Source organism: Eleutherodactylus coqui, chromosome 4 (assembly GCF_035609145.1).
Source record: "Eleutherodactylus coqui strain aEleCoq1 chromosome 4, aEleCoq1.hap1, whole genome shotgun sequence".
NCBI lineage: Eukaryota > Metazoa > Chordata > Amphibia > Anura > Eleutherodactylidae > Eleutherodactylus > Eleutherodactylus coqui.
In genome coordinates, this window is record NC_089840.1 from 108,369,966 (window position 1) to 108,946,681 (window position 576,716).

Genomic DNA, 576,716 nt, shown 5'->3' on the forward strand with positions numbered 1-576,716 from the left:
ATTTGCATTGTATAGGAGACATCATAACAGCAGTCTTCTCCCACCCACTGAGAAAAAAATAATTTGAGAGATAGATAGGAAAACTGGTGGAGAATGCATGTAGCAAGTGATATAATGGACAAAAATAGTGCTTATTTTGAAGAATCATATGAAAGTGCAGGTACGCCTTGGGGCTCGTTCAAACGAGTGCTGTTTTTGCACATTATAGGCGCATGTAAAGATCGCGGCTATACTGTACTAAACATTGCATGAACGGGTGAATTCCAGCTATTTTAATTAGCCCATTCATATGATCGGAGGTGCGTGGTGCAAGTTATCCAGCTCCCATAGGAGTCAATGAAAAGTACCCATCAGCTTCTCACTGACTGTAGAGCTGTTTCTTATTCTTCTAGCCCATAATTGTTCCCGCTAGTTTTGGAGCCCCATACTGGTAAATTATCATGTGGTTGTTGTCCACCACTCAGTCTCAATAATTGAGGGGATGTTTCATTGACACTGCGCAGTAGAGACCACCAAACTGATCATTTACTAGTATTGAGCTTAGAAACCAGCAAGTGCGGGTCCGTAAAGAAAAACCCCACAGCAGTTAGTAGTAAAGAGCTGGCTGTATACGTATGCATTACTTTCTGTGAGAGGATGGGACAGACCCTCTTTAAGTCAATTAAGTTACAGCACAAGAATCATGTACACAGTAAAAAAGCAGTATGGATGCTGCTGTAGTAATTGAGCGACTAGTAATCCCGATCCAAGTGTCAGCTGCAGTCAGCTGAGAACCTATGAGAGTATCACAGAAAGGAAAATATAAAAACAAACAATCACTGAAAGCGGCTATATACTTACTGACACAGGAGGGCAAACGTGCACCACCTCAGCATGCAGGCAGCCATACTGCCAAATGAGGGAGCCAATTTCACCTGTGTAGGACACCAATGAGAAAACCACTCACACAACCTTCTAATAGAGGGGGGTGGTGTATACTCCCACACACAGTAGATACAAAGTGGCAGACCTTCTTATACATGTAGTTCACCATGCAGACCAGCAACCTATTAATGACACCATAATAGTTCGGCGGGTTGCCCTACACCTTAAAAAGTGAATCACATTGGTACTGCCACCCTGGGCTCCCACGACATTTAAAGCGGCACTGCATGTGAGTAATACATAATAAATGTGAGGTATTAGTTGGATTTTGGCCAAAATACTTGAGCTCACAATCCAATCACCAAGACTCCTCGCGTTTTGTGAGTCCCTACACTAATATAAATATATCACAGAAAGTGAAATATAAAAACAAACAATCACTGAAAATGGCCATATACTTACTGACACAGGAGGGCAAACATGTGCATCACCTCAGCATGCAGGCAGCTATATGCCAAATGAGGGAGCCAGTTACACCTGTGGAGGACACCAATGAGACAGCCACTCACACAATCTCCTATATAGAGGGGGTGGCTGCTTGGTGTATACTTCTGCACAGAGTCATCCACAGGTGTAATTGGCTCCATTGGCATTTCAAGGACTTCAGAATCTTTGTATTTTTCACAACTTCTGTAGTGCCGTCTTGTGTACTGATGTGACATTTGTTGAGATAACATTTCAGATGATTGCGGTGGTGGTCAGTTGTAGCCTGTCCATAGTGACATTACAACCAGTGTCTAGCAATTGCTGTCTCATTTGACATGTCATTACAGAATGATGGCACTTCAGTGTGTACAGAGAAACAACAAAAGTGCCAGGGGATGCACAATACTGGTGATTGGGACCAAAGAATGCAGTAAGGTAATTATATTGTACAGTTTGCATTTGGGCTGAAAATGGAAAACTTAACAAAATTTAAAAAGCAGTTTAACTATTAATACAAAACATCATTAGTTTTATGGCTATGGTTACTCTTATTATAACTCATTACAAGTATATGCAGTAGTGATAGCAATATGTATTAACACAGGTACATAGAACACTAATCTTAACATTAATGGAAGTCTGTCACCTTGAACATGCCATCCAAACTGCAGGCATGAGGTTATAGAGCAGGAGGAGCTGAGCAGACTGATATATAGTTTTATGGGGAAAGATTCAGTGGAACTAGTATTTTATACATTTATATCTCTGCACATTCTGAGCTGAACAGTCCAATGGGCGGAGGTACTAGTGATTGACAGTTGTATATGACTGTACATATAGGCACAGCTGCCAATCACTGATAGGACCGCCCATTGGACTGTTCAGCTCAGAATGTGCAGAGAAATAAATGAATAAAATGCAAGTTATACTGAATCTTTCCCCATAAAACTATATATCAGTCTTCTCAGCATCTCTTGCTCTATAACATCGATGGCATGATCAAGCCAACAAATTCCTTTTAAAAGGTTGTCTCAGCTGATTTTGTCTGGTGGGCGGGGTATGGGGAAGAATTGCCTTCTCTAGATTGTCATTTTTTCCTGCAGCACCTGGCTGTCAATGTAAAATATGAAAGGTTCAAGTCCATCAGAACAGGAAACAGTATGACAGAATAACCGCCCATATGCCCTAATGAGTACTTTCACAAAGTAGGCGTTATCCAACATGTTCAACTGGCATATTAAAAATGAGACCATAATACCGGGCGGGGTTACTTTTCAGGGTGGTTGCTTCAAATTTATGACAGTATAGAAGTATATTAATTTTAGGGCAACAATTTTGTCAGCATTCTCCGATGATAGAAAAGAAGCAAGAATGAAACGTGGACACACATGGTGATTGTTATGCAACAGACGGGCACGTAGTCTAATCTGCTCAAATAGAATTCTGTAATTTAATTTCAATGTGAGAACTCGTCATGCTCCATTTGTTAAATGATGCCGGCTCTGACATGATGTGCATTACAGATCCTTCCGCTAATTTTATTGCACTACCTATAACTGCTCGCCTCTAAAGAGTCTCATCGTTTGACAATAAAAGCAAAATATGTTAACAAGGTCTTTATAGCGTCAGGTCAGGCACCAGCGGGCCATGAAATTGCTCTTATAGAACACGCCAAACAATCTTGCAAATTTACATGATATCATATCAAAGATCACCTTATTTAATCTCGGCCAAGGTTCTTGTGTAACTATGACCTATTCTCCACTAAGATGACAGGAGCAAATGCCAGATGTTTGAGAAGTGCTTGGATGACCTGTTTAATGCATTATGTTCAATGACTTTTGCTTTCCAGGCTATTTATGACGGCTGTAATCCTCTTAAATACTAAATTCATACTTGTATTATGGAAGGATGCTTTTCTAAAGCTCTTCGTTCGAAAATGGAATGAAGTAACTCTTGCGGTGCTGGCAACAAATGAGTCACCGCAGTGCAGTAAATCCTCGCAGCAGGAGGCTGACATTTTAGATTGCTATTTTAACCATTTCAAATCATTAACATATTAAATAGCAATTCTGTACTAAAATTGGCTCTGATGCCTTCGGCTTAGCTGCATAATTGGGAATTTTCTGTCATTGCTCTATTGACTACAACATTTTTGTACTTTGATAGGTTACAGAAAAATGAGCAAAATAAAAATGTAAAATATAGAAAATGTGAATTCACATTATGAACAGAATTGTCTGAAATAAAAGATATTCTATTCTTTCTTTAATCCAAAACTTAATTCAAGAGGCTAGCAGTCACTGGAACCATACATTTAACACTGAAGCCTGGTATTTCTTCAGCTCATAAAATCTCTTTGTGCAGAAAATGAGGTCAAACACTTACTGGAACTTACTCCTCCCCATCCTGTCAATGTAGGTTTGAAGACTAACAATCTGGAATTTAAAGGAATTTTTCCAATGCAGTAAGTTAAGGAATTTTATTCTATGCCATCAATTACTGATTGGCGAGTTCTGACTGCTGTGACCTTCACTGATCTGTAGAAAGATGGAAGTAGTGCTGTGGCTCCTTTGCAGTGTTTACCTATGAAGGTCCGGGCAAACCCTTTGGGCAAAAACACATGGGTGCATGCGCTAATAGCCTCGCCGCTACCAAATGTATTACAGCATGAACTGTGTTTTGTTTTTTTGTTTGGACAATTCAAACTCCACGCAATAGTGTGCAAGTTTGAAAAGAAGAGCCTCGTGTGTTGCAGAGTGTTATGGCAGTAGAAATGCAGAGAGTTAAAGCAGTGCAAACCTGCCACTCATGACCTGAAGGTTGCAGGTTCAATCACCGCTTGGTTCAGGTAGCCGGCTCAAAGTTGACTCAGCCTTTCATCATTCTGAGGTTGGTAGAATGAGTACCCTGCTTACTGGAGGGTAAAAGATGACTGGAGACGGCAATGGCAAACCACCCCATAAAAACAGTCTACCAAGAAAATGTCACGATATGACATCATGACTCGGCGCTTGCACCAGGGGACTTTACTTTACCTTGAAAATAAAAGGAGGAAGATAGGTCTTGCCCAATCTTTCTTGCACATAGTATTAACTACATGTGGGAAAGATAGGGCAAGTCCTATCTTTTCTCACGTGTACTATTAACATGCAAGAATCCCAATAGTAAAAAAGAAACCATCACAATCAATGCTTTGCTGCATCCCATTTTATATCCATGATTTCTATCACAGCTAGAGATGAGCGAGCACCAAAATGCTCGGGTGCTCGTTACTCGAGACGAATTTTTCGCGATGCTCGAGGGTTCGTTTCGAGTAACGAACCCCATTGAAGTCAATGGGCGACCCGAGCATTTTTGTATTTCGCCGATGCTCGCTAAGGTTTTCATGTGTGAAAATCTGGGCAATTCAAGAAAGTGATGGGAACGACACAGCAATGGATAGGGCAGGCAAGGGGCTACATGTTGGGCTGCATCTCAAGTTCACAGGTCCCACTATTAAGCCACAATACTGGCAAGAGTGGGGCCCCCCACTCCCAACAACTTTTACTTCTGAAAAGCCCTCATTAGCATGGCATACCTAAGCTAAGCACCACACTACCTCCAACAAAGCACAATCACTGCCTGCATGACACTCCGCTGCCACTTCTCCTGGGTTACATGCTGCCCAACCCCCCCCCCCCCCCGCACGACAGTGTCCACAGCGTACACCAAATTGTCCCTGCCCAGCCTTCAGCTGCCCTCATGCCACGCCACCCTCATGTCTATTTATAAGTGCGTCTGCAACAGGAAAAGCAGGCACACACTGCAGAGTGTTGGCATGGCTAGGCAGCGACCCCCCCATAAAAGGGGCGGGCCGATAGTCCACAATGCTGTACAGAAGCAATGAGAAATCCAATCCTGTGCCACCTCCATCTGGAGCTGCACACGTGGGCATAGCAATGGGGAACCTATGTGCCACACACTATTCATTCTGTCAAGGTGTCTGCATGGCCCAGTCAGACCGCGGTTTTTTATAAATAGTCACAGCCAGGTACAACTCCGCAATGGGAATTCCGTGTGCACCCACAGCATGGGTGGCTCCCTGGAACCCACCGGCGGTACATAAAAATATCCCATTGCATTGCCCATCACAGCTGAGGTAATGTCGTGGTTAATGCAGGTGGGCTTCGGCCCACACTGCATGCCCCAGTCAGACTGGGGTTCTTTACAAGTGGACAGATGTAGTAACAACTCCCTGTGGACCCACAGCATGGGTGGGTGCCAGGAAGCCACCGGCGGTACATAAATAAATCTCATTGCATTGCCCATCACAGCTGAGGTAATGTCGTGGTTAATGCAGGTGGGCTTCGGCCCACACTGCATGCCCCAGTCTGACTGGGGTTCTTTACAAGTGGACAGATGTAGTAACAACTCCCTGTGGACCCACAGCATGGGTGGGTGCCAGGAAGCCACCGGCGGTACTTAAATAAATCCTATTGCATTGCCCATCACAGCTGAGGTAATGTTGTGCTTAATACAGGTGGGCTTCGGCCCACACTGCATGCCCCAGTCTAACTGGGGTTCTTTACAAGTGGACAGATGTAGGTTAGACTCCGTGTGCACCTACAGCATGGGTGGCTCCCTGGAACCCACCGGTGGTACATAAAAAAATCCCATTGCATTGCCCATCACAGCTGAGGTAATGTCGTGGTTAATGCAGGTGGGCTTCGGCCCACACTGCATGCCCCAGTCAGACTGGGGTTCTTTACAAGTGGACAGATGTAGTAACAACTCCCTGTGGACCCACAGCCAGGGTGGGTGCCAGGAAGCCACCGGCGGTACATAAACCAATCCCATTGCATTGCCCATCACAGCTGAGGTAATGTCGTGGTTAATGCAGGTGGGCTTTGGCCCACACTGCATGCCCCAGTCAGACTGGGGTTCTTTACAAGTGGACAGATGTAGATTAAACTCCGTGTGCACCTACAGCATGGGTGGCTCCCTGGAACCCACCGGTGGTACATAAAAAAATCCCATTGCATTGCCCATCACAGCTGAGGTAATGTCGTGGTTAATGCAGGTGGGCTTCGGCCCACACTGCATGCCCCAGTCAGACTGGAGTTCTTTACAAGTGGACAGATGTAGTAACAACTCCCTGTGGACCCACAGCATGGGTGGGTGCCAGGAAGCCACCGGCTGTACATAAATAAATCCCATTGCATTGCCCATCACAGCTGAGGTAATGTCGTGGTTAATGCAGGTGGGCTTCGGCCCACACTGCATGCCCCAGTCTGACTGGGGTTCTTTACAAGTGGACAGATGTAGTAACAACTCCCTGTGCACCCACAGCATGGGTGGGTGCCAGGAAGCCACCGGCGGTACATAAATAAATCCCATTGCATTGCCCATCACAGCTGAGGTAATGTCGTGCTTAATACAGGTGGGCTTCGGCCCACACTGCATGCCCCAGTCAGACTGGGGTTCTTTACAAGTGGACAGATGTAGGTTAAACTCCGTGTGCACCTACAGCATGGGTGGCTCCCTGGAACCCACCGGCGGTACATAAATATATCCCATTGCAGTGCCCTACTCAGCAGAGCTAACGTCAGATACAATACAGGTGGGCTTTGGCCCACACTGCATGCCCCAGTCAGACTGGTAATATGTACCTTAACAGTAACCTCGTTGGTGGTAATGTGGTGGTGACTGCGGACCTAGTAGCGCGGTTTTATGTAGTTGGTTTTCGGAATGTGGCCAGGATTAAGTGGGCCGTGGCGGGGGGATGGTGGTGGTGCTCTCTTGTTGTGTCGTTAAAGGTGAAATTCTTGGACTGCCACCAGACGGACCAATGCAAAGGTATTTGCCAAGAATGTTTTCATTGTTGGAGGAGGAGGGGGATGTTTTGGAGGCACTATGTGTCCTCTACACGTGTCCGTGGTTATATGCACCTTAACAGTAACAGCGTTGGTGGGAAATGGCCTCGCCGCCATCATGTCTTTGTGAAGCCTCTGTTTCCACACCCCAGTGACATACCATTAGCAGCGGTATAGGCAGAGCCCAGAATTATTAACATTTCAGCGGTAGCATTAGGACAGGCCCCACTAACATATCACTAGCAGCAGTATAGGGGGAGCGCAGTCTTAGTTCCATTTCAGTAATAGTAGCACTCAAGACAGGCCCCAGTAACATTCCCATTGCAGCAGTTTAGGGAGATAACAGTCTCTTTCACATTTCAGTAGCTGCAGTATAGACAAGGCCCCAGTTACATTTATGTAGCTAAAGTGTAGGCCAACCCCACACACCTTTCTGTACCATGAGTGCAGGCGAAGAACATAGAAATTACTATGATTACACTGTAGGTGAGGGCCCAAAAAAATTGGTGTAGCAACAGTACTAATGTACCTCAGAAAAAATTGGCCATGCCCAACCAAAATGGCAGGTGAAACCCATTAATCGCTTTGGTTAATGTGGCTTAAGTGGTAAAACTAGGCCTGGAGGCAGCCCAGTTTAATGAAAAATTGGTTCAAGTTAAAGTTTCAACGCTTTTAAGAGCATTGAAACGTATAAAAATGGTTTAGAAAAATTATATGAGTGAGCCTTGTGGCCCTAAGAAAAATTGCCCGTTCGGCGTGATTACGTGAGGTTTCAGGAGGAGGAGGAGGAGGAATATTATACACGGATTGATGAAGCAGAAATGTCACCGTTTTGGATGGTGATTGAGAACGATGCTTCCATCCGCGGGTGCAGCCTACGTATTGCTTAGGTATCGCTGCTGTCCGCTGGTGGAGAAGAGAAGTCTGGGGAAATCCAGGCTTTGTTCATCTTGAGTGTAAGCCTGTCGGCACTGTCGGTTGACAGGCGGGTACGCTTATCTGTGATGATTCCCCCAGCCGCACTAAACACCCTCTCCGACAAAACGCTAGCCGCAGGACAAGCAAGCACCTCCAGGGCATACAGCGTGAGTTCAGGCCACGTGTCCAGCTTCGACACCCAGTAGTTGTAGGGGGCAGAGGCGTCACGCAGGACGGTCGTGCGATCAGCTACGTACTCCCTCACCATCCTTTTACAGTGCTCCCGCCGACTCAGCCTTGACTGGGGAGCGGTGACACAGTCTTGCTGGGGAGCCATAAAGCTGTCCAGGGCCTTAAAGAGTGTTGCACTGCCTGTGCTGTACATGCTGCTCGATCTCCGCACCTCCCCTGCTACCTGTCCCTCGGAACTGCGCCTTCTGCCACTAGCGCTGTCGGATGGGAATTTTACCATCAGCTTGTCCGCCAGGGTCCTGTGGTATAGCAACACTCTTGAACCCCTTTCCTCTTCGGGAATGAGAGTGGAAAGGTTCTCCTTATACCGTGGGTCGAGCAGTGTGTACACCCAGTAATCCGTAGTGGCCAGAATACGTGCAACGCGAGGGTCACGAGAAAGGCATCCTAACATGAAGTCAGCCATGTGTGCCAGGGTACCTGTACGCAACACATGGCTGTCTTCACTAGGAAGATCACTTTCAGGATCCTCCTCCTCCTCCTCCTCAGGCCATACACGCTGAAAGGATGACAGGCAAGCAGCATGGGTACCGTCAGCAGTCGGCCAAGCTGTCTCTTCCCCCTCCTCCTCATCCTCCTCCCCCTCCTCCTCCTCCTCCTCCTCCTCAACGCGCTGAGATATAGACAGGAGGGTGCTCTGACTATCCAGCGACATACTGTCTTCCCCCGCCTCCGTTTCCGAGCGCAAAGCATCTGCCTTTATGCTTTGCAGGGAACTTCTCAAGAGGCATAGCAGAGGAATGGTGATGCTAATGATTGCAGCATCCCCGCTCACCACCTGGGTAGACTCCTCAAACTTTCCAAGGACCTGGCAGATGTCTGCCAACCAGGCCCACTCTTCTGAAAATAATTGAGGAGGCTGACTCCCACTGCGCCACCCATGTTGGAGTTGGTATTCCACTATAGCTCTACGCTGCTCATAGAGCCTGGCCAACATGTGGAGCGTAGAGTTCCACCGTGTGGGCACGTCGCACAGCAGTCGGTGCACTGGCAGATTAAACCGATGTTGCAGGGTGCGTAGGGTGGCAGCATCCGTGTGGGACTTGCAGAAATGTGCGCAGAGCCGGCGCACCTTTACGAGCAGGTCTGACAAGCGTGGGTAGCTTTTCAGAAAGAGCTGAACCACCAAATTAAAGACGTGGGCCAGGCATGGCACGTGCGTGAGGCTGCCGAGCTGCAGAGCCGCCACCAGGTTACGCCCGTTGTCACACACGACCATGCCCGGTTGGAGGCTCAGCGGCGCAAGCCAACGGTCGGTCTGCTCTGTTAGACCCCGCAGCAGTTCGTGGGCCGTGTGTCTCTTATCTCCTAAGCTGAGTAGTTTCAGCACGGCCTGCTGACGCTTGCCCACCGCTGTGCTGCCACGCCGCGCGACACCGACTGCTGGCGACGTCCTGCTGCTGCTGACACATCTAGATTGCGAGACAGAGGTTGCGGAGGAGGAGTGTGGTTTAGTGGAGGAAGCATACACCGCCGAAGATACCACCACCGAGCTGGGGCCCGCAATTCTGGGGGTGGGTAGGACGTTAGCGGTCCCAGGCTCTGACTCTGTCCCAGCCTCCACTAAATTCACCCAATGTGCCGTCAGGGAGATGTAGTGGCCCTGCCCGCCTGTGCTTGTCCACGTGTCCGTTGTTAAGTGGACCTTGGCAGTAACCGCGTTGGTGAGGGCGCGTACAATGTTGTGGGAGACGTGGTCGTGCAGGGCTGGGATGGCACATCGGGAAAAGTAGTGGCGACTGGGAACTGAGTAGCGCGGGGCCGCCGCCGCCATCATACTTTTGAAGGACTCCGTTTCCACAACCTTATACGGCAGCATCTCAAGGCTGATCAGTTTCGCTATGTGGACGGTTAACGCTTGAGAGTGCGGGTGCGTGGCGGCGTACTTGCGCTCAAAGACTTGCGCTAGCGACGGCTGGACATAACGGTGCGAGATATTGCTGGATAGGGCCGAGGACAGCGGAGGTGAGGGTGTGGGTGCAGGCCAGGAGACGGTAGTGCCTGTGTCCTGAGAGGGGGGTTGGATCTCAGTGGCAGGTTGGGGCACAGGGGGAGAGGCAGCGGTGCAAACCGGAGGCGGTGAACGGCCTTCGTAGCACCTTGGGGGGTGCTTGGCCATCATATGTCTGCGCATGCTGGTGGTGGTGAGGCTGTTGGTGGTGGCTCCCCGGCTGATCTTGGCGCGACAAAGGTTGCACACCACTGTTCATCGGTCGTCAGGCGTCTCTGTGAAAAACTGCCAGACCTTAGAGCACCTCGGCCTCTGCAGGGTGGCATGGCGCGAGGGTACGCTTTGGGAAACAGTTGGTGGATTATTCGGTCTGGCCCTGCCTCTACCCCTGGACACCGCACTGCCTCTTGCAACCTGCCCTTGCCTCCCCCTCTGAAGACCTGTCCTGAGTAGGCGTTGCAAACCAGGTGGGGTCAGTCACCTCATCGTCCTGCTGCTCTTCCTCCGAATCCTCTGTGCGCTCCTCCCTCGGACTTACTGCCCTTACTACTACCTCACCGATAGACAACTGTGTCTCATCGTCATCGTCCTCCTCACCCACTGAAAGGTCTTGAGACAGTTGCCGGAAGTCCCCAGCCTCATCCCCCGGACCCCGGGAACTTTCCAATGGTTGGGCATCAGTGACGATAAACTCCTCTGGTGGGAGAGGAACCACTGCTGCCCAATCTGAGCAGGGGCCTGAGAACAGTTCCTGGGAGTCTTCCCGCTCCTGAGCATGTGTCATTGTAGTGGAGTGAGGAGGCTGGGAGGAAGGAGGAGCAGCAGCCAGAGGATTCGGATTTGCAGCACTGGATGGCGCAGAACTGTGGGTGGATGATAGGTTTCTCGAAGCACTTTCTGCCATCCACGACAGGACCTGCTCACACTGCTCATTTTCTAATAAAGGTTTCCCGCGTGGACCCATTAATTGTGCGATGAATGTGGGGACGCCAGAAACGTGCCTCTCTCCTAATCGCGCAGCAGTCGGCTGCGATACACCTGGATCAGAAGCTCGGCCTGTGCCCCCACCCTCACTTGGGCCTACGCGTCCTCGGCCGCGTCCACGTCCTCTAGGCCTACCCCTACCCCTCAGCATGCTGTATTACCAGTGATTTGATTTCCCAGCCAGGAAAGAAATTGGCGCAAGCCTGCAGTCCAAATAGAATTTTTGCCCTTTTTTTTAAAAGGAAAGGCCCACTGACTATATTCAATCAATAATGTGTTGTGGCCCATCTGTGTGTCACAGAACTGCAGTGTTATTAACTGCGGCAGAGCGGTGATTTCCCAGCCAGGAAATAAATTGGCGCAAGCCTGCTGTTAAACTTAGCTGGCTGCGTATGATTTTTTTTACGTTCTCCACCCAGCACACACGTACCCAGAACGCTGAGGACTGTCAGAGGCAGGCCAAATAGAATAGTTGCCCTTTTTTTTTTTAAAGGAAAGGCCCACTGACTATATTCAATCAATAATAAATGTGTTGTGGCCCTGCAGTGTGTCACAGAACTGCAGTGTTATTAACTGCAGCAGAGCGGTGATTTCCCAGCCAGGAAATAAATTGGCGCAAGCCTGCAGGCCAAATAGAATTTTTGCCCTTTTTTTTTTAAAGGAAAGGCCCACTGCGTATATTCAATCAATAAAATATGTCTTCTGGCCCTGCCTACACAATTCTGTCCCTGGAGTATTACTGCAGGGCGCAATGCTCTGCACGGCCGATTTGGAAAAAAAAAAAAGTGCAACACTGCTAACAGCAGCCTCCACAGTACTGCACACTGTTAGATGTGGCCCTAAGAAGGACCGTTGGGGTTCTTGAAGCCTACACTAACTCCTAACGCTCTCCCTACAGCAGCTCCAACACTATAGCACTGTCCCTCAGCTATCTCACAACGCATCTGAGGCAAGCCGCGGGAGGGGCCGACTTTTATACTCGGGTGACATCTGATCTCCCCAGCCACTCACAGCAGGGGGGTGATATAGGGCTGGAACATCACAGGGGGAAGTTGTAATGCCTTCCCTGTCTTTCAATTGGCCAGAAAAGCGCGCTAACGTCTCAGAGAGGAAAGTGAAAGTAACCTGAACATCGCGTGGTGCTCGTTACGAGTAACGAGCATCCCGAACACCCTAATATTCGCCCGAGCATCAAGCTCGGACGGGTACGTTCGCTCATCTCTAATCACAGCATAACAGGCCTAAAACATGCCCATCTGTTTCAGCCCTTAGTTCTCTGCATTGGCAGGATTCCCAGAGATCAGACTCCCGCTATTTAGAATATTATCCTTTTCAATTTACAGGGCTGTGGGACGGCTTGTTTTTTTGCAGGGCAAACGGTAGTTTTTATTGATACTATTTTGCGGTACATACGACTTTTTGATCACTTGTTATCCATTTGCGGATTTGACATTGCTGATTCTTTTACAGATTAAATATACTCTCCTTCTCCAGCTTCTCTTTGCTCCTGTCCAGAGTCTCGGCTGCTTCCTGCTGGCCTCTCTTGACCTTCACTGATGACATCTCAAAGCATGTGAATGCTGAAGCTTGTGATTCGCTGTTAAGTGTCTATATGTCACGCCATTACTGGGACCAGTGGGGGAGCATGCAAAACTCTTTACTAAGTGAGGAGAAGATGGAGAACGTGGATTTATGTTTTTATTACTATTAATTATTATTCAACAGTTTTTTGCAATTTTATGAATTCTTAGCTTTACAAAATTTTACAATTTGTTGTAGATTTTTCTCAATGAGCATAATGAAGAATATACTCATGTCCTATTTGTTGCTGATTTTGCGGCAGATACGCTAGAAGTCTGCAATAAAATCCACAACAATTGGGATATGTTGTGTATTTTGACCTCCCCATTGTACTCAATGGAAAAAAATTGCAACAAATCCACAGCATAAATTGACACACTGCAGATCTAAAATTGGTAACGTAAGTTAATTTTTATGTGGATGTTAAACACATTTTTTTTTTCAGACTGTGGATGAGAGTTGTTAAAATCTAATCCACTATCCTACTTCTGTAATACACTGCAGATTTTCTGGCTGTATGTTCTGCACGGAAAATACACAGTGTATACACCCTGTGGGAACAGGTGCTTTTTGATATGTCTTGCTAATCAAATTCCCTAGAAATTGCCCATTTTTAGAAGCAGCAATTTTGTTATTTTTATTATTTTTTTTCCTTCAATATGCCCTGTTGCTATAACAACCAATCGGCCACAATCAGAGACAGATTAGAAACTTAAAAAAAGTTTTTTTGTTCCTTGAAAAAAAAAATCTAATAGTGGCCTCAGCACCAGGAGGTTTAAATGAATGAGTAGAAACTTACTCATAGCCTATAATTAAGGCTTTGTGCTGAAACATGTAAGCTGGTCAAGTTGCGTTCTCCATATTTGATTTTATACTTTATGAAAATAAAGTTTCTACTCATTCTTCTTAACCCTCTGGTGCTGGAGGATGTTCTTCAGACGTGTGTCTGTGGCCTTTAAATGGATGCCATGACTGTGGCAGGTGGATCCAAATTTCAAGCAGAGAGGGCCAACCCAAGTATTACCTGATGCTGGCTCTGTGCTTTGAGATGCCATCAGTTTGTTGCTTCTCTGGGTTTGAAAGAGCTGAGTGCAGCGCATAGTTACACTGGCTCAGAGCTTTATCACGCCAAAAAGTAACAGGAAGACAGGAATGTAACGTCTCCAGAGAAATGGATGATTCAACAAAAATCAGTGGCCATCTTCGCACAATCGCTATTTAACGAAGAGATGTCCAAGATGTTTGTGCACACAACAAGGGAAAAGATAAGTTCCTTTTAACCCAAAGCTCCAATGATGAAAAGAGCGATATATCACAATGATGAATGGAGTAATATATCAAAGTCTTTACCTAGCAGGCCTGCTTAAAGCCCTTTTACATAGAACGATTATTGTTAGGAGTTGTTTAAATACCCGCGGGTTTTGAACGATAGTCATCCTGTGTAAATGCATGCAGAAACCTGAACAACAAGACGTTCAGTGAAAACAGCAGCCGTTCAGTTCTGAACGACTACATCTTACAGTGAATAGAGGCGGGCAGGGGGAGAGCGCTCCTGGGCTGCCCTGCCTCCATGCCAACAGTACTTTCAGAGAGGCTAGTGATACTTGCTACTGTGTTGGGCATCGTTTGCCCAACAGTTCGTCCCGTGTAAATGGGCCTTTACTTGTCTGTCTCTAATTGTTTGTACACTAGTTTTTACTGAGGTACTTTCCTCACAAACTGAAGTGTCCTCATCATAGTGATGGGGGTACAGAGATTTGCAATGTTTGTCGGGGGTCTGCGATCCGATAAGCTGTAGAATGATGGGTTAGTCTCTGTAACAGCTCTGGTGGCGTCCCTCTGGTTGTGGACTTTGTGATTCTGCAATACAAACTCCTTCAACAGTACAGCCTCAGCAATCCTCCCCAGTGCTGCACTGGGCACAGTAAGCAGCCCACAGAGTATCTCAGCTACCTCTACTCTCGGACAGCTACTCTAAGTCCTGTTGGCTCCCTCTGCAGTCTTCTCCGTCTGGCAAGCTTTTCAATCACTTTCCCCATCCTCAGGAAGTTTGCGCCTGTTACAGTGCTGGAACTTCATTTTGGCACAGAAAGATTTGCTTGTGCATACATTTGTTCGCAAGGGCACATAAACTTATGTAAATGTAATTGCATTTACATGGCTTCCCGTTACATTCACCCCCGCTTTAAACTTGACAGTCCTTTTGCGAAAAAAATCTATGTTACACAACAATCACCACAGCATTAACTCTACAGATATCCATATGAAATCTTAGACAGCTAAGCATTGTGGCGGAACTCTCATATCAGGCCCTGAAGATCTTTAGAAGGTCTGACTGTTTTCTTTCAGTCAGGCTTGTGCAATCACTACTTTGTTCTCAGGAGACAGTCTGACAGCTGGGGTTTCTGCATCCATATCTTTGGGAGTCACAGGAACCTCCGGTAGTGTTCTACTGAACTTCAATTCCTGCTGCCTGTCACACCTTCTTCTTGGCCTTATTTTTCACATTATTGCCTTTATCATTTATCTGAGGGCCCATTGCTCTTGGCTGTTATTTTATAAAGTGAACAGTCTCACCTCGTCTTATCCATTCCGGCTTGTAGCGTATATTTCAAATGACGGGAGTTGTATACCCACATACTTCATTGACCACTCGATCTGGTGGTTTTCAGACGTAGTACAAATTCAAACAGGTAGGAACTTGAAGTGTAGTGAATAAAAAAACTCCTTTTTATTGTAATCAGTGCATATAAATATCACAGGCCCAGAGGACGCGTTTCAGCCCGCCTTGAGCCTTGATCACCTCTTGGCTGTTAGTTGTATCACAGATTGCACTGCCTTCTTCAACAATTCGGTTTAACTGTGGCTAATAGGCTAGCTGTCGCGTTCGCCAGATCTCAGCAGCTCCTGCATGTGCTGTGCACTTGTGTGCCTCTTAAGCAATTTTCTTTGCCACTTGTCCAGGGATCACAATCTGCCATTTTACCATTGGTTCCATAGGAGAAAGAACTAGATGTTAAAGGGGTTGTCTCGCGCCGAAACGTTTTTTTTTTTTTTTCAATAGGCCCCCCGTTCAGCGCGAGACAAACCCAAAGGATGGGTTAAAAAAAATATATATATATTACTTACCCGAATCCCCGCTCTGCGACGACTTCTTTCTTCCTTCTCCAAGATGGCCGCCGGGATCTTCACCCACGATGCACCGCGGGTCTTCTCCCATGGTGCACCGTGGGCTCTGTGCGGTCCATTGCCGATTCCAGCCTCCTGATTGGCTGGAATCGGCACACGTGACGGGGCGGAGCTACGATGACGACGCGGGACCAGCTCTCCGGCACGAGCGGCCCCATTCACAAGGCAGAAGACCGGACTGCGCAAGCGCGTCTAAAAACGCCAGAAGACAGCGAATTTAGACGGATCCATGGCGACGGGGATGCTAGCAATGGAGCAGGTAAGTGAATAACTTCTGTATGGCTCATAATTAATGCACGATGTATATTACAAAGTGCATTAATATGGCCATACAGAAGTGTATAACCCCACTTGCTGCCGCGAGACAACCCCTTTAAGAGCAGTAATCCTTGTGCACTCTCCACACTTCCCCTACAGTATGCCCGACTACTACAGGAGACTCTTCTGGGTGTCAGAGCACCTCATTATGACATTTTCTAGTGAAGTGCCCTCTTTCTCTACATTACCAGCATTGAATTTTGTGATATTCACCTCATCGTCTCGAACTTTGAGGAAAGTTATAGAGAGAAAAGACTGGTGGATAGGCGCAACTCTTCAAAAAAACCTAATGGGGCGGTAGGATATATTATCCAACTTCTCTTTTATTGAGTATATCAAAAACCAGCATAGGATTTCTGGTGTTTTGGGGCGAACCCCTACTTCAGTCATAGGGCTAATATATGAAGGTTATATAAGGTCATAGAAATGATAACAACATAGAAGAATAGAAAGAGCATAAAAATGGAATAAAACAAGAAAAATGACTGTTAAATTACAGTAAAAGAATACAACTAAACAAATAGGCAATAGATCATTGGTAAAAAAAAATAAACAAAGCAGCGTATCATATCGAATATAAAGTGAATAGACAATTCACTAGAAAATTCTAAAATAGCAAACAATGTCATATTTAGTTGTACAAAAACGGATGGTACAGTAAAAGTATCATTGTGTCAGACTGGTTGAATATTATAAACTTTGAATAGAAATTGCTTAAGATAGACTTCAAAAATATGGACGGCCCATAAAATATTTCACGCACTTTTGCCATCCACCGGCCCATAAATTTCCATCAACTAACATATTTTTGAAGTCCGAAGATGCGTTCTTTTACACGTTGTTGCCACTTCTATGACCTTGCATAAACTTCATATATTAGCCCCACCCAGCATGACTGAAGAAGGGGTTCGCTCCGAAATGTGTATCCTATGCTGGTATTTAATATACTCAATGAAAGAGAAGTTGGATACTACTGTCCCACTATCTTTTCTGGAGAGTTGCGCCTATGCACCAGTCTTTTCTCTCTATAACTTTCCATATAATTGTCGTGCCCAACATCGGTGGGCTCTCTTGGTTGGCAGCACCTCCACTCATTCAATTTTCACAGCCCGCTCTAAGGCTTTTTGGTTTCCAGACACCATCTGGGATCAAAACCTCCCATACCATCGAGTTTGCTCCACCTCTCTCCTTGTGAGGGTATATATATATATTGCCATATGTTCTTTATACTTTTATACCTATATGCAAGTTTTATTCAATTCCAAATGAAAAAAAAACTTATATGTCGCCTTACATCAGATATTCCAAGAGGCCTTGCCAGGCGAAGACAAAAACGTATCTTGAACAAAATGTATCTTAAACACAGCAAAGAAGAACCAGACATGAAGGACGCATGTACTTGGCCGTTTTCCCAGAAACAAGATATCAAGATGTTCAACCATGTACATAATTTTCACTGTCTCAGGCCCGAAATCCGGACTTCCCATATATGGTTATGAGCCCATCACCCCCTGGTGGGGATGGGAAAAAGGGTATAAGATCTCATGTAATCTGTAATAAAGCACGATGTGGGCACAGCTGAGAGCCATGTCCCGTGTGAGGAATGATACCAGATCCCTGTGTGGTGTCTATTCTTACCGCCGGCAACGGGGCAAGTGGGGTGGGCCCGATTGGTGCTGTATTTAGAATTTTTACCCTGATAAATGGCGCCCGAACGTGCGGCGACAAAACCGGAGCTTACAACGCATTCCACCCGGATCCACGCCGCAGAGAAACAGTCCTGCTGCAAACCGAGCCTGATCAACTCACAGAACTCCAGGTAAGGCAAACATATATTTATGTTGTGTTTTACGCTGAGAGTCTTGCAGCAGGACTGACTATCTGTGGTTTGTGACCGGACGGGTTGGGTTAAGAGTTCTACACGGTAACTCGTGTGGGCTCCGGGTTTGCCGTCATGGACCACTGACCGTGATATGCGCACCAATCGGTCACCCAGAAACTAGTCTGTAGTTTATTTGTACTTTGAAGTCCGTAGCGTTTTAGCGATAGTGGAGATTGTTTGATTGTTTGTTGTATCTGCAGAATTTTTTTTTCTCTTTCTTTTCATTTAGTCTCACAAGAGAAGGGACCCTCAGTTTAGTTTAGTTAGTTGTTAATGGTTTAGCAGAGAGGGATGCATTTTGTGAGATAAGGCTTCATAAGAGAAGGGACTCTCGGTCGGTTTGCCTTATATATGGGCCTAGCGATTTGATTTCAGAGAGATGCATTTTATGGGGCTGGTTCCATAAGGAGAAGGGACCCTCGGTTGTTCTGCCGGTATATAAGGGGCTGACAATTTGAAAATTAAGAGGGATGCATTCTATGGAGCGTGTTATTTTTATTATTGTTGATGTTCTAATATGCGTAAGATCTTATTAAAGAAGATAGAGCCCCTCAAGGGCTGCCGCCGTGTGGATGAATCTGTAAAATGTAAGAAAACTCTAATGAAAATGTGTGACACCGACCCGCATGGCAGATTACAAAATGGTGTCTGGGAGGGAGGTCTTTAGGACCCAGAGGTGCCTTGGAAGATCAGGTTTTGCTAGACAGTGCTGGAGGAGGAGGAGAGAGAGAGAGACAGTCAGAGAAAGTTGTATGTACACATTATTAGTTTAAGAAAGTATCCATAAGTGAAATGTTGAAAAGTACAGTAAGTGATCAAGAGGGCGTCAGGAGAGTGTCTATTAAAGGTTATATTGGCAGCTAGGTAAGGGAGAGAAGTATGAGTAACAAGCAAGTCGATAAGGAAGTTACAATGCATGTGATTTGTTGGCAAAGAAAGAGATGAAAATGTGTATAATACAAGATAGATAATAGATAATATGTATAATCCATACTAGGTGGATATATATGTGTATATATGTATATACTGTAAGTGCAAATAGTTAACTGAGCTTGCTTTTAGGGGAGAAGAGTTTTGTTGACATGTAGCTGCGAGTCTCTGTGTAGCCTTCCAAGGTCGGAAGATAACAGCGAGAGAGAAAATGCAATAACAACCTTGGTTAATATCTTGGCTTGCTTACAATGAATTGAAATGAATTTAATTAGTTATACTGTCTTAGTAGGCAGGGAAATATAGCAATTTCTAATGTATATTCTTACTTATACAGGGGTTGAAAATGAATGTTGCAAGGTCCCAGGATATGTGTTAATTATGATTTCAAAATGCAGGCAATAGTTTAAGCTAAAAACAATTCAGTCTGTGTTTCATATTCGCGGAGAGATAACAGTCAGGGTCACAGAAACTAACACACTTCAGTGTTTAATACAGCATATAATAGCTTCAGTAGATAAGAAATATAGAATATTTCAGTCACTCAGCAAACTTTTTTTCACATAATTTGTCATAAATAGCGCTCATTCACAATCTCATCTCAATAGAATTATGTACTTTATAAGATAATAGCACTCACCTCAATGTTTTTCAACTGATGTATGTATGTTTGTCAAACTTATTTTTTTTCGTCCGTGCATCTGTATGTACTGGTACACCTTCAATAGGGGGTGACGGAGCAAACTTGAGAGCATGGATGGATGAGAGTTGGTGACCCGTGTTCGGGCTGTGGTGGAATGTGTGATGCAGATAATTGACTGGGGATAAAAGTCCTCCCCATGCATGGGACTTTGCTTGGTTGAGATGTGGACGTGTGGACGGTTAAGCTGAAATGGAGCTGAGAAGACGGACGCAATGTGCCAATATCGAAGGGGTGGAGCTAGATGATGTAATAGTACGTAGTAATGTTTCATCCTTCTTGTCCAAGGGAGGGGTGAGGATTTTGAGCAGCTAGTAAAAGTTTGTTTTGTTTTTTTTGTTTTTTTTTCTCCTGTCTGAAATTTGATAAAGATATTGCAGGCAGGATCAGACTAATAATGAATTCACTTAAAGGGATCTCACATTTCAAATATGAATAGATGTTTGTAGATTATTCTTCCCCGATGTAACTCATGTTTCTGTTATAGGTGCTAACATCTTACAGGCCTTATCTGCATCCATCAAATCTTTTTACAATGTTATACTAACTTAAACCCGGCTACTCTTGTTCCAATTGCGTACCCTGGTTTAAAGGGGGGGAGGAGAAGGCATAGGTGATCTAGGTATTGGAAGTCAGCCATTTTAAAAAAAATTTTTGCAAGCCATTTTTAAATTTTTTAAATTTTTTGCAACAAGGTTCTGATCTTTTTCAAATAGAATACCAGCCTGATTGTCTAGCATTGATGCAACAAGAAAATTTAAGTTTTAAAAAAGTTACTGAAAGCCCTTGTTAATAATGCATATTTTGAGTTGTTTTTTATAGATGGTACCAGGGTGATTGACGACTCCACACTGGATATACAGTGGTTACACAACAAGATGTCCTAAAAGCAGAATGCCTCCGCATGTCGCAGTACAAGAAGCGGAACTAAAGGCCCTCGCTGAGGCGTGTAGAGTGGAGGAAGGTAAGACGGCAACCCTTTACACTGACTCCCGGTATGCATTTGGCATAGCTCATGATTACGGCCCAACATGGAAGGCCAGACAGTTTTTTACCTCAGCAGGACAGCCAATTAAGAATGATGCAGCGGTGCAGTCTCATGGAGGCCCTACTTCTACCTGACAAAGTGGAAAGCTCACACCAATTCCTACACCGGAGAAGCAAGAGGCAACGCCATCACAGACCACACAGCAAAAGCAGCGGCCCTCAAGCCGTGGAAGAAAGAAGAAAAGAAGAATTTGATAATAACTTTGGACTTTGATAAAAACTTGGACTTTGATTTGAACTTGGACTTTGTTATGCTAATGACTTTACAGTTACAAGCCAGCAAGGAAGAAAAAGACAAATGGACTAAAAAGGGACGGCGTATGATGAACAGTCAACAGCACTTGCTTGCCACAGTCCCTGTGCCCCATGATGGCCCAGCTGACGCACGGAAAGACGCACCTCTCAAAGCAGTAATGATGTCGATGCTTGAACAAGGACGGGTGGCTCCTTGGTTTTCTGTAGCTGCTGCATCATTTGTCCAATTTTGCATGATCTTTGCCGTAAAGCAACAGGGCAGAAGTAAATTTGCCACATCACACTTGCCAGGACCACTCTACCCATTTCAGGGATTGCAAATTGGCTACACTCAGCTCCTACTTGTTGGGAGGCATGAATATGTGCTTGTTGTTGTTAATGTCTTTTCAGGTTGGAGACCTACTCTGTTACCAAAGTAAATAAGCAGGTAACCGCACAGAAGCTCATGAATGAGGTAATCCGCAGATATGGGGTATCGGAAGTGATTGAGTCAAACAAAGGTACACACTTCACAGGTGAAATAATGCAACACATCATGTCTGTTTTGGGGTATTTTCCAGGCTTTTCACACACCCTACCATCCGCGGAGTAGTGGGAAAGTAGATACAAAAGGCAATGAAGAAAATGGTAAAATTTTGAATTGAGTGTCTTCCATTAGTTTTTCTTTTTCTCCGGAGGGTACATGCCACAGTAGCTGAGTTTGGGGAATGATTTTCTTGTTAATTTTGTCACAGGTCTCTCCAAGGAATTGTTAGTAATGCATTCTGTAGTCTCTGCTTTTCTCCCAGGTCCTACAGATGAGTGTCACAATCTAAAACCAGGTGACAGGGTCTATGTGAAAAAGTTTGAGAGAGAAACCCGGTTTAAAGGCCCTTACCAGATGTTGCTCACCACCCCAACTGCAGTCAAGCTCGAAGGAAAGCCCACTTGGATCCACACTTCGCACTGAAAAAACTAATGATCCTGTATATCCTTTACATGCTATAATGTGGTACAATTCCTCTAACACACACCTTTGACTACTGTACACTAGCCCCCTGTTTCAGAACAAATTAATACAATCAATAAGAGTACACTGATGTGAGGATCCAACAACACATCGTGCTAAGAGAGAAGTTGACGCTCCAGGTGGTAACTTTGACCCACATGTACACATAGATGCAATAGGAGTGCCAAGGGGGGTGCCAGATGAATTTAATTCTAGAGATCAGGTTAAAGCAGGTTTTGAGTCCTTATTTGCTTTTGTCACTGTTAATAATAATGTAGATTGGATGAATTATATCTATTACAATCAGCAGAGGTTTGTAAACTACACCAGGCATACTTTACAAGGGTTAGCTGACCAGTTAGGGCCCACTGCATCCATGGCGTTCCAAAATAGAGTGGCCGTGGATATGATTTTAGCAGAAAGAGGTGGGGTATGTAATTTCCTGTTTGTGTATTATTCCTTTAATATGACGCCAACATTTCCCTTGTTTAAAAAAGATGAAGAGCCAGTTCCGATAATGCCAAACACGTACGTTACCAGAAGAATGGAGAGATGGACTAGTACTGCGCCGCCTCAGTCTCCTAAGATGGACTGTCAGTGGACTTCCCATTTGCCTAGGGAAAGTGCAGAAGACCTTAGGTTCCGGCGAGGGCACACCCTGCGGGGTGTTAACTCGTACAGATAGAGGGTATGGATGCCCGGAAATAAGCCCAGGGAATCCATGGCCTCCTTCTGAGGTGAGGTAGGGATCCCTCCCTTTTAGGAGTAGGGACTTACGGGCAGTGGAGAAACCCTGACGCAAGGGAGAGACGACCGAGGAAGAGTGCAAAGTCTGATGCTTGATCTCCATATTAAGTTTTTTAGGGGGGTTTGTGAGGGTATATATATATATTGCCATATGTTCTTTATACTTTTATACCTATATGCAAGTTTTATTCAATTCCAAATGAAAAAAAAACTTATATGTCGCCTTACATCAGATATTCCAAGAGGCCTTGCCAGGCGAAGACAAAAACGTATCTTGAACAAAATGTATCTTAAACACAGCAAAGAAGAACCAGACATGAAGGACGCATGTACTTGGCCGTTTTCCCAGAAACAAGATATCAAGATGTTCAACCATGTACATAATTTTCACTGTCTCAGGCCCGAAATCCGGACTTCCCATATATGGTTATGAGCCCATCACCCCCTGGTGGGGATGGGAAAAAGGGTATAAGATCTCATGTAATCTGTAATAAAGCACGACGTGGGCACAGCTGAGAGCCATGTCCCGTGTGAGGAATGATACCAGATCCCTGTGTGGTGTCTATTCTTACCGCCGGCAACGGGGCAAGTGGGGTGGGCCCGATTGGTGCTGTATTTAGAATTTTTACCCTGATATCCTTTCCTACTCGCACTTTGAGGAGGAAGTGCAGTCTGATTTCTCAGAACAGTGGGAGTTCTACATAGATATCAAAACTCTTCTGTCTGTCTTTAATTGTTTGTATGCGCACACTTGTTTTTACTGAGGTACTTTCCTCACTTACGGACTTTAGCATGCTCTTCATGGTGTTGGGGTACAGAGTCTTCAATGGCCTTCGCCGATCTGATAAGCTGTTAAACGATGGGTCAGTCTCTGTAACAGCTCTGGCGGAGTCCCTCTGGCTGTGGCCTTTGTGGTTCTGCAGTGCAAACTCCTGCAACAGTACAGCTTCAGCAATTATTCCCAGTGCAGCTCTAGACACAGTAAGCAGCCCACAGAGTCTCTCAACTCCTTCTACTCTCAGACAGCTTCATGAAGTATTTGGCATGCTCTCTCCAGTCTTCTCTCTGGTGTGTTTCTCTATCACTTCCCCAATCCTTAGGAAGTTTGTCCCTATTCTGGGAGCGCAGCTTCATTTTGGCCCGAAAATATTTGCTAGTGCAAATATTTGTTTGCATGAGCACATAAGCATTCCCAAATATGATCATATTTGCATGACTCCCCCTTATAGACATGCAATCCAATTTGGGGATGCCCAGAGTTCAAAAGTAGAATTAGCTCAACACTTTCACAGTTATAAGTGAGCGCCGCCTTCTGTATCTAAAGCTACCTTTTATACCCATGGTGTTAGTATGAGCTTGGATTTTAGTTTAAACACTGATGCCTCTTCTTATCAGTTAGAGAGTAATTGAACATGTCAGGCCATACTCTCAGAAATGTACATCTAATTGAATGTTAAAGGCAATTAAGCACTTACGGTATATAAATATTCACCTAGGTGCATATTTGGTTAGGGGTGACACCACTTCTGCCATTAATGCACAGTTGTTGCAAATCCCATGCAGACAGTGTGCCTCTTTGCGTGTACGGTATGCAAGAGGAAAAAAGCAGGTCCTAGGTGAAGAGTAGCAGATATCTCTGCAGCTTGCCTATATCAAGCAACTGGAAGAGGCATAGAAGGAGCATGTGGGTGAGACAGGTTGCCAGAGGGGCATATTGGGCAATTGGGAGGATCTGGGTCTGCATTGTGGGGCCTACATTTAGCAAGTAGATGGCCAGTGGAGTTCGTCTGAAGAATTGCCAGGAGCAGAGCTGAAAAAGCAGGAAACTGTGGAGGCAGCTTACTAGAATTGTATCACATTGTCTTGCAAGTAACTTTTATTATCGGAACGGCAAACAGTACGGCACAGGAATTCAGCAGTCAGTGATTCGGTGCCAGTTTCAATTGCTGAAGCCGGAACATGTTCTCAGGTTAGTGCAACCTCTTCAGAACAACAAACATTTCTCAATCGTGGCAGTCACTACCTATATCAATAGGGTTAACCCCTTACATCTCCACCCTGTTAGAAAGGGTTCCTGCTCAGCAAAAAAGCAAATATGGCCACTGCGGTTATTAGAGTTCAATTTTTTTTTTTGTTAAAGCAACCATCCAGACCTGGAGAAGCAAAAATGGTGAACCACTTCTCTGATGTCACATCTGTCTCTTGAGACCTGTTGTACTACCGATTCTCTGGAGCTTTCCTGCTCAGGTGTGGGGGATTGTGCTGGCTGGGCATGTGTCAGCCAATGCTCCTAGGTCAGTACACATATAAGCTGTCTTCCCAGGTGTGGTGTGTGTAGGTTGCTGCAAGAAAGGCTTGTGTTTGGTTGTTTGGACTCCTAGTTAGTGTAGGGACTACACTAGGGACTACCGTGACGTGGCCCGCTAGCTCCCATAGTTTGATCAAAATGTTAACTAATACAGGGCATTTATAGCATTTATATCTGCTAGTAATAGTTGTGTATTTGCAGCTGAATAGTGTGATTGTGTCTGTGTGTCTACTTACTTTGTCCAGTTGTCCCTGTAGGTGGTGACATGTGTATGTGTCCTATTCAGGGTGCGTGGGTTCCTAGTAGCAGTAAGGGCCCAGATCAGAAGACTGCTGGGATTCCCTTTATTGGAGCGATGTCCCCGCTCAGGTAGTTCTGTATCACTACCCTAGTAGAGGATAGGGAGAGGTGCTAATCTGTGGTAGTTCACCTGGTGTTCCCCATCTTTCTGGGTAACATTCGTGTGGGCCTGTTGCTCACTAGCCCACACAAACGTAACATCTGACTACTTGATGCACACAGTGCTTAGTATGCAACATTAGTCTAAGGGCCCTTTTACATGGCACAATTATCGTTCAAAAAAAATTGTTGGCTGTATTTTCAACAAATAATTATTGTTAAAATGAGCAAGATGCAACAATTGAACGAGGCGTAAGAATTCGTTCACTTCTCATTTCATCATTCATTTTATACAGGCATGAAAATAATAGTTTGCTCATTCACATGTCATTGCGTGTGAACAGCGATCATTTAGCCATTCACTTTCACTGCTACAGTAAATGTAGATGACTGAGCGGTATTTGAACGCAATTGTGAATGATTTATCTGCTTGTATGAATGGGCTGCATAAGAGAACAAGCAAATTCTGTCATCGTTCGCTCGTGCAAATGAGTTATTGCTATGTGTAAAATGAGCCAAAGACACTACAAGCTGATCTGACTGGCCATCACTGCTCACATAGGCAGCACCAGTTAATCAAAACATGTGTTTTGTACTAATGATGTATACTAATACACGCTGTGCATCAGGCAGTCAGAGAAGGTGATGTGGCATCTTTATTTTCCAGGACCAGAGGGTCGCTTTAAAACTGGCTTCGCCATGCCCCAAAAATAAACTAGCTCATACCCACCTCTCCCAGATACCAGCTTGTCCCCTGCTACAGCTAGGAGTCTTCACTGTGATGTAATGTTTACAGGCTCCTGCAGCCAATGACATAGATCGATTGCAGAGCTCTGTCATTGGCTGCAGCAGCCTCTAAACAGCACAACATGGCAGAGACCCACAGCTGTTGATGGTGAACCTGTGTGGAGTGGGGAGAGAGGCTTTTATGAGCTAGTTTATTATTTTGGGGCACGTAGAAGCCAATTAAAAAAATATTGAACATCCTTTAAAATAATGCAGCATTAAAACAGTTTAAAACATAAACATATCAACAGTTGACAGACACCCATAATAAAGGTTGCAAACAGTTGCAAGGGTAAAAAAAATAACAGCATCCTTAGCTACCCCTATTACACAGGGGTGTCAGCAGATGAATTTTACTTACTACTCCCTTGGATGTTAAGAGTATGAGGGGGAAGCACACACAGTGGAGAGAGAAAGTAGAGAGAGTGTGCTGGAGAGGACTACATTCTCTTGGTCGTACAATTATTATGCGCCCTACGCATTGGCACACCCCAAAGGCCAACCCTGCACACACAGCTCCGTATGTCACTCTTTGGTTGCTGGAAGAGGCGGCTGTTAAAGTTTATGCCATTTCGCTGTTTATTGACTCCCATTAATTTCAGCTGCCATAAAACAAACACAACCTATTGCAAAACTGTGTACAGACAGCACAGTTAAGAAGTGTCTGCAATGTAGCCGCCATCGAGAAAGTTTTTTAATAAATAGTTACAACAATTTTTAAAAAACGGAGCAAACATATTGGTTCTCATTCACAGATTTAGGATGGACTCAAACAAGTGTGTGGTGACAGCATGGATTTTGCATGTGTAAAACGCCATACCAATCTGCCATAGGCTCCCATGTTGCCGCTCACACATATTGAGTAAAATACGTGCACAAGAAAGATCACAGCATGTTGTATCTTGGCGTGTATTACACTTGTATAGTGCATGGCGATTGGCGCATGCAGAAAGAAAGCAATGTCATCGTGTTCTTGCTGCGTGCCGCCTCGTGTACAGCACACAGTGAATTCTGGCTGCGTAAGGCCAGTCTTACATTGAATTAATAACCTTTTCCTTAGATACTATAAGAGTTTTAAGTGCAATCTAGTTTGGTACACAAATTCACTATTTAGAGTAGAGACGGTTGAGCATTTCCTCCTAGAAATCTGACAATGAGCTCACAGTTTCTGATAGTAATTGAAAGCAGTGACTGAATCGCCAAAGTCATTATTATTACACAGATTTACTTTAAAGAAAGATTGTCACTTGAGCAGCATACGTTTGCTGCAGTTATTCCAAGGCACTTTGCTTTGAGCTCACATCATTGGGCTCACATCATGGTAGACAGCGAGTATTCAAACCTCCAGTAAGTGATCCCAAAGGAAGCCCATTAGCTGCAGTCCAGAAGCAGCGCTCATCACTTCAAAAGAGCAGAGCTTGGGCATTTTCCAAGAGGAGAAAGATGACAACGCAGGTGAGAATTCCATAATTGCTGCTCTGGATGGGAAACAATTTATAAAGCACATTTATAAATACTTTGATCAAGCCTACAACACATTAAAGCATTGTCATTCAAATCCAGTTAAAGGGCATTTAGTACTTAACTTCTGGTAGTATGGAGAGAATGCGCAAATAAGTCATTGAGCAGCGAACAGGCCTGGTGATTATTTATTAACAATTACGGGTATGTCATTGCTGCTGACATGTAAACAAAGCAGAGGATCACAATAGGGAGTATTGCTGCTTTTTTATATCACATTTAGAAAAAAAATTCTATATGTTGGACAACCCATTTAACCAATGAGTGATTTCCTCTGCAGTGAAAGAAAATGCTCGTTATTGACGGAATGGCACCTATGAACTGGAAGAGGTGCTGGCAGGGCGATGATGGCTAAATGGGAAGAGTGATTAAGGCCGGCTTCATACAAGTGTAAGCACAATTGATCATGCCTTAGCCCACCTGTTGACCTATTGCACTGTACCTTTTCTGCCCACAGGGCTTTTCTCTTTGTACACAGCACACAAATACACACCAATCGAAATGCCCAATGTGTCCATTGAGTTCCAGAATTGTCCTTTTTACAGCGGAATTCCACAGTATTTCACGCATGTCCTTGTGCATTGAGCGCATTTGCGCACCCCCATTGACTTCTATGGGGACCTTTTGTGTGAAAATTCACGGAATGATAGAACATGTTCTAGCTTTTTTGTGCAACCAATATACCTGTGAAAAATGTGAAGAACCCATAAACACCAATGAGTTCTATTCTCTGCGTATTGTGCACAAGTTTTGCACATGCAAATACATGCGCAAATATGTCTGTGTAAAGCCAAGCTTAAATGTGTTTTTAGAGAAGAGAGTGGGCCTGTTAGGGAGAAGTATCTGTAGTGCTGCTGAGAACTTAGTGGGAGATTATGTTGCAGGGTGGGTTGTGATGCTGTTTGGCGAAGAGAAGTTGAAGGAGAGATAGTGCCATGAGGAGGAGCTGTGGCCCTTCAGGGAGGAGATTATGCTAGAAGGGGATGATGGTGTGGAGGGAGTTGATCTGAAAGATGCTACAGTGGGAGGAGAGTATGGCTTGACCGAGTAATAAAAATGCCCATACACCTTGTTCTTATTCAGCGAACAACTCTTGCACCCCTACTTTACAACCCCCACAGCATGCATATGTTCTGAATGAGTAGAGGAGAGTTAGCGGCCCCAAACACCTCTCAGAGAGGCGTATCTTCCATAAGATGCCCAATCCTTCTTTTCCTCCAAAATTATTTTTCGGGTATAGTCGGCCAGCTCTGCAAAATCGTCTGGTTCAGCTGACTTTATCCTATGTGTACAGAAGCCTTAAGACTGGAACACCTTAGCAACATATTGTCACCTGTGTGAAAACGAACATGATACGATAGCCATATTTCTCTGACTTGGGGGAGTTCAATTGATTTCTCTAAAAATTGCAAAACCATTTACAGCTGCTGTTATAGAAGCACTAGCAGCTACAACTAGTACTCATGTTTTCTCAACAATTGCTGGGCTGCACCTGCAAGTGTAGCTCGACAATTAGCGCTATTGCACGAGTGCTAATGGCGGTTGGGATTTTTACAATTGTATGCATAGCACAATGCAATTTGGCATGCATGTGAGATAACTGTTAAGGGGTTGCACAGTGGCCTGGGTTGGCACTGCAGGCTGAGTCCTATTTAAGTGAATGGGACTCACCATGCTATACCAACCTGGGCTAATGTACATATCGTATTTCCCCAAAATAAGACCATGTCTTATATAAATTTTTGCCCCAAAAGAGGCATTAGGTCTTATCTTTGAGGGAGGTCTTATTATACTTACCTAGCAGGTTTGGTCCACATCCCTTCCGCTGCTCTCCACAGCTCCAACGTGCTTCCCACAGTCATCGGCCGCTCATACATCCTTTCCTGGTTACGTGATTCATAAATCCCGCCTCCAGGAAGAGATGGCTGTGATTGGCTAAGCAGCGGTAGAAGAACCAATCAATGCATTGCTGGATGAACCAATGTGGTGGCTGAGCATCCGTCCAAGAACCAATCACAGCCATCGCTTCCTGGAGGTGAGATTTGTGACTCCCATAACCAGGAAGTGATGTTGTATGAGCGGCTGAGGACTGCGGGAACTGCACTGAGCCTCGAGAGCAGTGGGAGGGACTGGGACAGCATCTGCTAGGTAATGTATTCATTTTTTATGTAGTGTAACTAGGACCTATTTTTGGGATAGGGCTTATATTGCAAGCCTCTCCAAAATTTAGGCTAGGGCTTATTTTTAGGGTTGGTCCTTTTTCAGGGAAACAAGGTAGCGGTTTGCTTCTTGCAGCTAGAAGTGGGGCAACCCCTTTATACAAGTCCTGGTCTATTTCCAGACATAGGAGCAGGGGCTGCTTTGTTTAGTAGCCTGCTACTACAAGCTTGTCCAATTTGAGATGAAAAGGGGGATGAGATCACTATTGCTGCACATACTATGCATAAATTATATAACAGAATCAAAGTATATTATTATTAGTGTTACTAGTACTTTGAGTTTTGTTTAGGTTCTTGTAAATTCAGTGTTAAGTTTGGATACCCATTATTAACATACTTGAATATAGCTTTTCCCTGACTTTTTTATATGTTCCTTTAGCCTATTTTCTGTGCGCCTGGAAAATATTCCTGCAGACCATGCAAGAGCTTGTAGGAAATAATTAGTCAATGGTAGTTAGGATGTGGTTGCACACATTGGGACACAGTTCTACACATTCCTTCTCATTCTCAGCTCTGTAAAAGACATTTGATGATTATAGTGCAGTCACATGAAAGCAATGGTGTTTCTTATGGTCATGAATCAGATTGCAGCTGGTCCTTCAGACCAGGGAATGATGCAAATTTCAGTAAACTAATTATGTATAATAACTTTTTTTTTTTAGACTGTTATATGACTTTGGATTCTTTTTGCATTTTTTATGTAAGTGCTAATCTATTTATTTCGCGATCAGCATTATTATACTTGACAGTGCTTTATAGGTGTTTATTTTTCATCCTTAAGTCCTGGCATTATTGCTGCAATCAATCACTGCCCTCAGCCATACACGAATGAGGCTAGTGCTTGCCTGCAGCGGTGAAATGAGTATACGGCACATCACCACTGCAGCCATACAAGGAGGGGTAGAGCAATGGGAGATTGAATTGGTGAGCATAGCTTCTTTTTTTTTAGGCTGCTTCCACATGGGTGACAAAATCTTACAATTTTCTTGCGATGTGACAGTGCTAAAAATGGCATGTATGTGCAGCCCATGCTTTTCAATGAGTCCTTGCACATGAGCGATGTTGTGTAGTTTGCGGCATTGCGAGAATACAAAATTACGGTATGCTCAATACATCTGCGATTTGAAATTCTACTGTAAAACCCTAAAATAACACCTAGCTGCATTAAAAAAACCATCACCTAAGAGGCGCTGTCCAGCTCCGCCCCATGTCTCCTGAAACTCCCCGACACTTGTTTGAAGTTCTCTGGCAGAGCGTCCTGGTCAGGAGTTTGAAATTCTCTGCCTGCAGGAAGCACTGTCTCTAATTGGTTTTTGAGCCCTGCAGCCCAGACAATAATCACAGCCATTCATTGAATGACTTTGATTGGCTGAGCCGCAGCACTCGAGGGCCAATCACAGCCAGCGCTAATGTCTGGGCATCACGATGGATGTAGAAGAGCTGTGTGATGTGTGGGAATCAGGATGGATGTAGTAGAGCTGTGTGTGATGTGTAGGGTGATCAGCATGGATGTAGTAGAGCTATGTATGCAATGTGTGGGAATAAGGCTAGATGTAGTAGAGCTGTGTGTGTGTAATGTCCGGGCATCAGGATGGATGTAGCAAAGCTGTGTGATGTCTGAGAATCAGGTTGGATGTAGCAGAGCTGTGTGTGTAATGTCTGAGCATCACGATGGATGTAGATGACCTGTGTGGGAATCACGATGGATGTAGTAGAGCTGTGTGCTGTACTACATCCATCCTGATTCCTACACATTACACACACAGCTCTACTACATCCATCCTGATTCCCAGACCTCACACAAACTCTGCTACATCCATCATGATTTCTAGACCTCACACACTGCTGTACTACATCTATCCGGATTCCTACACATTACACAGTGTGTGAGGTCTGGAAATCATGATGGATGTAGTAGAGTTGTTTGTGTGAGGTCTGGGAATCAGGATGGATGTAGCAAAGCTATGTGTGTGATGTCTGAAAATCAGGATGAATGTAGTAGAGCTGTGTGTGAGGTCTGGGAATCAGGATGGATGGAGTAGAGCTGTGTGGGCATCAGCATGGATATAGTAGAGCTGTGGGTGTAATGTGGGGAAATAAGGTTAGATGTAGTAGAGCTGTGTAATGTCTGGGCATCAGGACGGATGTAGTAAAGCTGTGTATGATGTGTGGGCATCAGGATGGATATAGTAGAGCTGTGTGTGTAATGTGTGGGAATCAGGCTAGATGTAGTAGAGCTGTGTGCTGTCTGGGCAGCAGGATAGATGTAGTACAGCTGTGTGTAATGTATGGGAATCAGGATGGATATAGTAGAGCTGTGTGTAATGTCAGGGGAATCATGATGGATGTAGTACAGCTGCATGATGGGTGGGAATTTGAAAGGATGTAATAGGGCTGTGTGGATGGACGTAGCATGTAGCAGATTTGTGTGGCACCACCAGAAACACCGGTACTATGATTTGCCAATTATATATATGTATAAATGAAAGCTCTCACTCACCGACTCACCACTACTTCTCCAACGTCCCAGTGTCCTACAAATTTGAAATTACCATCCTTTAGGGCCTAAATAGGGAAAGTAATGGGGTTGCAACTTGATTATTCAATTCTAAGCGCCAAAGTGAGTGAGCACCTATGTAATGTAACAAATAACACATGTACCACACAAATGTGAAATTTGCCATGAGCATTCTTTATGTCCTAAATAGGGAAAGTAAAGGGGGCACAACATCAATATTAAATTCTAGGCGTGAAAAACTGCAGAAATCCACGCTAAAGGAGATAGTTCTTTACTCAGAAACCATAAAGCCTAGGGAAAGGATTTGTAAGTTGAGGAGAATCTACCTTACCTCTGTGTATATACTGAGGAGAATCTAAGTGACCTCTGTGTGCATATACTGAAAGGCTGCAAAGTACATAAGAAAGCAGCCATGGACTGCAGGGATTGAGCATGCCTTTAAAAAGGGTCTGCAACCTCCAATCTGATGGTAGATTTGAATAAAAAGGGGTGTTACTTTTAAGGGTAAAAAGTGAGAAGAGTGGGAGGGGTAGCACACTCTGCAGAGGGACATCGGTACATGCAGTCTGAGGAGAAACTAACGCTCCTTTATGTGTATACATATTTTAGTCCTTGGTTCCTCTGAAGTAACCACGACTTCATAAAATGTCCCATGTGAACAGCTAAACACCTTGTACATATTGTTTATATTGCAGCCACTTACCTGACCATGTTATCAATAAGGCTCATTTGAGCTGCAACATGTAAGACGACCTTTATAGCCATATTCATTCTTTAACACCATTCTATAATTATAGTTTCTGTATCTTATGGCGCTGAAGCCAATCACTCATTTCTACATTTGATACACCTGGGATCCAGCTGAATATCTCATCTCTGTATACCATACAACATTGGAAAATCATCCGATGCTGAGCTGATCATACTCACTCCTTGTATACTTTTTTTCTAATGCTAGAATAATTTGCGTTAGGATACATTAGAAACATTTTTAAACAATAAATGGTTTGATAGGACTATAAACTAATATTACATAGGCCTCTATATACATATTTAGAAACTCCGCCATATATAAAATTAGCAATTATAGATGTATTCTCACAACTTGAACAAAAAGGATGGATTTATACAATTCTGTATTTCTGTATTCTGCTCTATAGGTTCTGTTATTTCTAGCTGGGATTCTTAATTACTTGTAGAAATCTTACATGAAAGTGCTGGTAATTACCTTGGAGTACTATTTCACAGATGGTTGGCAGGAAAAAAAATATCTTCAAATTGAATTTTAAATTCTCCATGTTTTAATTAGTTTTATCTTGTCGCTGCTAAGTAAAGGCACGACATTTTATACACACCAACCCTCTTTCAAAAAAATAAAAATCAAGCACCTAGAAGTAGCACTTTTGGTGCAAAACTCTTGCACGCAGTTATATCCCAGGCAGATATGCAAATAAATGGAGTAATGGTGTGTTTAGATGAATGATCTTGCCACCTTTGGTCCATAAATAGGCTCTCAGAAGCTACTTGTGTGTAGTGGATCTTTTTCCACTTTTATAGAGCTTATTGACCACTAGTTATGCCTCAACAATGTAATCAAAGACATTTTCCCTAGGTAAAAGGGTTTGAGAGGGAACGTATTATTGAAATGTGAAAAGTTGGATGGTCGTATCGACAAATTGCCCACTACCTCGGCCATTCTGACAATAGACTGTTAGGTGGTGTTGGGACCAATGCGTGCCCTCATGCATCCACTGGTCCCAACACCACCAGTGTTGGGACCAGTGGATGCATGAGGGCACGCACATAAGGAGACCATGCTCATGACACTCTCGCCAGATCACCCAGTAGAGGATTGTCTGACGAGCAGCTTCAGCTATTTTCTTGTCCACCATACAAGAGATAGGTGTCACTATTGTTACTGGTCCATCTGTCTATTAGAGCCATTTCCAACTGCATGACTGAAGGACATCTGGTCTCACAGCACCTATTACATATATTGCCTTTGATACCAATCCCCCGCCACCTCCATTTGCAGTAGTGTCATAAAAGACACAACTGGACTATTACATTCTAGAAATGGGTGGTCTTCAGCGACGAATCCAGACTTAGTTTGGGCATTGCTGATACACCTGTTTGTGTCTGGAGACCAAGGGGTGAGCACCTCAGTCCTTCCTCTGCTGTGGAGGAGCACATTGCCCCCACTGCTGGTGTGATGGTCTGGGAAGATCATTATTTACAACAGTTGGGTAACTCTTAGTAGTGATATGAGGGACAGTGACAGTTCAGCAATATGTTCAGTACATCCTGCAGCCATACATGTTGTCTCTCATGGCAGGGCTTCCAAAAGGCATTTTCTAGCTAGATAATGCTTGACGGCACACAGCAAGGGTGTCACAGGAATGCCTTCACAACATTGTCACACTTGCATGGCCTACCTGGCCGGCAGATTTATTGCCAATAGAACATGTATGACCATCTGGGACACCAACGTAGACAACATACAAGTTTGCAGAATCTAGAAGCTCAATCACAACAAATGTGGACACATAGGCTGCAGAATACCATATGGAACCTGTGTCTCCATGCCAAACCATCTCACATCTTGCTTCGAAGCTAGGAGTAGCCCAGCAGGGTAACAGAGGCTCCCCTTCAAGGGGTGGGTTTTCCGCAATAAATTATCCTTAACACATAGAAAGTTTCATTTAATTCTAAACTCCTCCTCCCAGGGTTTTTTTTGTATTTTCGCAATGCAGCTTCAAACTGGTAACCCATGTTCAGTCTTGCATTCCATAATGTTACGTAGTTTCCAAAATAAAAATTAGCACCCAGCTTCATTTTATGGTTAGATGTCTATTAGTCTCAGTGCTGTGTAACAGCAGCCTTTAACAAAGTGTGTATACAGAAGCGGTCTTCATTCAGACTTTATATTGTCTGTCAGTTTGTACCAAATAGTCATAAGGTACTAGAGGGGTTTTCTGGGCAAATAGTATTGATCACCTATCTTGATAGGTCAGCAGTAGTTGAAGCAGTGGGGTCATCCACTTGGGACTGTAGCTGATCAGGTCCACACAGTCAGTGCCACAAAGTGTCAATGTCGGCCACTCCCCCCCCTCGTCAATCAAACTTCATTACTAGAGATGAGCGAGCACCAAAATGCTCCAGTGCTCGTTACTTGAGTCGAACTTTCAGTGATGCTCGAGAGTTTGTTTCGAGTAACGAACCCCATTGAAGTCAATGGGTGACTCGAGAATTTTTGTATATGACTGGTGCTCCGCTAAGGCTTTCATTTGTGAAAATCTTAGCAAATCACCAAAGTCATGTAAAAACACAGAAATGGATAGGGCAGGCGAGGAGCAACATGCAGGGCTGCATTTCAGGCTCCGAGGTCTCACTATTAAGCCACAATAGTGGCAAGAGTGAGACCCCCCCCCCCCCCACACTGTCAGCATAACGATCGTTCTCCTCTGCCACAGCTGTAACAGCTGTGGCAGAGAAGAACGATGTTAGCCCATTGAATTCAATGGAGCCAGCAATACAGCCGGCTCCATTGAAAGCAATGGGCTGCCGGCGAGCGCGGGATGAATTTTCGGGAAGGGCTTAAAAATATAAACCCTTACCTAAAAAAGAAAGATTTTAGTGTAAAAAAGAATAAAAATGCAGGCATTCTCTTCAATGGAGCCGCTGCTGCTGCCGGCGACTCCATTGAAGACAATGGTCCGCTGGCACACCTGAATTCTTTTTCAGGGAAGGGCTTTACATATAAGCCATTCCCTGGAAATGAATTAAAAGTGATTTAAAAAACAAAAAAAATAGATACTCACCTCCCTTCAGCTGCCGGGGCACAGCTGCGTCTTCTCCTGCTGTCCCCTGCACTGTGGTGCTGAACTGCTGTCATTCAGCTGAGAGCTGCGCTGAGCCAATCAGAGGCAGCATTCACTCACCCATTCATGAATGGGTGTGAGATCTGCCTCTGATTGGTCAGGCTGTGACCAATCAGAGGCAGCTCATTCAGCAAGCGGGGATTTTAAATCCCCGGCTGCTGAATACTACAGAGAGCAGTTCAGGAGAACTGCCAGCTGACCGCAGCTGAACTCCGTCTGCCGGGAGCAGGTGAGTATATATATATATTTTTTATTTTTACACATTTCTGGATGAATTGCAGGGAAGGGCTTATATATTTAAGCCCTTCCCGAAAATTCATTGTGCGATCGCCGGCAGCCCATTGCTTTCAATGGAGCCGGCTGTATTGCCGACTCCATTGAATTCAATGGGCTAACATCGTTCTGCCGGGACAAGGTGAGTATATATATATTTTTTTACTTTTTACACATTTTAGGATGATTTTCAGGTAAGGGCTTATATTTTTAAAGCCCTTCCCGAAAATTCATCCAGCGCTAGCCGGCAGCCCATTGCTTTCAATGGAGCCAGCTGTATTGCCGGCTCCATTGAATTCAATGGTCAGTGCTCGTTTAATCGAGACGAGCACCGCGTGGTGCTCGTGTCGAGTAACGAGCATCTCGAGCACCTTAATACTCGAACGAGCATCAAGCTCGGACGAGTATGCTCGCTCATCTCTATTCATTACTAATCCTATGGATAGGCAATAAAGTGATTTTTGACACAACCCCTTTATACTATTCTTTGGAATAGGTCACAGATAGATTAGTGGGGTCCAGCAGGAGTCTACCACTCAGATGATTCCACCACACAGTTCCCCATACCACTAGAGTTAACGTCCTTTTTTTATAGCATACGGTTTTGTTACTTAATTCTATGTATGAACGGGATTCAATGTTATGATTTAAAGGCTATGAATACCATTGGGGCATTTGTCTACCCCTGGAGTGTGTTTTTGGTTAAAAATCATGTATGAATTTTGATTTTGTTAAAATGTTGAGTTGTTTGGTTTCCGCAACCAAAGAGAAAATGACGACAGCACACGCTAAACCTCAATTCAAAGAGGGAGGAAATCACTGGGCAGGAAATTGCACGCTTCTATTACCAGTCCTGGATCCACCGAACCGGATATAACGAGAACCAATGTGTAGTAAAGATGAAGCAGCATCCAGGGAAATTATTTCAAAAACAAACGCTTTAATTCATCCAGCATAGAACAACGTGAACTTGACAAAGACCACACAGGAGTTGTTTGGTTTCTGCAGCTTCTATGTATCACAGCCCCTAGCAAACTACAGAATGACGATCATTTGCAAACCAGTCTGGTGGCTCAGTCTGCAGCCTCTCCTGCTACTGAATGATTGTTTAAGCTAATTTATGGTACAGTCAAAGTTGTATATATCATTGATCATTATGCCACTGTGTAGTCAGAGACTGGTCAGCATGCTTATGTAGAGTCCTGTCCACTTATAAAAATGTTTAGAATGGGCTCGTGACCATCAGAACTAGTCCATGGAGCAATGTAAGAAGCTGGCCTGGTTTGATGCATCACACTTTCTTTTTACGTCATGTGGACAGTCAAGTGTGTCACTTACCTGGGAAAAAGATGGCACCAAGATGCACCCTTGGAAGAAGAAAAGCCGGCGGAGCAGTATGACACTGCGAAACTTTGGTATTTATGTAGATGTTACTTGAAGTGTGCCATCTACCTAAATATTTTTGTAAACCAACTACACTGGAAATGTTCAGTAATAGTTTGAGAAACAAGTAAAAGTTCAATGTATTAGACTTTGTCCCCCTCCCCCCCCCCCCCCCCAATTTCCCAGTATCTGATTCATGGAGAACGCACCTCAAAACTTACAGGGATTAAAATTTTTGACCAGGTTTAGTAAAACATGGCTGCTTTCTTCCAAGTACAGCACCACGCTTGTCCACAGATTGTATGTGGTATTTCAGCTCACATCATTGGGACAGATAGAACCTCAAACACAATGCATGGATAGGCATTGTGCCATTTATGGAATAAAGCAACCACGTTTTCTAATCCTGGACAACCCATTTAAAGCATCTACTACTATTGTCATGGTCTAGAAACCACAGGACACCTTCAGAGGGTTTGTGGGGTTCATGCATCTACAGTACAGAGTTGTTCTGGCACACAGTGTATAATCTATAATACATACACATATATACTATCATCTGGTAGAAAAACTGGCCTCAATTGTAAAGTCATTAATGTGAAATGATGCAATGACTAGAACTTTTCTTTAACAATGCGTTCCCAAAAGGAGTGACAGAAAAACCAGTGTACAGAAAAAATCAACACAGGGATAACATGTTGCAAAGATCTTTCACCTGGCTTTAATTCTGATTAACCGATCTTACAAAGTAACAGAATCTGCTTTCTTATGACTTATGAGCTAATGTACAGTTGAAATCTATATTCAGATTTTCTTTTCTTCACAGCATATTCTATTCAAATGTACATACTTTTTCACAAAGACAGTGGTTGGTATTTGTCAATGTATTAATCCCATCCGGCCGAAGACTTTACCTCTAAGGGAGTGTGGCACCTTAAAAAGTAGCATTGTATTTTTTTTAACCATATTTCTTTTTTACACTGAAATTCATTACATCTTTCATTTACTAGCATTGATGTAGCCCTTTGCCCGGAGTGGATTACTGCAACAACAACAAATCCCCAACATTCACCATAATGGATGTATGTGATAGAAATTCTAAATGGAATTACAAGATGACTGATGAATCACACATTAAATCATTTACAGGTTTTAATTTCTTTTGTAATGTGATGGTAACAGGCACTGAAAAAAAAAACAATTTCTTGGCAAGATATTTAAACAGATATCGAGATTAGGAAGCCTAAGAAAGAAATTGACATTGTCTTTTTAAGAAACCTACTTTTCAACACGTAGTAATTCGGTTTCTCTAGCACCAGTAATTTCCCCATCTGATTATTTTAATACAGATGAGGGGCTGTTATCTTAGAAACTACAACCGATGTGAAAAATAAATTATATTCCAAATTTTTTATGTAAAAAGACAATTCACAAATTTATTGTGAATGTACAGAAATTCAAGAAGTCACTTACAAATTAAAGATCATGTCCCAAATATACTGAACTCTAATGTGGTATTTGTAATATATATATATATAGATATATACCTATTTATGGTTAGAATTTTATATTTGAATGTTCACAAATCAAATGGCTTTGTACTGAACACAATTTCCACAGATTCTGAATGAAAGAGAAAATGAAAAAATATTCTTGATGAGGCAGTCTTTTGCTTTAATTTGTAGTTAAATGTAAGATAATAAAATCAATATATACAGTATATTAGCTGTAAAATGGAAAGCGTAGTCAGAAATAAAAAATAGCACAGGACAAAATAAATCTGATTTTATTTATACTCTCATGGTGAATTTGTCTTTTTCCCCCCTCTATTTACCCTAATCAGTCAAACCTAGAGCAGAAAGACTCTTATGGACATTTACATTGAACCCTCAGATGTACAAGACTACAAATGAAGAAATCAAAATATTCCACATTCTTGGATTTAACAAAACAGGTTGATTAAAGACACTACATTTTTGGCTTACAGTTATACAAATTTCAAAACGGAGTGTTTGTATTCCTTTGCCACCAACATGCTCAATTGAGAGGTAAAGTCAAGGTTCTACTCTACACAAAGATTGCTGTACTACAAAAAGGAGGATTAAGGTTTACATAACTAAAAAGGATACGAATTGAAAAAAATAACTGAAAAATAAGGGAAATATTAGAAAGTCTAAAACCAATCTTTTGCAAATTCAGGAGACATGGATTGCCCCTACCCAGTAAGGCCTTATCTATGAAAGTAATGCTAACTTGTGTTAGGTGTCATATGACTAGAAAGTGTCTTGCAAATTGATGGGTTATGAATATCTTCCAGTGATTTTAATGTACTGTACATTTTGTGCTTTAGGAATTAAAACTGTGCCAATGGAAACAAGAAGTAACGAGACTGGGCAGAATTTAACCCATCAACTTCCCAAAGAGCACATGTAATGTGCAACCAGTAAGACAAATTATCTGCACAATCATTCACTGTGCCACAAGAATTATAAAATTAATTTCTCTTAATACAATAAATGAATGACCCAAAAGCATAATCATTGAACACATAAAAGGAAATATATTTAAAAATAATATATTGGTCAAGCTAAACTTAGATTCCACTCTGCTACTGAATTTACAGGGTATTTTTTTCTTTTTAGATCATATGGAATATTGGTTTAAATCGGTCCCCAAAACCATCTGTTACATAAATCATATTTTGTGCAATTTAAACAATTACAATGCATAAAAAGCAAAACATTTTCTCTTTTCCTCAATTAAAACACTAATACTCCTCTTGACAACAGATTTGAAATGGCAAAAAAAAAAGAAAAGAAAAACAAAACAAAAAACAAATAAAAAGTTGTTACTTTCCCCAGTTTACAACAAATTAAATTGAGACAAAATTACAAACACATTACACTACATGATTAATAATAAAAATCATGTTTTTTCTTTTTATAAAGTTGCCCAAAATGCAAGGGATGTGCATAGGTTTACAACTTGGTTATAATAATTGTAATTAATTCCCTCGGGTACGAATTCCCATGAACGGAATGTATGTTTCTGTAAGTTACAGATTTGTTCAACACAGATACACCAACAGTATAAACGCTTGCGACTGTCCACATGCATTAAGACCCACTTTCAAATTTCTATATTGTTTATAGTTTTCTTCAAAGAGACAGTATCAAATAAAACTATTTTATGCAGTAAATACTTTAAGGAAAATATCTTAAATGAAAAAGGCCATTAAATACGTGGTATCTCCTCTTCCAATAGATGAAGGCTATTTGTGTAAATAAATTAAATAGTGCCTTTGTTACTGAATGACGTAAGACTTTAAAAAGAATGTAGTGTTCCACCCCTGCTAAAGGTAACCAAATTTCCCTGTTATTAAAATAGATTATAGAAAGCAGCATATCACTTGTGCAGTTTTTAGAGGCCTTTAAAACAAAAAGCTATGGTTTCCAAAAATATAACATTCAAAAGGACTGAATAATGCATATATTTTAAAAAGGTATATTTTAATACAATCTAGGAGAAATAAAAGGTTACAAAACAGATACTGTCTCTTTAAATTAGCACTGAAAGTTTGCTTTGTTTTCCTTCCCACCTATTAGGACATGACAATAATTATAAATTTAGATCACACTACATTTAGGTAGTCTCTAGGGGCCAAGACCAGTTGACGGAACGCCAACAGAGAGGATCCTCCAAGTACTGCACGAGGTGATTTTGAAGTAATAAAACACCAACAGTTCCCTTGAAAATGGTCTAATAGACCCAGGATACAGGAACCCATTGTGGTGCCGTGCACACAAGCTCAATGGCTTCCTCCAGATGCCTAATAGTTTCATCAATCTCATTGTTGATAATTGTTAGATCGAAGTAGTGTGCATATGTTCTCTGAAGAATTTCAGATTCCTTTTGCAGTCGTTGAAGGGATTCATCCTGAAAGGTAGGTTAAAAAATATATATTATACACAATGTACACATACCTAATATATGGATTCTGACTATGATAACTGAAGAGGAATCCAGGGATACTAAGACCAAGTCACAGGTAATTATAAATGTCCATTTTACATCATCATGACAGGTGAATAAATATAGATTATCTACTACAGACACCATAAATCAACAAGCACATCTTGAGGATATGAGCTACAATAGGACACTAAAAGCATATAAAATATTTACACAGCACACGGAGTTACACAAGCATTTGGGTTTCACAGATAGGTAGCATGACAACATTTTTATGAAATTGTTACTGCATTGTTCTAGTCGCCAGGAAGAGAATACTACAACACAAGCATTCTGGGAACAGATAAAAAGGCAGAATAGATCTCCTAATTTTTATCTTCAAGACCACATTTTAAAGTACCGTGGGTTTCAATGGCAGCGAAAGGCCTGACAAAGACTCAAAGGTCTGTTAGATATATCTGCTGTTGGACCATACCAGATACGATAATGCTTTGGAATAATGGCAGCACACAAGCATTCAGCTGACGACAACTTACAGTCAGTCCCCATGTGGGACAAAAAAAAAAAAAAGACGTTAAACTAAGTTTTTACATGAATGTGATATCCTGAAATACAACATGCCTTAGCTATGTTGTCTCTCACTCCTTACACAATATTCATCTTATTGTCAACTCCATATCAACACAAAGTAAAATATCACAGTTTGGCACTCCTTGTTTTCTATCAAAAAACTTTCACATGTAAATATGAGTTGTATCCCTATTTGTGATTTTAAAAGGGGTTGTCCCACCAAAATAAATGATGCCCTATCCAAAGGATAGTGGATAACTAGCTGATCATGAGAACTGGGGTCACCAAATAAATGGATCGGCAGTGAAGCATGCACACTACCACTTCACTTCAGTGGAACTGCTAGAGGTTGCAGAGAGGTTAAATTCCACCATCTCCAATATTCAAATTATAATTAGAGATGAGCGAGCGTACTCGGATAAGCACTACTCGCTCGAGTAATTGGCTTTATCCGAGTATCGCTGTGCTCGTCCCTGAAGATTCGGGTGCCGCTGCGGCTGACAGGTGAGTCGCAGCGGGGAGCAGGGGAGAGCGGGCGGGAGAGAAGGAGAGAAAGATCTTACCTCCGTTCCTCCCCGCTCTCCCCTGCAGCTCCCCGCTCCGTGCCGGCACCCGAATCTTCAGGGACGAGCACAGCGATACTCAGATAAAGCAAAATACTCGAGCGAGTAGTGCTTTTCCGAGTACGCTCACTCATCTCTAATTATAATGAATAGAGAAGTGGTGCGCATTGTTCAATTATTTGGGAACCTTCAAAAGCACCATTCTCCTGATCGGTTGGGGTCCCAGCATTCAAGACCCCACCAATCAGTTAGTTAACCCCTATTCTGTGGATAGGGATAACTCCTTTGGTGGGGCAACCCTTTTAAAACCTTAAACCAATTAGGTATGTCATGGAATGCAGTGTCTGTCATGGGTATATGTATGTTCTCAGAAATGCAAGGATACAGAACCTGTGCCAATGCAATACAAAGGGAATCTTATGAGCATACTTGAGGCATTTTTAACATGGAATTAAATGGGAGTTATGTAAATTAGTATTCAGTAAATTCTTCGTGCCTATTTGATTTTGATTGAAGGTATCACAAAAAAAACTGATAAGTATAACAGCTCCTGGAAAATGTAGTAAATTAGTAAAATATTCATTCTATAGCAAGTAATGGGCTGATGACAATCCTGTAATGATCAAGCACGTATGGTATGCTCAGAATTCTGTAACTGTTAACCTAGAGTCTAGACCAGTGATGGCGAACCTTTTAGCGACCAAATGCCCAAACTGCAACCCAAAACCCACTTATGTATTGCAAAGTGTCAACATGTCAAGGGGCGGAGCTTATGACGTATGATTTTTATCTCCATCGTTCTTAAAAGGACAGGGATGTTTTGAAATAGACAGGGTGCAGATTTTGACTGCTTTTGGATGTGGAAATGCTGTGGAATTTGCAGCAGAAATGTCTGCTGAGGACATTCTGCAACAATTACGCCACATGTAAACATACCCCAGCAGTAATAATGACCCCCCCCCCAGAGCGGCCCCAGCGGTAATAGTGACTCCCTGCTGCAGCGATAATAGTGACCCCCCCTAGAGCGGCCCCAACGGTAATAGTGACAGCCCACAGTGGCCCCAACAATAATAGTGACAGCCCACAGTGGCCCCAACAATAATAGTGACAGCCCACAGTGGCCCCAGCGGTAATAGTGACAGCCCACAGTGGCCCCAGCGGTAATAGTGACAGCCCACAGTGGCCCCAACAATAATAGTGACAGCCCACAGTGGCCCCAACAATAATAGTGACAGCCCACAGTGGCCCCAGCGTTAATAGTGACAGCCCACAGTGGCCCCAGCGGTAATAGTGACAGCCCACAGTGGCCCCAGCGGTAATAGTGACAGCCCACAGTGGCCCCAGCGGTAATAGTGACAGCCCACAGTGGCCCCAGTAGTAAAAGCATTACTACTGGGGCCGATATAGGGGACACTTATTGATAGTATCCCTGTATCAGCCCCAGTAGTAATTGTGCCCCTCCTGAGACCCATATACTTACTCCCACCTCCTTGTCGAAATGCTGCTGCTCCTCTCCTTGGCGCTAATCTCAGGTGCACACTGACGTCAGTGTGCTGCCGGATGCCTCCTCCCCTCTGCTCTTGTGGAACCATGGAGGAGACGTCAGGGAAATGGGGAGAAGGATCCCAGCTACAAACTGACGTCAGTATGCGCCTGGGATCAGCGCCGCTGAGTGAATGCCGGCAGCGGTGCCACAGCACCCCTGCCGGTATTTACTACTGTGGTGAGGAGCCGCTGGTGCGTGCCAGTAGGGAGGGCTCTGCGTGCCGCCTCTGGCATGTGTGCCATTGGTTCGCCACCAATGGTCTAGACCTTAAGGGCTCATGTCCACGGGCAAAATAAGAATTAAAATCCGCAGCGGATTTTAACTCTTCTCCTGCCCGCGGATCCGCACCCCATAGGGATGCATTGACCACCCGTGGGGTAGATAAATACCCGCGGATGGTCAATAAAAGGGATTTTAAAAAAAATGGAGCATGAAAAAAATCTGGACCATGCTCCATTTTCATGCGGGTCTCCCGCGGGCTTCTATTGAAGCCTATGGAAGCCGTCCGGATCCGCGGGAGACAAAAATCGGGATTTACTCACACCCTCCGTTTCTTCTCTTCGCCGCGGCGCCATCTTCTCTCCGTCGCGGCCAGATCTTTTTTCTTCGGGACGGCGCATGCGCGGGGCACGTCACCGACGTCATCATGCGCATCCGCCGAGCCGAAGAAAGAAGATCCGGCCGCGACGCAGAGAAGATGACGCCGCAGCAAAGAGAAGAAACGGAGCGGATGGGAGGTGAGTTTATTCTCATTTATTCTTATTTTCAGCCCTCATGTCCGCGGGGCAGGAGGGACCCGCTGCAGATTCTCCATGGAGAATCCGGAGCGGGCCTGATTTTCCCCGTGGACATGAGGCCTAAGATTATTGAATGTTTGGAATTACAACATTCATACATATTAAATATCTGCAGCCTGAAAGCTATTTATTCCAAACCCTCATACAGTGGTTAGCTGAACTGCATCTCTGGACAACCTCTACCCCATGCATTAAAACAAATGGTGATGTACTCACCTCTTCCCCCCCCTCCTACTGTGTCCCATGATGGTGCTTGGAGTCCATTGTGTCAACCACTTCAGTCTCTGACGACAGCTGCAATCCAGCCTGGTTTACAGAATGGCACAGATGCTGCAATCGATCATGGAGCTCAGTGATTGGCTGCAGGGCCTGTTACATCCCATAAACTGGACGGGACTACAGCTGTCAACAGAGACCACAGCAGGGGACCAAGCACTGTAGCGGAACATAGCGAGAGCGGGGAGTTAATCACAATTTGTAATTTTAATGCATGGGGAAGGGGTTGTCCAGAGTTCTTACAACTCTAACAACCTCTTAAAAGTGTAAAAAACTGTAGAGGGGAGGGTTGAAGAAAAGTAGTAGACACTCATACAGATGTGCATGCAACTAATAGTTATTGTTTACAGTGGATTAGCTACTGAAAATCACATATATGCTGCTCAGTACTTCTTAAGTGTACTTAAAGGGGTTGTCCCGTGCCGAAACGTTTTTTTTTTAATTCAATCGGCCCCCCGTTCGGCGCGAGACAAACCCAATGCATGTGTTAAAAAAAAAAAAAAGAAAGTTTAGTACTTACCCAAATCCCCGCGCTGCGGCGACTTCTTCCTTACCTTAGCAAGATGGCCGCCGGGATCTTCACCCACGATGCACCGCGAGTCTTCTCCCATGGTGCACCGTGGGCTCTGTGCGGTCCATTGCCGATTCCAGCCTCCTGATTGGCTGGAATCGGCACACGTGACGGGGCGGAGCTATGAGGACCAGCTCTCCGGCACGAGCGGCCCCATTCACCAGGGAGAAGACCGGACTGCGCAAGCGCGTCTAATCGGGCGATTAGACGCTGAAATTAGACAGCACCATGGAGACGAGGACGCTAGCAACGGAACAGGTAAGTGAATAACTTCTGTATGGCTCATAATTAATGCACGATGTACATTACAAAGTGCATTAATATGGCCATACAGAAGTGTATAACCCCACTTGCTTTCGCGGGACAACCCCTTTATTTACGTGTACAATATGCAGAGAATAGAATCCATATATTTCAATGGGTTTGTTCACATTTCTGTATTTTGTGTTCACATTTGAGCCATGCAAAAAGAGAAATATAACGTTCTATTTTTCTGCATATTTGCACATCAAAAGGCCCCATAGAAGTCAATTGGAGGTGCGCAAATGTGCCCTCAATATGCAAGGAAATACGTAAAATATTGCGTAATTCGGATGAAAAAAAGAACACATTTGGAACTCATTAAGACTAACTAGCCCTTTTAAATCTGTTTGCTGCGCACAAATGAACATGCCTTGCGGGCATAAAAAAAGTATAGCACAATATGCCGATGCGCGCGTGCAAAAAGGAATCATTCATTCCGCAAAAAGACAATGCTTAGGCGCTTGCAAATACGCTTCTGCTGGTGTGAAGCTAGCCTCTGGGAGCAAAATACGGCCGGCCATTACACTACCGGCATTGCTGCATTCGGCACGGGACGGCTGCAGAAGTGTAATAGCCGCTTCAGCTCCACTGATTTAAAAAGGAGTGAAGCCATCTAGGGGCACTACCGCTCCCGTCCCCTATGACGCACATCCAGCTCACTGCACTGACAGCGGGCTGGGCGATCAGCCTATTGCCGAGGATCCTGAGTTGCAGTACCCATGGTGATTAACAATTGATGAGCTATCCGGATGACAGGTCATCAATAGTTTTTTTTCCCTAGAAAGCGCCTTTAAGCTTACAGTCAGAAACCTGCAGAATTTAAGGAATTTTTTTTAAAATATAGAGTGACATCACAAATCGAAAAAAATATATGAACAAAAATTCTTTTAAAATATGTTTAGCATATAACTTGATTCATACAATAGGCGATTTTTTGGCTATACATTCTCTGTAATTTGGAGTTGGATTCCCCTTTGAAGCTGCAACAGCCTCCACTCTTCTTGCAAGGCTTACCACAAGATTTTGCCATGCATCTGTCCGAATTCATCCAAGAAAGCATTTTTAAGGCCAAGCACTTATGTTGGGCGAGAATCCTGCACATCAATTTCATCTCACAACGTTTTTTGTCTAAACTATTTGTGTATGCTGTAGTATTAACATTTTCTCTTTACTTTAAATGAGAAATCTAAGCCCAAACCCTCCTCTACCAAATGTCATAGATTGCACTATGCATTCCGGCAGCGTTCTCCGAGCATCTGTCAAGCCCAGATTCATTCATTAGACTGCCAGATAGTGAAACATGATTTACTGCTTCACATAACACTTTTCTATTGCTCCAGACTTGAGTAGTGATGTGCTTTACAACACTTCAGTTGACACTCAGCATTGCACATGGTGATCTTAAGCTTGTGTGCAGGTCGAGTATGGAAACCCATTTCATACAGCTCCTTACATACTGTTTTTGAGCTGATGTCACTTCTGGAGGAAGTCAGAAACTGTATTGTGAGTGATGCAACAGAGGTTAGGTGATTTGTATATTTCTTCTTCAGCATTCAGTGGTCCTGCTAAGAGTTTGGATGGTCTAACTTTTGCTGATAAGTTGCTCTTACTCCTAGATGCTTGTATTTTACAATAATAGCACTTTAGCAAATCACAAATTTCCTGAACTGACTAGTAGGAAAGGCTTTGTCTATGGAGATTAAATACTTGATTTTATGAATTTTTTGGCAGTTTGAGTGGCTGAAACATGAACTCAAATTACAAATGGTGACCACATATGTTTGGCCATAGAAGGGTCTTTTCACACTGTGCCTTTCTATCCAAAAAACTGCATAGGGATGGAAAGTGGGATCTCTGGCTTTTTGTTTCACATAGTTTTCGTTTCTGTCAATCTTTTAAAATGGATTGAAAAGTGCCATTGAAAGAGGTCTCTGTCTCACAAGTTGACCCCCATGGTTCTGTCCTGTTTCCCGTTCCTATGCAGTTTTCTGTATAGAAGAAAGCTGGAATGGAGCCTGCACTGGACAGAAGTGCAGTGTGAAAAGACTCTAACGTAGAAAACATATGCAAAAAAACTGGTGACAGATACTCTTTCATTACACACTGATACAAAAAGACCTTTTTGTTACTTTCATCTTTTTTTCCAGTCAAGTTTCATGCCAGTCTTCAATGGGCATAAATGTCTCTAATAACTTCAGCCCCGCAATGATGCCCCTACTTAATGACCAACTCATATGCATAATGAAAGATTAACGTACTAAAGTCCACCCACAGCTATAGTCCGTTAATAGATGTCTTGGATGTGTAGTACAACACAACTCAGCCATTTCTTTCTTTCCTAAAGGTTAATTGTATATAATGGATACAGAACACGCTCTGTAATCTAAATAAGCGATACTTTAAAAGCAGTTGACATGATAGGAAGCAACTACTAAAATCTACACAGCTAGCATTGTGGGGTTTACGGTTTTAGGTCCTCTTCGATACTTACAGGTAATTTTCTGCACCATCTTGGAAGCTTAGCAAAATTTGCAAGTGTGTAATTGAAAGGAAAAGACAAGTTTATGACAACAAAAAAAAATTAAGAAAACTTATAAAACAATTGAAAACAAAGACGACAATGTGAGAAAACTGAAATTTCTATAATTTACCTATTAAAGTAGTCATTACTTTCATCAGATACTAATTTTTGTGATACTTTTGAGAAAATAGAGCTACTGTATATACTCAAGTATTAGCTGACCCGAGTATAAACTGAGTCAATAAGTTTTACCACAAAAAACTGGGAGAACTTATTGACTCAAGTATAAGCCGAGCTATACTCGGGTATATACTGGATAAAAAAAACCCCTCCATACTCACCTCCCAGACGGCATCTGTGCGGCAAGCGGCTTTAGAATTCTCCCTGCTGTCATCTCTCCGCTTGGCTTTCAAATCCCCCGCCGTAAGCGCTATGTAAGCAAGAGCTGCAATTGGATCGAGTGCCAGCCAATCACAGCCAAGCAGTGAGACATTCACCGTTTGCCTGTGAATGATCGAATGCTGGCTGCTATTGGCTGGCACTAGATCCAATCACAGCGCTTACTTACACCGCGCTGATGGGAGAGGATGACAGAGCCGAGCAGAGAGGACAGCGAAGAGAATTCAAGCAGCTTGTCACACCGCCGTCGGGGACACAGACGCCAGTTGGGAGGCGAGTATAGAGGGTTTTTTTTTTTAAAACCCTTCCCTGACTCAAGTATAAGCCAAGGGGGCTTTTTCAGCACAAAAAAGTGCGTAAAAACTCGGCTTATACTCAAGTATATACAGTAATAATTTAATGGTTATATTTTTGGCAATCCTCTTGTTACAAAAGTTTTAGTTGCTCAACTATTACAAAGGGAATCCACAAGCATAAAACCGCAGAAGCTGCTAAAATATTAAACTATCGTTCAATAGTTGAAAAACAATACCTGACATGACTTACCAAAAAGAGTACTTTCACAATACTAGTTTACAAATTGCACTGTACATAAAGTGTTGAAATCTAGGCAGTCAAAATCAAAGTTTACCATTTTTAGCAAGTAAGCTTTGCTCTGAGGGAGTGCTTCCAAACTTTTCAGCTTTCAGGCACCCATGGAATTTTTATTTTTTTTTAACCGCGGGACACCCCTACCAAAAAAGGAGCATGGCTTATCAGAATGTATAATTTTGCGCCTCCGATATTCTGGGGCACATGGCGGTCTGTAGTCAGTGCAAGGTCGCTGGCCACTTCCACATCACCTGACCAATGGCGCTGTGCTCACTAGAGGCCACCAGCTGAAGGAGGCACCGAGAGCGCGCTGCATCATCTGAAATCAGCAAAAGCGCAGCTGATTTAGAGTCAAAAGCCACACCGATGGTGCATATTTTGACTATCTTTTGCGGAAATGCTGCAGATTTTGCCGCAGAATGGAAAATCCACATCACTTCTGATACGTGTAAACATACCTTAAGGCCTCCTTCCCACGAGCGTGACGGGCTCCGCAGCGTAATATTACGCAGTGAAGCCCGTCACGGCGCCCCCCAGAGCCCCTATACTTACCTGCGGGACATAGCGTGAAATCGCTTCCCCGCCCACCGCCGCCGCGTCACCGCTCGTCACCGCCCACCGCCGCGCGTCACCAGCCGTGTCACGTGCACGGCCGGCCGTGTCACGTGACGCGGCCGGACCGCGTCATTTGGCGTCATATGACGCTCGGCGGTGGGCGGGAAAGCGTTTTTTCACGCTATCTCCCGCTGGTTACAGCGGGAGATAGCGTGAATGGACGGCTTCCATTGACTGCAATGGAAGCCGTCAGTGCGTACAGCCCGTCCTCACCCGCAGAAAATAGAGCATGCTGCGGGTGAGGACGGGAGAAATCGCGGTGCGTAATTCCGCGGTGGAATTACGCATCGTGAGCATTGAGCTATTAGGTTCAATAGAACCTAATAGCTGCGTGCAACGCAGCGGATTTTCGCCGCGAATTACGCGGCGGAAATCCGTTCGTGGGAAGGAGGCCTAAGGCTGGGTCCTCACAGGGCTGATTTGCTGCAGAATGCCTGCAGTGGACATTCTGCAGCAGACCAGCATCGGAGAGTCTACTTCAAAACCTGCACCATTTGGTGTGGGTTTTATCACGTATATTTGTGTGGAATTTAGCCCCTCATTAAGAGATGAATTCCGCAGTGAAAATGGCAATAAAATTTACATGCTGCAGAATTAAATTCCGCACATGTCAATATCCCCATGAGTTGTGTGTGGATTTTTTCTGCAGCTTGTGGATGAGATTTTCAAATCATCATCCACTTTCCTGCTACTGTAATCACAGAGGAACTTCTGTAGGGTCTACACGGAGGGTCTGCACAGAAATTCTGCGACAAATCTGCTCTGTATGGACCCAGGCGAAAGGGTTTTCCAGGCAGCCCCCGCCCTGATACATTGGGGTCGGAGGGGAAGAGCTGCTCCAACCACTGTGTAGTTGCTGGTCCTCGCTCGTAACTGCAGGCGCAGCTCTTGTTGAATCAATGGGAGCTGTGCTAGTAATTGCGAGCACCAGTCACTACACAGGGATCAGAGCAGTGCTTTTGCTGCAACCCCAATGTATCCCAGCAGACACTGCCTGGAAATCCCATTTAATGTTGACTGAGTGTGATTGCCAGCCTAGGAGATGCGGGACCCCAATTGGAAATCGCCGCTCTATAGTGTTATCCCCATGAGTAGGAGTTACATAAGCTGTATATTCTACTTTTTCCGTTCTGTTCACACTGATCTCATAGGCTATCCTTTTAACAGGATTCATGATGAATATGACAGATCTGTAACATTTTTTGCATGGGGAGGGTTGGCGGGGCGTGGGGGTGGTTGTTGGTTGAGACACCATAATGCTTTATCATCAGCTGAAGTCATTTTCCAACATACAGATCACACATAATCATTATCTAATTACTTATATCCATTGTTCTTCAAATATGACTGGTAGAGTGCACAGACACGACAATATCCATACCAAACTTACTTCTGCATTTGGATCCCACTGCTTCACTCATTTTGATAGCGGTATTAACTACTTTGTTGTTACTGGAAATGGTTTCCCATCCCCTGTAACATTACTTCAATCGCACACTATCATCTCAATGTCATGGCTGCATGCCACACAGTGCCAGCTGTCATTATATAGAAGACATATTAAACGTTCATCCGTCACGACATATATATGAGCATGAGCAAAATGGTGACAGCAAGGGGATAAAGGAACACTCAACATACAAAATAATAAAAAAAACATTTCAGCATTTCTGATTCACGGCCCAATATCGCTCTCGTAATCCTTCTGAAAACCCCTGGATGTGAGGCGTTTTCACATTAAAATAGCTTTGCATCCCTGCGGGGGTTTTCCTTCATCGCGGTCTTACAAGAAGAGTGGACAAACTGTGATGAGCTTCCTGCATAGCATCGTATCACGGTGCCATGCAGGAAAACATTGCAAATGTGAATGAACTGATTCAAAAGAATGGGTTTCATATTTGAGCACCTTGCAACAAACAAGTCTCGCACGCTTTTCTCGCCAGTGCGAAGGCGCCCTTAATCTCCTTTGCTCCTAATCTGTCTTACAATACATTTAAAAGTGATGTCCTGCCCCCTCTGAGTGTCCGTTATCTCGCCGTAAAGACCCGCATACATATTAGATTAGCATTAGATGAACCAGTCTGTTCTGGAGGAAGCTGGCATCCACTTATTTTCCCTCCTCCCACTTAGAATGTGTGCATACTTAACCAGGGGCAGGCGGCTTCCTCCTCTGCCATGTCTCTAGTAAGACAAAATGACTGCTTACCCTTACCTCCTCAGCCTCTCTCAACAGAAGGTGGAACAAATTAGCAGGAAATTCAAGAAATTGCTCCATTTCTGGCTGTTTTGCTGCAGGGAGCAGACCCCTCTGTACATTGTGTAGTGGTCTGGGTTGGTACTGTAGGCAGAACCCTATTGAACTGATTGGGACTCAGAGACTGCAGTACCAACCCGTGCCAATGTACGGAGCTGTCCACTTCCTGTGGCAAAACACCTAGAAGTGAAACAACCCCTTTAACGTCTTTTCTGCAGGATTTCTACATGACTGTTCTGCAGATTGATAAACCGCGTGTTCACATTTACCTTCTATTTTTAGGTTCAGTGTTCCTTTAAAACTTCAAAAAAATAACATAAGCTGGTCACATACCATACTAAGACTCTACTCACATCTTGTTTTTGATTTGTTTAACAATATATGGTAGAAACATTTTCCTGGTGCTTCCATCAAACATATGCAACTGAATCCCGTAAAGTTTTTTTAATGAAATGGGAACTCCTAGTAGATTTCAGGTTAAAGCCTATTGATGCATTCCACATAAATACTAGAAGCAATACGGGGCACATACAGACTGAACGCAGAAAAAATGAGGGAACTCAACAAAAAAACCACACATGCATTTCATTAATACTGATCTGGCAAAATGTACATGTCTTGTTAGCAAATAACACTGATTTTTTAACCCCTTAAGGACGCGGCACTTTTTCTCATTTTTTGGTTTTCGATTTTTGCTCCTCACTTTCAAAAAAATCATAGTTCTTTCATTTATCCATCGACAGAGTTGTCTGAGGGCTTGTTTTCAATGGTACTATTTACCATGTAATGAACCCAAAAACTTTAAAAAAAACGTCTGCGTGATATAGAAAGAAAACAAAATTCTGACATCTTTTGGGGGTGGGGGGCTTGACATAGAGGTGTGATGGCTAGTTTGTTGCGTGACGACCTATAGCTTTCTGCAGGTACCATTATGGAGTGCATACGACTTTATTACATTTTTTTTCTTGGAGGCAGGGTGACCAAAGAAGTGCAATTCTGGTGTTGTGTATTTTTTTCCGAACGACGTTCACCGTGAGGGATAAATATATTACTTTGATAGAATGGGCTTTTAATATGGGCTTTTAATGCAGCGATACCAAATATAATTAAAAATCTAAACAGAAAACATAAGTTTGGGAAAAGGGTCTTTTAAATAAATTTTTTGAATTAAAAAAAAAAATCTAAAAGTTCAAGTCCCCCCTCCCATGATCGCTCATACAGTATAATATCACAGGGTGGAGGCATTTCAGACAACCAGACCAAGGGATTTAAAAATCACAAAAACGATCAGGTGATTTAAATAGAGCTGTCAGAAATGACAGTGGCATTTGCAGCGTTAACAGCCGCGATCAGCTTTAAAGCTGATTGCGGCTGTAGCTGGCGGGTGTCAGCTGTGAGAATCAGCTGGCACCCACATAGTATGGAGCGGGATCAGCTGCCGATCCCCCTTCATACAAACCCTGAAGGACAGGAAGAAAATTTACGTCCCGTTTCGTTAAGGGGTTAAAATGATTCTAGAAATATCAGCAAAACAAATTGTACCAGGATACTTTGCATTAATCCTCTATAGGTTGATTTAATGTAAATAGCATCATAGTAAATTAAACCTACCTCACTGATGCTTGGGGTAATAGTAGGTGCAGCAATGAAGACAACAAAAGGAGCAAATTCAGCTGTTCTCAGGACTTTTAGAGCCTAGAAATATAAAGGAGACCTTAGTATTTGTAGAATAAGATGGGAGCATCTGTATCATTGAAATATCAAGAGTTGGTCCCAATAAACAAGAACATTTCAGAACTTCTATTCTGGTCTAAACCTTGACACTGAAAATCCTGATTTTAATCCAGAAGTTTGCCTGCTAAAGAATTTTATGATTGAAATTGCTACTCATTTTTAAAGTAGATTCTAGACAGTCTGAAAGGAAGGTAATGCATACTTATCAATTATTACATTTTCTCTTGTATATCAAAATACTCCATTATTGTAAAAATTCTACAAAACACATATATATCCAAAATAAATCTTCAGAGCAAAACAATCGCTCTCCTCATTAGATATGGTGATCGGACGCAAAACAGCAGTGCTATCAAGTCTCCTCTATCATGAGAATGGCAAGTTAACCTGAGGGAATTGACAAAACTATGGCTTAGGTGAGCCAAGAAACCTGTTTGTAACTGTTGTGTTGAAGCCTTAACTTCAGATGTGCAGACAAAGTACCTCCCATTTGAAAATTAAAGAGGTTATGCGATTTAGAAAACTTCCCTTTTCAAATGCCCCGGTAAGGAATTCTGGGGTAATAGATAATATGTCACTGTAGGGGACCCGGAACATCTATTGATTTAAATGAGCACTGTGCAATTCTTCCCTTCTCCTGTGGTGGCACTGCAGAGGGACTGAACACTTGCTGTCATATAACAGAAAAGTTCCCAAGAGTAGACAACCTCTTTAAGTCTCGCATATATAAATTCAACAACATCAGACAATTTTTTTCCCCATACGGACTTTCGGTCCGGGTGAAAACATGCATATATGAGTAGCTTCATGGGCTATATTAGGTCCGCGTGTGATCCATGAAATACACTGACAGCACACAGATAGGAAATACACCAGTCTGAATGCGCCCTAACAGACTGACAACATGAAAAGTTGATGAAAAGATAAATGCAGGTAAAACTTTTGTACTTTTTCGAAAGTCTTGCCATGTGTGTTTTTTTACAGTAATTCAGTGTTATTACCTGAGGTTCTACATCAAGTATTGCAATAAGTCCCTGTTCATGGATCTTTCGTATTGTTTCCAGTTTTGTCCCATACATAGCATCCTCATGGCTGCCATATTCCAGATATTCATTGTTGGAAATATCTTGCATCATTTGGTCATGGGATACAAAGAAGTAATTTTTTCCGTTTTCTTCATCTTTCTTTGGAGGTCTGGTTGTGTCTGAAATATGGAGCACAAAATAGTATTGAGCACTTTGCTATGCATTCTTTAATAGTCAAGACTTTACAGGGCTTCAGTATAAACCCTTCCGAATTCTGTATAGAACTATGTAAATTATATAGTGCGAATATCTTTTATATTGTAAACATATTACAGCATATTATTCTGCCCAGATACTGTATAAACCAGTCACACAGTCAAGATAGAAATTCCCTTTGCTCATTGAATTGAAATATTCCATCAATGCAATAGTAAAAAAAGAAGTATATACTGACCAAATTCATGGCTTTCCCAAACTGTTAATGACTTTACTTACGTGGGATAGGGTAAGCAAATCTGTCGGGATGTTTAGTAATTAATGTGTTCTTTATGTGTCGTCTGCCAACACCATGTGCACCTATGAAGGGATAATAAAATAAATTTAGATACACACACACACACACACACACACACACACACACACACACACATACATTAGATACACACACACACACACATACATTAAATACACACACACACACACACACACACATTAAATACACACACACACACACACACACATTAAATACACACACACACACACACACACATACATTAAATACACACACACACACACACACATACATTAAATACACACACACACACACACACACACATACATTAAATACACACACACACACATATACATTAAATACACACACACACATACATTAAATACACACACACACATACATTAAATACACACACACACACACACACACACACACAAAAATAAGTTACCTAGAAGGACTAGTGTTTTCCTTTTGAACGCTGGTAGTTTGACCACCTCTTCATAAGTGACCAAATCTAGTTGATCAAAGACTAAGAGTAAAATAAGAAGACCATTAATTAACCATTAATCAATATCTCAGTCAACATCTTCAAAGGGGACCAGTGTAACATTGCTCTAATCCTCCGTGACCGCTTTAATGGGGAACCTTGTAAACCTTTTGCTTTTCCTGCAGCTCTCTTGGCTTTAAGTCCATATATAATACAGAATGCCAAGCAACTGATGGAAGTGGAATAAGGTAACAGAAAAACTGACTGTAAAATAGGTTTTTAAACCTGTCAGTGGTTTCATGTAGACCTAGAGCAGTTTTGGCAAACCTGATCAGTACGTAATAGGGGTATTTCGGTTATCTGATGGTTTTTCAAATTTTCAACCTGGGACAGCTGAGAGCCTAACCCCTTAATAACTCCCAATATGTCTTTATAGTGGTTAATGTGCCTTATTCTGATGCCTACTCTTTTTCATGGCACTGCATTAGAAGCCTGGCATGGCTCTCCTGTGTCAGGAGAGCGAGGGCTCAGCTGTCTAATGACCGTCAGGCTCCAGCTCTAAAGGCAGGGAATAAATAAACTACCGATCTGAGACATTTAACCCTTTTACATGCAACAGTCAATGTGACCACAGCATTGTAAAAGGCTGGCAAAGGAAAGGGATTCCCTCTGTCACTCACAAACCTCACAATCACATGTCTGCGGTCCATGGTGGCCTATGCAGGACTAATTTTGCATTGATTAGAAAGTGATCAAAAATGTATATGGATCATCAAACACTATCTGGGAAGAAAAAAAAACAACAAAAAAGCCTTCACATAGCACTGACGTACCAATGTAAGGGGTATTTCAATGTGATGATAAAAAAGGGGGGGGGGGGGGGGGGGGGAGTTAACGAGTTGCAAAACCCTCCCAAAACTATAAATTCAGCACCAACATAAATTACACTGACCCGCAGTGTTAATTTAACATATTTATATCGAATGCTGTAAAAAAAATAAATAAATAAACACGCACCAGAATTGCAGGTTTTGTTAATCTTGGCCATAGGAAAAAAAATAAGCCCTCAGAGCTCAGTCTGTATAAAACTTGGTATCGCCGGAGTCATATTGACCCAGAGAAGAATGTTATGACATTTATTCTCTGTGTTGTGAAAAGTGAAAGCCGAAAAATTTGCACAATTTTTTCATCAACCCCTCCACTCCCCCCAAAAATATTAATACAAGTTCTACACCATATGTACCCCAAAATGACGCCATTAACCCTTTCCAATCCAGCGTTGGACCTCGTCCGATATGGAGATTTCCCTGCATAACTCCCACGTTGGGCAAGGTCCGACACATGTTTCTAACACTATACAGAAAAAGAGGTCCGACATCCAACCTGTCTTCTTCATATGTATATTACAGTATGCAGAAGCAAAGCATGTCGTCAGACCTCTGGGAAACTTCGGGACCCTCATTCTGATGACTGTAGGAATCCCAGCAGTTGGTGGGTGAAAACCTGAAAACATATCAAGAAACTGAATACCCCTTTATGTTGGCAGACTATAAACAAAAGACCGAGGTTAGAGAACTAGAATGTTACATTTACAATTTTCAGTATTTATGCATTTCTCTTCATAGTGCTAATGAGCATCTTTTTCTTCCTTCATTAACAATATGGTGTGCAGACAACTACAATTGGTCTCTCATTATGCAGCCACATTCATCACTGAAAGCAGCAGGAAAAGTATTTCAACATAGCATTATCTAGTATTATTTTGCTTTGAGCCACAACTGTCTAAAAGAAGGTAAGAAGGACTGGAATAACCCTTTAAGTCTTCCATCCATTTGGGGCACTTGGATACAAATGTATACTTTTTTAAACTAAACCATACTTTATTATAATTCATGGTGTTGTAAATAAAGCAGTTTAGTAAATAAAATAAAACACTTTCTTGTAAAACTTCTCTCTCCTGTTGGACACCAATTCTTAGATCTCAGAATGGAGCCACCGATAAAAACAGCTGATGTGTTCATTCTAGTTTATATGGCTACAACCAACAGACATTTAGAACTCCTAAATAACAGAACCACAATAGCATATGCCCTAGCTTTACAAATCTCATAAAGTAGATTCGTAAATTAACGATTTAAGGACCTGCCAATCTTTGGTTTTTCTTACAGGTGTCAAGACCTTGAAGTATTTTTTTTTCTTTCATCAAAATTGCCGTATGAGGCTTGTTTTGTTGCAGGCATGTGTGCGCATTTTTAAACACTTTTTAAAAAAACATTTTTTCAATATCTCAGGGGAAAATGAAGATGTGATTGTTTAATCACTAGCATAGTACACTGTATTACTTATGTAGTGCACCACACCATGCTGAAAGCCATCAGTCTTGCCAGAGGCAGTGTCTAGTAGGCTGAGTTGCATGGCAGACACAGAGGCCTGTCTAAAGGCCCATTTACACGGAGCGATGATCGCTCAAAAATCACTAAAAAGGGATTGTTTGAGCGATAATCGTTGCGGCTAAACGCACAGCCATTGTGCACTGCTAGCAGATCGTTAAATTCAAGTCAACCTAAAAATTTGTGTGCCGTCTTATCAGGACCGCACGCTGAGTTCTCCGTGGGTAGTACAGATAGCATGGTTTCCCGTCAGAGAACAAAAGGAGCTGAAAGCTGACAAGAGCCCCGGCTATTAACTGCATTCAGCGAAAGGCTTCATTTGCATGCTAACAAGCTATTAAGTAGCTGAGTAGCTACTTAATAGTTTATGCAAAATGATCGCCCAAAGCTGTCACTCAAACTGTCGTTTGAGCGATCATCGCTCCGTGTAAATGGGCCTTTAGGCCTCTGGCTGACATGTGAACTCATAAGCACACTGACATTGCATCGCGGAGTGCCAATGGGTGACAGAGGAAGCCCCTATCTCCTTGTGATTCACTTTCATGCCATACTCAATAGCAATTGTAGTATGTAAGATTAAATGGTGGGATCCAAGGTTTCTCCAGTCCTAGCTTTTAGAGCAAGAGCCCAGCTGCCAATAGACAGCCAAGCCCCAGCTCTTTCACGCAAAGGATACAAGTGTCGGGTTAAACCTGCAATGTTATAAAAAAGCATATGCACAAGTTTAAAGTCCATTAGTGGGCATTGTAGAAAGTTATATTAGCAGTCAATAAGGAGTTAACTTGCTTTTTTCTTTTTGCCATATTCTGGTACCAATTATTTTTGAGTTTATGGAGGCTTGTTTTTTGTGGGGTGAGCTGTAGTGTCTATTGGCAGCATTTTGGGGCAAGTACAACTTTTTGATCGCTTTATATTCAAATATTTTTGGAAGAAGAGCTGACAAAAAAAAATGCAATTCCTGCATAGTGTATTTTTTTTCTTTAAAGGGGTATTCCCATTTCCTGAATCCTATTTCAATATGTTCAAAATCACAAAATAATGCCTTCACCCCTAAGATGTTTATTTCCAAAATGTTCTGTTCTCCACATACTGAGATTCCTCAACCCTCTAGTTGTTTATAGCCTGCAAAACCAACCACATTGTTTATAGAAAGAAAGAGCACAGAGGTAGTTGGTGTCCGGGCTAAGAGTTAGCCATTACTGGGCACCTCTGCTATTTCTTTTCCTAAAAGAGGTGGTCGTGACCAGTAAACAAAGGACATAGGAACGAATACCTACAAAACCCAGAGAATGGAGTATTTTGGAAATAAACATCTTATGGGTGAATGCAATGTTTCAATTTTACATTGAAATAGGATTCCAGAGATTGGAATACCCTTTTAAGTATAGGGAACCCTCTTAAAGACCCCTGATCTAGACCAGATTTTTAAGTGACATTTTTAATTCCCTTATATCCTATGTTGGTCCTCTTCTCTGACAAGATGACTTTGAAGCAACCAAAACTGCAATGTAAAGAGGCTTCATAGAAACAAGTAACGAGGACAGACTTCAACAAAAACTGTACTTAATTTTTTTTTCCCCTTTAGAGAAGCTCGATTTTTGGCCATAACCATGGTAACCAGAATGAAAGCATCCACTGTTCATATTGCTAGCCACATTCAGGTAGACTGATCAGAATAGAAAGAAGTTCTCTATTGTAAATTCAAGTTTTTTCTTTCAATTGCTAAACAGCTTTATTTAAAAAAAAAAACTCCCTTTAAAAGGATAACATGGTTCATTGTGATGGAAACTAAATACATTGCAAATAACTAATGTATAAAGCAAGCAGATACTAATTGTTACATGCTTTTACATCGTGTGGAAGATTTTAATTTTTTCACATGCATTGATTCTTGCAAAAGAAAAAATCATGCTATTTGTAGAACAGTGAATTTTTTAGATCTATTTACGTAGCCCATAAAGTATTGTAAAAAGCTGGTTTTAAAATGTAACTCAAAATATAGATTTGCAGAGGATATTCACTTTCTTCAACATAAAACACTGTTCTACAATAAAATAAACTACGTATGGTGCTTAAGAAAACAAACTACAGAGGAAAAGTGAATACAAGTGTAAGACATTTCAATCATATATGTCACTCAGCTGCTGAACATACACCACAGAGGTACACCACACAATTTAATGTCACAAATACTATCAGATGAGCAGTCATTTAGCTGGAACCATTTCAACACAAGATGCCTTTGTCACATTAACTGAAAATTCTGTTCCTTCTTTCGAAGCCGCTAAAGTCGAGTCCCACCATGGACCATCTTTACTGGCTTCCTTCGCACAGTCTTTTGTGGTATTATTTGCAGATTTAAATTATATAAAAAAACAGCAATTTTTTTTACTAGTAAGTGTGGTTTTTATGAGACTTTTTTCTCCACAGCTAGTTTTTTACTGCCTTTTGTTTTACCTAAAAGAGGCACCCATGGGAAGTTGCTATACCTTTAAACGTGCTGCAATTTTTAAAAACGCCATGGTTTGCTTTTTACAGCAATAAAAAGGAAAATATATATAATATATATCTATATATATATATACACATATATATATATATATATATATATATATACACATATACATATATATATTTTTTATTTTAAAAGAAAAAAAATCTCCCCCCTCCGAAGGCCTCATTCACACGGCCATATGCAATTTCAGTCCGTGAAATACACATTTTCACAGACCAAGACAGCATGTCCATTGATGTCACAGACAAGAATAGGAAGTGCAATGTGCCAGGTCGGTGCAGATTGAACACACGGATGGGGGTTCCTGTGCTGCCCGATGCACGTTGTGTCCAGGTTTCTCTTCCTTTTTAGAATGTTAATTGAATTTTTGAGAACTAGAATAGTGATACAAGGCCTTTGCACTGGATTTGGGGGAAAAAAGCATGATGTCTATAGACTAATGGGAGCTCCAACGGGGATAGGGACTGTTGAGCATGATTATTGCAGCATGATTATTGCAATACCAAGTTTATATAGTTTTTTTTTTTTTTTACTATTTTAGTAAAAGAAAAAGCTTTTAAAGCAGAAACAGTTAAATGTGCATCGCCATTGTTTGATTGCTACACACGTTACTTATGTAGTGCACTCAACAATGTCTATGACATCAGCTTATTGGACTATGCTGGAGGCAGAGTCCAACAGGTGAGTTACATGGCAAACACTGAGGCCTTTGTCAGACCTCCAGCTGCCATGGAAACCCATAGGTACCTTGCAATCGAATTGCAGGGTGCCGATGGGTGACAGGAGGAACACCCTTCCCCGGTCATCTGCTTACATGCTGCAGTTGCCATGGATTGTGACATTTAGGGATTAAACTGCCAGGATCTGAGGTTTCTCCATTCCTAGCTGTTAGAGTAGGAGCCTGGCTGTGTCAGCCAAACCAACACCTCAAAAAGATGTATGTGCAGGTTGAAAGCCCGTAAGTGACTGCTGTAAAGAGGTGTATCAGTGGTCACTAGGGGGTTAAGATTAGGTTTGCACAAAGAATATATGGGTATGGTCAGACAGATTTTTCAGATAATCAGAAAAAACAGATTCCCATTGTGGATGCGCCAGGAAATCCATAAGTGGATAAGCTCCTTTGTAAATCCTTGGGGCCCATGTGTGACAATAATGAACATACTGAGGATTGTGACATTCGCATCATGTTCATTATTGCGTGTGGATTTTTTTCCAAAGAATGTGAATGGGGTATAAAATACAGGCAGAATATCAGTGGATTCTATCCAATTTTTTTTTAAACATTTTAATTATCTTCCTATATTTTCAAGGCTTTATACATCTTACAAAAAAAAAAAAAGAGCAGGTCATGATCTCTAATGTGAACAAATCCTACGAAAGTTTGTGAAGTCTGTTTTTTCTCATGGACAATAATGCACAAGGCAAGGCAGGATTAAAGGGGTTTCCGTGGAAATACTATTGATGACCTATCCACAGGATAGATCAACAATAGTTGATCGGCCGGGGTCCGCCTTTTAGGACCCCGACCAATCAGCTGTGTGGGCACATGTTGTGAGTGCCACAACAACAGAGGTCGGAGTGGAAGCCTCCGCACTGACCTCCCATGTAGTGGTTGGCACTTGTAACTGCAGGCACGGCTCCTATTGATTTCAGTGAGAGCCGAACCTGCACTTACAAGCACGGGCCACTTAATGGAAGTTAGCGCAGAGGCTTTCACTCCGACCTTTGATATTGCAGAGCTGACAGCAAGCGTCCGCACAGCTGATCAGTCGGAGTCCCCAGCAGTGGATCCCGGACGATCAACTATTGATGACCTGAGGATAGGTCATTGATAGTATGTCCACTGAGATCCCCTTTAAGTACTGAATAATACTCCAGCAGTCTAGGCTTAACAACTTTCTAAAAAAACAACAACAAAAAAAACTTTGTAATATATCTTATTACAGAAAAAAACATTTTTCTCCCCCATCTGCACCGATTATTTAAATTTGAAAAAGTGCCCAAACTATGTCCAGATAGGATACGGCTTTCAGCTTCATTGAGAGACTCCATACATCAATGGAGAGGGAGAAGGGAGCAGGAGACTAGCCTTGATAGCCTCTACCATACATAGCGCACACAGAGAAGAGGACACTGCTCTGCCAACTCTGTGCAGCACACCCTCAAAAGGCGGCAGCAGCAGCAACATGGAAGACATCATACAGCAGTACTGAGCAATAGAGCTGTAAGTCCAGCACTGGAGAAGATGGAAACTTGTTAGAAAGATACATAGCAACACTACTGCTCAAGGCTCTGCTTCTGCCTCTCACTTTGCAGCGGCTTCTTTCTCCCCATCCATAGACTTTTATGGGTAGCATGATTTCATTAGATGTTAATTATGAAGGGTGGCAGATGAGGCACTTGTCATAAAAAGGTAATTAATAGATATGACAAAAGGTAATTATTTCACTATTTTATATAATATGAGAAGCTAGCAACTAAGTCCTGTGGCTACATTTGAGGGCCACATCTAATTACAATTTGTGATTAAAACTAATGCGGCCTTCAGACACATTTCTTGTACACTATGGCAGTTTTCAAGCACCACTGTCTTTAATGAAACTCGTCCTTAGTTTTACTACTACTAATGGTGGTTAATGCATTACAAAACACAAATTAATGCCTTTGTGCTTACCATACGCTTGCTATATGCTATAATTACATTGTGCAGTTAGTAGTGCATGAAATCTAGAAAATGCTGTGATTGGAAAGACTAAGCAGTGTTACTGCTCTAACTAGAACATGTACAATTTGTTTGAAATGTCACGTATACTTCTTTGCATTCCCATTAAAAACAAGTGCTAAGGGGTATTTCAGTTCTAGTAAATAAAGCTTATTCACTGGCTACATTGAATACTGTTATGCCACAATAGTGCTGTCATTTTAAATATACTTAATTGCTAAAAGGGATACTTAATGCTATGTAGCACAATACAATGGGGATTTGTGCTTGGCCAGTTAGACCACCTTCTTATATAAGTCTCCAAGAACTGTGTAGCTGGATGCTCACAGCCTTGACATGCCATAAATGTACAATTGTCTGTTTACTGTGACACTTGAGGTCCCAACAGTCATGCTCGGCTTTTCTCAGGAGACATATGGTTGGTTCCTTATATTCTATGGCCTGAACTTGTGTCTCCAAAGACAAGCTAAGGTCATCTGCTGGGAGGCAAAGTACTTCTCATTTAGAGCTCTGTATGTCAGGATCCCTCCAATCATTCATTAAATCATATGTCATAAATGCACAACTTGGGAAAACACCTTTTAAAAACTGCATTAAAAAAACGCATAACAGAAAAACTAAAATAACACTCCCCTCACTCGTGACTGACGGCTGCTGGGGGTACACTGGTGAGACTGGTAGAAGCTATCCTCCCCTCATAAGTTAAACAGAATCATAGCTAGGATTCTGCTGTACGCTTTGTTAGCATTCTTTCACACAGGCGTATGCAATTTCGGTCGGTGAGAAATGCATGTGTATATGCGCATTTTTTAATGTCTGTATTGCATTTGAATTTATTGTGTTTTTTAATGCATGCTAAAAATACCACAATGCAAGAAGGTCCAATTGATGTCACTTTTTTCCACTCTCTATTGACAACTTTAGTAACCCCCCCCCCCCCCAAAAAAAAACATGCAGTGCGTACGCATGTAACATCTATTTTTCACAGTTTTTTTTTTTACTCCTACAGACTTAGTCGGTCATTTGGATCGAAATATGTTGCAATTTCTTTTTTTTTTTTACACCCACGCAAAAAAACGCATGCCTAAATACACCACTGAATTGAACATGTCCGTATTCCGTCAGTAAAAAATACATATGAATGACATATGCTTAGCAGTTGAATAAAGTCTGCTTTTGTCACTGATGAACCATTTAGGTCAAATCTCAACATGCCACATGCTTGGCAACATACATTCTTTAATGTGCCTTTACTAGTGTAGTAAATTGCCTATATAATTGATAATACAGCACTCATGGAGTGCCATACTAAGGTCGTATTCTTAGTCACCTTGAAAAGTGTCTGCCGTTTTCTTCCATTAAGAATACCTCAATGGCGTAAAACCAGGTCACAATGTATTGGGCTCTGTTCACATCAGCATTGTGGCTTACATTTATAAAAGGAAGCTATGACTCTGATGGATGGACACCAATGGCTCCCAGTGGCACCACTGGTGTCCATTGGGTTAAGCCATGGAGTCCATGACTTAAAGTTGTGCTTAATGTTACACTATTCTTTACAGACAGATGAAGAAATCTGTGAACGTCTCCAAACATAGCAAATTACACAGATGTGCAATTTTCTATGAGCATGCAAGTCTAGTTAGACCTCTCTACTAGTTTTGGCATGTAATTCCTGAGGGCTGCTAACATGCACATACACTATATTGCATTCATCTTTTCTTATTAAATATTACTTATTCTACCGAGGATGTGGAAAGAGAAAACAAAAACTCAATTCTAGCTCATTAGCAAATGGCAACACTGAACACTTAAGGAATATGAGAATGGATATGCTTAGCAGCAAAGTATAATGCTAAAGAAACACAAAACAAGATAAGGACACAAATTTGCAGTACTGAGTATAATCTACAATATTTTTTTTGTTGCTTTATACGGTGTTGAAAGTTTAGGAATAAAATCATTGAAAGTCAAACATTAAAATGCAAAACAAAACAAGCAGGCATCATCACTTGACAGGTTACTTACATGCACAGAGGCCATTGGGAGAAAGACGGCATGAAAAATGCACAGGGGTCAGATATGGCTTGCAATATAGATTAATGTAACACATTTTCTAATATGCACAAAATAAAATTAGAGACGCAAAGCAAATAAACACACAACCCTTTCAGCTAACCCCACATTGCATGTCTAAAATAGGTCAGAATTGTGCCGGCTTTGTTCACTTACTGCAATCTATATATGTTTACATTTACAGCTTAACTGCACTATGCCAAAACAGAAAGTTATCCTCTGCTGATCAGAAAGTTGTGGAGGCCCGACTGCAGGGACCCTCACGATCCCAACAGGAATGGAGTGGCGGTCACACATGTGCGCTGCCTCTCTGTTCAATTCAATAGGAGTGGTGGCGTTAACCAAGTGCAAGCAATTTTGGGCACTCCCATTCAAATGAACAGAGCAGCAGCATGTATGCATGACCACTGCTTCATTAATGTGGGGACAACTTTCCATCTTGGCACAACTGCTTTAAACACAACCGCCCAAATCATATGTTCTAGGGTTTGCTAAGCTCAGATCAATGCTGCTGTATTGAAGGTCCTTGCAATGGTGACACGGAGTAAACAACGTGATCAACAGTGAATTTCAGCCCTTGAAACGTTATAGTTCTGGTGGGCAAAAAAATAAAAATAAAATGTTTTGACTCCCGAGAGCTACATGTCAGTTCTACAGACACAAGGAGATTTTAAAGAGTCTTTCACCTGAAATCTTTATTGTGTATTTCTAGTATTAGCAGTAAACGTAGGGGTATGATACTGGGACTGGCATTTCAAAATACCATGAATATTTAGGGTGGAAAAAACAAACAACAGGAAAATATAAGCCCCTCAGTGCAAGGACGGGAAACAGCAGCATACATCTCTGCTACACAAAGCAGCTCTGAAGGCACAGTTGGCAAAGGAGGAGAAAATACGTGACTTACATGGCTCCATTTACTATATGTTTAAATGGGAAATAAACCTATACTGAGCTGTCAAGTAAAGTCAGGTTTTACAGGAAGTTTTTAAATGTTAACCTATCCTCAGAATAGATCATGAATAGCAGATCGGCTGGGGTCTGCTGCTTGGAGCCCCCGGCCAATCAGCTGTCAGCGCCACAACACACAGCGTATGGAGCGGAAGCAGATTGCTTCGACCCCTTTGTAGTGGCCAGTACTGGTAATCGTAGGCAGAGTTCTCATTGATTTTATTGCAAGCTGTGCCTGCAATTACACAGGGGTCGGAGCAGCGGCTTCCCCCATACCCTCTGTGCTGTGGTGCTGAAAATGGGTGTCCAAACAGCTGATTGGTTGGGGTCCCGAACAGTGAACCGCAGACAATCAACTATTGATGACCTATCCTGTGGTTAGGTCATTAACAACAATTGCCTGGAAAACCCCTTTAGACAAGTGCAATTTCACCTGACTATCATTCAACAAAACTATCATTCAGTTTTGTCCTCAAATGATATTTATATTGAGGATGATAAAATAGATGCTATAATCCAGTCTGACATTAATTTCACCGATCTCAACCAATATTGACTATTCATTGCCATATACTGTAGTGAAGAATATTCAATCATTTTTGACAAAACTCAAGACATTTGAGAAAAGGAAATCAGAAAAAAAAAATCTTGAATAGAAGTATTACTAAAAAATTGATAGTTGGCACTATGTAGGGCAGGTAAATTTATATAGTACACGTAACATTAAAGAGGCGGTTGTCTGAGGTTCACTGTTCGGATAGACCGTCCATGTGTAATCTGCCCGGTCAGACTCCCCTCACTAAAGTAAGCAGTATGGTGCTATCCATGTCCCTGTGTCTGGTAGGCAGTCTCATTCCGGGGACTAGGACCGAGAGGCAGTAACAGAAACAGATGCGTGGAGGACAGCAGGGTCAGGACAGTATGCTCCTGCCAACAGGATCAGTTGTGATAGACAGTATATTAGCGAACTCCATTATTTGCAAAACCCTAACATATGAAGCTATGAACTATACAACCGGTTTAGAAAATAACAGGTTTTGCCCAGCTATAAGCTACTGAAATCTTGCCATCACCAATGAAGGGAACACTTCAATTACAACCAAGTTCTAAAAACACTCCAAAGCAAAAATGTACAGAATAGCAATGTGAGGTAGGGCAATGTGGACATAAGTATAGCAGTGTACAGGGTCATATATGTTATCACTCGCTCTGCAATGTAATACCTGATTACCTGGTTACATGGTGCCTGTGGTAGAAACTAGAAAAGATTCACAACCTTCAAAAACAGAAAAACAGTAAAACAGGAAGGCACAACTGCTGAATGTGACACTGGTCTAGAATCGTGGTGTGCGGGCTTAACACAGCCGGCTCTCAGTTTGTTTGCAAGAATCACTGCACTTCCAAAATTAAACTGCAACATGGAGCAGTAAGATGGACTCTGAACGAGGAATATAGATTTTCTCTTTCTACAAATAACGAAACTCTAAACCCAATTGTAATGGGAAAGTTCTAAAAAAATACAGAAAGATCATCAGATAAATCTGGGCAATAAATGATCATCAGGAGCTATAACCCATTAGTGTCAAGCAGCAGCTGTGACATGAATTTACCAGTAGGGAATCACTGTAGAACAGGGAAAGACTGCAGGAGAAATGTGCATGGCTTCACATCAGCAGAGTCACCATTTGTGTTCATTTAGAATTTGAATGGGTTATCCGAGACTTAAATATTGATGCCTTATCCTAGGGATGGGTCATCAGTAGCAGATCAGTGGGGGCCGACTCCCAACACCCCGAATAACCCCTTCAATGACACAAGAGATAGCAAAACATTCACTATACATCTTAAGTAATCGGCACTGACATTTCATACCTGCATTGTGCTTTGCCAGATATTTGTCTTTATACTGCTTCTTCTTCTTGCCAAACCAAGTACAGCTAGCTTGCTGCTCTTGTTTTGTCTTTTCCATTGCAATGCAGGCAACACGCCTGAAATAAAGGGACATGAAATCAGAAATGTTAACAGACCCAAAGCACAAATAAAAGCAACATCCCTAAACATACATATAATAATGTGCGCTAATACATGTGTAATGCTACATGTTGTAGCTATTGTTTTTCATGGTCTCAAAATTAAAAGGCGTTTTTGCAGGACATAGAAAAAAAACCTCACAGGCTTATAATTACGTAAAAGACAGAAAAATGACATACTCGCCTTCTTTAGTGGCTCCTTGTCCAGTGCTGGAGCCCTGGTGCCCGCTGCTCAGAACCCAAAAGCAGCAGGCTAAAAGTCACGCACAATTTGTTGTGCACATAACCGCTCAGCCAATCACAGGCTTCAGCGGCGATTCTTCCATGGTCCCTAAGCCTGTGACAGGCTGAGTGGTCATATGAACGATGAGCAGCACGTGACCACCAGCCTGCTTCCTCCTTGTTCTGAGTGGCGGGCACCAGCGCTGGATGGGGAGCCACTTAAGTAGGCAAGAACATGAGTTTTCTCCTTTTTACACAATTTTAAACTTTGTTTTTAAGTCCCAGAAAACGCATTTAATGTGAATACATTTAAACACATTTGGCCTACAGAATATACATATCCAGCAAGTTAAAATATATAAAAAAAACTGTTTATCAGGCAAGCCATAGGTTTTCATTTGCAATAACAATAAAAAACCAAAAAGCAAAAAAAATGAAACCCCTTTGCCACCAAGTTTGTTTGCGCCTTAATGACCAGGCCAAATTTTTTAAATCTGACATGTGTTGATTCAACAGAGTAAAGGCCCATTTACACGGAGCAACGATCACTAAAAAAAACAAAGATGCTAAAAAGTGATCGTTTTAGTGATAATTGTTGGGCCCATCGTGCCCTTTTTGTGCACTGCTAGTTGATCGTTAAATTCAGTCTAACCTAAAAATCGTTGTTCAGCCTTATCAGCAGTTCTCCATGGGAAGTGCTGGCAGCATTGTTTCCAGCTGGAGAACAAAGGAACTGAATGCAGAGAAGAGCCCTCGGGCTATTAACTGCTTTCAGCTCAGGCTTCATTTGCACACTTAATTGTTATTAAGTAGCTGAGTAGCTACTTAATAGTTTATGCAAAATGATCGCTCAAAAGCTGTCACTCAAACTGTTTGAGCAATCGGGCCGTGTAAATAGGCCATAACTCTGTAAAAGTTTTGGATATCCAAGTAATACAGGCAATTTTTTTTTCACCACATATTGCTTCATTTAGATGGCAAAAATAGACTGATAGAATCTGTGTATTTTTATTAAAAGTGCCAAAATTGGAAACATTTTGAAAAAAGTGTTATTTTTTCACATTTCTCCAATATGTGCAAACATGCTGGACAAATTTTTAATGAGATATATTTTTGTATCCGTTTACTTTCTTCTGGACGCACATTTGAAAACCTTTATTTATTTTTTTTTAAAGCATTTAGGAGACGTACAAATTCAACATTGGTTCAACATTTTGAGAAACACTGTTTTCCTACACCAAGCCAAGATTGCAAAGGCTCATAGGTGTCAGAATGTTATATATCCCAATAAATGACCCCATTTTAAACACTACACCGCCAAAATATATTCACTGAGGGGTGTCATGACCCCACAGTTTTTTTTCAGGAGTTAATGTAATTTAGGAGGAGAAAAAAAAATCATATTTTTACAAATGTGTCATTTTAAAGACAGTTTTTTTCTATAGTGCACATTAAAATGAGGCTTTGCACTCCAAAATGGATATCCCTGTTTGTCCTGTGTTCAGAAACACATCCGATGTAGCTTTAATCTTATGTCCTTGTGCACAACGTTGTCCAAAATCTCCCGGCCTTCTGTGCATGTGTGTGACATGACTATGTCTGGCGCCCACGCGCAGAAGACCGGTGTCAGGTTCTGGAGGACAAGAACACCGCGGGACATCACTGAGGACGGGGGCAAGTAACCTCAGCTCCCCTTACGGACCTGCAGCCCTCCATGACAGCTCCAGGTTGTCGGCTACCTCCGGGAACCAACAGCATGGAGCCGTCACTTCCACAGCCTGCAGGGCTTTAATCCCCAGGGCAAGCATGTTTTTACGGCTCTGGGGATTTAAGCCCAGCAATGCAGGACGTAAAAGTTTATGGGGTGGTCACTAGGGGGTTAAAAACAACGCTCTTGTGTTTGGATATTGCTGTTACCTACTCCTGGCACACCCTGGTGTTCTTTTGATTTCCCCTCAGAACGTCTACCTGATGTGTCCAGTGCTGGAGAAAAGACGACATTTCTAGTGCAATGATTGTTATTAACTAGCCGGCACAAAAGCAGAAATTGCCATCTCACCTGTGTACAAGAGGATCTGGGGCGACAGCACTGAGTATGTGTGACCACCGACACTGGACACATAAGGTGACCGTGCCAAGAGGGAAAAGGATTCCTGCTGAAAAATTTTTTAAGCGTTCTTACTGAAAATTTGATATATCTTACCTGATTTGAAAGAATAAAATATTTATTTGTGGGACAACTGCTGTAATGCAGTAAATTAATAGTTCAAAACAGAGTAACCCACATTTTCAAAAACTTTAAGACTATACAGTAATGATCAAAAAAATGCTAAAATATGACCAAGTATTAGGCCGGCTTCACACAGGTGATAAAAGCGTGCAAGATTTGTGCGTTGCGAGCCGCACAAATATGAACCCCACTCTTCTGAATGGGTTCATACACATAGTAACATACTATAGTAGGCTGAAAAAGACAAATGTCCATCCAGTTCGGGCTGTTTCCAACCCCCCATGTTGATCGAGAGGAACATGATGCTATGGGTGTAACACATCGCGGCATGTTCTATCTGGCTGCGTGATCTTGCATCGCTGCCCCATTGAAAGCAATGGGAGAAACTCTGCGTTCCTCTACCACATCTGTGACAGCAGAGCCAGAGGATCCCTGTATCCCTAAAGTGATGCAAGGTTGCTTTAACAAGAAAATGCCTTGCATCCTCTGCGCTTTCACATGCATGGCGAGTGCAATATGGGGGCGGGGTTCACAGCCCCATATGGCAGTAACTTGTGTAAAGTTAGCCTTAGGAGTCGAAGAATTCTATTGGTCGTATGTGATTTTTTATCATCATGGGTGCATTCCTCATCTGCGGATGTGCTTTATGTATCACCAATGTCAGCAGTTTTCAGTGTTCCCATCAATGAACCTTAGCTCCTCTGAAGAACCCCTTTAAATAACGAATCGATGACTCTGAAGAGGAAAAGCAATAGAATGCATGCAAACAGCACATACTGCAAATGTACCGTGGAATGGATTCAGAGGCAATGCAAGCAATAAAACTGCTCTAGGTTTGTCATAAACAGATTTCATCTATAAAAAGATACTGTGAAAGCAACCTCTGGCTGCAGATGAACAATGAGCCGTTCATAAATAATGTTAATTATGTGATAATCTGCTATATAAAAGGCATTGTTCAGTGCTGTAGAATAGCAGAATCCGTTATGCAACAATTTATAGCGCAGTCGTATTAGGAAAACTGTTAAACAATGTAAAATAATGATCAAAACACTTGCCCACAAAAGCTGCTCCCTCGCATCTGTGCACTTTAAATGTAAACTGCATGAATGCTATTACCTTGTGTTTTCAAAGGACAACAGTATATTCTGTAGCTTAAAATTAGTTTTACATCTTTTCCCAGGAGATGCTGAAAATGCAGCAATTAGACCATCATAAAAATAAATCTGCCCCAACAAATGAATGTTTATCACACACTGCATTGTAAACACAGTAATAAAACCCGGGCTCATTTCAATTGACAATTTTCATTGAAAAGGGTAATCTAAAGGCTGGTACATGAATGCATGAAATCCATTTACAAAGTATAAAGGTCTCAGACACATTTGTGCCAAACTTTTGCTCAATTCTGTTTGTTCTGCCTATCTTCAGGAGGGTACTGCGCCATTCTTGTATTATGTCACCACCAGAAGTTAGGGTTAGCGACATAATACGGGAGTTTGACATGCAGTCACGCCCCCAGCTTGTGATTGATTGGCTGGGGGCATGTGTGGCCCCAGCTTGTGATTGGCTGGACGTGTGTGGCCTGAGGAGAGCAGTCACGCCCCGAGCTTGTGATTGGCCGGGGGCGTGTGTTGCCTGAGGAGAGCCAGCATCGGCAGCATCACAAGAGGCTGGGCTGGCAGCAGGATGACAGCCAGCGGTGGTGGCCCCAGAAGATGCTGCGGCCTCGGACCCCTGCCAATGATATCACTTTTATAACAGGGGCTTCCAATGCAAAAATCGGCTCTGGAGAAAGACCTACCAGTCGTTGGCGAATTCAGTTTGGTTGAGCAGAACAATGCAGGCAACCGTATGGTCCAATGTTACACAGAAAACTGCCAATTGATCATGAACACATGCTTTAAGCAGCCAAAATGCCATTTAAATACATGGATGGCCCCAAATGGCGTGCATCAAAACCAAATTGACTACTTCCTATGTCAACTGCATTGGAAAAGCTCAATTCTGGCCGTGAGAACACTTCCGGGTGCAGACTGCAGCTCCGATCATTTGCTCCTAGTTGCAAAAATCAAGGTCAGATTCAGTAACATCAAAAGGTCACCACCAATACGCCGTTTCGATTTAGACAACATCCCTTCACTATACGCAGTCGCAGTAAATAACAGGTTTGAAACACCCAGCACCATCGAAAAAGACCCTGACGAATTATGGGAGGAAATCAAATCCATCACACTGAGTACAGCTGAACAAATCACCCACTTCGAAAAATCAGCAAAACGACCGTAATGGCTATCGGATGAATCCATCAGAATTGCCAACAAGCACTGAACAGCTAAAGCAGCGGGTACAATTGTTGAATTTAGACAGCTAAATGCGGAATTTCAAAGAAAAGTCAGATGAGACAAGGAGCGCTACTGGAACGACCAATGCGCAAAGCTGGAAGAAGCAAACCAGCAAGGCCACATCCAAGCTCTCTTCGCCCAGGTGAAGAAGACCTGGTCACCGTTTGCACCACGAAAGACAGCAGCCATCAAAGACTGGGATGACAAATTATTAAAAGAAGAAAATCAAATCAAGCATAGGTGGTGAGAATATACAGCAGAGCTGTATGCAGGCGATCAAACACACAACCCCTGTTGGCTCACGTACATCAAGTAGAACAAGAACCGGGCATTCTGGAGGAAGAAGTCACATGCACCCTGAAACAACTACCAAACAGGAAAGCTCCAAACATTCATCACATACCAGCTGAACTGCTCAAACCAGTGTCAGTCAAGATCCTAACTGACCTATGTCAAAAGATCTAGAGCTCCAAATCATGGCCCAAAGACTGGACAAGATCAGTCTACATCACAGTTCCAAAAAAGGGTTTCTCAAGAATGTTTCAATTACCGCACCATCGCCCTCATACCTCATGCAAGCAAAATTCTTTTAGAGATCATACAAAAACGCATTGCGACAACTGTTGAACGGGAACTGTCGAACATTCAAGCTGGACACTAAATCGCGAACCTGCGCTGGATCATGGAGAAAACCCAGGAGTATGAAAACTACGTGGACATGTGTTTTATCGACTACAGCAAAAGTTTTGATTGTGTGGAACATGACAAGCTTTAGAAGGGTCTAAAAGCAAATGGGCGTCCCAGAACATATTGAACAGCTTATAAGGTCGCTTTACAACAACCAAGAAGCAAAAGTCAGGGCAGTTTATGGAAACACGAATTGGTTCGGAATCAAGAAAGGCATACGGCAAGGCTGCATTTTATCACCAGTCCTTTTCAATCTGTGCGCAGAAATGATCCTGAGGCGATGCAATTTGGCAAAATTAGAAATCGGGAGTCAAAGTCAGTAGCAGAAATTTCAACAACCTCCGATATGCAGATGCGACCACCCTGCTTGCGGAAAGTGAAAGGGACTTGAAATACCTTATCCAACGAGTGCAAAAGGAAAGCAAACGCATGGGACTGTATCTCAACAGCAAGAAAACGGAAGTCATGACTGCGGTAAGCAATGGTGCAGTGAACACAAAATTTAACAACAAAGAAGTCGAGTCAGGCCTAGATTTCATCTTCCTTGGATCCAAAATCGATTGCAACGGGCAATCTGGACCTGAGATCAAGAGACGGATTACACTTGGTAGGAATGCAATGCAAGGAATGGAAAAGATCTGGAAAAGCAAAGATACTAGCATTGCAACAAAAACCAGACTGCAATTTGGTCAATGCAATAGTCTTTCCCATAACGATCTATGGTTGCGAAAGTTGGATGCTCAGAAAAACAGCCATAAGGAAAATTGATGCGTTTGAACCATGGTGCTGGAGGAGAATGCTACGGATACCTTGGACTGCCATGACAATGAACAAGGTAGTGTTAGATTGCTTCAAACCGAAAATATCACTAGAGGGCAAAATCATCAAACAGCGGCTCTCTTTTTTTGGACACATGATGCGCGCCAAATAACCGGAAACAGTACTGATGCTTGGCAAGGTCAGTGGGAAGAGAAGATCAAGACGAAAAAAAAACAGATGGCTGTATACAATCAAGGCCACCATGAACATGTCAATCGCCGAACTCAAAGAAGCGGTGAAAGACAGGAATGTGTGGAGAACATTGATCCATAAAGCGTCCGAGGGTTGGATGCAACTGAACGGATAATCATCAATCATCACATACAAAGGGTGTCAGTCGGCAGTTTTGAGTATGCAAAGCTAAGTAGGTGCAGTGGAACAGGGATTAAACATATCTATAACCATGATTTTACTACCAGAAGTCAGAAAATGAAGTCTTATTCTCCTACGCACCGCTGCTGCTAGTGCCCTCCACTCTCTGCATTGAACTGGCTGATTGACAGCTGGAAGGGTCTCTGCCTTGGATGACACTGCTGGCAATCAGAGCTGTGGAGTAGCTCAATGCAGAGAGTGGAGGGCACTTCAGGGCACTTGCAGTAGTGGGGAAATTAAAAATGAAATCACCGACAACTGGTGATAGCAATGCTTTCGCTTGGTATGTTTAATCTTCACTGCCCCTACCTAGCCCTGTTGGCTGTTTTGAAAGGTCAAAACTGCTGCTAGACTCCATTTAAGACTTCACTTTTAGGTCTCGTTGACATTGGAGTTACGGCTTGACAAAGACCGCATAGGTCAAAACGTTGCACAGATTATGCAGGAATAAAAGGACTTTTATACTTTTTGCACTATTTATGCTGCCACTCTTCTTTAAAGATTACTAGCCCTACACTCACAACATATCCCCAATGCTATCATATCATGTGTACCTATTCAACACTGACTGTTAGGATTAGCCACCAATATATGACCTTAACTAAGGATGATTGCAGCATTAAATTATTTTGCAAAGACACTTCTAATCAATAAGACTTCTGTACTTTGTCGGCATATATGGGTTGAAGCATCGCAGCGACAGTGTACATACATACATGTTACCTCGCTCTTTTATACGATCACCGCCAGCCATTCAAAATAAAAAGTCTGCTTTTACGTTAACATGTGAAAAGTATTACAGAAACAAGTAGACATTTTTAAAAAGGGACACCATAATTGGTAATGATTTGCTGCAGCGTTACTAAAGTTATGTTACAACTCCTATGGATTGCTGCAAGGGCTTACACACGTGGCCAGCTTATTACAGCTCCATACACGGCATTGCCCCTAGGGTAGGAAAGAATATCTCTATCACATGGTGCTGTCCAGAGGAACCATAGAGTGCTTTGTGGCACTATTGGGATGTGTTCACACGTCATGGTCAATCTGCGGTGAAAAACCTGATTTCGTTGTGCAGTGTATACAGGGTGGCCCAACATTATGTACAGAATCTTTAACAACGTGCTGCTATATACTTACCAAAGTGTACAGAGGTCTTGTACAAAGCACAGAAAATGTTTTCAGCCATGGTTTTTCATGATATGGTCAACAATGCGGCCTTCTACAGTGATGGCCGCCTGCAGACAAATTGCACATGATCATAGGCCTTTTGGCACATGTTCATGTCCAGAGGAATTGTACAGAAGACCTCTCTCAGTGTGGCTCGAAGATGATGTCCCCGGCTAAAAATTGCTTCTTTATGCTCACACAATACAGTACATGTGAAATCTGAATCACTTATGCCGTACGTGAGGCCCACGACACAGTCACAAAACATCATATATGTAATTTTGGGCCACATTGAACATAGCTTTAGGCTCTGCACAAGGCACTTTAAAAAGGCTGTACTAAAATCGCATGTTATTCACTACCCATAGAATAGGGCATAACTTGCTGCTTTGTGGGGGTCCATCACCAATTCTCGATTCCGAGAATGAAGGTCCTGTGTCCCCTGCCCTCTTTACTGCAAGCTTACTGCACACCCTGCACAGGTAGGAGACCGAAAGGAGCAATGGTCACACAAATGCACTGAAACACCATTCATTTTCAGTGGGACTGCTAAAAACAATCGATTGGCAAGGGCTCCGGTGTTTCCGTCACTCCAGTGAAATAAGTGGAGCAGTGGCCGCACATGAACTACCATGGCTCCATTCAATGTGACGCCACTGCTGGTGGGAGAAGTGACCCTGCAGTGATGAGAAGACAGGGATATAACCCCCCCCCCCCCCCCCCCACCGATCAGCAAGTTAAAAGTAAATGAATAAATATGGTTATTTGTATAGTACCAACTTATTCCGCAGCGCTTTTAGGTAATTTATTTATTACTTCCCCCCACCAAGCTGGGTACTCATTTTACCAACCTCGGAAGGTTAGAAGGTTGAGTCAACCTTGAGCCGGCTACCTGAGCCATGTGGGGATTGAACTTGCAACATTCAGGTCATGAGTGGGAGCTTAGGACTGCATTTCTGCACATGCTGCTCTAATGTTCACTATATTGCGGATAGGGAATACCTTGTGATTCTCATTCAGTCCCTTAAAGCCCCATAAATAGGTTTCCAAAAAGGGGAAACAAGCCAGTTAATTCTAAACATATTTTGTAAAGATACAGCAGTACAAAGTTGAAATAAGTTTTTTTCATTTCCTGATCAGAAGATTTCAACAGGTCTTTCATACGGTATAGTCATCAGATAATTCCACTTTTACTGTGCACTTAATCACTTACCATTCCTGTAGCTCAGGAGATGGAATGAGACCAGCAGTACCATTTTTTGCATTTTCCAGTTTGCCTTGCCACCAGTTGTGATCATCTTTACTAATAATTTGAATAATGTCACCAACTCTAAACCGGATGCCAGCTTCTTTACAGGGTATTAGGTCATCCTTTGCCGGATCATATTCAAATTGTGCTCTTACGTATATCTAGAAAAAAATGCACATGTATATATTATAGCTAGAGAAATCTACACTGGAGCATTAATAGGGTCCACAGAAAAGTAGGTTAAACCAATAAGAGAGACACAAAATGGTTACTAGCACACACAAAAAACGAAACGCAGTGCAAAGCATGCAAGGAGAATGGACATGATCCTCACTGATGAACAGGAATGCCTTGAACTTAAAGGGAACTTGTCACCTGCCTAAAGCACCATAAACATACTTATGGTGCTGTTATAGCAGGTGACAAGGAGCCAGGTGCTGTATGTTTTATAATCACACGCTTGTATACAAGTCTATGGGAGAGCGTAGACATGCAACTCTGAAGAGAGTCAGATGTTTGGCCGGCACGTGGACTTTACAGACAGGCACCGCTGGAACCAGAAAGTGCGCGAGTATAAAAAAGTACAGCAACTGGCTCCCTGGTACCTGACAAGTTAGTCAATGATGCTTCAGTCAGGGGAGAGGTTAAATTTGAGACAAAAAGTACTGTCATTCACAAGTTCTTCAAAAGAAAACACCTCGACTGTAAGGCTTTATTCAGACTGGCGTAGTTTTCGTCCATGTATTTCACGGACAGCACACAGACCCTTTGTAGCTGATAAGGCCATTTACGAGTGCTTTTCACACAGACAGATGGTCCATATGAAAAAAAAATTGCTGCATGTCCTATTCTGGTCCATGTCATGGATGAGAATAGCACATGCAATTTCTACTGTCCCTGCAGATCAGTCAGCAGACGGGCGGGTTTACGTGTGCCATTTGATAAGAGTTGTTGATGAGGTTCTTGGGTACAACTCGGATACAGCCATCTGAATGAGGCCTTACAATGATTGTTTATCTTAACCAGAGATACTTGCTGCCATGTATGTACAATACCAAGAAACTAAACTAAAGTGGAACATAATCTGTGTATTGTAATCAATATAAGAGGTGTACTAAGCAACATAGTTTGACTTTTTCAGCTACTGCAAACCTATTGCTTAGCTTGAGGGCAATATTAGGCATTCACCATGACCTACACTTTTAGATTAACTACAGAGAATGCATGTTAGAATATCAGGATATCCTTAATAATTTTGAAAAAAGGACTAAGAGTAACCCTGATCACTTTAACATTGCTCTACCAGGGAGAGCATTGGAAACAAAAACATTCCTACACTCAGATGATCCGAAATCTCCTGTCTGAGAAGTTCCCAGTACCAACTCCGGGAATTCTAGGGTTGTGGTGGCTGTATACCATTGTGATCAACCAAAGGTGTAAATTGAGTCTTCTGGGCCCCAATGCAAAATCTGTAATAGGGCCATCACATATAATGTTTTATTCATAGTACTGGGCTCCCTCTATGGAGAAGAGGCGCATTATGGGCCCCCTAAGGCTCCTGGGCCTGGGTGCAACCACATCCCCTGCATCCCCTATAGCTACGCCCCTGTGATCAACAAACGTGTGGATCAGGATGCATTGACTGCAATTGTATGCATGTATGTATATTTTATAATATTTTTTTCACTATTACTCCTATATCTCTAGTTCTAATTCAGCCTCCATTGCTATGCATGACAAAAATCGGTTTGAGGAGACCTAGCTTTCTGAGCATATGTGAAGTGAGTTCGATGATGAGAGGACATTTAACATGGATGATTATGATGGCAAATGAACAAGGGTTTATTAGGAGGCCAACAAATCACACAAACAAAATCTATTCACCTGTCGTCCTTTTGATTGAGTAGTTGATGGTATGTCCTGCAGAACAAAGTCAACCCAGAAGACATTTGCATCTTATTAACAGTTTGCTGTCTTTATAAGAAATCAATAGCAGTTTTAATGTAAGTGTAATTAATAAATATGGTTTAGACATATAAGAAAACAAAACCAAGCTCGAAATGTTTAGCTGAAGCTTAAGGAAGCAGAAAGTTATAAAGCGTAGGAATGATGCTTAGCAAAATAAAAGAAAACTTGTCAGCATCTTCAACACAAATGCATTGGTAAAATAATAGCAAGTGTGATGTTCAGTCAGTGCTTGTGTGTAGACAGAGTTGTCCGTGAGTTACTGCAGGGAACCATGGATATTAATATTTATGGAGAAGTTCTACTTTCAAAAAGGGACCCTCTCGTGAGAGTCCTTATTTGAAAGTATATGGGTCGATGGTTACCACAGAAAGGGATCCCGTTCTATCAGACTTAAGTTGTCCTTGTATTGTTGTGCTATGTAAGTACATTTCCCCTGCAGTGGGAAATTTCTAGCTGGGCATAGCAGGACCCAGAGGTGATCAGCTAATCGCCCATGGGACCTAATTTTGAAAGCACCCGACTTATCGGAGACAACCGCTCTAAGACAATACTTTTTCTTGAAAACAATTGGGTTATCACTATAAAATTTGTACGGTGGATAAAACCTCCGGGTATGTACGCTAGGATAAAATTCTAGCAAGTCCGGATCCATAGACTAATAGATGTAAGCCATGTCTGACAGTGTTGCAAAAATTATTCAATATCTTGAAGAGTGGTGCTCCACAGACAGTGCTCAGTTGTCCTGAGCCTTAAAGGGAACCTGTCACCTGGTTCATGCTTGCCCAAACCATGAGCAACATGAACCTGGCACAGATATGTATATCACGCCCCTGTATGCTTTATTTTGAAACATTGCAGTGCAATAGTTTAAAAACTATTCTCCGAGTCATGGGGGCAGGCCATGTTGGCCTTGAAACAGCTCTGAGTAATGGTGACAGGCCATGTCAGGACCATCCCATCTTAATCATGCAGAGCACACATCAAACACAAGGCCCGCAGGGTGAATTCGGCCTGCCGCCACACTTTGTGTAGCTTGTGGCTGTGCATCCAACCTAACAGGAATTCTACAAGGCCAGTGCAGACTGTGGCCACTGACTTCTCCCCCCTCCCCATGGGTCTACGTGTGAGTCAAACTTCAAAGTATATGTATTCTAAAATACTGCAGTGTTTAATGCCTTTTTTTTTTTAAACGGGTGCTCGGTACAAACCAGCCCTGGGTTCCCTTTAATAAAAAGGCTATTTTTGAATGTGAACTTTTCCAGCAGAAGTTTATTTTCTACCACATATGCCTTGGCATAGAAAAAAAAAATATGAAAAGCCAACATGCAAATTTGCAGTTAAGCTAGAACAAATGTGATTACACTAAATACGGGATTTTGCTTAAAAAGCTGTGTCTGCAGAAGCAGCTTTCACTGCGCCATATAGCAAGCAATTTGTGTTAAAGATGTTCCAGAGAAAAGGTCTGAAGAGCTGTGTGCAGCTAACGCACATTCAAGTATTTCAGTGTAAATTAACCCAACTACAACCGGAGAGATTCACATAATAGGCCAGGCTCATGTTATGCAGAATATTTGCAGGTAACACAGCAGCAGAGGGCACACCAATTCATTAACTCAGATAGCGGAAACTAAAATTCTGGGTCCAGACAGAGGTCCAGTTTTACGATTTCCTTTAAGATTTTTGGCCTGTCTACTACAATGGACAGAGGTATCTAGTTTGTGGGGGTAAGCCAATATCCAAATGTACGAGTGTACCTAGTGAATTAAAAAAAGCAGTTGTCTGTTCTATGTGTAACTCAAAAGTACTCAGAATCAAAAATAGGAATCTTGAATACAAAACACAGAAAAGAATACAATCAGAAATATCCTGCTAAGACTTACCAAAAATGAAAAGAGTAGAAATAAAAAAAGGGTCTCCAACAAAAATTAAATAATATATTAGAAAAGGGAATGGTTATCCATGAACTTAAAAACACAGATGTTAATACAGAATTGGTGGAGGACAACATTCCTTGCAACCCTGTTTGTGTGTGTATATGTAATTGCTGATCTTACCGAAATAGAATTGTTAATGCTGCTATGACCATTAGCTGGGGACTGTCTGGATGTAGAGGGGGAATCTCTCTGAAATAAGACACAAGTTTTGTTAACACATTTCACTTCTGCAAAAGTGCACAGTTACCACTGAATCAACAATGAATAATTCTCTACAGTTCTCTCTTTTCAGTTTTTTTTTCTTATTTAACCACACAAATTTTCTTGCAATGGGCTTGAAGGTGTCAACAAAGCAGAGCTACCTGCAGTTCACCAATCCTCCACCAAGAGGAGCCCATGGTCCAGACAGTACCGCTTTTACGTGACAAGATATTCTTCATCAGTTGGAAATACATTACTGATACTCCTCTGATAACAGAAAGCTATATACACACACAAGTGCTTTAAAACATCCATTTTACAACTAGATTTCAAATCCCTCGCACATTTTTATTTTTTTGCACATAATGCCATCAGCTTTTGTAGCTTGCATATTTGCCATTTACATACATCTAGCGAGGTCATGATTTCTTTAGAAACAATTGCGTGAACGAAAAGGTTAATCTTGCTAGTTTTGCAAGATTTAGTTTTTTCATTAATTATATATATATATACCTAAATTTTCCCACCACTGAGTCATGCTGTCAAGAAGTATATGGGCTATGGGGGTTCAATTTTCCAAAGGTCACCGAGAACCATAAGTTTTGCTAAATTATTGGGCGTGGGAAGATGTGCAAGGTCCTGTCATTCAGTCAGGAAAATATGTAGCTTTATAACATATTCTTCCTAACACAATTAAAGTAAAATTGGAACAAAAATGTCTTTTTTCTGGAGTTGCGCCACTACAGACAAAGTTGAAAAAAATGCATACATACACCGCATACATTCAAGTTATTTTTTTTACCACAAAAGTGCAGTAAGTTCTTAGTAGTTTTTGAGAAAAAAAATATTACTGACCAAAAAATAATGCAGAATTAATGCTTTATTAGTTCAGGTGTATTTAGTCAGATTTGATATCACTAAAATGGTACACAGTTGGTCACCATCAAGAATTTTCTCAAAAACTACAAAGAACACCTTTCCGAAATTTTGTGGTAAAAACCGTCAATGCATGATGGAGAGTAAGGGACATATATATGTGTAATATATACATTTCTTCAGCTTTCTTTACTAGTAGCTCAGTTCTTGAAAAACAAAATAAATACAGTTTGGTTCCAATTTCACTTTAACTTATACTAGAATTACAGTACTAAGAAAAATGTGTTACAAATCTACATATTACAAAGAAAATTACACCGTGCACATCTTTCCGCACCCAAAGTTTCAGAGATCAGAATTATCAAAAATTATGGTATTTCCGGACGCCATGACCCGATGGGTCTGAAAATTGATAATTTTAAATACATTCTGGAAATGAACAAATGTGCAAAGTTTTATAAAAACTGGAGCTGGTCTGGGGTTAACCCTTGGGCGATTTGTACTGAAATGGCCCATATACAGGATCAGACTACACAGGATTGGTTTGTAGTCTGTTACCATACAGACACACAGGTCTGTATAGAAGCTATAGGTACAAAATGGTAGAAGATTTTTAAGTCAAGACTATTTATAAAATTGCTTTTTTTTTTTTTACTTCCAGTGTACTTAAAATTAATGGTTGTGAAGGTGGACATACTGTACCTGTTAAATTACACAGGCCACAAACATGTCAAGATAGCCTAATCACTACTGTCTATTACTTCATTTTAAAAATTACAACTACGATTTGATGGGATACAATAAGAAAATCTCCTAATCGGCTGGATGATAATTGACAAATAGATACATAATTGCAGTTCCTAAAGCCAGCCAGCTTCCTATCCAATAATGGATAGGAAGCCAATATTAAATTGTGGACAGATGCAGTAAATAGTTGTAGCAAGGCCGAAGGGAAAAACTGGTCATCCTCCTTCTGGTACCTTCTTGGCCAAAGTGAAAGACTTGAGGTGTACTACACATTACAGTAAAGTTGATGAAGATGAATGATTTCAACTAAAACATACATTCATTGAGTGAAATAGAACAATGTTGGTATTAGCCAACGAATGACAGTCATCAATTGCCAAAAGGGTGCCCGCTTTCACATTTTCATCCCATAGCCGAAAAAGGAAAAAAAAAAGGTCCACTTTCTAGAAAGATTTGTTCTTGAAAGATTTCCACCTAGAGATGAGGCAATTGAAGCCCACCTATTCTTACATCTAAAGTTATGGTTTCACATGTACAAGCACTTTAAGGCCCCCACCACATGGGGGAATTTTTGCTGTAGAATCCGTGGCGGCCGTCAGCACTGCGGATCTGCAGCAAAACCGTCCCTAGCGTGCTATAGGAAATTGATTCTTTCTGCACACGAGCGGAAAGCAATTGCGGTTTCCACTCGCGGGGGAAAAAAAAAAAATCACAGCATGATCTATTATTGCTCGGATTCCACGCGGACGGCTTCCATTGAAGCCAATGGAAGCCGTCTGACCCGCGACCTGTCTGCAAATAACATTCTGCGTCATCGCCTAGCGACGGCGCAGGGAAAAATAATTTGAAAGAACAAAAAACCTGTACTGCTCATGTCTGGCGGCAGGCTGCCGGGTCCATCCGCAGTACAAATGAAGAAGTGAAAGTATAGGTACTCGCGGACGCCACTGCTCCCAGGGTCAGATTCTGGCTCTGCTATGTGCAGGCGGCCTAAGTGTGATAAGAAACAAATGGCAGGAGGCCAGAGTATTGAAGCCAGACTATCCTAAAAGGACGTAGCTCAAGGTAAATGCTGCCAATCTCAATTTTTAATTTATTCTATATTTTTTTTCTAAATGTAACCATCTAGAGATCTGTGCAAGCAACAAGTTATTTGTAAGACACATGTAAAAAATGTAGTTAACATTACTTTTGCAACCACATAGAGACTGGAAAATATCGGAGATGGCATCTAATAGCTACACCAAGTCAGAGTCCGTTAAACTGAAATAATCATTGTAATCATTACTAAATTCTAACTGTTTCAAGTGAGATATTCCGATTATTAGCCTAATATTGCAACCATCTTCATTTGAAAATTAAATCTGATTTTCATCAATAAATTATAAATGTATAAACTACACACTCTGTTCCGTTATCTTTGTTGTAAAATTGGTGTGCATGGTCTACGAGTACAGGCAGAAGTAGCTTCTCAAAAAGCAGATAACAGTCAGCCATCAGCAGGTGGTTAGCAACAAGAGACCCTCCCCTTATGCGTCTTATTACCTCACAGGAAGACGACTGGGTACGGTAACTTGGAACAATCTTGAATGTGATACTGCCCCTCATTTCTCTCTAAAATGAAGTTAAAAAAATATATGAACAGAAAATATGCTGAACAAGCAAATGTAATACATTAAACATTGAACTATACATAGTAAAAATATAACCACAAACTAGAACCGTTAGGGACCACTGGATTGGTGGTCCGTATTAGATTTAGGCTACCACCTTCTTATGGCCCAGTCTAACTACTCCATGGGTGTCCTGTGCAGACATGACAGCTGGGCACCTGCTGTAATGGATAGAATCGGACAAATCTCCTATCCTAGCCGTTTAACCCCTTAGTTGCTGCAGTCAATGGTATGTTATGTAAAGAAGTCTATAAGCTCCGTTTTAACCCTTACAAAATTAATCAATGTTTTTTCATTTTTACCGTAAAAATAAACCTCAAGATTGGCATTGCTACGTTTGTAACAAACCTAACTATAAAATGAGCATAATATTTGTATTGCACATTGAACACCTAAAATGCAAAAAAACATTAAAAAAAATACTTGAATCACTGATTAATAAAAGCTAAAGTTATATGCACTCCAAAAATGGTGCCAATAAAAAAATACAACTAGTCCCACAAGAAACAAACCCTCATAGGACTATAAAATTATGGTTCTTGGATTGTGATAATATAAAGACAAGAAAAAAAATGGTTGCACTTAGGATTCAGAAGAGGCCGTCATTAAGGGGTAAAATTAACTTAAAAGGGGTTGGTACCAGAATATCAAGTTATTCCCCATCCACAGGATAGGGGATAACTTGCAGATCAGTGTAGGCCTCACCCCCAAGACCCTGCCGAACTGGAGAATGGGACTCCCGTGCCTCGCTCTCGTCAGTGTGGGGGTGACTTCTCCCCTGCAGTGACGTCACTTGGAATGGCAGTTAGTACTCCATTTTAATGGGAGTAACGGAAATACTCACTCAGCAGTCCCATTGAAAATAAATGAAGCGCTAAAGCACTTGTGCAACCAGCACTCCATTCAGTCTCCTCCTCACTGTGGAAGGGATACAGGAACCACATCGTTGAGATAAACTGGGGTGTCAGCAGCGAGACCCCCACCTATCAGCAAGTTATCCTCCATCCTGTGGATAGGGGATAACTAGATATTGTGGTACAATCCCTCTAAGCAGGTTCAGTCCTTAAAAGGCCATTACAGCAAAAAAAAACAAAAAACAAGTTGTCAACCCCTCCACCCCCACATCTGATTGCCTGTCACAATCTGGACATCTATTCTGTATATTGCTGTCACTTCTGTGCAGTAGCGCCTCCTTTCTGATGCTCGTCAGGCACCATACTGATGAAATTTCTGCTTTCACTTTCCCTATCCTGTGTCATCAATCCCATGATGCATCAGCAGAGATTTACATGAGCAGCTAGAGCCTGTACTCCCGCTGCTACAGGAAAAACACTGACTACATTCTGTATTTACCTAAATAAGCTACAGACCATGAATATACTGTCAGGAGGATGAGCTGTGATCTCCTCCGTTATAAATGTGTGACAAGAGCTATGTGGTCATCAGCAGTAGCTATGACAGGAGTTTGTGGCCTCCTCTGAAGAGCATGTTTGGTTCACTCAATGTAATAGCAACAGATAGGAGTTATGCTGACTGACAAACTGACTAGTTTAGGAACACAAACTCAAGTACATCTGAGCTGCTCAGAACTGAGCTTACATGACCCACTTGAGGAGAAGGTCTCTATGAGTTTCAGATAGAAAGAAATAACTAAACAATGTAATACTAGTTGACATATATACTTGAGGGCTAGCTACATAAAGGGATTAGAAGTTTATCGAATAACATTTCCCATGTACAGAGAAAGTATGGAATAAAAATTTTTTAAAACCAGTTGCCATAATATGCTGTGAAATGCAAGGGGTGGGAGATGCCATAAGTGTAACAATTTGACATCTGGCAGTCTAATCCTGATCAACATGCTGTACAGCGCATAAAAGTGAATTCCTACAAGTACAATATGCTGCAATTAAGTATTGCACTGTATTATACAACCCATTGCATGGTAAAGTCCTTTAATGGGACTGAAAAAGCTTTAATAAAGGTTTTTAAAAAAGGCATAACTGCAGTTTTTTTTAGTCCCACCTTCACCCCAAAAGAGAATAAAAAGTGACTAATGAATACATTAACTCACCCTGCAAAACAAGTTCTCACATAGCTCCATTGAAAAAAAAATTAAAAGTTAAGACTTTCAGAATATAGTGACAAATTTTTATTAAACGCATTTACTATGCAAGAGTAGTAAAACTATCTAAAAAAACCAAAAAACTATATTTGTACATTTTTACTCTAATGGAGCCCTAATGCAGGTGTGAACAAACCCCAAGAGTTCAAAATATAGAGAGTATATTTATATACAAGGGAAGGACTATGCCGTTTCCTAATATATGGCAATGTTCACTGCTCTTGTCTAATCAGCGACTGTATCATCGGACAATTATTTTTATATCATAAAACTAATTTAAATATCTCGAAAACTTCCCTTCTTCACATGTACACTAGAGCAGACCCAATAAGTGGAAATCTCTTATTTTCTGCAGGTCATTCGTCAGCTCGGCTATGTAGAATAGGACTTGGGATTTAATGAGCATTCTACTTTGTTATTGAACGCCTAGATAAGGCAGGATATTAACTATCTACACAGATGAAGCTCCTGACAAGCACAAGGGGAGCGGGCTGCACTCCATCACTTCCAGGACATACCATTAGTCCACTGAGATCTCTGTTAATTACATGGCTTGTCTAGAAACGGCATAAATGGCTGCAGTCTATAGAAAAAAAAACTAGCACAAAAGAATTCATGTGCAGCGCGGAGGGTAATGGGGGGAGGGCCGGAGTCTAAGGGGCTGTTCCACAAAACGGTTATTGTTTAAAAAAAATAGCTGGATGGTGCGAATTTGAACAATAATCGTTCAGTGTAAACACAGCAAACAACTCAACGACAAACAATATTTTGTTTGCTCTTTGTTCATTTTATGCAGGCAGAAAAATAATTGTTGACAGGTTTGCAACTGGTTGCGTGTAAACAGCCATCGCTCAGTCACTCCCTGGTACAGTGAATGTAAAGTGAATGAGCAAGCAAACAAAATTTTAATGATTAATTTGGCTGTACAGAATGTCTGAACGGGCAAACTTTATCATCATTCACTCATGCGAAGGATTTCTCACTCCGTGTAAAAGGACCCTGTGTTAGGCTTCGTGCTGCAAACAAATTATCTTGCTCGTGTACGGCTAGGCTAGATTCACAAGTGCATATTTGTGCTTAAATTTCTATGTGTTTGTTCACATGAGCATATTTTGCGCGCGCACTTAACTCATGCCAAAAAACATGCAGCATGCTCTACGTTTCCCCTGCATTTGTGCAGGGAAAGAGCACATATTCAACTCCTATAACTAAGGGGAACATCACTGTGTTTTTTGTGCGGACAAAGTACAGTTAAAAGAGTTGCGCGCACAAATATGCAATGTCCATTTCGCAAAAACACGACTGCAAATACCTATACGCTCATGTGAATCTGGCCTTGGGCTCCACACCCACCAGTGGTCCCACCCCCTTGCCCTCCAGTTTGCAAATTAATTCTCCTTTCCCAGGACAGGTTTCCTGCACTGACAGCAGCCACTTTATACCACTCCTGGACAGCCCCTTTAAGGGCTCTTTCACACAAGCATATATCAGCCGCTGTTTTCACGGCCGGCCGATATACGCTACAATCTGATGCATTGGATTCCAATGCATCAGATCATATGGCCGTATTCTCGCGGCGTGAAAGCGACCAGCCGGGCAATATAGGGCCAGGCGTTTTCACGACGGGCCGAAAAGATAGTCCTGGAACTATCTTTCTGGCTGGAATACGTTGGCAGCTACATGCCAGCGACAGCAGAGGGAGAAGAGAGGTGTGACTGCTAAACTCCCTCCCTCTTCTCGCCTTCTCTCTGGCTTTTTGCAATGGGAGGGGGCAGGACGTGGGTGGAGCCAAGGTCAACACCTCCCATTGCTGGCTGTGGACAAGGGGTGGGTGCTTAGCTCCACCCCTGCCCACTCCCACTGCAAATAGCCGGAAGGAAGGAGAGAGAGGAGGTGAGCTGGAGGGTGAAGGGGATGCAACGGCATTGTGGCCTCGGCATACATGCGCCAGGGCCCATGCCATCTGAACAGGCGCACAGACGTTAGATTTGTGCGCCCATTAATGTGTTTTAACGATGCTGGTGGCCGCACGTCAAAACGCTTACGGCCATGTGAAAGAGACCTGCACCTCATGCTGCATGGTCTATGGAGGTGCTTCCCAAACTTCAGTCGTCATAACATTCAGCAGGTCATGATTTGAGGATATCCTATAGAGAGGACACCTGTGGCAATGTCTGAGGCACTGACAATAGTTACATCACATCTGCAAGACTGAGGAAATCCTGAAAACATGACCTGTTGGGAGGAGCATGAAGACAGCAGTTTGGGAAACTCTGGTCACTACAAATAAGACCAAAAGAGAGTGTGCACCTCCAATATGGCGGCCAGCAGGAAATTTTAAAAATAAAAAAAATTCCATGAATCTCCTTGCTACATAGGTATTTAAATTTAGTTTAATTAAAAGAATACATTCTCTTTAAAGATTAACATTCCCTGAAATCTGCAGTTAGGTTGTTGTGCTCTTTACCTCAGAGAGAAGTGGACCCCATTTTTTGATTCAGGAAATTACTTTGAACCAAATATTTAACACGATCTTTAACTTTTTATTGCAATTTTTTTGTATGGCGATGGTGTATGTAAAATGTACAAAAAGACAACTAACCAGCATCTTTTGAAGCTGTTCCACCGTCTGGTTTGCTACGCTAATTCCATTTATTTCCCGTATTTCATCACCTACATGAAGGGTACCTAGAGAAATAAATGCAAAAACACACAAATATAAGCAGCATTCAAGGCGTTTTAGTATCACTACACAAGATGCAAACTAGTACAAATCCTATCCCAACAACGGTACTTACAGCCAGAGGAGCATGTAAGAGGATAGAAAATGCAGCACGAGTTCTCTCTAACGCAGCCAGAAAATCTAAATGGTAGCAAGGTTTTACACGGTGTCCTTTCAGGAGTATTAATGTAGTGAAGGAACAGACAAACGTCTGTACAAACTAGTGGAATTTATATAGTGAAATACATTGCAAGAAATCAAAGACCCCCAGTTTCTTGGTTTAGTCCATTTTTGTTGCACTAATATCCAGAGATAGCAGAGATACAGTTAGAACGAATCTAGAATGAGCCTATTTTCCTTAAGATTCAGGTTCATAGGAATTACCTCAAGGCATTAACATATGTTAAACCATTAGTACCTAGAGCTATTCATGAGTTCTTATGATTACAGTGGGGGTGGTGTATTTGTGATGATAGTAAGTGAATATATACATCGTCTGCTTTGTAATAAAGCCAGAAGAGCTTCATTGTCGGATGATACAGACTGTGTCATGTATCAGTGATTTGTGTACACAACTTCTCCTATAATTCGGACCAGGCAATGAAACACTATGAAATCCCTATGATGATTTACCTAACACAGGCTAGACCTGAAACAAGCTAAGGAGCGAAGTTCACTGCATACTCGGCAGGCACTGGCTTTTTATTCCCCTAAATATGTGGGCCCCCAATCCCTGTTTGTAATCATTTTTGTTTTTTTTCCCCACTGTTCAAAATATACACTGGAAAAAGTTTTAAAAATTTCTAACTGGAATGAAAAAACAAAACACAAACATTATTCTGCCATGTAGGAGAAGAGGTAGGATGTTTAGGTGTACACACCGTGGCAAGAATGACATGACAACTTTATTACATGGGTCAGTAGAATTACGACAATACCAAACTTATGTAGTTTTTGCTCTACTACTTTTAAAACATAAAATATCTTTGGAGAAAAAAAACTGACGTCATCTTTTGAAAGTCCCAACTTTTGAATTTTTCTGGCAATATAGTTATGCGAGAGCTCGTTTTTTGAGAAGCGTCCTATAGGTTTTTATTGATACCATTTTGGAGTTGAGATGACTTCTTGATCACAATTTACAAAGTTTTTTCTTGGAGACGGGGGAGACTAAAAAAAAATCTGGCATTGTGTTTTTTTCCCCCGACGACTTTACCGTGCGGAAAAAAATGCATTATATTGGTATATGGAACTTTTACAGATTGAGTGATCACAAATATACTTTTGGGTTTTCCCAGTTTTTAATTTTTTTTTTTCAATTAGAATATGGGAAAAGAGGGATGGGGTTTAAACTTGTTACTTTTTATTTTCTTCAATAATCAATAAAAAAGTTTTACTCAAGCTTTACATTTCTTTCTTTACTACCCACAGGGGACTTAAACTTCTAATTGTACCATGGTATTGCATTATACCACATTCTGACAGTTTAACAAGGCAAGCCACAGGCACACCTTGTTAGGCAGTCAGTTATGCCAGGCTGCCATGACAACCAAACGGCGCATTGCAATATTATTGTGGAGGTCCGTTCAGGACCCCCCAAAAACAAATCGGGGCACACTACAGTTCACCCTACAAAAAAGTATTTTTTTCTAAAAGCTTTTTAAAAGTAGTAAAACAAAATACATAAAGGCCATTTTCACACAGCCGAGAAAATCGTGCGAGATTTGTGTGTAGCGAGACGCACAAATCTTGCACGGATATGAACCCCATTTTCTTGAATGGGGTGATACACATGAACGATTTTTTCCCATAAACAAATTGCGGCATGTCCTATTTTTGGGAGTGCCCTCACATCGCCCATTTGTTTCAATGGGGGCCAGCGGTGGCATTGCACCACGTGCTAGGTGCATATGAGTGCGATGCAATATGAGGTCTCCCCATTGAAAACAATGGGAGATCACTCCGCAATCCTCTGCTGCAGCGGAAGATCACTACTTCCCCGAAGTGATGCAAAGCCGTTTTGGTATAAAAACGCCTCAAATTTGCAGGGATATTGCATGTTGGTGAGCGTGATCACAACCAGATATCGCACTCGCCCCCGTATGACGTTAGCCTAAATGTAGTATTGCTGTAATCGTACCGACCCGTAGAATGAAGATAAAGGGAACCCGTTAACACTTTCACAAATTAATTGTTTGTAACACTGATGACATGTTTTTTTCAAAAGAAGTTTTGTTCTCTATCATGTGCCAAGCATACCTGCAATCTGAAGACTTTTTTTTTTTTTTTGCACTCCATGTAAATACTGGATGATCGGCCCAATGAATGGGCCAGACTGTCTCTGGAGCTGTCACTCCCCCAACACTGCCCCTCTCTTTGCAAGTCACATGGATACCTCCCCACATCATCACAGTCGAGGTCCATGTCTCATGCGTGTAACGTGACCTCCGAGACCGGCGCATGCACAGTACACCTTTCCCTGTTGTGGACATATAGAAGGGATACAATCTGCCCACAATAGGGACAAATGTACTGCAAATGTGCCGGTCTCTAAAGTCAAGGAGCACAGGTGACACGGACTGCTGTTGTGATGATGTGGAGAACGTTTCCACATCACTTTGGAGGGCGACGTTGGGCGAGAGACACAGGGTTCCAGGGATCCTCCAGCATGCCCACTGGACACATTTCTCGATATTTGCATGGGACATGGAGAAAAGAAAAATAAAGTATTTAAAAATTTTAGATATGCTTGGCACGGAGGAGATAACTGTTTAAAAAATAAATCTATCACAGATTCATGTGTGAAAAGGTGCAGATAAATTCCCACAAACATGTTACTTCAAGGATACCATGAACACCGTAAAATAAAGATAAAAAAAACCAAAATGGCGCAATTGTGTTTTTTTCCCATTTCCCCCTACTTTTTGAAAGCTTTTTAATATATTATATGGTATAATAAATGACACCACAAATACAACTTGTGCTGAAAAAAAAAAATATAAAAAAGGTTATGGCTCTTGAAAGAGAAATAAAAAAGGGAAAAGGCTTAAAGTGGATGGTGGTTCAAGGATTAAAAGAGGGTTCAAACCAGAAAACAAGAAGAACAATTTTGAAATGAAAAAAGCAATCGACAACTTTACTGATGCGTTATTTGCAGGGAAATATTTCTGACCTTATACTTGAAAATCACTCTAACAAAAATCACTATAATATTTTTCATCAACTGCAGTTGACATTAAAACAAATTGCATTTTACACAACAGGAAAGCAACATCATGCTATCAAACATTGTGATGAATAGGTCAGATGTGGACTGCAGTGCTAATTTTAAGATTAAGAAATCTCATGACTAACCACTATCCTCACAAGCAATGTCCGGAGCAACACTTGCAAGGAAGAGGCTCTAATACCCTACTGATTAAACCACTGCCAGAGGTTTGGGGATATTTTGCAGCTATGGTAATAAATAAAACTAATTTATAAAACTAAAAAAATCATACTGAATCCCTATACTCTTAACCTCTTCCCACTATATGAAGTATATATTTGTCACACTTCGGGTTTAAATCCCGCCCCATGACAAATATATATGTCAGAGATCTCATGACTGTCATTGTAATCGGGAGATCAGTGTCAGCAGTTTGGCTGATACTAGTTTCCAGGTTCCTGATGATGTTGTGGTGGTTAATGCTGGACCGTGGCATCTAAGTGACTGACAAAGTAAGGGGCAACCTTTGTCAGCTCTTTGGTCCCCAGCGACTTGATCGCAGGATGCCTATGGCATCCAGAGGCTTAACAAAGGCCTTGAGGGCTGCCATTTACATAAGCCTATTAGACCCTACCAGGTGCAGGGTCTAATAGGCTTAACTGTCAGTGTGACAGAAGTGTTGCAGTATACTAAACAATGATCATCCGACTGCATGGTCAAGTCCCATGGTGGAACTTAATTTAAAAAATGAAGAGGATTTATGAAATGTTTAAATGAAAAAACTTTATACACTAAAAACTAGATTAAAAACTAACATTTCAATATGCAAGTTGTCTTACTTCCTGAAAGCCACAATAAAACATATTTGTGCTTCGTATTACGCGCATATTTTTTGTGTGTGTAACAGAGTACTGAAATCCCATTGATTTGCATTTGGGAATCCAGACATGCATTTTTGACATGCCTGTGAAACAATAAAACAATAAATAAAAATCACAGAATGCCCAATTTGGTTTGTAATACAGATCAAAACAGCCCATTCAAATCAAGGGGATCCAGGAAATAAGCAGTGAATTTGAATGATATATGTGCATTTATGCGTCAAAACAACAGGGCCTTCATGCTTTTTTTTTTGCGGGTGTAAAAAACGCAATACATACAAAATACAAAAATAATGCAATATGCAGGGAATACGCACAGTTTTGGTCCAGGAAAATGCTGCGTATTTCATGGACTAAAACTGTATACATCTGTGTGAATGAGCCCTTAGGCATTCTTTCATTCCTTCCTACGTCTTTGGTTAATGAAGAGCTTCCCTGCAAGGACATATGAGAAATGAACTTGGCAGGAAAAGTGTTTATACACTACTTCTGTAATTCAGCATCTTAACCCACTCCGCTGACTTCATACTCAAGATACGATTGCTGATCATTCATAACTATCTTACATAAGCACATGTTGCTTTGTAAAAGACTACTTTTAGTTGAATCCAGAATACCAGTAGTAAAAACTATTTTCTGGTGTCCCAGTGTTCCTTTGATTCCCCTTTAGGACGACCATCCTATGTATTTATTTCAGGTGAGAAGAGGCCACTTCTAGCGCACAGATTCTTATCAGCTGCCGGTACAATAGTAGAAATCACGGTGTTGAGAAACGATGTGATGGGCCTGAGCTACTAAGCATGTGTGACCACCACCTCGGACACATAAGCTGGATGTTTTGAGAAGGAATCAAACGTACAACAGAGAACGTTTGATTTTGCCTGACCAATTGCCTAGCATATGTGATAAAAGTTAGTTCCCACTTGAATTATATGTGTATTACCAGCAACAATCGGTACGTTGAAACAAGTTGGTATATAACGGGCAGAAAAAAAAATCTGAAAGACTCCCTTTCATGGAGGAGTCTGGAGAGGTGGTTCAATTTATAACAAACTTAAAGTCTAGAGCTAGCATTAGCCATAATTGACCAGGTCCCATGCTGAAGCTGCTGAAAAACATCTTCAATTAAAACTCGCGTATCTGTCCAAAGATCAGCATTCAAAACAGATATGGAAAAAAACAAACAAAACCAAAATAAAAAAAATTTAAAAAAAACACCACCCCAAATCCCTCCTAGTTTCTTGCTCTCTTTCCTTTGGCATACACGATGTCAACAGGTCTAAAGCTTACATTGCATTACTATATACTTCTCTAATTGCCATATCTCAGATGAGTACTGTATAACTAATTGGGCCCCAAAGGTTTTGGCCAATTCCGAGGAACTCTTACAGCACGCTCCTCTAAAATTTCATTAAGAACACTACTCATTCATAGCGCATAGTAAAAGCCATTTATGCATGAATGGGTGAGTTAAACTGTGAAACACACACGCCAGCAAATACATGATTACAGAGCCTGGAAGTTCGTTCCTGTACCTTGCCTGTGAATCATTCCTCCATGCATAATTCTCGCAACAATGCAGTGGTTCAGCTCATTCATCTTTAGCGTTATTCCCTGTTGGAAACAAAAACACTTTTTCTCAGGATTTACAGAAACTATAGAAATGATTTTTAAACAGTGGGAAGCGCATAGAGACATTTGAAGCAATTAATTTTTCTTCTCAGTACACAAACGACTCATAAGAGTCTGGACAGACACGTCCCTAATGGTAGGGCTTTTGAATATTTCACAAGTGCTCAAAAGGAACCTCACTACTACGGACATTAATTTTAGTAAATATTTGTATGAAACAATGCTGAAGCATCTTTTCTTCTAATGTTCCTCTGTTATTACTAATGAATATTTCGGAGTATGACCGCATGTTACCGTTTCCATTGTCAGACTCACTCTGATACAGTCAGCACTGATTGGACGCGTCCGTGTTCAGGGACACCGCCTTTACTGGCAGCCTTACTGGTATATGTGCAAAAAATGCATGATTTTTTATTTATTTTTTTAAAGTGGGCAGGGCATGTGAAAAAGGCGTGTGACCACCCAGGACCAACAGATTTATGTAGAATATACGCCAGAAACTGTCGTATATTATACCAGAAATCTACTCGGAGAAGGCTTACGAAGGTGCCGATGTACATAATACATGGAGAGGCCAGCTTTGGCGAATTTATAGCAACTTACCATCGGCTCATCTGTATTCTTCTGAAACTGTACTAAACGGACTCGTGTAACATTTTCCATGTCCATGTCACCGTTTGCACTTTCTGGTGAATCGCCGTTCAAGTAAGGAGATGTTGGAGGCGGTGTTACTCTTAATGCTTCATCACTGTAAACTTCATGGGCTACCACATCATGAGTTTGTAGTAAGGCCTGAAAAAGAAGAGTGGAGAAACATGCATTTTTCACATATGCTTGAATGCCATCTTCTACATATAACAAGTCTACAGGCGAGGGGGTGGGTTATTACGCAAATAAAATGCTCAAATTCTGAATTTCAAGCAATGGGTGACAAACAACATAATATATTGACTAGTGTGAAAATGATACTTGAATCAGTTGACAAAAAACAAAACGGAAAACTGTTCTCATCATGGGTGAAAAAGTTTCCATCTTTATGTGGAGCTCTTTCTTAAAGGGATAGTTCCATCTTATAAAAAGTGACCACTTATCACTAGGTTATTCCATTAATGTCCTATCAATATTAAAGTTTGCAACAAATTTGATACATTTTTGTACTATATGAACAGATTGGATCATCTTTTTTCACTTAAAGTTAAAAGTCAATCAACAAGTTTCCTAAAATACACCAGGTTCTTACCCACTCATTTGCTGCTATTTGCATAGTTTCATGTTTTTAAGTTCTGATTTTCAGGTAGTTTTCCCAATATTTCTGCTGCCCTGCTGTTTGCAATACACTTTCAGGCAGGGGGCATGTGACAAGTTTACCAACCATCAGTAATTCACTGTCTTGTACTTCTTTTCCCTTACTTCCCATGCTGCATCATAGTGTCTCTGGTCCAATCAGCCGGGAGGCAGAATCTGAATTCCCACCCCTCTGTTTTACCAGAAAAAATGTAGGAGTTGGGCATTCCAAGGCATTCTAGCCAAATGATTAGTAAACACAAAGGATTGTGCACACATACATGCAGTAACAGGAGAGGCAGAGAATGTGGAGATTTACACAGTGTCAGCCTGTTTAGGTAGCAGCTTCCCTACAGCTAAGAAAATGTCCTAGTTACTACAGAAGCTCAATACCTAACTAGGACGTTCAGTCTTGATTAATAGTGATAAATGAAAAAAAACAATTAATAAACATATATTACAAGATTGATGAGACACAGGTTATTTGAGTAGCATAAGCTGTCTGAAAAGCTGGTGCCCCTTCAAACATTCTACACTCATGCTGTCATGTTAGATTAAATTTAATTTCAAGGCGCCAATCAGATTGGACAACCCCTTTAACCATGCATTAAAATAACAAATGGTGATATACTCGCCTCTCCCAGCTCCTGTTGTGTACCATTACAGCGCCCGATTTCCCATTTCGATCGATCACTAAGCTCTGTTATTGGCTACAGCCCCTGTGATGTCCCGTAAACTGGGCAGGACTGCAGCTGCAAAGAGAGACCGGAGCAGGAAACAGGGAGCTGTCGCCAGGACACATTGGGAGCGGGTAGAGCAGAGTATCCCATGTATTAAAATAACAAATGGTGATAAAGGGGTTGTCCAGAGTTCTTACAACCCCTGTAAGTAAAATTTTACTCTGCTGTTGAAAATTAAAAACAAAACTAGTAATTCACACATTTCAAATTTTGAAAAGTAAAAATAGCTGTACTACATATAACACAAGCTTCGTACACAACCTGTAATATAATTACAATGATTAACATATTACACAGGGTATACTAGACTTGGCTCACTATGATGAAAGGCAGACAAGGATATGCTGAATCAGATAACACATAGTAAAAGTGTGGAGAACAGAATCGAGTTCTTCAGATATGGAAGGAACATTCTGCTTGAAAGGCATAATTGGCAAATCCTTCACTGGCCTCTGTAGCTTGTCTTCCTTACAATCAATACCACTATAAATAATGGATGACTACCAAAGCCAATTAGAGAGCTGAACTCAATGGACATATGTTTCCCCACCTTGATCCAAGTTCTTTTCTTTGTTAGGAAAAAAATATATATATAAAAGATGCTACAAAAGGATTCCATTAAAATAGATGAGGAGCAGATGCTGATAAAAAATGGGGGTATGCAGAGCTTTTTAAAAGACCGTCCGCAATATGAAAAGGAAGCCATCAAGAACTCATTTCTAAAACTAATCCTGACTATATTCATCCCATGTGACCCATATACCTCAAAACATAAAACCTGAGTATCATAACGGTTCTAGTGAGACGATAAAAGGCATTTATCTTGAACACAGAGATAAAAATCAGTTGGAACAGTCAGATTTGGTATCTCTTAAAAAAATAAATAAAATAATCATATGGCAGTAAACAACGGGAGATTTATTATGCTGACGTACCACTTTCATGGTGCGCCAATATTCTATCTCCCATGCACACACGGTTGATATATGTGGCGCACGGGAAAAAACATTATCAGGTTTAAAAGTAGTGGAAAATGTCGAAAATATTGATAAAGACTCACATCCTGTTAAATAGTGTAGGTGCTTTGTAAACATGGCACCAGCGTGTTTGCGAGATGCCATATTATCTTTGACTTAAAATTGACAGAAATGGGCATTTACCCAGCCTAACCTCTGTTCTTTAGGACTTTTACACGGTGAGACTCGTAAAATGTAATATCCTGTAACATGGAATTTTTTTTTGCAGTGGCCGGCATCCTTAAGGTGCATTAGATCGAAAGATAAAAACTAACGAAAATGACTAATTGTTCAGTTTAAAATGCGAGCCAATGACTGAACAGTGGGCGAGAATAGTTTGCCTTTCTTTAGTCATTCACTTTCAGCCGGCATAAAAATTACTGTTGGCTCGTTCAATTCTCATTGCATTTAAACACTTCCTGCTTACAGTGTTATGTAGCAATGCAAAACGCTGAACGGGAATTAACAGATTCTCAACGATGATCTGCCTGTCTAAAACAGGCTGCACAAGCGCGTACGAGCTGGTGATAACTGCCCGAGCAAACAAGCGGGTGGCAATAAGAATCGTGCATTTCCTGTTGTGTGTAGAAGGCCCATTAGTACAGTGTTGGCATTGCCTTTTAGTCATTATTGTATTTACATTGAAAGTTAAAACAAATCTCATCAATAACCATTAACCAGTAATGACTTCCTTAACTCAGACATGGGCGTCCTTTTTAGGCTAAACCACTGTTTAGTGGGATATGTTTCCGTCATCAATTGTCATTAGAGCCAGTGGTTTCCAGTTAACAGCCATTTACCTGACATTATATGAATTGCTGTACTATAGTACATTTACAGTACGTTTTACACATAAAATCACAATTAATCCCATGACCAGATAGGAGCAATTTATTTTGCAATACTCCAAGTTGTAATCATAATATGCCTTATGAAATGTTAACAAGAAATGGAATTAATATTCCTAATAATCTTGCGGGAAGCACAGAGCTGTTCAGCTCTAGAACACCTCCTCCTCCTCCAAATCCAATCTCGAGCAGTGAGGTAATATGCACTTAACAGTGTTTGTTTCCCAAAGGAAGAAGAATCAATAGAAACTATTGTTTGTAGGGGCGTTTATATACAGGCTGGCACAGGCACCAGACATTTTCCCTTGTGTTTTTCCTCAAAAAGAAAATGTTCTAACAATTCCCTTATCTGAGATCTGGCTCGCACAATATCCCTGTGCTTGCAAATTGTTATTCTAACCCTGTGATTAAGTATATAAATCTAGCAGCAGAGAATCGAATGTGAACCACCTAGTGTAAAATGAGGCATAGGCCGTGAAAAGATTACAAACAGATGTTAGATTTGTATTACGTAAAGGATTCCAACCAAACGAGAATCAAAAAAGATAGTAGCAAAATTCAATTAGCTTTATATTGTTACTCTTCATCACGAAAGGTCTTCCAAGACAGGTTTCTATAGGATTGATTAAAGGAGAATAGTGCCCGCAATACTAACCTGGGCCACTCCAAAGTATACAGAGCTCTCTGTAAACAGCTGATCGGCAGGGGTCTAGAACAGAACTACCTTGCCAATATTAATGACCTATCCTGAAAGGCCCTTTTACACAACGATTATCACTAAAACATCCGACTGAATGAATTGACAACTTTTATTTGCATGAAATTACACGTACAGTTAATGGCTTTTAATAATCTCTATTTCCCCCAGTAGCTAAAGTAAACTCAGTATGAGTAGTTTGCTCTGGTGGGTGTTTATGCAAGGGATTATTCGATCAGCAGGATTCCATTGTCTTTTCTCCTCATTGTGTAAGCAGGGCAAACAAAAACCTTGTCAAGCCACTCATTGAATGACAGCTGAGTGCTGCCTCTGATTGGTCACAGCACTCAGCCAAGCAGAGGCAGTGCTTTCAGGGGGTGGGGATTTTTTAATTCCCATCCAGAAGAGAAGCAGAAGAGCGCCAGGGACCTGCTAGAAGATGCGCCAGAGATGACAGTGCTTCTAAGGTAATGTATTTTTTTTTCTACACTCATGGACTATTTTCGAGGTAGGGCTTATATTTCAAGACCTCCCTCCGAAAATCTTCGCCACGGGGAGTCCTCTACCATAGCTGTCACAGCAGTGGCAGAGGATCGCGATCTTCTCCCATTGGTTTCAATGGGGCTGGTGCAAGTGCAGCTGGCCCCATTGAAATCAATGGGAAAGGATTACTATGCTGGGATGGGAGGCTGATTTCCTGCAAAAAAAGCCTCGCAACCAGGGCTTCAAAAGGATTGCAAGAGCGATATCAGGGCGTCAATCACATCCAGATATCGCTCTCACCACTGTGCAGGAGCCCTCATTCTTTTCTTTTGTTAGGTCCTTTTATATGCAAAGATTAATCACTCAAAATTTGTCCAAATGACCAAAAATGAGATAATCATTATGTAAACAAGTAAATGCTGGCATTGTGCACTTTTCTTTTGAACAATGGATTTTAGTTAAACTTAATATCTATTGTTCAGCCACTGAAAGACTGAGCAAATACATTCCATTTGAATGTATTTCGCTCATCTTTCAAAAGACTGCAGGATGTTCTCCTTTGTCATGTTTACACTAGACGTGAGAAGAACAATGCAATCTGCGGACAGCCAGGAGGAGAACAAAGGAATGTGGTGGCCGCTGTTTACACAGCTGGCTGTGTGTTTAAACACATGCTTGGCTCAGCCAACAGCTCCTGGAGGTCCTTTTACATGAAAAAGGGGATGAAAAAATGTCAATGGCCATTAACACTTTATGCAAATAGATCGCTAAATCTTTCAATTGTTTGAAAGATTATCTTTGCGTGTAAAATGTAGATTTACTAGTGTGCTTGGGATCATTGTCCTGTTGCATAACCCAGTTTCACCCAAGCTTTAGCTTTTGGACAGATGGCCTCACACTGGACTCTAGAAAACTTCAGTAAACAGAGTTGACTTAATAACTGCAAGGTACCCAGGTCCTGTGGCTGCAAATCAAGCCAAAATCACCACCCCTCATCACAACCATGCTTATCAGTTAGGAAGAGGTGTTGACGCCGATATGCTGGGTCTGGTTTTCGCTACATGTGGCACTGAGCATTATGGCCAAAACATCTCTATTTTAGTCTCATCTGTCCAAAGCACACTGTTCCAGAAGTCTTGTAGATTGTTCAGATGTAACGTTGCAAAGTGTAGTTGTGCCAAAAATTTCCCCCCCCAATCAACATTTCTAAACAATCCATACTTTTTCTGATTTTACACTAATGAATTTCAACATTTAACATGCTAACTGAGGCCTTTAGAGTCAGAGAAATTGCAAAAAAAAAAAACCTGAGAGCTAGATCTCAAAGCTTGGGGAAAATTTGCTGGGATGTTGACTTTTAGGAAGACTATCAACTGTCTTGAATGTTTTCCCACTTATCAATCACCTTTCTCAATGTAGAATGATAGACTGCAAATTGTTTGGAAATGGCCTTATTACCCTTCCCAAATTGTTGAGCAGCAACGATTGCTTCACTAAAGTCATTGCAGATATCTTTTTTCCTTGGCATTTTTTTTATATGCCTGAATGCTACAAACCAGCAAACTGCCAAAAGGTCTGTTTTAAAGAGGTCAGAATTGTTGATGACCAATTAATCAAAGGCATTTGAATAACAGCACATGATGGCTACTTACCCTCCTAATTCCTATAAAAGCAGTAAGGGTGTACTTACATTTTTAACACACTGCTTCTGCAGGTTGGCCTAGTTTTTGTTAAATAACGACAGTGTAATTTGTGTTATTTATCTGAGGTTATATTTAACTAAGGTTAAGATCTACTAAGGACCAGATTTGTTTAATTACATAAAACCATATAATTCAAAGAGGCTATACTTAGTTCTTCTTATGATTATATATGTACAATCGTAAACCTTCTTTAAATACAAAAACTAATGCCATAGAAAGGCCAACCCAGTTGGTGTTTCTAATGGACACATTTATTTAGCCCCTTAAGGACACGGCCTAGTTTGGCGATGAGGACACAACGATTTTTGGGATTTTCATCTCCACATTTCAAAAGCCATAGCTTCTATTTTTTTGTCAACATGGCCATATAAGGGCTTGCTTTTTGGGTGGCGAACTATAGTTTTGATTGGTACCATTTTTGGGTGCATATAATGTATTTAAAGACTTTTATTTTTGTTATTTGAGAGCAGGGAGAGAAAACATCAATTTCGCCATTGTTTATTTTATTTTATTACAGCTCTTATACAGCATAAAATGACAACACATTTTGTTCTGGCTCCATCTCTAATCCCCAGTTTTCCCTGAGCTAGTGAGTGGAAAATAGCTGCTATGTTTTTCCCCATACACTACACATAAATCTTACAGAGAAGCAACAGCAGCATAGAGAACATTATAGAGAAGTACTGAACAGTGTAGATGTGAATCCTGTAGCTATTATAAAGCTAAACACTATATATGCTGCAACAGCATGCCTGTGTGCACCTTTCTGCTTCTACCTCAGCCTCTCCTCCTTCTCCTCCACATCTCCATAGACTTTCACAAGCAGCATATAACCTGACCTGTCAGTGAGCTGTCAATCTGTCTTGCCTAACAAGACAGATTTTAGCAGTTTAAGAGGGGGGAACCTGAGTGAAGTGAAGAAGTTTTGTCTCATAAAAAGAATCAAGCAAAAATATCTTAACGCAATACACAGTTTTCTAAAACATTTGGTATTAGGAATGTAAAGTGGACAGCCTATGAACAGGTCGTCCTAATAAATTTGTACTACTGGAATGTTCGCATCCACTAACCACCCTACCAAAGTGCAAAGGAGGTGCAGCTAGGGCTTCACAGAAAAGTTGTTGTAGTAAAATTACAGCTAATGTCGCAATATTACAAGGGAGGAACTGTCAGGCTACTTCTAATGATCAGAACTCTTGCAAAAGTTGCAACAATTTCTCCTATGATCGCTGTGAAGCATTAGCCTAATTGTACCCTCCTTGCACAACTTCTAATAGGGTGCCTAAAAGGTTGTTTCTGCATGTAAAAACCCAGCTCTCACATTTCCATACTTGCTGTATGTGCATGAAAATATGAGCATTACAGTGAAAAAAATTAAAATAAAGACAAAACTTGCTTACCATGAAATGAGGTTGTGTCAAAATACGTTTCAGCTCTTTTGCATCATTATTCTCAGGGTAACAGGATATTTCTTCCAAAACCTAGAGTTTACAGCAAAGCAAAAGTTAGACAGGTCATTGGCAGCAAAGAATATATTAACAGAAACTATTATGCATTTGTGTTGTTCATTAGCAGACTTTGCCAGGGAACCGCATTCAGAGTATGTTACATAGTATGTTAGGCTGAATGAAGACGACGTCCATATAGTTCAGCCTCTTTACAAATCTGTTGCTAAGACCAAGAACAAAAAATCCTGCATAACCACCTCTTCTGCCATAAATTTATATTTTTCAAACTTTTTTTTTTCCTATCAGAGAAGCATGGAGGATATTGGGGAGGTGGAGATATTCAGGATTTTCAATGCCACCTTTCGCACCTCCACAATCCTGTCCTGAGTGCCAAGTACAACAACAGTGTATTATTGGGGATAGCCAAACCTCAAAAGCAGCGATTGATAAGCAGCTGATATGTGGGATAGTTTATATAAGGAAACCATAGACAAAACAAAAACACTGCTTGCTGTTCACCTCTCCCAACTACCATATTGGTGATGAATCAAATGAAAAGGCCTGGGATATAAAACTGCCACTAAATGTGTTGGCCGCCTTACACAAAGTAAAAGACAGTGTAGGATGGATACACTCATTGATCCACTGGTCCCAACACCCTCCTAATAGTCTGGTTAGGTGGTGGGCAATTTATTGATAAGACCATCCAGTTTCTCGTATTCCAATAATGCTCTGCTACCTGGGCAAAATCTCTTCGATTATGCCATAAAGGCGTCTAGTGGTCAACAAATCTACACAAGCGGAAAAAGATGCCAACTACACACAACCAGCCTCCGAGAGCCTTTTTATAGGCCAAGGGTGGAACCATTTTTAGGGCCTGAGGAGGCAAGACCATTCATCTCATCACACCTAAGCATTTGCATATTTGTGTAAGATGTTGCAGCAGCAAAACGACAATTCCTTCTAGGGGCTTGGTGTTATATAAGTAACTTACTAATGTATACTCTACACCATTTCTGCAACATTTTCTCAAACTATGCCCCCTCCCCATCCTGGTCTTGTTGCAGAACAGCATAGCTGCTCTATTATAAGAATGGCTGCCGATGGAGGGGCAAGTGACATGACCATTCATTCGTGTTTATTCATCAGCACCTCCTACATGTCATGCTCTGTGCCAGTTTCCTACTTGTTCAGATCTGTGTCCAGAAAGAAAAGTGGTACAGATGCATAGTGTGAAACATGGGAGAAGCTGATGGACAGAATCACATCACATGCCCTACCATCGGATGCCATTTGTAAAATGGAGTAGCTGCGCCATTCTGAAAGGAGACCTAGATGTGAAAGGGCATAACTTAAAAAGCCACTACAGAGGAAACAGTATTCCATGCCGGCTCCCCTCACCTGACTGCCTGTCACACTCTGGAGGTCTCCTCTGTGTATTGTAGTCATTTCCACACAGTACCATCTGTCCTATGTGCAACACTCTAAAAGGCTCATGTTCCATGAAGTGATGCAGTTGGTGCACCAGTTGTTCCTCCACAACTTCCTAAAGCATTCTGAAATTCTTTGGGATCATTTCTGCCCAATCTCTGAATCTGGATTACATTAATTTAATTGTTTTACAGAACGTAAACAATTGGAATTTTTTAATGGTGGTTTCTTTCACAAACAGTGCCACTCCTGTTTGCAGGTTATGTCCGGTATTGCAATCTGGGATCAGTGAAGTAGTGATATTTTATCTGCACTGCAGCCAGGACTCAGTTGGTACACTCTTCAAAGTAATTTTTTTTGATTCAAGGGTAGAATTTCATCAGAAATTGATAGGTTCAGTCATTGTTTGAATAACTGCAACAATTTTAAAGTTATGGATATGTCATGGTGGGTATTAATAAAAAGTTATGTTGAACTATGTGGTATGGAAAACACTAATCACATGTCTTTTCAGGTAGCCGAAGATGCATTTAGTCTAGGACTGAACTGAGATCATCCTGATGGTCGGCAACAGAAGTTCACTTCCAGCCAACACTTCCTAAGAAGACAGCCAGTGAGTGCATGAAACAGATGGAGAATTTCAGGGAAACTGGTGGTCTTCAGGACAATCCAAGAACTGGTTGTCCAAGCAGTGTTTCCAATCCTCAGGTGTTGACAGCTGCATTTTTATGTGGACTCTTTGTGAAAACAGCTCTCTCAACTGTTGGCATCTGGGGGATTGGAAACACTGCTTGGTTGGCCAGTTCTGGGTTTCTCCTGACACTACAGGTTCCCTGAACACCTGAATTAGATTCCTGACTGTCTTCCTGGGTGTTCTTGATTGAAATCTTTGGCCACCTCAAATGAACCTCTGTTACAGACCATCACGATAATCTCAATTCTGTCCTGGATTGTTAATGTCATCTTCTTGTAACTGAAAAGACATGGTTAGTTTCCCATAACATATGTAACAACTTTATTAACACTTAACTTATCATCTATAATTCGAAAATGGTTGCAGGTATTGAAAAAAAAAAATTACTTCACTTAACAATTCCTGATGAAATTCTACTCTTAAAATCATGTCCCATGATCCCTCTCGCATTAAAGTTTCTTTGCCTGAATCCAAATTGGCAGCCAATTAGGTGGTCAAGAGGCCAAAAAGTTTTCCCCCACCCATCTAAGGCCCAATGTTCACGTGCAGATTTTATTTCTAAAATCTGCGCGTGGCCCCCGTACGGGATATCCGTGCGTTTTGCTGCCCATAGGGATGCATTAGCATCCGTAGGGCAGCTAAAATTATGTGGATGGGATTTCTTCCCGCAGATTGCTCCATTTTCCGGCAGATCTGCCGCACGGACGGCTCCCATTGAAGCCGACGAAAGCCGTCCATTTCCGCGGCGCAGCCACAGCTGCTTTTGTGCTGTGCCGCGGATATGCGGGAGAGCAGGAGATAAAAAAAAAAAAGCTGTGCATGGCACATGCACGCGGCACGCTGCCGATGTGCCGAGCACATCCGCCGGCCAGAAGAAGAAGATGATCCAGCCTGCACAGAGGAGCACCCCGCAGCGTCTGGAGAGGTCAGAAAAATGTACTTTCCCTCTACATGGCAACGGGCGCGCACGGATTCCACTGCGGGATTCAGCAGTGGAATCCATGCATGCAAGTGGACATGAGACCTAAGTGTTCTACAAAGTTTCTGACTTGTTTCTCTGTTCATTCAGAAAATATTCCAGAGGGCTCCGAGTTTTAAATCATCCTGTATAAATCAAAAAGGTACGACAGATCCTATATTCCCACTACTGGAACAAAGTGGTATCTCTCTTTGGCAGAGAACCTGTCTTGAAAAATAACAGAACCCTCAAAAGTATTATCTATCAATTACAAACCATTCTGTATGCATATTATGTAATAAAAGAATACATATAGAAGGGGAGAATACATTGTGACAGCACTGCTCCAAGCAGAAAAAAAACACATAATTCACTTTCTTTAATATAGTAACTTATTCAACCCATAAGCAAACGCATATTTAGAAGACATGTGGTATGTCTTCATTAGCCGTTTTCCCAATAAGTCCATTCCTGCATAAAAATTATGGACCCTGGGATTTCCTGCATACATCACTCCAAATATTTGCATGGCTTATACCCATACTTATCGAAATCAGGATTGAAGGGTGCTTACTAAACTGCTTTTTCAGAAAAGTCAGGGCTCTAGATGCCAAAATAAAATAGCTGCAAATACAAGTAAAAATAGCATTTGGCTTCTAAATTTGTAGACATAGGAGCCAAAAGGTGCCCAAGTGATTTTTTAAGACTCAAGTTCTGCTGCCTAAACATGGGTTTAAAAACAACATTTTGGATGCCTTCAAATAGCATTAGAAAGTTTTTAGGAAGTTACTGCATATTGTGCAATTACTGAATATATAGCATTATGCAGTAAAGCCTTTATGCTCTCTGTTGCAGTAGGTAGCCAGAACATAGCACAAATTTTTGAAAAATGCTGCTTCTGCTAAGTACTTAGTTTAATTAAAGGGTCACTGACTTTTCAAATCACCTATGCTAAAGGGCCATTTAGACGGAACGATTATTGCTCAAAATTCGTTCAAATGAAATGGAGTCATAATCGTCCTGCGTAAATGCCCCCCAAAATTGTTTACTATTCGCTCACTTCTCATTATCGTTGGCTTTCAATCAGCATAAAAAACATTGTTGGATTCTCGCTAAGTGTAAATGCCCCCCTCACAGCGCTTCACATAGAATGTGAAGCACTGAGAGCAAGAAGCCTGTGATCCAGCGATCAACTCTGCCTGTCTAAACGCTCTGCACGAGTGCCAACAACCTTAGTGGTAATGTCAGCGCTTGTGCAGTCGTTTAGACGACTGTCGTCCCGTTTAAATGGGACATTATATGATAGCCAATGTGATAATTGGCAAAACTAATAATCACTTTATTTACCTAAAATTATACTTTTGGGGTGAAAAATCCCTCTAAATGTTCTGGTCACTAGGAGGTGGGGGGGGGGGGGGGTCTCTCTTCCTTCTAAATTTGCTGTCTGTTTTCAAACGATGCAGTTACAGAGAAAAAAAAAAAAAAGACAGAACAGGAAGTAAAGAAGGGTAATGACTCATGCTACCCATATATGTCCATGAAGAGGAGAGGAGGAGGCAGCTGGAGGGAGAGACACTCAAATAGATGTGCTGCTGGAGCTAATGGTGAGTTATTTATTGCATTACAGCTCCAAAAATAACATCTATACCACTTAGTACTTCTCTAGCATTCTACACAATGCTGTTCTTTCTATGTGTGTTACAGACAGGTAGCAGAATCTGCAGTTTTCTCTGCGCACAGTGTATAGAACACTGAACAGCGGTAGTCTCCTCCCACCATCTCAAAGAGAGAAAAAGGAGATACATCATGCAGAGGAAAAAAAGGGTGAAAAAAAGCAAGATATGAGTCATAACAGCCAGAAGGAGTTTTATTGCTCATGCACACACATAGCAGCTTATTGTGAAAAGTTATTTGAAGTGCCAGGCGCAACTTAAATGCTTTTGCCAGTCAGTCGCCTATAAATGCTAATATTAGTCATTCATTCAGTCAAGCATCTAGTGCAGTGGTCCCCAACCTTTTTTGCCCCAGGGACGGGCTTCAAGCAAGACTATTTTTTCCAAAGCCCGCAGGGCAGGCATGTGTGGGGCAGGGCTTTGGTCATATGGGGGAGGGTTTTCAGTGGCTTCAGTAGTAATGCTATTAACTACTGGGGCCGATATAGGGGACAATATTACTAATAATATTCCCTACATCAGCCCCAGTAGTAATAGCGCCCCCGCCGGAGACGCATACACTTCCTCTTTGTGCAAGCACTGCTACTCCTCTACTCGGCACTGCTAGCGGCGCTGATCTCTGTGCACACTGTGATGTCAGTGTGCTGCCAGACGACTCCTTCCTCTGCTCTCGCGGAACCAAGTAGGAGACATCAGGGGAGGGGGATGGGGGATCCTGGCTGCACACTGACATCACAGTGTGCGCTAGGAGCAGTGCCGCTTAGTGAATATTGGCAGGGGAGATGCAGCCCCTGCCGGTAGCCACTACTAACGTGGCAAGCAGCCGACGGCAGCGCCGCGAACTGGCATAAAAACCCCAATGGCCCTGGTCCGCGGAACGGTGGTTGGGGAACCCTGATCTAGTGCACATACTGCTGCAGGTTAGTCCTCAGTCTAGTGTAAATGTTAAGGACAGAGTCTAGTATAAATTGCTTGCTTTATTTTACAAAATGTTGAGTTTTAACCTGGCCACAAAAAAATGGCTTGGCTGCTAAATTCACACTATAGCCACATGGTCATGTCATGTATTTTGGTCAGTATTACAGTGAGAAATAGTGTAATAGAAAAATCTTAAACTCTTCCATGTTTTGGATCCATTTCTGACTTACAAATACTGGTGCAAACATGCTGCCATGTGAAAGTTGCCTTAGGAATTAAAAGCGCCCAGGGAATTTTTCTTCATCTTCGAGGGGAAAATCAGTAATGTCAAGAAGGTTGAAGAGAAAGTTAATAGAAAGCAGAAAGACCACTATTGCCCAGTGTATCACCTATACAACCAACTGAACAGTATACAGTCCTTCAGTATGAATCCAGATTCTGAATTTGCTGGAAGGCCCTCTACAAGTTATCCACTTGGAAACCTCCGATGTTCAAAACAAGTAATGCTAAAACGCCAAATAATTTTGAAGGGGGTATCCAAGCTTTTAAAATTAATGGTCTATATTCAACATAGGCCATTATGATCTGATCAGTGGGGATATACCATTTGGGATTTCCATCGATCAACTTATTGAAGAGCCTCATAAGCATCCCGGCCCCCTAAATCAGCTGATTGTCGGGATCCCAAGTGGCAAACCCCCACCTATTAGATATTGCTAGCCTATGCTGAGGACAGGCCATCAATTTTAAAAGGTTGGATAACCCCTTTCAGTTTCAAACACAAAATGGTCAGTTACATGTTCAGCAATTTAAGAATAAAATAGTTTCCCATTATCGACATTCTCAAGCGACCCCTGCAAGCCTGGAGAAACAAAAATGCCCGTACTGCTTCTCTGACTACCTGTTGCACACTGTGCTTAGTATGCATCGGTAGTCTAAGACATTACATGCTGCTTGACTGGTCAGTGCTACTCATGTGGACAATACTGGTTAATTAAAGCAGGTGTACATTAGGTAGTCAGAGAAGCTAGTGTGGCCATCTTTATTTCTCCAGGGTCGCTTTAAATTGTGATTCAGCCACGTTTTGATGTTCACAAATCCCTGCAAACTTAAACGGTTACAGCCTATAATACAATGCAGGTTATGATAAACTTCATTCAAATGATAAAATAATTACTATTAGTCAGCCATGACCTAATTACACAGTTAATTTAAATTGGATTGGCTTCAATAATTTCTCCATGTTGTTAGCCAATTAGGCAGAGAGAATGTGTAAAAATGAACTATGGAGAAAATCCTCCAGAAAACAGAGCAAATGCCTATTGAGGAATAATAAGCGCTTGTAGATTTGTTGCCTACAAAACAAAAGTCAGATTACCCTAAATAATAGATCTATTCATTATCGATGACTTGTTCTACAAGAAACACTCCGAACGAGTGACTAAGTGTCAGAGAGTGCATATTGCATTCATAATTACATCTTCCTGCATCTGGTCCGTTCTAAGCATCTACAATGCATTCCAAATAGACCTGAATCAAGATTTGATTCAATCACCAAAATGAGATCAAAAGCATGAATAGTAAAGTGGAAAAGAGAGAGAGAGACAAAAGCTAAATACCTCTTTGGCTCGCTGTACAGCATCACTTGGAGGATTCCTGATTTGTGGCGAAGACTTTGTATTGATTTTGTCATAAAGCTAAAATCAAATGACAAGAATAATGGAATCAAGTACGGTCCAGTGATCAAACATAATACAACTAAATAAAAGTCTTGATTTTTAATAATTCCGATGCAGTACTTTTAAGTAAGCTCTTTAAAAAGGTTGTTCTATTTGGTCTCCAGCATACGGAAACGCTAGGAATAATGCTCAAGTCCTTCCTAATGTAGTACACTTCTAGAAAGTTTCCTGCTGTAATAGCTGTCTCGAGGAAGTGATGAAAATCCCCAATTAAGCTCTGGCAAGCTGTTTTTTCTCCTGCAAGGAATGTGAAGACGTAAGATTAGGCTACAACCGCTTTCCCTATTACCATTTATGAACTAGAACACTGCTGAATATATTTCTTCTATGCAATGGCACAGTACTAGAAATTGCACCAAGGATCATTACCAAAATATTCAGAACACAAGGGGTTAGCATCAACATTATTCAAATTGTCAACATTTTAGTGCAAGATACTTTATACTAACATTACTAAGACCGCGCATTTCAGTACAACTTGTAATAAATTTACCATGACTGACAACACAAGTGCTCCACATTACAGCAGGTATGGATTTATTTTAACGGTTTGATTTATTAAACTAATACGGGAACTTTCAGCTTTATTTACATCGTTTAAGAACAGGTGTTGATCTAGAGATGTATATCTAAATATATCTAGTGCATACAAGTTCTTATCACAAGTTCAACACTAGCCCACAGCTTTCCACTTAATATCCTACAGAACAAGTCAGTTAACTATAGATTAGGATCTACACAACTGATAACGCACTTCTAACTGAACTTTTGTTACATTGTAACAAGTTTGGAGAAAGCATAAATGTAAAACAAAATGTCCAATAAATAGAATTCTAAAGCTAACAGCAGATTTCACTTACAGCACATCTTCAAACATGAAGCTCTAGAGCGAAGTCACTATTTGGCTGGTAGCAGCCAACAGATCATATATCCTATCACAGGACATTTATTTTTAGCCCTGAGTAACCCAGGTACATGTGCCAAGTCAACTACAGCCAAGGCCTTCACTGAAAAATAAGTAATGACAAACATGTGCCAGCTCAGTTTTGCACTCCATAAGCACATTTATGGTAGTTTGGTCAGCACCACATCCTAAGGCTGTATTCCCACAGGCGAGTGCAATCTTAGTCAGTTTTCATACATTTTAGCAATTTTCCGGATTGGCATCTGGTTTACCTTTAATTTTTGCAAATGATACAAATATCGTAAATTCATGATTCTCTTTTCATGTGATCCCTACAATAATATATGTCAAATACAGATCGTACTCTCATTATGTGCTAGTGCAAATTTTTTAAAAATTCTCCAATAGAGAATAATGGCCAATTCTCGAACAATAATCGCACAAAATAGGACATGCAGCAATTTTTCAAATATGGACTATTGGTTCGAGTGAAGAATTGCATGTGCAAATTAACCCATTCAAATGAATGTATTTCCATCCATCTCGGACTCCCATTTGAAAATCACCTGTGCAACAACAGCCCCCCATTTACATTGACAAATGATCGCTCAAACGACAGTCTGAGTGACGGTTTTGAGCGATCATCTTTGCATACTTTATAGTAGCTAATTAGCTACTGTACAGCTATGTAGGCACAACGCCGCTATCACTCACCGAGCACTACAGCTGTTTTGCATAAGCATACAGCTGTAGCGTTCTCTGCGCTTACAGCCTGAGCCCCGCTATGAATTTACAGCAGGACACAGGCACAGAGAATCTTATCAGTGCAGCCGGCTGATAACAGCCTGCTACGCTGATAACAGCTAGAATTCAGCGATCAACGACTCGTGCACAAAAACTACACGATGTCGGTGCATTTAGACAGAACAAGGATCGCTCAAAAGATTCTTTTGAGCGATTCTCATAGTGTCTAAATCAGCCTCTAATAGGAAGCAGCCAAGTCAATGCTGTGATAACCCTAATTTCTATTTCCCCTTTGAACATAGCAGTTTCAGTCAATCCTATAGTCAGTGAATAGGCTTACAGGCCACGCAGTAAAGGGGACCAGGGGCTCGGGACCTTTTTCTACTGGATGGTAGTAATCAAACATTTATATAAACGTGAATGATAGGGTAGTCATGCATGGACACTGCTACTCCATTCTTGCAGAGGACTTACGGATGCACCATTCTTTTGATCCCAGCAGTCTGACCCAAAGAGATCCAACCCTTATAAACTATCATGGCATAGATATTCTATGATATTACAAGATATAATATGCTATACGGTAGGTTATGGATTTTCTACTATGGCCAGCCACCCAACCTACACTGCTACTTATTCCAAATATGAATCTAACAACAAAAAAGACAAAATCTCAACAAATTAGTCTTTGTGATTTTACTCAAAAACCCCACCTGAGGCCTAATATCTATGTACATATATCCTTTCTTTAAAAAGAAGTCTGTCAGATGGAATACACTGTGCAAACTGCAGGCATGAGGTTATAGAGCAGGAGGAGCTGAGCGGACTGATATATAGTTTTATGGGGAAAGATTCAGTAGAACTTGCATTTTATTCATTTAAACCTTTGCTCATTCTGTGCTGAACTGTCCAATGGGCGGAGCCATCAGTGACTGACAGCCCTTGCAATATGTACAGTCACACAGATAGCTGTCAATCACTGATAGGACCGCCCATTGGACTGCTCAGCTCAAAATGAGGTTTAAATAAATAAAATACAAGTTCTACTGAATCTTTTCCCGTAAAACGATCAATCTGCTCAGCTCCTCCTGCTCTAGAACATCATGCCTGCAGTTTGGGCAACAAACTCAACCTGACAGATTTCCTTTAAAATCCCTGAATGGACATCAGTAGCGGCCTTTTACAAGTGCAATGTCTGTGAAATGAATGGCGCTATTTCTTTGACTTAGTCTATATATACGCCGAATCTTCAAACACCACAATATAAAAGCAAATTACTTAAATGTGTTTTATGAGTCATGCAATAGTAAGTGCTAAAGCAAAGAATCTTGCTGTACTGCTGCTGTGTAATGACCTTGGGCGGTAATCACTCCCATTTAATGTTCTCCTCTTCCACAAAGGAAAGCTGTAAATTTCCTGCTCTGAGTGACAAAGTCCTCTCTTGGCTATTATCTATTTAATGTGGAAGCAGGTGTAGTTCAGTCAACAGTAAACCAGATTAATAAGCAAAGTAAGGGCTTCAATTTCCTAAGTAAATAATACACACTATAAGAATGCTTGATGAAAAGATGAACTTTAGTCCATCACCAAACGCTAAGAAAAAAGTCAAGCACCTAGGAGTTGTCTGAATTGAGTGAAACTTTCTCTGTGTGATTGTAATGTTAACATAAGTACATTATTACAATATCAGAGCAAAAGGATAATTGATTGCAAGAAGCTGAACACGTGAACGGAGACTCTAGTACTCTGTTGTACCACCTCTAGCTTGGATACAAGATGTGATACAGGCAGGCATGGAAGCTCTAGTACCATGTTGGACCATCGCTAGCTTCTATACAAGATGTGATATGAGCGGGCATGGAGGCTTTAGTACCCTGTTGTACCACCTCTAGCTTGGATACAAGATGTGATACAGGCAGGCATGGAAGCTCTAGTACCATGTTGGACCATCGCTAGCTTCTATACAAGATGTGATATGAGCGGGCATGGAGGCTTTAGTACCCTGTTGTACCACCTGTAGCCTTAATACAAGATGTGATACAGGTGGGTATGGAGGCTCAAGTACCCTGTTGTACCGCCTCTAGCTTGTATACAACAGGGTACTTAAGTCTCCATGCCCACCCGTATCACAAGTACACTGTTGTATACAAGGTAGAGGCGGTACAACAGGGTACTTGAGCCTCCATGCCCACCCGTATCACATCTTGTATTAAAGCTACAGGTGGTACAAGATGTGATACAGGCGGGCATGGAGGCATACAGGTTCCATATGGTATGCTGCGGCATATCAGTCCACATCTGCTGTAAGAGAGCCTCTAGAGCATGCAAATTCATAGGTGGTAAAAGTTAGTGTTCCAGATGGTCCCATACACATTCTATTGATGATAAATCTGACTATTAGTCAGGCTGCGGAAATGTGGTAATGTTGTGGAGGCATTCCTGTGACCCCCTTGTGTGTGCGGCCGAGTATTATCCTTCTGCCTTTTGGAAGCCCTGCCATGAGACACAACACATGTGGCTGCAGGATATCTTGAACATATTGCTCAGTTGGCACTGTCCCTCCTACCACTACTAGGGGTGACCAACTGTCATAGGCGGTGGCCGCTCAAACCATCACACCAACAGTAGGGGCCTTATATACAAGTAACCTTCCAAAAGCTTCTTTTATAGGTTATGGGTAGAACCACTTTTAAGGCCTCAGGTGACAAAACCGTTCATCTAGTCAGGCCATACCTTCAAGTTCTACCTGGAAGTGAGACCCTGCAGTCCATATCTCTAGATCTCTTGATGAACCCTTGAAAGAGCAGAGATAGCCAAGCAACAACTACCTCAGCATTCTCCAACCTGTCCAACGGATAGGAAACAGGAACTGAGGAGGTGAAGTGTGTTCCCACCTTTAAAAGAGATCTGGGAGGTTGCAGTTTCCTTTCTGGAGGGAGGCAGGCTCTCTCATAGGTGCTATTTAGAGATGAGCGAGTATACTTGCTGAAGGCAATTGCTTGAGCGAGCAGTGCCTTTAGCGAGTACCTGCCCGCTCGAGACTGAAGGTTCGGGTGCCGGCGGCGGGCAGGGAGCTGCGGGGGAGAGCGGGGAGGAACAGAGGGAAGATCTCTCTCCCTCTCTCTCCCCCCCGCTGACTGCCGCTACTCACCGCTCCCGCGCGCCGGCACCCAAACCTTCTGTCTCAAGCGGGCAGGTACTCGCTAAAGGCAATGCTCGCTCGAGCAATTGCCTTTAGCGAGTATACTCGCCCATCTCTAGTGCTATTATTGGCTCATGGAGAACTCTTTACTGGTAAGAAATCTTGTTGTTTTTCGTTAATATGGCTGTACGAGTTTGTATTTTGACTATTAAGACTAAAATGTATTTTTATTTTTTTCTTAATGGCACCATTTAGTATACCACATAATGTACTGAAAACCGCTTAGTGGAGTGAAAAGGGCAAAAAAGTGTAGATAGGGGCATTTTGGTTTTATGGTGTTCATGGTGTGGTAAATGTGACAGGTTTATTTTACTTTTAAAAGACAAGAGGTGGGGGAATAACGTATTGCTTCCTGTTGCCATATACTGTGATCCATAATTTTATTATGTTGACGGGACTGTGGGAGGATTTCTCTTTTGCGGAGCAAGTTCTACTTTTATTGGTAGCATTTTGGGGTACATATGGCTTCCCGCAGAGAAGATCTGCAGCATAAATTGCTGCAAATTTCTGCTGTGGCATGCCCCTCAGCACGTGGATGAAGCTTCTTGAAATCTCATCCATATTGTAAAAATGCTACAGATTTTCCATAGGCAATTCAACTGATTCAACTGCGGAAAATCCATGTGAACATATTTATTGTAGTTTCCCACACAATGTCTTTGCATTAAAAACTGATACGAACTGAAGTTTTTTCCCAATTTTTTTTTCATCCAAAGTTAGGAGGGTAATCAAAAAAAAAAAGAAATGCATGGGGCCAGAAGCATTAGGCTGGGCTCACACGAGCAGGTTGGATTCTACACATCACTCGGCTGAATCCGAAATTTGATATTTTGGCTACATAATGAGCATACTAGTTTTACTTCACTTTACTGTTTAGACTTTTTACCAAGTTTCTATATCCAGAAATATTAGGTACTTTTTTCCTTCGCTCTTCCTGTCCTCAATTTCAGGTTACTCTAATTAAAATAAGAGGCAGCCAGACTATGCGTGCTGAGCTGAGAGTCATGTTAGCAAAAATTGATGCAGGAAGCTTCATACAACATGCAGGGATTTGTGGTTCACACAATACTTCTGATTGCAGAAGGAGCATCCTCTGTCCTTTTCTTTTCAACCTCTTTATGGAAGTGATTATGAGACGGCTGGAATTAAATGATCACTGTATTGGGTTGAAAACAGTTGGAAGTACCATCAGTAATCTAAGATAAGCAGACGTTACGTCTGCAGTAGCAGAGACAGCAAAGCATCTGAATACACTGATCCTGAAGCTAAAAAGTAGAAAGTGAGAAGATGGGATTTTGACTGAACATCAAGACAACAAAGAAAATGGCCAACAAGGAAGTCCATATAAAAGGTCAACAATGAGGAAATTATAGTGGCTTAAAAAAGAATAATTTTATATTCCTTGGGTCCCTCATCGATCATAGTGGCAGCTCGACAGGTGTGATACAGCATCGATTAGTACTGGGGCGTACTGCGATTTCCTTTGTCATCGGGTCCAACCCCCTGCTAATGCAGGATCCACTAAATAATCCCATGCCAATGTCTGTACAGCCTAGGCTGGAAGACTTCCATTAAAGGAGAGGTCACCAGCTTCCGTGGCAACCTGTTCCACTCATTGATCACCCTCACTGTCAGAAAGGGTTTTCTAATATCTAATCTGTGTCTCCTCCCTTTCAGTTTTATCCCATAGTTTCTAGTCTTTCCTTGTTGAAATGAGAATAGGGCTGATCCCTCTGCACTGTGACAGCCCTTCAGATATTTGTAGACAGCTATTAAGTCTCCTCTCAGCCTTCTTTTTTGCAAGCTAAACATTCCCAGATCCTTTAACCGCTCTTCACAGATACAATTTGTAGACTGCTCACCATCCTGGTAGCTCTTCTCTGAATTTGTTCCAGTTTGTCTGTCTTTTTTCAAAATTAGGGTGTCCAGATCAGGTCTGACTAATTACTTCCTGTGATCTAGACTTTATGCTTCTCTTCATACATCCTAGAAGAAGGTTCGCTTTTTTGTGCCGCATAACACTGTTAACTCATGTTCACTCTGTGATCTATTAGTATACCCAAGTCTTTTTCACATGTGCTGCTGCTTCGCTCAATTCCTCCCATTCTGTATGTGTTTTTTTCATTTTTCTTGCCCAGATGTAGAACGTTGCATTTCTCCTTGTTAGTTATATACAATGCTGTTAGTCGCCGCCCACTGTTCAAGCTTCTCTTGACCTTTTTGAATCCCCGCTCTCCTTTAGTGTTCGCTGTCCCTCCTTGCTTTGTGTTGTTGGCAAATTTGATCAGTTTCTCCTCGATTTCCTCCACCAGATAATTTATAAAAATGTTGAACACTGGGCTCAGTACAGAGCCTTGTGGTACTCCACTTCACACATTCTTCCAATTGGATGTACAGCCATTTATGACCACTTTGAATATGAAAATTCAGCAGTTGTGAATCCACCTAACAGTTGCCTTGTCAATCCTATAGTCAGTCATTTTTTTCAATAAGGATTGTATGTTATACTTTGTCAGATGCTTTACTAAAGTCAAGATATACTACATCTACTACATTTCCCTGATCAACCTAGTTAGTGATTCTATCATAGAAGGAAATTAAATTAGTCTGGCATTGTAGGTTATAAACCCATGCTGGCTCTGGTTAATTACTCCATTCGCATCCAAGTAATTGAATATATATGGTTTAACAATTTGTTCGAAGATCTTTCCCAGTAGAGAAGTCAGGCTCACAGGCCTGTAGTTTCCTGTGTTCACCTTCTTCCCTTTTTTGAAAATAGGGACAATATTTGCCCTTTTGCAGTCTTCTGGGACTTCTACTGTTCTCCATAAATCTTCAAAGCTTATAGCGAGTGATTCAGCAATTACAACATAGGGCTGTAGGTCAGTTCAGCTTGGAGAGGACTGGCCTACAGAGAATCCAAGTGTCAGATGCAACTGAATGAATATTACAATTATTAGGAAATTATAGTCCCAGTGTTTCTGGTGGTGCTATGCGCCACACAGCTCTGCTACATTCTACATCCATCCCGATTCCCAGACATCACGCACACAGCTCTGCTACATGCATCCTGATTCCCAGACATCACACACAGCTGTGCTACATCCACATCTATTCAGATTCCCAGATATCCCACACACAGCTGTGCTACATCCACATCTATTCAGATTCCCAGATATCCCACACACAGCTGTGCTACATCCAGATTCATCCTGATTCCCAGACATCCCACACACAGCTGTGCTACATCCAGATTCATCCTGATTCCCAGACATCCCACACACAGCTGTACAACATCCACATCCATCCTGATTCCCAGACATCCCACACACAGCTGTACAACATCCACATCCATCCTGATTCCCAGACATCACACACAGAGCTCTGCTACATCCTGATCCCTTCAGCTCATCTAGCAGAGATGACAAACAGGAAAAAGCAGACTCCTGGATACAGTGATCAGCCCCCAGTCATGTGATCCCTGACTCCACCCACAGAGGTGATCACATGACAGTGACATCATGGGTCCTGGTAGCTGCTGTCTGGCTCTGTAGGTGGTTCTTTGTAGGCGGAGCATGAGAAGCTCGTACACACATACTCAAGGACAAAGTGGTCGTTAGTAGTTTGAGCTAATATAGATATACTGTAATATATTATATATACTCATCTCAAAACTACATTAACTTTTGGGATTGAAAAATTGTTTTCATGCAGTTGAGTAGGGTTGCTTATATAACATGTGTGCGCATTTTATCCATGAGTAAGGGACAGTCTTGTCAGTTTGACCCTGTATAGTCACTGGCAAATGCGACTTGTTACATCTATTACTGAATTTTGAGAAATGGCCCTATAATTTTACATTTGCTAGAAAATGAAGCTCACATCTAAAAATTATTTTAGCACATTAAGCCAAGTACTTTCCTTTGTGGTCAAGGACTATTGCGAAAGCCAATTTTATTTCTCATTTTCAAAACAAGGGTATTTTTATTTGTCACATGGCTTAAAAATACTATTTTAACCATTTACTATGAATACAAAAATGTCCAGCTCCACTCTAAACATGCTATGCAAGCCATAACCTATGGATAACGATTACCTTGTTCTTATTTACTGTTTGATGTGAGTATTAGTGATAGGAGTTTAGCTGCACTGAATAATGGGACTCTGAAGGTAGTCTGAAATCTACCGGTCTTCTTTCTCACCACATACTGTCCTTTTCTCTATTGCTTACTTTATACAGCAGTTCTGACTGTTATGCATACGGCAAATCCACCAGGAGGTCCGTGTCAAGGAAAAAGATTTCAAGTCAGCAGGAAGCAATGTTGTATGGATTCCAATGCAGATTTTGCCACAAATTTCACCCAATGCACATTATTGGTTGAAATTTGTGGAAGAAAATGTTCAAATTGTCCTCAAAATGTCCAAAAACTGCACGGTGAGAACATCTATTGGGTTCTATTCACTGCTGTGCTGCACAAGTTGTAGGAAAATATAATTACAAAGATAAAACCAGCAGTCATATGCTTCCTGTTACTCAGTTATAAATAATATAGAACTCATGCTGCGGCTGCAATCAGGCCTCAGCTAATACAAGAAAAAAAACTTGATGAAGCCGGAACGATCATTTCATTGCCAAACATTAATTTGTTTTTCAGAAATAGGCTGGTGTTAAAAAGATTATGCCACTGTGTACTGAAAGAGACTTGTATACATGATTACTGCAGCTTATACACAGACTTGCCCTTTTTTGTGCACTGGGCAACACCTAAACGTTGCAGGCTTTCAATATATGCAACATTTTTCATCCACCCAGGCATTATAAAAAAACTACTACAGAGCTATCCAATAATGAAGTCCCCCCAGTTTGGCAATATGGTGCACGGCCCTGCTTTGGGTAGATCAGTAAAACATTTATAGTATATTGGTGTGGTATACTACAAATGTCTAATAGGTGGGGTCATGAGAGTATAGAGCACTGTCAAAACAATAGTTCCTATTAGATCCATTAACCCCCATAAAAAAAGAAATGGGAGGTAGATTTACAAACCCCAAAAGCAGAAGAACAATGGTTAAATCGTTTTTCCTCCATTTTATCAATATCCAGATGTACAAATCATTTCGAAAACTTAGGCAAAATATTATACCGATAGGATCTCACTCCCCAGAAACTCCACAAAATATCCCCCTGCTACTCTGAAAACTGTTTAGGTGTGGCTCATCAGAGGGAACTTATGGTGGTATTGTCCATACATATCAGGGTTGTGGACTCAGACTTTCAAATTAATGTCCAATCTCTGTGGTATACAAATCCCCCCCTAAATCTAGCTATGGCTCCATTAATCCCTTAAGCACATGCATAACGACGCAATGATTTTTGGGGGATTTTCATCTCAACTTTTGAAAAGTCATAACTTTAAAAACATTTTTGTCGACATGGCCATATAAGGGCTTGTTTTTTTGCGTGGCGAACTGTAGTTTTTATTAGTGCCATTTGTGGGTACATAAACTATGTTGTAAACTTAATTTTTTTACGATAGCGTTAGAGAAGACATCAATTCTGGCATTTTTTTTATTGCAGCGTTAATTATGTAGCATAAGTGACAACATTTTTTCTGCGGGTCGGTATGATTGCAACGATACCAAAATTCTTTTTTTTTTTTTCTTCACTTTTCCACAATACAACCCTATTTTTTTAATTATTGGTTTTTCTAGTTCGCTGCATTCATAGTCCTATAACTTTTTTTATTTTCCCATGGACGGAGCTCTGTGAGTTCTTGTTTCATGTGTGACAACTAGAAGTGAGCGATCCTACTCGGCCACGCCCCTTTTTCGCCCGAGTGCCGCGATTTTCGAGTACTTCCGTACTCGGGTGAAAAGATTCGGGGGGCGCCGTGGGTGAGTGGGGGGTTGCAGCGGGGAGTGGGGGGGGGGGGGGGGGGAGGGAAAGAGAGGGCTCCCCCTTGTTCCCCGCTGCTACCCCCGGCTCCGCCACGCCTCCCATGCCCCCCCCCCCCCCCCCCGAATCTTTTCACCAGAGTACGGAAGTACTCGAAAATCGCGGTGCTCGATCGAGTAATTACTCGAAACGAGTGTATTCGCTCATCTCTAGTGACAACCCATAGTTTTAATGGGCATAATTTTAGGGTACATATGGCTATTTCGATCACTTTTATTGCTTTTTTTGGAAAGCAAAATAAAAAAAAAAAAATAAGCACTTTGCCTCAGTTTTTTAGGTTTTCTTTTTTACCACTTTTTGCTGTGCAGGATAAAAAGTGTGCTTAATTTGTTGCATAAGTTGTTATGGATACGACGATACCAAATATGTGGGATTTTAATTTTTTTAAACTAAGAGGAAAAAGCACCAAGAAAAGTTGTTTTTTTTCTTTTTTACACTATTTATGTCGGAGTAGGGGACTTGTAGCATTACACCTATGATTGTTAAGGTAAGGCATTGCAGGACTTCTGTCCTGCAAAGCCTTTACGCTTCTAATAGCGATCATAGGCAATGGCAAAGCAAGACGCCTGTAGATGGCGACCTGTTGCCATGGCAATCCATTGGCCCTCTGCTATATCGCGAGAGTCTATGTAGAGCGCGGCGTGTAAGGGGTTAACAGCAGGAGTCCCGATGTACCACCGCTGTTTCAGGCGGAGGCCAGCTATCGGTGACAGCCGGTTCCTGCTGCCGGATAGTGCGGGATCTTTGGCTATCCACAGGACGTAATTGTACGCCCTGTTGCGTTAACTACCCCGCAGCCAGGACATACACTTACACCCTGTGGCGTTAAGGGGTTAAACCTAGATTCTGATCAGCTACCCCATAATGTGCTTACCCCTCTGTTACATGTGCTGGTAGCTACCAGAATTTCTATCGCACAATTCTGGAATGGTAATGCTATTCGTTCTATTGCAAATATAATCAAAGCTGTGAATAAAATCTGGTTTGAATACAGGCATCTCTGTGCCTCAAATAAAGGAAAATTCATGACAAGTTGGGAAGTCTGGATCCAAAGACATTTTTGTTACATGCCCAAATCTTGCCTGCTGTAATTACTCTTCTCATGTACTAGACAGATTACAGCTTTGGTTTTTTTATGTTTAAGTTACACATTTCAACCTCTCTGTAGGAGACTCTGCAATGTCCTAATCAATGAGGTTATGTTCTTTGTTCATTACTACTACAATTATTTTGTAAAACCTTGTCAATAAAAATGGACTGCTCAAAAAAAAAAAAGAATGAAAAAAATGCTCAAAGCTACTATTATACACACACATATAAAGGGGTCCAATATAAACTAATGTCTATTACATCCATCATCTACCTGATTCCTGTTCTATATCAAAGCTGGAATTCATCCCAATTTTCCAGATATAAAGGTTATATAGCCAGATTAGAAAAATGCATGCATACCTTCAGCCATTAGGAAAAGCCCCCCATTCAAATGCAACAACTGGTGCAAAATAGATACCATCATTAATAAAAAAATATATATATATATGCAAGTCAGTTTCTTCTATGGATACATCATGGGACCAGAGGGTCAAATGCGTTACAAAAAAAGATAAAAATGATAACGTCTCATTTAACCCCTCTGGATGCACAGTTTTAAGTCAGCATATCCATTCTGTTTCTCTTTGCAAGATATTTTTGTCCCAATCACCGCCACTTTCTTCAAAACGAATAACTTTAACCCCCTGGAATTCCAATGGACTTCCAGGATGTTTCAACCACATGTGATTCGCAATGGTCCCATCACTTTTGTTCTCAAAGTCTCCGATATATTCCAGAACTCCTCTCCTTAGTTCCCTCTTAGTTTTCCCAATATTCGTGAGTGGACAAGGGCATGTACACAGACTACCCCTTTTGTGCGGCAGTTGGCAAAACCCCTGGTTTTATGGCCGCTTCAGTTACACTATGGAAAGTACTAGTCTTTTTGATATAAATACACCTCAATTTGTTCTCCGACTAGGTAAATGATGCCTTTCTTGGGGCAAAATGGCTATGCACCAAATATTTCCCCAAACTTCTACCTAGTCTATATGTGATTAATGGTCTTTCTGGTAAATTGGCTCCTATATTAGGATCCACTTTGAAAATAAGCCAGAATCTTGCTAAAATATCCCGAGTCTCTTAGGTTGCTGAATCAAAATTATCAATAACCCTGAATTTGTTTTCTTTCTCCTTTTTGTCCCTTGATCTCAATATTGTCAGTTTGTCCTGTTGCAAAGTAAAATTCTAAGCCTCTGAAACGAGGCGGGCGTGGGGGGGTGGCATGGGGTAGCAGAGGGTGGAAGAGAGATGCCCCACCCCCACCCCCTGAGCCTGCTCGGACGAGAATGCAGTTACTCAAGAGCGATGCTCACTCGAGTAACTGCCTTATCCAAGCGTGCTCGCGCATCTCTAGTCCCTATACAATGAAGACCAGAGGAGTGTCCTTTTGGTTTCGAACAGGTTGGTATACCTTCTTTTTTAGCTACATGGAATTCTGTACAGAAGCATCAGGCAAAGTTTGAACTGCTCAGAAGGCTTTATTTAAGAAAAAAAATCAAAACCTATGGAAGATATATGCCTTTGTATGCAGAAGTATCGGTTGGGAAACTCGATATATACCTGTGAAAAACAATGCAAAAACGAATGTATGGATAGGTTTCCCTGCAGATCCCAGCTGATTGCTGGATGCTCTAGCAGGGTGACCTTTTGTGATCGGCTTATTGTCAAGGGACCCCTTTGATCACAATATTCCTCTCTACCCACATTGTAGCTCTGCAGGTATAATGCACATATGAAAGAGTTAGGGCGCCTTCACACTCGCAGGAAAATTGTGTGATTTTCTTGGGATGCGGGAGCGAGTAAAAATGCAGAATTATGACACCAATAATTTTCAATGGTTTCCTTTACATTTGCAATGTTTTTACTCATGCGATCTTGCAAGAATAAAATAAAATAGCATCATGTCCTTTCTAAGATGTGCGATTTTTTATCTCCCATGTTTCCCTATAGAGACTCCTTTTTATTGCACTGCACAAACTTTCGATTTTCATGCAATGCGTTTTTAACATTAAAAAAGTCCTATTGACTTTAGCGCTAAACAAATCGTGGTAAAAACGTGCGAGAAAAATTGCAAGTGGCAGTGATGTTTTAGCAAGGAAAAGCAGCGCTGACGCTTAAAAATCGTGGGAAAAATACGCTGTAAAATCGCAATGGTCAGTGTGAAGGAGCCCTTACACATTTAGGTATCCTTCCACTGCTCTACAAGTGCATCAATAATATGCAGGCGGTAATCCTGTGCATGACAGAAGACTGTAAAATGTGAAGACCAGGGGGCCAGTGTGGGGATTCTGAATTTCTCCAGCTTAACATTTGTGAACTAGGTATACATTATGGAATATGCAACCTCTGAGAGAAAAAGCACGGTTCCCCGAAGTCAACAACTTCATGTCAGGCCTGGGCAAATTCTCAGTTAGCCATCCAGCTTGCATCCCCCCTCCTCCACATACAAGACCCTATCGCTAGGACCTCATATGCAGTGTACAAGATTTTGGCCATAATAGCAGTGAAGTGATAGTCCGCATTGACAGCATTTTTTCCTGGAAAACTCCACGTTACTCTAAACTGTGGATGACAAAATACTCAACAGTTGAAGTTTTCAAAAGCATCTGTCATAAAAAAAACACATAACTCCGCATGCCAAACCAACCAATTAATGCAGCTGATGACAGCTTGGATAAAACTAAATAGACAATTAAATGGGTACAAACAAAAACAGAATAAACTGGTAATTGGCGGTGCATTTTAATTACTGCACTTAGAACTTCATAAGATTAGAATTTGAACAGTAGATACAAACAGAAAGTAAAATAGATTACAATTAAGGGATAAAGCTACTAGAAATGTCAATTTGCAGATTTATAATTTATGGAACTGGGTCTATAACTCTCTAGAGTTTAAACAAAAAATGGTCAGCCCCTCACCAGTATAACAACTTGAAGTATATCCTAGCAATACACAACATCTGTGGTGTCCATCCACGCTACCTACCGCATACTGAACAGACTATACAAATGCCTTACAAGTAAAGCAAGCCTTAAAAATAAGTAGACAAATCTGGTATCCCAGAATGGCCCCAGTCAACAAAAGGAGATAGTTCTTCTGCTCAAGGGAAATCTAACTAGGAAAATGGTTGACATCTGTATTCGGAAAACGTTTCCTGGAATGTGACCAATATGCTTGAGTATCCGAAATACTGATTTTTCTTGTATGCCTAAACTCACTTAGTGACAAATTACACGAGCTCATAAGAACATACTGTAAAAGTGTCTGTGTTCTTCAATGAAAAACAAAACAAAATCCAGCCAAAGTGGTATACAATTGCTACAAAGTACATAAATAGAAATATCTTTATCTATGTTCAGCAATGATAGGCCCTTTTACACGCAACGATTATCGCTCACAATTTGTCCAGACGGCCGAAAACGAGCGATAATTGTTACAGGTAAACGCGGGAATCATGCAGTTTTCGTTTGAACAACGGATTTTAATTCATATAAAATCCATGCTTCAGCCACTGAAAGACTAAGCAAATATATTCTATTTGAATGCATTTCGCTTATCTTTCAATAGACTGCACGATGTTTACACTAGCCGTGAGAAAAACAATACAATCTGCCAGCAGCCTCGAGGAGAACAATGGAATATTCCTGCAGGGGTTTGCACAGCTTGAAGTGTGTTTAAACACATGCTGGGATCTGCAAACAACTCCTAGAGGTCCTTTTACATGCAAATGAAGATGATATAGGGTTAATGGCCATTAAAGCCACTAAAGCCCCATTTACACACAAAGGTGATCGCTCAAAATTCATCAGAAACTGACAGTTTAAAGTGATCAGCCCATTAGTATCTAACTAGCTTCATTTGCATGTATTTAGAGAACAGCGGGTGGTCTGTTTTCTAAATACATCACTATTGTTCTCCAGAGGGACAGCTGCTGAAAGAATGTTATCCCCGCTGCCTGCAGAGAACTCGGCGTGTGGGCCGTCTTATCAGTTCTGATGGATTTTAAGCGGAGCTGAACTCAGCGATGGACGAAAACTGCTCGGCGAGTGCACGATGGGCGCACTTTACACAAAACGGCTAGCGCTCAAAAGATGGCTTTTGAGCAAATTGTGAGCGATCATCATTGTGTGTAAAAGGGTCTTAACACTTTATGCAAATGCATTGCTAAATCTTTCAATCTTTCAGCAGTTTGAAAGATTATCTTTGTGTGTAAAAGTACCTTAATAAGATTGCATTTCCATGAAAAAAAGATCTTTTCTGCAACTCTTGTAATACATGTAGGCTGCACTGCCATCTTCATTCTAAACATACCATGATCACCCAGTTTGCTTTTGATATATTGTTGCCCACTGTAACAGAACCTAGGCTGTTGTAAATGGCACTTGCATTTTGTGTTTAAGTCTCCACAGCACAACAGGTTTACTATCCAATCACTCCTGCTGTTTAATGATCTGATTTAAAAACTGCATTTTGGAATTCTATGCAGTTCCTTACATTCACAATAACTGGGTTTTCCACTGAGCAAATCTGCTGCCAAACCGCGACATTTCCGTCAGGAATCCGCCCCGTGTGACCGTGGCCTAGGGGATGCGATTGCACCCGGGCGCAGGAGCCTTAGGGGTGCCTTTCCCTTCCATATAAAAAGCCCAGTACTATGAATAAAGCATTATAGTTGGGGGCCCTGTTACAGATTTTGCATTGGGGCACAGAGGCTTCTGTATGACAGTACTTGCCAGAAACCAGAGGCTGAGACTCAAGAGTTCTGCATGTGGATCTGCATATGAATTTAGCCCTAGTTAATGAGGCAAAACATGTCAATTTTTTTTCTCCCCATGACGAAGATTTCAAAATTCACGCCATAAGAACCATTTCACACTTTCCCACTGTAACTGGAGTATCCATAGAAGCCCCACTGTCAGCTGGTCAGGTGGCTGCTGAGACCCTGCAGTTCTAACATGCCGGATATCACTGGCAATCACCTGATCGCCATGTTAAGCGCAGGCTTCTTGCATTCTCTACGCAGCGCTCACTGAGTGCTATGTAAGAAAAGGCAGAAGAAGTTAAAAAAATGCTTGTCTTGTCCTTCAGGTCATTCTAATAGTCAAGAAGCCGACCTGCTGCTCCTAGATTGCAGGAGCTTTAAGCCCACGCCGTATATTTACTATTGGCCAGGATTATAGCTCTGCACCAAGTGGCGTATATTTAAGGCGCTTGGTCCTCATAGCGTTAAGCAATCTTGCAAGTGCAGCTTCAGAAATCAGGAACTTGGCATTCGAAAGGCTTTTTCATGCTAAAAAATAAACATAAGCCAAAGGGGAGGAAATGGCATAAAACAACTAAAGAAACAATCTCCTGCTCTGCAGTAATGCCTCTGCAGTGGTCCCTACCTGTGGCCACAGCAATGATGTGCTTGTATACTCCTATCACTACTGCAGCCAATCAATGGCTAGACTGGTGACCACTGTTGTGGTGGTCATTGCTGCTCCCAAGCAAACAAAGCCCTCGAGTGACCATCAGAGCAGAGGGGTGATTTAACACGCTATTTGTTGTTCTATAATAATTCTTCCCTTTGGCCACTTTTTTCATGATTTCAGAAACCCTTTTAAAATTGCCATTGTTTTTGTCACTTTCATGAGAAGTATATTTTTCACATTGGTAACATTAACTTGTCTCAGATGATAAAGTGAATCCTATGAGCCTAGAATTTACCAGTAATGACCTGCAAGTGTTAAAAGTAGAACTTCTCTAACAGCATCCAGCTGCTACTACACGGCTATGGATGCATCTACAAGGTCTGACTAGCCATTCAATTTGCACAGAGGACACACTTTCTTGAAGGGGAACCCACAGTTTGTTCCAATTGTGGTGACAGATTCTCTGTAATGTAAACTATTCATAATGTGGTCTACAGAAAGTTGTTTGTTAGTTCTAACATTTTGTTCCTCCTTTGGCTCTGCACGCAAATCCCAATAGAGGGTGAGAGTGAGGAACGTTACCTCTGGCACTTCTTCTCTCACACAAAAGGAGGAGAATGTCTATGTAACAAAAAGGGGTATAAATGTCATCTTTATAAAACTACATTCCACAAGGTTGGATGAAAAAAGGGCATATCTGTGGCATATACAGTAAATGTGCACTAATTTAAGTATACACCAACTTGTCTCCTTGCATTGTGCTCTTATCCAGTGAGCAACGGCACATTACATTTAGACAATGAAATAAAGAATTGCAAGGAAAAGTAAGCAAGCCCTTTAAAATTACCTGCATTTCTGCATAGAGTAATATCAAGTATAATAGGACAGTGCCTCTGAAATTAAGAGTAGGGTAGTTAAAAGAAAACTCAGATAGGCACTCCTTAGGAGGAGACCTGCCTGCCAACCCTCGCAGTCCTAGTAAGCGTAACAAATTCGAGGGACATCCAGAGGATATGGAGAGCCGCAGATAATCCCAAATATCAGATAGAGATTTGGTGTAAAAAAATTTTGAAAGGAAAACACAACTGCGCTCATAAGACTTGGTGCGGCTAATGGGGAAAAAGCTGTCATTAATCCAGGGATTAAAGAAGGGGAGGCTTTCTGTTTTAATTGACAATACACTTACCTCCCTCTCCGTCTAATGCAAGCCTTTTCCCCATTTATCCACACCAAGACTTATGATCACAGTTTTTTACGTTTTCTTTCTGCATGGAATGACAGATGAGTGGGGAACTCTTGGGATCGGACCCTTTAAAGGTTGTGCAGTTGTAAACTAAGGATAGGTCTTCAATAGTCGATGATCCTTTGCCTACACATCAGCTGTTCACTACGATGATTTCCCACTGCAGTACCCCAACTTTGCAGGCCAAGTTCCCACTGAAGTGAATGAGAACTTTGCCTGCAATACAAAGCCAGGTGGTGATGAGTTTTTGTAGTTTTTACCCTGCTGTCTGATTAAAGCCTCACTGACATCTGTTCTTTTCAAGAAAGATTTAAAGGAGATGTCCCGAGGCAGCAAGTGGGTCTATACACTTCTGTATGGCCATAATAATGCACTTTGTAATATACATCGTGCATTAATTATGAGCCATACAGAAGTTATAAAAAGTTTTATACTTACCTGCTCCGTTGCTAGCGTCCTCGTCTCCATGGTGCCGACTAATTTTCGGCCTCCGATGGCCAAATTAGCCGCGCTTGCGCAGTCCGGGTCTTCTGTAGTCTTCTATGGAGCCGCTCGTGCCAGAGAGCGGCTCCGTGTAGCTCCGCCCCGTCACGTGCCGATTCCAGCCAATCAGGAGGCTGGAATCGGCAGTGGACCGCACAGAAGAGCTGCGGTCCACGAAGACAGAGGATCCCGGCGGCCATCTTCAGCAGGTGAGTATGAAGACGCCGGACCGCCGGGATTCAGGTAAGCGCTGTGCGGGTGGGTTTTTTAACCCCTGCATCGGGGTTGTCTCGCGCCGAACGGGGGGGGGGGGGTTTAAAAAAAAAAAAACCCGTTTCGGCGCGGGACATCTCCTTTAAGGTGAACCATGGCTTTATGCAAAAAAAACTTTTAGAAGACCTCATAAGATGTGGTGTAGAGACACAGGATGCTGGAGCGGTCTACAAAAGCACGGCTAAAGACCTGAGTGTACATCCTTCCATGGTGAGACTGTTGCTGCCCTTCCTAGCAGCGGCGGCGCTGTTACAATCACTCCAGATAACAATCAGACCTTACTTTACAAGTAATCAAGGCAAACAGCCAGGTAAATTCAACATTTCATTTAGGTTGCATCACATGGTACAATAAGAAAAGGTATCAAGAGCTGCACCAGGAAAACCACGTGCCATTTTTTTCAGCAGTTTTCAATACAATTGCTGGTTTTATCACAATGATACCGGGAATTTTGCAAATTGCAGCTAAACTGCAGTTTTCCCTTTGCATTCACACAATTTGGTAAAAACCAATGTTAATGTTCTATGGCCTCTGCTCACATGAGGTTTATCTGGAGTTTACAGTTTACAGCTGAGAAGGACCAGCAAGTCTTACATTTCCTTTTCTTTTTCCTCACTATTCAAGAGGCAAAACGTCTTTATTTTTCTGTTCGCACAGCCGTATGAGGGCTTATTTTAAATGGGACAAGTTGAATGTTTTAATCGTATTTAATGTACATACAATGTATTGGAATTTTAAAAGATGTGTAAAGGAAAGAAATTGTGCATTTCTTGGGTTTTGTTTTTAAAGCACTCATGGCACAGCAAAAATGCAGTTAACTTGGGGCGGCTTCACGCGACCGGACTGGATTCCGCATACGGCTGGACCGCAGCATATTCTGGTAATGAAGCAGGCCGATGACCCCGCGTTCCTGAATTTTCTGTATTGTGAATGACCATGGCGGCTCGCGGTCGGTCATGCGCAGTACAGATTTCTTTTTCTTCAATATTTGTATTTCCCATGGCTTTAATGGAGGCCATCCACACAGTCCACAGTAAAACAGAGCATGCTGCGATTTTTCTACCACTCGTGGAATATGCGATTCGTATCAGCGAGTGTGAGCAAAAAAAAATAAATTCTATACGCCTTTCAATGCGTGCAATTTGCTGCGGACGCTGATCACGGATTCCGCAATAGAATCCGGTTGTGTGAAGCCGACCTTACTCTGCAGGTCAGTACAAACGCAGGAATACCAAGTTTATACAGTTTGTTTTTTAACATTTTCGAATTTAAAAAAAAAAAACCTACAAAACAACTTAAACCCCTGCTTTTATTTTTCCGTTGAGCAAGCTGTATGAGGGCTCGTTTTTTGTGTTGTAAACTGTAGTCTTTATTGGTACCGTTCTACTGTACATCCAACTTTTTATTCAATGTTTTGTAGGAGACAGGATGCAAAGAAAAAAAAAAAGCAATTTTGACATTTTATAGAAAAAAAAAAATTAGTTTACAGCACTGAATAAATAATTAATGTGATAACAGTTTAGACATTTATAGACATGGCAATTCCAATTGTGCTTATTTTTCTGAAAAATGGGGAACTTGATTTTTTTTAAATAAAGATTATATATATATTTTTTTAGGTCTCGTTTTTTCAGTTACCATAGGGGACTTGCACTTGCAATCACTTGATTGTTTCTGCAGTATACTGCAATACTTCAAAATTGCATTATATTGTACATTTCAATGTTAAGCTATTATTAGAAGGCTTAATAGAAACGCAGAGTTGAAAGGGACCTCCAGGGTCATCTGGTCCAACGCCCTGCTCGATACCGGATGTACTAAATCATCCCAGACAGCTACTTGTCCAGCCTTTGTTTGAAGACTTTCATTGAAAAATTCACCACCTTCCCTGGCAATATGTTCCCTCCATCTCATCCCATTTCAGTTCTGTTGAGATCATTTATCAGTAGCCATCTATTGCCACCAAAGCAAAGATTACAATGAAAGGTAACACCTATATATAGATCTGCCAAGATTCATCATTCACAACAGGAGATGTTCACTGCTCACCTCTTCCTGATCGCTGCACAATGACCTCTGCAGAGGTCACAGAGCATGCCTAGAACAGGCTTCTATTGGAGTCAATGAACATTGTCTGCCCATTGTGTCTGTTTTATGTGGCTATTCTATGTAACAGGAAGTGTCAAAATACTATTAGTTGTAAAGGACTAGAGTGAAAACTGCAAGATTTAAGAATATACATAGTGACATGAAAAATTAAAGACAAACATCCATACTGTCCACAGAAACCAGCTGGTAAATGGCTCATACTAATGACAAAGTACATGCAGGAAATTTCCTTCCTTTCTTTAAATATAAGAACAATGTCAACTATAAAGAAGTGTTCCGGTATAATGTGTGGGAATACTTATTTATACAATTCCCTAATTTAATATGATCAATGTTAAACCTACACTTTAGCTATTCAAAACTATTATGCAGTGCTATTAACAGCACGTTATATGCAGGGTTATTACAAACGATCTTCCCGATCTGAAACCCTCATAACTCACGTTTAATGACACGATTACATAAATTTGATATCAATGGAAACAGAAACTCAAGAAGTTTTGTTGCACAACATCAAAAACGTGTGTCCACATCAGAGATGTTCAATGTGACCACCCCCCTTTGTCACACATTGAGCCTGTAGTCAAGTTCCTACAATACACGCAGTGTATCACATATGACTGATGAAATGGCTTCTGTGATGCTTCCTTGCAGATCATGCATAGTGGGTGGTAAGGGGGGCATGTAGACTCCAACACTCACCCAGAGAAATCAGGCAAAACACACTCACCTTGGGGGAGTTGTGCATGTGCTTCACATAGGCAGGTGGGCTTTCCCTCCCAAATTGTGACTTTATGTTTGTTCCCTGTGCCAAAAAGGTAGAAGGCAGCTAAATCCTTAAAGCTAAAGATTCTATAAAACTATCGCTTTCCATTAGGGGTTGCATATTGCAGAAAAAACATCCTCACGCTTTGTCGTCTGATTTCAGGACCGGTAACAATTGTAATTGGTAGGGATAACATTGCAAAAGTTTGTGCAGAATCTCCCACACAGTCGGCTGCGGGACGTCGAATTCTCTGCTGGCTCTGATGGTGGATTTCTAAAGACACAGACATGCTCCACTATTTTCACACTTACTGGTGGATGGCCGGATGATTTCCGCTTACAGATGCAACCTTTCCTTAAAATTAAAGTGCCACTTACGAATTGTGTGCCCAGTAGGTAAATCTTCACCAAAGTGTTTGAAAAGAACGCTGTACAGACCGGTAGATGTAAAAATCAAGGGCACAAAACGCTCTTCTGTCTGCATTGGCAGCCATTTTGCCCCATAAACCCCTAGTGCTATCTATGGCAGAATAAAACTTTTTGGGCCTCATTTAGCAAAAGTGTCTAACAGCTAGACTGTCCTTGTTGCCCACAATACTGCTGAGTTTGCTTCTATTGATATCACATTTATGTATCTGAGTGCCATTAAACGTGAGTTATGAGGGTTTCAAATTGGGAAGGTCATTTGTAATAACCCTGTATAACTTTAGTGTCAGTAGACAGATTTGCGATTTCTTGGTCTAAGTGGCGTCTTTGAGAACACAAGACACAGAAACTTACATCTAGAAGTGTGTGCAGGTGCTGATCTTGGAAAACACTATGCAGGAAATCAAGGTCCTTCTCACTGCAGTCCGTAAGTGCGTGGATCTCCTCCAGGCTATCCAATACTTGAGACACGGCTCCTAGAAGCAAACAAAAAGGGAAACAAAACCATGAAGCACATTTCTATGGCAAAATGACCTTTGGACAATAAAGGCAGTTGACTAACCATGATTAATGACAGCCATTACCTGAAAAGGCAACGGACATTTAGAAACACGAAAGAAGCAATAATGGTTTAAACAAAGGAATAAAAATATGAACCAGTGAGAACAAGTAATGACGACGTCCATGAGCTGAAACTATGAAAATATGGCATGTTAATTAATTACATTCTTGATAACAGAACAGAGATAGAAACTTGACTAAAACCCATGCAATAGCTACAAACCTCTACTTGCCACAAAATCATGTATTACAGCAAAGGCAGCCAAAATCAGGCACATTAGTATCTACTGGCTGGCAGAATGGCACGCAATCCTGCAGATACTAGCACATTTATGGATAAAAGTACAACGTTTTGTAAAGTTCAGTAGAGAATTACCAAGTAGATCACTAGGGCCACCTGGTATGGGGCTCTCCATAATACAGCTATTACTAGAACGCATCTGCGCAAACGAAAATTGGGGATTTTGGAAATGTGAAGACTTAGCGTACAGCCGGATAGAATACATTTATGGCATTGGTTTTATAACAGTAGAGCCTCATCATATGCGTGAATTAAACGAGTTAGAAAGTGTTGTTCTAAATAGAAAGTGTTAGGGCCCACTAGGGCTCATGTAATAGCGCCCTTATACTGACACTAATGATTGTTGGAAGTACATTAACCCATGTATACAGACATCTGCTTGTCACTAGTAAAGGAACAGCATGAAAGATGGAAAACAATATATATGTCCAGCATGAAAAAATACATAAGTGGCACTAAATCCTCAATCAGCGCTTGTTCTGGGCCGTTTACCTGCCCAAGTAATAGGAACCCAATACAGGACAGCTACTTCAAAAACGCTCACAAGTCACATTTGGCAGGACTTGTGTAAATTTGTTTTCACACCCTAGACTTGGGTTTAGAAAACATGGAAGCTGCAGACGTCATGAGAAGTGCATCTACGCTAATGACACGTTAACAAAGGTTCAGTGTGAAGGCTTACGGCAGCCATGTGCAGGCTGTTCACAAGTACAGAATGACCGTTTATGGCTCCTATGATTATTCTGCACTTCTTACAGTGTGTGACATTTGCTGCAGATGCAGATAGACCCCCCGCTTTTTTTCCCAGTTGCCACTGAAAATGTTTGTTTTTTTAAAATAAAGTTTATCAATATGTCCATCTGGCAAACCCCCGAACTGTCCCGTTTTCTCATGATTGTCCTGTGAAGAGTGTCAGAGAGTGTGAGTGATTTATGTAAATTTATTTAAAAGGGGGACGCTGCAGGCAGGGCCTAAACATCCCTAATGTGGGGTTGAGGTTACAGAAATCTGGGTTGAAAACCACGTCCAAAATCCATGTGCTTAAGGGTGCGCCTAGACGGAATGATTATCGATCACAAAATCATTCACACCAACGAAAGTGAGCAATGATCGTTCAGTTTAAATGCAGCCAATAACTAACGAAAAGGTTCTCGTTTATTTTCAACTTAAACCTGCATAAAAATCAGCGCCGGCTCGTAAACACTAATCATTCACTGTATCACATAGGAATGTGAGACACTGAACAATAAGTGAACGAGAAATACATGATGGTCGTAATGAATAGTACAGTCTAAACAGGCTGACTGATTCAGCAGATTTGCATTACTGCAGCTGCAGATTGTACGCAAACTAGCCTCAATCCACTGGGGCTAGTCCGCATGCAGAAAATCCCATGCGGAAGCCATGGCTAGAAGTTACTGTCCCCCCTTCGGTTTTGTTCACATGGTGGATTTAATGTCAAATCTGATATGGAATCTGCACCAATTTTGCATTTAAAATCCAGGTAAATCTACGGTATGTCAAAAAAGGTCCCATCCATTTAAATGGGAATCTGTGCTATAGTCTTTGCGGTGTGGATTTTTCCACGTGTAGATTTCACATCTGTGTCAAGAAATCAGCGGAATCTGCAAAGAGTTTACTGGAACGGATTAACCCCACTGAACTGAGGAGAGTCTGCTTGTAATCCACTGCATGAATGCAAATCTGCAACTGAAAACCTACGGATTTCCATTGAAATCCAAGTCAGAAAAATCCCAAGCGGATTACAGTGTGAACATAAACCTTACGTGTGCAGGATCTGCTGCGCATAGAAGCAGAAGGTGGTGTGAATACACTACAGAGCCGGAGTTTGCATTGACATGGGACACCCCTTTAAACCTAGATAAGAATGGTTAGAATCTGATGCACAGCAATGCCGAGCGGATGAAGCAGGGGCCTGAATCTCCATAATAAGGGCACTGGAGCACATGCTGCTTACACAACTCATATACATACTTTAATATAAAGCTTATTGGGAATTCAAATGCCAAGAATAATTAGAATGTCAATATATCCATAAATGTGCAAGTCTTCCAAAAAGTATAGGTGCTTCCTCTGTAAAATAAACTTGAGAGTTAGGTAAACTTAAAGAAACCCTGCGGTTCACAGCAGACATTTCACTATACATGCAGAATGTATCATTAAAGGGAATGCACGACCTAGATTTTAATTTACTAACTGAAACCAACCAGTGAAACCCATTCCATTTCTCTAATCTGCTTTTATTTTCAGATTGTAGATTTTTAATTCTATTGACTGTACATGACTATGGGAGCGGCCATCTTGCCTGAGCAGCAGAAATATGCTTTACAGTAGAACTCAGGGACCATTCACACAATGGACAGGAGCTGACTCAATTTCTATGGCAGGCTTTTCTAGGCATGTTCTTTGACCTGGGCAGAGGCCATTGTTGGAGGAGGTGAGCTGTGACCATCTATTGTGAATGGTAGATCGGTGTTATCTGTTTATAGGTGTTACCTTTCATTGTAACCCTGCCAGTGATGACTGCTGAAAAGTTCTCTCTACAGAACAAACTATCAGACTAGGTTTAGTAAACAGTGCAAAAGTTACAGGAGTTTAGCTTTTTTTTTTATAATATAGATCATAACTAGAGATGAGCGAGCATACTCGATAAGGCAAACTACTCGAGCGAGTAGTGCCTTATTCGCGTATCTGCCCGCTCTTCTTTAAAGATTCGGCTGCCGGAGCAGGTGACAGGTGAGTTGCGGCGGTTAGGGGGGGGGGGGGGGGGGGGGGGCGATCTCCCCTCCGTTCCTCCCTGCTCTCCCCCGCCGCTCCCCCCCCCCCCCCGAATCTTTAGAGACGAGCGGGCAGGTACTCGAAAACGGCACTACTCGCTCGAGTAGTTTGCCTTATCGAGTATGCTCGCTTATCTCTAATCATAACCATCAACAAAAATTCTTAAAAAAAAACGCAGCACATAAAAACTCGATTTATACAACAGGACATTTTCTGATGACACAATCCCTTTAAAATACCTGGTGCCCTCGTTTTCTATATGTTGCCACAGTTCAGAACTTACCACGGCTACTCTGCATATATGTAAAAGGTTCACTCAATTCAGTGTGCTTGCATCATCTGAGACAAGCCTCCCAGCTCTCAGATGGACTAGCGCCAAGTACTTCCTCCTTGTGTCCATCATGTATCTTGCCCTGGGGAGAAGGGGGGGGGGGGCTACCGAAGCATACTCGCACTGTATACGGCAATCGGGAGACTCTAGTGGCCATTTTACATACATGAAGAGGGGAATGGAAGTGGGATGAACCATGGCAGCAACAGTGAAAATGAGGGCACCTATACATGCCACATGTATAATGAAATCTTTACTGTGAAACAGAGGGTTGATTTAACAGCATATATTCTATATGAGCATGCAAATAGGGAGTTAGGACAAGAAGGATAAAGCAGTAAAGGAAAACAAAGGAATACCTACTTTCTGCAGCTAGAAGTCCTAGGAGGGCAGCATTAAGGCGGACAAAAGTGTAAAGATTTTCAGAAACAGCATGTTAGTTGCAAGCGTAAGCCAAGCATATTATAGTAAGTACACAAAATACAGAACTACACTAGGACAGATACATAACCTGTGCAAAATACAATAAGGACAAGAGAATCAATTTCATGTAAGACTTGTAAGCAGCCGATGCAGAACTAGAAGTCACATCTCAGATACAGAATGATCATTTCCACCCATGAGTCATTAATGCAAACACATACTCCGTGTTAACACAATAAATCAACCGCAGGATAAAAGAATTACCAGACTGTAAAATTCTTCTGAAAATATTACTGCATGTATGTAACAATATAAGAAGAGACTGCCAGTGTCATCCCGCAGGCACAAATGGGGTATTAACCAAAACTGGCTGGATGTAAACCTCAGTCTAAGAAAGAGGATTCACACTAATGGCTACTTTCATGCGGACAAAACTGCCAACCACAATACAAAAGTTAGTAACCAGACAGAATTACTAATGTGTTCATTGGAAAACTTAAGAGCGTTTCCAACTGGGGAAGATCAATAAAATGGACAGAAAGGGGACATTTTAGCCCAAAATACTAATCAGGTTTCAGCCCTTCTAGCCACTTAGTTTACTAGGACTCTCATCATGTAGGTCGGGGGACTAAGAGCTCATGTACAGATCCCAAATCCACTAGCCATAATAGTCTATGAACCACTGCCAAACCTGGGAGAGACTCATATTTTCACACAACTCATGGAGTCCATGCTGTATCATGGCCAGTAGTCTTTCCTAGAAGTACAGCAGTAGGCTCGTGGAGGTGCACATAGGTTAATATAGGTCCGTACCACGGACCGGATTCTAGTCCATGTATCTCTAAGTGCATTCATGCACTATGTTTATCCCAAATCCTTACTCAATTTTAAAGGGAATTGGTAAGCTCCTATAAATTAAAGTTATGGGATAAGAGCTGAAACACAGTATATGGGGAAGGGACTCCCAACAGTCTTCTGTGTTTCCCAGTTTGGATGCATGCAGCCGCAGCTTCCACGAGGACTACATAGGTGTACACATAGGATGAGAGAACTACCCATATGTGCCCATAACAAGATCAGGATCGAGTTTCTAACCAAAATACAGCTGGAGATAGAGCCTGTAGAAACACAAATCGGGAACATTCAGGAGTGAGAGCAGCAGAGAGAACTGCTCCCACTATTTCAATCTGCTCCATCTCTGGCAGTATTGTGGCTAGAACAGCAATCCCATTCTCGTTTTAAAACCAAGATTCTTGGCTTTAACCCCTTAGTGACCAGACATACGTATTTTACAGCAGTTACTAAGGGGACTTAAGGCCCATTTACACTGTGCGATGATCGCTTTAAAAAAAAAAAAAAAAAAAGATCACTAAAAACCAATCGTTTTAGCGATCATCGGTGTGTCTAAACGCGCGCCCATCGTGCACTGCTAGGTGATCCTTAGATTCAGTCCAACCTAAAAATCGTGGTTCAGCCTTATCAGCAGTTCTCCACGGGGAGTGCTGATAGCATTGTTTCCCACTGGAGAACAAATGATCTGAATGCAGATAAGAGCCCTTGGGCTATTCACTGCTTCCAGCTAAAGCTTCATTTGCACACTTAATTGCTCTTAAGTAGCTGAGTAGCTACTTAAAAGTTTATGCAAAATGTAAATGGGCTTTTAGGCTATCCCCTGTATAAAAAAAACAAACAAAAACAAACAGTAGCCTAGTCTAATACAGAGAAGAGCAGCAGCTCGGCTGTTTAACCCCTTAAATGGCCCAACCTTTAACCCCTTACCTGCCGCATTCAATAGTGGCCATGTCATGCACGTGGTTGACAGGAAAAGAGGCGTTCCTCTCTCACCCATTAGTACCCCACACTATGATTGCGGGATTCCAATTGTTTCAATAGCAACACAGGTCTGCCATGCATGCCAGCCTCTGACAGGGCCTAATGGGAAAGCTGTCAAAATCATACTACACAAGTAGAAAAATCCCTATATTTGGTATCAGTCTAATCATATTGACTCGCAGAATAAAGTTAATGCGTCGTTTATAACATTAGGTGAATGCCTCTTCAGCAGCAATCACGCAACCAAACAATTCCCGTAACTGCAAATTAGTGCAAAAGGAATTTCGACCCATTTTTACATACAAATGTGTGTCAGATAACAACACTTCTGGGATGCCTTGACCTCAAGTCATGCCACAGTAGCTCAAAAGGGTTATGGTTAGGACACCAACTTGGCCATTCCAAAATACAAGTAGTCTTCTTCAACCTTTCTTTGGTTGATGCATTTGTGTGCTTTGTCTTGTCATTTCAACCAACATCGCTTCAGCTTGAGGTAATGGACTACTGAGTGTACTACTTCTGTAAAATGATCATACGTCTTAGAATTAATTGTTCAGTCAATGACTGCAAGGTGTCCTGGCCCCGGAGCAGTCCCAAACCATCATACTCCACGATTCACTGTTGGGGTGTTTTTTTTCCCCTCAAACATAGTGTTCTGTCCCCAGAACATTTTCCTGAAGGCATTGTGGAACCTCCAGGTGATCTTGGGCAAACCTGAGACTTGGCAGCAATGTTTTTTTTGGACAGCAGCTTCCTTTGTTGTGTTTAGTATTCTTCTAATAGGTTTTTGCAACTTGTATGTAGCGTTTACTGTAGGAGAAGTCCGCATTCACCAAGTAAGCAGCAAAACTACTACAGACACTACAGATAGTTAAAACTGATTTAATGGATAGTATTCTTATCCAAGATATACTATTTAGGGAAAGTGGCAGTAAACACTGGGATAATTGTGTAATCAAGCATGGTAAAAGTTTAGAGAAAATGATTACACATCTGCCATGCAAGCCATATGGATTTCAATTCCATTAATTCAATAGTTAAAACGATGAAAAATCTGAGGAAAGTTTAAAAAACAAACGTTTATGCAGATAATCCTCTGGTGGAGTCGTGCTCTAAAATTACCGGTGTTGAGATTTTAGTCTTAGTAGAATCAATATACAAAAAGGTATGTTTAAAAAATAAATAAATAAATAAAAATTTGTGTTAATGGCTAATTTTTGCCAGAATATCTGCTACAGGCCCAAAGCTGTGAATAGATAGGATCAGGGAGCCTTCACACTTGTGATATCGCTTTGTTCGTTTAACGCAAATGTCAATAGGACTTTCTAATGTTAAAAACGCATTGCACAAAAAATGCAAGTTTGTATTTTGCAAGATGAACATTAGAAAGTCCTATTGACATTTGCATGTAAAAAACGCAGCGATATCGCAATCGCAAGTGTGAAGGCATCCTTAGGGCTCAGTTTCCTTCTGTTCTGTTTGCAGTCTGCTGCGCTATTTTTCTGTACAAAAGAGAAAATTGAAACCTAAAGGGATGGAAGCAAAGGGAAACCTTTTCATATTCTTTCCCTTTTTTTGAAACCTCATTGAAAATCAATGTGGAAAAATTGGAAAAGTTTACTTTATTTTTGTCACTCTGCTTCAAATCAGAACAAATGGAAACCTCAAACTGAGCCCTAACGTAGCTGTGAATTCACCCTAAAAGTGTTGTTCATGATAACGCACTCATTTGATTATGATAACCAGATAAAACTAGGTACTTCATTCACTGGTCCTGGGTCATATATTGTCCAGGGACCAGAGGCATTATCAACTGCAGTCCTCAGTTTGTAGTGTTCTGCTGTGGATCATGGGCTTCTCTTCGGACCTCCAAGATGGCCACAGTGATTCCCCGACTACCCATACACATCGCTAGTCTAAGATATTACAAACTGTTCTGGCTGGCCAGAGGCTGCAATTAGAAGCTTGTGACTGTTATTTCACATCCGTTCTGCGGAAAAAGAAGTAGTGATGGCAAGATGCCCATCAGTAAGTCAGACCACATAATGCATAATAGCTTTTTTTTGTGAGCCGCATTCACACTGGTGTATAGCAATTAGTTTCTTATGTCCATCATTCACTGAAAGAAATTGAAACGACAAAAAGGGCAGGCACCCCCACTTGGGAAGGCTTCCCTTCCTACCATGCTGAAATTCATTCCCGCTTATTCTGACTTCCCAGGTGACAGGATCAATGCGCTGCCTTGTACTAATTATTTTCAACAGATTATGTACGCGGTTAAAAAAATAGAGTGTGTGTGTGTGTAGGGGGTGGGAAAGAGAAGGGAATAAAATAAAACCAGATTAGGGTATGTTTACATGTAGCGGATTTTCGTACATATATGCAGCAGATTTCACCCTTTCAATTGAATTCAAATTGGGTACTGGTGTCATCTGGTCACCACCACAAGAATGGGTGGAGATTTGGGGGAGGCATAGGTTACGCCTACAGCTGCTGATTTGCCCCCTCTCTCCGCTGTTGTCATCCTTCTGGCATGTAAGCTCCTTTGGCCGCTGCTAGCCCCGTTCAGCTCCATAAGGTGGCAGGGGTGCTCCCATCGGACTTTGCTCTGAACTGCACTCACACCTTGTGCCCTCTTCCCCAGTTGTCACGACCGCAGCAGAAACACACAGGGGAGCGGAGTAGCCCTCAGCGGCCGCATCCCATGAAGCTGCAGTAAGCAGTGGTACAGCAGGGAGGAGAGTGTCGCTTGCAGCAGCGGGGTCAAAGCAGTACATGAGTGGAGGTGTTAACGGACCGGAGAGGACAGGGACACCGTGGACGGTTGCAGCGGCCGCAGCCATAACAAGAGCACCTAAGAAGTTGGAAGCTGAGGGGTGTTAAATGGGCGGTAACAAGGTGTTACCCGTCACTGTGCACGTCTTCACCCATTCTTGTGGTGGAGACAAACTACACCAGTATCTCCAAATTGAAGGGGTGCAACTTGCAATAATTCAACTACTTGTAATGCACCCTAAGCCAGATTTTCAGCTAATTAAAGACGCAAATTTGTAACTTACGTTTTCTTGCCACTTTAGAAAAATGGCCGTCCCAATTGCCCCTATTCTAATCTGCACTGCTAAACCTCTCCCTACATCTGAAGAACCATAAAAATAGAAAAAGCTCTTTTTTTTTAGAGTGCAAGAGAGCTTTTTCTGTTTTTGTGGTTCTTTAAAATTTAACCCCTTCTCCTTTCAGTGTTGGGGATCACCCTCTGCTGCCACCTTGGACCACTGCACATGGAGGACCTGGGATTAGCTTTGATATCGACAAGCACACCTGGACTTCAGGTGCCGAGTGGTTAGTCCCTCTTCTGGGGGGTCCCCGCTCTGCGCCAGGGGAGCCATTCTACTTCAAAGATTTTTTCATACATGATAGTATCCATCTGGCACTTCCCCTTGTTTATTATTACGTCTCCCTACATCTGAAGATCATAGCGGCAATGGGGAACACCAGCCCTACTGGGGCCCAATATAGGGGGGACGCCAGCCCTACTGGGGCCCAATATAGGGGGACGCCAGCCCTACTGGGGACGGGTGTGATCCCAAGTAGTGGAAATAAAGCGGATTTTGCTACACTATTGGTGTGTATTTTGATGTGGTCTTTGCCACGGATCCACAACAATTGTGAGGCAATTATGCAGATTTCGATGTGGTTTTTACTGCAGATTTCCACTGCAGAAAATCTGCATAATTTCTGCTAGGTGTAAATGTACCCTAAAGATGCAAGACATTTGTCATTTTTACTCCAATATACTACTTCGGTTTAACACTGGCATACGAAAGCCAGTTTTTGTAAATCCTCTCAGTACGTACACCTATACCAAACTGGTTGAAAAGTGACAACAGAAGCGGAAACAGTTTTTTCCTATCCTTGATAGCCCAGTGATGTAGAGTAGAATACCAAATTCCCACCTAAGTATAAAGTGCTGGACAAATCGTTCTACCACAAGTCGCAGTTATTTTGTAGCTGTCAAAGTCTAAAACCGCAAACTTATTAGGAACTGCGGCAAAAACTGCACACATTTTCGCACAGTTTCAACTGCACCAACTGAATACAGCCCAACAGCTTTGCGATTTCTCCTTGGCAATGGCTTCAAATTCTGAAGTATTTAAGACAACTCTCCAAACCAAGCACCCCTGCTCCGAAAGCCTAGATAACTACATATGAAGAGAGGCTGGTTGAAGTCTGCACTTGAATCTTCCTACAGACGTTTGGGTGTGCACTCTCTAAACTATTACATCAGATGATCATAGAGATATTCTGTGTATATGTTGTACCTGGCACATATTTGTAGGTTATAGGTGCTTTCAAGAAAAACATAAAAAAAGTTTATAACACTAGTACTAGCATTATAAAAATGATAATCGGAAAATCTATGTGGTTTCTAACACCAGGAAACCATAATTGCACAGGCAAAAATAGCAGAAGAGGATATTCTAACACCTCACAGACAAACCACACTACACTTCTATACTTACCCAAAGTGTTAAAGTATGGTAAATCCAGAAAACAGAACACCGAGTATATGAAGAACAGAACAAATGGCTAGAAGCTCATCAACCCTTTTCCTAGGGCATATTGTGCCGATATGGGGAGGGAGCCTGCCAAAAGCTTGGATGGATTAATGAACCTTCATTGACTTTATTGGACAATACTTTAGGTAATGCAGTTCCTTAAAGGCAATGTGTACGGATTTTGAGAGATCCAAATCAACAGTTGAGATGCAATATTTTCTAGGGGGTTTGAGTATTAGCCATCTGAAACGTAGTTAGTAGTAAACACAGGAGCACTTTGAACGTAGCCCAAGATTTCATTTGCAGTTTACACGACGGAATCCGTTGCAGAATTTTCCATGTAGATTCTGTCTGTAAAACCTCAGCAGCGCGGCACTTAGATTCAGCCCTGAGTGCGTAGTTCCAATACGTATCCGCGTGATAAATTCCTATTTTTCTTTAGAGCCATAAAATAAAAATGGCCGCTGTCCGTACTGACTATCAGAAACATGTCCTAGAATTTAACTAGGGCGATTGTGCAGCTCAAGACCCGAGAGAGGGTGCAGCCCGATGCTGCACTACTTATTCCAGGCAGGCAGCCACAGTCCGCCCCTTCAATTTCCAATCAGGGGCATGGCAATACCAAATTCATATAGTTTTTGCTGTGTTGTACTAGACTTTTATAAAAATAATAATAATAATAATGTAATACTACTGATGATAATAATTTGCTTTGTGTTGCCATAGTCTGAGACCCTTACCATTTTCCGGCAATGGAGCTCTGTGAGGTGTGAACTCTAGTTTGATTGGTACCATTTTGGAGTAAATATGAATTTTTAATCAATATTCAATTTATTTTGAGTGGTGGGGTGACCAAATAAAGCACAGCAGCACTGTGGGTTTTTTTTCTTCCTTTTATTGTATTACCATAGGATTTCTTTACTTGTTCAGATTACAGGTGCAACAATATCAATAATGCTTTTTTTTGTTGGTTTATTCATTTTATGTTAAATGGGTGTGGTGAGCTTTTAAGCGGTTTATTGCTTTTTTCAACTGCAGCATCTAAGGGGTTAAACAACCTAGATTCGTGTTCTCTCCAATCTCAGAAGCGGAAACCTGCTGCTGACTGAGTGCTCTCAGCTCCACTCCCTAAAACCATGCGACATTCACCATAACACATTTTACACACACGTCGGGAAGGCGAAGCGAACCGCTCGTATAATCAATACACTGAGCATGAGCGTTGTTGTGTTCTGATTTTGACTGTAAAGGCAAATTGGTTTCCCAAAAGTACATTAAATATTTTGGTTGAATTTAAGTAATTTACAGCAGCAATAAGAAAGTTGGTGCGTTTTAGACAAATCGATATAAGTGACGACACAATGCAGTATTATACTAGTGGCATTTTTTATGTCACCAAAGAGGCATTTCAAAATTTGATATAAGCCGGCAATCACTTTTCCTCCCAGTGACTTACCTGATGAAGTTGGGTCTTCAGAAAAGTCAGGTAATTCCTCAGGAGGATCCCCGTAAAATGAGTTGAATTTGTGGCTAGACACAGCAGCTAAAACCGCTCCCTGTTTAAGGGGAAACCGATGACAAACATCAATGAAGAGCAGTTACACAAACAGCAGGGATTTATTTAGTAACATGTAGATCGGGTACAAAACATGTAATTCTAAGCATGAGCAAAAAAAGGAATTTATGATTATTACACATACATCATATTAGGAGAAAAGGATTGCCTTAAAAACCTGTAATAGTTAATGTCTATGTAATTGGGCGCCTCATTACTTAAAGCGGTATTAGTATCTTGGCCAATCATCGCTGTAATAAATATACCCCTTAGTTTGAGGCGGCCAGGCGCATGGAAACAGCTGTACAGAAACAGTGTAGCATGCTGTGCCATTTCCGTTACTCTCATTCACTTCTATGAAAGTTATGGGAAAGGCACAGGGCACCCCTGCCCGGCTGTTTCCGTACCCCTGATCACCGCATACAGCCAGGTAGGTGAGGGCACCACTGTAGAGATAGCTGCGGGTCTCAGAGGCAGGGTCCACATCTACCAGACTAACGATATATCCTGACATACACTATCTATCCCGTGGGGAGGTGATAAATGGGAATTTAGGTAATAGCATTTACAAGTAAACATAATATGGGTAAAATTACAAAAAGTCATTACATGCAAACAGGGAGGAAACCACTGGCAAAAAAATAAGACAGCAATATGACAAAACCACTGAACAGAAGACACACAGGCACCGCCGTGGGTATGCACTGAATAATGTTCTATATGTGAAGTTACTTCCACAACAAGTCGTGATTTATTGCATAACCGAAACAGCTGACAGTCGCTTTTTCAATTTAGATGTGACAGACTTTTTAAAATCCTCAATCAAACATAAAACCTTTAAACACCAAACAAGAGCTAATTAAAGGGCAACTACACTTTTTGGGGGGTCAACATTTTTTTTTACTAAAATGCATGAATTTTGGTCTGACCATGATTTTTTAATAGTGTTTGATTAAAAAGTTTCCTGGTTTGTCTTCTGCAGGTTCTACATATCACTGTATATAGAAACTGCAATTGCAATAGGAAATCTGTGAGTGAAGCTGGACTGAGCCCTCTGCCTTCTCCTCTCCTTCTTATTACTTATGGCCACAACAGTGTTTATCTCTGCTGTAGACATAAATTAGCTGATGAAAGTGTGCAGGAGAGAAAAGATAACGAATAGAGATGAGCGAACCTACTCGTTTCGAGTAATTACTAGATCGAGCACCGCGATTTTCGAGTAAATCAGTACTCGGGTGCAAAGATTCGGGGGGCGCCGGGGGGAGGCGTGACGGAGCGGGGGGTAGCAGCGGGGAACAGGGGGGAGCCCTCTCTCTCTCCTTCTCCCCCCCCCCCCACTCCCCGCTGCAACCCCCCACTCACCCACGGGGCTCCCCGAATCTTTTCGCCCGAGCACGGAAGTACTCGAAAAATCGCAGTACTCGGGTGAAAAGGGGCGTGGCCAAGTAGGTTCGCTCATCTCTAATAACGAATAAAAACCAAGTAGTCAGTCCAGCGAAAATATTTACATAAATCCTATTGAAAAAATGATTGCCAATCCAAAATACATGCTTTAAAGTGGAACAAATAAATAACATAGGATACTGTAGCAAGAAAAAGTAAGGGTATTTTCACACGGGACAACTGCCGGGCGCAGAAGTGCCCAACAGTCATCCCAACTATCATCGCCCCTATGTTTTCACACGGGGGCGATAGTCATTTACTGTAAATGGGCAGGTGAACTGTGAGAGAAGTTGCTCACAAGCAATTCTCACTCAGTACACTGTCGGGTCCCGCATTTACACGGGACAACTATTGCCTAAAATCACTCACTTGAGCATTTTTTAGCGGATATTTGGCCAGTGTAAAAGTGAAAACTTTGGAACAACCTCTTTCTCCATTAATGACCAATATAATACGGTTTAGTTGTTATCAAAGTCACAGTTACAGACAAAATCTTAAACTAGTAAGAAAAACAGTTGTACTTTTATTGAGCACAGCGAGTAAATATCCATAGTGCAGGGAGAAGGTCAAGTAGCAGTCATCTCCATCAAACATTTCCAGCAGCTGCAAATCAGATTTGCACAACATTGAGGAGCAATTTTATCATTTCTCCGGCTAATGTGCTTCAGTTCATCAATACTTCGGGACTACCTGGCTCACCCAGCATCTAAAAGGGGTATTGCAGTTAGTGGGAGGAATTACAAGTTTTCACCCATCCAATGGATGGGTTAAAAAACGAGATGGATGGCGGTCCGACTGCTGGGACCACCACCAATCCTCTAAACAGGGGACCAATGCCCTCCTATTTCACAATGCAGGATCGCTTCTCTCCATTTCCCTAATGCAGCAGAGAACGGGCCGCTGCTCGCGCATGAGCGCTGCCACTCCATACATTTCAATAGGACTAATGGAAATAGCTGAGCATAGCGTTCAGCTATCAGTCTACCCCATCTAAATGGATGGAGCTGTGGCTATGTAATAACTTTCCTTTAAAGAACGTGTGCACGAACTTTCTTTGATAGAACATTTTCAGAAAGATCGTTCATAAGTCACCCAGCGTCACTGACATGTATGACCAGTTTGCACAACTGTACTGGTGAGTATAGACCAAAACGTGTCTGATGCAACTGCAAAATTATAGTTCACCAGGCGATTGATCGACAGTTGTTCAACCATCACCCTACTTCTACGTACTGTATATGGCCATAGTCTTCTGCAGTTATCCCAGAGTCCTCATCTCTTAGTGAATTACCCTTTATAACTCTTGGACTAAGGTTGGATCATGTCTCCTGAAAATTGTTTGCATCAAGCTACCGTGTTTTCCTGAAAATAGGTCCTACCCTGATAGTAAGACCTATCGGGTTTTCGGGGGAGGCTTGAAATAGAAGTGCCCCCCGAAAATATGGTGAGACCTAGCTAAAGTGTCCCCCAAAATAAAAAAAATCAATACTCACCTGGTCCGCGGTGTCCTGATGGTCTTTGGTGGCACTGCGGTAAACTGCAGCTAAGCTTCTGCCAGTGATGGGGCTTGGAATACTCCACCTCCAGCAAAGCGAGTGCTGTGATTGGCTGATCGAGCACCAGCAGCCAATCACAGCCGATGCTCGATGAGCCAATCACAGCCATTCAGTGAATGACATCATGGGCAATGACGCCCATGTGACTACTGTTTTCTAGGGATATAGTACATTTCCCATAAGCACCTTGCTTCTCCTCACATCTCCAAGCACTCTCCTTTGTACTGCTGCCATTAGCCATTCGAAATACATTTTATCTTGTGGATTCTTGAGTTTTCTTTTTACCCATGTGCAAAATCCAATGAATAGGCGTACCAAAATAAAATTAAAGAATTACAATATACAGGGCATATGGTCAGTTTCAGTCTGTGAAAAAGCTCTGTAGTTCACAGACCGAAAATGCATATGCCCGTGTGAACGAGCCTCTAGTGGTAACAGGAGCAACACTGACAAAGACAGACTCATGGTACTGGGGAACTCTTATAATGGTCAAATAAATATAATTCTTGTCATGCTCACAATACATGTATATAACCCTTTTATCCCATCTGTTGACATACATCGCATCCTACATGGATACCTGTACGCACATTACACTTATATACATTCCCCACGTGTATATACACACACACACTATACACACATGGGGTACGTTCACATGTAGCAGAATTGGTACAGTTTTTCTGCAGCATAAAATCTGCATTAATTTACGCGGCAAAAACTGCATCAAATTCGGCACCATTTGGGACAGATTCAGGTGCAGATTTTGGTGTGGATCTGCAGCAGAATTTCCCCCTTCAATTCAAGGGGTGAAATCTGCTGCAGATCCGCATCAAATTCTGTACCAAAGCGCACACATACGTATATACGCAGATAACACATTTACATTATGCATGTATACCCACATACAATATACACATTACATACAAATCTAGATCTAGTATCACGCACTGTTATATTACACACACTGATATAACCGATATTATACACGCATGCACAAGCACATTCAGTATTTTCTACACACATTAACCATTTCCAATCCAATTTTAGATACAGGGTTTCCTGAAAGGCTTATTCTTTTTGCTGTTTTACAATGCTGCCATCTGCTGGCTAAAGCCAGTGTGTGTGCACCAGAGAGGCTCTGACAGCAGAGTGGCTGCTGGTAGACAGTAAGAATACCCTGTCGGACGTCTTCTGACATTGAAGCTGTACAAGCTTCAAATCAGAATGTAGGAAGACGTCAGACAGTGGATTGGAAAGGGTTAAACAGGCACTTGCCTCACCTGTAGATGTTGCAGTTGATGTTTGGGCCTCAGCTCTACAACACTATTCTGAAGTAGGAAACTTTACCACCTTTTTTCCCCCATTCTAGGACCACACTGGAGGTGGACCATGGTGAATCAGTAGCAGGGACAAGAGAGCGCACAACAGACTATGCGCAGGGGAGGGACGGGAGGGCGCAGCAGAGAGGAGGGACGACGGGAGGGCGCAGCAGAGAGGAGGGACGACGGGAGGGCGCAGCAGAGAGGAGGGACGACGGGAGGGCGCAGCAGAGAGGAGGGACGACGGGAGGGCGCAGCAGAGAGGAGGGACGGGAGGGCGCAGCAGAGAGGAGGGACGGGAGGGCGCAGCAGAGAGGAGGGACGGGAGGGCGCAGCAGAGAGGAGGGACGGGAGGGCGCAGCAGAGAGGAGGGACGGGAGGGCGCAGCAGAGAGGAGGGACGGGAGGGCGCAGCAGAGAGGAGGGACGGGAGGGCGCAGCAGAGAGGAGGGACGGGAGGGCGCAGGGGTAGACAGAAGCTCTTGAACTTTCTGCTCTTTAGGCTCAGCACTGACAGGAGGGGAGAGTCTGCTGACTTCAGAGGAGAGGGGTGGATCCAGGCTGTCCCTCCAGTGCTGCACCCCACATGTACACATGGAGCAGTTAGCTGGGTGCAGGGTGCTTCCTCACACTCTGAAGAACTGTAGGAGAGCAAAAGGATGGGCTCTCTGGAGGGATCCTGGGGACACTGACAGTTGGGTGTGTGCTGTGCTCATGCCCCTTCCAGGCACTAGGTTTGCCAGGCAACTTAGGGCTCACCGAGATTCCAGGCCCAAACCAACTGCTAAGTATGGATGTAGATAACAGCAAAGGAAAAATTGTGCTGGTTGGGCTGCAGAACTTGGGTTAGCAAGTGTACAAACATTCCAGAATGCTCACTACTCCAAGTATATTGTAAATATAATTAATTTTTAAAATACAATCTATTAATACCCATTTTTAATTGTGGGGTGATGCCAATAATGGGCAAAATACCATTGAAAACCATACTTCTACTTCATCTTCTTAACCTGAACATATTTTGCCAATTAGTTGTTGGACATGTCGTCATTAACATGAAGGCTCATGTACTTTTTCTCCCTGCTATGTGGATATTTACTGAATGTGCTCAACAAAAGGCATGAACAGTAATGTTTGTTTCCAAGTCACAATTACAGACAATCAGAATTTAATTAGTAATCAATGCAGAAATATGCAATTCCAGAAAAGACTCACTTTTTCATGCAATTATTGATGTACCAAATATAAACTCTTGCTGCATGCTTGTGCATGACTGATAAGGCTTTGGCTGTATATGTTATGGTAAAACATGGAAGTGGATCCCATCAAGCTGAAAACTATATCTGGGATCCGTATTAGATTGCCATTAGCGTTTGAATACCAATTTCATTACTGCATGCTTAATCATTCATATTTCCGTATTTACACATTTTGCATGTAAAATACATGTTTTGTTAGATGTCATTTTAAAGAAATCTAAATTAAAAAAATGACAAAACTACAAACTTTACGGGGGAGCTGGGAGCTATTGGAGCGGCTGCAGGTTTGCCCTTGTGATCCTCTGCAAGAATCCCAATGTAGTAGGAGATAAGAGGAGATATACCATACTAATGGAAAATATTAGATGGACAATCCAAAACGGGCCAGGTATATATAAATACTATAGGATGATGGTCAAACAATAGCAGAAAATCAAATCTGCATGTCTTTCTAGCCCATTTTCACGACTGAGAACTGAACATGTAACGTGTGGGGCTTTGTGAACAGACTGTCCGGTCATCTTGGATCCAACTTTGCAGCATAAGCCCTCAGGCAGAGAAGGCAGTTATAAAACACCATGTCCTGCTCGGCAACATTCATCGGAGCCGTTCTACAGCAGTGACTAGTCACAGCGTCCTCCCCATTAGCGGGTCCATTATTCCTTGATTGACGCCGCACTCTGTGAGCTAATTCAGAGCTGGCTGTGCAATAAACTACTTTGGACTGGTTTTGAAAGTTAGGCTTGAAATGATCCAATATCAGCTGTGACACTGAACATTGTGAGGCAGGTCTACTAATCCCGTTTAACCCCCTAAAGACCAGCCACTTTTTGTTTTCGGTTCCGCATTTTTTCATCCTTGCACTCCAAGAGTTACAACTTTATTTTTCCCATCGACAGAGCTGTATAACAGCATTTTTTTATGGGAAGAGTTGTATTTTTAAATGCCATCACTTTTTGTACCATGGAATGTATTCAAAAACTTTTTAAAAATTTCTAAATTGAGTGTAACAGAAAAAAACATAACTTGTTAAATATACTTTGCAAGTTCAATGCACGTATGAAAGTACCAAATTTATATAGCTTTTATTATTTTTGACTACTTTTAAAAAATCTAAAAAAAAAAAACAAAAAAAAAAACACTTAAGAAAAGTTGCTTTGTTGCAGCATTCTGGCCTACATAACTTTTTTTTTCATGCTCAAAAAATTTGATGCATCTTTAGATACTTCTGTCTTAGGGCCCTTTTACACGGCTCGATCATCATTCAGATTCTTGCTGGATCACAGGAATCTGAACGATCATTGTTCACTGTAAATACTAGCAGCGACTGACTGCACGATAATTTGTTTGCCGTTCAGTATCCGCGATAACGATAGGCTTGTGTAAGTAGGCAGTTGTTCATCTGTGAAGGGAGGCTGGAGATCATGGAGGCCCACCCGCCTCCATTCATTGAGCAATGAAAGCACAGGAGCGATCATCGCTGGGACGGCTGGTGGGCACTGAGGCGCGCAACAGTTACCCTGTGGAAGACGATCCTTCGTGAGATAAATTGGAATGAGCCTGCGACCAGCTATTGTATTTCGCTCACTAGGCATTTACACCGATTTATTGGGTAGCTTGCTCGAACATAAGCACACCTCTAGAAAGCAGTGGCAGAAGGGTGACTAGTCAGCAAAACATTACGACGCCTGCTTACACAACAGGATTTGCAGCAGTCAGATGATTTTTAGGTACATGTAAAAGACCCAATAAGTGATAATCTAAAGATTTAGCATTGATCGTTCCTAACAATTATTGTGTAAACCACTTGATCCAACGATTGTAGCAGTTTCAGATGCGTCGACATGCGTTTTTGACAGCGTTTGACTGCATTTTCAGCACAGTAATTAAACACAGTCAAGCAAGCAGATAATGCCAGAACTGAAAAAACGCAGTCCTCACATTCTACTGGGCTGAAAACGCACGAAATTCATTTAAAGGGGCAAAGCATCGCGTTTTAAAATGCACAAACGCTTGAAAATAGAACAGACAGCGCTTGAAAAACAGTGTTAAAAACGTGTCTGAGAAGCGTTATTGAAATCAATGGTAGCATTTGACAGCATTCAGCGTTAACCGCTGGAGAAACACGCATGCGTGAGAGCGGTTTAAGTTTATACCACCTGTTTGGTTGGCTTTGTTTGCGCCAAAATGTTACTGCTATTGCAAAGCATGGTATTGCATTAGAAGTCATGCCCTCAGTCGGGCAAGGCGTAGAGAAGGGTCTAAAAGGTAATAAATGAGGGATCTCAGCTAGTTTTTTTTCTGCAAATAGAGCTGACACATTTGGCTTAGGAAGTCTCGCCCATTGTGGCAAGATAAACTTTCAGTTGTTGAACTCATTTATGACCTTACCTTTAATTTCCTCCTAGCATTAAATTTTCTTAGTTGTTCTACAGTTTCTGGCAAGTGGATCTTGTATGCATAGCGATCTCTTTCCTGTAACAGAAAAGTCACAAAGTAAATAATCAATGTACATAAAGGTTTAGGTGGAAGAAGGAACAAACAGATAACTATAAAAACACGAATGTTCATTCGACCTGTGGGGTTAAGAATCAGGTTTTTCTGCTTCATCCTTTTAAAGTCTATTCCATGAATTTTAGTTGAGTTACCAAAACATTTTTCCCCCCAACCTTCAACTGGGAAAGTGAATGAGAAGGACTGAACGGATTAGTGAATGAGCCAGCAATGATTTGTATGCCTGCATAAAATGAACGAAAAGTGAACAAGTTATCATTCGATCACTGGCTGCGTTTAGACTGACCAATTATTGCTCACTTTCACTTGTCTTACATGTATGCCATCAATACTGCGATACTGAAAAGCCCTTCTAATTCTATTCATTAACTGTACAATGGGCTTTAAATAATTTGCTTTCCATTTGGTGGGAATGTCAGCCAGTAGCCGAGCTCTGGAAAGAAGTGACAACCCTGTACAACCACGTCAACCATTCGGATGTTACGATGACACCCGGGCTGGCTATGCTCTCGCTGTTCCCGGGCTCCGTGAGAGGAGCGAAAGCTAGTTTATTAAAACATTTCATAATAGCAATGAGAAGACTCATTCCAAGATTGTGGCGCTCAGCTACCGCTCCAACCAGGGGCATGTGGGTAGAAGAACTTCATGCCCTCATGAGATTCGATGAGCTGGGAGCAGACGAGCCTAAACTATGGGAAGTCTACTACAAGCTTTGGCAGCCGTGGGTTGCGTTCAGGGGAACAGATAGTCTCAGAAAATGGATAGAGCAAGGCTCTATAGATCAATGAGATCGTAGGATAGACCCCCGGAGCGCAACATACGCGGCCATACTTACCTTTAACTCTGCACATCTCATCTCCCCTCTTCACCCCTCCCCCCTCCACCCCCGCTCCCTCCTTCTTGCCTCCCTCCTTCCTCCTTACCCTACTCTCCTACCCCCCGGACATCTCCCCCCCCCTCCTTTTTTGTGTGTCTTAAGAGTAAGAAAAATTGAGTCAACAGCAGAGGAGAGGTCCATATCAGAATTATAAGATGGGACGAGACAGGACATTCAGTTTCGAAATATAGATCAAAACGGAGAGGAGAGCGGGGGAGGAAGCGCAATAAGGTGTCAACGTGTACCAGGTGCTTTGGGTTGACTGTGAGAAGCGCGACTTGAATCACCCACGATACTTTGTTTCCCGTTTTCTTGTCTCTGCTAACCCCCTGTTTATATAAGAAGTTTCTGAAGTAGACCCATCTACAATAGTATTCCAAGTTTATTTTACTACATGTTTCGATAATGTTGAAATGATTTCAAAATGTGACCAAACTGTTGATGTACAATAAAATCTATTTGAACATAAATAATTTGCTTTCATCCATATAAAACGATTAAAGATGCTGCCCGCATGAACTGTTGATGGCTTATCCTCAGGTTATCAGGGGGCTGCTGCCCGGAGTCCTTGCGATCAGTATTTGCTGGGCCGAGGTGTACGGAAGACGGGTCATCAGTCGTTCAGAAGTAGACAACCCCTTTAGGCAATCTTGCAAATACAGGACTTCTGATCTGAGTTACCGTCCATTCTAGTCTACACCAGCATTCACAATTCTGCAGTGTAATCTCCAAGCAAATGTTAAAGAGGCCGTCTTGGTGCTATACAATTTTTTTTTAACCCCATGTTAAAATCTGTGAAAATGTAGCTAGTAATACTGGTTTGTCCTCAGTCCCTCAGCACGGCCCCTTTAAAGTTTGCACAGATCTTGCTTTGTCTATTTGCAGTCAGTGAAATCTAGTCTTTATGCCAGTTACAGTATAATGGGATGTAGTGACTCATCTGTTAGGGATTTGCCTGTCCTCAAGCTTTTGACCGTTTCCAATAACAACCAGCAGAATTGTGAACAAAACTGCATAATAATCCGGGTTATGTGAGGATCAGAACAAAATGAGTAAAACAATGTAGAGGAGGACCAAATACAGTTGGAATTCCAAATTACATAAAAAAAATTAAATGTGTTCAAAGAGGACCATAACTTGAAGCAACAACTTATAATTATAAAAATCTTAGCACAAGTTTATACTGACTCAACAAAACTCAATGGGATCAGTATAAAATGATCATGCAAATTACTGTATCAGGCATTAATAAAATGCCCAAAGCCTTCTATGAATGCATACTTTACCTCTGTATTAAAAAAAAGTATTTTCCGCTAGGAGAAATAATGCAGGACAGTGTACAGCAGTACTGAGCAGTGGGGATGTGATTCCATTAGCTGTAAAGGCAGTAAATCACTCACCCTTAGCTCCAGCAGCACTTTTGTAAATCTCTGCTTCTCTTCTTTTATCTTCCATGAACAACATAAGTCACCAACCTCAACATGCTATAATCCATATTGCTATCTCTATTACAAGAGATGGACTTCACAACAGCCGCAGGACAGCAAATTTGAAGGAAAAGAGGCCCCCTAGTGGCCAGTACTTTAGAGCGATTTTATTCAGCATATAAACTTAATTTTAATGTTATTTGCTCTGCTGATCGTTATCAAATTTGCTATCATATAAACACAAGTTGTCTATCATGTTAGTTTTTCTTTAAGTAGATCTTAGGGAGCTCTTTAAAGTTAAGGTACCTGAAGAACCCTACTGTAAGAACAGTAATCAGATGCACATTCCATATAACGAATGTTTAAAAGCAAATACTTATTTTTGTATAGACAATAGAACACTTGATCCATTAATGCACCATTTATTTTGTAATACGGTACATGTCCAGTCCACTGTGCATAATGACTGAACAGGTCGGTCTTTCAGTAGGTAGCAGTAAGTACAGCCTTTTTCTGTGATTTTAAGTAATTGCAGTTTTCAAAACCTAGTGAAAAAGTTTAGTCAAACCCGAGTTTTTGGATTAAGTTGTCTATAAACCCTTTCAAGGCCAGAATTTTTTTGTTTCAACATAACTGTATGAATTCTTTTTTCCGCGAGACAAGTTGTAGTTTTAAAAAAAATGGTACAATTTACATGTACCATATATGATGTACTGAAAAAGGTTGACAAATTTCTAAAGCGGGGCGAAAAGGCAAAAATGCAATCGTGCCTTTTTGGGGAGGTACCTGAATATACAGCATTCGTGGTGCAGTAAAAACGTCATGGCAGCTTTATTCTGTGGGTCAGTGGGATTGTAGTGATACATTTATGTACCGTATATACCGGCGTATAAGACGACTTTTGAACCCCGAAAAATCTGCTCTGCAGTCGGGGGTCGTCTTATGCGCCGGTAATACAAAAAAAAAAAAAGTGTAAAAAAAAAAAATTTTATTACTCACCTCCCACGGCGTTCTGTCGCGCTCCGGCAGGATGTCGCTCGCTCCGGCAGGCTGTCGCTGGCTCCTCGTCCCCGCCGCAGCATAGCTTTCTGAATGCGGGGCTTGAAATCCCCGCTTCCAGAAAGCTAATACACACGCCGGCAGCCATGACAGCATTGAATGGCTGTGATTGGCTAAAGCACACGTGGCTTCAGCCAATCACACTATTCAATGACATCATTGAATGGCTGTGATTGGCTGAAGGCGCACGTGTTAGCAATCACACCCATTCAATGATGTCATTGAATAGTGTGATTGGCTGAAGCCATGTGTGCTTTAGCCAATCACAGCCATTCAATGATGTCATGGCTGCCGGCGTGTGTATTAGCTTTCTGGAAGCGGGGATTTCAAGCCCCACATTCAGAAAGCTATGCTGCGGCGGGGACGAGGAGCGAGCGACATCCTGCCGGAGCGCGACAGAACGCCGTGGGAGGTGAGTAATAAAATTTTTTTTTTTTCTCCACTGAATACCGGCGTATAAGGTGACAGTTGGGGGGTCGTCTTATACGCCCCGTCGCCTTATACGCCGGTATATACGGTAGTGTTTTTTTTTTTTTTTTTACATTAAACTACTAAAATAATTGAAAGTTTTTTGTTTAAAAAAAAATTGCTTTTGTTGCCATATTCTGACACCCACAGCTACAGTACTGTGCGGGGGCTTGTTTTTGGGTGGCGAGTTGTAGCCTGTTGGTAGAGTCCTATTCTAAGTAGCTCCTCCATAAGATGTGAACAGACAGCCTTATGCACATTCCTACCGCACGTGTGTTTAGCACATTATAACTAGGATTTTACTCTGAAAAGATGATGAAGCAGAGCTGCTCTCAATCAAGAAACTACGTGAGTAGAATACTGTAATTACTAGACGAGGATATGATCTTCTCCAGAAGCAGCATCCTCCTTGCACAGCGTCTCCTACAGATTTGTTCTGCCCTTGTATAAGAGCATTCTGCAGTAAATCCAAGTATGGAGGTATACGGTATATAAGTGTCTTATCTTTGTACACACAGTTTTCCTATAAAAAAGTACTACAAATAGGTACTGTGTGCTTTTACCCTTTAGAGCACCTTCTGAGAACGTCAAGTTATTTTTCCATTGACTTAGCCATAAGGGCATTATTTTTGCAGAAAGACTTGTATTTTTCTAAAGCACCATTTTGGGGTACAAATATTGTATTAAAAATATATATTAAAAGGTCAAAAACTTTCCAATAAACTTAGCGATCGCCAATATGAGAACTAGAAAATAGTGCAAATCACTTTATTTACATATAAATGTGCATTTTTGCAGAAAAATCACTTTAAAATGATTGACACTAGAGGTTTCACTTCCTTCTCACATGCTATATGCTGCCTGTGGCCATGCAGAATCCATCTCTTGGAGCAAAGATAGATTATAAGTGTGTGGGGAAGTATTTGCTTTCTGCTGTCTCATCCTGCCCATAGATGTCTAAGGAGAAGAGAGAGGAGGAGAGGGGAGGGGGACAGGTAGACAGATTCAAACAGGGAACCGGCTCCAGATTCCTCTAAGGGGGCCTTTTGGATGAGCCGATTTATCGTTTGAACGAACGAGTGACGTCACCACTAGCTCATTCGCTCTTGTGCAGCCAGTTTAGGCAGGTAGATACATCGTTGACTTGTTCAAACTAGAAATCGTTCAGAATCATTCAGTCTTTCACATTTGCTGTAGAAGTGAATGAGAAGGACTAAACAATTGCTGTTTAAACCGAACGATAAGTGAACGAGCCAACCATGACTTTTATGCCTGCATGAAATGGACAAGCGAAAAGCAAATAATTATCATTTGCTCGTTGACTTGCATTTAAAATCAACGATTATTGTTCACTTTTGCTTATTTGAACAATCATTGTACATAAAATTGTTCAATCTAAAAGCACCCAAAGTGTTTTATCCCAGCTCAGTGCTAAATTCACAGCTAAACTGCGATAAAATGCCATCCATGCCAGTGCTGCTTCTTTCCCCCGACCATCTTAGATTCCGATGATGTTCTAATGCTGTGTGTGAGAACTCTGGATTAGAGGGAACCCGTCACTAGCCTAAAGCACCAGAAACTCAATGTGCCGTTAGGCCAGGTGACAGGGAGCTGGGTGATGTATTTTTCATACTCGCCCGCTTTCCACGGCGCTCCTATGAAGCCCATGCACAGGCCAAAAATCTGACTTTTCAGAGTCCTGTGTACGCTCTCTGCCATAGACTTGTATAAGAGCGTGCGCTCACGGGACTCCGCGAATAATCTGACTCTTCAGCTGTCACAGGCGGGCACCACACGAATTGGTCGAGTTTGCAAAACAGAGCGCCTGGCTCCCTGTCCCCTGCCCCAACACCCACATAACTTTAGCTTATGGTGCTTTAAGCATGTGACAGGTTCCCTTTAAAGAATCTTTAAAAACAGACTTTCATACAATCTAGTTTTTTTTTTTATTTAGACAGTCCCAGAATTTTTCGACGTATTTTTACATTCCAGAAACATTATTTCTTAGCACCGGTGATATATTTTAATTACCTTACCTTTAGCCATGGGTGATTGAGTGCCTCATAAACGGTTATTCTTTCAGCTGGGTCCAACATAAGCATGCGGCGCACTAAGTCTTTAGCACTTTCAGATATATGGCTCCATTGTCGGGGATTCATCTAAAAGTGTAATAAAAAAAATACATTCAGAATGTCAACTCGTAACTACCCATTGAAAATCTAAAAATCTTTACTTTTCAATCTGAGCATAAAGAGGTTTCTGACCATAACCCAATGTGAAAAAAACAGTTCCCTGTGCCACTTTGCCCAGTCGTAAAGGAAACTTTATAGCTTTTTAGTCAAATCACATGTTCCTCTTTATTCACCGCTACTTGCCCCTTTTGTTTGCAGTAGTGACTTCCAGTTATGACAGTTTCCACTTATTTCTACGAGTCCTCGGCTGTCCTCTATGGCATAACAAGAGCCAACCAATTCACTTTTCTCTGGCCACATCACAAAAAAACTTCACAGCCCCCCGCAGTACGAAATACTGCACATCTGATCGCACATATCCTAGATGAAGCAAGCAACGTCCAAGCCAGTCCTTCACCCCTATAATTTGTATGAAAAGGACATCGCAAAAAGGACGGAAGGGCAAAGGAAAGAGTGGAGTGGACCAACCTGACGTAGGAAATAACTGACTATAGGGGTGGGAGAGATTTCACTAAAGAGATTCGTCTACTATGGTTGCAATGAGTCTATCAAGTTTCATATGCCCAGAAAACCCCCTTTAATTGAGACATCTTTAATCTATTCATATCTGGATATCAGAAGGATTTGTTGATTACCCCACAGTCATTTTGTAAGGGGTAACCTACCAGTTGAATGATAGTGCTACTAAAATCAGAAGTAACCAACTATCCTGAAGCCAATTTCTCCTTATGGAATCCTCGGCTCTCACAGTTTTCAGTCATGTAATTAGGCTTTCATTGCCAACAGTCATACACTATGACTCATGAGGAAACCGAAGAAAATGTGATCTCTTATTACTAAAACATTTTATAGGATGAAACGCTTTTCAATTTAGGTTAACGGTGTCAGTAAAACGTAGTCTTTATTGCATAAGACGCAGCACTTCCATCTGTTTCCTACTTAGGAGAGGAATCTCGCTGAGGTCAACAGAAAGATGGGGCAGGCCAAAAATGACTGCTTTACCAATGACGTCTGTCCGGTGATAGAGGACTGACCACAGGAGGTCCGTTTCTAGGCTACTTCGTGAATAAGGGGTTTTGTTCAGCAACCATCTAAACTTTAAATGCTTTACTGTAATTTTGTTGTTCTGCAATTCAATCAAAATCATTTCAATTTGGGACACGAGAAAAACTTCCCTAATTGTCTATAGCAACCAATCACAACAGAGTTTTCTGTCTGCATTGTGCTGGAGTAAAATGAAAAAAACGGAGCTCTAATTGGTTGCCATGGGCAACCAAGACAGATTTTCTTTTGGACAGTTTCATAAATCTTCCCCAAGGTTCTCTGAAAACAGGTCTAAACGTCTGCCATATAAAATGGAATAAAAGTGGTCAGCAGTAACGTTTCCTCATTTACTTACTCATTATTAGTCCCATAGAAAAACACATGATGAAGATCACACCGAATCTTGTTTTTATGTTCTGAGTTGGCTAGAAAACTATCAATCTGTATCAATTTAACATCACGGGTTTAAACCAGATACGTGGGCACCTAATAACCCAATCTAGAATGTCACAGGAGACAGACAGAAGCTGCTGCCTATACAAAGAAAGGGCCAAGGAATGGCAGAGGAGAAGGGTCTGCGCCCAACCAAGTGGAAATAAGGCTGACTGGGAGTTATCAAACAGAGTTGCGCTCCTAACCTCAGACAAGCCGGGCACTGTAGCAGTGGCAACTCCTTTCCTACAGGACTGTAAGTGAGGCAGGCCTCAATTGCAATAGTAGGTGCGCACACCGACAGTGACTCTGCTACTAGTCAACAGGCCTGATGTATAGGAAGGCATTACGCCGAAAGACTTGGACTATTTAGCCTACTGACATCACACACGCCATCATTTATTGATTGCAACAGTTGTACAGAGGTAAGGGTGCAAGTCTCAAACAACAGGCACTGTTACTGGGTGTATCATATGTTGCATTTCTCATCAGCCATATTGATAATGGAAAAGTGTTAACCCTAATTTTCGAATAATTGATGATGTACCACCATTAGGGAGGGGAGGCGACAGGGAAGATCTACTTAAAAAGCAAGAGCTCCACTAAATCTTTACCCTTAATACCATGTATCCACATAGCTTGAATATGGAATACAATTACATGCCATTAGAGATGAGCGAGCACGCTTGTTTAAGGCTGATGCTCGAGCGAGCATCGGTCTTTTCGAGCACCATGCAGGGAGCGGCGGGGAGGGGGAGAGTGAGAGATATTGAGTTAACCTGTCACTATCATATTGTTATGGTTATATGGGAGCATATGTAAGTTGGAGGCTGAGATAGTGCTTTACATATATTTAGTGAATAGAACAGGGGGTGACTTACCTCTTTGGCCATATGTTCCTTAAATATGATGTGAATTGATGTCGGAGTATAGTATATTTCTATTTCTGGACACTCTAGTGTGTGCACAGATGCATAATAGGTTGGCGGTCGCCATCCTGTGGATGGCGTTTTGGGACTCTGTTCCCTATTTAGTTTTAAAATCCCCCCTCCCGTCTTTTGATCTGCACATGTTCTAATATGGCTGGCAGTTGCCACCTTTTGATTGGCAGCTGCTGACGTTACCCCATATGAGAATGCGGCTTGCCCGCGCTTTAGCTATAAAGGATGCTGAGTTGCCGTCCGGTCCTGCACATGCATGCTTGTACGATATGGACGATTCCCCCTTTTGCCTCTGATCGCGCGAGATGTGGCGCAATTGGTGCATGCTCAGTTATTCACAGTGACGCCAGACAGCATAAAGGATGACATGGAGCTGGCGATCAGGGGTTAATGGACTGCACCTAAACGCCCTATGATGATCAAGTGATGCTTATTGGAAGTGATCATTGAGGGGAGTGTTTTTGCGTTTGCTGATTGGATATGCTGTATACTATGTGGGCTATATAAGATTAGTATGTCTGGGGTTTGATTAGGCTTGAAATTAGCAGTCGAAATGTTGCCTGTTTTTAACATGGAGTAATAAAGATTTAATACTTTATTTAAACACCGCTGATGCTGCCACTTTTTGCTATTGTGTGGATGTTGGAGGGGATTGGAGGTCCATGATCCCTGGAACGTGGCTCTGCATGATATTAAACACACCTCTGCTGGAGACTGCATACTGATGGGGTGCTGCGGGACTTGTGGACTATAAACCTTAACCCTAAAGAGGAACAGTGTACCGTAATTCAGGGAACCGTATTTCACAGATAGAAGGCTGATACTTGCAAAGTGTTACTGATACTATTATGGTATTGTGATTAGGTTGTATTGCGTACAAGTCATTATCATAAATTGTCATTATACCATTGTTCACTTTTACTCTTTTCTTTAACAGTGTATATTTTGGTTACTGTTTTTGCTGTATCGTACCCTGAACCCTGTGCTGCGCGGCCGATCGGGGCTGTTAACCCTTTAAATGCCACTGGTAATTCGGACAGCGACACTTAAGTCCCCTGAACAACGTTCAGGGGTCCTGTATGGTCCCCCTTCCCCCATGATGAGATAACCGGATGCTGTGCGGGTGTCATGGCAGTCGGGGGCCCCAGGGCTGTCTTGTCAGTATGCCTATCAAGCCATCCCTGTGGGGCGGCTGTATAAACTGCCTGTCAGATCGCAGTATGATGTAATGCTATGGCATTACATCAGACTACAGGAGCGATCAAAGCATCGCTAGCTGTGGTCCACTAGGGGGGCTAAAAGAAAATGTAAAAATCAGAATAAGGTTTTGCTAATTTAAAAAAAAAAAAAAAAAAAAGAAAAGTTAAACAAACCCTTTTGCCATCTTTCCAATAAAAGAATCTAAATAAAACAAAAATACATATTTGGTATTGCTGCATCCGTAAAAGTCTGATCTATGAAAGGAATGCATTATTTACCAAGCACGGTGACCGTCGTTCGGAAAAAGAAAAAAAAATACGAACGCTACAAATATGCTTTTTTTGGTCATCCTCTCTCCAAGAAAAAAATGTATTAAAAAGCGATCAGTTGTATGTATTCAGAAATGGTACCAACAGAAACTACAGGACGTACCGCACAAAATGAGCCCTCACACAACTATGTCGACGGAAAAATAAAAAAGGTATTGTGTGCAGAAGATGGAGCCAGAAAATAATTTAAAAAAATTAAAGATCTTAAAAGGAAAGAAAAAAAGAACCTACATATGTTTGGTATTGTAGTAATCGTACTGACCCATAGAATAAAGTTAGCGGGTCATTTTTGTTGCAGTTTGTGTGCTGTAGAAACAAGACATCTAAAGATGTCAGAATGTCGTCATTCTTCCATTTCTCTCCATTAAGAATTTTTTAAAGTTTTTCAGTACATTATATCGTACATGAAAAATAGCATTGAAAACTACAACTCATCCTTCATACTGGAACGTCGATGGATAAATAAAGGAGTTACAATTTTTTAAAGGGGGGGGGGGGAAACAAAAATAGAAACAAAAAAGCTCCGTCACTAAGGGGTTAACCACTAAAGGTACAATCCCAAGAAAATATGGATAACTATAATTCATCCCATATGGACAATCACTTGTCTATAATGCAAAGCCTTGTAAATTAACCTAGTAACAAGCTGGATTGCCTGTCGAGAACACCACAGCCCTATAGATCGCTCCAGTGTGCAAACAGTTTTACTGCAAATTACAGCGGTTTTAGAATGCAGTTTTGTTGTGCAGTTTGTACTTTCCGCCCCATTCCACCTCCTCCCATTGCAAATAGTGGCAAGGGGTGGGAGCTCATTGCACTGCTCCCGTCCCGCCGCCTCCTCCTGCAAAAAGGGACAGCGCATGTTGGCCAGGCGTGAAAACCCGTCTGGCATACGCACATCTGAAGCAGCCCATAGACTGTATTGCTAACCACCGGAAACGGCTGTAAAACCACACTGGCTACATGTGCAGAATGCCACGACAGAGACAAGCAGGGTTACTTACCTTGTATTTTCCTTTGATAATGCCTTCAAATAATCTTTCTTTTGTGCCATAAAAAGGCAAACAGCCACTTAAAAGGATAAAAAGGATTACACCACATCCCCAGACATCTACAGGTTTCCCATAAGGCTCTCTTTTCACCACCTCTGGAGCCATAAAGTGCGGTGTTCCTACCCGACCTGTTGGAAACAGAGTGAGAACAGAGTTAGACTATGGAAGACTTTATAAGACAAAGTGCCTGCAGAAAGCACAGTAGGATCTAAGACAGATTACAAGTTGGGCCCCTTTCCCATGCGCTAAGGTTCTGTTTGGAGTCTCCACAGCAGACCCCAGATGAAGTAACGCAGCATGTTGCACCATTTCATCCAGGTCAATTTTATCTAGGCTGCCGGAAGCCAGGCAATCCCCACTATAGCCAGGGAGTCAGTCTGGTGCCAGTTTGGGTTCAACGGTTGCGGTATTTATGTTGTTTTGCTCTGAGGACAGGGCTGAAGAATAGACTATCACACTGGGGGACTGTGCACAGGTGTAAATGAGGCCGAAGTGTTACCGCATGCCAAACCAAATACCTAAACTAGAGGGAGCAATTGGCCTCTATGCTCATTAAGAGTCTATAACACAGTGTGACATATGGCCCTGCTCTGTAGACCCTACTGCAGTGGTGGCGAACCTATGGCATGCGTGCCAGAGGCGGCACGCAGAGCCCTCCCTAATGGCACACGCTGCCATCGCTGCTCACCACTAATAAATACCGGCAGGGGCCACGGCTTCCTTGCCGGTATTCACTCACAGCGCTGCTAGCCGCACTGATCCCACTGCACACTGTGACGTCAGTGTGCGGCCGGGATCCTCCCCCCCGGCGTGCCCTCTTAGGTTCCGCGAGAGCAGGGGGAGGAGGCATCCGGCAGCACACTGACCTCAGAGTGTGTGCCGCGATCATTGCCGAGCAGAAGAGGAGCTGAGCTTTCAGGAGGAGGAGAAGGGGGTAAGTATGTGGGTCTCGGGAGGGCCGCTGTGGGGTGTCACTACTGCACTGGGGGCCGCTGTGGGGTGTCACTACTGCACTGGGGGCCGCTGTGCGGTGTCACTACTGCACTGGGGGCCGCTGTGCGGTGTCACTACTGCACTGGGGGCCGCTGTGCGGTGTCACTACTGCACTGGGGGCCGCTGTGCGGTGTCACTACTGCACTGGGGGCCGCTGTGCGGTGTCACTACTGCACTGGGGGCCGCTGTGCGGTGTCACTACTGCACTGGGGGCCGCTGTGCGGTGTCACTACTGCACTGGGGGCCGCTGTGCGGTGTCACTACTGCACTGGGGGCCGCTGTGCGGTGTCACTACTGCACTGGGGGCCGCTGTGCGGTGTCACTACTGCACTGGGGGCCGCTGTGCGGTGTCACTATTACCGCTGGGACCTCTGTGTGGGGAGGGGAGTGTCACTTATCGCTAGGGCTGCTGGGGGGCACTATTATCGCTGGGGCGGGGAATTATCATCGGGGGGGCACTATTACTGCTGGGGTATGTTTGCATGTGGCAGAAATGGGCAGGGCTGTTTCAAAATACACAGGGTGCAGATTTTGACAAATTTTTGGATGTGGAAATACTGCAGAGTTTTCCACAGTATTTTCCGCTGAGGACATTCTGCAGCATTTCCGCATCCAAAAAGCAGTCAAAATCTGCACGCTGTCCATCTTGAAATGGCCCTGTCCTTTTTAGAACGACGGGAGTAAAATCATATGTCGTGATAAGCCCCGCCACCTGACATGTTGGCACTCTGCGATAAAAATAAGTGGGTTTTGGGTTGCAGTTTTGGCATCGTGAGCCCCATGTTTAGCACTGCATTCCCCACTGAAAATAAACCCCTTCTTTTAAAGGGGAATATTCATTAAAAACATCATATGAAAATATGGTTATATGCAAACCCCCACTGCGAGGAGGCATGGTGGTAATTTTCAAGTTCCCTTTAATACAAATCTCAATAAGGCCCCAAGTGAAGATCTTAACTCTTCCTCCTCCGTGCAAATGTTAACATATACTGAATGAGGCTCTTCAACTTTGGAAAGGGTAATACTAAAAACCCATTTACACGTAACGATTATCGCTCAAAAATTCATTCCAAAAACAGATTTGAGCAATAATCGTTCAGTGTGAATGCAATAAAAAAAAATAAAAATAAATAAATAAATAAAAAAATCAGTTACTTGTTGTTTGTGGTTGTTAAAGCTGACTATCAGTCAGCTTAAAAAATCTCGTTTACTCGCTGGCTTCTTGTCCCATGTAAACGTTCCCCATAGTAGGTGAGGCGCTGAGCGAGAAGCGGCCGAGAAGCCCGTGATTCAGCGGAAAGTCTTTCAGTTTAAAAGCTCTGAACGAGCCCCAATGACATCAGCAGTGACATCAGAGCTCGTACAGTCGTTGATAAGACTGTCAGCCAGCATGAAAGGGCCATAACTCTAAAAGTGCCTGATCGGTGCAATCTTCAAGCACTTCTCCCAAAGGCTGGTCCTACATGTGGGCTGCACAGGAGTACACAATGACATGTGTTCTTGCTGCGTGACACCCATCCCCATACACCATCTTAGTGTATACCTGCACATAATATGTGCCAAGGTAGGATGTGCCGCAACTTTTTTCGTACGCAAAAAAAAAAAATTTCAGGCGAGTGGCCCAAAAGAAATTAATATGCGGTGAATGGATCCAATGAAAATACATTTCTTTTTATTGATCCATTCACATTTACATATATACATTGCATATAACACACGCAAAAAAGAATGCAGCATGTTCTATGTTACTGCGTATTATGCGCTGTAGAGCCCTATTCTTGTGTGTAATAAATGCTGTAAATTACGCAATTATGTGCCATTTTTATACAGAGTGTCGCTAAGCGACAGCGGGATATGAAAAAGCAAAACAATAAGACTGCGCATGACCCCGTGCGCGAGAGATACGCTGTCATGTGCGGTCTGAAGCTGCCATACGCAGCAGAACGCCGACTTGCACAGCGGTAAATTGCAACGTTATACATGCGGCACTTTACGCATTCGCTTGTCCGTGCCCCTCCTGAAGTGAAGGCGCTGCGGCTCTCTAGTAGATGCCAGATCCCACTGGTTAGGTAAAGGAGGAATAAAGAAAATTGCACAAATCTGCAATCCCTTGGATCCTCAAGGCCTCCTATTACTGGGACACAATACGTACCCATGAAAGTCTTATATGGAGTAATGATGAACGTAATTCTATGCAAAATCGCAGCAGAGCTAACGTATACTACAAATATAGGAGAAAATGGCTTTAAAGAGCCGAGAGCCAGTTCCTGCAGCAAAAGGAATTACATGGTCCATGAGGCCTACATTACACTCCGATGAGCTAACAAACATCTATGGACGCATTCAAAAGAAACAGCAATATAAGAAACTCGGATCCAAGGCACAAAATGCCCTAACATTTCCCAACAAATTATTTCAGCTTCACATTGACTTTTGAAGTAAATGCTGCAGCTGTTTCTAGCATGACAAATATGTAATCCATGTTCTAACAAATGGATTTCAGCACTTGGTTTTGCTGCTTTCAATTCACAAAAGGCATGAAAATATGCAGAGAAAACAATATTTGTAATTAGACGTAAACTGCAACATGAAAGGAAAGGAAAACTGTCGCTTGCTTAACATGGCTTAACACGATGCGGCTCTGGTACCGGCTACCTACCGTAGAAGAAGTAGGTCGTCAAAATGTATTAAAATTATTCACATAGAAATAAATTGCAACCATGAAAAGCAAAAATCACATAAGTTAGGGGCAAAGTTTCAAGCCTGCAGCTGATATTGGCTATTATGACATTGATGGTAGGGCAGTAGAATTCTAGAACACATCAACATTTTTTCACTCTCTTCACCGTTATTTGTTACCAGGACCAAAGCTGCCTCCATGACTTTCACCACAAGTAATCGATATAAGTTTATGGGGTAGAAGAGTCAACTGTCCCAACAAACTCTTCATACACAAGTCCATGATGCAGAGCAGGTGTTTCCGAGGCCTACCAGCTTTCCAGTTGGTATTCATAGTTGCTGAGAATGCTTACGTACTCAACCATCTGTACACAAATTAAGCAACCACAATGTTTGTACATAAGGGGTTCAAGTGATTAAATGGATTTTGTCACCAGACGTTGGACTCGAAGTGGAGCTCTGAGTCACTGAGGCTTCCCCCTGCCCTCATCATGCAGACCTCTTGTGTATAGGCAGAGAGCAGTCACTCTGCATGCTGTGGGTTGGGAGAGTCCAGCATGGGCCACCTCCGTGAATCGGAGCGCAGCTCCAAGTCAAACTTCATGAATCTGGTGATAGAATTCCTTTAACTCAAGCAGGTCACATAATTTTAAATGTACAGACTTATTAAAAACACAACACCAGTAAAATGTTTTAAAAGCGTAAGGAACTTACCTCCAGCTACTAAGCCAGACTCGCCCAATTGTATTGCAACTCCGAAACCACCAAGCTTGACAGGGGCCGAATTTTCTTTTGAAGCGAGGAGTACACAGTGTGGCTAAACAAAGACAAAATATGAAAACATGCTAGCACGCTCAAGCCCATTGCAGATGTACAACTTTTTTTACGTTTGTAGGATAATTGCACAAATGTGTGCTCATCATAAAAGATAATGACTACAACAAAAATATTTGCATTATTGGCACAGAGGAATGTTGGAGAGTCTGATGCACCTCTATGGCTGCCTTAGGCCGGGCTCACACGAGCGTGTTGGTATAGTGTATTCCGCATGCGTTTTGTGCACTGAATACACTGTACCAATTTCCCATAGATGTGCATTGGGCGGAAGAAAAATCGCAGCAGATTTTATCTTGGTGTGTATTACAAGCGCATATCCGCCAAAATAGTGCAGCCCGTACACAATCACATTGTGTGCCACATGTGTATCTCTTGCATCCCGCACGCTGCACGATACGCTGGTGTGAGCCTCGCCCTAAAGGGATTGTCCAGACATCTGGTTATTGCCTCAAGGACCCAACTGTCCAGCATGCCATTAAATTTCCATGTCCTATGCCTGGACAGCCCCTTTAACAGATCTGCTCCGTGTGTCTTACAGGCACTCTGGATGAAACAAAATTTCTAAATGAAAGGGCCGGGACCAAATGATGCCGCAGCACCAGGAAGTATTTACTTTTCAGTCCCCGTTTGGCACATTTCAGATGGCGTAGTGGATGTAATTAGCACTTATCAGTAACGCTCTATTAGTCATTGTAGAACCTGCCAAGACTAAAAAGATCATTCCACACATCTGGATGGGATTGCTTCTGCAGCATGTGCATAAACTCCTTATGAATGTCTGCGACTAGTCTGAAAAGCACAACTATTTCCTTAGAACATCACACTGAAGCTCTAAAATTAAAGAGGTGACAGGTTGTCTTGAAGTGGGAAGGCTTCCTAAAGAAAGGAGAAAAATCACTCACTCTCCAGGGATCAAACATAAAAGAACCACAAAATACTACAATGGAAGAGTTGTAGGGGAGATACTGCAATCCTACAAGATTAGGATGTAGCAGAATTGGCATTTTGACCTCCCCTCCTCTTCCCTTTCCCCCCCTTTTATCAAAGCTACTTGGATGTTTTCTACTGCAATAGTCTTTGGATGGGTCATTTACTATATATGCTTTACACAGACTTATATCTAGGGAGAGAAGACAATAGCAAATTACACTGCACTGAAATAACCTACAGCAGCTATATAATAAGGAGGAAATGGACTAAACTATAGTTCTCTTAATAAAACAATGACACTCAAAACAGGGAACTTTGCATTTCGCCATCGGCCCAACCACTTCTGCAAATGTGTTTCCTACTTAAAAGAGGTGATAGAGCATACCCCTGACTGAATGTGCAAGTATTTGCCGCAGATGAATGTACAATTTATTGTGGAAATACATGGAAAACGTAGGGGAAATCCATACCTTACATGAAACCAGATGGAATGCACGGTGTTCCATCTCTCATGACCCACACTAGTTTCGATGCATACTGATTTGGCAGCATTGCTGCAACAATTGAACTTATGAAATGTAAGCTGGGTGAACAAAGCCCAACGGCTTAAAGGTGCGTTTAGACACAAAGATGATCGCTCAAAAGATGGCTTTCGAGCAATCATTTTGCATAATCTACTAATTGGTACTAATGCCTATTAGTACCAATTAGTAGCGTGTGAGCTGACCGGAGCTGAAATTATTCAGAGGACCGCGCTGTTCTCGGAATAAATTCCTTTTGTTCTTCCGATGGGGCTGACCGCTGAGAACAGCGGAGATAATGCAATCAGTTATCATCAGCGGTTCCCGTGCAGAGCACAGCTTGCGGTCAGTCTTATCAGCTGTTCTGCTGAACGATGGATTTCAAGCCGAACAGATATCCATCATTCGTCAGAAAACTGAAAGATTGGCTCATTTTCACACAACGATTATCGCTCAAAAGATGGCTTTTGAGTGGATTTTGAGCGATAATAGTTGTGTCTAAATGTGTTAGAACCTCCTTTGTGATCCCAAAATTTGTGATGTGGTCAATTTTGGGTGCAGTGGTGCACAAATCATCCATATCAAGTGGCAGGTTTTTACATCCCACCCATATTAGTAGCGACTAACCCACCGATCCCAGCAGAGACTGATCAGCAAATGGTCATTTGATCTTATGGCGTTGTCAACCAGAACCACCAACCTTACAGACCAACCATCAAAGAAGTGGTTCAGTAAATGACAGATTATAAAATCACTAATGTATGGCCTGCTTAATACATAGGATCTTAACAGCTTCCTTAATATCAGAGAACGTTTTGATAAAAGAGCAAAGTTACAAAAATAAGAAAATACTTCACAATTTCCCTGTGTAAAGCAGAACACAAACTGTTCCACTTATGTCTGCTACCGCACAGACATGCAAAACCAAAGGACATTTTACTAAGCCTTCTTGGATCATCAAATCTTTTTTTTTTTACATTGGTTTTCAAGGGGTTTCACTTTCAGACAGACTTAAAGGGGTTGTCCCGCGGCAGCAAGTGGGGTATACACTTCTGTATGGCCATATTAATGCACTTTGTAATGTACATCGTGCATTAAATATGAGCCATACAGAAGTTATTCACTTACCTGCTCCGTTGCTGGCGTCTCCGTCGCCATGGATCCGTCTAATTTCGCTGTCTTCTGGCGTTTTTAGACGCACTTGCGCTGTGCGGTCTTCTTCCTGGTGAATGGGGCCGCTCGTGCCGGAGAGCTGGTCATCGTAGCTCCGCCCCGTCACGTGTGCCGATTCCAGCCAATCAGGAGGCTGGAATCGGCAATGGACCGCACAGAGCCCACGGTGCACCATGGGAAAGGACCCACGGTGCATCGTGGGTGAAGATCCAGGCGGCCATCTTGGTGAAGGCAGAAGTAGGAAGAAGGAAGACGTCGCAGAGCGGGGATTCGGGTAAGTAATATGTTGTTTTTTTTAACACATCCATTGGGGTTGTCCTGCGCCGAACGGGGGGCCTATGGGGAAAAAAAACCCCGTTTCGGCGCGAGACAACCCCTTTAAATGTGTGTCCATCGTCAACAAGAGTTCACAAGCTTCCCAGCAAGAGCTCAAAGAAGCTGCTCGTCCCCATACACTTCAAGGGGCTGTCCCACCAAAAATACTGTTTACAGTCAAATCCAGCCCACAATTATAAACCTTTTATAGATTTACACTTATTAAAAAGTTTCTATCCCTGCTGTTAACCCCTTACATTCCACGATCAATGTTGATTTCAGCATTTAAAGGGTTCAGATGGAGACAGTTTCCTCTGCGAAATGGATGTCAGGGACGATATCGGGCCATGATTCACAGCCCCATAGCCCTCACCCATGTGAAGTTAGCCTAAGAAGTGCCTCTCTGTTTAATGGGTATGCGGAGGGATCCCTGGTGTGGTCAGCAGCTGTTTCTGAAGCTGTTGCGTCTTCTCTGGTGTAAGAAGAGATGCTGAACAAACAGTGTGAAACAAAGTTACTGCAAAGAAGCAAAACTGTGTGACCACCTGACAACATTTACTGAGGACAGCTGGTGGCGCTATTATAGCATTAGTCCTTGACCTAGAATATCAGGAGAGTTATAAAAAAAAAAAAAGGGTAAATGCAAATGTGTTAAAAAATTATGGGCAGAATTACCTTTAAACAATATTTTTCATCAAATAACCTCCTTAAAATTAACTGTTCTCTGAACTCCCTCGAACAGCCATTGTCTAAAGGTCCCACGAACATGAATGCCTGGTCAGGCATGATTGTCTTCATTTCCTCACTGAAAACTAATCAGCTTCCAGAGCCCACAAGGGTACGGATGTCTCTCCTCATCGACTATAGGGAGGGACAAAGGATCAGAACTAGGGCAGACGAGTCTGGTGATCCCTGCAAACACTAAAGAGTCGGCTGATCCACCAGAAATCAGCAGCTTTGACCAACAGTTACCTAATCTCAATCCATCAACCAGCCCGGGCTCTCCGCTCTGCTAACGAAACCAGATTGAGCGCCCCTTTAATTCGAACTTCTCATTCCCGCCTCCAAGACTTCTCCAGAGCAGCACCGGGTCCTCTGGAACGCACTACCAAAGGCTACCCGAGCAATCCAGGACTCGCAGAACTTCAGGTGTGCTCTAAAGGCATACCGAATTCCCTAAACAAACCCCTTTGTACTCCGCCTGATAACATGCTCCCTGACCTACTGACTGCAATCCCTGCTAGCCATCATAAACCGCTCCTGCAGTCATACGGTTTCTGCCGTCACACAGCTAAATGTCTGACCATTGTCTATGTGCATAGCATCGCTCACTCTCCACCTCGCCATACCATGCACATCTCCAGCCCCTTTACCTTCTGTATCACCCCATTACCTGTAGTATGTAAGATCATTGGAGCAGGATCCTCACCCCTATTGTTTCCATCAACTGATTACTATGTAACCGTGGTTCTGTAATTTTTGTACTTTTTGTCTTACTGTATCCCATCTATGTAAGCGCTGCGGAATATGTTGGCGCTATACAAATAAAGATTATTATTATTATTACCTAATGTGAATGAGCACCTGAAAATTACACAGATCTCTACAGTGTACATGTACAAAAAAAGTTTTCAGTGGGTTGAGTTTGAGGAATGCAGCCATATTGAATTCATCAATTGGCTGGGAAGGTCAACTGCTAAAGGCTTCAATACCTGAAAGTAAGCGTTTTTGTATGAAACGCCTGAAGGAAGAAATGGGTCAGCTCAATACCTGAAAGTAAGCGTTTTTGTATGAAACGCCTGACGGAAGAAATGGGTCAGCTCATTCAGCAGTAATAGTAATACATTTTCATATAAAAAACAAAAACATATTACATAATATTTATATAATAGCCCACATTGCCCTCACCTTTTAGGCTGCCTGTCCACGGGCGATGATCCGCTTGTGATAAATCGCTTGTGGATCCGCTATGAAAAGCTTCCCATAGACTAACTATGGAAACCACAGCCCGACGTCCGCGAGCAGAGAATCGGTGATTCGCTGGCGGGCTATATAGGCAATTCGCACAGGGATTGAAATCGCGGCATGCTGGGATTTGCAGTGATTCTCTATTAGATAGGCTCATCGCGGAGACCTGTCAGTGCTCCCCCCTCCTTCCCCGTGGCGGAATGTCGCTAGCGATATTCTGTTACGGCTGTGGACAGGCATCCTTAATCAGAACACAAACACTTGAGACAAGAGCCTTTAAGATATATGAACTTAACTGTTGTCCTATGTAGAATGTTACAATGGCAGGTGCACTTTAATGCAGGCTGTATGAAATCTGCATATATATTCCTTCTGTCATGATGCACCAGTAGAGAGATTTCATCACAAGTCAGAGATTCTACTTGCACAGCACTTTAGAAGGAGGAAGCAGGCATCACAGCTCCAACACGACACTAGACGACCCGAGGAATACAACGGTGCAAGGCTTACTCTTCAACAAGGTGAGTAATAACGGAAAATGATCCCGCTAAAGATTACTCCTTGCCCAAGGATAGTTCGATCACTGAGCTTAAACCGTTAACACTACATGTGATTGACTTTATAGATAATGTGGAGCTGAGAATTATTATCACTGAGGTTATAAGGGGATTCCCAAGATGACAACTTTGAGGAAATATGTATTATGTACATGAATTACTATGTATTAATAATGTTATTATACTTACATATATACCCACACTTAAAGTCAGCATTACAGTAATTGAGGCTTTGTGCATGGGCATACGGCGCACAGACTGTAATCACTCACTTTTGCATTTGCAAAACGAATATCTAATTTTTTTGCTATATTTTAGGGCCAAAAAGTGCACATTATAGCAAAAAAAAAAAATGCTTAAAAGTGTGGGTTTTTTGAACTTGGATGAGTAAACTGGGTGGGAAGTCCGCTGGTATCTTAGGAAGTCTTCATTTTGTGCTCTTTTCACTAGCCTTTCACGTTGTTGTACTCTGTGCCCTGGCCACTGGTTTTTTTGACAGTAGAAAAGGGAATTAAGGCATACTTGCCAAGATCTGTTAAAAGATGGCAAATCCCTTAGGCATCGCATCTTTTTTAGAGGGGTTATGCCAACTGTTAAAGTTATCCCCTATCCATATGACAGATCGTTGGGATTCTGGCTGCTAAAATGCCCCCTAAATTGGGTGACTGAAGATCCCCGCATGAATGAAGTGGCAGTCGGGCATGAACAATGGTTACAACACCTTTAAAAATCATACTCCCTTTTGTGGTTCTCTTCACACCCTGGACCTGCTATAGACTAGAGTTGGCAGTGCTGGGAGTACAATGGGGTGCAGGAACAAGGATAGGCGAGTATCTGGATGCAATGGGTCTGTACAAGTGTTGGGGCCGAGGGTCTAGATTTATAGTGTCTGATGCATGGTCTGTATTGGTTTAAAGGATCTCCCATTTTGGGGTGTGATGAAGGGGTCATATGTGCTGGTAATGATTTAAGCACTGTAAAAGTGTAAATAACGCTATAAAAAAAAAGTCCCTTCTATGAGTCACCATAACTGTTTAAAATTAAAAAAAATACAATTTTGCTTACATGGAACAAATAATGATAAACTGCAGATGAGATTTATTTAAAAAAAAAAAAAAAAGCCTAGAAGCAAACCTGCCTCGTTACCCACAGCAACCAATCACAACCAGGTTTTGTATTCTGCTCTTACAAAATAAAAAGGGGCGCTGTGATTGGCTGCTACGGGCAACAAAGACTGGCCCACTTTTAGAAATCCTCTTCTATAAATCTGCCCATCAATTCCAAATTAGATTTGTGGCTTTACATTTTTTTACCTAATACATTTTAGAGACGTCGTCTGCACAAAAACATTGAGAGTCCTATACCCGAAATAATGGGGAGGCTGTGCTCATACCAGCAGAGGTTACATTTGGAGCCTCTATAGCGGATGTCCATGGAAATCCCAAAGGAAACAGTGCTGCATTCAGCGCTATTCCATCCGTGAAAATCCCAGAGTGCATTTTACTCAATGGGTCCCCTTCGGAGCTGCTTGGATCCAGCATGAGTGGGATCCATCACTGCCACTTCTGTGTTTGTTTGGTTGAACCATGGTGGGGGGGGGGGGGAAAGACCGTTAGTCTGAACAGCTCCTAAAATTCTGGTTTTCGTGCAGGTTATATGAAATATCCAGTGATTTAAGGTAATATATAATAGTTCAAAAAAGTATCCTATTCAACAAGCAAGACTGCATGATCAGAAAACCTAGATTTGGCTGATATGTAGCAGAAGAGAGGATCTTCAGAAGCTTTCCCGTGGTTTACGCTGCTTATGTAGAAATATACCTAGAATGCCCTCTTGAGTTTTAAAGTGGTAGCGCACACTCCAAAATTCTACTAGCTTCCAATCCATCAATCCTGAGCATTCTGCATGTATTTCCTTGTATTTTCACACATAGCAGAACCACAAATGTTAGATAGACACCCAAAAATAACAGCAATTGTACATTTCGGACTGCTTCCTCCCCACAGCGATGGCGATCTGCTCACATATAAAGCTTGCAGTCAGCCGCAGGATTTGTGCAATGCCTGACTCCTGTACCAGAGCTTTATAGATGATGTTCTCACATAACACATTTTCTCATTTTTACAGAACAAGCGATGGATTCCACTACCAATTCTTTTACACATTTAAAAGACAATATGGACAATTTTACTGCCTATATTCAAAACAGCACCTCCGAGGCCCCCCCCTTCGCCTGCACGACGGATGAAGAATTACTTAATTACTTCCTGGTGTTTTTCTACTCCTTGATCTTCCTTATCGGACTGATGGGCAATGCTTTGGCGTTGTATGTATTTCTATGCATTCACAGCAAAAGAAACTCAGTGCAAATTTACCTTCTAAATGCAGCCATCGCCGATCTTCTCCTGATTGTTTGCCTTCCGTTTCGGATAATGTATCACCTTTCAAAAGAGTGGAGATTGGGCACCGTTTTCTGCAAAGTTGTAGGCAACCTCTTCTACATGAACATGTACATAAGTATTGTCCTCCTGGGTCTTATAAGCATGGACCGTTACCTCAAGGTGAAGAAGTCTCAGCGACGGCACACTGTGTCCAAGAGGAAATATAGCATCCGGATATGTTGCTGCCTGTGGGCCGCCTCCATGTTCTCTGGGATGTTTCACATTGCAGCACAAGCAACTGCGGAACAACCCAATTCCAATTTGTGCTTCCAGTATACAGACCGAAAAGACAAAATCTGGCAGGCGGCATTTAATTACTTTGTGGTGCTCGTCTTCTGGATCGTTTTTGTTATGCTGATATTATCCTATGTAAAAATTGGACAAAACCTTCAGAGGATCTCCAGGGAGCGAGCGTATATACCGAATGCCGGGAGGTACAATAGTACGGCGTACAAGTCCTTCTTTGTGCTCTTCATCTTCACAGTCTGCTTTGTGCCTTATCACACATTCAGGATTGCCTATATAGCAACTCAGCTGCAGACCCTCTCTTGTTACTGGGTGGATAAAGTCCATAAGATTAACGAGATTACCCTGATGCTGTCGGCCATTAATAGCTGCCTGGACCCCATTCTCTACTTCTTGCTGTCCAACAGCGTCCGGAAGACGGTGCGTCAGCTCCTCTGCGGAGCCAGCCGAGACAGCAGTAAGAGTGAAAGCAACACGTCAGACCTCCACCCAGGCCTTCCTGAGAGCACCAACGGGCATTCCCAGACGCCGCTCAATACTAGAAGGATCAGAAGGACTGCAAGAGAGGAGCTATGAAGCGGCAGCAGCATTAAAGAATTATTTATTAGTCAGCACACTAAAGAGGTCAATAGTCCCACGCTAACCAGCGAGGGGGGTTAGCGGCTCCTAGACGTCTCTGGTGTGGCCTGCGGGGAAGGTTTCCATGTGGCAGGAACACTGTAGACTTCACGCATGGAAGGTCCACAGCATCCACAACACGTGCCCCATGGATGAGACTCCATCACATACCTCCCACGTGGACTCCGGCGTGGACTGCAGCATGTCAGTTGTTAGATTTTCACTGCAGCTTTTACTCTTTGCTACGTGTAAAGCATTTCTACACTAAAATCCGTGACCAAAACCGCATGATCTGGGGGAGTTTTGTTACTGCACAAAATCCACAGCGAAACAGTCGTAAGGGAACACACCCTTAAAGCCTGCTTTACACTGTCTTTTCTCTTAAAACAAACAAAAAAAAAAATTATATATTTCATTAAAAAAAATTTTTAACTGGTACATGCTTGATAATTTTTTGGGTCCCTTTTTTTAAGCGTACATATGTGCTTGCTTTTTGTAGCATTCTCACTGCAATAGAAAGGTCTATGGGTAAATGCAAAAAAATACCCCCAAAACCCCACACTTTAGGCTGCCTACACATGGGCGAGTGCGATATAGAGCTGTGAAACTCGTCCCGATATTGCACTTGCCGACATGCGATCTATCCGCGGATGCGAGGCGTTTTTCTATCAAAAACACTTCCTATCACTTCAGTAAAGTTGTTTTCAATGGGAAGCCTCGCATTCCTTGTGATGAGTTTTCCTTTTCCATTGAAATTAATGGGTAATGCGTTCCGGGCAACATGGTCATAGGTCATGCCGTGAATGGGGTACATATTCGTGCATCTTGCAACACACAAATCTCGTGCGATTTTCTCAGCTGTGTGAAAGCGGATCATGCTGCGATGGACCCACCAAAATTATGCACCGATTCATGCACAAAAATGCACCGTTTGCACTGAGCTTCATTATTCTCTATTAACCTACAGCTAACATCAGCAAAAAATGCCACCATTAAGGCTGCCTGTCCACGGGCGTTGCGGTATCCCACGCCAGATCTCCACCGCAGGAGTCGCCGCCCACGAATCTCTGCTGACAGAAGGCTGACCGCTATGATCCTCCGCTCATGGACAGGGTGGAAGCGCTTTCCATAGCAACGCTATGGAAAGCTTTCACTGCGTTCCCTGCGGACGGATTATCGCCGCATGGAACGCAATGAAAATATGCCCGTGGACAGGCAGCCTTAAACCCCTCAAAATGTACCATTTTGGAAACCAAAAATACTGTGTGAAAACAGAGAAAATACTTAATTTCGCTGCATTCACCTGGTGGACCCTGGGTGCGCTATTCTCGCGATCGCCAGCCGGTCCCAGCGATCAGCCATTTACTGTCTATCCATAGCGACAACATTTAAAGTGGCAGCTCTGGCGTAATGATTAGGGAAAGCTGCATTCAGCCCAGGGAGTACACAAACGTAACGCAGGCGTCTCGGGGACCATATGGTTGGTTGTCAGCCCAACTCTTGTCCCAGGCAACCACTTTACAAGATTTTATTTTGCATAAGTCAGTACTGCATGAGAATCAATAAGCCTTGTAATACAGGTTACTAGATGAGACTGGCATGCTCACCTTCTAGCAGCATGCCGTACATAAACATCCCCAAGACGCCTCCAAACACCTTACATGTTTAAGATATGAAAAAAAAATAGTCGGCAAAACACAGAGAAGGAGGGGGGTGGCGGTACAACATCTCATTCAGCGCAAGCATAGGAGCGAAGTCACCTGATCGCACCGCTCATACAGCACAGCGGGAGAATCTGCCACTAAGTGAGCAGGAAACCAGCAGACACAAGGAAAGCACCCCAATATGTGCTTCCCCAGCAGATACGGGCTCGCTCACATCTGGGGAGCGCTTCACACCTTGGTTCTATTTTTGGAACCGAAAAAATGTCATCAGAATGGAATTAAACGTTTCCGTTTTTCCCGTTGACTTAAATGAGTTTTCAAATAAACAGAAAGCTTTGTCTGCTTGTGTTCCATTAAGTTTTCATTTTTTCAGCTAAACCAACAGCACAGTGCGCAGCGCTCTGTATGGAATTTAGAAAAAGGAATGCTTTGTTCGCTTGTTACATTTGTTTCCTCTTTTTATTTGTTAATTCAATAAAAGAAACAAAAACGTAACAAAAGCAAACTGAAAGCATTCTTTTTATTTTTAGAAAACCCACTGAAATCAAATGGAAAAAAAGCCAGAAATATTTAATTCCATCCTGATTTTATTTTTCATAAACAGAACAGAGACGGAAACCCTGATGCAAGTGTGACTGAGCCCTAAGCCAAGGTTTATGAATTCAGGACTGGTGCGCTCATGACATAACACTGCCGGAACAGTTTCACTCTACATTGTGCAATCAGCTGACAACTGGGTATTACTAATCCCCTTGTATTGCCAGGGACCACCTGTTTATTCCCTGTACACCCTCTCTTCCTGCTTTTATTGATGGTAGAAGGAATATTAAAAAATAAAACTATTTTAAAGTCTTGAGTCGCCGTTATACGTTTGCCTACTTATGGAATGGTTTCCGCGTTCAGATTGTATCACACAGGCTTTTTGCCTTTTTTTTTTTTCGAATATAGCAATACAAAACAAAGTGGTTCGATAGGTTATTAAAAAAACTTCACCAGGCAAGAATTAGGATGAGGTACAACTTTCAAATAGGCACTTGGTCCCATTTCTGTCTCACTCCATTGCTGGGCTTGCGGCGGGTACTGGAACTGGAATGAGGTGCAAATTATAAAGTGGTTGCCTATGCAGAGTTTGGTTGTAGTGTCGAGTCCCCTTAAGGCCCAATGTCCACGGGCTGATCTAATTTGTGGAACCGGCGCAGGAGATCTGCAAATCACGCCACCCATAGGGATGCATTAGCATCTACAAAACAATTTAAAGCATGCAGATGTGATTTTCACAGCATGCTCCATTTGTCTACGGATCCCGCAGGGACGGTTTCCATTGAAGTCAATGTAAGCCATCCGACCGGCAGCCACAGATCCACGGGAAAGCAGGAGATTTAAAAAATAAAAATTGCACTGCAGATGCGTCCGGCACGTCGGAGACCTGCACCGGATCTGGACAGGTAAGAAAATGTATTTTTCTGTCCATGTCTGCCAGCACAGATGGATTCCGCTGCGGGATTCAGCAGACGGAATCCGTGCGTGCAAGTGGACATTGGGCCAAGGCCTCAAGTCCACGGCAGGTTTCTGCAGTGGATGCACTGTGGGTCATCTTAAAATTGAGTTGTTTCCCCCCTCCCTTGCGGGGTATCGCAGATTGCGTTTTTTTTCACATGGATGTATGCAGATGCATTTAAATGTATTTGCCGATGTACTGCAGATCCTAAACTCCCATAGAGATGAATGGATCCAGATCTGCGCATGATCTGCGGTAAAATAGAGCATACGGCGAATCATCAGCATGAAAAAAAATCCGCAACCCCACCTTCCTAAGACCCAATTATTTATAAGGCCTAATTATAAAATCCACAGGAGATCCATACATCTAGCTGCCCATAGGGATGCATTAGCATCCGCAAAACACTTTAAAGCATGTGGATGTGATTTTTTTCCCCCAGCATGCAAATCGCACGTGCGGGAAGAAATCGCAGCATGCTCCATTTTTCTGCAGATCCTGCGTGACGGCTTCCATTGAAGTCAATGGGAGATGTCTGATCAGCAGCACAGCCGTCACTGTAGGAAAGCAGAAGATTTAAGGGGAAAAAAATAAATTTTGCAGAACGCATCCACCATGCTGAAGAAAGAAGATCCGGCTGACACGCAGGTCAGATAAAATGTTTTCTTCTCTCCATGTCTGTGGGGCACAGCTGGATTCCGCTGTGGGATTCAGCAGTGGAATCCGTGTGTGCAAGTGGACATTGGGCCTAATTGCTTTTAAGCTTCAAATCTGCAGCAGATCCACAAATGCATTTAAATGTATTTGTGGATGCACTGCAGATCCCAAACTCCCATAGAGATGAATGGAGCCATATCCACGTGTGATCCCGCTGTACAATGGAGCATACTGTGAATTATTTTCCACGCAAGGCATCCGCAAATCATTTAAAATCAAATCCGCAGGACTCAAATGAAGTGCGGATGCCTAAAGCTTCTCTATCGGCGGCCAGAGCTGCGGATGACCCGCGCGGATTCAATCAATAAGATCCACCCATGAACATTGGGTCTAACTGCTTGCTGAAACACTTAAACATGCTTCCTCATTTTATTTGGTGCTCTCCGACAATTTTTTTCCCTAAAAGATGGACCCCTTGATAGAGCAGAAAGCAGCGTGGCAGCAATAAGGTGCAGACTTGAAAGTTATTCGCCACGTTTAGCAGCCAGCTCCACGTGTTGGGAACACCACGCCGTAGGGTCGGTTAGGTATTGCAGAAGGGGAAGTCAAAGCCTTACGTGTCACTTGATGCTTTGACTTCTCTCAGTAATGAAAGCTGGGCCGGCTAGACACGAACGCGTTAGTTTCCACATGTGGGTTCCGGCTGCGAGCCCGGCCGGTGACCCCGCCGCGTACCTGTTATTTCTGCATTGCAGATGACCACGTCAGCTCACCATCTGTCTTGCGCAGTACAGATTTTTTTTCAATGTTTGTATTTCCTGCGCCGTGGCTTAGTGATGACGCGGATACCCGCGGCTCATACATATTAATGGCCTTTTGGCATGTTTTTGCTATTGATCTGCACACAGATTTAGCCCTGTCAATGGGGAAAATTTACATGTGAGATTCTGACGTGGAAACTAGCCAAATTCTGCACACGGATTTTGCCCACTGACAAAGCTAAATGAAAAAGTAGCAAAAAGACGCAGATTCTGCCGTGGTCTTTAGAGGCGGAATTGAAGCGAAAATTTCCATGGCGAATTCTGATGTGTCTGCATACCCAAAGAGTAAGACCACACAGAGCAGCATAAATGTCCCGCTGCCACTTTACCGGTATACTGCCCCCTACTGGAGAAGCCAGCGGGACTTGTCATAACCTGCCCGCTGCAGTTTAGAAAACAAAGTGTTAGACCGCCACGATTTAGCAGACACGCAGTCTAACCCATAAAACCACGTGGACACAAAGAAAAAAAATGACAATGTTTATGGCAATGTGGTTTGGGGAAATCTGTATTTCTATTCAAACACCACTCTTCAAATTGCCCGGAGATTATCTTGTACAGGGATGGCTTTTCTTCTGATGTATTGTATAGCGCAGGCAGCCCTCCGTCCCATCTGTGTTATCAGATATATACTGTAGAGGTTTGTCATATAGCAGGGATTGTTCTAGCTGCTATATACATGTTATGCATGCCTATGTAGGGATGACCAGAAGATATGAAAGACATCAGAGAGGCTGATGCGGCGCTTGATTAACCAATCAGAGCATTAGCTTGCTGGAGGCTTCCTGCTACCAGGAAGAAATGCTTTGTCAGCTGCTAGGCAAGTATTGGGTTTTGTTTCCCCCCACCCCCATGTAGTCTAGCTAGGGCTTATTTTCAGGGGAGGGCTTATATTTCACTATGTTTCCCCGATAATCAGACCAACCCCGTTATCAAACAGTTGAATTGAATCTATAATTAAACATTTTCTTGTACTCAAAGTTAGGTCGGCTGCACACAGACATATTTGCGGGCGCCTGCCTCCAGATTCTGCAGCAAATCGACCCATAACATGCTATGGAAAAAAAGCTTTTTTCTGCACACGAGCGGAAATCAATTGTGAAAAATTGAAACATGTTCTATTTTTGTGCGGGCTCCACAAGGACAGCTTCCATTGATGTTAACGGAGGCCGTCCGCCCCGTGGCCCTTCATTGACATTGTGGAAAGGACTGATTCAGAGTCATCACTAAGCGGTGTTTAAAAAAAAACCTGTACTGCGCCGGACCAACAGCTTACCGTGCAGAGTATTTGCAGTACCTAAAGGGCGAAGATATGAGCGGTACATGCGAATGCCGGGCAGGCACTGGGTTGAATTCTGCTACGGGCTCCCGCATGCGGAATCTGACCTTGTCGTGTGAGCCGGCCTTACTAAAATGATGCTTATATCCCCAGATATTTTAGGACTTGATGTCAGAATAGTGCCAACTTCTGTTTCTATTCTGTACCCACTTCAGTAAATGCTGCAAGGTCCTCACACCTGCTCATTCTTTCTTCCCTCCCTGATAGCACCACTGATCAAACACGCAACAGAAGCCAGTTTGTGGAAATGAATCAAGCATAGATCAGTGAGGATTTTAAAGCCCCTGTGCCTGCTGCCACTGATTGGATCTGCGATCGCTGCTGTTGACTGGCTACTACCATCAGCCCTACTGTGTTTACTACTGTGTCGTTGCTGATGCAGTTACTTCTACCACCAGCCCTACACAACCATAGATGGTCCCAAAAAGGGGCTAATTTTTTCAGCTTTTCATTTAAATAAAGATAAAAATCTTGGTTTCCAAGATGCCAATCCTGTGTTGCTACTATCCAACAGCTTGTGAAAAGCCAATGCTTCTTGTACCACCATGTATACACACCAGTAGACATCTGCCACCAAAAAGAAAAAAAATCCACTAGTATTGTGTGTTTTTAAACAAGCTGCTAGTCATCACCGGGTACCATTTGTTTCCATAGCCATACATGTTGCTGTAACTTTGATGTAAACTGCCTTAAAAATGGCCCTACTTCACACTCCTAGATGACCTCAGAGTGCTATACAGAGCTTTCATGGCTTTTAAATAAACCGCTGCGCATTGCGGAATCTGATGCAGGCATCTGCAGCAAATACCGTCCATACCATGCTTTTTCCTCTACACGAGTAGAAATGAAGTGCGATTTTCCGCTCACGGAGGAAAAAAAGAAAATCACAGCATGCTCTATTTCTGTGCAGATTACACATGGAAGGCTTCCATTGAAATCAATGGAAGCCATCTGACCAGCGGCTCTTCCGCAAGGTCATTGCGGAAAGGTAGCTGATTCTGCGTCATTGCTTAGCAACAACGCGGGAAAAGGCCAGATTTAAAATAATTTTTTTTAAATTATAAAAAAAAGCTGTACTGCGCATGTCTGATGGCTTAACGTGCGGACCATCCGCTGTACAGAAAGAAAAGAAAAGCAGGTACGCACCGATGACTGTTGGGCACAGGGTCTGAGTCCGCTGCGGGCTCCTGCATGCGGAATCCAACCCAGTCGTGTGCAGCTGTATACACTGGTTTTAGGTGTTTGGTGAAGTTCAGGTTAGGTTCTAACTAATTGGGATCAAACCAACCTTTTTGCCTAAATTTGGCAAACCAGCCAAACCAAAAAGTTTTAAAAAAGTGTTGGCTGATCGGAAGAAGAAATTGAGACAAAAGTGGTTATGTACTTTTCATGATGCTTACAGTATCATTAGTCAAAAATCACTCAAATACCTTCAAAACATTCACGAAAAAGATCACATTTTAGTTCAAAGTGTCCGAAGCCACACCAAAGGAAATCCTGTTGTTAACTGCATTTCTTACATTTAGTTGGAAATCACCTTTTCAGTTATTTACTGCAGTTTACGCCCACCTTATATTGATGGTTCTGCTTTACACACTATTCCCATGTACTCTTATGTATAAGTATGTGCTTCTTCAGATTCTATGTACCTGATGAAGAGACCCAAGTAGTTTGCTTTGCAGTCAGCCATTAAACGGTAACAACGGAGGCCTAATAGTTGCAGTATCCAACAGTATATTTGTAATTTGGGGGTTTATAATGAAGAACAGAGTAGACGGGTCTCAAGGCTTCAAAATCCCTCACTGAACAAGCACTGAAGCTGTGGTGTTGTCACAACTAAGAAAATGTACCAGAATTCCATCACAAGCTGACCAAAAGAAACGCAGTATATAGCATGCGCCCAATTACCTTTTCCCATACTATACAGTTTTAAGAAGTATAACAAACATAAGCATCATTGCTGCAGAATAGTGGTTTACATGCATACCAAGCATGAGCTGGTGTAAAGAAGAAAAGTGTATAAAGCGGGCTACAAAGTTGTGGCGAATATAATATTGAGCGTAGGATACTAATTTGCCAAAATATGCACCATTTTGACCCTGATGAAAAATCTCCCCCAATGAGCCTGCGGTATCTTCTAAAGGGAGACTACAAATGCCTGCAGGAATAAGTTACAGCTGCTGATATGGCACAGCAAATGTATTTCCTAGATGACACCTCAGTGGTTACCTTGCTTGCATAAACAATTGTCCTTTCCGATGTGGTCAAGAACTGGTGACTTTATACTTTGATTTGTCCTTCACATGAGAAATTACAGTAGCTATACACACAGTCATCCACGACCTCCAGACTAGACTGGAACAGTCAATCGTCTAATGTGCGTGGGGGCATCGGGACTCTGATGGCAGAAAGAAGGGTTGGGCATGAACTTCTACATGTCCAATCCTTTTGCTCTCAGAAGAGATAACCCGCCATCAGCGGCTTACTCCCCTTTCCCCGATCACAACACATACACCATCTGTGTATGCTGAAGACGCAAATCACAGCCTTAGGATAGTTTCACACCGGCAAGAAAATTGTGCAATTTATGCCTGATGCGACAGTCCATAAAAAAGCGGAATATGAATTCAATGATTTACAATGCTTTCCTTCCCATTAGCAATGTTTCCACTCATGCAATGGCTACTGTTGTATATGGTCTCCACCACAACTAGGGGGTGGAGAAATGGGATGGGCTGGATCACTGACAGGGAGTGAGGATGTAACGCCCCCAGATGTGGATTGGCTGCTGCTCAGACACCCCCGTCTGACTAGCTGGCTGGCCCGAGTAGTGCTGGACAGAATGTGTGGCAGTACCGAAAGGTGCTTCCGCGGACCCCACACTCAGGTAGGGAGTGCTGGGTGCCTTGTACTGCTCTGCTGCTGCTGAGTCTTCCGGAAAGCCGCTTCTGCTGACTCCGCTCAGCTGGGGACCACCACCGCTGATGCCTTGCTGCACTGTGCTGCCTCCTTTTGAAATCCACTCCTCCTAGGGACCCCGATCTGCTGTGGTCACCTTACACGGCTGCCTCCTCCTGCCCCGCTGAGCTGCAGAGCACTGGCGCCTTGTACGCAAGGTGCTGCTCTGGTCCCATGCCCTCCACGGTGCTGATGATGGGGTTTCTGTAGAACCGCCAATCAACTTCTGGGGGCATGCCTGTCACAGATCGTGCCCAAACCATGTCTCCACCCCTAGTTGTGGTGGAGACAAGATACAATACCCATGCGATGTTGAGTGTGGGGGCGGAATTTAATTCACAACATGTACTGTCTTTCTGCATTTTGCGTTTCTTTATCTTCCATGTTTCCCTATGGAGCCTCTTTTTTATCATTAGATTTTAACCCTTTGCAATCCAATTTTGGATTCAGGGTTTCCTAGGGGGCTTTCTCTTTCTGCCATTATACAATGGCGCCATCTGCTGGCTGGAGCCAGTACTGCGGTATGGGGCATGCTGGAGAGGCCCCGACAACAGAGCAGCCAGTAATATACAGTAAGAATACCCTGCAGGACGTCTTCCGACATCGGAGCTGTGCAACCTTCAATCAGAATGTCTTCAGATGTCAGACAATGGATTGGAAAGGGTTAACATTAGAAAGTCCTATTTTCATGTTAAAGGTGCGATTTTAAAGTGAGCGGTAGCGATGGGATATTATTCTTAAGAAGAAAAAAAAAATGTCTGACACTCAAAATCCGCAGGAACAAAGATGCGATTTTGCGGCAAAGTTGTGATCGCCTTTGTGAGACTAGCCTCAACCTAATCTGTCTCCTGTTTGACCTGCTGCATTAGTACCCTCTATATGTGCTTGGATCATGTAGGACCCACAAATCTCATTAATTCAAGTCTGGATCTTGTAAGGTCTAGAAAGTTCATAGAAAGGAAATGTGTGGCAAAACAGACAGCACATTTCATGCCCTAATGGACAAGCAGATGGCTTTTTCTTGAAAAGCAACACATGGAACACTTTGCACAAGTTCCCTTAAATTTTTCCTCAAATACACTAGATCTTCTCCACCGCCGACTCCTGTGTCTACATTACTGGAGGTTTAATTACTACAACTGTTTTTTCTTCTAAAGTTAGCTTACATGGTTTAAAATCAAATAGAGATGGCTTTACACTAGGCTACATGGGGACCTTTTATAGGCCTACTGACTGATTTTTGCCATCAAACTACATCTGCAAAAGCAATACACAGTTGTATGCAATCTTACAGACTACAAGTGACTCAATTAAAAACCAATTTGTAGCACTACAAAAAGTCTCAGTGTAGCCCGCCCCTGCCCCCCGCCTTAATCTGCAGATTTGGTGTGATCCTAGAACCTCATCCTATTGCATTTGACAGATTTCAAAGCCCGCTTTCACATAGAAAGAAAATGTATACATTCAGAGGAACATAGTGTTGGAGCAGACCTTAAATTTGGAATCTGCAATAAGGCTACTAGGAGCAGAGTCCAGACAGTGAATGTAGACCTGCTGTGCCACAAATCAGTTTGGCTTTGGCCTTATTCTAGGAGCAGCACCTGGGGTTCCTGGTAATTCACCCTTTAACTACTGTACTAGAGGAGCAGGCAGAGATGTGGTCATAGAACAGAGCAGAGGTCAGGATAGGCGGAAATCATGTGTAAAATATAATAGGCCAATGGTAAGGGCAAGAAGCAGACAGTGTGTAAATATAAGGAAATGGTCAGGACAAGTACATACCAAATTATACTAATTGTTGTCACCCAACGGGAAAGGGTGCAAAAGCAGCCCGAGGCTTGACTGAATTGGTCATGGAGGGAAAAGCTATGTGTGTGCAAGTTCTTTAAGAAGTGGGCTGGCCCTCTACGCACTCTATGGAGACCAGGGAACTGACAGGAGAGGCAGAATCTGCCGCAGAGAACACAAAGGGCACAGCACTGGCCACAACCAATGGCCGGATGAGGTAGGGAACACCAAAAGCCACGAGCAGCAGCAGTAAGGCTGGTTTCACATGTGCGATGGAACCAATGATGGGAGGTTCCATCGGGATCAGACTCAAAATACCAGAAGCACTGCATGCCGCGCTTTTTCTTCCATCCAAGTGTCAATTCTCAACGAGAATTGTGCAGTCTAAACACGCTGCCCAAGCACCAGCGAACTGCTGATGACGTCACTAGCTTGTTCGCTCGCACAAATGAGAATCGCGAGATTCTCGGCCCGTGTAAAAAGAGTATAAGTGAGATGACTGCTGCAAAGCTTTCTTAACAGATCAAGAAAGTATCAGCCTTTTAGGCTCTATGGTCAGTATGAAAAATACAGGATTTCAGGATTCTTTTTTAAAATCAAGACTGACCGAAGGTTGGAAAAAAAAAAAAAATCAAAAAAAAATCACCAAAATTCTTAGATATGTTTAACACAAAAATGTGATTTGTATAATAGGTCATTTTCTGATGACACCTTCCATTTAAGTTGATCTACCATGTGATTACATGCATATACCACAAGTTATTTGAAGGGTGCTGCACCCTCCTTGTTGCCTAACGAAAGAGTAATAATCAAAGAGTTCTGAGGATAAAGGCCCATTTACATGCAAAGAACATCTATCAGACGACCCATTGAAAGATTTAGCGATCTATTTACATAAAGTGTTAATGGCCATTAACACTAACATCTTCATTTGCATGTATGAGGGGCTCCAGCAGCTGTTTGCAGAGCCCAGCATGTGATTAATCAAACAGCTGCATTGTTCTGCTTGAGACTGACTGTAGATTACAAGGTTGTCTCCCAGCTAGTGTAAGATAACAGCATGCGGTCTATTGAGAGATAAAGGTGTTTGCTTTATCTCTCAACCACTGAACAATGGATTTTAAATTCACCTTAAAATCATTGTTCAAATGAAGGGAGTACAATGCACGAATTTACATGTAACGACTATCGCTCATTTTCAGTCGTTTGTGTAAATGGGCCTTAACCCCTTGAGTGGCACGCCCGGAAAAGTTCCGTGACGAGCTCCACTGCCCATAGTGATATACCCCGGAAGATTTCCGGGCTATGTATCACTATGGGAGCTGCAGAGCACAATGCCACAAGCTGTGACAGTGTGCTCTGCCTGCACAGTCCCACAGAGAACAAAGCAAGGGCTTTGAAAAACCAGCAGAAGATATTGCCGACATGTCGGCAATGTCCTGCTTTGTTTACAGGTTGCCATAGAGACCATCGGCTTGTCAGAAGCAAGCCGATGGTCTCTGTGGCAGGGGGAGCTGGTTGTTAGCTGTCAGAGGACAGCTAGGTACTAGCTCTTACAGCAGAGATCAGAGAAAACCTCTGATCTCTGCTGTGTTAACCCTTTACATGCTGCAGTCTATGTGACTGCAGCATGTAAAGGGCTGTCACTGCAGCATGTAAAGGGCTGTCACCATCGGACCCCTGGAATGTGATCAGGGGTCCTGATGGGTCCCTGTGGAAGTCCCCTAAAGGGACAAAAAGAAAAAAAAAAATTGAAAAAAAATTGAAAAAAAAAAAGTAAAAAAAATTATTAAAAAAATAAAAAAAACACTTGTCTCTCTTTACTTTGTAAAAAATCAAAAATACAATCACACATGTGGTATCCATGTGCGTCGTAATGACCCAGAGAAGGAAGTTAATACATTATTTAACCCCTTAATGATTTGGCCCCTTTTTTCTTTTTTCCCCATTTCTTTTTTTCCTCCCCCCTGTTTAAAAAATCACAACTTGTCCCGCAAAAAACAAGCCCTTATATGGCCATGTCAATGGAAAAATGAAAAAGTTATGGCTCTTGAGACGCAACTGCAAAACTAGTTGAAATTCAATGATTAGACCATTTTAAAAAACCTGCCCTGGTGGGCACGACAGGGTGGTAGGAAACCCGCCACTCAAGGGGTTAAAGGGGTTGTCCCGCGGCAGCAAGTGGGGTTATACACTTCTGTATGGCCATATTAATGCACTTTGTAATATACATCGTGCATTAAATATGAGCCATACAGAAGTTATATACTCGCTTTCCCTGCGCTGGCGTCCCCGTCTCCATGGTGCCGTCTAATTTCAGCGTCTAATCGCCCGATTAGACGCACTTGCGCAGAAGGGTCTTCTCCCTTCTGGTCGGTCCGGGCACGAGCGGCGTTCTGGCTTCGCCCCTTCTACGCGTCATCGCGTAGCTCCGCCCCGTCACGTGTGCCGATTCCAGCCTCCTGATTGCCAGAACGCCGCTCGTGCCCGGACCGACCAGAAGGGAGAAGACCCTTCTGCGCAAGTGCGTCTAAATCGGGCGATTAGACGCTGAAATTAGATGGCACCGTGGAGACGGGAAGCCAGCGCAGGGAAGGCGAGTATATAACTTCTGTATGGCTCATATTTAATGCACGATGTACATTACAAAGTGCATTAATATGGCCATACAGAAGTGTATAACCCCACTTGCTGCCGCGGGACAACCCCTTTAAGCCCTGTCTGGACAGAAGAAACCTCACCCTAATCAGGACTTCACCTGAGGCTGTGATTACACAGTAATACATGCAATCACTTTCCAGATGGCATTAAGACCGGGCTCACAAAAGCGCAATTTAATTGCGTATTACGCGAATATAATACGCGGTGAATGGATCCAATGAAACTATATTGATTTTCATTGACCTATTCACATTGACTTATATACATTGTGTAGAATACACATGTAAAAAAAGAACGCCGTATGTTTTAGGTTACCACGTATTACGCACGATAGAGCCCTACTATCATCTGTGTGCACGTAATAAATGCTGTACATACGCAATTACACTGCATGTGTGCAGCGTTTATATGCACTGCTGCTAAACGACACAGCGGGAAATTTAAAAAAAAATACAGGGAGATTGCGCAAGACAGCGTGTGCGAGATACACTGTCATGTGCAGTCCAAAATCGCTGCCATAGGTTGCAAAATGCAGGCCCATGCAGCGGTAAAACGCAGCATTTCACGCATACGCTTGTGTGAGCCTGCCCTTAGGTGGCGGCTCTTTCAATAGAGGAAATACAATTTGCAGTTCATAGATTCCAGTAAACTCTCCCAAGTTCCTTTTTAGTTGCTGTAAATGTCTAGACATACAATTGGCACATTTAGCATCATATTAGGAGTGGTTACTGAGAAATGGAGAGCAAGTATATAGACTGCAGCCTGTGCAGCATCAGTTCCTGACGAGCCCCGGACGTGAAAACAGCGACGGTAAGCCACGGCTCCACCGTACATCCTCATGCTGCACATCGTATTTAGACTTGTTAACAAGCATCTCTGCAAACTGGAGGTTATCTTCACACAATACTAAACTCCCCTTGGATGCTTAACAGGTAACTGAACAGACACCGCTGGGTTCGTGCTTCATAGAGGGCTTGATTTTAGTCTAATACACCCCCTGCATCAAGTGTGGGACCTCTCATTCAGTACGATTATGGCCATACCACATATGTAGATTTAGGTTTGACTACTTTTGCACAACAGCAGCAAAAGTTTGTCTCTGTATTCAGAGAACTAAAACCCTTCTTACTCTTCTGTCAATGCATTGGGCTATACTCATGCGGTTTGTGGAATGAGACAACTTTTTGGGGGTAAGTTGATTAACTTTTCTTAACTCTTGGGACAGGAAATTGAAAAATAACTACACTTATTTTTTAACTTTAGATATACGCCGTTCACTGCGCGCATGACACCATCTTTTTTTCTGTGTTTAGGTATTTTTTGCACAACCGCACATCTGTAAAACATATTTTTATGTCACCATATTCAGAGAACCATAAGTATTTTTCTAATTAGTGGCCATATTAGGGCTTGTTTTCTTTACGGGACAAGATGAAGTATCAATGGTACCATTTTGGTGTGCATGTGACCTACTGATTATTATTTATTAATTTTATTTGTGGAGCATAGCGTTAAAGCAATTCTGCAAATTTTAGCTTTTTTGATCTTTTATTTTTTATACATGGTTACAAAATAAAACCAAAACCACTTCATGGAAATAAAAAAAAAAATTTAGTCCCACTAGGGAATATCAACATACAATCGCTTTCATAATGCTTTGGTCTACTCCGTACACAAAAGGTATCATCCCTATTGCCTTTCATTTTACACTGAATGTGCAGGCGAATATAGACAACCAGCCATGACAGCACTGGATGTCTCCCATCATTGTCAAGGCATTCCATCAGTACCTCTCCTCACATTTTTTGGGAGCAGATGGGACCGAGAAATTCCAATCCACCCCCCCCCCCCCCTTCTTCCTCACCCCAAATCAATCTGCCTGGATGCTACTGTCAGCACTGACTATGGCATCTAGGGGTTGGCCAGTTTCTCCCTAAGCCTGGCAGTCAGTGCCAGTCTCCAGCGGTGATCATGTGGGCACAGCTCCTGTGCCTGCAGTCACCATGATGTAAATGTCAATCATGATGGCTTAATGCAAGCCATTCTATCTACATGCTGGTGGGGAAAATGCATAAAGAAGCGTTCTACAAAAGTTTCTTGTGGAGTTTTTAAGGGTTTGGTACTATGGTCAGACACCCGTGTAAAGGGGATACTGAAACACACTGCAGTATTATTTATGGCATTTTCCTTCATCCCTTCCATTTTTTCAAAAACACACCATGCTTTAGGCGTGTTTTTTATGTAAAAGAGGACCTAAAAAAACGGATCCCCTTTTATATTATGTAGCTCAGTGAAAACAATGGAAGTAGAGATGAGCGAACGTACTCGTTTAGGGCAATTACTTGATCGAGCATCGCTTTTTCGAGTAACTGCCTAATCGGGCGAAAAGATTCGGGGGGCACCGGGGGTGAGCAGGGGGTTGCAGCAGGGAGTGGGGGGGGGGGGGGGGGGGGAGAGCTCCCCCCTGTTCCCCACTGCTACCCCCCGCTACAACAATGCCGCCCCGCGCCCCCTGAAACTTTTCACCCGAGTAGGCAGTTACTCGAAAAAAGCGACGCTCGATCGAGTAATTGCCATAAACGAGCACGTTCGCTCAGCTCTACTAAATGGAAGGTCTCCAAAGCACATTTGGTTTTATCCATGCTGTCAAAATGTGATACGTTCATGTGGTCCATCGTAACAGATCCAATACAGCTTCAAGGCTTCCATTCAGAAAGTACGCAGAGCCAACCGATGACACTAGAACACAAGTACCTGTATTTATAAAGCAGTCCTGTGCACATTTACAGCCCTTACAACTGTTATTTACTTTCTTCTTGTAGAGCGCCTACTGAAAGCATGAGTAATACTACAGAATGCCTCAACTTTGGTGTAATTACTTCCACTGGTCTTCCTATAGTTTACGCATTGATGTTTTTACCAAGTATTTCTGGAAACATTATGTCTCTTGTAATGTTCAAAAGATTGAGCAAAAAGACATCTACGCACTTCTATCTCATGAACCTTGCGGTCTCCAACGTGGTTCTAGCAGTCGGAATGCCCCTTCAGATTGTCTACTATAGCCAAGGCCAAGACTGGCCCTACGACTCGGTGCTATGTTCTGTAGTCTATCGAGGGGCTAGCATCCTCACGCATTGCAGTATGTGTGTGAGCGTCACCATTTTTTGCTGGATAGCAGTCAGTCGATATGCTACACTAATGAGACATAAGGAACGGGTGCGGGTTACATCTAAAACCACATATGAAAAAATTATTTCTGCACAAATTCTGAAAACCTTCCGGAACCCCCGATTTGCGCTTTATCTGTGTATTGGTGTGTGGTTTATTTTGCTATGCCCAAACATAATTCTCCTGGTAAAGCAGGACCATGCACCAGACAAACCTTGTAAAGAAATGGAATTTAGCGAGCAAAGATACAAGGCTACGTCAGTTATAGAGTCAACCTTCTTTTTCGTATTCTTCATGGTTGTATTGCTGTTTTACTACTTTTTTATTAAGTATATCCGACAGCTTCAAGCCAACAGCTGCATCGCAGAAAAGCATCGCGTTTACAGCAAGGTAAAAAGCAACATCATCATCATCTTGGCTTTACTGCTGCTCTGCTTCACGCCTTACCACCTATCCAAGTTCCTCCTGGTAGGATATGACTATTCGCGTGGATGTCGGCAACTTAGTGTACTGATTGAAATTAAAAATTGTTCTCTGTGCCTTGCGGAGTTCAGGAGTTGTACAGACCCCATTGTTTATTTTTGCTTGGATGATACTTTTAAAAAGAACTTTCTTCGTCGTTGTGGAAAATGCTCTAAAGATGAAGAGGCCAGTTCTTCCACAATCAATCGATCCGCTATACAAACACCAACACTATCTATGAGGATTATACACAGCACAGAAACAAAGGAACGGGGTTCCTAATGACTGAAAAATAAACGGATTACAAAATAAAAAAAGACTGGAAAGTTCACATTGCAAATTTCTAAGGGTTTGATCATGTTTTCTGCAGCATCAGTGACTTGCTAATAGTCAAGCGTAAGCCTGATACCATAAAGGATATCCAAGCCCAAAAGCAGCCAAATTAGGCAAGAGCACATACATTATAATGAATATGAAATATTAAAGACTTGCCATAGGCAGAAGATCAGAGGCTCCCAAAACTGACTAGAACGATTCTCTGCTACTTTAACATAAAGGACATTTGGGGAGGGAACATGACAGCTGGCAACAGGTAAAGATCTCATGAATGCAATTACCACATGGAGCCAAAAAAGTACTGGGACAATAGGAGAAAAATCATCAGATGGCTCGGGGCTGTAAATATGCTAGTATAGTGTTACCACGTTGTTTGAGAATGAGGAGGGGTCACTCACACAGTGCAAAACCAAAAGTCCACACTTCACGTGGGAAGTTTTGAAAGTTCACATTGAGGGGTGTGTGGGTGGGGGTGTGTGTGGGGTCACTCAGTGGTTGGAAACAGTTATGGTCAGGGCTACACGCAGGCTCTGCAGTGAGCTATTACAATTTTACAGAACTACAGTTTAGAGGAGTGGGCAACTCAATACTTTTTTTAGCCTGCAGTTGTCAAACACACACTGGAATAGCTCACTACAAGTAGTCTGTGCGTAGACCTAGCCCTAAGGGCTCATAGATAGTCATATTATGGCTGCTTTATACTGAGCCATTATAAGGTTTGCATTAAAATACTTGATTCCTCTACTGTACTTTGGTAAGCCTCTGATCAGATAGGAAAGGATACAGATGTTTTAGTAGGATTCTGTACTAAGAATGAATATCTTGGCATGCTTCAGCGGGCTCCGGATGTAAAGGTGCGCTGAAGTGTTCTTGCTTTGACTTATCTACAGTCTTAAAGTTAATGACAGATTGCACTCTGCCACAAAGAGTCAGCCTGGCTCCGTTGAGCTGAAATGACTAGTTCCCCCTCCCAAAACCCACTAAACACAACACTCAAAAGTAGCACTGTGTTTAATACTGAAACCTAAATGCAGGAAGCCTCCTTTCTGCAGTAAGGCCATTGCCTTGGAAACCTAGGAGACACAGGAGAAGAACGTGCTTTGAGAACATGATCCGTGTCCTCCCAGCAACCCTCTGTGCCCGGATCACTACTAATAGTGATCTAATAACCAACAGACCACCATTATCTGTGATCTTCATCTAGAGGAATGCTGGGAAGAAACAAACCACATCATCATAGCTCTCCAGCCTCGGGGCAAAAACATGGGAAATAGAGAAACAGATAAATTACAGTTTTAAAAATATTTTAGCCAGTTTATTTGTTACTTTATCAGAGACAATACATGAAGATCAGGTGCTAAATCCCGCTGTACAAAGACTGGTACTTGGCATGCGGTAATAGAATGCAGGCATGTATTGAGGCATGTGAAGGAGAGAATATCTCCATGTACACAATGGTAGTATAGCCGATGAGGCTCAGGTGCCCAAGACCTTAGTCAATGCATTAATAACTCCTTCAAATCTTACTTCCACCTTTCCATATGTCAGACGGCTGCAAACCATTTATATTTCAGTCTAGAGCCCTGAAGCCTACTGATCTAGCAGTAAACATTACTCTTGTATATTGCAGCACGTTTCAGACGTTCCTCCTCATGACAGGACGGCAGGTCCAAGTACTTGCAGCCCATAACAAATGCTGCTAACGTGCTTCTGACAAGCCATATAGCGGGGTGATGCCTTAGGAAAGTTAAAACATGGCTGACTAATTCTGACACTTCCATGAAACAAAATCACTTCTTTATTAAATTAGCCTAAGAGTCCATGATGCATGTTTATAGAAGCGGTACCATGCTTAGAGCACCTGCACACTGCATGCGCAATCCGGCCCTGGGAGCAGTCCGGCTGTTTTGGTTTTTTTCCCAAACTCCTGCATTTCCTGCGTCATTGCCTTTCCGCAATGTCATTGTGAAAGGGCCGCAGAGCGGACGGCTTCCAGTGATTCAATGGAAGCCGCCCGCACGGAATTCGCAGAAAAATGGAGCATGTTGCAATTTTTCCTCTACTTGCGTAAACAGCTTTTGGATTCTGCAAGTGTGCAGTAAGAATAGATTTCCCATAGTATGCTATGGGCGCTATTTGCTGCGGATCCACGGTGCAGACGCCCGCCGCGGATTCCGCATCAAATAGCCGTCCGTGGGCAGTAGCCATTACATGCATCAAACATGTAAGTTGATGCGCTCAGCAATTTCCCACGGTCCCACTGAAGTGAATGGCCATCACTGTCAAAATGTTAGAGAGGTACCAGAAAATATACTTCTGGATCAGTGGTGGGGGAAGGGGGGGGGGTTCACTAAACTCTCTTAAACAAAGTAACCAAGCCCATTTTTGTCTAGCCACTTCACTGATGACTCCACCCTGTGCCAGTTACTGCACTGGTTGCCCATCCACTATAGATTACAATTTAAAGGGGTTATCCAGACTTTAAAGAGGCTATCCAACTTCAGTGGGACATGCCAGTAGTACTGGATTGAATGGGACAAATCTGTGGTACTCAAGAAAGACTGATATAAATAAGTATGAACAGGTTCATGCTATAATATAAACATTGAAAAGATGGCAGTGCTTGCACAAGCACCATGGCCCCTTCAATCAGCTGACTGGTTCAAACCCAAGCTATGGACTCCCACCGATCAGATATTAATGGCCTATCCTGAAAATAAACCATGAATTTTCAAAAAGTTGGATAACCTCTTTAAAGTCATCATTCGTCCATAAAGCTCTCCTCAGTACTGCACCGCCCTACATTACCCCCCTCATCCCTGGCTACCACCCTACTTGTGCCCTTTATTCTCTTATTAACCTTTGACTAAGTTCTGCTGCAGTCCAAACCTCACACTTCTGTCTCAGACTTGTCCTAAATCTCTTCAGTTCTCTGGAACGCGCCATTCCAGACAATCAAGTTAATCCAATATCCACAGCTTTAGGTGTGTCATAAAAACACATCTCCCAACCAGCGCCCAGGGGCAGACCAAAAGGTGGAGTTATTACCACCTTGTATCCTACAAGCACTGACCAGATATTTACCTGGTAGGTCAGCCACCCAAGTTCTGCTTGCTGACTGGATTATGGACCTTTCCAGTTTCCAGGAGCCCAACACAGTTAATACACCTTTAGGGTTTATGGATCATTAACAGCCCAAGGACAGAAAATAGAAAATACCACTTCTTAGGAAGCCTGTTCATTTTTCCACATGCTCCTCGCAACAAGGACTATTCAGACAATCCACTCTCACATACAGGTGCTTGGACTGAGCATTTGGGGAAGGTATCCGCTGCAGTTTTAAAGGCTCTTTGAACCGCAGCTCTGACCTCTCCCCCATGACATCAGAAACAGGTCGGCTAAGTCGATGTTCCAAAGACAAACTTCAATATTTTGGCCATTTTTCACCTAGAAGGCACTCCAAGACAGAAATTATGGCTGCCATATTTCATAGCCTGAATATATCAGACACCAAACACCATACGTAAAAGATTAGTCCAGCAGGCGTGCGATCGCACATATACTGGAAATCGCACAACAATGGGGGTGGATGCATCGAGTTTGTGGTAGACTAACTGGTTTCAGACTAAACTCCCTCAGAGGATTTAGGATTCTCTCTTGATTGATGGCAGTATTTTATCCCAGGAACGTATAGTCTGGGTTTGCGAATTGCGCGAACAGGATGGAAACAATGGTCAGGATGTTGCTGGCTGGTAATTTTGTTATGGGGTGCGAAGAGCTATAACTATGCTAACTGTCACATCCTTGAAGTTACAAAGGCAGAGGATGGAGGTCAGAAAACGCCTATTCAAGCATGACAAGAAGTCTAATGAATTAACCCTTTCCAATCCAATTTGTATCCTGGTTTCCTAGGGGGCTTACTCTTTTTCTGCCTTTATACAACGGTGCTATATGCTGGCAAAAGCCAGTACTGCATGAGGTGACACGTTGGATAGGCTTCCATAGCAGAGAGGCTGGCAATATACAGTAAGAGAACCCCGACGGATGTCTTCCAAAATCAGAGCTGTACAGCCTTAAATCATAATGTCTTCAGAGGTCAGACAATGGATTAGAAAGGGTTAAGCTTTGCTTGTGGAAGGATGCACATCTGAGCACCTGTACTTAAAGGGAACTGGTCATCTGCCTAAAGACCATGAACTAACTTATATCTGGTGGATAGCGGATAATGTTATAACCTGATGCAACTTCTTTAAACTCAATCAGATGCAAGCGGACCCGTTAGGCTTTATCTTCACTGTGACAGTTACTAATAGATTTTTACTTTTTGAGCATAACTTAACACTTAAGTGAGTGCCAACAACAGGATATACATTTTTTGTTAAGCCATCAACATTAATTCATTCTTACCTTAACATCTCTGTGAATGATATTATTATCATGACAATAACGCAAAGCTTCTAAAATCTGTCGCATGTAGTGACTGTAAAGAGACAAGAACAAATATATGTAATGCAGCGAAAGCTCTTGGCTACCCAATAATGCTTAATCTGCACAGAATAAAAGCTGTATTTGCTTTATCAATTTTTCATGGCTTTCAAGCTCTCTGTTTGCAGTCTTTCAAAAGGGAAACTTCATGGCTTTACTCAGTGGCTAAAACGCTGTCCTGGTCAGCTGGAGGACACATAGGTGCAGCACTGCTTACAGTAGGTGTATCAGAGCTAGGTCTTCTATGCAAATAAGGAAGATGGAGTAATACCTTTGCAGCGCCACCTATTGGATGCTCCCTCCAATAGGTGGCGCAGGAGAGTTATTGTTCCATCTTTCTTATTTGCATATATTCCCCAGAGGAGCTTGCATGGCCTTACAAGTCTCCTCACTCACCTTCTAGGCGCTCACTTTGAAGGGTTTCGGTCATTAGAATAAAAAAATAAAAATAAAATTCAATACTTACCTATTCCTCCCCAGGCAGTCTTTTTACCAAATCTTCTCCTCACCCATCGTCTCTAGGGTCCTACGGGTCCCCTCACCACAAGCCGGCCAGCTACTCCTCTTGCTGTGATGTTACATACATTCTCATCATTCTCCTTCCTGCAGGTCAGTGTACCCAGTCACTAGTGACGCAGCATTCAATGCCTAGCAGGGAATGCCGAATCCTATGCAGGGCTATTGCAGCGACTGCGCATGTGCGCTGTCTCGTGGAAATAGCCCTGCATAGGACTTGGCATTCCCTGCTGGGCATTGAACTCTGCGACACTAGTGACTGGGAACACTGACCTGCAGGAAGGAGAATGATGAGAATGTACGTAACCTCACAGGAAGAGGAGTAGCCGGCCGCCTGGATGTGATGTGACTGGGGGAAAAGGAGAAGATGGTCGGAGAGAAGATTTGGTAAGGAGACTGCATGAGAAGGAAAAGGCAAGTATTGAATTTTTTTCTTCTAAATCAAAAAACCCCTTTAAAAAAGGAGAGATGATAACCTTCCAGCGCTAGGTCTAGTAACAAGCCACAACTGTCTGTCCATCACATTGCCAGGTCAGATTTTTATCTGCTGGATGTAAATAGTAAGGCCGTCTGCACACGGCCGGGTCGGACAGCACAGCGGAGTTCGACCCGATGCCCAGCTGGTGACCCCCACGTACCTGTCCGTCATCTTCTTCCTGTGCTGCGGATGTGCCGGCTAGTGCACATGCGCAGTACAGATGACTCTGCGCCATCGCTATGGCGATGACGCAGCTCCCGCGACCATTCTGCAACGATGATTGCAGGATGACTGCGGGACGGACGGCTTCCATTGACTTCAATAGAAGCAATCTGTGCGTAGCCGTCACAAAATCACAGCATGCCGAGATTTCTACCCCGTGAGCGGAATATTGCAATCTATTTCCGCTCGTGGGCAGGAGATCATGTATTTGTCATAGCATGCTATGGGCTGGATTTGCTGCAGAATCCGGAGGCGGAATCCCGCTCCGAATTTCACAATGCAAATCCGCAGGTGTGCAGGAAGCCTAAGGCCGCCTGCATATGGGCGGAATCTCCCACGGGATTTCTGCCGCTCAAAGCCTGCATAGTAGTGCATTACAATACGCACTCCTATGCAGACGGCCGCGGGTTGGCCGCGCGAAATCTCGCGCAAACCGCAGCGTGTCCTAAACGTCACTCACCCGGCCGCCGGCTCCGGTCTGCGCATGCACCGGCTGCCGGCACATGAAAGAGCCAGGGCCGCCGGGCGCGGGTGAGTACGCGCTCGTCTCTGCAGGTGCTCGGGTCGGGTCTCGCGGCGAGAATTCTCGCCGCCGGATCCGACCCGCTCGTCTGCAGGCGGCCTAATGCGTGACTGGAAGCACGGATCCAGAAAACTGTGAGGAATTAATACAGAGCACAGTAAAAATGTTATAAAACTTTTCATAATACAAAAATTTAACATTTGTTTGCGAAAACCCAAATCCAAACTTTCAAAAATGCCATTATTTCCGTACTCTTATAAGAACAGTGCACCTTATCGGACAAGACATCTATTACTCTAGCTACATGATGGAGGGGGACAAGCATGTCAACTCTTGTTTAAATTAAACCGGTCAACACGTTCAGGCTGCCCCAACCACAGGCAGCACGATTTAGCCAGAGGGGAGACGCCCGCTGGTCACTTCTACCTGAGCTCAGCACTTATTAAAACTAGGATTTCTCTAAAATAAAGCAGTTTTTACCGTGAAAGAACAGAGGGTTTTTTAAATAGCTTTTTTTTTTCGTCTCTGCCTTCCAAAAGCCATATCTATTTTTCCGACATCGTAACCGCATGTGGGCTTGTTTTTTTTTGAGGGATGCGTTGTATTTAATAGTACTTATTAAAGGGGATTTCTGTAACTAAAATACTGATGTCCTATCCTCAGGGTAGGTTATCAACATCCGATCCATGGGTGTTTGCCACTCAAGACTCTGAGCAAACAGCCGATTGAAGAGGCCGTGGCGCTTGAAAGAGACATCACATTCGTTGGTCACATGATCCAAGATCAGCGGAGTCTTATTCAAGTTAAAAGGGATTGAGCTGCTTTACCAAGCACAGCTGCTATGAAATATACGGCCCTGTGCCTGGCACCCAGTAACGTGACCTAGGCGCACACTCAAGTGCCATGGCCACTTCAGACAGCTAATCGATTCAGGCCTGAGTGGTGGACCCCCAACAATCGGATATCGATGATCTAGCCTGGAGATGGGTCATCAGCGTCTTAGCACCAGAAAATCCCTTTAAATGTACCATATAATGTACTGAAATACTTTAAAAAATGTTTAAGTGGGGTAAAATGGGGGGGGGGGGGGGCAGGATGCCCACACTTGCGCTACTTTTGGGAAATTCTGTTCTTATAGAGCTCACAATGCAGTAAATATTACAGGTTAACTTTTTTTCTATGGGTCAGTACGATTATACCAAATTTATACAGGTTTTTTATGTTGTACTGTGGTACGGGGACTTATAAGCTACGGTTTCTCTGTTACCAGCCCAAAGGCTGAAGCATAATAAATATATATTTTTCTGTTACACATAAGTATAAATATAATTATAAGTATCTAACAGATGAAGTATAGCTACTGTATACTAACTTCCCCTTTTCCTTAAGTTCCCTAATTATAAACATGTGTATGCAATCTCCTTTTCTTAAGAATGTAAACTTTTGCTGTGTGACGTAAGTGGTGGTCAGGGAGACCGCGCAACGCTGTACTAGGAGCCAGTACAGAAATTCACTCTGTACCCCTCCCCTTTGTACATAACAAGTCTCCTATATGAAGTGTGTAAATTGGATGCTGGATTGTAGCGACGCTGACCTCTAGCTCTCCCTACCACTTCTTTCGGTACACGTAACTAGTATAAGAGATGAACCAATAAGTATTCGCTTCTAATAAGACTGCCTACCTAGTATTTAAGGCTCTGTTGTGTCAAAAGGCAGTCTGGATTTGAGAATCTTTATGTCTCCTAGACTCATTTGTGTGGACACCGAATAAATCTTTGGTCATTTCCTATGTCCCTGGGTATCGTATTGGATGTCGGCTCCTATTTCAGTACTACTATAAAAACATACGGTGATCTTATACCTTGTCAGACGAAAAAGTATCACTAGAAAGCAAAAATCCCCAAACAACGGCTTTCATACTTTGGTACTGTCATACGAGCTAATTCTCTTTTGTTGCCTTATTCCAACACAGAACTTAACTTTTCCATTGATGGGGCTGTGAGAGCTTTTTGTGGGATAAATTGTATTTCCCATTGTTCTTTTTAGCATATTTTTATTCAGTTTTATTTTTTATTTTTTTGGTGGGGCGAGGGAAGGGCGGCAGCTAGGTGCAAAGCGGTGCGCTGTGAGATTTCCCAATTGAAAACAATGGCAGAAACTCCGCAATACTACTGCCCCAAAGTGATGCAAAACGGTTTTGCTATAAAAACATCGACATTGGCAGCAAAATCGCATGTTGACTAGCACAATATAAGCCCATGATACATGGCCAGATATCCCACTCGCCTAACCCTGCATGTGTCTGATGCTAATTAACATCAGTGAAGGGGGTAGTACAATAAGGAATCATTAGGGCAGCATGAATGTGTTGACAGGCTTTAAAATGCCCACATGAAATTAACCAGTAGACATATACTGTTCTACTATAGTGGACTTCTTTATTTTTTTTTTACTTCAGAAAGGTCCCACATCAGATTGACTAAAGTCTATTAAAATACACGGTCTTACAATATGAAACCAACCTTTATTTGGAGTAAATTCAGTGAATGGTTGTGACTAGCTTAGGGTGTTGGTCCCCAACCAGTGGCTAAGGAAACACACTTGAACGTGGATCCTGACCTACAAAGTTGAATGTAACTCAAAGTATTAAAAGGCTGGGGATCTCTGGCTAGGCTATCATGATGTACTGCATCTGTTCATCAAGATGTACTGTGGTTACAGATTTACAACAGAATATACTGAGTAACATGCTCTATTTCCTTTATGTCATTTACCTCCTTTTAAAGGGAACATGTGGGATTCTGCAGGCAATTAACCCTTTGCAATCCAATTTTTGATTCAGGGTTTCCCAGGGGGCTCTTTCTGCCATTATACAATAGCACCATCTGATGGCTAGAGCCAGTACTGTGGTATGTGACATGCTGGGGAGACCCCCGATAAAAGAGCAGCCAGTAATCTACAGTAAGAATACCCTGCTGGACGTCTTCCGACACCGGAGCTATACAGTCTTCAATCAGAAGGTCTTCAGACGTCAGAGAGTGGATTGGAAAGGGTTAAACCAAATACTGTACATCTATACAACATGGAAGTGTTCATTCTCTAACCAATTTTGTTAAAAATAGTGATTAATTTATACCTGGAAGAATGTTTTAAAAACTTCTCCCCCCACTGCAAGCTGACTCTGACCAGTGGCGGGCCGGATAGGCTCTGTTGACGGAGTATATCCCATAATGCTACTCCTCAATGTGACCTGGATGCCGTACCAGATGTCATCCATAGGGTTACTGAAATATTATGTGTGCGAACATCGAACCTGCACACAAAAAGGGCCAAATGTACTGCGCATGCACAGGGCCACAATCTGCAGGCGCATGCGTGAGATTTCAATGGCCCTGTGGATGACGTCTGGTAGATCATCCACGTCACGCTGGCAGTGAGGAGTGGCGTTAAGAGACCTACTATAGCAGCCGTGACTGTTGGGTACACCCACCAGACCGCTCTGGCAGAATTAGCATGCTGCACTGGAAAAGTTTAAAAATCATTTTACTAGGTAGGATTTAACCAATTTTTTTTTTAAATAAAATGAGTTTGAGAATAAGCAACACTTCCGTGTTGCATAGGTTATAGTTGGTTTAATTGCCTCAGAATCAATGTCAGGTTCCCTTTAAAACAGGAAATTTAAGGATTGGGTGTTCAAGCGATGGCTACGGGAACTTCGGAACCCAGAGATACCTCAGGGGATAGTTGAAGGGTGGGCCTTGGTACGAAAAGCCATTACAAATGAAAGATGGCAGGAAACATACTTCAACATTATACGGCTTTGAAATTCCCCCACATCCTAAAGGTCCGGTAAGATTGCAGGCGTTCCCTAGATGCTCTCAACCCAAAACTGCCTTGTTGCACGGTATCTGGCATTGCCCCAAAATAAGAACGTCTTGGTCAGAAACGCAATTACTTGTACATGAGATTGGGGGGCTTTCTATACAGTTATCACCACAAGTTTGAGTATTTCACTCTTTACCTGACCGGACAAAAGATTCTAACATGTTACACACTATTCTTAAAACAAGCAAAGGATGCTTGCTGTTAAATAGGTTACAAGCTAAACCCCCGGCGATGTCAGATATTTTACAACAGTTAAAATGGTACTGGTGCATCTGGTCTCCACTGGAACTAAGGGTGAAGACATGAGTTGGCCAGGTACAAGAGTAGGGAAGGTCCAAACTGACAGCTGTACATGCCCCTCTGGCATGTAAGCTTCCTGCCAGACTACAATCTCTGCTCCTAGCCTCTGCCATTTCACATTTCCCAGCAGTGGCATCCCATCTCCGCTCCTAGCGACCCTGTCACTCTTTCCCACGCCGGGGTGTTATCTCTGCTCACCACCCCCCTGTGACTCCCATTATTCCCTTGCCTGCTGCAACTGTCCCTGGAGGTCTCCCTTCTTCCCTGTTGCCTCGGGCACTGCGACTCACCCCGGCGGGGTCCTCAGTCCCCGCTGAATCCGGCCCTCCTCTCACATGGCTGCACGGATGGAGGCGCCGGTTGCTGTTACTCCTCCATGCGGCACTCTGCTGCCTCTTTGCTCATAATGCCGCTGGTCAGGACCCTACCGTGCTGCCTCCTCCATGCGGATAGGGTTTGTAGTGGAGCTGAGATGGCATCCCAGCGCACCCACAATGACCGCGACACTAGCAATAACAGGGCTAGCAGCGGCCAAATGAGCCACACAGGGAGCTTACATGGCAGAAAGCAGACATCGCCGCTAGCAAGCATGCCACTTGCAGCAGAGAAAGAAGGGCATTGGGGAGCTTACATGCCAGAAGGACGACAGCGGAGAAAGCGGCCAGCGGAGACAGGAGCCCAGCCAATCAGCAGCTGTGGGCATACCCTATATCTTCCCCCGAGGACAATCCCAGGCCTCCACCCATTTTTCCTCGTGAAGACAAGATGCACCAGTACCAGTTAAAATATCTTTTGCAAATAGAAAGATTGGAGATAAAGAAATGAAGTGAACTGTTTGGGAAAATTAAAAATAACAGTTATTGGTCTCTGATCATATGGGAGAATCGCTTTCCGGGAGATAATTAAAATGTTGAATTGTGAACTAATGTCCTCTTGAACTAAAGAAACAAAGATGAAACTAGTAATTTTCCACCTTTTATTAGAAGTTAAAAGGTTTATGTTCTTTTTATATTTATCTTAATATGTATATCTACACGTGTGTACATACACAGATAAATATGTAGAAGATTCATGAGGATGTTGATGGAAGTGGTATAACACATCACCCTTGCTTATATTGTACTTTAGCTGTTAATGTGCATGGAGATTTGATCATACATATTTACGTATGGTCCTCATAAATTAGGAATATTCATACTTCCCTTGTATATTTGGAATAATATATTCATGTTTTGGCAAAATATATGAGATACAGACTATGTATATGCGTGTATTCAAATTGCAATATGTGTGACATGGATAAGATAGGCTTTTGTTTTTGATAATGAGAAAAAAATGTTTAAAAAAACAAAAACCAGAACATTTCATTTTCTTCTTTTGTTTATCCTAGCTAAGTAACAGTGATTACAAGAGATACATTTAATACAACTGATAAATCTAAAAAGCTTGTAGGGGAAAAAATTGCTAAACTCTGTTTGGGAACAAACTGACAAGTTTGTAAAAAAAATAAATAAATGAAAAATTACAAAATTCCATGGTGATAACTGATCAACCACTGATTTCTGACAGCTGCAATCCTCTTTAATAAATTGTAGCACTAGAAATACATCAATTTGTATTCCAAGTCAGTTATGTAAAAGTACATATTGTTCAGATTATGGAAACATTTTGGGACATCTAAAGTCTCATTAGAACACTATAAAAGATAAAGGAAGACTTATCTAATCTACATCTCTCTCCAAAAGCCCTTGCAAAGGGAGGCGGCTAAATAATGAACACTGGTATTTGTTTAGTGCAAAGGTCACCATGTTCCTGCCCTCCCATGTGATCATGTGTATTTATTAAATAAGTCTTTAGATTTGTTCCATTATGCCCGAGGAAGGACCCAGTGAGGTCTGAAAGCTCGCTATAACATGTGTATTTTTGTTAACCATTAAAAGATATATCTACAAGATTACTTGGTTTCTCTTACTGAGAGCTATCACACAATGAACACCAGAAATAGGATCCATCAACGGATCCTGTATGGTGGCATGTGAGAGAATATGGTAATATGTGAGAACATAGGTGAGACTATGGAGGTAGACCTAATACAACTCAAAAAGCGTAACTATAACACAGCATGATGTTGGAACATGACTTAAGGCCCATTTAGACACAATGAGAATCGCTCAAAAATTGCTCAAAGCCATCTTTTGAGCGATTCTCGTTATGTCTAAATGCACTGACATCATGCAGTTTTCGTGCACGAGTCGTTCCTCGCTCACTTCAAGTTTGCTTGAATTGAGAGATCAGCTGTTATCAGCGCAGCCGGCTGTGCTGATAAGATTCTCTGTGCCTGTGAACTGCTGTGAAATCACAGCGGGGCACAGGCTGTAAGCCTGCAGAATACAGCTGTTTGCTTATGTAGCTACTAAGCTACTCTAAAGTATGCAAAGATGATCGCTCAAAACTGTCAATCAAACTGTTTGAGCGATCATCTGTCAGTGTAAATGGGGTCATACAGCACGATTCTCTAAGATAAAACTTGTGTGCTTCTGCATAAAGTCAGAGTTACTAGAAGGTACAGGTGGACAAATTATGGATTTCTGGTACGGAAGTGAGCATGGGCTGATAAAATGCAAGTTGATCTTCATAAATCTCCAATTTAGTCCAAATATAGATTCCGCCGGAAAAAACATTAAACATCTATTTTTTAACCCCTTAGTGACGGCCCCATAGTGTTTTTACGTCCTAGCTAAGTGGGCTTTAATCCTAGAGGATGTAAAAACATGCTAACATGGAGCTGTCATGGGGGGGCCATGGGTCAAAATCTTCCTGCTCCTGGCTACCAAATGTAGCAGAGAGCCTGGAGATTTTATGGGGGCCGCGGTCCTGGGTCACGTTATCGAAGCTATCCAATAAATAACGGTGATCACCTAAAAGTTAAAAAAAAAAAAAATAAATAAATTTCACCTCCCGTCATGGATCCAATCCGTTAGGGGAGGTGGAGTTACTTACCAAGGCCTCCGGTGATGTCCCTCGACAGAATCTTTATCTGTGGACCTTTCCCCAACTTCGGCACATGTGCCGTCACCAAAATGTCAAGACGTAAGCGCAAAAACTAGGGAGGGCCGGGGAAATGTAAAGTCTCGTTGCTCCTGGCTACGAAAGGTAGATAAGAGCCTGGAGCAGTGACTGAGGAACACGGTGAGTGGCCCCTGGTCACGTGATTGCCGCTATCCAACGGATAATGGCGATCACGTAAAAGTTAAGACAGTTGAAGTTTGATGCTTCTTTCGGTTTGGGCCTCGTTGTGCATACAGACATAAGATTAGGGCCACAATAGGTAGGTTTCTGGACAAGGGACAACCAGGGGGTTCCATGTTGTGGTACAAGTCTTCATTCATATGTATTCTGTACAAAAAAAACTGTTTTTTAAATGACTCCATTAACCCAAAAAAAAATGAGTCATTTTTTTCTCTTCTGCTTTGCTTAGCAAATTTATCTAGAGGTGTACTACATCTTTTGACCCCACATTTTTTGAATGAATCTAAGGGGTCTAGTTTTTAAAGTAGGGTCATTTTTGGAGGTTCTCTGGCGTTTTGGCCACTCGAGGGCTGTACAAGTGGGTAATGGGGCCTCAAACATGTTTAAGCAAAATTTATGTTCTTCTAAAAACCACCGGCTGTTCCTCTCGGTTTGGGCCCACATTGTGCACACAACGCGTATGTTTCTGAACACAGGACAAACAGGGGGATCCCTTTTGGGGTGCAATCTTCTTTCATGTGTGTGCTGTACAAAAAAAAATAAAATTTTTTTTTTAAATGGCAATTCACAATAAAATAAGAATTGTAATTTTTTCTTTTCTGCTTTGCTTAGATTCATTTAAAAACTGTGGGATCAAAATATGCAGTACACCCCTAGAGGAATTCGTTAAGGGATTTAGTTTTTAATATGGGGTCATTTGTGGGGGTTCTCCATCGTTTTGGTCACTCAAGAGCTCTACAAGTGGGTAATGGGCCTCAATTACCTTCAAGCAAAATGTCTGTTCTAAAAAGCCACCGGTTGCTCCTTTCGGTTTGAGCCCCGTTGTGCATACGGACATAATATTAGGGCCACACAGGACAAACAGGGGGTACCATTTTGTGGTGTCAATCCTGATTATCATGTGCACTTTAGAAAAAAATATATGTCTTTAAAATGACATGTTTGCAAAAATAAGAAATTTTTTTTCTCCTGTAAATTTTATTACCGTATATACCGGCGTATAAGGCGACGGGGCGTATAAGACAACCCCCCAACTTTCACCTTATACGCCGGTAATATAGTGTAAAAAAAAAAAATCATTACTCACCTCCCCCGGCGTTCTGTCGCGCTCCGGCAGGATGTCGCTCGCTCCTCGTCCCCGACGCAGCATTGCTTTCTGAATGCGGGGCTTGGAATCCCCGCCTCCAGAAAGCTAATACACACGCCGTCAGCCAGTTACAGCCATTCAATGACAGCATTGAATGGCTGTGATTGGCTGAAGGCGCACGTGGCTTCAGCCAATCACACTATTCAATGACATCATTGAATGGGTGCGATTGGCTGAAGCCACGTGCGCCTTCAGCCAATCACAGCCATTCAATGCTTTCATTGAATGGCTGTAACTGGCTGACGGCGTGTGTATTAGCTTTCTGGAGGCGGGGATTCCAAGCCCCGCATTCAGAAAGCAATGCTGCGTCGGGGACGAGGAGCGAGCGACATCCTGCCGGAGCGCGACAGAACGCCGGGGGAGGTGAGTAATGATTTTTTTTTTACACTTTTTTTTTTTGGTATTACCGGCGTATAAGACGACCCCCGACTTCAGAGCAGATTTTTCGGGGTTCAAAAGTCATCTTATACGCCGGTATATACGGTAACTCCTGAAAAAAACCTGTGTGGTCAAAATACTCCTGACACCCCTCAGTGAATACATTAAGGGGTGTAGTTTTTAAAATGGGTTGATGTGTTGTGGTATCTATCATCCTGACACCTACCGTGTTTCCCCGAAAATAAGACAGTGTCTTACATAAATTTTTGTTCAAAAAGGTTTAACTTTTTTACATGTATAGCTACCTGGACACTATTTAAATTGACTTTTTAAATTATCTGTTAGCAGGTCTTAATTTTGGAGTAGGGCTTATATTTCAGGCATCCTCAAAAAGCCTGAAAAATCATTTTGCATCCTCAAAAATTCTGGAAAATCATGCTATGTCTTATTTTCAGGGGAGGTCTTATTTTCAGGGAAACAGGGTAGGAGCCTCTGTAATGTTGACTTCGTGTAGAAAAACAAAGTGTTCCTCAAAACGTTGATAAGTAAGGCTGCCTGTCCATGGGCCTTGCGGAGCCGCTTCCCAGGAGCAGGAGCCGGCAGACGGAACTCCGCCGGTCTATCTGACAGATAGGCTGACCGCGGAGAATCGCGGCAAATTGCAGCATGCTGCGATTTGCTGGCCGCGAGCGGAGAATTGCAATCATTCTCCGCTTGTGGGGGGGAAGCGGGGACGATGACACACGCTCATGCATCCGGATTATCACCGCGGGAACGCAGTGAAAACCCGCCCGTGGACAGGCAGCCTAATGGTAAATTTGTACGTCTCCTAAACGGTTAAAAAAAAAAATAATAAAAGTTTTTCAAATGTGCGCTCAGAAGTAAACAGATGGAAATATATCTTATTGAAAATTTGTATAGTATATTTGCACATACTTGTGATATTAAAGTTGAAAATGTGTAAAAGTTATATTTTTTTCAAAATTTTTCCCAATTTTGGCCCTTTTAAAAAATATACACAAAACCTAAATGAAGTACAACATGTGGTGAAAAAACAATGTCAGAATCACTTGGATATGCAAAACCTTTACGGTGTTATTCTATGTTAAAGTGACATCAGATTTCCAAAATTTGGCTCCGTCACTAAGGCACAAACAGGCTGTCACTAAAGGGTTAAGATACATATAAAAATGCCTGAAAGCGCTGAAAGGAGAATTAAAGCAGTAACTCTTCAACTTTCTCAACACGAACCAAACACTAAAAATGACATGTGAAAGGCATGTCACGCAATGAAGCACCCGAAATGAATAGTACAGCTGGGAGATATATGGGTGGCTTAGAATAGGGAAGACAAGTAACCCTTTAAGGGGTCTTCATTGTGCATTTCCTTTTTCCAAATAACCCATTTTTTACAAATGGTTAAAGAAGCAGAGGGGGTGAGATGGGGGGAGGGGGAATCACCATCCGAGAAACTTAGAAAAGGTTCCAATTGGTGCACAGATGGCCAGTTGGCATATCAATGTGTTCGTATTCAAGTAAGCACACTTATGTGGGTGATTATAAATTCAATATTTTCTAGGATTATCAGAGAGTAATGAAGCAGACCATAAATACCATACTTTGATGAAGCTTATTACCATTACATTCTGGAAACCACATCCCACCGTCAATAACTGCACAGTGACGAACACAGAAAATTCAGAAAACAAAAATAGGCTACACTAAGGACTCATTAGATTTAGCACAGGGCATACATAAGGCTCTTTTAGACACGAGAATCACGGGGGAGGGTGGGGGGGTGGAAGAGAGCGCTCAAAGCAGTCTTTTGCGCGATTCTCGTTCTGTCTAAATTGAAAGACATCGTGCAGTTTTCCTGCACGAGCCGTTGATTGCTGAATTCTATCTTGCTAGAAGTGAGCGATCAGCTGTTATCAGCAGAGCAGTCCATTTTATCACAGCCGGCTGCGCTGATCAGATTCTCTCTGCTAGTGTCTCGCTGTGAATTCATAGCGGGGACACTGGCAGACAGTGCCGAGAAGAATACAGCTGTTTGCTTATGAAAAACAGCTGTACTGTTCTATTAGCAGCTACGTCCTGCTCCGGTTGCATACCTCTACAGTAGCTAACTAGCTACTATAAAGTATGCAAAGATGATTGCTCAAAACTGTCACAAACTGTCATTTTAGCGACTTTTGAGAGATCATCTATCACTGTAAATGGGGCTTTAGAACTTTACATACTTTACAACACTTGCAAATCTGGCAGCCAAATACATAATCACAACAACCAAGGCTTTGGATGCAGCAGAATATGTATGTAGTTCCTCCAATTGCCAGAAGGATGCATGAGTGTAAGCATGCCCCATGTATGGTCTTGCTGCATCCCTCAGCTGTAGTTGGTGAGATCTGCTCCGAGTTTTTGAGGTTCAATATTGGAAACCATTGCCACCTTACACGTGTAGTCTCAAGAATTCCAAGTGTTAAAAGTTAAAATGTCCCTTTTACTAATTGAACAAACAAATGCAATGGCAAATATGCAATATAAAAAACACTTGTTAGTAGAATTACTCCCTCTCCAAAGAGAAGTCTTCTGATAAAAACTAGAAAATATTTTTTTTTTCTACATAAATTACATATGCTGCCCCCTCAGCCACAAAAAAAAAAAAAACAAACACACAAAAGAAAAAAATCCCACATAGTTTCATATACCCGCAAAATAAAAAAAGTTTTTAGCACTTACTGTACATTTAAAAAAAAAAAAAAAAAGTCAGGGCAGCATAGAAATGTACCATGGAAAAGCTAGCTCCACAAGTCAGTCTGGCTTTTTCCTTCTAAAAACTCTGTATATTGCTGTCTTATAGGCAATCTGTGAGCACAGAAAAGTAGAGAAATACGTACAGGTAACTCGGAATCTGTCAAATGGTGACAGTCCCTCTAAACATCCTCAATGTCACATATGTGCTTAGCATTCCTTTATCATGTTACATTGGTGAACAGCAATGACAATACCCAATCAAATAAAAAATTAAAATAAAAAACACACATACCTTAAAAACAATGGCCTTCATTTAGATCTATGGCATTAGACTTGTAATAGTACTACATATGGAGATATTTAAAGAGCGCCGCTCCCTTTTAGCTACAGCAAGAGTTAATGGCAACTGTTTGGAATCAGCAGAAAGGCATCCCGGCTTTTTGTAGATACAATAAAGTTACGTACCTGGCAACGGCTTCGCTGTACACAAAACCAGCATCAGCTCGCTTTACTATTTCAAAGCATAAATCTGCTCCATCCATGCTGTAATAAGAGTAAGAAAAGGCAGTTAGAGGCTGTAGAGTTGTCAGGGGTTAAAAGAAGACTCCTTTCCTAAACCTAAGCGCTCTAAATATTTCATTAACTACTTGGGGTTGTAGAGGAACAGCTGTCTGCTCGAGACATAAAAGAGGAACAACTATCCATATGACCAAAGTGACCTGATGTAGAGTAACAATTGTTATTCAGGTTCTATTTTTCCAGCAATTCATTTCAGCTAAATACACGGAGTTAATTTGAACTGACGGCACTTTTGCAGAAGCAATCAAATCCACTTATGAAGTGTGGAATAAAGAAAAAAAACCCACAATAAATGGCAAAGCATATACACTAGGGGTGTGGAAGTACGCATAAAAATAGCATGGCACAAAGGAATTCAGCTCAGTAAGGGAATGGTAAGCTACAGACGCCATATAAAATAGTTTTTAGTTCGCCTCATTCCAGATTCTTGCAGAAGTACACATTAGAGGCTTATATAATATGCCTCAGGATACAATTATTTGCTTCTGCATCCAGCCAATAATAATAGTGGTCACCGTAAGGAGCAACATTTAAAGGGCTACTCCAGCAAAAGCACATTTTTCCATCCCTGATGCCCTTACCTGATTGCCTGTCACACTCTGGGTATATCCTATGTATGCTACAGTCTTTTCCATGCAGTGTAGCTTCATGTCTGGTATTTATAAGGCTCCATCTGAGATGCTCCCTGCTTTCTCTTTTACTACTCTGTGCTATCAATCCCATGATGCATCAGCACAACATCACATGAGCAGCCTGAGCCTTTACCATCTCTGCCTGCTGGTGGGACACTGTAGAAAGGAATAACTAAACAAGGCAATACTAGCTGACTTTAAATATACACACATACGAGGGGCTAGTTACATAATAAATGTATTATTATTTTTTTTTTTACTGAAATGGCTCTTTAAACCTGCCTTTACATAATGAAGTTTTGCTTCTATCTTTATGAAAAATCCATTTGCTTCCTATATTATACATCACCCTCTCAGACTAGGCATAATACAGTGCGATCGTTTTATCCGGAATGGTCCTGAAGAGGGGTATTACCCAATGAGATATTTATAGTATAGCCGCAATCTCTGGGATTCAGAATCTCCTGTTCAACATGCCAGAACGGGAGTGGCAAGCTTTTCTCAAATCATAGTTCTTAAGAGTATAAAGCATCTGCTTTCATGTTGCCCTGATAAGTGGGAGGACAAAAAGTTGAATACCCATCAGACATTTATATCTTGATCGATACTCCACAAATTACTAAAAACGAGAATACGCTTTTAAGCTTGATTGCTGCCTTTGGGAGCTGCACAAACTGACAATTGACAATTTCGCTCTTGGACTGGAAAAGCAGATCAATTTCAAAACTCATCAGACTGCTTTCACACAGCCCCAAAAATCGTGCGAGATTTGTGCATTGCGAGAGGCTCAAATATGATCCCAATTTTTTTGAATGCGATTATATACATGAGCGATTTTCCCCACATCACGGCGTGGGAAAAAAATAATGGCATCTCCGATCTTTGGGCGGTCCCCTCTGAACACCTCGTTCATGGTTTTCAATGGCAGCGGCAAAAGCATCGCACAGGGTGCAGGTGCATGCGAGCGCGATGCAAGGCTTCCCATTGAAAACAAGGGCAAATACTTGCTGATCCTTGCTTTTAGCCGCGCTGGAGGATCGCAACTTTCCTGAAGTGACGAACGGGGTTTGACTCAAAAACATCTTGCATGCGCGGGGTAATTGCATGTTCTGGAGCGCGAGGTCTGTCGGAGTTTTACGCATTTAATTAGCCTCACGAAGACTCAACAACTTGCATTCATACATCATCTCTACAGATCTCGCCATCATGAGGTTTACTCATGAAGGTACAATTAAAGTACAGCGAAAGTGTTCTATTTGGGATAAAATATTTTGCCAGAAGGACCCCTTGGCCATCAACTGATCATAAGGTGTTGAGATGCTGGGAACCTCTAGGATTATCAGTAATTTGTGGGCTCATATACATGTACCTTGTTATTTTGGGTAACTGCACATAATGTGATCCCCCAAATAGTACCCATCAGATGAAGAGTAAGGCTAGGGATACACGGTGACTTTGAATGTGATATGGGTCGTGCAGACAAAGATCGCAGTATAACCCTGTGACATAGTAACATATAAAAATGTCAAAGGGGCACATTTAATACTAGTATTGTAGCAGAATTCTGCTATAGATGGTGCCTTTTTTGGTGCAAATAAACGTGCAATAAATATACTACTGATTTTTGCCATAAAGAACAGACGTTGCACTTCTCACTCAACTTTTCAGGGTTTGAGTGGAGTTTTTTTTTTTTAAAACACAAAGTTGTTGCAATGGCACTCCAGTAACTGGGGGGCATACAAAAGGACTCCACATCTGTAAACAGGCTAGAGATTTATCAACAGCATGCAACATTTGATACATTTGTTGCATCTTTAACTGGAGAAGGGAAGAAAAGCTGCCAGAAAATCTGTGTCAAATTCCCCTGGTGATAAATCCCCCCAATGTTATGTCGTGGCTCATAGGATGCCACAAAGAAACAGTGACCGGCACATCTCAAGAAATGTAATAATGCTGGACTTCTTGTGATCTGCTGCAAAACTACATTGATTTCTATTACACGGTAATGTTGCAGAGCTACGTAAAACAGTACACTAATCTTTGGTCACATGACCTGTGTCGCTGCCAAAGTCACTATGTAGCCCTAGGCAAAAGCACTGGAGTGATAGGCGGGTTGCAATAAGTTGCAGGCCACAGTGAGACTGCATTGACTTCATTATGTTGCAGACCTATGCTGTGATCTTTAGCCATGACACAGGTCCTGTGGCCAAAGTCACTGTATAGCCCCAGCTTTAAGACAGAGGTGCAGTGTTTGCGCCAGAGCAAGACTATCATTAATAAAATTATTAAAGTTGTATTTAAGTTCATTCCTTATTTTTGAAATAAATGGAGTGAAGCCACCAATTACATTTCTGGCTATGAACACCAATATGAATCTATCCCGAGGATAGGTTATGAATATAAAAAAACACAAAAAAAAAACCAACATTTAAAGGGCAAGCTGATATTTTCGAGGATTTTGATCTCCAACGAACACTTTGAATTTTTCCATTAACATGACCAGGGCTTGTTTGGGGGAGGGGGGGGGGGGGACAGAATGAACATGCATCAATTCAGTCTTCTCTTTTGACAGTGTTTACAATGCAGCATAAAATGTACGTTGTTACGATTAAGAAGATACCAAATACCAGAATTACTTTTCTTTTCCCACTTTGGCACAATGAAAACCCTTTCTTGAAAAATTAGACCCATAACATTTTTTTATTTTTCCAAGGAGTGATCAGTGAGCTTGTTTTTTGTGTGACAAACTGGAGTTCTTATTTGTATTTACTTCTTTTTTTAAACAGTGCCTGGCATGCAGGATACAAATGTGTTCCATTTATTCTGTATTGTAAGTGATGCTGTAATACCAAATAGGAATTTTCTCATTTAACCTTTCTACAAAAAAAAAATGGGAAAAGGTGCATGAAAAGTTTGTTTTTAACCAATATTGTTTTTGACTTTTAAATAACTTTTTCCATGTTCCTGTAGGGGAGTTGAATATAACTGATTGCTCAGAGAATGCAGGGCAGTACTTGAATATAACAGGCAAGCCACAGTACCCCCCCCCCCCCCTTCCACACACTCACGTGGCATGTGTCAGGTTTTACACTTCTTTAGTGGTCTATATGGATTTCACTTATTTAAAAGGGTATTCATGTCTGATGGTATCACATTAAAATCAATCACCTTAACCCCTTCCTGTCCTGCAATGTACTGCAGGAAGGTCACTAAGCTATGTAATAGCACGGCGCCGTAATGAACCCATTATTAATTGAGTATAGTGAACATGGTTAGCACACTGAAAAGCTAAAAAATAAGTTAATCAATATGCCATTTCATATATTTTATACACGTATATACATATATATTTTATACACATATTCAGTGAGTAAGGGCATACACACACAATATAGTCAAGAAGCCATTAAAAATATTTCTCAGGAAAAATGGACACACATTCACTGATTATTTTAACCCTTTAAGGACCAGACACTTTTTAGGGATTTTACCCACGTGGCGGTTTTACTGCTGTTTTTTGTTTCCTTTAGCTACCAAAATTATTTTTGCTGTGTGTTTCTTCTTCCGTGACATATAGGGCGATTTATTAAATATCTTTTTCACTGACTTTTTTCCCCTGTTTTTTAGTGTTATTTAGGGTAAAATGCTAAAAAAAATAAAAAATAAAAAATAGAACTATAAATGTTAAAATAATTTTTTTAGAATTTTTTTACATTTTGTATACTTTTGCTAAAATAAAGTACGGGATCGGGTTTCAATATTTGTTTTGGATGTTTTGATATATAATATGTATGGTTTTGGTTTACGGGGCGCGTACGGCGACGATTTTGGTTGGTGTTGGCTTTGTGTTATTTTCTTTCTTGTATATTATATTGTATCTATTGGTGTTTTATTCTGTAATATTGTTCAACTTATGTATGGAATTTTTTACTATCTATGACCACCATGACATCATATAAGACCTCTAGGGAACATTCATTTTGTTATTCGATACATTCCCACTGTAGCTGTGGCATCCATAGGAAAACAACCTCTGTAGTGACATTAGTCACTGGCAGAGCTGGCCAGTGTCTAGTATGACCCCCCAGCTCTGCTGTAGCAGGGAACCCTGGCGGTCACATGACCCTCCGGCTCCGGTAGTGAAAGCTACACTTTTACTTTCCCTTTTGAGTACACAGAGCTCATTGAGCACTGTGTACTCGGGGAAGCAGAAGGCAGAAAGGGTTAAAAAACCCTCCTGCCTTCTCCTCAGGGTTATCAGCTGTCACCAACAGCTGATAACCTGCCCTGCCTCTTATTGATTGCACAGCCAGTAGGCTTAAAGCCCCTCTGTAATTTTACTATCGGCAGGGTTTTATACCTAGGACCAGGCGCCGTATATTTACCCCGCCTGGTCCGTAATGGGTTAAAAAGGTATACATCAATGACACTTAGTTTACGTTCACAGACCGTCCGCTTCCATTGTAACATATATAATGACGGCTCAACATTTAGTGCCACATTTATCAAAACTTTGTTAGAGAAACTGTCTTTGTTGTCCCTAGTAGCAAGAGTGTAGCCTTTATTTTACCACAGCAGTTTCAGAAATGATAGCCAATGATTGGTTGCTATGTGCAACCATGAAAGTTTGTTTTAGACAGTTTTGATAAATGGGGCAGCGCGCCCTTCAAAATATCTGACTACGTGTAGACAATGCGTGTGTGTCCGGCAAAGTTGGGATCTATATTATACAATGGTAAAGCAATGCTGAAATTAAAGTGTCCAGAGATTGTATGTGGAATGCTTTAAGAAGGGTACATACTATATTAAAAAAAAGGATGAAGTTAGATTTTTGCCCAAAAAAGTCCTAATGAGGCAGAGACCATAACCTCAGTGTCCTACATTCTTCCTCTTCACCATTTTTACTGCTAAATGCAAACAGATTCCAGTTTCTGCATCCCTCTCCGTTAAATGAATAACTGAGCAAGGTGAAGAGATCAGCACATCTGTCCAGATATAGCATTCTTAGAAGTAAGGAACTTGACACATCATTAATAATTCACCTTTGTAGGAGATAAAGGGGAGCAACAGATAAATAAGCTGAAAACTTACAATTCGAAGACCATGTAGAGCATGCCATCAGAGCTGTATGTCTCCAAGAGCTCCACAATGTGTGGATGTTTCAGCATGTGACATATGCTGGCTTCTCTCTTCAAATCTGCAAGTATAAAAGGGATGCATGTCACAAGCAGATTGACCTTGGATTACACGTTCTCTGCCTTTTAGGGCTCAGAATGCACAGCAAAAGCATAACAATATGCAGTCAACCAGCTTTCTCTGATAAGCACACGTTTTATTGGGTTTTCATTATAATGACACCACAGAAAGTAGACTAATGCAAACAAGTGTTAATGACACATAATATTGTATCGTATTGGAGTAAACATATTCATAGCATTTAGTCAAGTACAGAGTCATCACCAAGGCTCTATTCTCACTAGAATCACGGTTTTTGGTTAAACGCCCCACACAACAGCTTCCAACACATCCAGACAACAAGACCTCATTGAATCCAGTCAAGTGTCAGGGGGGTTCCTACAGGCACAGCATAACAAGCTGCAGGTAATGACCCGATGACAAAATTATACTGGGTTATCAGCTCTACACAAGTGAATCGCCAACACTTTCGTAGTAGCAAGACATGCCTTACCATAGTTATTTATTTTTCCTGCCATTGTTTAAATATTGATGTTTTAACCCTGTTGAAATTGCGGGTGTCCTGAAAGAGTGAGATACTTGTGGTCCATTTACATGCAAAATTTGAGTTTGAGCGATCATTTTGCATTAGGTACTAATGGGCTAACTAGCTTCATTTGCGTGTATTTAGAGAACAGTAGGTGGTCGGTTCTCTAAATACATCACTTTTGTTCTGCCGATACAATGCCATCAGCGCTGCCTGCAGAGGACACAGAATGCAGTCTCTCTCATCAGGGACGATGGCTTTTACGCTGAGCTGAACTCAGCGATGGACACAGAGTGCACGGTAAGTGAACGATGGGCACACATTTACAAACAACGGCTATTGCTCAAAAGCAGTCGTTTGGACGAATTTTGAGCATTAATCGTTGCATGTTAATCAGCCTTTGGAAATGTTGCATGAAAGTTTAAAGATGTCTCATGTGGCCCTCCAGCCTACAGTGGTATCTCGGATATTTCTCACGATTAGACTGTTCAACTGAAAGGGGGAGCCTGATAAAACTAGTATGACTAAAGCCACCAAAGACCAAGGAGATGCTGAATTTGACGTCAAAACACAAATCGGAATAAAAACGAGAGGTTTGTATCCAACCAAGCTATGGAGAAGGCGGCTCGATAAGCTGTATTACCTAATGTCGGGGAAATTCAACCCACCCTTTTTCACAGGTAACATGCACGTTAAGTGAGATTCTAGGTCGCTAGTGGACTAATTAAATGTAGAGAATGCAGCTTGTAGCTTCATTATATCTTGGTGCTAAGTCAGATTAGATTTTCAAAAGGTCTGTAGTGAACCAAAACGCGACATTAACCTTAGGCTACATTAACCCTTTTCAATCCACTGTCTGACGCCTCAAGACATTATGATTTAAGGCTGTACAGCTCCGATGTTGGTGGACATCAGTCGGGGTTCTCTTGCTGTATATTGCCAGCCTCTCTGCTGTCGGAGCCTAGCCAACATGTCACCTCATGCAGTACTGGCTTTAGCCGGCATATAGCACCATTGTATAACAGCAGAAAAAGAGTAAGCCCCCTAGAAAAACCAGGATATAAATTGGTTTGGAAAGGGTTAACACGAGCCAGCATGGACTGAGAAACTTGGCCAGATCCCGTGATAGCCAACATGCATTTTACACACTGATGTGAGGTGGTTTTTCACTCAAAAGCGCCTTGAACAGTTTCTGTGAAATTGTGATCCTCAGGCATGTGTTTCACAAGCGTCAAAGGATCGCAAGCATTTCCCATGGATTTCAATAGGAAACATCAAATCACACACGCATGCGCAGCGGGAGCGAAATAATCCATGGGAGCGGGAGAATACGCAGGCACATGCCAGTAGCGGCAGGAGACGGGGCAAGGGCAACTGTGGGAACAGTGTTCAGCCACAGGGAACAGCTAAGTGGCACTCATCCACCACTGCACGCTGGACAGTACAGTCACAAATTCCCCCGGGCCAGAAACGATGGAAAGTGCTGGCCTGCGGTTAGGCAGCCACAGCAAATGAAGAATAGAGAAAAGGAGGGGGGACACTGAAAAGAGGATAGTCTCCACCCACCATTCCCCCAACCACCAATAACACAGCAAAAAGGCATAGCACAATCCCCTCACCAGCTTCAGAGGGGCCTGAGCGGAGCTCCCCGCCAGCAGACATGAACACCAGAAGGGGCAAACCGATCCCCACGACCACCACTGCTGATCTACGGACAGCCGACGGATATTGAGAAGGGAGAACCTCATGGAAAAAAAAGAACCACCGCCCTCTTGCAGCAGGAACATAGCCCTGTACTATGTACAGGGATGCAGGGGGTTGTAGCAAACAGCGATGTAAGATGACTAATACTTACCTTGCTGCCAAGTAAACTGAATACTTACCACTCGTCTATGAAGGGGTGCTCCACAGTTCTAGCAGTGTTCCCACCCTTTGCACTTGCCTAGGTGCTCCAGGAAAAGAAGGGGGGGCTCTTTTTTTTGTTCTGAGGTTAGGGCAGTTAACCCAATTCTGTTTGCCCTGCTGCCTCCCTGTATTCGCTGACTCCAAAAGGTTATTGCAGACAAGTGACAAACAGGTCTTCCTCCTACAGAGACTAAGCTAAAACTAGTTAGCTTGGTACCTACAGGAAGGTTAAAACTAGTAGGTGAAGCTAACTTTTTCTGCTTAGTGTCAGCCTCCTAGCGGCATTAACTATACTCATAGTCTTTAGCAGTGTTACCCAATGATCTGGACAAGAAATTAAAAAAATAGGAATCTTAATAACAAATAGAAAACCACCTCTGTGAACCTAGCCTTAGGCTGGGTTCAAACAGGATGGATTTGCTGCGGAAATTCCGTGCGGCAAATCCGCCCGCAGCTCCTAATACCAGGATTAGCCAGCCACGTGGATGAGATTTTGCAAAAATCTTGTGCACACGGGACAGCCAATCCATTGCAGCGAAGCCGGGCGGAAGCAGCAATGCGGCGCAGAACTGACAGCCGCAACATTTCAACTTTTTTTTCCCATTGCGGCCTCACTCCTGCAATGCAGAGAAGGCCGCAACGGAATGCCGGCGGCCTAACTGCTCCAAAACCCGCGGTTCTCCCATGGAAATCGCTTGGCTTTTCGGTCCGGCCAAGCCGCGAGATTTCCGCGGGACTTCCATCCTGTGGGAATCCAGCCTTACACGGTGTTCACAATATCTGCGTACTCCATCCAGGGTTCATTGAAAAAGGCAGTTAAAAGTAAGCGGCACAGCATGTTGCACTATTTTTTTCCAGTAAAATGGCAAAACCTCTAAGACAGATTCTGTCAGACGCTGCCAGGATCTGTCATTTTGAGAGATCCAGTGGTTGATTTTATTTCTTTTGTTCCGTAACAGAACAGAAGAACAGAAACATGAGCAGAGCCTTACATCTGTCCAATTCCTCCACAAACATGACAAACTACCAGTCTACGACGTCGTCAGGCTCTATTACCAGTTACGAGTTAAAACATGCAAGGTAAAACGTATGCCATGTTTCATACCAGCTTCTGACCTCATGGGTTAATAACTCTCTGCCCGTTCTCTTACTCACCATATTTGAATAGTTGCCTTTGACTACAACAGTTAAGAAAGTAGGGAAGCAAAGAATGGGGACTTGTACCCCGTTTCCCTGAAAATAAGCCCTACTTGGATTTTCAGGGAGGCTTGAAATATAAGCCCTACTCTGAAAATAAGCCCTGTATTACATTTAAAAAGCAATACATTACCTAGCAGGCTAAGTCCTTGTCCCTCCCACTGCTCTCAAAAGCTCCAGGCGGCTTCCTGCAGTCCTTGGCCGCCCACAGAAGATCGCTGCCTGGTTATGGTATTCATAAATCCCATCTCCAGAAAGCGATAGCCCTTATTGGTTCTCAAGCACTGCTCAGCCAATCAATGCAGCGCTCGTTGAATCAATGCAATGGCTGTGATTGGTTCATCCAGCACTGCATTGACTGGCTGAGCAGCGCTCGAGAACTAATCAGAGCCATTGCTTTATGGAGGCGGAATTTATGAATCCTATAACCAGGAAGCGATCTTCTGTTAGCGGTTGAGTACTACAGGAAGCCTGCCGGAGCTCCGGGGTAACGACGTGGACCAAGCCTGCTAGGCAAGTACAATAAGACATCTCCCAAAAATAAGACCTAGTGCCTCTTTTGAAGCAAAAATTAATATAAGACAGGGTCTTATTATCAGGGAAACGCGGTATCAACGCAACTTCTGTAAACCGTAGTCACCAATATGCGGAGGGAGGATTAAACTACAGTTCAAATAGTCTTCAAGACATTTGTACCATTTTTTGAAATGATACATTACAATGTTGGACCAGCATCAGAACCTGTTCTACGATTTATAATAAAAAAAAAAATAGTCATCCTCAGCTACCTTCATAAGTATTAATGGTGCAGAAATCAGATCAGACCTCAATATTGTGGAGGTTCACCAGCAACATAGATTATAATAGGCTAGTATCATCCCCAAAGCCTGTCTAACACCAGAACATAGTAACATTGTCTTCATTCAGCCTTACATACTATGTCCATCTAGTTCAGCCTGGTCATCATGCTCCCACTTATCAGATTTGGTTTGCTACTAGTCCCACTATGGGTAGCACTTGTTTCCAACCCAAGTTTGCAACTCGAATTCCATAGTCCCTTGTGGTAAACCTTTGACAGTGTAAGCAGAGTACAGTGGAGATGAAGGCGATATCCAGAGGATTAAGCTTTTGTCCCACAAAACCCCTCGACAGTGCTCAGATCTGCAGCAATGAGGAAGAATTCTTCCACAGACCGCAACTGAAAGAAGTTATAACAAAACAGACATAACACCACAAGCCTTTAAAGGGGTTGTCCCGCGAAACAAAGTTGGGGTATACACTTCTGTATGGCCATATTAATGCACTTTGTAATGTACATTGTGCATTAATTATGAGCCATACAGAAGTTATTCACTTACCTGTTCCGTTGCTAGCGTCCCCGTCTCCATGGTGCCGTCTAATTTTCAGCGTCTAATCGCCCGATTAGACGCGCTTGCGCAGTCCGGTCTTCTCCCTTCTGAATGGGGCCACTCGTGCCAGAGAGCTGCTCCTCGTAGCTCCGCCCCGTCACGTGTGCCGATTCCAGCCAATCAGGAGGCTGGAATCGGCAATGGACCGCACAGAAGACCTGCGGTCCACCGAGGGTGAAGATCCCGGCGGCCATCTTCGCAAGGTAAGTAAGAAGTCACCACAGCGCGGGGATTCGGGTAAGTACTATCCGTTTTTTTTTTAAAACCCCTGCATCGGGTTTGTCTTGCGCCGAACGGGGGGGGGCTATTGAAAAAAAAAAAAACCCGTTTCGGCGCGGGACAACCCCTTTAAGGAACTGCAGATGGTCCGCACGGCGAGCCATTGGACATGCACAGTACAGAAGGTTTTGTTTCTTTAACCAGCTGCTTTTCCCACATCACTGCGCAAGGGCCGCAGATCGGATGGCTTCAATGGAATAGAACATGCTGCGTTTTTCCCTCCGCGAGTGGAAAAAAAAACACAATTGATGTGCGCTTGTGGACATGGAAAAGTGATTTTGCATAGCATGTCTATGGACAGCATTTGCTGCGGAATCCAGAGGCAGATGCCCGCTCCGGTTTCTGCAATGCAAATAAGCCCGTGTGCATTAGGTCTAAAAGGAAAAGCCCACCAAGGGATATACAGAGGAACTCAAACACATCATTAATAATGTCAACCTAGTATCTGTCATCTGAGAAATACATTCTTAACAGGTATACCATCCACTGGTTATAGATGAGCAGATCCACGGGACCACGAGGATTCTACAGAACAGCCTCTTGAATACAAACAGAAGGAAGAGAACAGCAGGGTGCCCCTAGTGGTCATACACAAATCTTGAAGGAAAAATACAGCTAATCTCCAACCCATTGTCCGCAGACAATAGACTTAAAGGGGTTGTCCCGCGAAACCAAGTGGGGGTATACACTTCCGTATGGCCATATTAATGCACTTTGTAATATACATCGTGCATTAAATATGAGCCATACAGAAGTTATTCACTTACCTGCTCCGTTGCTAGCGTCCTCGTCGCCATGGATCCGTCTAATTTCGCTGGCGGCTTGCTTTTTTAGACGCGCTTGCACAGTCCGGTCTTCTGCTCTGAGCATGAGCCGCTTCAGCGTGCTCGCCGCTACAGCTCTTCTGCGCATGCGCAGACGAGCTGTAACTTCTCGGGAGCGCGCTGGAGCGGCCATTTTGCTACCATCCTCTCTTAGAGAGGGGTGCAGAAACTTCAGCAGCCCTGCCGTGAAGCCGCCCAGCAGCCCTGCCGTGAAGCCGCCCAGCCGCCCATGTAAGTGAGGGGTCGGGGGTGATGTGTGCGCAGGGGGGACTGTACCGCTGTGGCCCCGGGGCCCAGCGCCGGGGAGCCGGGGCCCAGCGCCGGGGAGCCGGGGCCCAGCGCCGGTTACCTGCTGCCTGGCGGTGGGTGACTGTGGCCCAAGAGCGTGTGCCGTGGTCGGCCGCGGTCAATCCCGAGGCCCGGTCGGTGGCTGTGGGGTCCGGTCGGCGGCTGCGGGGCGTCTGGTTGTCAGGGAGACACAGCTGGTAGCGTCTCGGGAGCGCGCACGTCGGGCTACAGCAAGCGACGGGAAAAGAGCCGGTGGCCATCTTGGGGAAACTTTTTATAAGTTGCTGAAACGCTGGAACTGTAAGTAGAAACCGGCTATAAAAGTCATTTACACGGGTGCTTAGTAATGTTTGCTTAATAAGGGGGACTGGGAAAAAAAAAATTTTCACTGCTTCCTCGAGACAACCCCTTTAAGGAAATATTCCAAGATTTACCTCTTCTCTCATAAAAAACTGCTAAAATACTCAAGGAATCGCCATGTCAGTAGTGCCCTCTCATCACCATCAGAGACCGGCATGTTTTCTTGTTATAGCAGAAAATGCAAGCAATATGTCGACACCGGAAGCTAGGGGTTGACTGGCCTTAGCTGGAGGTAACTCCCCGGTCACACCCCTAGCTGACAATTGGCTCCTGGTCTCTGCTGTCTCGTCCCAACTGCTACTTGACGGCAGACGCGGTTGAAGACATCGGCTGACTTCCCCTTGAATCTATCTACAAGATAGCGGCGACTGACACCCGGCGTGGCGACAAAGGTAGCATGAGGTTTCCAGCGGCAGAAGACAGCGGCTGACTCCACCTTTCCAGCCAGGCTGAACATATCAGCTATTGCAGCAGCGGAAGACAACAGCCGAGACCCAGCCGGCCATCCATCCATTGGAGGCCAGCGGGGAGAAGAGTGACAGCAGAGTCGGGAGCACAGAGGGGAGGATGGCGGGGAGACTGACCGCGGGGCCGTCAGCGGACACATGACAGGGCGCCGGAGACTGTGACAACAGGGCAGGGAGCGGAGATAAGAGCTCGGCGAAGACAATAGTAACAGCAGAGTTCTGAGGCAGCCGCTGCCGGTGGGGAGAGTCACAGCGGGGCCAGGAGTGCAGCCGCCACCGCAGAGGACAGGGCTAGCTAGCGGGGACACTGAAAGCGGGCAAGTTCCGGAGCAAAGAATGGAGCCCAGCGGGGAAAGTGACAGCGTGCATCAGCTAATCAGCACCTATGGGCATCGCCTGCAGGGTAACCTGGCATACTTCCGGTGGAGACATAATGCACCTGTACCAATCCACACACCCTACACACAATTGGACTACAAAATCAGATTTTTTTTTCTCCAGAACATACTCCAATGTGGTGGACATGACACAATGTAGAAAAATTCCAGATGGAATTTACAATGGAGAAACAAAAACTACAGCCCAGGATGAATCTGCATAGACCTATAGTAAAAAAGCTGAACACCTGCGGGGAACCATTTCTCTAAACCAGATCACTGTTTAATTGACTTTGATTTCCGTATTTTTCTGTCTGTACATTTTAAATACTGATAAGGACTTTCCAGACATTAGCATATGGCCTTAATAAAGCCCCTAGGTTTAATGTCTCATTACCTGGACACTTAACACCCATCAGCCTAATCTGCAACATCCTCAATCATAATCTCCCCCTTTTACACAAACTTCAGTCCTATAAATCCAGTGATCATCTTCCCATTTGTCACTCTGGCTGTTTTAAATGTAAATTAATCACGTCTCTGCTCTTTTGTGCATACACTCTCGGTCAAAGGTTTTAGAACCCCTTAATTTTTTCTGATAATTTACACAAAATGTCTAAATTGTACTTTTAAATTAAAAACATAGAACAAACAAAATGAATAAAAACAATGGATTAACTTTCAAAATAAATCTAGATTTATGACTTTTGATGTAGCCGCCTGTAGTTGATATAAAAGCTTTATACAATCGAGGCATTCCTTCTACAATTGAATTCAGATATGGTTCAGAAATTTATTCCCAACGCTGTTGCAGAAGCTGCCACAAATGTGCTGCACTTGTAGGTTGCTTCGCCTTCCTCTGGAGTCTGCAGGACTACTCCATTTTTTTAAGCCTACTTTTTTTTCTGTCTTCTAGGTTATGTTACAACTACTTAAGAAGTATGTTTTGGATCATTGTCATGCTTTAATATGAACTGCTGACCAACTAGACGTACACCAGAGAGTATTGCTAGTGTATCAAAATGCTATGGTAGCCCTTTTTGTCCAGTGTGTCAGTTACTCTGTTCAAGTTGCCAACTCTGGATCCAGCAAAAGGGCCCCCATCATGCATCCTTCTCTATGTTTGACAGTTGGTGTCACACACTCAGGAACCATTCTTTCACCTGCTCGACGACATACAAAATTCCTGCGATGTACCAAAAATGTCACATATATTCATTCGTCCATAAGACCCTTTTCCACTGCTGAGTAGTCCACTGGAAGTACTGATTGCCTCAGGCAAGTCTTTTATTTTGCAATCTTAGTAGTGGCTTTCTTACGGGGACACTACTTCTTAAACCCACAGTTAGAAGTCTTCTCTTCACAGCTAAAATGCACACTTGTTTACTTTTTAAGGCATGCTTTAAGATCTTGTGCCTCAAGGTGTCGGTCATGCAAATCGTTGACTCTCAAAAACTTGTCATCTCATTTTTGTAGCGGCCTTTAGTTTGCCAGACCTCTTCCTGTCAGCTTCCCCCAGTTTCCAAGTGCCTTTTCAAATGACTCTCATCATAAATAACCCTGAATGCCCATCTTTTACCATTTACCCTAAATTCACAAGGACCAAACAAACCCCCCAGACAGTCCTAGAATTTCTGGTATTGACGGTTACCAACAATTTATTTCAATATATCGAGATCCTGTTGCAAAAATATGTTATCAATTTGGATTCATACCTCAAAAACATTCCAACGTTAATTTACTTAAAACGATTCCTTGGCATTCATCATACCGCTGGGCCATATTGGACATATCACTGTATTCAAATGTCCCACACGAGAAAGGTCTCCACGTCATTCACTCCACTTTACAAGAAGCCCCCACCATACCCACTAGATAAAAGGATTTCATCTAAGGCCCCCCTTGTCCACGGCCGTTGCGAAATATTGCTAGCGATAGTCCGCCACGGGGGAGAGGGGGGGGGGCCGCTGTCAGTTCTCCGTGGTGAGCCTATCTGACAGATAGGCTCACCATGGAGAATCGCGGCATGCCGCGATTTAGATCCCATGAGCGGAGAATCGCTATGATTCTCCGCTCGTGGACGCCGCAGCTGCGCTTTCCATAGCAACACTATGGAAAGCATTCATTGCATTACCCGTGGCCGGATTATCCCCGCAGGTAACGCAATGAACAATCGCCCGTGGACAGGCAGCCTTAATCAGTGTTAATTGAATTAAAAAAAAAAAAAAACGAAGAAAAAACTAATTTCTCGTTCAACTCAAAAATCTATTTGTAAAGAAAAGGCACCGCTATGGAGGCGAAATTTGCACTGGGGTTTGTGAATATATGCGGGGTTTCATGAGTAGGAATACCTCATGTCCAAGCACAAATGGCCAAAGAACATGACGTTTTATATGATACATAGACTATTTAGTATTTATATGGGAAGGCTCAGAAGAAGATTTTAATCATTTTACCATCCATTTGAACAAAAACTCTTTAACCTCTTTCACGGGCCAAAGTTCGGATACTTATACAATTTTAACAAAAACATTTTTTAATCCACTGATACTAACAGCTACCTCAACTTTAAAAGTGCTCTTTAGAAAAATGGAAAATTAATTTGCCATACGGCCAATTCAAAAGACTTAGATGCACTTGTACGGAAACTGAGGAATTCATTGAACAAGTAATATCGTCATCAACAGATTAAAAGACTGAGGTTACACTACGAATCGGATTTTATCTTCTTTAAATAGAGCAAAACAGGAATCTCAAGAGGAAGCACTAGTGAAAAGCACTAAAATAACCAATTTTAATCTTATTTTTTGAGTATGGTTCTAATGATGAAGCGTGAAGACTTGTATGTTGTAATTAAATTATTGGTCAATTCCCCAAGACCCATATCTAGCAAAAATAATCCCTTCCAAACCAGCTATTACAGTCAGACAGGCCCGCACTCTAAAAAACATACTAGCGCCCAGTAAACTGAAACCCAATGCCAGCCTCCCGATGGAATGCGGCATTCAATGTGTTGGCCACACAACACAAAAAAGAAGATGCAGAATTAACAGCCACAGATTTAATACTACACATTTCCTAAAACATAGCATTTTATGCCATGCAACCATGACCCACAGCCAAAGCTTTTTCTTTTAGCCGGTTTTCATTTTATACTAAATAACACTTTTTTATATATCTAAATAAGCGCACATTTTTTCAAAAAGAGTTGCGCCATTCTACGAGCCACTTTTAAACTTTATTGTTCCATTTTCACAGTATACGAAACTGTACTGACTTCGATCTTGGCTTTCTTTCAATTTGTCTGTAGGACAGGCCTACACTTCTAAGGCCGCATACACACGAACTGATTTGCATTGTGGAATGCACAGTTGAGCCGCATCACAGATCTGCAGCAAATCCAGTTCACAGCACAGAAGAAAAGTGAGGCAGGCGGGGGGGGGTGGGGGGGTTTGGGGGGGGGGCATCAGTCAGGCACAAGGTCAAATTCTGCTGTAGGCTTTTGGAATCCGACCAGTTGTGTGCAGGTGGCCTAAGGGGTATAATGGTTGGTGTCTCCATTGGTTAATTGCCTTTTTCTTGCCATTACGATAGCAATGTGCTGTCTCTTGAAGAGCAAACCTGTCCAAATGCTGCCCTAGAAAGTGCTGTATTGCAGTCTATGCACACACTGGTTACATAGAAAAAGAGGTGTTTAAAAGTAATCTACAAATGTTGAGAAAGCTATAGGAATAGTTTGCATCTAACTTCAAACCATTATTTGCTTTCTGTGCTGCAGAGCAGCTGTCCTTGAAGTGTTCCTTTGGTTGTTAAAATCATAAATTAAGACTGTTGTTGCCCGTAAAGGTTAAAATTTCATACCATTTTTAGGATTTTAAACTTACTTTTTAATCTTTGCACCACTTCACCTTATTTGCTGGGCTTGTTAATGTACAAAATAACTGCAAAAATGGAGGTGCTCAACAACTTTAGACTGGTAGAGTATGTGTGTTTCTACAGTTATAATCTGACTCTCCTTTTTTGGGAGACTACTTAAGGCCTCTTCATCAGGCTGACACCTTCAAGTGTGTTTTTTTAAATACAAGGGTATTTAACATTACATAGCACCAAGTTAAACATTTAGGAATGCCAGCTTTATATAGCGCATGTAAGTTACACAGCGCTTTGCACCACTTGGTATTGGGTTCTGTCTTCATTGGGGCTCACGATCTATATTCACCTACTAGTGTGTTTTTTGGAGTGTGGGAGGAATCCCACATTATCAAAGGGAGAACATACAAACTCCATGCAGATGTTGTCCTTGGTGGGATTTGAACCCAGGACCACTAGAAGGCATCAGTGCTAACCACTGAGCCTGTGTGCTGCTCAAACAAGAGAAGTGATGTGTTGACCAACAACTAATCTAGCTTGATAATAACTGTATGTAAAGCTGATACAAAAAGTAATAACCAAGTATTTTTGCATTTTAAGATTTAATCCTTTGCATATTAAAAAAAAGAATGGGGGGGGGGTGTAATTATTTTTCGGCTAACACACCTTTGCCGACTTGTATTCCCGCGATAAACTACATATTTTATTGTGGATCCTTTATACCAGGAGTGACAACCTGTGGCCAGCGATGGCATTCTACACAGCCCTTTAACATCTGGATACAGAGATGCTTGATTATGTGGCTGCTCACATGTTTCCATGACAGATAGAAGGCACACCGCTCAGGAACAGGGCTGGCAAGAGCCGTGGGTAACCATATATGGTGGCCTCCGAAATAAGTAGTATTGCTGTGAATGCAGCACTCCAGAAATAGATTATAATATATTATATGCCAGCACTCCAGAAATAATTATACTATATATTACAAAGGTGGCCATCTATGCATGTGGCGCTCCATTGTAGTTTATGTGTCCTGAGGTAATAGCCCAGCATTTCCCAACAGCCATAATGTACAATGTAGAGCCACATGCATGTATGGTACCCTCCTTTCTAGAGTGCTGTTTGAAGGAGAAGTGGATTCTCATTCTCACAAGTGGAACCAGCTCCTATCAGCCATTTATTGCATACACTTTTGATATGCAAAAAAGTCACAGATGGTAATGCCCCTTTAAAAAAAGAGGTTGTACCAAAATTTCAAGTTATCCCTGATTCAAACCCACCGATCTCAAGGAAAGGACTTATGTGTCCCGCTCTTCTGTCAGCAGGGCATCACTCTGAATGGAATCCTTGCTCCACTCATATCAAAATGGGGCTGCCAGATACACCCAAGCGGATGCTGGTTGGGTATCTCGGCAGTGCCACTGAAATGAATGAAGCGACGACCGCACATATGCGGCCAGCACCCAAATTGGTCTCAACCCCATCAACCAGGAAAACAGGAAGGCGCCAAGGAAGGGGGGTGCAGTTAACCCACAGTGAGAACGAAAAAAAAAAAAAAGGACCCCCGTTCTTGAGATCAGCAGCATGGGTCCCAAAGTGATACCCCCACCAATCAGCAAGTTATCCCCTAACCTGTGGAAAAGGGATAACTTGAAACTCTGGTACAACCCCTTTACGTTTTATTGCAAACCTTGGAAGGGTTTCAATTTAACAATTTGGCCTTTGAATCTAAGAATTTGTGCACTCTCGCTTTACACCTTCACATATTCTCTACATGATAAAGAAACGGCAACTTTCCCACTAAGAAAGAAGAAGATAATGTTAATGGGAAAGGCCTCTTGATCTATTAGCACATCAGACTCTTTTCACTTGAGGAGTATTGCAGAATGTCAGTCATGTCCAAACATTCCCAGCAATGCTACTTATAAATGTAATTCTCATTACAGTCATGGTGACAGCTCGGCACATACAGGAGATAGATCAGGGGATCCTGCTGGGGGGAAAGGGCTCACCACTCACTATTTTACAAACAAAGTGGCAGCTTGTAGCAGTGGCACATAGCTCAGGCACATAAAGCACGATTTAAGTATGTTCCTGCATTGTTATTCTCCCAACTGCTATAAAAGGCGCAGAGTACAGAATGTCTGTTAACCAATGTTCTCTTGCATTGTGTACATTTTGCCTGCAGGTACTTGACTAAATGAGACTGACATTCTGTTCATTACAGCAACTGTAAGTAATGTGTCTGAGCATAAACGCATCCAGAACCTTCCATATTCATAACATACGTAATGCAGGAATCTTACAGGATTATTCGGATGACTGAGGATCTCGCTGGCAGGAACTACGTGATAGCTATCAGCAGGATCTCTGACCAAGCCAATCAGCAGTGCTGGGATCAGAGGATTTAAGTTACATGATCTATGACAGGGGTGCCGAACCCCTTTTCATCGAGGGCCACATTAGCCTCAGGCCTCTTTCACACAGGCGACAGATATCGGTGCTACAAAATTGCGTCGATACCACAGCTGTGTTCCCGCGATTTTGTAGCATCAGCGATGAGTTTTTCTTGTGAAAAAGCGTGCATTGCTTCGCTGCTGCCAGTGATTTTATTGCGGGAGGGTTAAGCCCTTCCCCTAAAATAAGCCCTAGCTGCACTCTCTGGGCAAAAAAAAAGTTAAACTACTTACCTGAAAGGCTCAGTCAGGGTCCTCCTGCTGCTCTCCAGAGCTCTGCCGAGCATCCTACAGTCCTCATTCGCCCACAGAAGATCACTTCCTAGTTGCGGGATTCAAAAGTCCTGCCTCCAGGAATCGATGGCTCTGATTAGTTTATGCAGCGCTACTCAACCAATCAATGCAGCGCTCAATGAAACAATGAGAAATACTATTGATGGCCTATCCTCAAGATAGGTCATCAATAGTTGATTGGCCAGGGTCTGTCACTCGGGATTGGCCAGGGTCTGTCATGTGCGCCCGCTGCAAATAAATACACAAGGGGTTGGAGCGGAAGCAGATGCTCCAACCCCATGTAGTGGCTGGTGCTCGTAACTGCAGGCACGGCTCCCACAGATTTCATTGCAAGAGCCGACCACTACAACAGGGTCGGAGCATTCGCTTCCACTCCGAATCAGCTGATCGGTCGGGGGCCCGAGTGGCAGACCCTGGCCAAACAATTGATGACCTATACTGAGGATAGGTCATCAACAGTATTTTTCCCGGAAAACCCCTTGAACTCTAGATTGTTATCAAGAGTGATCAGATGACTTGCAATAAATTGCAAAACCATTCCTTGCCACAAACATTAAGTCAAACACAAAACCCGATTTCCACTGGATTTCAGCCATGCCACAAAATGACTTGCTAACATTTCAGTGATCTTCTCGTTTCCAGGACCACCTCCTAAAGAGGATTCAGCTACACGATCAGTTCAGCACTAGTCCAGGACTTGCTCAGGGATGACATCAGGCCCCAGGGGTCAGTCCATCTGTACGCACAGTGAAGCGAAGGTTTTCGAGGCCGGCCTGGTGTCAAGAAGGGCAGCAAAGAGGCAACTTCTCTCCAAGAAAATCATCAAGGACAGCCTGACATTCTGCAGGAAATACAGGGATTGGACAGCAGAGGATCAGGGTAAAGCATCCTTAGACCACTCGAGTGGGATTGCTTTTCATCCCAGGGAGTGGGCTAATTCACAATTTTGCCTACTGCTCCCACATGCGGAATCCCACCCGTTCGTGTGAGACCGGCCTAAAAGTTCCAAAACCAATAAAGCAGCAAACTGAAAACGCAGATTTGTGCCAGCTTCAAAACAATTGACTACAACCTATTCTTCTAGCTAATAAAAAGTTATGTTGGCTAATGTTATTACACCTTATAAACTATTTCTTACATACAGATCTATTGCTGGTTATCATTCTTTTACAATACCACCTATGTACTAGTCTATCCTACATACCCAATTGTGTTAGCTGTCCAGAATATTTTAGAATAAACCATATACACATCACGTACCATCAATGCCAGGAAGATTTTCCTTGTCCCATACCAGAATTATAATTTTCCCTGATATAAAAAAAATAAAAAGAAAAAAAATTACATATACACATACGCACACAGATCCTTGCAGTGGATGAATGTTTTTCAGGAATTAATGTCCCGAAAGAACCGCACACCAACCACCAGTTTTCACCTTGCAAACTTCTCCAAGGCCCGCAGCAGTTTGCCATTCTTTTCCAGAATTCTCTTCAGACCATTTTTGGCCTTTTTGTTTTCACTAAAACACGTATTCCAGCACAGATCTTGGGTGTCAATTACACAATTTGCCAAGTCTCACGATTGTTCCATGTGCCATCTAGTGGTATGAGCTGGACCTACATGATATAAGGTCAACTATAGCCCAAATAGAGTCCCGTTTACATGCGGATTTCAAAAGTTATTGGCGCTTGTTTCAGGTTCCTACCAATAGTATACCAGGAGCCCTCAGGTAGAGAAACTTGTCAATAAAAAGGGAATGTATCCCATTATGGTCTCCATCTAGGAGTGTCAGTGGGCTTTCAGTTTTAACTCCCAGAAACGGCACTCTTGGACAGGACTTGAATGTAAACCATCTCTGCCTTTAACGAAAGCCGCTGAAATGGAGACAAATAGGTCTCTATTTTTGCAACCCTCCACTCATTTCTGGCATTTTATGCCAGAAAGATAAGCCGCAAGCAAATGGAAACTTGCCGAAACAGAGACCTATTTGATTAACATTAGCAACGTTCATTAACAAGGTCCCATCCAGGAGTGCTGCTTTTGGGGAATTTCAACGGAAAACTCAACAGCACCCCTGGACAAAGACCATAACCAGACATGAACGGCGCTTATAAACTGTGCACATTCTAACCAATCCACATGAATCTTACATTTAACCGTTAAGTCGTCATGGTCCTTAAAGGGGTTGTCCCGAGCCAAAACCGCAAAATTTTAAATCTGCACATTCCCCCAGTCACCCCCCGGCATAAAGCAGCCCTTTAAACCGTTTAAAAACCGCTTCCTACTTACTGTTGAGATGAAATAATAACTTATAAAGTTCAGCAGCTAAGATGGCGCTTGTGTTGTCCCGTCCCACGGGGCATCGCGCTTCCAGGAGGCCTTCATGCGCTCCAGCAGCGTTCTGGCTCCGCCCCCTTGTACGTGTCATCGCGTAGCTCCGCCCCGTCACATGTGCCGATTCCAGCCAATCAGGAGGCTGGAATCGGCACATGTGACGGGGGCGGAGCTACGCGATGACGCGTACAAGGGGGCGGAGCCAGAATGCAGGCTCGTGCCGGAGCGAAGAGATGGCAAAAGACCCTTCTGCGCAAGCGCGTCTAATCAGGAGATTAGACGCTGAAATTAGACGGCACCATGGAGACGGGGACGCCAGCAACGGAACAGGTAAGTGAATAACTTCTGTATGGCTCATATTTAATGCACGATGTATATTTTACAAAGTGCATTAATATGGCCATACAGAAGTGTATAACCCCACTTGCTTTCACGGGACAACCCCTTTAATTCTACTTCATGAAATAAGCATGCCAATTTCCTAGTTACCAGTTTCTGCCATTTCCTTTGGAGACAAACTTACCGTAATTACCTCATTTATTTCCCCACAATGGGGCAGAACCTTAGTAGTCCATTTCCTTTAATCCACTCTCAACCTTTCTTAATAGAAAGTTATAGATTTTACAACTCCATAAGTTTTTCTAATTGGGACCCATTTAAAAAAATAAATCAATCAAGTTCCATTCTGGTGATTGAATCCAGCGACGTCTGGGTTTCATCCCCCCAGCACCCCACACAGCATGGGACTACCGCAGAATGCAAAATCTTGCAAACTATCAGATCAGATAAAGCTTATCGATTGATAACTTAAAAAAACAAAAACTGCTGTTTACAATCAGAGTGCAAGATCTCACGTTCCAAGATTGTCTTAATACCGAGAACAGTGCAAGGAGTATGAACCATGCAAGTGTCTGGTGGACTTTTTTTCAGAAGCTATTGGATCCCATCACCGGTTTGGGGCGTTTATTTAAAAGTAGTACCAGTCCGCAAAAAACTTAGTTTGGCGAGGAGATTGGTCCTCAGAAAAGTTTACTTCCTGATTCCAGCTAAAGATATCTTTGAAGAGACCATTTGGTTTTAGGACAAAATTCTGTCCTGAGACAAGAGGAGGATGGGGTATATTGACAGCAGTTCTTTTCTGCTGTCCTTATGATCTTCTGGGTCCTGTTTTCAGCCGTTCAAGAGGACAGACAGTCCTTACAGCGCATTAGTAGTGCTAGACTACCAATGCACAATACCTGCTCTCTCCTCCACTAAGCCATGAAGTCAAACCAATATTCATGATGGGGTTTTCTTAAAGGGGTTTTCCCAAAATCACATTGCCGGATCAGTGTTTTCTAGATGTAAAATCATTGATCATGAACACATCCTCCAGTAGTTCTTCGCTATGGTCGAGCATGTTCAGATCATCCCGCTTTCACTTCTATGTACACTCTTTGTCAAAAAAAAAATAAAATCAAGCACCTATAAGTTGTCATTTTGCTGCAAAACTTGGCATGCAGTTACATCTCAGGCAGATATAAAAAGGATGAACAGTCTTGCCACCTGAGGCCCTAAAACTGGTTCCATCCTTGGCCTATAAGAGGCTCTCAGAGGCTCCTTGTGTGTAGTGACCTAGTCTTCCATTTGTGCAGAGCTTGTTGGCCACTAGACACCTCTACGACGCAATCAAAGAGATTTCATCCAGAGTTAGAGAAGGGCGCATTATTGGAATGTGAGAAGCTGGATGGTTGTATCAAAGGAATTGCTGCCACCTGGGTTGTTCTGACTAGACTGTTAGGCGGTGTTGGTACCAGTGGATGCATCAACTCACGCACACAAGGCGGCCAGGCTCAGGGCGCCCCCAACAACCACTAGTAGAGAGGATGGTCTTATTGTCCGACAAGCAAGAGGAGCTTGTTATTTTACTTGTCAGCCTTCCAGAGACCGGTGCCATCATCGTTACAGGCTTCTATGCCTGTCAAAACAGTTTCTAGACACTTGGGCTGAAGGACATTTGGTCTCACAGCACCTATTATGTGTTCTGCCTTTGCATGCATCCAAAGTCGCTTCTGTTTGCAGGGGTGCTGTGAACGACGAAACTGGACTGCTATGGAGTGGAACCAAGTTGTTTTGAGTGACAAAATTAGATTTAGTTTGGGCACCAATGACGATTGGGGATGGGGGAGGAGTCCCAAGTTTGAGCCTCCCTTCAAGCAGTCAGTTTTGTATTGTAACACTTTACAAACACACAGAGAATGCATCATTCAATTCCGACAACTCTTTAGTGTTTTTGTTCGTATAATTGCTCTGTCCTTGCCTTTCGCACACAGCGTGGACTTCTGCAGAACAGTCTCTCTCTCGCCCTCGCATTCAAGGAAGCTCAGTTCCCCCTCCTCTGACTAAAGATTACCCCTCCAAATGCACAGGTCCAGTTTAGGTCTTATCAGGGCTGTGAGACAAAAGTGTTGCAAAAGCTCCAGCCCTGACCACTCTTCACACTGAAAATAAAGCCCAAGAGGAAGGGGTAATCTACTCACATTAACCCTTTCCACGCACAGAGTAAAGTTACAGGTAAATGCATAGAGGTGGGATGTGTCAGTAGGCAATGCAGGTGCTTTTATGGCTACTTGCGGCATGGTGTTTGTGCATCCATTTTTCTTCATCTGCTTTTGTGAGTTTTGCCCATGAAGTATCCTAAACGGATTATAGATGGTATTGCATTATTTTTAGTTTCTCTTTACATATGGTGTGGATGCCTTTCTATGGCTTTGTGCTCTGTGGAATAATTGACCACTGCTCTCCAGTGAATATTGGGGAGACCGGCCAACCATGCAAAACGCGTTTCCAAGGCATTTTCTACGAGTAGTGAAGGAGGGAAGCCCCTGTGGATTAGAGGATTTCCCTGTAAAGTCTTTATGCTGACAGCTAAGGTACATTTGAATATATGTAGACAATGTGACTGTTTTCATCCCCACTAGCTTGCAGAGATTGAGTCTGCCTTTTTAATCCCTTTATACACAATATACCCCCCCCCCCCTTACCAAATAAAGTTTATATCACTTTCTTCGGCACTCTGTGATAAATGTAGATGAAACACAGGAAATATAAAACGATCTAAAAGTAAATTGTCGCGTGTGTAGAATTACTGCATTATTAAACACTTCAGATGAAATTCATGTTAGGAAGGGAAGGTTCCTCATCCATGAACTGCTAAGTAGTGCAGCGTCTGACAGCGATCGCATAAACACTCTGCCTTATTTTGGTATTCAGCAGGTGAGGGGGGCAAAGAATCTACGGAAGGGAGCCAGGAACTGATCCACATAAACACTACCATTCTGTGCCAGATCCTCATTTCTAGAGACAAACTCCCCGGGAATGGGTCGGGCCTCTTTATGCAATTTTGTTAACAGATAAGAGATGACTAAATTTAAAAAAAAAATTTTTTTTTTCTCCAATTATTAACACTGCATATTAGCATTTGTTTTTTTACCTCTATAAAAAAAAAAAAAAAAAAAAAATCTACAGAATCATCCCGAAACAGTTTTCATGGACTAGCATTTCTTTTCCTGGTCATCAAGATAACATTTCACCACATCAACATAATTTGATTTATCCCGCTGGCACACAAAAGGAACATCCCTGCAATGTAAGGAGCTGTAAGACCTGCTGACTTGTACTGATCGCGGACAGGATACATAACCCCAACATACAGCAGGACTATAAGATCCGTGGGACATTCACACGTTCCACATCTGATGTTGTGTACCTGATCCTGTGCACTAAATGTCCTGTTGGGGGCTTTATGTTGGAGAAACAGGACAAACACTGAATGAGAGGATGAGATCGCATCACCATATGATTAAAGAAAGTAAGACAGAATTACCTGTGGCAAAGCACTTTTCTAGTCACAGAAACAATGTAGAACATATGAAAGTCACCATATTAAAGGGGTGGTCTCGCGGCAGCAAGTGGGGTTCAGCACTTCTGTATGGCCATATTAATGCACTTTGTAATATACATCGTGCATTAAATATGAGCCATACAGAAGTTATTCACTTACCTGCTCCGTTGCTGGCGTCCCCGTCGCCATGGTTCCGTCTAATTTCGGTGTCTTCTTGCCTTTTTAGACGCGCTTGCGCAGATCCGTCTTCTCCCTTCGGCTCCGCTCGGCAGCATCGGCATTTTGGCTCCGCCCCCTTGTACGCATCATCGCGTAGCTCCGCCCCATGATGTGTGCCGGTTCCAGCCTCCTGATTGGCTGGAATCGGCACGTGACGGGGGCGGAGCTACGCGATGATGCGTACAAGGGGGCGGAGCCAAAATGCCGATGCTGCCGAGCGGAGCCGAAGGGAGAAGACGGATCTGCGCAAGCGCGTCTAAAAAGGCAAGAAGACACCGAAATTAGACGGAACCATGGCGACGGGGACGCTAGCAACGGAGCAGGTAAGTGAATAACTTCTGTATGGCTCATATTTAATGCACGATGTATATTACAAAGTGCATTAATATGGCCATACAGAAGTGCTGAACCCCACTTGATTTCGCGAGACCACCCCTTTAAATGACAGAGCCATAGAAGAATTTGGGAGTGCAAGTTTATAACGACCTTTGACACTTTCAACAGAGACTTAAATTTTTTAAGAGGATTCATATTGTGACTTGGAAGTATAAGAAATCTATAGTACATATAACACTCTGGCCTGGTGACCCCCTAACACCAATTGAGAGACCATAAAGATTTCACATTCTTATCTGTGGATTAAGTATTTATTCCTCTACTCATCCTGCTCTGGTATTATTTTTAAGTGCCAACTAATCACATCATGTCTGTCTTTTCATATGTGTGTATATATAAATGCACAGGTCTTCAGATCTATTCCATAAACCTGAGGAAGAACCTTGGAGAGGTTTGACAGCTTGCTACAACATCATGTATTTTTGTTAGCCATTAAAAGGTATCATATCTACAAGATTACTTGGTTTCTCTTGCTGAGAACAATCACACATTACTACGTAAAACACTGAACGGTGTTGAAACGCGACAAGCAGCAAACAAGCCAGCAATTTTTAGGTTGACTGAAATTGAAGCACACACGATTCTCGTTAGTCGTTGACTCATGTTTGAACTAAACCATTATTGCTCACTTTTTTTTTCCGTTTAAATGAGTTCTGGAACAATTATCGTTCCGCCTAAACGCATCTTCAAATTTGTCTTTTGTGAAGATTTGGAATTTTACACTAGTCACATACTTTTCTGGAGTCATATTGACAATATGGTAATTTGTGGGATGGGGATAAAATTTTGTTTTGTACGAATTTATCTTTATTCTTAACAATAAGTTTGGTATGAAATTAACATGAGGTAGAGGATAAGGAAATTTGTTTTTGGGATCGTAAAATCTCATGGGATCCTGGTCACCACATCCAAAACATAAATAATGAAATCCATGGCTTTAGGAATATCTCTATTGGCCAATATCTTAGAGAGAAGAAACTACTCTACTGAGAATAGAAAGTGTCACACTTTTAAAAACTATCAAAAGTTTAGTTCAAAAGGGAAACCCCAAAAGTGGCTTTCTCCAGAGTTAGAATATAAGAACACAGTGAGCTATTGGGAGCACCTCTCAGTTACCACAAAAGGGTAACCTCAAATGGCTATCAGATGTATGTGAACATTTGTTGGCTATGCCTATGAAATCAATAACATTTTAAGGACATATTAGATCATCCTCAAGGCTCATCCTGAACATCGACCAATGTTAAGTAAACAGCCTAGTGTCACTTACAGGAAGGGTCAAAACTTAAAAAAAAAAAAAAAAACTTGCTGGTCCACAGTCATCTGAAGAGTAAGACTAAGGCTTCACCCACACAGACATTTTTGTACAGAGTTTTTTTTTTGCTCGGCCGCTAAACGCTGTACAACGCTCCCAGTCATTTCAATGGGCCTGGTCACGCAAGTGTAAAAACGCAGCATCTGCAATATTTGGCCGTTTTCAGCCCTGCTTCACCCATTGAAATAAATGGGCAGCGGTTTCACTACTGCTGAAAACATGACAACTTGACAGTGATAAAAACTCAAGCGCTAGCTAGATTAGCTAAAAGAAAAAAAATGAATACTCACCTAGCAGGTGCCGTGTGGGTCTTTGCCGCTGCTCTCCAGAGCTTTGGGCACTTGTCATCGCTGACAGAGCATCTTTTGCTAGTGACAGGGTTTGAAGACCCCACCTCCAGTAAGAGATGGCTCTGATCGGTGCATCCAGTGCTGGCTCAGCCAAAGCCATTCAGTGATTAGCTGTGATTGGTGCATCCAGCACTGGCTGTGATTGGCCAATCAGAGTAATCTCTTGCCGGAGGCGGGGTCTGTCAGCGCTGAGAAGTGCCCGTAGCTCTGGAGAGCAGCGGTAGGGAACCGGTCGGCACCAGCTAGGTGAGGATTGATTTTTTTTTAGCTATCTTGAATGCATGCCAAGGCTACTGAAACCGCAGTAAACGCAGCATTGAAAAACGCTGCATTTCTGCAAATGACTGTGTGATAGAGGCCTTAGAGAAACCTGGTTAAAACAAAGCCTGAAAAAGCCAACACCAGTATTATTGTATCTTGATGCCACCAGGAAGTCCTGGTGGAGGCAAGATTGACAGGGGGGTAACGCCCCCTGTAGGTGATTAGATGCAGAGTGGGTTGGGCTGCAGGTCCTGGAAGCCCACTAAGGATTTATTCCGAAGGCATACACCGGTCGCCGTAGCAACCGCAGCAAGGGGCTTCCCTGCCGACGCCTCAGAAGGAGGAACCCTCCTTAGTGACTAAGCGCAAGGTGGGCTCGGCAGCAGGAAGGGCAAAGCGCCATGAAACGGCATCGGGTGACAAGCACTGCCTTCCCCAACCCTCCCCCCTTTCATGGGCGAAGTGCTGTTCTGCGGACTGCGGCAGCATTGGGAGCTGTGAGCGGGGGAGAGGTGGTCACGCAGCACAGAAATGGCGGCCGCCACGGACCTGACAGGCAGCTGCCGGGACACAACGGGACAGAGGCTCCAGATGCAACGGGAGCAGGGGAGTGGCGTTCACCGACCACAGAGGCGGCGGCCGGCACCCACCTGACAGCCGGCTGCCGAGACGCAGCACAGAGGCAGTGGCCAGGACAGGGGCTCCAGGTGCAACGGCTGCTTTGGTCACACTGGGGGCTGCAGCGTGTGAATTGCTTTTTGTCTGCCCTGCAGGCTTAGGGTGAGGGTTACTTTTCTTGTTAGCCTTACATTATTAGATGTGAATGCTGCCATGTTACAGCGGTAACACGCCAGCATTTACAGCTACTCATGTAAACCTAACACAGAAACTAACCCTGAGCCTAAGCCTGCAAGGCAGGCAAAAAGCAATCCACACACTGCTAGGACCTTCCAGCATTGACCGAATCGGGAGCTAGGGGTGTGACAGGTGCGTTCCTACATGCGTTCCCTGTCAAACCAGTAGCTTCCGGTGGCGTCAAGATACAATAGTACCGCCAACACCCTTGTGACAGTTTTTTCCAGATCCACTGGGAGACAATTAGAAATCAAGCAGTTTATGAACTGCAGGAGGAGCAGAATAGTGTATGTTGCACAATTTATAGGCCCGAAATTGTATGTGGGCAAATCGCCTCAATTTTAGCTTCCACCTTTAATGTCACCTTCATGTCAAACTCTCCCATGTGAATAAAAATAAAAATACTGAATCTAATCTTAAACCGGAATTCAAAAAGGAGGCCCCTATAACAATGGTTGACGAATCAGGTCTTCCTATAATGAATTTTATTTCAAAACAGTTAATAATGGGGTGATGCTACACAAACAATTTCCTTATAATGCAGTAAGTTTAGAACTCAGTCAGGCCCCTTTAAAAATACTAAAATTGTATATTAATACATTTTTCTGTAGTGTTACAAATGAAACTATGAAAACAGCTATAATTGAAAAACAAAAAAGAGACTGATAAAGCATATATCTTGAAATTCCTGACATCTGCTCAATACTTACATGTGATGTGCCTCATACAACACAATAGACCTAATTCATTAACCTAAAAACTTAGTCTCCAGAAGAGAGCCAAAAGTTAAGAGTGCATAAACTTGGAAAAACTGTGTCTACACCTTAAAGGGGTTGTCTCGCGAAATCAAGTGGGTCTATACACTTCTGTATGGCCATATTAATGCACTTTGTAATATACATCGTGCATTAAATATGAGCCATACAGAAGTTATTCACTTACCTGCTCCGTTGCTAGCGTCCCCGTCGCTATGGTTCTGTCTAATTTCGGTGTCTTCTTGCCTTTTTAGACGCGCTTGCGCAGATCCGTCTTCTCCCTTCGGCTCCGCTCGGCAGCATCGGCATTTTGGCCCCGCCCCCTTGTACGCATCATCGCGTAGCTCCGCCCCATGATGTGTGTCGGTTCCAGCCTCCTGATTGGCTGGAATCGGCACGTGACGGGGGCGGAGCTACGCGATGATGCGTACAAGGGGGCGGAGCCAAAATGCCGATGCTGCCGAGCGGAGCCGAAGGGAGAAGGGAGAAGACGGATCTGCGCAAGCGCGTCTAAAAAGGCAAGAAGACACCGAAATTAGACAGAACCATAGCGACGGGGACGCTAGCAACGGAGCAGGTAAGTGAATAACTTCTGTATGGCTCATATTTAATGCACGATGTATATTACAAAGTGCATTAATATGGCCATACAGAAGTGTATAACCCCACTTGCTGCTGCGAGACAACCCCTTTAATGCATTCAGCGTGAACTCCGTTACTTTGTGTCATGCTAGTTTTAGTTCAGCTAATGGGCTGCTCAGGGACGTAGTGGCCATTAGGAAGGAGCTGTATTAACTGAACATGTTCGGGTCTTGGCACCCTATAAGAATCAGTATACTAAATGAGCATTGTCAGAGACTCATTACCCTCTACGAATCAGCTATATTACATAGTATGTCAGGCTGAAAGACAACAATGTCCATCAAGTTCAGCCCGTTTTCACCTCTCCTTGTTGATCCAGAGGAAGGCAAAAAAAAAAACAAAACACAATGGGGCAGAAGCCAATTTAGCCCATTTGGGAAGGAGGGTGGGGGTGGGGGGGAATTAGTTCTCGATTCCATAATGGCAGTCAGAATAATCCCTGGATCAATGTTTGAAAGTTCCTACCTGACTGCAAGATCCGGATCAACAACCCCGCTGGTTATTTAATGTCTATATCCTGTAATATCATAACGCTCTAGAAAGGCATCTAGTCCCCTCTTAAACTCCTCAATGGATTTTGCCATCACCACGTCCTCAGGCAGAGAGTTCCACAGTCTCACTGCTCTTACAGTAAAGTAATGTATTTATACATAGTTATTTGGTCGCCCCTTAACCGTTTTTTTTCCTAGGGTGAATAATCCCAATTTTGATAGCCTCTCTGGGTATTCTAGTTCTCTCATTTCATTTATTAGTTTAGTTGCTCTTCTTTGAACCCCTTCCAGTACCGTAACATCTTTCCTGAGCACCGGTGACCAGAACTGTACACAGTATTCCATGTGGGGCCTGACTAGTGCCTTGTATAGTGGAAGAATAATGTTCTCATCCTTCACCCCTATACCTTTTTTAATGCATCCCAAGACTTTATTTGCCTTTGCAGCAGCTGACTGGCATTGATTGCTCCAGTTGAATAAACAGTAAACTAGTACCCCCAGGTCTTTTTCCATATCACTTTCCCTAGCAGTACCCCATTTAGTGTATATTGGTGACATCCGTTTCTCCTGTCCATGTGCATAACCTTACATTTATCAACATTGAACTTCATTTGCCATTTTTCAACTGACAACTGACCATGCTTGGATCCTGGTACCAAATATGAACCAGTGGCATCAATTGAGCATGCTTGGGCATACTGAGTGTCCTGTATGATGGACAGGTTTTAGAGGAGGAAAATGGGGAAAATATTTTGAACTCACCCAGGTGAGGCAGTGAGGGAGGTATTACAGGAAGAATAAAGAGCAGTAGTACCACCTCAGACTGAGGTATATACCACTAGGTCAACCTGCCATTCAGGATCCATGTAATGTAATCTTATTACTTCTCACCCAGCTTTCCAGGAGTCCTGAATGTCATGTTAGACTAGTTATAGCAATGTATGTGGTATAAGTGCTTGCATAACTCTGCAGCTGACATTCAGGATAAATGAAGAGCTGAGTGACAATGTAATGATGATTCCATTAGTTGTCACCCAACTTTCAGGAACCCTGCATGTCATGTCTCATTATGGTTGGGTCACAACTAGGTACCAAATCAGCTGTACCTGCGGTTGCTCTCCTTCCCTGCTATGGAGCGGGCAGCTGTGTGATAAGGAGTGCAGGAGAGCTGCCTGTGCCTACAGCTGATTGGTGGAGGCAGGGGAGCAGCAGCAGTTCCCTCCAGCTCACTAATCAGCAGCGCTGCTCCGGCTCCACAAATTTATTAAAAAAAAATAAATTTGGAATTCAATTTTTAAAATGGCAAGTGCAAGGGGACAGAATAGTTAGAGGAAGTCCGTCAAGGCATCTCCCCTATAAAATATATGCAAACTATAGGTGGGGGATAGAATGCCAAGTGCAATCATACTTTTTTCCCAACTCAACGCTCCCCAGGTCCCGAAATCACGGTGTTCGCCAAAAGCAAATTAGGTGTGAACTAACCATCGGGCGATTTATGCGTCGAGTCTGGCTTGGGCACTCTAAACCTAGTTTGGCCAAAATCCGGCTCCCTGCCTAGTGCAGGACATCTCCAGCTCCCTAAAGCTGCAGATGCCATGCACACCAAGAGAGCTTTGGCTGGTAATCAGTAACTATGGAGGGAAGTGTTTGGACCAAACAAAGAGCGCAGGCTAGTGCCCATTGGATAGTTCACTCCCCCGCATATATAACGAAAATGGCAGTTTCTGGGCCCGGGAAGAACTGTCTGTTGAAAAACTGATTACACTTGTCACCCTAATCCACCATCTATGCAATATCTGGACTGCAGCCCTGGCACATCCTGAAGTTTGAGGCTCCTCTGATCCATTCACTTTAGTAGGACCGCTGGAGATGGGACTCGGGACACACTGAGGCTGCATTATAGATATCGGATGTGGTGAGCCAATGCCTTTAATGACATGGCGTCCTGACACAGGGAAGACGGAAGTCATTGAACATTTACACTATATATTCACCACATCTCTGTTCAATCACTGTATGGGCAACAGAAAACCCATCAACAATAATAAATATCCATTTCATATGTACTATTGTTATATGTCCCATATTCACCAAAACTATTTGCTATAGCATTAAGTTACCAGGTAAGGCCAGCTTTATCCAGATGGTTGGTTGGTCTGGTCAAAAATACAAGCACCTAGTTACATCAAGTCTACAATCAGGTTTGGAAACGAGCTCTTAAAGGGAACTTTTCATCGGAAAATCTGTATGTAAGCTGGCCCCACAGTGTAAAGTAGCACAGCAACAGCATTACATACATGTATCAAGTTAAAGGGAGCAGTCTGCCAAAAACTCAAATTCTTACTTTTGTAGTAGTGTGACCGCTAGTCAAATCAGCTGCCTTGAGTCAAAGAGGCGGTGCCATTGTAGCTCTGAATCAGGATGTCATTCCTAAAGGCCGGCCTCTTCAGCCTCTCGCCATCACCCACCCTCCAGTGGATGTCAGCGCTCGTAGCTTTACACTGTGGTGCCAGCTTACGTGCCGATTTTCTGATGACAGGCTCCCTTTAACGTTATAATTGTGGCATTCAATTTTATTATATTAATTAACCAAGCAAGGCAATTAAATTATTTTCACAATTCCAAAGGTCTATTGGCGTGCCTGCCTAGGAAGATTACAGAGCACAGTTCTGACTTTAGCTCCTCTGGGCTCCGTGCTGGGACCAAGCCTAAACTGTTCCCTGACTTACCCCTGGGAGCGGACACAAAGGAGAGCAACTATTACCAAGCCATGTCTAATATTCTCTACAAGGCTGCCTCTCTGCAGTTTTAATACTTTAATGCAATTACTGCCAACACAAGACTGTGACATACATACATTTTTGCTAACATTATTAGTTAATACTAAAAGTTTTAAAATGTTTCTGCGTTCATCATCCGTAAGTAGAGGAAGTCATACAGCCTATGCCGCCCCCAGGGGTGGGAAGGAAGGCAGATGGTAGTCACAAGAAGTTGTAAAAAGTATCCCATTCCTCCTTTCACACTCTTCTGATTGACTGCCCAAGTAACCCAACCCTTTCATCCACTGTTAGCCCAATGTCCATGGGCAGATCTTTTTTGCGGGTGAACAAGGTCTCATTTGAATGAGCCAACGATGTATCTGGCTGTCTTAACAGGCTGCCCGAGCGAACTAACTAGCTACCCAAGCGAACTAACTAGCTACCCAACGCTGACATCAATCGCTCTTTCAAATAATAAATCTGCTCACCAAAAAGCACCTTAACCCGAAGGGAACAGTTTAGGCTTGGTCCCAGCAAGGCAGCGGGCCTTGTGTTTAGAGCAAAATTTCCCGGCGGTGCTGCGGACCGGCGCTAAACACCCAACGGCCCGGCCCCGGTCCGCAGACCGGTGGTTGGGGACCCCTGATCTAGATGATCAAAAAGCCAGGACTAGAGTTATACCTGATCCCAGCCATTGTGGTCAGGTATTAGTTGTCAAACACCGCCGGTACTCGTCCCGTGTACAGTGCGCTCGCCTCCCTAGCCTACTCCATTACACTGGCACATGACATCCGTGGTTCGTGTGGTAGATGTTGGGTCAAGTTTAAAGCAAGGCTAGCTTCATACAAGTGTAATGTGGGTGTATTTTTATGTTCCTATTAAGTTGCAGATCCTGACTCAATAACAGGTCTACTTATCCAAAGTACAAGCTCTAACCTCTGAGCTCTTCAGCAGAACTTCATTATAGGACATATGGCGAAGTTTTAAGTCATATATGCCACACAATATCCTACAAGTCCATATAGATGGCGAGTGCTACACAGCAAGGTTAGTTTCACGCCGATTCAGACACAGACCCCTGCGGTTCTACTGAGCCCAATTTCCAATTTAGATAGTTCTAGGGCTCTATACCGATAGGCATAAAACAGACGTTGGTCCTGATGTTAGAGCCATAACTTGAACCTTAAAGGGGTTGTCAGGTTAATTTTGTTTTATTAATTCATGCACTCCATGTGCAAGAGAAAAAAAACAAAACCAAAAAAAAAAAACCAAACAAACAAGCAGTCTATATGTACTTCTCCTAGCTTCCTGCAGCTCCAGCACAGTGGCTTCATTCTCCATGGTCTATGTTGAAAGGTTGCAGTTAGCCTGTTTACAGGGGTGTTGCAGGCTACTGCAGCCAATCACAGACCAGAATTTTGAGCATTGAAGTATGTATTGGAGTAATTGGGCTAAGCAACAGCAAATGTGAAAAAGACTTGGGCATACTAATAGATCATAGACTGAACATGAGTCAACAATGTGATGCAGCAGCCAAAAAGGCAAACACAATTCTGGGATATATAAAGAGAAGCATAAAGTCTAGATCACGCAAAGTAATTATCCTCCTCTACTCTTCCTATGAGGAACAGTTGAAGGATCTGGGAATGTTAAGCTTTCAAAAAAGGCCGGCAGGAGAATTAATATCTGAAGGGCTGTCACAGTGCAGAGGGATCAGCCCTATTGTCGGAAAGACTAGAAGCAATGGGATGAAACTGAAAGGGAGGAGACACAAATTAGAGATTAGAAAAAAAACTTTCTGACAGTGAGGGTGATCAATGAGTGGAACAGGTTACCATGGGAGGTGGTAAGTTCTCCTTCAATGGAAGTATTCAAAACAAAGGCTGGACAAATCTCTGTCTGGGATGATTTAGTGAATCCTGCACTGAGCAGGGGGTTGGACCCGATGACCCTGGAGGTCCCTTCCAACTCTATGATTCTATGATAATTATCTGCAGCAGCTTGTGACATTCCATGCATAGGCTGACTGAAGCCTGTAAATACAGCAACACAGGGGAGATCAGAGCTGCAGAGGAGAGTCAAAAGACCCAAGTATTGACTTACTTTTACACATGCGACCACAATAAAAAAAATTTTTTTAAAATAGCTTGAACCCCTTTAAAATACAGCCATGTTGACACTGTGAAACTAAGCTTAGTGGAAGTCGTTAGCCTCCCCCATTACCATCATGTAAAACACTACTACAGTGTTACCTATATACTACCGTATACAACTTAGCTGTGGGCCAAACATTCATTCGACTGCCAGAAAGTCCTCCAGACTCGCTCAAGTCAAGTGTGCATGAGCTGTCAATGGGCAGCAGCTTATATCTCGCAGGAGCAAAGGATGAGGTAGGTTGAAAACCAGCGTGTCTGATCATCCCTTCCACTAACACAAGCTAGGCAACAATTCACAATTTTCCCACCTATGCTTGCCCCAGTGTCATACATGAGATCACATTTACACATCAGGTCACACACTGTAAACACCAGTAGTTACTCCATGTTCTTATGTCCACCTGACATCAGCAAGTAATCACTGCATAATGAGCTACAGTTCACTGGCCGCTGGAAGTGTAGCAATCAAAGTCAGTCATCTAACTTTACCTCTTTCTAAAATGAAGGGATAAATCCCAAATCTTATGCAATTACTAGTGAGAATGCCAATGCAGCAAGCTTCTCTGCGGGAACATTCAGAAGCTACAGCAGCAAACTGCAAGAACTTTGTCAATTTTCTCTATTCTGGCAGGGTGGTGGCTCTGACAGCTAGTAGTTTGGGTAAAGCAATATTCACACGGGCACAGATTTGCCACGGACTTTCCGTGCTGACCCTCCGCATGGAAAATCTGCCGCATTTATGGAAGCAGCAAAGAAGATGAGATTTTCAAAATCTCATCCACACGTTACAGAAAACACAAAACCTGTGCGAAAATTAACACACAGTGCGGATTCTAAATCCACAGCATGGTAATTCCAGCACTGGATTTCCGGTGCAGATTCCACCTCTTCAAATGAAGGGGACAAATCTGGCACCAAAATCAGTTAAAATTTGTTAACCAAATGGTGCGGTTTTTGATGCGTGTTCTCCGTTGGGCATCTGCTTTGGACATTCTGCAGCAAATGCATCCCAAGTGGGCATAGCCTTAAGGGGACTGTCACCTCCGCTGAGCCCCATCAAGTACTGGGAGCATAGTGGAAAGAGTACTGAGTTCAGGGATGTAATTTTTATACTTGTCTCCTTCCCAACAAAGCTGCGGTATAAATACTACACCCTGGAACTCCGCTTTCACTATGCGCCCAGTGCTTTACAATTAGTGTCCCCTCTAATAAGTCCCATAGGTAAACATGAAAAAAATAAATAAAAAGAGCCATACCTTCGGTGCTTAATCCTGGACTTGACGTAAACTTTGCAACATCGACAATTTTGACTGCAAACTGCTGTCCTGTTTCTCTGTTGATACATCTTCGGACAACACTAAATGGGCCCCTGCGGAGAGAGAGCAATGATTAATGTATAAATGTACACAGCTCAAGCACTCAACATTATCAACCTTAACCCCTTAGTGGCGGCTAATATGCATTTTTACTGACCTCACTAATGGGCTTTAAATCTGCACATTAAAAAAAAAAAAAAGATGTATGGCGGTGGCTTGGCTGTCTGACAGCCAGGCTCCTGCTCAAACTGCCAAGAGCAAAGAAACCTCAGATCCTGGCAGCTTACCCCCTTACATGCCACAATCACTAGCAACTGCGGCACGTAAGCAGATAACAGGGGGAAGGTACTCTGTCACCCATCAGCACTCCACAGTGTGATTTCAAGGTACCAATGGGTTCCCAGGGCCTGACAATAGCCTTCATTGTCTGCCATGTAACTTTGGCAGAGACTAATAGGCTGCTGTCAAAGGCTTAATAGCATGCGCTGCATAGGTAATGCAGTGTACTATCCAAGTGGTTAAACAAATATATATAGCATAAATAAATAATAATTCAACACACTTTAAAAAGAAAAAAAAAAATCTACTTTAAAAACATTTTTCCCACAAAACCCATTTTAAATTGATAAAATACCCCCCCAAAAAATATTTACATTTTTCTTTAAGCGACATAACCGGTGTTACCATGTTCGTAACCACACAAATGAAGAAACTATTTTAAAAAAGTTTCTTGCCTACAGTGAACGCCTCCCAAAAAAAAAAAGAAATCCAAAACCACATGTACCTCAAAATGGTACCAATAAAAACGGTAACTCTTCCTACAAGCAACAAGACCTCCCAGAGACGGAACAATAGAAGCATTCTGGCTCTTGGAATAGGACTCTGCTGATTCAATGTAAAAAACAAACATGATTTTATTGTGCAGAACGAGTAAATAAAAAAAATACCTATATACTTCACACAGCAGTAATAATGCTGATCCAGATAAGAAAACGTTGTGTTGTACCGAGTGATGAACACCATAGAAACAACCCGAAAAACAATGGTGGAATTTCTGGGGCATTTTTACATCTCTCCTTCCCCTACGACACATTCTGTGTACCCCAGAGTGGTGGAAAGTACAACTCTCTGGAATCAGAAACCAGCCCTCGTACAGCTACGTCTACCAGTTAGGGCTCTTACAATGCGACCATGAAAAAAAAACAAAACACAAAAGCCATTTGCGGAATATTTCTTGCAAAACCTGTGTGCGGTCACATGCTCCTTCGGTCGTGATTTTCCCAAAATTGTTACATATGAATACACCCCAAGATCAATATCATGCCAACATTATGCCCACAAATCTCAGCTGAAGCACAGGCCCGATTCCCAAAACTAACAGGATCTGACGAAGTTGCTCATTCAGGTAATTAACCTGCGGTCGGGCACAAAGACAGAAATGTGCCAGTATTACTTACACCCCTCTGAGGCTGGGTAGACAGACAAATTACAGCCTCAAGGGACGCTTTTCAGATGCCAACAGTGAAGAGGATTATGGAGTTGATGCATAGAATGTGTTTTTGTATAGAAACAGACCTAAATGTTCTATATGTGTGTCACTATATGTATCATGCCATGACTTTACCAAAATGCAAAGATTCCTTGGCCCATTGGTACAACGACACGGTCAGCCACGGAGCAGAAAGGTTTGTAGAACTGGTTGTCTAAGGTTGGACAGATGCACGAGTGACCCCATAACAGCCCTCACTCCCATGCGGTACGGACCCCTACAATGCAGCATATCCAAAGCCTGACATGCGATCGCCACCTCCAGACCCTGCTACCGGGTGTTGGCACTATAGTGAAAGTGTGACTGCCAGTCATTGGATCATTTGGTTAGATAATGCATTGGCGGGGGCTTTAAATAAGGACATCAAGCTTTAAATATCAGGGCTGTGAAGTCAAAAGAAATGTACAGACTCCGGCTTATAAAACAATATATTATAAGTATAGTTGATTCACTACAGAATTTCTTGCATATTTCCTTTAAGGTGAATGCACATGGGTGGAAATTCCACAGCGGAATTTCCTGCAGAATTTCCGCCATTGCACGCTGCCATAGAATTGCATTAGTTCATTCAATCCTATGCAAATGGCATATGACCGCGTGAAAGCTTACGCAGTTAACACATCACGGCATGTCCTATTTCTGTGCGAGGCTCACACAGGAACGTCACCGCTGATGCAGTGGCTCTGCACATGCGCCGGCTGTGCGGCAGCCGCCACACAGCAGAGGGGAGGAGAAGACGTCGCAGGTGGTGAGCCATGGATCACGGGTCGCATCCTGCTGCGAGAATTCTCGCAGTGAGATCAGACCGGGCCGTCTGCTTGAGCCCTTAATAGGAATTTATTAAGGCTTTGAAATGTTTGATTCATGTAAGCCCCTAGTTATCAAAAACATTGGTAAGTAGGATGTGCAAACAGCAATAGAAAAATCTAAACTACTGCCTTTCCTCTCTATAAGGCTGTCTGCACCCAGACGGATTTGAATTGCACAATCCGGAGTGGGCAGCGGCCTTAAACCAAGTATCTTAAAGGGGTTGTCCCGCGGCAGCAAGTGGGTCTATACACTTCTGTATGGCCATATTAATGCACTTTGTAATATACATTGTGCATTAATTATGAGCCATACAGAAGTTATAAAATGTTTAATACTTACCTGCTCCGTTGCTGGCGTCCTCGTCTCCATGGTTTCGGACTAATTTTCGGCCTCTGATGGCCAAATTAGCCGCGCTTGCGCAGTCCGGGTCTTCTGCTTTCTTCAATGGAGCCTCTCGTGCAGGATGCCGTCTCCGTGTAGCTCCGCCCCGTGCCGATTCCAGCCAATCAGGAGGCTGGAATCGGCAATGGACCGCACAGAAGAGCTGCGGTCCACGGAGGAAGAGGATCCCGGCGGCCATCTTCACCGGTAAGTATAGAAGTCACCGGAGCGCGGGGATTCAGGTAAGCGCTCCGGTAAGCTTTCTTTAGGTCCCTGCATCGGGGTTGTCTCGCGCCGAACGGGGGGGGGGGGGGGGGGGGGGGGGGGGTTGAAAAAAAAAAACCTGTTTCGGCGCGGGACAACCCCTTTAATGCTGCTTCTTCAAGGCTTTTAGTTGAGATGCATCTGTGATGCATCTGTGCTGCATAATCTGCACATGCTCAGTAGGACGCTCCTCTTCAACAGACCAGAGGAATCATAATGGTGATGAAGAGCGCAATGCTACCATTTTAACAGTTTAAAGAACCAAGGGCGGAAAATTTACAGCGCTTAGTCCAGGCCTTTAATACCAGCCAATAGCAAAAGTATGATGCAGGATTAAAGCTTCTACTATCAAGTAGGATCAGGTCAAGTCCTTGGCTGTCAGACACAGGCGAAGACCTGGAGGAGAAGGCTGAAGCGGTTTTTGTACTAAAGAGAAAGCGAAAATGTTGTTTAGCCCCCGGGTGCCCCCTGTCACAACAGAGCTGGAGGGTCCTATCAGGCCCTTATCAGCTGTGCTAGTGACCGTAACTGGGGCTCCTATGGATGTGTGAAATAGAAAAAAAAAAACACATTGTTAAAGACCCCTAGAAGTCCTGTATGTAAAAAATAAATAAATAAATTTAAAAAAATTACAGAAGAGAATAAAATATACATAAAAAAGAAAAAAAAATATATATATATATATATATTTCCGGCCAGCAGTCCAGCATTTTCCTGGAATTCAAAGGATGAAGTAGTGCACCTTGTTCAGTTCAAAAGCCTCCATCTCTGCTGGTATGGGTTGCATTAGTGCCTATGGCACGGGCAGTTACACATCCTGAAAGGCACTATGAATGCTGAGCAGTCTATAGAGGTTCCCATCCAGACAACGTCTCTTTCAGGGAAGGCCTTGTGTATTTCAGCAAGACAATGCTAAACCACATACTGCATCCATCACAACAGCATGGCTTCACAGAAGAAGAGTCCTGGTGCTGAACCGCCTGCAGTCCAGACCTTTCACCAATAGAAACATTCACGCATTATGAAAGGAAAAATCTGACAAAGACGTCCGAGGTCTGTTGAGCCGCTAGAATCCTGCATGAGACAAGAATGGGACAACACTCCTCTCCCAAAACTCCAGCAATTGTCCCCTCACTTCCCAGACTGTTGTATAAAGAAAAGGTGATGCTACACAATGGTAGGCATCGCCCGGCCCAACTTTTGTGAGATGCGTTGCTGCCATCAATTTATAAATGAGTAATTTAAAAAAAAATTAAAATGGAAAAGGGTCACCTTCTGACATGTGTGAAAAATAGCGATTCTGAAAAACAGTGATGCTGACTTTTTAAAAATAGTTTTACATTGTTCACCATATTTCCATTGTTACGGTTGTTATGATCACGGCAATACCCAAGGGGTTAAGCATTACAAAAACAGATGGACATCGAAAAAAATAAAATAAAACTGTAGTCCACAACTCCTAAAGCATAGCTGTCATCTCTTGTAGTACTCTTGAAAAATGAAAGCTGCTCTGTGATTGGTTGCCATGGGCAACAAGGTTTTTCCTTCAGTCACATTTTCATAATTCCGCCCCGTAGTATTTAGTTACTTGATTCATGTACTATTTTAAATGACTTTTTTTTGTCAAAGCTACAATTAGTGTCCCGTTCTCTCCTATCACTGTAGGGATTGCTCCCATCACTCTAAATGCAGTGCTGGCAGAGAATTCATTCATTTCAGTGGGACTGCGGAGATACCCGAGTGGATATCTGTAGGTAGGGGATAACTGGTTATTCTGGTAAAAGCCCTCTAAAAAGAAAAATCATACGAAATCAAAAAGTGAAATTAAAGTATCACCTCAAGGCTGCCTGTCCACGGGCGATGATCCACGGGCGCTCTCTGAAGCTTTCCATAGCGTTGCAGAAGATAGCGGTCCCGCTTGTCTTCTGCATATAGCGTGACCCTTCATTTACACACTTATGCAAATTGAACGCTCAAAACGGTCACTCAAACTGCCATTTGAGCGAATTTTGAGTGATCATCTTGCTGTGTTATGGACATCGATTACCGCTCAAAAGACATCTTTTGAGCGATAATCGTGTCTAAATGGGGTATAAGTGAGAAGGTTTACTTTGATGCCATTTACATTGTGTAAATCCTGCAACGTTGTCTAGTACAATGTGTAAAGCCAACCTAAAGCTCGTGCCTACAATGAAAGAGATTGGGGCTGATGCAGTGGTAGCAGCCCATCTCCCGGCACAGCAGGACTCAGCAGAGGACTTCACGGCCCGTTGAGGTGGAGGACTGCTGTGACGGCACTTTGTGCACGTCTCTTCTCTACACTGCGAGATATGGGATATCCTCTGGGCGGCCCCTATTACCGGAATCAGTTGCACTTTTAAAAATGAAATTGCGGTAAAGAAATCCTACTACACGGTAATTATGGTAATGTGGATGACGTGTTTATGTACACAGTAATTAATAATGGGTGTAAATGTCAGCCACATAAAAATATACACAGCACACCTTTCTAGTTTGTTACCACATCATTTGTCTGTGGATTAGCTGCTATGTGAAGGAAAATAATAGTCATAACCACAGGCAATTACATAAAACACAAGCGGCAATGCCATTTGGTAGTAGAAGATAAGGATCTGCCATTTTTCATGGATCTTAAATTCCTTCTTCTATTGGTGACCACTGTGCCTGTAATAAACCCATTAGTTGGTGTCACATGCACCCAAGAGTTTTTTTCACTATATGTACAGAGTGAGGCAAAAGTCTGGTCACACCCGTTTAACTGGTTTAATGCCCTTTTACACAGCACAAATACACTGGGGAACAACAAGAAAAAAACATTTTGCATGGTGCCTAAAATTTTAGACTTCATTCTGGGTATTTTAGTCTCGCCGATTATGAAGATACCACTCATTTCGTTGTAGGAGAATATCAGAGATATTCCTGATGTCAGTATCTATTTTTGTTATAGTTACTATCACGTTGTGCTCCTGGGACCTGTAGTTCTCCGAGTTTGGCCTCCTGCAGGTGGCCGGGTTGTATCCAGCTGTGAGAACGCTGCCACCTGAGCCAGCGCGTCAGCGGTGACTTTTCTGTGCGGGCCTCTGCGATGCTCACACAGAAATAGGACATGCCGCTATTTGTTTACGCGCGAGTTTTCACGCTGTCAAATCGCGGCTGTCTGCTTGGATTGCATTATCTAATGCAAGCCTATGGCGGCGGTCATGGGTGGAATTTTCCACCAGTGTGCAGGAGGCCTTTCCTGGTGCACACTTCCACAGGTGTGGGATGATTGGGCTGGCTGGGTGTGTATTGCTCCAGATCAGCCAATCACCACTGGTCTGCTGCACATAATTACCGGCCGCACTTGCTAGAGGGTTATGGTCATTTATCTTTCTTATTCCCTCTCGTGACCCTCGTGTTTAGAGTCATGCATGTTTTGCTTGGTGTTGCTGCATACTTCAGGTTCTGCATGGGATTCCCTTGTCCGTTGATGTGAACAGTGTCCTGGTCTGCTTGGATGCCATCTATGGCAAGCCAGGCCCCTAGGCTCCAGCATGGGGCCGTCCCTATTAGGACGATCACCCCGCTTGCAGGCAGGACTCCTGGGGTTTAAGTTGTCTTGTTTTAGGGACTCATAAGACAATGAGAACCCTTGTAGTGGGCTTGTGAGCTTAAGTATTTTGGCCAAGACACGGAACAATACATTGTATGTACTTTAGCTATTTCATCTGCTCATGCGTGTTGGTATTTTAGGTAAGCATTTTGGTGTTTAACATTAGTTGTTGGATTTCTGCTTGCAAGTCCCAATCACTGTTCAGTCTGTGTGCATTCCCCTTCTATTTGCATTCTTCTTGGGTGTGGTATGCATTACGCTCAAGTCGAACGAGACATTTACTTTATTTTCCCGCCAGCATTTGCTTACTATTAGTACATATCGCCACCATTGCACATCAAGTTTGTAAAGTTTGAACAATTTGTAAAGACATTGTAGAGAAATGAAACGCGTTTTGGCTATGAATGTAAAAAAATATTTCCTGCGATAAGCGTGGAGAAGCTAAAAGCAGGTAAATTCGATGGACCACAAATCCGGGAACTCATGAAAGACCAGCGTTCCAAGATTCAGCGGACAAATTTAAGGCGCGTGCGTTCTTTTTTAGGGTTGTAAAACATTTCCTTGGGAACTACGGAGAACTTGTTAAGAATACACTCCCTCCTTGTTCTGAACACTTGGGTGTAACATGAGCGTCACATTGTAGGACCCGCAGTCATTTTGGATCGAATTCCAGATTGTCTTGGTGATATAAGTGATGAACACCAAGAAATAAGGACCATGGAAGAACAGGACTGCGGGCGATGGGATACACATATGATGGCAGACTCTGGTGAAACATACAGCGCTAATGTCCAGGAATATCTGCTTCCAGGGAAATCACAAAAATGTCGTTTCATCGACAGCACAATAAAGAAACTTTTGTTTTATTCGTGTTCCAGGCTTTTTAGGATTGCTCTCTGTACCTTCAGTATTTGATTGGCAGTGGTTACATGTATAATACAATATGTATACATTTATATGGACATCTGTCATATCTTAATAAGCAGACCTGATGATAAAAACTAATGTCATTTTCAGAATTTATGACAATATATACCCAAAAATCCCCCCAAAAGTTTTAATATCTCAGTCACCAAAAACTCTGTTCCCCAGTGTAATCGTTCAGAAACCCACAGATTTTTGCGCTCCCCCAGGAATTTGAATAATATTTGTCCCTTGTAAACATATGTAGCGGCTGAACAACTGAATGAGAATTGTTGAGTTACAGCATGCACGACGTGCCATTCAGTGTAAACAGCGGTCGTTCATTCCTGAATAGTTGTTTACAGTGAATGGAGGGGAACGCTCCCCAACTCACTTTGCCTCCAATCTGGCAGTGCTATGAGCAACACCAACAATACTCGCTCCTTTGTAACAGCACAGGAGGGGGCATCGCTTGCCCAACAGTTCGTCCCATGTAAAAGGACCATTACAATGAAGATTTACTGCCAGTTTGTGAAAGTATTAATTAATAGGGATGGCGGCTGCATTTTTTGGTGGCCATTTTGAACTCACCATATTAAATTCAGCTCAGGTTTTTCAAATGGGAAGGAGGGGTGGGGGTTATACTAATCTAGGCCAGAATTTACTGAAATGCACTGAAAGTATCAGCTTTGTCTTATCTTTACTTGTTTAGGAGTGAAGTGCTTCACATGATGTGTAGGACGTGTCCATCATTCCACCAAGTGCTCATGGGTAAACGTTTAATCCAGTCTTTATGTGAATGGAGGGAGGCCGGGGAGCGAGGGGAGAGAAATCTCCTGCACTGCCCCGCCCCCCTGCTGGTCGCTCTGTGAACCAACCTGGTCTGCTAGCTCCTGTGCAGGAGCACGGGAGCGAGGAGACGCAGGGAGGAGAGTTGGGCATTGTTTGCCCAACATTCGTCCTGTGTAAATTGGGCTTAACACTATCTCACTTCTATATAAAAAACTATAGGATAGTAACATAAGGAATTTCAAAAAAAAAAGGGACAGGTACCCCAAAATGGTAACAATAAAAAGACTACAGCCTGCCCTGGAAAAGAAAAGACGTTTTTGTCCCCAAACTCCACTTTTTATTTTTCCATATATATTGTTAAAAAGCTTTGAAACTTTATAGTACCATTAAAAGAAGAATTTTTTTTTAGGTTATAGGTAGCTGTTGGAAGATGTGGATGAAAAACACCACAACGATGAACAAGCAAAATATGGCTGTCACGGGAAGGGGTTAACAAATGCTGATAGCCACATGATTTTGCAGCCTAGTCCGCTACACACTTGTGCAGCCATTCTATTGAAGAGCCTGCCCATGGCACGTGGGTGTGGTTTTTGGCCGTCATTACAAGGGATCATTTGCACGATTGCATGCTACAATCACAGGTGAGACTTTTCTCCTATGGCTCCACAATACAGTTCATAGATTCAACCTGGAACTGCCTGTACCGAAAACCACCACCAAGATGGTTTGGCAATAGCACCAGAACCACCACACAATGAACTCGGCCTTAGAGGACCTTTGTTCCATAGTGATTTAGCGTCCACGCTTGCAGCGGGCACGCTGGCATCCTCCGTCTTTGCAGGCCTCTCAAAATAAATCAGCAGGAAAATTGGCTTCTTGGCTTCTAATGTTTCCCCATCAAGAAGCTGGAGAGGGTCAATAACTATGATTGTAACGGTATAGAGAGATGATTAAAGCTTGGAAGGATGCTTCATCACAGACGACCACGTTTACCGATAGAGACGTGACCGCTGGAGGATCGGCTCATCTGTTGGAGGCGCTTTTAATAAATAGTAAATTATAAACAGAACTCTTTTAAACAGGCCGTTAAATTCATTGTAGTGTGTCCGAATTATTCTGAACACATATTTAAGAAGGTTGTTGTAATCGCCGTTCAACACGGGGAAACAGATGGCTTTTTAAGAACTAATGTAAAATGCATCACAATAAAGCATCAGTCTAGCAGATATTGCCTTCCAATTAGTGTGAAATATAGCATTTAGTGTATGCGCGGCCAGCGTTTATGCCAGTCTGTTGGGGGGTTGGATCTTAACCTACAAAGTAGCTTGTTTTCTCAATTAATAAGGGTGATCACACCATGATAAAGCACAGATAAGGCATCCAAGGCTCAGCGCACAGCCGAGAACAAGCTTTACCAAGAGCTTCTCGTCTCACAGGAAGGCGGCCAATCGATGGACAGCTCTTGCACATGTTAACGGCCTGCTTTTTACCCCAAGCTTTAAATGAAGATTTGTAACTATGTAAAAAAAAGCAACTCAAACGCAACAGAAAATTATTTGATCTTAACCCCTTAAGGACATGACCCATTTTGGCCATAAGGATGCGACCATTTTTTTTCCCTTTGGGTGGGGGGGGGGGGGGTTCATCTCCCCTTTTCAAAAGCCATAACTATTTTTTTATTTTTACATTGATGAGGGCAGTATGAGGGCTTGTTTTTCCACATGGCAAACTGTAGTTTGTATAGCTACCACTTTAGGGTGCGTATAAAAAAAAAAAAAAAAAAAAAAAAGGTATTGTAAAGCTTTTACAAGTTTTTTTGGAGGACAGGGAGACACATCAACTCGGCCATTATCTTTTACAGCGTTAAAGGGGTTTTCCAGGGAAATACTGTTAAGCTATAATCAGGATAGGTCATCAATAGTTGATCGGCCAGGGTTTGTCGCTCGAGACCCCAACCAATCTAAGCTAAGCAAGAGCATGCTATCAGGGCCACAACACCACAGAAGTCAGAGTGGAAGCCTTCGTGCCAACCTCGGTGTAGTGGCCGGCCGCTATACAGAGATCGGTGCAGATGCTTATGCTCCGACCTCTGTGTTATTGCGGTACTGACAGCTTGCGACTGCTCAGCTGATTCTTTGGGCCCCTGAGCGGCGAACCCCGGCCGATGAACTACTGAGGACCTATCCTGATGATAGCTTATCAATAGCATTTCCCTGGAAAACCCCTTTAATCATGCAGCGTACATAACACAATAAAACCTTTTCTGCTGGCTGCTACAATTCTGACGATACCAAAATTATTTTTGACATTATTCTGAGCTGTGCCATCCACAGAAAATAAGTTTACATCCTGGTTCATTAAGTGGCCCCCAGCCAAAATGTAAATGTACATCCTGTGGCGTTACACGGTTCAGATGGGATTCACACGGGCGCACTTGCATGCACATTTAGGCTGCGTGTTCACATGTGCGACTGCGTTCACTGTACCTTTAGCACGCACAAATCGTTTGTAATTGTGTGAATGTTCTCGGCCATTCAAATGGCCAACTAGTTTATAGAGTTCAAGATGTGCAAGAAAATAAGAATATGCTGCGTTTTCGTGTGTGACAGAGCTGCGGACATCAAATATGAGCATGTGAAAGAACCCATTGATTTGGGTGGCTTCAATTTTCTGCATATGGCACGCAAATATATTCCACGGTGAAGCTTGTGTGAATCTGGCCTAAAGGTCGTCTTCCAGATAATTAATTTTTTTTAAAGCTGCTCGGCATGGTGGGGAAAAAAAAAAAAACAAAAAAAAACACATAGAAGGACCTATTCCGCTGACTCATCGCAACAGTGCCCGCAACGCACTGCTCCCTACTGCAGCTGCTGACCAGCGTCCATATATCATTATTGCAGCAGATAACCCTGTTAATTTTTATTATTTTAGCTACAAAAGAGAACAGGAAAAGGGCTCCTGCACAAATTTTTCTTGCGCTTTTTTTTTCACACCAATGTCAATGAGACTTTCTAATGTTAAAAACGCATCGCACAAAAATTGCAAAGCACCAACTTGCGATGCGTTTTTCACATTAGAAAGTCCCATTGACAATTAAGTGAAAAAAACGTGCAAGAAAAAACGCAAGTGTGCAGGAGCCCCGAAAGATTTCTTATGCTGTCGAATTTTCTCGGACAGGACATGAAGCATGTATCATAAGTTGGACTGATCTTCAGACATACCTTACAGGCAAAAAAATTACATTTTTGTATTAAACATATTTAAGAGTTTTTGGTGACTTATTATATTTGCAGTCACAATCTATATTGAAATACTATTTTTTTTAACCCCTTAACAACCGCCAACACACCTTTTGACAGCCTGTATCGGCGATCTATGTATGAAGAAAGATTGCGGCGCCATCTCCCTCCATACATTGCGGGTGCCGACTGTTTCTTACAGCCGACACGCGGAGGCAACAACTCTGATAAGCCGCACGGCTCACCAGGGCGGTTAACCCTTTAACTGCTGCTGTCAATTCTGACAGCAGCATTTAAATCCCCCGAACACCGTACGGCCCTCTGCAATGAAATCGCCAAGAGCCATGCGGGTGTCATGGCAGCCGGGGGTCTTCTGAAAGGCCCCAGGGCTGTCATGGCAGAATTCCTATCAAGCCATGCTTGTGGGGTGGCTTTATGGACTGCCTGTCAGACAGCAGTATGGTGTAATACTATGGCCGCCTGCACAAGGGCGGAAATCCCGCGGCGGGATTTCCCACGGGATTTCCGCCGCTCAAAGCCTGCATAGGATTGCGTTAATAAACGCAATCCTATGCAGATGACCGCGGTTTGGCCATGCAAAATCTCGTGCGGCAAACAAACCGCGCATGCGCCGGCTGCCCCGCAGCCGGCACATGAAAGAGCCGGGGCCACCGGGCGCGGGTGAGTACGCGCTCGTCCCTGCAGGCGCTCGGGTCAGGACCCGCTCGTCTGCAGGCGGCCTATGGCATTACATCATACTGCAGGAGCGATCAAAGCATTGCTAGTTGTTTACAAAAAAGTAAAAATAAGAACAATAAAGTTTTACTTATTTAAAAAACAAAAAAGTTGTAAAAGTTCAAAAATAAACACAAATCCTTTGCCATATTTGTAATGAAAGAATCTAAATAAAATAAAAATACACATCATGGAAAAAATGCAATAAAAAGCGACCATAGCCATATGTATTCCAAAATCATATCAACGCAAACGACAATGTCTCACAAAAAAAAAAGGCCCTCGCACGACTATGTAGACGGAAAAATAAAAAAGCAATTGCGCGCAGAAGATTGTGAAAGAAAATTTTTAAAAATGCAATATCTTTGTAAAGAACAAAATGCCGTAGAAACAAGACGCACCAAAAGATCGTGGAATTTCTTTTTTTCCCCCCTTTCTCTCCGCTTAGAATTTTTTAAGTTTTTCAGTACATTATATGGTACATTAAGTAATAGCATTGAAAAATACAACTCGTCCTGCAAAAATAATAAAAAAAAAAAACAACCTTATATTAGCTACGTCAATGGATTAAAAAAAAAAAAAAAAGAAGGAGTTCCGATTTTTTAAAAGGGGGGAGTAAAAAAACGAAAATGGAAAAATGCTCTGTCACTAAGGGGTTAAACCTCGACCATTGAGCACAATGGGCCGTTACTTCTTGACCTCTAGAGAAAACTTTGCAGCAGTCATCTCACTGATCAATACATGAGCGACTGTTGGCTCGTGTACACACTGTCCCCAACATGGCGCTGAGTGAGAAGCTGTTGTCAGTAGTCACTTGTCACGCTGTTTCAGTGAGCAAAAATGGAGCGCTGAGCGACTTTGGGCTAACTTTAGCTGAAAACAAAAACAATCAATACTTACCTAGTTGGCGCCGTCTGAGCCCCTGCCGCTGCTCTCCAGAGCTCCGGCACTTGTCAGCGCCGACAGACCCCGCCTCCAGAAGTGATCGCTCTGATTGGTGCATCCAGTACTGGCTCAGCCAATCACAGCCATTCACTGAATGGCTGTGATTGGTGCATCCAGTGCTGGCTGTGCTGCCTCAGCTAATTTGAGCAATCTCTTGTTGGTCTTCAAACCCCGTCACTAGCAAACGCCTGTGTGAGGGAGGCCTTCCGCGGTCTCTGTCGGCAGAGCGAAGGGGTTACAAAATGGGTAAAATGCATGAGCCCTTGACTTGATGTGGTGCGGTTTGTTACCATGTTTATGTATTACGTACCACTACACGCTATGCCAAACATGCACTCCTCACCACAGCGTCTACAGGGTGGTCACGGAGAAGCAGGCCGGCACCACACTCATACGAAAGCTGTACAAGAGAAAATTTGCCTTTGTTGCCCACAGCAACCAATCATAGCACAGCTTTCATTTCTTGTACTGCTGAGGTAAAATTAATGCCACATGGTGGTTGGCTGCTATGGACATCAGATTCTTTTAGACCGCTTCAGAAGAGTGTGGTGCGGGGCTCATTTCCTGTGGCCACCTGATACAACAAACTTTATTGGAATGTTTACCAGGAGATATTTTAATTAGATGCATTAAGAATAGAAGAAAAGTCTGTGGAGGCTTTTGGAAAGTTCTGCCAATGTCAACAATATTAATTGGAGCAACACCTGGGGCTTTGGTACAGCAGCGATCTCATTCAGTGGATGTAGGTGGAGCGGGCTGGAGATCACGTCCGGCCACCCGCCTCCAATCACAGGCGATCGACAGCCTGCTTACACAGATATTGTTCAGCTTTTAGTTTAAGCAGGCATAAAACCTGAATGAAAGTGAAAGAATTATCACTCATTGTTTAGTCGCTGGCCGCTTTTACACTCAATCATTCAGTTTCCCACAACCCAGCAATAATCCAAATGTTAATTGTCAAATGCAAGAGGGCCCTAAGGTGGAGTGCAGATGGCCGGGTCAGGCTCCGACTGCGAGATCTCGCTACAGAATCAGCCCCAGTGACCCCTGGCTTACCTGTCCGGCGACTTTTCTCTGCACTGCAGATGTGCCAGCTGCCACACCACCGCACATGCGCAGTGCAGAGCAGTCGCGACGGCGCAGATCTGCAGCGACCTTGCCATGGGACGAACGTCTTCCATTGACTGCAGTGGAAGCAGTCTATGCGAGCCTGTGCAAGGCTAAAACTAGAATAGGACATGCTGCGATTCCCTCCCGCCCCCCCCCCCTTAAGTGTAGGGGGTGGGGGGATTGCAGTTGATTTCCGCTCGTGGGCATGAAAAAGCATTTAGCTTAGCATGTCATAGCGGCAGTATTTGCTGCGGGATCCGGAGACGAACTCTCGCTCCGGATCCCGCAGTGCAAATACGGCAGTGTGCATTGGGCCTAAGGAACCAAGATATAGCATACCTGTTGCATCAGCAGGAAAGAAACAAAAATAAAAAAATAATTTTTTTAAAGTAGTGTATAGATGGTTTGGTCATACAAACCCCTAAAGGACGCGTCCGTTTTCGTTTTTTTTCCACCTCTTTCAAAAAATCATAAATCTTATTTATCCATCCACGTAGGGGTCTGAGGGCTTTTTTTTTTGCATAACGAGGTGTATTTTTCAACTGTACTATTTAAAATCTACCATATAATGTACTGAAAAACTTTAAAAAATGTCTAAGTGGAGTGAAACGGTAAGGGCTCATGTCCACAGGGAAAATAAGAATTAAAATCCGCAGCGGATTTTAACTCTTCTCCCGCGCGCGGATCCGCACCCCATAGGGATGCATTGACCACCCGCGGGGTAGATAAATACCCGCGGATGGTCAATAAAAGGGATTTTTAAAAAAATGGAGCATGAAAAAATCTGGACCATGCTCCATTTTCATGCGGGTCTCCCGCGGGGACGGCTCCCGCGGGCTTCTATTGAAGCCTATGAAAGCCGTCCGGATCCGCGGGACACAAAAATCATATTTTACTTATACGCTCCGGTTCTTCTCTTCGGCGCCGCGCCATCTTCTCTCAGTCGCGGCCGGATCATTTTGCTTCGGCCCGGCGCATGCGCGGGGCACGTCACCTACGTCATCGTGCACATCCGCCGAGCCGAAGAATGAAGATCCGGCCGCGACGAGAGAAGATGACGCCGCCGCGAAGAGAAGAAACGGAGCGGATGGGAGGTGAGTTTATTCTCATTTATTTGTATTTTCAGCCCTCATGTCCGCGGGGCAGGAGGGACCCGCTGCAGATTCTACATGTAGAATCCGTAGCGGGCCCGATTTTCCCCGTGGACATGAGGCCTAAAGGTTGCTTTTGTTTTTACGGTATACACACTGCAGCAAAAAAAAAAAAAAAAAATCACTATGTAACAAGTATGATTGTTACGATACCACATTTATATAGTTTTGTTTTTTTGTCTTTTTTTTTTTTTCCAGAGGTTTTTTCTTTACCATTTTTTTTGCTGCCATAACTTTATATTTCCGTTGACATAGTTGTGTAAGGGCTCGTCTTTTTGTGGAACATCCTGTAGTTTCTATTAGTACAATTTTGAAATACATACGACTTTTTGATCACTTATTACATTTTTTTCTTGAAGACAAGGTGAATTAAAAAAAAAAAAAAAAAAAAAAAAGTTCAATTCTGTTTTGTTTTTTTTGACAATCTATTGACAATCTTTAACATGTATTGCCTATTGCCTTTTATAAATTCATTTTTACATAAGTCCCCATAGGGGACAAGTACTTGTGATAGTTTGATTGCTCCTGTAGTATGATGTAATGCCATAGCATTACATTATCCCACGGTGTGACAGGCAATCAAGACACGGTGCAAGCATGGCTTGATAGGCAATCTGCAACGGCAGCCCTTGGGGCTTTTCTGAAGGTCCCCGGCTATTATAAACCGCACCCCACGATCTCAACGTTTAGGACCTCCGAACATTAATCGGGGCATTTCAACACCGCTATCAGAATTCATGGGGGCAATTAAAGGGTTAACAGCTCTGATCAGTGGCGCTGGTGTTCGGAGCTGTTGCGCGTGGGTGTTGGCTGTAAACCCCCCAGACCCCTTCCATACAAACCCCGAACCTTCAGGATGTACATGTACGCCCTGTAGAATTAAGGGGTTAAAGTGCCATTCTAAGGAGTGAATTTTTTTCATGCATTATGTCAATATCCCCCCCACTATATACATGGCAGCTAGTATTACCTTGTTTAGTTATTCCTTTCCTTCTCCTCAGGTGGTCATGTGATCCCATTGGGACCACCTGGGATTTACTTAGCCTTGTATTCTCTCAAGAAGTCATTATTTTAGTCACCAGAGTTCCTATATGATAAAACTGCATGGACTGTAAAGGCCCATTTAGACAACGATTATCGCGCAAAAGCCATCTTTTGCGCCATAACTGTTGCGTCTAAATGCGCTGCCATCGCACACTGCTCGTGCACTATTCATTCATAAGTAATTCGAGCAAGCTATAAATCACCGATGTTTCTTATCAGCGCCGCATGCAGATTTTCTCAGCGGGCGGCGCTGATAGTATTCTTTCAGCTGGTGTCCCGCTGGCAGTTCTCAGCGGGACACCAGCTGAAAGCTCCGAGAACAATGTAGCTGTTTGCATATACAAAATACCTGCTTTGTTCTCTGAGCCATCATGACAGTATCCTGCTCCTCCTGCATTAACTCTTAAGTAGCTAATTAGCTTAAGAGTTATGCAAAGCTGATCGCTCAAAACTTTCACGCAAACTGTCATTTGAGCGATTATCTTTTAGTGTAAATGGGCCTTAACACACAGACTTGTCAAGGGGGCGGGAAAAGTCACAGTTACTGATAAGAGGCATCTGTCACACAGTTCTAAAGTAGAGAAGGACGGCTCATTCTCCTTGACTGTATACTTTTGGTCTTTGTTTTTTTTTCTGGTAAACATAGAAGGTAATGATAATTACAACGTTCTCTCAGCAAGCAGAAATGGTACTGGCTCTAACTGGTCATGTGATGCATCATAGGATTAAAGCAGGCAGAAATCTAAAAATAAAAGGCGGTGCCTAATAAGCATCAGGCAAGGAGGCTGCATTCCAAGGGAGTAAATATACTGTGCTTTCCCGAAAGTAAGACCCTGCCTTATATTAATTTTTGCCCCAAAGAGGCACAGGGTTTTATTTTCGGGGGCTGTCTTATAACAGTGGCAGAGCACCACGATTTCAATCACAGCACTCTGCCGTGATTTTATTTTCGCTTTCGGAGCAGCATTCCCACCTCTGACAGCGGGGGTAGCGCACCCAATCATTGATGAGGTGTGCTAAACACAAAAAAACAGAACAGACCGCGCTCACCCGATGTTCAAAATGCTGCGGTTAAAAAAAAAAAAGTCTGTGTGTACTTACCTGATACGGTCTGGGTACCTCCCCAGCTGGTCTGTGGAGTTCCAGCAGCTTGCTCGCATTTGCCGACAGAAAATCGCTTTCTGGTAATGGGGATCGTAAACCCAACCTCCAGGAAGCGATGGCTTCGATTGGTTCTCGAGTGCTTCAGCTCAGCCAATCAATGCAGTACTCGATGAATCAATCACAGCCATCGCATTGCATGGCTGTGATTGGTTCATCGAGCGCTGCATTGATTGGCTCAGCCGCGGCACTCGGGAACTAAAATCAGAGCCATCTCTTCCTGGAGGCGGCATTTGCGAACCCCGTTACCAGGAAGCGATCTTCTGCTGGCTGCTGAGGACTGCAAGCAAGCTGCCAGAACTCCGCAGAGCAGCGTGAGGGACTCGGGACTGTACCTGCTAGGTAAGTATTGCCTTTTTTTTTTAATTAAGTTGTGTAGCTAAAGATTATTTCCGGAACAGGGCTTATATTTCAAGACCCCCCATGAAAATCAGGCTAGGGCTTACTTTCAGGGTAGGTCTTATTTTAGGGGAAGCATGGTACAATGGATATGTCCAGAGTGTGTCAGAATCAGGTGAGGGGGTGCACTTCTGGAAAAAAAAAGGTTTTCACCGGAGTTGCCCTTTAAATGAGTAAGCAATCCAGTATTACACTGTTGAAATATATTAAAAGATCATGTGTTTACGTATGAGGAGGACCTCAAGGATCACTTTACTGCAGTGCTATTCCTAAGGTTTTTGCAGTGTTTATCCAAAAGGGAAATGGATGTGGCTTTCAATTTCCTCTGTGCATATCAATATAATTTCAGCTCCTTAAAACATTCTTAACTCAGCATTTTTCAAAATAACCTCTTTCTTATTTCCTGTTCATCAATACCCTCAAGACCAAGAGGAGCTTATAACAGCACAACATTAACACAAGCATCTTGTTAAAGATTACCTAGAAGTATGTGCCCAACCTAATAGATTGCATCCCCTAGCTATCTCCCAGCTCCTCTTTCTCTATTAGGGCCCATTTACACAGCTTACAAAACGTTACAGGCTCTTTCTGGATAAGTTTTCTTTTTTGAAATGAGCAAAAAAAAAATAAAAAAAAAAAATACAGGTTTACAATGACGCAAAAGTGGGAATTCACATTAACATGGATGAGTGAAAGACATTAGCTGGAACTACTTGCAAAGATGTCTTTAAACCATCTCTTAATAAAATACATTAAAAAAAAGAAGAGGTATTCTCTTTTTCTCTAAAAAAAAAAAAAAAAGTTTTCACCCATCCACTGATAGATCGGTTGGGGTTTGAATGGAACGTCTGTGTTTCTGTGACTTGGAGACTGAATGGATCCTCAATGAGTCCTAGCAGTCGAACACCTCAGATCTATCATTTTTTTACCTATCCAGTGGATGGGCGGATACTTGAATACACATCAAGTCTTCAGAATACCCCTCTAACAAGAAATTTCCTTCAATTTAATTTAGATTGATGTCAAATTAAGTACACAGCCTCCTAAATATTATTTTTGGGAGTAGTATCCTGACAGCGCTAAAGCGATTCTGTATCGTGGCAGAAGTTCTCTTAACTGCTCCTCCATATTAAAAAATAGTGCAGCGATGCTTACTCATGGGTATCAAATGTCCATACTTCCCAAATTAAACTCATTAGCAGTAAATGAGCCTCATTTATCAAAACAGTCTAATTACTGTGTCCTCCCAGCAAGCAGAGATGGCACTGGCTCTAGCTGGTCATGTGATACCGTGCTGATGCATCACGGGAGTGCTAACATAGCACAGAGGAGGAGAAAGCTGGGAGAAATGTACAAAAAAAAAAATAAAGATTAAGTACACAGCCTCCTAAATCCTATTTCTGGGAGCAGTATCATGACAGCTCCAAAGGGGAAAAAAGAATAGATAAGTCGCATGTACCCCAAAAGCTACATGTTGCCACGAGAAAGCAAACAAGCCAGTCTTTACACAATCCCATTAAAGGGCAGAAGTTACCATTTTTTTGCCACGCTATGCATCCCCATAAAAACAAGCCTTCCCTAAAATAGAAAACATGATTTTTCTGCATTTCACTCTAGCTAGAAATTTAAAGAGTTTTTCGGTACCTTGTGATATAAGAATTGCTGTTAGTTACTTCAGCTTTTTGAAGAAAAAAAAATAAAAAATAAGGCATTTTAAAACAAAAGTATCAACAAGTTGTATGTAGCAAGCTGTCAAACCGCTCCATCAGCTGATAAGTGTAACACAACTTTTGGGGGTTACACTGAGAAAACCTGATACACTATATAATTTAGTATCACTGCATTCGTACTGACGTAGGCCGGGCTCACACAAACTTGTATAGTGGTTTGTTTTTTTTTTGTTTTTTTTTTGCTGTATTATTTTTTTTTCAAAGACATAATTTTTTTATTATTTTCTGTCGCCATCTGCATACAATAATTTTGTTATTTTTCCGTTGACATAGTTGTGCGAGGACTCGTTTTCTGCGAGACATCCTGTAATTTCTGATAGTACCTTTTCGGAATACATATGGCTTTTTGATCACTTTTTATTGCATTTTTTTCTGGGAGACAGGGTGACAGGCGTTCTTTATTTTTATTTATTTTCGGACGACGTTCACCTTGCGGGGTAAATAATGCACTACTTTGATAGACCAGACTCTTATGGACACTGCAATACTAAATATTTATTTTTGTTTTAGGATTTAGATTTTTTTTTTTTTTATTATAGATATGGCAAAAAGGGGGGGGGGGCGATTTAAACTTTTAAAACTTTTTTTTTTTACAATTAGTAAAACTTTAAAAGATTTTTACCTTTTTTTAGCCCCCCTAGGGGACCACAGCTAGTGATGCTTTGATTGCTCCTGCAATATGATGTAATGCTATAGCCAAGGGGATCACTTGGCAGTTAGAGACAACCCTGTGGCCTTTCAGGAGGACGCCAGCTGCCATGACACCCGCACGGCTCCCTGCGATCTCACCGTGGTGGGGCCGTATGGAACCCCTAAACATCGGTCGGGGGTTTAAAATGCCACTGTTAGAATTGACAGCAGCATTTAAAGGGTTCATAGCCGGATAGGCAGCACGGCTGTTTGCAGCCAACGCCCTCGCTGTAGGGAGAGAGCCCCTCCACCTCCACGATCTTTCTTCATACCCCAACGCTGTATGACGTAAATGTACGTTATACAGCGAGAAGGGGTTAATGGCACATCCAGAGAAGTAGCAACAGCCCTTCATTTACATTTGTAGGTACTTTATATAACCATGGATTGATATACACCCAGGTCTTTAGCAATACTCCTGCATCCTTTTCCAGCTTCATGTATCTCTATAACACATCTTCTGAAAGGTATTTGAACTGCAATGTGGTTCACTTTAACGAACATTTAATTTTGATTGCAATTGTGTTTCTTACATTACAGTCAATAGAAAACATTAAGGTGAACCTTAGGGTTAATTCACACGCAGGTGATTTTGGCACATATTACACATACGATGCACAGCCGCGTGATACACGGTGAATGGGGTTTGTGAAAGTACATGGACTTTCATTAATCCGTTTACATGCAGTATTTACTCACTAATGTAGACATGTGCGTGGAAAAGATCGCAGCATGCTCTATTTCACTGCGTATCACACAACATGAACCCAATTCTTTTGTATGGGTAGCGAATGCAACGCTATCCATATGCAATATATTGTGTATGGATTATGGTATATACACAACCCCGCTATTAGACAGAGTGGGGCATATTATAAAAAAAAAAAATGAAGAAACAGTCACAGTGCGTATGACAGTGTGCGTGAGATACACGGTCATCAGCAGTGTACTTCTGCCATACTCAGCGATATCAGGATCGTCCCAGCTTACACAGACTGGTAAAAAGCTGCATGACCCACGCAGCATTTTACACAGGTGGTCATGTGAACGAGCCCATAGCCCCTTTGTGACCAAGCCAATTTTGGAAATCTAACGTGTGTCACTTTAACATGGAATAACACCGTAAAGGTTTTGCATATCCAAGTGTTTGACATGGTTTTGTTTTTTTCACCACACATTGTACTTCATTTAGGTGGTAAACAGACGATAGAATTACCGCGGCCCTCGGTCACTGCTCCGGGCTCTCGAAGAGAAGAAAAGAGCAGTGGCAGCATACAGGAAAGTTTTATAAACAATGAAAATCATTATTTCTCCATAATCAATCCATTAAAAAAGTGGGGAAGCTACGTTTCGGCCCACATGAGGCCATTTTGAAAAAGGCTTGTGGATTGCTTGTGGAGTCTGGAGGCTCAGGCTCTTATTTTTGTGGCTTGCATTGGCTCACCTCCCCCTGTTGGGGACTGCATCGAGTGCTGCTGTATCTCTTTTCTCTGCTCCAAACTCTCCGTTAACTTTAGTACCTAGGAGCAAGGAGATTTTAAATTTCCTGGGCTCTCCCCAGCTTCTGCGCTAGCGTCCGCCATGTTGGTGACGGGTACATGCGACAAAGCCAAGGGTAAGGTCTACGGCTAAAGCCGGGGGGGGGGGGCCCATAAGTACCCAATTTCATCTCCCCTCACGGATATGATCTATGAGGGGAGATTGTAAACACATTTTTTTACTTTAGTTTTTTTAGTTTTTTAAACTTTTACATGATCGCTGTTATCCATTGGACAGCAACGATCATGTGACTGGGAACCGCATACAGAGGCTCTCTGCCCAGCCCTGCCCTCGGGATTAAAGCCCAGCAGGCCAGGACGTAAAAACACCATGGGCTGGGTCACTAAGCGGTTAAGCCATTCTCACACATGAGCCTTTTACCATAATTACTGCAGGGGTTTGGAACGCCTCAGTAATCGCAGTATAACACTCCCATTGATATCAATGGGGCCTCGCAGACCAGTGCTTGATCACAGCGTTTTCTAACCCCATGATTTTCGAGCGACTGGGAAAAACTATGGCTATATTTTTAACATACATGCTAAAAAAAGTACACTTTGGCCACTCTCACACTCATTTTTTACCGCGATTAGTGCAGCGTTTCAAACAGCGCTAATCACGGTATAACTCTTCCATTGATTTCAACCTGCACTTAAATGCAGGGGGTTTGAACCTTGCTCTCTCACCCAGCTCCATGGCGCACCCACAGAATCAACACGAGCAGTGTGACTGCGAATCCATAGGATTGTAGCGGATTCTTCCTCTTCATAGACAATGGGTAACTGTAACCTTATATTGCAGTGTATGTACTCCTGTATATGTAGTTTACCAGTGAATTGAGAGTGATCAATCCAGGAAGAAGACAGAGAATGGAGTTCTGTACATACAAATCATGGCATGCTCCATCTTTGCACGTTCTTCGAAACACATCGCCCATTGTTTTCAATTGGAATCAAGTGTGATGCGAGGTTTCCCATTGGAAACAATGGAAAATCCTTGCCAATCCTCAGATGCTGCTGAGAGACGCGCCAGAAGATCGCAACCTCACAGAAGTGATGGGAGGAGTTTCTGACAGAAAACCGCCTCACATACCAATAGAGCGCACGTACACAAGTGCGACATCGCGCAGAGTTTCACAGCCAGATATTGAGCTCGGCCGTGTGCGGGAAGCTTTAGAGCTTGTACAGATCATAGTATGCAGAGGGAGGAAGCATCCACATTTTCAGGGAGGGAAGATCACCCAGTCTGTACTGTAGTCTAGATAGGGAGGAATGCCAACAAGGCAGTCTGCAGAGGTAAGTACACACTCATTGGCATGTTAGCACAAGGAAGAAGAGACCCCTCAACAGCTGTAGAAGGGTAAAGCTGTACTTGTATACAAGAGCTAGTGGAGACAGCAGCAGCATGGGCAAACAATCCTTGCATGAGGCATAACGCATCTGTTCTGGCATTGTTCAGGTTCTATAGAGGAGCCCATTGTAAAAATGGTAGAAAATAAAATCCAATTATGACCTATCCACATTCATGTCTCCATTCTTGCCCATTTGTGGCTCTGACAATGTCCCACAGAGATCGGCAGGGATCCCAAGTGGTAAATCTTCGCCAATCAAATATTGAGGACTTAGGGCTCCCACACACTTGCGTTTGCGTTTTTTGTTAACGCGATTGTCAATGGGACTTTCTAATGTTAAACACGCAATGCGATGCACCAAAAACGCAGTTGCGTGCGTTGCGTTTTTTATAATAGAAAGTCCCATTGACAATCGCTTTAACAAAAAACGCAATCGCAAGTGTGTGGGAGCCCTTAATCCTTGAGAATAGGTCACCAATAGTAAATGCACAGCAAACCGCCAACATAAGCATGAAAGCACTTTCAGTAATCCCTGATGAGGGAACAAGTAAAGCTGTGGACTGTGTATTAGGGGACCATATTACTACATTAGCTCTATTACTAAAGAGCTTGTATGCTCACGATGTAGGCCATTTACACTGGTAAATACATTGGTTATTTCTATTTTACTGCTTTTTATGAAAATCTATATATTTATTTTAACTTACTAGATTCCACACAATTAAATAAAAAGCTTCCCCACTTTACTAAAGAGGGAAACAAAATCCACACATCAGCTCTAATCATCCTTCTTTGCAAGTTTAACAGGTACTTTCAAAAGTAATACTATATAAACCTAAAACGCTAAAAATTACAAGGATTTGGCAGACTTATTTACTATAAATTCTCATGTTACAATAGAAAAAAAAAAACAAAAACACTTTTATGGCCGTCTGCAGACGGGCGGGATTTCCGCCCCTGGAAGCTGCCATAGGATTGAGTTAACAAACGCAATCCTATGCAGACAGCCGCAATTTGGCCGCGCGAAATCTCACGCGGCAAACCAATTGCGGCATGCTCTATTTCACTCACCGTCACTCACCGGCCGCCGGCTCGGCTCTGCGCATGCGCCAGCTGCCCGGCAACCGGCACATGAAAGAGCCGGGGCCGCAGGGGCAGGTGAGTGTCATGCTGCTCTCTGCATACGCTCGGGTCGGATACTGCTGCGAGAATTCTTGCAGCCGGTTCTGACCCGGGCATCTGCAGGTGGCCTATGACAGAGGTAAAGGATCGAGAATAACAGCCTGATTGCTGGGATCTCCACCAATCACAACAGGGGGGTCCCATGTACCCTCGAATGGAGCAGCGGTCACACATTTGCACCACTTCTCCGTACATTTCAATAGGAGTGCCTTAGACAGCCCAGATCAATCACACAGCTAGCTCTAGAAGTCCCACTGAAATGAATGGAGCAGCGGTGTGCATCCCCACTGATCATATAGATAGGACATAAAGTGCTATTCCAGTAAGATGAAGTTAAGCCACTCATCTATAATAGTACTGCCTCAAAGAAAATAGTGCTCAACTAGCAATAAGCAGCGAGAGAAAAAAATTCACATTCCTGATTTATGACCAAAAACGTGCTGGTAAATTACGGGGGAAAATGCCATATTTAGAAATAACATGGCGTACAGATGGCATTAATTTACAGCTACTTTGCAAGTATGAAAAATTCACATCATAGAAACAAATGCAAACGTATGCTGCAAAGCCTCATTTACATACAATTGTTCCTAAGCAAATCTAACCATAATTGTCAAGTCTGAATGCAAGAAAAGAGCAGCGCATGGATGTACGTGGTATTACTAAATGTTAGCGCTGGTTGCCATACTAAAACTACATACGTCATTGTCAGCAAACATGCATGGAAAAATGGTGGAATTCAATGATTGCACCGGTTGACATGATCATCAAATACATAAATAATTGGAATGACCTGGATTCCGGCATTAATATCTAAAAAAAATAAATAAATAAAAACAAGGGGAAAAACAAACAAAAAACACATATCACCTCAACGGTGAAGCAGCGTGGAGGAAGCATCATGATTTGGGACCGCTTGGTTTCCTCAGGGCCTGGACACCTTGAGATCGCTGAAGAGCGAATTTTAACCTTTTCCAATCTAATTTGTATCCTGGTTTTCCTAGGGGGCTTACTGTTTTTCTGCGTTATGCAACGGCACTATATGCTGGCTAGAGCCAGTACTGCGTGAGGTGACACGTTGGATAGGCTCCGACAGCAGAGAGGCTGGCAATATACAGTAAGAGAACCCAGACGGACGTCTTCCAACATCAGAGCTGTACAGCCTTAAATCATAATGTCTTCAGAGGTCAGACAGTGGATTGGAAAGGGTTAAAAGGCACATAAAAACATCTTACTGAACGTTAGTCCGTCTTCACACCGGCCGTATCCGCTACGGAATTACGACTAGCAGAATCTCAATGGACATTATGCAGCGATTACAGTACAATCATGAATTTCTGCAACAAATAAAGCTCTGCGGATTCTGATCTGTCTGTTAGCTCTGGAAATACCGCAAGTTAAATTCCACAAGTGAAAGGCCAGATCCGCGCCCTTTAGGTGCAGATTAGGACACTGTGGAATTCTTGCTGAATTGCTCCAGATAGTCCGCTGCAGAATGCCCATGGCGATTCTGCTATGTCAGAAAGTGGCCTGAGGGCAGCAATCCATTACCTCAAGCTGAAGAGCCACTGGGTGAGACAATGGCCCAACGCTCACAAGTAAATCCACTAAACAATGGTTGAAAGAATGTTTTGGAATAACCAGTTCAGAGATCCGACTTTTAAAGGCTACAAACACCTACAATTGGAAAGAAAAATAAAATAGGTGCATTTTTTGGATATAAAATAATTTTCCGCTTCGTTTTAATACAATTTTCAGCCATCTCCTTGCTTTGCTTGCAGCAGCTTCCAAACCTACTGTAAGCTGGAGGAACCACGTTTTTCTAAAATCACCACATCTCTTCAGCACAGAGTATGACGACAAGAGAAAAGATGCGAGACCTGCAGTTTATTGCAGGGTGAACTTCAAACTACCGCTTGGAGAAACTTCTGACATGCTAGCAGTCGATTGGTGGGTGTCCATGTCCTAGGAGTCAGTACACTAGTTTACTCGTAGGTCCGAGAGGAAACATGCAGAGCCGTTAACCGATGAAGAGACACAGAATCAGCGGATCACTTCAGCCCTTTGGTCTGAACAATCGGTGGAGGTTTCAAGACTATTACTAGGGCACATCAGAGGTTAATACAAATGAAAATTTAGCCTTCAACAACTTGAATACTCCCTTAACCCAGATCCAACCTCAATAAGTCATCAATATCAGATCGCTGTGGGTCCAGCCCACGGCAACCACTGATTAAGACTCGGACTTGGCCATTCCAAAACACAGTCTCCTCTTTCAACCATTCTTTCGTTGATCTGTGTGCTTTGGGTCATTGTCTTGTTGTCAAGTCCAACGTGCCTTCAGCTTGAGGTCATGGATTGCTGCCCGAACAGTTCCCTGAAACCTTAGAATTCATTATTCCCTCAATCATAGCAAGCAAACAAAGACCAGTGGCAGTAAAGCAGCCCAAACTTTGATGCTCCTTCCACCATACTTCACACCAGGGATGAGATTTTAGGGTTTCTGTGCAGTGTTCCATTTCCTCCATAGTTTTATGCATTCGAGCTTTATATACTATACAATTCCACCTTTGTCTCCTCTGTTCATAGCATACATTCCCAGGAGCATGGACCATATAGGCGATCTTCGGCAACCTTGATGGGGTATTTTATAGACATGCAGTTCCATTCGCGGTGTCCTTCCATGAACACCATTCTTGCTCATTTTTTTTCTCTAGTGCTGGTTACTTTGACCATATGTTTTAATCGCGCCAAAGCATTTAGGACAGATGTCAACATCTATTAAACCCAGTAGCGGGATAGTAGGGGCAACCCCGCCTGTGAACCTACATCAATTTACACTAAAGACTTAACAGCATTTTTCGTCAGTATTTTGTGAGCGTACAGCGAGAAAGGAGAATGGAAAGATCTGCATTTCTTCTGTATTTTGGACCTGGTTTGGGCTTACAAAATACTGACTTGTGAACAAGGCTTCAGGGCTCACTCTCACGGGCGTATGTGGTTCCGCAGGATGTGCGGTACTAAAAGTCCACTGTTTTTTTTATTGGACCACTCACACATGCATTTTTTTTTCACGTGAATGAAACTTTTGAATGCACACACTTGTGTTAAAAATTGTCCACGTCTACGAAAAAAATAAATAAATAAAACACACCCTTCAATTAATATATATACAGCTCCATGTGGCCTCTGTATTCTGCCCAAGTGTCAGTTTTATTTGTCCCGTGTGCTACTTTTGCTGACTTGAAAAACGTGGCAAGAAAAAAAAAAAAAAAACACAGATGGCATCTTTTTCTAACCCCACTGACTTGAATTTGCAAATCTCATTCCTGAAACAGATCAGAATAGTATATGCAATTTTTTTCGCGCAGTTCATGTCTGCGTAACAAAATGAATAAATAAAATAAATTGGTAGCTTGTGTAGCGCCACAGATTAGTACTCCATATGCGGTTCTCATGCAGTTAGTTTTTTAAAGGACTACTCATGGAAGGAGAGGGGGGGAAAAAAAAAAAAAAAAGAAGTGTGCCAGAGGGCGTAGGCTGCATTTACATGGGCGAGTGCGATGTCAGTCTGAGGAAATCGGTCCGATATTTTTCTTGTAAACCCGCTATATTTTTTAGTGATTGTGATTTTTTTGCGAGAAACCCATCATTATGCATGCGATTTTCCTGCACGATTTAAAAAAAAAAAAAAAAAAAAAAAAAAAAACACGCACATTGTTGCAATAATTAAAATAGAAGAAGCACATTTCCCTCCCATGGAAGACAAAAATCAGATTTAGGCCTTAGTCAGACGGGCGTTTTTTCGCGCGATTTGCGGATCGCATGACGGATGCGCATCCCCAAATCGCGTGACCGATGCCCGAAAATATACTCCTAGCCGCGTTTCATTAGAAACGGGCCAGAGCTGTCCAGCGCATTGCATTCAATGGAGCCGGCAATACAGCCCGCTCCATTGAAAGCGATGCACTGCGGGCGAGCGTGGGATGAATTGTCGGGAAGGGCTTATATATTTAAGCCCTTCCCGGCAATTCATCCCGCGCACGCCGGCAGCCCATTGCTTTCAATGGAGGCGGCTGTATTGCCGGCTCCATTGAATTCAATGGGCAAACATCGTTCTTCTCTGCCACAGCTGTTACAGCTGTGGCAGAGAAGAATGATTTGTCTTCTATATGTTCTCAATGGGGTCGGCGCTGCTGCCGCCGGCCCCATTGAGCGCATATAGAGAAGAGAACAGGAATCACAGATCGCAGATAGGTGCGATCTGCGATTTCTGTTCTATAATTTATCGGACGAGCGCATAAAAAGCGCTCATGTGTCCGATACCATTTCCATAGCAGTGAAAATTCGCCCATGGACAGAAGCCCTAATAGTCTTCTGTAGGTCTTCTGCTGTTATTCTTGGGTTCTCTCTCACCTCTCGCAGAATTGCTGTTTGGCTTGTTAAGACTATGCGAAGAGGAGAACAAGCCATATTCCTAAATTTTCTTTATTTGCAGATAGAGTACTGGTGCATCTCGTCTCCCCCAGAAGTATGGGTGGAGATATGTGTTGGCCGCGCTGACAGAGGGGGAAGGGCCAGGTGACGCCCACAGGTGGAGACTGGCTGCTGCATCTTCCCTTGTGAGTCTGCTGCTGTGAGTATGTCAGCTCCCATCTCCCCTGCCAGTGAACAAAGCCCACTCCCCATGCCGGTGTCAACTTCCCGCTGTCAGCGTCCAACCATCTGCGGATGTGAGGCATCTGTGGCGCCTGCGATCATGGTCCCACTGTGACTCTCCCCTCTGCTGACCTTCCCACTTGGCAGCCACAGTGCTCCCTGGGCGCTGATACAGTCCCTGGCACCCTCTCATCTGTAGTCCCAGCAGCATGCGATTTCTGTGCTCACGGGCAAGTGGAGAGTCTCCCCAACAGCCTTCCCACTGTGCTTGTGGCTGCGCTGTCACTCTTAGTACAGGCGGCGCTTCTGCCTCCCGGCAACCAGTGAAAGCAACTAGTGGGAGAACGCCGCTCCTCTGTCCGGCGGTCTGCTGCCTCCTCTGTGATAAAGCCACTCCTCCATGTGCCGCTCAGCTGCCTCCTCCATTCTGCCGTGCTGTGGGATCACTGGCACCTTGCACCGCTCTGCATCCGTCTTGGAAGGTGATCTATGGCGCTGTTCGTGGTCCTGCACCAGGGGCTACATCTGTACTCCAGCGCGGCAGCCAATCCGCAAATGGAGGTGTGAACTGGCCATTCCCTGTCAGTGCTCTACGCCAAACCCATGTCTTTACCCCTAGTTCTTGTGGAGACAAGATGCACCAGTACCTGTAGATAGTTTGTATAACTGTGGATTGCTGTACAGACACAGGTCATTAGCAATGCTTTCAGACCCTTTTCCAGCTTCATGTGTTTCCCCCTCTCTCTACAAGTGTGCTTTCACACACGCAAAACAAAATTCCGAAATGGCAAAGGCCACATTTTACATGCAGCTTTGTTTAGGGCACAATCTGCATGCAAGGCATGTAAATTTTGGTGGGGATTGAATCAGGCAGAATATGACAAATTTTCTGAGGATTTCTGAAAAGGATTGCATCAAGGAATGGTTTACACTAACAGATCTTGCTTGGGAAGGCCAGACGTGTCAATAAGATTTTTCACATAAGGTTTGATCCTGTCCTTGTTTCAGTCTTCAGCAGAACACTGCATCACGACGGAGCCGTAAGCTTTATTAGTGGTTTGTGTTGTGGGCTGAATGTCCTCTTTGTTTCTGACTCTCGTTTCCTTCACTCGCTGGCCAGCCATTCTTCCTCTGTCCCCACGGCATTCCCTACTAACACACAACTTTACATCTTACCTGCATTTAACCAGACTAGAATGGAGGAAGTGGGAGGTTGATTTACATGATTATTGCCAGCTGTGGCAGAGCTACAACCAAACATTGGATATTTCTATTCCTTCATGATATGTATAGATTGAATAGGATACCATAGGATAGGGAATAGGATTTATCTGTAATCTAACTGTAGAATTCTGGCTACTAGAATATTGTTTATTAAGTTCAACAGTCATGTCAAATTTATGTTTTCTGGGAAGGCTTTCCAATTTTAACGGTAGCTTGTAATGTTTCGATTATTATATTAATAACATTGTTAACATCTGAAACAAGAAATAACACAACCAGTGTGCACCACTTTGATAGTCATTGAGCCTTGGGGTATTGATGGATGGGGAAATAAGGGGAGGAACTGAGTTTTCAAATTAACGGAGGGTAATGGTTAAAGGGGTTGTCTCGCGAAAGCAAGTGGGGTTAAGCACTTCTGTATGGCCATATTAATGCACTTTGTAATATACATCGTGCATTAAATGAGCCATACAGAAGTTATTCACTTACCTTCCCTGCGCTGGCGTCCCCGTCTCCATGGCTCCGTCTAACTTCAGCGTCTAATCGCCTGATTAGATGCGCTTGCGCAGAAAGGTCTTCTGCCCGGTCTGGCACGAGCGGCGTTCTGGCTCCACCCCTTCTACGCGTCATCGCGTAGCTCCGCCCCGTCCCGTCACGTGTGCCGATTCCAGCCAATCAGGAGGCTGGAATCGGCACACGTCATGGGGCGGAGCTACGCGATGACGCGTAGAAGGGGGTGGAGCCAGAACGGCACTGCTGCCGGACAGACCCGAAGGCAGAAGACCCTTCTGCGCAAGCGGGTCTAATCGGGCGATTAGACGCTGAAGTTAGACGGAGCCATGGAGACGGGGACGCCAGCGCAGGGAAGGTAAGTGAATAACTTCTGTATGGCTCATATTTAATGCACGATGTATATTACAAAGTGCATTAATATGGCCATACAGAAGTGCTTAACCCCACTTGCTTTCGCGAGACAACCCCTTTAAGCTATATGTCCATGTCAGTGAAGGCGTCTAGTTTTCCACCTTGGACTGCTAGAATTTTTTCGTATTGAAACTATCAGGATATCTTCTATGAAAGATATTTTATTGCTTTTCCAGATTTATGCTAATGTAAGACGGGAAGCTTCTCTATTCTTGTCCAGTTTTCGTATGAGAATAGCACACGTTAATGTGTGGTGTTCAACACGTCGGATAGCGCACGCACACAATATTCGTATGCGGTCTCTCCATCAGGTGTGACAGTATGTTCGTGTGTTATCCGATCTCAGTTGCAGGCGTGTAACTCACGTGCAACTTTATCACCCGTGTGTGCGTACCCTTAAGTACATTTTTAAGGCCCTTCTACATAACGATTATTTCTAAAACGGCCACACGAACTGACAATTTTTGCATAAAATTACACATACAGATAATGGCTTTTAAATCCCCTCTATTTCCTTTTTGGCTAAAGTAAACTCAAGACGAGTTGTTTGCTCAGGTGGGCGTGTTTATGCGAGGGATTATCTGGCCTGCAGGATTCCATTGTCTTCTCCTGGCATGAGTAAGCAATGTACTCATTATGTATGTAAGGCAAACACAAGGAGTACATTCAAGTAGGCAAGCCGCTCAAAAGACTGAACGACATCCATTCAAATGGAATAGCTTTTGAGAGGTCAGACCATGTTTTTGGGCTAAAAACCAGCGCTGAACAACAATTAAATAAATAGTGCCTGACTGCCTGTGTTTACATGCAACGATTCACTCACTTTCATCCATTTGAAGGGCCTTTTGTGATATAACTAATTTTAGCTTTAAGTACTAGTTTTTTTAACAAAAATACTTTGTGTGGCCCCAAATTCCAGGACCAAAGCATTTTTATTTCTCAGTCAACAGTTGGATCAGGCTTGTCTGTTGTGGGAAACTTGTAATTTTTAATTGGTACCATATGGAGGAGGATTGAGGCATATACAATATTTTTTTTATTCCTGTATAGGGAACGTGGATGATCAAAACAATGACTATTTTGGATTTATTTTTGATGGAATTTTCCATGCTTAAATAATTAATATTTTAGAGTATGGGTTGTTGAAGGGGTTGTCCCGCGGCAGCAAGTGGGTCTATACACTTCTGTATGGCCATAATAATGCACTTTGTAATGTACATTGTGCATTAATTATGAGCCATACAGAAGTTATAAAAAGTTTTATACTTACCTGCTCCGTTGCTGGCGTCCTCGTTCCCATGGAGCCGACTAATTTTCGCCCTCCGATGGCCAAATTAGCCGCGCTTGCGCAGTCCCGGTCTTCTGCAGTCTTCTATGGGGCCGCTCGTGTAGAATGCCGGCTCCGTGTAGCTCCGCCCCGTCACGTGCCGATTCCAGTCAATCAGGAGGCTGGAATCGGCAATGGACCGCACAGAAGCCCTGCGGTCCACGGAGACAGAGGATCCCGGCGGCCATCTTCAGCAGGTAAGTATGAAGACCCTGGACCGCCGGGATTCAGGTAAGCGCTGTGCGGGTTGTTTTTTTAACCCCTGCATCGGGGTTGTCTCGCGCCGAACGGGGGGGGGGGGGGGGGGGTTAAAAAAAAAAAAACCTGTTTCGGCGCGGGACAACCCCTTTAAGGATGTGGCAATACCAGTTTTGTGTGGTTTTTGGTTTTAATTTTTTAAAAATTAAAAAATTCTTCTGTTAGTGGGAAAAAAAGAAAACTTTTTTCTGTAAAAACAAACTGATGCCACGGTCAGCAATGACTGCAGCATCTGTGGGCTTTAATGAGGTAGGAGGTATGATTTGAAGAGCAAATCCTTATTTTAGTATTTCCGACCCCACCTAAAACTTTAAAATGACACCAAATGCAATGTTAGAAGCCCTAACAGAACCGGAGCTAAAGCCATTTAGCCACTTAAAGACCAGGCTATTTATACCTTAAGGACCAGACTCTTTAGGGATTTTACCCATGTGGTGGTTTTACTGCCCTTTTTGTTCAGCTATCAAAATTATTATTTAGCGCTTTTTTCCCATGACATTAAGCTATTTTTGAAATATCTTTTTTACTGACTTCTGTTTTTTTAGTTTTATAGGGGGTAAAAAGATTTAAAAAAAAAAAAAAAAGTTTTTTTTTTAAAGTTAGTATATTTATACTAAATAAAAGTATAGGAATGAATTCCTCACTTGGTTTTGGACATTTTGTTATTTAATATGTATGGTTTCGGATTATAGGGCCCTTATGGCCAATGTTTTGATTGGTGTCAGCTTTGGGTCACTTTCATTTTTATGAATTTTTTATTCAGTAATTTATTTTTTTTCTTAACTTATTTTAGCAACTATTTTTTTTACCATCTATGTCCTCCATGACATTATATAAGACCTTTGGGAGACATTCACATGTGTTTTTTTTTTGCTATTACACACTTTTCCACTGTAGCTGGGACATCCATAGGAGCCCCAGTTATAGGGAAAAGATCCCCACGTAGTGACAATAGTCACTGGCAGAGCTGATCAGGGTCTGCTATGACCCTGCAGCACTGCTGTGCCAGGAGATCCCGGCAGTCATTTGATCGTCGGCTAGCGTAGTATAAGAAACACTTCCACTTTCACTCTTTGAGCACTATGTACCTGGGAAAGGAGAAGGCAGAAGTGGTTAAAAACAGCTTCTCCCTTCTCCTCTGGGTTATCAGCTGTGACTAACAGCTAACAACCCAACATGCTACTGCTTGATTGCAGGAGCAGAGGCTTTAATCCCGAGCCATATATTGCTGCAATCGGATGGGATTAAAGCCCGGGTCAAAGTACATTTACAGCGCTTGGCCCTAAGGGGTTAAAGTAGAACAAGTTCTGTTCATCCAAAGCTGTATTGTCCTTTTCCAGCAGAAAACTCAGAGCTTGTCCAAAACTACTGGGGAGGGGGTTAAGGAGACCTGAGAAAGGTGTATGGAGTTAACATCAGCTCAGAGTTGGTGACCCGACCTATAGGGTGCAATGTGATCTAGGGTAGCAACTTAAAACCAAGTTACCTGGCTTTTCTTTTTCATTTGGCGCAAAGTAAAGCTCAGTTTTGCCTGAGTGAAAACTCTTAGGGATCCTGCCCACAGATGGATATTTACTGCGTAATCCGCGGCGGGCGTCTGCACCGCGGATCCCAGGCAAACAGCGCCTATAGAATGCTATGGAATAAAAAAAAAAAAATATATATATATATATATATATATATATATATATATCGGTTCTTGCTGCACACTTATGGAAACAAGCTGCCATTTCCACAAGTGAAGGAGAAATTGCAGTGTGCTCCGTTTTTGTGCAGATTCGCACTGATTGCTTTCATCCAATCCGCAGTCCTTCCGCAATCACATCGTTAGGCGATGATGCAGGAAAAGCAGGCGTTTGTAAAAAATAAAAAAATTTAAAATCTGTACTGCACATGTCTGACGGCTCACTGTGCGGACCATCCATAGTACAGATTGAAAACGAAGGTACAGGTACGTGTGGGCACCGCTGCTGGTGGAGCTGCATATGGAATCCGGCTCTGCCATATGCAGGGAGTATTATTGGCAGCATCACAACAGGTTGTCATGGTCAGATTTTTTTTTTAGCTGGATAGAAAGGTGCCAAAACTGGTGCTCTTCTAATCCAGCTTTAAAGTCAGAGACTGGTGGAAACAATGCGAGACAGAACAAAGAGGTCTCCGTCCCACCTATTGAAGCCTGTGGTTCCGTCATTATGCAATTTTTATTTTTGCATAAAAGACAGAAACCAGGACGGAACCAGCGCTGACCTAGAAAAGCGGTGTGAAGAGAGCCAGACCAGGTGGCATCTGCCTTTATTTTATGGGCAAAGCACCTATGAAACCCACACTTCCACTCTCCTCTCCTTAAAGGGGTTGTCTTGCGAAAGCAAGTGGAGTTCAGCACTTCTGTAGGGCCATATTAATGCACTTTGTAATATACATCGTGCATTAATTATGAGCCATACAGAAGTTATTCACTTACCTGCTCCGTTGCTAGCGTCCCCGTCGCCATGGATCCGTCTAATTCTGACGTCTTCTTGCTTTTTTAGACGTGCTTGCGCTGTGCGGTCTTCTGCCTGGTGAATGGGGCCGCTCGTGCCGGAGAGCTGGTCACCGCGTCGTCATCGTAGCTCCGCCCCGTCAAGTGTGCAGATTCCAGCCAATCAGGAGGCTGGAATCGGCAATGGAACGCACAGAGCCCATGGTGCACAATGGGAGAAGACCCGCGGTGCACCATGGGAGAAAACCGCAGTGCATCCCTGGGAAAGGACCGGCGGCCATCTTTGGGAGAAGATTTTTTAAAGTCCTTATTTCATCGGATCGTTTAAAAACCGCTTTAATTTGCTATTTTATGCCAGGGGGGTGACAGGGGGAATGGGGTAAGGTAAAATTTTGAGGTTTGCCGCGAGACACCCCCTTTAACAGAAACAGATATTGCCAAGTAGCTCTTGGAGAAGTCATTAAGGGTGCTTTCACGGACACTGGCAACTCTGGGCCAAAATCCATATGTCTAACGTGGATTTTGCCATTTGCAAAGCTGCATCGAAATTCATATAGACATGTGCATTATTTCATCCTTGAAATATCCATGAAACATCCTAACAGAGGTTTACTTTGTGTCCCGGTCTGTGTATGCTTAGTCAATAAAAAGACAGTTATTAGTTTAGATGGTGTCTAGAATTGTGATTTGGATAACAGACCAAGTTTATATTATAAAAGTCATGCAGAATTACAGGTAAATCAAAGCGGGTCATTTATTTTTTATTAAAACTATAAATTGCATTTTTTAAATCTATACAATGAATATAGTTAATGGTGGTACAGCCCTTTTAATAAGCTATGGGCACTTGACAGGGCGTGGCTGGAGCCAAGTCCAGAAACTTAGCTCTGCCCCCGTCCCCTGCCTCCCATTTCAAATAGTGATGAGGACTGGAGAGGGGGCGGGAACTCAGAGCACTGCTCCCGACTCTTCCAGCCTCCTGCCCCTGCAGAGAGGGACACCGTATATCGTCCGGGCGTGAAAACCCGGCCGATATACAGTCGTCTGAATAAGCCCTAAATCATAAGGTTTTGAGAAGCTGGAGAAATTGAGGTGCACAAGGGACATTGCCAACGGCCAATATTGGACGATGGAGATCTACGGGTCCTCAGATGTTTCTGCATTAAATACAGGCATGATTCTGTAATGCAAATCACTACATGGGCTTAGGAATACTTCCACAAATCATTATCTGTGAACACAGTTCAACGTGCAATCCACAGAGCTCATTTAAAATGGACCAAGGCAAAAATGGAAAACTGTTCTGTGGTCAGTTAAGTCAAAATATGAAGTTTGTGAAAACCACATAGACGCCATGTCCTGTGGACTGAAGAGGAGAGGTACCATCCAGGAGCTTGTTATCAGCACACAGTTCAAAGGCCTGCATCCCTGATATGTTGAAAGGCACTATGAATGCTGAGCAGTATATAGACTTTTTAGATTATATGCTCCCAACAAGACAATGTATCTTTTAGGGAAGGCCTTGTATATTTTAGCATGACAATGCTAAACCACATACTGCATCCATCACAACAGCATGGCTTCACAGAAGAGTCCGGGTGCTGAACCGCCTGCAGTCCAGACCCTTCACCAATAGGAAACATTCACGCATTATGAAAGGAAAAATCCAGATGACCCTTGGTGAGCAGCTAGAATCCTCCATCAGACAAGAATGGGACAACATTCATATTCCATAACTCCAGGAATCATCTCCTCACTTCCAGACGTTTAGGCCTCCCTCACACAGGCGTCTGCAGTAAACGCTGCTGTTGCGTTTACTGCGATTTCAGCAACGCTGGCATGCGTTATGCCAGCATTTTGGCTGCGTTTTCAGCACAGCTGATAACGCAGCCAAGGAAGCTGGGAAAGCAAAAAAAAAAAAAAAACCACCTCACCTAGTAGGCGCCGTCCACCATCCCTGCAGGCTTCCAGGCACTTGTCTGTGCCCGCAGAGCATCTCTTGCTGGTAACGGGGTTTCAAGACCACGCCTCCAGCAAGAGATTGCTCTGATTGGCTGAGCCGCAAGCCATTTATTCATTAAATGGCTGTAATTTGTGCATCCAGCGCTGGCTGTGAACAGCGCTGGATTAGCCAATCAGAGCAATCTCTTGCTAGAGACAGAGTCTTCAAACCCCATCACTAGCAAAAGATCCTTTGACAAGTGCCCAGGGCCCTGGAAAGCAGTGGCAGGGACCTGTCGGCGGAAGTATCAGGGAGTATAACCTTTTTCTTGGGGGGGGGGGGGGAGGGGTGGAGGGAGAGTGCAGCTAGCGCTGCCCAAAATGCAGCACTAAGTCACTAAGTTGTACTGCATTTTCAGTAGCGCTGCTGGCGCTGCCCATTTATTTCAATGGTTGACGCGGGGCTTAAACACCCGAAGATAGGACGTACATCACTATCAAAGCGCAGCGTTGAAAATACTGCAATTTGACGTTTGACTGAGCAGCCACACTGAAATGATGGGCGCGTTTAGCGCTGCGCTGAAAAGGCAGTGCTAAACGCTGTAAAAAACCGCCTGTGTGTGGGAGGCCTTGCTGACTGTTGTAAAAAGAAGAGGTGATGCTACACAACGGTAGACATGGCCTGGCCCAACTTTTGTGAGATGTGTTGCTGCCATCAATTTAAAAATGAGTTATTTTTCTTTTAAATGAAATGGGAAGAGTTCTCCCTTTCACCTCCTAATATATGTTCTATTGTGAATAGAGGAGATCTCCAAATCATTGCATTCTTTTTCTCTTTATATTTCACATGGCATCCCAACTTTCTCAGAATTGGGTTTGTAAATGATAAATAGATCTCATCTATCTCTCAACATGAATTCATTACTACAAACATCCATGTAATATATCAAGACGATATGGGTCATCGTAATCTAAGGGTACAGAATCTTCCCACATAGATTTGCAATACCGCTGCTTGCATGAGCCCTGCAGCTCATTGCTCACACCCGTGTATGCTGATCTACAAGAGAGATGCTGTGCATCTGAGCCCTGATTGTAAGATGTTTGGTTGACTTACTGTTTGCAGGCTGCGGTAAGTCACAGGCTGCTGCAGCCAACCACAGAGCTCAGTAATCTAACTGGCTGCAGCAGCCCACATCCCATACACAGGCTAACCACAGCCTGTAAATTGTACAGCACAGGGAAGACCGGTGACAGCCGGGAGAAGAGATTATAGAATTGTTATACATTGGAACCAATTAGAACAAAATTAAGACATCTGAGAAATTCTTTAATCCCCACAAATGTCACTGCTTATTTGCCTGTTAGGATATGACATTGCGGTCTCATTGATGGGAGCCTGACTGCCGAGACTCCCACCATGCCCTCAAATTAAGATGTTTCAGCACTAGATAAACCACAGAGGCCCACTGAGACTTGACAGCACAAATCCCGACCTCTCACTGTGCAAGAAACACAAGTCAGCCTATTCACCTGAATGGGGTTGTGTTTCCCTTCTCTGCACCAGTCCTGAACAGAACTGAGGGGGGAGAACACAACCCACTGTGGCCGCAGGCCCTCCGGTCCTGAGCAGAACTGAGGGGGAAGAACACAACCCACTGCGGCCGCAGGCCCTCCGGTCCTGAGCAGAACTGAGGAATGGAAAACACAACCCACTGCGGCCGCAGGCCCTCCGGTCCTGAGCATTACTGAGGAGGGGAGAACACAACCCACTGCGGCCGCAGGCCCTCCGGTCCTGAGCAGAACTGAGGAGGGGAGAACACAACCCACTGCGGCCGCAGGCCCTCTGGTCCTGAGCAGAACTGAGGGGGAACACACACAACCCACTGCGGCCGCAGGCCCTCCGGTCCTGAGCAGAACTGAGAGGGAAGAGCACAACCCACTGCGGCCGCAGGCCCTCCGGTCCTGAGCAGAACTGAGGAGGGAAGAACACAACCCACTGCGGCCGCAGGCCCTCCGGTCCTGAGCAGAACTGAGGAGGGAAGAACACAACCCACTGCGGCCGCAGGCCCTCCGGTCCTGAGCAGAACTGAGGAGGGAAGAACACAACCCACTGCGGCCGCAGGCCCTCCGGTCCTGAGCAGAACTGAGGAGGGAAGAACACAACCCACTGCGGCCGCAGGCCCTCCGGTCCTGAGCAGAACTGAGGAGGGAAGAACACAACCCACTGCGGCCGCAGGCCCTCCGGTCCTGAGCAGAACTGAGGAGGGAAGAACACAACCCACTGCGGCCGCAGGCCCTCCGGTCCTGAGCAGAACTGAGGAGGGAAGAACACAACCCACTGCGGCCGCACGCCCTCCGGTCCTGAGCAGAACTGAGGGGGAAGAACACAACCCACTGCGGCCGCAGGCCCTCCGGTCCTGAGCAGAACTGAGGGGGAAGAACACAACCCACTGCGGCCGCAGGGCCTCTGGTCCTGAGCAGAACTGAGGGGGAAGAACACAACCAACTGCGGCCGCAGGCCCTCCGGGCCTGAGCAGAACTGAGGAGGGGAGAACACAACCTACTGCGGCCGCAGGCCCTCTGGTCTTGAGCAGAACTGAGGGGGAACACCACAACCCACTGCGGCCGCAGGCCCTCCGGTCCTGAGCAGAACTGAGGGGGAACACCACAACCCACTGCGGCCGCAGGCCCTCCGGTCCTGAGCAGAACTGAGGGGGAAGAACACAACTCACTGCGGCCGCAGGCCCTCCGGTCCTGACCGCAATTAGTAGGATGAGAAAGCCTCAGCGCTCATTCACATGTACCAGAATATCCTGCAGGATCTGCATGTGCTACTTATGTATTAAAATCCACAATTGAAAATAGCAGAATACTGCCAGCATTTCAGTGTCACAATGTGCAATTAGGGCTCATTCACATGGGCGGAAGTGCATTATGGTACGTAAATAAGCAGTTTATTCACACTGAAAATCGCCTATTCCCTGTGTATTCTGGCCCTTTTTTACCCCAGATGTAAATATGCAACTTTTTAGGGGCTCATTCCCACGAGCGTCACGGGATATGTCAGCGGATTTACGCCGCGGGAGTACTGCGATTAAAAACAACAAAGTGCCTGCTGGTGATCACGGAATTCCACGGCCTCCATTAAAGCTATATTAATGGAGACCTCCCAGGGCGTAAATCGGCGACAAATAGAACATGCCACGATTTATTTCCGGCTGCGGAAATCCGCGGTAGAATTCCACATGTGAGCATTGGCAGGCAGAAAGCTATTAGGTTCAATAGAACCTGATAGATGCGGATTGACGCGCGGGAAACGCGGTGGAAATCCGTCCGTGGGCATTCACCCCTACACATTGTTTTGATGACCTGGCTTATTCACTTCTATGGCGTATTTCGGAGCGCAATACGGACGAAAGTAGGACATGCTGAATGATTTTTCATGTGATCAAAAATCCAATGTAGGATACAGATGTGAATGAACCCTCTGAAATCCATGGGTTCTATTCACTGCACAGAGTAGGACCCATTGAATACAATAGGTTTCTTTACATCTGTGACTTTTCCATGTCGTTTTCAGTCGCGAGAAGAAAAAAAAACAAACAAAAAAACATAGCATGTCCTCATTACACACTGGAATAGGTCATATAAGTGAATTAACCAGCATAAATACGCATTGAGCACAGGAAATCTGCATACTCACTGCATATTAGCACATCAGAACAATGGGTCCGTCCGGGGATTTTTTTGCTTGCGCATTTATTTGTGTAAGCAAAGCAGGGAATAGGCAATTTTTAGTCCATGGATATGCTGCATAGTCACAGACTGTGAATGAGCCCTTAGAAGACCACCCTGAAAAGTAGAGAAAAAAAAATAATCTCCTAAACTCCCAAAACCTTAATAAACCGTCAGAAGCCTACTGTTCCCTGTGTTCCTCAGATTGCTGTGAAGCGGTGGGAGTGAGAAAAGAGCAAGGAGCAGTTCCTGAAATGGGCAGTCCAGAAAAGCATAGCAGGTGACTTGCATTCCAATGCGACCGAGTACCCACATCCCTCTCTTGTGCGGCACATACCTGCCCTACAGTCCTCCACAAGGACATCTGTGCCAACAGGAGTACGCAAAATTTCTGTAACACATCTTAGGACTCTGTCACACGGGCGTATGCAATTTTGGTCCGCGAAAGATGCACCATTTTCACTGCGTGTGCATGTGCAATTTTTACGTCTGTGCTGGGTCATCAGATCTTTACATGCCCCCCCCCCCCCCCCCCCCCCAAAAAAAAACAACAAAAAACGCAAGGAACAAGTGATGTTAGTTTTTTCACAACCCACAGAAAATGGTGTGCAAAGGGGGGGAATAAAAAAAAGAAAAAAAAAAAAGAAAAAACACCACGTAAACACGTGTTTACTGCATTTTTTATGCACTTACAGACTAGCTTTTTTTGTATTTTTAGTGCGGACCCACAGCTAAGTATTTTCTTGGTAATTAAACAAGACGATGCCTTCTCACCCATTTATTTCTACCCATGGTTCTCGGCTGCAGCGAATGAGTTGGGCCTGTCAGCATCCATTGTTGGATGAGAGCTAGGTGTAGTTTACATCTTCCTAATATCAGGCCAAGAATAGCCTTACGGAGCGGTGTGATGGTTATTTTACATCCACACCACAGACTTCACTTCTTTTGTAGCATCTGTTTTTAGTGCTCGCACGTGTACTTATCAAGGCCTCCTGCACACGGCAGAGCCGGATTCCGCATGTGGAATCGGGCTCTGGCGGCAGCAGCATTTGCACTTGTTTTCTCGGTCATTGTCTTTTCTGTACTTTGGATGGACCCAGCGGCTCACACATACGCAGTACAGATTTTTTTCTCAAAATCATTTTTTCCGCATGCTGTTACTAGACTACATGGAATCCGCGACCTGCCTGCGGGTCAAACGGTTTCCATTGACTTCTATGGAGGCCGTCCATGCAGAGCCCACACAAAAGGAGCATACTGCGATTTTTTTTCCTCCGCAAGCAATTGATTTCCACCCGTGTGTAGGAAGTAACAGGCGATATTTGCTGCGCATGCCAACCGCGGATTCCACAGCAAATATCTGCCTGTGTGCTAGAGGCCTAAATAAGCCTCTGTGATTGTAGCCAATCTACTTTATTTTGCACTTCGATATTTATAGCTAGATTAAATGTACCGTTTGGTTGTTTCACAACTAGTCTGACACTTAGGCAGGGTTCACAGAGGGCGGATTTGCTGCGTCCATAGAGGTCTATGGACAAAAAAGCGCTGCGGAAAAGACAGAAGAACGGACATGCTGCATCTTTGAAAACCGCGCCGCAGTTGCATTTCCGCACTGCGGCTGTGTGGAAAAAATCCGCCCTGTGAGAACAGCTTTTCTTGCAAATCTCATTTGTGCTGCATTGCACTGCAAACGCAGCGGTTTTGCCGCAGTGCGGATATGCAACGGCAATCCGCGGCAAATCCGCCTTGTGTGAACCCAGCCTTAATGACAGACCTCGTGTGCCGGCCTTTCGGTGATGTCCTCTCTTTTGCGACTTTTTAAACCTTTGACGTTTGTACATTTGCTCACATCTTGGGTTATGTAAACGTTGCAGCATTAAGGTTGCCTGTCCACGGGTGGGTTTTCATTGCGTTCCCCGCGGCAATAAGCGTTGCTATGGAGAGCGCAGCCCCCCTTTCCACGAGTGGAGAAACACTGCGATTCTCCGCTTGCAGACGGCAAAATGCAGCATGCTGCGATTTGCCACGATTCTCTGTGGTCAGCCTGTGTGTCAGATAGGCTGACAGCGGAGATCCGTCTGTGGCTCCTGCTCCTGGTCGGTGGCTCCTGCAGGGGAGATCCGCTGCGACATACCCCAACGCCGGTGGACGGGCAGCCTTAGGACGGGCTCACACAAACGAATTCTGCATGCGGGTTCCCACAGTGGAAGTGGGCTGCGACCTCAGCTGGCGACCCCATGTACCTGCTATATCTGTGCTGCGGATGACCGCGGACGATTACCATCGGTCATGCGCAGTACAGATTTAAAATTTTTTTTAACTTATAAATCTTTGTATTTCCTGCGCCGTCGCTAGGCGATGACCCGCAGCCCATCCGTAGCAAAATAAAGCATGCTGCGATTTTTCCTGTGCTCGCCATAATTCGTTTCTGCGAGTGTGACTTCAATTGCTGATTCCACAATAGAAATCAGTTTGTGTGAGCCTGGGTCTTACTGTGATCTACTACATACGGATATTTACACCTCGTTATTAAGGACCTTCCTATAAGACCATTGAATGCGGCTTGTTATTTTTCTGTAAATCAATGCCTGAACCTCTGAAAGAATTTGAGAGATACACAAACTATTTCCCGTGATTTTTCAGTCCCATTTTCGGCAGAAGTAAAAGCATATTATCTGATATAGTTATAGTCACACGTGCAATTTTTATTTTTCTAAAAGGAAAAAAAAAAAAAAAGGAGAACAGCAGCGTCCTATTTTATTATTTTTGCACAAAAAAAATTAAAGCAATTTCATTCAATGGGTCCGGGTGCTGGATGTTTTCAGTGAGCAAAACAATTGATTAGTGTGAATTAACCCTAAAGCTAGACAAGAATAAAACTTGGATGGGGCCAAAGCTGAAGAGTAAGCTACTGAAAACCAGAAACCAAAGGTAAGCCGCACGCTTCCCATATACGGTGCATGTCAATGTAAATGCAGTCACCACAGCCTAGAATACACAGGTTCAATTGTCCAGGGAGGGGAGAATCTTTTTAAAAAACAACCTTCATTCCCCCATCATGCAATGTTTTGGCCACAGTAATTCATCAAAGATCACTGCAGTCAATCATTGCATGATGGAGGAATGAAGCTTTTCTTCTTTTGCATCTGCAATGGAAAACATGGCAGCACATTGTGTCGTTCTACTGGCCATGTGAAAATTTGAGTGTTTCTAGAGCTTTGTCAGCCGTGGCAAACAATTACATTAAAAAAAATGAAATAAAAAAACTACTTTAAATTAAAACCTAATTTTAAATATAACTGTGTGTCAGTGGCAACTGCAGGGAATTTTATTTCCTTTCAGCTGTTCTTTATCGAGGCTGGGCTCACATAAGCGTGTTGTAAAACACTGCGTATAACCCGCCGCGGTTTACCATGGTATGGAGCAGGGACCACACATCTCGTGCTTCCTCTGGTTTTTAAACCTTTTCCACTTCGTGAGATGGTGTAGAAATGCCGCAATGCAATTGCGTATGTACAGCGCTTTTTATGCGCCCATAGTGGATAGATATCAATCGCGCGTAATACAGTAAAATAGAACATGCGTTTTTTGGGGGGGGGGGGGGGGGGGGTTTACTCATGTACTATATGCAATGAAAAAATGCTAGTGTGAGTCTAACAGCAAAAATCAGTGCATTTGAAGTGCCATCAAGGCTGGGTTCACAATGGGCGGATTTGCCGCGGAAATTACATCCGGAATTTCATCGCGGCAAATCCGCCTATGTCCGCTAATCCCAGGATTAGCCAGCCATGTGGATAAAATTTCGCAGAAATCTCGTCCACACGGGACAGCAAATTTGCCACGGCAAAGCCAGCGCTGTGGTGCAGATTCGACGGCCGCAGCACGTTAATTTTTTTTCTTACGCTGCGGCCGCACTCTCTTCTATGGGAGCGCCGGCCGCAACGGAAAAGCAAGCAGCCAGGCCGCTTCAAACGCACTGCTAATCTCGCGGTTTTTCGCTGCGGCCAAACCGCAAGATTTCCGCACGGAATCTGCCTATTGTGAACCCAGCCCAGGTGTCCAATTCAAATCCGCTGGTGTGAGCCTGGCCTTACCTGCAGCAGGGGGAAGCGCTGGTTCAATCTCAGAACACAAAACAAAAGGTTTGTTAAAAAGCAATCTTTGGCTTTAAGCCATCACGGAGTAGGAAGTGGTAGAAGGAGACAAGTCAATTATTGCTGTGTGAGTGGCAGCTGTAACTATTCTGCTTTTAAAGGGTTTCAGAAGAGGAATTTCAATTTGTTATTATTCTACTCAAAGTGCTGAAACAAAACTACTTTGCCAGTACAGACGAGAAGTTACATTTTCCAGAATTGCACCATTATCACTAATAAACACATCCCGGTGGTAATGCCCCTTTTACTCGGGCAGATTACCATTTGAAGGAGTGCCGTCCTCACTGACTCGCTCGCACGGCCCAGTTAGACCAGCAGCTCATCGTTGAGAATCGTTCACTCTTAGTTCAGTGCTCACATTCTATGTGAAACCCTGAATAAGAGGTGAACAAGCCACCAATGATTTTTATGCCGGCTGAAAACGTACGACTGCCCAGAAGTGGAGGATTCTCGTTAGTCATTCAGTCGTTCACTCACGTGTAGACGTTACGATAATCGCTCACTTCCATTCGTTTGAGCGACAGCCGTCACATGCAATTGGGCCATAAGGCTAGGTTCACACTTGCGCATAAAACGTCACTTGATGTCAAAAATAGCATAACATGCAGAGATTATCAGGGTCCTCTACACGGAGCAATCGTTGGAATGACCAGTTTTCTTTCAAATGTTCTTTTACACGCAGATAAAGCCATCTTTTGGCATTTTTGTCATTCAGCTCCTCAGTCCATCGTTGGTCTGCCGGAGTCTGTAAATGCTTGGGCATGGCTGGGAAAGACTGAACGATCACCGTTTACACAAACGGACCGGCAGACGATGAATGAGGATTTTTACGCCTGCATCCGATGGACGGTCACGTTATTGCTCATCTTCGCACGATTTGAACACTAATCATTCTGTGTAAAAGGGCCACAAGCCTATGCAGTCTGTCACATGCCGCCGACCTGTGTTGTAGGACGGATCCGGCGCAGCCATGCGGCTTCTGTTATAAACAGAATACACTACATGATGTAAGCAATGATATTCACATTAGTTCAAATTATTCCCCATAAGCCCTTTAAACCACTAAGTGGAGTTGGAACCAATGACATCCGATAATTCTCAAAGGCTCATTTCACACCAGCGCTCGGGCTTCAGTCATCATTCCATCTCTGCTCTGTTTTTGGAGCAGAATTAAAAGGGAAATAAACTTTGTCTTTGCTTTCAGTTTTCTAGGAAAAAAACCCCTTTCAAAATAATTGTGTGGGGGGGGGGGGGGGGGAACGGATCAATTTATTTCCGTTTTCATTCAGTTTCTCTGCTCCAAAACCAGAGCAGAAATGGTAGATCGACGGGGGTCTGCCGCAAACAGGCCTTCATGCTTATAAACTAAGCAGATTTCTGCAGGAAGCAAGCAGTTCTGTTTACACTGCAGTAGCCAGGTTTGGAATTGCAGGACAAGTTCCCATTCACCTTAATGCCGGCAATACCAAGCCTGGCCACTGCAGTGGGAACAGAGCTGTCGGATTCCTGCAGAAATCAGCTCAGTGCATAAGCACACCAGCCCAGATTACAACTGATTGGCATGGATCTCTGGTGGCAGATTATTGCTGATCTACTATTGATGTCCTGTTCTTATGATTGGCCATTACTAGTTTACAACTGGACATTCCCTTTAAAAGAGACTGTCACCTACTTTTAGCCCTATAAGCTAAGCTTATGGTCTGAAAGTAGGTGACCCACTGGGTATTAGTGTATCTTGACGCCACCTGAAGCTAGTGGTTTGAGAGGAGGAACGCCCCCTCACAACCCTATCTTTGGATTGGCTCAAGAGCTGAAGGTGCTAGTACCCTGGATTAGTAGCAGAAGGTGGCGGGGCTCAGCGAAATAGGCTATGTTCTGTTCCCCGCTCACAATGCGGGCTACAGCGCTGTACTTAAAGGCTCATGTCCCCCTGTCTGAGCTCCGTGTGCCCCGCCGGCGTTACTGTGACATCCATGCCGTGTGCTACATTGCTGACAGCTGCGGCCCTCTGCGCTTGTGGTCCGCGACCGGGAAAGCCGCATCAGGTGGGGGTGGAAGGCGGGCGTTGTGTGCTCCTGCACTCCGCAGCCGGCGCATAATATCTCTTCCCCCCCCCCCCCCCCCCCCCGGTCCTGTCGCCTCTCTGCTACCGCCGCTCTGTTCAACTCACATCGCATGTGGGTGCCGCTTGTGAAGCGCCAATGCCGGCTCAGTAGTAAGCGCTTCAACACCATTTAACCTCTGTGCTGCAACTGTCAGGCAGCCTGCCAGTTTGCACGACGGGCCACAGGAAAGCATGTTAACGCTTATTTTAGTGGGCTTCCGGGACCTATTTGGCAGCCTGATGTTCAGCCAATCAGGTACAGGGGGCGTCACCTTCCTGGTGGCGTCAAGATACACTAATACCGACCCACTGAGTCTGAGGATGAAAGTATTAGGCCTCTGTCACAAGGGCGACAGCGATATCACCGCGAGAAGAGACCCGCAGCGTTTTACGCATACAGTCATGGACACGAGCCCGCTAATGCTGCATCTTGTCTCCAACAGATGTACTGGTGAAGACATGGGCATAGCCAGGTTGCGATGCAGGGGACGGGTAGGTGACACCCACAGGTGCTGATTGGCTGAGTGATTGGCAGTCATCTCTTCTGGTCAGGGATTGGAAAATCCCCGCCTCCAGTAACACTGCCTCTGATTGGCTGAGGAATGAAAAACCAATCACAGCCAATCATGGCTCTGATAGGCTGTTCTGCTCAGTGCTTAGCATGGTTGCCTTACAGCACTGGGGTCTTGGGTTTGAATTTAACCAAGGGCAAGTTTGTAAGTTCTCCCTGTGGTCACACGGGTGTCTTCTGGGGACTCTGGTCTACTTCCGCATTCCAAAAAACTAATAGGCTATTTGGAATTTAGATTACGAGTCCTAACTAAGTCAGAATTGCATAATCAGCTTGCGGAAAATAGAATGCAGCAAGTTCTATTTTACCGTTGATATTCGTTGAATAGAGTCAACTGTGCTCTCTGGTTGCGGATATACCCACACCCTTTACGCAATTATATTGCGTATCGGCTGCTGGTATCCGCGTCATCGCTGTGCGCCAGCGCAGGAAATACAATTTTTTTTAGAAATCTGTACTGCGCATGACCTACTACATATGTGTTCATATGCAATACGTCACGCGGCCATGTGCAGGGTCACGGCCGAGCTCACAGCTGGAATCCGCAGCAGGCCTCCCACAGCTGATTCCGCATACGGCCATGTGAGCCCCGCTTAAGGGCTCGGGCGCATGGCCGTATGCGTAAATCGCTTTGGGTCTCTCCACATTTGGCAGCCATGCGTTCTGTTTTGCATATGGACAGCGCATCATACACTGCCCATACAAGTGTATAGGGCTAATGCTGCTACGAACGCAGAGAAAGAACGTGCTGCAATTTATTTAGCTTGCGTATCGATACGCAGTGCCCACATGTCGGTGTGCATGGATCAATAAAAGCCCATTGACTTATTGACTGCATTGCCAGCATGGCACACGTTCGTACAACCTACATGCGGTAAAAACACGGTCACAAGCCCTAAGGCCACGCTTACACATGCGTTCAGTTAGACGCTGCTCGAAACGGTGGCATTTTATGCGATTTCGAGCAGCGTTTTTGAACGCGTAGTACAGTGTTTGACAGCACTTTTTAATGCACCCCATCATTGTGATGGGTGATGAGGAGTGTTAAAAAATGTGAAAATGCTGAAAAATAAAATAGATAAGAGCTCGAAAATTACAGCATTCGAGCGCAGGTCTGCGAGGCCCCATTGAAATCAATAGGAACGTTGTAATGCGAGTAGCGCAACGCTTCGGGACACCACACTAATCGCGGTAAAAAGCAGCATCTTCTGACTCAGAGCCCCTTCTCCTAGAAGTCCATTCATTTAGTTTATAGGGACCATACAAGCTGACAGCGTCCTGTTAGGGTGCTTTCACACAGGGGAATTGGCTCATAATCCGCAGAAAATTCTGCACCAAAATATACAGGAATAACTGCGGATTTTGATGCAGAATTGAAAATGGCTCAAATCGGTCTGCAATTCTGCATCAACCCGCAGTTAACCCTGAAGATTTTGGGGCAAAATTCTATGGCGGCAGTTGTGGTAGAAATGCTGCACATTTTCTGCAGCAGAACTTACCACAGCAAAATCCGCAGCATTTCTGCATCAAAATCCGCCCCATTGTTGCAAATTTGGACACAATTGGTTGCAGATCTCAGCCTGCTGGTCCCCTCAGCTTGTAGCAGCCCCCTAACTGCAGTGCATGTAGTAGCCCTCACCCGTCAACCACTACTAAGCACTGTAGGCGCTGGTCAGGTGATGCACCCACTTCCACCACCTGGTGGCGCCTGCAGATTTTGCCGTGGATAAATCTCCGCTACATGTGAACGCACCATTGAGAGCAGTCTGTGAAGTAACCTCGGAAACTCACATTTCCAGCACTGTTCTACACCATGGCCTGCCACTCCACTGATCCGCTGCTCCCATTTAGTTAATACTATACTAAAAAGGTGTTTCAACAGATAAAAGTTATTCATTGTACGATGAAAGGTTATAAAATTTTATAAATTCTGTGTGGCATCAAAGCAGTTTACAGTCAGCCTAGAAATCTGTCCTAACACGAGGCTGGCATTCAATAAAATATATCAGATTTAAGGGGGGGGGGGGGACTCTGTCCTGATAGTCACATGCTGCAGTAAAGTTTGGCATTGTCCACGCAGGTCAGATCTGACAAAGTTCAATGTGGAAAATCCGCATGAAATCCATCCTAAATCTGCATCCAAACATGTGAATGAGGTCCTCACAATCCTGTTCAAAGGCAACGGAAAATTTCTGTAGGGATGTTTGAAGAGCAGTAAAACAAAGTTTGCCACAGAAGTAGCATGCTACTTATTAGACCTACTGAATGAGAATGATGCTAAGCCGCACGTGGATCTGCCGCATGTATAGTAGCGCAGTCACAGCAGAACTCCAAGGATCAGCCGGACGCAGAAATCCACATGCGAGCAGTCAAACTCTTCCAAACAAGTGACGCACCCGGGTGACACGACCAAGACACTTCAAGAAGGCACTGCAGGCTCCTTGTCAAAGACTGAAGGGATGATCTGGGGAAGTGTGAGGAGCTCATACAGAAAGTATACCAAATGGAAAAATCTTTCTTTATACAATTAGCTTTATTTGTTGAAGCCATAAAACTCCTTTATAGAGTCGTTCAAAGTTTTAAAAATGTAACTATCTGCAGTAAGTGTTTTACAACAAGACCTCCTCGTACGTTAAATCCCCCATGGCTCTACCGCCAATCATTTTCTAACTGTATACCTGCATAGCATTCAAACTTGTACTATATATTTATATACACATTTATAGAGGGGGAAAAAAATTACATTTCACCATAAAAGTTTAAAAACAAAAAGGAAAAAAAAAAAACACAACCTGAAGAGCTTCTTCCCACGCCAATAGAGGAATACACGGTACGCGTCCAATTCCCAGCTAGGCGCTGCCGGAGTCTACAGCAGCTTAGAATGACAGCGCACAGACCATACTAGTCAATGGGCCAATTGACACATCAGTTTAATAACACGGTTCAGGTGATGAGAAAAAATGAAATTAAACACAATATGCACTATCCAGGTGTGATTGGATGTCACGGATCTGTTGCAGAACTACAAATTAGGGCCCCGTTTCAGATTTGGTGGACCTATAAAACAGACAACATATAGAAAGGATAAGTCGCCGGACAAAGAGATGGCGTACATAACGGCACAGGGAGGGAGAAAGCTCCATTTGTTGCAGACAAAACATGGGAGATTTTGTTTTTTCTAATGCCTGTGTGAATTTGGCCTTAATGTGTGAATCATCACTGCCGGCAACAATCGCCATCAACAATCGCCATGATCGGCAGTTATTTGAAGAGCCTGGCAGGGGACAGAGGAACATTTTATAAAGAAGGATATTACAAAGTTTGATTTTTATTTTTTTTTTACACTTCTTGAAAAGGACATTTTGGCCATGCCAGGTGACACCCATGCAGTCACATGACCACACCATCCTATCTCTGGTGCTGTACAGCGAGGATTTTCTTTTTCACATGACTGCATGAATAGGAAACCACAGAATCCATCCCTGTAGCCGTGTTAAACATACGATTTGAGACATATGTAGGCCAGGTTCACCACGGGGCATTTCAATCCAGTTGAAGCATTTTATCAGACTTGTCAGACAAGAAAGAGTCAATAAACAGGACAACTATCCCCATCCTGCATCATCTCCACTTCTACAAGCATCGTATGTCATACTGTACAATACCACATTCCAGGCAATTAGACAAAAGCTCAATTAAGCAGCGCCCACAGGACCTTCTCTCCACATTACAGTCAGTGGTGCCATTTCATTATTGATAGCCCATTCTTAAAATCAGCCCTCTGGTTTGGGGGCAGGAGGTATACAACCTGCAGTTCTTCTCTGCCACCCCTCTGATCCACTTTTTGCATTTGGGCTGTCCAAGATGGCAGCAGCAGCTTTCTGGCTGCCCAATACACACTGTACTGCTGAATGGTCTGTGCCGATCACATGAGCAGCTCTGGCCAATCAGGAAGTAGATATAGTGCAATGGTAATTTAACACTAGCAATGCAGTGTGCGGATTAGGCTGGCTTCACACAAGCGCATGTGTATTTGCACCCGCATGAGCTTACTGTTCTTCCGGAATGAGCAATGTTATTGCATCCACATTGGCGTATTTTACTGCACTTTTTCAGCACACAAGACTGAGTTCCACATGTGTTCTTTTTTCTTGTGCAATTGCATAGTGTTTCACGCATCTCCTAGCGCATTTTGCACATGCCCATTGACTTCTATGGACACTATTGGTGCGCAAATGCACAAGAAAAGAGCATGCTGCATTTTTTTTTGCGCTACCGAAATACGCAGTAAAAATGCACGCATGTGAACCAACATTAAAGTCAACGGGTTCTGTTCTCTGCATGTACAAATACAACCTTAGGACTCGTGTCCACGGGCGGATTTGATTTGCAGAAGATCCGCAATTCAAAGTGCCCATAGGGTTGCATTGGCATCCGCAACTGAATTTAAGCATGCGGATTTGATTTGCGGACTGTTTGGTGCGGAAAACAAATCTCAGGATGCTCCGTTTTAGTGCGGATTCCATGCAGACGGGCTCAATAGATGTCAATGGGTGCGGATGATCTGCTGTGCATACGCAAATACAACTGCATACGCACTGCGGATTTGCAGGTTAAGATCAATTAGGGAGGTTGTGAAAAGCTGGGAGGTGGGGTTGTGGATTTTTCCCCACACGGATGATCCGCAGTGTATCCATCCGGAAAAACCATTACATCCGCGATCTCCTGCAAATGGTTTCCACGTCTCCCACTGCGGAAATCTGCATCCAATCCGCCTGTGGACATGAGGCCTTAGGTAGTGAAGATTGCTTTGTCCATCTTGAATGCCCCAAAACAGCACTTGGAGCCAGCAGATCAGTGGGGGCAGATAATATGCCACCACCGACGCCTCAGGACGACTAGGGTCGCTTTAATAATAGTCTACAGTGCTTTATGTGTCGTGTCACAAACGGTTACATTCACTACAACTGATCTTGCTGACACAACTGCTGTGTCCAGATCATCATTCATAGATTTGTCCCGAAGAGACAGCGGATAACCAGACTGTTTTCACAAACCCGTCCTTAGAAAACTCTTCAATGGTAGACCATACAGGAAGTCCGGGGAAGAAGAAGAAGGAAAAAAAAAAAGTGTCGACCTCCTCAATCACAAAACCATTACTAGGAACGCTCAGAAACGTTTGTGTACATATTCATGAAATCTATGAATATTTTATAGGCTGTCGGCCTTGCTTTTAAAATCACTACTAACAAGCGCAAACACTACGCGCAAATCTGTAAGGTGACAATACACCCAATCTACAGTATTTATCCAAATAGGATATTTTTTGACTATTTTGCTATGCAGAGTTATACATTGTGGGTCGTAGTATTGTGTTACACACGTGTGTAGCGTTACAAAGCTACATATAGACAGACAATGTACCAACTGCTATCTTGTCACCAATTGGAATGACAATGTATCAAGTTGTCCTCCAGCAGCTCCCCTCTGCCATCCACCCCAGGCAGCCCTCTTCCCACACTCCATGAGCTCGCACCCTGTACACACTGGCATCCGTGGAAGCAGTGGGCGGTGTTAACGGCTGACGACCACCTCTTACTTCCAATAACTTGAAAAAGGAAATCGCTTTTCAAGAATTACTCTGCAAAAAAAAAAAAAAAAGCCGGGCTGCAACATGCAGATGCCACAAGCCCATCTCCACGCCACAGACAATGCCAGCCCTGCAATGCCCTCTGATCGCATCTGTCAAAACCTTTAGGACCCTTGGAGGAAGGAAAGCCATCTTAAAAGAAAGGAGAGACCCAACTCTGCCCAGATGGCAGCAGACTCCCCATTTCTCAAGGATGGAATAAAAAATAATGAAATATCTGGGTTTGTCCCGCCTCACATGAAAGCCATATGGTGGCATCCCTCTAATGCACAATCATCACTGGTGTGAACAGGGCGGATGGGCACACAGGTAATCCGGCACTGCAACATGCCCAGGGATCGCCCAGCAGCTGGGGATGGCAGTGGGCATTGTGCAGCAGGCATCCATAGATATATATAGGCACAACTTACTTCCCGATCACCTCGCACAGCTCATACACATCCTCAAACAGCACGTCGTCGTCGGCCATGGTCCTGAGGGGGAGATCTCCGATGACAGGACTGGACCGACGAGGTAGATTAGGTCCCGAGCGGAGGATGGCTGCACAAATCCTAGTCACAACCACACCGAGGCAGACGAAGGTGACACCCGGCGCTCCCCTTTCATCAATGGACCGCGGCAGGCGGCCGCTCTACATCTCAGGGCCGCCGCTCAACCAGCGTTCCGCCATCCCTGGGAAACCGAGCGCCTCCCGGCGCCGAGACACACTGGACAGAGACCGCGCCTCGAGCTGCCGCCGTCCACGAGCAGCGCGCCCCCGGGTTTTTTTTTTCTTTTTTTTTAAATGGCGGTGTCCGTTCCAGAGGTAACCGTGCCCCACATTTCAAACCTGAGGCGGGAGCGCGCCTTGCTTCTTTCCCCCTCAGCTGATATTAGGAGGAGGCAGGACCGTGCGCGTTCGCGCGGCGGCTCATGACGTCGGTGACGTCGGGGGGCGCGCACGCCTTCTCCACATCTCCTTCGTTCTCCCAATTGGGACGGGATGGCTCCTTCGCGCTCCCGCGGGCCGCTTGAGGTGGACGTGAAGCGCGCCTACGTAGTCCGTGCACGGCGGGGAGGGCTGAGGGAGGCACGGAGCCAGGGAGCCGTAAGGCGCCGCCGCTTCCCACACCGACTATCTCCCTGGCTGCTGGTTCTCCTCTTGGAGTTCCTGTCCGGCAGCGCCGTCCTGCTCCCCAATAGGGAGCCGCTGGGTGAGGAGCCAATGGCCCCCTACTGGCAGGAGAGTGGCGGTGCGGGCTCCTATGGGCACGGCGCTTACCACATGGGAAGTGCGGGGCTTGTCCAAATACTAGTGGATGGGAGGATGCTCTCCGGAGCCAACCGCCGTGGTAGGGAGCAAAGTGCGCTAGTCCCTACGTTAATACGCCGCCTGGAAACTGCAAGGTTTAGCAATATACGGAACGGCGCATTGTTACGTTTTTTTCCTGCGCATGAACAGCGTATCTTGCGCTGTCCTGCATCGGCTGCTTGTTTTTGTTTGTTTTTTAAAAAAAATATTTTCCATGCTTCCTACCATACGTAAAAAAAACCCCACCACCGCATATACGCAATGTAATTCTAGGACGCACCTATGGAAAACAATCGGGCTGTATGCATGTAACGGGCGGCAAGATAGAACCTGCTGCGATCTTTTTTTGCGCATGTAATTCACAATAAATATGCGCAAGTGTGAACGGAACAATGGAAATCAATGTACTTTGATTGACGCCATTTACTGCGTATTATACGCAATTCCGCTCAGTTTGTGTGAGCCGCCATACGTTAGGAGGTAGGCCGGTTTACATCTGTGTTGGACTCTCCGGTCGCAGGTTCCATCGCAGGTCTGGCTCAAAATACCGGAAGAAAACGTGCTGCATTCAGCGTAAGTCAGGCAGGCGACCCCGTTCTAGTCAGTGGGGTCCGTCCGGCGCTGTTCGCTTGCGTCTGTCTGACCGCAGGTATTCCCACTTCTTGCTCCCCAAACAGATCAGGAAAGTGGAACCCCAAGCTCAGATGTGAAGGTGCCCTAATTGTTTAATTTAGGTGATACTGAAGGGGTGTCGAAGCCTCATCTGTCGGTGAGGGTAAACTATGGGGGTGATCCGGAGAAGTCACCACAGAAACTACACCTGTGCCTTTCTAGCAGTTCTTCCGTCTTATTGTTCTAACGCAACAGGTTCCATAGTGTGGCGACCCCCGCAGGGTTAACGTGTGATACGTCTCTTAGTAAGGGCTTATTCACACAAGCAGTATCAGAAAACACCTGCAAATATGAAATCCATTCTACTGATGCTGCGAGGAAAGAAAAAAAAATCGCAGCATGCTCTATCTTTGGGTGCTCTCTCCCTCGGTACGTCTCGCCCATTGGTTTTAATCGGACCTTAAAGGGGTTGTCTCGCGCTGAAACGGGTATTTTTTTTTTCCATAGGTCCCCCGTTCGGTGCAGGACAACCCCAAAGGTTGTGGTAAAAAAAAAAAATGTTATTACTTACCCGAATCCCCGCTCTGCGACGTCTTTCTTCTTCCTTCACCATGATGGCCGCCGGGATCTTCACCCACGATGCACCGCGGGTCTTCTCCTATGGTGCTCTGTGCGGTCCATTGCCGATTCCAGCCTCCTGATTGGCTGGAATCGGCACACGTGACGGGGCGGAGCTACGAGGAACAGCTCTCTGGCACGAGCGGCCTCATTCACCAGGAAGAAGACCAGACTGCGCAAGCGCGTCTAAAAACGCCAGAAGAAAGCGAATTTAGACGGATCCATGGAGACGAGGACGCTAGCAACGGAGCAGGTAAGTGAATAACTTCTGTATGGCTCATATTTAATGCACGATGTACATTACAAAGTGCATTAATATGGCCATACAGAAGTGTATACCCCCACTTGCTGCCGCGGGACAACCCCTTTAATAGCCGCCGCGTGGCACTCACATTCAAGTGCGGTGTGATGTTTCCCATTGAAGTCAATAGGAATCACTTGCGATCCTTTCACGTTCCTATGAAGCACAGTTTCACAGACGTTATGTCAGGCGTTTTTTAAAATCAGAAACCCTTTGCATTGCAGTGAAAGCTGCGCGCTGGTAAGCCTGATGTCACGTTCACCGTGTGAATGTAGCCTAAGAGTCCTTTTAGATGAGCCGATTTATCGTTTGAACGAGCAGACGATGTCAGAGTTTGCTCATTCAGTCTCGTGCAGCCTGTTTAGGGCTCCTGTTCACGAACGATTGTGCATTGCGTTACCCACGACGATAATCTGGCCGCGAGTAATGCAGTGCACGCTTTCCATAGCGATGTTATGGAAAGCGCAGTCCCCTGTCCACAAGCGGAGGATCATAGCGATTCTCTGCTCGGGGGACTCAAATTGCGGTGAGCCTAATTGTCAGATAGACTCACCGCTGAGACCTGTCAGCGTTCCTCCCTTGTCCCCCGCGGCGGAATATTGCTGGTGTTATTCCGCCCTGCCCGTGGACAGGGAGCCTTAGACAGACAGATACATCGTTGGCACATTCAAACAAGAAATTGTTCAGTCTTTCACATTTGCTGTATAAGTGAATGCGAGTGACTGAACAAGCGCTGTTTAAACTGAATGATAAGTGAATGAGCCAACGATGGTTTTTATGCCTGCAGAAAATGAACAAAAAATGAACGATCATTCGTCCAGTCATCGACACATTAAGACAGAATGATGGTCGTTTACTATTGCTCATTTGAATGATCTTTTGAACGATAACCGTTTTATCTAAAAACACCTTAAATCCTTACAAAGGTTAATTATTACAAATCTGCACGCTCAGCTCGCAATAAGTTGTTAGTAAAACTTTACTACAATGCGTGTCTTTTGCACACGTGCTTCTTGTCACGAATATGCACACGACACTACTGCGTAAAGTATAATTCAATACTTTCACAAATGTTATACAAATATAGATTTTGCTTGCGGAGCCCGCCAAGTAGGCATGAGAAGGCTTAAAGGGGTTCTGTCATTAGAAAAAAAACAAAATCCATACTTCTCTATTCCTCCCCTGTCAGTCTTCTTACCACAGCATCTCCTCCCCGATCTCCTGGCTTTTCCACCCCCCACCCCCCTCCGAGTCACGTGACCTCCAGCCAGCCAATTCTTTTATTTCATGTTATGTAACGTACATTTGTGGCATTCTGCTTCCTGCAGGTCAGTGTACCTGGTCACTAGTGACGAAGCGTTCGCTGCCTAGCAGGGAATGACGAATTCTCAGCAGCCTGACTTATCGCACTGGCACGGGCTATACCAAATTTCTAAGAGCTGAATTGCATAGCCTATAGCCGTGGTGGCGAACTTATGGCACGCGTGCCAGAAGGGGTGCACAGAGCCCTCTCTGTTGCCACACATGCCAATGGCTGCTCACCACCATAGTGATTACCACTCAAGGTGCCGCAGCTCCCTGGCTGGTAATCACTCAGCGGCACTGATCTCGTGTGCACACTCTGACGGCAGTGTGTGCACCTGGGATCCTCCTCCCCTGTCCTTGGTTCCACAAGAGAAGGGAGGAGGCATCCGGGCACACACATTTCTGCCCACAGCAGGACCAAGAAGAGAAGGAGCAGCGCTTCGACGACATGGAGGAGGTAAGTATATGGGTTTCAGGGGGGTGCTGTTTCTACTGCGGTTGATATAAGGGACACTATTAGTAATAGTGTCCCCTAGATCGGCCCCTAGTAATAATAGTATTACTACTGAGGCCACTTTGCGGGACACTTACTACTGCGGACACTGTAGGGGACTCTATTACAACTGGGGCTGCTATAAGGGTCACTATTCCTTCTGAGGCCAATATAGGGACTACTTACTAATGAGACCACTGTGGGGGTCACTATTACTACTGTGACCAATATAGAGATACTGTTATTACTGGGGCTGATATAGGGGAAACTATGACTACTGAGGCCACTGTGGAGGTCCCTATTACTATTGAGGCCACTGTGGAGGTCCCTATTACTATTGAGGCCACTGTAGAGGTCACTATTACTATTGGGGCCACTGAGGGGGTCACTATTACTATTGAGGCCACTGAGGGGGTCACTATTACTACTGTGGCCACTGTGGGGGTCACTATTACTACTGTGGCCACTGTGGGGGTCACTATTACTACTGTGGCCACTGTGGGGGTCACTTATTACTACTGTGGCCACTGTGGGGGTCACTTATTACTACTGTGACAACTGTGGGGGTCACTATTACTACTTTGACCAATATACGGGATACTATTATTACTGGGGCTGGTATAGGGGAATCTATGACTACTGAGACCACTGTTGAGGTCACTATTACTACTTTGGCCAGTATAGAGACACTATTAGTACTGGGGCCACTCTGCATGTAGCAGTATACCTCAAGCTGACTTATAGTATGTTTACATGTGGCAGAAATGCTGTGGAATGTCCTCAGTGGAAATTTCCATGGCAAATTATGCAGTATTTCTGCATCTAAGAAACAGTCAAAATCCGTACCATTTGATGTGTTTTTTGCCCCAGATCCACAGCAGATTTCACACTCTCAATTTAAGGGATTAAGTCTGCTGCAGATCCATGGCAAAAGCTATACCAATTGTGTGGATTTTCTGCTGTGGAAAATCCTCACCAATTCTGCTTCGTGTGAACGCACCTTTATGTTGTTTCTATAACTCCAACAGAAGTGGATTTGAGTTAGGCTAACTTCACATGGGCACGTGCGATATCAGGCTGTGAATAATGGCCCGTCATTGCGCTCGCCAACATGCTATATCTCTGAGGATGCGAGGCATTTTTTAAAAAAAAATCAAAATCTCATCGTATCACTTCGTGGAAGTAGCGGTCAGCCATGGCGGAGGATCGCAGAGTTTGTTTCTAATGGGGAAACCTTGCATCGCAGTGCGTGCACCCAGCACGTGATGTAATGCTGCTGCCGGCCCCATTGAAAACAATGTGCGATGCTAGGGCATGCACAAGATAAGGCCTTTGTTTCCCGCATCATGGTGTGATACGATGTAGGGGGAAAAAATTAAAAAATCGCTCACATGTATGACCCCATTTAAAAGATTATGGTTCATATTCTTGCATCTCGCAACGTGCAAAAATCTCACAAATTCTCTCACCCATGTGAAAATGGTCTTACAGAGACGGCATCCCACAGCCGCATTTGCCCATTTCTTTTTCTCGCCGCCACCTTGTGCAGTGAGGTGTTCCAATCGCAGTCATGTTTCCATAGACTTAAATTGGTCTTTTATAGTAACATCTAATATGCAACAATGATGATAAAAAGTTAGTTTCACTAAAAAGGTTGTCTCCTCATAGATAACCTGTCATATGGGATCTGGTCACCACGGCTCTGCCTCTTGGGAATTCAAATAGCTGAATTTTCAGTTTGGCTTTTTCCATGCAGAGAATACTGCAGGGAATATTTATTATTACATGCTGCTCGTTCAAATGAATTGTCAGCCATGTAATACAAGCTGGGTTAAACAGAGCAGCTTTCCATTTTGACTCAAGTAAAGGACCCCTTTCCTGTTGGCTTCTCTGTTCAGATAGCTGGTAGGGGAGCCTGGATTGTAGAGCTGAGGCTACAGGTGGTTGGAATAAGGTCGGATCACATCTTTGGAATTGTAGTATTAAACCGTTCACAGCAGTCATTTGGTCTCGAGCGCCGTCCCTCACAGGGCCAGACTGAAGCAAATAGGATAACATGAGCTAAAAAAAAAAAAAATTGGCATGAATATATACCGGTATTTATAAAGTTGTGAGAGAACCCTTAGGCTAACTTCACACCGGCAAGTGCGATATTGGTCTGTGAATTACAGCCCAATATCACACTCGCTAACATGCGATTTTGCTCTGATGTGAGGCATTTTTGTAACAAGACCGCCTTGCATCACTTTGGTGAAGCAGCGAGCCTCCATCACTGCTGACAGCTGTGGGGGAGGATTGCATAGTTTCTCCCATTGTTTTCAATGGGGGAAACCTCACATTGCTCCCCCCTGCACCTACCGTGTTTCCCCTGAAAATAAGACACTGTCCTATGTTAATTTTTGCCCCAAAAGAGGCACATTGTCTTATTTACGGAAGGGGGGGGAGCCTTATACTCACCTGGTCTGCGGTGTTCCGATGCCTCGCGATGGTCTCCGGCGGCGCTGCGGCAAATTGCAGTGTCCTCCCTATCTGCCTTCTCACCTTTTTTTGGTGATGGGGCTTTGAATACCCCGTCTCCAGCAAAGCGAGCTCTGTGATTGGCTCATCGAGTGCCAGCAGCCAATCACAGACGGTCTCAATGAGCCAATCACAGTCACTCTGTGAATGACATCACTGAATGGCTGTGATTGGCTGCGGGTGCTCGATGAGCCAATCACAGCGTTCACTTTGCTGGAGGTGGGGTATTCAAAGCCCCGTCAGCAGAAAGAAGCTGAGATGCAGGTTAGCTAGGTCTTATTTTCGCCGAAGGCCTTGTATTTTAAGCTTCCCCGGAAAACCAGGGTAGGTCCTATTTTCGGGGAAACACGGTAGCACGTGGTGCAATGCTGCCACCGGCCCCACTGAAAACATTGGGAGATGCGATGCGAAAGCTCGCACAAAGATAGAACATGGCGCAATTTTTTTCCTGCATTGTGGTGCAATACAGCAAAACATTGCTTTTGTTTATGACGCTGTTCAATAGAATGGGGTTCATATTTGTGCAAGATCTGAGCATCTCACATTGTACAAATCTCGTGCGATTTTTCTTGATCATGTGAAGGCGGCCTTAAGGGTGTGACTATTTAAAAAAAAAATTTTTCTTTAGTTTTTCCTCCTCACTTTTACGGCTCCTGCACTATCGGGCTGTGATTTACGTCCCGATATCGCTCTCGCAAACCTTCAGAAACCCTCTGGATGCGAAGCGTTTTCACATGGAAACAATGGGTGAGATCGCAAAAAGATAGAACATGCTGCGACTTTGTTTTCACGCTGCATCGCAAGCGTGAAAACATCGCAGTTGTGAAGTGAGCAATTGGCTTCATAATTTTGCGATTTCTCACAGACTCGCAGCCCTGGGAAATTGTGTGATTTCATCGCCATTGTGAAGGCACCCTTGGAAAATCACAACTCTTTTATTGTTCTATTGAATTAGCTGTCTGAGGGCTTGCTTTTTGCGGGATGAGTTGTATTTTCTAATGGTACTATTTAATGTACCATATAATGTACTGAAAAACCTTTCAACCTTTTCTCTTGTAGTTTAAAAGTATATTGGTTTGCTGGAAAAACAATGGCTGAAACAATCTGTGAATCATGTGCATTCTATAAAGAATGCTGATTTTGGGGGTTTTAATAACGCACAATATATCTTCTGACAAACCTAGCATCTCAGAGTCTACTGCAGTACAACAGACTTTCCCATCAGGGAATTCCCAGGTTGCTACCCTTAAAGCTCATTCATATGGGTATATTTGCGCCTGCAGTCCCCCCAGAGAATAGAACCCATTGATTTCAATAGGTCCGCTCCCATGCACGTAGTTTGTGCATGCATTACGGTTGCACAAAAAAACCTGCAGCATGCTCTATTTTTCTGCGCATTTGTATACCAAAGGTCCATAGAAGTTAAAGGGGGTTGCGTAAATGAGCGGAGATGCCTAATATGCTGTGTAATTCCACTGGGAAAAGAACACATCTGGAACTAATTAGCCATTTCAAGTGGTGTGTCTTGCTTCCCACGCATAAATGAGCATGCCCTACGGGCGGAAAAAGTACAGTTAAATATGCTAATACATGCAAAAAAGTGCAGTGCTAAGGTGCGCACAAATGTGCATACACCCATATGAAGGTTTCCTTAGAGTAGTCCCTGTTAGCAGTAGCAAATGGATAGACTCAATAAAGAATTTGTGTTAACATGGCAGTATACAGTAAATGTAGTTGGTCAGGTAGTGGTTGGGCCAGGTGGACTATGTTCGCAACAGTATACAGATGGAAGGTCAGGGTTTGCAGTAGTCTAAAAGACAAGCCAGTTTCACTATCAGACAAAACAAATAGCACACCTTCACACCCCTCATAAACCAAATTATGCAGGCAAGGAGAGATGGGGATGGGTTCTTAGGAATCCTGGAACACAAGTGCATTTACTGTAGACTGCCACAGTTAATGAGCACTGGCCCCTTTAAGAGGCTAAGAGCTGTGAATGCACATAGCGAGTAGTGGGGAGATGCAGCAGTTTGGGGGGGAATGCTGTGCATGGAGACTGTTAGGCTACCTGTCCACGGTCGATGATCCACTTGCAATAAATCGCCCACAGATCATGCTATGAAAAGCTTTCCGTAGGCTAACAATGGAAAGTGCAGCCTCACTATGATTCTCCACTCACGGCATTGAAATTGCGGCATGCTGCGATTCTCCATGGTGAGCCTAGTTATTAGATTGGCTCATTGCAGAGACCTGTCAGTGCTCCCCCCTCCTCCGCCGCAGCAGAATATCGTTAGCGATATTCCATCATGGCCGTGGACAGGTAGCCTTAAGAGAGCTTGTGATAAACTTGTATTATACAGAGCTGCAGGAAAAAAGGAGAGAGTAGCAGCCTGAACCAATGATCAGACACGAGATGTCTCAGACTTCTTAAAGACACTAGATAAACTGTAGTCACAGATTACAGTTCTAGCCTATTGGCATTGAGTTAGGCCCAATACCCACGGCTGTATTTGCACTGCGGGATCCGGAGCGAGAGTTCGCCTGCGGATCCCGCAGCAAATACTCCCCATAGGACATGCTATGCAAAATGCTTTTCCATGCCCACAAGCGGAATCAACTGGGATTTTCCACTTACAGGGGAAAATCGCAGCATGTCCTATTGTAGCGCGAGCCTCGCACAGGCGGCTTCTGTTGCTATCAATGGAAGCCATCTATCCCGTGGCAAGTTGCAGTGGATCTACATCATTGCCAGCACAACTCCACTACGCATGCGAGCCAGCCGGCACATCCGCAGAGCAGAAGGAGGACTTCAAGACAGATATGCGGGGGTCAATGCCGGGGCACAGGATCTGATTCTGCTGTGAGGTTTCGCTGTCAGAATCCGTCCTGGCCCTGGGCACTTGGCCTTAACCAGCAGCCGAGGGGCAAGATCTGAAGAAAATAAATAGTAGGTAAGCCTCACCTATAGGTTCTAACTTGCAAATAATTTTTTAGGCCATGATTGGACATTTACTTTAAAATGTCACTGTTGGTTACAGGAGAATGGTCTATGAAGGGCAGAGAAGAATATACATCAATCAGCCATGACATTAAAACCAGTTAGGTGAAGTGAATAATAATGACTAACTTGGTACAATGGCACCTGTCAAAGGGTGAGATATATTAGGTAGCAAGTGAACAGTCAATTTTTAAAGTTGATGCACTAAAGCAGGAAAACACACAAGTGTAGGGCTCTAAGTAACTTTGACAATGACCAAAATATAATGGCTAGATGACTGGGTCAGAGAATTTCCATAATTGCAGGCCTTGTGGTATATCCATTGGTTACTTACCACAAGTAGGGCTAGGTGACAAGGCCTAAAGCTAAAATCGCAATTGTTTTCAATCTTCTGGGTGATTTTCTGTTTTAATCTATTTTTCTGTTGTTTATAAAGTCACTATTAAAGGTCCACCATGCTGGTGTCGGAATGAGTTGGATATATAAAATGCAGCCTTCCCTATCTCATATTCCCCCACACAGTTAATTTATTTTTGTGCCCTTTTCACAAGGTAGCGATGCCCGCTTTGTGCCATGGATAAGTAACAGAACCCCTTAGATTCTTCTACAGAGTAGAACTCCTTCCATGCCGCAGCAAACTAATAGTCTTCTCCATGCCTCCACAGAATAATAGAGCCCACTTTATGCCACCACTAAGTAATAGAGACCCTTTTTTTGCCTCATAAAGTAATACAGCCTACTTCATGCCACAAGGAAAATAAGAGCAACCACTATGCCCACAACAAAAAATAAAGCCCCCTCCATGCCTCCACAAATTAATAGAGCCCCTTCTTTGTCTCCACAAAGTAATACAGCCCACTTCACGCCCCTAACAGTGTCCCCACCATGCCTAGTACAAAGTAGCAGAGCCCCTCTGTTTGTCCACAAACTAACAGAACCCTGTATGTGCCACCCCAAAGTAACAAAGCCTCCTCTGTGCTTCTGAAAATAGTAAAGCCCACTCCTTGCCTACATAAAGTAATAGAGCCCCCTCTGTGCCTACAAAAAAAGTAACAAGGGCCCCTGTGTGTCTACACAAAGTAATAATAGCCCCTTCTGTGCCACTAGAAAGTAATAGAAGCCCCCTACATGGCTGCGCAAAGTAATAGAGCTCATTTGTGTTTCCACAAAGTAACAGAGCCCCCTATGTGCCACCACAAAATAATTGATCCCCCTTTGTGCCACCAGAAATAAGAGCCACCTCTATACTACAAAGTAATACAGTCCCCCTTCATGCCCCTGGCAAAGTGTACCCACCTACACAAAGTAATAGAGCCCCCTCCGTGCCAACACAATGTAATAAAGGGTTTGTAACAAACAAGTCATGCCAAAGTAATCTAATTTCCTTCTATGGTAGTATCACTGACTGGGTTGATCAGGGAAATGCGGTGGATATAGTTTTTCTTGACCTAAGTAAAGCATTTGACAAAGTATCTCATACTATACTTATTGAAAAAATGACCAAATATGGGATTGACAAGACAACTGTTAGGTGGATTCAGAACTGGCTGAGTGATCGTACTCAAAGAGTGGTCATAAATGGTTGAACATCCAAGTGGAAGAATGTATCAAGTGGGGTACCACAAGGCTCTGTCCTAGGCCCAGTGTTGTTTAACATTTTTATAAATGATCTGGAGGGAATTGATGGGAAACTGATCAAATTTGCCGATGACACAAAGCTTGGAGGGATAGCTAACACTAGGGAAGAGAGGGAGAGTATTCAAAAAGATCATGAAAAGCTTGCACAGTGGGCAGCGACTAACAGAATGGTATTTAACAAAGAGAAATGCAAAGTCCTACATCTGGGCAAGAAAAATGAAAAAAGCGAATTGAGCTAAGCAGCAGCACATGTGAAAAAAGACTTTGGTATACTAATAGATCATAGACTGAACATGAGTCAACAATGTGATGCAACTGCCAAAAAGGCAAACGCAATTCTGGGATGTATTAAGAGAAGCATAGAGTCTAGATGAGTTGAGGTAATTATCCCCCTCTACTCTTCCTTAGTCAGACCTCATCTGGAATACTGTGTCCAGTTCTGGGCAGCCCACTGTAAAAAACATATAGAAAAACTGGAGCAAGTTCAGAGAAGAGTTACCAAGATGGTAAGTGGTCTGCAAATCATGTCCTATGAAGAACGGTTAAGGGATCTGGGAATGTTTAGCTTGCAAGAAAGAAGGCTGAGAGGAGACTTAATAGCGGTCTTCAAATATCTGAAGGGCTGCCACAGTGCAGAGGGATCAGCCCTATTCTCATTTGTACAAGGAAAGACTAGAAGCAATGTGATGAAACTGAAAGGGAGGAGACACAGATTAGGTATTAGAAAAAACTTTCTGACAGTCAGGATGATCAATGAGTGGAACAGGTTACCACGGGATGTGGTGAGTTCTCCTTCAATGGAAGTGTTCAAACAAAGGCTGGACAAATATCTGTCTGGGATGATTTAGTGAATCCTGCACTGAGCAGGGGGGTTGGACCCGATGAGCCTGGAGGTCCCTTTCAACTCTGCCATTCTATGATTCTATGAAAGCCCCATGTGTGCCATCCCAAAAGTAACAAGAGCCCCTATGTGTCTTCAAAAGTAATTAGAGTCCCCTCTGAACCATCAGTAAGTAATAGAGCCTCTTCTATGCTTCCACAAAGTAACAGAGCCCCTCCATGCAGCCACAAAGTAATATAGCTTCCTCCCTTCCTTCACAATGAAATAGAGCACCTCTTTCCACCACAAAGTTACAGAGCCAGCCCGGTGGCTCCACATAGTAACAGAGCCTCCTCATTGCCTCCACAAAGTCATATAGTTCCCACTTTGCCTACTACAATATAATAGAACCCCTCTGTGCTTCCACACAGTAATAGAGCCCCCACTGTGCCACCGCAAATTAATATAAGCGCTGCGGAATAAGTTGGCGCTATACAAATAAAGATTATTATTATTATTATTATATCGCCCCACAATCCCTTTAACAAAGCAATAGAGCCCTGTCTGTGCTGCCAGAAAGTAATAGAGCCCCATCCTTGCCTCCATAAAAGGGCCATTCTTTGCCCCACAAGTACAGCTCACTTAATGCCTCCTGCAAAGTAATAGACCTCCAATTGTGCCCACAACAAAGTAATAGAGCCACCTTTATGCCCCCACAAAGTGATACAACCCACCTCTTGACCCCAGAAAACTAATAGGCCCCTCACCGTGCCCACAAAAAAATAAGAGCCCACTCTGTGCCACCATAAAGTAAGAGCCCCCATTATGCCTATGCTAGCCTTTTGTGTGCCCCCACAATGTAATACAACCTCTTGTGTGCCACTACAAAGTAATAGAGAAGCTGTAATACAGAGAGTGCAGCCTCCTCACACCATGAACTGTACACAGCCTGCAGCCTACTGTGCTGAGAGCAGGAGAGGGGAAAACGTGGACTATGCACAGGAAGCACTGCAGCATCTGGAATACAACTTCTGTGTGACTGACCATCAGCTTGTAAAGATGGTGAGGTAGTACGGGAAGCCATGGGTCCCCTGGAAGCCTCAGGCCCCAGGTGCCCTTTATACAATTCGTCACTGGTGAACACATGAACAGAGCGATTTGCAATTTGTAGAGTCAGAGTCTTCTGTAGGATTTTTGCTGTTACCCTTGAGTTCTTTCTTACCTCTTTCAGGATTGCTCATAGAGCTCTTCGTGTGATCTTAACAAAACGCCCACTTCTAGAGAGAGTAGCAAGAGTCCTGAAATTTGTTTGATAGACAGTTTTTCAGACCGCGGATTGACGTACACCCAGGTCTTTAACGAGATCATATTATTAATCACATCTCTACTGTTCAAGAAAAAAAAGGCTTCATAATAATAGCTGATGCTCCAGCAGCATTAGTATCTCTGCCAAAACAGCAGCTCTTTTTTAATAGTGCTAGACAAGCTCTTTGGCAAGTTGCACATTCTGATGAATTTGACTTTTAGTATTTGAAGCAAGGTATTCTATAACTGGCCATAAAAGTTAGTTTATTGTTAGCCCAACCTGTCTGAGAGATGGGCCAACAGTATAATAAAAAATAGAGGAAGGTCAGCTCTCAGATTGGATTTAGATATGTGTGAGCCTTTTTTTGTCTTTTGGAAGACAACCTAACCTCCATTCAAGAAACCTTTTAAGTACCATGTTAAAGACAATTTTAAGATATTTTCATACTTTTCGTTCCAGTAGTAGATGCTTATAGTCATTTCTGCTGGCATACTTCCTCAGAACGGTTCCACAGGCATTGACATAGCAACAGAAGTCTTTACTAGTAACGCCCTGCACGCCAGAAGAAGATTCCTGTTTCTTTTGGGTACTCCCTCATATATACTGGAGAGGGGGGGAATATAACTACATAATGAATGAAAAACATAGGAATGAAGACTTGCCCTCCAAAATGTATACTTGTTTGTCCTGTATCCAGAAGCATACCCAATCTGCTTACTGGACACATGGCTAGGCCTATAACAGAGGGAACACCCTTTGGCTTTCAGGGCACAACTAAATAAATGCCTGGCCCCATGGCTCATTTGTAGAGCCATCAAGTTGCTAAAACGATAGAAAGTTCTCCACAAATGACCCCATTTTGAAATATAGACAGTGTGTACTGAGCATTCTGACCCCACAGTTTTTGGCAAAAATTATTATAAATGTCACTTCCATGAACGTTTTCTTTGTTTCAAGCAGGGAAAACTGGGGAGACGCACCCCACAGTTTATAGCTAGGCTTATAATGGAGGGAACACCCTTGGCTTTCAGGGCACAACTGAATAAATTCCAGGCCTCATTGCACACTTGTGCAGAAAAATAGTACAAAAAAATAGACTCCCTAAAAAGAGTGTCCCTTCCCTTTTTTGCATTCCCTAAATCTTAGATAATGTAAAACTGTGTGGTATGTCTCAAAACAGTGATATATACAGAGTCCTTGTTGGGATGGGCACATGAGGCAATAAAACCGTGTATCCCTCCTCCTACCATGCTTGTTGCAAACCCAACAGTTTTTTTGGGTGTATTTCTTGACCTCAGTGTCAGGGATGGGGTTCGCACCTCCACAGACTCGCAAGCTTGGCAAGGTACGGCGGTCTCAAACAGAAGGTGCTCAACAAGCTGCTCCTGGAACTGCAAAAAAAGTTAGCATTCCTTGGGATGTTTTCTAAATTATGTGGGCTTTATAGGTAGTGATCTGAGTAAGGTAGATTGCTACCTTTTTATACCATTGGAGAACGGCGATCGCATGACCAGGGCCACTGGTCACTGCTCCAGGCTCTTGGCTAGCCCAAAGCAAGGTGATTTTGAATTTCTAGGCAACTCGCTGGCTTTGGTGATTGCGTCTGCGGATGTTTGTGGAGCAATATCGTGTCGGGGACATCACGGAGGCGTTAGGTGAGTAGTTTCATCTCCCCTCACGGATCCAATTTAAACTTTTTTAAACATTTTTTTTTTTAACTGGCTAATGGGACAGGGAACTGCACACGTCTGTTAGCCGATAGCTGGGAGCTGTCACACTCCCCGACTGCAAAACTTTATTCCACAGGTCGAAAATGTTTTCATAGCGCTGTAGATTAAAGCCCAGACACCCAGGACGTAAAAAAACGTATATGGGTGGTCACTAAGAGGTTAATATTTTATAGTATGGGTTGTTATGGATGTGGCAATACTAATCATGTCTGAATGTTCCTGTAAAAATCTCAGCACTTCTGTTAAAAATGTATCTTTCATTTATTCCATCATTAAAATGATCCAGATAGCGTAATAATAACAGCCCCTATGCGTTTCCAGCATTACCACTCTTAATCATGGCCATGATTTTTAGGCTGGTTTCACACAGGCAACAAAAATCGCACGATTTTCTTGTGATGCGACAGTGCTTTCAATGCTTTCAATGGGTTCCTTTACATTAGTGATGTTTTGTAGCCTGCTACATTGCAAAAGAAAAAAAACGCGGGTTGCTGAATTCCCTTGGGATTTGCGAGGTTTTGTAGCCCATGTTTCCTTATGGACCCTTCCTTTGTGTTGTATCGCATCACACAAAAATGCAGTTTTCGTGCAATGCAAGTTTTACAGTAGGAAATGCTAGGCTGGGTTAACACAAGGCGGATTTTCCGTGGAAATTCCATCCCGAATTTCGCTGCAGCAAGTCCGCCTGCGGCCGCTAATGCTGAGATCGGCCAGCCATGTGGACGAGACCAGGAAACTATGCCGAAGGACTTCAAACAAGTGCTGGGGATACAGAGGAGACGTGCGTCGAAGTCGGACAGCGCCTCTTGAGTGATGTATTGTTTTTTTTTCATGCAGCCGGGGCTTATTTTCGAGGTAGGGCTTATATTTCAAGCCTACCGTCCCCCCTCGAGAATCTTGCCAAAAGAGCGCTACAAAGTGGCGTGACTTTGTAGTACCATACGCGACTTTGTAACAACGCAAAATTACAATATGATTGTGATTATTTCCGCTGCTCATATGCTATGTTAATTGCGTATAGGCTGCAGATCGCTCGCATCCATAAACCTCTGTTGAGGCCGTTCACGCAAAGCAGCAAAGAAACCAAAAGGCGCACAGTGCTCAGTTCACAATCAGTGGGGGTTTCAGAGGTGGAACCCCAACTGATCAAATATTTTGATGTGTCTCTCTGACATATCAAAAGTTTATAAAAAGTGCGGTTATTCTTGAAATGAATAAAATGCAAGTTATACAGAATTTTTCCCAAAAACTATACTTCAAATTGCTTAGTATCTCCCATACTCACCACAGAGGAGTGCTTGCTGAATGTGACAGGTTCCTCTAAGTGTATTGTTTTCCCTGAGAGTGCTGCTATTTTTCATAAGACCATGATACACCCTGTATGTCTCTCTACAAGCATCTCAGCCTTACAGTATGTTAAAATTAGTGAATTTATAACTATATCCTTAAAGTAATTGTCCAGTTGTAAACTATTGATGACCTATCTCGTGGATTGTTGAGGGATGTATCAACATAGACCTCTGCCATTCAGCTGTTGACCAGTCTGGTGCACTCACGCACTGAGCTGATCTCTGCAGGAAGCAGACAACTTCTTTCTCACTGCAGTGGCTCTCATTTGGTATTGAAGGCCAAGATCCAATTGAAATAAATAGACCACTGTATTGGGAATGGAGCTGTTTACTTCCTGCAGAAACTACTTCAGTGCACCAGCCCAAAGTTCAGCTGATCAGTGGGGATTCCTAACATCTGACCCCCACCAAACTACTATTGATGACCTATCCTAAGGATAGGCCTCCAATAGTTTACAACTGGACAACCCCTTTAACCGTGATACCAATCATTCTAAACAAATGGTTTCATACTTAGTTATGCCATTTCTTAAAGGTAAGATAGTCAATTAAGATAGTAAATTGGGGACAGAGACATTCTCTTAGACAATTTACAGCAAATTATACATTTTAATTGTGACCAATGTCTATGTATCAGAAAGTGTAATTATAGGGTACAATGCATCTTCAATTTATCGTCCGAGAGCAAAGATTTAGCTGAAAGGAACACTAAACTTAGAAATGAATGAAAAAAAAAATTAAAACACTCAACATGACTGTTAGGTGTATTTAGACACAATCCTCTGCTTCTGTGTCTGGCAGATGTGGGAGTCGTCCTGCTCTCCCTCTTTCCTGAGCTTATATTTATTCTCTTCCAGTGCTCCTAGAGTTAATTGCTCCTGGGGGGTCCTACTCAGCTGATGCACCTTTTCTAATCACTGCCCTATATAACTATCCTGAGCCTTTCAGGCAGTGCTGCAGTGTTGTGAGATTTGTTTCCATAACTCCATGCTTAGCTGCTGCTCTGGCAGTTACCTTGCTATTGTGCTATCTGCTCCTGTTCTGTGTTTTATTGTTCCTGTATCCTGCTGTCTGTTATCCTTGTTAGTCTACTTTTCTATTTATCCTTGTCAGCTTGTTCCTCCTTTGTTTCCGTACTCCCTGGTATTGTTCAGTCTTTTGTCATATAGGTGTTCTGTCCTGTCAGGGTTAGTCAGCACCTAGAGGAAGACCGCGTGGTCGTTCTTATCAGGACGCTAGCCCTGCTTACAGGCAGGGGTTTCCCTGTCCTCGTTATCAGCTCAGTACAAGATACTTTCCCTAGTCTCATCTGTATACGAGGTTTGTACATCTGGTATCTTACCTCCCACGCTGGGGTCAGCTGTCAGGCGTGCTGGATTAGATCATGACCTACCCGGTAGGTTGACACGGTGGTTTCACATCCGCAGTCGTTACAATAACAACCATGTAGAATACTAGTAATAAAATACAGCTTTCAAAGTTGATTTTCTCCATGTTATAAAGAGAGAGTGAGGCCTAATTAAGGAGCGCTGCTTGATGTAGTTTGCAGTTACGAGAAGAGTCCTACTGTCAGCTATGCTAAAAAAAACAAGGTAGCCAAAGGCCTCATGCACACAGCAAAATATTCCACAGAATCAAAAAATCCACACCAAAATTTTCATGTCTAATAGCTTCTTCTGGATATCCTAGTGACTCCCTGCCTATATCAGATGACCTGGCTGTAGACAATGGACTTTTTAATGTATTTGGGGTGGAAGGTGCCCCACTTGAGTTAATAATAGGCAATATGTGAAGAAGCAAATCCCCTAGTGCAAGCACCAAGTCATGACTAACACAGATTCTTGGCAAATGTTTTTGTGGAGTGGTTTGCCATTGCCTTCCCCAGTCATCAGTTACCCCACAGCAGTCTGGGTACGCATTTTACTGACTTTGGAAAGATGGATGGCTAAGTCACTCTTGAGCCGGCTGGCTGACCACGCGGGGATTGAACACGCAACCTTCAGGTTGTGAGCGAGAGCTTAGGACTGCATTTCTGCTGCCCTAACACTCTGCGCCAAATGAGGCTCCTATGTACATAAAAGGACACAGAAATGCTGTGATTAATTTGCACATAAAAGAATAACAGAACTGCATGAGCAGATGAGTAAATGTGCGGATATTCAGGCAAATTTGAAAATGTCAGGATTCTTTGACAAAATCACCATTTAGACCTGCAGATTTTGCAGTGTCCTGTAGAATATTCCATCCCATGTGAAGGCATCCTAATAGAATGTACAAAGCAGTAGTGTGTTGTAACTGCTTAGATCCTGGTGAGGTTCAATTTTGCAGATTGAGCTTTCCAGTAGAAGCACGCAATTCAATGCTTCTAGGAGATCTTAAGACTTTGGTCAGATATAAAATATCTGATGGAACATGCTGTAATTTTTCTATTAGAACTTTGTGGTTGTGGGTACATTACAAAATCACAAACTAATTATATGACTGATGGCTGCTGGAGTGAAAGCCTACTTCGTAACACGGTTCAAACAAACCTACATTGTCCATACTACATGTGCCAGTGTCAGCCGCACTCTATCAATAGTTTCTCAGGCGGAGAGTACTGGATTTGTAAATTATTGTCCTTATTTAGCAGATAGCATACCTGCTGCTTAATTGTACGTGTTTTATGACCTATGCTGTCTTGAAATAGTGGGGGCCACCCTTCTCCCCCCCTCCAGCAACCCGCTGAAACCACAACACAGAAGACTCCCTTTTTGTGCCAAAACACATCCTGCTTACTTGTAACATAAACATAATGTTCAGTTGCTGCACTGCTATTGCTATTTTGTTTTAGTTAACCCCTTAGGCCTCCCTCACACAGGCGTTTTTGTACAGTGTTTAGCTCTGCCTTTTCAGCGCTGCGCTAAACTCTGTACATCGCTCCCATTCATTTCAATGGGACTGTTCACACAAACGTCTAAATGCAGCTTTTTCAACGCTGTGCTTTGAAAGCGATGTATGCTCTATTTTTGGCCATTTTCAGCCGTGTATCGCCTATCGAAATGAATGAGCAGCGTTTTCAGCACTGCTGAAAACACAGCACAAGTTGGCACCCTGTTTTTTAGTCGTGGGGGGGGGGGGGGGCTTGAAATATAAGCCCTACCACAAAAAATAGCTCTAGCTACACTAGAGAAAAAAAAGTAAGCAATACTCACCTAGCAGGCGCCGTCCGGGGCCCTCTGGCTGCTCTCTGGAGGTCCGGGCAGGCTCCCCTGCACCTGTCAGCGCCAACAAAGCATCTCTTAGTGGTAACAGGCATTGAAATCCCCGCCTCCAGCAAGAGATTGTTCTGATTGGTTCATCAAGCGCTGGCTCAGCCGATCAGAGCCAGTGCTCGATGCACCAATCATAGCCATTAAATGACAAGTGCACATGACATTACAAGAAGTCTACCCGGAGCTCCAGAGAGCAGCATAAGAGACCCAATGGCACCAGCTAGGTGAGTATTGCTTTTTTTAAAAAAAAAATTTTAGCTTCCTTGGCTGCATTTTCAGTGCATTTTTCTTTTTTGTACATTTTTATTATTTTTTTATACCGTTTGTGTGCCTCAGGGGGACTTAAGGCACAGCACTGATGATCGCTGTGATAAGGCATGGCAGGGCTCCCTCTGTGAACCCTTCCCATGCCGCGATCTACATAGAATAGACATTAAACAATGTGCAAACAGCAGCAAATAAGTGAGTATGGAGAGCCTATTATATTTGAGAAAACTTGTTAAAACCTCAGGTGCACTCTAAAGGAGTACAACTCTTTTGAACAGATTTGCAACATTCTACAGCGACAATATACAAAAAATATGTAAATTTGCATACAGTATTAACTAGCTTGCATGTAGATTTAAATTGAGAAAGCACAATTATGCTTCAACATGCCATTAAAAATGACCTGTGTGCTTGAATTGTTAGCTTAAACATAACCCCTTCAGAAATAGGATTGGTATGGCTAAGCCTTTATAATAACTTTATTGATTTGTTTTTCAGCACTAGGTCTGGGAGTACAGTATACATATCTGCTATCAAGCTCGCAAGAGGTTTGTGGTACTGAAGCTTCAATTCATGCTAACAACTAATTTAAATAATGCCTAAGGCAAGTATGACATAGAGAAGGTACAGTTTTAAAGTGAAATGTAACCAAAGTGCAACGTGATATAATATATTAATCGAAGATTACTGATGTGTTTAACTTTGACTGTTATGCTTATGTGTGTATATTTCTTATAATCCTGGGAAAGTTGTTAGTGTGCTTGTCACCTGTTTTGATGGTAATTTTAAGTGCATACATACAGTAAAAGAAAATTATTTATTAGTGATACTGTTTTTAAATTACATATATTTGTTTCCTCTGTGTATTGAAGTAAGGGATATTTTGGAGTCCATACTTGTAGTTACAATGCCTATACCATAATTTTACTGCAATAATTTTCAGCTTACTGTGACTTTCTTGTATGTATTATATCATTGCTGTGACTTTGCTGTATGTATTGTTAGCAAAATATTGCTAATTGGTATGTTTTCAGGTATCCAAATTCAGTTAGTTCATGCTTGAGCATCGAGGAAGCTTACAAATCACACACACGTTGGATGTAATTGGAAGTCATCTGTTTATTTAATTAATAAGCAGAAATATATATACAAAGACATTTGAAACGAGTCTAGAACACGCCTCACTTGTAAACATTATAATTTATTATAACTCTATTATTGTTTGTTAGTAGAGATGAGCGAGCATACTCGGCCACGCCCCTTTTTTGCCCGAGCACTGCGATTTTCGAGTACTTCCGTACTCGGGCGAAAAGATTCGGGGGGCGCCGTGGGTGAGTGGGTGGTTGCAGCGAGGAGTGGGGGGGGGGAGAGGGAGAGAGAGAGGCTCCCCCCTGTTCCCCGCTGCAACCATCCACTCACCCACGGCGCCCCCCGAATCTTTTCACCCGAGTACGGAAGTACTCGAAAATCGCGGTGCTCGATCGAGTAATTACTCGAAATGAGTACGTTCGCTCATCTCTATTAGTTATTAAAACTCAACTAGAACAATGACCTCTTAGTTGGAGGCAGGACTTCTCTCAGGCCAAGTGGAACTATTTCTCATTGCATTCTTATACCAGAACAGTAATATGAGCTAAAGAAAGACAGAATAGCTGTAAGAAGAGCACGTTACTGTTTCAGCGGTTCTGGGTTTGCTTCCTGTTTAGGGGGTCTGGAGCTGGTTTTGTGTTTCTCTGTCTTCTGACCTAGTGAGAGTGGTGTTAGGTGAGAAAGGCTTGGTCTCACCTGTGGATATTTGTCTGGTCTATTTAGTCTGGTCTTCTGCTCAGCTCTGAGCTGATTAATCTCAGTCTTTCCCTGGCTTTGGGTATAGTCAGAGCTGGGAGCTTGAGGTCCAGTTAGCTTGTTTCTTCCAAAAGCTAAGTATAGTGGTTTATCTTTTCCTATTGTTTGCTGGTTTTCTTCTGTGACATGTAGGGTCAGCTAGTGACCAGGTTCGTCCTTCTCAGGATGGGTTACCTACATTTAGGCAGGTCCCTTCCTTGTGTTAATTTATTTAGGGACAGGGTTTCCAGTGTTTAGGTTGTTTGTATGGTTTGACCCTATTTGGTGTGCTTCTGTGTGTGATCTGCAAGTTACAGAACCAGTGTGTCCTGGGGGGATGTCACAATTACTAAGGCATAAAATGGATGACAGAAACTCTTAGACTTTCACTCACAGTATCATCCCTGCACCAAAGTGCTGCAGAATCTGTTGGCGCTACGTAAGTAAAGCTTATTTTTATTATTTTGTGCATTACAGACAAAATTAGTTTGAAGCTTCTCAAGTTCTAAACTTGCTGATGATGGTGGTCATGCTGGAATAGGGCTTTATTCCAAGTTTTACTGTGAGATGCAGAACTGCAAAAACTTTGCTATCCACACACATGGGAAGCATTCCCTATTAAAGCTTTCTATACATGTGACAGTGCTTTTGTAGTGTGAATGCTGGTGTCCCTGTGGACTCCTTTTTATGTAGGAGAAACCACACAGCATATGAAGGACAGATTCTCCAAACATAAGTTTATGATTAGATAACAAAATGTATCCTATTACCCTATTACTTCAATGCAAACATACTGCATCATAAGTTAAATTTAAAATTCTAAAACAAATACAGTTACCAGAAAGAGGAGGGAATTGTGTACTGATGGTAAAATAACATGATGCTTTTCGGATTCATAGGTTGCAAATAGTGATGAGCGAGCATACTCGCTAAGGGCAATTGCTCGAGCGAGCATTGCCCTTAGCGAGTACCTGCCCGCTCCAAAGAAAAGGTTCGGCTGCCGGCGGCGGGCAGGGAGCGGCGGAGGAGACCGGGGAGGAACAGAGGGGAGATCTCTCTCTCCCTCTCCCCCCCCCCCCCCCGCACCCTCCTGCTCACTGCCGCAACTCACCTGTCACCCGCGCCGCACCCGAACCTTCTCTGCCGAGCGGGGAAATACTCACTAAAGACAATGCTCGATCGAGCAATTGTCCTTAGCGAGTATGCTCGCTCATCTCTAGTTGCAAACTCTACCACTTATGGGTCTGAACTGTGAATGTGTGTTATTACATCTATCATAAACCCATATTTTTGCACTCTTTTATTTTTTCACAGCTGCATTATTGTAAGAGATACTGTGTATCCCGAGGGTGCTCATGCTATATAATATATATATATGTCTTGCTATTAACTATTTCCCAACTTCTTGCAGGTATATCGCCTCCTCTATATTTTGAGTAAGGCTCCTATGTTTAGCCATACAGGGCTGCTGAAGCTATAACCAGGGGTTTGCCTAGCCTTTCAGCTGCCTGAGGTGAACAGCAAAATGCCCCCCCTCCACCCCCAAAAAATAATATAAAAAAATATATATATTTATGTATGTATACATACACACAGACAGATCTACGGAGTAATTGTTCCTTGTACTCCTTCAGCTAGCCCTAGAGCAATATTCTTTACCTCCCACTGCTTCTTGCTGAAGGCTTTGAGCACAACAAAGTGAGGGTGGAGGGGGGCGCTGTAATTCCAGAACAACTCTCTGTATTCTAACTATACAGTGCGGTTTTGTATCTGGGGCACAGAATTTGACGCTCTGGTGCTGCATAGTAAGGTTGTTGTCCAGTAGTTCAACAAAACAGTAGAAAAATTGTCGGGAAATTAAAAAATTGCTTCCTGCTGCACGGCGATAGCAGTAAAAATGGAATGTGACCGCATTAGCCACGTGCCATTACAGCACATAATTCCTGGCAGCCTGTAAGTAAAAACTAGTGGGCAGCCCTTGGAGCATGTACACTGGATTGGGGGAGAATGAAGAGGTAAGGAATTTTTTATTTAGGGTTTTTTTTAAAGGGGTTCTGACATTAATTAAAAAAAATTTTACTCACCTTGCCTGGCTAGGACCGATTGCCAGGCATGTCCCCTCCAGCCGGCATCTTCTTCTGTGGCTTGTAGAAGCAAAGCAGGAGCGGTCAAAATGACCGCTCCTGCTCTGCTCCGTCCGTCAGTCACTTCCGAGGTGAACAGACGGGCCGCCCACAGCAAGCACGTCACAAGCAGTTCTTGCTGTGGGCGGCCCGTCCGTCCTCGCTGAACTCCGAGATTCTGCGCGTGCGCAGTGGAGACGCGGCCCGTCCTGACTCCTGTCAGAGGGCACCTCTCCACTGCGCATGCGCGCGATCCCAGAGCAGCGCGGCTCGTGGAGGAAGAAGAGGAAGAGCAGCGCCTGCCGGGAGATGACCCCCCCAATGTCAACAACAACAGGAGAAAAGGTAAGTATGAGGTTTTTATGTTTTAGCAGCCATTAAACCCTGGGTTCCCTGGGTCCATTAGGCAGACCAGGGAACAATGGCTGCTAAAGCATAAAAACATTATTCATGTCAGAACCCCTTTAATTCTAGAACATTTTCTGGGTTTTTTTTTAATACTAAACAACCTTTTGTAAGGCTAAGGCCTTATTCACATGACCGTATGTATGCAGCTATTGTAGTTGCGTCCAAAAATCATGACCATATAAAGCATTGAATTCTAAACAAAAAAAAAAAAATCACACCTGGAGAAATAGCACATCGGCAACCAAAAACGGCGACTGAGTTTATACGCAGCGTCAAAAGTTAGGTCTTGCCCTAGCTTTTGGTAAAATATGCTAGGACTCTAGTAGACTCCTATGGGAGCTGAAAAACAGGGAGAGGGAGTTTAGCTGTGTTAAATACTGGAAAAAGAAGATAGCTGGCTCTATTTAAGCATTAGCAGTCATTCCGAGGATTTCTGCCAACCAAGATATTTCCACGCTGCAGTGTATTTTTTTGCTGATACGCTGTAGCCACCCATATGAATGGACGGAAAACGCTAATGAAGATTAGGACTTCATCGCGGCTATTCTTCATACATGGGATTTTTAGCTGCAACCGACCAAGTGTAAAAATACATACGGTTGCGTGAAAGAGGCCTAAGTGCCAGATTTTGGTGCAGATCCACAGCAAAATCCACATGTGGCAGTAGATTTTAGTATTTTGATGCAAATTTCTTTCACCATTAGTGGCATGTTGCTAAGGGGAAGGGGTGAAATCTGTGAGGGGTGGTGTCCAACATGTTGGCCATTTTGAAAGGTACAATCTTGGAACCAAGTCGATATTTACAAACGGGAAAGTGTACATGTGACATATATATCTGAGTATTTCACAAGGAATTCAAGTCTGTGCTTAAATATTTTCGAAAGTTAGTACCAATTTTTCTGTGAGATAGAACACATCAATGATCCAATACAGGATTTGCTCACTGTTGTTTTGAATCATCAGGGCTATCTTCTCCTATTTACAATGCACTGAGAGGAACACCTCAGCAGAAATGATTGCATCGGTGTCCAGGATCCATTGTTGCATGTGCACCACACTCCGGATTTTCACTGTGTAAACCCTGGACTTGAAATCACCTCACAGGTAGAAGTTCAGGAGGGTGAAATCCTGTGAGTGCAGGGGCCACTCTACAATGCCCAATCCACTTCTCAGGAAACTGCTGATCCAAAAACTTGCGGACAACACATCCATAATGTGTGTGTGGGGAAGTGGAGGGAAGGGGGACACCATCCTGCTGGAAGAACAATGGGAATGTGCCATCTTTGTTGCACAGTGATGGGAACACCTTGTTACGTAAGAATTGCAGATACTTGGTGGCAGTAAGGTTATCATCGATGAAGAATCAGCCCACTATCTTCATAGCCAATACACAGCACCATGACTTTCTGTGTGCCAACCATTCTGGAGGGATCTGTCCAGTAGTACGGGTTTGTGTCAGACCAGTATAAAAGGTTTTGCTTGTTCGCCTCCCTTTTGTCATAGACATTTGTGTCATCAATGAACAGTACTGTCTCTGTGAAATATGAGTTCAACACTGCAATCGGAATCGTCCTCATTGATGAGGCAGCTACTGGGTCTTGTACAAGTGCCATTTGTGCGTAGCCAGTAACGCCTGATGGTGGCCTAACTCGCCCTACTCTCCTGTTACAGACACTTAGGCCTCATGTCCACGGGGAAAATCAGATCCGCTGCAGATTCTCCATGTAGAATCTGCAGCGGGTCCCTCCTGCCCCGCGGACATGAGCGCCGAAAATAAGAATTTAAAAGTATTTACCATCCGGCGCGGGCGGAGAAGATCAGCTGTTCCTCACGGCCGGATCTTCATTTTCGGCCGGCGGATGAATTCCTGACGCCGGCGGCACGTCGCCGGCACGTCGCCGACGTGCCGCGCGCATGCGCCGGGCACATCCGCCGAGCCGAAGCAAGGAAGATGCGGCTGTGAGGAACAGCTGATCTTCTCCGCCCGCGCCGGATGGTAAATACTTTTAAATTCTTATTTTAGGTCTCCCGCGGATCCGGACGGCTTCCATAGGCTTCAATAGAAGCCCGCGGGAGCCGTCCCCGCGGGAGACCCGCATGAAAATGGAGCATGGTCCGGATTTTTCCATGCTCCATTTTTTTTTAAATCCCTTTTATTGACGATCCGCGGGTATTTATCTACCCGCGGGTGGTCAATGCATCCCTATGGGATGCGGATCCGCATGCGGGAGATCCGCTGCGGATCTTAAATCATATTTTGCCCGTGGACATGAGCCCTAAGTGCTACAATGTGTGCTTTGCCTGTGGAAGTTTTGTTACGTCCACCCTTTTGTAGGTCTAACATAGAATCTGTTTGGCCAAATTTAGCAAGCAATTTTCCAAGTGTGCCATGGTGGATGGGTGATCTGTTAGGGTGCCGACAATAGAAATTTGCTGCAATGACTCAGGTCTGCGATTCCCAGAGAACAGCGCTATAACTGTCCTATTGGTTAATCTCACAGCCATATCTGTGTGTGTAACAAAGAGAAAACTGATAATAACTTTGTCAGGAATAGAGGTACGTCACATCTAATCACAGATTTGGATTCCTCATCAAATTCTTTAGTAAAGCATTTGACAAAGTATGTCATGCTATACTTATTGAAAAAATGACTAAATATGGGATTGACAAGGCAACTGTTTGGAGGAATCACAGCTGACTGAGTGATCGTACTCAAAGAGTGGTCATAAATGGCTGTACATCCCAGTCGAAGAATGTATCAAGTGGGGTACCACAAGGCTCTGTCCTAGGCCCAGTGTTGTTTAACATTTTAATAAATGATCTGGAGGGAATTGATGGGAAACTGATCAAATTTGCCGACGACACAAAGCTAGGAGGGATAGCTAACACTAGGGAAGAGAGGGAGAGTATTCAAAAAGATCATGAAAAGCTTGCACATTGGGCAGCGACTAACAGAATGGTATTTAACAAAGAGAAATGCAAAGTCCTACATCTGGGCAAGAAAAATGGAAAAAGCATATACAGAATGGGAGGAATTGAGCTAAGCAGCAGCACATGTGAAAAAAGACTTTGGTATACTAATAGATCATAGACTGAACATGAGTCAACAATGTGATGCAGCAGCCAAAAAGACAAACACAATTCTGGGATGTATTAAGAGAAGCATAGAGTCTAGATCACGTGAGGTAATTATCCCCCTCTACTCTTTCTTGGTCAGACCTCATCTGGAATACTGTGTCCAGTTCTGGGCACCCCACTTTAAAAAAGGCACAGACAAACTGGAGCAAGTTCAGAGAAGAGTTACCAAGATGGTAAGTGGTCTGCAAATCATGCCCTATGAGGAACAGTTAAAGGATCTAGGAATGTTTAGCTTGCAAAAAAGAAGGCTGAGAAGAGACTTAATAGCGGTCTACAAATATCTGAAGGGTTGTTACAGTGCAGCGGGATCAGCCCTATTCTCATTTGTACAAGAAAAAATCATAAATTGTTGCACATAAGTGCAAAAAATATCAGCGCTACTTACAGGGACTATAGTAATCAAGGGAATCCACAAAAAGATATCCTTTTTGTGCTTGATAAAGTCTTTTAAAGACGAAACGCGTTGCACCTAGGACCGTGTGTCCGAATAAAGAATCCTTTCTGTTATTATCTTTTTGTGGATTCCCTTGATTATTATAGTCCCAGTAAGTAGCGCTGATATTTTTTGCACTTATGTGCAACAATTTATGATTTTTTCTCTACAGTGGCTCCTATCTGAAAATAGGACCCAAAATATCAGCAGCTCTCCGGACCTAGCCCCCCTGGATTGGTGTAGCAAGTGTTATCATTGCTGCAGTGTATATATACAGGAGTATATATATGTTATTACAGGCCCACTTGGATATGGAGGTGATAGTGGGGTTCTGATAGACCTCACTATTCACCGGGTAAGTTCTATTGTTTTTATATTTTCGCTGCTTACATTGTGTATTGGATTCCGTCTGGAGCGCCCTCCTAATACCATATTTTTCTCATTTGTACAAGGAAAGACTAGAAGCAATATGATGAAACTGAAAGAGAGGAGACACAGATTAGATATTAGAAAAATCTTTCTGACAGTGAGGATGATCAATGAGTGGAACAGGTTACCACGGCATGTGGTGAGTTCTCCTTCAATGGAAGTGTTCAAACAAAGGCTGGACAAATATCTGTCTGGGATGATTTAGTAAATCCTGCACTGAGCAGAGGGTTGGACCCGGTGACCCTGGAGGTCCCTTCCAACTCTACCAGTCTATGATTCTATGTGTCAAATGAACTCCTTCCAATTTCAAAATATCGACTTGGTTCCAAGATTGCAGCTTTCAAAATGGTCACTGCGTTGAACATCACCCCCTCAACAGATTTGCCCCTTTCCCCTTAGCAACATGCCACACCAGATAGCATTCCCAACCACCGTTTTCAATTTATTCAAGTGTGTCCATACCTTTGGACCATCCTAAACTTGTTCCAAGCTGACTTGTCCTGAACTTTGATTGTGTGGAAGACTCTCCGATTGGGCATCAGGTTTCTGGTTGTCAGTTGTTACAAATAGCTAAGGTGCTTATTGTTCAAGAAATTGTTCAAATCAGCAAAAAATGGACAGTAATTGTTCAGTCTGAATACAGCCAATGATTGAAAGATGAATGATAAATTGTTCACCTTTCTTTCATCATTGGCTCATTCACTAATCGCTCAGTTTAAATACCAGCCGTTCTCATTCACTTTACAGCGATTGTGAATGACTAAAGAATTTCTCGTTTCAACGAGTCAATGATGTATCTTCCTGTTTCTAACTGGCTTTCCAAGCGAACTCTAATATCATTTGCCCATTCACTGGTTGAATTGATATATCGTTTGGTGTAAACGGAGCCTTAGGCTGGTAACACACCACCCTATTTTGGCTTTTTTTTTTACTGTAATATGGATGTGTGTCCTGGCCTGACCATAGATTCCTATGATGTTCGAAATTTGGGTCTGGAAACCCACATTCAGGCCAGGACATGCATCAGTTTTACACAGGCAGAAACCTGTCACCTGCCTAATTTGGTGAAAGCCTCTAACACTAGGGCCGCCTACACACAGCAGAGCTGGATTCTGCATGCAGGTTCCCACAGCGGATTCCGGCTCTGACCGCAGCCGGCAACCCTGCGTACCTGTATTCCCTTTTTTTTCCTGTACCGTGAATGGTCGCCACAAGCCACCATTGGGCATGTGCACTGCAAATGTTTTCCCAATCTTTTTTTTAACCCGCACTGTCGCTGGGCGATGACGTGGAATCTGCTACCTGTCTGCAATGTTAATTGTGAACGGGCTGTGGGTGGGTCGGACGGCTTCCTTTGATTTTAGGAACTCAGGCCATTCCTTTGTGTTACATTGTGATTTCAAGGACACATATACACTACCGTTCAAAAGTTTGGGGTCACATTGAAATGTCCTTATTTTTGAAGGAAAAGGACTGTACTTTTCAGTGAAGATAACTTTAAACTAGTCCTAACTTTAAACAAATGCACTCTATACATTGCTAATGTGGTAAATGACTATTCTAGCTGCAAATGCCTGTTTTTTTGTGCAAAATCTACAAAGGTGAATAGAGGCCCATTTCCAGCAACTATCACTCCAGTGTTCTAATGGTACAATGTGTTTGCTCATGGGCTCAGAAGGCTAATTGATGATTAGAAAACCCTTGTGCAATCATGTTCACACATCTGAAAACAGTCTAGCTCGTTACAGAAGCTACAAAACTGACCTTCCTGTGAGCAGATTGAGTTTCTGGAGCATCACATTTGTGGGGTCAATTAAACGCTCAAAATGGCCAGAAAAAGAGAACTTTCATCTGAAACTCGACAGTCTATTCTTGTTCTTAGAAATGAAGGCTATTCCATGCGAGAAATTGCTAAGAAATTGAAGATTTCCTACAACGGTGTGTACTACTCCCTTCAGAGGACAGCACAAACAGGCTCTAACCAGAGTAGAAAAAGAAGTGGGAGGCCGCGTTGCACAACTAAGCAAGAAGATAAGCACATTAGAGTCTCCAGTTTGAGAAACAGACGCCTCACAGGTACCCAACTGGCATCTTCATTAAATAGTACCCGCAAAACACCAGTGTCAACATCTACAGTGAAGAGGCGGCTGCGGGATTATGGGCTTCAGGGCAGAGTGGCAAAGAAAAAGCCATATCTGAGACTGGCCAATAAAAGAAAAAGATTAAGATGGGCAAAAGAACACAGACATTGGACAGAGGAAGACTGGAAAAAAGTGTTGTGGACGGATGAATCCAAGTTTGAGGTGTTTGGATCACAAAGAAGAACGTTTGTGACACGCAGAACAAATGAAAAGATGCTGGAAGAATGCCTGACGCCATCTGTTAAGCATGGTGGAGGTAATGTGATGGTCTGGGGTTGCTTTGGTGCTGGTAAGGTGGGAGATTTGTACAGGGTAAAAGGGATTCTGAATAAGGAAGGCTATCACTCCATTTTGCAACGCCATGCCATACCCAGTGGACAGCGCTTGATTGGAACCAATTTCATCCTACAACAGGACAATGACCCTAAACACACCTCCAAATTGTGCAAGAACTATTTACAGCAGAAGCAGGCAGCTGGTATTCTATCGGTAATGGAGTGGCCAGCGCAGTCACCAGATCTGAACCCCATTGAGCTGTTGTGGGAGCAGCTTGACCGTATGGTACGCCAGAAGTGCCCATCCAACCAATCCAACTTGTGGGAGATGCTTCTAGAAGCGTGGGGTGCAATTTCACAAGCTTACCTCAACAAATTAACAGCTAGAATGTCAAAGGTGTGCAATGCTGTAATTGCTGCAAAAGGAGGATTCTTTGACGAAAGCAAAGTTTGATGTAAAAACAATGTTATTTCAAATACAAATCATTATTTCTAACCTTGTCAATGTCTTGACTCTATTTTCTATTCATTTCACAACGCATGGTGGTGAATAAGTGTGACTTTTCATGGAAAACACAAAATTGTTTGGGTGACCCCAAACTTTTGAACGGTAGTGTATGTTCTAAAAATAAACCTTCCAATGAAGCATTATACACTACAGACTATTTTATTTCAGAGTATTACTATATTTGAGCATTAGAATGTGCATTTATCAGTGCAAGCCAAATTTCATAGGTGCCTAAGGGTTAATATTAGATTTGTGAATCAAAGCTGCAGACCAAAATCACTTAGCGGCAAAGCTCTAGTACTCTATTAACAGGTGACCACAGGTGAATCTGAGTGCTTATTTTTGGGACATTTATGTGCAAGTTCTTCATTTTGTCTGCATATAAATCAGATGGCTCTCTGTATAATCACTGTGCACATCTGTGAGACTATTGGAAAGCTGACGTTTACGGTGACTACATTGAGCTGCCCTTTGGTGAAGACAGGAAAGGGCATGAATGAGTTTATAATTAGTGATTACTGAGAATGCCATTTATGCCCTGGTTGGGAGAACTCAAGCTTGAACTTGTTAACAGTATTAACAGCTTGACCTAAAAAGAATTCAAGACGCTATCAACAATGAACCTATGGCTGGTATTATTTTACCAAGCTTAATGTGACAGCGTCATGTAGACCCAACTTCACAGGTGCAGTTACCAGCAGCTATTTCTTATGGAACTACTTTATTAAAAATAATCCCTGTACTTAGTGATCAAAATAGCTGATTTTTTTCTTCATTTCCCCTCTCAAAACTGTAATAAAAAGTAATCAAAAGGTGTTTTGTACGCCAAAATGGTACCAACATAAACTACAAACAAGCAATGAATTCCACAGTTTACCAATAAACTAAATGTTACATTAAATGGTACCAGTGAAGAATTAAATGTTATGCTAAATAGTACCATTAAAAAATACAACTTGTTATGCAAAAAACAAGCCCTCATGTAGCTATGTCACCGGAAGAGTTAAAAAGTTAGGAATTCTTGAAAGTGGATTCCGGCAGGCAGAGGGAGCTCCATATTACGTAACTCGGATTGGATTGAATTCAAGTAAGTTTATTTCCACTAGCAGTCCCTTTTAATATAAAGTCATTTTGACCCACAGAACTGGCACTCAATTTTTTCATGTAAAGTCTAGACTTTTGTCCATGAAAATTCTGTAAACTCAACACTTTCTTAAATACTCAAACCACTCTTCTGGCACCAACCATCATTCCACACTGAAAATCACTAAAATCACATTTATTTTCCACACTGGTTTTTAGCCTGAACAACAGCTAAACCTCATGACCACATCTGTATGCTTTTAGTCACTGAGCTACTGCCATGTGACTAGCTGATTACATCTTATTTATTGCTAGGCAGGTGCCTAGGTAATCCAATACAGTTCACCTATTAAAGTAGACCCTGTTTTTCTAAGAGAGAATGAATGACAGTGTTTTTGTTGGGCAGAAAAGGAAGAGATTAGGTGGGGTATACTGTATAGTACATAATGTACTGCAGGGCTGGAACAAGGCATTTAGGTGCCCTAGGCAGATACATTAAATTGCACCCCCTGACACAGAAAAATAATTCAAAATATCCGTAATAAAATGAAATAATTTCAGTTATTGTTTAATAAACAAACAATTAGATATAAATAATGCATAATCTTTGAGTAGACAATTATTAAAAATGTAATAAATACCAAAATTAGCCTGGGTTCACACCAGCGTTCTGCATTCTGCTTTCCTGCTCTATCATGGGACCCACTGGCTGAACTATTCATCTTATGATGGGACCGAATGGTGACGAGAAGAGCCCATTGACTATAATGTGGTCTATTGGTTTCTACCTAGTATTTTTCTACAGAAAATAGCGCAGTATGCTGTGCTATTTCATCAGGGGTTTTCATGGAAATCAGCGACCCAGGCTCTGAATGGAGCCTCCGACACAGATGTGAACAGAGCCTAGCCTGATCACTCAAAAACAAAAAAGGTATTTTTTTATTTTGGACTGAGCAAAATGTATTCACACACAAATATATTATTTAAATATACATACATATATCACTCACATACATGGTGTATACTGTACATATTGTGTATATTTTATGACAGAAGTTCTAGTGGATGGGAGGTATATTTCTCCTGGACTCCTATCAGAGGTGTAACTTGAAGCTTCTGGGCCCCAATGCAAAATCTGTAGGAGGACCCCCAACTATAATGCTTTATTTTTGGTACTGGGCTCCCTATACGCATCCTTTGCATTCCCTATAGTTACACCCCTGACTTCTGTCATTCTGTGAAGCAGCAGGGAGCAAGCTCATCTGCTAGCTAATTAATTAGAAGATGCAGTGGGGGATGTAAACGACAAGGAGGTGTGCAGTCTTCTTCTGTGTCTGGGGATTCAGACACCCAAAGTAGTAGTAGCTCATATGCTGTAAAAACTCTGTGTAAGCAAGAAACTTGCAATTGGACTTGTGTTGCTCATATGGTGAGGCTGGAGGGAGTAGCCCTCCAGTCAGCAGTTAGAGCATTTTTTTTTTTAAATTGGAGCCAGACAGGCAGATGTTTATTTTTGTATATATGCCAGAAGAAGCTGATGTCTGCATAGCTGTGCTGTAAGCGAAGGAAAGGAAATGCTATCTTGAGTTTAGAAAGTCTGTGTCCCGGCTGCTTGCGTTGAAGGTGTGACCTGCGGTACACATCCCGGGCGATCCCCAACTAATCGTCTCACGATATATACACACATATACTATACATACACACACATATATATATATTGTAGCTAAACACACATGTCTACTAGTTGACTAGTGTAATCCTATGATTGCTTGAGAGGCAACAGAGACCTCAGTGATGTTCCTAGGAACTGTCCCTTGAAGCTCTTGACAGCTCCCCGCAGATTTTCTGTCAGTGTACAATATGGGGAAATCTTGTTATCCAGGACTCAGAGAGGGGAGTTAAGTAGATGGTGCTCAAAGCAGGAGGCAGTGTGGCAAGAGTTCAGGTAGCAGAGGTAGGTGGGAGTGAAAGTAATCTCATGATTTCTGCACAGGGGTGGAAAGGTTAAGCCCCATTTACACAAACAGATGATCGCTCAAAAATCGTGAGAAATTGACAGTTTTGAGCGATAATTTTGCATTAGCAGCTAAACAGCTTAATTTGCATGTATTTAGAGAACAGCAGTTGGTCTGTTCTCTAAATACATCACTATTGTTCGCCAGCTGGACAGCAGCTGAAAGAACGTTATCAGCGCTGCCTGCAGAGAATTCCGTGTGCGGTCGCTCTTGTCAGGGACGACGGCTTTTAAGCTGAGCTGAACTCAGCGATGGATGAAAAGTGCATGGTAAGGGCATGATAGACACATATTTACAAGTAACGATGGTCGCTCAAAAGCGAATTTTGAGTGATAATTGTTGAGTATAAAAGGGCCTTTACAGTCTTTGCACAATCTGGCAACTTTATAATTCCTCCTCTTTTCAGCATTACCTCATTTCTCCACTCCAGTTCTATGCTCCTAGACACCACTGTGACTCCTCCCGCTCCTGTTGGACTGAGGAAGAAATTGCTTCCCTGGTGGCCGCAAACTAGGGAGACTCAGGGGTTGGCCACCTGGTACTGGCAGGATGTATTGTTTGCTAGGACAGGCAGATCATTGGTGGTGGCGCTAGTGGGCAATTTTATTTAAAATAGAGGCAACATTCTGGTTCAGGGCCATGGTGGACCAACCAACTTGTAGGGATGAAGGTAGAGCTGAGCATGAGGTGGAGCCCTTATGATGCAGTGCTGTAGGTCAGTTTGATTTTCTGGAGATGGCAACAGTAACTTCTGGCTGGCATGCTGTGACCTGTCGTTGGGTACAAGGTTGGCAATTATTGTGCTGCCGGTGCTAGTACAGTTTAAACATCAGCCAGAGCAACAGTTAAAAATACATATTTTTTTATAAAGTTGAACCCTCCTAGTCACCTGCTACAAGGTGACGCCCCAGGCTGTCCCTTACCTCTGCGTAGTCTTGTTGTCTCAATCTACTATAGATGATATTCTCGAACAAAATACCTACCAGGCATATTAGGGAAACTGAAACTAATAATCCTGGGAGTTGCTTTTCTGGTACATATGCATATATACAAAATAAGCTACAGGCCAGTGACTAGCTTTATCACAATTTGATGCAATAGATTTTGTAGCCATTAATTTATATCATTACATTTCTGTATAAATTTATACAGAAGATGGTCTAGTATGGATATCACACTATTGTAAAATATGACATATGTATTAGGTACTGTTCACATCAATCCTATACAATAGGGATATTATTGTATCACTTAGCTTGACTGAAATTGCTTAACAGAAGTACTTATAGGTAGACATGAGCGAACGTACTCGGTAAGGCCGATTTCGCAATCGAGCACCGCGATTTTCGAGTACTTCACTATTCGTGTGAAAAGTACTCGGTGGCGCTGTGGGGTGGGGCGTGGCGGAGCGGGGGGTAGCAGCGCGGAACAGGTGGGAGCTCTCTCTCTCTCCCTCGCCCCCCACTCCCCTCTGCAACCCCCTACTCACCCACAGCGCCCCCGAGTACTTTTCACCCGAGTAGTGAAGTACTCGAAAATCGCCGTGCTCGATTGCGAAATCGGCCTTACCGAGTACGTTCGCTCACCTCTACTTATAGGAGAAACTCAGTACCCACAGGCTTAGGCTTCTTTCACATGAGTGCATATTGGCCGGCGTTTTCACGGCTGGCCTATATGCGCTGTGATCTGATACAATGGATTCCAATGCATCAGTTCACATGGGCGTATTGGTGAGACATAAAAACGCCTGGCCAAGCCAATATAGCGCTGGGCGTTTTTACGTCGGAGCCAAAACATAGTTCTGGAACTATGTTTTGGTCGGATTATGTCCAGCCGCTGCACGGGCTCCTATGGGAACCCATGGCACCGGCCGTAGGTGGGAGGGAGTTTAGCAGCGTGGCTGTTAAACTCCCTCCCTCTGTTCTCCCCCCCACCCGTGCAGGCTTACCTGTCATCCTCCCCTTTTGTTCTGAGCAATGGGAGGGGGTGGAGCTAAATGCCGCCCTGCCTCCTCCCATTGATGCTATGGACAAGGGGTGGGATGGAGGCAGAGATAAGTGCCCGCCCTCTCCCCGCCCCTTGTCCATAGCCATCAATGGGAGGAGGCGGGGTGGACCGGCTCCTGGCCCCACCCTCTCCCGCCCCCTCCCATTGCACAGAACGAAAGATGAGGAAGACAGGTAAGCCTGCAATGAGGAGGGAGTGGAAATGGGAGATGGCCTGGTGAGGTCAGCGCATTTGCGCTGGCCTCACCAAGCCATATGAACGGGCGCACAAATGTTTGATTTGTGCTCCCGTTTACCCAATCTTTCACTTGCAACGTAGTGTATATAGGCCAGCTGTGAAAACGGCCGGCCGATATGCGCTCATGTGAAACAAGCCTCATAGGGGTTTTCACTTATAGTGACCTAGGCCTAGAAATCTACAGAAAATCTGTATATGTTACATGAGGATTTTAATGGGGGTATGAATTGGACTTCACTCACAGATTGCATCACAATGAATGAAATCCTCCATGAAAATAATTTTTGAAAAATCATTTTTGAAACAAATCTGCTGTGCTATGGATCTGAAATCCCATTAAACTTAAACTATCTTTTATTGGGTTTTTATGTTACAGTTCAGAAACAAAATTCTTGTTGTTACATGGGAACTCAGACATGCTTGTGTTGATGGATCTGTTATGTTTATTATGTTTCTGTGTTAAAGTCTCCAATTCAAGCATTAATTATGTATATAATAATTTGCCACTATCAATTGAATGTATTGCAATGAATGAAGTCCACAGCATTTCTGCAACAAACAGAACGTACTGGGAATTTGCTTCATGACTGTCTTCTGTTATGGACTTTTTTCTGCTATAAGTGAATGGGGTTTGTTAAATTACATTGTACTTTACACTATATTGAGAAAAGTAGTGTTGCTCGCAATGATTGGTCAAGCGATAAAATCAGTCCAATTTTCGCCAAAACGGATAACCCCAATCTGAATTTTAGCGAAACTTGACAAAATATTTGCACTCTGCTTTCACATTGTGACATCACCGACGTCACCCTAGGAGTTAGTCATGACTCTGTGCTTGCACCCGGGGACTTTACCTACATTCAACAGAAAGGTCATGTGTGCATTTGTGTTTGCTTAGCACTGCTGCCTTGTAGTACTGGAGTTCTAGGTCTGAAGCTAACCTTGATGGGAATATGTATTTGAACCTGCTACCCCACCACTGCAGGGCAGCAGTGCTAACCATTGCACCATCACCTCTACTGTTGTTCAAAGAACATTTCGGAAAGCCAAATTAGAGAGCCCAATATTTACTCCTATTGATTTTAATGGAGTCAGAATCGGGAGTCCTGATTCACAATTATTTTTTTTAATTGAGTTAATCCCTCCCAACTCGATTATTTCATGCATTTGGTTTTAGAAGCTTTTAAGTTTGCATTTGTGATAGTGCTGTTAAGCTGTGAGAAAGGCCGTTTATCTGTGTGTCCCACTATGTAATAGAGGAAAATAATAAAGGAAGAAAAATCTTTTGCACTGAGAAACCTGGCTTACTTGTTTGTTATGGAGATAGGTAATACCACTTTGTCCAGAATGTCTCTGTACCCAATGGTATTCAGCGTGGATTTCACTATAATCAATGACCCTAGTCCTTCTGAGCAGAAACACCCCCACACCATAACTGAACCTCCTCCAAACATCACTGTTGGGACGATGCAGTCATTTAGAAACTGCTCTCCAGGCAACATCCACACCCAACTGTAGCCATGCAACATTTACTCTGACTCATTTACAGTCCAAAAACAACGCTGCAAGAACTAACACAGGCGCCTCTGTGCATTCACTGCTGTGATTTTGGGCCTGTTTGTAGTTGCTCATCCCTGGTAACCCTTTGCATGCAGTTTCCTATGGATGATTCTGGTGTTGATGGATGTTTCAATGGCCTGTGGCAGATGATGTGCTTGATGCCTTCACAAATTGTACAAGGCTTTCTTGCCCATGTTCTGTCAGTTTACAAGGTTTCCCTGAATGCAGATGTTTTACATTGTAAACAGTGAACATTGAAAGATCCAAAAGTGCTGTGATGTCCTGTACTGATTGGTTGCTTAGGTAACATTCTACCATCATATCCCTTTGGGAGTCTGTCAACTCTACACTTCGTGGCATCCTGATGGTTTCTGTCCTGGGATATTCCCTTATGATATGCTTGTTCACACCTATTGAACACACATCCAATTTGCATATGCCTCTCTACTGACAGAACATAATTGGTGGATATTTAAATTCTTCTATCAACATAGTGTACATGGCTATGGAATTTCATTGTGAAATCCACAACGAAATTCCACAGCAAAACAGCAATGTGTGAACTCACCTTTTATGGCTATGTGAATCAAGCCTAATGAAACTATATGGGTGTTTACCATGTTAAGCTGAACAGCAGGGTATAGCAAGGTGCATAAGTAATAATTAGAAAGAAAAAAAGGAAGCTATAATCAGATGTCAGTAACACATTGGTTAACTCATGGGCGTTTTCCAGGTAGCAAGAGATTTTTTCTCTATTGCACAAAGTTGAATTAAAAAAATGTGAAACAGGTTATAAAGATTTATTACAGATATAGTAGATTTAATATTTGGTAGCCTCCTCACCACTGTTAAAAGTGAGCATTCACTTTAAAGGGGTTGTCTCGCGAAAGCAAGTGGGGTTAAGCACTTCTGTATGGCCATATTAATGCACTTTGTAATATACATCGTGCATTAAATATGAGCCATACAGAAGTTATTCACTTACCTTCCCTGCACTGGCGTCCCCGTCTCCATGGCTCCGTCTAACTTCAGTGTCTAATCGCCCGATTAGACGCGCTTGCACAGAAGGGTCTTCTGCCTTCGGCTCGGTCTCGCACGAGCGGCGTTGTGGCTCCGCCCCCTTCTACACGTCATCGCGTAGCTCCGCCCCATCACGTGTGCCGATTCCAGCCAATCAGGAGGCTGGAATCGGCAACGTGACGGGGCGGAGCTATGCTATGACGCGTAGAAGGGGGCGGAGCCAGAACGCCGCTGCTGCCGGACCGAGCCGAAGGCAGAAGACCCTTCTGCGCAAGCACGTCTAATTGGGCGATTAGACGCTGAAGTTAGACGGAGCCATGGAGACGGGGACGCCAGCGCAGGGAAGGTAAGTGAATAACTTCTGTATGGCTCATATTTAATGCATGATGTATATTACAAAGTGCATTAATATGGCCATACAGAAGTGCTTAACCCCACTTGCTTTCGCGAGACAACCCCTTTAATTGCATGTACTGTATGTTTGTATTTATGATTTTGTTTGCTTATCTAACATTTTATTCAAAAAAGGAATTACTGCTATCATTTTGATTTAGTTTTCCAATTAAAATCCCAATTTTGCTGACACTCTAATAGAGGAAAACAGAATAATTTTATTCAAAGTGCATAAACAAGAATAGTTTTGCCCAAGGCATTTTCTATCGCTGGTAATAGCTCAACCCTACAAGTGAACTACATAAATATGCAGTACACTGAAGTAAGCCACATGACCACCTCTAACCATCCTGATAAAACCAAATGTACAGTAAATATATGTAAATGCCAAGAGAAGATACATAATAAAGTACATGTTCATTTGCATTTGTGTTCCTTTAAAAATTCTAACAGTTAAAAATATCTTATTGCTACATAATTTTCCCCATTAGAAACATAAAAACATAGATAATTGATGGCAGAAAAAGACCACATCATCCAACTAGTTTTTCTCATGACTGTATCTATTCTAAGTACCTGTTGTTTGAATCTTATAGATTTACGTATCAGAACACAATGAAAAAAAATATAGTCCTTAGAAGGTCTTAAAATTAGTCAATACCATCTCAAATGAACAGCAGCACACGACAAATTACATTGTGTTTTTTTTTTCAACAAAAACTAAGGCAAAATGCAGAAGCAGTGTGTGAAAAATTTGGCACAACCTTACTGCTTCGATAAATTAGGCACGACCTTACTGCTTCAGAATTAAGAGGTTAAGTAGCAGCCAGGTGCTGCTAATAAAATGCCATTGATTAATTGACAAGTCTAACTACCTCTAAAAAAAAGTAGGAGTTTTGACAGTTTGCTGGTCTGGAGCATTCAAGAGTAAGTTAACACAATGCTAAGGAGGAAAGAAATTGTTGCTGCCCACCAATCTGGGAAGGGTTATAAGGCAATTTACAAGCAATTTGTTCATTCTACAGTGAGAAAGGTTATTCACAAATATAAAGGATTCACTACAGTTGATGCTCTTTCCAGGAGTGGACGTCTCAGCAAATTCACCCCAAGGTCAGACTGGCAATACTCAGAGAAGTTCCAAAAAAAGCCAAGAGCTACATTTCAGACTCCAAATGTCTCAGTTAGCATGCTAAACATTCAAATCCATGACCGTAAAAATAGAAAAAGACTAAACAAGTATGACATGTTTGGAAGGGTTGCCAGGAGAAAGCCTCTTTCTAAAAAGAACATGGTAGCATGGCTAAACTTTGCAAAGTTGCATCTGAACAAACCACAAGACTTCTAGAGCATGTTCTTTGAACAAATGAGACCAAAGTGAAGATGTTTGGTTGTAATACCCAGTGCCACATTTAGTGAAAGACTAATAAAAGGTATTAGCACAAACATCTCATACCAACTGTCAAGCATGGTGGTGAAGGTGTGATATTTAGAGTTTGTTTTACAACCACAAGTATCGCGTCCAAAAGGGATGCACTGGATCAATAACCCTGAGAAAAACACACAACTGCATACAAAGCGGTGGTAAACAATAAAGGAAACCGACACAAGGAAAACACTGTCCCTAAAGACCTTTTACCCAGGGAAGGGACATGATCAGAAGGGCAAACCTGACCACTAGCTGACTCTACGTGGGATAGCAGAATACCACAGCAAATGAGATGCGAATAATAATGATAACTGCAGTACTTAGCTTTGAGAAGTTTCAGGCAAACAGGAGATCCAGCACAAAGCTCTGACTTCCACCACAGCCAGAGGAAGATTGAAATTAAACATCATGAGCTAAGCACCAAGCCAGTCTAAAAATACTTCCTAAATTATCCAAGGTGAGACCAAGCAAGTCTCACCTAACACTACTCCCACCAGAGCCAGAAAATGGAGAAACAAATACAAAACCTGTACCAGATTACTAGAAAGGAAGAAATCCCATAACCGTCGCAACAACAAGACCTAGGCACCTTACAGTTATTCAGTCAACCATGAATTCCTCTGTATACCAAAGTAATCTAGAGTCATCTATTCTCAAGCTTTTACTTGGCTGAAGCGGAATTATGCAACAGGACAATAACCCCAAGCAAACCATCAGAACGGCTGAAAAAAGAAAGAGTCTAGGCATTGCAATGGCTTAATCAAGGTCCACACCTCAACCCAACTGAGATGCTGTGGTGGGATCTGAAGAGAGCTCTCCATAAAGAAATGCCAACAAACCTCAATTACCTGAAGCAACATTGTATAGAAGTGAGGGCCAAATTTCCTACAAAATGATGTGGGAAACTGATAAAGTCATACAGAAAAGGATTACTTCAAGTTATTGCTGCTAAAGGTTGTACCTGCTATTGGTTTATGCAGTGTACTTATTTATTCAATCACTGCTACTGCATTTTTGTCTAGATTTGTTAAAGGGGTGGTCTCGCGAAAGCAAGTGGGTCTATACACTTCTGTATGGCCATATTAATGCACTTTGTAATATACATCGTGCATTAAACATGAGCCATACAGAAGTTATTCACTTACCTGCTCCGTTGCTAGCGTCCCCGTTGCCATGGTTCCGTCTAACTTCGGTGTCTTCTTGCTTTTTTAGACGCGCTTGCGCAGATGCATCTTCTCCCTTCGGCTGGTCTTGGAAGCATCGGCGTTTTGGCTCCGCCCCCTTTTCGCGTCATCGCGTAGCTCCGCCCCCGTCATGTGCCGATTCCAGCCAATCAGGAGGCTGGAACCGGCACACGTCATGGGGCGGAGCTACGCGATGATGCGTACAAGGGGGCGGAGCCAAAATGCCGATGCTGCCGAGCGGAGCCGAAGGGAGAAGGGAGAAGACGGATCTGCGCAAGCGCGTCTAAAAAGGCAAGAAGACACCGAAATTAGACGGAACCATGGCGACGGGGACGCTAGCAACGGAGCAGGTAAGTGAATAACTTCTGTATGGCTCATATTTAATGCACGATGTATATTACAAAGTGCATTAATATGGCCATACAGAAGTGTATAGACCCACTTGCTTTCGCGAGACCACCCCTTTAAATAAATAATAATGACAGTGTAATTTGTCATGTATAGAGATGAGCGAGCACCAAAATGCTCGGGTGCTCGTTACTCGGGACGAAATTTTCGCGATGCTCGAGGGTTCGTTTCGAGTAATGAACCCCATTGAAGTCAATGGGCGACCCGAGCATTTTTGTATATCGCCGATGCTCGCTAAGGTTTCCATTTGTGAAAATCTGGGCAATTCAAGAAAGTGATGGGAACGACACAGCAACGGATAGGGCAGGCGAGGGGCTACATGTTGGGCTGCATCTCAAGTTCCCAGGTCCCACTATTAAGCCACAATAGCGGCAAGAGTGGGCCCCCCCCTCCCAACAACTTTTACTTCTGAAAAGCCCTCATTAGCAATGCATACCTTAGCTAAGCACCACACTACCTCCAACAAAGCACAATCACTGCCTGCATGACACTCTGCTGCCACTTCTCCTGGGTTACATGCTGCCCAACCCCCCCCTGCACGACCCAGTGTCCACAGCACACACCAAATTGTCCCTGCGCAGCCTTCAGCTGCCCTCATGCCACACCACCCTCATGTCTATTTATAAGTGCGTCTGCCATGAGGAGGAACCGCAGGCACACACTGCAGAGGGTTGGCACGGCTAGGCAGCGACCCTCTTTAAAAGGGGCGGGGCGATAGCCCACAATGCTGTACAGAAGCAATGAGAAATATAATCCTGTGCCACCGCCATCAGGAGCTGCACATGTGGGCATAGCAATGGGGAACCTATGTGCCACACACTATTCATTCTGTCAAGGTGTCTGCATGCCCGAGTCAGACCGCGGTTTTTTATAAATAGTCACAGGCAGGTACAACTCCGCAATGGGAATTCCGTGTTCACCCACAGCATGGGTGGCTCCCTGGAACCTACCGGCTGTACATAAATGTATCCCATTGTAGTGCCCATCACAGCTGAGGTAACGTCCGATTAAATGCAGGTGGGCTTCGGCCCACACTGCATGCCCCAGTCAGACTGAGGTTCTTTAGAAGTGGACACATGCAGTTACAACTCTGTGTGGACCGACAGCATGGGTGGGTGCCAGGAAGCCACCGGCGGTACATAAATATATCCTATTGCATGGCCCATCACAGCTGAGGTAATGTCATGTTTAATGCAAGTGGGCTTCGGCCCACACTGCATGCCCCAGTCAGACTGGGGTTCTTTAGAAGTGGACACATGCAGTTACAACTCCGTGTGGACCGACAGCATGGGTGGCTCCCTGGAACCCACTGGCTGTACATAAATGTATCCCATTGCAGTGCCCATCACAGCTGATGTAACGTCAGCTTTAATGCAGGTGGGCAAAAAATTAATTGGATTACACTGTAGGCGAGGGCCCCAAAAAATTGGTGTACCAACAGTACTAATGAACGTCAGAAAAATTGCCCATGCCCAACCAAGAGGGCAGGTGAAACCCATTAATCGCTTTGGTTAATGTGGCTTAATTTGTAACTAGACCTGGAGGCAGCCCAGTTAAAATAAAAATTGGTTCAGGTGCAAGTTTCAACGCTTTAATGAGCATTGAAATGTATAAAAATTGTTTACAAAAATTATATGACTGAGCCTTGTGGGCCTAAAAAAAATTGCCCATTCGGCGTGATTACGTCAGGTTTCAGGAGAAGGAGCAGGAGGAGGAGGATGAATATTATACACAGATTGATGAAGCTAAAAGGTCCACGTTTTTGATGGTGATAGAGAACAATGCTTCCATCCGCGGGTGCAGCCTACGTATTGTTTAGGTATCGCTGCTGTCCGCTGGTGGAGAAGAGAAGTCTGGGGAAATCCAGGCTTTGTTCATCTTGATGAGTGTAAGCCTGTCGGCACTGTCGGTTGACAGGCGGGTACGCTTATCTGTGATGATTCCCCCAGCCGCACTAAACACCCTCTCTGACCAGACGCTAGGCGCAGGACAAGCAAGCACCTCCAGGGCATACAGCGCGAGTTCAGGCCACGTGTCCAGCTTCGACACCCAGTAGTTGTAGGGGGCAGAGGCGTCATGGAGGACGGTCGTGCGATCGGCTACGTACTCCCTCACCATCCTTTTACAGTGCTCCCGCCGACTCAGCCTTGACTGGGGAGCGGTGACACAGTCTTGCTGGGGAGCCAGAAAACTGTCAAAGGCCTTAGAGAGTGTTCCCCTGCCTGTGCTGTACATGCTGCCTGATCTCTGCGCCTCCCCTGCTACCTGGCCCTCGGAACTGCGTCTTCGGCCACTAGCGCTGTCAGATGGGAATTTTACCATCAGTTTGTCCGCCAGGGTCCTGTGGTATAGCATCACTCTCGAACCCCTTTCCTCTTCGGGTATGAGAGTGGAAAGGTTCTCCTTATACCGTGGGTCGAGCACTGTGTACACCCAGTAATCCGTAGTGGCCAGAATGCGTGTAACGCGAGGGTCACGAGAAAGGCATCCTAATATGAAGTCAGCCATGTGTGCCAGGGTACCTGTACGCAACACATGGCTGTCCTCACTAGGAAAATCACTTTCAGGATCCTCCTCCTCCTCCTCCTCAGGCCATACATGCTGAAAGGATGACAGGCAAGCAGCATGGGTACCCTCAGCAGTGGGCCAAGCTGTCTCTTCCCCCTCCTCCTCATCCTCCTCATGCTCCTCCTCCTCCTCCTCAACGCGCTGAGATATAGACAGGAGGGTGCTCTGACTATCCAGCGACATACTGTCTTCCCCCGCCTCTGTTTCCGAGCGCAAAGCGTCTGCCTTTATGCTTTGCAGGGAACTTCTCAAGAGGCATAGCAGAGGAATGGTGATGCTAATGATTGCAGCATCGCCGCTCACCATCTGGGTAGACTCCTCAAAGTTTCCAAGGACCTGGCAGATGTCTGCCAACCAGGCCCACTCTTCTGTAAAGAATTGAGGAGGCTGACTTCCACTGCGCCGCCCATGTTGGAGTTGGTATTCCACTATAGCTCTACGCTGCTCATAGAGCCTGGCCAACATGTGGAGCGTAGAGTTCCACCGTGTGGGCACGTCGCACAGCAGTCGGTGCACTGGCAGATGAAACCGATGTTGCAGGGTGCGCAGGCTGGCAGCGTCCGTGTGGGACTTGCGGAAATGTGCGCAGAGCCGGCGCACCTTTCCGAGCAGGTCTGACAAGCGTGGGTAGCTTTTCAGAAAGCGCTGAACCACCAAATTAAAGACGTGGGCCAGGCATGGCACGTGCGTGAGGCTGCCGAGCTGCAGAGCCGCCACCAGGTTACAGCCGTTGTCACACACGACCATGCCCGGTTGGAGGCTCAGCGGCGCAAGCCAGCGGTCGGTCTGCTCTGTCAGACCCTGCAGCAGTTCGTGGGCCGTGTGCCTCTTCTCTCCTAAGCTGAGTAGTTTCAGCACGGCCTGCTGACGCTTGCTCACCGCTGTGCTGCCACGCCGCGCGACACCGACTGCTGGCGACGTGCTGCTGCTGACACATCTTGATTGCGAGACAGAGGTTGCGTAGGAGGAGGAGGGTAGTTTAGTGGAGGAAGCATACGACGCCGCAGATACCACCACCGTGCTGGGGCCCGCAATTCTGGGGGTGGGTAGGACGTGAGCGGTCCCAGGCTCTGACTCTGTCCCAGCCTCCACTAAATTCACCCAATGTGCCGTCAGGGAGATATAGTGGCCCTGCCCGCCTGTGCTTGTCCACGTGTCCGTTGTTAAGTGGACCTTGCCAGTAACCGCGTTGGTGAGGGCGCATACAATGTTGCGGGAGACATGGTCGTGCAGGGCTGGGACGGCACATCGGGAAAAGTAGTGGCGACTGGGAACTGAGTAGCGCGGGGCCGCGGCCGCCATCATATCTTTGAAAGCCTCCGTTTCCACAACCCTATACGGCAGCATCTCCAGGCTGATAAATTTGGCTATGTGCACGTTTAACGCTTGAGCGTGCGGGTGCGTGGCGGCGTACTTGCAGTTGCGCTGAGAGACATTGGTGGATGGGGCCGAGCACAGCGGAGGTGAGGGTGTGGGTGCAGGCCAGGAGACGGTAGTGCCTGTGTCCTGAGAGCTGGGTTGGATCTCAGTGGCAGGTTGGGGCACAGGGGGAGAGGCAGTGGTGCAAACCGGAGGCGGTGAACGGCCTTCGTCCCACCTTGTGGGGTGCTTGGCCATCATATGTCTGCGCATGCTGGTGGTGGTGAGGCTGGTGGTGGTGGCTCCCCGGCTGATCTTGGCGTGACAAAGGTTGCACACCACTGTTCGTCGGTCGTCTGCACACTCAGTGAAAAACTGCCAGACCTTTGAGCACCTCGGCCTCTGCAGGGTGGCATGGCGCGAGGGGGCGCTTTGGGAAACAGTTGGTGGATTATTCGGTCTGGCCCTACCTCTACCCCTGGCCACCGCACTGCCTCTTCCAACCTGCCCTGCTGCTGCACTTGCCTCCCCCTCTGAAGACCTGTCCTCAGTAGGCGTAGCAAACCAGGTGGGGTCAGTCACCTCATCGTCCTGCTGCTCTTCCTCCGAATCCTCTGTGCGCTCCTCCCTCGGACTTACTGCAATTACTACTACCCGAGTGATAGACAACTGTGTCTCATCGTCATCGTCCTCCTCACCCACTGAAAGCTCTTGAGACAGTTGCCGGAAGTCCCTAGCCTCATCCCCCGGACCCCGGGAACTTTCCAAAGGTTGGGCATCGGTCACGACAAACTCCTCCAGTGGGAGAGGATTCGGAACCATTACTGCCCATTCTGGGCAGGGGCCCGAGAACAGTTCTTGGGAGTCTGCCTGCTCCTCAGAATGTGTAATTGTAATGGAGTGAGGAGGCTGGGAGGAAGGAGGAGCAGCAGCCAGAGGATTCAGAGTTGCAGCAGTGGACGGCGCAGAATTCTGGGTGGTCGATAGATTGCTGGATGCACTTTCTGCCATCCACGACAGGACCTGCTCACACTGCTCATTTTCTAATAAAGGTCTACCGCGTGGACCAATTAATTGTAAGATGAATGTGGGGACGCCAGAAACGTGCCTGTCTCCTAATCCCGCAGCAGTCGGCTGCGATACACCTGGATCAGGAGCTCGGCCTGTGCCCACACCCTGACTTGGGCCTCCGCGTCCTCGCCCGCGTCAACGTCCTCTAGGCCTACCCCTACCCCTCAGCATGCTCTATTACCAGTAGTGCAGAAACAGAACGCTGTAATTAAATGTGCCGCTTATTGGCCTGTGGTTGGAGGCTGACTTCCCTTACGGAACGCACAGCAGATCCAGGAAACAATTTTGCGCCAGCCTGCTGTAATGCTTAGCTGCGTATTAATTAGGACTACTACCCCCAGCAGATAGATACTGTAGGCAGCGTATAATATTATGTATACTGTTTCCCTCTGGCGAGATGACGGCACTGATGTAACAGAGACAGCAGATCCAGGAAACAATTTTGCGCAAGCCTGCTGTAACGCTTAGCTGCGTATTAATTAGGACTACTACCCCCAGCAGACACGCAGTAAACTGAAGACGGTCACAAGCAGCCCAAATATAGTATTTTTCCCCAATTTTTTGGAAAAAGCCCACTGCCTATATAGCCTGAATATCTCTTTCCCTGCCTCACCAGTACTGGCCCTATACTCTGTACAATGACTGCAGACTGAGGACGCAATGCTCTGCACGGCCGATATACAAAAAAAAAAAAATGTGCAACACTGCAAAAAGCAGCCTCAACAGTACTGCACACGGTCAGATGTGGCCCTAAGAAGGACCGTTGGGGTTCTTGAAGCCTAAAATCACTCCTAACGCTCTCCCTATAGCAGCTCCAGCATCAGCAGCACTTTCCCTGATCTCTGTCAGAATGCATCTGTGGCGAGCCGCGGGAGGGGCCGATTTATATACTCGGGTGACACCTGATCTCGCCAGCCACTCACTGCAGGGGGGTGGTATAGGGCTTGAACGTCGCAGGGGGAAGTTGTAATGCCTTCCCTGTCTTTCTATTGGCCAGAAAAGTGCGCTAACGTCTCAGAGATGAAAGTGAAAGTAACTCGAACATCGCGTGGTACTCGTCACGAGTAACGAGCATCTCGAACACGCTAATACTCGAACGAGTATCAAGCTCGGACGAGTACGTTCGCTCATCTCTAGTCATGTATTGTTGTATCTGAGGTTCTATTTACCTAACTTTAAGACCATTTAAGGACCAGAATTTTTTATTATGTCCTGATATGTAAAAACATAGAATTCAGAAGGCTGCACTTAGATTTTCTCATGACTGTATATGCTTATCCCAGGCATACTTGAATTAATTTATTGTTGATTTAACAACCACAACTACTAGAAGTTTATTCTAAGCATTTACTCTTTCTATGCTATGTGTGCTACAAAATATTGTTTCATTATTACAGCTCAAATTCCGACTTGGGTATGCAAAAAATGAGATAAACAAAATAAACACTGGACAAAAACTACAAAATATGTGCATTATCAAAACCTACTCACATTTATACCACGTACAACATTATCTGAGTGATATGAGCTTTGAATCCAAATTTCCCAACTTCTTTGGAAATTTTGAAATCTATTTTGTTAGCTTACATTTTTTCATAAGTACAAGTATTATTCGCCATTGAAATTACGTCATTAATATGTGGAAAGTGAGAGTTTTTCCATTATCTGGTTAAGACTCATTTTGTGGACAGCAATAGTTAAGCAATAACAGCTCTCAGTGTTATAGGTAAATTGTACATCTTGATAAAATAATAAGTCCTGACTCAAGGACAGTTTTATTATATTCAAGTATTATAATAGTCTTAGCAGATAGAATTTGAGTCCTCCACAGAGTTCCAAGACTTCTGTGGGCCATCAGAATGGCAGGGTTAACAATACTAAACCTACATGCTTTCCTCTCTCCCCTCCCTTTTCTCTCTTGTTTTACGTCTTCAATTACCCCCCTCTCCCCCCCCCCTTTTTTTTTTCTTTTCCTCTTTCTCTCTTTTCTTTCTTCTTTTTTTTATATTGGTTAAGATAGGAGTTAATTTTATGATCGGGCCAAGTACTACCCGAGGTAGTAAATCTATATCCTCATCCAAGGATATTAGATATCATAAAAGTTAAGAGTGAGACGTAGGAGTTGTTGGCCCGAATTATTCCACTTTGTATTATTATGTGATTTGTTAATTTTCTTTTCACAAGGTCCTGCCTGACCTTCTTGACATATTTATTTTATCTGAAAAATCTCAATAAAACTGATTTGAACAATAATAGTATTAGCAGCACTTTACAGTGGTTGGATAGACTTACAATCCCACATAGTATGTAGTAAGGATCCATTCGAGCCATAATTCCTTCAGTAGTGGATTGGGAGAGTAGATTAAATTGGAGTTTAAAGTGGTGTATAATACCACCTAATAAATGTCTTAGCAATAGCTTTTGGCGACTAACGCATCAAAAAGTACTGTGTACAAATTTAAATGCATTATACTATTGGTCAAGGGACAGGGTGAGTTTGAGATCAGTTTCCTATTTTTCCTCAAATTTAGAAGAGTAGTTGGTGGCACTGGCGTTAAATAGATTGTAAAAGGAGATTCCTGTAGATTTTTAATTGACATTAGTCAGGAACTGTAGTACAAGAAGAATTCAAATTAATAGCGTTAAGATGGCTTTGGTGCAAAAATGCTTGAATTTGTAAGAACTTATAGAATTCTTGGTTGGGTATATGGTATTTTTGCATTAAATATGTAAAATATAGAGTGACAGGCTCAGTGGTCAGTGTGAAAATTTGCAAGATTTTAGGATTTTTTTCTAAAATACACTGTGACTGAAAACTAAAAAAAATCACCAAAAGTGACTTTTACGCAAAATTGTGATTTATGTAATAGGTCATTTTCTGATGACACCTTCCTTTTAATGTCTTCAATTGGGAAGTCAGAACTATTAATGATTTTTCAAACTACTAACGGCCACTTGTCCGTTAGTATGTATGTATGTGTGTGGGTGCTTCTCATCTTCTGCCCTTGATCACATACTGGTGACATCATCGCAGGTCCTACAGCATGAAACATGCAGAGCATGACAGCAGCCGTGTGCTCACAGCACCTGTGATGGTCATCATCATGTGATCAGTCGTGTGTGTGGGAGGAGTCCGGGGGTCACATGACAGTGACTTCATCACAAATCCTACACCAGCACAGGCCAACAAAGGATGTATGTAGTTCAGCTGTGTGTGTCTGTGCCACGCATGTCATGTACTAGAGCTGTGTCTGTGCCGCGCACGTCATGTGCTAGAGCTGTGTCTGTGAGATGCGCATGTCCTGTAGCATAGCTGTGTTTGTGACATGCACATGTCCTGTAGCAGAGCTGTGTCTACGACATGCGCATGTCCTGTAGCACAGCTGTGTCTGTGACATTTGCATGTCATGTAGCAGAGCTGTGTGTGAAGTGCACGTAGCAGAGCTGTGTGGCGCATTGTGCCACCAGAAACACTGGTACTATAATTTTTCTAATAATTACTAGTCTATTAAATACATCCTAGTATAATCCTTATGCCAAGGAAAAAAAAATAGTTTAGTTTGGTAATATGTTAGTAAACAATAAAGCAATATATAGTGTAGTGAAATTTTCTGTAAAAATTTAAAGGAAAAGCTTTATTAGAAGAAGCAGGGGAAGAATCCAAGGATACTTTCTTAACTGTGTTAAAATCTTCACACAAAAAAATATATCCTTTTAAAATTTGGTTTACCTTTTTGAGTACCTTATTAAAAAAACTTATTCTTATATGTTAGGAGCATCAATATTAACTATGGTGTATTCTACATTATTTATGGTACAAATAACTATTATACAATGTATATCTGCTATGTAGCTGTATGATTTGTTGGTTAATAGTTACAGCTGTTGTCGATTTAAATGCTATAATGACATCACTTTTATTTTCACAAAACGAGGACTGCAGAATGATAGAGAAATTTTTACGGAAGTCTTTATGAAGATTTTTATCACATATGTGTTTTTGTATGCATATTATGTTACTTTTATATATAACAGCTTTCTTCCAGATTAACATTTTCTTAAAAGAACTATTTAATTTCATTGAAAAATATTGATACCCATTTTTGTATGCAAGTGGTGAAGTTATATAAAAAAGAACCCAAAATAGCTAGCTTTACAAAACAATTTAAGACAAATGTGCAGATCAATAAGTTAGCTTTCCAATTTTTAAATATATGGGGTGAGCAGTAAACTTTTAGAAAAAAACAATTCTAATCAAATAAGCATATATATAGTAATTGGATATCTGTAAAGTGACCAGGCAGCAGCTTGAGAAAGGTTTCAGTGGAGACCGAAACGTCGCCAGTCTGACTTTTATGGAGGAATAAAAGTTTTTCTATCTTTATAAAAAATCATCAGCTGCTGCCTGGTCACTTTACAAATTCAGTCGTGTTTGGTTTTTGGATCCGGACCACACCAGGCTCTTGCACATTTCTCCTCATATCCACAACAGATGATCCTCTGGTGGAATCCGGAGTTTTAGTCTGCCAACTCTGGTGAGTGCTGTGGTTGCATTAACTTCTTTAGTAATTGGATATCAACATTTGGTGGAGTACTTTTAACTTTAGGTGTATTACTATTGCATTGAGTATAATGGGGTAACAGAATTAGTGGATACATGAGAAAGGATCCAGTCCCAGCCACTGGGTTAGTTACTAAAGCTTAAAAGGACCGGAATGATTTAAGTATGGGAGGCTTTGGTCCATTCCACTTCAATCCTTGGTAAAGTTTGAGGGTTGTGATAATGTTGATAATGTTCCACTTTTCTTTTTCAAAGCTTCATAACTTTCTTGGAAATTGTTGATCTGGTAGATGGAACCTCATCAGTTAACCAATATCTTAGTTGGGTAGCCCCATTTGTATGAAATTCCATTTTGTCACCGTAGTTGAATAATTGGATTTAGATCACTTCTTGCTTGTAAAGCTGCAACTGTAAGGGGAGGAAACATTTTGAGGTTAGCTAGCAAAGGTTGTTGCTTTCTAGAGCAATGCATTAGTTGATCTTTTGTATGAAAAGAAACGTGTATCTTGCGAGGACATCCCTGGACGCACTGTCATGTAGATGTTTTGGAACTCTTTGAGCTCTGTCAATGCTGGGTTCATATATTGCTAGATAGAGTCTTAGTCTGAAGACCAGGTATGGATTCAGGAATTCCCCTAAATTTTACGTTATTGCATTTATGTCTATTTTCTGAGTTCAATCATTTTTGCTTGCATTTTGGAAAACTTTTCTTCAAAATCTATGGGAATCTACCAATTAATTGTGAGCAGTAGCGAATGATGCCATTTTTAAATCTCTATGTGAGAGATTCTATCTCCTATTTTATTAATAATGGATTGAAATGGCAGCATATTTTTGTAAAATGTTTATGTAGAGAATTCCTTAGTGCTAGAAGCATTTCCTTCAGTATATTTTCTCACACCATTTGAAATTTGATTAATCTATCTTGGGTATTCAGAGTGGCAAACATTGGACTAAAAGCAGAATTAGCTTCTGCAGTGTTTGCTCTTGTAGTTTTATGCTTCTCTTTGTTATTCGGTTACTGCACATCTGACTTTGGTTTTGTTTCATGTCGCAGCAGCATGTCTCTTGTGTTAGTGCAAACCAATATTTGCTACGCATAAGATAGAACATGGAGTCCAATTCATTTCACTAACACTTGTTATCTCTCCTGTTACTGACGTCAGCATGTACACACCAACCACTTGCGTAAAACCTTTTTTCCTCATACTGAGGTGTTTGCCAATTCACATACATTGGCCCAAACATGTCTGCTGAAATCACAGGAAGTCACTGACTTCTCTTCGGTGATTCACAGTTTCTCATTTTGTAAAGCATAGCAGCACTAATCATCTCTCGGTTTGCCATGACACTCACTCTGCCACATGAATTCACTTCATCTGTGCAACGGCTGTTGTGCAGACCTTTATGCCATATGCTGTCTCTCTGCATCTAGGAACTGGCAGGGAGAGAGGCTCCTCCCTCTCTTTCCACATGACCAGGTTGTCTGGCCCCAATCCCATCTTTGGTGACCACTTCCCAATCAAGGATGCTACTCCCCTGGTAAGAGATATAGCTTTTGCTGCTTCATGGTGTATGTGGCCTCCAAGGAATGCTTGCTGCTGCTTCAATTTCTCAAACTGCCTCTTGACAGATTTCTTTCTGGGCAAGATGGTACCCAATTGACAACCAGAATGCTCTCCTTTTGTGCACTAGCACACTAGCACCCGCAGGACTTAAATGAAGTGCGGGTGCCCAATGCGTCTCTATAGGTGGCTAGAGCTGGGAATCTCTCGTGCAGATTCAATAAATAAAATCCGCCTATGGACATTGGGCCTTAGGTGTCTAACAACATCCCATATTTCTGTGTCTTGCTCTACTTTGAGTTCTCTATTTTCAGAGTGATATTCAATTTATTTTTAACCTTTTAATGAGTTCTTGGATTTTATATATTACATTTACTGTGTGAGTAAAATAACAGTTTTCTTCTGTATAAACTTCTGCCATTGGCATTTAGTACATTTGTACATTTCTCCATTTTTCTTGGTGAGTTCCCCATTTATAATTGTAATAAATGCTTCGCACACTCTATAATAGGAATGCATAGCTTTTGTATTTGCTTGTATAAATAGCATTTAGCCCTGGGTAACCCTAGATATATACCCATGGTCCATCCCTTGTGGAAAAAGTTGTATATATTCAGTGCCAAATACCTGATAAATCACAATTTATGTATAAATCTCAACTTTATTGATCTTATGATAGTATTTGCAGAGCTATTCTGTGCCGAGAAAGTTAAGTATGTTTTTGATCTTTTACTTTGCACATCAAAGACAAAACTATAAATGTTATCATTCAGTGAAAAGACCTAGGGATCTTTAGACACCTAGCCTTATGTTTTTAAATTGGCCTAGGCTTTGTCCTTGGCTCTCTGCTTTGTGACCATTGCTGGATTCTACTTGTAAGAATTGTCCACCACTACATTTCACTGAGGGTGCCAGTGACTTTTATAATGGCGAGAGCATCCTAGCACTTCTCTATGACATTTATTGAGTATTAATGGATTGCACCATTGAAGAGCCGAGATCACTAATATAGCTGATATTTTAGATTAGGTATAAAACTCAATTATTTAATGCCACACTTTCCAAACATATTATGATTATATAAAGAGTGTACTTACAGTATTTGCTGTAGTCTAACTATGACATTCAACCCAGTCGTGTAGGAGTCATCCATATATGCCGGTCCCAAGCCCGGATAAATGGGGAATGTTAGGGAAAGACCTGGCGACTTACCCTGTAAAAACTTTGCCTTGGAAACCCTTTGAAAGAGCTCTCAACTTATTAAGATATGGTATCCGATGGTTGGCTCCCCCGGCCAAAGGATTCTGTAAATGCTACCAGGAAAGAGCAAGGTCTGAGTAGAAATAGTCGGGGTTTTCCTCATGACGCAACTGAGAGAAAGCCCTTGGGAAGCCCAGCTGCTGATGCACTTCATGATGAAAGGAAAGGACTACACTGCACCAAAGCTCACATACTAGCAACATGGAATGTGTGTGGCATTAGTCTAGGGAAATTTGACATTGGGAAACGTAAAATGACAAGACTTAACATTGATATTCTTGGGATTAGCGAATTGCACTGGACAGGTAAGGGATATTTTCAGTCCGATGACTTCACATTGCACTACAATGGACACAAGGAAATCAAGAGGAATGGAGTAGCCTTTATTTCAAACAAGCAGACCTCAAAGACAGTAGAAAGCTTTAAAACAATCAGCAACCGTATCATTGCTATCTGTATACATGGTAAGCCAATGAACATTACAATCTTACAGGTATATGCCCCAATGACTGATGTTGATGAGGAAACCATTGAAGATTTGTATGCCACCATCCAGAAAACTCTAAATTAAGTGCCTCAGAAAGACATCATTTATATTATGGGCGACTTCAATTCTAAAGTTGGCAGTCAGACGGAAACAACCATCAAAGGAAGATTTAGGCTTGGTGAAAGAAATGAAGCTGGTGATCACCTGGTACCGTTCTGCTAAGAAAATCTGCTCAGGATAGCAAACACATGGTTTACGCAACCCAAATGCCGACTGTACACATGGACATCTTCCAAAGGCCTCCATTGAAATCAGATTGATTACATCCTATGTAATCATTGATGGAAAAGTTCAGTCATTGCAATATAAGCCTTTCCTGGTCTGACTGCGTCACTGATCATGAACTACTTGCAGCTAAAATCAATCACACTAAGAAAGGTGCTCCATTGAGAAAATTCAACACTTCTAAAATCCCCCAATCATACACTATTGAGATAGCAAACTGATTCAAACTGCCTGACACATCAGTAAAGCATTCAGAGGAACTATGGCACGATATACAATCCACTGTTATGGAAACAGCCAGTAAGCATCTTGCCTATAAGAAGCAGGAAACTGACGCTATTGGTTGTCCAAGCAAACCCTCAGAATAGCTGATAAAAGAAGAGCAGCAAAGGCGGCCGGCAACCAAGACGAAGTTCAGCAACTAAAGCGAGCGGCAAGGAAAGATAAGGAAATGGACTGGAATGAGCATTGCAAACAACTCGAAGCAGAAGCAATGAAAGGCCATATGTGAGGCCTACTCTCACAGGTCAAGATGGCCCGAAAACCTTTCTTGGTACACAACAGCACAATCAAAGACAAAGATGGGAAGGAACTAAATGACCAACAGAGTATCAAGGACAGGTGGAAGGAATACTCAGAGGAACCATATGCCTGTAATAACATGCCTAGACCATTGCATGAGGTGGAGCCTGGGAGCCCTCCATTAGGGAGTCGGAAGTGGTTATGACAATGAAACAACTAGCTAAAAATAAAGCACCAGGCATAGATAACATACTGGCAGAGCTATTGCTGCCATGACCAGTGAAAACCATCATAGCGCTGTGCCAGGCCGTATGGACATCCACACAATGGCCACAGGACTAGGAAAGATCTGTCTTTATCCCTCTACCAAAGAAAGGCGATTCGCAGAATTGCTCCAACTACCGAACAATAGCGCTCATTCCTAATGCAAGCAAGATCCTTCTCAAAATTATGCAGGAAAGACTGAGATCAGCAGTTGAAGTGGCGCTTCCAAATGCGCAGACAGGATATCGGTGAGGACATGTGTGATGGACTATGGAAAAAGCTTGAGAATACGAAAAGAATATCTACATGTGCTTCATTGACTATATTAAGGCCTTTGATTGCATCGACCATAACATGCTATGGCAGTCCCTACAAGAGCTGGGCGTATCAGCACATCTAGTCAAGCTAATAAAATCACTTTATACCGATCAAGAAGCCACTGTGAAGACACAGTATCAGGATGCAGATTTGTTTGGGATCAGCAAAAGCATTCGACAGGGCTGCATCATCTCACTCTTCTTGTTGAACCTATACGCGGACGTGATCATGCGTAAAATAGACCTAGATTAATTGGAAATTGGTGTGAAAATAGGTGGAAGAAACATCAACAATCTCCGTTATGCAGATGACACAACTCTGCTTGCAGAAACAGAAGCAGGTCTGAAGCAGCTGATATGTAAGAATTTAAAGACTAAAATTATGACAACTGCAAAAAATGGCCAAATTCAAATCAAAATCGACAATGAAGTCATAGAATGTGTGCCAGACTTCATCTTCCTTGGCTCAAAAATTGCCCAGGCTGGAGAATCTATGCCAGAGATTAAATGTAGGATAGCATTGGGGGGAAGCGCAATGCTAAACATGGACAAAATCTTGAAAAGTAGGGATATTGTCATAGCAATTAAATGCAGAATAGTGCAAACCATTGTTTTCCCCATGGCCATGTATGGATGTGAAAGCTGGACTGCGAGAAAAAAGATGATAGAAGCAGGATTGATGTGTTGCAGCTGTGGTGCTGGCGAAAGTTGCTGTGTATACCCTGGATGACGAGAGTAACAAACAGAGAAGTCCTGAATCATGTAAGACCCAATATATCACTTGAGGGCATGATGCCTGGCTCAGGCTTACGTATTTTGGCCATGTAATGCCAGCAGAGTCTCTAGAAAAATCTATAATGCTAGGACAGATCAGTGGCAAAAGAAGACCTGGCCACCAAAGGATGCAATGGCTGATGCTGTCAGAGCTGATACTGGCATGGATATCACACAACTGAAAGAAGCAGTGCAAAACTGAAAAACATTGAGGAAGCTCACCTTTAGGGTCACCGAGGCTCATGAACAACTAAACGGCTAACAACAACAATAACAACAACCATGACATTCACAGTATACTATGACTGTACTTTCCTTTTTTTTTAAGTGGCTCTTTTCTAAATGAATTTTATTCCTAAATAAAGATGATGATGAAACACGGGCTATTACTCCAAGTAAATGTGTTCTTTGACAAATACGCAGAAGAATCTGTAGAACTCAAAATGTTTGGAAATTTCTATCTCTTTCACAAAATGTATTATGATACAGCTTCGAGTCAGAAGTAACGTGATCTACCTGTCCAAACAAGTCAGACCAGAAATGGATAGGTAATGCATGATTACATTATGTTGCTTACATAATGCGTACAAATAAGGCAAGATTGCTAACCTGTGTTGTCTATTCTCAATGCAATGTCATTAAGGTTTCCTCTTTTAGGCTGATTCAAATTATCATTATCAAATAAATATACATTTTGCCAAGATTGAACTCACAGTTTAACTATTTCTTTACCAAGTAGCTGTTATGTCCAGGGCTGCCAACCTGTTTTTTTTGTAGACAGCTCATTCAAAAATCACAGACAGCCAACATTTTTTCTATGGCCGCATTAGCAAAATGTGATAAATGTATATAGCTCAGAATACTGATATAAACACATTAGTAGGATTTACTGTGAGTTGTAAAAATAATTGCAATTACAATAACCTGCACCATTTTTTTTGCTGGCACTGAAAAAACTGTCCTATGTTAATGGACTCTCCAGGAATTTATGGGCATTTGGCAAACCTGGTGATGTCCTGCCAATATAGTAGCTAAATATACTAGCTAAATGAGGTTTTGATTTACCTTCTCAGCCGGCATTCTGTCTAAAATTGAAATACTCATCAGATGTAAATTGGGGCACCTGGTCACTATTAAATGCTGGGGAACTTAGATTTCTGTGATAGACAGTACATCACTTGCATTTCCTATACAGCAGAATGGGAGATGCAGCTGACATTCTAATCTATTATATAATATACAAAAGAATATTATGCAATTAATTTATTAAAAATATGTATTATGACTTTATTGGAAATGAAAAAAAACATACAGAAACATAAATTATAATACTTTAATGGGTCACTCTGGCAAAAGCAGCAGCCCCCCTCATACCTGATTGTCTGTCACACTCTGGAGGTCTCCTCTGTGTATTCCAGTCACTTCCCTACAGCATGATGCATATAAGACAACATCTTGATGGTGAGATTTTTTTAACTTTCATTTTCACATTGATCCCATGATGCATCAGCACAGCATAGCTAGAGGAAATACCATTCTGCTTGTTGGGAATCAGTTCAATTATCCTTACCTTCTATGGTCACCTAAATAAGCTACAAAGCATAAGTATGCAATCAGGAGGGTGAGCTGTGATATCCTCTATTATAACTGTGTGATCATCACAAATAACTGTGACAGGATTACCTGTGTCCCCTACTAAGCAGTTTTTGCGGTAGATCCATGTAACAGCATCACACAGACTAAAAAATTAACTAGAAAATAGAGATGAGCGAACGTACTCGGTAAGGCCGATTTCGCAATCGAGCACCGCGATTTTCGAGTACTTCACTACTCGGGTGAAAAGTACTCGGGGGCGCTGTGGGGCAGGGCGTGGCGTGGTGGAGCAGGGGGTAGCAGCGCGGAATAGGTGGGAGCTCTCTCTCTCTCCCTCTCTCCCTCCCACTCCCCTCTGCAACCCCCCGCTCACCCACAGCGCCCCCGAGTACTTTTCACCCGAGTAGTGAAGTACTCGAAAATCGTGGTGCTCGATTGCAAAATCGGCCTTACCGAGTACGTTCGATCATCTCTGCTAGAAAATGAATCCATAACCACCAAGTATATCTGAGCTGGTCAGAATTGAGATCACATGATCATCTGAGTTCAAAGCGGTTAGGAGTTACCGACAAAAATAAATAACTAACCAAGGTAACACTAGCTTACATATATATTTGGAAAATAGCTACATAATGAATACATTTAAAATAATCACCTGAGTGGCCCTTTAATAAAGCAACTGTGCAATCTCGAATAGATAGGTTAAGTAAAAAATATAATACTAGCCTATATCCAAGACCCCCCACAGTCCCTTTTCATACTAATCTTTCGGAATGAATACATGATACGATAACTTAATATGAAAATTACCAATCCATATCTGCCATAATTGATGATCTGGGCTTCTATTGATGTGAGATATGTCAAGTGTCACAGATTACATTCCAAGGATTGTGCCTCTAAATAACCCCAAAAAATCCAACACAGCATATCAACTTTTCCACAGATATGTTTTCGATTAGCATAATGTGCCACACTTTTATGAGCTACAAAATAGCATTAACAGTTGAAAATGGAAAATTGGAATAAATTGGCCTTTTCTATATATGGCCTTCTTAAAGGTTTTTTTCCAGGACTAAAAAAAAGTCTACTGTTTTTCTAGAAACAGTATGCCATATGTGAATGGTCTGTGTCTGGTAGTGCATCATTCCCATCCAAGTGAATGGAACTGAACTACTATACCAGACACAACCCATTGATAGATATGGCATGTATCTACAAACATAGCAACCCCCTTTTTCTAATTGGAGAGTACTGTAACTAATTGGAGATTCATTTTTATTGTGGAGTAAAATTGGAGAGGATATTACTTGCTAAACGTTTTTCTGTGATCTGCAGTATGGCACCCAAAGACTATATTTTAGTTTTCTTGTGATTGTGGTGTTCTCAGAGCAGTTTTTCCTTTCCTTGCCTTGACATTCAGTTGCATTAGCTGACAGATCTTGGGAAGCATTGTTGTAGGGATAATGCATCCATTGATCATAGATTCCTATAATGGTGACCATTTGGGTCAGTCAACCCCGCGGTTGGACTATGTGGTTGGACCAGGACACGTGCATATTGTAGGCACAGAAATGTGGCTATAATACGTTCGTGTGAAATTGGACTTAGGGCTAATGCCCACGGCTGGATTTCCACTGTGTTTTACGCGGCGGAAATCCGCGGCGTTGCCCCGCAGCTATTAGGTTCTATTGAACCTAATAGCTTAATGCTCACGCTGTGGAATTCTGCAGCGTGAAATTACCCGCGGCATGTCCTATTTGCTGCGGGTAAGCACGCGGGCGGCTTCCATAGCAGTCAATGAAAGCTGTCCATCACTCTATACTTCCGCTGTAGCACAGCAGAAGATAGCGTGAAAACGCTTCCCCGCCCACCGCCGGCGCATCATGTGACACTGCCAGCGCGTCTTGTGACACTGCCGACGCATCATGCGCTGTACTGCACATGCGTGCTGGCGCGTCATGTGGGACTTTGCGCAGCGGATCAGGAGGTAAGTATGGGGTTTTAGGGGGGGCCCGTGACGGACTCTGCTGTGGTATTCCGCTTACGGAGCCCGTCACGGCCGTGTGCGTTAGGCCTTAGGCTGGTTTCATATAGTCTCTGTGCAAATACAGCATGTTTTATGCTATTTTGATGCAGCTTTTTTTCTTGCAAAACCACTGCTTCCAGCTATTTGCAGAACGTCAATAGTAAAATATAAAAAGGCCTAAAAACATTGCATGTTTTGTAGTGATGTTTCTACTCAATTTTAGTGCATTTTTTGAGTTTATGGCATTGAGGTGTGGTGTGTTTTTCTGGCCTTTTTCCATAAGCTTCTCTGTAGGAAGAAAAATGCCAAAGAGAAAATATATGAATGCATAAAAAAGCACACCAAAAAGGCTTGTCAAAAAATGCAGATATCAAAAAACACCAGAAAACAGACTGTGAAGGTAATTTACTAAACCCAGCATTTGCTATGCAAGACTTAGTATGATGGTTTACCCTAGCACATAGCATAGGCCTCTTCATTAGAGATGAGCGAACGTACTCGTCCGAGCTTGATACTCGTTCGAGCATTAGCCTGTTCGAGATGCTCGTTACTAGAGGCGAGCACCACGCGATGTTCGAGTTACTTTCACTTTCATCTCTGAGACGTTAGCGCGCTTTTCTGGCCAATAGAAAGACAGGGAAGGCATTACAACTTTCCCCTGCGACGTTCAAGCCCTATACCACCCCCCTGCAGTGAGTGGCTGGCGAGATCAGGTGTCACCCGAGTATATAAATCGGCCCCTCCCGCGGCTCGCCACAGATGCATTCTGGCAGAGATCAGGGAAAGTGCTGCTGATGCCGGAGCTGCTATAGGGAGAGCGTTAGGAGTGATTTTAGGCTTCAAGAACCCCAACGGTCCTTCTTAGGGCCACATCTGACCGTGTGCAGTACTGTTGAGGCTGCTTTTTGCAGTGTTGCACATTTCTTTTTTTTTTTTGTATATCGGCCGTGCAGAGCATTGCGTCCTCAGTCTGCAGTCATTGTACAGAGTATAGGGCCAGTACTGGTGAGGCAGGGAAAGAGATAATCAGGCTAAAAATACTATATTTGGGCTGCCTGTGACCGTCTTCAGTTTACTGCGTGTCTGCTGGGGGTAGTAGTCCTAATTAATACGCAGCTAAGAGTTACAGCAGGCTTGCGCAAAATTGTTTCCTGGATCTGCTGTCTCTGTTACATCAGCAACGTCATCCCACCAGAGGGAAACAGTATACATAATATTATACGCTGCCTACAGTATCTATCTGCTGGGGGTAGTAGTCCTAATTCATACGCAGCTAAGTGTTACAGCAGGCTGGCGCAAAATTGTTTCCTGGATCTGCTGTCTCTGTTACATCAGCGCCGTTATCCCGCCAGAGGGAAACAGTATACATAATATTATATGCTGCCTACAGTATCTATCTGCTGGGGGTAGTAGTCCTAATTAATACGCAGCTAAGCGTTACAGCAGGCTGGCGCAAAATTGTTTCCTGGATCTGCTGTCTCTGTTACATCAGCGCTGTCATCCCGCCAGACGGAAACAGTATACATAATATTATACGCTGCCTACAGTATCTCTCTGCTGGGGGTAGTAGTCCTAATTAATACGCAGCTAAGCGTTACAGCAGGCTGGCGCAAAATTGTTTCCTGGATCTGCTGTCTCTGTTACATCAGCGCCGTCATCCCGCCAGAGGGAAACAGTATACATAATATTATACGCTGCCTACAGTATCTATCTGCTGGGGGTAGTAGTCCTAATTAATACGCAGCTAAGCGTTACAGCAGGCTGGCGCAAAATTGTTTCCTGGATCTGCTGTCTCTGTTACATCAGCGCCGTCATCCCGCCAGAGGGAAACAGTATACATAATATTATACGCTGCCTACAGTATCTATCTGCTGGGGGTAGCAGTCCTAATTAATACGCAGCTAAGCGTTACAGCAGGCTTGCACAAAATTGTTTCCTGGATCTGCTGTCTCTGTTACATCAGCGCCGTCATCCCGCCAGAGGGAAACAGTATACATAATATTATACGCTGCCTACAGTATCTATCTGCTGGGGGTAGTAGTCCTAATTAATACGCAGCTAAGCGTTACAGCAGGCTGGCGCAAAATTGTTTCCTGGATCTGCTGTCTCTGTTACATCAGCGCCGTCATCCCGCCAGAGGGAAACAGTATACATAATATTATACGCTGCCTACAGTATCTATCTGCTGGGGGTAGTAGTCCTAATTAATACGCAGCTAAGCGTTACAGCCGGCTTGCGCAAAATTGTTTCCTGGATCTGCTGTCTCTGTTACATCAGCGCCGTCATCCCGCCAGAGGGAAACAGTATACATAATATTATACGCTGCCTACAGTATCTATCTGCTGGGGGTAGTAGTCCTAATTAATATGCAGCTAAGCGTTACAGCAGGCTTGCGCAAAATTGTTCCCTAGATCTGCTGTCTCTGTTACATCAGCGCCGTCATCCCGCCAGAGGGAAACAGTATACATAATATTATACGCTGCCTACAGTATCTATCTGCTGGGGGTAGTAGTCCTAATTAATACGCAGCTAAGCGTTACAGCAGGCTGGCGCAAAATTGTTTCCAGGATCTGCTGTGCGTTCCATAAGGGAAGTCAGCCTCCAACCACAGGCCAATAAGCGGCACATTTAATTACAGCGTTCTGTTTCTGCACTACTGGTAATACAGCATGCTGAGGGGTAGGGGTAGGCCTAGAGGACGTGGACGCGGGCGAGGATGCGGAGGCCCAAGTCAGGGTGTGGGCACAGGCCGAGCTCCTGATCCAGGTGTATCGCAGTCGACTGCTGCGGGATTAGGAGAGAGGCACGTTTCTGGCGTCCTCACATTTATCTCACAATTAATGGGTCCACACGGTAGACCTTTATTAGAAAATGAGCAGTGTAAGCAGGTCCTGTCGTGGATGGCAGAAAGTGCATCCAGCAATCTATCGACCACCCAGAATTCTGCGCCGTCCACTGCTGCAACTCTGAATCCTCTGGCTGCTGCTCCTCCTTCCTCCCAGCCTCCTCACTCCATTACAATGACACATTCTGAGGAGCAGGCAGACTCCCAGGAACTGTTCTCGGGCCCCTGCCCAGAATGGGCAGCAATGGTTCCGAATCCTCTGCCACTGGAGGAGTTTGTTGTGACCGATGCCCAACCTTTGGAAAGTTCCCGGGGTCCGGGGGATGAGGCTGGGGACTTCCGGCAACTGTCTCAAGAGCTTTCAGTGGGTGAGGAGGACGATGACGATGAGACACAGTTGTCTATCACTCAGGTAGTAGTAATTGGAGTAAGTCCGAGGGAGGCGCGCACAGAGGATTCGGAGGAAGAGCAGCAGGACGATGAGGTGACTGACCCCACCTGGTTTGCTACGCCTACTGAGGACAGGTCTTCAGAGGGGGAGGAAAGTGCAGCAGCAGGGCAGGTTGGAAGAGGCAGTGCGGTGGCCAGGGGTAGAGGCAGGGCCAGACCGAATAATCCACCAACTGTTTCCCAAAGCGCCCCCTCGCGCCATGCCACCCTGCAGAGGCCGAGGTGCTCAAAGGTCTGGCAGTTTTTCACTGAGAGTGCAGACGACCGACGAACAGTGGTGTGCAACCTTTGTCGCGCCAAGATCAGCCGGGGAGCCACCACCACCAGCCTCACCACCACCAGCATGCGCAAACATATGATGGCCAAGCACCCCACAAGGTGGGACGAAGGCCGTTTACCGCCTCCGGTTTGCACCGCTGCCTCTCCCCCTGTGCCCCAACCTGCCACTGAGATCCAACCCCCCTCTCAGGACACAGGCACTACCGTCTCCTGGCCTGCACCCACACCCTCACCTCCGCTGTGCTCGGCCCCATCCACCAATGTCTCTCAGCGCACCGTCCAGCCATCGCTAGCGCAAGTGTTGGAGTGCAAGCGCAAGTACGCCGCCACGCACCCGCACGCTCAAGCGTTAAACGTGCACATAGCCAAATTTATCAGCCTGGAGATGCTGCCGTATAGGGTTGTGGAAGCGGAGGCTTTCAAAGGTATGATGGCAGCCGCGGCCCCGTGCTACTCAGTTCCCAGTCGCCACTACTTTTCCCGATATGCCGTCCCAGCCCTGCACGACCACGTCTCCTGCAACATTGTACGCGCCCTCACCAACGCGGTTACTGGCAAGGTCCACTTAACAACGGACACGTGGACAAGCACAGGCAGGCAGGGCCACTATATCTCCCTGACAGCACATTGGGTGAATTTAGTGGAGGCTGGGACAGAGTCAGAGCCTGGGACCGCTCATGTCCTACCCACCCCCAGAATTGCGGGCCCCAGCTCGGTGGTGGTATCTGCGGCGGTGTATGCTTCCTCCACTAAACCACCCTCCTCCTCCTCCTCCTACGCAACCTCTGTCTCGCAATCAAGATGTGTCAGCAGCAGCACGTCGCCAGCAGTCGGTGTCGCGCGTCGTTGCAGCACAGCGGTGGGCAAGCGTCAGCAGGCCGTGCTGAAACTACTCAGCTTAGGAGAGAAGAGGCACACGGCCCACGAACTGCTGCAGGGTCTGACAGAGCAGACCGACCGCTGGCTTGCGCCGCTGAGCCTCCAACCGGGCATGGTCGTGTGTGACAACGGCCGTAACCTGGTGGCGGCTCGGCAGCTCGGCAGCCTCACGCACGTGCCATGCCTGGCCCACGTCTTTAATTTGGTGGTTCAGCGCTTTCTGAAAAGCTTCCCACGCTTGTCAGACTTGCTCGGAAAGGTGCGCCGGCTCTGCGCACATTTCCGCAAGTCCCACATGGACGCTGCCACCCTGCGCACCCTGCAACATCGGTTTCATCTGCCAGTGCACCGACTGCTGTGCGACGTGCCCACACGGTGGAACTCTACGCTCCACATGTTGGCCAGGCTCTATGAGCAGCGTAGAGCTATAGTGGAATACCAACTCCAACATGGGCGGCGCAGTGGGAGTCAGCCTCCTCAATTCTTTACAGAAGAGTGGGCCTGGTTGGCAGACATCTGCCAGGTCCTTGGAAACTTTGAGGAGTCTACCCAGATGGTGAGCGGCGATGCTGCAATCATTAGCGTCACCATTCCTCTGCTATGCCTCTTGAGAAGTTCCCTGCAAAGCATAAAGGCAGACGCTTTGCTACGGAAACAGAGGCGGGGGAAGACAGTATGTCGCTGGATAGTCAGAGCACCCTCCTGTCTATATCTCAGCGCGTTGAGGAGGAGGAGGAGCATGAGGAGGATGAGGAGGAGGGGGAAGAGACAGCTTGGCCCACTGCTGAGGGTACCCATGCTGCTTGCCTGTCATCCTTTCAGCGTGTATGGCCTGAGGAGGAGGAGGAGGATCCTGAAAGTGATCTTCCTAGTGAGGACAGCCATGTGTTGCGTACAGGTACCCTGGCACACATGGCTGACTTCATGTTAGGATGCCTTTCTCGTGACCCTCGCGTTACACGCATTCTGGCCACTACGGATTACTGGGTGTACACACTGCTCGACCCACGGTATAAGGAGAACCTTTCCACTCTCATACCCGAAGAGGAAAGGGGTTCGAGAGTGATGCTATACCACAGGACCCTGGCGGACAAACTGATGGTAAAATTCCCATCCGACAGCGCTAGTGGCCGAAGGCGCAGTTCGGAGGGCCAGGTAGCAGGGGAGGCGCAGAGATCAGGCAGCATGTACAGTACAGGCAGGGGAACACTCTCTAAGGCCTTTGACAGCTTTCTGGCTCCCCAGCAAGACTGTGTCACCACTGCCCAGTCAAGGCTGAGTCGGCGGGAGCACTGTAAAAGGATGGTGAGGGAGTACGTAGCCAATCGCACGACCGTCCTCCATGACGCCTCTGCCCCCTACAACTACTGGGTGTCGAAGCTGGACACGTGGCCTGAACTCGCGCTGTATGCCCTGGAGGTGCTTGCTTGTCCTGCGGCTACCGTCTTGTCAGAGAGGGTGTTTAGTGCGGCTGGGGGAATCATCACAGATTAGCGTACCCGCCTGTCAACCGACAGTGCCGACAGGCTTACACTCATCAAGATGAACAAAGCCTGGATTTCCCCAGACTTCTGTTCTCCACCAGCGGACAGCAGCGATACCTAAACAATACGTAGGCTGCACCCACGGATGGAAGCATTGTTCTCTATCACCATCAAAAACGTGGACCTTTTAGCTTCATCCATCTGTGTATAATATTCATCCTTCTCCTCCTGCTCCTCCTCCTGAAACCTGACGTAATCACGCCGAACGGGCAATTTTTCTTAGGCCCACAAGGCTCAGTCATATAATTTTTGTAAACAATTTTTATACGTTTCAATGCTCATTAAAGCGTTGAAACTTGCACCTGAACCAATTTTTATTTTAACTGGGCTGCCTTCAGGCCTAGTTACAAATTAAGCCACATTAACCAAAGCGATTAATGGGTTTCACCTGCCCTCTTGGTTGGGCATGGGCAATTTTTCTGAGGTACATTAGTACTGTTGGTACACCAATTTTTTGGGGCCCTCGCCTACAGTGTAATCCAATTAATTTTTTGCCCACCTGCATTAAAGCTGACGTTACATCAGCTGTGATGGGCACTGCAATGGGATACATTTATGTACAGTCGGTGGGTTCCAGGGAGCCACCCATGCTGTCGGTCCACACGGAGTTGTAACTGCATGTGTACACTTCTAAAGAACCCCAGTCTGACTGGGGCATGCAGTGTGGGCCGAAGCCCACCTGCATTTACCATGACATTACCTCAGCTATGATGGGCAATGCAATCGGATATATTTATGTACCGCCGGTGGCTTCCCGGCACCCACCCATGCTGTCGGTCCACACGGAGTTGTAACTGCATGTGTACACTTCTAAAGAACCCCAGTCTGACTGGGGCATGCAGTGTGGGCCGAAGCCCACCTGCATTAAACATGACATTACCTCAGCTGTGATGGGCAATGCAATCGGATATATTTATGTACCGCCGGTGGCTTCCCGACACCCACCCATGCTGTCGGTCCACACGGAGTTGTAACTGCATGTGTCCACTTCTAAAGAACCCCAGTCTGACTGGGGCATGCAGTGTGGGCTGAAGCCCACCTGCATTTAATCGGACGTTACCTCAGCAGTGATGGGCACTGCAATGGGATACGTTTATGTACAGCCGGTGGGTTCCAGGGAGCCACCCATGCTGTGGGTGAACACGGAATTCCCATTGCGGAGTTGTACCTGCCTGTGACTATTTATAAAAAACCGCGGTCTGACTGGGGCATGCAGACACCTTGACAGAATGAATAGTGTGTGGCACATAGGTTCCCCATTGCTATGCCCATGTGTGCAGCTCCTGATGGCGGTGGCACAGGATTATATTTCTCATTGCTTCTGTACAGCATTGTGGGCTATCGCCCCGCCCCTTTTAAGAAGGGTCGCTGCCTAGTCGTGCCAACCCTCTGCAGTGTGTGCCTGCGGTTCCTCCTAATGGCAGACGCACTTATAAATAGACATGAGGGTGGTGTGGCATGAGGGCAGCTGAAGGCTGCGCAGGGACAATTTGGTATGCGCTGTGGACACTGGGTCGTGCAGGGGGGGGGGGGGGGGGTTGGGCAGCATGTAACCCAGGAGAAGTGGCAGCAGAGTGTCATGCAGGCAGTGATTGTGCTTTGTTGGAGGTAGTGTGGTGCTTAGCTAAGGTATGCATTGCTAATGAGGGCTTTTCAGAAGTAAAAGTTGTTGGGGGGGGGGGTGGGCACTCTTGCCGCTATTGTGGCTTAATAGTGTGACCTGGGAACTTGAGATGCAGCCCAACATGTAGCCCCTCGCCTGCCCTATCCGTTGCTGCGTCGTTCCCATCACTTTCTTGAATTGCCCAGATTTTCACAAATGGAAACCTTAGCGAGCATCGGCGATATACAAAAATGCTCGGGTCGCCCATTGACTTCAATGGGGTTCGTTACTTGAAACAAACCCTCGAGCATCGTGAAAATTTCGTCCCGAGTAACGAGCACCCGAGCATTTTTGTGTTTGCTCATCTCTACTCTTCATGCATTCAGATCATCCTGGCACCTACATGCACCTTCATAGAAATGCATGCCAGCTCCGACCTGGTTTACATTTCTGGTATAATTTACACCAGTTTTCTGATATAAACTATGCATATATCAGATGGTCCGGGGAGGCCATGACCCTCCCGAAAGCCCCTCCCACTTATAGAAAAAGTGGCGGGCACGTGCAAAAAGGAAACAAATCACACACTTTTGTGCAAATACCGACTTGTGCAAAATTGTGCAACTTTTTTATGCCAGCAACTGGCATAAAGCCTTTTGTAAATTTGACGCTGTATCTGTAGATACCATTAAGCCAGTTTCACATGAGCGCATCGTAACACATTCATTTTACGTACCTTTGACCTGGAGGTATTACATTTAAAATTGCTTCTGTATGTCATCAGTATTTCATTAGTATTTGATATGTATTTGCCACTGTATTTGCTTTATTGGCTTTATTTTCTGCTGGGCAGATATGGATCTGGCTTTTGCCCAGCAGAAAATACTATGAATCAAGGGCTTAAAGGGGTTGTCCCGCGCCGAAACGGGTTTTTTTTTTTTTTCAACCCCCCCCCCGTTCGGCGCGAGACAACCCCGATGCAGGGGTTAAAAAAGAACACCGGACAGCGCTTACCTGAATCCCCGCGCTCCGGTGACTTCTTACTTACCTGCTGAAGATGGCCGCCGGGATCTTCTCTCTCGGTGGACCGCAGGGCTTCTGTGCGGTCCATTGACGATTCCAGCCTCCTGATTGGCTGGAATCGGCACGTGATGGGGCGGAGCTACAAGGAGCCAACATCCAGCACGAGCGGCCCCATTGAGGAAAGAAGAAGACCCGGACTGCGCAAGCGCGTCTAATTTGGCCATTAGACGCCGAAAATTAGACGGCCTCCATGGAAACGAGGATGCTAGCAACAGAGCAGGTAAGTGAAAAACTTCTTATAACTTCTGTATGGCTCATAATTAATGCACAATGTACATTACAAAGTGCATTAATATGGCCATACAGAAGTGTATAGACCCACTTGCTGCCGCGGGACAACCCCTTTAACTAAAGGCTCATGGGCCCCAGTGCAAATTTTCAGCTTGAGTGAGCGGGGGGTTGCAGAGGGGAGTGGGGGGGAGAGGGAGAGAACTCCCCCCTGTTCCACGCTGCTACCGCCCGCTCCACCACGCCACGCCCCGCCCCCCGGCGACCCCTGAATCTTTTCACCCGAGTAGTGTGAAGTACTCGAAAATCGCTCATCTCTAAACATGATATATCTTTGATGCACATTTTGCAGGAGTTTCCAATGACTCCTATGAGAGCAGGATGTAATAGAAACTCCTTCGCTAGCAATACATTCCCCGCTGCTTACAGCAGGGAATTTAAAAGGTGCTGGCCAGAAGCAAATTTTAAATGTCCCGCTGTTAACTCCTGCTAGTCCCCATGGGGATGAGGGGACTCCCCGAGGATTCTGTTAAACCCCACAGGGAGTCCACTCATCACTTAACACTGTGACAGCACTGTTTAGTGATGCGGGGACTCCCCACTGGGATGAAAGAATTCCCTTCCACAACTGTCACAGCTGTAATCTTCACCCATTGATTTTAATGGGACAGGCGCTGCTGGCACCATATTAAAGCAATGGGTTAAAGGCAACCCCGCAGGGATTTTCAGGGAAGGGCTTGAAATATAAGCTCTAACCTGCAAAGAAGCACTAGCTACATGAAAATAGAATTTAAAAAATACATCACCTAAAAGTGCTGTCCGGCTGTGGCGCTTGTTTTCTCCTTGGCACATAGAATCAATCATTGAATGGCTGTGATTGGTCTCTGCGCTCAGCCAATCAAAGGCAGTGCTTCCAGGAGGCGGGGATTTTTAATGCATTTTTTATTGGTATCATTTTGCGGTCAACAGGCTTGTTTTAGTCACTTTTATTGCGTTTTTTGGGAGGCAAAAACAAACAAAATAAGCATTTTACTTCCGTTTTTAATAGGGTAAGTTTTTAGTTTTCTGCATGCAGAAGAAATATTGTGTTCAATTTATTGCTCATTACAGATACGTTGATACCAAATATGTGTGATTTAAAAATTTTTTTTGACCCCCTGCACTATTTTCAATGAGGAGAGGCTGGACAGGGCGGAGCTAATTCCCAGAACTTAGTCCCGCCCCCGTTCCGCCTCCTCTCATTGCAAATAGTGCAGAGGGGCAGAGAGGGAGTGGAGAGGAGGCAAAGAGGGGGCGGGAGCTCAGAGCACTGCTCCTGGCTCTTCCAGCCTCCTCCCCCTGTAGAGAGAGACGCCGTATATCGGCTAGGCGTGAAAACCCAGCCGATATACGGTCATCTGAATCCACCCTTAAACAGATAATGCTATACAACTGATATCACTATGAGAGATTTTATGAAATTGTTCTCAGAGTTCAAGCGTTGCATAAGAGCTTAATAATGATACAACCTCAGTTCATTGTGAAACTGATAATTGGAGTTTTTACTTTTTACACAGGTTGTGACAATACACATAATTATCCTCAGTAGGAGTTTTACATTATTCTTGTATAGCAGAATGCATTTTCAAAACTTCACCAGATGACTAAGTAACAATGAGACAACAATGAAAGATATTTCTATACTTACAGAAACAAAAAATAAACAAAGAAATGGTGCACATGTGATCATTTGTGTTTTAAGAAAAGAACGATAATATATTTGTTTTGATCCAAGAACTTCAATGGATACCAATTTTTCAGCATAACGTTTTGTAGAAGTGGTAAGTTACTACAGAGTATGTGAAAATATTGAAAATTATAGTGTCTATAACATGGAATTATTATACAAAATGTATGTCAAATAAAGGACGATTTCTGTTTGCTATGCCATTAGGAAAATCGCTGAAGACTGAGAATAAAGACAAGAAGTTTATCCACTTGTAAGTGACAAAACATGTCAGAAAATGTACTATATTTAAAGTATACCTATTATTATATTTCTGTAGTACATGTGAATACAATACTTGAAATATTTTAATATAGTTTATTAAAAAGTGGTATTTTCTTTCCTTATAACATCCTGTAGGCCCCTTTTTCATGCCTGCAGAAACCTTTTCTGTTACCAAAGTATCTCCGTGGTGTAATATGGAGAGATGCAGTTAGGCTACATTCACATGGGCGAGCCTGAGTGCTTGTCAACGTGCTTTTTACCCCCTTGGTTGCAAAGCTTTTCATGCAAAAACACCTCATATTCCTACTGTAAAATTCCGATCCTGACACGTGTGTGTAACGCACACTAGATGATTGCAACTGTTTCACACTGATTTCAGTGGGAAACATTGCATTGCACTTCCATGCAATGTGTCATGTGATGTCTTTAAGATCCCACTGAAAACAATGGGTGATGTGTTCCTAAGAACGTGAAAAAATAGGACATGCAGCAATTATTTAATACCTTGCTTCATCTCTGCATTCTCTGGCAAGAGAAGCTGGTATTTATGTGCAGCAGACCAAGGGGATACCACACCCAGCCAGCTCAATGAACGCCCCCCCCCCCTCCCTGTGAAGGTGTGCGCATCGAAACCTGTAGAACCACAGGTCCCAGCAGTACAACCTAACACATACAGCATAAAAAAGTGGCTTATCCAGGAAGGCTGTCTAAATTTTTATGTCACTGTTGGGGGAGGGGGGAAAGGTTAAAAAAATAATAATGAATCCTTTCACACGAAGCTCAATGTCAACCAAGTATATCAGTCTTCTGAGCTCCTCCTGCTCTATGACATGCTGCTAGTTAATTGTATAACATTTTCATGGTGAAGGGCTGTCAGTACAATGTGATACAGAAACAAAAAAAAATGCTTGTGACAGCATATTAGGTACAAAATTAAAATCTAACACTATTCCTTATTCACATGCGACATTTCGACCCCATAGGTCTTTTTTTAAACATGCTTGATAAAGGCCAATCTAAAGAAAGTCCCCAACTTATCCAGATCCATTTATAACTTTATCCTGTCATCTCGTGTTAATTACTTTACATAGTTTTTATCATCTACAAATGATATTTTACTGCACAATCACTCCACAATGTCATTAATAAATATATTAAAAAGAAATGGGCCCAATACTGCCCTATGTGGTACCCCACTAGTAACGGAGACCCCTCCAATACTGTTCCTTGTGGTACCCCACTACTAATGGTGACCGCTCCAATACTGTTCCTTGTGGTACCCCACTAGTAACAGTGACCCAATCAGAGTATGTACCGTTAATAACCACCCTCTGCTTTCTATCACTCGTCCTGTTACTTACCCACTTACACACATTCTCACCCAGACGAAGCATTCTCATTTTATATAGCAACGTTTTATGCGGTACAGTATCAAACGCTTTGGAAAAATCAAGATCTAGGAGATCCAATGACTATCAATGGCACCCCATTCTAGAACTTGCCTCCTTGTAGAGGCTAATCAGATTCAGTTGACAGGAGTGACGCTTCATAAACCCATGCTGCTATGGAGTTACACAGCTATTTTCATTGAGGTACTCCTTGATAGCATCTTTTAGAATCTCTTCAAACATTTTACTCCCGATAGAAGTTAGACTTACTGACCTACAGTTGTCTGGTTTTCTTTTTAACCCATTTAGACCCCGTCACTATAGAATCCTTAAATATAACAAACAACAGTCTGTCTATCACATTACTTAATTTCCTTAGAACCCGGGGGTGTATGCTATCGTGACCTGGTGATTTGTCTATTTTAATCTTTTTATTGTGGTTCTACACTTCTTCCTGAGTTAGACTGGAGACATTTAATGGAGAGTGTACTTTATCACTCTGCATTTCATCTGACATTTCATTTTCCTGAATACACTGGCAAAAAACTAATTAACAGATGTGCTTTCTCCTGATCACCCTCCATTATTTTTCCTTCATTGCAACATTTTTCATTTTAATCTTTATGCTATTTATATAGTTGAAGAACAGTTTAGGGTCAGTTATACTCTCCTTGGCAATGAGTCTCTCTGTCACCACCTTTGCTGCTTTTATTTGCTTTTTAAATAATTTTTCCCTTATAGCTTTTTAATTCTTCTTCACTGCCTTCTTGTTTTTTTTAGTAGTTAAAATGCTTTCTTTTTATTGCTTATTGCCCCTTTTACATCTTTGTTGAGCAACATTGGTTTCTCCTACTCCTAACCTTTTTATTTCTGCAAGGTATGAACTGCTCATTGAGTATTTAAAATGCTTTTAAAAATTTCCCATTTATTGTCTGAAATTACCTCATTGTAATTTGCCACTTAATCTATGTGCCTTAGCAATAGATTTTTGGTGGCTTCTCTTGTATTTGGTGGCCTCTAGAAAACCCCTATGAAGATTTTCTTATTTTTTCTTCCATGTATCCTCACCAATGGAGACTCACATATATGTTCATGTCTTCCTCACACATAATTACTTCCAGTTCGTCAACCTTATTGCTCAGACTTCTAGCATTAGTCAAAAGTTTTTAGTTTTTTATTTTAACTGTATCCCTGTTAACTGTTCTGCCAGTTTTAACTGTACTAATTCCTCTCACTGCTTCACCCTCATTTTCAATACATAGTCCCAGTTCACTGTCTACAGTATCTTCCCCTCTATTTCTCTGGTTGCCTTTTCCCCAGTCCCTAGTTTAAACACTCCTCCAACCTTTTAGCCATCTTCTTCCCCAGCACAGCTGCACTCCCCATTGAGATGCAGCCTATCCCTATGGTAGAAACTGTAGCCAAAAGCAAAGTCAAGCTAGTTTTTCAGGATCCCAAATCCTTCCTTCCTGCACCAATACTTGAGCCATTTGTTTACCTCCCCAATCTCTCTCGACTTTTTGGTGTGGCACATGGTATAGGTAGTATTTCAAAAAATACTAATTTGGAGGTCCCTTGCCCAAAGCTTACATCCTAGCTCCCTGAAATTGTTTTTAAGGACCTTTCACATACCTCTAAGTCTGTTATTGATGCCAATATATACCATGACTGCTGGATCCAGCAACCTGTCAACCTGATCCGTGATATGTCAAACTCGAGCACCAGGAATACAGCACACTCTTTGACAATCTCGGTCTTTGTTTGGTCTGTCTGTCTCTCTAATAATTGAGTTCCCCACTACCAGGTCCTGTTTAGCTTCCCCTTTGCTCCTATTCCCCTTCTTACTAGAACAGAAATCCCCCTGGTGATCAGTGGGCATGTTGTATTGCAGCAGTGCTAATCTTGTAATAGCATTCTCCTCATTTGCCAACTCTGCAAACTTGTCAGAATGTGCCAGTTCAGGACTAGCCTCCCTGGATCTATTCCTTTTACCCCTCCTTCTAATTGTCACCCAGGTAGCTGCCTATTATTTTGATACTAATATCTGCCCCCGCTACTGCCCCAGCGAGTGCCTGGTCAGTTAGCAGCAAATTCCTTATCATGGTGCCAATGAATCTCTGAATTGCAAGCTGCGCCTTTACATCAAGGATCTTGGCTTCCACGTGCGCAATGCCCTCATATTTCATACAGCAGTATACCCCCTCGAACGACTGTTCAAGGACTGCATACATAGTACAAGATGTGCACTGGACATTGTCAACTATTGGTCCATTCTAAATTGGGATGGTACAGATAAAAAAATAAGTAATTTAAACAAGTAAAAAATAACAGTCAAAGCGCTAATGACCACTCGTCCGTGAGTGTGTGTGTGCTTCGCATGCTTAGCCCCATATCACATGATGGTGACACCATCGCAGGTCCTAAAGCATAAAACATGCAGAGCCTGCCAGCAGCCGTGTACTCACAACCTGTGAGGATGTCACTGTCATGTAGTCAGTCATGTGGTCTCTGACGTTCACCCCTGATCACAGGATGCTGACGTCATCACTGGTGCTTCACTTTGTTAAAAACCTGCAGAGCCGGACAGCAGCCGTGTGCTGACAGGACCTGTGATGATGTCACTGTCATGTGTTCAGTCCCCGATGTGGGAGAAATCTGAGGGTCACATGACAGTGACTTCATCACAGATTCTAAACTAGCACAGGCTGACAAAATGTATGTGAAATGTGCATGTAATGTAGCAGAGCTGTATCTGTGTGTGGCACACACATAGCAGAGCTGTGTGTGTATGCACATGTAAGGTTGCAGAGCTGTATCTTTGTGTGTGATGCACATGTAGCAGAGCTGCATGTGTGTGTGTGACATGCGCATGTAATGTAGCAGAGCTGTGTGTGTCTGTGACACGCATGTAGCAGAGCTGTGTGTGTCTGTGAAACGCATGTAGCAGAGCTGTGTGTGCCTGTGAAACGCCTGTAGCAGAGCTGTGTGTGTCTGTGACATGCATGTAGCAGAGCTGTGATTGTCTGGGACATGCATGTAGTAGAGCTGTGTGTGTCTGTGACACACATGTAGGAGAGCAGTGTGTGTCTGTGACACACATGTAGGAGAGCAGTGTGTGTCTGTGACACGCATGTAGCAGAGCTGAGTGTGTATCTGTGACACGTGCATGAATCAGAGCTGTGTGTGTGATGCGTGCATATAGCAGAGCTATGTGTGTACCGCGTGCATGTAGCAGAGCTGTGTATATGTGATGTGCATGTAGCAGAGCTGTGTGGCGCAATGCACCACCAGAAACACTGGTGCCATAATTTCCAAATAATTACATGTAAATAGATATAAGTGACTTTCTTCCAAAGTCCCCCAATTTTAAAGTCTCCCAATTTTAAGTCACACAGACTGAAAACAACCACACTTGAAATCAACTTTAACATGCTCCTACAGCTGCTCTGTTGTTTGGCTTTAATAGCTATTAGAAGAAGTAACTCCGACAATGAATCCTCCATTTGGAAAGAACCCACCATTTCAGCAGGTGCAATTCATCAAACCTTAATTAAGTATCCCCGCCCTTAACTAATCACCTGTGCATGGCACTGGAGATTAAACACACTACCAAACTCTATGTGTTTTTTAAATTTAACAATAAATATGTTTTTAAATGTAATTATGTAATCCCTAGAGATGAGCGAGCACCAAAATGCTCAGGTGCTCGTTACTCGGGACGAAATTTTCGCGATGCTCGAGGGTTCATTTTGAATAATGAACCCCATTGAAGTTAATGGGCGACCCGAGCATTTTTGTATATCGCCGATGCTCGCTAAGGTTTCCATTTGTGAAAATCTGGGCAATTCAAGAAAGTGATGGGAACGACACAGAAACGGATAGGGCAGGCGAGGGGCTACATGTTGGGCTGCATCTCAAGTTCCCAGGTCCCACTATTAAGCCACAATAGCGGCAAGAGTGGGCCCCCCCTCAACAATTTTTACTTCTGAGAAGCCCTCATTAGCAATGCATACCTTAGCTAAGCACCACACTACCTCCAACAAAGCACAATCACTGCCTGCATGACACTCCGCTGCCACTTCTCCTGGGTTACATGCTGCCCAACCCCCCCTGCACGACGCAGTGTCCACAGCGCACACCAAAGTGTCCCTGCGCAGCCTTCAGCTGCCCTTATGCCACACCACCCTCATGTCTATTTATAAGTGCGTCTGCCATGAGGAGGAACCGCAGGCACACACTGCAGAGGGTTGGCACGGCTAGGCAGTGACCCTCTTTAAAAGGGGCGGGGCGATAGCCCACAATGCTGTACAGAAGCAATGAGAAATCCAATCCTATGCTACCTCCATCTGGAGCTGCACACGTGGGCATAGCAATGGGGAACCTATGTGCCACACACTATTCATTCTGTCAAGGTGTCTGCATGCCCCAGTCAGACCGCGGTTGTTTATAAATAGTCACAGGCAGGTACAACTCCGCAATGGGAATTCCGTGTGCACCCACAGCATGGGTGGCTCCCTGGAACCCACCGGCTGTAGATAAATGTATCCCATTGCAGTGCCCTGGACAGCAGAGCTAACGTCAGATTAAATGCAGGTGGGCTTCGGCCCACACTGCATGCCCCAGTCAGACTGGGGTTCTTTATAAGTAGACACATGCAGTTACAACTCCCTGTGGACCCACAGCATGGGTGGGTGCCAGGAAGCCACCGGCGGTACATAAATATATCCTATTGCATTGCCCATCACAGCTGAGGTAATGTCATGTTAAATGCAGGTGGGCTTCGGCCCACACTGCATGCCCCAGTCAGACTGGGGTTCTTTAGAAGTGGACACATGCAGTTCCAACTCCGTGTGGACCGACAGCATGGGTGGGTGCCAGGAAGCCACCGGCGGCACATAAATATATCCCATTGCAGTGCCCAGCACAGCTGAGGTAATGTCATGTCATGTGGGCAAAAAATTAATTGGATTACACTGTAGGCGAGGGCCCCAAAAAATTGGTGTACCAACAGTACTAATGTACCTCAGAAAAATTGCCCATGCCCAACCAAGAGGGCAGGTGAAACCCATTAATCGCTTTGGTTAATGTAGCTTAATTTGTAACTAGGCCTGGAGGCAGCCCAGTTAAAATAAAACTTGGTTCAGGTGCAAGTTTCAACGCTTTAATGAGCATTGAAACGTATAAAAATTGTTTAGAAAAATTATATGACTGAGCCTTGTGGGCCTAAGAAAAAGTGCCCGTTCGGCGTGATTACGTGAGGTTTCTGTTACCATGCAGTGCGGCACGGGGTCCCGTGGTCGGCGCGCGTCGCTCCGGGGGCCTGGAGCCCTATGTCGGGGTTATCCCAGCGGCTTGGGGCGGCTGGTGGGCGGCGGCGTGGGCGTGTCCGCCCGTAGGGTGCCGTCCGCACTCCTCCATTCTTCTTATACAGCAGTGGGTGGAGTTGCCTCCTCCCACTCTCCGCCCCTGGGCGGAACCTTGTGGTTAAAAGACTGGCAGTGAATTGAGCTCACTGCCAGTTATTGGTTCTGCTTTCATCTAGTCAGTCTGTCTGCAGTTTTCCTCAGCCAGTCCCTAGTTGTCTGTCAGCTCCTTCTTGCTATCCTTTGCTCAGTCTGTTTCTGTTGGTTCTGTTAGCCTCTAGTCTGGTCTGTCTCAGTCAGCACTAGTTGCTTTTCAGTGTCCTGTCAGTTTGTCTGTGAGCTCCATCTCCATCCTTACTCTGGCTTGTAAAGTCTGTTGGTCTGTTCCACCTGCCTCTTCTGTCGGCACTCTGTTCCCCCCATTAGGTAGCTTGCTTCTTGTCAGTCGCCAGGTCCCTAGCCAGGGCAGGGACTGCCGTCCAGTTGTCCGCCTGGGGTTAGCCAGGGCCGAGGCAAGTAGGCAGGGACAGTGGGGTGCGGGAAGATCAGGGCACCCCATCTGGCGCTCGGGGGGCAGAGTGCCGTAACAGTTTCAGGAGGAGGAGCAGGAGGAGGAGGATGAATATAATACACAGATTGATGAAGCTAAAAGGTCCCCGTTTTTTATGGTGATAGAGAACGATGCTTTCATCCGCGGGTGCAGCCTACGTATTGTTTAGGTATCGCAGCTGTCCGCTGGTGGAGAAGAAAAGTCTGGGGAAATCCAGGCTTTGTTCATCTTTATGAGTGTAAGCCTGTCGGCACTGTCGGTTGACAGGCGGATACGCTTATCCGTGATGATTCTCCCAGCCGCACTAAACACCCTCTCTGACAAGACGCTAGCCGCAGGACAACCAAGCACCTCCAGGGCATAGAGCGCGAGTTCAGGCCACGTGTCCAGCTTCGACACCCAGTAGTTGTAGGGGGCAGAGGCGTCACGGAGGACGGTCGTGCGATTGGCTACGTACTCCCTCACCATCCTTTTACAGTGCTCCTGCCGACTCAGCCTTGACTGGGCAGCGGTGACACAGTCTTGCTGGGGAGCCAGAAAGCTGTCAAAGGCCTTAGAGAGTGTTCCCCTGCCTGTGCTGTACGTGCTGCCTGATCTCCGCGCCTACCCTGCTACCTGGCCCTTGGAACTGCGCATTCTGCCACTAGCGCTGTCGGATGGGAATTTTACCATCAGCTTGTCCACCAGGGTCCTGTGGTATAGCATCACTCTCGAACCCCTTTCCTCTTCGGGTATGAGAGTGGAAAGGTTCTCCTTATACCGTGGGTTGAGCAGTGTGTACTCCCAGTAATCCGTAGTGGCCAGAATGCGTGTAACGTGAGGGTCACGAGAAAGGCATCCTAACATGAAGTCAGCCATGTGTGCCAGGGTACCTGTACGCAACACATGGCTGTCCTCACTAGGAAGATCACTTTCAGGATCCTCCTCCTCCTCCTCAGGCCATACACGCTGAAAGGATGACAGGCAAGCAGCATGGGTACCCTCAGCAGTGGGCCAAGCTGTCTCTTTCCCCTCCTCCTCATGCTCCTTCACCTCCTCCTCCTCAACGCGCTGAGATATAGACAGGAGGATGCTCTGACTATCCAGCGACATACTGTCTTCCCCCCCTCCGTTTCTGAGCGCAAAGCGTCTGCCTTTATGCTTTGCAGGGAACTTCTCAAGAGGCATAGCAGAGGAATGGTGACGCTAATGATTGCAGCATCGCCGCTCACCATCTGGGTAGACTCCTCAAAGTTTCCAAGGACCTGGCAGATGTCTGCCAACCAGGCCCACTCTTCTGTAAAGAATTGAGGAGGCTGACTCCCACTGCGCCGCCCATGTTGGAGTTGGTATTCCACTATAGCTCTACGCTGCTCATAGAGCCTGGCCAACATGTGGAGCGTAGAGTTCCACCGTGTGGGCATGTCGCACAGCAGTCGGTGCACTGGCAGATGAAACCGATGTTTCAGGGTGCGCAGGGTGGCATCGACCGTGTGGGACTTGCGGAAATGTGCGCAGAGCCGGCCGGCGCACCTTTCTGAGCAGGTCTGACAAGCGTGGGTAGCTTTTCAGAAAGCGCTGAACCACCAAATTAAAGACGTGGGCCAGGCATGGCACGTGCGTGAGGCTGCCGAGCTGCAGAGCCGCCACCAGGTTACGGCCGTTGTCACACACGACCTTGCCCGTTGGAGGCTCAGCGGCGCAAGCCAGCGGTCAGTCTGCTCTGTCAGACCCTGCAGCAGTTCGTGGGCCGTGTGCCTCTTCTCTCCTAAGCTGAGTAGTTTCAGCACGGCCTGCTGACGCTTGCCCACCGCTGTGCTGCCACGCCGCGCGGCACCGACTGCTGGTGACGTGCTGCTGCTGACACATCTTGATTGCGAGACAGAGGTTGCGTAGGAGGAGGAGGAGGGTGGTTTAGTGGAGGAAGCATACACCGCCGCAGATACCACCACCGAGCTGGGGCCCACAATTCTGGGGGTGGGTAGGACGTGAGCGGTCCCAGGCTCTGACTCTGTCCCAGCCTCCACTAAATTCACCCAATGTGCCGTCAGGGAGATATAGTGGCCCTGCCCGCCTGTGCTTGTCCACGTGTCCATTGTTAAGTGGACCTTGGCAGTAGCCGCGTTGGTGAGGGCGCGTACAATGTTGCAGGAGACGTGGTCGTGCAGGGCTGGGACGGCACATCGGGAAAAGTAGTGGCGACTGGGAACCGAGTAGCGGGGGGCCGCCGCCGCCATCATGCTTTTGAAAGCCTCCGTTTCCACAAGCCTATACGGCAGCATCTCCAGGCTGATCAATTTGGCTATGTGCACGTTTAACGCTTGAGCGTGCGGGTGTGTGGCGGCGTACTTGCGCTTGCGCTCAAACACTTGCGGTAGCGACGGCTGGACGGTGCGCTGAGAGACATTGGTGGATGGGGCCGAGCACAGCGGAGGTGAGGGTGTGGGTGCAGGCCAGGAGACGGTAGTGCCTGTGTCCTGAGAGGGGAGTTGGATCTCAGTGGCAGGTTGGGGCACAGGGGGAGAGGCAGTGGTGCAACCGGAGGCGGTGAACGGCCTTCGTCCCACCTTGTGGGGTGCTTGGCCATCATATGTCTGTGCATGCTGGTGGTGGTGAGGCTGGTGGTGGTGGCTCCCCGGCTGATCTTGGCGCGACAAAGGTTGCACACCACTGTTCGTCGGTCGTCTGCATTCTCAGTGAAAAACTGCCAGACCTTTGAGCACCTCGGCCTCTGCAGGGTGGCATGGCGCGAGGGGGCGCTTTGGGAAACAGTTGGTGGATTATTCGGTCTGGCCCTGCCTCTACCCCTGGCCACCGCACTGGCTCTTCCAACCTGCCCTGCTGCTGCACTTGCCTTCCCCTCTGAAGACCTGTCCTCAGTAGGCTTAGCAAACCAGGTGGGGTCAGTCACCTCATCGTCCTACTGCTCTTCCTCCGAATCCTCTGTGCGCTCCTCCCTCGGACTTACTCCAATTACTACTACCTGAGTGATAGACAACTGTGTCTCATCGTCATCGTCCTCCTCACCGACTGAAAGCTCTTGAGACAGTTGCCGGAAGTTCCAGCCTCATCCCCCGGACCCCGGGAACTTTCCAAAGGTTGGGCATCGGTAACGGCAAACTCCTCCGATGGGAGAGGAACCATTGCTGCCCATTCTGGGCAGGGGCCCGAGCACAGTTCCTGGGAGTCTGCCTGCTCCTCAGAATGTGTCATTGTAATGGAGTGAGGAGGCTGGGAGGAAGGAGGAGCAGCAGCCAGAGGATTCAGAGTTGCAGCAGTGGACGGCGCAGAACTCTGGGTGGTCGATAGATTGCTGGATGCACTTTCTGCCATCCACGACAGGACCTGCTCACGCTGCTCATTTTCTAATAAAGGTCTACCTCGTGGACCCATTAATTGTGAGATGAATGTGGGGATGCCAGAAACGTGCCTTTCTCCTAATCCCGCAGCATTCGGCTGCAATACACCTGGATCAGGAGCTCGGCCTGTGCCCACACCCTGACTTGGGCCTCCGCATCCTCGCCCGCGTCCACGTCCTCTAGGCCTACCCCTACCCCTCAGCATGGTGTATTACCAGTAGCGCAGAAACAGAACGCTGTAATTAAATGTGCCGCTTATTGGCTTGTGGTTGGAGGCTAACTTTGCTTACGGAACGCACAGCAGAGCCAGGAAAGAATTTTGCGCAAGCCTGCTGCAACAGTTAGCTGGCTGCGTATTAATTAGGACTACTACCCCCAGCAGAGACGCAGTACACTCAGGACGGTCACAGGCAGCCCAAATAGATTTTTTTGTCCCAAATTTTTTTGGAAAAGCCCACTGCCTATGTAGACAGTATATGTCTTTCACCTTTTTCACTGTCCCTGCCTCAGCACTACTGGCCCTATACTATGTAAAATTACTGCAGACTGTTTCCCTCTGGACATGATGACAGCGGTGATGTAACGGGCAACGCAGAGCCAGGAAAGAATTTTGCGCAAGCCTGCTGTAACACTTAGCTGGCTGCGTATTAATTAGGACTACTACCCCCAGCAGAGACGCAGTACACTCAGGACGGTGACAGGCAGCCCAAATAGATTTTTTTGTCCCAAATTTTTTTGGAAAAGCCCACTGCCTATATAGGCAGTATATGTCTTTCACCTTTTTCACTGTCCCTGCCTCAGCACTACTGGCCCTATACTATGTAAAATTACTGCAGACTGAGGACACAATGCTCTGCACGGCAGATATACAAAAAAAAAAAAAAAGTGCAAGACTGCAAAAAGCAGCCTCAACAGTACTGCGCACGGTCAGATGTGGCCCTAAGAAGGACCGTTGGGGTTCTTGAAGCCTAAAATCACTTCTAACACTCTCCCTATAGCAGCTCCAGCAGCAGCAGCACTTTCCCTGAGCTATGTCAGAATGCATCTGTGGCGAGCCGCGGGAGGGGCCGATTTATATACTCGGGCGACACCTGATCTCGCCAGCCACTCACTGCAGGGGGGTGGTATAGGGTTGGAACATCACAGGAGGAAGTTGTAATGCCTTTCCTGTCTTTCTATTGGCCAGAAAAGCACGCTAACGTCTCAGAGATGAAAGTGAAAGTAACTCGAACATCGCGTGGTGCTCGCCTCCACCTAGTAACGAGCATCTCGAACACACTAAGACTCAAACGAGTATCAAGCTCGGACGAGTACGTTCGCTCATCTCTAGTAATCCCCAATATACCTCCTCAGCAACATTTATTAAACTGTATGATGGAAGTGGTATGTCTTTAACAAAATAGATAACACTGCGGACTGTGCCGTTTGTTCCTGTAAATAAACCTGAAACCTAAACAGAACAGAAGCAAACTCAAATCTTACCGCTTGCTTTCTATCTTTTTGTATCAGGGCCCTGAGCCTTTAGCTATGCCCCAGGGGCACACTGTAACTGTTTGGGGGACTCATGAGGGAAGCGCAGCACTGTGACTATGTGGATGTAAGAAGAAGGCATTATAATTGTATGGGGGGTAAATGGAGATATGCACTGTAACTATGGGAGACACCAGAGGGGTACACTAATGTGTAGGAAGCAGTGGGAGGAGTTGGTAGCAGCAGGATATGGAGCATGTGCAGTGCTGAGTGATGGCTGAAAGATGTCATAACAGTCAGAAAAAAGAAAAAAAAACAAAAACAGATGACGCTGATCAAAGAAAGCGGCACCTGTGATCACTAGAGGTCACTGCACCGTAATCACTACTATTGTGTAGGACTGTTATCTGACAATGATATGGTGACCAAATTATTTAGGGGTGTACTAGAGCTGATCTGCTGTATCTAAGCCTGCCATGTTATAAAAGTTTACTAAGAAATATGTTTTTTTGTCTCTCTTTTGGTTTGTGTGTGTGTGTGTTTGGGAGAGAATGATACATGTGTTTTGTGCCCATAATCTTTTAAAACTCTAACAATGACCCTTACTATTAGTGCTGTATCACTGGGAGACCCAGTGATGCAGCAGAATGTTTCGGCTGGACCACGGCAAGCGGCCATGAAGAGCAGTAGGGAGGGGGGCCCAAGCTGAACCTCTTGCACCCGAGTTCATGGGCTTTTAGCTATGCCTCTGTTGTAGCAGCTGCCCAGTCAACTAAATAATAGTGTCCCGCATACTGTAGAATTAAGAATCTGTTTGACTTCACCATTATCTAAAGATTCAAGAACGGATGCAGAAGAAGCTTAGAGGCCCATTTAGACCGGACGAATGTCCGGCAAATGATGTCCAACACTCGTCCCCGCATACACTCGCTCCTGTGCTATTACACGGGAGCTAGTATTGCTGGCATCGCTCACAGAGCAGCCAGCAGGGGGGCAGGAAGACTGCAGAAGATTTCACTCCTCGCTCTCTGCAGCGCCTCTCAATTGACTTAACATAGCAGCTGTTCAGTACTGAACGACTGCTATTTACACCGAGAAATCATTATTCAGCTGATTGTCCATCGTTTTTGCAGCATAAATGATGGACAATGAGCTGAACGATGAGCGATGATTGTAAATAGCAGCCATTCAGTACTGAACAGCCGCTATGTTAAGTCAATGCAGAGGGGCGGGGGAGAGCGAGGAGTGAAATCTCCTCCAGCTGCCCAGCTGTGAGCCAGCAACACGAGAGCGAGTATGTGCAGAGACAAGTGTTAGGCATCGTTTGCCCAACATTCATCCCTTCTAAATGGGCCTTAAGAACTTGCAGTGGACTAGTAAAGTAAAAAATAAGTTTATAGAAAGGCACTCTAAGCCTGATATGCTTTGTAGAAAGCCAGACTCTATCTCCAGAGCATATTATAGGTACAGACTGTCAATGTTTGTTAGTAGATTTTTCTTTTTTTGATCTAGTAGCAAAGAAATGTATGTTTTTATGGCCTCTCTCCAAATGTCCTGAAGATGTCTACAAACATTCACACTGCTGACACCTGAGGATAACTGACAAGGGAAAGACTTAAAATAGGACTATGATCAGCAGTCAGACACCAATCAGTAGCTAGTGAAGGGATTGGCAGAGGGGAGTAATGGTGTGTATGTGTGTGGATTAGCCAGGCAACAAAGTTGAGGATGGATTGGAGGAATGCCAGAGAATTCTATGGGAGGCCGCAGAGAAGGATGTTGCAGTAGTTGAGGAAAGATTGTATCCATCAAGTATGTTTTAAATGAGAAATAAACCTTGTTGTTATTTTAAGTATTTCAGGGAACTGGATTTGTTTTTTTTTTTACATTCAGTATATGGAGATGTAATGCAATACACATACAAGTCATTGCACAGAGATTTTTTTTCTAAATGAAAAACATTGGGACATGCTACTAGGGGGAGAATATTTTTGACATGCAGTGGCACACAGCTCTACCATGTGCATAAAGCATAACATATATTGGTTCTTCATGCTACAGAAACCATGGTATTAGTTATAAAGGCTTAACACTGAATGAAATACATGTAGAGAAGTTTGAAAAAACTCTGTCTTTAACCACTTTCTGCATAACTATATACTGTGTGATGGTAGACTGTTAATGTACACCCCTGTATAAATATCATGGCTGCTTTACCAATCTGCTGATGCAGGTGGTGCTGCATATTCCTGCAACAGTGCTGTTAACAGACAATAGTGATTACAGGGAAGACACTGGAGCTACACAACGGCAGATGCTGCAGTCAATAGCGTGGTTAAAGGGCTCCCTCTGTCATTCATATCAGCACACTTCGACGCAATCACAGCTAATAAAGGCCCCTTCAACTGCCATGGCTATATGTACATTAGACAGTGCCAAAGACATAGTTTCTTATTGACAATTAATGATCCTTTCATATATTGAGTATATACCAAAGTACTATAGAAGCAATCTCATTGTGCGGTCTTCTATTGGGACAATGAGAAAGAAAATTAGAGTTTAATTAACCTTAACACCTTAGTGAAGAATCTATTTTTTGGTTTAACCCCTTAGTGACCACCCCATTGACTTTTTATGTCTTGCTTTGCTGGGCTTTAATCCCCTGGGTCGTAAAAACATGCTTCCTCTGGAGATTAAAGCCCTTCAGATTGTGGATGTGACAGCTCCATGCTGTTAGCTGCCAGAGGCAGCCAACAACCTGGAGCTGTTATGGGGGCCCCTGGGTAGCTCTCCCGGTAATGCGATTGGCATTATACAATGGATAACGCCGATCACATAAAAGGAAAAGAAAGTGAAGAAAGCACAAGTTTCAGCTACCCTCATGGATCGTATCCATGAGGGCAGCTGAGCATACTCAGTCTCGTCCTCCCCGATGTCCTGTGGCGATCTGGTCCAAAAAGTACCTGACGCCAACTTCAGTAGTCGGGAGGCAGGAAATGTCACGGGACTGCAAATAGTGGGAAAAAAAAGTAAAGTTTCAGCTCCCCTCATGGATTGGATCTATTAAGGGCAGCTGAAAATATTCACTTCCGTCCTCCGTGATATCTGTGGCGATCTGGACCTGCCGTGGACTTCTATGCATGCGCTGGAGGATAGAGAGCCCGGCAAATTTAAAATCTCCCTGCGCCCGGCTGTCAAAGATAGCCAAGTGCAGGGAAATGTCACCAGGGACCACTGAATGCGGTTCGCAAAACTTTGGATTGCCCAGGAAATTTTAAATCTCCCTGCTCCTGGCTACCAACGGTAGCTGAGAGCCTGGAGATCTTATGGGGGGCCGCAGTAAAAATAAAAAAAAGTTGAAGTTTCATCTCCCCTCACCAATACGATCGGTGAGAGGAGATAAAATGTCTTACTGGAGGCCTCTGCATTTGAACCCCGAAACGATTCTCATCCACGGACCTTCCCCAGCTTCTGCGCATGCGCCCGCCAGCAAAATGCCAGACACATGCATAGGAGCCAGGAACAGCCTGGGAAATTTAAAATCTTCTTGCTCCCGGTACCAAAGGTCGCTGAGAGCCTGGAGCAGTGACGGTAGCCTCGTTGAGCGGTCCCCGGTCACGTGATAAAAAGTTAGCGATCTACCTTAGGCCAGTCTCACGGGAGTGGATAGGAATTGCGTATACTGCAAGCATTTGATCCGCAGTAATACGCGGTTCAATCAAATGCGTTGGATTACATAATTCCGCTCAAATTAGCGGGTCGGAATTAAGTAATCGCAGCATGTTCTATTTTACAGCGGATTTCCACAACATAGAGCCCATTGTGCTCTATATTCGCAGATATACCCTCAGCCCATACGGAATTACATTGTGTACGTGCTGCGGGTACCCGCGTCATCGCTAAATGACTGTGTGGGAAATACAAAAAAAAGGTGTACTGCGCATTACCGCCTGTGTGAGTACACAGTTATGAGCAGTACATTACGCCTACACAAGTGGTTTCAACATACGGCCGTGTAAGCCCGGCATTATTCAGATCGCTACCTGCAATACATAATTAACAAGAAGTCCTCGGGAACGCTCGCCTTCCTGCAGTTCCAGGAGCAGCTTGTTGAGCGCCTTCTGTGTGAGACCGAAGCACGTCAGTAAGCTTACGAAGTCTCACTGAGCACCAGTTTTTACACCCCATCCCTGCTGCTGAGATCAAGAAATACCTCCCCAAAAAAGCATGGGAGGAGGGATACCTGGTTTTATTGCAACTATGTACTCATCCCAACCCGGCCTCCATAATTACCACTGTCTTTGGACATACCACACGGTTTACCCTATTACTTTTATCTAAGATTTAGGGAATGCAAAAAAGAAGGCGGGTGATTTTTAGGGAGGTAATTTTTTTTCTGTACAAGTTAGCAATAGGGCCTGGAATTTATTTAGTTGTGCCCTGAAATCCAATGGGTGTTGCCTCCATTACAGGCCTACCCATGTGTTCTATAGGTGGATTGGGGTTACAATGGGTATGTTTCTGAACACGGGACAAACAGGGGTATCCATTTTGGGGTGCAAGTCTTCATTCATATGTCTGCTGTACAAAAAATACTGGTTTTAAAATCACACAATTAGCAAAAATATGAAATCGTAAATTTCCTTCTGCTTTGCTTAGATTTATTCAAAAATTGTGGGGTCAAAGTACTCCATACACCCCTAGATGTATTCGTTAAGAGGTCTAGTTTTCAAAATAGGAGTCATTTGTGGGTGTTCTCTATAATTTTGTCCGCTCAAGGGCTCGACAAGTGTGATATAGGGCCTAAAACGCCTTCAAGCAAAATGTCTGTTCTGAAAGCCACCGGCTGCTCCTTTCATTTTGGGCGTGTTGTGCATACAGACATAAGCTTTGGGCCACAATGGGTATGTTTGTGAACAAGGCACAGACAGGGGAATGCATTTTGTGGGGTGTAAATCCTCATTTTCATGTGCACTATAGCAAAAAAAATTCCTTTAAAATGACATCTTCTGCAAAAATATGAAATTTTATTTTTCTCCTCTAAATTGCATTAGCTCCTGAAAAAAAAACAGAGGTCAAAATACTCATGACACCTCTCAATGAATACATTAAGGGGCGTAGTTCTTAAAATGGAGTCATTTGTGGGGGTATCTATCATTCTGACACCCATGAGCCTCTGCAATCTTGGCTTGGTGTAGGAAAACAAAATGTTCCTCAAAATGTTAATAATTAATGTTAAATTTGTACGTCTCCTAAATGCTTAAAAAAACTGAATGTTTTTCAAATGTGCCCCCAGAATAAAGTAAACAGATGGAAATATATATCTTCTAAAAATGTGTTTAGTAAGTTTGCACATGTTGCAGATATTGCAATAAAAAATGTGAAAAAATGTCAGTTTTTTCAAAATGTTTACAATTTTGGTGTTTTTAACAAATATGCAAAAATTTTATCGGTCTGTGTTTACCACCTAAATGAAGTACAACATGTGGTGAAAGAACAATGTCAGAATCACTTGAATATGCAAAACCTCTATGGAGTGATTCTATGTTAAAGTGACACATTTCAGATTTCCAAAATTAAGGCACAAACAGGCTTGGTCACTAAGGGGTTAAGGAAAATGCAAATGTTTTTGTTGCATTGCAAAAGCATAACTTAGTTGTATGTGCTCTTGTTTTTTTGGGGCCATCACTCTGGGGTACATGTATGGTATACATTTTTTGGGGGGGGCGAGGGGTGATGGAAAAACTCATCAGAAATTCCATCATTGCTTTTGGGTTTTGTTTTTATGGCATTCACCATTCTGTAAAAATAACATAATGACTGTCTTATCTGAATCAGCACGATTACTGTGATACCAAGTTTATATAGATTTTTTTATTTTTTAATACTTTTGCACAATAAATACATGTTTTTAAAGAAAAACAACTGAATCTGCTTTGCCACATTCTAAGACCCATAACATTTTTATTTTTCTTGTAACAGAGTTATGTGAGGTTTTTTTTTGTGGGAAGAGCTGCAGCTTTTATTGGTACCCGTGTGAGGCATATATGACTTTTGGATTGCTTTTTACTGTTTTTTTTTTTCAAGATGAACAAAAGAAAAATAGTAATTCTGGCATTAGTTTTGTAAATTATTTCATGGCGTTTGCCCTGTGTGATAAATAAAAAAAATATTTTCATTGTATGGATCATTACAAATGCGGTAAAACCTGTTATACATTTCTTTTTTCAAATTTTCTTTGGTAGTTCATCCATTTAACAAGGGTGTTTGTGGGAAAAATACATATTATTTTAAACAGATTTTTTGCCTTTACATTAAAATTTATTTAACTTTTTTTGACGCTATTTTTAGTCCATGAATGGGACTTGAATAGAGATGAGCGAGCACTAAAATGCTCGGGTGCTCGTTACTCGAGACGAACTTTTCGCGATGCTCGAGGGTTCGTTTCGAGTAACGAACCCCATTGAAGTCAATGGGCGACCCGAGCATTTTTGTATATCGCCGATGCTCGCTAAGGTTTTCGTTTGTGAAAATCTGGGCAATTCAAGAAAGTGATGGGAACGACACAGCAACGGATAGGGCAGGCGAGGGGCTACATGTTGGGCTGCATCTCAAGTTCCCAGGTCCCACTATTAAGCCACAATAGCGGCAAGAGTGGGCCCCCCCTCTTAACAACCTTTACTTCTGAAAAGCCCTCATTAGCAATGCATACCTTAGCTAAGCACCACACTACCTCCAACAAAGCACAATCACTGCCTGCATGACACTCCGCTGCCACTTCTCCTGGGTTACATGCTGCCCAACCCCCCCCCCCACGACCCAGTGTCCACTGCGCACAACAAACTGTCCCTGCCCAGCCTTCAGCTGCCCTCATGCCACGCCTCCCTCATGTCTATTTATAAGTGCGTCTGCCAGAGGAACCGCAGGCACACACTGCAGAGGGTTGGCACGGCTAGGCAGCGACCCTCTTTAAAAGGGGCGGGGCAATAGTCCACAATGCTGTACAGAAGCAATGAGAAATCCAATCCTGTGCCACCTCCATCTGGAGCTACACACGTGGGCATAGCAATGGGGAACCTATGTGCCACACACTATTCATTCTGTCAAGGTGTCTGCATGCCCCAGTCAGACCGCGTTTTTTTATAAATATTCACAGGCAGGTACAACTCCGCAATGGGAATTCCGTGTGCACCCACAGCATGGGTGGCTCTCTGGAACCCACCGGCTGTACATTAATGTATCCCATTGCAGTGCCCATCACAGCTGAGGTAACGTCCGATTAAATGCAGGTGGGCTTCGACCCACACTGCATACCCCAGTCAGACTGGGGTTCTTTAGAAGTGGACACATGTAGTTACAACTCCGTGTGGACCGACAGCATGGGTGGGTGGCAGGAAGCCACCGGCGGTACACAAATATATTCCATTGCATTGCCCATCACAGCTGAGGTAATAATGTCATGTTTAATGCAGGTGGGCTTCGGCCCACACTGCATGCCCCAGTCAGACCGGGGTTCTTTAGAAGTGGACAGATGAATTTACAACTCCCTGTGGACCCACAGCATGGGTGGCTCCCTGGAACCCACCGGCGGTAGATAAATATATCCCATTGCATTGCCCATCACAGCTGAGGTAATAATGTCATACTTAATGCAGGTGGGCTTCGGCCCACACTGCATGCCCCAGTCAGACTGGGGTTCTTTAGAAGTGGACACATGTAGTTACAACTCCGTGTGGACCGACAGCATGGGTGGGTGCCAGGAAGCCACCGGCGGTACATAAATATATCCCATTGCATTGCCCATCACAGCTGAGGTAATAATGTCATGTTTAATGCAGGTGGGCTTCGGCCCACACTGCATGCCCCAGTCAGACCGGGGTTCTTTAGAAGTGGACAGATGCATTTACAACTCCCTGTGGACCCACAGCATGGGTAGCTCCCTGGAACCCACCGGCGGTACATAAATATATCCCATTGCAGTGCCCAACACAGCTGATGTTACGTCAGCTGTAATGCAGGTGGGCAAAAAATTAATTTGACTACACTGTAGGCGAGGGCCCCCAAAAATTGGTGTACCAACAGTACTAATGTACCTGAGGAAAATTGCCCATGCCCAACCAAGAGGGCAGGTGAAACCCATTAATCGCTTTGGTTAATGTGGCTTAATTGGTAACTAGGCCTGGAGGCAGCCCAGTAAAAATAAAAATTGGTTGAGGTGAAAGTTTCAACGCTTTAATGAGCATTGAAACGTATAAAAATTGTTTAGAAAAATTATATGACTGAGCCATGTGGGCCTTAGAAAAATTGCCCGTTCGGCGTGATTATGTGAGGTTTCAGGAGGAGCAGGCGGAGGAGGAGGAATATTATACACAGATAGATGAAGCAAAAAGGTCCCCGTCTTGGATGGTGATAGAGAACGATGCTTCCATCCGCGGGTGCAGCCTACGTATTGTTTAGGTACCGCTGCTGTCCGCTGGTGGAGAAGAGAAGTCTGGGGAAATCCAGGCTTTGTTCATCTTGATGAGTGTAAGCCTGTTGGCACTGTCGGTTGACAGGTGGGTACGCTTATCCGTGATGATTCCCCCAGCCACACTAAACACATTCTCTGACAAGACGCTAGCCGCAGGACAAGCAAGCACCTCCAGGGTATACAGCGCGAGTTCAGGCCACGTGTCCAGCTTCAACACCCAGTTGTTGTAGGGGGCAGAGGCGTCACCGAGGATGGTCGTGCGATCGGCTACGTACTCCCTCACCATCCTTTTACAGTGCTCCCGCCAACTCAGCCTTGACTGGGGAGCGGTGACACAGTCTTGCTGGGGAGCCATAAAGCTGTCAATGGCCTTAGAGAGTGTTCCCCTGCCTGTGCTGTTCATGCTGCCTGATCTCTGCGCCTCCCCTGCTACCTGGGCCGCGGAACTGCGCCTTCGGCCGCTAGCGCTGTCGGATGGGAAGTTTACCATCAGTTTGTCCACCAGCGCCCTGTGGTATAGCATCATTCTCGAACCCCTTTCCTCTTCGGGAATGAGAGTGGAAAGGCTCTCCTCATACCGTGGGTCGAGCAGTGTGTACACCCAGTAATCCGTAGTGGCCAGAATGCGTGTAATGCGAGGGTCACGAGAAAGGCATCCTAACATGAAGTCAGCCATGTGTGCCAGGGTACCTGTACACAACACATGGCTGTCCTCACTCGGAAGATCACTTTCAGGATCCTCCTCCTCCTCCTCCTCCTCCTCCTCTGGCCATAGACGCTGAAAGGATGACAGGCAAGCAGCATCTGTCCCCTCAGCAGTGGGCCAAGCTGTCTCTTCCCCCTCCTCCTCATGCTCCTCCCCCTCCTCCTCAACGCGCTGAGATATAGACATGAGGTTGCTCTGACTATCCAGCGACATACTGTCTTCCCCCGCCTCTGTTTCCGATTCCAAAGCGTCTGCCTTTATGCTTTGCAGGGAACTTCTCAAGAGGCATAGCAGAGGAATGGTGACGCTAATGATTGCAGCATCCCCGCTCACCATCTGGGTAGACTCCTCAAAGTTTCCAAGGACCTGGCAGATGTTTGCCAACCAGGCCCACTCTTCTGTAGATAATTGAGGAGGCTGACTGCCACTACGCTGCCCATGTTGGAGTTGGTATTCCACAATAGCTCTATGCTGCTCATAGAGCCTGGCCAACATGTGGAGCGTAGAGTTCCACTGTGTGGGCACGTCGCACAGCAATTGGTGCAGTGGCAGATGAAACCGATGTTGCAGTGTCCGCAGGGTGGCAGCGTGCTTGTGGGACTTGCGGAAATGTGCACAGAGCTGGCGCACCTTTCCGAGCAGGTATGACAAGCGTGGGTAGCTTTTCAGAAAGCGCTGAACCACCAAATTAAAGACATGGGCCAGGCATGGCACGTGCGTGACGCTGCCGAGCTGCAGAGCCGCCACCAGGTTACGGCCGTTGTCACACACGACCATGCCCGGTTGGAGGCTCAGCGGCGCAAGCCAGCGGTCGGTCTGCTCTGTCAGACCCTGCAGCAGTTCGTGGGCCGTCTGACTCTTCTCTCCTAAGCTGAGTAGTTTCAGCACGGCCTGCTGACGCTTGCCCACCGCTGTGCTGCCACGCCGCGTGACACAGACTGCTGGCGACGTGCTGCTGCTGACACATCTTGATTGCGAGACAGAGGTTGCGTAGGAGGAGGAGGAGGAGGGTGGTTTAGTGGAGGAAGCATACACCGCCGCAGATACCACCACCGAGCTGGGGCCCGCAATTCTGGGGGTGGGTAGGACGTGAGCGGTCCCAGGCTCTGACTCTCTCCCAGCCTCCACTAAATTCACCCAATGTGCCGTCAGGGAGATATAGTGGCCCTGCCCGCCTGTGCTTGTCCACGTGTCGGTTGTTAAGTGGACCTTGGCAGTAACCGCGTTGGTGAGGGTGCGTACAATGTTGCAGGAGACGTGTCGTGCAGGCCTGGGACGGCACATTGGGAAAAGTAGTGGCGACTGGGAACTGAGTAGCGCAGGGCCGCCGCCGCCATCATGCTTTTGAAAGCCTCCGTTTCCACAAGCCTATATGGCAGCATCTCCAGGCTGATCAATTTGGCAATGTGCACGTTTAACGCTTGAGCGTGCGGGTGCGTGGCGGCGTACTTGCGCTCGCGCTCAAACAGTGGCGCTAGCGACGTCTGGACGCTGCGCTGAGAGACATTGCTGGATGGGGATGAGGACAGCGGAGGTGAGGGTGTGGGTGCAGGCCAGGAGACGGTAGTGCCTGTGCCTTGAGAGGGGGGTTGGATGTCAGTGGCAGGTTGGGGCACAGGGGGAGAGGCAGTGGTGCAAACCGGAGGCAGTGAACGGCCTTCGTCCCACCTTGTGGGGTGCTTGGCCATCATATGCCTGCGCATGCTGGTGGTGGTGCCTCCCCAGCTGATCTTGGCGCGACAAAGGTTGCACACCACTGTTCGTCGGTCGTCAGGCGTCTCTGTGAAAAACTGCCACACTATAGAGCACCTTGACCTCTGCAGGGTGGCATGGCGCGAGGGGGCGCTTTGGGAAAGAGTTGGTGGATTATTCGGTCTGGCCCTGCCTCTACCCCTGGCCACCGCACTGGCTCGGCCTGTGCCCACACCCTGACTTGGGCCTCCGCGTCCTCGGCCGCGTCAACGTCCTCTAGGCCTACCCCTACCCCTCAGCATGCTGTATTACCAGTAATGCAGAAACAGAACGCTGTAATTAAATCTGCCGCTTATTGGCCTGTGGTTGGAGGCTGACTTCGCTTACGGAACGCTAGGAAATAATTTGGCGCAAGCCTGCTGTAACACTTAGCTGGCTGCGTATGATTTTGTAGAACTACTACACCCAGCACACACAGACCCAGAACACTGAGCACAGTGACAGGCAGGCCAAATAGATTTTTTGCCCAATATTTTTTAGAAAAGGCCCACTGCCTATATTCAATCAATATGTCTTCTGTCCCTGCCTCCACACTTCTGTCCCTGGAGTATTACTGCAGGGCGCAATGCACTGCACGGCTGATATACCAAAAAAAAAAAAAAGTGCAACACTGCAAAAAGCAGCCTCCACACTACTGCACACGGTTAGATATGGCCCTAAAAAGGACCGTTGGGGTTCTTAAAGCCTACTGTTACGGCACTCTGCCCCCCAAGCGCCAAGTGGGGTGCCCTGATCTTCCCGCACCCCACTGTCCCTGCCTACTTGCCTCGGCCCTGGCTAACCCCAGGCGGACAACTGGACGGCGGTCCCTGCCCTGGCTAGGGACCTGGCGGCTGACAAGAAGGAAACTACCTAATGGGGAGAACAGAGTGCCGACAGAGGAGGCAGATGAATCAGACCAACAAAACTTACAAGGCTGGAGATGGAGCTCACAGGCAAACTGGCAGGGTGCTGGATAGCAACTAGTGCTGACTGGGCCAGACTAGATTAGAGGCAAACAGAACCAACAAAAACAGACAAGAGTAATAGGGAACCAGAGGGAGCTGACCAGCAACTAGGGACTGGCTGAGGAGACCCGCAGACAGACTGGCTAGGTGCATGCAGAACCAATAACTGGCAGTGAGCTCAGTTCACTGCCAGTCTTTTAACCACAAGGTTCCGCCCAGGGGCGGAGTGGGAGGAGGCAACTCCACCCACTGCTGTATAAGAAGCACAGAGGAGTGCGGGCGGCACCCTACGGGCGGGCACGCCCACGCCGCCGCCCACTGGCCAACCCAAGCTGCTGGGATGACCTCGACACAGGGCTCCAGGCTGCTGGAGCCGACGCCGGAGCGACGCGCGCCGACCGCGGGACCCCGTGCCGCGCTGTATGGTAACACCTACAATAACTCCTAACGCTCTCCCTGCCTAAGCACTTCTGTCCCTGGAGTATTACTGCAGGGCGCAATGCTCTGCACGGCCGATATACCAACACTGCAAAAAGCAGCCTCCACACTACTGCACACGGTTAGATGTGGCCCTAAGAAGGACCGTTGGGGTTCTTGAAGCCTACAATAATTCCTAACACTCTCCCTATAGCAGCTCCAACACGATAGCACTTTCCCTCAGCTATGTCAGAATGCATCTGTGGCGAGCCGCGGGAGGGGCCGATTTTTATACTCGGGTGACACCTGATCTCGCCAGCCACTCACTGCAGGGGAGTGGTATAGGGCTTGAACGTCGCAGGGGGAAGTTGTAATGCCTTCCCTGTCTTTCAATTGGCCAGAAAAGCGCGCTTACGTCTCAGAGATGAAAGTGAAAGTAACCCAAACATCGCGTGGTGCTCGTTACGAGTAACGAGCATCTCGAACACGCTAATACTCGAACGAGTATCAAGCTCGGACGAGTACGTTCGCTCATCTATAGACTTGAACATGTGATAGTTCGATTGCTAGGATAGTGTTAGGTTGTGCTCCTGGGACCTATAGTTCTATGGGTTTCCAGGAGTATTTTGCGATGTTGGATGTTTGAGCTGGCTGGGTATGGAGTTCTCCAGTCAGCCAATCGCCACCGGTCTGCTGCACATAAACACCAGCTCTTCTGGCTAGAGGGTGCTGGTTTCCTCATTCCCCTACCAGTACCCTTTTGTTTGCATTCATTCATGTTGTTCTGTAGGTGTGAAGAGTGACATGTTCTGTGTGTCTATGCAGGTGGTGGAAAAGTGGTGAAAACAGTCCTGTTCCATGTAGTATGCATTCCCTTGTGTGTTATTGTGAACTGTGTCTTGTTCTGTTTGGATTGTTTTCCATTTGTGCAATCCAGTTCTTAGGGTTCCAGCATGGGGTTGTCCCTATTGGGACGGTCGCCCTGCATGCAAGCAGAACTCATGGAGTAGTTGTCTTGTTAGAGTAGGGACCCATGAGACAATGAGGACCGTTGTCGCGGGCTCGTAGGCTTATGAATGATGGCCAAAATACGAACTAATACCTCGTACATACTGTAGCAATTTCATATGTTTGTGCATGCAGGTATGTTAGGTGAGTGTTTTGAGTGTTTGTCAGTTGTTCTGTCATATCTGCTCACTAGTCCTGTTCACAGTTCACTAGTTCACTTTCTTTTGGTGTTTAGTGTGTGTACAGTATCTCAGGGTTACGGATCCAGCGCGTCCTGTTTAGACATAAGTGATGCAGTGCACTATCTGTCATGTAGAGCATTCTACTAAACCCATGACAGCAGCCTATTAGACTCTGCCGGAGGTGGGGCCTAGTAGGCTGAGTTACATGGCAGACATGGAGGCTTTTGTTGGGCTTCCAGCTGCCATGGGAACCCATTGGTACAATGCAATCACACTTTGGGGTGCCATTGGGTCGCAGAAGGTTTCCCACCTCCCCCTGTCATCTTCTTACATACTGCAATCGCTATTGATTGTGGCATGTAAAGGGTTAAATTGCCAGATTCTGAAATTTTTCTGCATCTAGCGGTTAGAGCAGGAGCCTGGCTGTCAGTAGTCAGCTAAGCCAGCACCTTAAAAAGATGCATGTACAAATTAAAAGCCCATTAGTGAGGTCAGTCAAAAAGCATGTTGGTTGTCACTAAGGGGTTAAAAATGTATTCACAATAAAAAGACAGCAAACTAAAAAAATTATATAAGCGTTATGCCTCTCTGAATGCAGTAATACGAAACCAAAAAGAATCCTCCAAAGTAGGTTTGGTAACAAAAGGAAGGAGGTGTAAACCCTCCAGTAATAAAGTGGTTAAAAAAGAATGCCCCCCTTTAGTGTTTGCACTGTTACTACAGAAGATATTGTCCCTATCACGTATACAAAGCTGTGTTTTGGAGAAAAACGAAAAAGACTTGACAGCTTGTAGATCAGTCCACTAAACTGTTAGATATTTGATTCTAAAAACAAATTAATTGTAACATTTTATTGTACTTTTGTACTTTTAAAGGAAAAGTTTGGACATGACTATTATTTACAATTAGAAGACAATACAGGAAATAACTTCAGATACAGTTTTAGTGATTGAAACACAGTACTCTTCTACATTTAGCTATGTTTGTCCATCAATATCTAATTTGTTCAGAAGCCATTTGCTGGAAACAGCTTATCTTCACTTGGATCATGTCCCAAGCTTGGAGTGGCTTATACTTTGGAAAAGTAAGCTATGAATCACCATGTTTCTCTATTGAACTCTTGCCATTTTAATGCAATATATAGAGCTTTTCAAATCATTAACTTGACACAGCCTTTGTCTGGAAGTAAATTTGATCAATTGTATATTTATAGTGAGCATTTTGAATGGCTTTTAAGTTTTATCAAAGTGATTTATTTCTTTTCAGTTCGGGTGTGGTTCAGTTGGAAAATAACAAGTCATAATCAAACACAAATGAGATTACGATATAAAATATGTTATTCTCGGCCCAGTAGGGATTGGGCTGAGTATGAAATGTTTAAGGCGATAAAGTTTCCTAGTTTAGTATAGTAAATACATGAATATAATGCATTTGCTGAATATTATAATTGTCGGTAAGGCAGATGTGGCTTGGCCTTACCAAACATCGGTTTGGCTTTGGGCTATCTGAGGTGGCTGCACCTGGGAAACCCAGATTTTCATACCTGACCCCTCCAGGTTGGATTCTGGGTTTGTTTTGGGGTCCCCATGCTGTTACACACAGGTAGTCCCAGTAATGTGGCTGCTGACACTGCACTGGTCTGAAGCATATTTTCTGAAGATCCAAACAGGAGCATAGTGGAGAAACAAGCTGGATGCAGGACTTGTGGCACAGGTGCAGTAACAAGGTCCAGGCTGAAAGTCAGGGCAATTAACAGGCAACACAAATTTCAGAATACAAAGCAGAGGTCAGGAAGCACAGAAGTCGGAATAGTCAAAGTAAGGCAAGGGTCAAAACCAGAAAATTCACAAACTGTGGCTTTGTCACTAATGGCAGAATAAAACCAATTGCTTAGGCATCCACCTTTGGGTGTGGATACCTAATGTAGGTGGAACAGGAATTTGACTGGAGGAGTAGTAAGAGTGCACACAAGCCATTCAAGTGACTGGGCGGGAGCATGCACAAGCCCTACGAGCATAATTCAGGTGAGCAGAGGAAGAAGCAGCAGCACGGTGGCGATGCCTCATTGCTGGAGCAGGAGCAGGTGACCCGTGATGTAAGTGCAACATGACATAATTACTTTACAATCAGGGCCTTATTTCGAGCTTGTGCTGCCCTAGGCACCAAGTCTGATTATGCCCTGTGTTAACAAATTAGTTGCAAATAAGGGAGATAGAACAATACCTCTGCAGCGCCACCTATTGGATGGCAGCATTTCTGCAAATCAATGTAGGTCTAGGCGACAATGGTTGGGAATTGAAAACCAAGCCAAAATCCATACACAGACAGCTGTTTTAGGGCGTTTTCCCCTCATTAGTGTGCAGTAGGATTCTGGCTTGGCTATTGAGAGGTCTATGATGTGGGTCGGGAAGAAGAACACCTGGAAGGTGAGTGAGGAGACTTAGAGGTATTGTTCCATATTGGCATAAATTACCCAGAGGAGCATGAATGGTCTTATAAGTTCCCTCACTCACCTTCCCGGAGCTCTCCTTAAGGAGTAGTGATACCCCTCCTGACCAATAAATTAACTTGATTACTCTTTCTATGGTATATTCACATGTTGTGGTTTTGCTACATTCCTGGTGTGTATATACTGTGGCAATGCAGTAGCAAGAGTTGCCTGTAGGGGGCCTCAGAGTGCAGTTACTATGTTTGTTTAGTTAATCTGCACCTGGGAGGGTGTGGCTACACAGGTTAAAGTTCCCCTCCCTCACAAGCTCAGTGTCTCCTGAAAGCTGGTGGAGCTTAGGTCCATTGAGGCCTGCGGGGCATGTGGCCCTGAGGTCTATGTACCCCTGGTGCTGGCCAGTGAGGGATCCAGAAGCACGAAGCGGACAGGAAGTAGTCGGCCCCTTGCTTGTCGCCTGTTGGGGCAAAGTCACTTTCTTGAAATGCATTGCAGCAGTTCTAGAATTGCTGCCTGGCTGAGAAGTCTGGTGCTGGTTTTGGAGAGGTTTCTACATCTTCTGGCTCAGTGGATGTGGTATTAGGTGTGACATGCTTAGTCACACTTGTGGGTTATTACCCTGTTTCCCTGAAAATAAGACCTACTCTGAAAATAAGCTTTACCATGATTTTTAGGTTTTTTGAAGAGGCTTGAAATATAAGCCCTACCATGAAAATAAGCCCTAACTGCATTACATAAAAAAAGGAATACATTACCTAGCAGGCTGGATCCAGGTCCCTCCTGCTGCTCTCCAGAGCTTTGATACGCTTCTTGCAGTCCACAGAAGATCATTTCCTGGTTATGGGATTCATAAATCCCACCTCCAGGAAGCGATGGCTCTAATTAGTTCTCGAGCACTTATCAGCCAAGCAATGCAGCGCTCGATGAACCAATGTGATGGTTGTGATTGGTTCATCAGACACCAGATTAGTTCTTGAGTGTTGCTCAGCCAAGCAATCAGCGCCATTGCTTTCTGGAGGTGGGATTTATGAATCCCATAACCAGGAAGTGGTCTTCTGTTGGTGGCCGAGGACTGCAGGAAGTGCGTCAGAGCTCCAGAGAGCAGCGAGAGGGACCTGAACTGAATCTGCTAGGTAACTATAATGAGACATCCCCCCAAAATAAGACCTAGCGCCTCTTTTTGGACAAAAATTAATATAAGACAGGGTCTTATTTTCAAGGAAACATGCTACTAAGACTATTTAGCCTGGGCTCATACTGAGCTCAACTGCAGTTGATTTTTAGTCTGTCCGGTTGAGCTATTATTCAGAGCTCTGGTTGTGGATCGTTCAGCTACCTGCTGCATCTCAAGCTAAGTTCTGTGCTTGTTTTCATTTCTAGTTTTGGTTTTTCTTGTGTTGTTTCCCTTCGCCATATATGGTCAATTAGGGGCCGAGGCACGCGGTCAGGGCCATCCTTAACTGGGCGATCACCCTGTGTTCAGATAGAGCCCTTTCTCTGTGTTAAGTATATAGGGACAGTGTTTCCCATATTTTGGTTTTATCCCTGTTTTGTTACTGATTCATTTGCATTTGCAGGAGATCTGCGGGTGATAGATCCAGCGCATCCTCGTTGGATGTAACAGAATGTATGCTGAAAGAAGCTGTATGCATTACTGTTACTTTGTGTATGCTGTGCAATGCTGAAATAAATGCTGGAGGAACCAGTATTTAGACTTTTCAATTATGTTTCTGGACATCATTGGGGTATTGCCACTCCTGGGCAGGGGTAATTGAGCGAGAGATCTTGGTCAAGTAACTCCCACTTGCCACAATACATATAATATTAATATACACAAACAGCACCATAAACTACAGTATCTGAAATTGAATGTGAAAAATCTATAGAAAATTACAATAGCAGTAAAGTTAATGAGATTTTGATAAAATCCTATTCACATGTTGTAAAAAAAAATCAGTACACACAGAAACACACACTACCTCTTTTATTCATCCACTATGTGCACACTTTACACTCTTGCCTGTTTTTTTCTAGTTGGTCTTTCTTTTCACCATTGGATACAGCAGGAGAAAGAGGGACTTTGGATCAGAGAAGTAGAGGTGCTGAATCAAGGAGCATTGCTCAGGGTTCATGCAGTCTCTGGAGGTTTAACACCACCATAGCAGGCACTAATCACCACTTTGTCATCATTGTTTTCAGCAGCAGCACATAGTCAAAAGCTGTGTGCTGCACCTAGCTGCGATTAGTGGAGCAGCAGACTGACTGGTACTTCTCCAATCATAGAAGAGCTGACCTAAACTGTAGTCTACAACTCTCTCTGGCTGCTATATGGTGGAGATGAAACATCCCTTCCTCCCCACCTGTGCTGCTTCTGGAGCCTTCTTGAACAGCTGGACACCCTAGGCACTGGCCCTCCAATGCATAGTGGCATATACAGCTGTGTTTATACTGTTAGGATTGACTTAATAATGCATTCTGTATTCCATTGCTCTTTGTTTCCTGAATCTTATTCACCTCCATCTCCAGGCCACTAAAGCTCCAGTCCTGCAAATGTCAGTAATCTAAATTTATTTTTGAGAAGGATCTTGAATTCACTCAACCTTGTGCCATTCAGTATACGAGTATGTCTTTTCTCGTTTAGCTAAAAATCCTTTTTTTTTACCTTTGTGTCCAAATAACTTTATAGCAAATATTATTTTATGTTTGCTCAGAGACCACATGAATCTGACAGTGCGAAATATTATTTTCTAACTTGACTTTCTCCGATTACTGCCTCTTGTAGAAAGGGTAATAGCTCTCTGACTTGTTTATACCTTCTATTTCTGTTTTAAAATGCCCCATAAGTTTTTATTTGTGTTTTCTTTAACCAATAGAAATGTAGATGATTAATTATTTTACACTTTGAATATATATTATTATTCAAGATATTATATTAAAGCCCTTCACAGATATAGCCTAAAATTATATATTTTGATTTTAACCTCTCTAAAAACATATATGGGCTGACGGACAAATTGAACAAAAGAATAAGGGGTACAGATGTAGATTTGTTAGGTATTATAGTGTAGACTAGATAGTCAGATGAATTTACAGATCCAGGTAAATGACGAAAGTCAGTTTAACAAATTGTTAGATGTTCATGATGTGTTTATACAATTGGCGTCTTATGACAAATGGTATGTCATAAGAATCGCAGATCAGAGGCTCAACGCGTTTCCCCACTCTGTAACGAGTGGTTCATCAGGAGCTGAGGTGTATAACTGACTAATTTAGTATAGCTTCAATAGCTTGGGTCTTGGGTCACATACAATAAGTGACCTCTATAGACCAATTCTATTAGAATAAGGGATCCGTAACCGGGGAAGGTCAAGTTGATGGCCCACCTGGCCTTAGAGATACCGGACTATTATAGATAATATGTCATGGTTAGCACCTCCTTCTAGAGATACACCATCTCAAGATGTATAATGTGATGGTGATAGGTGGAAGAGATATTAAGTTTAAGCCGTGCCAGAGTCCTCCCAGTCTAGTCTAAATCCAGGCTAATTGCCCTATATCCCTGGGTCCCTAATGATAATTAGCAGGGATACAGCTTGTAATGAATTCCTGAAAGGACTTTGATAGATAGTTTAGTCAAGTGAAAACTAGTTGTCCTAGTCCCCTGGTACTAAGTAGCCTAAGTATCACCAGAAAATAAAAAGATAAAGAAAACCATTAAATAAGGAGGTATGGCCTGTGGCTCTGATGGTGAACCACTAAAATACCTAACAAGTGTACATCTGTACCCCTTGTTCTTTTGCTCAATTTGTCTGTCAGCCCATATATGTTTTTAGAGAGGTTAAAATAAAGATATATAATTTAAGTCTATATCTGTGAAGGGCTTTTGTTTGTGAATTATATATAGACTTTCCCGTCTCTGTGATTGGTTTAAATCATATTAAAGCTGTATTGACAGGGGCACGTGCGATATTGATCTGAGTAACTCAGACAAATATTGCACTCTTAAATATGCAATTTCCATGCAATTGTGTTTTTGCAAGAAAATCATATTGCATAGTGGTTCATGCGATTTTCACATGCATTTTTTCAAATGCGTGAAAAATCACGTTTCAATAGCAAAAAAAAAAATCGCATTGCGTGCCCATTAAATGTGTATGTACACTTGAGTGTTATGTGAGTGCAATGTGATTTTTAACTCGCCCATAGCAAATAATGGACGGGTTTACTTCAATATGGCAGAAAAATAGTACATGCTGCAATTTTTCTCGCAGCGTCAATGCGAGAGGAGGAATGACCGTGTAAATTAAGCCTTTGGAAACAATGGGTTAATACAATGCACAAGTTCTGTGTGTCGTACAAATGCGTAGAACTCATACAATTTTTCTTACCCTTGTAAATAATCCCTAAGAGTACCCTAATACTTATCAAGGCTACAAAAAGAAAACATGAGCATGGTTAACTCTATTAAAGAGAATGTATCACTTAGCGTTATTTTGTACTAATTAAAATCAGATAGTGAAACATATTCCAATTTCTAATCTGTTTTTATTTTCTGATTGTAGAGGTCTTTAATTCAATTTCCATATGTTAATAAGGGGGCTGCCATCTTGCTTATGCTGCAGTTAACAGCATTTAAAAATATGATATACATCACAACTCATGGGCTATGTAAACACAATGATTAGGAGGTGACCCACTAACTTCTATGGGAGACTGTTCTAGGCATGTTCATTGACCTATGCAGAGGTCATTTTGCAGGGACGGGGAATAGATTAGCTGTGATTATCAACTATTGTGAATGGTGAAATCTATGATATCTACATATAGATGTTACCTTCCATTGTAATCCTGCCTGTGATTACAATGAGATGACTGCTGAACAGAACAGGAAGTGTCAGCTTATTATTAGGCTTAGCATTCAGTGTGAGACTCTAAGGTTTTAGAATTTTTTTAAAATATAGATCTCAACATCGAAAATAAAAAAAAATCACAAAACTTTTAAAAATTCTATTAACATGAATGCCTGATTTATGTAATAGGTTATTTAGTCATGGCACATACCCTTTAAATTCTATGTGAGTTATAGAAACAGCTGCACATGTATGGGTATAGGTGTAGGAGTCCTCACATTGTTAAATATCCATTCTCCAGGAGCGCAGGGATTTTCATTATTTTATTTTGTTGTGTTGTGTTTATACGACTGAGGTCTTCATCCTGTAGGTTTCTTTCCTCTCCCTATGCCTTTTGAAGACATCTCCATGGATTTCTGCATTGGATATCTGATATGGTTCTCTTGGACTGCTGGTGTGGATTCCTATCACCCTAATGGGTGTTCCACACCAGGTGAGTCCTCTTTGTTTTACTATCAATTCATTTAACTATCCAGTGATTAGAGCGCTTATTTGCCAACTCATCTACTCAGACTTGGGGTACTTTTACACGGGCCAGCTATCAGCCGAAAAATCACTCAAACGAGTAAAAGTGGGACCTGACAAGGTACTGAGTGAAAAATCACAAATTTGTCACTTGTTGCTTTGTTTCAACTCACTGAAACAGATCAACTTATAAACGACTTCTGTTCATCTTTGAACGACTGTCTGTTCACAATGAATGGAGACGGGTGAAAGACATTCCGGCGTGCTCTGCCTCAATTCATTAAATGACTATTCCTCCTGTGTGAAAGCACGGGAGTGATAGTCATGTTTTGTAAAGGTACCCTTAGACTATAGGGTTTATATACAGTGATATGCAGAAGCTGTAAATGGCAAACCATGCAAAAAAAAAAAATTAAACCCAATTGCAAAAAATCATTTTCAGTCTAAAATACATTCATTTAAGTGAAAAAAGCCCCTTCCAAATATGTAAGGAAACTTAAAGGCTATGTACATTAGTCTTTAACTTGAATTAGGAAGGTTTACTTGGCTATCAACCTTGTAACAACAATCTGATGTAAAAAAGCTTACAGGTCTTTAGGGCAACCTTGGAGAATTTGAAATTCTCTGCAATTCTGAATGTTAGTGGAACAGAAGGATACCATGTCTAGAGGGTTTTTTCAGTTACACTCATATTATCATTTTGATATTGTTCCAGTGCCACCATGCTGTCCTGACACCTGGTTTATAACTTACTCATGGATAGGCAATAAATGATAAATCAGTGGGAGTGAGAATGCTGGGGACCCCCTGTGATCATGAGAACTTGGGAACTCATTTCTCCACTTACACCAGTCGCAAGACCCACACCCATCTTGCATTAATCACTTATCCAGCAGACAGGTGATAACTGCTTCTGGACAAAATATGCCTTCAAAGGAATTTTTATGACCATTGTGTTTTTTCTTACAAATGATTTACATGTCAATCACTAGCAATTATCAGCAAGCTAGTTCTCCTGAAATTTTGGATAATTCTGTAATACTCTCAGTGTTCCGAATGGACAGTTGCAAAGGCATGATAATTACATCTACATAATAAATTAAACTCATCTCTGTGCAGACTGCTTGTGCAGTGTAATTATGCTGAGCTATTTGTCACTGAGAGAATAGCAGTATGGTCATGTAGCAGTTTCACTCAGTTACTTCCATTGTTTAATCTCAGGAACCTGTGCTTTTGTTTTGTGCAAACTTTATATGAGTACAAAATATAACTGTCAGAAGGAGTGGTGATTTACTTTCTGCAGTAAAACAAATTACAGTTTGTACACTACTGTTAAGTCATTTATGGAAACAAATGAAGTCATGTTATTTTCTGTGCGTCTTAAAAAGTGGACATTGAATATGTGAGAAAATGGAACAATTATGCATATTCCACTGTTAATACACATATTTCAATCTAAATATCAAAATAAGGCAATAACATCAGGTACAACAGAAGCATACAACTTCAATAGGAGCTAGTTTTATTTGACTGGAGACTATGGAACAATAAAGCATGCCGGTGAACAAGGTTTGTTTCAGATGGGTTCACAAACCTTGGCTTCCATACCCCAGAGATAGGAAATGGATAATGGAAACACCTATGCTAGAACCATCTTCAGAATTTGTTCCTGTCTTAATTAAAAATAATAAAAAAGAAATACAATAAATACAAATGAAATGTATGTGTTTGTTCCTGACATTATTTTCGGCTATTCTCATTTACATAAACCCGTTTGCTGCCTTAAAAAGTTATTCTCACAGACTTTGGAATCTTTTGAAACCTAACTACATGAATGATCCAACTTATTGGGAATCTTAACGATCTTATAAAAATGTAATACATAATACGCCTTACAAAAGGAAAGGAAAGGAAAGGAAAGAAAATGTTGACTGACTGTGTTTAAGTTCCACTTAAAAAAAACAAAAACATTATATAAGGCCAGTATCACATCTGCGTTTTAACCTCCAGTTGGAGGTTCCGTCACAGATCTAGCTCAATATATTGGAAAAAGAAGCGCTGCATGCAGCGCTTTTTCTTCCATCCAAAAGACTGGCAGCTGGTCGAAACCAAACAAACCCCATTATAGTCAATTGGGTCTGTCCAGTACTGTTTGCTTATGTCCAGAGATGGAGCTCTTTGGCTGTGGGCATTCCCCTTTTCTGCTCCCCGAATGGAGCAGGAAAAGGGAACCCCCAAGTGCAGATGTAAAACCACCCTAATGACAATTTTTTTCACTTGCAGTAAAAAACATGTTCTAAGAAAATGACACGTGACCATCATAACCATCATGTCTATGAACAAACCCACTTCTGCTATGGTGAACCCCTAATGTGTACTTACGTACCTAAAAAGGCATATTTATGAATTTGTTACTTTTTGAAATCCCTTTTAAACAATTTTGTCTTATTGATGTCTTATCCTCTAGTCATATTGCCTTTCATCTCTCCCATAGTTCTTGCTAACAGATATTGAGTAGATTTTATGAAGCAGAGGGCAGATGGAAGGAAGTAGGAATTCTGAATCAGACTACACAAAGTCTGTTTGTAGTCTGTAACCATGGAGACACGGATCTTCATAAGAGCTGTATGCACAAAATGGTAGGACATTTTTAATCAAGACCTTTATTATTATATTTTTTATTTAAGGTGCAAAAACATTGGTTACAAAGGTGGACGTTGTGTTTTATAGCTTTGCTATTCATCCGTAATCAGATATCAGAGCAAACTATACACAGCTTCTCTATTAGCAACAGTCTTGGTTATTATAGTCTTTGAAAGGGAATCTGTCATCTTCACTATGTTACCCAAACTGAAGACAACATAAAGTAGTGAAAGATGCTGTGATTTCAGATTTTCCTCACTTATGTGGTAATGTTAAATAGTTTTGGAAAACTTAACATTAGCACATAAGTGATGGAGCAGTGAAATCAGTGTCTATGTTATACAGTGAAGATGACAGGTTCCCTTTAACAGTAAACACCAGCCTACATTCCGCTGCTGGGATTGCAGAGCAATTGTTGCAAATTTAAATGCTGTATTTTTCAAAAAGCAACAATTTGATAATGAAGAAATGCACTACGGAACTGCTGCTTAAACAATTACCTACTATTGAAAATGCTGTTTTAGATTAAATGGTAGGAATTTCGGGAATAATAATGTAAATCTCATTTTTGATTCACACTTGCTTTCTTGTTTTTCCTGATGTATTAGATCAGTGCCATACAGTATTTTACAGCAGCAGAATAATTCAACCTCTGCTTCTATGTGTAAACCTTCTTTTAAGTAGCCTTTAAGATTTTGTGAAAGCGCTTTGTAAACAATTTTGTGTTCGTCTGCCAGGGTACTACAGACCTTGAGAGTGAAGTTCACTTTTTGTTAAGTTATTAAAAGTTCCTACTTAAAAAACAACAACTAAAAGGTGAGTGCCCAGTGTTTGGGGCTATATGTGTTAGAGGCTAAACTTGTTATCACTGGAAAATATAATTTAAGAATGTATACCCTAGAGTCTTTGCCAGAGTTTTTGCTCATCACAGATGATTTTGTGCTTAAAACTCTGCACTATTCAAACAAAACAAACAATTTTAGCCTCCAGCAATTACAGTTACACTATGTGCTATAGTTGAAGCAACTAAACAGAAGTCATATTTTTTGTTGTATTCTATTGTGCCATATTGTCATGACAACTGAACTTAAAGTGAATCTCCATTCGGTTTTCTTGTTTTTAAAAATGCTATTATATATAGTTTAAATGCAGTAAGATATATCAGTTATATACTGGCTGCAGCTGAAATCCCTCTGTAAGCTAGTGTTACATACAGTCACATGATTGCGATGTTTATATGGTCCTTGTGTGATTTCCTATAATCTGTACACTGTAATACAAGACATTACACATCTCTTATCTCCACTGTTTCCTGGCTCAGCAGGAATCATGTTTCACATGCTGGACACTGTAAAGTATATACTCAGTGAGCAAAGGAAAAGCAGAAAGATCTTGGCAGCAGATCTATATTGTTTGTGGTGATGTAAGGGAGTGTATAGGCTCCCCTGTAAGAACGAGTGGCATTACTGATCTGATATTACCCTACCCATCAGAAGATAGGAGTGGCCTTACTAATCCAGCAATATGAGGGACAATAAATAGCCCCTCCTTTATGATGTGGCTGATGATGGGGTTAGTGCATCACCTGTGAAGAGGATACGGTTGGGAAGAAACCAGCCCTCTGCTTGGATTAATAGGAGGATCTGAATATAAGTGTCAGCCTTTGCTATCTTAGTTAGTACCGTTTCCCTCGAAAATAAGCCATACCCCCATAATAAGCACTACCTGTATTTTTTATGGGCAAGAGGGTGGGGGATTGAAATATAAGCCCTCCCCCATAAATAAGCCCTAGCTACACTAGCTTAAAAAACAAAGCAATACTCACCTAGCCACCAGCAACTGTGTGTGTCGTCCCTCATGCAGTCCTCAGCGCTGACAGGATTCTCTTCTGGTGATGGGGCTTTGAATTCCTAGCCTCTGGTAAGAGAGCGCTGTGATTGGATCGAGCAGCAGCCAATCAAAGCCGACACTCGATAATTCATAGCCATTCAGTGAATGATATCACTAAATGGCTTGGATTGGTTCATCAAGCGCCGGTTCTGCTTGGCTGGCGCTCGATCCAATCACAGCACTTACCGGAAGCGAGGTATTCAAAGCCCCATCACTAGGAGAGAATCTTGTCAGCACTGAGAACTGCAGTCTGACACAGCACCAAAGACCAGCGCGAGGGACACAGACACCGGCGGCTGGTGCTTATTGCTTTTTTTACCTTATTGCTTATCTCACCTAGACGCCGGTGTCTGTGTCCCTCACGCCGGTCCCCACGCTGTTGCAGGCTGCAGTTCTCAGCGCTGACAGGATTCTCTTCTCCTGGTAACTGGGCCTTGAATACCCCGCCTCCGGTAAGTGCTCTGATTGGGTTGAGTGCCAGTCAATCAGAGCCGGCGCTTGATGTACCAATCACAGCACTTACAAGAGGTGGGGTATTCAAACCCCGTTACCAGGAGAAGAAAATCTTGTCAGTGCTGAAGACTGCAGCAGCACGAGAACCAATGCAAGGGACACAGCCACCTGTCTAGCAGCTTATGTCACATAATGCTACGGGAATATCATATACAGTACTTTCCAGAAGTTTGGAAACACCAAATGTTTTAACAGCAAATTGCTAGTCAGAAACATTTCTGGGAGTTTTTTCACCATGTGTAGAAACATATTCTAACCAAAAAAGATGATCCATTACATGCCAAAAATTTGGATCTTTCAAGGAATTCAAAATTTGAAGTTATTTCCAGATTCCAAGAATCAGTTGTAAGATTTAGCGTTTTTTCTTTTGTAATTTAGTTCAATAAGCAAGTATATCCCAAAGTATTGATAATTGTGACTGTTTCTTCTCAATTTTATATTTTTAAGGGGTGTTTCTAAATAGAGATGAGCGAGCACCAAAATGCTCGGGTGCTCGTTACTCGGGACGAAATTTTCGCGATGCTCGAGGGTTCGTTTCGAGTAACGAACCCCATTGAAGTCAATGGGCGACCCGAGCATTTTTGTATATCGCCGTACAGAAGCAATGAGAAATATAATCCTGTGCCACCGCCATCAGGAGCTGCACACGTGGGCATAGCAATGGGGAACCTATGTGCCACACACTATTCATTCTGTCAAGGTGTCTGCATGCCCCAGTCAGACCGTGGTTTTTTATAAATAGTCACAGGCAGGTACAACTCTGCAATGGGAATTCCGTGTGCACCGACAGCATGGGTGGCTCCCTGGAACCCACCGGCTGTACATAAATGTATCCCATTGCATTGCCCATCACAGCTGAGGTAATGTCATGTTTAATGCAGGTGGGCTTCGGCCCACACTGCATGCCCCAGTCAGACTGGGGTTCTTTAGAAGTGGACACATGCAGTTACAACTCCGTGTGGACCGACAGCATGGGTGGGTGCCAGGAAGCCACCGGCAGTACATAAATATATCCCATTGCATTGCCCATCACAGCTGAGGTAATGTCATGTTTAATGCAGGTGGGCTTCGGCCCACACTGCATGCCCCAGTCAGACTGGGGTTCTTTAGAAGTGGACACATGCAGTTACAACTCCGTGTGGACCGACAGCATGGGTGGGTGCTAGGAAGCCACCGGCGGTACATAAATATATCCCATTGCATTGCCCATCACAGCTGAGGTAATGTCATGTTTAATGCAGGTGGGCTTCGGCCCACACTGCATGCCCCAGTCAGACTGGGGTTCTTTAGAAGTGGACACATGCAGTTACAACTCCGTGTGGACTGACAGCATGGGTGGCTCCCTGGAACCCACCGGCGGTACATAAATATATCCCATTGCATTGCCCAGCACAGCTGATGTAACGTCAGCTTTAATGCAGGTGGGCAAAAAATTAATTGGATTACACTGTAGGCGAGGGCCCCAAAAAATTGGTGTACCAACAGTACTAATGTACGGCAGAAAAATTGCCCATGCCAAACCAAGAGGGCAGGTGAAACCCATTAATCGCTTTGGTTAATGTGGCTTAATTTGTAACTAGGCCTGGAGGCAGCCCAGTTAAAATAAAAATTGGTTCAGGTGCAAGTTTCAACGCTTTAATGAGCATTGAAACGTATAAAAATTGTTTACAAAAATTATATGACTGAGCCTTGTGGGCCTAAGAAAAATTGCACGTTCGGCGTGATTACGTGAGGTTTTAGGAGGAGGAGCAGGAGGAGGAGGATGAATATTATACACAGATTGATGAAGCTAAAAGGTCCACGTTTTTGAGGGTGATAGAGAACAATGCTTCCATCCGCGGGTGCAGCCTACGTATTGTTTAGGTATTGCTGCTGTCCGCTGGTGGAGAAGAGAAGTCTGGGGAAATCCAGGCTTTGTTCATCTTGATGCGTGTAAGCCTGTAGGCACTGTTGGTTGACAGGCGGGTACGCTTATCTGTGATGATTCCCCCAGCCGCACTAAACACCCTCTCTGACAAGACACTAGCCGCAGGACAAGCAAGCACCTCCAGGGCATACAACGCGAGTTCAGGCCACGTGTCCAGCTTCGACACCCAGTAGTTGTAGGGGGCAGAGGCGTCACGGAGGACGGTCGTGCGATCGGCTACGTACTCCCTCATCATCCTTTTACAGTGCTCCCGCCGACTCAGCCTTGACTGGGGAGCGGTGACACAGTCTTGCTGGGGAGCCAGAAAGCTGTCAAAGGCCTTAGAGAGTGTTCCCCTGCCTGTGCTGTACATGCTGCCTGATCTCTGCGCCTCCCCTGCTACCTGGCCCTCGGAACTGCACCTTCGGCCACTAGCGCTGTCGGATGGGAATTTTACCATCAGTTTGCCCACCAGGGTCCTGTGGTATAGCATCACTCTTGAACCCCTTTCCTCTTCGGGTTTGAGAGTGGAAAGGTTCTCCTTATACCGTGGGTTGAGCAGTGTGTACACCCAGTAATCTGTAGTGGCCAGAATGCGTGTAACGCGAGGGTCACGAGAAAGGCATCCTAACATGAAGTCAGCCATGTGTGCCAGGGTACCTGTACGCAACACATGGCTGTCCTCACTAGGAAGATCACTTTCAGGATCCTCCTCCTCCTCCTCCTCCGGTCATACACGCTGAAAGGATGATGGGCAAGCAGCATGGGTACCCTCAGCAGTGGGCCAAGCTGTCTCTTCCTCCTCCTCCTCCTCCTCCTCATGCTCCTCCTCCTCCTCCTCAACGCGCTGAGATATAGACAGGAGGGTGCTCTGACTATCCAGCGACATACTGTCTTCCCCCGCCTCTGTTTCAGAGCGCAAAGCGTCTGCCTTTATGCTTTGCAGGGAACTTCTCAAGATGCATAGCAGAGGAATGGTGACGCTAATGATTGCAGCATCGCCGCTCACCATCTGGGTAGACTCCTCAAAGTTTCTAAGGACCTGGCAGATGTCTGCCAACCAGGCCCACTCTTCTGTAAAGAATTGAGGAGGCTGACTCCCACTGCACCGCCCATGTTGGAGTTGGTATTCCACTATAGCTCTACGCTGCTCATAGAGCCTGGCCAACATGTGGAGCGTAGAGTTCCACCGCGTGGGCACGTCGCACAGCAGTCGGTGCACTGGCAGATGAAACCGATGTTGCAGGGTGCGCAGGGTGGCAATGTCCGTGTGGGACTTGCGGAAATGTGCGCAGAGCCGGCGCACCTTTCCGAGCAGGTCTGACAAGCGTGGGTAGCTTTTCAGAAAGCGCTGAACCACCAAATTAAAGACGTGGGCCAGGCATGGCACGTGCGTGAGGCTGCCGAGCTGCAGAGCCGCCACCAGGTTACGGCCGTTGTCACACACGACCATGCCAGGTTGGAGGCTCAGCGGCGCAAGCCAGCGGTCGGTCTGCTCTGTCAGACCCTGCAGCAGTTCGTGGGCCGTGTGCCTCTTCTCTCCTAAGCTGAGTAGTTTCAGCACGGCCTGCTGACGCTTGCCCACCGCTGTGCTGCCGTGCCGCGCGACACCGACTGCTGGCGACGTGCTGCTGCTGACACATCTTGATTGCGAGACAGAGGTTGCGTAGGAGGAGGAGGAGGAGGAGGAGGAGGAGGAGGAGGAGGAGGAGGAGGAGGAGGGTGGTTTAGTGGAGAAAGCATACACCGCCGCAGATACCACCACCGAGCTGGGGCCTGCAATTCTGGGGGTGGGTAGGACGTGAGCGCTCCCAGCCTCTGACTCTGTCCCAGCCTCCATTAAAATCACCCAATGTGCCGTCAGGGAGATATAGTGGCCCTGCCCGCCTGTGCTTGTCCACGTGTCCGTCGTTAAGTGGACCTTGGCAGTAACCGCGTTGGTGAGGGAGCGTACAATGTTGCGGGAGACGTGGTCGTGCAGGGCTGGGACGGCACATCGGGAAAAGTAGTGGCGACTGGGAACTGAGTAGCGCGGGGCCGCCGCCGCCATCATACCTTTGAAAGCCTCCGTTTCCACAACCCTATACGGCAGCATCTCCAGGCTGATATGTTTGGCTATGTGCACGTTTAACGCTTGAGCGTGCGGGTGCATGGCGGCGTACTTGCGCTTGCGCTCCAACACTTGCGCTAGCGACGGCTGGACGGTGCGCTAAGAGACATTGGTGGATGGGCCGAGCACAGCGGAGGTGAGGGTGTGGGTGCACGCCAGGAGACGGTAGTGCCTGTGTCCTGAGAGGGGGGTTGAATCTCAGTGGCAGGTTGGGGCACAGAGGGAGAGGCAGCGGTGCAAACCGGAGCCGGTGAATGGCCTTCGTCCCACCTTGTGGGGTGCTTGGCCATCATATGTCTGCGCATGCTGGTGGTGGTGAGGCTGGTAGTGGTGGCTCCCCGGCTGATCTTGGCGCGACAAAGGTTGCACACCACTGTTCGTCGGTCGTCTGCACTCTGTGAAAAACTGCCAGACCTTTGAGCACCTCGGCCTCTGCAGGGTGGCATGGCGCGAGGGGGCGCTTTGGGAAACAGTTGGTGGATTATTCGGTCTGGCCCTGCCTCTACCCCTGGCCACCGCACTTCCTCTTCCAACCTGCCCTGCTGCTGCACTTGCCTCCCCCTCTGAAGACCTGACCTCAGTAGGCGTAGCATACCAGGTGGGGTCAGTCACCTCATCGTCCTGCTGCTCTTCCTCCGAATCCTCTGTGCGCTCCTCCCTCGGACTTACTCCAATTACTACTCCCTGAGTGATAGACAACTGTGTCTCATCGTCATCGTCCTCCTCACCCACTGAAAGCTCTTGAGACAGTTGCCGGAAGTCCCCAGCCTCATCCCCCGGACCCCGGGAACTTTCCGAAGGTTGGGCATCGGTCGTGACAAACTCCTACAGTGGGAGAGGATTCGGAACCATTGCTGCCCATTCTGGGCAGGGGCCTGAGAACAGTTCCTGGGAGTCTGCCTGCTCCTCAGAATGTGTCATTGTAATGGAGTGAGGAGGCTGGGAGGAAGGAGGAGCAGCAGCCAGAGGATTCAGAGTTGCAGCAGTGGACGGCGTAGAACTCTGGGTGGTCGATAGATTGCTGGATGTACTTTCTGCCATCCACGACAGGACCTGCTCACACTGCTCATTTTCTAATAAAGGTCTACCGCGTGGACCCATTAATTGTGAGATGAATGTGGGGACGCCAGAAACGTGCCTCTCTCCTAATCCCGCAGCAGTCGGCTGCGATACACCTGGATCAGGAGCTCGGCCTGTGCCCACACCCTGACTTGGGCCTCCGCGTCCTCGCCCGCGTCCACGTCCTCTAGGCCTACCCCTACCCCTCAGCATGCTGTATTACCAGTAGTGCAGAAACAGAACGCTGTAATTAAATGTGCCGCTTATTGGCCTGTGGTTGGAGGCTGACTTACCTTACGGAACGCACAGCAGAGCCAGGAAACAATTTTGCGCACGCCTGTAGTGAGACGTAGGTGCGTATGACTGAGCTAGTGGAATTCACAGTGCAGAAGCAGTCAAGTGGCCAAAGGCCAGTAGTAGGCCTTAAGTATTTTGCTTCTATTTTTTTTAAATGCTGAGCTGATACAGCAGACAGATACTGTAGGCAGCGTATAATATTATGTATACTGTTTCCCTCTGGCGGGATGACAGCGCTGATGTAACAGAGACAGCAGATCCAGGAAACAATTTTGCGCAAGCCTGCTGTAACGCTTAGCTGCGTATTAATTAGGACTACTACCCCCAGCAGATAGATACTGTAGGCAGCGTATAATATTATGTATACTGTTTCCCTCTGGCGGGATGACGGCGATCATGTAACAGAGACAGCAGATCCAGGAAACAATTTTGCGCGAGCCTGCTGTAACGCTTAGCTGCGTATTAATTAGGACTACTACCCCCAGCAGATAGATACTGTAGGCAGCGTATAATATTATGTATACTGTTTCCCTCTGGCGGGATGACGGCGATCATGTAACAGAGACAGGAGATCCAGGAAACAATTTTGCGCAAGCCTGCTGTAACGCTTAGCTGCGTATTAATTAGGACTACTACCCCCAGCAGACACGAGTAAACTGAAGACGGTCACAGGCAGCCCAAATATAGTATTTTTCCCCAATTTTTTGGAAAAAGCTGACTGCCTATATAGCCTGAATATCTCTTTCCCTACCTCACCAGTACTGGCCCTATACTCTGTACAATGACTGCAGACTGCGGACGCAATGCTCTGCACGGCCGATATAGAAAAAAAAATAATTGTGCAACACTGCTAAAAGCAGCCTCAACAGTACTGCACACGGTCAGATGTGGCCCTAAGAAGGACCGTTGGGGTTCTTGAAGCCGAAAATAACTCCTAACGCTCTCCCTATAGCAGCTCCGGCACCAGCAGCACTTTCCCTGATCTCTGTCAGAATGCATCTGTGGCGAGCCGCGGGAGGGGCCGATTTATATACTTGGGTGACACCTGATCTCGCCAGCCACTCACTGCAGGGGGGTGGTATAGGGCTTGAACGTCGCAGGGGGAAGTTGTAATGCCTTCCCTGTCTTTCTATTGGCCAGAAAAGCGCGCTAACGTCTCAGAGATGAAAGTGAAAGTAACTCGAACATCGCGTGGTACTCGCCTCTAGTAACGAGCATCTCGAACACGCTAATACTCGAACGAGTATCAAGCTCGGACGAGTACGTTCGCTCATCTCTACTCTTTATCAGTATTCCTGTATCTTGACACCACCAGAAGCTAGGGGTTTGACAGGAGGAACGCCCCCTGTCACACCCTAGTTCCCTATTGGCTGATGTCAGAAATGTCCTAGTAGCACAGTATGCATTGATTGCTGCCTGCCATGGATGGTTAGGGTTAGGGATGATTTTCATTGTAGCCTTACATCATTACATGTAAATACTTCCATGTTACAGCAATAACGTGGAAGCATTTACAAGTAATAATGTAGGGCTACAATGAAAATTATCCCTAACCCTAACCGTCCATGGCAGGCAACAATCAATGCGCAGGAAGCGCCAATACCTGTTGAACTGCAGTGAATCTCCTGCATGGCGCTGCCCAGGACAGAAGGGAGAGCCTCAGTGGTGATCTTCAGCATGAGGGGTGAAGGGCCGGCTAAAACAGCAGAAGCCTTAAGCAGACGTAATGGCCGAGGAGTCGGGACTGGAGATCTCACGTGGCCTGTCAGTGGACATGAGGAGCAGCAGGGCCGTGCAGGACACCATGCAGAGCCTCAGTGCTGATGCATACGGCCAGTGAGATCCACAGCTGCAGCGGGGAGCACATATCTGGTCACTAAACAGCACTTGCAGGGACCACAGCAAAAATGCTACCTATTCTCCTTAGGGAGAGCACCTAGACTGTGAGTGAGGAGACTCAAAAGGCCATTCATGCTCCTCTAGGTAATATGCAAATAAGGGAGATGGAATAATACCTCCACAGTGCCACCTAATGCAAGACAGCATTCCTTCAAGCCAAAGTTAGACTCTTTATGCAAGCCTTGTAACAATCTGGCTTTGATAGTGAGAGGCATGGGACCGGGGTCAAAAACGCTATCTTTTCTCCTTAGGGAAAACCCCTAGTCAGTGAGTGAGGAGACTCAAAAGGCCAAGTCATTGTTACAAGGCTTGTATAAATAGTCTAACTTTGGCTTTAAGGAATGCTGCCTTCCAATAGGTGGCACTGTGAAGGTATTATTCCATCTTCCTTATTTTCCTGTATTCAGAGTCATGCTTATCCTCCACTAGTGCCTGCACCTCATGGGACAGCCCAGTACACTCACTTTCTAAAGCCTGTTTGGCTTTTTCCAAAAATTATTTCACCTTTTCAGTTTGTGTTGGCTGTTCAGTCGCCTTCTGGATATAGGTTTCATATACTTCAGCTTTCTCATGCAAGCTTATCTGTAGCTGGGATGCCACTTGCTCCTGGAGTGCTACCTTGAAGTCCAGTATGTCTTTCAAGACCTTCGTTTTGTTCTCTGGCTGCAAGCAGCTTTCTACATTTCCAGGTTTTCCTTGAGTTTTCTCTGAGACTCCAGTTCACCATTTCTCTTTGCTAATTGCATTTTCAACTCTGTAACTTGATTATGCAAATCTGTAGTTTGATTACACACATTTGTAGAATCTCTTTCTAACTTGCAAAGTGTATTCTCTAACTCTTGGGCTCTTATTTGCATTTTCTTAAAGTCTAGTTCACACTGCGCAGCTTGCGCTTTCAGACAAAATCTGCGACCAGCTTTATCGTTAGCTACATTTCTAAAGTCATATCTTTTCATGGGCTTTTGAAAGATATCCCTCATATTTCTTTTTCTCACTTCTCAATTCTTTCAAGCCTTGTTCACAATGAATGGATTGCTCCTCCAGCAACAACCTGTGACCTGCTTCAGTTTTAGCTAATCTTCTGAGGCACTCATTCTCCTTTAGGACAGTCGAACTTTCTGTTTTCACCTTACGGTCTTCTTTTAGAACATCCTCTCTTTCTCTCTGGAATATCTCTGTCTCCTCTTCTATCAGTAACCCTTGCTTCACCAGTGCATTTAGGACAGCATGAATTGTGGCAAATTCCTATTGAAGTCTTAGCAAGTGTTCCCTGTCTGTCTCACTTTGGACCTCAGGGTCTGCACTGACTATACCTTCTACAGGGCTCTTTTAGGTGGTCTTCCTCAACCACCACCATATTTGTTACACTATTCAATACAGATAAGAATAAAAGGTCCACCACCTTGGTTTTACAGACGTCCTCAGCCTGACCGTCTTTGCCCCACGGCAACTGCACTTTCAGCTTCCTGGCCCTTTGCAAGCAGTTTGCAGCTTTGTGAGCTATTATCACTGCATCCTCCACCATATGTGGTAACCAGGTGGGTACTCACCTATCGAATCACTGTCCTTTGTCAGGAATGGACACCACATGCATTAAAAACTCCAGAGACTTGGATCACTTAAAACACTCTGGCGCCTGCCAGCATTTTCTTCATGTACAGCAAACAACTTGTGTACTACACAATGACCCAGGATTCACAAGCTACAGGGAATCCATCATTATCCCATCCAGGGGCACCCTTCTCTGTTACAATGTTAATGGGCCTAAACTGGTCCACATGGATCTCCAAGTGCCTGATGGCTGCTGCTACATCCTCTCTGGCTTGCAGCCAACCAACCTCCCCATGAGTGTGGCAGAAACTGACATTTCTACCCTACTTCCTGCCACACCCACAGGTGTTTTCCCCCATCTAAGGAACCAGAATCCCTAACTACAGGCCCCTACAGGCCATGCTATTTACTGCACTCCTACTACACCCCTAGGTAGTCCCAAGATTAAATATATATATATTGTGTAAATATATACACACACACTATATTCTTGTGACTACCTGAGGGTCACTTATCTTATGGGATTACAAGTTATGCTGAACCTCACCCCATAAAACTATATATCAATCTGCTCTATAACATGATGCCTGCAGTTTGGACAGCATGTTCGAGCTGAGAGGTTCCCTTTAGAGCATATCTGAGAGGGGAGTGCCCAAACCTTCAGCCGTCGACCGCTCTGATAAAGCAGCAGAGCCTCTGCTGTTTGTAAGTGGGAATGCACCGCAACTCTACCTCTTTGGATGGAGTGGGGCCCACCATTTTTTCCCCACTCCAGCTGCCAGACCATATTACTAGGTTTTTGTACGCAAATGCAGAGAATGGACTCTGCTGAACTGAATCCCCATTTGCTTTTGGTAAAGATAGGCTCTGTCCACAATTTATGATATATTTTCTGGGACTACAAAATAGGAAATCCATTACTTCTACTAATTAGCTGAATGAAGGGGTTATGACACTCCACCATGCACTGCATACTGATCATAGATTACATACATTTAGTAGTGGCTCTGAAACTCATGTATCTGAGTTTTACTGAGGTGCAATACTAGGTACAGCCACTACCAAAAGGATGTAGTTGTGCCTACTAAACAGTATGCTGTGGATGCTGCAGCCCCTTCAGTCAGCTGATTGGCGGGAGTAGCGGGCGTTAGGCATGGTAACATATTATGTTAAACTGAAAAAAGACATATGTCTATCTAGTTCAGCCTATTACCCCCCCAATGTTGATCCAAAGGAAGGCAAAAAAAAACTCCAATGCGGTAAGACAACTTTTCTAATTTACGCGAAAAAAAATTCCTTCCCAACTCTCACTTACATGATATTGATGCTTATCAAGCTATCACACAAATACAAAATACCCCTTTAAATAATCCCCACAAAGTTCATGTCTCCAATCACAAAATAGGTTACCACCCCAGCATGAAAAGGACAGGGTCTGCTTAGTCAGGGTGCTAAAAGCATATTTACATACAGGTAAAAAGAATTAGACGTACAAATTTGCTGTGTTGCCACGCTGATCCCTCCATGTCCTGCCGCCATCCATCAGCGTTTCAGTAACTTATCTGCACATGCGCGAGCTTACTGCGTAAATCTCGCGATAATGCACCATCTTGTGTGTGGCAAGTGTAACCAACAGCGCATGCTGCGACATCTTGTGTGTGATCTTAGTATACATAAAAGACGATTCACAACTTGGATCTGTATCGGATAGCCTACTAAATATACATAGCATAGCGGGAAGCCTGTGGGACATTCCTAAGCTATACTGTGAACATCAGATGACGATATATGCAGATGGGGAATATATATGTAAAAGATGAGGAGTTACAGAGAACATGAGACCAATAGAAATGGAAAAATGAACAGTGAAAGAATGAAAATAAAAAATGATGAAAATTTAAAAAAATGAAAAAAAAAAGACATGAGAAATGTGAAAAATAAAAAAGGAAAATAAATAAAAAATACATAAAAATTGAAAGTGAAAAATACAAAAAGGGAAATTAAAATGATGCTAAATGAAAAAGAAGAAATAGATGCAAATTAAAAATAGAATCAGAAATAAAATGACTAAAAAATATTGAAAGTAAATAAAAAAAAAAAAATAAGAATAAAAAAATATGGGAAACACAGAGGGGTCAAAACATAAAAAGAGATGGGAAAAAGTGGAACAAATGAAAAAGACAGAGATACTTGGGGTGGGAACCACCCCACAGAAGAAAGAATAGGTAAGCCCCCAAATCATTCAAAAATATATGGTATATACCATGGTGATCCCAATGGATCACCCAATATCACCCCCAATGTCCCAAAGGTAGAGACCACAGACGGTTCCAATGCAAAATAATCCTTTATTGTGTACAAGCACGATACATACTAAAAAAATGTCTATATTGTATTTAGTGGACAGAGGAATGGGATCAGTCATGGTTCAACAGCTGCCTAGAACAAAAACAGAAAAAAAAGAATCACATAAAAGACAATAAGAATAAAATAGAGGTACATGCCCCCTATTCAGACAGTGTATGCATCAAAGATAATAAATTCAGATGTGTGGCATGTAAATAAATTGTAAGTTGAGGCTCCTTGGTGCCATAGTATCTAATTTGAAAATCCATTTATTTCCCTTTTCTTTAATAGTGTTATCCGATCCCCTCCCCTGGGTAGTGGTGGTATATGATCTATGATACAGTATTTTAATTGACTGACTGTATAGTTATTTTCCACAAGTGTTTAGATAACTGGCAATTCCACATTTTTAGTTCTAATGGTACTTTTGTGTTTGACCATTCTGGTCCTTACTTCCGTAGATGTCTCACCTACATAGGCCAACCCACAGGGGCATGTAATTAGATAGATTACATAGGTGGAGGCACATGAATAGCGTTCTTTAAACCAATAAGTATTACCTCTTGTTGGGTGCCCGAAGCAATCTCCTTTGATGAGATTGCAGCAGCACGAACATGAGAGGAAGGTAAAATTACACATTTTTTGCGATCTAAAGGCAGATTGAGTAGACCTTTTATTTTTCACAAAGAGGGAATGGACCAATCTATCACCTATCTTGGGACTTCTCCTGTGGGCCATCATAGGTGGCTGTTGTGCCCCAGGGATATTTGTACACTAGAGATGAGCGAACGTACTCGTCCGAGCTTGATACTCGTTCGAGCATTAGCGTGTTCGAGTTACTTTCACTTTCATCTCTGAGACGTTAGCGCGCTTTTCTGGCCAATAGAAAGACAGGGAAGGCATTACAACTCCCCCTGCGACGTTCAAGCCCTATACCACCCCCATGCAGTGAGTGGCTGGCGAGATCAGGTGTCACCTGAGTATATAAATCGGCCCCTCCCGCGGCTCGCCACAGATGCATTCTGACAGAGATCAGGGAAAGTGCTGCTGGTGCCGGAGCTGCTATAGGGAGAGCGTTAGGAGTTATTTTAGGCTTCAAGAACCCCAACGGTCCTTCTTAGGGCCACATCTGACCGTGTGCAGTACTGTTGAGGCTGCTTTTAGCAGTGTTGCACAATTTTTGTTTTGGATATCGGCCGTGCAGAGCATTGCGTCCGCAGTCTGCAGTCATTGCACAAAGTATAGGGCCAGTACTGGTGAGGCAGGGAAAGAGATATTCAGACTATATAGGCAGTGGGCTTTTTCCAAAAAATTGGGGAAAAATACTATATTTGGGCTGCCTGTGACCGTCTTCAGTTTACTCGTGTCTGCTGGGGGTAGTAGTCCTAATTAATACGCAGCTAAGCGTTACAGCAGGCTTGCGCAAAATTGTTTCCTGGATCTGCTGTCTCTGTTACATCAGCGCTGTCATCCCGCCAGAGGGAAACAGTATACATAATATTATACGCTGCCTACATTATCTGTCTGCTGTATCAGCTCAGCATTTAAAAAAAATAGGAGCAAAATACTTAAGGCCTACTACTGACCTTTGGCCACTTGACTGCTTCTGCACTGTGAATTCCACTAGCTCAGTCATACGCACTTACGTCTCACTACAGGCGTGCGCAAAATTGTTTCCTGGCTCTGCTGTGCGTTCCGTAAGGGAAGTCAGCCTCCAACCACAGGCCAATAAGCGGCACATTTAATTACAGCGTTTTGTTTCTGCACTACTGGTAATACAGCATGCTGAGGGGTAGGGGTAGGCCTAGAGGACGTGGACGCGGGCGAGGACGCGGAGGCCCAAGTCAGGGTGTGGGCACAGGCCGAGCTCCTGATCCAGGTGTATCGCAGCCGACTGCTGCGGGATTAGGAGAGAGGCACGTTTCTGGCGTCCCCACATTCATCTCACAATTAATGGGTCCACGCGGTAGACCTTTATTAGAAAATGAGCAGTGTGAGCAGGTCCTGTCGTGGATGGCAGAAAGTGCATCCAGTAATCTATCGACCACCCAGAGTTCTACGCCGTCCACTGCTGCAACTCTGAATCCTCTGGCTGCTGCTCCTCCTTCCTCCCAGCCTCCTCACTCCATTACAATGACACATTCTGAGGAGCAGGCAGACTCCCAGGAACTGTTCTCGGGCCCCTGCCCAGAATGGGCAGCAATGGTTCCGAATCCTCTCCCACTGTAGGAGTTTGTCGCGACCGATGCCCAACCTTTGGAAAGTTCCCGGGGTCCGGGGGATGAGGCTGGGGACTTCCGGCAACTGTCTCAAGAGCTTTCAGTGGGTGAGGAGGACGATGACGATGAGACACAGTTGTCTATCACCCAGGTAGTAGTAATTGGAGTAAGTCCGAGGGAGGAGCGCACAGAGGATTCGGAGGAAGAGCAGCAGGACGATGAGGTGACTGACCCCACCTGGTTTGCTACGCCTACTGAGGACAGGTCTTCAGAGGGGGAGGCAAGTGCAGCAGCAGGGCAGGTTGGAAGAGCCAGTGCGGTGGCCAGGGGTAGAGGCAGGGCCAGACCGAATAATCCACCAACTGTTTCCCAAAGCGCCCCCTCGCGCCATGCCACCCTGCAGAGGCCGAGGTGCTCAAAGGTCTGGCAGTTTTTCACTGAGAGTGCAGACGACCGACGAACAGTGGTGTGCAACCTTTGTCGCGCCAAGATCAGCCGGGGAGCCACCACCACCAGCATGCGCAGACATATGATGGCCAAGCACCCCACAAGGTGGGACGAAGGCCGTTCACTGGCTCCGGTTTGCACCGCTGCCTCTCCCCCTGTGCCCCAACCTGCCACTGAGATCCAACCCCCCTCTCAGGGCACAGGCACTACCGTCTCCTGGCCTGCACCCACACCCTCACCTCCGCTGTGCTCGGCCCCATCCACCAATGTCTCTTAGCGCACCGTCCAGCCGTCGCTACCGCAAGTGTTGGAGCGCAAGCGCAAGTACGCCGCCATGCACCCGCACGCTCAAGCGTTAAACATGCACATAGCCAAATTTATCAGCCTGGAGATGCTGCCATATAGGGTTGTGGAAACGGAGGCTTTCAAAGGTATGATGGCGGCGGCGGCCCCGCGCTACTCAGTTCCCAGTCGCCACTACTTTTCCCGATGTGCCGTCCCAGCCCTGCACGACCATGTCTCCCGCAACATTGTACGCGCCCTCACCAACGCGGTTACTGCCAAGGTCCACTTAAAAACGGACACGTGGACAAGCACAGGCGGGCAGGGCCACTATATCTCCCTGACGGCACATTGGGTAAATTTAGTGGAGGCTGGGACAGAGTCAGAGCCTGGGACCGCTCACGTCCTACCCACCCCCAGAATTGCGGGCCCCAGCTCGGTGGTGGTATCTGCGGCGGTGTATGCTTCCTCCACTAAGCCACCCTCCTCCTCCTCCTCCTCCTACGCAACCTCTGTCTCGCAATCAAGATGTGTCAGCAGCAGCACGTCGCCAGCAGTCGGTGTCGTGCGGCATGGCAGCACAGCGGTGGGCAAGCGTCAGCAGGCCGTGCTGAAACTACTCAGCTTAGGAGAGAAGAGGCACACGGCCCACGAATTGCTGCAGGGTCTGACAGAGCAGACCGACCGCTGGCTTGCGCCGCTGAGCCTCCAACCGGGCATGGTCGTGTGTGACAGACCTGTTGGGAAAGGTGCGCCGGCTCTGCGCAGATTTCCGCAAGTCCCACACGGACGCTGCCACCCTGCAACATCGGTTTCATCTGCCAGTGCACCGACTGCTGTGCGACGTGCCCACGCGGTGGAACTCTACGCTCCACATGTTGGCCAGGCTCTATGAGCAGCGTAGAGCTATAGTGGAATACCAACTCCAACATGGGCGGCGCAGTGGGAGTCAGCCTCCTCAATTCTTTACAGAAGAGTGGGCCTGGTTGGCAGACATCTGCCAGGTCCTTGGAAACTTTGAGGAGTCTACCCAGATGGTGAGCGGCGATGCTGCAATCATTAGCGTCACCATTCTTCTGCTATGCCTCTTGAGAAGTTCCCTGCAAAGCATAAAGGCAGACACTTTGCGCTCGGAAACAGAGGCGGGGGAAGACAGTATGTCGCTGGATAGTGAGAGTGCCCTCCTGTCTATATCTCAGCGCGTTGAGGAGGAGGAGGAGCATGAGGAGGAGGAGGAGGAGGGGAAGAGACAGCTTGGCCCACTGCTGAGGGTACACATGCTGCTTGCCTGTCATCCTTTCAGCGTGTATGGCCTGAGGAGGAGGAGGATCCTGAAACTGATCTTCCTAGTGAGGACAGCCATGTGTTGCGTACAGGTACCCATGTGTTGCGTTACACGCGTTGTGTAATGACACCCAGTAGTTGTAGGGGGCAGAGGCATCACAGAGGACGGTCGTGCGATCGGATACGTACTCCCACACCATCCTTTTACAGTGCTCCCGTCGACTCAGCCTTGACTGGGGAGCGGTGACACAGTCTTGCTGGGGAGCCAAAAAGCTGTCAAAGGCCTTAGAGAGTGTTCCCCTGCCTGTGCTGTACATGCTGCCTGATCTCTGCGCCTCCCCTGCTACCTGGCCCTCGGAACTGCGCCTTCGGCCACTAGCGCTGTCGGATGGGAATTTTACCATCAGTTTGTCCGCCAGGGTCCTGTGGTATAGCATCACTCTCGAACCCCTTTCCTCTTCGGGTATGAGAGTGGAAAGGTTCTCCTTATACCATTGGTCGAGCAGGTTGTACACCCAGTAATCCGTAGTGGCCAGAATGCGTGTTACACTGTTGTGCTGATCTATCAGCAGGCGGGGATTTTAAATCCCCGGCTGCTGATAGATCAGCACCACTGTGCAGGGGACAGCAGGAGAAGATGCAGCTGTGCCCAAGCAGCTGAAGGGAGGTGAGTATCTATTGTTTAGTTTTTTTTTTAAACCACTTTTACTTGATCATGGAAGGGCTTATATTCAAAGCCCTTCCCTGAAATCAATTGCCGGCAGCAGAATCCTCTACCGCAGCTGACCTGTGTGACAGCTGCAGTAGAGAATTAAAGAATTCCTCTGCGGGGGACACAGCAGCGGCAGACAGGTAAGTAATTTTTTTTTACACTACTTTTAAATCGGCTTTTCAGGGAAGGGCTTATTGAAGCCCTTCCCTGAAAAGCCATTGACAACTGCTGGGGCTCAGCGTTGACTTCTGCTGCTGTCCCCGGCTCTGTAGCGCTGCTGAGCTATCAGCAGCCGGGGATTTAAAATCCCTGCCTGCTGGTAGCTCTGATTGTGATTGGCTGAAGCACTTCAGCTAATCACAATTAGAGCTATCAGCAGGTGGGGATTTTAAATCCCTGGCTGCTGATAGCTGAGAGCTACTGAACTGGGGACAGTGGCAGAAGGCAACGCTGAGCACCGGCAGGTGAGTATTTTTTTTTTTACTATTTTAAAAGGCTTTTCAGGGAAGGGCTTATGATGCCCTTCCCTGCAAAGCCACTGACAGCTGCTGGGGCTCAGCGGCGACTTCTGCCGCTGTCCCTGGCTCTGTAGCGCTGCTTAGCTATCAGCAGCTGGGGATTTAAAAATCCCCGCCTGCTGGTAACTCTGATTGTGATTGGCTGAAGCACTTCAGCCAACCACTATCAAAGTTACCAGCAGGCGGGGATTTTAAATCCCCGGCTGCTGATAGCTCAGAACTGCAGAGACGGGGACAGCGCCAGAAGGGTTTATAAGGCCCTTCCCTGAAAAGCCATAGACGGGATGCCGACAGCAGGATTCTCTAGAATTGAAGAATTCCCTTTGCTGCATCTGCCACAGATGTGGCAGATGTAGCAGCAGGGAATTCTTTTAACTAGCGAGGGTGAAGAAAACATCTGCCGCATGCGGCAGATGTGTTCTTCATGCCCACGGGGGTCACAGCAGTGGCGGAGGGGTACGTTTTTTTAAAATTTGTTTTTGTTTTGCACTAAAATGTTTCTTTTTCAGGGAAGGGCTTATATGTAAAGCCCTTCCCTGAAAAAAATGCAGGGGGCCGGCAGAGCATTGTTTTCAATGGAGCCGCCGGCAGCAGCCGCGGCTCCATTGACAATAAGCACGCAGCTGTGTTCACGCGTGGTTTTGCTCGTACCTAGGTGCGGACGTATGTACGCACTTAAGTACGCACCAAAACACGCTCGTGTGAACCCACCCTTAAAGTTGAATTCCAGTCAAACTAATCAAAGCAGACTAAGTACATGCAAATAGCAAGGTGATCACTAATATGTCTTAATTACTGCCTTCATTTACCTCTCCAGGGGCATTTTAATGCTGCAGATACTTTTCTCAACCTGTGTGTCTAGCCTTCTATAAGCTGTAATACAAGCATGATCAGGATCTCTGCACTCACAGACTGTTATTGGACTCTGTCTTTGTTCAGAGAGGAAGATTCATTATCTTGCTGAGTGAATGAAGCTGTGTGCCTGGTAAAGTCAGGATACCGAAACTGCATGTCCTAAAACAAAATTGGCTGAGAAAGGAGGAAGGGAGAAAGAATGCTATTCACATAGCTTGCAACACAAAAGGGGAGGAGCATGACCACATATAATGGAAAAAAGTCTAAATAATTGTGTCATGGACTTGAGACTCAAAGCTCTATAGGCCAGTATTGTTTGTGTAGATTAACCCCTTAAGGACCAGGGTGTTTTGGTCGTAAAGAATCAGACACTTTAGGAATCTTACCCATGTGGTGGTTTTAGTGTCCCATTTTTTTCTCTTCAGCTACCAAAATTATTTTTGCTCCGTCTTTTTTCCCCCTGTAACATAGAGCTATTTTTTTTAATATCTTTCTTTCACTGACTTTTTTCCCCCTGTTTTTAAGTTTTATTAGTGGTAAAAGGCTTAAACAAATCAGATTTTTTTAAAATTTATAGTTTATTTTTAAAATGATATATTAATGCTAAAATAAATTACAGTAGCTGGTTCCTCATTTTCTTTAGGGCATTTTGAATTTGTACAGTCTCAGATTACAGGGCGCATATGGCGACTATTTTGGTTGGCGGTGGCAGTAAGTCATTTATTTTTATATATAGATTTCTATTTTAATCTGTCATTTTTTTAAACTTACTTTTGTAATTATTTTTTTATATCTATGTCCCTCATGACGTCATATAAGACCTCTGGGGGTCATTCACATTGCCTTTTTTAAAATTCACACACTTTCACTGTAGCTGGGGCATCCATAGGAGCTCAACTAACAGGAAAAAAAACATAAACCTGTAGTGACAGTAATCACGAACAGAGCTGATCTGGTTCTTCTAGGACCCAGTAGCTCTGCCTTGGCAGGGGGCACCCAGCACTTATGGGATCACCGTGTTGGAGAGCAGAAGTAACACTTCCACTTTCTCTTTTTACTATCTAGTGCTCATTGAGTGCTTGTAAAGGAGATGGCCAAAAAACTGCTTCTGCCTTCTCCTTTGGGTCCTCAGCTGTAACTGATAGCTGAGGACCAAACCTGCTTTAGCTAGATTGCAGGAGCTTTAATCCCATGCCGTATTTTCATTATTGGCCAGGATTAAAGCCCAGGACCAAGCACCATAAATTTATTGTACTTGTTCCTTAAGTGGTTAATAGTATCAATGAAAAACAAAAATGAAGCAATTGACAGATAGAAGGAACGGAGAGGTTTGGTAAGTCTTTCATAGAACACTCCAAGCTCATTTAAAAAAAAAATTTTTACTTTAAGATAAACTAATTTCACAGCACTAAAAAGGTTTATATACATTTTCATTTATCCTAGCACAGAATCTGCATTGCCTAAAAATACAACATTTGGGTATAATTATCATACTTAGAGTATTTAAAAGTTAACAAATTTAGGATATCTGCAGAAAATTTAGGAAAATTAGTAGAAAAAGTTCTCAGTAAACACTGAGCAGCCCAGAATGAATGCATACATTAGCATTTTAAAACTCGAGAACAAGTGCAGAGGTCATATTTTAACAATATTATAATAAGATCCAGCAAATTTTAGCAATAGCATTAAAACGGTGATGGAACAAAACTTTTAGAGCATATGACATTTCTTAATATTGTCAGGGCAAATATGAAGGGCAAAATGACTAAGGTAATATTAAACTTAGAGTTTTATAAAAATGTATAGATTTTGTAACAAGCTTAGAATTTCTATATTTTTTTATACCTTTTTATAAGGCACTGATATATTGCACAGCTCTGCACAAATTACATGTACATTAGTGTCTTTCCAAGTGGACTTCATAATCTTATCTCATTAATTCATAAAATAACTGTGAAGTACGAGGAAGGTGCCATACACTAAAAGGAAACAATCTGAATCACTTCCTAGGAAGCATGAATGTGTCAAGTTGTAAAATGTGCCAGATTTTAGGTGCAAATAGTAGTAAAAAAACTTCAAAGGAGTGCTCACCTCCGCCCAATAGTATTTAACATGTAGTTGCTGTGGAAAAGCCTCACACAGGTGCATGCCCTGATTTATCTTATGCGTGTCTTATGGTACGCCCGTCCCTAGTCATGGATCTAGGTACAAATTACTGCTCTAAAGTATACCTAAAATCTTCTGCTCTTCCTGTGGAATCCGTGCCCCCCCCCATGGACGGGCCGTGGGTTGGATTGCTTCCATTGACTTCAATAGAAACAGTCAGTGCGGGAGCCGCAGTAAAATGGAGCATGCTGCGATTTTTCATCTGCTAGCAGAAACTGCAACTGGTTTTGTCTTGTGTACATGAAAAATAATTTTTGTATAGCATGCTATGGAAGGTTATTGCTGCGGAATCCGGAATGGAATGCTCGCTCCAGATTCCGTAGCATAATCCACCTGTGGACATGAGACCTTAATCATGGCATCAAAATATACCACCCAAGAGGTGATGGAAATTAAGAAACAATCAACCATCCACCAAATCTACTAAACACTGTGCCACAATATGATAGATTTGGTGCATTTTTGGACTGCCTTACTAACTGTATGCTGTCTATGTGCAGTGATCCCTAAAGATACAATGTAAAATCACTCAAAAAGAGAATGTACATAGAAAATAAATAAATAAATATCACAAAAAGCAGCCTTAGGCCTTAGTCAGACGGGCGTTTTTTCGCGCGATTTGCGGATCGCATGACGGATGCGCATCCGCAAATCGCGTGACCGGTGCGCGCAAGTCGCCCGAAAATCTGCTCCTAGCCGCGTTTCATTAGAAACGGGCCGGAGCTGTCCAGCGCATTGCATTCAATGGAGACGGCAATAGAGCCGCCTCCATTTAAAGCAATGCGCTGCGGGCGAGCCTGGGATGAATTGTCGGTAAGGGCTTAAATATATAAGCCCTTCCCTGCAATTCATCCTAAAATGTGTTAAAATAAAAAAAAATTGTAAACTCACCTTCTCCCGGCAGCCGGAGCTCCGCGCGGCCGTCCTGCAGTGGGTGTGAAGGGGGTGTGAGTCAGACCTGCCCCCTGATTGGCTCAGCGCTGAACCAATCAGAGGCATGCCTCACTCACACCCATTCATGAATTCATGAATGGATGTGAGTCAGACCTGCCCCTGATTGGCTCAGCGCTGAGAGGCAGCAGTCACTCACCCATTCATGAATTCATGAATGGGTGTGTGAGTGAAACCGGCCTCTGATTGGTCAGGGCTGTGACTAATCAGAGGCAGATCATTCAGCAGGCGGGGATTTTAAAGCCCCGCCGGCTGAATAGTGCCGAGAAGCAGTTCAGGAGAACTGACAGCGGCCGCGGCTGGACTCCGGCTGCAGCGGAAAGGTGAGTATACAATTTTTTTTTATTTTAGCACATTTTAGGATGAATTGCAGGGAAGGGCTTATATATTTATTTTCAAAACTCTTTATTCAAGAAGCCAACAGAATAAGTACAGCATTACTGTTTGTTTCACCAAGGTTTTCCCTCGCAGGGGCTGTTATGAATTGTTCAACATATTTCTTAAACTGGTATAATTATCTCTGACTTGTACTTATATCCTCATCAGTCGCAATTAACTTATCTAACTAATAATCTATGATTATTCATACATTTTATCCTTTAAACAAATAAACTTTAACTTCATTCAGCTCTGGTCGTCACTCGTTTCTGCTTCAAGTCCCAGTTGATGTTTTTAGGTCGACTGGAGGACGTGTCGGAATCCCGGTATATCTATCATGTTTATCCATGGTTCCCAGGTCTCCCCGTATTTTTCTAGTGTGTCTGTCCCTATTGCGTGTAATCTTTCATATAATGCAATCCGAGAGACTCTTTCCATAACCTCTTGAAAGGACAAGGTTCTCTGCTTCCATCTGGAGGCGATATGAATTCTTGCCGCCATACAAATCACCTGGATCAGCTTATGTGCTCGGTATCTGACACCCGGTTGTCGGTCGCCGAGAAGGAGTACTGTTGGAGACCTGTGCAGGGGGCCTATAAATAGACTTTGTATGAGCCTATGAACCTGTGTCCATAGTCTCTTCACTACTGGGCATGTCCACCAAATATGGGCTTGGGTGCCTACCTCCGCACAGCCTCTGAAGCAGAGGGGTGAGACTGATTGGTAAATTTGGTGTAATCTACTCGGAACCAGGTGGGTTCGGTGGAGGATCTTTATGATGTCTCCATCAAGGACACCTGTTGGCTCCCCCTTGCAATTGTCTCGCAACACTGCCTCCATCTTTCCGGCGCCATGTCTATATTCAGATCCTTTTCCCATTTTTCCATGTATGGTAATCTTTCCTCTCCATCTGGTGTGTTCAGAATATTATAGATCAGGGCCAGGGAGCCCTTTCTCATTGGGTCCCTCAGACACATTCTCTCAAATGTAGTCAAGTCCGGGAAGGTCTGTGGAAGTTTGAGTGAGTTCAGAAAGTGATAGACTTGATTAATTCTGAAGTTTTCCGCTATGGGGGGATTGAATTTAGCTTTAAATTGGCTTATCGTCAGTAGCCTTGACTTTTCTACCAGGTGGCTTACGTTTGTAACTTCGTTTATTTTCCACCATTGGAAATGCACTAGATCTTTGCTGGGGGGGAACTTTTCGTTTGTTATTATTGGTATTAGTCTGGATGGGCTAGTTGACAGTTTATGCTTGTATCTATTCTCTCTCCAGATCCGCATTGAGTGGTATGAAAGAGGGCTCAGCTCCCAGAGATTTGCCTTTATAGTACCTCTGGCCCAGGTCAGTTCCCTGGGGGTGTAGGGGTGTAATTTAGCTTCCTCCATGTTGACCCAGAGAGGAGCTTTGGCCCCCCCGAGGGTTTCGATCCACTGTGCTAGTCTCGCCGCCGTATAGTATTTCTTTAAGTTAGGGACTGAGAGTCCTCCCCGACTCTTGTGGTGATACATGATTTTATTCTTTATCCTATGCCGCTTGTTGGCCCATATGAACTTGAAAATGCGTTTCTGGAAATTGTATAGTACCTCGTTCGGGATGGGGATAGGGAGGGTTCGAAATAAGTATAGTATTCGTGGCAGAGTATTCATCTTTATCGCGTGTATCCTGCCTATCCATGAGAGCATTGGGTCATCCCATTTGTCTAATTCCGCGGTTAGTTTTTTTATTAGGGGAGGGTAGTTGCATTTGTATAATGTGGACAGTGAGGGAGTCAGGTTGATTCCCAGATATGGGATGTATTGGGGTTGATGTTTGAAGCCAAAGTTTAGGTCTATTAGTTTAATTAATGGTGCGGGTGTGTTTATATGGGATATGTCGCTTTTATCCGCGTTTACTTTTAATCCCGTCAGACTTGCCCATTTATCCAATAGATTCATTAAATTAGGTAGCGATATTAGGGGTTGGGTAACTGTAAGCAGCATGTCGTCTGCGAACATGCTCAGTTTATATTCCTTGCTTCCAAGGGCTACTCCTCTTATATTTGGGTTCTTTCTTATGGCGATTGCTAATGGCTCCATGGCGAGTGCAAAAAGGGCCGGAGAAAGCGGGCATCCCTGGCGGGTGCCTCGCTTAATTGGGATTGGGGTTTCTTTGGTGGATGGCAATTTGAGTAGGGTGGCCGGTAGAGAGTATAGGGATTTTATTGCTTGTAGGAATTCTCCCCCAAAGCCCATCCGTCCCAGCAGTTTAAAGAGATAGTCCCAGGATAGGGAGTCAAAAGCCTTCTCAATGTCTAGCGCTAGAAGGGAAAGCTGGCTGTTGGTCCTCTGGGCTTGGTCTATGATGTTTAGGACTTTTCGGATGTTATCTGGTGCTTGTCTCTGTGGGATGAAACCTACCTGGTCCTTGTGTACTAATTTTGGGAGGAATTGGTTTAATCGTTTTGCTAGTATACTAGTGAAAATTTTGTAGTCCAGGTTTAGGAGTGATATTGGCCTGTAATTTTTCGGGGACAACGGGTCTTTATTTGCTTTGGGTATTACTGTGAGGTTAGAGTTAAGGAATTCTTTTGGTGGGGTTTGGCCTTCCATTATAGTTTGGAGCATTTCTCTCAGGGGCCCACTTAGTGTGTCTTTATACTTTTTATAATATATGGCCGTTAGACCGTCCGGGCCTGGGGCTTTCCCTGGTTTTAAGTTATCTATGGCTTCCTCTATTTCTTCGTTAGAAATGGCGCTGTTTAGTACATCCCTCTGCTCATTAGAGATAGTGGGGATTGGAAGTGCCTCCAGAAATTCGTTCCTTTGGCTTTCGCTTCCTCCTTTATGCTCCTGATAGAGGGAGGTGTAGAAATTGATGAATATCTCGTAAATTTTTTCCGGGTTTGTTGTTGTGTTGCTATGAGGGGTGTAAAGTTTGAATACGGAGTTGAGTCTCTGAGTGTCTCGCAGTTTTGCAGCGAGCAGTCTATCTGGTTTATTGGCGAATTTGTAGTATTTGTATTTAGTCCATTGTAGTGCCCTCTCTACTTTCTCCGATAGCAAGGTGTTTAGTTGTAGTTTGATGTCTCTTATTTCTTTTGTGGTTGCTCGTGAGGGGTTGCGTTGATTGAGGTCTTCCAAAAGGAACAACCTTCTCTCCAGCGCTTGGAAAGCCTTTGATTTTTCTTTCCTTTTCTGAGAGGAAAGCTGAATTAGTTGGCCTCGAATGTAGGCTTTATGGGATAGCCAGACCCACTGTGGCTTGGCTTCTGGGCCCTTATTGAGGTCAAAGAATTCCGCGATTTGGCTTGTGATTTTATTTGAGCTACTTGGGTCTTTCACTAGTGTCTCATTTAGCCTCCATCTATAGGTGTTTTTTGCTATTTTCCCCAGGTCTATTTCGCACATTACCAGGTCATGGTCCGACCAGGCACATGGGAGATGTCTGGTGGTCGTGAGTTGGGGTAGGAGCGATGTTGAGGTCAAAACGTAGTCAAGTCTTGAGTATGTCTGGTTAGGCGCGGAATAAAAGGTGTACCCCCTATCCCTGCCTCGTATCTCTCTCCAGGAGTCCGCTAGTCTGTGTTGTTCCAGCTTGTTTTCCCACTCTTTTCTCTGTTTGGCGGAGAATCTGTCTGGGTTATTACTTGACCTATCTAGTGTCCCGTGAAACGGGAAGTTAAAGTCCCCAGCCCACAGTACCTTGTGATGTGGGAATCGTGCTAACTGATTTGCTACTCTTTTCATCGTGGGCCAGGGGTTCTCAGATGGGGCATACATATTAACTATCAGTAAAGGTTGCTCTTGTAATAACCCCCATGTGAGACAGTATCTGCCCTCCTGATCACTCTCCGATTGGATCTCCTGAAGTGGGAACGAGTTGTGCAAAAGTGTCAATACACCTCTGTGTTTTTTACTAGCTGCGGCTGAGAAGCTTCTGGTGTAGTGCCGATCAATGTATCTAGGAGCCGAATTGTGGGAGAAATGCGTCTCCTGTATACATATTATTTCTGGTCTGTGTTTAGCATATGTAATGAGGGTCTTTCTCCTTTTGGCTGGGGAGTTAAATCCTCTTACATTATGTGAGATTATGCATACCATTTGTTGGCCTGGTCTAGGCTCGCTAAGATGTTGTCATCGGGGGTTTTCCCTCTGTACCTCTGTAGTCCTCCAGTCCGAGCTATTTTCTGAGTGACGACCTGTAGTCTGAAATCAATATCATTAACATACAACCTTTCAAACATAGCAACTTTTTCCCATTGACTTTGGGGAGTCAATGGCGTACAACTCAACTTACAATTACTGAGGGTCCTCAGACCCTTTTGGCCAGAGAGTGGATTTACTTCACCCTTCGGCGATTCATCCATCTCTGCAGAACTCAACAACTAGTAGCCCACCGTTGGGCCTAGGCATCATATTAAATAACTGGCAATGCAACTCAGAACATTAATATATCCATTTCGTTTCCCCATCGTGTGAGGGCGGTCTCCCTTGTTTACTCTCCCCGAAGCCATCCCCGACCCACCCCCCCAAAAATCTCTCAGGCCTGAGGTCTTTTATCTTTAAAGTTTATCTTTAAGCTTCTTCGGTGTTTCATCCCACTTCCCCCCCGCCGGGAGTCAGGAGTGGCGACGGGGAGAGACTCAGGTAACTATTATACTCCGCCTTCCCCACAGTCAGGGTTGGTGGGGGCCGTTGCTTCTTGAGGTGTGGTCTCGTGGTCTCGGCCTGTCCTGTCTCGGGTGTGAAGTGCGCCAGGAGCGTCTGGGAAACGAGCGCACTCTCCCGTCCTCCTGCGCTCTTTCGGCTGGGATCTGCGCTCTCTCCAGAGCCTCATAGGCTTCGTCTAGGGTTTTCGCTGTATACGATCTGCCCTGGTTTTGGAAAAGGATTGCAAAAGGGAATGCCCATTTGTATCTTATGTTAGCCGAAATTAGGGCTTGGGTGATTGGCCGGAAGACTCTTCGCTTTGCCAATGTTGAAGGGGCGATATCCGCATAAAGTTGGACTGTAGGAGACATCCCCGGGAGTGGAGCGAGGTCTCTTGCTGCTGTCAGGAGCTGGTCTCTCACCTCGCTATAATGTAGCTTGAGCACCACATCTCTGGGCAGCTCAGGGTTCGGGGGTTTGGCCAGCGCCCTATGGATCCGATCTATTCTAAGAGACGCCTGGTCGATCTGGGGCAGAAGTGCCGAGAAGAGATTTATCGCAGTTTCTTTCAGGGCTGTAATTGACTCGGGTAGGCCTCTTATTCTAATGTTCGATCGTCGGGATCTGTTTTCGAGATCCTCGAATTTGGCCTCCAACTGGTCGTATTTGGTCTCCAGGTCGGTTATGTGGCTGCGATCCGTTTCTAGAGCGTCAATTATATCATCTGTTTTCTTTTCTAATTCGTCGGTCCTCTGCCCCAGATCCCGAATCTGCTCGGTGAAATCTTTCACTGCTGCGGAGAGTTCGGTTCTGAAGATATTTGTCATTTTTTCTGTCATTTTTTCTAGCAGCTTGGGGAGATCTGAGATGTCTTGTCTGGTCTCCATCGCGTCTTCTTCTGCATCGGCTTCTGAGGGGGTTCTGGATGTAGTGGGGGTGGGTGAGTCCGTATGCGGCTGAGATGTGAACATGTTCATTATGGTGCCTTTGGATGGGGTTTTCGCTGATTTACCTTTGGGTTTGGTCATGCTTCTTAGCTGGTTGGATGGTTACACCAAAGGATGCTGCTGTGTTTTGAGCTGGAGATCTTACAGCATGATGCGGGTGGCCCGGTGGAGCAGAGGCTAGGGGTTCATTATCCCGTACGACTAGCTCTGCTTAAGCGTTGAGTGGGAGCTTGTAGCTGTGCAGGAGATTGGTGCCCACACTTTTGCGGATGTAGGAGGGCTGGGCCCCGGTAATATTTGGGCCCCGGCAGTCTGCTGTGGGTTGTTTGCGGTCGCCCCTTGGATTTTGTTTGCCAGGGGGGGCAGGAGGTCCCCTGTGTTAGCAGGTTGGCGCTGAGGGCCCCCAGTTATGTGTGGGCCGCTGGAGTTATAGCTGCCTTCCCTTTGGTGGCGCGTGGGTTCTGGGGTTTCTCCTATTGGGCTTCGCTGTGCCCCTTATAGGCCTCCCTGTGAGTCCTGCTGCAGCTTTCTCCTGTGGAGTTGTGGTGTTGGTGGGGGAGGGGGGGGCTCTCCTTCCTCTCCTCGGGCGTTGGCAGGGCCCCTGCGGCTGTAATAAACTTTGCTCTGACCGGGTGGGGAGTGAGGGGGAGTCCCCTTTAACCACTGCTTATCCCCCCTTGCAGTCTCTCGTCTCCCCGCCGGGGCCCCACTCGTACCTTCTGTCTGCCAGGCTTTTTCTCCCCCCTCTTCCTTCCGCTCCCCTCTCTCTCTCCAGCAACGTTGTGAGGGCCCCCTGCTCTTCTCCGCTGTCCCTCCTCCCCGCAGCCGACTCTGACCTTTCTCCTGGGTGCCGCTGATCCTTCTCCCGATGTGCTGGGGAAGCGGTGCTGTCACTTCCGGTCGCGCGTCTCCTGCAACTTTAGGCCGCGGCTTCAGGCCCGCCTGCAGGCCGCGAACGGCTCCGGAGCCGATCCGGGCTCAAGTAGGCTCTATGTGTGCCCCTCGGTCTGGAGACACGGATCGCTAGGTTCCCGGTCTCCCTGCTGCGGTGCTGCGCTCAGGAAACCTCCCGTTTGTCAGCCTCTGTGGAGGAGCGCTGGGACCTGCGTCTGTTCACCTCTCCCGCTAGGCCACGCCCCAGGGCTTATATATTTAACCCCTTCCCGACAATTCACCCCGCGCACGCCGGCAGCCCATTGCTTTCAATGGAGCGGCTGTATTGCCGCTCCATTGAATTCAATGGGCAAACATCGTTCCTCTCTGCCACAGCTGTAACAGCTGTGGCAGAGAAGAATGATTTGTCTTCTATATGTTCTCAATGGGGTCGGCGCTGCTGCCGCCGGCCCCATTGAGCGCATATACAGAAGAGAACAGAAATCGCAGATCGCAGATAGGTGCGATCTGCGATTTTTTGTTCTATAATTTATCGGACGAGTGCATAAAAAGCGCTCATGTGTCCGATACCATTGCAAAGCAATGGTTTTATAAAATCGCCGGACGCATGCGCAAATCGCGGCTAAAAACGCCCGTCTGACTAAGGCCTTATACTTACCAATGTACTGATAAAAGAAGGCAGGTAGAAGTACCAAATCACTCAACATGTAAATAGCCAAACTGCTAAATGGAAGAGCATTGCACAGGTGTAAGGTTTTGATGAACAGCCACTCACACACCTTCCTAATACTAAGAGGGGAGGTGGCTGCTTAGTATAATACTTGATACACTATTTTTGATAAATAATTAGTATTTACCGAGAATTGTTGATATGTATTAGTAACATGCAGTGCAGCTTTGAACGCTGGAGGAGCCCAGGTTGCCAGTGCCAGTGTGGTTTACCTATGAGGTGCAAAGTATCCCCCTAGATTGAAATATGGCATCACGCATAGACTGTGAGCCTACATGGTGCACTATACGTTCTGTGTGACCCGACACCCTGTGTATGTTTTACTTATGTGCAAATGTGGTACCTGGCAGCCGCCCCCTCCATATAGGAAGGATATGTGAGTGGTTGTTTATCAGTATCTTGCACCTGTGCTCCTCCTTATAGCAGTTTGGCTGTCTGCATGCTTAAGGATATAGTGCATTACTTACCCTCCTATGTTAGTATGTATATGGCCATTAATTGCCTAAGCTATTAGTAAACCCTATATTTCAGTCCAGTGGGCTGCCCTGCACCTCATAGGTGAACTACACTGGCATCCTGGGTTCCCCTCAGCATTCAAAGCCACACTGTATGTCATGGATACATGCTAATACTGATAAAAACAAGATATTGGTTAATATTTTGGCCAAAATGCACAAGCTCACAAGCTCATGTCAAGGGTCCTTGTTCTCTCGTGAGTCCCTAAACTAACATCAATTTAAAATCACTCAAAAAGCGAATATAAAGCCCCCCCCCCAAAAAAACCCCACAAACTGACAAATTGTGGAGCAATTGCATAGGTGCAACGTTCTGATGAACAGCTAGTCATAGACTTTCCTTATATTGAGAAAATAATTTTGAAAATTAAATATCTGTGGAAAAAAATAAAAGTAGTATACAAAAAAAAATGTACATTTAGTATCATAGTAGTCATACTGACCCAAAGAATAAAGTTCTCATGCCATTTTTGTTGCAGTGTGTACGCCATAGAAACAACACCCACCCCCCCAAAGATGGCGGAATTTTGTTTTTTCTATCTCATTTCACTTTTCAGTATATTATATGGTACATTAAATAGTACCATTGAAAAATACAACTCATCCTGCAAAAAACATCTAAATTGATGGATAACTAAAAGTTATGATTTTTTTAAAAGGGGGGAGGAAAAAACAAAAATGGAAGAAAAAGGGCTGCATCCTTAAGGGATTAAGGTAACTCATCCAGCTAGTACTAAAACAGTGTGTCTGCCAATGGGTTGCTCTTCCATTTGGAGGAGTCTCTGGTTTGGCTGACCAGAGCTAACTTTTCATACACAGTAAATAGAGATCAATTAATAATCTATAGAAAGGAATGCCGGAGCTGAAGCCCACAGGGTGGATAAGCGAAGGCAGTCATGACGGGGTTAACGGGGAGGGAAGGGTTAACTGTCATAATGGATGATGGGTACAGGGGGGGGGGGGGGAGAATGGGGAGCAGAGAGTCTGTGTGGCATGAGGAACGAAGAGGAGGAGTCGGGCAGTGCATCCTGGAAAGAAGAAGGAGCAGGCCACGTGCGGCAGAGCAGAAGAAGAGTCCCACCTGCCCAAAGGATAGGTTCGGGGGTGGGGTGGGGGTGTTGTAGATGCTTGTCATAGCAGTGGTATGGGGAGGGGTCCTTGGAGTCAGCAGGAAAGTATGTTGGGGGGGGGGGGGGGGTGGAAGGCAGGAGCTGGTTAGCCACCTTCCCCCTTTTTGAGTGTTTACTACGTGGGGCTGTCGCCTCTTTGCTTTGATAGGGCTGTGCCCTGCAAAGATGGTGGGAGTGGCTGGCCAGGTTATGGCTAGCCAGCCTCAGGGTCGGGAGGTGGTGTGTGGTGGACCTCCCGAGTCTGTTGGATTGTGGAGAGACGCGTGGTTCGGCAGTAGCAACTATTTCCTGTAGGTGAGACAACAGAAGTGTCAGGGCTCCAAGGATCTTCCCCTTGAGTTATATTTTATTGGGTCAGAAAAATGTTGTAATGTTTATGTTGTTTGTTAATAAATATGGCTGCTGTGGCCAAATTAATCCAGCATAATGTGTTTGTGGTTACTTAGGTAGGACAGGGAGTGTGGGGGGTGGCTACAACGGAGACAAGTCCGTTATACCCAGATCATGGACAGAAAAAGCATATACATTAAGTACATGTTCCTGACCTCACACTTTGAGTGCTTGAACAGCAAGGACAGATTTAGTTCAGTTGTGATTCCAGCTGACTTCTCGCCCGCCTGTTAGTGTTGCATTGCCTGCAGCTACAATGTGCAGTGTCCTGTAATTCTTTATTCAGCATGAGAGCTGCAAATAAATCCTCCTTAATTTACATGCTTCCCAGGTGGAAAGAGAGATTGAGAGCAACTTTAAACTACAAGTGAATCAAATAGTAGCCCCCTACTGAGTTCTGTTTACAAGCAAAAGAGAAAATATTTTGTTTTTGTTGCCTAACTTATTACTCCATTTCTATCAAACATCATTGTATGATTATTCATTGACCAGTAACTTGGCACTATGTTGTAGAAGTGTTTACTCTCAATTCTCAAGACATATGGACCAGAATCATTTTATATTACATAGCATTTAAAAGCATACTGGTGCAAATTAAAACTGCTAGGCACCCAAGAAAGCGCTTGGCACACTTAGGGGGCCACCGTGGGAGAACACTAAAGTCACCGCGATTTTCTGCAATGAACCTATCATTATGATAGGTTCATCACAGAAAATTGCGGCATGCCGCACTTTTTTTTATACGCAAGTGGAAAATTGCGGTGGATTTCCACTTGTGTACAACGGGCAGCGCTTTCCATAGGTGTCCTCTGGAAAACGTTTCATGCGTTACCAGTGAGCAGATTATCGCCGCAAACAACGCAATGAAATGTTGCCGTGGACAAGAGGCCTAACTCATATTTTATTTTGTCTTATCTCTGGAAATATGCAGTGCTATACAGGCTCAGACTGACCAATCAGGGAGCTGATAAATCCCGACGTGGGCCCCTGAGCCAGGCACTATTATAATAAAGTCAATTTGGGAAACCATCCAGGGTTAAATACTGAGTGGGACTGTTACGAGGGGTTTGTAGATCCATTGCGTCGTCCTACCAAGTGAAACCACCCAGCAGGATAGACAACTAACACCCAGGCAAAGACTGCGCACAGGCTACAACTCGGTACAAAAGGACGAGAATGGACCTGACCCTGAGCTAAAATATTTCTTACCTGGAGATACCCCTGAATGTGGAGAGATCCAGGCTGCCTTTCCTATCCATGGCTCCTAGTCTTTCCTACCTACCTGGTAAGGATAGGAATCCAGAGTCAGTTGTGCCGAGCGGATATGGAGGAATGAGGAGTGGACGTAAGGCGAGGGCAAGAGACAGTCCTATATAGAGACAACAGACACATGGAATAGACAGCAAAGAAGAAACCAAAAGCAAAACACACAGAAAGCTGGATTCACCCAAAGACACAGTATAATCTATCTAATCATACACAGAGAACTGAATACAGACAGAATAGCTGCAGCAGCTCGCATGCAGTCATAAATGGAAATGCACAACAACACCCAAGTATTCTGGAAAAGGTCTGGGAGGTTAAATTGGAGAATGATTGCAAATCACCACCAGCTGGGTGGAGGAGCCAGACACAGTAACCCAGTTGATGCTGGAAGAAACAGAAGCAGACTCAGGAGGCAAGACAACGCCTCCGCCTGCTAGACCTAACAGGGACTCATGAATATTAGTCATCCTTTTAATACCGTCATTGTTGTTTATGCTCCTTAACTCCTTTCGTCACTCCTTCAAACCTCCACATCTTCTAGGCGTGGTAGAAACTGTCCAGAATAATGCTTTTCCATATAAGCATAGTTAGCGTCCATCCAATCTCAGAGCTGGGACTGCTGGATAGCAGTGGCATTAGGTGAAATCTCACAGCTGTGATCAAGAAAGCAGTGAAAATGCACATGAAATTTGGCATGACCATTCTTTAGGTCCTAAATAGGAAAAGTGACGGCTGTGTCACCCCACCCGATGGCATAAACGCCGAGCCCGTGCATCACATGGTAGCGTTTATTGGCCGGCCATGAAAATGACAGCCAATATACACTCGTGTAAATAAGCCCTCAGCCTGAGCACCTGAAAACCTTCAAGCCAAACCGGAGTAAATATTACCTACTAACCAGATGAAGATAACGTTGTGTTATGCGTTTTGGAATAAAAAAAATAAATTTTGGTATTGTTGTAATTGTACCAACCTGCAAAAAAAAATTGATCATGTCATTTTTGCTGCATGATTAACACTGTAAAAAGAAAAATCAATTCCCTCAAAAAACATTTCTAATACCTAAAAATGATACCAATAAAAAAATACAGTTTGCCACACAAAAAACAAGCTCTCTTATGCCCATGTCAACAGGAAAATTAAAAAAGTTATGGCTTTTGAAAAGTGGAGATGAAAATCCCTCAAAATTTATTGTGTCCTTATGGCCAAAATAGGCCATGTCCTTAAAACTGCACCACAAAGCAATTTTTGGCTGCGCAGTGGCCGCAATGTGTGCACTCACTTATCAGAGCATATGCCATAAATGGGATCATCACCTATGGGGAAAGCAGGGGTCCACCTCTTGTCCACTGCATTCTGCATATGCTGCATTTGAAATGCGGAGAATATGATAGCCTAGAATTGGTGAATGAAGGTCAGGTAATATTTGCATGTTGATAGGGTGGGACCCAACGATCAATTTTACTCGTGGATCCTAGGCACTCACCGCTGGCCCTATCCCTAACCTGTTTACCTCTACCTGCTGTAATATAAACAGTTGCTTGCAGCTCATAGGCTCAGTATGTAAATACAGCACCAGAACTATCAATACAGGAATACATTTTAAATTCTGGTTACCAGCTAGTATATGTTTATAGCATGTAAAATTATAACTCCCAGTATAGCCATAAAATGGTAAAGATACGCTGAGAGTTGTTGTTTTACAGACAGGAATGCTACCACCTACTGGCGTAACTATGGAGGATGCAGAGGTTGCGGTTGCACCTGGCCCCTGGAGCCTTAGGGGGCTCATAAGGCCTCTCTTCTCCATATAGGGAGCCCAGTACTATGAATAAAGCATTATAGTTGGGGGCCTGGTCACAGGTTTGAATTGGGGCCCAGAAGGTTGAAGTTACGTCTCTGCGTTAAGGTGCTAAATTTTTGCACTTGGCCCCATGAGCATTTAGCTATGTCCCTGCTACCACCCGTCATCACAATGCAAACTACACAGCAACTACAGGATTGATCATACACAGTCAGCAGCAGAATAAAAAATTTACATTTAGTGACTCCCAGGTGATGTCATTTCTAGTTGAAGTTGTTCTTTTCCTTTTCTTCATCTGTCCATATCATCAGGATGACTTTCACTGATCACGATATGTCTCTGCTGTTTAACCCTTTGCAATCCAATTTTGGATTCAGAGTTTTCTAGAAAGTTTTCTCTTTCTGCCATTATACAATGGCGCCATCTGCTGGCTAGAGCCAGTACTGTGGTATGGGACATGCTGGAGAGGCCCCCGACAACAGAGCGGCCAGTAATATACAGTAAGAATACCCTGACGGATGTCTTCTGACATCAGAGCTGTGCAGCCTTCTATCAGAATGTCTTAAGACGTCAGACCAGTGATTCCCAACTGGGGTGCCGCGGCTCTCTGGCTGGAAAGCACATCAGTACGAATATTAACTCTTTCCACAACAGTTCTACCCTATTCAGCAATTCCAGAAACCTGATTGATTTCCACGGATCGCTATTACTGCCCAGGCCGCAATAGAAGTCACCTATTGCTGCCCGAGCCGCAGTAGGGGTCACCTGTTGCTGCCCGAGCCGCAGTAGGGGTCACCTGTTGCTGCCCGGGCCGCAGTAGGGGTCACCTGTTACTCCCCGGGCCGCAGTAGGGGTCACCTGTTACTCCCCGGGCCGCAGTAGGGGTCACCTGTTACTGCCCGGGCCGCAATAGGGGTCACCTGTTACTGCCCGGGCCGCAATAGGGGTCACCTGTTACTGCCCGGGCCGCAATAGGGGTCACCTGTTACTGCCCGGGCCGCAATAGGGGTCACCTGTTACTGCCCGGGCCGCAATAGGGGTCACCTGTTACTGCCCGGGCCGCAATAGGGGTCACCTGTTACTGCCCGGGCCGCAATAGGGGTCACCTGTTACTGCCCGGGCCGCAATAGGGGTCACCTGTTACTGCCCGGGCCGCAATAGGGGTCACCTGTTACTGCCCGGGCCGCAATAGGGGTCACCTGTTACTGCCCGGGCCGCAATAGGGGTCACCTGTTACTGCCCGGGCCGCAATAGGGGTCACCTGTTACTGCCCGGGCCGCAATAGGGGTCACCTGTTACTGCCCGGGCCGCAATAGGGGTCACCTGTTACTGCCCGGGCCGCAATAGGGGTCACCTATTACTGCCCGGGCCGCAATAGGGGTCACCTATTACTGCCCGGGCCGCAATAGGGGTCACCTATTACTGCCCGGGCCGCAACAGGCGTCACCTTTTACTGCCGGGGCCGCAACAGGCGTCACCTATTACTGCCGGGGCCGCAACAGGCGTCACCTATTACTGCCGAGGCCGCAACAGGCGTCACCTATTACTGCCGGGGCCGCAATAGGCGTCACCTATTACTGCCCGGGCTGCAATAATTACTACCCAGGCCACTGTCGGGGTCACCGTTACTACCGGGGCCACCAATATAGGGGGTTGCTATTACTAGTGGGGTCACCAACATGGGGGGGACACTATTAATACAAGGGGCAGATTTGTTGTGGATGAGATTTTGAAAATGTTGTGGAAACAATCTGCACAAAGCCCGTGTGGACACTGACATGTGGTGCGGGATTTAATTCCACAACATGTTAATTTTATATATAATGTATATCGATAGCCATGCAGTGCTCCAGCATTCCTCCCTGTGTGTTTTTTTAAACAGCCCTGTCCTTTTTATGATGGAAGTAAAAATCCTATGTCGTAATAAGCCACGTCCTAGCCATGCCCCATAACCACACCCCCTTTTGGTAGGGGTGCCAAGCCGTAAAAAGTTTTCTCAGGGGTGCCCCAAGGCCGAAAAGGTTGGGAAACACTGCGTCAGACAGTGGATTGGAAAGGGTTAACACACATTCACACACTGCGCCCGTGAAAAAAAAAGTGTCACATATAGGGCAAGCTTAATACAAATTTGCCCCATACTTTATCCAGTATTTAAAATATGCTCTGCTTTTTATCCTGTTTAGAATATGTCCCTTAATTAAAATATGCCCCACTCTGTACCCATTGAATAAAATATGACTTGTGTCGTGCCCCTATATTTAAAATTTGCCCCTTGCTGTGGCCTTTAATTAAAATATGCCCTAAGCTATGCACCCTAAATAAAATATGCCACACTCTGTGCCCTTGATTGAAACATGGCACCCAAATTATCCCATATTTAAAATATAGCCCCCACACGGTGCTCCCTGCATGAAGTAAATGATAAAATGTTCTTTTGTCGAGGTGTCCAGGCTGTCATAATGCATTTCACACTCAGGGCTCAGTGAGAAGGGCGTTTTTTCGCGCAATTTGCGCATGCGTGCGGCGATTTTATAAAACCATTGCTTTGCAATGGTATCGGACACATGAGCGCTTTTTATGCGCTCGTCCGATAAATTATAGAACAGAAATCGCAGATCGCACCTATCTGCGATCTGCGATTCCTGTTCTCTTTTCTATATGTGCTCAATGGGGCCGGCGGCAGCAGCGCCGACCCCATTGAGAACATATAGTAGATAAATCATTCACCTCTGCCACAGCTGTAACAGCTGTGGCAGAGAAGAATGATGTTTGCCCATTGAATTCAATGGAGCCGGCAATACAGCCGGCTCCATTGAAAGCAATGGGCTGCCGGCGATCGTACGATGAATTTTCGGGAAGGGCTTAAAAGTATAAGCCCTTCCCGGAAATTCATCCAGAAATGTGTAAAAAAAAAAAAAAAAAAATTTATATATATATATATATATATATATATATACACACATACACACATATATACACTCACCTGGTCCCGGCCGACGGAGTTCAGCCGCCACGGCCGGCAGTTCTCCTGAACTGCTCTGAGTAGTATTCAGCAGCCGGGGATTTAAAATCCTGCCTGCTGAATGAGCTGCCTCTGGTTTGTCACAGCCTCACCAATCAGAGGCAGCTCTCACTCACACCCATTCATGAATTCATGAATGACAGCTGAGAGCTGCCCCTGATTGGTCCCTGCGCTGAGTCAATCAGAGGCAGCACTCACTCACCCATTCATGAATGGGTGTGAGTGAGAGCTGCCTCTGATTGGTGAGGCTGTGACCAATCAGAGGCAGCTCATTCAGCAGGCGTGGATTTTAAAGCCCCGGCTGCTAAATACTACTCAGAGCAGTTCAGGAGAACTGCCGGCGGCCGCGGCTGAACTCCGTCTGCTGGGACCAGGTGAGTATATATATTTTTTTTATTTTTACACATTTCTGGATGAATTTCTGGGAAGGGCTTATATTTTTAAGCCCTTCCCGGAAATTTATCGTGAGATCGCCCGCAGCCCATTGCTTTCAATGGAGCCGGCTGTATTGCCGGCTCCATTGAATTCGATGCGCTGGACAGCGCTGCACTGCTCCGGCCCGTTTCTATTGAAACGCGGCTAGGAGCAGTTTTTTTCGGGCGATTTTTCGGCCCCGGTCACGTGATTTGCGGATGCGCATCTGTCATGCGATCCGCAAATCGCGGGAAAAAACGCCCGTGTGACTAAGGCCTCATTCAGTGGCAGCTCAGCAGCAGCTCCTTAAAACGATGCTGCCTGGTCTTTCTAGCAATGGCACCATAGGGTTTGCTCTGATCACAGCTTCCATGTCCTGCTTCTGAGTTGCAGTGGCGCAGAATGTTAGCAAAGTAATAGTAGTGAAAGAGTCTGCAGGTATGGCATCATTGCACCTCGCAAGTCAGTACAACAGCCCAAAACGCTTGCCGAGGAACCAGCTCAGAGGGTTCATGCCTCTCTGCCCCCGTCCTACCCCTGTCTGATTCTGATACTATGTGAGATATTCTTTAGATGACTTATTATATACAACAAAGAACACATGAAACATTTTGAAGAAAGTAGAATTTCCTTTAGCAACTGTTCATTTCTTTCTTTTCAATCATGCTCCGGAAAAACAATAAACTGAAATCCGATTAGATGCTATGGGCAATAATTTTTCTTTGAACTTTTTTTATGCATGAGGGCCTTTATGTTTAAATTCCTTGACATTTTTAGATCTACACTTGAGAATATGTTTCACAGCTGTGCATTTGACATCAGGGCCGGTTTTAGACAAAGCGTGGCCCTGAGCAAAATTAAAGTTGGGCCCCTAATTCTGAAATATTGTACCAACACAGATACACAGTCGAGTCAGCAAATTAAAACAAATACAATCATGTTTCTGACAATGTTCTCAGACCTAAAGCCAGACGAGACTAAATTGAAAAAAATATCAGATCCTGGTCCCCACTGCTGTGCACATACAACAGAAATATGGCTCCAGTGGCTTCTCTCACCCTAACATCACTGAGCAGTGCCCTATACCATTTCCTGACATGACGTTCACATTGCATGCGTTCTGAATAAGGGCACATTAAGGGCTCAGTCACACGGGCGTTTTTACGCGCAAAAAAAGTTTACACTGCGTGCTTTAAAAAGAAAGACGTGACGGTCCCTACACTCACTAGGGAAGTGGGGGCAGGGGGTCAGACTTACAAACAAATACCGAGACAAACAGACACAGAGGCATGTCAGGAAGTCCGGGGTCGGCAACGGGAGAATATGCAGTACCAGGGATCAGGCGAAGTCAAAGTCAGGTGCAAATGCAGAGGGTCACAACGGGAAATCAGATCAGAATAACGTGGGTGTAGCCTGGAGACAAACATACACTGGAAATGCTGGAGAGAAACAGGCACGTTTAAATGCTGTCAGAACTCCCGCCCCAGCAGCTGATTGGGGCGGGGAGCCTGCCAGCAGCCAGACCTAGGCAAAAGGCAGCGAGTGCAGATCCCAGACATCCAGCAGCAAGTGCAGATGCTGCTAGTCAGGATGTCATGGCAACGTGGACTGCATCGCCGCATCTCCAGCAACTGACCACCCAGGCACCGCTCCCTGAGCCCAGGAGCACGCGCCCGGAGCCAGTGTCCGGGACCCCGACGGCCCGGGGAGGTCACCAAGACCGGAGCTCCCCTGCGCCGCACCCGATCAGCTCGGGTGATAGGACCGGTGGTGCGGATGCGGAGACCCCGAGAGCTGCCGGTCCTAACACCCAGAAGTCAAAGGAACTAACACCATGTCTGAGTACATGTGCGGTGTCCGAGCATAGGCTTGCTATTGTGGGGAAAACCACAGGGTAAACTAAGATAATTGTCATGGGTGGTTCTGTGATCTCTCCCAAAAATGGCGAAACATGGCCCAGCTTGGTCAAGCGCAGTGCAAACATAGATGAAAGTAAACAACAATAATAGTTCTTAACGGTTTTGTCACGTGATGCCAGTACCTCTTCCCGGGCGATCAGTCACTTGGTTGTAATAAAAGAGTCCACAGCCAGTAAGTTAGTTTACTCACATAATCCAACTTCGATTTTACAAGAACAAAGTACATTGTCAGTCTTAGGCACTTCTGGGAATTTTCTTCCACTTCCACTCTGTTAAACACACACGCTTTCTAGGAGTCACTTCTCTTCCCGTTATCTAGGTGTCCTCAGTCTCAGTTATCTGTTAGACGATCTCTGGGAGTATGCTCCTGACTCAGTGGGAAACACGACTATGTCTTTCCTTACTTGCTAGTTACTTCTTCTGGCTGGCGATAGCATCAACTTGAGGCTTCAGTCCCTGGAGGGGATATATCTCATGGCAAGTGAGACAGACCCGCAGCTCTGCGCAGGCAGAAGCAAATGAGGTTCAGCCTCCCGGTGACACGTCCTCCTCCACCGACTACATTTCTGGACTTTCTCCACACACTACCCTAGACTCCGCCTCCCAACTTCTCTAAAACCACCAAACATGTCACACACACAAAGTTAAAGGAAGTTAGTTAGAGAGAACCAGACATTGACGTTTTTGTGAACTGTCCAGGCCAATGCACATAACTAGAGACAGACAAGCTTGTTACCACCAACATAGACTAATACAAGTACACACAAATATACAAAAGACAATTTACAAGAGACAGACATACACCAAAGTACATACACCAAAGACATCCCATCTCTGAGCCAATACAGTTCCCCCTACTTCAAGAAAGACGTCCCTGGCATCCTCAGAAAACAGAGGGAAAAGTCATATTCTTTAATAAAGGGTTGCAGACGGGCTGGAATGGCTTGGCAGGCCTCTACATTGTTTTTGTGCTTAAGAATCGATGTCGGATAAACTGATATTACCGCTCCTGAGGAAGCAGCATAATGGGGATGTCACAAAGTCCCTGCATCGGGTGAGTCCTCGACTGCACCTGCTGCGGCAGGATCAGCTGTCTTCATGACACTCTCCTCTGTCCTTTTAGTAGTAACGGCAGACAACTCAGCCTGAGAGGATAAGTCCAAAACGTCTACTTTAAAAAAAATGTAGCTGACAAAAGCCCATAGGCATCTTTATTAGACTCTAATAAGCCAGCATCCCAGAGTAGCACAATTTGTGAGAACCGAAGGAGAAAGAATATATTTTGAACTTTCACGGTTTTCAGTGCTTCACTTTCCCACAGGCAGCTACGTAACATAGCACCAAATTTGTATAGTCCGGACTCATGACTTTGAAAAATCTGTCAACAGCATAGATTGTCCCTCAGCAGCAGAAATAAATACTCTGCAGAGTATCACTCCTACAATACTGAACACGTTTTCTATAGGTATTGTTGCAATGTGCTCATTGGGGGCAGAGGCGTAACTTGAAGCTCCTGGGCCCCAATGCAAAACCTGTAACGGGGCCCCCAACTATAATGCTTTATTCATAGTACTGGGCTATGGAGAAGAGAGGCCTTATGGGCCCCCTACGGCTCCTGGGCCCGGGTGCAACCGCATCCCCTGCATCCTCTATAGTTACGCCCCTGATTGGGGGGTGCGGTTTGGCAATGACACAGTTGTTCACACAGTCCATATAAAGTCCATCCAGCTTTATTTTATACCAAAAACAGATTTGTGGAAAAACAGCCACTTACAGCCCATAGACTTTGTACAATAAAGAAAAATAAAACACTTAGCAAACAGTCATAATTCCACAGTTGGCTTGTCCAATAATAAGTGCAGAAAGAGGCAGCATCCACGGCAATCATTTAAAGGGGTTGTCCCGTGCCGAAACGGGTTTTTTTTTTTTTTTCAATAGCCCCCCCGTTCGGCGCGAGACAAACCCGATGCATGTGTTGAAAAAAAAAAACGGATAGTACTTACCCGAATCCCCGCGCTCCGGTGACTTCTTACTTACCTTGCGAAGATGGCCGCCGGGATCTTCACCCTCGGTGGACCGCAGGTCTTCTGTGCGGTCCATTGCCGATTCCAGCCTCCTGATTGGCTGGAATCGGCACACGTGACGGGGCGGAGCTACGAGGAGCAGCTCTCCAGCACGAGCAGCCCCATTCAACACGGAGAAGACTGGACTGCGCAAGCGCGTCTAATCGGGCGATTAGATGCTGAAAATTAGACGGCACCATGGAGACGAGGACGCTAGCAACGGAACAGGTAAGTGAATAACTTCTGTATGGCTCATAATTAATGCACAATGTACATTACAAAGTGCATTAATATGGCCATACAGAAGTGTATACCCCAACTTTGTTTCGCGGGACAACCCCTTTAAAAGATAAAAGGACACTTTAATCCATCGTGGTCCATATACAAAAACAGACAATGTTTTGATCCACTCAGGGATCTTTATCAAGCCTGAAACAGGCTCTGATACAGGCTACCTAGGATTGCAGTCTTTTTATGTCCAAGTAACAAACTCAGTGGATACCGCTGAGCTAACTGGGAATCAAGAAGTTCCGTACTGGACTGGGAGAGGGAGTGATGGGCCCCAGTACCTACTTCACATCACTCCAATAAAATGCAGCCCATAGAACTATTGAATAATGACTCAGTAAACTGTGTTTACTAAACAAAACCATCCTTCTGGATTTTTCATCTCACCCAGGCTAAGCATCTGGGGGAGATGGACATGGTATTAGTGTATCCTGGTGGAGTTGATGTATCCTGACGACATCCCCTGATACTGATTGGCTGCACAGCGGCGTGGGCTGCAGGTCCTGGAAGCCCAGTAAGCACAAAAGGAAAATCCAAGGGCTTACTGTGAGAAGCATACATCGGCCTGGGATTTCAGCCAGACAGGCCCCCTCTCCCCGATGTCAGTGTGAGATATTGGTCGCCAGCATGGAGTCCACATCCCCGGTGGAGGAGACTGTCTGACAGGTGGCCGCCGCTGTGTGCAGCAATAGAGCAGGAATGGGACAGAGAAGCAGGGAACAGCAGTGTCAGATGCGCCGGCGTCCACTGTGCAGCCAGGGAAGACAAAATTGACAGCTTGTGTACAGGGCGAAGGGCTCATGTGGTGGACGTCCGGAATGCATCCGGTGCGACAGGTGGAATCAACAGGCAGGCTCGCCCCGGGACTGAAAGCTCATCCAGCAGGGTTTGCCAGGGACCCAGCGGCGAGAGTCCATGCTGTTGCGTGTGCGCTGCTTTTTTGCTGACCATGCTGCCTAACCATGAGGCTTATTTTTCTACTTAGCCTTACTTTCTTCACTGCTCAGAATGTAAGGCTAAATGGAAAAGCAATACTCACCCTAGGACACCACTGCTGAGAAAAAGCTCTGCACACTGTGCTGCTATGACCTTGTAGGCTTGACCCAGGGGCCTTCTCTCTGTCAAACCCCTAGTTTCCGGTGGCGTCAAGATACACTAATACCGATGTACACTCCCTCCAGTAACTTTTCTATCACATGCCTACAGCATATAAAATTGATGCAGCTTCTTAGGTCCCTGAAATACAGCATAGCTTGTATCTCTTCTGCAATATATGGTGACAGCAACAGAAATATACACTCTGTAGACTATCTCTACCAAAGCCCACAGCACCTTATGTATAGGCACATAAACCTGATACAACTTCTGTGGTCTCTCTAATACAACCCACTTTATCTTCGTTGCTGGTATGCAACTTTTCACACCAGCAGCAATATATTCTCTGCAGACTATCTTTCCCTAACTATAGAGCACACTTTCTATAAGCATATAAACCTTGATGTACTGTTGCTTCAATGTTCCCCACACACAGTGCCTATGTTATATATGGCTGGGTCATGTTATGCAGGCATTCAATGAAAGTGCTGCTCATATGCAAGATGGAGGACACATTTGGCTGCATGCTGAACTCTTTGGCTGGCATTATAGGAAAGTCGAATTTCCCATGATTTTCACCAAAATTTAAATCAGACTTACCCAATCTCATTTGACAAAAATTGGCTCAATTTTATACCATGGCCAATCCTGATGAGCAACACTACACACTAAGCAATTGGATGTCACTAAAGCAGGCAGTCATTAGAAAATACATTGTTATAATTTAGATTAAGAATAAAATGCAGATTACCGTATTTTTCGCTCTATAAGACGCACTTTTTTCCCCTCCAAAGTTGGGTGAAAAAGTCAGTGCGTCTTATAGAGCGAACGTGCCAAGATCAGACCCGGCCGGAGCTGAAGAGGATCACAAATCCTTCTCACTGTGCGGCCAGCCGTTTGCATACAAAGCCAGCACAGCAGTAGAGCAAAGCGGCCACACAACAGCTGATTGCTGGGGGCGGGGGAGGAGCAGGGAGCAGAGCAGCGGCCGGTACAACAGCTAATTTCTGGGGGGGGGGGGGGGGGGTTGGAGCAGGGAGCAGAGCAGCCCGTACAACAGCTGATTGCTGAGGGTGGGGGGAGGAGCAGGAAGCTATTATACAGACAGGCAGCTCCTGCTATATTGCTGACAGTGTGATAAAGATAGCAGGTCCGCTCCACACCAACACCCATACAACAGCTGATTAGTGAGAGGGAGCTGCTGCTCCCCCCTGCCTCAGCAGTCAGCTGTATGTACAGACACTCTCACATCTGCCAGCTACATAGGAGAGGGAGGGGCAGAGGGAGAAAGAGCTGCCTGTATTGTGTATATATTTGTGCCTAGTTATGCATAACCATAATGATACATGCCATGCAGGGTTCCTGGAAAGTTGGGTGACAACTAATGGAATCATTACCTTGTCACTCAGCTCTTCCAGGATCCTGAATGCCAACTGCAGAGTTATGGAAGCATGCATACCACATGGATTGCCATAACTATTCAACGTGGGATTCAGGGCTCCTGGAAAGCTGGATGACAAGTAATGAGATCACCATTACATTTGTACTCAGCTTTCCTGGATCCTGAATGACAGGTTGACCTAATGGTATATACTTCATTCCGAGGCGGCACTACTGCTGTTTATTTCTCCTGTAATACTTCCCTCACTGCCTGGTCTGGGGAGTTCAAAATATTTTTCTCCTATTTTCCTCCTCTAAAACCCAGGTGCGTCTTATCATCCGATGCGTCTTATAAAGCGAAAAATACGGTACTTTTTCAGTTTAACGTTCTGGCATAAAATATAAAACAAATGCTTTACAATTCATAATAGAACAAACCTAAACCAGCCCCAAAGCCAAGTCTTTACCTGCTGGAAGTTGATAGGAAGACCACATGATTAAAGACAATGGTAGGGGATTATAAATAGTGTTACTCAGTATACACAGCTAGGGATTTGCTCATTTTACATACTCCATAAAAAACATTATTCTTTTACTTCAAGTAACGTTGACATGGAACTAACTCTAATTAGCTTAATTATATCCTATTGATTATGCATTTATGAGGACTATAATGACTGTTAACAGTTTACAATAATCTTTCATTTGATGTGGCATATAATCAGGTAAAACATACATAATTTAAAGTGATCTATGATCTATGCAGATGCAGAACTAATATAATTTATCTTGGTGCTTATCTTCGTCACAGTGATTTCCCTGACTTTAAATTGTGAAGAACAACAATGTAGTCTCCATTAGGTTATTTACATAAAGAAACCAAATAGTGGAACTTGCCACGGCACTGCTAACGCCAATGGGATTGGGCGCACAAACAGTTGAGGGAGAAACTGTTAGGTTGTGCTGTTGTGATCTGTTGTACTACTGGGTTCTAGGAGCACACCTTCACAGGTTGGGTTAATTGAGCTGGCTGGGTGTGGTATTATCCAGCAGCCAATCCCCTTTAGTCTGCAGCATATAAAAACCAGCATCTCTCAATAGTTGATGCTGGTCTTTGTACTGCTTGGATATCACTGTCTTGTGCCCATGCTGTGTTTGCTGTAGGTCTGTTGTGTCTCTCTGCTTCCCAAAGACGGTTTGGACACCTGCAGTCCTTGTCTGTATCATCTGCAGACCCCCTCTTCCCTTCTCCTGTCAGGTGCGGCCTCCAAACATCTTATGTCTCATTTGTGTGTCAGATGGCTGATAAATAGTAGGGAATGCGCTACAAGGTCCGTTTCCAAGTCCTTAGTCACCAATATCCAATCCCTTGGGAATAGGGAGAGCTGCAGGATATACAGAGGGTTTCTCTTACATAGAGAGCCCCCTAAGAAAGAAAACAATATACTATTAGGAAAAAATTCCTGCGCTACCAGATATAGTGCTGTAGAAGATCAAGTGCAATCTGTCTCATGGATACACGATCAACATTAAATAGACACTTACTTATTAGGAGGGGAGTATGATGTCCAGAATCCCCCTCCTTAAAGTGATGACTCCAAGGTTTTCCCAGGAAAGTACGCTGAACATGAATTTCAGTACTTTAATGCAGAGAAGACAATGTGTTTCGGTGCCCAGATAGTCGCACCTTTTTCAAGCCAGATAGTACAAAACAAATACAAACACTTACATATATACAGAAAGAAAGAATCAATCATCCGTTTCATTTCCTGTGCGGCGCCATCTTAGGGTGCAGGGCTGTTGACGCTAGCGTCCCGCGTCATCACATGGGCGGAGTCTAGCGTATTAATGGATAACCTCCCTCTAGAGGCGTGCTCACGTCATTACGGAGGTCACATGACCTCCCGCCATTGCGTAGTCACGGTCACGTGTTGCCGCATCATAGCGGTTACATGCCACTGTGTCACTGCGGTCATGTGTCACGTCATGTGGCCATTGATGGCCGCGTCACTCGTATGTCTATCAAGGGCCTAATCACCTGATGGTCACAGGACCATGCTGCATCATCGTATGGCCCGGAGCTCATATATTACTTCGCCTATAGGAGCCGAGCATTTTAGTGGGCTATTATACAATTACAGTTTGGATGTATCCTGAAACAAAATAGATATAAATATAATTTAGATTCTATAGAGATATTAATATATATGTTGTCTAGGTTAGTTAAAAAAAATATAAACATTGTTAAATTATTAGGAATAAATATACCAGAGAGAACTACAAACACCTAAAATATATACTAAAACAGTGTATATTAATATCAGCATTCAACGTAATTAAATTTTTTTTTTTAATTCTTTTCTAAAACTTCATTGATACTATAGGGAATCAGGGTCTTCATTTTAAAAATCCAAAACATTTTTCTCTTTTTAAGGAGGGAGAAACAGCCTGATTTAATTTTTTCAAGTGGTGTAATTCTTAGACATGAAAAATCTTTATCATGATGCTGGAGGAAATGGCGGGAAACATTATGATTTAAAAAACCTTTTGTTATATTATTTCGGTGTTTGTTAATTCGAATTCTTAGTGGGTTGATCGTCCGGCCAATATAGCCGAGCCCACAGGGGCATTCTAAGTAAGTAAATCACATATCTCGTCCCGCAATTCAGTAGACTTTTGATATGATGTATTGTATTGTCTAGAGGTACTCTGATCTCCTTTCTGCCATGGGTCATTAGGGTACAACATTTGCACCTCAATTTTCCGCATCTATACGATCCTTTTATATTGTTGAGAAAGGTGCTGTTGTGTTTCTTTTTTTGTGCCTTTTTATGTGGGCAAGAGGGTGCCACTATCTCCTTTATTGTTTTGTTTTTTCTAAATGTAATTATAGGTCTGTCAATTAGGGAATTCCATAGGAAGGGGTCCTCTTTTAAAATATTCCAATGTGTTTGGAGAATGCTCTGAATTCTAGGATGTTGGGTGTTGAACTTGGTTATAAATCTTGGTTGTTTTTCACAGATTTCTTGTTGGTCTCGATTACCCATTGCTTCCATTGTTATTGATTTTCCATTTCCTTGTCAACCAGCTGTTTTGGGTATTTTTTCTCCCTGAACCTTTCTTTCAATAGGTTTGCCTGAGTGACAAAATCTTCCATCTTAGTGCAATTCCTTTTTAAACAAATGAATTGCCCATACGGAGTGTTATTTCTCCACATTTTAACATGACAGCTCGTATATTTTAAGTAGCTATTCGCGTCCGTTTTCTTGAAGAAGGTTTTTGTGTTGATTGTATTGTCTTCAATATATATTTCAATATCAAGAAATACTGCCTTTGTATTACTATGCTCTTGAGTAAATGTTAATCTCCAATCATTAGAATTCAATTTCGTTATAAATGAAAGAAGGTCTTTTTACTCCCCTTCCCAAATTTAAAAAATATAGTCTATGAAACAACGATAAAATTTTATCTTATTTTCCTGCAATTCTTCTTCCAGTGCGCCCATAAAGAGGTTCGCATATGCTGGCGCAAATTTTGTACCCATTGCAGTACCTTTATGTTGTAAGAAAAATTGGTTTTTATAATAAAATAGTTATTATTAAGTATGACTCTTATTGCGAGTCAATAAGAGAATAAACCTTTTGCTGTCTTTGCATTACCATATCTTTTGATAAAAAATGATCTACGGCTCTAATCCCCCCTTCATGTGGTATATTTGTGTATAATGCAGTAACATCCAGAGTACAGAATATTAGACCATCTTGCCATTTTATCTTTTTAGGGCTTCTAGAAAATCACCTGTATCTCTGATGTAGGCTGGTAGTGTAGTAACTACCCTCTGTAACTGGAGGTCTATATATTCTGATAATGCAGAAGTAATGGAATTAGCGCCCCGGAGGATTATTTTTATTTTTATGGACTTTGGGGAGAAAGTAGAAGTATGGAGTTTCTGGTTGTTTTATATTGATATAATTTTTCTCCTATTTTGATAAACAATTCTTCTCTAGACCATCTTCTAACAGATCCGAAAATTCAGATTCAATCCGTTTCAACGGGTCCCCCTTTAATCTTTTGTTGTACTCTGTATCATTCAAGATTCTGTTAGCCTATGTTTCATAGCTGTCTAGATTCATTATGACCGTTGCCCCTCCCTTATCTGCTTTTTTCACCACTATTTGCTCATTCCTCGCTAGACTCAAAAGGGTATTTGTATGTCTTTCATGTTTTCTCTTTTGGTGTGGTTTCTCCATTGTTGATAGATCACTCATCACTCATCACTTTTTGATAGAATGTTTCTAAGAAACATACTCTACTTTCAAGTGGATAAAAAGTACTCCTTGGTTTCAAATTGATTTTAATGGCTCCATCTGGGAGTCTTGCAATGATATTTCATTCATTAGAGGCTTATAGCCCGAGTATTTCTTAATTTCAAAATGCCGTGTTATTGTCATTTTTCTTATAAAGGCATTCAGGTCAACAAATTGGCCCCTACAGGGGGGCTAAAAGACAAACCTTCAGCTAATGCATTAATCTCTTTTCTTTTTAGTAGATAATCAGAGATGTTAAAAATGCCCATTGATTCTTCCTCTTCAGTGCTTATTACTTCATTGAGGGATTCCCTTTGAGTTTTCTTGCGCATATTCTTCCCCCATCTTCTCCCCCTTCTCCTTTTGACAGCCTCCTTTGGTTGTTTTGTGCTTCCTTTGTGGAGTTGTAAAATTGCGTAATCGTAGTCTTTGAGCCCTGTCCCTGTTTTAGGTTGTTTGATGTAAGGCTCCTGGTTGCCCTCGGACTTATTTGATAATGTATTTCTTGACTCAGTTTCGTCAGATGACCTATCGATCTCCTCAGCTTGTTCTTCTGGGGTTCTCCCTGATTGCTTATTTTTAGAGATAAATCTAGTGGTTGTTCTAGATTCCTGTTTTCCTTGATTCTCTCCAACTGGAGTCCATTCTGATGTTCTTCGTTCTCTCTCCTCATCAAGTTCATAGATTCTCTCATTTGGGGGTGGCTCCCTCGTTGTTGGGTATCTTCTTCTGGAGTTCGTACTCTGTGGGTGGATTCTAATAATGGATCCCGTGGGGATGCTGGACCCCGGCCTAAAAAAGATGGTGGAGATGACCCTGTTGCACCTCTTAAAAGAACTTCCTCTAGGGTATGAGGGGAGATGTAAACTGAGTCCTGGCTTTGGAGATTCTGTGATTTTCTAATATTATTTGAAAAGGGACTGTTTCTATTGACAACGTCAGAATTTACCCTCTTTTCTCTAATTCCCATAGTGTCTACTTAAATGGGAGTCTTTGGGGTATGTCCTCTATTCATAAGATAGCTGGAATATGTCTCCAATCTTTTTTAAAATGGAGACGGGGTAGGTGTCTAAAAGGAGGGATATATGGCCTTTTAGGGTGATTTCTATAGTCATTTCTGTTTAGTTGTATTGGGGGTTCCTCCCATACTTTCTGCGGGAAGTATTCTCCCTTGTATTTTCTATTCACATATATTCTATTGTTATTGTACTTAGAGGGGTAGAATCGATTACCTACTGACAAACCACTATGTCTATACGGTACCAGTCTCAAGTTTTATATTATATTTAGAGATGAGCGAGCACCAAAATGCTTGGGTGCTCGTTACTTGGGATGAAATTTTCGCGATGCTCGAGGGTTCATTTCGAGTAACGAACCCCATTGAAGTCAATGGGCGACCCGAGCATTTTTGTATATCGCCGATGCTCGCTAAGGTTTCCATTTGTGAAAATCTGGGCAATTCAAGAAAGTGATGGGAACGACACAGCAACGGATAGGGCAGGCGAGGGGCTACATGTTGGGCTGCATCTCAAGTTCCCAGGTCCCACTATTAAGCCACAATAGCGGCAAGAGTGGGCCCCCCCCCTCCCAACAATTTTTACTTCTGAAAAGCCCTCATTAGCAATGCATACCTTAGCTAAGCACCACACTACCTCCAACAAAGCACAATCACTGCCTGCATGACACTCCGTTGCCACTTCTCCTGGGTTACATGCTGCCCAACCCCCCCCCGCACGACCCAGTGTCCACAGCGCACACCAAAGTGTCCCTGCGCAGCCTTCAGCTGCCCTCATGCCACACCACCCTCATGTCTATTTATAAGTGCGTCTGCCATGAGGAGGAACCGCAGGCACACACTGCAGAGGGTTGGCACGGCTAGGCAGCGACCCTCTTTAAAAGGGTCGGGGCGATAGCCCACAATGCTGTACAGAAGCAATGAGAAATATAATCCTGTGCCACCGCCATCAGGAGCTGCACACATGGGCATAGCAATGGGGAACCTATGTGCCACACACTATTCATTCTGTCAAGGTGTCTGCATGCCCCAGTCAGACCGTGGTTTTTTATAAATAGTCACAGGCAGGTACAACTCCGCAATGGGAAATCCGTGTGCACCCACAGCATGGGTGGCTCCCTGGAACCCACCGGCTGTTCATAAATGTATCCCATTGCAGTGCCCTGGACAGCAGAGCTAACATCAGATTAAATGCAGCTGGGCTTCGGTCCACACTGCATGCCCCAACCTGACCGGGGTTTGTAATTCATAGACACAGGCAGGTACAACTCCCTATTGTGAAGTCCCTGTGGACCGACAGCATGGGTGGGTGCCAGGAAGCCACCGGCGGTACATAAATATATCCCATTGCATTGCCCATCACAGCTGAGGTAATGTCATGTTTAATGCAGGTGGGCTTCGGCCCACACTGCATGCCACAGTCACACTGGGGTTCTTTAGAAGTGGACACATGCAGTTACGACTCCGTGTGGACCGACAGCATGGGTGGCTCCCTGGAACCCACCGACGGTACATAAATATATCCCATTGCAGTGCCCTGCACAGCTGAGGTAATGCCATGTTTAATGCAGGTGGGCTTCGGCCCACACTGCATGCCACAGTCAGACTGGGGTTCTTTAGAAGTGGACACATGCAGTTACAACTCCGTGTGGACCGACAGCATGGGTGGCTCCCTGGAACCCACCGACGGTACATAAATATATCCCATTGCAGTGCCCAGCACAGCTGAGGTAATGCCATGTTTAATGCAGGTGGGCTTCGGCCCACACTGCATGCCCCAGTCAGACTGGGGTTCTTTAGAAGTGGACACATGCAGTTACAACTCCGTGTGGACCGACAGCATGGGTGGCTCCCAGGAACCCACCGGCGGTACATAAATATATCCCATTGCAGTGCCCAGCACAGCTGAGGTAATGTCATGTTTAATGCAGGTGGGCTTTGGCCCACACTGCATTTCCCAGTCAGACTGGGGTTCTTTAGAAGTGGACACATGCAGTTACAACACCGTGTGGACCGACAGCATGGGTGGGTGCCAGGAAGCCACCGGCGGTACATAAATATATCCCATTGCAGTGCCCAGCACAGCTGATGTAACGTCAGCTTTAATGCAGGTGGGCAGAAAATTTATTGGATTACACTGTAGGCGAGGGCCCCAAAAAATTTGTGTACCAACATTACTAATGTACGTCAGAAAAATTACCCATGCCCAACCAAGAGGGCAGGTGAAACCCATTAATCGCTTTGGTTAATGTGGCTTAATTTGTAACTAGGCCTGGAGGCAGCTCAGTTAAAATAAAAATTGGTTCAGGTGCAAGTTTCAACGCTTTAATGAGCATTGAAACGTATAAAAATTGTTTACAAAAATTATATGACTGAGCCTTGTGGGCCTAAGAAAAATTGCCCGTTCGGCGAGATTACGTCAGGTTTCAGGAGGAGGAGCAGAAGGAGGAGGAGGAATATTATACACAGATTGATGAAGCTAAAAGGTCCACGTTTTTGATGGTGATAGAGAACAATGCTTCCATCCGCGGGTGCAGCCTACGTATTGTTTAGGTATCGCTGCTGTCCGCTGGTGGAGAAGAGAAGTCTGGGGAAATCCAGGCTTTGTTCATCTTGATGAGTGTAAGCCTGTCGGCACTGTCGGTTGACAGGCGGGTACGCTTATCTGTGATGATTCCCCCAGCCGCACTAAACACCCTCTCTGACAAGACGCTAGCCGCAGGACAAGGAAGCACCTCCAGGGCATACATCGCGAGTTCAGGCCACGTGTCCAGCTTCGACACCCAGTAGTTGTAGGGGGCAGAGGCGTCACAGAGGACGGTCGTGTGATTGGCTACGTACTCCCTCACCATCCTTTAAAGTGCTCCCGCCGACTCAGCCTTGACTGGGGAGCGGTGACACAGTCTTGCTGGGGAGCCAGAAAGCTGTCAAAGGCCTTAGAGAGTGTTCCCCTGCCTGTGCTGTACATGCTGCCTGATCTCTGCGCCTCCCCTGCTACCCGGCCCTCGGAACTGCGCCTGCGGCCACTAGTGCTGTCGGATGGGAATTTTACCATCAGTTTGTCCGCCAGGGTCCTGTGGTATAGCATCACTCTCGAACCCCTTTTCTCTTCGGGTATGAGAGTGGAAAGGTTCTCCTTATACCGTGGGTCGAGCAGTGTGTACACCCAGTAATCCGTAGTGGCCAGAATGCGTGTAACGCGAGGGTCACGAGAAAGGCATCCTAACATGAAGTCAGCCATGTGTGCCAGGGTACCTGTACGCAACACATGGCTGTCCTCACTAGCAAGATCACTTTTCAGGATCCTCCTCCTCCTCCTCCTCCTCCTCAGGCCATACACGCTGAAAGGATGACAGGCAAGCAGCATGGGTACCCTCAGCAGTGGGCCAAGCTGTCTCTTCCCCCTCCTCCTCATCCTCCTCATGCTCCTCCTCCTCAACGCACTGAGATATAGACAGGAGGGTGCTCTGACTATCCAGCGACATACTGTCTTCCCCCGCCTCTGTTTCCGAGCGCAAAGCGTCTGGCTTTATGCTTTGCAGGGAACTTCTCAAGAGGCATAGCAGAGGAATGGTGACGCTAATGATTGCAGCATCGCCGCTCACCATCTGGGTAGACTCCTCAAAGTTTCCAAGGACCTGGCAGATGTCTGCCAACCAGGCCCACTCTTCTGTAAAGAATTGAGGAGGCTGACTCCCACTGCGCCGCCCATGTTGGAGTTGGTATTCCACTATAGCTCTACGCTGCTCATAGAGCTTGGCCAACATGTGGAGCATAGAGTTCCACCGTGTGGGCACGTCGCACAGCAGTCGGTGCACTGGCAGATGAAACCGATGTTGCAGGGTGCGCAGGGTGGCAGCGTCCGTGTGGGACTTGCGGAAATGTGCGCAGAGCCGGCGCACCTTTCCGAGCAGGTCTGACAAGCGTGGGTAGCTTTTCAGAAAGCGCTGAACCACCAAATTAAAGACGTGGGCCAGGCATGGCACGTGCGTGAGGCTGCCGAGCTGCAGAGCCACCACCAGGTTACGGCCGTTGTCACACACGACCATGCCCGGTTGGAGGCTCAGCGGCGCAAGCCAGCGGTCGGTCTGCTCTGTCAGACCCTGCAGCAGTTCGTGGGCCGTGTGCCTCTTCTCTCCTAAGCTGAGTAGTTTCAGCATGGCCTGCTGACGCTTGCCCACCGCTGTGCTGCCGTGCCGCGCGACACCGACTGCTGGCGATGTGCTGCTGCTGACACATCTTGATTGCGAGACAGAGGTTGCGTAGGAGGAGGAGGAGGAGGGTGGTTTAGTGGAGGAAGCATACACCGCCGCAGATACCACTGATCTGGATTATGATTTCTCCAGCAGGCTTTGGGGTATTTTGCCGCTTCCAAATTGAGTATTGTGTGCACACTTCGTCGACCAGAATCAGACACAAATGCTTGTCTAAAACCGGGAGAGTCTCTACAATGTGTAGAGGCTCAGGCTTTTTATTATAACACATGACAACCGCCCTTCAATGGGCGTGCAACAGATTACATCAGTAACATATAAGATTCTCATTTGTCGGATCATATAGCATCCCCCACCTCTCTGCCCACCCCCTTCCAAGTGGTGAGGTAGTATGGACTTTGTCCTCTTTAGCATGCAGACAACCTGTGTATGTGGCAACCTATTGTTTAACTAGCTTGTATGAGGAGTGGAAGGGGGCTAGGTAAACACTCAGTATTAAACACAGGATATACACGACACTATGGCCCTTTAACTCTTAGAAACTGGTTGAGCAACTTCTATGTACTTAGAGCAAATACATCACCCATCCATTGGCTAGCAAATACCATGATTAGATTGTGTGTGTCCTTTAGACTCCACAGAGCTTAGAGTCATTACAACAGCAAAATACATTTGGGTTATATAAATCGATAGACATTTTATAAATAATCATCATGTCTATCACAATCCCCCCTTAAAATGTCTATCCTCTAATTCTCTATCTAATTTTCACAGTTTTCTGCGCATGAGCCTATAACTGGAGCGCATTGAAGGTTCGTTTTAGGCTCTTCAAGGGGGTGTAGGACTTGTCCACTCCTTCTGGGGATGCATTCAGCAAACTCATGTTGGGGGCGACTTTTCCAACATCAGTTTCACAGGTCTCTCTGACACAGGGGATAACACAGCAGACTAGAACAGAAAAGGTAACCATCAGTTCACATACAACAGCGACGCCCGTCTGTGCCAGGATCCTTTACCACCCGCTCATCCATGGCGAGTGCTGGTCCCAAAAGTTAGCTCTTTTTAGTTAGTGCGGTCAGCTTCTTAATGGCAACTGCGTCTTTACCCGCTGGTCACGTATCGTCTAGGATGTAGGTATGACAAGTCTCCCCTATCATCTTACAGACACTCCCCTTTTTAGCTAAAGTCATATCTAAGGTCACTCTATTTTGAAAAGTCATAGTCGACTATAAGGCGTCTCTAGTATAATTTATAAACCGCTGCTAATTATAATAAACATAATTAATCCAGTCAACATTTATTTACCATAATGATCAGGAAAATGGACTCGATTCTAGTTTTAACTTGGTCTCTAATTTTTAAAACTTGTCAGGTACCCCCCTTGGCTATCCTATGACGTCAATTTATACGTGTAGATCAAAACTACCACCAGGGGTCTCTCTTCTCGCTCTAGCATAATGTAGTGTGCACAGGCACGCACGGTGTGGGACTCCCTAATCTTCACCCACACCAATGTCCCTCCTGGAGATAGTCCTAATGGTGAACACGTCCAGGTCGCCTCACCCTTGCGTCAGGGTTTTCCCACTGCCCGTAAGTCCCTACTCCTAGGAGGGGGGGGATCCCTACCTCACCTCAGAGGGAGGCCATGGATTCCCTGGGCTCATTTCCGGGCATCCATACCCTCTATCTGTACAAGTTAACACCCCACAGGGTGTGCCCTCGCCGGAACCTAAGGTCTTCTGCACTATCCCTAGGCAAATGGGAATTCCACTGACAATCCATCTTAGGAGATCGGGGCAGGCACAGTACTAGTACATTTCTCCTTTTCTTTGGTAGCGTATGTGGTTGGCATTATCGGAACTGGCTCTTCATCTTTTTCAAACAAGGGAAACGTTGGTGTCTGACAGGATGTGGAGGAGCATAAGGGCTTTACTAAGGCACACTCCCCTGTCCAATTACCCTCCAGGCGGGTCCTCTACCTCATGTCTCCACAAAGCCAGTAAACGTCTCCTAAGGACTGGACCTGATTCTGCATCTATTCCCCTCCTATCATACTGTAGGAGGAGCAATACCCGTTGGCGAGTTCCCCAAAAATCTCCCTCCACCCTGCCTATTTGCCTGGCAGGTGTAGTTTCCAGGGTAGTCAGTAATACTCTCTCCGGTGCAAAACACTTAAGTAGTTATAGAGTATTCCTTCTTCCATTTCTCACGGACAGTGTAATTAGCGGAAATGTTCGTGAAGAGACTAATAAACCACTCTTCAGCATCTACAGGGAGATTTAGGGGGACCATCCCCGAGTGTGGTAGGGCACTACCGCATACGCAACAGTTAGACTTGTTGCTCCTGTTAGCATTGTACCTCATCAACTCCAACGAGAGATTCTGGTCAGAGTAGCCAGTCGCTACTGTCAAGGTGTCCTCAAAAAGTAGGGTCGGCTATGATCATCATGTTCGTCAAGGTCTTTATCTTACGGCGGAGGGGGTTAATTATGGGCACGGGACTAAGTGAAGGCTTCCATTCGGGTGCATCTACCATACCCCTTATTTTAAACTTCCCTAAGGGATCTATCCTCCCGTACCGGTATGTCCCCAGACTATAAGTCTCCCCCGTCCCCCGGGCTTGGATCTCCCATGGTTAGTGTAACAACCGCATTAAAACCAAGCAGCATACTAAGTTCAGCCTTCCAATACCTGCTGTCCTTATTACTCTCAAGGAGGGTTATACGACTAATTAGGGATTTCCCGCTCTTATTTTTCTTATTTAAGGCACTTTGCGGTTTATAGGACTAGTCTGTTCCTGCGTTCCATCCCACTAATCCCCAATAACGGCAGTCTTCTCCCCAGACGTTATCAGTGGCGCAAACATATTGTATTCCCCGGGTATATAAGTCATATAACCAGCTGGACTGAGCTAAATCTGGCCTGCGGTGGGATCTTGCGCCTAGACCCGGGACCACAGTACAATAGTCGAAGGAATATGCGGCTACTTGAGCATTGGACGAGTTATACTAGAAGGTAACCATACCCTCATATTCTTCCGACTAAGGATTCCAGTTGCCACCCTCCTCTCTCACTAGCCCTAACCAGAGTAATGTCTTTGGCACAACTAAGATTGGTCTCCCGGATCTGAAGCTTTCTTACAGTATGAAGCATGGATCCATGTAAGTCTTTCGGCTAGTTTCACAGCTGTGGCAGTAGTCAGAAGCACCTGGTAGGGGCCATCAAATCAGGGTTCAAGAGGGTGCTTCCTGAGGAACTTCTTGACGCACACCCAATCCCCAGGCTGCAAGATATGTGTCCCAGTGTCTGCCTCTGAGTCTGGAAGAGAACACCTGTGCATAGGCTTTGGTTAGTTCTTTAACAACGGAAATCACATACTCAGTCAACACATCAGATTGTAATTGTAACCACTGAGGATAGTAACGACCTAGCCTTGGGGCTAGCCCAAACAATCTCGTAGGGAGATAATGTATAATCCCCCCTGGGTTCATATCTAACACTGTATAAGGCTATTGGATGACAGTCTTTCCAAAGTGGCGTCATTTTTAAGTATCTTACTTTTAGCGTGCCACTACGTCTCTCCACCTTTCCACTACTCTAAAGATGGTAGAGTATGTAAAAGGCCTGGGATACACCCAGAGCAGACATGACATGTTACATTCACCTGCGAAGTTTATACCTCTGTCTGACTCTGAATCACTTCTGGTACCCCATATTCACAGTTTACCTCGTTCATGAGCTTCTTTGCGGTTACCTACTTGTTTACCTTGGTAACAGGGTCGGCCTCCAACCTGCAAAGACATCAACAACAACAAGCACGTAGTCATACTTCCCAACAAGTGGGAGCTGAACGTAGTCAATTTGCAATCCCTGAAATGGGTAGAGTGGTCCAGGCAAGTGTGGTGTGGCAAATTTACTTCTGCCCTGACTTACCCATGGCATAGATCATGCTAAACCGGACAAATGATGCAGCAGCTACAGAGAACCCAGAAGTCGCCCAACCTCTTTCAAGCGTCGTCGTCAGTGCTGCTTTACTTGGTGGGTCTTTGCGTCCATCAGCTGGGCCATCATGGGATACAGGAACTGTGGTGGGCAAGTGCTGTTGACCGTTCACCACACGCTGTCCTGTTTCTGCTGCTCCCATATTAGTCCATTTATTCATTTCTTCCTTGCTGGCTTGTAACTGTAAAAGTCTTTTAGCATATCAAAGTCCAAATTTTTGTCAATGTCCAAAGTTTTTTACCACTGACTCATGCTGTCAGTATCTTTTCTTCTTTCTTCCACGGCTTGAGGGCCGCTGCCTTTGCTGCGCTGTCAGCGAGGGTGTCGTCTCTCGCCTCTCCAGTGTAGGAATCGGTGCGAACTCTCAACTTTGTCAGGTAGAAGGAGGGCCTCCATGCGACTCCGTACCGCTGCACCATTCTCAATTGGTTGTCCTGCTAAGGTAAAAACTGTCTGGCCTTTCATATTGGGCCGTAATCATGAGCTATGCCAAATGCATACCAGGAGTCAGTGTAAAGGATTGCCGGTCTTACCTCTCGCCACTCTACATGCCTCAGTGATGGCCTTCAATTCCGCTTCTTGTACTGTGACATGCGGAGGCAGAGCTTCTGCTTCTAGGACATCTTGTTGTGTGACCACTGCATATCCGATGTGGAGTCATCAATCCTCACCCTGGTACCATCTGCAAAAAGCTCAACATATGCATTATCAACAGAGGTTCTGGTAACTGTTTGCATACCTGCGGTTTCTTACCGAATTAGTACTAAATAATCATGTTGATGTTCTATTTCACATGGCTCAGAATCTTGTTATCTTATTCCATTTATTTATTTTTTTTCAAACCCAATAGCTGATCTACAACACCTAGATCATCTATGGCCCAGATCACCTCTGCCTCCCCCCTTTTGAACAGGAATACTCAATGGAAAAAGAGTAATTGCGTTCAAACTAGTAAACCAAGAGGCACAAAAACAAGCACTTTGTAGGTCAAGGTGACATTGTATACAGCGAAGTCTGAGCGAAAATCTCCTTTAGATTTTTATTTTTTTTTTTTCAGGTTGCAGTTAGCATTTTTTACCACAAGGGGGCGCCACACAATTCAAATTTTACGTCACCCAGTGTAATAGTATTTCAGGGTATGGCCAGCGTTTAGCTTTTACTCTCCTGTCAGAATATAATTATAGCTTCAGTGTAGACTGACACTAGAATATACAAAAGACTTAAAGAAAACTAAAGAATACGGATGACTTAACATCCTACTCTGGGCAATTCAGTCCCTCTTTCTTCACATAAAAAGTAAAATTACTTCACCAAATTGCATGAAAAAGTTTGCTGGGTGACTATAGTGAAATTATTCCATCTGTAGGAGCCTTCCATAACATCATCTGTCTGAGTATCCATTGGAGAAGCGGGCAGTGGAAAACAGAGCCCCTGGGAACATGAGAGAGCGTCCCCTGTCATGTATTCCTGGTCTCTGCCCCCCATGCATCAACTCCAATCTTCCATGCACTATAAACCAGCTTAGTCATCTACTATGTCCCAAGCTGCATCTCCACAAAGGTTTGTTTCCCTGAACTTATCACACATCCAAAGTGGCCACATCTTGGAGCGTAACAAAGTCTGGTCAAACAAAACCTTACTTCAGACAATCATGATGTTAGCACTGGATACAGTGGCATTGGGGAATATAGGCCTCCCAAATGCAGCAAAATGGCCGCCAGAGGCAGAAAGGGGCGGGGCTACAGATCTCCCAGGTGAGGCAAAATGGCTGCCGGAGGAACGGGCGGGGCCAGGGGCAGCAGCACTTCCAGGTGAGGCAAGATGGCCACTGGAGGAGGAAGGGGCGGGGCCAGGTCCTGTCCCAGATGGGGAGGGACCGGAAGTAACATCACACACCCTGAAAGTGAGCACATGGGGGGAAGTAACTTCAGGGTGGGGGCAGGCCTCACTACATTTACTGCAGAGTCACACTATGTTGGATTGTAAACATTGCCAGCACGGCCGCCATTACAGGGAGGGGCTGTAGTCAACACAAAGACATTACATTGTTCATAAGCAATACACATACCCCACTACATGCTTTCCCCTCTTCAATCTCTTAACTACGTTATACCTCCTCCTAGCAATCTAAAAACACCTTTCTTTCTGCTAGGCTTCCTGCTCATCTTCTGAAAACTTTCTACAACCTATCTTACCTGTCCATGACCTAACATTTCTTTCTGCAACTTTTCCTGATCCTTTCCCATCAGCAACCAAATCACAAGCTCTATGGCCTTTGTCCTTGCTCACTTTGCTCAACTCTATTCTATTCGAAGTTTCTATTCATTCTATTTGAAGACACAGTAGTGTTTCTCTTGTAAAATCTGCTTTCTTCAAATCCTTCCCATATAACCTCTTTCCCACTCAGATTACAATGCACATTAATTCTACAAAACACAGGGAACGACAAAGTAAACAGAAAGGGTTAATTGGAAAAAAGCTTTCAGTTCACTCTCTTACCAGCACCCCTCCCCCAATAATCAACACTGCACATTCTTTCTATAATAGCAGACAGACGGGATTACTGGAGAATACCCACAACGGCTCAGGGTATATATATATATATCTCATCTACCTTTATAACAACCAACCTCTACTAGTAATCCGTCTGGACAGGACATTTTAGCTATACACAGAGACTGACGATTATTTTCAATGACCAAAATCTCAATAATATTCTGGAGAAATCAGCCGTCACAAAGCACGACTATATTTCATACGTATATACCTTTCCACATATGAGAACATAACACGCTCAATCATAAAGGTAAGTATACGTATCATAAATCTTCCTAACCTCACACTAGTATTACCTAGGAGTACGTGTCACTGGCGTGTTCCCTCAGACATAAACAGCCGAGTCCGCCCTCCTGACACATTAACCCTCACAGAATTTGTCTCTTGGTCTTGCATAAACAATTTTTAACCGTCTCAGACACAACAGCATACAAAATACCCCTAGACAGGTAACATGGTGATTTTCCGAGTGGACAGAACTAGAGTTATTACCTGTCTTTCAGTGAAGGTCCAGTCTGGATCAGGAACAGGCAGAAAAGCAGTCAGAACCCAGCTCACATCGGTAGATTTACATAAAGCAATCTTACCGTGTTCTGTAGATTTTCGGGCCCCTGAGTTCTGCGTGCCATCTGCCGATCTCTGTACGTTCCAGGCTGTGACCTCACAGATCCACTCGCTCACCCAGGGACTCCACTGATCTGGATTATGATTTCTCCAGCAGGCTTTGGGGTATTTTGCCGCTTCCAAATTGAGTATTGTGTGCACACTTCGTCGACCAGAATCAGACACAAATGCTTGTCTAAAACCGGGAGAGTCTCTACAATGTGTAGAGGCTCAGGCTTTTTATTATAACACATGACAACCGCCCTTCAATGGGCGTGCAACAGATTACATCAGTAACATATAAGATTCTCATTTGTCGGATCATATAGCATCCCCCACCTCTCTGCCCACCCCCTTCCAAGTGGTGAGGTAGTATGGACTTTGTCCTCTTTAGCATGCAGACAACCTGTGTATGTGGCAACCTATTGTTTAACTAGCTTGTATGAGGAGTGGAAGGGGGCTAGGTAAACACTCAGTATTAAACACAGGATATACACGACACTATGGCCCTTTAACTCTTAGAAACTGGTTGAGCAACTTCTATGTACTTAGAGCAAATACATCACCCATCCATTGGCTAGCAAATACCATGATTAGATTGTGTGTGTCCTTTAGACTCCACAGAGCTTAGAGTCATTACAACAGCAAAATACATTTGGGTTATATAAATCGATAGACATTTTATAAATAATCATCATGTCTATCACACCACCACCGAGCTGGGGCCCGCAATTCTGGGGGTGGGTAGGACGTGAGCGGTCCCAGGCTCTGACTCTGTCCCAGCCTCCACTAAATTCACCCAATGTGCCGTCAGGGAGATGTAGTGGCCCTGCCCGCCTGTGCTTGTCCACGTATCCGTTGTTAAGTGGACCTTGGCAGTAACCGCGTTGGTGAGGGCGCGTACAATGTTGCTGGAGATGTGGTCGTGCAGGGCTGGGACGGCACATCCGGAAAAGTAGTGGCGACTGGGAAGTGAGTAGCGCGGGGCCGCCGCCGCCATCATACCTTTGAAAGCCTCCGTTTCCACAACCCTATACGGCAGCATCTCCAGGCTGATAAATTTGGCTATGTGCACGTTTAACGCTTGAGCGTGCGGGTGCGTGGCAGCGTACTTGCGCTTGCGCTCCAACACTTGCACTAGCGACGGCTGGAGGGTGTGCTGAGAGACATTGGTGGATGGGGCCGAGGTCAGCGGAGTTGAGGGTGTGGGTGCAGGCCAGGAGACGGTAGTGCCTGTGTCCTGAGAGGGGGGTTGGATCTCAGTGGCAGGTTGGGGCACAGGGGGAGAGGCAGCGGTGCAAACCGGAGGCGGTGAACGGCCTTCGTCCCACCTTGTGGGGTGCTTGGCCATCATATGTCTGCGCATGCTGGTGGTGGTGGCTCCCCGGCTGATCTTGGCGTGACAAAGGTTGCACACCACTGTTCGTCGGTCATCTGTACTCTCAGTGAAAAACTGCCAGACCTTGGAGCACCTCGGCCTCTGCAGGGTGGCATGGCGCGAGGGGGCGCTTTGGGAAACAGTTGGTGGATTATTCGGTCTGGCCCTGCCTCTACCCCTGGCCACCACATTGTCTCTTCCAACCTGCCCTGCTGCTGCACTTGCCTCCCCCTCTGAAGACCTGTCCTCAGTAGGCATAGCAAACCAGGTGGGGTCAGTCACCTCATCGTCCTGCTGCTCTTCCTCCGAATCCTCTGTGCGCTCCTCCCTCGGACTTACTCCAATTACTACTACCTGAGTGATAGACAACTGTGTCTCATCGTCATCATCGTCCTCACCCACTGAAAGCTCTTGAGACAGTTGCCGGAAGTCCCCAGCCTCATGCCCCGGACCCCGGGAACTTTCCAAAGGTTGGGCATCGGTCACGACAAACTCCTCCAGTGGGACAGGATTCGGAACCATTGCTGCCCGTTCTGGGCAGGGGCCCGAGAACAGTTCCTGGGAGTCTGCCTGCTCCTCAGAATGTGTCATTGTAATGGAGTGAGGAGGCTGGGAGGAAGGAGGAGCAGCAGCCAGAGGATTCAGAGTTGCAGCAGTGGATGGCGCAGAATTCTGGGTGGTCGATAGATTGCTGGATGCACTTTCTGCTATCCACGACAGGACCTGCTCACACTGCTCATTTTCTAATAAAGGTCTACCGCATGGACCCATTAATTGTGAGAAGAATGTGGGGACGCCAGAAACGTGCCTCTCTCCTAATCCCGCAGCAGTCGGCTGCGATACACCTGGATCAGGAGCTCGGCCTGTGCCCACACCCTGACTTGGGCCTCCGCGTCCTCGCCCGCGTCCACGTCCTCTAGGCCTACCCCTACCCCTCAGCATGCTGTATTACCAGTAGTGCAGAAACAGAACGCTGTAATTAAATGTGCCGCTTATTGGCCTGTGGTTGGAGGCTGACTTCGCTTACGGAACGCACAGCAGAGGCAGGAAAGAATTTTGCGCACGCCTGCTGTAACACTTAGCTGGCTGCGTATGAATTAGGACAACTACCCCCAGCAGAGACACAGTACAGTCAGGACGGTCACAGGCAGCCCAAATAGATTTTTTTTCCCAAATTTTTTTGGAAAAGCCCACTGCCTATATAGACTGGATATGTCTTTCACTGTCCCTGCCTCACCACCACTACTGGCCGTGGACTATGTAAAATTACTGCAGACTGTTTCACTCTGGACAGGATGACAGCGGTGATGTAAGAGGCAACGCAGAGGCAGGAAAGAATTTTGCGCACAACTGCTGTAACACTTAGCTGGCTGCGTATGAATTAGGACAACTACCCCCAGCAGAGACGCAGTACAGTCAGGACGGTCACAGGCAGCCCAAATAGATTTTTTTCCCCAAATTGTTTTGGAAAAGCCCACTGCCTATATAGACTGGATATATCTTTCACTGTCCCTGCCTCACCACCACTACTGGCCGTGGACTATGTAAAATTACTGCAGACTGTTTCACTCTGGACAGGATGACAGCGGTGATGTAAGAGGCAACGCAGAGGCAGGAAAGAATTTTGCGCAAGCCTGCTGTAACACTTAGCTGGCTGCGTATGAATTAGGACAACTACCCCCAGCAGAGACGCAGTACAGTCAGGACGGTCACAGGCAGCCCAAATAGATTTTTTTCCCCAAATTTATTTGGAAAAGCCCACTGCCTATATAGACTGGATATGACTTTCACTGTCCCTGCCTCACCACCACTACTGGCCATGGACTATGTAAAATTACTGCAGGACGCAATGCTCTGGACGCAATGCTCTGCACGGCCGATATACAAAAAAAAAAAAAAGTGCAACACTGCAAAAAGCAGCCTCAACAGTACTGCACACGGTCAGATGTGGCCCTAAGAAGGACCGTTGGGGTTCTTGAAGCCTAAAATCAATCCTAACACTCTCCCTATAGCAGCTTCGGCATCAGCAGCACTTTCCCTGATCTCTGTCAGAATGCATCTGTGGAGAGCCGCGGGAGGGGCTGATTTATATACTCGGGTGACACCTGATCTCGCCAGCCACTCACTGCAGGGGGGTGGTATAGGGCTTGAACATCGCAGGGGGAAGTTGTAATGCCTTCCCTGTCTTTCTATTGGCCAGAAAAGCGTGCTAACGTCTCAGAGATGACAGTGAAAGTAACTCGAACATCGCGTGGTGCTCGCCTCTAGTAACGAGCATCTTGAACACGCTAATACTCGAACGAGTATGAAGCTCGGACGAGTACGTTCGCTCATCTCTACTTATATTGTCATACCTGGACCTGGGGTTACAATTCTCGGGTCTTATATTTGACCTTCTTTATCAGTTATCTTAGTATTTTGTTCATTACCTGAAGCTTTCTCAGTCTTCTCGGCGTTTGGTTCAGGAGTTGGTGTCTCCCTTTCCCACTGAAATAATCTTTTAAGTGATAAATCAGACAAATCCCTTTTTAATTTATCTATTTTTCATGTTAGAATCTTAAATTCCATGTGATTAGTGAAACTTAATGCATACAAGAAATCCTCCTCATTACAATGTGTAGCTAAACAATATAGTTCCTTTAAACAATTCATACCCAGTTGTTGCCGCTTACATATAATCTTATCAATCATTAAATCGGAAAATGTTAATAACATCAATTTCCATTCCCCTCTAAACGTTTCGTCATTTAGAAATGCTGGTGGAATGCTAACCCTCAAACCCCTTGGGGCGGTTTTGTTCTCTTTATATAGACAAAGAAAAAGCCAATCAAATGTATGTCGCCAGAATGTCTCAATATAAGATTTCAATTTGTATCTTCGGTGTTCTCTTTCGAGTGGTTGCTCCATTTGACCGGACCCCCATGTCCACTCTTCAGGGAATGTTGTCGGAATGGAGTCCATCCTTAAGGGGGAATGATCCTAGAAATTCCTAAGTAAAGAACCTTTCAGGCGGACTGGGAGAGATTCCCATTCCCTGATAAGTAGATCCATACCTTGGTTGCACAAGTCCGCAAGAAAGTAGCAGTCTGGCCACCTCAAAAGACAGGGGTGCCATTGTAGAGCTAGATAAATAGTAGGGAATGCGCCACAAGGTCCGTTTCCAAGTCCTTAGTCACCAATAGCCAATCCCTTGGGATAGGGAGAGCTGCAGGATATACAGAGGGTTTCTCTTACATAGAGAGCCCCCCAAGAAAGAAAACAATATATTGTTAGGAAAAAATTCCTGCGCTACCAGATATAGTGCTGTAGAAGATGAAGTGCAATCTGTCTCATGGATACACAATCAACATTAAACAGACACTTACTTATTAGGGGGGGGGGGGGTATAATGTCCAGAATCCCCCTCCTTAAAGTGATGACTCCAAGGTTTTCCCAGGAAAGTACGCTGAACATGAATTTCAGTACTTTAATGCAAAGAAGACAACGAGTTTCTGTGCCCAGATAGTCAAACCTTTTTCAAGCCAGATAGTACAAAATAAATACAAACACTTACACTTATATACAGAAAGAAAGAATCAATCAATTAAAGTACTGAAATTCTTGTTCAGTGTACTTTCCTTGGAAAACCTTGGAGTCATCACTTTAAGGAGGGGGATTCTGGACATCCTACCCCCTCCTAATAAGTAAGTGCCTGTTTAATGTTGATCGTGTATCCATGAGACAGATTGCACTTCATCTTCTACAGCACTATATCTGATGTCTGATGTCTGACTCCGTTCCCTATGTCAGCATGGTGGCTGACTGTCTATCTCCCTGGTATGAGGACACTTTAGACTTGTTGTGGAGTTTCATCTGTGTACATGTGAGCTCTGGGTGAAGTCCATGTTGTATGCACTAACTGTTGTAGTCTGGTGTGAACAGTGACTTGTGTTATATGTCTGTGCAAGTGGCCAGACATGTGGTGTGAGTAGTCCTGTTCTATGTACAGTGTGTGTGTCTACAGTGTCATGTCCATGTGTATTTTTGTGTCTTGCTAGAGTAGGAACTGCAAGACATGAGGAGCCTTGCCGTGGCCTTACACCTTAAGTTCATTGGTCAATGCATGAACTAATTCTTCACTTTTATATTCAGCTTTTCCATCTGCTGTAGAGTGCGAGGTTTGTGTGGTGAGTTTGTGCATTTTGTCAGTTCTGCCTGGTTGTGAGTTTCCCCCCTTCAGGGAGAGCAGGACCAAGGTTCCAGCGTGAGGCCGTCTTTATTGAGGCGATCATTCTGCTTTGTTAGGTATGGCCATGTCATCCTTTCAGCAGTATAGGGCCAGTTGTCCTTAAATTTGTGCTTTCGGGTAACGTTCGTGTGGACCCGCTGCTTTGTTGCCCACATGAACGTAACAGAAACATTTCCCTTTTGTTGTTAAGCTGGTAGGTTGGCTGAGTTGTCTGTCGTCTGAGTCCATCTACCACAAGCCTGCTTGGGGGATTTATCCTGGCTCCTCTCTACAGAGGATGCCAGGAGTACATTTGCATACTGGTCCTGCTCAGTGGTTTGGTGATTTTGCCTTGCTGCTTCTGGATGTTACCTTAAGTAAATATTTGTCTTTGTGAACTTTGGTCTTCTGACTGCGACCTTTTACACCTACTTCTGGTGCTGCCTGCATTCACTCTCTAGCTTTGATTTCAACTTGTATATCTGTCCTATTTAGCCTGTCCTTGAGTATTCCCTATCCTCCATGTTTCACCAAGGGAAGTATAGGGAATCTATGTAGGTTCCAGACATGGGGTCACCCTCTTCAGGGCGAGTGCTCTGCTTTATAGGCAGGTCCAGTCGGGGTAGTTCAGGAAAAGATCATAGAATCTACCTATATCAGTTACCCTGTCTCAGAGATCTAGCAACTCAGTAACCAGTTGAGTTCTACACATCACTTTGCCTGACTTTGTCCTTTGTATCTGTTGGTCGGTTTCTTCAACAGGACTGAACGAACATGACAGAAGTGTTATCACAGTCAGATTAAGCTAAGCCTACAAAAGATATTCATAGACACTGTTGCACCAACCTTGTCCTGCATATCTCTGTCATTGGTAGTCTATGTTAGACTAGGTTCACATCATGTTTTAGGCTAACATTGAATATATATACTACACTAAATGGCCACTTTATTAGAGACACCTATGCAGGGCCAGATTTAGACAAAGTGTGGCCTTAGGCAAATTTAAAGTAGGGCCCCAAATTCTAAATTACTGTATTTACACAGTTGACCCAGTGAATTAAAACAAATACAATCAAGTTTTGCCACAGTTCTCAGACCTAAAGCCAGACCAGACTAAATTGAAAAAAATATCAAACCCCAGTCCCTAGACTAGCCTGCACTGCTGCACATACAACAGGAAAATGGCTCCAGTGGCTTATCTCACCCTAACACCACTGAGCACTGTCTTCCTTTATCTCCTGATGTGACTTTCACATTGTGTGCATTCTGACAAGAGCCACATTGAGTTTACCATGGGCCTTGGGCTTTATGAAGATTGTGGGTCTCCCACCAGTCTAAGGTTTTAATAATGATCTGATGCTTACTGTGTACATACAATAACAGACCCAAACCATCTAGCTATTTTACCAGAACTGAGCTTACTACATAGATACAGGTACCAGAATCAAGATTACTATGTAGATGCAATATGAGAAGCAAACTTACATAGATATGGTACCAGTACCAAGCTTAGTACATACATATATGATACCAGAAGCAAGCTTACTGTATAGATATGATACAAGACCCAATCTTATTTAATAGATACAATACCAAAACTAACGTTACTGTTTTTATATGTACCCATACCCAAGCTTGCTGCATAGGTACAGTACCAAGAATACGCTTTAATTTACACGTGTCATACAATTCTATATACAATATCATTGTAAAAAAGAACAAAACAAAGATCCATAAAAAAACAGCATATGGTTGACATCCACATGCTACAACTAAATTAATAAATGGAATCAGAGTACTGGAATACCCAGAGAGGCTAACAAAATTGGTATAATTTAACCTGGAAAAAAGACTGTTAAGGGGCAACCAAATAACTATGTATGAATACATTAGGGGACTATACAAGGATCTCTCCCATGATCTGTTTATATCCAGGACTGCGACAGTAACAAGAGGGCATCCTATACGTCTAGAGGAACAAAGGTTTCATCACCAACACAGAAGGGGGTTCTTTATTGTAAGAGCAGTGAGACTGTGGAACTCTCTGCCTGAGGACGTGGTGATGGCAAAGTCAATGGAGGAGTTTAAGAGGGGACTAGACGTCTTTTTAGAGCGCTGTGATTTTACAGGAAATAGACATTAAATAACCAGCGGTGGTCATTGATCAGGGTCTTGGAGTCAACTAAGAACTTTCAAACATTGATCCAGGGATTTTTATGGCTGCCATTATGGAGTCGGAAAGGAGTACCCTACACCCCAAATGAGATAAATTGGCTTCTGCCTCATTGTTTTTTCCCCCCTTCCTCTGGATCAAGAAGGAGGGGTGGAAACAGGCTGAACTAGATGGACATTGTCTTCTTTCAGCCTCACATACAATGTTTTTATGTTATTGTATGTTCCGGCGTTTAAGATGACCCCCCAACTGTCGCCTTCTATGCCGGGAATACGGTGTAAAAAATAAAAGGAGTACTCACCTCCCCGGCGTTCTGCAGCGCTGCTGCACACTGTCGCTCCCTCCTCGTCCCCGACAGAGCATTGCTTTTTGGAGGCGGGGCTTGAAATCCCTGCCTCCAGAAAGCTAATGCTGTGATTGGCTAACTCACGCAGCATCAGCCAATCACAGCTATTCAATGATATCATTGAATAAGACCATGATGTCAGTGAATGGCTGTGATTGGCTGACGCCGTATGAGTTAGCCAATCACAGCATTAGCTTTCTGGAGGCGGGGATTTCAAGCCCTGCATCCAGAAAGCAATGCTCTGTCGGGGACAAGGAGGGAGCGACTGCCTGCAGCAGCGCCGCAGAACGCCGGGGAGGAGAGTACAGCTTTTTTTTTTTTGACACTTTTTTTTTTGTATACCCGGCGTATAAGACGACCCCCGACTGCAGAGCAGATTTTTCGGGGTTAAAAGGTTGTCTTATACGTCGGAATATATGGTACTTTTTAATGTGCCTCTACCTGAATATTTTGCTGCGGATTAAGAATTTGGACCTGACGATTCTGTTAACTCCATTAAACTTAATGGGTAAAATACATAAATAAATTGATGTGGTCAATTTCCACTGTGGATTTTTTTCCGCAGTGTATGACTACCACCACACTTGCTATGTGTCCAAGTTATGCCAAAGAGGCTCTGGCGCAACTTGCTTGGACACCGCAAACACACCTGTTCAATATACAGGTGGCCTGCACATTGACATGCATTTGCCGCAGCCGCGGTCAGTTAATCTTTTCTGGCGTTCAGCACTATCTGTATCTCCTGTACTTGTCAGCTGACGTTCTGTTGACCACTCTTGTCCAAAGATGGGCAGCACAGGTATCTGAAAAGCAATAGAAGCGCTGAAAGCGGCGGCCCAGGGCAATTGTGCAGTTTTCCCCCACCTAACACCATGTAGTATTGCATTAACCCTTCTTTGGCTTTTTAGAAATGCAGCAGTTAATCATGGCATAGATTCCACTAGGTGTTGGAATTGTTCTACAGGATTATTGGTCCACATGGACAGGTTAGTTTATTGCAGTTGCCACATGTTAGATGGTGGTACTGACATGCTCTGAACTGTTGATAGGAACTGTTCATTGGTCTATGGTACAACAGAAATCTGGATTCATCTGACCAGGCAATGTTTTTCTGTTGCTCGGCGATGCAATTTTTGGCTACTAGAATCATCCCTCTGTGTTTCTTTTAGGCTACTCTCACAAACAGCATCGGCAACACACCGCAATTTTGATTGCAGTGTTTTGCAGCAATTTTGCCGCCATTTTTGGATGCTGGTTACTGCGTCCAATAACAGTTTTTAATGCACCCCATCATTGTGATGGGTGATGCGGTGCGTTAAAAAGCATGAAAAATGTGATTGTTCTCAGCAAGAGAAACAACGTCATCTTGTAGATATGATACCTTTTAATGGCTAACAAAAATACATGATGTAATAATAGCGAGCTTCCGAACCAACGCAGGGTTCTTCTTCAGGCTTATGGATTGGATCTGAAGAGGCATGCATATTTATACATACTTATAACATACATACTTATGACAAGGCACAGATATGGTTGTGATTGGTTCGCACTTAAAAGGAATTCTGCAACAGCAAACAAACTTTTTTTTGTCTAGGCACTGATAGCGGAGTGAAAGTTTTATGGTCCCTAAATTACTGTTGGAGGGGGGAAGTCAGCAGGCTTGAATTGCTACAAGAGGTACACAGACATTTTTAGCTAAACACTGATAAGGGAGTGAAAGTTAATGGTCCCTGAATTACTGTTGATGGGGGTCTTATCTGTATAATAAAAAATGTCTCACACTTCCCATTCACGCATAAATCCTGGGGAATAATTTAACCCAGTATTCAGCGTGTCAAAGGTTGTTATCAATTTATATTCCCAAATTCTTCTGTGGTTTTGTGACTTGAAACCACCCTTCAATATCAAAACTCTCATATCTCCTATGTTATGTCCATGGTTAGAGAAGTGCTCGGCCACAGGTAATTCTCTTTTTCTGTGTTCAATCGTGTGGCGATGGGATCTCACCCTGGCTTTCAGTTTCTGTCCTGTTTCTCCAACATAAAGACCCCCAACAGGACATTTACTGCACATGATCAGGTACACAACATTGGACGAGGAACATGTAAATGTCCCTGGGATCTTATAGTCCTGCTGTGTGTTGGGGATCCGTATCCTGCCCGCAGTCAGTATATGTGAGCAGGTCTTACAGCTCCTTACATTACAGGGATAAGTTCCTTTTTGTGTGTCAGAGGGTAATGCACTCCTGATTATAAAGTTCCTCAAGTTAGGAGGTTGCCTGTAACACAGAAGCGGAGGGTCCGGGAATATGGTTTTCAGACGGTCATCCTTGTGCAGAGTATGGTGGAGTTTTCTTGCGGTTTTCCTTAGTACCTCTAGTTGCGGATTGTAGGTCACTACTAGAGGCACACGATTGTTTCTTTCCTTCTCCTTGTATTGGAGTAGTTGATTTATGGGTATCCTGGTGGCTCTGGTGATTTGGTCATCAATTAAGGTGGGATGGTAGCCCTGATTTATAAATGTTCTTTTAAGATGGTACAAATGTTCCTCTCTGTCTGTTGGGTTGGAGCAGATCCGGTTGTATCTGATGGCCTGGCTGTAGACAATGGACTTTTTGATGTGTTTAGGATGGAAACTGTCCCAACTGAGGTATGTGGGCCGATCAATCAGTTTTCGGTATAGGGATGTCTGTATTGAGTTGTTTGAAATCTTTATGGTGGTGTCCAAAAAGTTGATTTCTGTATGCGAGTAGCTTAATGTCAGTTTTATGGTGGGGTGGAATGCATTGAATCTTTCATGGAATTCTTGTTTGGTGTGGGTCCAGATGATCATGATGTCATCAATGTAGCGGAAGTAGGCCAATGGTTTGCTGGGGCAAGAGGCCAGAAAGTCACTCTCCAGTTTTGCCATAAAAAGGTTGGCATATTGCGGTGCCATTTTACTGCCCATGGCAGTCCCCGTGAGTTGCAGGAATTTCTCTTTGCCAAAGGAGAAATAATTGTGTGTGAGAATGAATCTTGTGAGTTGTAGCACTGCATCAGAGGTGACCCCATTGGCCTCAAGGTGCGCCTGGCAGGCAGTCAGTCCATCCTCGTGTGGGATGTTGGAATACAAGGATTCCACATCCATAGTGGCCAGGATGGTGCCATTGGGGAGGGGACCTACGGTTGACAGTTTGTTCAGTAGGTCCGTGGTGTCTTGCAGGTAGCTGGTTGTGTTTCTTACCAGTGGTTTGAGGATGCCTTCCACCCATCCTGAGATTCCTTCAGTGAGGGTTCCCACACCTGAGATAATCGGCCTTCCTGGGTTGCCAGCTTTGTGTAGTTTTGGAAGCATGTAGAATGTTCCCACCTTGGGGTTCTCCGGTATCAAGTCCAGAAGTTTTGTGGAGCCCACAGACAGGCTTCTAATGACCCTTCTCAATTCCCTCACATATTTCTGAGTCGGGTCTTGATTCAGTTTGGTGTAGTATCTGGTGTCCGTCAGCTGTCTGTTTGCTTCTTTTTTGTAGTCCGATGTGTTCATGAGGACAAAAGCATGAAAACATGGCAAAATAGAGCAGACAGCGCTCAAAAATCGCCACGTTCGAGCCCATATCTATGAGGTCCCATTGAAATCAATGGGAGTGGTCTACTGCGATTACTGCGGCATTCAAAACGCTGTGGTAATAATGGTAAAAAGCGCATGTGTGAGAGTGACCTTAGACAGCAATGGCGCTCTAACTACATTTTCTTAGCCTGTTCATGCTAAGAAATGACAAGTTATACATTCAGACATTTTAAACTGTTTTCACACACACCAGAATATTCCGTTGTGCTGAATAGCATACACAAAAATCCGCATGTCTACCATCCTAATTTTGTCGAAAATTTTTAGAAATACCTTAATTCTGCCACCAACTCTGCATCAAAATCCACATTTATTAAGTTACATATCATTAGTTTTCTTAGCACTATGACATGTATTATATGGTTGCTATGGTTGGCATTAGTATATGGGCACTGTGCACACGGTATACATAGCCAGTCTGGTAATCTAGATCAGTGGTTCTCAATGTGGGCGTTATTGCCCCCTGGGGGCGTTTTTACTTCTCAAGAGGGCGGTGGAATGAAAAGGGGCAACGGGAGGGAGGGGGGGGGGGTGTTGGAACATAAAGGGGGCGTTCTGTGTTTGCTGTGTTTGTGTTTTTTCGATCTAGTAACTACATTTTTCTTAAAATTAGTAGTGATACTTTGGTTTTCGACGATAATCTGTCCGAAAACAATGGGTGAAATCCAAAACCGATGAAAGCTGAAGCAATTATTTTCATATGAATCACTTACATGTAATGGGAGTTGTGAGCAGCCTGTGCGCCTCTATCATATAATGTATGACTTTTATAACTCCATGACTTTGCTAAAAATCAATCAAACTTCATAACATTGGATAACCTATAGAACATCCTAACCCACTGTATTCCATAGTGCCGCTGATTGGCTGGAACCACTTCAAACCTTTACTTGTGTGGGTCTCTGGGAGTTGTAGTCTTAGTATCTTTTCAGAACACTGATATAAACTACAACTCCCAGAGACCCACATAATTGAAAGTTCCAGCCAATCAGTGGCATTATGGAATACAGCGGCTTAGTTTATTCTTTAGGTTATCCAGTGTGAGTGATCTGTAGCGGAGTCATGGAGTTATAAAAGTCATACATTATTATATGATAGAGCGACATAAGCAGCGCATTCTGGAAGCATACATTATAAAAATGGCTGAGAAGAAGAAATGCCATCAATATTCAAATAAATACTTGAAATCCGGATTCATCCTTTCTCTTAAAAACGGACAGCTTCCCTTGTGCCTTGTATGTAAAAAGGTAATTTTCAAATGAAGCTATGAAGCCTTCAAGACTGAGTGATTACCTTGCAAAAATGCATTCAGACAAAGTGGGCAAGCTTATTTCAGTTTTTCAAGGTTTAAAGTCAAAGTTTGAAAACCGCAGCACTGTAGGCAAGCTATTTGTAAAATCTGCTCTCAATGCTGACAAAGGCCTCCTTGCTTCCTATAAAGTCTCTTAATAGCACAATGTGGCAAATCACATTCTATTGGGGAAACACTTGTGTTACCCGCAGTTAAAGAGATTGTCAGTACTATGCTGGGGCCTGGCGTGTGTGCCATGGTGAAATCAATTCCCTTGAGTAATGACACCATTTCAAAAAGAATTGAGGAGATGGCTGCTGATGTGGAAGAAATGCTTTTGGATGTGTTAAAGAACACAGAATTTGTAATGCAAATTGATAAGTCAGTGGTTAAAGACAATGAAGCATTGCTGCTAGCTTACGTTTGTTTCATTAATGGGAATGAAGAGATAGTTGAGGAACTGTTGTTTACCAGAAATGTAACCACCGACACGAAAGGCTCCTCTATATACAAAAGAGTAGAAGAATTTTTCCAAGAAAAAAACACATCTTTAACAAATGTAACTGACGGAGTGCAACCAACAGAGCTGCATCCATGATTGGTCTATATCACGGATTTATAGCCTATTTAAAATCCGCTATACCTGGCATAATGGCAGTCCACTGTGTGATCCATTGGCAGCACCTTGTTGCTAAACATTTATGCGAGAGATTGCATGATTCTCTGTGCTATGTAATTAATGCTGTTAACAAGATAAAACTCTTTGATTGAATGTCTTTTCCGCAAGCTCTGTCAAGATGAAGAATTTGAACGTCAACTCCTACACACCGATGTGCTTGATAAAGTCTGTTGAGATGAAACAATAAAGAAATTTCTTCTATTTTTTAGAACTTATCAGTTCATTTGGAGCGATAATTTTTAAGTAGCGCTTATTTTTTTCTCTTTGCACTGGTGTGCATTTATTCATCTATCACACACCGAAGTGAGGTGGCTTTCAAGAGGAAAGTGCTTATGATGCTTCTACGAACTTTTTGACACAGTAGTTGAGTTTCTTCAGCCGATTGACCCAAGCCTTTGTGATGCAATCGAACTACGACGTCTTGACGTTGTCTATCTCGTAGACATATTTGACAAACTCAACGAGGTCAACACAAAGCTACAAGGAGACAAAATGAATTTCATTAGGGCTAAAGGTATAATCTCTTCCTTCACTGCCAAACTGGACCTTTATACCAATAACCTGAGCCAATGCGAGCTCTGTCAGTTTCCGAGTCTTCAAGAAATTGCAGACTTTTTTGCTCACACCTCAAACAAGCTAAAGAAGACATGCAACCTAGGTTTCATGATCTATGTGCCCTTGAAATACCAACGTGGGTACTCAATCCATTTTCAGTAGAAGAATGGGAATTTCATCCCAGATTACAAGAGCAGTTGATCGACTTGAAACACGATAGCGAAGCCCAAGCACTTTTCAAACAATGTGGCTATGATTGTTTTTGGGTGAAAGTGAAGAATTCCTATCCTATCCTGTGGCAGGAAGTTAAGTTGCTCTTGTTAGCTTTTCCATCTACGTACTTAGTGGAAAGGGACTTCAGCGAGGTTCAGCAGCTCCTGACAAAAGTGAAAAACAAACTTCAGATATGTGTAAGAGGCGACTTGAGACTGCAGTTAACAAAGATAGAACCAGATATCATGAATTTGGTGTCCGCTCATCAGGCCCGAGGCAGTCATTAATGCCATAGATTGTGGCAAACATTATTATTTTTATTATTAGTCAAATTTCATTGTTCTTGCATTTAAATTAGTCTTCTGACCATTAAGGATTAAGGTGTATCTTGTATTTTCTGTATACGTTGTACATTTCTATTGCATGATAATTAAAGATGATATTATTGCTTGCTTCCCAAAAAAGTTAATCTTCTGCAATAAAACCTATTATTATTATATCCACAATTAACCTGTTTTTAAATATTTAGCACCTACATTTTAGCAGCTTAAATTTAACTGACTAAAATACTTCTTGGGTAATTTTTAGAGACATGTTTTCACAATTAATACTAATCTGTTAAACACTATCAAACTTTCTAAAAAAAGTATTCAGTATTTTAATTTGTACTTTTAACTTTGTAAACACGGTAAACTTTGACTGGGTTAAAACTATTAAGGCTTGGGGGCTGCTGGCCACCATCCCAATACCTAAAGGGGTCACTAGGCTGAAAAATGGTTGCGAACTACTGATCTAGATGGTAAACTTGGTTCTTGGTGTTGGCCATGTTTTTTTTTGCAATTTTATATTATCTGCTTCCTAGTGTATTTTATGAGGCTGGATTCACACAGGCGTATTTGCATAAAAATTTGCGCACGCAATATGCAGAAAATAGAACCCTTTGAATTCAATGGGTTAGTTCAAATGCGCGTATGTGGAGTGTGCAATTTAGCTGTGCCAAAAATTACACAGCATGCTCTATTTTTCTATGCATTTGTGCAGAGAGGAACACATCTTGAAATCATTACACTAATTGACCATTTCAATGGTTGAAAACATCTGTCTATGTTTCTTTTGCGCATGCAAAAAGTACAATGCAAACAAATATGCGGTATTGTTGTATTATGTTGCCACCAAAAGTTAGGGGTGGCTACATAATACAGCAGTCTTCAAATTTCGTAACGCCCCCAAATTCTAATTGGCTGGGTGTGTGTTTAATCTCCCAAGTGCTGTCCTGACATGGCAGTCCGTCGGGGAGGGCAGCGGAAACAGTGGGAGCGGCGGCGGCTGAGCGGAACACACAGTGAGACGGGCACCCACCTGTCAGCGGCAGAGAGACGACAGCCAGCATGGAGCAGAAAACTGGCACACCGGGTGAAAAAAGTTGGTGGATAGAGCAGTGAGGGAGCGGAGGCACAGCCTAACAGCAGGGGAATTTCATCCAGCGCCCCGACAATCACACTGTCAGCGGAGTTAAATTGATACATAAGGCTAACAAGTCTTGTTAAAGTTGCTGCTATTAATTTCGATTTAAGAATTCTAAAGAAAACTTTTCAAAAGTTATCTGAGCATTTTAAAGATCTAATAGTACGGTTTGTAGTTGCTATTGTTTTGTCTGTAGCTTATTAGGTATTTACTGTATGTATGCAGATAATGCAGTTATATATTTAGTCATATTCAGCCAGTCTCATTGCTGGTGTGGGTGAATCTTTCTGGAAACATGTAAAAAGATATATTTAGTGATACATGATTTCTTGTTTGAAAATGGACCCTATGATAGATGGCTTTCTATGATATATGGCTTTATACAGGATTAGTGAGGATGAGTATTTTTCACTTATTCACTTATTCAATTCAGCATTTTTCACTTAATCAATTTAGATTTGCAGATAAAAACTAACTTATGTTTATGCTCACAATATTATGTCACCATGTATCTCTAGCTAACATTTCACTTTAACGCTCCATGACCCCAGGCTCCCTCACATCATATCTGTGCTAATTAAAAAGAAGTGTGGCATTTGTGCCCCAGTACAGCCAAGTCTTTATAAATCCCTTAATATAGTAATGACACCAGATATAATTTCAGGATTGCATGATGTATTTTATTTTTCTTTAGAATCTCTCACTAAACATGTCATGTACTAAGTGCTCTTAGAAATATATTCAAATTGTGATCCTTCAGCATTCTTCAAAACTAACATATTTATAGCTACTTTGTAAGTCATTTATCTTACACACCAAAGCCTCATTTTTACTGTTACAAATATTGATATATTTCATCTATACAAATGTTAGCACTAGCTTATTTCAGGTTCCTGTCAAGTATTTAATATTTATGTTGGATATCAGAATTGTATATACATAGCAATTATGTTCATACCTGCCTTACTAAAACCAATGCTTTAAAAATGTTAAAAGGGTTTTCTAATGCTTTTCAAAATTGGGCAGTGGGACAACTGTGTAAAAAGAAAAAAACACCACTCTCCTTTTAAAAGTGCCAGTGCTCCAGAACCGACACTCCAATGTCCACAGTTCCAGTCTTGGAAGCTCCTGGAGCAGTCACGTGACGTTCATTGTTCATGTGACCACTGGACCCAGTCACTGGTCTCAGCGATCATGTGTCCCTGAGCGACATGTGACTGCTGAAGCCAGTGGTTGGCTGAAAGTCATGTAAATGATTAATGGCATGTGACCACTACTGCAGCTTTTTGGACCAGACTAGAGGACACCATTGCAGCAGTGATGGAGCACCTGGACACTTAAAAGATGAGAGGTGTTTTTTCATTCCTTAGAATTTTGCAAACTAGCCAATTTTGAAAAATATTAGAAAACCACTTTAATGTATCATGAAAAGGGTTGTCTCAGCAGGACAACTCTGCTCTATATGCCAGGATAGAGTTCATGGACATCACTTGGTAGCACTTGGTACCTCCCTCTACTAGCCAGAAAAGACAGCTGTTAACAAAGAGTCCACTGTCAAAAGAGTAGAGGCACAGTGGTTCTCCTTGCTCAAAGAAGTTCAGGGTGCAAAAATCAGCGACTAAGGTGATGGCCTTTGTGTTGTGGGATAAGGAGGGCGTGCTGCTAGTGGACTACCTTCAAAATAGTTCCACCATCAATGCAAGGTATTACATTGAACTTTTGGACCAATCGAAGGAAGCCCTGAAGGCCAAAAGGCGCGGCAAGCTGTCCAAAGGAATCTTGATCCTGCAAGACAATGCCTCAGCTCACACTGCACAAGCGACCACGGCAAAACTGGTGGAGCTAGGCTTCCAGCTGGTTGACCACCCACTTTATTCACCAGATCTAGCTCCCTCCAACTATCATCTTTTTCCAAACCTGAAGAAACACCTCAAGGGTACCAAATTTCACACCATTTCTAATGCCATGGCTGCTACAGATGACTGGTTTGAGGCACAACCGAAATCCTTCTTTTTGCAAGTCTTACAGAACTTGGAATACCGTTGTTAGAAGTGTGTTGACATCAGTGGAGAGTATGTGGATTTAATGTAAAGTTTAATCTTCCCATCTCGTTTCTTTCTCGATAAAGCCAAAGACTTATCAGCAGCCCCTCGTATCTATGGTGTTTCCCCAAAAATAGGACACTGTCTTCTATCAATTTTTACCCCAAAAGAGGCACAGTGTCTTATTATTTTAGGGGGTCTTATATTCACCTAGCCTGTGGCATCTGAGTCCATTGCACTAGTCTCCGATGCTGCGACAAGCACCAGAGACATCACTGAATGGCTGTGATTGGTTCATTGAGCCCCGCCCTGATTGGCTGAGCCAGCGGTGCTCGTGATTCAATTAGGGGGAGGGCTTATATTTCAACCCCCCTCCCACCCCAAAAAATTGGGGTAGGGCTTATATTCAGGGAAACGCTGTATCTATCTATGGTACCTAACTACCTACCAAAACTAATGCTATTTAAATATGAAAAATGTAATCAGTGTGTTTTCTCTCAAACTCATAACAATTACAAATGGTTTTAGATATATTCAGAGTATCAGTACCATCTCCAGCTGCTACTTTTAAATTGGATACATTAATTTTGCATATTGTACACATCAGCTCATCTAATATATATGCTTTTTCTATTTATGGTATACCAAAATGCTGGTATCTATGTAAACATTCAGAAATTTGATTAAACTTGTAGCAATCACATTGTATTACCAGCTGTCCAGTTAGTTCATGTTAATTATGATAGTTGGGAATTGGCATACATTGCAGCTATACTTTTAGGATTTATCAAGAGATATGATTACCAGTGTTGTGATAGGGTCAAAAAGATCAGGGGCATGAGCCCCAAGGTATATGTCAAGTCCCCCCACTAATTTATATACATTGTTACCATAGAACATTGTTGTACCCCACAGAGTAATACTGATTTTCTCAGTGCCAAACAGTAATTTTGTTTGCCTTAGTTCTCCCACATAGTAATAACACCCCCTACTGTACCTCCTCAAAAATAAAAATGCTCCACGTGTGCACCTAGAAAGTAATAGTCACCTAATTTTGCACTCGACAGTAATAATCCCTTTGAAAGTAATAATGACCCATGTGTGCCCCTTTACAAAGTAATAATGCCTGTGACTGACCCTTTAAAAGAATGTCATCTGTATGCTTGAATGCAGTAACGTCCTCCTAGTGCCCCACTTAGTAATGGTGCTCCTTGGTGCCTCCATTTAGTTTTGGTGCTCCCACACGTGGTCAGAATACCCCCCACTCAGTAAGCAAGTACCTTAGTTAGGTACCCCTTTAGTGCCCTTACTTAACAATAGTGGACTGTTAATCGATACTGATGCCCTTTAGTGCCCTAATTTAGCAATTGTTCACTTAGTAATAGTGCTCCCCATTGAGTATAGATTGCCCTTAGTAATAGTGGCCCCCACTCAGTATGGATGCCCCCTTATTACCCTAAGTAATAGTTTTCACACCGTATGGTTCAGCCTTTTCAGCATTGTAGCCTATGAAAAGCCAGAAGAAGATCCCTCGCGTGATGCAATAATGTAATTGTGATCAAATCTGTGCAGGAGACTCATTCAGGTGTTTTCATAGACTACACCAGCGAAGAGGCTGTGCGCCATTCAGCATGGGAATAGAGCTAACTGAGTAATATATTTATTTATTTTTAATACTCGTAGAGGCACTGTGGAAGTGGACCAACCAATAATCAGGACAGCGCCTCTGTAGATGGAAATGTAGATATGTGACCAAATGTTTAATGGCACAACCTATAAAGGTTTCGCCATTGTGTCCGTAGTCCATGTATATGGTAACGTACTGGTGGTAAGAGACACCTTGTCCAAGGGACATCCTAAGAGAGCTGGTGAAAGGAGTAATCTAGGGTGAACATAGCAAGATAACAGTTCAGACACAACACTTCTAGCAAGCTTCCTTCAAATGTATCTGTTACACACACTCTCACACATCCCTTTAGGAGGCACTTTCCTTCCTGTTCCTAGGTGTCTTAAGTCTAACTTATCTGATTAGACGATCCCTGGGGATACTCTCCTGATGCGGCGTTTTCCTCACTGCCTCTGTCTCTTTCCCTTGGTGTTCAACTATACTTCTCAGCTGGCACTACTACAACCTATTGATTCAAGTTTTAGTCCTGTTTTTGGCATATGTCTCATGGAGTGTGAGACAAGCCCATGGCTCAGTGAGGGCAGAAGCATAAGTCAGCTTCAGTCTCACGCTGACACGTCTTCCTCCACCAACTACATCTCGGCACTCTCTCTCTCCCTCTCTCTAACTCCGCCCCCCACTAACTCCTCCATCCTCGTGAGACTAACTACAACTCATAGGTTAAGAGGGGGAAGGCGGCGACAAGACACAAGATAGTTTATGACACACAAGACATATATACACAAAACAGTACACATGAGACCGACATACAAGTACCCTAGAGACACCCCAATTCCGGACCACTACAGAGCTATCCAGCATGCTGAAATAGCTCAATAGATAGGGCTACTGCTCTGAGTTCAGGAAGACGTAGGTTTGAATCCTGACAGGAGCATTATAAGTATATAAAACTTTAACATTGTGGATTAGGAGTGGATCTATTTTTGGAATATAACCAAGGTCATGTGTAGGGATGAGCGAGTATACGCGCTAAGGCACTACTCGCTTGAGTAATGTGCTTTAGCCGAGTATCTCCCCGCTCGTCCCTAAAGATTCGGGTGCCGCTGCGGCTGACAGGTGAGTTGCGGCGGGGAGCAGGGGAGAGCGGGCGGGAGAGAGGGAGAGGGAGATCTCCCCTCCGTTCCTCCCCGCTCTCCCCCACAGCTCCCCGCCCCGCAGCGGCCCCCGAATCTTCAGGGACGAGCAGGGAGATACTCGGCTAAAGCACATTACTCGAGCGAGTAGTGCTTTAGCGAGTATACTCGCTCATCCCTAGTCATGTGTAATATTCAAGCAGCCCCTGCCTCCCATAGATTATCTACATACTGTAACACTTGCCAGCTCCACCAGCACCATAATGTTTACAGCTTTGGAGAAAGGAAATGGTCCAAAAATGAACTTGCCCTTGTCTTTTACAAGGGAAAGCAACAGGCTCTGCTGTTCCAGGATAAAGAGTGGGTGAGAAGAGGAAGGGTCCTTTCTCATATTCAGTACAATATTACGTTTCGATTCTTGTCATAAAAGAAAATGGATTTATACAAACAACACAAAGGATGACAGTCCTTCCCAATAGCTGAGGCTAAAGTAAGTTCTGTTCCTAATAATATATAGTCCTCCCGTACATTGTTATATCTGGGTCATACTTACTTCTGTAAGAATCTGAAGCCAAAATGACTGAATGAGAACAATGTGCATCACAGAGCTGTCATGGCTCTCAAAATATTAGAAATTAGGCATTCAGCAGGGTTGCACATTTCTATGGTAGAATTTCGGAATTGGCTTTTTAAATGATAAAATTGTCAATCTACCTTGCTTTATGAGCTGAGACTTAAGAACAAATGACTTGACTCCCCCCCCCCATCCACTATTTCAATAAAGTAAGCAATGTACTTAATACAATAAGCCTCTGGTGAGAATAGCACACAGTGCAAGAGCATCAAATATGTTACTAGTCTTCAGCTGTGATTAGCTGGTTTATTTGCAATGATTTTCAAAGGTTTGAATAAATAATTTTAATTCTGTTCATGTGTGTGATGTCAGTAATGCTTATGGTAAAAGGCAGCGTAATTGGCAATACAGCTGATTGCATAGCAAACTGAAATATCCATACTAATATTATAAATGCGAAAGTAACTCTGTCTGTCTGTCTGTTTGTTACCTTTTGATGGCTAAACCACTGAATCAATTTTGATGAAATTTGGCAGGGGGATAGCTTGCATCTTGAGGAAGGATATAGGCTATGTTTTATCTCAAAAATTTATAGCGTTCTATAGGGAGCGTGACAATACAGATTTATTTGGTGGTGTGCAGGCGCACCTCTGCTCCACCACTGGCACCGCGCCATGTGATGAGGCAGAAGGGGGTGCACATCATTAGCTATGCCTACATAAATGGGCAGACGTTAGGGCAGACGTCGCTGCTGCACATATGCGATTATTAAGCTGGCAGGTATAGTTGTCCATAGCAACCAATCACAGCACAGCTTTTATTTTGCCTCAGCTGTGTGGCTTTATGACAGAAACAGACAGATTTTGCAAGGTTTATTCTCAACTGCAACCTAATATGGGGAATAGTGAATGGCTGTGTTAAAGGGCAATTTTGGCATCAAATAATGAAACTGAAGGAGAGATTAATGAAAGAATGATTTCACAAGTCGAAGGAGAAATTGTAGAGGTGCTGCCGGTGGATAATGTTATGGATACTGAACAAGTCCCCTCATACCCTGTAAAGTTCCTTAACTCTTTGGAATTGTCAGGAGTGCCTTCCCATAAGCTGAAGTTAAAAGTTGGTGTTCTGGTCCTGTTAAAAGTTGGTGTTCTGGTGTTCCAGAGGTTAAACGTTGGTGTCCCGGTTGTAAACTTGATGCGCCAAAACTGTGCAATGGCACACAATTACAAATTACAGACCTGGGGTTAAATATTGTAAGAGCCATTATTATGACTGGAATAGCAAAAGGAGAAAGTGTTTTAATTCCACACATTCCAATAATACCGACGGATTTGCCTTTTCAATTCAAAAGACTGCAATTTCCTCTAAAAATAGCATTTGTGATGATGATCAATAAGGCTCAAGGGCAAACACTTAAGGTAGCAGGTGTACATTTAGAAAAAACATGTTTTTCTCATGGGCAACTATATGTGGCGTGACAAGCCTTAAAACATAGTGTGCAGAACTGTGCTGACGTAGCATATTGCAGTTACATTCCTTTCACTATTTCAACTTTTTACATTTCAATATACTGTAAAACACAGATTAGAAAAAAAAGACAAATTCCACGTGGACAAAGTCGAAGGTAACAAGCTAGTACTAAATATGTTTTAACTGCTCACTGTGTTCAATGTCTATGCCTGCTAGGAATGAATGGAAACATTAGTGCACAACACATTTCAAGAAATCGCTTTAATATACATAACATAATATGTAAGGCCGAAAAAAGACATATGTCCATCCAGTTCAGCCCATTACCCCCAATGTTGATCAACACATATACGATCAGTACAGATTTTGTTTTGTTTTATTGAGGTGTCTTTTACATGCCAACAAAAGTGTGTGAGATTTGTGCGTTGTGAGATGCACAAATCTCATATGAATAAATATGAATATGAACCCCATTCTTTTGAATGGAGTAGTATACAAAACGCATCACCCATTGTTTTCAATGGAACGGGAAAACACATTGCATGGTATGCAATGTGCACGCAAGTGCAATGCGAGGTTTCCCATTGAAAACAGCCTTGCACCACTGCAGGGATGAACCTAATTTCCCACTGTGGCTGTCACAGCCATGGCAGAGGATCGCGGAGTTCTCCCTTTGCTTTCAATGGAGCAGCCGCCACAGCCACCGGCCCTATTGAAAACAATGGGGCTGTGCTGCAAGATCTTGCCAGATAGGACATGCTGTGATTTTTTTCCTGCGTAACATTGCATTGCAGTGCCATGCAGGAAAACATCATTAATGTGAATGAACCCATTCAAAAGTATTAGGTTGATATTTGTGCAAGATTTGTGCATCTTGCAACATACAAATCTTGTGCAATTTTCATGCCAGTGGGAAGCTTGCCTTAACACAGGCAGCAATATGGACTCATATTACTTAATGTAGCAACACCTACCACAGAGTTTTTGCGCGCACACACAGACTGATTGAAAAAAAACTCACAGTACGCACTATTCCGATTCACTTACAAGGCTTTACCTTTTAGTTAAATGCGGAGTTTAATTCTTTTATGGTCACTGTTGGGATCAGTTTATCTGAGCTTGATATTTTATTAAGGTTTGTATCATCGTTTCTAAATTCATGTGCAATTATCTTAGCATGTTCTAACCTTGAAAACTGGCAAATTTTGCAGGATAATAATGAGTATTTTCACTATTTCTACTGAGACAAAAATCTAGCAAAAAAATAAAAATAAATGGACAGCACACAAATGGCATCGGTGTGTTTTCCATGTTGCCTTATTTTGTTTCTAAAGGCTAAAACAGATTAGAGCCCATGAACTGGTGAAAAGATCTTTTTTTTACTATTTAAATTTTGTGCTAATAAGCGCAATAAAAAAAAGCTGAAAATAGGTCCTGCCCTATCTTTTTTCGCACGTAGAAAAGCTACATGCAAGAAAGATAGGGCAAGACCTATCTTTTCTTGTGCGTAGTATGATCACGAGAGAAACACGCTATTTAAAACAAAACCATTGAAATCAATAGTTTTGCTAAGCCCCATTTACACTGAAAGATGATTGCTCAAAACTGTCACTCAAATGACTGTTTAAGTGACAGTTTTGAGCAATCAACTTTGCATAAACTGTTAAGTAGCTAATTAGCTACTTAAGAGTTAAATGAAGGCTGAGTGGGACACCGGTGACAGCTCTGAGAACAGCAGCTGCTTTGTATGTGCAAACAGCTGCTTTGTTCTCGGAGCTGTTAGCTGGTGTCCCGCTGAGAAGTCCGAGCAGGATACCAGCTGAAAGAATGCTATTAGCGGTGTCCCGCTGAGAACTCAGCGTGTGGCACTGATAAGAGTTATCGCTGACTTTTAGCTTGCTAAAAATTAGTGATGAACGAACAGTGCATGATGAGTGCACGAGATGGCAGCGTGTTTAGTCGCAACGGTTATCGCTCAAAAGAGAGCTTTTGAGCGACTTTTGAGCAATAATCGTTCTGTCCTGTTTAAGCCCTCAGACACCGGAAAAAAAGCTCTCAACCCAGGAAGAAGAGTCTGTGCTATGTGGTGCAACCTGGAAGGAGCACAGACATACTCCTCACAGCTGTGCCCCAGTGTTTGGAGAGGCCACAGCAAATTGGCTTTTTTAAAAATTGCTGCAGCCGACACCCTGCCTACTCTTGGCACCTACAAACATGCCCAGGAGTATGGACGTGGAGCGCTTTATAGTACTGGTGTAGAAGAGGCCCGAACTATGGGATGCAACTGAGGTGGCCTACACTATCTGCAATAAAAAAAGATTCTGTGTAGGAGATTTGCCATGAGTTGTTTTAAGAACAATGATAGACTGGCACACCCATGGACAGGAGCCTGCTTGCTTAATTTGAACACACCTGTGTCCTTATGTCTTACATTAGAAAATGGTAATGTCTCCTTTAAGACATTTGCAGCATATGTATCTGGTATTTATGCTGTTTATAGCTGAAGATGTTCACAAAAGATAACAGATCAATTTTGGAGTGAGTTTTTGGAGAAGGTCAAGAGTGGCTCTGGAGGCCCCAAGAAAAGGCCTTACTTCTGCACCAAACACCTGATGTTTCTGAGGGATGTTTTAAAATTGTAGTAGTAAGGGCTCCTCCACACGGGCATATGCGCATTTGTGCGTGCCTCAGCGCTGGTTTTTTTGCTAAATGTACAATGCTTTTTTACGTGTATTTCAGAGTATTTTAGTGTGCTTTTTCCACCCTCAAGCGATGTTCATTTGTGTGCAGTAAGCAAGACACACAGCTTGAAATGGTTAATCAGATGTGTTCTTTTTCCAGTGGAATTACGTAGTGTACTATGCTTCTCCTTGTGTTTTGCGCGCTCATTTGCGCACCCCGCATTGACTTCTATGGGGACCTTGGGTGTGCAAATGTGCAGAAAAGTAGAGCATGCTGCGGGTTTTGTTGCCGCATAATATGTATATGTTTAACAAACCCACTGAAATCAATGTGTTCTATTCTCTGCATACTGGGCATGCAAATACACCCGTGTGAAAGAACCCTAAAGGCCCATTTAGACACAAAAATAATCGCTCAAAAGATGTCACTCAAGCGACTTTTGAGCGATCATCATTGTGTTATTTACAGCCCAAGATGATCGCTCAAGATGATCAATCACCTTGCGCTGCCAGCGGAGAATGCAGAAGACAAGCGGGGTGTCCCCGCTTGTCTTCTGCATACAGCTGTTCCCCCGCCCCAGCGCCTGGCTGTTATACAGCCGAGTGCTCGAAGCAGAGGATGCAGAAAACAAGCGGGGTGTCCCTGCTTGTCTTCTGCATCCAGATGTTTTCTGCAGGGAGAGACCGGCTGTTATACAGCTGAGTGCTCCATGCCGGGTATGGAGAACAGAGCTGGACCGCCTGTTATCAGTATCAGTTGTATCCCGCTGTGAATCCCTGATAAGGCTCATCGTCATCTTTTAGCACGCTGGCATAACGAAAACTGCATAATGTCAGTGCATTTACACACAACGATTATCACTCAAAAGATGGCTTTTGAGTGAATTTTGAGCGATAATCGTTGTGTCTAAATGGGCCTCAAGTGCATTTTTATAATTAATGAATAATTAGTGAATAATAATTTAATTTCTTTGCAAACACCATCACACAAGTTTGATACAATGAATTTAATTTTGTTTATGGTCACGATTTGTTGGGATTACTTTATCTGAGCTTGCTATTTTATTAAAGTTTGTGTCATTGTTAATTAATTCATGTGCAATTATTATCTTAGCATGCTAGAATCTTGAAAATTAGCAAATTTTGCAGGATAGTAATGAGTGGTGGTGAGTATCTCACTATTTCTACTGAGGCAAAAATATTCACACATATTGGAGCATTAGGAATGTTTCAGCACCAATTCTGGTTTGCTAATGGTAGTCAAATATTCATGCTGTGCATATGTATGATGCACATACTACTGAAATACATTAATCTTAAAGGGGTTGTACCAGAATAGTAATTTATCCCCTATCGGTGGAGATGATTTCCTCACTTCAACTATGTCTTTGCTCTGAACAATTGTAGTTTTATGTCAATCTGGCCATTTTCACTTTCAGCTTTATCACCCACCTTATATTTCTGACCACTTAAGTCCTGGTCTTCACTCTTCCAATGCCTATCATGAATTCTTCACCTATTATCTTCCAGTGTACACTGAGTTCAACAACTCCTTGAACATCTAGTATTTAATATGAATTATGTCTGATCAAAACACACTTGTCAGACGTACATCATCATTTATGATTTAATTATTTAGTTATTCATTATTTATCTATCTATTATGTATTCTTTCCCTGTTAACTCCCAGTGCATACTTTGTTTAATAATCCTTTGAACATCCAATATTTAATATGAATTATATCTGATCAGAACATATTGTCAGTAATACATCAGTATTTATTATTTATGTATTTGAGAAAGTCACTTATCCGGCCAATGCCCTTTTTCTTTTTTTTTTGTATCCCCCGATAACGAGGGACGAGGATAATTTTTTATTATTTGTCGTACTATTAAATATTTTATCTAATTTATTGGGTATTTTATATATGCATTTTATCACTATTCTAAACAGATATTTCCTAAACTATGAAATGACTTGTATCATTTGTAGTAGCTTTAATTTTATTAGATTTTATTTTATTATTGTATGTGTTTACTGCTCATGTACGATTTTATGCAGTTATGAATTTATTTGAACATAGACTTATAATTTGTTTCCTTTATTTGTCATACTATATGTTTTTATCTATATTGAAAATGATTCCATTGGATTTCGTAGATCTATTTTGGTTTTATCATGGTTTTCAGCCCATATTTGGTTTATTGGGAGCTTTGGATATGCAAATATTAGCTTTTTTAGCAATGTTTTATCAAATTTGGGAATATCGAACCATTATTGACTTGATGTTTTGCTTACTCATTACATTTGCTTCCTTTACTTTTTTCCTTCATGATTTTCTATTCATCTATCTGGAGGGTCTGCATCCCCCAAAATGCGTAATGTGCTGTTTTTTTATTTAATTAAAAGGAGTCAAGCTTTACCCTCGGCCTTCACCGTGATCTTTTTAGAGTTGCGCCACATAGTCCAACCTTTTTAGTTTTCACTGTATTATTATGGCGTAGTTTATGATTGGGGTGTTACGTGGGCTGGCAGCACCTTATAAATATCTTCATAAAATTTTTTAACACATCACTATACCCACTAGGCTTCACATTTGTTTGGAGTAGTTCCACCTTATTTTGTACATCCCCTGGAGTTTTATAGTCACATACTCTGTGTACAATGTTTTGTATCTGGTTCTATGCACTCAATGTCATATTAGGTGCTTTACGTTGGATAAATACTCAAAGCAATGATAAAATCTCACGCAATTAAAGAAGGGAAGACCGAGTCACCTGTGGCTGAGCATTTTTGTAGCCCAAGAAACAGAATAGAACACATGAGGGTTGTTATACTAAAAAGCAACTTCAAATCCCAGAAAGATAGATGAATTTGAGAATACAAATTTATGACCATCGTTAACACCCTGAACACGGGCCTAAATGTTCTTCAAAATTTTATAGAGAGTAGTAATGAGTGATTAGGGAAATAATCAGTTCAGGTTGGGATTGGGCCGATTTCACCAGAATCATTTTGAATTGGGACACCCTATTCAGATTCCCATTTTAATGGGAATAAAAATTCGCTAATTGGCCCTCCATAAGCCAAAGCCTCTCAAATTACATGGGAATACAGCCAAACATCTGGGGTAACACTGTCCTCCACCCAAGAATTGGTAAAAATAGAAAATAGGATACAATGGTGTGGAGATCACTCATAGTAATCGCAGGGCTGCAGTGCTGGATCGCTGGGGCTGAGGTTGTTTAAGTACCATTTGTTTCATTGTTGTAAGTAGTTTGGCTTTAATTTTAAGAACTCAACTTTTAACTGGACAACCCCTTTAAGACTGGAGTATAAAATTGGTAAGCTCCCTTCTACCTGTGTGGGGGAAGAGACTACTTTTTGAGGGGTAGGGTTGCTTCTTATAGATCGTTTGCGTAATGGGGGCTTTATTATAAATAGTATGTATGCAGAGAATTGGGACAACTGCACTGAACGCATTGCTTACAGAAGGTTTACATTGGTTTGCACTGTACAAGGCTATACTTTTTGTAGCAACTGTGGGACAAGGCTGCAATGCCAAACACAACCACTACAAAGAGTATGGTGTTCCGCAGTACAAACCAATGTAAACAATTAAAAGGATGCAGCACTTACCCAAGTGCCACAGCCCCTTCAAACAGTTGATCAGTGGGGATGAGAAGCCTCAGACCCCTGCTGGATTAATATTGAATGCATATCTTTAAGATAGGCTATCAATTTTAAAACCATGGGTAACCCCTTTTATGTTCTATTTGCTTTTGTTCTTATTGAGTATGTTGGGGAACTGTTAGCACTAATAAAATAAGTTGGTTAAGTATGTTTTACTTCTTATTGTGCTAGATGCAACACAGACGGCCTTCATCTTGGATGTTTTAGGACCCTAGCAATGCACCTGCAAACATGTCAAGATATTATCACACTATCTCACCAGTTTTGGGCAGCATCACAAAAGATGAATCAGGTGACCTTTTTTTCCTTTTACATTTGGGATATAAATCTGGGGCTCTACGACCCATTTTGTATAATCTTGAGGGGATATAATACATGTCTGTGCATGTTAAAAAAACATAAAGTTGTGTTGCTAAATTTAACTTCACAACTCCCATTGAAGTGAATGGGTGCTACAGAAACAGTATATATCCAATACAGCAATGTAGCAAAAAAAAAACGGGACATACTTTGAAGGAAGGGGGTATGGATAACACAGAAGCCCTCTCCTGGTGAAGATAATCAGCATTTTCAGTCAAATAGAAAAGCAAGGAACTCCAGTCCTTAGTGGTAGTTTTCTTTGTTTTATAGTGAAAGTTAAATTCATTCTAGATTCATTACTGAGCGTAATTATGGGAACCAAACCATGGGTCAACCAATACATGCTGACATGGGAATACCCCTTTAATAATAGAAATCCAGTGTGGCCAATCCCTAGCCTCAGAGTACCAGTGCTACACTAACCAAAAGAAATAAGAAGCTGTCAGGAGGGGCTTTGTGAGCAAAACAGGTGAGTATGTAGTTTTTTTATAAAAAGAGCAAAAAAGGGGTCATAACTATTTAGCATCAGTTCAGCCTGAGTGGTTAGAAATACTGTTGGCGGACCCCACTCAACCTGCCAGAGGGCAGGCAGACAGTGACCCCTATTACAGGTATCATAGGGTCTGGAACCAGTTTTTGAAGAGCTCCAATGATAATTAGTGAATGGCAAAACAGAAAATTTAGTCCAATTGATACTAAATCCAGAACATAATCTGAACTTCTTTATAACCTCCACAGTCATATTGTCAGATTGAGGACTATTATCCAAGTATAGCAAAATATCATCCACAGAAAGGTAAATTTTCTCCATATTTGAATGCCTTAATAGCTTTCATCACCAGACCAGAGATTGGAGCTGCAGGGAGGTCATTTGCATATTCTCTGTGCATTCTGGAAAGAGCAAAGAATCACTGTAAGTGGGAAGACGGCCGGGATTAGCCGGGTCCAGCTACTCAGAGAACATCCCCAAACTGCGCGCCGTTAGGTGTGCAAAGTTGTACACCTGGTAGTATCTTACAGGTTATATATCTTCACTACAATTATTGACTTTTAGAAGTTTGGAAGTGGACATCAACTGACAACATGGAAAAGGAGAGGAGCCATTTGGTGAGCTGCAACATATGCTGTATGTTTACAGACCTATCAGAGGAAAAGCTAAACTTCACCTGCCAGAAATGCAAGCTTGTGTCCCTACTGGAGGAAAGGGTGCAAAGTCTTCAAGAGAGAATAGCTACATTGAAACTTATTAAGAAAGGTGGGGATTTCCTTGACAGAGTAGAAGTCTTCAAAATGTTGAAGGAAAGAAATGTCCACTGTACCTGCAGAAGCAGAGAAATAGAAGCATGTGACCCAAAGAAGCAGGAGGATCAGGAGTCAGCCAGCACCCATACTGCTCAGGAACCTGTACAAGGTTCTCACGCAGGGGGGCCTGGTACTGGTTCCTGAGCAGAAGGGGAAAGAGGTACAGCAAGAAATGACTCTACCCATAAAGAATAGAGCAGAGGAGAAAGATGTACAGCCAGAAATGACTCTACCCACAAAGAACAGAGCAGAGGAGAAAGAGGTACACCAAGAAATGACTTTACCCACAAAGAATAGAGCAGAGGAGAAAGAGGTACAGCAAGAAATAACTCTATGCACAAAGAACAGAGCAGAGGAGAAGGAGGTACAGCAAGAAATGACTTTACTCACAAAGAACTGAGCAGAGGAGAAAGAGGTACAGCAAGAAATAACTCTACCCACAAAGAACAGAGCAAAGGAGAAAGGGGTACAGCAAGAAATGACTCTACCCACAAAGAACTGTGTAGTAAGCATACAGAGTCCTCTTGAATGAAGAAAAAGAAGTGCTGTTGCGAAAAAGAAAAGGAGAGTGGTGGGGGATTCCTTATTGAGAGGAACAGAGGCCGCTGTCTGCAGACCTGACACCTCACAGGAGGTGTGCTGTCTTCTAGGTGCACAAATAAAAGATGTATCTGATAGGCTGTCAAGACGCTTCAGTCCTGCAGAACACCACCCATTCCTACTAATACATGTAGGGACAAATGATACTGCACAAAAGACCTTGCAACTATCTGCAGAGATTTTGAAGACCTGGGAAAGATGGTGAAGGAACTAGGAGCACAGGTAGTGTTCTCATCCATCCTCCCAGTGGATGGCCATGGAATAAGGAGATGGAACAGGTTTCTAAAGGTGAACAACTGGCTACGTTGATGATGCTGTCAGCAAAGATTTGTATATCTAGACCATTGAGTGAATTACCTATATGATGGACTGCTTGCTAGAGAAGGGTTGCACCTTACAAAAACAGGTGAGCATGTATTTGGTGGGCGCCTTGCTTCACTCATTAGGAGAGCTTTAAACTAGAACAATATGAAAAGGGAAGTGAAAGGCCAGGTAAAAATATACAACTAATTAAAACATTTGAGAACCTTCTTATTAGAAGTGGAAAGAAAGAACAAAGACAAAAAATTCAGAAGGAAAGTGGAGGAGCAAGAGACACCAATCACAAACTAAAATGTTTCTACACAAATGCACAGAGCATGGGAAACAAACAAAGAGAATTGGAGCTCCTAACACAGGTAGAGAAATGTGATGTCATAGGCATCACGGAAACTTTGTGGAATGATACACATGATTGGAATACAAGGTTTGAAGGATACAACTTATTTCTAAGAAACAGACCTAAAAAAAGAGGAGGAGGTATTGCGTTGTATGTTAGGAAAACATTAATCTCCACAGAGATTCAAGCTTCAGAGCATTGGAGTTCTGTAGAAACTGTATGGTAAGAATACAAGGAGAGAACCACAGAAAGGACACCATTGTAGGCATTTACTATAGGCCACCTGGGCAAGCAGAAGATATGGAAGAACTCTTTCTACATCAGATGGCCAAGCTCTCAAAAAATCATGACATAGTGATTATGGGAGATTTTAACTATCCAGACATTTGTTGGGAATCTCTCTCAGGTAAAAGTAATGGATCCAACAAATTCTTATCTGCTCTTGCTGACAAGTTTATCTTCCAAAAGGTAGAAGAGAAAACAAGGGGATTTGCTATCTTGGACCTAATTCTTACCAACAGGGAGGAAATGGTTGAGGAAGTAAGAGTGGCTGGGACCTTAGGAGGCAGTGATTATGCTATCCTTGAATTTTGGATAAAAAGGGGAGGAAGACCTGAGAAAACTCAGACCTCAATGTTGGATTTCAGAAAGGCAGATTTTAATGAACTCAGAAAGAGAGTAGGAATAATCCAATGGCTGGATGTTCTTAAGGACAGAAATGTCCAAGAAGGTTGGGAAATATTGCGAAATGAGATACTCAAAGCACAATCTTTAACAATCCCTAAAACAAGGAAGAATGGGAAGCATTTTTATGAGACCAGGATGGATGACCACAGAACTTGCATACATGTTAAAAAAGAAGAAAAATATGTTTATCAAATGGAGAGAGGGGGAATATCTAAAGAAGAATACAATGCAGTCTGCAGAAATTGTAGGGCAAGTGTCAGAAAAACTAAAGCTAATAATGAATTGAAGCTTGCAACAGAGGCCAAAAGCAATAAAAAAGGATATGGGGGTATGTCAAAAGCAAAAGAAAAGTCAAAGATGCCTTGGATGATTACAAGATGAAAATGGTGAATTGGTTAGGATAATGTTGGGAAGGCCGAACTTTTAAATCCCTATTTTGTATCTGTTTTCTCTCAGAAAGTAGATGGAACATCAACTGATCTTCCCTATGCTATTGGGGGAATAAAAGAATGCAGGCTATCTATAAGCAGAGAGATGGGGAAGGAACACATAGCTAACTTAAATGAATTCAAGTCTCAAGGTCCAAATAAATTACATCCTAGGATACTAAAGGAAGCAGCAGAGGTAAATGCTCAACCCCTCCCCATAATCTTTGAAAATTCCTGGAGAACAGGAGAGGTCCTAGAAGATTGGAAAGGGGCAAATGTTGTCCCTATATTCAAGAAAGGGGAGAAGGTGGATCCAGGGAACAACAGGCCTGTGAGCCTCACTTCTATACTGGGAAAGATCTTTGAACAAATTAAACAGTATGTATGCAAGTACTTGGATAAAAATGGAGTAATTAACCAGAGCCAGCATGGGTTTGTGACAAACAAGTCATGCCAGACAAATCTAATTTCATTCTATGACAGAATCACTGACTGGGTTAATCATGGAAATGCGGTGGATATAGAATATCTTGACTTTAGTAAAGCATTTGATAAAGTATATCATACCATACTTATTGGAAATATGACCAAATATGTGAATGACAAGGCAACTGTTAGATGCATTCACAACTGGCTGAGTGATCATATTCAAAGAGTGGTCATAAATGGCTGCACATCCAAGTAGAAGAATGTATCAAGTGGGGTACCACCAGGCTCTGTCCTAGGCCTACTGTTATTCAACATTTTTATAAATGATCTGGAGGAGGGAATTGATGGGAAACTGATCAAATTTGCCGACAACACAAAGCTAGGAGGGATAGCTAACACTAGGGAAGAGAGAGAGAGAGAGTATTCAAAAAGATCTAAAAAAAAAGCTTGAACAGTGGGTGGCAATTAACAGAATGGTATTTAACAAGGAGAATTGCAAAGTCCTACATCTGGGCAAGTAAAATGAAAAAAGTACATACAGAATGGGAAGAATTGGGCTAAGCAGCAGCACATGTGAAAAAGACTTGGATATACTAATAGATCATAGACTGAACATGAGTCAACAATGTGATGCAGCAGCCAAAAAGGCAAACACAATTGTGGGATGTATTAAGAGAAGCATAGAGTCTAGATCACGTGAGGTAAATATCCCCCTCTACTCTTCCTCAGTCAGACCTCATCTGGAACACTGTGTGCAGTTCTGGGCACCCCACTTTGAAAAAGACATAGGCAAACTGGAGCAAGTTCAGAGAACAGTTACCAAGATGGTGAGTGGTCTGCAAATCATGTCCTATGAAGAACGGTTAAAGGATCTGGGAATGTTTAGCTTGCAAAAAAGAAGGCTGAGAGAAGACTTAATAGCTGTCTACAAATATCTGAAGGGCTGTCAGAGTGCAGAGGGATCAGCCCTATTCTCATTTGCACAAATAAAGACTATAAGTAATGGGAGGAAACTGAAAGGGAGGCGACACAAATTAGAAATTAGACATAGAGGGTGATCAATGAGTAGAACAGGCTACCATGGGAAGTGGTGAGTTCTCCTTCAATGAAAGTGTTCAAACACTGGCTGGACAAATATCTGTCTGGGATGATTTAGTAAATCTTGCATTGAGCAGGGGGTTGGACCCGATGACCCTGGAGGTCCCTTCCAACTCTACCATTCTATGAGTTCTAACATGTTCAGTGCTTCATAGTAAATTTGCTGCGGTGAGCTATGCACGCCACATAGGCTTCTCTTCCCCTACTACCTTCGTGGCTGCAGCAGGCAATTTGCTGACTCCTACTTGTATTTGCCCCACATGCTGCTGGTTTGATGTTTTTCCAGGTCCGCTTTGATTTAACAATCCGCCCTGAGTACATCTGTGCAGATTCATTTTAGTATACAAATTTCAGCACTATTCAGCATAATGCAGCGATTTCTGTCTGTTTGAGCCTCACTGATGACTCTGTGTACCTCCCTTAATTGTATAGCAGATGACTGAAGAGGGTCTCAGGCAGTCATGCGTAGTACAGTTTTTTTTGTTTGTTTGTTGTATTTCCCATGCCATCACTTAGCAATGTTAATTGCGTATGGGCTACTCCATGACCATCAATGGACACCGTGTGCGTATTCCGTATTTTTTTGCAGAATCCATAATTCAAATCCTGTTGTGTGAGCCCGGCCTTACAAGATCGCTGCGGTGTTATAGAAGTTAATATGAAATACACTAGAGCAGTAGTTTTCAAACTGTTTTGGAACCAAGAGCTGTTAAAAATCTAGGGGCACCCCTACTTATCAGCCTGCAATGATCATATATCTCCAGATCTTCTTTGTAATACAACTAGGTACAGGATTGACGTGATTTCTAATAAATCTTTGCAATAGGTTTCACCTTATACCTTATGCTTCACATAATCAAAACAATAGATTGTACCTAAAAGTTCTCCGTTTTCATAACTGCATTGTCTTGTCTAGTCTGATGAATACAGGGCTTAAAGTTTACTTTGTAATTGTTGCTTTTGTTCAGGAGATTGAAAGTAATAACAACGATGATGGAGATAATTAATTTTAAGGCATGAATAAAGATCCTGATTGTTACTTATATAGAGAAATAGATCAAACATCAATCTATTATGTTGCTGTTATGTTGGAAAAATAAAAGAGTTACACAGAATTCTAAGAAACGTTAAGAAAAAGTTTTAACTGATGATGTGTTATGTTAGTTTGAAACATTGCTCTTTTCTACTTACTTGATCCATAAAAAAACACACATATTTTGAAGCATCCATCACTTCTTTATAGATGATTAACAGATGGTAAAACATATCATATGGGTCCCTGAAGTGCTAGTTCATGATATACTCCGTTTTTCAGAGGTCCCCATATGAAAATATAAAAAAGTTAATTATTATGTATGTATGTATATATTCAGCCAACTTGAAGTCTATGGACACCTTGGCAATGGAATTTCTTTCTAAACAACCTTCAACAAAAATGTCCTTACATTTTGCTGTAGAGTCTAAGTAACTCCATTACATATAGTAGTAGCTCATGGTGCTGATGCTTCTGAAATAGATACGACAGCACCCTGGTACTGGCAGCTTTGCTTATTTCTGCTCTCCTCATCGTTTCTCTCTGAGCAGAGATACCAGTAGGAAGGGAGAATTGGTTGTACTTTGCAGATCAGAGTGTGAAGAAGGAGGAAGGCACCCAAGATTCCATGGTATGCAGATCACACAGGCTGTACTGTATCCTGCAGATACATATCAGTCTGCAGGAGAGGAGGGGTGAATCAAACAGGCTGTATATCTGTGTAGCTAGAGATGAAAGCAGACATGGCAGACTCTGTAGAGAGGAGGATCACAAAGTTCTCAGCATGTGTTAAAAGGTAAATCATGTATGGGTTGTAGAAAAAAATCAGTACAGGAATGCAGTTGTGCTGATTAATGAGAGCTTGTTAATGTAACAGCAACCTGGATTCACTAAACTTACATCCAGCATATATCACTGGGAGGCATGCCTGAACTGGCCATCTAACAAATGCCAGATGGGCTGGTGTCAGCAATGGACCACTCGGTCAATTACTCAGTATCAGCAGTCTCCTCTCTTCTTTCTCTTCGAGAGGCATCTTTAGCTCCTCTAGCTATTCCCCCTTGTCAGGATCCTCTAGCTACCCCCCCCCCCTTGTCAGGATCCTCTAGCTACTCCCCCTTGTCAGGCTCCTATACGGTCTGTAAAGTGCCTATATATTCTGCTATATGGTCATTGTATGGGTGGGTGGGTAATATTGCTCTTTGTGGTGGGATAATGTGGTGACACTCTGGAATAATATGTGATCCTCACGTATTTTTTGTAGTGGTCTTTATTCAGTGACAGCATGTTGGTATTAATCAATATGTGGTGGTAATATGTGGTCATAGTGTGCCAGTATTATTTGGCCCTGATGTACTGATACTATCAGTTGGTCTTGCATAGTGGGTTTTGTTAAGTGACAGTATTGAGCTAATTATATGGGCCATGATAATTATAGTGATATAGTATGTGCGTGGTTTATTTTTAGCACCCAATCGGATGCTAAAAATGGTGATGACTTAGATCACAGATCTGGTTTCAGGTTGATGGGTGTAAAGTTTCCATGTCATTAGTCATAAATCCAGAGGTTAGGTTGAATCCTTGTGTTAATGACTGGAAAGTTCTTAGCAGTTTGAATTCACAGATTTTTCTCTTTCTGTCCTTCTTAAAATGACTTATCAGAATTAAGACATTTAAATCCATCAAGCTTTGGTCTGGTCCAGACAAATATTGCCTACAGGTGTACCAGGCTTTTTTGTTATTGTATGTCTGGGCAAATTCATCCTGGATTGTAGGTTCTTTTTTCCCCCCTCCAGGGCACTTTGTACACCACATTGGAGGATATACATGAGAAGATGTCTGTGATTTTATAGTCCCGTTGGTGTTGAGTATATGGATGGTGTCTGTTGGCAGGATACGGATACAGCTCTTGTATTACATAAATAATAAGTACATTTAAAAAAACACAAAACATGAGGGAAATACAGCATCAATACATAAGGAAATACATCAGGTCACGCATATAAGAAGTTCCTAGAGAAAATCATACACATATCAACCTACAATAGGCGCAACCAAGCTCTATGTCATGCACATTATAAAGTGTTACCATGTGACCGAGGGTCTGAAAACCCCTGCGCAGGTTATACGTACTACGTGTGGATATGAGTATGATTTTCTCTAGGAACTTCTTATGTGTGTGACCTGAGGTGATGTAATTCTCTATGTATTGATGCTGCATTTCCTTGATGTTTTATTTTTAAAAATTTTTTTAATTATATGTGTAATTTTCAAGAAACAATTTTGTATCATAATTTCTGCAGTCCTGTCTTGGACATTGGTTTTAGGGTTGTCACATTAACCCCTTACGACACAGGATAAACAGTTACGTCCAGGAGGTTAGCAGTATGTATGCAGGGGGATCGCGGGGCAATCCAATGCCATACAATGCAGGTGTCGGCTGTTTTTTTTTACAGCCGACACCGGCCCGCCACAGCCCCCCATAAGCCGCTACCAAAAAGTCATATATACTCCAAAATTGTACCAATAAAAACTGCAGGATGTCCTGCAAAAAATGACCCATGGCTGTCTGAAAATGGCGGCAGTAAATAAATTAAAAAAGTTAAATATCTTTGAAAAAAAATAAATAAAAGTAGTATAGCAAGAAAAAAACAATATAAATTTGGTTTCATAGTAATCGTACTGACCCATAGCTGTCATGTCATTTTTGTTGCAGAGTACATGCTGTAGAAACAAGACTCACCTAAAGTTGGTGGAATTTTGTTTTTTTTCCATTTCACTCCTCTAAGAATTTCTTCAAAGTTTTTTAGCACATTATATGGTATATTATATAGTACCATTGAAAAATACAACTCGTCCTGCAAAAAACAACAAGTCCTCAGACAGCTACATTGATGGGTAAATAAAAGAGTTACGGTTTTTTAAAAGAAGAGAGGAAAAAAATGAAAATGGGAAAAAGAGAAGGCTGTTTGCATAAGGGGTTATTAAATATGTAGGACTGACATTTATTGTGGAATTATAGCTGCCTTCATAAAGGATTCAAGGTAAAGTGTCAGTCTGATGGTGATAGGAGGGTATTTCTGTCAAGGAGATTCCTTAGGTCTGATAGCTATTTGTATGAGATGGTATGAGAGGTAAAATCTGGGAATATTTCTTTCAGTCTATTTTTTTTTGTGGAATTTGGATGGAAGATCTGCAGCGATTTTCCTCAAGATGTTCATCTGGGAGTTGTATGTGACCACTAGAGGAACCCTGCTGTTCTCTTCCTTCTGTTTGTATTCCAACATTCCATATGTTAGTAAGCAAGAAGTTAGTAGTATTCAAAATGCATAATTATGTATTCTTTTACTTACAGACGTAAAATGACTTTACGTCATTTTTCCGTTTTGCTAAGGTGGCCAATTTTTGCAGAGAATGATTATAAACTGTCCCTTTGTTATTGATAGAGAATGTGACAGAATGGCAGTAGGTTGGTAATGTTGGAGCAATTTGGACAAAGATGACAACTAAATATGGCAGTACTTCCTGCAAATAATGAAAAATTGCAATACTGTATCTCTACAAGGACTACTGTTCTACTAATATGTGGCAATATTTTATATTTGGGTAACCATATCCCCTTTGAAATGTATCACAATTGTAGTTGTGGATATCATTTGAAAGGCTTCAACGACTCTCATGGATGTACTCTATGACTGTCACCAAGAACAGCGTCCAGAAATAAAGCATCTGAATTGCTATACACTATATGCTACTCGTATATAACTATAAACTCAATAACATTTAGACATTCTCTTCTCCCCATACAGCACATTCACACAATTTAGTTTTATGCCTGGTCCCAGTGTTATAATGCCATAAATATAAACACTGCTGCGCTTAAATAGAATAATAAGAATCAATTTAGAAACCTTCTGTTCATAAGATTTTCATTTTTTGTGTGTCCCTAAGTGGCTCTTGAGTAGCATTTAATGCTCATACAATAACTTTGCCTGGGCCTCTTTATTCCCATTTACTGATGCTTGCTACCTAACAGCGATGCTTCATACCCCTTCTGATACTCATTTTGGAAATGGCATTGAATCCATTTACATTAAACATCCCTTGTATAAATAGACGGTGAACAAGAAGGATGTGCCACATCTGTACCCACAATATGCTCTTGCTTAACACATGGCATTAAGCAGAAACCTTTTGTACTTTGTTTGTTTTTTTGCATGCAGACATCTGTGTACTTGAATCCAACCACATCCTTTTGTCTGTTTGTTATATCCTTTGTGATTAATGATCCTCCATATTTTCTTCATTTTTATTAAAGCCAAGTATTTTTTAGCTTGTAAATAGTTCAGTATTTCATGATGTCTGCAAAGGAATTTTTTTTTCTCCATTCATTGCACATTTTAATTGATTACAAAGAAAAATAAGTAAATTAGATATGATATAGTGGCAAAAAATATGAAAAATATCCTTTTCAGATATGATCTTCAATTTAATGATTTCACTACATTCTAAAAATGTTAAAATATGTTTACAATGGCTCTTGAATCAATATGTTTGGGCCAACAGTAATAACACCAGGGTTTGAATCAGGATTGGTTAGTGGGTTCTGTGTTAGAATGCTTTATGACATGAAAGAAAAAATTCTACCAAGGATAAATCCAGATCAAATTCTGAGTGCTGATTTTAATATGGATTTATTGAAGAATTGCTGTGGATTTTGCCCTTGGCAAACCTTCAGCAATTCTGTGATAAAATCTGCATGTAAGAAAGCAAGGTGAGATGTTGACCGAATGACTATTCAGCCGACAGCTATCTAAAGCGTATAGGCAGATTAAAAATTTGGAAATCCAAACTCAGGGCGATTGGCTGACTCCTGGAAGATTTTCAGCAAAAAAGGGAATGTCAAATGGGAGACAACACTTTAACCCTTTCCAATCCACTGTCTGACGTCTTAAGACATTATGATTGAAAGCTGTACAGCTACGATGTTGGAAGACGTCCGTCGGGGTTCTCTTACTGTATATTTCCAGCCTCTCTGCTTTCGGAGCCTATCCAACATGTCACCTCATGCAGTACTGGCTTTAGCCAGCAGATAGCACTGTTGTATAACAGCAGAAAAAGAGTAAGCCCCCCTAGGAAAACCAGGATACAAATTGGATTGGAAAGGGTTAAGGCCTTATTCACAGGAATGTTTTATCGCGGCTATCTTGCTGCGATAAAGCATCGGCCGCAAATCGCGACCATCTGAAGCATTGGATTCTAATGCATTCCTTCAGATGGGCGATTTTACAGTGAGTAAAGTCGGCTGGCCAGAAAAGATAGCACATACACTGTGGGTTTCAGACAGCCGCTTTTACGTGTATACGCCACACCTGGCCGTCTTAATGGGTGAGAAAATGTGAGATGTAGCCACAACTTTGTCTCTTGTTCATGCGATTTTCAGTTGTGATGCGGGTGGCCGAAAATCACAATGCCGTGTGAAAGAGACCTAAATCTTATGTACATGTGAATTTACCACCCTCTAAAGAAAGATACATATAAAGTGATCGCTGTCAAACATCGTACGGACTGCCTGAAGAATGAGCCTATAATATCAGTGGATTTAGTATATGAGTGCAATTGTTTAGAAGGGGTGTTACCATCTTGGCTTTTCACAGCTGAGATGGGAAAACCCAGTCCCTTATTTCTGACCACCTAAGGCCTCCTGCACATAGGAAGGTTGGACCCCGCATGCGGAATTACCGCAGCTGAGTTCGACCTGGTGCCCAGTGACCTGGTGACCCCTGCGTACCTGTCCGGTGTCTTCTGTTTAGCGCGACGGATGTGCCGGCCGGCCCTCCATCATGCATGCACAGTAACCACCGGATCCCGTGATACTTCCTCAGTGCTCACCGCGGAAGTGCTGCGGGACGGACAGCTTCCATTTGCAGCATCCGAGGAGCCTAGTGGACAACGGGGTACAGTTTGTGCCTTGTCACGGGGCTGTACCATCTTCCACCCTGAGGGTAGCAAGGGTGTCCGTCCAAGAAACCGAGGGCAGGCTATTAAATGGGAGGGTAACCCAACTGTGTTTACCTTCAGTCTTTTGTCACAGGTGACACCACTGTTCCGTCCTCTGCGGTGAATTCAGCAGGTGTAATAAAGATTACACACACAGAGTCAACTTTTCAAGGCTAAATCGGGAACGGTCGGTAAAGCCCGTTTACTTGAAGAACAAACTTGTAAAACAGTCCAGACACAACTTACATCCACCGTCAGGACACTGGTGCAGGAGGATTCGTGGTGTGACGGAGGAATCACGGGATGACAGATGAAATACACAGGCCAAATTATCTGCGGGGTTCTGTTCCCGGCCACTCTTCTCTCTCTCTCAAACTCTCTACTGGTACACACTCACGTGTTAGGATAAGCACTCAGCGCTGCACGGTGGGCTCTCGCAGACTTGCGGGTTCTTCTAGTCTCTAGCATAGGTGTCTATGTGCGGGCAGGCTCTCCAACTCACACTCCAAGGAGAGACTGACAGAAAGACCTCACTCATGCACCTTGCAACCACACATATATAAAACAAGGTCACATGACATGTGCTTTTGTACGCTCCAAAAGAGAGAACTGGTGCTCCCAGCCATTGAAATGGCTAAATAGTCTAATGATTTCAAAATGTGTTCTTTTTCCTATGCAATTATTCAGTGTTTCACGCATCTCCTAGCGTATTGTAGCGTATTGCACATCTCCACTGACTGCTATGGGGTCTTTTAGTGCGCAAATGCACAGGAAAGTAAAACATGCTGCATATTTTTTGCATGACCAATATGCGCAGGTAATTATGCGCATGTGAACGCACCCATTGCGATCAATTGGTTCAATTCACTGTGTATTGCGCATGCAAATACGTGCACAAATATGCCCGTGTAAATCTGGCCTAACAAGGCTGCATCAATAATTTCAAAAAATAGACATGTGCTCGTTTATGTAGCCAAAGGTGTAACACCTTACCCAGCAGGTATTATCTATAATCATTGTACCTCCTATAGTTACTTCCTTGTATTTAGTATAACATGGACATTGATTTTATTTCTCTCTTTTAGTATTACTTTTGATTCTTGTTCTTCTTCTCCCCTAAAACATAATGGAGTGAGGGTGTTGGAAACTGATCTGTTAACCATGGTGGTACAACGCTTAGGGCAAGTCAATTATATAAAAAAGTATGACTTTCAGGATGAAGGATGAATGAGTGTAGTTTGGCTGTAATCTAGCCAGCCTGACAGTCTACATGAATTACGCCACACAACTTATCAACGGTTATTAGTATCCCTGTCTCCCATCAAATAAGTGAATTACAATAGATTTGGTTCAGGGATGTCCATGAGTACTGCAAAATAGCTTCACCTAACATCAGTGACAGCATCGGAAACATTAGGGCACTATTACATGGCTGTCATTAACCCTTGTGTAATAGCGCTAATTGCTGGGCTGCAGCTACACTTGCAAGTGCAGCCTGGCAATTATCGAGAAAATGTTCATGCTAGCGCATGTGTAATGGGACCCTACTGAATTGGACCTTTAAAACATAACTTTTAATAGTAATTAGAGATGAGCGAGTATACTCGCTAAGGCTAACTACTCAAGCGAATAGTGCCTTAGTCGAGTATCTGCCCGCTCGTGTCTAAAGATTTGGCTGCCGGTGCGGGTGACAGGTGAGTTGCGGCGGTGAGCAGGGGGGAGCGGGAGGGAGAGACCCTCCGTTCCTCCCCGCTCTCCCCAGCCACTCCCCGCCCGCCGCCGGCACCCGAATCTTTAGACACGAGCGGGCAGATACTCGACTAAGGCACTACTCGCTCGAGTAGTTAGCCTTAGCAAGTATACTCGCTCATCTCTAATAGTAATCTTTAAAATAAAAACTTACAGACATAAATAATACAAAAGAAGAGATTTTTTGTTCTTAAAGGGGTTGTCCCGCGGCAGCAAGTGGGTCTATACACTTCTGTATGGCCATATTAATGCACTTTGTAATGTACATTGTGCATTAATTATGAGCCATACAGAAGTTTTAAAAGTTATTCACTTACCTGCTCCGTTGCTGGCGTCCTCGTCTCCATGGTTGCCGTCTAATTTTCGCCGTCTAATGGCCAAATTAGACGCGCTTGCGCAGTCCGGGTCTTCTGCTGTCTTCAATGGGGCCGCTCGTGCAGAATGCCGACTCCGTGTAGCTCCGCCTCGTCACGTGCCGATTCCAGCCAATCAGGAGGCTGGAATCGGCAATGGACCGCACAGAAGCCCTGCGGTCCACAGAGAGAGAGGATCCCGGCGGCCATCTTCAGCAGGTGAGTATGAAGACGCCGGACCGCCGGGATTCGGGTAAGTACTACCCGGTTTGTTTTTTTAACCCCTGCATCGGGGTTGTCTCGCGGAGGGGGTTAAACAAAAAACAAAAAACGTTTCGGCGTGGGACAACCCCTTTAATGTAAAATATAGAACAAAGGATATGGAACCTATCGGATATAGGTTTACTTTTAGTCAATCTCACTTATATACGTGAGTGAGCTTTTTTAGTTTGTATATGGACCAATTATGCCCTATCCAAAATTAATCTCACTATAATGGGTGCCACTAAAGAGTTGGCCCGAGATCCACTTTTAATCGCTTCTCACTTATTTACGTGAGTAGATATAGTTAGTATATATATGGACTAGTTGCATATTGTCCCAAGTTAGTCTGACTATGGTGGATACCATTAAAGGTTAGCCCAAGATCAAGACGAGACCAAAAGTGATTAGTCTCAAGAACTCCCTGAAGCATAAGGGAGTTTTATTGTTGTTAACGCTTCCTCTAAGAGAGAGATTAGTCAGTAATCTGATAATCACTGTAACGAAGAGACCAATGTCTGAAGAAGGCTAATGATTGCTACACAAAAATAAATCTGGTCCTGGTCTGACGGGTTTCGCTGCAAACTAGAGCTCCTCAGGGATCTAGATATGCCTCTCTACATAGAGCACCAATGATCTTTAAGAACACTGTTGTTTAAGTGAGCACCAATGATCTTTGAGGGCACAATAATTAATATGCGCACCCCAAACTGTTAGTTCTAAATATCTTGATGTTTGCAGAACCAACTTATGGTGATGAGGGAGGGCCAAGTGCACGATGAAAAAGCAACCACCCACCACCACCATATAAGTGTCTCTCAATCGGTCTTAAATTACCTAAAGTATCGCCTTGATAGGATCCTTATAATTGTAATGAATATCTCCTTGATAGGTAAAATACCACAATCAGTACCTTAATTTATTAACTGTCACTCAACTCAACAGATGTAACCCCATTTACTATGTCTACTGGAGGTGTCTGATGTTTCCTCCGACAGGCTTTTAAAATCTGCTTACTACCTGAAGGATATAAATAAATTTTCTATTAGCTAATTGCTAGATCATTTTTGCTTTTTCCTATCTTCTCTTTGATATAGCCAATAACTAGATTCCGTATATAATTTAGAATCAATAACCAAGGAAAAAATAAATGAGAGTAAAGAGAAGGGAACGACAGACCAACAAATGGGACCCTAAGGCCTCATGTCCATGGGGAAAATCAGGCCCGCTACGGATTCTCCATGTAGAATCCGTAGCGGGTCCCTCCTGCCCCGCGGACATGAGGGCTGAAAATAAGAATAAATGAGAATAAACTCACCTCCCATCCGCTCCGTTTCTTCTCTTCGCCGCGGCGTCATCTTCTCTGCGTCGCGGCCGGATCTTCTTTCTTCGGCTCGGCGGATGCGCATGATGACGTCGGTGACGTGCCCCGCGCATGCGCCGTCCCGAAGAAAAAAGATCCGGCCGCGACGGAGAGAAGATGGCGCCGCGGCGAAGAGAAGAAACGGAGCGTGTGAGTAAATTCCGAATTTTGTCTCCCGCGGATCCGGACGGCTTCCATAGGCTTCAATAGAAGCCCGCGGGAGCCGTCCCCGCGGGAGACCCGCATGAAAATGGAGCATGGTCCAGATTTTTTCATGCTCCATTTTTTTTTAAATCTCTTTTATTGACGATCCGCGGGTATTTATCTACCCCGCGGGTGGTCAATGCATCCCTATGGGGTGCGGATCCGCGGGCAGGAGAAGAGTTAAAATCCGCTGCGGATTTTAATTCTTATTTTGCCCGTGGACATGAGCCCTAATAGTCTACAAATTCACCCATCAGTTAGTGAAATATATACATAAATTAATGTTTATACACATGTGCAAATTAAGAAAAACTTCTATGAATGGACTTACTGCACATTCTTGTTCCCTGCTCCCAGGATCTGACAGACACATTTGTTGAAGAACACAAAGGAAGCTCAGTGTGACCATTTTTCTAATTTGCTATAACATCAGATTTTTAGCAACCACATGTGATTTATGGCATTCCTACGGCACGTTCTATATTTTTAGCACTTGGAGCTTACAGTCAGTATTGACGCAAATGAATAGATCTGTATGTGTGGCATGCTGTCACATCCAGGGGTTTCACCTGTGGTCAATGGGGCCGGCGGCAGCTGCGGCGGCCCCAATGACATACAGAGAACATTACGATCCTCTGCTGCAGCTGTGACAGAGGATTTCTTCATCTCCGCGGGGAGTCCTTTTGTCACTGAACACTGTGACAGCATTGTCACAGTGTCCAGTGACAATGGGACTCCCTAGCTGTCATTTAATAGCTGTCATTTAACAGTGCTCAGCCAATCACAGGCAGCCCTTTCAGCAGGTGGTGATTTTAAATCCCCGCCTGCTGAAAGCTCCTTATAGCAGTGCAGGACAAGAGCCGGCTGGACGCACCTGAGCCCCAGCAGCTGCAGAGAGGTGAGTATAGATTTTGTTTTATTTTTTACACATTTTTGGGATGCTTTTCAGGGAAGGGCTTATATTTTAAACCCTTCCCCCAAAATCACTGCAGGGCTTGCTGGCAGCACATTGCTTTCAATGGAGTCATCTGTATTGCCAGCTCCATTGAATTCAATGAGAGAACATTGCTCTCCTCTGCCACAGCTGTCACAGCTGTGGCAGAGGATTGCAATCTTTACTATATGTTCTCAATGGGGTCGACGCTGCTACCGCCAGCCCCATTGAGCACAAGGCTATTGCATCCAGAGGTTTCACATACAAAAAACACCGGCTGCTGCATTTGCCTGCGTTTTGTGAACCGGTGTTCTATAATTTTCACCGCAGGCATTTTTCCGAATGTAAAATTCGCACATGTGACCGCTGCTATTGAAAAGTATTGGTTCTATCTAGTGCAATCTTTTTTATGTATGGAAAAACGCCCATCAAAATGCCTGTGTGACTGAGCCCTTAAAGAGGTTGTCCGGTTATGAACTATTAATGACCTATACAGATCAAGATCATGGGCATTGCTAGGGTATTTAAAGATCAGGGGCCCAAGCCTCAAGACAAATGTCGTGTCCAACCCTCCACCCTTTCAGCCCAAAAAGGGAAATAATGTATATACATATATGGTTATCATATAACACTGTTGCCGCTATACCAGGAAAAATATTAACATCATACCATTATTTGCACTAGATGGTGAGTGAATGATACTACTATACTGTTTTCGTATAAAAATTGCAGCACAAAGATAAATACAAGTGCCCAGCAGAACCTACATGGTTCTATACAAGTGCCCTGCAGACTATATTACAGTAAGTTATATTTAGTGTCTCACAGTTGATGTCCCCTGACTGAGTTGCTTACTTTTCGATCTGGCTCAGACCACCATGTTGACTTCTTCCAGCCACAACTTGTCTCTGCAGGATATGGAACACTGACATCTTTGGCTCCTCCCCTCTTTAATATCGCACCAATGTTTTCCCAACCTACACAAACACCACATCCTGCTACTAACCCCAATTCTGGCTGCCTCATCTTCCCGTATTACTGTACCTATTCTCTGACACAGTACCATTAAATACAGTGCTTTAGAAATCATTATCATACTGCCATACGGACAGCACCCCTGACAAAATAGTTCATGATAAATAGTGCCCCTAAAAATGAGTGCCAAACAGATAGTGCCCTATATTTCACCCCAAACAGTAGTAATGCTCTTCTTAGTGCTCCACACAATAATGTCCCCTTTTGTGCTATAATTATTACATTCTATGATACTAGAACCAAGTTTAATATCTAGACATGAGAACAGAACTGAAGGTACTCCACAGATATGAAAACAGAACTGAGCATTTTATATAGATATGGTTCCAGATCCAGTTTTACTACAGTTTCATTAACAGAACCAAGCTTAAAGGGGTTGTCCCGCGAAAGCAAGTGGGGTTATACACTTCTGTATGGCCATATTAATGCACTTTGTAATGTACATTGTGCATTAATTATGAGCCATACAGAAGTTATTCACTTACCTGTTCCGTTGCTAGCGTCCTCGTCTCCATGGTGCCGTCTAATTTCAGCGTCTAATCGCCCGATTAGACGCGCTTGCGCAGTCCGGTCTTCTTTCTTCTGAATGGGGCCGCTCGTGCCGGAGAGTGGCTCCTCGTAGCTCCGCCCCGTCATGTGTGCCGATTCCAGCCAATCAGGAGGCTGGAATCGGCAATGGACCGCACAGAAGACCTGCGGTCCACCGAGGGTGAAGATCCCGGCGGCCATCTTAGCAAGGTAAGTACGAAGTCGCAGCAGCGCCGGGATTCGGGTAAGTACCGGACGTTTTTTTTTTTACCCCTGCATCGGGTTTGTCTCGCGCCGAACGGGGGGGCTATTGAAAAAAAAAACAAACCCGTTTCGGCGCGGGACAACCCCTTTAACACATAAATGTAGTACAAGTACAAATCTTACTACACAGATACAAGAACAGAAATAAGCTTACATTTGCCTCTAAGAGAACAGCATAGCATCTGTTACCATTTAGAAAAAAAAAGTATATCCATCAAGACACCATATAATTGACTTAGGGCTTAAACGGCGTGTATTTGTCCAGTTACGTGGCTGAGATAATCACGTCTGCATAACGGGACAAAACAAAACCATTGATTACAATAGTTTCATTCTCATTAACGGTGTTCTTTCCGGTTAATAGTATGGGCAAGAAAGTATAAGACTTGCCCTATCTTTCCTGCTGTTTTTTTTAACTCCTGAAAGTATGTTACAGAGTTTGAATGGCCCGAGAGAGAAAAAAAGACCCATTCATGCGCAACCAATCCGTAGCATAGCTTGACATGCTGTGGATTTAAAATCCATACCACAAGTTAATTTAGATTGCCAATTATTTTCACAATGTGGGGATAGGATTTTTTGAAATTTCATCCACATTGCTGGTACTGTAAAACACTGAGGATTTTTCATAGCCAATTCTGCTGTGAAAATTAGCAGTGTATCCGCTTTGTAAGTACATACCCTTAGGGTAAGTTTACATGTGGTGTATATGATGTATATTTTCCCATGTGGATTTGTGTGCAGAAAATACACAGCCTTTTAAGGTACCAGAGGTTTCGCAAAAATCACATCCACAGTGTTCAGTGATGAGGGGACACTCTGTGGGTGTTAAAGAATCTCCTGCCACAGCTGTCACCAGCTGTGTCAGAGGCCCGCAATGCTACTGCATTGCTTTCAATGGGACCGGTGCTGCAGCTGGCCCCTTGAAAGCAATAAGCTGCAGGCCACCCCAGCAGTGACTTTTGGGGAAGGGCTTCAAATATAAGCCCTTCCATGAAAATAAGCCCAAGCTGACATAAGTAATAAAAAAATAAATAATACATCATCTAGCCCTCCGGCGTGGCTTCTTTCTGCAGCTGCCTGGGAATTCTTCTTCTGTATTCTGGTGGCCGGGGATTCAAAAGTCCCCACCTCCAGAAAGCACTGCATCTGATTAGGTGAGCACTGTGACCAGTCAGAGGACACGCTCAGCCATTGAATGACAACCGAGCGCGGCCTCTGATTGGTAGGATGAGGGGACCTTCCTGGAGTAGCTGCGCTTCTACAAGCACAGCTGCTCCAGGGTATGGAGCATATGCATGGACCTTCGGTCACACGCATTTTGCTCATTTGTGGAGCGCATTTTATTTGCGCGTGTAGGTGCGCACAAAAAACGCTCTTCTGACTAAGCCCAAGCAGGGTCTGTTTGGTTCCCTTTTAATCATCCGGTATTTTGTAGGACAAAAAAACACCGCACACTATTTTATTTAGTTTTTTTTTTCTAGTGGAAATCAGCAATCGAGTTTCCAAATGGAACCTGCAAAGCTGATGTGAACAAGCCCATATCTACTAGGGGTAAATGGACCATGGATCCTACTAAATACAGCCCAGGAAAAAAGTTTAAATCTCCCATTTATATAGCGGGTTGGAGCTGAGTACAAGAAGCCACTATAGCGTGGTGCAGAACCATACCAGTGTTCAAATAAAACAAAAGGTGCCATCCCTGTAGGAGGATGCGGAGGAAGAGTCAAATCAACTAATATACCTGCTGCTATGTGCTGCATCACTCTGTTTGGGCACCCATACTCTGTGCCAGTAAGGCAATTCACTTATGATCCGGAGAACAAGCCCTGGATTTAAGTGCCTAATGGCTCCCCTGCTCATGATAGGCCATTCTTTATTTTTTTGGGTAGAGCATTGGGCTACCTTAGTACCTTTCAGCTGTGTATTATCGTACACAGCCACTGGTGGGAATTGAATGTGTGAGAATAGCTATGCTCAGTTGCCGTTGTAGGCATCTGTATGCAATGTTGAGAAAATAAAAAATAAATTGCAATTATACAAATGAAAATAGAAAAAATTGACTTTTTTCACATCCATCAAAATAGTGTTATAAGCGATGGGAAAATTGAGAAGGGTCTGGCTGTTTTTCTTTTTAATTTTTATTAACATTTTACACATGCCTATGATTTTTTTTTGATTTTCTGGTGATTGCTGGCCTTTCGAACCATTGTTTTGTAATGTTTTTGGATGTTTTTAGAGAATTTGGTATGGAATGATGGTTGTATCTTTATATTATTGCAGTATTTGACGCTTTTGACTTTATTGTCTATAGTATTTTGGTGTTTGGATTACCTTAGTAGTGTCCAGTTGTGTATAGTACAGTCATGGGTTGGAATTGAATGTGTGTAAATTGCTGTGGTCTGTTGAAGTTGTAAGCATTTGTATGCAATGTTGAGAAAATTAAAAAAAACCTAATTGCAGTTATATTTTACACATAAAGTTTGATTCCCTCACATTTATGATTATGCTGTTGCCTGTGAAGCAGGGGAGATTAGGAGAGGTTTGGCTGACTTTTTTGGTGTGGAGGCGGACACTTTTTTTTGTTTTCTATTAACATTTTTCCCATGCCTATGACTATTTAAGATTTTATGGTGATTGGACGTGTTTGGTACCATTTTTGTTTATTGTATATAGTTGTGTTTTAGGGATTTGGTTTAGAATGGTATGGTGGCTATATCTTTCCATTATTGCACCATTTGACACTTTCTGACTTTAATTTTTGTCTATATTATTTTTGTCTTGGTGCTAGCTCAGTAGTATTTAGTTACATATTGCACAGACACTGTTTGGAATTGATTGTGCTAGAAGAGCCGTGCTCTGTTGCAGTTGTAAGCATCTGCAATGTTGAGAAAATAAAGACAAATTGTAGTTATAATTTACAGATAATTGATTTCCTCATGTCCATAAAAATGCTTTGTGAGTGATGGGAAAATTAGGAGAGGTTTGGCTCGCTTTTTTGGGGGTTGGATGACAGTTTTTATTTTTATCTTCTATTAACATTTTACCTATGCCTGTGATTTTCTGAGATTTATTTTTGGTGATTGGTGGTCTTTGGAACCATTGTTTTGGAATGTTTCTGGTTTTGATTGGTTTTTGGTGTATTTAGTATGAAATGTAATGCCGGGTGTGTTTTTTCCATTATGGCACTATTCGGACCTTTATGACTTTGTCTATAGTATTTTTGTGTTTGGGCTACCTTATGTCATGTCTGTCTCCTCACATCTGTGGTACTACAGGTTCTCTGGAGCTTTCCTGCTCAGGTGTTGGGGATTGTGCTGGCTGGGCGTGTGTGTGTCTCCAGTCAGCTAATCACTCCAGGTCAGTACATATAAAAGCTGTCTTCCCAGGTGTGGGTGTTTTCAGTTTTCTCTGTTCTCATTCTCTGTGTGTGTGTGGTGTGAGGAGATTCTATGTGTGGTGCCTGCAAGAAAGGTTTGTATCTTGTGGTTTTGTTTGATTATGTCGCTGGACTCCTGGTTAGTATAGGGACTAGCGGTATTGTCGGGAGCCGTGACGTGGCCCGTTAGCTTTCATATTTTGCTTCAGAACGCCTCACCCATTGTTTTGAATGGGACCAAAAGGGCAGCTTTACGCAGACATACTTGCACGCGTATGAAATACGCAGAGAATAGAACCCATTGATGTCAATGGGTTCGTTTTCATTCCCTTTTTTTTTGTTGGCACAAAAAATTAAAACCTGATCTATTGCACAGCAGACGTTACCATGGAAGTCTATGTGATATGTGTAAATGTGTGCTCAATACACACACAAATACGCAATACACTGCACAATTCTATGAAAAACAGAACACATCTGGACCTCATTAAGCTAAATAGAAATTTAAATTGGAATGTGGTAGTGTCCTGTGCGCAAAACCCATGTCCTGTCAACTCAAAAAGTACAGTAAAATACGCTGTTACGTGCACAAAAAAAGCCTCATTCATAATGCAAATATATTGTGCCAAAGTGTGCACAGTTGCACGTATGCTTGTGTGTAGCTGCCCTATAACTTATGACATGGCACTGGCAAGTCAATAGTAAACATTTGCTATCCTATCACGCATGTGAGATTCGCAATTTCACAGGAGTGATGCGATGTTTAATCAAAAACGCTTTACAATGCCCAGGAAATCACATACTGGCAAGCGTGATATCTCGCTCACCTATGTCAATGAAGCCTTACCCTAGCCTAATCCTGTACAATCCTTTCAACCCTGAATGCTATTTTGTTTCTTATCGTTCTTCCCATAGACTATAGTTTTACTGTTTTCCCTTACTTGCATAGTTTGTATTCGAGCCAGGACTGGAGAATGTCTATTAAGAAATGTAATAAATATTGGCTTGTTAAACTGTCTAGATGCATTAATGTGGAAAGACTTCTATAAGAGAAGGAGATATACAATAAAATATATGAATAGTTGGGACCCTATCTTTTAAAAAACACAAAAGGAGTCAGTATCAATTTATCCCACGGTGTATTTGAATCTCCAACTTATGAGCCATTCTGTACACCCCTCTGGGTGCCAGTCTGGATCCAAATGACTGTCTGTCTATGTATCTCTGTGACATTCTGCTTAGGTTTCAGGGTTTCACTATTTGTGCCAACCTATCACTCAGGGAGCCATATTATCATTGTGTGCATGCCAGCTTGTGACATTGTGCCAGCCAGTCTCTTTATGCTAGAATACACTACAGTACCATTCTGTGTTTTGCTGTTTCTGTCTGTGAACTTCTAGCCATTCACTGTTTACTTGCCAGCTTGTTAATGTTACTAATATCACTCATGCCTTCATTTAACACTTTACCTGCAATCAAAACCTCATTTGCATGCAGCATAAAAATAAAAGTAAATCATTATTTTCATTCTTCTACCATCAAGCTCTAGGAAGAGAATGTTTGTGATAGAAAATTCCACTTAAGACCTCATATTCCCAGTGTTTACTAGAGGCTTATGTATTGGGCCAAACAAAATAGGTAACAGGTGTAGTACATTTATTGTCAGTTATCCGTTGTCTACATGGAAAGTGGGTCCAAACACTCTCAAGTCATACCAACCAAATTAGGAAAACATGTAAGTAAGGTAACAGATGGGGTTTAAAAGTGATGCAAGCTTATTCTGAACTTTAAGATTTGTTGTATCAAAAATAGCTGTACATAACACAACACTGTTAATGCATTTAGGCAAAAAAAGAAAATCGTAAATTGGTCAATCGTGCTATTCAATCCTTCCATAAGTACACTATTATACATACCAGTTACATTTACCATATGATTATTAATTTTCATAACAATGATGATGGGATGAACCAAATACATATTTGCAGCAGCACAATTTGGGCCCCTCTTTGTTACATCATATACTCTCATTGTCTAAAAACCAATCAAGTACTTAGAAGGAATTGTCAATAGAAACTTTCTATATGTGAATGTAATGTTGATTGTAATTATGTGATTACCATATCAGAGCAAAAGGATACTTTATTGTAGAAAACTGAACACTTGAAGGGAGGCTCTAGTACCCTGTTGGGCTGTCCCTAATTTGGATGCAGGATGTGATACGGGCGGGCATGGAGGCATACAGGTTCCATATAGTATCCTGCGACATATCAGTCCACATTTGCTGTAACTGAGCCTCTATATTGTGCAACTCATAGACTTTCAAAGTTGGCATCCCAGATGATCACAAACATGTTGTATTGGTGATAAATATGTCGACCGGGCAGGCTATTGTAGCTGGGCAATAATGTGGAGGTATTCCTTTAACACCCTTGCTTTTTGTGGGATGTCTGTCATATGTGATAGCTCCCTGGACCATCACACCTCAGTAGGGGCTGCATAGTACTCCACAACAAAGGCAGGATTGTGGCACACACCCTTAGGTCTCCTTACATAAAAATGTCCGTCATCATTGCCCAAACTAAACCTGGATCCATCGCTAAAGTCAACCCAGTTCCACTCCATAGCAGTCCAGTTTTGTCATTCACAACACCACTGCAAATAGAGGTGATGGTAGGTGGGTGTCAAAGGCAGCACATGTCCTTTAGCCAAGCACCTGGAAATTGCTCCGACAGAAACGGGCCTGTAACGATGCTGTCACCTGTCTCTTCTATCCTCTATACGCTGTCTCTCGAGGGTGTCCTGAGTCCAGTTCCAACACCTTCTAACAGTCTGGTCAGACGGGCCCAGGTGGTGGGCAATTTGTTGATATAACCATCTAGCTTCTCACATTCCAATAATGGGCCCCTTTTCAAACCATGTTAACTGGGTGAAATCTCTTCGATTGCATCATAGAAGCATATCTTGGTTAATAAGCTCTACACAAGCTGAAGAAGAGGTCACTACACACAAGTTGCCTTTGAGAGCCTTTTTATAGGCCAAAGGTGGAACCACTTTTAGGGCTTCAGGTGGCAAGACCTATCATCTAATCACACTACAACTCATTTGCATACCTGCCTGAGATGTAACTGCATGCAGAGTTTTATTTACAAAGCGTCTACTTTCATACGGATGAGGTGGTACCCAAAAAAACAGGAAGCTTCTTCTTGCGAGTGAATTGTTTTTTGCCAAAATTGTTTAATACTTGGCACTGTGCAGGCAAACAGCTGACTGGTTCCTCCATCATGACAACCCACCTGCCAACGCAATGCTGAGTGTGACTGTAATTAGCCTATAAATGTTGGCTTTGATACTTAACCTCCTAGTTACAGCCAATACGATTTTGTACTAACCACACTAATGGACTTAAACCTGCACATACATTTTTTTAAAGGTGAGGGATTGGCTGTGCTCAGCAAGACATGGGATATACTTCCAGCAATGTAAATATATTTATTCTTAGCAGAAGAGAAGAGGTGATTTTTCAGTTTTCGAGACGTTGTCCAACAATTCACTACTACATTTCTCTGTTAGACCTAACAAAACATATTTTTCAATGGGAATCATTTAAAAAGATGCTCATGTGCACAAAGACTGTCTGCTTCAGCTGGTGCGATTCATCATGGCCTCCATTACTTTAGTGGTCTCTGTTGCTGCTCCTTTCTGTGTACACTTCCGACTGTGGTGCAGTTCTTCAGTATTTATATCTGGCCTGCTGTGCCTACAATGGTCTTACTCCTTCAGGGGATGGGGCTTAGCTTCAGCAATAGCCATCGGAGCCACTGTCAGAGCAGCATGGCTGCTTTACAACTGTACAGACTAAATTTCCTGTACCTCTAAGTGCTCATGAAGCAAGTTTCCATGCTTAAAGGGGAGTCATGTGGTGGGAGGTGGTAATCAAGGGTAAGCACCTCTGGCGTTGCATGTATGGAGTGATAGTGAAAGACTCAGTATAGTTGAAGAAGAAACCTCTTGCCAGTCAAATACCTTGTCAGCATACAGCCTCTCTGCCCAAGTGGGAACTGGTGCCACAGTTTCTGAGGAACCTGTTTTGTTGCCTTCGGTAAACTTGAGTTAAGCATCAATATGTGGTCCATCGAGCTGTCCTGTGAGCTGTGACTCCAAATGATACGGTGCACCCTGAACTGCCTGCTCTGTTGCCTTCCAATTCAGTGTACTAGAGGTATGTAATGGCACTCCCATGCCCATCTTTCCTGCAGCTGACCGATCCTGTGACCCTGGGGGGTACTTTCACTCATTTACCGGATATCATGGACTGACTGCAGCCTGTAAACAATGCGACACAGGGAAGACCTGGAGCTGCTGGCAGGGGACTTGCAGGGTGCAGGAAGAAGTGAATATGAGCTCTTTATTATGTTTTTCACAGAGGAGACCCATTTCTATAAAGAGGTTTTATCTTGGACAACCGCTTTAAAATTACCTGCCTAATATTTTGTTGGTCCTTCTTATGCATTGAAAACACCTGTGACCCATTGAGGCATTGATTCCACAAGAACTACAAAGGTGCCATGTGCTGTCTAACACCAGAACAGTAGTAGCAGATTCTTTAAAGGGGTTTTCTGGGGACCTTTTTCTTCCTAAGGCCGAAGTCGGACAAGCGTTTATTGTGCGCACCTATGGGCACACAAAAAAACTGTGTCTACTAGAACCATTGGTTCCCTATGCAGTGTTTACATGTCTGTTTTTTACAGGCGCAAAATACTCGCACCTGTAAAAAAAGGACATGCGTGCACCAGCAAGGTCCATGCTGCACGAAACATCAGGTGATCTTACAGAGAGTCCCTTCATCGCTGAACACTAAGACAGCACTGTCACAGTGTTCAGTGATGAGGGGACTGCAGGGGAGAAGAGAAAATCCCCTGCTACAGCTGTGGCAGAGGATTGCGATGTTCTCCCATTGCTTTCATTGGAGCTGGCGCTGCTCCTGCCCCATTGAAAGCAATGAGATGCAGGCAATCCCCACAGTTATTTTGGGGGAAAGGCTTAAAATATAAGCCCTTCCCTGAAAATAAGCCAAAGCTGCTTGAAAAAAAAAAAAAAAATATATATATATATAAATATATATACATATATATATACACATAAATATATACACACATCATCTCTCTGACACTGTCCAGCTCTGGCGCGTCTTCTCCCTGTCTCCCCAGTACTCTTCTGCAGCATGTTCTCCTGGCTGGGCATTTAAAAATTCCCTCCTCCAGACAGCGCCGGGTCTGATTGGCTGAGCACTGTGTCCAACAAGAGGCAGTGCTCAGCCATTCATTGAATTAAATCCCTGGCCAGGAGGACATACTTCAGAAGAGCTCGGGGAGCCAGGGAGAAGACGCGTCGGAGCTGGACAGCAGCTTGGACTTATTTTCAGAGAAGGGCTTAAATTACAAGCCCTTCCCCAAAAATCACTGCGGGGGTTGCCTGCATCCCATTGTTTTCGATGGGGTGGCAGCGCTGGCTCCATTAAAAGCAATGGGAGAACATTGTGGTCCTCTGCCACAGCTGTGGCAGAGGATCGCGATCTTCTCCGTATATTTTCAATGGGGATGGTGCTGTTGGCGCCGGCTCCATTGTAAGCAATGGGCACGGAGCTTCGGCCAGGCACATTTTGCAATGTGTGCAGTGTAATTTTTTTGCATACATAGGTACACAAAAAAGATAAAAAATAAAAATAAAAAAATCGCTGGGCTGACTGAGTCCTAATGCTGCTTAGGACACAAGAACCAGCATAAAAGAACATATACTTACCTTCCCAGATCCCTCCATCTGTGGCCTATTTCCTACTGGTCTTCCCTTTTGGGTGCAGAGAACCAGTTATGATGTTGCCAACATTCAAGCCACATGACCACTGTAGCCAATCACAGCTTCAGTTCAGCCAATTATTAGCTGCAGAAATCACATGATCCAATGTCAGGATGTCATTGCTCTGCACCTGGAATTGCAGACTAATGGGTACCAGGCACCGGTTGTGAAGTGGGAAAAGTATGGGATCGGACCAAGTTGGACTAACTTTTGCTACTTATGAGTATAAATGGGCTCCTATGACTCTGTACCTGGTTCACCGGTTGTCCCCGCTGGACTAGTTTTATTTGCATACATCTCTACTGTATACGTTCAGAAAAGTCAGACTTTCAAAAAAATTCTTCACTTTACGTTTAAAGCAAGACAGATTCATCAAAGTGATGCCAACTGTAGGCAACTGTCAGGTGCTGCATAATTTGTGTTTCTTAGCCTGGCAGGGAAGTAACAACTGATAAACGTACATTTTATGTGCAGGGAAGCAGTTGTCACTTTTTAATGCCCCCTAGCTATTTCCCTGGGGTACTGTAGCACGGATTTCATTCATGCTGCAGGATCTAAATTTATAGTATGAATTTTGTCCCTGGGTCGGCATAAACCTAAATTATACTGATGGTTATTGCCATCAGAATAATAAATAAAGATATATTCTTACACCTTATGGGCTTTTTCCCTTTGGCAGTGCCAGGGTGCTTTGTGCTGTGATTAAATTACAGAAAATATTTCAGATATTTGCTCAATATGTGAGAGGTTTATTGGCGCTGACCTGATTGTCAAAGCTCAGAAATGTTAATTTTAAATCCAGAAATATTTCTTCTTTTTCTCAGAGATTCAAAAGAAGGATTTGGCTAAAACCCATAAAAGGTTTTATCTCCCTGAGATTTTCTTGCCCACGTAGTATTTCTTAAAGCAATTCTTGGTAGATATCCAACACTGTGCAGTATGAAATACGTTACAAATAAAAGAATAAAAGTGCTACAAGCAATACAATATATGAGCGCTCTTCTTGTGATATGACCTCATTAACTGCTCCAATTGAGATACACTGAAATAAATGACAAGGAGGGATAGTGACAAATGGGTCAGATTGAAACTAAAAAAATCTACACTATGTAATCTCAAAGAAAAGAAATCGACTCTGCCAGGGACATTTTCACATTCATTAAATATAAATGCAGATAAGCATCTTGAAGACAGAAAAAGAATATTTTAAGAGGGCACTTTAATAAAATGTTAAATCATGTGGAGAAAATGTATTTTCAGAGAGTATTCACCCAGCATGTTTTTTCCCCCTTTTTTTAAATTAAAAAAATGTTGTCTAGCTGTCAGTTAAGGACTCATGCCCACGTACGTACAATACATGTGATAAACAGTGACAGAGGAGTTTATATATAAAAGCGAGGCAGAGCAAAAATGTAGAAATGTAGGTATTGCCCACTTCAACCAACTTATAAAATAGTCTTGTTTAGGCTGGTTTCACATTATTTTCTTTCCAAAAAAAGCCATGGTTTTTGGTGTTTTGACACAGTTGCTTTTTTTCTGGCAAGAAAAACACTGCATTCCCATGTTTGCTCATCTGTGACAGATGCAGCAAAGGAATGCTTCATCCCTGCAGGGAATAAAGAATTCCCTACCACAGCTATCACAGATGACAGCTGCGGTAGGGGATCCAGCTCCCGCCATCCTGTAATTGTTTTTCAGGGAAGGGTTTTAAATATAAGCCCTTTCCTGAAAAACAAGTAAAAGTGATGTTGAAAATATAAAAAAAAATCATACTGACCTTCCTTCAGCTGCCGGGGCTCAGATGCATCCTCTCATCCGTCTCTGTAATGCAATTCTTTCAGCAGACAGGGATTTAAAATCCTCGCCTGCTGAAAGAGCTGCTTCTGATTGGCTGAGATGCTCAGCTAATCACAGGCAGCTCTCGCCTGTCATTCATTCAGTGGGAGCTGCCTGTGATTGGCTGACGTGCTCAGCCAATCAGAAGTAGCTGTCTGTGTTTGGCTGAGCACCTCAGCCAATCACAGGCAACTCTCGCTGAATGACTGACAGCCGAGAACTGCCTGTGATTGGCTGAGCGCCTCAGTCAATCAGAAGCAGCTCTTTCAGCAGGCGGGATTTTAAATCCCCACCTGCTGAAAAAATTGCTTGGAAGCATCTGGGACAGCGCAGAGAGGACGCAGCTGAACCCCGGCAGCTGAAGCAAGGTCAGTATGATTTTTTAAAATATTTTCAACACCACTTTCACTTGTTTTTCAGGGAAGAGCTTATATTTAAAGCCCTTCCCTGAAAAACAATCACAGGATGCTGGCAGCTGGATCCCCTACCGCAGCTGTCATGTGTGACAGCTGTGGTAGGGAATTCTTTATTCCCTGCAGGGATGAAGAATTCCTTTGTTGCACCTGTCACCGATGTGGCAGGTGCAGCAGGGAATTCTTTTTCCTCGGGGGGGATGAAAGAAACATCTGCCGCATGCGGCAGATATGTTCTTCATCCCTGCGGGGACATGGCAGCGGCGGACAGGTAAGTTTCTTTTTTTTTTTACACTAAAATTCTTGTTTTTCAGGGAAGGGCTTATATGTAAAGCTCTTCCCTGAAAAACAATTCAATGGTGCCGGCAGACCATTGTCTTCAATGGAGCCACCGGCAGTAGCTGCGGCTCCATTGAAGACAATGCGTGCATTCCCTGTGGTGCACGCATTTCCTATATTTGCAGGCAGATGCCTGTAAAGCACGGATATGTGCACACAAAAATTGTGAATGCATTGGTTCTAATAGTAGTGTGTTTTTGTGTGTGCCTATGCATGCACAAAAACATGCTCGTGTAGAGCCACCCTCACTTTATTATTTTATATACAGTTTGTTTCTTGTAACTTGCAGATTGCTCTGAGTATGGTCTTTTCTCTGTTATTTTTTCTTAGGTGTTTCTAGGAAAAAAAATGCCAAAGAAAATCGTATGTGTGACTAAAAGGCGCCACCAAAAACGCCGGTATAAAAACAAGCATCAGTTAAAACATACATGCAGTTTTTCTATTTCTGAAGGCAGCCTTAAGGGTGGCTTCACACGAGTGTGTTTTTGTGTGTGCATACACGCGCACAAAAACATGCTTCTATTAGAGCCAATGTATTCCCTATTTGTGTGTGCACATGTCCGTGCTTTACAGGCGTGTGCCTGCAAAGATAGGACATGCGTGCACCACAGGGAATGCACGCATTGTCTTCAATGGAGCCGCGGCTACTGCCAGCACCCCTAAATTGTTTTTCAGGAAAGGGCTTTACATATAAGCCCTTCCCTGAAGAACAAAAATACCTGTCCGTCACAGCCGTGTTCCCTGTGGGGATGAAGAACACATCTGCCGCAGGCGGCAGATGTTTCTTTCATCCCTGCGGGGAATAAAAACAAACAAAAAACAGAAAAAAACTCTTCTTTAGGCTGCGCTACACCATCAGCCCTGGGGACATGATAGGGAATAAGCCTCTAAAACCGTGGTAAATAGCAGGCTAAATTTATTGTTCCCTCAAAGTACAAACAAATGTTAAAAGCAACGCGTTTCAACGTCTCCTGACGTCTTTATCAAGCTTACAAACACAATGTTCAGTCATACACATATAAATATACATCCTATACCTTGATCAAGTGTCTCCATGGATTACAGCTGTAGCCCTTCCTGGCTCCATGTTGAACGCCGGTAGAGCACGTGTGGGGAGGGAGCAGGATCCCATCGAACTGCCGACGTCATCTGACAGGTGCCGGGAGGTGTATGCCTACCACCTGGGGACCGCACCACGTCACTGCTGACGCTGTAGGGGGCGTGGTTTACCGGGGTACTTTTCTAGCTGCTGCTTTCCAGTATAGCATAGTGGAATCTAGCGATTTTTTTCACCGTAAGCTATCCTGGATTAAACCACAGACCCTCCAGCCAAGAAACCTTGAAACGTGAACGTGGATTGTTTGGTGCTGGCGGAACACAAGGAATTCGTTCTTTTTGTTGCTCCGCCTGGCACCTGGTGAGTAAAATCTGTACAGTAGTTCATAAAAAAGTTTTTTTCCAGCACTCTCCTGGAGCAATGGCGCTCTCCCTAATTTTTATTTTTATTTCTATTTGATGCGGGGAATAAAGAATTTCCTACCACAGCTGTCACAGATCACAGTTGCGGTAGAGGATCCAGCTGCTGGCATCCTGTAATTGTTTTTCAGGGAAGGGCTTTAAATATAAGCCCTTCCCTGAAAAACAAGTAAAAGTGGTTTTGAAAATACAAAAAATCCTACTCACCTTCTTCAAAGTGCTGTCAGTCATTCAGCGACAGCTGCCTGTGATTGGCTGAGGTGCTCAGGCAATCACAGACAGCTACTTCTGATTGGCTGAGCACCTCAGCCAATCACAGGCAGTTCTCACTGAATGAATGACAGGCAAGAGCTGCCTGTGATTGGCTCGAGCGCCTCAGCCAATTAGAAGCAGCTCTTTCAGCAGGCAGGGATTTTAAATCCTCGACTGCTGAAAGAACTGCTTTGAAGAGTCGGGGACTGGGCAGAGAGGACGTGGCTGAGCCCTGGCAGCTCAAAGAAGGTCAGTATGATTTTTTTTTTCTCAATACCATTTTTACTTGTTTTTCAGGGAAGGGCTTTTATTTTTGAAGCGCTTCCCTGAAAAACAATTACAGGATGACGGCAGCTGGATCTCCTACCACAGCTGTCATGTGTGACAGCTGTGGTAGGAAATTCTTTATTCCCCGCAGGGATGAAGAATTCGTTTGCTGCATCTGTCACAGATGTGGCAGGTGCAGCAGGGAATTCCTTTTCCTCGCAGGGATGATGGAAACATCTGCTGCATGTGGCAGATGTGTTCTTCATCCCCGCAGGGGACACGGCAGTGGCGGACAGGTAAGTATTTTTTTTTTTACACTAAAATTTTTGTTTTTCAGAGAAGGGTTTATATGTAAAGTCCTTCCCTGAAAAACAATTCAGGGGTGTTGGCAGACCATTGCCTTCAATGGAGCTGCCGGCAGCAGCCACGGCTCCATTGAAGGCAATGCATGGACCTGCATTTACGCATGTTTGTGTGCGTACATGGGCTCGCACTTATGTACGCACACGCTCGTGTGAAGCCACCCTTGGTCCTGAAAATGAAAGTAATGATGTGTCATCTTGTTTTTAAAAAATTAGGGCCCTTTTACACGGGTCGATACATCTTTCAGTATAAATGCATGCCCTAACTAAGCGAGAATTTGTTCGCTTCTTGTTTGTTGTTCTATTTCTGCATGAATGCCTGCCTGTTTATTGTGAATGGAGGCTGGTGGGTCGGAACGATTCCTGTCCCAGTCCACCTTCATTCACTACTGTGTAAAAGTACAGAAACGATGGGATGACCTATCAGGCATCTGCGCCCAACAGGTCATCTCTTGTAAAAGTGTCCTTAGCCAAATAAAAAAAAAAGATCCTGATGTCTAACAAGTGAAATTACCCATGTCTTTTTCATAGATCACTAAGTGTAGGCATTAACTGCTTCATGTATATGTCACAACTCATTAGCAGCAGATCTGGAGTGGGACCGGGGTGATGGAGTGGTGTCAGCCTCTGCTCATGAGATCTGCTTGTGGGCGTATGCTTGCGCACCAACAGGAGTGCTTCTCTTCAGGTCTTCAGGGGTGGATTAATCCAAGCAGCCAATCGCCATTTGTCTGTGAACATTTATTCTGGCTTGTCCTCTCAAAGAGCGCCAGTTATTCTCCATTCTGGTTTGAGCATACCTTATGATTCCTGTCTGAACCAAGCCAGCTTCCTGTGCAGTCCATACAGGACTTAGATATTCCTCATCCCAGTGGCAGAGACGCGCAGGCAATCTTCCCTACCTTCTCATTTGGAGTCAGACTGCGGGAGAAGCTGCATGCAAAGAGGGAGGCATGGAGGGAGAGCTTGTTAACTCCTTAACACTCCAGGTTGGACAGTTACATCCTGCAGGTTTGGGGTTTGTATAGAGGGGGATCGGGGGTCGATCCCACACCATACAATGTGGGTGCTGGCTATTTCTTAAAGCTGACACTCGATCACAATAGCTCTGATCAGCACTCCTGCTGATCAGAGCTGCCCTTTAAAGCCACTGTCAATTCTGACATTAGCATTTAAATGTCTCAATTAATGTTCAGGTGCCCTGCACGCTCCCCCTGATGAGGTCGTGGGGAGTTGTATGGTTGCCATGGCAGCCAGGGGCCTTATGCAAAGCCTCCAGGGTTGCCATGGTAGATTGCCTATCAAGTGATGCCTGTGGTGTGGCTTTATATATTGCCTGTCAGATCACGGTATAATATAATGCCATGGTATTACATTATACAGCATGTTTCATGTGTGTGCAAAAACAGCGCTTCTAAAAGAACCAATGGGTTCCTACAGAAGCGCTCACATGAGAGAATGTAGGTGCACTAAATGGAGTGCACCTAACAAAGATAGGACATGCGTGGCTACAATGCTAAAACGCAGGTCCGTGCTGCACGCTGTGCGGGAGTTTCCATTGGCTCCTACGGGAGCAGACGTTAATGGAAACTACCGCGCACAGAATAGATTTTCAGCAGCCTATAGCAGGACATTTAAAACCTGCTGCCCAGAAAGCACATTTTAAATGTCCTGCTGCAAACTCCTGTTAGTTCCCACAGGGATGAGGGGACTCCCTGAGAGTTCCAATAATCCCCGCGGGGAGTAACAGGAATTTACAATGGGTGATTCAAAAAGTGTTTCTGGGCGGCACCTTTTAAATGCTCTGCTGTAAGCAGCAGAGCTTTCCTCCTGCCCTAGTGGGGGCACTAGGGGCTCGCTCCCCCTCTCTCCCCAAGAAAATTCCCTATAGCAGGGAGAGAGACGGGGCAGAGTTACAGGGCTTTCCCCAAGTACTTTCTCTGAGAGTGTGTAAGGAGGGGGCCGGGCTATAGGGATCCACCCCTAGCACCACTCTTCTATTTCTGCCCCCTCTATGGCTTGCTATAGGGAATTTCTGTGAGAATCCATATAGCCCCACCCACTCTTTCAAGGCCCGCCCTCTCTATATGCGCTATGGAGATATCCCTTTGGATTTCTCCATAACAGGGAGATACAGGGGACCAATGGGAGATTTCCTCATAGCAAGGAAGAGAGGCCGGAGCAATCGGGGATTATCCCATAGACCCGCTCCATCTGTTCCTGCTATGGGGAAATCCCCCATAGCTCTTCTCTCTCTCCCTGCTCTGGAGAAATCCCAAAGCCCTATGGGGCTCTTTGTCTCTCTCCTCTTGGAGCAGCTGCACTTCTCAAAGCAGGTGCAGCTATTCCAGGGAATGAGCGATTTTCAGGCTCATAAAGCCCGGGTTTTCTGTGTCTAGAAAATTTGCCCATTCCCGCGATTTGCGGACATGTGGCGATTTTTTTTGGCGCACCTATTCATGCCTTAAAAAATACGTTCGTCTGACCGAGCCCTAAAAAGGTTAAAGGGCTACCATCATTATGCAGCTATGCCCCAGGTATACATTACTAGCAGCCTGTGGAATATTCCATCATGTGTGAAAGCACCCTTAGGTTATGTTGAAATGTATTGGAAAGTGTGAGTATTTTCTCCAGTGGAAATTCCGAATCCAAATCCGCGTTATTTCCACGTCAAAAACCACAGATCCACGGCTGATTTCACCCATACAAGAGAAGGGGTGAAGTCTGCTGCAGATCAACGCTGCAATCCATGTCAAAATCCGCAGCAATTTTTTTTTTTCGCAAAAATAAATCTAATTTTGGTGCAGATTTTCCTGTTCAGAAAATCTGCTCCATTTCTGGTCGGTCAGAATGTACGCGCAGTGTGGCCCTTCGCAGGCCACTTTCAACTGGACTGCAGTTTATTATGATGATGGCCTATTTGTACAGCCCTCGATGACCACCCAAACTGTCCATATTACAATCTGCAATTGTGCAGGCGTTAGGGCTCGCTAACATTGACATTAGCTTCTATTAACCATTTCCATTTCTCTATTCCATATGTGGATAATAGAAATGGAATTAAATGGTTCCGTTTTTTTTCCCTATTGATTTTAATGGGTTTTCAAAAAAACCGAAATATTCCCATTTATTTCCCTTTGCTTCAGTTCTGGTTCATTTCCATGTGCTACTTATTTCATTTAAAAATGGAAATGAAACAGAACTGAAGCAAATGGAATTAAATGGAAATATTTCTGTTTTTTTTTTTAACTCATTGAAATCAATGGGGAAAAAACTGAAACATTTAATTCCATTTCATTTCTGTTTCTCTGCTCCACAAACAGAACAGAGAAATAGAAATAGTTGACGGGGGCTAATGACATTGAGAGCAAGTCCTTATATAGTCCAAGTTGGCAGGATAGACAGTATATACACATACACAGATATTACATAGATACATGGTACATGTTAAATATACATACATTGCACATACATAGACATCTCACTAGGAGTCCAGTGCATGCAGGACTTAGAGTTTCCTCATTCCAGTGACAGAGACATCCAGGCGCCCTCCTTCTCGTCTGACCCCCCACCCCCACCCTCTGGAGTTTGACTGCAGGAGAAGCTCCATGCACAAGAGAACAGTGAAGAGGAGCATGGAGGGAGAGGTTATTAAAGGGCCAATATCATTATGTAGCTACCCCCCAAGTATATAGGAGTAGGCTAGTGTAACCTTGGTTAGTTATTTCTTTGTTTGAAACTCCTGGCCTCTTTTTACTCAGATGGTTATGTGAACTCAATTATGACCAGCACAGATTTATTTGGAGATTATGTATACATTTTCTATTCATATTCTCAGTTTACATGATGCTGTTACATGGATCTACCACTGAAACAGCTCACAGGAGGATACCGGTATTTCTGTCACAGTTACTAATGATGATCACAGAGGTCCTGTCACACAGTTATATTAGAGGAGATCACAGCTCACCCTCCTGACTCTATACTTATGGTCTGTAGCTTATTTAGGTGACCATATAAGGTAATGATTATAAAACTGACCTCCCAGCAGGCAGAATAGTATAGCCTTAGCTAAGGCTGTGAGAATGTATCATGAGATAGATGTGAAACATAGGCCATTCTCCCACAAACATTTTTTAACATAGTTTAGCGTGCGTTTGAAACACCCACTAAAAACGCTGTACTGAGTCTCCATTGATTTCAATGTGGCTTCTCAGATGGGTATTTTAGTGCGATGTTTCTAACACAGGCTAAATTGAACGCTGTCCTTTCTATTTTAGTGCGTTGCAGCTCTTTTCAAGGCACCACATCACCCATTGCAATGATGGGGTGCATTAAAAACACTGTCGAGCACGTTTAAAAATAGCATTATGAAATACTATAAAATGCAGCTTTTAAAAACATTGCATTTTTTTTAAATGCCTATGTGAGAGTGGCCTTAAAGTAAAAAACCTAAGCCTCAAGATGATGACTGCTAAAATATCAGACAGGAGTTTACACTGCAGGGAAGTGATTGGAACACACAGAGGAGACCTCTAGACCGTGACAGGCAATCAGTTAAAGGGGTTGTCCCGCGAAACAAAGTGGGTCTATACATATGTACATTGTGCATTAATTATGAGCCATACAGAAGTTATAAGAAGTTATTCACGTACCTGTTCCTTTTCTAGCGTCCTCGTTTCCATGGAGCCCGCCTAATTTTCGGCGTCTAATGGCCAAATTAGCCGCGCTTGCGCAGTCCGGGTCTTCTTCTTTTCTCAATGGGGCCGCTCGTGCAGGATGCCGGCTCCGTGTAGCTCCGCCCCGTCACGTGCCGATTCCAGCCGCTGGAATCGGCAATGGACCGCACAGAAGCCCTGCGGTCCACCGAGGGAGAAGATCCCGGCGGCCATCTTCAGCCGGTAAGTAAGAAGTCACCGGAGCGCGGGGATTCAGGTAAGCGCTGTGCGGATTTTTCTTTAGGTCCCTGCATCGGGGTTGTCTCGCGCCGAACGGGGGGGGGGGGGGGGGTTTGAAAAAAAAAAAACCCGTTTCGGCGCGGGACAACCCCTTTAAGCAGACCTGTTAAGTCACTTGGATTTCCTGGGTATCACCTGAGTTTATGGCTCTTCGCCAGTACACAACCCCCCCTCGGCCCCCCACCCCCCATTAACTGTCAAAAAAACCAAACATTGTACTCACCTCTTTCTCATGTTAGCTGCTTCATTCGCTGTCCCTTTAGCCCTTCAGTCACTTCCTGGAAATGAGGTCACATGACCTGACCACATGCAGTGGCTGCTGCAGTGGTCATAAAGGGGTCAGATCATGTAACTGGCTGTCGGGAGGAGAGCGTAGTCTGGTGGCACAGTAAGTGGAGCAGCGAAGATGAGGAGCCAAAAGGTGAGTATAGTCATTTTTTCTTTGTACTCTATTGGAGACACATAAGGAGGAAACTTAACCCCTTAGTGACCAAGCCTGTTTGCGCCTTAATGACCAGGCCAAATTTTGCAAATCTGACACGTGTCACTTTAGCATGGAAAAACACCAGAAAGGTTTTGCATATGCAAGCGATTCTGACATTGTTTTTTCACCACATGTTGTACTTCATTTAGGCGGAAAAAAAAGACCGATAGAATTTGTGTTTATTTATTAAAAGCGCCAAAATTGGGAAAACTTTTGAAAAAATCGTCATTTGTTCACATTTCCAACTGCAATATCTCAAATATGTGCAAACATAATATAGAAATTTTTGCTAAAATATATATTTCCATCCGTTTACTTTATTTTGGGCACACATTGGAAAAACTTTCATTTTTTTTAAAACTATTTAGGAGACGTACAAATTTAACATTACTTTTCAGCATTTTGAGGAACACTTTGTTTTCCTACACCAAGCCAAGATTGGAAAGGCTCATAGGAGTCAAAATGATAGATACCCACACAAGTGACCCCATTTTAAAAACTACACCCCTTAACGTATTCACTGAGGGGTGTCATGAGTATTTTAACCCCACAGTTTTTTTTTAGGAGTCAATGCAATTTAGAAGTGAAAAACTAAAATTTCATATTTTTGCAACTATGTCATTTTAAAGACAGGACTTTTTTCTATAGTACACATGAAAATTAGGATTTGCACCCCAGAATGGATACCCCTGTTTGTCCCATGCTCAGAAACATACCCATTGTGGCCCTGGTATTACGTCTGTATGCACAATGGGGCCCAAAATGAAAGGAGCAACCGGTGGCTTTCGGAACAGACATTTTGCTTGAAGGAGATTTAGCCCCTATTGCACACTTGTAGAACTATTGAGTGACCAAAATGATGGAGAACGCCCACAAGTGACCCCATTTTGAAAAATAGACCCCTTAATAAATTTATCTAGGGGTACAATGACTTTTTGACTTCCCAGTTTTTGAATGAATCTAAGCCAAGCCGAAGGAAAAAAATTACGATTTTCATTTTTTTGGTAATTCTGTCATTTTAAAAGCAGTTTTTTTTGTACAGCACATATATGAATGAAGGCTTTCACCCCAAAATGGATACCCCTGTTTGTCCTGTGCTCAGAAACATACCCATTGTGGCCCTGATCTTATGTCTGGATGCACAATGTGGCCCAAAATGAAAGGAGCAACCGGTGGCTTTCGGAACAGAAATTTTTCTTGAAGGAGATTTAGTCCCCATTGCCCACTTGTAGAGCCACTGAGTGACCAAAATGATGGAGAACGCCCACAAGTGACCCTATTTTGAAAAGTAGACCCCTTAACGAATTTATCTAGGGGTACGATGACGTTTTTAACTTCACAGTTTTTGAATGAATCTAAGCCAAGCAGAAGGAAAAAATGATGATTTTCATTTTTTTGGCAATTGTGTCAATTTAAAAACAGGTTTTTTTGTACAGTGTACATAGGAATGAAAACGTTCACCCCAAAATGGATCCCCCCGTTTGTCCTGTGTTCAGAAACATACCCATTGTGGTCCTAATCTACTTAAAGGAAACATGGCTAGGCCTATAATGGAAGGAGCACCCGTTGGATTTCAGGGTACAACGGAATAAATTCCAGGCCCCATTGCCCACTTGTAGAGCCATTGAGCGGCCACAACGATAGAGAACCCCCACAAATGACCCCATTTTGAAAACTAGACCCCTTAGCAAATTCATCTAGGGGTGTACTGCGTATGTACTGCTAGGCCCATAATGGAGGGAATGCCCGCTGGATTTCAGGGCAGAACTGAATAAATTCCAGGCCCCATTGCCCACTTATACGGAAAAAAAATTGACTTCCTAAAAATAACCTCCCCCCCCCGCCATCCCCATTTTTTGGCATTCCCTAAATATTAGATAAAGGTAATAATATAAACTGCGTTTTATGTCCAAAGACAGGGGTAATTACGGAGGCTGGTTGGGTTGGGCACATAGGGCAAGAAAACCGAGTATTCCCCCTCCTCTCATGCTTTTTGGGGGTATTTCGTAACATCAGCGGTGGGGATGGGGTGTAAAAAGTGGCGTTCCGTGAGTCTTCGTAAGCTTGCGGAGGTGCAGCGGTCTCACACAGAAGGCGCTCAACAAGCTGCTCCTGGAACTGCATGAAGGCGAGCGTTCCCTGGGCTTCTTGTAAATTACGTATTACAGGTAGCGGTCTGAATAACGCCGGACTCACACGGCCGTATGCAGAATCCGCTTGCGGAGGCCCGCAGCGGATTCCAGGTGTGAGCTCGACTGTGACTCTGCGCATGTACTGCGCATAACTGCCTATTCACACAGGCGGTCATGCGCAGTACTTTTTTTTGTTTGCATTTCCCGCGCCGTCGCTTAGAGATGACCCGGGTACCCGCAGCCCGTATACAATGTATTTGCACATGGGCTGCGAGTATATCCGCGGTCATAGAGCACAATGGGCTTTAGGTTGCGGATATCCGCGGTAAAATATAGCATGCCGTGTTCTGTTTCGGCGAGTGGATTCCGTAATTCCGACCCACTAATTGGGGGGAATTGTGTAATCCAATGCATGCGATTGATCCGTGGATTACCGCTGATCAAGCGCATGCAGAACCCGTAATTCCTCTCCGGCCTAATGTTAGATTGCTACTTTATCACGTGACCGGGGACCGCTCAGCGAGGCCACCGGTCACTGCTCCAAGCACTCAGCGACCGTTGGTCGCTGGGAGCAAGGTGATTTAAAATTTCCTGGGCTCCCTGACTCCTGCGAATGTGTCCTGCATGTTGCTGGTGGGCGCATGCGCAGCAGCCGGAAGGGTCCATGGAGGATAATCGCATCTGGATTCAAATGCGAAAGCCTCCGAGAAGATGTTTCATCTCCCCCCACCAATCACATCGGTGAGGGGAGATGAAACTTTAACTTTTTAAACTTTTTTTAACTTTCAACTTTTTTTTTTTACTTTTTAACTTTATATGGTCACCGTTATGGATAACGGTGATCATATGATTGGAAACCGCATACAGCGGTCCCCAGTCATATCTCCCTGCACTCGGCTATCTGTGACAGCCGGGTGCAGGGAGATTTTGAATTTGCCGAGCTCGCTGGCCTTCTGCACATGCGTGCCACATCGGCGCATGCGCAGAAGCCAGCGGGGGGTCCCAAGACCGGCCAGAGGACATGGAGGAAGCGGGGTGAGTATTTTCACCTCCCCTCATGGATCCGATCCATGAGGGGAGATGAAACTTTTCTTTTTTTAACACTTTTATTCACTTTTCCACGATCGCCGTTATCCAGTGGATCTCACCGCGGTCCCCGCTGGCATCTCCTGCCTCCCGGCTACCTACAGGAGCCGGCAGCCAGGAGATTTTACATTTCCCGCGCCGCCGGTCCTTCTGCGCATGCGGCTGACGTAATGCCGCCTGGTGCGCATGCGCAGAAGGATGGCTTCGGGGACTGGAGGACTAGGAGAGCGGGGAGAAGTGCGGCGGACCTGGGTGAGTAATTTCAGCTGCCCTGATGGATCCGATCCATCAGCGCAGCTGAATCTTTAACTTTTTTTGCACTTTTGTTTACTTTTTTGCCGGGGGGGGGGGGGCGCAGCCCGGGATGACAGCTCCATGCTGTCGGCTACCTGTGGGCACCGACAGCATGAAGCTGTCATGTCCAGAGCCCGAGGGGCTTTATTCTCTGCAGGACACATGTTTTTACATCCTCAGAGAATAAAGCCCACTTCGGGAGGACGTAAAAACACTATGGGCTGGTCGTTAAGGGGTTAATTACTGTGGGGCCACATAAGGGGTTACTTATTTACTATGGAGGTCTACATAAGGGGGTACCTAAATACTGTGGGGGACCATATAAGGGGGACTTTAACCTCTTTGCACCCCATGATGTACATATATGTCATGGGAAGGAAGATGTTTATGCAGGAACTGACAGCTGGCCTCCAACTGCAATAGTGGGGATCGGTGAGAACACCAATCCCAAGCATTAACCCCTTGCGTGCCTTGGTCGATGTTGATCATGGCGTGTAAGAAGTTAACAGAAGACAAACCCTCTGTGATGTCATTGGCCCTCTGCCATAATAATCACGAATGGCTAATGTTTTGCATTGGCAACTGGATGCTGGTCAATGGCATCCATTTCTGCCATTTACTGCCATAAGTAGAAATAGTGATAATACACTGTTAGAGATGAGCGAACACCAAAATGTTTGGGTGTTCGTTATTCGAAACGAACTTCCCGCGATGTTCGAGGGTTCGTTTCGAATAACGAACCCCATTGAAGTCAATGGGCGACCAGAGCATTTTTGTATTTCGCCGATGCTCGCTAAGGTTTTCATGTGTGAAAATCTGGGCAATTCAAGAAAGTGATGGGAATGACACAGAAACGGATAGGGCAGGCGAGGGGCTACATGTTGGGCTGCATCTCAAGTTCACAGGTCCCACTATTAAGCCACAATACCGGCAAGAGTGGGCCCCCCCCCCTCCCAACAACTTTTACTTCTGAAAAGCCCTCATTAGCATGGCATACCTTTGCTAAGCACCACACTAGCTACAACAAAGCACAATCACTGCCTGGATGACACTCCGCTGCCACTTCTCCTGGGTTACATGCTGACCAACCGCGCCCCCTCCCCCCCACAGCGCACACCAAAGTGTCCCTGCGCAGCCTTCAGCTGCCCTAATGCCACACCACCCTCATGTCTATTTAGAAGTGCGTCTGCCATGAGGAGGAACCGCAGGCACACACTGCAGAGGTTGGCACGGCTAGGCAGCGACCCTCTTTAAAAGGGGCGGGGCGATAGCCCACAATGCTGTACAGAAGCAATGAGAAATATAATCCTGTGCCACCGTCATCAGGAGCTGCACACGTGGGCATAGCAATGGGGAACCTATGTGCCACACACTATTCATTCTGTCAAGGTGTCTGCATGCCCCAGTCAGACTGGTAATATGCACCTTAACAGTAACAGCGTTGGTGGTAATGTGGTGGTGACTGCGGACCTAGTAGCACGGTTGTATTTTGTTGGTTTTCGGAATGCGGCCAGGATTAAGTGGGCCATGGCGGGGGGATGGTGTGGGGGCTCTCTTGTTGTGTCGGTAAAGGTGAAATTCTTGGACTGCCACCAGACGAACCAATGCAAAGGCATTTGCCAAGAATGTTTTCCCTGTTGGAGGAGGAGGGGGATGTTTTTGAGGCACTACGTGTCCTCTCCACGTGTCCGTGGTTATATGCACCTTAACAGTAACCGCGTTGGTGGGAAATGGCCTCGCCGCCATCATGTCTTTGGGAAGCCTCTGTTTCCACACCCCAGAGACATACCATTAGCAGCGGTATAGGCAGAGCCCAGAATTCGTAACATTTCAGCCGTAGCATTAGGACAGGCCCCACTAACATATCAGTAGCAGCATTATAGGAGGAGCGCAGTCTTCGTTCCATGTCAGCAATAGTAGCACTCAAGACAGCCCCCAGTAACAATTCCGAAGCAGCAGTATAGCGGGAGCGCAGTCTTCGTTCCATGTCAGCAATAGTAGCACTCAAGACAGGCCCCAGTAACAATTCTGAAGCAGCAGTATAGTGGGAGCGCAGTCTTAGTTCCATTTCAGTAGCCTTAGTATAGCCAAGGCCCAAGTTACATTTATGTAGCTAAAGTGTAGGCCAACCCCACACACCTTTCTGTACCATGAGTGCAGGCGAAGAACATACAAATTGCTATGATTACACTGTAGGTGAGGGCCCCAAAAAATTGGTGTACCAACAGTACTAATGTACCTCAGTAAAAATTGGCCATGCCCAACCAAGATGGCAGGTGAATCGCTTTGGTTAATGTGGCTTAAGTGGTAACTAGGCCTGGAGGCAGCCCAGTGTAACGAAAAATTGGTTCATGTTAAAGTTCCAACGCTTTTAAGCGCATTGAAACTTATAAAAATTGTTCAGAAAAATTATTTGAGTGAGCCTTGTGGCCCTAAGAAAAATTGCCCGTTCAGCGTGATTACGTGAGGTTTCAGGAGGAGGAGCAGGAGGAGGAGGAGGAATATTAGACACAGATTGATGAAGCAGAAATGTCCCCGTTTTGGATGGTGAGAGAGAACGTAGCTTCCATCCGCGGGTGCAGCCTACGTATTGCTTACGTATCGCTGCTGTCCGCTGGTGGAGAACAGAAGTCTGGGGAAATCCAGCCTTTGTTCATCTTGATGAGTGTTAGCCTGTCGGCACTGTCGGTTGACAAGCGGCTACGCTTATCTGTGATGATTCCCCCAGCCGCACTAAACACCCTCTCCGACAAGACGCTAGCCGCAGGACAAGCAAGCACCTCCAGGGCATACAGCGCTAGTTCAGGCCATGTGTCCAGCTTCGACACCCAGTAGTTGTAGGTGGCAGAGGCGTCACGGAGGACGGTCGTGCGATCGGCTACGTACTCCCTCACCATCCTTTTACAGTGCTCCCGCCGACTCAGCCTTGACTGGGGAGCGGTGACACAGTCTTGGTGGGGAGCCATAAAGCTGTCCAGGCCCTTAAAGACTGTTGCACTGCCTGGGATGTACATGCTGCTCGATCTCCGCACCTCCCCTGCTACCTTGCCCTCGGTACTGCGCCTTCTGCCACTAGCGCTGTCGGATGGGAATTTTACCATCAGCTTGTCCGCAAGGGTCCTGTGGTATAGCAACACTCTCGAACCCCTTTCCTCTTCGGGAATGAGAGTGGGCAGGTTCTCCTTATAGCGTGGGTCGAGCAGTGTGTACACCCAGTAATCCGTTGTGGCCAGAATGCGTGCAACGCGAGGGTCACGAGAAAGGCATCCTAACATGAAGTCAGCCATGTGTGCCAGGGTACCAGTACGCAACACATGGCTGTCTTCACTAGGAAGATCACTTTCAGGATCCTCCTCCTCCTCCTCAGGCCATACACGCTGAAAGGATGACAGGCAATCAGCCGGTGTACCGTCAGCAGCGGGCCAAGCTGTCTCTTCCCCCTCCTCCTCATCCTCCTCATGCTCCTCCTCCTCCTCCTGTACGCGCTGAGAAATAGACAGGAGGGTGCCCTGACTATCCAGCGGCATACTGTCTTCCCCCGCCCCCGTTTCCGAGCGCAAAGCAGCTGCCTTTATGCTTTGCAGGGAATTTCTCAAGATGCATAGCAGAGGAATGGTGACGCTAATGATTGTAGCATCGCTGCTCACCACCTGGGTAGACTCCTCAAAATTACCAAGGACATGGCAGATGTCTGCCAACCAGGCCCACTCTTCTGAAAGGAATTGAGGAGGCTGACTCCCACTGCGCCGCCCATGTTGGAGTTGGTATTCGACTATAGCTCTACGCTGTTCATAGAGCCTGGCCAACATGTGGAGCGTAGAGTTCCACCGTGTGGGCACGTCGCACAGCAGTCGGTGCACTGGCAGCTTAAAGTGATGTTGCAGGGTGCGCAAGGTGGCAGCGTCCGTGTGGGACTTGCGGAAATGTGCGCAGAGCCGGCGCGCCTTTACGAGCAGGTCTGACAAGCGTGGGTAGCTTTTCAGAAAGCGCTGAACCACCAAATTAAAGACGTGGGCCAGGCATGGCACGTGCGTGAGGCTGCCGAGCTGCAGAGCCGCCACCAGGTTACGGCCGTTGTCACACACGACCATGCCCGGTTGGAGGCTCAGCGGCGCAAGCCAGCGGTCGGTCTGCTGTGTCAGACCCTGCAGCAGTTCGTGGGCCGTGTGCCTCTTATCGCCTAAGCTGAGTAGTTTCAGCACGGTCTGCTGACGCTTGCCCACCGCTGTGCTGCCACACCGCGCGACACCGACTGCTGGCGACATGCTGCTGCTAACACATCTTGATTGCGAGACAGAGGAGGAGGAGGAGGGTGCTTTAGTGGAGGAAGCATACACCTCCGCAGATACCACCACCGAGCTGGGGCCCGCAATTCTGGGGGTGGGTAGGACGTGAGCGGTCCCAGGCTCTGACTCTGTCCCAGCCTCCACTAAATTCACCCAATGTGCCGTCAGGGAGATGTAGTGGCCCTGCCCGCCTGTGCTTGTCCACGTGTCCGTTGTTAAGTGGACCGTGGCAGTAACCGCGTTGGTGAGGGCGCGTACAATGTTGCGGGAGACGTGGTCGTGCAGGGCTGGGACGGCACATCGGGAAAAGTAGTGGCGACTGGGAACTGAGTAGCGCGGGGCCGCCGCCTCCATGATACTTTTGAAGGACTCCGTTTCCACAACCCTATACGGCAGCATCTCAAGGCTGATGAATTTTGCTATGCGGACGGTTAATGTTTGAGCGTGCGGGTGCGTGGCGGCGTACTTGCGCTTGCGCTCCAACAGTTGCGCAAGCGACGGCTGGACGGTGCGCTGAACTACACTGCTGGATGGGGCCGAGGACAGCGGAGATGAGGGTGTGGGTGCAGGCCATGAGGCGGTAGTGCCTGTGTCCTGAGAGGGGGGTTGCATCTCAGTGGCAGGTTGGGGCACAGGGGGAGAGGCAGGGGTGCAAACCGGAGGCGCTGAACGGCCTTCGTCCCACCTTGTGGGGTGCTTGGCCATCATATGTCTGCGCATGGTGGTGGTGGTGAGGCTGTTGGTGTTGGCTCCCCGGCTGAGCTTTGCGCGACAAAGGTTGCACACCACTGTTCGTCGGTCGTCAGGCGTCTCTGTGAAAAACTGCCAGACCTTAGAGCACCTCGGCCTCTGCAGGGTGGCATGGCGCGAGGGGGCGCTTTGGGAAACAGTTGGTGGATTATTTGGTCTGGCCCTGCCTCTACCCCTGGCCACCGCACTGCCTCTTGCAACCTGCCCTGCTGATGCCCTTGACTCCCCCTCTGAAGACCTGTCCTGCTGCTCTTCCTCCGAATCCTCTGTGCGCTGCTCCCTCGGACCTACTGCCCTTACTACTACCTCACTGCAAGACAACTGTGTCTGATCGTCATCGTCCTCCTCACCCACAGAAATTTGTTGAGACAGTTGGCGGAAGTCCCCAGCCTCTTCCCCCGGACCCCGGGAACTTTCGAATGGTTGGGCATCAGTGACGATAAACTCCTCTGGTGGGAGAGGAACCGCTGCTGCCCAATCTAAGCAGGGGCCCGAGAACAGTTCCTTGGAGTGTTCCCGCTCCTGAGCAGGTGTCATTGTAGTGGAGTGAGGAGGCTGGGAGGAAGGAGGAGCAGCAGACAGAGGATTCGGATTTGCAGCAGTGGACGGCGCAGAACTGCGTGTTGACGATAGGTTGCTCGAAGCACTTTCTGCCATCCAGGACAGGACCTGCTCACACTGCTCATTTTCTAATAACCGTCTCCCGCGTGGACCCATTAATTGGGCGATGAATGTGGGGACGCCAGAAACGTGCCTCTCTCCTAATCGCGCAGCAGTCGGCTGCGACACACCTGGATCAGGAGCTCGGCCTGTGCCCACACCCTCACTTGGCCCTCCGCGTCCTCGGCCACGTCCACGTCCACGTCCTCTAGGCTTACCCCTACCCCTCAGCATGCTGTATTACCAGTGATTTGATTTCCCAGGCAGGAAATAAATTGGCGCAAGACTGCAGCCAAATATAATTTTTTCCCTTTTTTGAAAACGAAAGGCCCCACTGCCTCTAGTGAATGAATAATCTAAGTTTAATAACTGTGCTCTGGCCCTGCTAATGTGTCACAGAACGTGAGGGTAGCAGAGTTATTAACTCTGGCAGAGCAGGTATTTTTTTTCCCAATTAAGGAAAGCAAATGGCGAAGCCAGCAGTAAACCGTAGCTGGGTGCGTCTGATTTTTAAACGTTGCACACGCAGCCGACACGTGTCCACCACCCTTAGGACGGACAGAGGCAGGACAAATAGAATTATTTTCAGTTTTTTTCCACCAAAAGGCAGCACTACGTATATTCAATGAACATGAGAAGTTTAATAACTGTGCTGTGGCCCTGCTAATGTGGCACAGAATGTGAGGGTAGCAGAGTTATTATAACTCTGGCAGAGCAGGTATTTTTTTTCCAAATTAAGGAAAGCAAATGGCGAAGCCAGGAGTAAAACGTAGCTGGGTGCGTCTGATTTTTAAACGTTGCACACGCAGCCGACACGTGTCCACCGCCCTTAGGACGGACAGAGGCAGGACAAATAGAATTATTTTCAGTTTTTTTCCACCAAAAGGCAGCACTGCGTATATTCAATGAACATGAGAAGTTTAATAACTGTGCTGTGGCCCTGCTAATGGGGCACAGAACGTGAGGGTAGCAGAGTTATTATAACTCTGGCAGAGCAGGTATTTTTTTTCCAAATTAAGGAAAGCAAATGGCGAAGCCAGGAGTAAAACGTAGCTGGGTGCGTCTGATTTTTAAACGTTGCACACGCAGCCGACACGTGTCCACCGCCCTTAGGACGGACAGAGGCAGGACAAATAGAATTATTTTCAGTTTTTTTCCACCAAAAGGCAGCACTGCGTATATTCAATGAACATGAGAAGTTTAATAACTGTGCTGTGGCCCTGCTAATGTGGCACAGAACGTGAGGGTAGCAGAGTTATTATAACTCTGGCAGAGCAGGTATTTTTTTTCCCAATTAAGGAAAGCAAATGGCGAAGCCAGCAGTAAAACGTAGCTGGGTGCGTCTGATTTTTAAACGTTGCACACGCAGCCGACACGTGTCCACAGCCCTTAGGACGGACAGAGGCAGGTCAAATAGAATGTTTTTCACTTGTTTTACAAGCAAAAGGCAGCACTGCGTATATTCAATGAATAATAACTGTGTTGTGGCCCTGCCTACACAATTCTTTCCCTGCAGTATCAATGCAGGGTGCAATGCTCTGCAGAGGCGATTTTGAGAAGAAAAAAAATATGCAGCACAGCTAACAGCAGCCAGCACAGTACTGCACACGGTTAAATATGGCCCTAGAAAGGACCGTGGAGGTTCTTGAAGGCTACACTCACTCCTAACACTCTCCCTGCCTATGCAACACTTCTGTCCCTAATGCCAGGTGCAACGCTCTGCAGAGCCGATTTTGAGAAGAAAAAAAATTGCCACTGCTAACAGCAGCCAACACACAGGTATTACTGGCCCTAATAAGGACCTTTGGGGGTCTTGAAGCCTACACTAACTACCAATTCTTTCCCTACAGCAGCTCCGGTACAAACAGCACTGTCCCTCATCTAACTCACAAGGCATCTGAGGCAAGCCGCGGGAGGGGCCGACTTTTATATTAGGCGGACACCTGATCTCCCCAGCCACTCACTGCAGGGGGGTGGTATAGGGCTTGAACGACGCAGGGGGAAGTTGTAATGCCTTCCCTGTCTTTCAATTGGCCAGAAAAGCGCGCTAACGTCTCAGGGAAGGAAGTGAAAGTAACCCGAACACCGCATGGTGTTCGTTACGAATAACGAACATCCCGAACACCCTAATATCCGCACGAATATCAAGCTCGGACGAACACGTTCGCTCATCTCTATACACTGTAGTACAGAAGTACTGTGATTTATTATCTGAGCGATCATGCAATTTCAGGTTGAAGTTCCCTACAGGGATATTAAAAACAATGCAAAAAATGAAACTATTAAACAATTACAAAATGGTAAATTTTTGAAAATTTTTCACAGATTGAATTTAAAAAAATAAGGCTAATGTTTGAAATTATTGCATCCATAATGACCCGTACAATAGATTAAACACACTTTTTATCCTGCACAGCAAACAATATTAATTAAAGAAGCAAAAAAAGGAGGCAAATGGCTTGTCTCTGCATTTTACCTCCCAAAAAAAGGCAACAAAAGTGACCATAAAATTCATATCTTCCCTACAGTGATACCAATAAAAACTATATCTTGTCACACAAAACACAAGCTCTCACAGAGCTCCGTTGATGGAAAGATATTAAGAAAAAATTATGGGACTTTGAATGCAGCGATGCAGAAAAAAAAAAAATCCCAAAAGGGTTACCAAAATGCTCGGGTGCTCGTTACTCGAGTCGAACTTTTCGTAATGCTCCAGAGCTCGTTTCGAGTAACGAACCCAATTGAAGTCAATGGGAGACTCGAGCATTTTTCAAGCTGACCGATGCTCTGCATAGAGGAGGTTGTGTGAAACACCTGAAAACATCAGAAAGTCATGGAAACACCACAGAAACGGATAGGGAACGGCAGGGGCAGCATGCATGGGTGCATCTGAGGCTCCCAGGTTCCACTATTAACCCCTTGAGTGGCACGCCCGGAAATTTTCCGGGACGAGCTCCACTGCTCATAGCAACATAGCCCGGAAGATTTCAGGGCTATGTATCACTATGGGAGCTGCAGAGCACAATGCCACAAGCTGTGACAGTGTGCTCTGCCTGCACAAACCCACAGAGAACAAAGCAAGGGCTTTGAAAAACCAGCAGAAGATATTGCCGATATGCCGGCAATCTCATGCACTGGTTTGTTTACAGGTTGCCATAGAGACCATCGGATTGTCAGAAGCAAGCCGATGGTCTCTGTGGCAGGGAGAGCTGGTTGTTAGCTGTCAGAGGACAGCTAGGTTCTAGCTCTTACAGCAGAGATCAGAGAAAACCTCCGATCTCTGCTGTGTTAACCCTTTACATGCTGCAGTCTATGTGACTGCAGCATGTAAAGGGCTGTCACTGCAGCATGTAAAGGGCTGTCACCATCGGACCCCCGGAATGTGATCAGGGGGTCCTGATGGGTCCCTGTGGAAGTCCCCTAAAGGGACAAAAGAAAAAAATAAAAAATAAAAAAAAATAAAAAAAAAAGTAAACAAATTATAAAAAAAATAATAAAAACACTTGTCTCCCTTTACTTTGTAAAAAATCAAAAATATAATCACACATGTGGTATCCATGCGTCGTAATGACCCAGAGAAGAAAGTTAATACATTATTTAACCCCTTAATGACATGGCCCTTTTTTTTCTTTTTTCCCCATTTCTTTTTTTCCTCCCCCCTGTTTAAAAAATCACAACTTGTCCCGCAAAAAACAAGCCCTTATATGGCCATGTCAATGGAAAAATGAAAAAGCTATGGCTCTTGAGACGCAACTGCAAAATTAGTTGAAATTCAATGATTAGACCATTTTAAAAAACCTGCCCTGGTGGGCACGACAGGGTGGTAGGAAACCCGCCACTCAAGGGGTTAAGCCAAATTGGGGGCAAGAGCCTGGCGGTCACCCCCTAACAATTTAATTGTGACAGACCATTATTAGCAAGGCACACGCGCTGGCACATCTTAGCCAAGCACCACATTAGCTGCAACCAAGGACAATCACCGCCTGTGGGTGACACCGCTGCCTCTTCTCCTGGGTTACATGCTGGCATTGCTGTCCAATCATCCGCATGAGCCAGCATCCACAGCTCACTCAAATTTTTCCCTGCGCAGCGTTCAGCTGCCCTCATGCCACACGCTGGCTTGATAGCCACACCACCCTCATGTCTATTTATAAGTGCATCTTGGATGAGGAGGAACTGGAGACACACACTGCAGAGGGTTGGCAGGGCCTGGCAGCGACCCTCTTTGAAATTGTGGGCAATAGCCCACAATGCTGATGAGAATTGATGATAAATTGACGTACGATCATAATTTCAATCCCGTTCCACCTCCGTCACATCTCCACAATGCAGCAGCGCGTACTAACACCAAAAATTGGTTTGAAGCAGGAGGTGTCGCTAAAGCAGCCACCACAGTTATACAGTGACGCTGTGAAAGTCTCATTAAATAAGCTACGCTTTCTGAGAATGCTCCAATCCAGTATCTCAGATAACTGTGAAAGTTGTAACATGAAAGATAATACATGCTGACCAGCGCTGATCCCCAGACCCCAAGGAGGAGGAGGAGGTGGCATAATCAGCCAGAGAAACCATGACCGAGGTAGGACCCACGATACTCTGTGTGGGAAGCATGTGAACGGTCAGACTCGGTCCCAGCCTCCACCTGGTTGACCCAATGTGCCGTCAGTTATGGTTCCTGTCATTGCTCTAAAGACTAGATGAACCACGAAGAAGTTCCACAGGCCAAACCTGGCACAGTTGCACCGTCCCCCTTCCCCAGGACCTTGGCCTCTGCCAACACCCTCAGCAATCGGGGGCATAAAGTGGACTCGGGTGCTAGTACTGCTGTGAACATCTCATTAAATCAGTTACTGTTGCTTTCATCGCTCCAAAGACTGGATGAACCACGAAGAAATTCCACAGGCAAAACCTGGTGCGGTTGCATCCCCCCCAGGACCTCGGCCTATGCCCACACCCTTAGCAATCGTGGGCATAAAGCGGACTCAGATGCTAGTACTGCTGTGAATGTCTCATTAAATCAGTTATGCTTCTTTTGATTGGTGCAAACCAGTGTCTCAGATAACTGTGGTAACACGAGAGCAAATACATGTCAACCAGCACTGATCCCCAGACTCCAAGCAGGGGTCATTCTGTGTATGTGTCAGATAGCTGAACACCGCAATGGGAAAGCCTTCTGCACCCTACCCAAGTCATACAGTGTATTTGTGCCAGACAGCTGGACACCGCGCTGGGAAACCTTTGTGCACCCAACAGCATAGGCGAGCCCATGAAACCCAAGGACAGTATAGGCAGACCCCAGAAACCTTTCTGTAGCAAGTGTATAGGCGGACCCTTAAAATATTTCTGTAGCAAGAGTATAGGAAAACCCCTCAAACCTTTTTGTTGCAAGTGTAAAGGCGAACCCTGGAAAAACATTTCTGTAGCAATAGTATAGGCGAACCCCTGAAACATTTCTGTAGCAAGAGTATAGGCGAACCCCTCAAACCTTTCTGTAGCAATAGTATAGGCGGACCCCTCAAACCGTTCTGTAGCAATAGTATAGGCGAACCCCTGAACAATTTCTGTAGCAAGAGTATAGGCAAACCCCACAAACCTTTCTGTAGCAAGTGTATAGGCCAGTGATGGCGAACCTTTTAGAGACCGAGTGCCCAAAACCCACTTATTTACAGCAAAGTGCGAACATGTCAGGGGGCAGGGCTTATCACAATGTATGATTTTACCCCCGTCGTTCTAAAAAGAAAAAGGCCGCTTGAAAAAAGACAGCGTGCAGATTTTGACTGTTTTTTGGATGCAGAAATGCTGCAGTATGTCCTCAGCGGAAATTTCTGTGGAAAATTCTGCAGCATTTCCACATCCAAAAAGCAGTCAAAATCTGCATGCTGTCTATTTTGAAACAGCCCTGCCCATTTCTGCCACATGTAAACATACTCCAGCGGTAATAGTGACACCCACCCAGCGATAATAGTGACACCCGTAAGGAATAATAGTGACATCCCACAGCAGCCCTCAGTATAATAGTGACCCCCCGCCAACGGCCCCCCAGCAGTAATAATAGTGACACCTCCCCAGAGCGGCCCCCCAGCAGTAATATTAGTGACACATCCCCAGAGCAGCCTCCCAGCAGTAATATTAGTGGCACCCCCAGAGCGGCCCCCCAGCAGTAATAATAGTCACACACCCCCAGCGACCCCCCAGCAGTAATATTAGTGACACCCCCCAGAGCGGCCCCCCAGCAGTAATAATAGTGACACCCCCCAGCGGCCCCCCCAGCAGTAATAATAGTGACACCCCCCAGTGGCCGCCCAGCAGTAATAATAATGACAACCCCCAGCAGTAATAATGTGGACACCTCCCCAGCAGCCACCCAGCAGTAATAATAGTGACACCCCCAGCGGCCCCCAGCAGTAATAATAGTGACACCCCCCCAGCAGTAATAATAGTGACACCCCCCAGCAGTAATAATAGTAACACCCCTCCCCAGCAGCCACCCCCAGCAGTAATAATAATGACACCCCCCAGCGGCCCCCCAGCAGTAATAATAGTGACACCCCGCAGCAGTAATAATAGTGACACCCACCCAGCGGCCACCCAGCAGTGATAATAGAAACACCCTCCCTGCGGTCCCCCAGCAGTAATAATGCCCCCCCGCAGCAGTCCCCCAGCAGTAATAATGCCCCCCCTAGCGGTCCCCCAGCAGTAATAATGCCTCCCCCAATGTCTCCCCCGAGACCCACATACTTATCCCTCCTCCACGTGGAAGCACCGCTCCTCTTCTGCCTGATCACTGGTGCAGACTGATGTCAGTGTACTGCCGGACGCCTCCTCCCCCTGCTTTCACGGAACCAAGTAGGAGACGTCAGGGGACGGGGGAGGAGGATCCTGGCTGCACACTGACGTCACAGTGTGCACCGGGATCAGCGCAGATAGCAGCGCTTATGGCAGCGCACGGATGAGTGGATGCTGGTAGGGGAGCCGTGGCCCCTGCAGACATTCACTAATGTGCTGAGCGGTCGATGGTGACGCGTGCCAGCAGGGAGGGCTCTGCATGCCGCCTCTGGCATGTGTGCCATGGGTTCGCCACCACTGGTATAGGCGAACCCCTGAAACATTTCTGCAGCAAGAGTATAGGCGAACCCCTCAAACCTTTCTGTAGCAATAGTATAGGCGAACCCCTCAAACCTTTCTGTAGCAATAGTATAGGCGGACCCCTGAAACATTTCTGTAGCAAGAGTATAGGCGAATCCCTCAAACCTTTCTGTAGCAATAGTATAGGCGTACCCCTCAAACCTTTCTGTAGCAATAGTAAAGGTGAACCCCTGAAACATTTCTGTAGCAAGAGTATAGGCAGACCCCTGAAACATTTCTGTAGCAAGAGTATAGGTGAACCCCTGAAACCTTTCTGTAGCAAGTGTAAAGGCAAACCTCGGGAAAACATTTCTATGGCAATAGTATAGGCGAACCCCTGAAACATTTCTGTTGCAAGAGTATAGGCGAATCCCTCAAACCTTTCTGTAGCAAGTGTATAGACAGACCCATGAAATATTTTTGTAGCAAGAGTATAGGCAGACTCCAGAAACCTTTCTGTAGCAAGTGTATAGGCGAACCCCTGAAACATTTCTGTAGCAAGAGTGTAGGCGAACCACTGAAACCTTTCTGTTGCAAGAGTATAGGCGAACCCCTCAAACCTTTCTGTAGCAAGTGTATAGACAGACCCCTGAAATATTTTTGTAGCAAGAGTATAGGCAGACTCCAGAAACCTTTCTGTAGCAAGTGTATAGGCGAACCCCTGAAACATTTCTGTAGCAAGAGTATAGGCAGACCCGAGAAACCTTTCTGTAGCAAGTGTATAGGCGGACCCCAGAAACCTTTTGGTAGCAAGTGTATAGGCGGACCCCTGAAACATTTCTGTAGCAAGAGTATAGGCGGACCCCTGAAACATTTCTGTAGCAAGAGTATAGGCTGATCCCTGAAACATTGGTGTACCAAGAGTATGGGTGAACACCTGAAAAAATTTGTTTACCAAGAGTATAGGCGAAGGCCAGAAAAATGAGTCTGCTAAGAGTATAGGCAAAGGCCTGAAAAATCGGTGTACCAAGAGTACAAGTGTACCCCTGAAAAATTGGTTTACCCTGAGGGCAGGTGAAATCTGTTAAACATTTTTTTAAAGATACAGGTTGTTGTTGCTTAATTTGTAACAGAGCCTGGAGGCAGCCCTCCAAAAAAATTGGTTTTAATGGAGCCTTTTGGCCCGCAGAAAAATTGGCAGTTCAGCGTGATGACATGGTGTTTTAGGAGGAGGAGGAGGAGTAATATCCGTGAGGGATAGACCAAGCTACTTTTCCCCTTTTTTGGGGTGATAGAGGATGCATATTTCTCCTGTTGCAGCGAAAAGAATCTTTATGTTCCGCTGCTTTCCACTGGTGGAGAAGAGAAGTCTGGGGAAATCCAGCCTTTGTTCATCTTTATGAGTGTAAGCATGTCGGCACTGGCAGTTGACAGGCGGGTACGCTTATCCGTGATGATCCCCCTAGCTGCACTAAACACCCTCTCTGACAAGACGCTAGTGGCAGGACAGGCCAGCACCTCCACGGCCTACAGCACAAGTTTGTGCCACATGTCCAGCTTTGACACCCAATAGTTGTATGGAGCTGAGGAATCACAAAGGATGGTGGTATGATCGGCTATGTACTCCCTCACCATCTTTTTACAGTGCTCCCTCTGACTCAGTCTTGACTGGGGAGTGGTGACACAGTCTTGCTGGGGAGCCATGAAACTGGCAAAGGCCTTGGAGAGTGTTCCCCTGCTTGCGTTGGACATGCTGCCTGATCCTTGCGCCTCCCCTTCTAGTTGGCCCTCTGAACTGCATCTTCTACCGCTAATGCTGTCAGATGGAAACTTTAGCATCCCTTTTTTCACTAGGGCCCTGTGGTATTGCATCACTCTCGTACCCCTTTCCTCTTCGGGAATGAGAGTGGAAAAGTTCTCCTTATACTGTGGGTCAAGAAAGGTGTACACCCAGTAATCTATGTTGGCCAGAATGCATCTAATGCAAGGGTCTTGGGAAAGGCAGCCTAATATGAAGTCAGCCATGTGTGTCAGAGTCCCAGTACGCAACACATCGCTGTCCTCACTAGGAGGATGACTTTCATGATCCTCCTCCTCTTCAGCCCATACACACTGAACAGATGAGAGGGAAGCAGCATTGGTGCCCTCTGCAGTGTGGCCAGCGGTCTCTTCCCCTTCCTCCTCCTCCTCCCCTCCTCCTCCTTCGAAACGCACTGAGATACAGACATGAGGGTGGTCAGGCTATCAAGCGACATATTGTCATCTCCCATCTCCTGTTCTATGCGTAAAGCATCAGTCTTAATGCTTAGTAGTGACCTTGTCAACAGGCAAAGCAGCGGGATGGTTACGCTGATAATGGCCGCATCACCGCTCACCATTTGTGTTGACTCCTCAAAGTCTCCTAAGACGTGACAGATGTCTGCCATCCATGCCCACTCCTCTGTGAAGAACTGCGGAGGCTGGCTACCGCTCTGCCGGCCATGTTGCAGCTAGTATTCCACAATTGCTTCACGCTGCTCGTACAGCCTGGCCAACATGTGCAGCATAGAATTCCAGCGCATGGGCACGTCGCACAGCAGTCGATACTCTGGCAGCTGAAACCGATGTTGCAGTGTCCTGAGGGTGGCAGCATCCGTGGTGGACTTGTGGAAATGTGCGCAGACGCGGCACACCTTGCCGAGCAGGTCAGACAGGTGGGGGTAGTTTTTCAGAAACCTCTGAACCACCTGATTGAAGATGTGGGCCAGGCATGGCACATGTGTGAGGCTGCAAAGCTGCAGAGCCGCCACCAGGTTACGGCCGTTGTCACACACGACCATGCCCGGTTGGAGGCTCAGCGGTGAAAGCGGGTGAGGTGGGGAACAAGCGCTCTAGGAGGAGAAGCTGCTGCCTGGAACATACAAGTCTATGTGAGCTTAAAGAAAGGGAGGGGGGAGTTACCCTCTGTAAAACGCAGGGAAAAAGACGACACCTGGTTCTAATTTGACCTTAAATTACCATTATATTCCATGAGAAAGGTAGCATGTGAACATGGGAGCGTGTGAACTGTCACTTTGATCACTGGGATTGTAAGAACTGTATGCTGTATGCTGCCAGCCTGTTTTCTGACATTCCCCAACCTAGTTCATGGGCAAAACGATCCGTAGCGGCAAATGTATTTTTGCATACGCTCATCTGAAACCGCCCTAATAGAGTCTTCTTCATACACTATTATGCACAACAGCACATTTGTGTCTGCATCTCTGCTGTAGCGAACATGCATAGATACATTTTGATGCAGTGCCCTCTAAGGTCATGACTTAAACAGATGGGCACATGCGCTAATAGGATCGCCACTATAGAGCGTATTAGAGCACAAACCAGTTTTTTTTAAATGTTTTAAACTCCGCGCTATTGCGCTCAAGTTTGTAAAAAAAAAACCTAGAAAGATAGCTGCTGCCCTATCGTTTCTCACACGTAGAAAAACTAAGTGCGAGAAAGATAGGCCAAATCTTTTCACGCACGTAGTAGCAGCGTGCAAGATCCTCGCTAGTCAAAAATCAAGGAAATCAGTTGTTTCATTTTGGCACATTTTGCGGCCCCCGATTTTCACGCTCGCAAAATAGGACAGAATCACGCCCATGTATGTAAGCCTTTCCACCTATTATGCAGCTAGATAAATATGGATTTCTCAGCCTCATCTTCACCAAGCTGCATAGCAAGAGAGGTTTTTTTTTTTTTTTTTTTTTTTTTAATGTACAGAATAAGATGATAAAAATATTGCAAATCGCTTAGAATGGCGTTTTCCGTACATTCAAAAAACAAATTCCGGGTACTTCATAATATTTTCTTCTTTACAATGTCCACAAGCAGATGTGTTTAATTTCATTTATTAGCATTTTAAAAGCAGATCCCTTGGAAGAAGCCAGAAGGTAATTCTCAATGTTTTCTTAGTCACACAACAAATAAACTAACTTATTGCATATTTTATAGTCAGCACATTCTTTTTACAGACCCTTCTAGCTCTCTTTTTCTAGCTCTAGTACATTTCTTAATTAGGCCTTAAAAGCTATGCACATGAACTTTGCTGCCTTGCTATATTTACATAGTGGAATACGTTGTCATCAGTTAGAATATATTCCATATGTTTGAAACAAAAATCAGTATCTGAAATTCACATTAGGTTTAATTTGTATGGAATTCTAAACATAACAGAAATGTTAAAATGTATGATTCGAGATGCTCAGATAGGCATGAAAAGATCATATGTTCTATGCCTGCTCTCATTTGCTATAAATGCACCTCTTTCACTACTAGAGTATATTAAACAAGTTAATGTTATTCTTTTAGTAAAAAATATTTTGACATTTGTCACGTTTCTTTTTGGGAACATATGACAAATCGCTTAGCTTTTAAGGATTCATACTATGTATTTAAGCACAAGCGATTCGAACCATGACTTAACCACTTAATGACTTGAGTACTATTGAACCTTAGTGACCATGTAGAGCTCTTTTTAGGGTGCTTTCACAAGCAACAGAATATTGCAATGTAGAAATCCGCATCTTATGTGCGAATTTTGATGCAGATTTTTGGTGGAATTTGGCATTTGCAAATCCGCATGTTAGGGCTTCTTCACACAACCGTATTTGCATGATTTCATAGATTAATTCTCATTTCTTTTGTTTTTTGCATGTGCGGTTCTCGCACGCAGGAAAAAACAATACCTGATGTATATTATGCACTTTGTGCACCAAAGAGCCTCATAGAGATCTAAGGGAGGTGCACAAATGTGCATGTATATACGTGCGGGTATGCGCAGTACACTGCGTAAACCCACAAGCACTAATATCTCCTTTGGCTTAGGGCTGATTCAGATGAACATAATAGTCACGGCCACATAAATGGGACAAAAAACCCCACTAATTTTAATAGGATTTCAGTGGTTTCATTTTCACTAGTTCTTTTCTCGGCCGTTAATTGTACGACCGAGAAAAGATAGTACCTGCCCTATCATTCCCGTACATATTGAATACCACGGTACGGAAAGATTGGGCAGCACCTGTCTTCCCACTGTTATTTTCAAACCCCTGCGCTCTGGCACAGAGTGTGAAGTGCCGGCAAATGGGGAAGAAATTCCCCTCGTTCAGGCGCAATCCCACTCTTGTCTGAAACTGCATAGCCATTTAAATCATGGCGGGGGTTATTCTCACGCCCGTGTGAACTAGTGGCGCCTGAGCAAATACGCACAGTATTGTGCGCAGGCACGCAAGCAAAGTAATCACGTTCACTGCACAAAAAGGTTGCACAGAAACGAGCGTATCTTGCAATATGCTCGTCTGAAGCCTCCCTTAGACATTCAGATTTTGGTACAGAATATGTTGCCACGTGTGCAAGCACCCTTAAAGGGTTGGCCACTTTCTACTAATTTTAACAGAGTAGCAAGTACAGGATTATATTGATAGGCAGAATAAATGTTTTATCTTCACAGATGAGAAGTTCACATTTGTAGAGCACCATCCCTTTTTGAGCAACTGCTGACATATTGATGACATGGAGCTTCTGCCCATAGCACGGATAGAGAGGTCCTTGACCTGATCTGTCCATCAGTGGTCTCCACTGAATAACACTGTGCACTGTATTTCACATGCACTACTTTCTAATGCAAAATGGACAGGTTAGATCATGTGCTCCTCCATTAGTGTGTACTTTATGGATGGGAGCTCCATGCCAAAAGTGAGTCAAGAAGGGGACTTCATTTATTCTGTATATTTTTGTTCCTGCAACTCTGTTAAAATTAGTAGAAAGTGGTCAACCCTTCTGGCTCTGCTACATATTGATTTTTGCTATGACGGGTGTCATGGGACTAAAACTGCTGTGTAGTGCAGCAACACTGCATTTCCTTTGAACTCAATGCAGTCGCAGTGCGAATTGCAGGTTGCTTAGCACATAGTAGGAAAGCAGAGGGGTAGAGTAAACCCTGTAGTATTGAAGGTTGTGATCCTAGATGGTGTCTGGAGACAAAGAAAAACCTTAGGGTGGGCTGTGAAAGTTGAAGGAGTCGTGGAGGTGCTGCCAATCAGGAAAGCCCACCGATGTTGGGCACGACAGTTATGTGAAAAGTTATATAGAGAAAAGACTGGTGGATAGGCGCACCTCTCTAGAAAAGATAGTGGCACAGTAGGATATATTATTCAACTTCTCTTTTATTGAGTATATTAAAAACCAGCATAGGACATGCGTTTAGGGGCGAACCCCTTCTTCAGCCACGCTGGGTGGGGGATCACATCTAGGATTATGGGAATATGGGTCCCAGAAAGTGCTTGTGCTACCAGTGATTGAGCTGGAGACGCAGCAGGAGAAGTGGAGAGTAGGCTAAGTGATGCCCCACCCAGCATAACTGAAAAAGGGTTTCAACCCGAAACACGTATCCTATGCTGGTTTTTAATATAGTCAATATAAAAGAAGTTGGATAATATATCTTACCATCCCACTGTCTTTTCTGGAGAGTTATGCCTATCCACCAGTCTTTTCTCTTTATAACTTTTCACTTAGCAATGGATCTGTGCAATAAAGTGTATATGTGCTAGGAAATGCTGAAAACAATTAACTGGGACTTGTTTCAAGTTTTTTATATTTATGAAAAATTAATGACAAATGGAAGTAAAATATGACACACAGACTACATACAGATGTTATATGAAACTATACTCAGATGAAAAAAACACCAATTTTGAATTAGCCTTTAAAAGGGTTTTCCAGTAATTCAACAAAATGGTCACCATCTGTGCACCTATGTATACCCATCCTAGGACATGTGAATATATCTCTGCACTGAAGGGGGAAGGAGCAGGAACAATGGCATTAGTTGGATGTTTGAAACTAACACCACACTGTTTGTTCCTGTTAGGCTTAATGACAAGCGAAGAAATGTTGTGGCTTTAGGCATTGCTCACGCCCGCAGCGCTACCCTGTCCCATCTCTCTCCAGTCTAGAGATACATTTACCTGTCCTTTGACAGGTATCCACAGGCTGCACTAATGCCAGTCCCTGTCAGCATTAATTACTTTGAGGCTTTTCACTTTTTCCTCCATGAACTGTAGTCATTCTTGTCATTTACAGGAGTCTGTTTATCTAGGGAACATTGCTATGGTCTTACAAGATAAGGGGCACAAGTCCAAGGCATTTGTCAAGACTTCCCCCAAAAATTGTATATACAGTTAATACACAACATTGCTACCATTTTACAAAGACCAAACATCACTACGGCACAGCAAATAAATATTCCCATCATACTGTTGCTGAACAAAACACACTGTACAAAAGGACTATATTACAAATCATACTACTGTACGATCCCCAAATAAAACCTGCACAGCTTCACCACTACCATTAACACTAAATACTGACTGAGCAATATTACAATAGTGTTTATGAATAAAAAAAAACACTGTACCAATATTACCAAAAATACCACTATACCAGTCCCAATATTACTGCCACACCATGACCACTACAGTTATCACTGTAACCAAATATTAGCATTGCTACTGAATAAAAACCACTATAGAAAAAGCAATATTACCACCATACAATGACTTTATGGTGGTACATACGAGTTTTAAACCAATTCCCCTGTAAAGCATACAATAGATTACAGTACCATTATACCAGGTGATGTCCTCTCTTACTGGAAATTATTCACTTTTCCAATCTTTTTCATCCATCCCAGACCGTCATGATGACCTCTTCTAGCCAGAACTTGTCTCTGTAAAATCTCCAACACACACACATTTTTGGCTTCTCATTTTCTAGCTCCCAAACAACATTTTGCCAACCTACACAAAATCTTCATCCTGTTGCTACCACCAGTTCTGTATTACTGTACATACCTGATACACCCCTAAATACAGTACTTTAGAATTACTGTAGTCATGATTATAGTGTCACACAAACAGCAGCCTTGACAACAACATTGCCAAGCAGATTGTGCACCACATAATAAAAAGGGCCATTTCTTGTAACCCACAGAGTAATACTGATCTTCTCAGTGCTAAACAGTAATAGTGTTCTTCTTAATGCTTCTACATAGTAATAGTATCCACCATTGTGCCCCCTTGAAAGTAATAATGCCCCATTTGTGCTCTCTCAAAAGCAATAATTCCATAGCCCCATAGAAAGTAATAACCATATGTGCACCCTAGAAAGTATGTGCCCTCATTTTGCTCTCTAGACCGTATTATTGCCCATTGAAAGTAATAATGTCCCTCACAACAAATATAGTGCCCCTTAGTGCCTTTACACTAAGCATAGTGCCCTTTAGTGTCCCCGTACTCAATATAATGCCCCTTAGTGCCCCTGTCCTTAGTATAGTACCCTTGCACTCAGTACAGTGCACTTTAGTGCCCCCACACTCAATATAATGCCCCTTAGTGCGCTAGAACTCAGTATAATGCCTCTTAGTACCCGAACAATCACTATGATGTCCCTTAGTGCCCCTGCACTCAGAATAGTGTCCCTGCACTGAATACAATGCTCTGCAGTGCCCCAACACTCAGTAAAGTGTCCCTAAAAGCCTTCACACTCCGTATAATACCACTGCTCTCAGTATATTGCCTTTTAGTACCCCTGCACTTAGTGCAGTGTTCCTTAGTGCCCCTGCACTCAGTATAGTGCCCCTCCATTTAGTGTAATGCACCTGCACTCAGTATAGTGACTGCACACTCAATATAATGCCGCTTAGTAGATAACTACTTTATATGTTAAAATCCCATATTTAACATGCCTTAAAACATGAGTAAAGGAACGCGTTTCGGGGTGTCCAAGACCCCTTTATGAAGCCTAATATACAATCGCTATATCTCCAACGGGATCTACTCTAGAGGATATTTACTCTGCTTGGACCTAGGGTATGGAGACCCGTGACTGACGGGCTCCCTGCCAGGTGAGTCTAAAAACAATTTATTTTTTACTACCTCCTCCTAGGAGCGCTAGCCAACTTCTTATCTTAAACCAGGGACAAGGTTCATTGTTGCTTGCAAGGAGTGGAGCCTTGCCTGCCTGATCCCATCCCATAGAAGAGTTTCTGTAATACAAATTACTGAAAATGTCAATGCCGGCTATTATGCTAAGGGCTAAGGTGTTGAAAACATACAACGAAATACAGATTACTGTGTATTGGGCTATGTAGCCTCAAACTGATCAAACTGATCAGAGGGCCCATGCTGACCCCTGTATATCACTGAAAGCACCTAGAATGGGCATGTGGTGATCAGAACTAGACAATAGAGCCATGAAAGAAGGTGGCCAAGTCCAATTAACTACATTTTCTTTAGTATCAGCATAGGACTGAGTGCATGTGCATTGTATACTTAGGGAATAAAAGTCACAAGGTTGCATTATGAGAAGAAGGTAGACCAGCTCTGAGTAATGTACTGTTGAGAAACCTTGGGTTCTGGCATTCATGTGGATGTTACTTTGACAGTTACCACCTATCTAAAGATTAGTGCAAACCAGGTATACACTTTTATGGCAACAGTATTCCCGAATAGCAGAAATTGTTCAAGAATGGCTTGAATAATATAAGAAAGAAGTCAGGGCGTTGAACCTGCTAATTCCCCAGATCTCAATCTGATGGAGCATCTGTGAGAAAGTACTGAGAAAAGAAGTCTAATCCATAGAGGTCTCACCTTGCAACTTAAACTATGTACACTGCCTAGGAGAATAAATGCTACACCATGAAGAAATCATCAAAATGAGATGAAGCTCAACACAGAGAAAGAGAATTAAATTCTGAACAATAGATTTAAATTTCCAACAATTACACGTTTCCGGTGACCCAATAAATGGGATGATCAGTAAGTAGTTGGGCCACTACGATAGAAGACATGACATAACGATTTAGTGTTGGCCATGTAATATTGGCCATAGTCCACAATCCATCTTTATCACGAGGCTGTGAAAGAGCATAAATTCTCAATTAGAGAGAGATCTTGAGATTGTGCTGACCAAAGATCACCTGGATAGCTTGCAAAGCATACCTGCTGGTGTTCACGGTGTGTGGGGCAATATATTATTCTGCTGGAAAATGGCATTGGGCACACTCTGAATATATGGTACTACAAAAGGCTGCTACAGTTAATGAACATAATGGCATGTTGTCAATGTTCTCTTGATGCATACTAGATTGGCTGTTAATGCTGAAGGCACCCCCAACTATAAATCCACATTGACCAGGTTTCAAGCAGTCCAAAATAATGGATGGATTGTCATATCACCTTAAGACTCTCACGCAGTATTAATCATTCCTGACACAGAATCTCCATTTGTCGCTGAATACCCTACTATGCCAATAATAATGCCATGCAGCTCTGGAGTGACACCACTGCTACCATTCACTATGATGGTGTAGTTTGTGGGAAGTTTTCGCAACAGACCACTTGATTGCAAATCTGTCTCAACTAATCTTTAAGAAAATGTTATTGTCAATAGTGGAGCATCCAAATCTGTCCATACACTTTGCAGAATGTTGCCAGCTGTTGATTGTGGAACCACTATTGCATGACAAAGGATGCAGTCTGTGCATTCTGATGTTTGTCTCAATGTGTTCCAGTCCCACTATGACAATGCACATTTCATTCCTGTGACCACAGTCTCCAACTTTGACCCACAGTTGTAGCATACTCTTGGGATTTTTCTACCATGCGTTGCAAAGACCAACCAGGTATACAGCCTACAATGAAACCTTTAGTAAACTCGTCCATTTGATGAAATGGCATCTTAGAGGAATCTTCACTACTTAATCCTTATCCAGATAAAGAAAACAACTAAAAAAGCAGTTTACGTGGACATGACAACATCTCTTTTAGCTTTGTAGCCTCTTTTGCCTTTTGTCATGCTCTCTGATCATATTATTATTATTATTGGCCTGAAACTGCATGAATTTGCATTTATCTGAAAATTGGATAAGGTTGCAACAAAATCTCATTCTATTGCATTTCCTCTGTGATATGATGCAGTATATATATATATATATATATATATATATATATATATATATATAAATTTATACTCGTAAGTGTGTAGGAAAATTCAAAAATACATGTGTTTCAATGCCCGCATTTTACTGCGGAACATCCACACGGATGGCGATCGCGCATTCCGCTATTAAAATCCGTACATGTGAGACCCCCCTAAGGCTGCAAAATTGCATGACAATTAATATACACATCTTAGTTCCCTTAAAGAATTGAAGACTGTGGTTGAAAAGCAAGGGGGTCAGCTTTTATGCTGAATATATTGCGTAGCTGCTGAAACATACTTTGACTGACATATTTGACACTAGATTAATAGCACTTTCTCTTTTCACCATTAGTGCTCATTTTAAAGCCTAATTCTCCACAAAATTCCAAATATTCGTTTAAACAATCCGTAGAGCTTATCATCTTACAACCCTTTATTTTTACATATCTGTATTTCATACCCATCCTCAACTTGCCTTTCCCAACTTAGACCCGGACTGAGAACCATCTTCCATAATTGCTTCTGCCTTCATAGATAGAGCTTTCTTGTGTTGTTCCCTCCCAAGTCCCTCTTTGAATTCTCATGAGCTGCACTGTAATTGGTTACGGAGGCCAGTTTTTATAAATAAGGCCCAATTGCATCACCTACAACAAGTACTGCAAATTTACAAGGGCAGCTAATCCCAGTCAGAACTTTAGGAAATTTACTGCTAGGACCTTCCAAACTAATAAAATTAAAAAATACCTTTTATTAAATTCCTTTAAAAGAAGAACAAAACAAATACAAACAAATAAGGGGAAGATTAGGATTAAGAAGGCCACTAGTGACTAGTGACCAAACAGGTTGGAGTCGTATAATAGGACTCAACCTTAAAAAACGACAGCAACCGCCACTTCTGAAATATGAACAATGGGAAATCGAGTCATGTGATGAAGCTCAATTGATGTACAACATTGATCATAGATCCAGAAAAGTGATCAAATAAAGTAGAATCACTCTAAATCTGGTATCCTAATGTGCGTCGTATAGTGGGAAGGACTTGCACATAAGGAGTTTGCTCTTAAAGCAAAAATGCGCGTTACCCAACGCGTTTCTCCCAACTGGTGGGTTCCTCAGGGGTTACAATGCGCTAGTTCCAACCAAAAGGTTGGATTGTGGCTAAATTTTTATAAAGTGTGGAAGCCACACATAGTCCAGGACTGATAATCATGGACCAGTGGTCGCCAAAATGATCTGTCTCTAAATGTAAATGCAATGCAGCGAAGAATTCCAGTGCACCGCAATTTACAAAAATCAGAAAAGAATGACCTATGACGTGGCAATGATGGTCACGGTAATGGTCATTAAGAGGACAAAATTATCCTCAAAGTACAAGATGAGATCAAAAAGAGATATATAAGCCGTCAGATGCTATCAATAACCTAAGCCCTTAAAGTCCTCAAGATAGATTTGCAGCTACCTAAATGATAAGAAACTATCTGAAGTTGCTAAATAGACTGATAATGCAACTCGAGTGAGTAGCTGAAGGGGACTAGCCCCTAGGTCAGGACAAAGAACTTAAAATCAAAGAAAATAAAGAGAAATGTCCTGACTGACATGCCGCCGTTTTGTCTTTATTTTCTTTGATTTTAAGTTATTTGTCCTGACCTAGGGGCTAGTCCCCTTCAGCTACTCACTCGAGTTGCATTATCAGTCTATTTAGCAACTTCAGATAGTTTCTTATCATTTAGGTAGCTGCAAATCTATCTTGAGGACTTTAAGGGCTTAGGTTATTGATAGCATCTGACGGCTTATATATCTCTTTTTGATCTCATCTTGTACTTTGAGGATAATTTTGTCCTCTTAATGACCATTACCGTGACCATCATTGCCACGTCATAGGTCATTCTTTTCTGATTTTTGTAAATTGCGGTGCACTGGAATTCTTCGCTGCATTGCATTTACATTTAGAGACAGATCATTTTGGCGACCACTGGTCCATGATTATCAGTCCTGGACTATGTGTGGCTTCCACACTTTATAAAAATTTAGCCACAATCCAACCTTTTGGTTGGAACTAGCGCATTGTAACCCCTGAGGAACCCACCAGTTGGGAGAAACGCGTTGGGTAACGCGCATTTTTGCTTTAAGAGCAAACTCCTTATGTGCAAGTCCTTCCCACTATACGACGCACATTAGGATACCAGATTTAGAGTGATTCTACTTTATTTGATCACTTTTCTGGATCTATGATCAATGTTGTACATCAATTGAGCTTCATCACATGACTCGATTTCCCATTGTTCATATTTCAGAAGTGGCGGTTGCTGTCGTTTTTTAAGGTTGAGTCCTATTATACGACTCCAACCTGTTTGGTCACTAGTCACTAGTGGCCTTCTTAATCCTAATCTTCCCCTTATTTGTTTGTATTTGTTTTGTTCTTCTTTTAAAGGAATTTAATAAAAGGTATTTTTTAATTTTATTAGTTTGGAAGGTCCTAGCAGTAAATTTACCTACAACAAGTAAGTTTATAAAAGCTAGACTGACAATCAGGAGCATAGCTAGGGGGAGATAGGTAGGGCATGTGCCCCAGGTGCAATTAGGACAAAGGGGGCACTACTAACAGATGAGGAAATGTAACAACCTTAACATACCAACAGTTAAAAACTGTGGTAGCCTCATGATACACAGAGCATCTAATGTAGCTGACAGAGAGACGCTGTGTTCTGAGTAGCAACAACGTCTCTGTGTGTTGGACGACTGCTGCAGCAAAGGGGCTATCTAAGGCACTGCTGGGGATTGGATGAACTAGTGTTCACTTAATGTCTCTGCCTGACTCTGGAGCACTTACAATAAGAAGAATCAAGGTAAGACCCCCCTGAATCAGCCCCTAGGCATTCACAATGTTGCTTAAATCCACACTAAAGTGCATTTTGCAGAAGTTTGCATATGGATTGTTATTGGCTGCACGGTTTTGCTGGTAAAGCTGCTGTAGTTCTGCAGAATCTTGTAGCCATTAATGAATAGACCCTTCATGGCTGCATCTATGCCTCCATTGAATACGTCTGGTTAAACCTGACTCACTCTTGCTCTCCTCCACTCTTTCAGTTTTGATAAGA

The 576,716-nt window shown here is 43.9% G+C and overlaps 3 protein-coding genes across 6 annotated transcripts; 2 read left to right on the top strand and 1 right to left on the bottom strand.

Annotated features, from left to right (window-relative positions):
* Nucleotides 1–39,885: 39,885 nt before the first annotated feature.
* Nucleotides 39,886–308,007, bottom strand: CASK (calcium/calmodulin dependent serine protein kinase). Of its 4 annotated transcripts, XM_066599970.1 has the most exons (26): nt 307,420–308,006; nt 253,333–253,445; nt 221,301–221,406; nt 215,464–215,541; nt 201,469–201,541; nt 170,818–170,920; nt 166,384–166,559; nt 161,278–161,400; nt 155,288–155,371; nt 147,219–147,318; nt 135,313–135,434; nt 112,225–112,302; nt 104,884–104,964; nt 97,316–97,504; nt 96,616–96,694; nt 90,875–90,960; nt 86,020–86,088; nt 82,771–82,839; nt 80,633–80,668; nt 78,713–78,909; nt 69,497–69,612; nt 56,932–57,012; nt 56,468–56,548; nt 55,949–56,151; nt 54,825–54,908; nt 39,886–42,171 (listed from the first exon to the last, which is right to left on the bottom strand). In XM_066599970.1, exons 1-26 carry the CDS (start codon nt 307,476–307,478, stop codon nt 41,995–41,997), a joined length of 2,763 nt encoding a protein of 920 aa, XP_066456067.1. In that variant the 5' UTR covers nt 307,479–308,006; the 3' UTR covers nt 39,886–41,994. The 4 variants fall into 4 exon arrangements, with proteins under 4 accessions (XP_066456067.1, XP_066456069.1, XP_066456068.1 ...); XM_066599972.1 differs by lacking the exon at nt 82,771–82,839 and having other exon boundaries at nt 307,420–308,007; XM_066599971.1 differs by lacking the exon at nt 80,633–80,668.
* GPR34 (G protein-coupled receptor 34) lies at nt 176,283–180,615 on the top strand. Its single transcript, XM_066599968.1, has 2 exons — nt 176,283–176,368; nt 178,532–180,615. The coding sequence occupies exon 2, from the start codon at nt 178,540–178,542 to the stop codon at nt 179,665–179,667; it is 1,128 nt and encodes a 375-aa protein (XP_066456065.1). The 5' UTR covers nt 176,283–176,368; nt 178,532–178,539; the 3' UTR covers nt 179,668–180,615.
* On the top strand, nt 193,936–197,122 carry GPR82 (G protein-coupled receptor 82). The gene is made up of 2 exons (XM_066598650.1): nt 193,936–194,027; nt 195,918–197,122. The coding sequence occupies exons 1-2, from the start codon at nt 194,017–194,019 to the stop codon at nt 197,005–197,007; spliced, it is 1,101 nt and encodes a 366-aa protein (XP_066454747.1). The 5' UTR covers nt 193,936–194,016; the 3' UTR covers nt 197,008–197,122.
* Nucleotides 308,008–576,716: the final 268,709 nt, after the last annotated feature.

What these genes read in the sequence shown, in the direction of transcription:
- GPR34 (XM_066599968.1), top strand. Translation starts at nt 178,540, where the DNA reads ATGGATTCCACTACCAATTCTTTTACACATTTAAAAGACAATATGGAC.
- CASK (XM_066599970.1), bottom strand. Translation starts at nt 307,478, where the DNA reads ATGGCCGACGACGACGTGCTGTTTGAGGATGTGTATGAGCTGTGCGAG. An exon ending in AACAGCTTCAAAAGATGCTG is followed by an intron (nt 86,089 to 90,874) that starts GTTAGTTGTCTT and finishes ACTTCATTTTAG; the next exon opens with AGAGAAATGAGGGGCAGTAT. An exon ending in TACTTGATGTAGAACCTCAG is followed by an intron (nt 54,909 to 55,948) that starts GTAATAACACTG and finishes TTATATTTCTAG; the next exon opens with GCTCTAAAAGTCCTGAGAAC.